Source organism: Marmota flaviventris, chromosome 8, assembly GCF_047511675.1.
Source record: "Marmota flaviventris isolate mMarFla1 chromosome 8, mMarFla1.hap1, whole genome shotgun sequence".
In the NCBI taxonomy this organism is placed as follows: Eukaryota; Metazoa; Chordata; class Mammalia; order Rodentia; family Sciuridae; genus Marmota; species Marmota flaviventris.
This window is the reverse complement of record NC_092505.1, coordinates 77,247,437-77,824,152: the sequence shown is the minus strand read 5'-3', so window position 1 is coordinate 77,824,152 and position 576,716 is coordinate 77,247,437. Positions and strand designations below refer to the sequence as shown.

The 576,716-nt window shown below is 36.8% G+C and overlaps 6 protein-coding genes, 2 non-coding genes and 1 pseudogene across 20 annotated transcripts in view; 5 read left to right on the top strand and 4 right to left on the bottom strand.

Annotated features, from left to right (window-relative positions):
• LOC114098981 (transmembrane protein 45A-like) overlaps window positions 1-20,493 on the top strand; it is a 22,135-nt gene extending 1,642 nt beyond the window's left edge. The window contains exons 2-6 of the mRNA XM_027943193.2: window positions 5,124-5,316; window positions 6,563-6,769; window positions 8,100-8,284; window positions 14,720-14,865; window positions 19,993-20,493. Of these exons, the coding sequence (XP_027798994.2) occupies window positions 5,124-5,316; window positions 6,563-6,769; window positions 8,100-8,284; window positions 14,720-14,865; window positions 19,993-20,086 (825 nt within the window). The 3' untranslated portion in view covers window positions 20,087-20,493. The remainder of the gene's footprint in view (window positions 1-5,123; window positions 5,317-6,562; window positions 6,770-8,099; window positions 8,285-14,719; window positions 14,866-19,992) is intronic.
• On the bottom strand, window positions 15,365-15,471 carry LOC114099064 (U6 spliceosomal RNA). The gene has a single exon (XR_003583833.2). It is a non-coding gene; the product is annotated as a U6 spliceosomal RNA (small nuclear RNA).
• A 13,270-nt stretch (window positions 20,494-33,763) lies between the features above and the next one.
• Window positions 33,764-60,953, top strand: Lnp1 (leukemia NUP98 fusion partner 1). 2 transcript variants are annotated; one of them, XM_071615828.1, is made up of 7 exons: window positions 35,008-35,222; window positions 36,453-36,544; window positions 37,283-37,396; window positions 50,402-50,547; window positions 51,851-52,045; window positions 57,954-58,184; window positions 60,561-60,953. In XM_071615828.1, exons 5-7 carry the CDS (start codon window positions 51,890-51,892, stop codon window positions 60,708-60,710), a joined length of 537 nt encoding a protein of 178 aa, XP_071471929.1. In that variant the 5' UTR covers window positions 35,008-35,222; window positions 36,453-36,544; window positions 37,283-37,396; window positions 50,402-50,547; window positions 51,851-51,889; the 3' UTR covers window positions 60,711-60,953. The 2 variants fall into 2 exon arrangements, with proteins under 2 accessions (XP_027799086.1, XP_071471929.1); XM_027943285.2 differs by lacking the exons at window positions 35,008-35,222; window positions 36,453-36,544; window positions 37,283-37,396 and adding an exon at window positions 33,764-33,828.
• Window positions 60,954-65,905: 4,952 nt separating this feature from the next.
• Window positions 65,906-66,006, bottom strand: LOC114099062 (small nucleolar RNA U13). The gene has a single exon (XR_003583832.1). It is a non-coding gene; the product is annotated as a small nucleolar RNA U13 (small nucleolar RNA).
• Window positions 66,007-87,276: 21,270 nt separating this feature from the next.
• Window positions 87,277-149,622, top strand: Tmem45a (transmembrane protein 45A). Of its 5 annotated transcripts, XM_071615410.1 has the most exons (7): window positions 87,277-87,578; window positions 89,881-90,032; window positions 132,617-132,809; window positions 134,035-134,241; window positions 135,521-135,705; window positions 142,201-142,346; window positions 144,473-144,777. In XM_071615410.1, exons 3-7 carry the CDS (start codon window positions 132,620-132,622, stop codon window positions 144,621-144,623), a joined length of 879 nt encoding a protein of 292 aa, XP_071471511.1. In that variant the 5' UTR covers window positions 87,277-87,578; window positions 89,881-90,032; window positions 132,617-132,619; the 3' UTR covers window positions 144,624-144,777. The 5 variants fall into 5 exon arrangements, with proteins under 5 accessions (XP_071471511.1, XP_027799078.1, XP_027799081.1 ...); XM_027943277.2 differs by lacking the exon at window positions 89,881-90,032; XM_027943280.2 differs by lacking the exons at window positions 87,277-87,578; window positions 89,881-90,032 and adding an exon at window positions 101,791-101,809.
• Window positions 149,623-168,394: 18,772 nt separating this feature from the next.
• Window positions 168,395-236,006, top strand: Adgrg7 (adhesion G protein-coupled receptor G7). Its single transcript, XM_071614915.1, has 16 exons — window positions 168,395-168,509; window positions 180,352-180,465; window positions 181,432-181,536; window positions 184,382-184,494; window positions 186,750-186,899; window positions 188,195-188,295; window positions 192,188-192,321; window positions 192,419-192,526; window positions 205,141-205,301; window positions 206,008-206,163; window positions 206,533-206,645; window positions 220,128-220,471; window positions 221,168-221,264; window positions 225,777-225,932; window positions 227,996-228,152; window positions 235,755-236,006. The coding sequence occupies exons 1-16, from the start codon at window positions 168,395-168,397 to the stop codon at window positions 236,004-236,006; spliced, it is 2,376 nt and encodes a 791-aa protein (XP_071471016.1).
• A 20,040-nt stretch (window positions 236,007-256,046) lies between these two features.
• Window positions 256,047-290,145, top strand: Tfg (trafficking from ER to golgi regulator). Of its 3 annotated transcripts, none has more exons than XM_027943218.3 (8): window positions 256,047-256,407; window positions 260,439-260,662; window positions 263,683-263,766; window positions 267,309-267,455; window positions 271,052-271,219; window positions 274,763-274,903; window positions 286,027-286,125; window positions 289,341-290,145. In XM_027943218.3, exons 2-8 carry the CDS (start codon window positions 260,479-260,481, stop codon window positions 289,721-289,723), a joined length of 1,206 nt encoding a protein of 401 aa, XP_027799019.1. In that variant the 5' UTR covers window positions 256,047-256,407; window positions 260,439-260,478; the 3' UTR covers window positions 289,724-290,145. The 3 variants fall into 3 exon arrangements, with proteins under 3 accessions (XP_027799019.1, XP_027799020.1, XP_071471509.1); XM_027943219.3 differs by having other exon boundaries at window positions 256,048-256,407; window positions 274,763-274,891; XM_071615408.1 differs by lacking the exon at window positions 256,047-256,407 and adding an exon at window positions 257,642-257,658.
• A 79-nt stretch (window positions 290,146-290,224) lies between these two features.
• On the bottom strand, window positions 290,225-533,130 carry Abi3bp (ABI family member 3 binding protein). Of its 6 annotated transcripts, none has more exons than XM_071615402.1 (64): window positions 532,958-533,130; window positions 479,252-479,431; window positions 459,031-459,099; window positions 454,568-454,700; window positions 435,771-435,952; window positions 434,876-434,931; window positions 423,432-423,480; window positions 422,476-422,547; window positions 421,692-421,784; window positions 410,356-410,433; window positions 408,433-408,507; window positions 407,618-407,692; window positions 406,549-406,620; window positions 405,954-406,028; window positions 396,377-396,442; window positions 395,117-395,191; window positions 394,485-394,559; window positions 393,559-393,633; window positions 387,613-387,654; window positions 386,046-386,126; window positions 385,544-385,591; window positions 384,397-384,459; window positions 384,219-384,293; window positions 383,466-383,513; window positions 382,002-382,061; window positions 381,061-381,150; window positions 379,727-379,759; window positions 376,637-376,696; window positions 375,677-375,760; window positions 373,894-373,953; window positions 372,003-372,062; window positions 371,107-371,193; window positions 369,752-369,811; window positions 368,908-368,991; window positions 367,751-367,810; window positions 366,893-366,976; window positions 365,587-365,643; window positions 364,524-364,583; window positions 363,836-363,916; window positions 363,104-363,163; window positions 361,855-361,929; window positions 360,902-360,958; window positions 360,108-360,188; window positions 359,447-359,494; window positions 358,626-358,691; window positions 356,389-356,463; window positions 353,348-353,422; window positions 347,505-347,564; window positions 346,493-346,540; window positions 345,423-345,503; window positions 342,858-342,935; window positions 338,083-338,148; window positions 336,372-336,440; window positions 329,752-329,829; window positions 328,120-328,212; window positions 325,281-325,409; window positions 324,152-324,220; window positions 310,870-311,079; window positions 307,137-307,245; window positions 295,840-295,919; window positions 294,938-294,967; window positions 293,980-294,141; window positions 292,635-292,757; window positions 290,225-291,695 (listed from the first exon to the last, which is right to left on the bottom strand). In XM_071615402.1, exons 1-64 carry the CDS (start codon window positions 533,034-533,036, stop codon window positions 291,580-291,582), a joined length of 5,094 nt encoding a protein of 1,697 aa, XP_071471503.1. In that variant the 5' UTR covers window positions 533,037-533,130; the 3' UTR covers window positions 290,225-291,579. The 6 variants fall into 6 exon arrangements, with proteins under 6 accessions (XP_071471503.1, XP_071471504.1, XP_071471505.1 ...); XM_071615403.1 differs by having other exon boundaries at window positions 342,858-342,932; XM_071615404.1 differs by having other exon boundaries at window positions 360,114-360,188.
• Window positions 439,039-446,993, bottom strand: LOC114098941 (origin recognition complex subunit 2-like; annotated as a pseudogene).
• Window positions 533,131-576,716: the final 43,586 nt, after the last annotated feature.

Genomic DNA, 576,716 nt, shown 5'->3' with positions numbered 1-576,716 from the left:
AGATGAAGTTTGAACATTGTACACCCGCTCTATTAGTTAATGTTCTCTAGAGAAACAGAACCAACAGGATATTTGTAGATATACAGGAACAGATTTAATGTGGTAATTTGTATGTAATTATGAAGAGGAAGAAGTTCCCTGATATATGGTGTCTGCAAGTTAGAGAACCAGGAAACCTGGTGATGTAGTTCAGCCTGAGTCTGAAAGACTGAGAACTAGGGGCCTGCTGATGTGAGCCTCAGAGTCTAACTCCTGAGAAGCAGGACTTCTGGTCTTTGAAGGCAGGGGAAGATAGATGTTTCAGCTCAGAAAGAGAGAGCAAATTCATCTCTTTTTGTTCCATTTTGGCCTTAAAGAAGGGATTGAATTGTTATACCGATTCGAGACCCTCAAATAACTCTCAGCCCACACATTGCCATTCCAATTAAGCCTTTATTGCTGGCCAGTGGCGGACACTCTACTCTCTAAAAGCGAGCTGGTCAGAGTGGCGCACCCCCTTCAGTTTTGCCTCATATTTAAGCCAAAAAAACCACAAAAGGGACATTTGGGGGTTTAGTCAATGCAAGCAAGCCAAGTTACAGAAGCGGGAGATTGCAGTCAGGTGGCGGGAGGCTTAGCCAATCATAAGCCCAGTTACCCCAGGAACAGAAACAAAGCCCAGTTAGACAGTTCTGTGTTCTCAAGGGTTTCCATAACAAAAGGAGAAACAACTTGCCCCAGTCATGACCTTTCTAGTTGACATGGCTGTTTCACAAAATGGAGTCACTATAGTCAAGACTTCTGTCTCATTACAGAATGATGCCCATCAATCCTATCTTCTTTAGTCTATTGTTTCAAATGCTAATCTTTATTGGAAAACCCTCATGGATAAAGGCCCAAATAGTGTTTTACCAGCAATCTGGGCATCTATTAGCTTAGTCAAGTTGACAGATAAAATTAACAATCACCCCCACATGTAAAAAAGAAAGAAAGAAAGAAATCTACACAGACCTTATATATTTCACAAAATTAACTCAAAATTGATTATTGAACTGAATATTAAATGCAAAACTATAAAACTTCTAGAAGACAACAGAAGAAGTTCCAGGTGATCTTGGGCATGACAATGAGTTTTTAAAATATAATATTAAGAGCACAAAATATAAAAGAAAAATGTATATGTTAAACATTGTCAAAATTAAAACCTTTTTCTCTGTGGAGGACAGTGTCAAGAAAGCAAAAAGACAGGCCAAGTAAAAAGAAAGCAAAAAAATGAGGAAAGTATTTGCAAAACATATATATAATAAAAAAATATACATTTAGAACATTAAATACAACTCCTAAAACTCACCAATAAGAAAAACAACCCGATAAAAATTGAGCAAAAGATCTGATAAGACACCTCTCCAAACAAGGTGTGCTGATGTTAAATCAGCATATAGGAAGAACATCTTTGATAAACCCAGCCTAATTCCCTCTTCAGATCGGGAACCATCTCGTCACAAAGGCATGAAAAGAATTTGTGCTTTACTATAAATTTCTGCGATTTCTAAACTTGCTTGGAACGCCTGCCCATGCCTTGAACTCACCCATGCCTGGTTTTTCCTGACCAGATAACAACCCTCTCTGAAACCTTAGTGGCACCTCATACATTCTGATGCTGGAATCCAAATTTATTCCCTAAGTGTTGAACCATTTAGACCATTAACCTACTACCTGCCTTTGTATTATGCTTGTCAAAATCTTGTTATCTGTAAGTTCTCAAGACAACCCCCTTTTGCAACTTTTTGTTCTATAAAACTGTGCTCCTAGAGAGCTGGGGTATTATCTTCTATTCCCATAGATTTTGGGAGAGGGACAGTCCCAACTGGTCGGAATAACAAGCTTGCTTTAATCTGATTTTAATTTGATTTAAATTGGAGTCGGTGGTCTTTTCTTTGCGTTATGGTTTAACATTTTATGTCATTAGGGAATTACAAATTAAAATTATAAGGGATACCAGCATATGCCTATTAAAAATGATACGACTCAAAATACAACATAAAATAGTGGTGAGAATGTGGAGCAACAAGAAGTCTCATTCATTGCTGGGGGAATCTGATATGGCTAGTTTGGAAGACATTTTGGCAGTTTCTTACAAATTTGTTCTCCTTGATATCTACTCAAATGAGTTAAGAACTTATATGTATACAGAACCCTGCACATGAATGTTATTAATAGTTTTATTCATGATTGCTAAAATTTGGAAGTGTGTCCTTTGAAAGAGAAATGGATTAAAAATAAAAACTGGTGCATTGACATAATGGGATATTATTCAGTGATTAAAAAGAAAAGCACTCTCAAGTCACAAGAAGATATGCAGGAAACAAATATATATTGCTAAGTGAAAGGAGCCAGTCTGAAAATGTTACATACTATATGGTTCTAATTATGTGACATTTTGGAAAAGGCAAAACTATAGAGATAGTAGAAAGATCAGTGGTTGTCAGGAGCTCAGGATGAGGGAGGAAGGAATAAATAGGTGAAGCACAGATTTTAAAGGATATTATTTATGAAATACTATCATTCTGGATATATGATATTACCAGTGTACCAAACTCATAGAAATATTAAACACAGAGTGATTATAACAAAAATCATGGACATCAGTTAATAATCATGTATCAATATTGGTTCATCAATTATAACAAATATACTGTACTATTAGCAAGAATTAATAAATGGGAAACTGAAGGGTGGGAATAGTGTGTAATATCTGTTCAATTTTCTGCAAATATAAAACTACTCTGAAAAAATAAAACCCATTGCTTTAAAAATATAGTGTAAAGAACTATGAAAACTGTGAATAAAAAATATGACATACACTCATTTTAACTATGTAGACATGGTGTTTTGTATAATTTTCTTCCAGGTGTACTTATGGTAAATCAGCATATAGGAAGAACATCTTATGTCATAAGGGAATTACAAATTAAAATTATAAGGGATATCAGCATACACCTATTAAAAATTATATGACTCAAAATACAACATAAAATACTGGAGAGAATGTGGAGCAAGAATAACTTTTTTAAGTAAAAGAAATAAAATATTACAGTTTACGTATCCCTTGCCCCGTCCCATTTCTATTTCTCTACTCTCTCCTCAAAGGAAACCATTATTATTTGTGTGCATCATTTCAGTTTCTCTTTTATACTTTTACATTTATATATGTATATGAACAATTAATCACATTCAAGTGTTTAACAACAGTATATGATTGTACCAAAATACAGCAGTATTTCACATTAAGCATTATCCACCCAGTTGAATGCTTAAATATCTCTTCATGTTGTTAAACATAGAACTAATCTTTAAATTTTAAAATGTTTCAGCTGTTGTACCACATTCTAATGTATAACACACTATTTATCAATTTCTCTATAAATTAATGTTTAAATTATTTTCAATTTTGTGTTACTACAATTAATGCAGCAATGAAAAAAGTTTTTGGCATATACAAAAGAACACCTGTTAAGAGTTTTCTGGGGTATGTACTACAAGTTGGATTGCTGAGTTGCTGGGTATATGTACTCTCCACTGTCTTACTTATCGTCAAATTGCTTGCCAAAGCAAATTTGCATTTCTCTTAATAGTGTATGAGTGCTCTTTTTCTTTTTATTGATATTAAGAACCAAGTCTCAGAGAGGTTAAGGAACATGCTTCAAACCACACCATGAGTCAGAGTTAGGAAAAGAACCTGTCCCTAGCACCATGTTGTATAGAGTCTGACTCTCTTGGATGGCTTGGGTGATTCAAGGGTGCACTGCAATGAGTATCTGGGGTCTCGGTTGGAAATTTGAGACTTGTAGTGTTAGGGTCAATTTCACAGTATCCCTAGAAGGTTCCCTTTATATCAACTAGTATGGAAATAGCCCACAGGGGTATGCGCTGAACTGAGAGGCCCAGTTCTCACTCAAGGAGATAAGGAAGTCTGCTGGACCAGGCGGAATCCTAAACACCTCCTTTCATGAGTTTTCTTATGCCTAGCCTAGTATTAGATCCACAAGGATGGTTCTGGCCTGTCACTTCATTATTTTGTTGATGGTATAATACATTTGTTTGTTTGAATCAATTACTATTTCCATGATTAAAAATGCATAGAAATCAAGATTGGATTTTCTGTAGCACTGATAAAAATGGGGCGTATTTCTGGTTATTAGTCAGAGATAACTTTATAATGTGACAATAGTGTAAACAAATATTTACAATATGATTTGGGTTGGTATATATCTGGCTAAGTGGAGCTAAGCTATTTAAAAAATAAACCTCAAAGTTTCAATGACTTAGGGTAATAAAGGGTTGTTTCTTGGAAAACTGGAAGTAGACTGGTTGTTTCTTTTATTAGTATTGTGCATATTTTAGTGGGATCTGCTATGTACCCAAGGCTGCCAGGGTAAGGGATGAGTGAGGGAGAGAAGACGGGGAGGGGGGGGATGGGGGGAGGAATCACATAGACTTTATAGACACAGCCTCCAAGTGACATGCACCAATTTCACGTTTAATGCTGTAGCCAGAACTAAAACTAAAGTTTTAATCCAATTGGAGAAGAGGCTGGGAAAGTGTAGGGAGACGCACACACATATCTGATGAACATTGGTGGTCTCTTTCACACACTGGATTCTTTAAAAAGTTTGTAGGCAATTTCACATTTCAAATTTTAAACAAAAGGGCATAGTTTTATATTACTTTTCTTTAAATATGCACAAAGGCAACTGTATAGTGAAGTTCGTACTAACTTTTTAAGAAACCCTCTTGAACTCTATGTTAAAAACAGCAAAGCATTTACTTAATAGTTGTGAGATCTGGGCAAGTCATTTAACTTCTCTAAACTTGTATTTCAATTGAAAATGGAATAATAATTCCTCACTCAGAGTGTTTCAAAAATTAAATTAGAAACGGCATGTAAAACACTTGACCTAATGCCTAATACACGGTGTGTTAATGCAAATTTTTATTATCTTTTATTGGTATTGTGGATATTCTAGTGGGATCTGCTATGTACCCATGATCATCAGAAGTCAGTATATTCTACAGGAAAAGGAGATGTTTGGGCCAAGTTCCCAAAATGAAATGTCTTCTTCTGTTTGTTCTTCACTTTATAGGTCATTGGGGATTTCCCAGGTCATGCCCTCCCTGGAGTCTTCTTCTTTGTCATCGGTCTTTGGTGGAGTACAAAGAGTATTTTGAAGTATGTCTGCAAAAAGCATAAGCAGACCTGCTACCTTGGATCCAAAGCATTATTCCAGCGATTAGAATTTTTGGAGGGAATTGCAGTAGTTACCATGACATTGATTGGTGAGTGGATCATTTATGTGTTCTGTTTCTCCTTCTGGATATTTTCATGTGCCAAGAGAATATTCAATAAAAAGTTAAGAAATTGCTAAAATGAATTTTGTATTCAAAACACCTCTCAATATATATTCTAAATGTATTCTATCTGATATAATTTGTTAGGTGATAATTCGTGTTAATACAAAAGCGTATTTCTTAATGAATTCATCATGGTAGTTCATTTGCCTACTCAGCCAAAGTGAATCTTCTTTATAGAATGGATTGGAGCCTCTGAAATACTTTTAAATGAATTGTTATAAGCCTTGAAAGAACAAGCCCAATCAGAAACCATTTTGGATGCGACACCAAAATAATCAAGCATTCATGGGAAAGTTTCAATGATAAATTGTTGCTGATCAGCTGTAGAGAGAGTTCAAGGCTGAGGAAGACCTTGCTTCATGCATTCGTCCTTTTTTTTTTTTTTCCTGAATTGGAGGAGGTTAGGGCAGATAGCTTCTAAGAACTTCCCATTGCCCATGAGGATTCCATGAAGTGTTCTGTGTTTCTGGAGTTCACTGCAGTCTCTCCTCCATAAAAGGTAAAACCTCCCATTTTCCCATTAGATTTTTTTTCACAGTTTATTCATGATACAAGGCTTTACTATGACTATCAAATTACAGAGTAACTATTTCCAAATAGAGAGATTTCCTTGCCAAATTCTATAGATTAACAAATAAGGTAGCATCTCTAATGTTAATGTTTGAATAACTGAACTAACTATATGCTCTGTCTGGGCCTTCTCCGTTATCCTTAGTTGGAGAAAAGCTGAACTCTTGAGCATTTTTATTGGGAACCAAGGATAACTCCCTACTTTGTGGCAGCTACCCAAAGATGTAGTATCTAGGAAGAAAGTAATCAGCCTTTATAAGACTGATCTGGTAAATCTGAAACCCTAAATCATTCAGGATTTATTTTAATTGTTAGACAAGAATAGATAGTTGAACTCAAATCATCAGCATTGTAGAACTGAAATAGTTGTTTGATTCATATAATTGTCTGTGACTAAAATTGATCCAAACCAGCATTTGAAGTTTTAAAACAAGGGTAAAGCTCTAGTGCTAAGCTTTTAGGCAACAGTCTAGAGAGAGGAATCACTGTCATAACAGGACATCAGATTGCAATAGTCAATGGGAAAATCCTTCTGCATCTTCATGCATGCTAGACAAAGCTACAGAGAGGGTTGCTAAAACTGTAATATATTTCTCTACAGGTATAATTGGTCTACAGTTTTTTGCTGGAGGGCCCCACCTGATCATACAGAACGAAAGCCCATGGAAACGAGTGCTGCGTTTGCAACACTTGACCCTATATTTCTTCTTTGGACTACTGGGTGTGGCCAGCATCTTATGTTCCACCGTCAGTTCAATTCCAGTCTCCTTAATCAAGTTAATGATGTCAAATGCCTTCTTTGTGGAGTGTAAGAATGAGTATTTTTTTCTAAATCTTTCTCTATTATTGGGCATTTATGGTAATAATTAGTGTAACCTTTTATAATAATACATCTTTGCTGTCTTGGTGCAACTGTGATTGATGGGTATCTTGATGTGATTGTTCGTAATGTATTTTGGTGTCCTATGTAGGTTGCCAAAGACCTTCCTTACTGACTCACTTAGAACTGGGCAAGCATAGTCATTCAAATGTGTTTTATTCATATTTCACATCTGTCTTAAAGAACCACCTACAGTGTTTCATTATCTCTTGGTTGTTCCGGAAATTATTATTTCTACTTTTATGAATGAAAACTGAACTCAGCATAGAGGAGCATAGATATCCTGATGTGGGGCAGCAACTCACCACAGAACAGCTTTCACTGTCTACTAACTACCTTTAAAAATATTAATGAAATAAAACTCTGCAATTATGTGATAAGTAGGTCCAAAAATTCAGTCACATAAAAATATGAGGTCCTAATTTTGAGTGGTTATTGAAAAACAATATGTTTTATTCAGTTGTTTTCCCAGTTTACTATGTGGAAAAAGGAGAAAGCAAATGTTCAGGGATTTTTTTTTATTGCACATGTAAGAAATAGATTGATTACAGAACAACAAAAGTCCCAAATGATTAGAAGTTGGTTACACCCTAACTGCTGCCCTTGCCTCCCACATCTGAAGATGAGGACTTCTGCTTAATCCTCTATAGAACAGGACTGGATGAAAGATGGGTGCCAACAACCAGAAGCGTGGTTCTTGTTCTTTCCAGGTGTTGCTATGTTTGGAACAAACATCTGATGAAAATGACTAAGATGATGCTGGAATTTGTCCATGGAATGAAAAATGCAGTTAGTTACTATGTCTTGGGAACTTGTCATACCTGGAAGGTCCACCCTTATGATTTATGGATGTGTTTCTTTCTTCCCTGAGCTGGTTCCTCAGAGCAAGGCTTCAGCTTCAGCCTGCTCTTCTCTGTAGTCACCTTAATTACAGCTCTCTGCCTTATCATATTTATTATTCATCATCTTGTTTAGATGATGCTTTGAAATATAGTTAGTGGAGAATGTCATGATGTGTTAGAGGACAGAGTAAAGGTTGGGGAAGGGAAAGTATTAGATTTCAAATATTCCATTCTGAGAAGGCAACAATGACTCTGAAAATGCAAGAATGCATTCCTGTGGGAAGCAGTGGGGACATGCTCTTTTGGACAATTGTGTGTGTATAGAAAATTCTATGGGCAGAGAGAGGGAGTGAGACAAGCAGGGGGCAGCATTTGGTTTCATTGACAAAGACAAACTGTTCCCCTCCCTCTATTAGCTTTTATCTTCTACAACCACACTCATGGCCGGGAAATGCTGGACATCTTTGTGCACCAGCTGCTGGTCCTCGTCAGCTTTTTGACAGGCCTGATGGCCTTCATTGAGTTCCTCACACAGAAAAATATTCTTCTGGAACTCCTGCGGTCAAGCTTCGTCCTGCTACAGGGGAGCTGGTTCTGGCAGGTGAGTAAGGGTGTCCAGCTAATCTACCAGACATCTCTGACTATAACTTCTGTCCTCATTTAATGGGGCATTTTCTCCTAGACCTCCAGTCACTTCCCTCCACTGTGCTGTCTCTAGTGAAAATGTGGGTCTCTGAGAAGGCAAGTTATTTGGTTGGCACAGCAGCTCTGGTAGAGTTATTGTCAGAGCAGCTGGGCAGGAAGTAGGGTATGCACCTCTTCCTCACACACATAAATATCTTTTATGTAGGAACTCTGAGCAAATGCTGTTAGTCAAAAGCAGATCCCCATGCTACAGCAAATTACAGCCTAATGGTTACTGAGCTTAGGAACATATGGAAGGCAGGAAATAGGAAACTATTATTTATTGAGTAACAACTATCTATTGGCTACTGCACTGAATTTTTACACACTGTATTTTACTCTGTTTGCACAACAATCTGTAAGTTAGCTGATATCGTGTCAAATTTACCAATAGGAAGATTCAGAGAGACCTGGTTACTTTCTCAGGTTCACACAATATTGGAGCTAAGATATAAATCTGGATTTGTCTGACCCCAAATCCCAGGCTCTTTCTATTTTATGATGTTCACTCCTTAATCTCAGTGCATTGTTGAAATTTATCATTTCCAATCAGTGCATATATATTTTGTAGAGACTAATAAACCATAATCCAATATACATATGTATATGTAAAGAAAGTCTTGAATGGATGCAAAATGTGTTTTAATTAGGGAAGCCCTCTCAGAAGAGATGTTAAGTTGCCAGAGAGCAGGGACATGACATGATGAAGTTGTTTCAGGGATTTGCACTTCACAGTAAAGAAGCATTGGTAGGTGAGGGGAAGAAAAATAAGGTCAAAACAGGATCTGACAGCTGTGGTATTTAAATATGTGAGGGAGTAGAAGGGCTATTGGAGCAGAGGCTGGTAGGGAGGAGCCTAGATTCATGGGTTTTTTTGAAGAAAAATTTTATCAAAAAAATGACAAATGCCCTATAATGTGATAAAATTGATAACTGATAACTTTAACCAGCTAACATACAGAAATTGTCTTGTTAGATTACTTATCATTTACTGGGAAGGTAAACTGGGTAAATAGAATTGCACATAAAACACTGTTATGTACTCTACACCTCTTGATTGGAATGTTTTATTATGTGCATGCATAATAGTTTCAAAAATAAATTAAAAAGAAATGTTTTAGAAAGAGATAACTTGTACCTGAGAAGACACAGTGAGTTCATGACTCAGAGTATCTGATCTGCTGCACAGAAACAACAATGACAGATAAAATATTTTTTAAAAAACTTCTAGAAAATAAAAAAAAAAGAAAAATAATGAATGAAGAAGAAAATTAAAAAAAAAAACAAAAAACCAAAAACATCTAACTACGGGTGAGTCAAATGAACAAAAACAGGGCAAGAATCCTTGTGGTCCAGACGCAGAATAGGAACGCACATCAGGAACAGCGATGAGCTCCAGGTCTGCCGGGTTCAGGTTCAGAGCAAACAGTTGTGAGTGTGTTCTGGGATGAAGTCAGGCTCTTGGAACTCTTTAAGTTGTGTTGTTTGTAGAGTCTATATTCTTAATTGTTTTCCTTCGGATTTATCTCTGAATCAGTCTCCTTATATCAGAGAAAACATTTGGCATTTGTTTTTTTGGGATTGGCTAACTTCACTTAGCATTATCTTCTCCAACGCCATGCATTTACCTGCAAATGCCATGATTTTATTCTCTCTTATTGCTGAGTAAAATTCCATTGTGTATATATGCCACATTTTTTTTATCCATTCATCTACTGAAGGGCATCTAGGTTGGCTCCATAGTTTAGTTATTGTGAATTATGCTGCTATAAACATTGATGTGGCTGTTAAAGTTTTATATTATAATTGTGAATTTGTCAATTTCTTATTTTCAGTTTTTGCTTTGTTGTAAGCTTTTACTTTTCTTTTCCTAGTTTTTTTTTAGTATGTTTCTCATCTCATTTATTTTTAATCTTTTCTATTTAAAAAAAAACACATTTACAGCTATGAATTTCCCTCTGTATAGTACTATAACTTCCTGTTTGGGCAATTTTTTTTTATATTTTTTTATTGGTTGTTCAAAACATTACAAAGCTCATGATATATCATCCTTCATACATTTGACTCAATTGGGTTATGAACTCCCATTTTTACCCCAAATACAAATTGAAGAATCACATCGGTTACACACTCACATTTTTACATAATGGCATATTAGTGACTGTTGTATTCTGCTACCTTTCCTTTCCCCTACTATCCCCCCTCCCCTCCCCTCCCATCATCCCTCTCTACCTCATCTGCTGTTGTTCAATTCTCTCCCTTGTTTGCCCCCCCCTTTCCCCTCACATCCTCTTCTATGTAATTTTGTGTAACATTGAGGGTCTCCTACCATTTCCATATGCTTTCCCTTCTCTCTCCCTTTCTCTCCCCCCACTCGTCTTTGTTTAATGTTATTCTTTTCCTCATGCTCTTCCTCCCTGTTCTGTTCTTAGTTGCTCTCTTTATATCAAAGAAGACATTTGGCATTTGTTTTTTAAGGATTGGCTAGCTTCGCTTAGCATAATCTGCTCTAATGCCATCCATTTCCCTGCAAATTCTATGATTTTGTCATTTTTTATTGCTGCGTAGTACTCCATTGTGTATAGATGCCACATTTTTTTTATCCATTCATCTATTGAAGGGCATCTAGGTTGGTTCCACAGTCTTGCTATTGTGAATTGTGCCTCTATGATCATTGATGTGGCAGTATCCCTATAGTACGCTCTTTTAAGATCCTCAGGGAATAGTCCGAGGAGGGCGATAGCTGGGTCAAATGGTCCAGCTTTCCTGTTTGGGCAATTTTGAATATCGACATTTCCACGTACTTTCCCTTACAACTTATGAGTTATTTAGGATTGCCGTGTGTGTGTGTGTGTGTGTGTGTGTGTGTGTGTGTGTGTGTGAGGTGTATCAAACTCAGGGCTTTGTGTTTGTTAGGTATGCACCCTACCACTAAGATATACTCCCAGCCCTAGGAGTGCACTTTTAAGTTTCCAAACCCATTCTTTTTATTCATTTCTAATTTAATTTCTCCGGGGTCAGAAATTATGTTTTGAGTCTCATTAAGACTTCCTTTGGGACATAGTCTGATGTCAGTGGTAGTGGATACTCTATGTATTTGAAAAGAAAATATACCTATTCTTTGTTGGGTTCAGAATTCTATATTGTATGAATCAATTTTACATTGCTATAACAAATGCCTGAGATGATCAACCTGTAAAGATAAAGGTTTATTTTGACCTGGGGTTTCTGAAGTTGAAGTCTACAACTTGTTTTGGCCCTGCTGCTTCTAGGGCTATGGTGAGGCAGTACATCATGATGGAAGCATGTAATGGAGCAAGATCAGTTATCTCATGGTTGGGAAGTGGAAGAGAGACAAAGAAGGGATTGGGGTTCAACAACCCCCCTTGAGGATAAGCCCCTTGGTGACCTAAAGACCTCCTACTAGGTTCTACATCCTAAAGCTTCCACCATCTCCCAATAGCCCCACCCTGGAAGCAAGCCTTTACCACATGGACCTTTGGGGGGCATTTAAGATCCAAATTATAGGGTACATATATTTACTAGATCAATTTCTTTAAAGATATTTATATTCAAATAAGAAAAATAGTAAAAGCAAGAGAGAAAACTCAGAGACTTGAAGAATAGAATTATAAAGATAATAGTAGAATTAATCAAAGTAACTAATATTCAGTTAACAATTAATGATTAATTATGTTTAGAATCTGAAGGAATAAGCTGTGTTATATCTCAACTGAGAATAAGTCAGCTTAATCTTGTCTCTTTTGGTAGAGAAATAATATTTTCATATTTTCCCCAATGCTTTTCCAAGGAAGAGCTACAATGTTAAAGTCTTTGGGTATAAATTTTTGATTACTTGGAGGTTTTCCCACCTGCCAATAGGTCTAGACAAGTTTCCTGTTTGGTGACCAGCCAAATGATTTTGCAGCTTTAAAGAAGAGTGAATATTTAATACAACACAAACATATACAATGATAGGAAGTAATGTAACTCTCCAATTCTTGGATTCCTCTGAAACAAAAATATCTAGAAATGTAGGTAAATTTATTATGTTTTCATGTCTTGTTGGTATGTGTGGTATATATTTATGGCCAAGACTTAAGCTAACAATATTATGTTGTGATTTGCTTTTCACCATATTTTTTCTCTAAATATGGTCAATACTAAAACATAAACTATATATAGACAGATCAGAGAAAGTACCCACCTGGAATCTTGGAACCCTATGTAAGTAGATGTGAACTGCATGAGACCAGTGTTCAGAGTGGCTAGTTTTTTTTAATAACTCATATTTAAACGATTGTATAATCTGCAAACAGGGGAATTTTCTTCCCAGCCTACAAAAAAATGGTTTCCTTTCCATACCACACATTACATTTAAAATGCTTTCTCAATAACTTGGTCACATCATGCAATTTCAAAACTAAAAAGAAAATCTTTCATGACCCTTAATTCCATGAGTCACATTTTCCCAGTGTCTGTGTGGGAGGATATATCAATAGCTCATTTAGTACTTTGTCACTTCCAAGCTTCTCATCCTCCTGACAGCGTGGGGGACAATCTGGGGATGAGGAAGCTGCATCTCTTGTCCTCACTTCTCTCTTCTCTCTACTTGGGACAATGGTTTCCTTTGCTTCTCTTAGCTCTACTAACCCCACTTCCCCTCAGAGATTATTCCCATGACTGCCCAGATTCTGAGTCCAAACTAAAACTCAGACTTGCCTTGCCTTTAAGAAATACAAAAGTTGAATGACTTTGACACCTTGTCAAAAACCAACTGAGGGGCTCAGGATGTGGCTCAAGTGATAGCGCACTCGCCTGGCATGTGTGAGGCACTGGGTTCGATCCTCAGCACCACATTAAAAAAAGTATAAAGATACTGTGTCCACCTAAAACTAAAAGATAAATATTTCAAAAAAATCAATTGATACATGGATTTAATTGTGGACTTTCAGTTCAGTTTCATTGATTTTTTAAGTCTATCATTATGGCAATACCAGAGTTTTGATTACTATAGCTTTATAGGAAGTTTTGAAATCAAAAAGGTGAGTCTTCCCCCTTTGGTTTTCTTTTTTTAAATATTTTTTTAAGTTATAGATGGATGCAATGTCTTTATTTCATTTATTCATTTTTATGTGGTGCTGAGGATCGAACCCAGTGCCTCACGTGTGTGAGGCAAGCACTGTGCCACTGAGCCATAACCCCAGCCCCTGGTTTTCTTTTTTCAAGGTTTTTGTTTTGATTGGTTTTTATTTTTGTTTTCAGTTATCCTGGATTCCTCGAAATTCCCTGTGAATTTTCAGATCAACTTTTTTTATTTATGCAAAAAAGGCCATTGGAATTTTGATAGGGATTGCATTGAATCTGTAGATTGCTTTAGGTGGCATTTCAATCTCAATAGTATGAAGCTTTCCAGTTCATGAATATGAGATAACTTTCATTACTTTAGATCTTTGATTTCTTTCAATGTTGTTGTATAGTTTTTGATGTACAAGTCCTGAACCTCTTTGATTTTTTTTTTTTTTTTGAGGTGATGGGATTGATCCCAAGGCCTCTTGCATGCTAGGCAAGTGCTCTACCACCAAATTACTTCCCCAGGCATGTGACTCCTTGATTAAAGTTATTCCTAAGCATCCTACTCTTTTTCAGTGCTATTGTAAGGGTAATAGTTTTCTTAATTTCATTTTGGGGTTGTTCATTGTGTGTAAAAATATAACTATTTTTGTATGTTGATTTTGTATTTGCAAAACTCATTTATTAGCTTTAATTGTTTTTTTTTGGGGGGTAGGTTCTTTGGGATTTCCTATACATGATAGTATGTCATTTGTAAATATGGATAGTTTTACTTCTTCCTTTCCAAAAAATATCTTCTGTTTATTTTTCTTATCTAATTGCTCAGATTGGAATTTTTTAGTAAAATGATGACTAGAAGTGATGAAAGCAGACAACTTTGTATTATTCCTGATCTTAGGTGGAAAGTATTTGGTTTTTCACCATTGAGTATAATCTGTGGGCATTTATTTATTTTAAAGCCTTTTTGCACTCTAATCTTGAAATAGCATTATGAAACTGTACAATATAGAAGCCTAGGACATTCTGAAAGACCACCCATCCTCAAAGATGATCTCTGTTCATATTCTGAAAATTGATCATTAAATGTCCTTTTAATTTTTTTCAAAACTGTGACTTGGTAGATATTGTCAGTATTATTAAGACAGGCAGAAACATCTAATGTTTTCTCTGTGACATTGGAGATAATGGGAGTTATCTTAGTTGTCAGGCATTGTGAAGTGCACAATCTTTGGGAATATGGTTCATTATTTTAATGTGTGCTTTTTATTTTCAATTACAGATTGGTTTTGTCCTGTTTCCCCCTGGTGGACGTACTGCATGGGATCTGCTAGATCATGACAACATCATGCTTCTCTCCGTAGGCTTTTGTTGGCTTTACGCATTGGCTTTCATTGTCATTGGAGTGAATTATGCTTTTATCACCTGGTAAGTTAATGAATTTTGTTTATGAAAGTTCCATTCCTTGATATATGACCATCAAGACTTGATAGTGTTGAACTTAAAATTCAAAAGGTATTTTATTCCTTACAATCCCATAAGACAGGGTAGCATTGCAGAAAATTGTCTGTAAGTATAAATTGCCAATAGAAAGAATATGGTTGGTTTAACAGTTGGAATAGCTCAAGAGTATCTCTGCTGTGCCTTTGACCCATGCACCAGTGTCATGCCCACTGTTCTGAGTCTCCACGTCTTTGTGTATGCTGTTCCCTCTTTCCCACCTGCAGTGATTCCTCCATTTACCTATGCATACACCCTTAAATTATAGCATTTCTTAAGCTTGGAGCCATTTTTTAAAAATTTTTTATTGTTGGTTGTTCAAAACATTACAAATTTCTTGACATATCATATTCCACACTTTGATTCAAGTGGGTTATGAACTCCCACCTTCACCCCATACACAGATTGCAGAATCACGTCAGTTACAAAAAATATGGAACGCTTCACGAATTTGCGTGTCATCCTTGCGCAGGGGCCATGCTAATCTTCTCTGTATCGTTCCAATTTTAGTATATGTGCTGCCGAAGCGAGCACTTGGAGCCATTTTTTGACCAACTCATATGAGTCCCATTAAATTTGAATGCCTGGTTAACTTGGCATTGACTGTAATATTTCTAAACAGTGAATGATACACTTATTTTATAAGAATCCTGATACAACATTCCATGAACAGGTAAGGAGCAATATAACAGAATATGTATTCCTATTTCTCCTGCCTATTAGTTCATTAGTCAGGCCAATTATTTTTTCCATATTTTTTCATTGGTGCACTATAGTTGTACATAATGGTGGGATTTGTTATTACATATTTGTACATGCATACAATATAACCATGTAACTTTCAGATCAATTATTTAATCACAATATGTCTGTCATCTTGTTTGCAAAATTGGGATAATGACAATAACCTAAATGAGATCATGTATTTAAGCTGCTTAAGGCATAATAAGAACTCAATAAGTGTTATTGTTTTCTTGTTGTTTTTGCTCACCTCTTCCTGCTCTTTCTTCTCCTTCCTGTTTGGTATACAAAGAATGAGGTATAGATGATGCCTATGAGAAATTTTTAGTGCGCTAGTTAGGACTAAATTAGAGAGAGAGAGACAATTGAAATGCAATACAACAAATGGAAATAGTGGAAGAATAAAACACCGCTGGAGCTCAGGGAAGGCTCCTCACCATTGGAAGTTAAGTTGCAGCTTGAAAATAGGTAGGAATAAGGATGGGGTGTTTAAGGTTCCTCTTTATAAGGTAGTTAGTGCCAAGTCACAATTGGTTGATCCCAGTTACCAGCTATGAAGGCTCTATCTATCACCTCATCCTTCAGACTTTAGTGCTGATTGAAATGTTCTATCCCTTCAGAGCTCTATATATGCAGTGTTCAATATGGTAGCCACTAGTTACTGAGCATGTGAATTGGGGCTAGGTCCACATTTAATTTTAGTTAATCCAATTATCCATATGTGGATAGTGCTACCTTGTGGGATACTACACATCTAGCAGTTTCTCCAGATTTCTAGAATGCAGTCGCTGCCTATAAGCTTGGTGGGGTCTCAGCCTCTGCTGGAACCAGCTTTTCACTCTCTTTAGACATGGGTCCCAGGCCACCCCTCCTGCTCTGTGATTCTTTGTGCTTTATTGCTGAAGTGGCTCTGGCGCTAGGGTTCTGATTCATGAAACTTCCTTTGCCTAGCTCCAAGATGTCTTTGATGGGCTTCCAGGAGAAGACATCTACAGTGAGAGATCTGAGATGCTTTGGGTGCCCAGAGATTCTGCTCTCTCATTGTCTGCTTTCTACTGCTACTATTTTACTACCCCAGATATGATGAGCTCTTTGTTAAGGTGGGCTCTGCCACTGAGTGAAACTTGACTTCTTCCATTATTGTTATTCTAGGCTGACACCTGGACCTCATTTCCTTAGGGGCAGGGCAGTTTTCTGGAATAGTGCCAGAATTCAAGGAAATTCTCTACTTCATATCAGCTCCCCTTCAGAGCAAGACCACTGTCTCTCTCTGTTTCAGAAACCTTCAGATGTCTAATGAACTTCTTATCCACTTACTGTTCTCAGGAAACCAGAATCTCCATTCTTAGTTTTCCACCTCTCCCTTTCCCTGCTGCATGCTATTCCAATCCTTTTGACCAGGCAGTTCTCTCCACCTGGCATATCCACGTTAAACAACCATCTCTTTTATGGATGCTTCTGTGATCCCTCTAGCCCTTGCTCATCTCTCTTTCCTGAGTTTTTATATCACTTTAATCTCCACCAGATATTTTAACAGTTGTGACCTATCTGGTGATGTTGACTACTAGCTAATGTGTTAGTCTTATTAGCTAGCTAGATTGTATCTCCTTGTGACAAAGACTATTTTCATATTCCCACACTTCTTGACACATTGTCAAACATAGAGTAGGTGCTCAATAAACACTTGTTACTGTTTTAATAGATCTGTTTCAGAACTTCTTAAATATAAGCTTCATTTTCTCAGAAATCATGTTTTATATGCGTTTCAGTTTTTGTTCTCATATTGCTCCTGGAAAAATAAGACCAGGAGTTCAGTTTTTCTGAACTATTGTGATATAAACTAAAGCAATTGCTTAAAATATCATGAATATTTAGTGCTTCCTTTCAGTGACGTTGGATAATCCAGTCCTAAATTTCAGGCTAAGGAGTCTTGCAAGTCTACTGGTCTGGAATTGACTATGGAGTGATTTGGAACTTGTGCACAAGTGATGAAGTATCAGAACATTTTATCAAAATCTATTTGACACAACACCAAGATTGCCATGGAAGCATGACTATGTTATGGAACTGATCCTCAAAATTTCTGAAAGATGAACTTGTATTTCCCAGTTTTCCAGAGCAATAGTTCAAAGGTTGCCTGACCCAATCCCATGCCTGTAGTTTTATCATAGCTCAGAGATGACACGAAGTGTCAGAACATTTCATCAAAATCTGTTTGACACAGCACCAAGATTGCCATGGAAGCATGACTATGTTATGGAACTACTGATCCTCAAAATTTCTGAAAGATGAACTTGTACTTCCCAGTTTTCCAGAGCAATAGTTCAAAGGTTGCCTGACCCAATCCTATGCCTGTATTTTTATCATAGCTCAGAGGTGACACCTATCTGTTTGGGAATCCTATTATGTACTTAACTTTAACTGCATCTCACATTTAAACACCTCTCAATTAAGAGTCCCTCTCTATGGCTAAGGAAGTATTGGCATTTATAGACAGGTTTTAAAGCAGTGATTCACATGAGCCTTTTTGAAGAAGAAAATAGAGATGTTGGAATGCATTCATATGAGAGTTTCCTGGAAATGCACCCATTGTCTCAGCTCTAATCTTTCTCATATTAAATAAAGAGAGTATATGGGAGGAAAAATGTAGACATATACTGACCTGAGTTCCTGGGATTTGCATCATTCTAGTAGCCAGCAAGTTTTTTTACTTCTTCCTTATTCTACATCTCTCAATCTGCTACAGGCACCTGATAAAGGTGTCTAACAGCCTCAGCTTGTTGGCTTTTAGCAATATCCTGTACAACTCAAAGAGGAGGAATAGGTAATAGGAGGAGCCATTAGTCTCTCTACCTTGACATAATTTGTAAAAATCAGCCATGAATTATTTTATTTTCTACGAGAGTCTTCAGAAACTAAACTATTGGATTAATCCATTTCATTTCACATGTATTGAAGTTGTACAATGTGGAAATAATGCCTTTGACTTGTTACAGCAATTAACCTTTCATGAGTGCCATGACTTAAAAGGGTTGAGGACAGTGGGAGCAACATCAGTAGTCCACCAAGGCAAGTGATTTTGAGCAGGTTTTCTTCTTAGCTCTCAATTCAACAAACAGACGCTATGATTCTGCTCAGTTATTGTTATTTGCTGGAGGAGTCACTGCTAAGTTGGAAGTGACTGAAAAATCAACCACTGTGAATATGTGGGAGGTGTGAACTCCTGGCAGATTATCCCAAAGGGCATTACCTTGCCAGATGTGTATCAAGGCACTTTTATGTACCAGACAGTGGTCCAGACTCTGCCTGGGGTTAGGGAGCAAACACGATAACATTTCTTCTATTATAAAGCTTTAGTGGGATCCAGAGCACAGGTAAAACCATGTCATATTGACAGGAAAGACCAGAATTTCATCAGAAGAAGAAAGGCAGAAAATAAGGATAAATATGTGAGTAGGCTAGTGAAGTTTTTCATAAAAGGAAAATGATTTTGATGACTTGATTTGTTAAATTTTTTTGCATAACTCTGTGTGTTTTTGGAAGCTATATTTTATTGATGCACCTGAAAAGCTCGGCATAGTTCTTATTAGTAGTCTTTTGCTTTAACATCAGAATACTGAAGAGCCTGTGGGGCTTTTGCCACTAAGAAGCTTCAGATCTTCGAGTGTCAAACATTGTCATCGCTACTTCCCCCAAACCCAGTTTATATTCTCTTAACCTATGAACATGGTCATGGGGTGAAGAGAACTTCTCTGAACTTAATTCATCATGGACAGGGCCATCACATGCAGTTGAGTGGCCTTTGCCCTACACAGAAATATGTCTCTGAAGAGGGACATGGGGGCTGAATTCCAGGCTAGACTTGGCATGGGGCTTGCCTTGGGTGCCAGCCCTAGGGAAGGAGGTGTCTTCCTGCTTTTCCTTTACAGGAGTGGACATCTCTTTTGCAATCGCTGATAGCTTTTACAATCAATGATGGAGAAGCACCACTGATCGCAGTTTCATCTGGGTTTGCTGTAAGCCAGGGATTCTCTTTTGTTTGTTTTAGAAATGATCAAAGTTATCTTCTGATGCCCAATTAAACAATCACATACCACATTTTAAAGTCACATTTTTATCTTTTTACTTATAACCTGATTTAATCTACAAACATGTTCATGTAACTCTAAAGCCAAATAAAAACGATCTTCCTTTTTGGGTTGCTTCCCCTATTTACACACAAAAAAATCTGGTGGTTATTGCATTACAGATATATGCTACCCTCAGTTTTTATTTTAAACATTATCTAACAGAGATGGTTTTCTGTTTCCTCAGGTTGGTGAAATCTAGACTTAAAAAACAGTGCCCTTCAGAAGTTGGACTCCTAAAAAATGTTGAACAAGAACAAGAATCAGAAGAGGAGATGTGATTTTGATGGACATCTAGTCTATCTAGATAAACCTATTCACTTTTGCATTGTCTTTGCTCATGGTTTTGTTTCTTGACCTTTTATTGGAGATCAACAGGCAGAGGATGACTGTGGTTTGTATTTCTAATTTAGTTAAAGTATGGGAGTTTTAGTACTTTAACTTTGAAAATTCTTTGGGTAGTAAGTTCATTTGTACATCATGCACATCATGGTATTCAGGGACTAGAGTGACTTTTCTCACATCATGTATCATTTGATGTCAATAATATGAAACATACTGGCTTTATTTGCCTGTGGATATATTCAAGGTTCCTGGCCTTGCTACCATTTCTAACTTGTTGAACACAGAACTATACATGTTTATCTTGTTTCTGCAATGAGAAATAAATAAATGCAGTTACCTCAAATCCTTGTTTTTGTTATTGAGCTACACCTCACCCTTAGGTGATGCACAAGAAGCTGAATGACACAGAAATTCCTTTTGGTGACACAGCTCTCTATGGAGTACCTGAGTCCTCCCCTGGGAAATGTAGATCAGATGTCCTGTTGAGTTGTGTGATCTTCCCAAGATGAAAGCTATGGTCCCCAGTACACGTGGTTGCAAGACCACCAGAGACTGGGAAAGGAGAGTTGTGGTGTTGGCTGTAAGAGTAAAAAGTCATTACACCATAGAAGGGTCACCCTGCACCCCCTGGGTTAAAGTAGGTGAGGACTTAAAGCAAGGAAAAGGTTTCATAGAATACCTGGGCCAGAAGTCAGGGTCCTTTCCCAGTTGTGGGCTTCATACCTCTCAATCATTAACCTGCCTCCAGGTATCTAGTAATCGCCATGTCCTCTCTAAAGTGAGGAAATGTAATTGACTGCATCACAGGCCTTTTTCTGGCTGTCACATTGCGTGAATCTCAAAGTGGAAGCATGTGGACAGCTAACTTAACACAATGCCAGTCAGAAAGCCCAGTCTCTGCCATGAGAGAAGAGAGGAGGACTGCAGGAGTCCCCAGGAGAGGACTGACCCAAATGTGGAGGAAAGGAGGCAGCCTTGTGGGCAGCTGGAGCTAAACGTGGGCAAACTGAATCCTGAGGCCTCCCCTGGCATTCCAGAGCATGGCAAGTGCAGAAGCTGCCCTGTCTGGTACATATCACAGTGGCGCTGAAGACAGAGGTGAGCAGATTCCTCAGGCCCAAGAGCTAGACACATTCATTTGTTACACAAGGTTCGAAAAGAACAGGTGCCTAAAGGTTTTCTTAGTTCACTCTGGCATTTGAAAATGCCCACATGCCATAGTTCTCTGGGGATCATCTGTTCTGACCTACGTGTGTCCTAGATCTCAGGGTGCTCTTCTAGTCCAGCAAGATTCTATGACTGGCAAAAGAATGAATGAGCAATCAGCCACAGTTACTTAAAATTGGCATCACTGGTATCTAGGCTTGAGCAGAGACTCTAGGAATAACTACAATGATTAAGATGAAGTTGGTATGGTAGTTCACACCTGTAATCCCAGTGGCTTGGGAGGCTGAGGCAGGAGGATCCCTAGTTCAAAACCAACCTCAACCACTTAGAGATGCCCTGAGCAACTTAGCGAGATCCTGTCTCAAAATAAAAAATAAGAAGGTCTGGGATGTGGCTTAGTGGTTAAGTGCACCTGGGTTCAATCCCTGGGGGGGGGGGGAGGGGGGGGAGGAGAGAAGAGAGCGTGAGCACCTGGGATCTCATCATTGATACGTGTAAATATTCTAGAGCCTTTATGATAGAGCAGAATTGTCCATTTCTCAAGTCTCTGCACACAGAGAATATAAGAAAGATGTAACACAGTGAATTCTAGGATTTAATTCAAAGGCCACAGTCTGGCATTGTCTCTAGCCCTTGAAATGATCAATAAATTGGAAAATTTATCATATCTTTATCATTGTATTATCAACTTTGTATTTTACAACTACCATTTTTATGGAATGACACAAATTAGCAAATAGTAAGATTGAGCCCAAATAGGAAAGTCTGCATTTTCTTTACATCGTTCCATGAAGTCATGGGTCAATAAAGACAATCTATAAAGGTTCTAATCTATAAAGAATTATATTTCAGGGCTGGGGATGTGGCTCAAGTGGTAGCGCGCTCGCCTGGCATGCGTGCGGCCCGGGTTCGATCCTCAGCACCACATACAAACAAAGATGTTGTATCCGCCGAAAACTAAAAAATAAATAAATAAATATTAAAAAAAAAAAGAATTATATTTCAGCATATTTTCAGAAATCATGACAAATATTTTATAACAAAAATATAAGAGGTCTTCAACTTTAGATCATGGGATGAGGAAAATAATCTTCAGGCAATGCTTATCAACTCATATGTACGATGGGATCATTGAAAGCAATTTCTATGTGCCCAGCAGTGTGCAAGAAGCTAGGGACATAGTGATACTCAGGCCAAAGTCACTGTCCTCATCAGACTTACATTCCTACTGGAGAAACACAAAATATAAAGTCAGAAAATCTATAATTTGAGGCAATAATTTTAGATCAATAAAGTTGAGAAGGAGGAACAAGAATGATTGAGTTGGGGTAATGACACTTTTCCTTGGCTGGTCCTTTCTCAGAGGCATTTCTCTGACTACCCTAGGGAAAGTAGCATCCCAGCCTATTCCTCTCCATCATTATATGAAATTCTATTTTCAGAGCCTTTGGCTCTGCCTGGGAAGCCCTCATCAGAGAGCAGGTGGGGGTTTCCTCCTGTACTTTGCATTTTGTCTCAACTCTTCCAATCTCCTTGGGGCCTCATTCCTGAGGTTTTGCCACACTTCCTTCAGGGGACTCTCATGCTTCATTGCCATAACCAGAAGAATAAAGCCTTACAAGTCAGGGCATGATTTCTAGTGCTGTTGTCAGTGCAGCAAAACTGGGAGACATTTTACAAGGCAGATGAAACCCTGCAGATGGAAAGTCACTGTGATGACATAACACATGGCAGTGAGGGGTGGGGGTGACTATACAGCAATATCAGCCTTGGCTGTTGTCATGATAACAATTCCCCAGGGCTTTCTGTAGTCTCTGATCTCCTCTGCTTGGCCTGCTTGGCAAGCTCTGATTGCAGCTCATTGTTGAAATGGGACACTGGGACGTGACCATAGTGGCATTCTCCTTATCATTTCATCACTATAGGATGATGTACTGATTGTATCTTGAATGTGGATTAATAAGGTGAAGAAAGAATTACCAGATGATATGGGAACAATGCAGAAAAGGACAAGAAGTTAAAAAATCATCCCAAATATAAGGAAATGTTTGATAAACAGAATGAAAGAAAAGTGAATACACACAGAGACTAGACCCAGAAGTTCTTTATCTGTCTAGTGTGAAATTTATATGGAGAGAAATTAGAGAATAAAAGACAGGCATGAAATAATATAATTTCCCTTAAATAAATGTCAGTGAAGGTAGAGCTTTGCTTTAAACCTGGATAGAGTGTTCTTTTTTTAATTAAAACAATTTTTAGTTGTTGATAGACTTTTAAAAAAAAAGTTTATTTGTATGTGGTGCTGAGAATTGAACCCAGTGCCTCACACATGCTAGACAAGTGTGCTACCACTGAGCTACAGTCCCAGCCCCCAATGGGGTATTCTTAAGAGGCATGTAGTGGATAGGAAAATTGGATTTCTGGACAAACAACTAAAAAGTTAAAAATATTTATTCTTTCCTATCATTTTAAATTAAAATTTCAAATATTATCATTTTATTTTATTTTTTGTGCTGCTGGGGATTGAGCCCAGGCCTTGCACATGCAAGGCAACACACTGAGCTATATCACCAGCTCTAGTCCAGTTGGAAGTCTAAAAATTTAACACTTAATTTTCTTTTAAAAAATTTTTCTTTTTAGATATACATCATAGTAGAGTGTATTTTGACATATTATGCACACATGGAGTATAACATATTCTAATTAGAATCCCATTTTTGTGGTTGTACATGATGTGGAGTTTTACTGGAGTGTATTCATATATGAACCGAGGAAAGTTATATCTGATTCATTCTACTGTCGTTCCTATTCCCATCCCCCTTCTCTTCATTCCCTTTTGTCTATTCCACTGAACTTCTATTCTCCCCTTCCCCTTGTTGTGTGTTAGCATCTGCATATCAGAGAGAATATTTGACCTTTGGTGCTAGGAACTGGCTTAGTTCATTTAGCATGATAGTCTCCAGATCATCCATTTACCTGCAAAAGTCATAAAGTCATTTCTTTTTTTATGGCTGTATATATGCCACATTTTCTTATCATTTATCTGTTGAAGGGCCTTTAGTTTGGTTTCTATAGCTTAGCTATTGTGAATTGAGCAGCTATAAAGATTGATGTGGCTGATTTTAAGTCTTTGGGGTACATATGGAGAAGTGGGAAAAATGGGTCAAATGATTAATGCTTAGTTTTAAGGGGACTTTAATTCTGAGAACATAATTTTAAACTTAGATTTCCCTTTAAACATTTCCAATTGTGTTTGAGTTTAATGTTTTTAAGATCTTTCTTAAATATTTTAATGAACTGGCCAAGTTTCCCTAAATTCTTAATTTAGTCTTATGAATCTAATTATTAAACTTAACATAAATTTGTGGAAATTAAAATTTTCTTAAATATTCCAATACTGCATCAACTTAGTGAGATTTCATAAAGTCACCCTAACTTGGTCAATTACACATTTATAAACAGACCTTTTAAAACTAATCTGAATAGATAGCATGTTAAAATTATACATTTCTAAAATGCTATTCATATACCATTCCTTAACATGAAATATGGGATGCTATGTTTTTGATTCTCTTAAACATTTCTTGTGTTTAATTCAAATTCTTTTCATGTTAAAATATGTTCACTATTTTGTGGCCGACAGTGCTTGTGAGATTTAGACCCAGAGACAAGAACAGGACAGGATTCTCAAAAGCCGACCTAAGGACACCCCTGGATCCTATTGATAGTTATGCATTAACTCCTCCACACAGGTTGCATCCCAGCCTTCCTTGCACAGGTGTGTACCTTCTGGAGATGGAGTCATACTTATAATTACCTGTAATTACCTGTCTTTTCTGCCTACACATGATAATCTGCAACTCACACCAGGCCATCGTGTTGCTTCATGGGTTTCTTCAGTGCCTAAGAAATTTAAGAATATCTCCTTTGAAGTGAAAAGCCTGAACCTGAAGTAATCATGCCTTTCTCCACATTTATTTCCTAACTTGCAGGATTATTTAATTTTTACAGCTATTAAGGTGATATCCTAATGAATTTCAGGGCACTCTCTTGTACAGGTAATTCACCCAGGAGCTCTGAAACTGCACATCAGTAGTTGTCAATTTGTACTGTCCTAAAGCAGGGACCACATAGGCTTGTTGAGTGTGTTTTAGTTGTGGGAGGAAGTAATTCTGTGACTAGGATATTGTTAACAATGGAAGCCTCTTGTCTGGGTCCTCATGAACTTGGGCTTTTTTGCCTGGTGTCAAATGTCCTAAAGGGAGTTAGGTGGGGTAGAGGTTTTAAGTAAGAAGCTGTAGGTAGAGCCCAAATAACCCCCCATTTGCAGATAAGTGACTGAAGCCAAAGTACATACACACAGGAATGAGCTCACCCAAGTAATTGAGGGTCTTAGTGATTTCGAATGGAATAACTTATCTTCTGCTCAGGAGCACAGCCAGGTTCCCTTTGCTTCTGAGATCAAGTCCAAGTTAGTTAACATTATACCCAGAACTTTGACTGTTAAACAAAACAATTCCTATTGTTTGTAATTCAGAGAATGGTTATGCTTTCATATTATGCTTCTAACACAGTCCTTGACTTGTGCTCCTGAGCAGAAGATAAGTTATTCCATTCAAAATCGGTAAGACCCTCAATTACTTGGGTGAGCTCATTCCTGTGTGTTCTTTTTCTCAGAACATTTTTTTGACATATCTATGTTGTATTAACCATTCTCCTTCTCACTGACCTGTCAGCTTAACTCTGAAGCTTTTAGAGATCAGTTGAAAATTTCTTTTCAACCATTTCATACAGCCCTCTTCTGTCAATACATTCCTATAATAGGGAGCCCAAGACAGCATGGATCATATGCTTTTCAGTCCTCTAATTATCTTTTTTTTTTTTTTTTTAGAGAGAGAGAGAGAGAGAGAGAGAATTTTTTTTAATATTTATTTTTTAGTTCTCGGCGGACACAACATCTTTGTATGTGGTGCTGAGGATCAAACCCGGGCCGCACGCATGCCAGGCGAGCGCGCTACCGCTTGAGCCACATCCCCGGCCCCTCCTCTAATTATCTTTAGACAACAATTCTTCCTTCTAACTACAATATAATCCCCTAGGGGACTGCACTGCTTTCGTCTGTTGTGACACTTAAGAATCCCTTTCAGTCTACAGTCCTCCACTCTACCAGCTGAATCAAATGTATGAAATATGATGTCAAGAGCTTTGTAATGTTTTGAACAACTAATAATAATAATAAAGAATCCCTTTCAACATGCAGTATTGAAGAGTGAGCTATAGGTACAGAAAGAAGACAGGGAAATCAAACGAAGAGATCATTTAGATAAAATTAGTCCTAAGAGGTTGTCTGCAGAAAAGGAACCTGAGATCAGAGTTACTGGCTTGTCCCAAGATCCTGTAATGGGTCGAGCCCATGAAGCTGAGGATGCCAGATGTGAAGGCTCTTTCCACTTCAGAGATTATTACTGCATAGTGAATGGCTCAGTTCCTTCTAAATAGACCTGCCGTATTTTAAGTATCATCTACTCAACCCCTGACACAAAATGTTTTGCTTGGAGAAAGAGACAACAGCTTTGTGCAAAGTTCTCTGGTGATTTGATTCTGGTCAGAAATCCAGGAGAGGAATAGCTGGGACACATGAGTGTGTCTTATATATGTCACCTTCTCCACTTCCCACCACTCAAGAAATGTGCCTTAAATTTATTCCATATTGGATATGCCTACATATGGATGAACTGACTAACTAAAAATAATGTAAAATAAGCTTAATCAAAGGAAGATAATAGCAATGATATTATCCTCTAGTGGCAGAGGGTGAAAACCCAACTCAGAAACAAACAATCCCTCATATCCTAAAAAAAGCTTTTTCAACACAAATGACAAATCAGATCCCCAGAATAAGAATAGAGTTTGGATTATTGAAAGAAAATAGTATATTTTATTAGAAATATAATCCATTTTTATGTGTCCAATTGTGTCCCCCACTCTCCAAATTCATTTCTGACTCCCAGCAACTCAGAATGTGAGTTTATTTGGAAATATGGTCATACCAGTGTAATCTGTTAAGGTTGAGGCCATACTGGAAGCGGGTAGACCCCAATCCAATATCATGTGTCCTTATTAATTTTTTTAAAAAATATTTTTTAGTCGTAGTTGGACACAATACCTTGATTTTATTTATTTTTATGTAGGTCTGAGGATCGAACCCAGGGCCTCTCACGTGCTAGGCGAGCACTCTACCACTGAGCCACAACCCCAGCCCCTCATGTGTCCTTATTAAAAGGGGAAATTTAAATTGAGACACACAAGCATACGTTTGTGTGCATAAACATTCAGAATACACTACATCAACATCAGGGCCAAAATCAGTGTGATCAGTCTACAAATCTAAAAACACCAAACCTTGGCAGAAAACTACCAGAAACTGGAAGACAGGCACAGATTTTTCTCTAGTACCTTCAGAGGGAATATAGCTCTACATATGGTCTTGAATTTCTAGCCTACAGAATTGTGAGAAGATAAATAATTCTGTTAAGCCACAAAATTTGTGGTACTTTGTTATAGCAGCTGTATTAAACTAATACAGTCCCATTACTTTAATATTAATTTTGAGCTTAATCTTTTAGACTTCAAAATAAGGCATCTACTTGAGTTAGGAAACGGTTTGCTTAAGGCATTTTGGCAAGTCAGGGAGGAAATGATTATCTCCCACATTTTATTACCAACCATAAACTGTTTTATCTTTGTTGCAAAGCCTGTTGGAAACTTTGGCTTGGTCATACATTTATGCTGTTTAATCAGGTTGGCAAGTTTTCTCAATAAGTCTTTTTGTCATTCCTGCATTCCTGAGGTAGGCAGGGCTCACACTTCTAGCATAAACAATTTGTCAATGAGTGACTTCTGCCTTGTTATCTTTAGCATCATCTAAAGTTTTACACACTTGTTCTCTAGCTAGAGAACATTTCCTTAAGTATTATTGAGTGTCATATACTAATTATTAAGATTTCTGGGGATTATGGGCTTTCCTGTCTTGGAAAATGCATGCCGTTTGTTGCGAAATGCCCCAACAGTAGTTTAGTAGTTTTCTAGAGAAACAGAGCTAAAAATAGAGATGTATATACACACAAATACGTATTTATTTTATTTATCTATGGAGAGCAAGTGAGAGATTTTAAGGAATTTGTTCACACAATTTTGGAGACTGGCGAGTACAAACCTGCAGGGTAGGTAGTTTGGCAGGCTGGGTAGAATTGATGATAAAAGTCTAATGCAGTCTGCTGGCCAAATTTCCGCATCTTTGAGAGCAATCATTCTTTTTCCTTTGAGACTTTTTAGTCTCAAAAGAGGTCCATTCATTTTCAGTCATTTGCTTTCTGAAAGGCTACAGATTTAAATATGTAATGGTATTCTCACCTGAAAAATAACTTCCTAGAGATATTTGAATAATATTTGACCAAATATCTGGGTACCATAACCTAACCAAACTGACACATAAGAGTAGCCATCACAGTCCCAAATGAATTCTGCCTCCCTGAATTTATGCCTTTTTGCATCCTCCTCCAATATTGAATCAGGGTGGCCTTGTAACTTTCTTTGAGCAGCAGAATGTGGTAGAAGTTACCTGAATAAATAAGACCTCTTAAGACCTTAGGCGGTCTTATTTTCTACTATTGCTATCTTGGACCCCAGCCTCCATCTGAAGAAGCAAGTTTTGTTGGGGGTCCTTCAAAGAGGAAGAGACTTCAGAGAAGAGAAAAACCTGAGGTAGAGAGAGATCCAGACAATTTGGCTTTCTCAGTCATCTTAGCTGAGACACAAACCAGCTTAGATCCTCCAGTTCCTGAGGACTCCAGATGACTCAGCTAAAAAAGATTGGTGAGAGGCCCTCTCTGGAGTCCTGCTCAAATTAGTCACAAAACTGGTGTCTTTAAGTCACTAAGTTTTGGGGGTATGTGTCATGCAGTAATAGTTAAGTGATATTTATGCCAGAGATTTCATTAAAATATTTTACAAAAAAAGGTTTAGGATCCAGAATATCATCTCATTAAAGTACTAGTTTACACAGGACATTGAAAATATCAACTCATCTTTTCTTAGGTTAGGTTAGGTCTTGCTACTACTATTTTCAGAAGGACTAGTATTTAAATAGGACAACTTCACTACTGAAGACCTTGTTTCAGTATAAATTCTGGGTTTGCTTTTCATCTAGAAGGAAAAGAAGAAAAATCAACTATTTCCTATACTATTCCTCTCAACCTAACTATGGCTATTTCCTTGACTTTTATATCTTGATTGTACACCTGTGCCAATCAGCTCATATTTTGGAAACATAAAAGGGAAGAAACAAAAAAGTGAAAATGGAAAGATTAATGAATAAAGGCAGTAACTGAGGAGGTTAACTTGAAACTAAAAAAAAGAGGAGTCAGTGACCTGGTGGCTACTTTTTGGCCTAGAAAAGTTTTTTGAATCCTACTCCCCTGCCCTCCCTTGACCATCAGATAGGAACACAGGGTAATAGGGTTGTTTAGATATTCAAATAGGTGACTTTAAGGGTTAATAGTAGCTCAGTTTTATCAGTGAAAGAGTTGCAAATGTCACTGGGCAATTTCTAATGGAGAAATTCAGAGACTTTTGACTAAGGTGTAACAGGGGGGAAAGTTGAGCTTAGTCTTCATCAATGCTGTAGGAAGCACAGTGAGTAGATTTGTGGGTTCTTAACTCCTCACTGGGTTACAGCACATGTGGTAGAGAAATAAAGGTGATTTCACAGATTCTTGACATTTCTAATGAGTATACAATCATTAAAAACCTTGATAAATGAATAAAATGAGTGATTTCACAAATGACAGAAAACAGGCTTCTGATAAATTTTAGCAGGTTTATCTGAATAATTGATTTTTTTTAAAAAAAATATTTTTTAGTTGTTGATAAACCTTTATTTACTTATTTATATGTGGTGCTGAGAATCGAATCCAGTGCCTCACACATGCTATCGCGAGGTACAGTAAATCCAGCCCCATATCTGGTAATTTTTAAGGAAATGAAAATGTCTATAATCAAATAGGAATGTCCTACTAATAAAAAGCCCAGTTAATCTCTTGCCATATGCTACAGATTGGATTACCTCTGGATTAATCACTCCAAAGCAGCAGTTTAATCACTTGGAAGAGTTGTTAGATCAGATTGTGGTCATCAGCCCTAGAATTGCAGATTCAGTAGTTTCCTGATTATGTAGTAAATTAAAATCTCTCATATCATTTGTAATACTTATTTTGCAGTTACTCAATAAAATTTTATTACAAATATTTTGATGCTCATATTTTTCATTTACTCCCAAGGAGTCTCTCTGACCTAGATTCTGTGTCCATTTATTACACACTCAACTTTTGCTTTCCGAGTTAAGATATTCCTGGTCAACCTTCGACATTCTCTGCTGCAGTCTGGAATTAGACATTTCCCCAAGGATCCACGGTCCTTTTAGTGGAAAACTGTTTATAAATTAATAGATGTGCTTAGTAGCTAGAACTAGAGAATATATGTGTGAACGTGTGGTATATATTATAAACATACACAAATTTATATACACTTGAATCTTTCATTTACATATATATATATATATATATATATATATATATGAATCTTATGAGCTTATGATGAATCCAATTCCAATCCAACACAATAGGCTTCTTTTTAAAAGGCAAAATATAAATTAATTAGTTCAAGTATTGTATATAGGAATTATCACATCACTTCCTTTTAAATACTTGACTTTGTTGTAGTAGTTGTAAGTTTTCCTCTTTTGGATAAGTTCCTGACTACACTTACAAATTTATCTGACAGACATCTGCCATAAAGGGTATTGCTTCCTTCAGTAAATTCAAAACAAGATTTCATGCAGGAGCTCACATGGTTCCACAAGATGAACAATGGTATATAAGTGTTTTGCTCCCTTTTATTTGGGATCAAAGATAATAAACATTTTAAAGTAGCACAGGTTACATGAAGAATTTGATCTTAAAAGTCTAATTTTTAACAGCAATCAGGGGGAAAAAATCTTTTTAAAACTTAAAAAACTACAGAACATAAAATTCAAAAATCATCAAGGTTAATTCACAGTGCTGAAAAACTGAAAAGGAGACTTAAATCTAAACACCAAAAGGGAATTTGCTAAACTCTATCAAATACCAATGGCATGGAATCCCCAGGATGAAGTGTGGTGGCTGAAGCTACAACAAAATGTTAAAAACACAATTTTATTTTTAATGATTATAAATCTGAGAACTTTAATGTACATTTCTTTCATCTATTATTCAATTATTAAAATTATATTAATTAAGCATGGAATTTCATACTTATGAAAATAACATGTGACAGCTAATTCAGAGAATCCTCTTGATAACAACTCTCACTGGCAGCCCTCTGGATCATCAATTTTTAGTGCTGGATGAATCTGAGAGATCCAATATTTTAATCCTCCTATTCTACAGGGATGATAGTAGTAACATCAGGGAGATAAAATGACTTTCCCAAACTAACAGTGGTGAAGAGTTCAATATTAAGTGACATTTCTCTAGTTCTCACAGTCCATGGGTTCTTTTCCATATTGTAATGCATTTTCTTTGATTAAAAACAAGCCATAACTGGGAGCTGTGGCACAAGCCTATAATCCTGGAGGCTGAGGCAGAAGGATCGCAGAGTTCAAAGCCAAACTCAGAAACTTAGCTAGGGCCCAAACAATTCAGCGAGACCCAGTCTCTAAATAAAATATAAAAAAAGGCAGGGGATGTACATGGCTCAGCGGCTAACCTGATAACCTCTGGCTATCACCGGTACCAAACAACAAAATACATGTTTTACTCTCCTACTGCTCTTTCATGGGTTAGTATCATACCTCACACATTGTAGGCAGTAATATATAGAAGTTAGACTAATATAACTACTTACTAAAAATGCATCTTCACCTTGAATAGAGTGCCAATGGCTCCCATGTGTATAAGGGTATGTATATTTCCAGTGAAACAAATATTTAAGATGCTTCCAGGCAAAGAGTTTAAGACATTATTCCCATCCAACATATCAAAAAAAAAAAAAAAAAAATTAAAAATGCCAACATTATTTTACTCTTTAAACATATATAAAGTTATATTGTATATATATAGTTATTTAGCTTTTTCTCATTAAAATGTTCTTATCGATTAAGTTCTGGACTTTGGAAATTACAAAAGCAATTCATATCATAATGTACCAATCATTAATGAAATTTGGCTTCCTTAGATTCTTAGCTAAACGCAATCGTGACATTCGCGAATATTTCCCTTATGTATAACAGTAGGAATAAATGCCGAGTCATTGGGGAAAGCGAGACTTTTTTTTTGGAAAGCCAAAGGAAAATGTCAAAGAAGATCGGTAACCTGCACCCTGGTGTAACTCCATTCCATAGAGGCAGCCAGAAATGAGTTTTTAAATTCAGAAGCAGCCCCTTGCTGTTTCTCCCTCACCCGGACAGCCCTTGAAGGTAAAGATGCATTCATTCGGTTCTACCTCTACGGCCCGGGGCAGCTTCTCACTATTTCCAAGTGGGCACCGGAACCTTCGGGAATTCTGCTGCCCCGGGGAGGACTGACCCTGCCCTCCGGGGTCTTCCGTTCGCCACTGAGCCTAGGCTGGCCTCGCGGCGCCACCGCTGCCAGTTCACAGGTACAGGGCACCCGTGCCCAGAAGCAGGAACGCCTCTACTAGCCGCGCCAGAACCCTAGTGCCTGAGCCGAGTCCCACCGCCAAGGCCCACTCCACTCCCGGAGACTGGAGCAGCAGCTGCGACCATTGTTGCCTTTACCGGCTTGGAGGCGGCCACGTTGAGTGTTCTGTGCCACCGCCTCCGAGACACCAGGTATTGTGAAAAGAAGTCCCCACCAAGTAAAGGAAAGCAATGAGCAATAGCACACGCTTGGAAGCCAGAACAGACGGCAGGAAAGGGGCAGGGTCGCCGGAAGCCCAGGGCATGCCGGGAAGACCTAGCCTTGGGTTTCCTCCACTCTCAACGGTAGGGGAGATCACTTCCGGGTTGGAGGAAACGGTGTGCGGTGGGCGTTCCTAGACAAGCCCTTTCTCTTTCCTTTCGCCTCGCTGCTGTTTGGGAGTATCACTTCTGGGGCCTTGGGCCTTCCGTGGTAGCAGATATCCTCCAGTCCACCTTTAGGATGAAAGGACAGATGGTCCTCTTGCCTAGCGGGGCGGAGGAGGGCGCACAGCGCGCAAGGGTGGGCGGGCAATTAGATCACCGGGAACGCTCCGGGGGGGCACTCTGATTGGGCGGGACAGACGGAAAAAGTGTGGGAGTTATAGGCTGGCAGGGATGGTGGGCGGGGCGTAGGCCGAGCTGCTCAGCTGATTGGTAGGTTTTGGATCCCGTTTTCCCCTTTCCGCCCCTTGGCTTTTCTTGAACGTGGGCAGCCCTTTAACTCAGCTGCGCACGTGTAGAGGAAATCAACTGATTGGAAGGACTTTAAAAGTGAGCGAGGGAAGAGGTGAAAATAGCTTAGTGTATCGTCCATCTTTTAATCTCTCCCATAGCCAGATTTTAGTTTAGACTAATTTGAGGTTATGGGGGCAATAGCAGGGGGCAAAAAAAACTAGGTTGAAACCGACAAAGGCAGGGTGATTCCAATCCAAAAGGGTTGATCCGGGTTCCTGCGACTCTTAGTCTGAACCAGTTAGGAAAGCAATGATGTGTACACTGTTAAGAGACTCTCGAAGTGACTAGGTAGAAATGCGAGGCCCCAGGCTTCCCACCTGCTTCCAGTCTTCCTTGTGTAGTGGTATCTTGAGCTGGATCCCATCTGACAACCCAACCCACTCCAGGCTCCCTGAAGTCATGTGCCTGCCCCAGTGCTCTGATCTGCCCACCCTCGTGCTTGTTTTGCAATGTCTTCAGCTATCCAGTCATGTCCAAAATGTGATTTCAATTCATAGCTTTTATATCTCCAAAAGCTTTGTCAAGTGTTTTTCCTTTGCTGTGTGCGTGACCACTTAAATATGAAACTGTTGCAAGGTATTTAGAGTTAACACTATTTTCAAGGAAAAAAAAAAAGGCAAGTAGAACAGAGAATGAGAATGCATAACTGGCTCCTCATTTCAGGTATAGTGGTTTGCCGACCCTTACATTGAAACTTTATAAATGATCATTTGACTTTTGAGTACAGGAGGATTTTCAACATCACAGAAGTGCTAAAGGAAAGAGAAAGAAAATTATTAAGTAGCACTCATGTTGATTTAAAATCGAATGGCCTAAACTGAAAGAGTTTCAGAATCATTGCTTTTCTCTTGCTTCATGTAGATTCCTATCAGGACATTGCTTTTAAGCAATAGGTTTTCTTAGCCACAAACTAAGAAAATAGGCTAAACATATGGGAGTGGAATCAATTTGATCAGATAGTGATTGTTAGAGGTGAACTGCTTTCTCCCCACCTGATTCATCACCCAAAAGGTAGATCTCTTGTCTCTTGATGTGATCTTGACCTTGCCTTTTAAGAAAATATTCCTGAAATTTCAGTTTTTCTGTGGCATCTTGGAGCATTGTGTAATGCAAGCATTTATAAACTGTTGGTTGGAACTAAAACATTGAAATTCAAATATTTCAAAAAGGATTGCTTATTTATTGGAATAGTCAATAATATATTGTTATGCTTAAGATCCAGAATTTATAAAGGTTTAGTGTTAAAAGTCTACCTTGGGACTAAAGGGATATAGCCACATCAATGTTTATAGCAACATGATTCACAGTAGCTAAACTGTGGAACCAACCTAGATGCCCATCAGTTAATGAAGTGATAAAGAAAATGTGGTATATATACACAATGAAGTACTATTTATCATTAAAAAAGAATAAAATCATGGCATTTGCAGGTAAGTGGATGGAGTTGGAGAATATAATGCTAAGTTCGCCAATCCTCAAAAACCAAATGCTGAATGTTTTCTCTGACATAAGAATGCTAATTCATAATGGGGTTGGGTGGGGAACATGGGTGAATTAAATGAACTCCAGATAGTAGGAGGGGAAGGGAGGGGTCATGGGGGTAGGAAAGACAAAACGGTGGAATGAGATGGACATCATTACCCCAACTATGTGTATGAAGACACTAATGGTATGACTCTACTTTGTGTACAACCAGAGATGTGAAAAAGTGTGCTCTATATGTGTGATATGAATTGTAATACATTCTGCTATCCTATATAACAAATTAGAATAAAAAATGTCTCCCTTGGGGTTGGGGTTATGGAGTGGTAGAGCGCTTGCCTCTCATGTGAGGCACTGGGTTCAATTCTCAGCACCATATATAAATAAATGAAGAAAATAAAGATCCATCAACAACTAAGAAAGAGTATTAAAAGAAAAAAGTCTGCCTCATTCCCTTCCCCCAGCCACACAATTCCCCTCTTAAAAGGGAATGAATGTTAAGAGTTTCTTGAATCATTTTTTTATCAACTAATATCCCTCTAAAGGATTGATTCAATTTTTAGAATAGGCATTTTTGCAAATGAATTCATACTTGTTGCTTTTATACTTTTAGAAAAGATTTTAATTCCACTCCTTGCTTATTCCTCTCTTTTTTTTCCATTTCCTAATTTCATGTAGTGTAGACCTGAATTCACAATTACAGGCTTTTTTACCTTACTGACTGAATGCATAATTTTCTAAGTTGCGAAATGGTGAAAACACACTCCTTTCAGCTTATGGTAAGGATTTAATTAGATAATATTTAGTCCTTTTGATCTGTTCCAAACCAGTATTCAATGCTTAGCTCTCTGTTTTTCTAAATATTAAAGAATAAAAGTCAAAAACAAACCCATGATTCTAAAAGAAATGGAAATTTTGTATATGTGAACATTTTCTTGATAGATGAACAGAACTCAAAAGAAACTGTTTTCTCTCTTTGATCTGTATCTTTGGAGGCAATTGAATGAGGTAGAAAACTATAATGGATTGGCATTTGGAAGCCTTGAGTTCTTATTTTAGATGTCAATATCACTGAACTGTGTCACTGTTAAGAAACTTTGCTTTCTTTGTAATGTGAATGGTGACTTAGATGATCGATTTATAAGTCTCCTTATTGTTTTTAAAATGTGTGATTCTAGGTTGGTGCATTGGCACACATCTGTAATCCCAGTGGCTCCAGAGGCCGAGGCAGAAGGATTGCGAGTTCAAAGCCAGTCTCAGCAAAGAGGAGGTGCTTAACAACTCAGTGAGATCCTGTCTCTCAGTAAAATACAAAATAGGTCTGGGCATGTGGCTCAGTGGTCAAGCGCCCCTGAGTTCAATCCCTGGTACTCCCCCAGACCACCACCAAAAAAAATGTATGATTCTTCCTGGTTGACTGAAGGTATTGTAGGGGACATATGAGGCAGGGCACCAAAGATAGCAGGAAACAGTTTTATTTGGTTGCAGCCAGGTTCAGAGGGAACAGATTTTGCTGTAATCAATTATTCCCCTGCACCCCAACACCCCAGGATCAGGTAGTTTCAGAACTTTATACCCAGCGTGTAAGGGGAGGGGCTCAGAAGTTCACAGTCTGCAGAAGTTCACCTAAAAGCAGCTTTTTCTTTCACTGTTTTGGACTAGTTAACCCTTCAAGGACAACACCTGAGAAGGGGAGAGCTTCTTCGCCCCTTTCTTTCCTCTCCCTGCAAGCTGTTACCATGGAGCCCAATTGGTAATTTATCTTAGAAATGCAGACATCTCTGTGAAGCTCCAGCTCAAAGCTAAGAGGCCTTGTTAAAGGATTTGTCTTTTAATTATCACATTTTGCATTTGCAAACACACTTTTACAAACTACTACATTGGATAAATGTCTGTGAAAAACTAGTAAAGGGGCGTTAAGCACCTAAAGTGCTGACTTTTCACAGGCCAATGGCCAAATAAAATAGATGGAAAATAGGAAGTTTACCTACATTGAACTCTTTTGTAGAGACTCTTATGCTGATAGACCTAAAATCAATTATGATGAAGATTTCTGGAGAAGCTAAGTTACGATGTTCTGTGGAGAAGGGGGTGCCACTACAAAGAGTGTCCAGACCTTCTGGTGAGTTCATAAATGTGCTTATTTTAAGCACATACCTATACAGCTCTCTTCTCTTTCATTTCGGCCTTAGGTTTTCATTCTCTCCATTCCTCTTTACTGAAAAATTACCGGAAAGAATTATCTCCACCTGTTAGTTCTATTTATTTATCATCCATTTCCAATCTGTTGTAACCTAGTTTAACTTTATAATTTTTGTGAATCTGCTTTGGAAATTTAAAAAATTTATTTTTGTTTGGAACATCATGCAGTATTATGTGATACCATTGTCCTTAAAATGTTTTCTCTCTGTGTTTCAGAGAAGATATTCAGACTAGATTTTCCTGATTCTATTCTCTAACCATTCTCTAGAATTAATGTAAATAGTTCCATGTGACTAATGGCTACTCTACTGGACAAAACAGCTCTAGTGCTTCCTGAAATACAGGAATTCATAAGAACTTATCTTCTTTTGTTTTGTAATCTCTTCAATGTGTAAGAAAAGCACATCTCATTGCTTCAGATGCCATTTCTATACAAATTATCTAAATGTTTCTTGCCCTGATTTCTGGCTTTATATTTTCTACTACTTACAGAGAAGCTTTGCTTGGATGCTTCATTTTGTCAACTACAAGAAGCATCAATAAATAAATCATTTGCCCTCCCCATTCTTTCATTTTGTGTAATCCTTTTGTTCTTATATTACCTTTATTACATTGCTAGTGACCCCACTTGAAGCCTTAAACCTTTTTAGGAATTTAATAACCCTACCCACCCAAACAAAAGTGATTATACACATATATTCACATGGAAACAGAAAATCAACTGTGAAGCCTTCAACAAGACCAACTTTATTGTAACATTTTTATGTTTTTCTGCTTTTCATTCCTAGTTGAAATATGAAATACTTAATTATCTGGGACATAACATATGCTTAGAAACATGACACATTTCTTATTGTCTTAATTCAGGCGGCTATAACAAAACAGATTTGTTGGGTTATAAGCAGTAGAAGTTTGGTTTTCACATTTCTGGAGTGTGGATTTACAATCAAAATGCCAGTATGATCACATTCTGGTGAGGGTCCTTTTCCAGGTACAGACTCTTGAGTTTTTATAGTACAGTCACATGGTATATACAAGCAAGAGAGCTATATGCAGTATCTTTTAGAAGATCTAGCCACCTCCTAAGGTCCCTACATCTTAATACCATCACATTGGGATAATTATTTCAACATATTAATTGGGGTTATGGCACAAACATTTAATCAATAACACCTCCTTTTTTCTCTTTTATCTATTTCCCTTGTCTTTTCTGAACCCCATATTTGCTTCTCAGATGCCTTCCCTGTCCCTAGTATCTCTCTTCTTTGTGTCACTCATGCATTTAGATACCAGATTACTTTTTGTACAGCATAATTACAATTTCATTCTGAAGCTCAAAGACTTTTATAACCTTTGCATTTCCACTATAATGTTAAATGTCTCTGTTCTCCTGTATCTCTCCTCACCCATGTCCTTTATCTTTTTGATCCATATTACTAATAGTAAGATGTGCTTGAAATTACTTATGGTACTCCTTATGTTAAAATATAAGCTCCATGAGGTCAGAAACTTTGTTCATCTTGTCCTCCCAGAGTCTAGCAAATATTTGGTATGATGGCTAATTTTATGTGTCATTTTACTGGGTCATGGGGTGCCCAGATATTTGGTAAAACATAATTTTGGTTGTATTTGTCAGGGTATTTTGGATGAGATTAATATTTCAGTTGATGGTTTGAGTAAAGGAGATCACCATCCCAAATGCGGTTGGCTCTCATCCAATCAGTTGAAGACCTGAATAAGACAAAGCCTGACCTTTCCCTGAGTCTGGCTGTCTTGAGATAGAACATTGATCTTTTCTGCTTTGGACTTGAACTGAAACATTGGCTTTTCTTGGTTCTCAAGCCTGCTAGTTTTTAGGTTGGAACTACACTTTCAGACTATGACACCAGACATCAGCTTATATTTCTTCCTGACAACTAACACATTGCCATAATTACATTTTGTTTGTGTACTACCATGCTTAATTCTGAGTCTTTGAAGGGTGGAGTCCATGTTCTAATCATCTTTGTACTCCTGCATCTATTACAGGATTGGACATATAGTTGGTGCTTTTTAACTTGTTTTCCCACCCAACACAATACCTGAAATATGGTTGATGCAGCATGAAGAACTCATTGAATGAGTTCCTAACTGCTGCTGCATTTCCATTACTCTTGCCACCAATGTGACCAAAACCACTAGTGTCAGCTAGGAAACAAACTCATTTGCTACTCCTGCACCAGAAATAGTCAGCTTCCAATACACCCACCATCATAGCTGCTAGTTCTAGTCGCTAGCATGCTGTGACACTGCTCCTATCTCCACCATTGCAGCTGCTTCCGAAGGGACCTGATTGGTTTGTACTTTGTACACTAATGCTATATAGAATCCTCTGTTATCCTGGGCGTTTTTTCCTCATACTGTTAGTTTTTTTTCCCTGATTCTGATTATTTCTGCCTTATGACAGAAGTTGTTCTGTGATAGCATCAGCTGAGTGGGAGGTATTGCTTTTCTGCTCAGGGAAAATGTCATGTTATGTTTCAATCAAGTGGATGTTCTTTTTGCTGTCAGAATTTGTTGACATTTGTCTTTAGGGAATCTATGGTAACTCTAGTTTCCTCTTTTTCTCTGTGAGATTGATCAATCTATCATCTGTCATACTCATATGCCATCTTTTTGCCCACTCACACAGATTTATAAAATCTTTCCATCCTTATCAGTTTAATTCATTGCCATCCACAAGAATTTGTGTCATTTCCAATGTAGAAATGTTTTCTTGCACTTTAATTTATAAAGATATTACATATTGTAAGAGTAAAAGAAATTGAAGTTAAAGTGTAAAAGACCGGGTAACGTAAAGTTTCTAAGCTGCAAAGCCTGAGTTAAAATGTAAAGGACCAGGTATTGTTAAGTTCCTATGCTACACCCAAAACCTGAAATTCCTGTAGCTGTTAGGACAATTCCCGGGACTTCCCAGTAAATATTCCCCCTCGCCATCTAGTTGTTTAATAACCTAGGACCCTGTGCAGCTTGGCACGTAGGCATCTCAGGGCCTAAACCAATCAGTTTGAATGTGTACCCCTCTTTAGAACTGACCTATCACCCCTGCCCGACCTGTTTCCGCCAATGAATGTGCTAATCAAGTTTGAGAGTTGTTGTTCGATTTTCCCGCGCCTCATGATGATTTGTTCTGATGTATGCAAAGCCCCCGCCCTCCCCAAAAAGTGTACTTAAGCACTGCTTAACCTCTGCTCTGGGCTCCTGGCCGCTCTCCCTTCTTGAGTGAGCCTGGAGCCCCAGCGCGCTGGATTGGATCCTCAATAAATCCCCTTTTGCTGTTGCATGAGCCGGTCTCTTGGTGGTCTCTTCCTCCGACGTTCGCTGGACCCTTACAATATGGATTATGCCATTGTGCTCTGCATCATGATGCTGGGACATGAGGTCTGACCTAAACTTTGCTTACCCAAGTCTAACTGAGTCTTCCTGGAGAACAGTGCTCTGTTTTATGACTTGCATTGCTGAGAGCCATAGCCAAGTAGGAATGACGAATGGCAATTTCTTTGTCAGCCTACCCAATATTGCTTAGAGGGAGGACTCTCCATTGTGGAATAGGGCTTGCCTTGGACCCAGGTCATTTGCAGTGACATTGCATGAATGTTTGAGAAAGGTGACCCTGCTGAAGGACCAGGGTGGATCCGGGTTTAGGGAGGATCCTGCTGGATTAGGGCGGTTCCAGGTTTAAGGTGGACCCTGCTTGGAATAGGGCATATCCTGCTGCCTCAGGCGCCCGCCCGCTCCTTGAGTTCCCGTTGAGTTCTCACGGGATTCAGAGAGTATTTTGGGATGCAGAGCAGAGTGCCGGTGAATTTGCCCCAGAACGTGCGTGTAGAGTGCTGGTGACAGTTCGAGAATAAAGAGTTGCTGTTTGAATCTACAAGGCTGTGAGTGGCTCGTGATTTTGTGCCCAGCTAGACTGCGGCATTGCATGAAGACACTGGTCCATTGCTAAGTGAAAGGCCTAGAGTGATGCATCCATACAAAATGACACTTTTAAAATTCACTCCTGTTAGACTGTTACCCCTGATTATGTAGTCCTGACCTTTGCATTGGTCTAGGCTGGAACCTGAAAGCCTCTGGGCTATGCTTTCCTAGATTTACCTTTTGTTATTTTTTCATAGCCAGTAGAAAATAACCTCATCTCCAACAATGAGATACTCAATTTTATTAAATTATGAATATAAACTTAAAGCCACAAAAATAGTTTCTGTACATATGTTCCAGATATATATTGCTGCTTCATAAACTTCACCAAAACTTGATGGATTAAACAATTATTTTATTAGCTTTCATTATTTTGTTGCTTTTGAATTTTGGCACAGCTTGATAGACTGCTGCTATCAACAGAGATTACTCAATGATATTCAGTTGGTGGGCAAGTTTGTGTGGAAGGTTCAAAATGGCTTAATCAAGGTTAATCAAAAAGGAGAACAACCCCAGTGTATCTGACCTATTCAAGTGAGCCCTTGAGGGAGGTTAAAGCTATTGGGAGTGAAAAAAGCACTCCCAATGAAAAACCAGCCTCTACCTCAGAGCAAAGCCTGTCCAAGGAAGGGACATGACCTTAGTCCTTGGAAAATCCCACAGAGCACTCCTAAGCACATTCCCACCCTGCTAAGTTGTTTATCTACAAATAACAGGAGAGATCTGCTGCGCCAGGTGTCCCTGACTCAGTCAGGCTAGGTGGGGATCCATAGCAGCCCCCTAGCAGCCACCAATCAGCATGAGACAGGGAAATACCTGGGATGCCAGATGACCCTCCCAATGGTTTATGGTGGTTAATAACAAGTTGGGAAACCATGTAGTTCAGCATGTACACCCCTCTTGGCTCAAACCAATCAGTTCAAACGAATACCCCTTTGTACTGACCAATCACCCCTACCCAACTTGTTCCCGCCAGTGAATGTGCTAATCATGTTTTAGAGTTGTTATTTGATTTTCCCGCGGTGTGTGATGATTTGCTAAAAGAGGCTATGATGTATGTGAAGTCCCTGCCCTCTCCAAAAAATGTATAAAAATGCTGCAAACCCTGGGCTCGGGGCCTCTCAGCGTCACCAGTTGCTGTGTGTGTGCGCGGAGGACCGAGCTAGCTCGCAATAAACACCTCTTTGCTGCTTGCATCGATCTTGGGTCTCTGGTGGTCTTTGGGGGTCCCGAATTCGAGCATAACACCAATCTTATGGAAGTGAAAAAGCAATAAGCTATGGAAGGGCCGGCCACATGGAAAGGAACTCTAAGACCTGAGAGTGGTCCCTAGCCAGCAACCAGCAAGAAAAATGTCCTACCCTACAAGAAACTGAATTCTTTTAGTAAACTTGGAAGAAGACTATGAGCATCAAATACTTTGATTTACATCTGATTAGACCTTTAACAGAGGACCCAGCTAACATGTATTTAGACTTCTAAGTTATGAGAACTGTAAGATAATAAATTTGTGTTGTTTAGCTGCTAACATTTGTGATCATTTAGTGGATTATCCTACCTTATATCATAAATCTGTGATAATTTGATACATAGTAATAGAAAGCCAGTAAAGTTACCAAATAACAAAAATTAAAGGAGAATTCTACCTGATACCACAAATAAAATTACACATAGTTTGAAAACCTATATGTAGAAAACAAAAGCTTTCAGAAGAAAATGTAAGTGAATATCTTGATGACTTTGTGATAGGATAAAGCATAAGCTTATAAAGAATGTGTTTGTCTATATTAAAAGATTTCAACTTATATAAAACATGTGATACTATAATTTGAGAGAAGACCTATACTGGGAAAAGATATTTGTGATGAATATGTCTTGAGCAACTAATAAAAAAAAAGGTTACTCTAAAAAAAACTTACAGAAGGTTAATATACAGTATATGGAAAATAATAAAGATCAATTTTAAAAAGCTCTGAAGAAAAATGAGTAAAGGAATAGAAGAAATGAAATGAAAATGGCCAATAAACATATAAAATATCCTTACCTTCATTAATAATTAGGGAAATACAAATAAAAAAACAAGAGATTTTATTTTGCACCTGTAATGCGATAAATTTTAAATGTGGCAAAACTCGTGTTTTGCCAGATGTCAGGAAATGGAATTATAAATTGGTTGAGCTACTTTAAAGAGTAAATAGTATGATTTGAGTGTGTGTGTGTGGTGGTTTCTGCCCTCTTGGGACCAACTCTCAGTGTTTAATAAAAGACAAAAATTAGTTATCACCAGTCCAGAAATTTCACCTGTAAATGTAAGCTCTAGAAAAACACTGCCCAAAGAAACAAGGTTTAGAGCACAGCTGCCTTTTATTGGCAGAAATTGGAAATTAGAAGTCCACCAATAGAAGAATGGATTAATTATTATAAGAATTAATTATAATACCCTAAATCCATCATCCACAGCAAGATATAAAAGTTTGCTGCTAGCTGGGCGTGGTGGTACGTGCCTGTAATCCCTATGGTTTAGGAGGCTTAAGCAGAAGGATTGCAAGTTCAAAGCCAGCCTCAGCAAAAGCAAGGCAGTAGCAACTCAGTGAGACCCTGTCTCTAAATAAAATTCATATAGGGCTGGGGAAGTGGCTCAGTGGTTGCGTGCCCCTGAGTTCAATCCCTGGTATCCACCCTGCAAAAAAAAAAAAAAAAAGTTTGCTGCTGTCCCAGAAGCTTCTTCCATGTTTCCAATCCAACTTATAATGTACCTTCAACCTCTCATAAGTAACCATTATCTTCACTTACACAGTAATGGTTTATTTACATTAAAAAAATGTGAAACCCTATATTGTGATTTAGTCTTACCCATTAAAAAATGATATACATTTTTAAATTAAAAAGAACAACAACAACAAAAAAACCCCAAAAGAATGAGTTAGTGTCTATATAAAAGTGTTTACAGAGAGCTAGCTTGTTCCTTCTACCATGTGAGGTCACAGTAAGAAAGCACCATCTATGAATCAGGAAGAGGATCCTTACCAGACACCAAATCTACATTGCATTGATTTTGTACTTCTCACCTATAGAACTGTAAGAAATAAATTTATGTTATTTATTTAAAAATGGTGTTTTCTAAGTCTCTCTTAATCTGCATTGGTGGCTGGATCTACAGTCAACTCGAGTCAGGTTTGATTCCTTTGCAAGATTATAGAATATAGATGACATGTGGTTGTCTCTTTGTGACAACCAGCCCAATATTTCAATGGAATTGACTCTGTAATGGAGGCACAAAATGCTGAAACTCTACTTTTAACATCTCATTTTCATTTATTAGTTGGAATACTTTTATAATGGAAAATTGAAATTATAACTGGCCTATCTTTAGTAGTCTAGTTTTCTTGCTCTGTTGAGTCAAGAGTTTCCAAGATTGTTCTTGATCCACAAGAGATTAATCCCTTTCTTCAATAAGTCATTTTGTTTTCTTACTACTACTTTTTTTTTCTTTTGTTGTTAAATGATAAATAGCACTTCAAGACTACAATTTGGGGCCTAGAGATGCTCATTGACTTTTGGCTCATCATTGTTTCTAGTCTTTTTCTATCAATAAGAGTAAGGTTATAAATAATATCTCATGAGATATTATTTATAAGACATGTCCAGATTCATGTCTGTCACTGTCTATTTTTCTGGGTGTGAAGTTCTTGGACTTTTTTTTTTAAATTAGGGCATTTTAATTATGCATAACAGAAGTCTTTCATCACAGAGGTCTTTTATTGGTTAAATTTATTACTGCCTCAATCACAATATGGAGGTGATTCATAACATAAAATTTCTTAAAGCTAAATTTTTAATTGCCAGAGTCCTTTTTCCCTAATCCCTAACCTAGGGGAATCACAAATGTGGTCTAAATCTCTATAATTATGTTACTTAAGGGATGCTTTATAAAATTTTCATTTATATAGTTATAAAATTATATTTTATTTATATAATTATTAAATTTCTTTTGAGATGTGAACTTTCATTAGCATAATCCTCTCTCTCTCTCTCTCTTTATTATTTGGTACTGGGGATTGAACCCAGGGACTAGCCACATCCCTATCCCCTTATATTTTTTATTTTGAGAAAGGCATTCGCTAAGTTGCTTAGGGCCTTACTAAATTGCCAAGGCTGGCTTGTGATCCTCCTGTTTCAGCCTCCCAAACTGCTGGGATTACAGGCATGTGTCACTGTGACCAGCAAGCCTCTACATTTATGAGCAGGTTTTTATTAATGAATGTATGTTTTCATTTCTCTAGTATAAATGCCCAAGTGCAATTTCTGGGTCATATGGTAGATGTATTTTTAATTTTAGAAGAAATTGGAAAACTATTTTCCAAAGTGGTTATAACATTTTTCATTTCCACTAACAATATATGAGTGCCCTAGATTCTTATTTCCTGTTCAGCACTTGGTGTTAACACTTTTTAAAAAACATATCATTTTGATCGTTTTGGAAGTGTTATCATACTGTGGTTTTAACTTTCCTTTACCTTATGACTAATGACTTTGAAAATCTGTTCATGTACTTATCTTCCATTTGTATATCTTTCTCAGAGAAATGTCTTTCAGGTCTTTTGCTCATTTTCTAAATGAATTGTTTGTTTTTTGTTCTTTTAATATTGAACTTTGAGAGTTTTTTATATATTTCTAAACTCTACTCAATTGTTGTATACGTGGTTTGTAGATATTTTCCAAGTCTTTATCTTGTCTTTTCATCCCCTTATCAGGATATTTCACAGAGAAAGTTTTAAATTCAATGAGACACAATTTGTTGACTTTTCCTTTTATGGATTATACTTTGGTTTCAAGCTTTAGACCTCTTGGCTTAATTTTTGATCTCAAAGATTTTCTGTATGTTTTTTCCTATTTTTTTATAGTTTTACAGTTTCCTTTAAGTCTGTGGTTTATTTTGAGTTAATTTTTAAAAATGAAATATGGAACATAGATCAAGTTTCAGTTTTTAAATTATGAATGTCCAATTGCTCAAGCACCATTTTTCAAAATGCCATCTTTCCTCTCTTGAATGTTTTGCATCTTTTCTAAGTTCAGTTGTGTGTGTGTGTGTGTGTCTGTGTGTGTGTCTGTTTGTAGATTGTTCATTCCATTTCATTAGCCTTTGTGTGTTTCTCTCCATCAGTACCAGAGTCAAAAGGGAAGCTCTCTTTGGTCCTGTGCCGCTGGCCACATCTCCTCCAAGGGTGTCCAGGGATCCGTTACGGAAAGCAGATGGTTGGGCTTCAAGTGTGGAGTAGGGTCTCTTTCATTCCAGGGCTTCCAGTATAGGCCAGAAAAGCTATTCTAACAATGTTGAGACTTGACACATGCTGTTGCAGCCCCTTCGATGTTTTATGATTATTATAAAAACCTTAGCCCAGGAAAGGGGTGGGAGAATCATCTTTCTTTCATGGTGTTAATAAAATGGGCTTAACTCAGAAACAAATGAAATTGACAGTCTAATTTTCTATTCTGTTATCAAAATCCTTTTTCTTTCTGGGGTCAATTTTTATCTTGTTGCTTTGATAAAATTATTGGTCAAAGATTTAATGACTTCCCCTTCCTTCTTGTTTTAGGGGGTTTCTAATACTAACTTTAGATTTGGTGACTCAATGAAAGGATTCATAGGGCCCAGCTTATAATTGTACTCATGGCTAAGATTTATTACAGTGAAAGGATACAAAGCAAAATTAGTAAATAGGAAAGATGCATGGGCAGAGTCTGGAGGAACCCTGGCTAAAACTTCCAAGAGTCCCTTTCCAGTAGAGTCACATAGGACATGCTTAATTCTTGCAATAATGAGTTCTGACAACATGCACAAGGAAAGTTTTTGCCAGGAAGTCTTAGTAGATACTCAATAACTAAAATTTTTATTGGCTGCTGGTCATGGAAGTACACTCTGCCTGGCTAGTACTGAAACTCTGAACTCTTGGAAGAAAACCAGTTTTTCAACATGTTATGACTTGAATCTTAAAAGTCCCCGAAAGGTCATGTGTTAAAGACTTGGTTGCAAGCCTGTGGAGTTATTTGAAAGTGGTATAAATTTTAGGAGGTAGAGTCTAATGGAATGAAGTTAGATCATTGGAGGTGGACCCTTGAAGGGGGTATTGGGATCCGGCCCCTCCTCTTCACCCTCTCTTTGCTTTGCAGATGACATGGGGTGAGAAAATTTGAACTCCTTTAACCTCTCTAACTGTGGGATTTAACGTTTCAAACTATGGGCTCAAGTAGATCTTTTCTCCATTTATCTCAGATATTTTGTCACAGCAATGGAAAATTGACTAACACATAGCATAAATCATTTTGGTCTTACAAACAGTTTAGATCACTCTTAATTCAGGGAAAGTTTAATATCATTGCTGAAACTACCCTCTGAGTTCCTAGATGCCACAAAAGGCCAACTTTACAAGTAATCCTTTCTAAAGACAGGCAGTTTTGGGCTTATTATTGAAATCCCCCCCCCCAACTTTTTTTTTTATATAGTCTATTCTCTTGGCCAGGACATTTTATAGCAAAATTATTATCAGTAGGACCCCAAGTTACAGAGTGAAAACTATCTGCAGTATTAACTTCATTTGAAATCTATGAGTCCTGGATTTAGCCAATTAGAATAAGTCCCATTAACTGTAAAGGCCAATCTTAGAATGTCATCTGGGTTTCTCCTGAAGTTTTTGTATTAACCTTTTTTAACCTGACAAGGTAGCAATTCAAGCCCATCATAACCCTGTTTAGTGAGTTAAAGCTGACCTGCATGCCTTTTAGGGCCCAGGCAGTCCATGATAATCTAAGTGCACACTGAAGGGTACAATCCCAGACAGTTTACTTAGAAACAGTTTGCAGTTAAGTCACCTGTGAGGACCCATGTTAGTCTAACAATGCAAGTTAATAGGGTCCCAATGTGGCTTCCCACTGTGGGGCGTTTTGTCTGAGGGCTTTCTCTATGGTTCATGCAGTCCAGTTGAGTCCTTGGTTTTAGAAGGACTATCCAAAGGCAGTCAGTTATTATAAATTTTGCTTGTCTGTGACATCATTTTATTTGCCTCATGACTGTGAACAAAATCTGGGAGTATTCTGAGCAAGTGTAGGGGACACCCCTGCTGTCTCATAGTCAGCTCTGTTAGGTATGATCATAGACACAACCATCAGTTTAGAGACCAGACCTCACAGCATCTTGGTGTTCAAGAGTAGTCATGAAAAGCACATCATGATGGTCTGAGGTTGTGGCTCAGTGGTAGAGCACTTGCCTAGTATGTGTGAGGCACTGGGTTCGATTCTCAGAACCACATATGAATAAAATAAAGGTCCATACATCTAAAAAATATTAAAAAAAGAAAAGTACATCATGAATGCCTTCCTTCCACTGCATGTCCCCAGGCACTGTTTTTTGTTGTTGTTGTTGTTTAGTTTTTCCTATTATTATGAAATCAGTGTGTTTCATTTTGAAATCAATCTTTTACATTTTTTTCTTAATCTTTTTTTATTTTCATCTTGATCTTTTATTAGGATGGGTTGGGTACAAAGGGAACAAAGCAATTTACACACAGACACATATATCATGTATATATCATATACACACACACACACACACAGACATACATACACATCATGTTCAGGAGTTTGTTAGGACAAAATTCTGAATTTTCAAAAATGTTCAGAATGTGCTTAGAAAATCTCCACCCCCTTTTTTCTGGTCATTTATCCAGAAAACTGCCTGGAAAAGATTAATCTCTGTCTGGGGACAGCTGCATTTAATAATCAACTGCTTAACTAAACAGAGTGAGCAAATTGGTCAGGCTCTCAATCTAATGTTGAAAATTTCAAATAATCTGGAAAACTGAACACAAATTAAAACTCATGAGACAACCCTGAGAAGGAGTCAAGAGACCCATCTATCAGAGGTGATTGGAGTGACCTCACATCCTTGGGATGTGCTCTCCTCCAACTTGAGAGAAACACAAATTGAGATAGAATTCTCAAGAATGGATTAGTAGCTGTGATGTTAATGTTATGTGTTAGTGTGGCCATGGGATGTCCAGATTAAATTAAACATCATTTCTGGGTATGTCTGGGAAGATGATGATGAGGTCATCAGTTGAATTGGTGAACTCAGAAATATGGGTTGCTGTCCCCAGTGTGAGTAAGCATCATCCTACTCTGAGAGCTTGAATTGAACAAATTGTTTGCTTCATTGCTTGAGTTGGGACATTTAATCTCATTTTCTCCTGGTATTTGATTTGGATTTACACAATTGGCTTCCCTGGTTGACATAGCTTTGGATTCAGATTGAACTATATCAACACCTGTTTTGGTCCCTCAGGTTGCAAGTGGCAGATCTTGGGATATCTCAAATTCCATAATTGCATGAATCAATTCCTCTTATTCATTCCTTGTCCCTCATATGTGTATGTGTATGTGTGTTGGAACTCTCTGACCTGAGAATTTCCTTTTCAGTTCAAATAATTCACTTGAATCCTTGTTTTTAGAAGGAATGCCCAAAGGGAGTCAATATATTGATTCAGTTTCTCTGGAGAACCCTGACTCCTATTGATTCTGTTTTTCTGAAAGACTCTGACTAATACAGTATGCCTTTGAAAGTCAGTAGAGGAGAGGTAGGGGAGAAAAGGGGAAGGAGGGCAGGAGAGAGAGGGGAAGAACTGGGGAATAAAATCCAAGGGGAGTTATCTTATGTCTTTTTTTAATAACAAAGACAGCCAATAGCAATGACATACAGTTATAATTTTTCCTGAGTCATTGAGAAACAGCCTTCCTCCAATTATTATAAAAATATTACAAAACAGCAAGCATGAATCTCTTTTAAATCAAGAAGTAAAAATTTTGCAAGCCATTTTAGGCTTTGATTATTTTATTTTTTATGTAAGTATAAATCATGGTACCATGCTCTAGGACTAGTGCATAGTTATCAAGCTTATCTTTTCTTTTTTAGCTCCAGAAAGGATTTTTATTTGACAAATCACCAAGAATCTCCTTATGAAAATGCAAGATTTCTCCAAGGTCTGTGGAATACTGGCAGAATGGTAGAGAGACTTGCTTCAAACCTGACTGTGATGCTTAGCAACAATTTCACCTTGGGCAAGTGATAAACTACTTAAATCTCAAATTCTTCATCTATAAAATGTGACACAAATCTCCCAGTGACAGGTTTTTTATTTTATTTTGGTGCAAAATACTAGTACAGAATAGTGGGTTTCATTGTGGCATATTTGTACATGCATAGAACATAATTTGATCAGTTTACTCCTCAATATCTCCCAGTGCTGTTATAAAGAACACAGCATTTGTAAGATACTCTGCTCCATATGCAACACAGTAGAGGCTCCATAAATTTAATATCCTCCTTACCTTGAAAAAAATGACTGAAAACAGGGAAGATAAGTTCACAGAAGCTTTTTAAATATAATAGCCCTTACTGGAAATGACCCATGTTACAGCCCTAAATGACCATACATTACTGAGTAAAAAAAATTGTGGGATATTCATGCAATTCATTACTATGCCACATGAAGTACTGTAACTGAAAAAATGTGGACAAATCTCACAGATATAATGTTGGATGACACACAAAAAATAATAATGTACGGTGCCACTGAAAGAAAGTTCAAGTATAGCCAGATTAATCTAAGGGAGTGGAAGTCAGGAGTAGTAACCTTTTAAAGGGAATATGGATTGGAAATGGGACAAAGGGAGCCTGATGGGGAACTGGGAATGTTCTGTCTTAACTTGTGTCATGGTTGGTAATACAGGGTATACATAGTAAAAATTCACCCAAGTGGTGTACTTCAGATTTGTACATTTTACATGTATATTATTTATATTGGTACACACACATATATAATACTTCAGTACAAACTGCTTGCCTTGACACAAGAGCTAGATTTCCTGTTAATATGTATTTGATTTATTAGGAGAGTATCCAGATCTAGAAACGGGTTGCCAACAGCTGGCTATCTTGCAAGCTGCTGTCAGTCTGTCCTTTAAATGTGGCCTTATTTCAGTGCTGGCCTGACATATTATGAGAGTCATGCTTCATCATCATTGACAGCTGGAGATGCCATCACATGCCATTGGCAGCAAAGCACAGGGAAAACCAGGCAGTGGACTGTGCTTTCTACCCTTAGGCTGTGAGGCACAAGCCCCAGCAATGGGAGGATTAAAAGCCTCTCAATTTAAAAAGGGGGGAGGGTAGTGTGGGCTGCACAATTTATAAATAGACATTGCCCAAGGCTGCCTGATGATGAAGTGGTTGTTAGTAAACCTTTCTCCTTTAAGGATGCCATTATCAGAGACCATTTAAAAATATCAGCTTCGTTTTGTCTTTTCGGGGAGAATCCTGGGTTTCAAGTCAGCCCTGTTAGGTGATATTTCTCTCTGTTAGACTTAGGAACAGGACTTCAATGTTTTGAATCACCTTTAAATGGAGCACAAAGATGATGATGATGATGATGTATCTTTTGCCAAATGGATGAGCAGCTTCTGGGGTCACAGCTGGAGAGAGGAGGATGAGAGAGGACCCCGGGAACACCACCGACCACAAGACGCCAGTTACAGGAAAACCTCCCTGCCCTGCCCAGTGAGTTGTTATCATAGAACCAAGGGAGAGGTGGAATGGGGAGGGGATTTCTCTTAGAGAATTTTTTGAATCTTTATTCATATCCACAAAAATCCTTTTTATCATTTCATCTTGTTCTTTAAGTGACCTGATTTTTATCTATTGGTAATGATTTCCTTAATCTTAGTAATCTAAAATATCTTTCACTGCTCTTCAGAGCTCCTATAAGCCTGGCATAATCCCACAGCATGGCAGAATTCAAGGCAAAAGAAAAGAAACTTGATGTTATAATTAGTCTGTGTAACACTGTCAATCAATGTGTAATTTCTACTAGTCACTTTGAAATACTGAAAATAATTCCCCTATTGGTGCCAAGACCTCTGAGGAGTTAGGGATTCCATGTAACAAATCACTACTATTGATATATGTGATATACTTTTTCTGGTGTTTCCATTTGGTTTTCTGACAAGAGCAGGAACCCCAACTCCCCAGTCCTCAGCCCTGTTTTCCCAGGGCTAGGCAGAGCACCAGGTGTCTGGTGAATGAAGGGTTAGCAGAAAGCTGTGGTGAGGAAAGTGGGTGGCCTTGCCAGGTGTGGGCTCAAAACAGGTATCAGAGTGTTTATGTCTGCCTACTGTGGTGCTGGAAGACTCCACAGTAGACATACATGTCCTCTGCTTCACTGTCACACAGCAGTAAAATGGCTTCTCTCTTTCCAAGTCACTTAGAATTTCAGCTCCAGACACTGCTCTCTAACCCCCGTTTCTGCCAACTCCCAAACCAGAAAGCTTAGGGGTAAATTTACTTGATTTAATTTTTAGTTTTAGGGTTCCAAGATGCATAATGACTGTGAATTATATTAATATGTGCATGGGAACCTCTTTTAGTGCCATTGGTCAGCAACTTGGAAAATGAGACCTTTTTAAGACCAAATATTTCACAGTACTTCTTGGTGCTTCTGTTTCCTTAAGTGAAGAATATTTAACAGGGTGCGCTCGGAGAAACCTTCCAGCTTTAACTTTCCCTCATTCTGTTTTAAACAATAGACCTTCATCTACAACTAAACAAATATTAAAAAAAAAATAGACCTGCTTATCATGCTCTCATTTAATCTAAATATAATTAATGTTCCACACCTAACAAGGTGTCCATAATGTATGATAACAGGAGTATGGAGACACTCCGGTTTCTAGATGTGAGAACAAGCATAAGTAAAGGGAAATATTTTGATTTACTCTTTATCACAACAGTGCCTATAGCCACAGGAAAAATGAAAACAAAGGAAAAAATATGGTTTACAAAATATAGTTTTTTGAATAAACTTTAGCACCTCTCAAATTTTAACTTAGATAATACACCCTATTTAGAGAATTCACTTTTAGTTTGCAATATTATTTGCCTTTATGCTCTTGGGAAATAGCAGATTTTATTTGTATAATGTTTCTGAAGCATCCATTAAATATTATTTATCTGAATCAATAGGTTAAGAGTACCTGAATTAATAGGTTTAGAGCATCTGAGTCAACAATGAATTTTATAATGATCAGTCTAACACACATGCATTCACTTATGGAGACAAAATATGGGATAAAAATTATAATCTGACTAAATAGAAAAGAGAACATAGAAGCATAAACATAAATAAAAGGATGCCGAGGAGTTATACACAAAGTCCTGGAAAACAGAGAATCTGATTCTTCTTTCCCTATCTACATAATCCTATACATTTGTAAATTGAATCTGTATTGGATACTAACTTTTCATACCTCTAAATGTACTAAAATTTTTCTTATTTTGGAGATCTGAAAAAATTCAGTTTTTCAATTTTTTGTGTTTTACTTTGAGCTCAATGAAAATAACTTTAAAAGAGTTACTGTTACCCTTATTTTTCTTCTCTCTTAATTGCTCCAATCTAAGGCCATTTCCTTTCTAAATATTAATCTATTGATATTTACCTATTAATATCACATTTATAGGAAACAAAGAGCTTCTCCTTTCTTTCCTGTTTTGCATGTGCTTTCTAATGTGTCTTATCAGTCTTATGATCAGCATTAATTCATATAACATATTTATTGAGCCCTCACTATGTGCCAGACACAATCGGATGACAGGGTAAAAGAAGACATACATGATCCCCATGCCTGTGTAAATTTTTGGTCTAGTATAATATACAGATTGGCAGGATGAAGTATAACAAGGAATTAAAGTTTAGTTCTTCTCATAGAACATTGCTTTTTGTCCAAACCCATTATAACCTGTGATTGTTTGTTTAAAGCAAATAAAGAAATCTTGCTTTTTCTGTCCTGTTGTCTTTGGTGGAAAAAAAGGTGAAATCTCTCTTGGCTATTGAATATATCTGCCTTCCCTGTCCATTATCACAGAAATATAAAACTGAAGTAAAAATTTCCATATCATTTATTTAAATTTAAAGCTGTGAAAGATAATTTTAATGTTTATCCCTGATTGACCTAAGCCAGCTACACACTATCATTTCTACAGCAGTATGTCACTATAGGGGTGGTTCTCTTGCAGTTGTTTGCTATAGGGATGAGTTGGGGCTTGGCTCCTTTAAAGGTTTTGTCACAAACCTGGAGAGAAAAGGTATACTATAGCATTTTATAATTGATAGTAAATGGCTTCTTGTATTCCAGATTAGACTTGTATTTAACTTTTTGCTTTTAAAAGACAGAGTCTTCCTATGTTGCCTAGGCTAACCTTGAACTCCTTGGCTCACGTATTCTCACCTCAGCCTCCTGAGTATCTGGGACTTCAGGCATGCACCACTGCACCTGGATATTTGTGTTTAATTTTGACAAAGCACTACCGGAATCCTTAATTAACAATAGGATTTCAGTGATATTTCTCTGGGGGAACTTTTAGCTTAATGTTCTGTGTACTTTTTTTTTTTTTTAACAAGGTGCTAATGTGGAGGAGCTATCATAGAACAATGAAGGAGTTAAGAGCAGGACTGTGGAGCTTCCTCCTGCATTTTTCATGTATTAGTACCCTGACTCTGAGCAAATTGCTTAACTTCTCTCTGCCTCAAATATACCATATTTAAGTGGGATTGATGATAATAGCAAGCACCTCCTTAGATTGTTGTGAAGATCCAATGAGTAATGTATGTTCAGTGCTTAGGTCAGTGCCTACTACCTAGTAAGTACCTATTATTATTATTAGTCAGTGATGTTTAAACTTGGAAAGTTTTTTTTCTAGATGCTTTTAGTTAATTACTGCCAAAAGTTCTAGAGTTTTTAATTTCACCTTTCCCTTATTATTGTTTTTAAAATAATTTTTTATTTTAATTGACCTAATAATTGTACCATTTGGGAGTATAGTTCAGTGGTAGAGTATATCAACATGTATGAGGTCCTGGATTCAATTTGTAGCACCATGAAGAAAAATTTGTATGAATTTATGGAGTAGAGTGTGATATTTTAATACATGTATACAATGTATGATGATCATATAAGATTAATTGGCATACACAGTCCCTCAAACATTTATAATTTCATTGTGTTAGGAACATTAAAGATCCTCTCTACCAGCTATTTTGAAATATACAATTGATTGTTGTCAAAAATAGTTACCCTACTGTGCTACTGAAACACTATAAGTTACTCCTCCTATCCAACCTCATGGCCTTAACTGTCTTTAATGTTTCTCATATTACAATGGGAAGATAATTGGTGATTTTCTATTGAAGGTTGCCGTTTGGTACATGATTCCCAGATTAACATGTTGAAGCTTAATTCTCAATGGATGGTATTAGAGATGGGGCCTTTGGGAGATAATTAAGGTTAGATGAAATTATGAGGGTTGGGTCCTGATCTGATGGGATTGGTGGTCTTGTAAGAAGAAGCACCAGAGAGCTAGGACCAGAGAGCTGGCTGGATGGCTTGTTTACTTCCTCCTTATTTTTGTCTCAATGCACCCATGGCTTGCCTTCCTCCCAGACTCATACCTGGTCACTTTTTCATTTTGTACCTCATTTTGCACCACCTCACCCTTTCAATGGCATGGCCTCCCTGGTCTTTAGTCAGTGCATCCACTCTACTGCCCAGCACAGGCACTAACATGGGCAGTCCTCCCTGCTGCAGCTTCATATACCATCACCCCCTCACCTTTCTAATCTCTATGAAAATTGTTGATCCAAGACGAAGTTCCTCTGTCACACCTGGACAAAATTCAGAGCTGGGAAAGCTGGGAGCTCATGCTCGCTCAGCCTGTCTGAGATAAGAACTATTTCAAGGACTTCTTCAGGAAAAAAAAGCAAAAAAACAAAACACCAGAAAACCTCCATACACAACATGCTTGACATAGCTCACACACAGACACACATTTCTGTAACAGAGTTTAATCTTTAACATTCTCTTAGACTACAATTCAGACAAGATGCTTTCCCCGCAATGGTATCTCTACCAATAAGACTTCAGCTCCTGCCACTGGTCTAGAAAGAAGACCAATAGACTTTGTATCTGAGCAGCTTACATGATTTTTTTCCCTTTTTGCCAGTAAAATATTTTCTTATCTTTTCCTCTTTGGTTACACCTTTGGCTTGCCATGCTGTGCATTCCAGATTAAAAGCCTTTTACTCATTCCTGAATGTATAAATTTTTTATTATACTTGGAGAAGGAAGAAGTAAACAAAAATGTTTAAATCACTGTAGCAAAAAGATCAAAGGGAAAACCAGAGGGTGCCGTGATAGAAAGCAAGGAAAGAGTGTTTCCAGTGACCCCTGCAGGCAACTAAGTTGAACACCAGTCAATAATTAAGACCAAAAAGTGAACAGCATATGGCAATTTGAAGACCAATATCTTGGTGCAAAAGTTACATAGGAACTTTCAATGTTCTGCTGCTTTTCCAATTGTGATTTTAACATTGTTGTTATTGTGTTATTTTATCTCTATGTCTGTATGTAAACGAGATGTACTTATGTGCAAGATATTTATTAAACAATAATATGTAGCTATTGTTTTTTAGTTTTTGTCTAAAGCTTAATTTTATATTGCTTTTGGTGCACATTAGCTTTTTAATATAAATTATATTTTTCTTATGACTCTCCCATTATACTTTTACTTAGAAATTACATAAATATTAATCTTTATGCTATTTCTCAAATGTTTATGGTTTAACTAGAAATGTTTAAAAATCATTGGTAGATGAGTAGCAAGCAATTAAACTGTTCCTTGGATGTTCTATTTAATATTTTAACCAATGGATTCTGCTCCTTCATTGTAGAGAAAAATCTTTTTTTTTTTCTGAAACTCTTTTTTTATTATTAGTTGTTCAAAACATTACAAAGCTCTTGACATATCATATTTCATACAGTTGATTCAAGTGGGTTATGAACTCCCATTTATACCCCGTATACAGATTGCAGAATCACATCGGTTACACATCTACGTTTTTACATACTGCCATACTAGTGTCTGTTGTATTCTGCTGCCTTTCCTATCCTCTACTATCCCCCCTCTCCTCCCCTCCCTTCCCCTCCCATCTTCTCTCTCTACCCCATCTACTGTAATTTTTCTCTCTCTTGTTTTTTTCCCTTTCCCCTCACTTCCTCTTATATGTAATTTTGTATAACAATGAGGGTCTCCTTCTATTTCCATTCAATTTCCCTTCTCTCTCCCTTTCCCTCCCACCTCTCATCCCTGTTTAATGGTAATCTTCTTCTCATGCTCTTCCTCCCTGCTCTGTTCTTAGTTGCCCTCCTTATATCAAAGAAGACATTTGGCATTTGTTTTTTAGGGATTGGCTAGCTTCACTTAGCATAATCTGCTCTAATGCCATCTAATGCGATCAAGAAGATAAAATTTCAGTTAAATATTAGAAATGTTTATTAGTAGTTTATGGGCATCTTGTGTCTGTGCTAATATCGTACATTCTCTTTATGTTACAAAAATTTTAATTTTATATCCCCAGTTTCCTATGCTTCCCAGAATGACATCATGTGACCACCAACCTCGAAGGCATTCTCATGAGGATCAGGAATTCCGAAACTGTGCTCACATGCGATATTACAGGAAATGCTCAGTGGATGGGTCACTCAAGGAGTCACTGGAATCAAAAGGGAGCTCTCATTCCAAAATTCAGGAGTTTTCAGAGTCCTTTGAACAGCAACTGTGCTTTAAAACCAAACACTCTGTCTCTCTGGTATGTAACTGAGCTAGTACACATTTAAGCCCCTTGGGAAAGAAAACCCAGAGGTTTTGTCATCCTCAAGTTTGAGGAGCACAAATTTAACTTCTCCATTTACAGCTTGGTAATAAGATCAATGAAAACAACACTGAGTTTATTACAACTAATCTAAAATATTTTATTTTATGTCAATTTTAAGGAGCATATTATAAAATTTTTGTAATGTAAAATTAAAAATTCAAAACGTAGATTTTTTAAAAAATTTTCCACTGTAACAATCTACACACTTTTCTAAAGCTAGCTACAATAAACAGTGGGTTTTGTCAGCAAATTTTAAAATGTATATAAAGTATTCCCTAAGGTATTATCTCTAGCATCCCACACAAAGGGTACCAAAATTTATGAATGTTAAAGTCCCTTATGCAACATGGAGTATTATTTGCATATAACTTCCATACACTTTACATTCATATATTTTACATTTTCCCATTTACTTTTAAATTATCTCTAATTTTCTTATAATACTTTATACAATGTAAACAATAGATAAATAGTTATTATAGTATATTGATTAGGGAATAATGACAAGAAAAAGAAGGTGTATATTGTATATTCAGTACAAACACCATTTTGTTTCCTGGTTATTTTTCATCCTCAGTTGGTTGAATCCACAGATATTAGCCCCACAGGTAGGGAAGATTGGCTGTATCATTTTTTGTTTGGGGACCAAATGAATACTAATGTGTTGGTTTAAATTTCACATATTTGAACATTGAAAGAGCCAGAAACTGCTGTTGTGGCCTAATCATGACAAACAATATTAATTCTTTCACCTCAGTATTTAGAAATTCAATTGACTTATTTTTCTTATAACTTTCTGATTTTCTAAGTGATGAAATGAGGAAGTAAATTTCAAATCATTATTAATAAGTATATCTTGCATAGTGTTTATTCTTAATAAGGTAAAGACCAAATTTGAAACAATATTCACTATACTGTTTTTTGTACTGTTCTGACCAGCATTAGAAACATTTATAACTGCTAAACATGAATTTTGATCAGATAAATACAAGTGATGGGTCTATGAAAATCATCTGGCAGCACATGTACAGAACTAGTACAGTTTTTAAAGTTTCTTTTAACTTCTATCTAAGCGTCTTTGTTTTGCTTTCTGACTTCAATCAATGAATGGTTATGGATGGAATGAGACAATCTAGGTATAAGAAACAGTTTACACCATGGAGTAGCAGACACTATTGTGGTAATAAGACACCTCCACAATGTTCAGCTTGTAGGGCTGAGTTCTGCCACATGACCACCACTCATCACTGGATCCCTAATGTTTACAGTTCAAATAAGGGGGAGGAGAAGGGATTTTATCTGTTTATTTTTTAAAAAATAGAAGCATACATAGATACCATTACCATGTTTATGCATGTTATTTTTGCACAGTAATTCCTTTCAAAGAAATTCCCTGACCATCAACACTGAAGAATCTCCCCTTCTTGGGGCTAGGGTTGTAGCTTAGTGGTAAAGCACTTGTCTAGCACATGTTGGGCACTGGGTTCAATCCTCAGCACCACATAAAAATAATGAAGAAAATAATAGAGGTATTGTGTCTATCTACAACTAAAACTTTTTTAAAAAAGAATCTCCCCTTCTTCATAGTTCCCTACTATATATCACCGTCACCTGTTGTAGTTACAATTTTATTTATCATCATTGTTTACTTCCTTTTAGCCTTATTTACTGATGGTCTGTCTCCCCCCCCCCTCCCCCAGGTGGAATATCTAGAAGGTAAAGTCTCTTCATTTAGTACTTTATCTCCTAATCTTACAACAACACTGTGTGTTCAATAAATCAGTGAATAAATGTGGACCACGCGCCCCTGGCCTCCACCTATCCCACTTGGGCAACTTACTGGGGAATGCTAACATGGTTGGAAGTTATTTCTCAATACTTCGTTTTTTCACACAGTTCTCACATTAAAATTTAGTGCAAACTCTAATATTAATATAAGGTAATGAACACAGGGAAGTTAGAATCATTCCATATGTGATCTTGTTTTCCTTATCCAAAAACGCCAGGAGACTTAATTTAACTATACTGTACGTTCTTTAGCTTTGGTATGTTAGAGCACAAGAGTCATGGTCATGTGCAGGTTGGCATCCTTCTCAGACCAGCAGTGATGCCCAGGACCCTGTATTCCTTCTCTTTATGACTAAAACCTTTGGCAATATGATGATTTGGGGTTATGCTGATTTATTACTAGAAACTAAGAACTGGACATTGGCTACAGGGCAGGGCTTTCCTCATGTCTGGTGGTTGGGAGCAATGGGAGGCACAGAGCTTCTGGTGCATTTCTCCCCTTTCCTGACCCTTCTCTTTCAGGGACCTGAGAGCAGAAAGGAAAGAAATGAGAGAGAATGTCTGAGGATGGAGATAAGATCCCGCAAGAAGGTGGAAGAAGGAAGGAGCTCAGCCAAGGAAGAACCCCGAGAGGTATCCATGGCCTCTCTGGTTGAAAAAGGGCCGGAGTAGTTCTTTATTTTTATGTTGTGATGACGGGCGCCACTGGTTGTTTTGGGCCCAGTTCACCATTCCAGGAGGGCAGGATGGCAGCTGCAAAAGGGCATCCCAGATGCTGAGTGACAGAGGTGGGCGGTTGGAATGGGGCTCCTCAAGACGACTTGCGTCACCCTCCAACTGCTTCTGGCATCTTGCTGGAGTGTAATCTGCTTTCTTGCCTTTTCATGGGAATAAAAGGTATTTTAATAGAGTAAAGTAATTTCGGAAAATGCAAACGAAGATTTTTAAAGAGCTACCCACACATCTTCACCAACTCTTCTTCCATGACAACCTTGCAATTCATCTTAAATAAAAGTCATTGGTGTGACTCTTTAGATTTACTTCCTTTTAGAAGTAATTATGTAAGAATGTCTAATAGCCATCATTTAACCAGAACTGGTAATTACCATGCCAAGTATTATCCTGAATGCTTTAATATATTACCTAAAATAATCTTTTCTACCCTGAAGTAGAACCTTGTGTTATTCAGGGTTCTGCAGAGAGGCAGGACCCAAAGGATATACAGAGTGAACTATATGAGATAGATACATTTGGGGAATTGGCTCACATGACTATAGAGGCTGAGAAGTGTCATGATGGACTGTCTGTAAGCCAGAGAACTAAGGAAGTCAGTAGTGTGGCTCAGGCCAAGTCCAAAGGCCTCAGAACCAGAGAAGTTGCTGGTCTAACTTCTTACTCTAAGACCAAAGGCATGAGAACCTATGGCTGTTGAAGATAGTGCAGGTGTAGGTCTTTGATTTCAAAGACTGGTGAACATGGAGTTTTGATGTCCAAGGGCTTGAGAAGAGAACTGTCCCAGTGAGACAGGGGGAGGGAGGGAGAAGAGGATATTTGCCTTTTTGTTCATCTGAGCCTCAAACAATTGGATGGTGTCCACTCAGATTGAGTGAGGGTAGATCCTCCCTACTTCCAGTGGCTCAAATGCCAATGTCTTTCAGAAACACCTGCATGGATACCCCCAGAAGTAATGCTTTGCTCGGATTTGAGTATTCTTCAATTCAGTCAATTTGACACTAAATAATATTTAGTTAGTTAATACTATCACAGATAAATTTTCTCTTTACTTTCTGCTTGAGGAAATTGCAGTATAGAAAAGTTCTGTAGCTTCCAGTTATGTTGGCAAGGTGAGGGCCTGAGTCATTCATTTACTTTGATGGCAGAACTCATGCTCCTCACACAGGACCTCCATTTCTCTTTAGAAGTGGGTCTGACTTAGTGTGTAATGTGCCTGTGAATGATGAGATCTTAGTGGGTAGGTTACAATTTTGAATACATGGGTGAAGACTGAGTACTTGAGGTCAGCTTTATACTCTAGATTTTAACTTTTTAAGACTATATTCTATCACCATTCTCCCCACCCCTCACAAAAAATGAACTGGAACTTTAATACTTAACCTGTTTATTCTTTGTCTGTATCTTGGATCTTCAAATGCCCATGTGCAACTAGGTTTCCCATTTTGTGAAGAAGAAAATCTCCCACATATATTACTTAAACTAGTATTGTAATTGACTGCTACTGTAAGATATCTTTATATAGACAATAGAAGGAAGAGAGAAAAGGGAAAGTCTTAAGGGGAAAATAGTGCAATAAAACTAAAATAGCAACTACCTTGGTTGGAATAATTTTGATTTCTATATAGCCTACACCTGCATCCTTTCTGGACTGATATGTCCATGTGACCTTCTTAACACAGTATTATACTTTTTTCATACATATAATGAAAGATGAGTTAAGGCTATGATATAGTGACTTTGCCTATCCATTGCCACTACTGACTGGGAGGATAGGAGGGGTCCTCTCTGTGCATAAGTCATGCATAGGAGAGTAGTTTCCCTGGCTTTGAGTACTTTGAAGTCTTGTCAAACAAGTTTCGATTCTGGGGGGCAGTTTGCTCATCTCCTTTTGTTTCTGAAGAGATGTGGGGAGAGATGACCCACACATTGGGAAAGTTAGAAGCCTAGATGAATCATTTTGGCCCAGTGGATGGCTGACTGAGTCAGTAGCTGCCTCCTACTCCAGCCTGGATATCTGGATGCCTGGATTCTTCCCATTTGTAGACTCATGGAAAAATCATGATTAGGAATTTTACAAATGTTTCATCAAACTGGAATGAAGTCATTTTCAACACATGTTCAAGACCATAGTATGTGGAAGTGATGGACTCCCTGAAAATGAAATTTCTAGTTTTTTTTCATTTTTGTATCATAAAACACAGCCTCTTGCAATAAAAAATACTGAGTAATAAAAATAATAAGAAACAAAAAGAATTTCTGTTAGTCTACCTACTCAGAGATAAATGTGGTTAATATCTTAGTGTATGTTCTTCCGGAATGTTATCTATGTGTTCACATGTACATACTTCTACATAAAACAATTTTTCAATCATGTCTCTTTTTTTAAAATCATGTCTCTTTTTAGTTAATACACGATTAACATCTTTTCAGATCAATGAAATTGTTTATTGAAGAATTTCTATGGCTCCTTTTCAATAGCTTCTGACATCATAAAAACCTTTCCTCATACCAGTAGATATTATCCTGTTCATGCTAGACACCACTTTAGCTGTCTTCCCTCAAAAAAAACAAAAAACAAAAAAACCCCCCAAAAAACAACAACACAACAAAGCAAAACAAAAACAAAACAAAAAACAACTTCTTGAGGATTTATCTACATTAACCCATCTTTTCTTTTTTTTTTTTTTTCATTTTGGTGCTGGGAATTGAAAAATTCTATCTAGGCAGACATTCTGTCACTGAAGTACAACCTAGCCCACCCTGTCAATTTTAAGTCTGCTGCAATATGATTTCTGTCCTTACCCTCTGTAGAGATTGTTCTTTTCAAAGCCAGTCATGACCTCCTTACTGTCAAGTTTTATGAAAACATCACTGTATTTTTTTTTTTTTTTTTGCTTGATTTTCTGGAAGCATTAGACTTAGTTGACCTCTTCTTGAAGTTCTTTCTTTGGTTGTTGACAATTATATTCTTCTGTGTTTCCTTGTGCCTCTCTGATCCCTCTTGGTCTTTGGTTAGGATCCTTATACCTTTAATTTTCTTTTGGTCTCTGCCTCAGCACTTGTCTTACTCTCTTCATTCTCTCTCATCAATCTCAAAATTTCCCGTGGGGTAAGCTACATATGTATTCATGACTCCCATCTACCCCTCTGATGTAGAATCTCTCATGAGCATGAGGCCCATAAATTAACTGTCCCTTAAACATATTATCAGTTGCAGGTTTCATGGAACCTCAAACTCATCTTTTAAAAGCAAGCTTTTATTCCTTGCTGTATTGGTCAGATTTCTATCACTGTGACAAAATGTCTGCAACAGAGGGAGGAAACTATTATTTTAAACTCACCGTTTCAAAAGTTTCAGGCCATGGTTGCTTGGCCATGTCACTTTGGGCCTCTGGGATGTAGGACATTAAAGTGGGAAGCATATGGCAGAATAAACTTCTCACTCTATGGCGGCTGCGAAGTAGAGAGAGAAAGGAGCAGGGTGGGTGGGGTGTCCTAATATACCCTCATGCACATGTTTCCAGTGACCTACTAACTCCAACTGACCCCACTTCTTAAAGTTTCTACCACCTCCAATAGTGTCTCCAGCTATGAATCAAGCCTTCAATTCATGAGTCCAGATTCAAAGTCTCACACTTGCCCCGGGTCTGTTCTCTATCTATGTTCCCTATTTTCATGGATGCATCACTTAATGATATCTCAAATATGCACCTATTTGGGTTTAAAATCACTTTCACTCCTCTGATTTTACATCCAATTAATCATCACTCCTGCCTATTTTGCATCTAAATGTCACTCAGATTTACCCAGTTCCATCCATTCTCATAGCTCCTAGGTGATTTTAGGTCCTTGACATCTCACTTTGGTTTTGATAAAATAAATAATATTTGTATATAACTCAAATATATTATTAAAATTAATTTCATCTTTTTTCTTTGATGAAGGAGACCATTATAAAATTATTAATTGCATATGTATCTCATTTCAACCAGGCAGCAGTAATCTATACGCTAGGTAACTCTTAAGCCTCTTTTTTTAGGTCTCTTGAATTTTACTTTTTAAGTTTTATTTACCTTAAAATGTATTGTAATTTAATTAATTCAAGGTGTTATTTGGGGTTAATTGGCCTACTTCTAGTTACAAATTTTAAGTAAAGTTTATTATAACTGAATTTGTCCTTCTCTTGCCCTTCCTCTCACCCTTCCTTTCTTCTCCAAATAAAAATGTTCTTGGTTGGTAGAGTGCTTGCCTAGCATGCACAAGGCTTGCACAATCCCCAGCACCACACACACACACACACACACACACACACACACACAAATGTTCACATGTTCATGTTCTCTCCTGTGATGCAGTTTACCTCATGCAGGTTTCATCATATAGTGCAACTGTTTCCTAACATGTCTGTCTTCCCATCTAGGCTGTGAATTCTTAAGTGGCAGAGACTAAATATTAATTATGTTTGGGTTCCCTCAACTCAAAAGGTGTTTATTGCATAGTACTAGCTCAATAGTTTGAGGGTGTGACTGTAAAGAACCAGAGCCCTAAAATTTGAATTCATTTTATTTTAGGCAAGACACTGTCATATATTACTTAGGATCTAGTTAATATTTTATCTTAAAATGCAAACCGTTTTTATTTATAAAAGGAGTATTCAATCCATATTCAAATAATGCAGAAGTATGCAAAAATAAAAAATGACAGACCCCCAGAAAAGTCAAGCGTGGGAATTATGAACTTCATTCAGTTCAGCATTACTGTCACAGCAGTCTGGTTACCCTAGATGGCAGTCTTGAGCTGTTGTTTGGACAGGTAATGCAGGACTAGCCTCAGTGCTTGCCAAAGACAAAATCATTATCATTGTTTTCAAATTGAAAGTAGCAATTCATATTAAAATCCTTAGAGGTAGATTAAGCAAATGAAAGTTTGATAATTTTTATGACTTATCAATGCATTTAAAGGTATGCATGAAGAAAGATGTCAAGCTGGTTATCTCTATTGGGCACAAAAAGACAAGATATTAAAATAGTGCGCAGATAGTTGACATTTTATAACAATGGGTAATTTTAGACTGGCAAAGGGAAGGACTGTAAGTTCCAAGTTTGTGTTTTGGGTTTTTTTTTTTCCTTTTTACTCAGACGGGTTATGTGCTGACATCATAACAGTTTAGAGGGAGGCACATATCACACAATGGTGTGAACACCCAATAATCATGCTAATGACCAAAAAGGATCTGTCTTTGGACTTTTCTAGATCCTATTCTAACTTTGGATTGTATAACTCTGTTTTGGCTGAATTCCTGGTGTAGCTTTGGAGCCAGTGACCATATAATTGCCTGAACACAATTTTACCCCACCTTCAGGTATAAATACTAGAAGAGAAACCCAAGAGTGAACTGCAAAACCCCCTCTATTTTCCAAAGATTGTGCATACGCGTGTGTCCAGCAGCTCTTGGGTGACTTAGATCCCAGTGCCAGTCACACCTAGCTGGAATAGAATCTGCCTTGTCTCATGATTTTTGAGTTTCTCCCCTAACCACTAATTGCCAGGATTTATTTATTCATTCTCAACAAAAATGGATGTGTTTTGATTGCCTGCAATGTGATAGGGATACAGCAATGAGCAAATAGTCAAAAGCCCCTGTCTTCAAGAGGTATAGTACATACAAATTACAGAAACATACTGCATAATGCCATGAAGAATAAAAACCATTTAGGAGGATAGAGATGATGAGAATAGTCTTATATATGGGGTTTCAAAAAAAAAAACTATTTAATGAGAAGACATTTGAGCTGGGGTATGAATGAAATGGTGGGAGAGAGTCTCAGGCAGGGGGCAGGGCAAAGGCTCTGTGGTGAGAGCTAGATGGCCTCCATTTACAAGTAACAAGATTATGCTGGAGTGATCAACAGTGGTATGGTGGGAAATGAGGTTGGAAAGTACCAAGGCCAGATCATCTGTGGTGTAGTTGGCTGTTGGTCTAAAGTGCCATGGGAGGTATAAGGAGGCTTTGAGCAGGTAAGTCACATTGTCTGACTTAATTTCATGGAAAGATGCACTTAATTTCATGGAAAGAAATATTGCCATGCCACTTCAGACACATTATCGTGCCACCATTATGTTAGCGCTGTGGCTGGTGGTAAGAAGAGTTTCTTGAAGTTGGAAGAAAATGCAAGTGCACTGTTTCCAGGTTGAGAATATCGTTTTGTCAACAGCATGGTGCATGAATAAGGTTATAGAATGAATGTGAAAATGGATACATGAATCAAGAGTTGGGAAATAGAAAATCAGATGCTTTGTCTCTACCTGAAGCCCATGTGCCCTCACCCCTGGGGACTGATGATCAATAAAGCCATTTCCTAGGTATTATTGGTGGGAATGTAGATTGGTGTACTCACTATGGAAAACATGAAGGTTTCCAAAGAAATTAAAAATGAAGCTTCCATTTATGACCCATAAATCCCTACTCTGGGTATATATCCAAAGAAAATGAAATCAGCACCTTGTAAAGACATGTACATTCATTCCCATGTTCACTGAAACATGATTCACAATTGCCAAGGTGTAGAAATAATCTGTTGCCAGATAAATGGATCAGAAAACTGTGGGGAATACATACAATAGAATATTATTTGGCCTTAAAAAAGATTTTACTGCTTACCACAATATGAATGAAACTGGAAGACACTATGCTAAGTGAAATAAAGGAGACTGTTAATGGGTTAGATATGAGGTATCCCCCAAAAGCTCATGTGTGAGACAGTGCAAGAACATTGAGAGGTGAAATGATTGGGATATGAGACAACCCAATTAGTGAATTGGTCCCCCGATGAGATTAACTGAGTGGTAACTGAAGGCAAATAGGGTATGGCTGGAAGAGGTAGGCATTGAGGGCATGCCTTTGGGGTATATTTTTTGTATCTGGCCAGTGGACTGTCTCTCTCTGCTTTATGATCATCATGTGAGCCACTTCCCTCTGCCATACTCTTCCACCATGGTGTTCAGCCTCACCTTGAGTCCTGAGGAATGACTATGAGACCTCTGAATGTGTGATCCCACAAATAAACTTCTTCCTCTAAAATTGTTCTCATCAAGTCTTTCAGCCATAGTGGCAAAAAGAACTGACTAAAACAGAGACATAGTAAGGAAAAACTTTTGCAGGATCTCATGCATATGTGGAATCTAAAAAAGGAAAAGTATAACATACAGAGTATGTTAGATTTTCATCTCTGTGACAACACCTGAGCTAAACAACTTAAAAGGAGAAGAAATTTATTATGGCTTATAGTTCCAGAGCTTTATTTCAGTCCGTGGTCATTTGGCTCTGTGGCTTTGGGCCTGTGGTGAGGCAAACAGCATGGCTGGGAGTGCTGTGGGGGAGAAGGCTGTTCACCTCCTGGTGGCCAGGAAACAAAACAGAGAGGATGGGGCCACCCAAGAGCTGCTTCAAATTCACACTCCCAATGACATCACTTCCTTTTATCAGGCCTACCTCTTAATGTTTCTAGCCCTCCCGATAACGCCACAAGCTGTTGACTGAAGACTTGAATGCATGGACCCTGGGGGACATTTAAGATCCAAACTGTAACATAGAGAATAAAATGTTTGCCGCCAGGGGTTGGGAGTGGTGGAGAAAATGGAGAGGGGTAGGTCCAAGGATACAAGGTAGATTTGTAGGATGACCAAGTTTGGACAGGTAATGTACAACTTGAATACTACAGGTAGTAAAATCATGCTGTGCTTGGGATTCTTGCTAAATGCTAAATTTTAGCTGCTTTTGCCACAAAACAAACAAAAAATCATGATTAACTGTGAGATAATGGATATGCTGATTTGCTTCACTGTAACAATCACTTTGCTATCTATTTGTGTTTTATAACACCGTAATGTGTACCTTGAATACACACAATACATTTATTTTAAGAAATTAGGAGTTTCAGTATGGAAGACAGGAAGGCAGTTTTCTATGAAGGAAACTTACCATGACACATAAAACTAGGGAGGGAGGAAAAGGAAAGAAACAGAGCAAAAAAACATTTGATAAAATGTTTATTTTTTCATTAAGAAACAAAACCCAAGATTTCCTTAAAAGATGAGGATTTAATGAATTAAATTAAATTGATAATAAAGGGATATGTGGAGGGGGAAGAAAGATCCTAGGAAGACCTACTACATGGTTGCTATGTTTTGGATGTGATATGTGCGAGTTCCACAAAGATTCATGGGTTGGAAGCTTGATCCCAAGTGTGGTGACCTAAGGGTGCATGTCTTTAAGTCATTAGAAAAACTGCCCTCCGACAGGATTCATTTAGTTCTCATGTGATCCTTAAGCTCTCTCTCCTGTTATGAGTGAGCCCACCCACTGAATTCCTCTTTGTCTTCCCGATTGACTATGTGATGTCTCTTCCCACATGTGCTCCTATCATCTGCCGTGCAGCTTTTGTTAGAGTCAGTGCCCTCCTTTTCTGACTTTCAACTCCCCAAACTGTGAGCTTTACAAAGGGTATTTCATTACAGCAATGAGAAATGGACTAAAACAATGGTCATATGTAAGTGTCAAATAAAAGATGCAGACCACCATTATTATGGACATGAAATCCCCAGGAAAGCTGTCACCACATCCTCTACCAACAATGCCATCTTTGCATCTGTGCATGGAGCATCTTGCTCTCCTCATTGCTAACCTAGCTGCAGAATTCGACAGCTCTTCTATTTCACTTGTGTACCAAAGCATTGATCATCAATGAGTTTTACTTAAGAATATTTGGAGAAGACATAAAAGATAGTTTAGATCACATACCTTTAAGGAAATTATATTTTTTTAAAAAAATCCCATTTGGAGTATCTTCCTTTCCAAGTTCATTTTCCCCATCTAGGTTACTAGGTTCCCACATTTCTGCCACAATATTCCTTCTATTAAAGCCTTGTCTATACTCAACCTACCACCTCGATTTTCTTTTCCAATACTGTTTAAAGCAATTTCTCTGTATTCTTATGCTTGTCCTCTCCAGTTATCTTGGTGGTCAGCAAAATAAAAAATCCTAAAATTAATTGTAAGGTATGTTCCATCTCAACAGGAGCTTTGTATTTCTTCTAAAATTAATTATTGTTTCAGTTGATAAACAAAAATTTTATGAATTTATCATGCTTACATGATGCTTGGAAATATGTGTCAATTTTAGAATGGCTAAATTAAACTAATTAACATGTGTATGACTTCACATATCTCTGTTTTTGTGGTGAGGACGCTTAAAACCTACTCTTAGAAATTTTCAAGAATATGATACATTGCCATTAACTATAGTCACCAAAGAATAGATCTCTTGAGCTTACTCTTTCAATCTAACTGCAATTTCGTATCCTTGGATCAACATCTCCCCATCCCATACCTAGTCCATGGTAACCACCCTTCTAATCTCAACTTCTATTAATTCACCTTTTTAAGCTTCCATATGTAAGTGAGATAATGCAGAACTTGTCTTTTTTGTACTTGGCTTATTACACTTAGTATGAAAATCTGTAATTCTATCCATGTTGTTCAAATAACAAGACTTCGTTCTTTATTATAACCGAATACTACACCATTCTGCATATAAATGTATCACATTTTCTTTACTCAGTCTTCCATTAATGGACACAGAGATTGTTTCCTTTTCTTGGTTATTGTGAATAGTGCTGCAATGAACATAGGGATACAGGTATCTCTTTGACATACTGATTTAATTTCCTTTGAATATATACCTCGTAGTGGGATTGTTGGATCATATGGTAGTCCTATTTTAATTTTGTAGGAAGCTCCATACTGTTTTCCATAAGGGTCTATTAATTTATGTCAATATAAATTAAGAATGTGAATTGGGAATTTTATATTTCTTATTCATCTTTGTACCCCCAATATCTGACACCCAGCAATCAGTCAACATTTTATGGAATGAATGAACAGAAGAACTTTGGTAAATTTCTGCTCTTAGAATCTTTGGGATATTACTCTCTGTATCAAGTGGTTTATTAAAATATTTCCTTCAGATTCATATATTTTATCCCCCAAGGGAATTTCTGGTAGATGCAATTTATTTTACATAACTTTAAATGAGAAGAGCATGGACCAAGGTGGGAAAGGTATTAAGGGGAGATTCGGGACTCCAGGGTAGTACATAAACTATTATGAAGTGATCCAAGCTTGCAGTTTCAAAGCATTCTGGCGATTGTCACAAGTGCCCCTAGTTAATATTATTGTCTGTCTCAACTATTTCAAAACCTGTCAGCTCTGTTTTTTGTCATTAGTTGTTTCCTACCTCATTGCACTCCATACATTACATCCTCAGAGATAACTCACCACAAAAAAAGATTGTGCATCTGTCAAGTGTGAAGACCTTGGTGGGCTCCTTATTGGTTACAGAATTAAATAAACTCCTTCTAGCATGGCATAGAATACCCTGACTAACTGATTTTCAGCCCTTCATGGGGAGGATATTGCTTTAGATTCCTTACTTTCTTTCCACCCTTCTTCTTCCGTCTTGAGATGTCTACCTTCATTCACAGCATGTTTATCACTTTTGTGTAAATTGCCTTCAAGTGTTTTGGTGGAGAGATAGGTACAACGAATGAAATCTTCAAAATTACTATTGTGTCTGTTTGTTTAGGCTCTCCAGTTGGGATGGGCACTGGCTAGCCACTCATTACAGGGTAATAATAATGCTGTGTACGTGGATGAGCCCCTTTTACATGATGAAGGAGCCAACCAGGACTCTTCAGGATCTCTTTCATCTCTGAAGCACTTCTGTCATCTGTGATTAGTTAATGTGTGTTTACTGCTCACGGTGTTCTCATAAACAAATGGCTTTTCTTTTTATCCCTTGCCTCAGAAACACAGTAATATGGTAAGCCATGATTCCCAGAGAAGTACAGGAGCAAATAGAAAAATCCATGAGAAGGAAGGGGAATGAGAGAAAAAAAAAATCAAAAAATCATTTGATTTAAGACTGCTCAGTGTGAATGCTCTTTCAGGAACACCTCTGCAGTGTGTCTGCCTGGTGTGTCCCAGCTTTTTCTCCATTGTCTGAGGTCAGGTTCTAGTGGTTGACATTGTTGCTATCCTGCTACACTCCTCTTTGCTCATAAAAAAAAAAAGGTTCTTTCTCAGCCTGAGTTGAAATGTGCATCTCCAGTGTTTCATGCACTCATTTTCTTTGCCTCAGGTGCCCTGGAGCAGATGTCTAGCTCCTCTCCTAATGATGGCACTATAGTTTCTGGAGGAGTCTGTTCATGCCTTTATCTTGCTGGTCCCATGGATCTCCTCAGGTTAATATCCCCATATCATCCACCATTCCTCACAAAGCCTGAGTTCCTCAACCTCATCTGAATCTTCTATGGGTTTTCTCTTTAATGTATGGCATCCTTAGCAAATAAATAAATAAAGCAAATAAAAACAAGAGAGAATTTTAAATAATTATATTGGCAAATGTTTTGAAAAAATTAAATCTTGGAACTTGGGAGAGTAAGGTAAAATGTTAAAAGTACATATCTTCTCAATAATTTTTGAAAGTAACATTTGTCTCAGGAGCATTAAAAATATTATTATCATTAGGATGTAAATTTTCTTAAAGAAATTGATCTAAGAAGTAATAACCATGAGATCAAAGATTTTCACATAACAATGTTTTTACAGAATTATTTAATTTAAAACCCCTATTGTAAATAGCTTATTAAGGTATAAATGGCATATAATATACTGCACATATATTTTTTTAATTAAAAAAAAGTTTTTTAGTTGTAGTTGGACACAATACCTTTATTTTATTTATTTATTTTTATGGGTGCTGAGGATCAAACCCAGGGCCTCACACGTGCCAGGAGAGCGCTCTACTGCTGAGCCACAACCCCAGCCCATATTGCACATATTTTAAATGTCCAATTTGATCCTTCTTTCTATTCCGGTTATTTCGTGGATGTGATTTTGGTATATTTAATAAATCTTTCCCTAACCTAAGGTCACAAAAGATTTTCTCTTTGTATTCTATGACTTTTGTAGTTTTAGGTTTTATATTTAGGTTTATGATCAATTTTGAGTTTGTTTTTTGTATATATTTCATATTATGGATAGAGGTGTGGTTAAATTATTTTTTCTCTTGCACATGGATACCTGATTGTACCAACAATTTATTTAAAACTATCCTTTCTTTGTTGCATTTTTTTTGTACCTTTCTTAAAGATCATGGAACTTGCATGTGAATATTTCTTGACCTGCTATTGTGTTCTATTGATCTATTCCATTATTTTATTTGAAAATATAATGTTTTCCAAAAAAATATAGTAATTGAAAAATTTGAAAGGCATCCAAAAACCACCCAAAACACAACTACTTATACATAAATGTGGTAAATATTTTTCAATTATTTCTTTTTCTAAGTTTTTTTTATCTTTGTTTTCAGAAGTAGTCTTAAATCCTTTGAGAAATTAACTGTACTAATCTACCATCTTTTCTTCTTTGCTCCCTTCTTCACTTCCTTCCTTCCTCCTGTCTATCATGGCATTATGGTTTAGATATGAGGTGTCTTCCCACACCTCCTGTTAATGCAGAAATGTTCAGAGATTAGATTATGAGAACTGTGACCTAATCAGTCCATCCTAGTTTGAACAGACTGACTGGGTGGTAACTGGGCAGGAGAGGTGTGGCTGGAGGAGGTAGATCACTGGGGTTGTGCCCTGGAAGGATTCCTGCTTCCCCTTCCCCTTTCTGGCCAGTGCTTCTTGGGCCACCATGAGTGGAGAAGCCCTTCTTCCATTGTGATGCTGTGCCTTGAGCCCAGAGCAGCCAAGTCAGGAGACCATGAACTGAACTGCTGAAACTGTAAGCCAAAGTGAACTTTTCCACCTGTATGTTGTACTTGTCAGGTGTTGTGGTCACAGTGACCAAAAACTGACTATCATAGTGGGTTTATATTTTAGTAAAAAATCCATTATGTAACCAATTTTTCCTCCTCTCTCCTTCTATCTTCTTACTCTCCCTTTTGGACACTTCTTCATGTTAGATGGTTAGATGGTTTGTGTCCATGAAAGTGTGAGAGAGAGTGTGTGTGTGTGTGTGTGTGTGTGTGTGAGAATGTGTGTGAATGTGTGAGATAGATACAGAGAATGTGTGTGTACTGGTCTGCATGTCTTAGGGATTAATGCAACTGGAAGATCGGTTAAATTTGGAAATATTGATAAACACATATCAAATTATATAAAGTATATTAGATATATTATATATATTTTATGGAAATCTGTGAATTTAATGGATTATGCATGTATGTTTGTGTATGTGTATATATGGTATATTGTATTTGTATATATATATAGTATATATGTATATATACACATATATAATGTATTATATGCATAATGTATCTAATATAAAAAATATATAAATATATGTATAAGATATACATATATATACATATATATATATATAAAATACCAATACAAAAATATCTCCAAGTTAATTTGAGCCAGATTTCTTACTGTTAGAGAAAGGAGCTATATAAATGGAAAGCGGCCAGTTGTGAGTGTGTGTGAAAGGATTTTGAATTTGCCCCTTAGTGTTGGATTGAAATAGGATGTTTTTAAAAAAATTTACTTGTTCTTTTTAGATATGCATGACAGTAGAGTGTATTTTGACATATCTTCACAGAAGAAGCATAACTTCCTATTCTTGTGGTTGAACGTGATGTGGTTGTGTATCCATATATGAACATAGGAAAGTTATGTCTAATTCATTCTACTGCCTTCCTAATTCCATCCCTCCTCACTTCCCTTCACTATCTTTTGTTTATTCCAATGAACATCTATTCTCTGAGCCCCTCCTTATTGTGTGTTAGCAACCATGTATTAGACCTTTGATCTTTTAGGATTAGCTTCTTTGATAGTCTCCAATTCCATTCATTTACCAGCAGAAGTCAGAAAGCCATTCTTCTTTATGGCTGAGTAATCTTCCATTTTGTATATTTGCCACATTTTCTTTACTCATTCATCTATTGAAGGGCATAGGTTGGTTCCATAGCTTAGCTCTTGTGAATTGAGCTTAAACATCGATATGGCTGCATCACTGTAGTACGCTGATTTTAAGTCTTTTGGGTACATACTGAAGTGTAGGATAACTGGGTCAAATGATGGTTTCATTCCAAGTGAAACAAGACATTTTAAATATATACAAATAAATACATATGCAAATTAATAATGAATACAAATGTACTTACATATATATCTCTATGAGACTAATTATGTGCATATATCTTTAAAATTTTCTTTTAACCTATATATAATTAATATATTGCTATTTTTTTAGTAGTTTAAGAGTAAGTTGCTGACAAGATGCCTGATTATACCTTGATACTTTGTTGTATGGTGAAAAAATTATGATACTTTTGTGCATAGACATTATATAACTATCAACATCAATAAATTTACATTGTTGAAATATGTTATACATACACATATGCACACTCTATCCATGGAGAGGGACTAGAAGCAATGAAATCTCAATATTACTGAGCTCATGGTGCTCCCAGATCTCAGTTTCTTAATACTATTTTCCACTAAAAGGAACCAGGGATATTTGTAGAAATTTCTGACTCCAGGGCTGGGAAAGGGAAATGCCAGTTGAGCCTGGAATACCTTCTTGTGCCAGCAAGTAAGACAGTGTACAAAGAATGATAGGTACATATTGAAAGGACACATGAGGCATGTTGAAAGGACTCTCACCAAGTCTAGGACAATTTGAGAATCAACATATACAATTTTACAGTGGTACCCATAATAAAGTGGAGGAATCCATACAGATTAAATAATAAATAAGCAAATAATTGTGGGAGAAGGTAAAGCTAATCTTTCAGTAGAATGCCTATTAACAAATGTAGACATAGATTCAAAATATTTTTTTACAAAGTTTTTATTAATTACTTGAGTAGAAATATATATAAGTATAATTAAAGAAATCTGTATCATTTACTTCACCATAGAAAACCTGGCAGACATCATCTTACTGAGGGATAAATGATGACGTTCCCAGTAATGGAACAGTTAATGTCGTGCATGTTCTGATCTGATGCACTGAGCAAAGGACAACATCCCTTATCTGGTACTGCTGCCCAAAAAGCATAAATCATGAGGAAACATCAGGAAAACCTCAATTGAGAGACATTCTACAGAGTAGTTGGCCTGGGCCCTTGAAAAAAATCTAGTTCATGAAAGGCAGGGAAGAAAATAGTGGAAAACAAGGTCAGAGCAGGCATCACAGTACCCTGACTGGACAGGATGTGTGGGGATGGCCAACAGATCAAGGTGAAGCTCCTGAGATTTTATCATTCATATATATATATATATATATATATATATATATATATATATATATATATATATAAATTAATGTTAGTCTGCCACATTGTCATGGATAATAACAAAGAACATGAGTCTCTTAAGGAATAGGTGAAGCACAATTTATTACCCACAGTAATAGCAGCAGCTAGAGTATCAGAATTTGCCCAAATCCTAGAGGTTGACACAGTAGGGCCAGGTGATGCCTGAACATGTTGTGTGTTCCTGAGCTTAGAAAACCCCAATATTTTATAATGGTTGCAAGAAAATGCTTCAATCTCTTCTCAGGAAGGAGGACTAATTTTTATTATTAACAGAAAGATCCTCTCCTCTGGAAGGAGATATTATCTCTATTTTGCAAAGTTGTTTGCTGTACAAAAATGCCTGAGAAGATAGTATGGAGTGAAGGCTGTTGGTGTCTCTACTTACAATACATGCATAACGGTGACACCTGAGGAGAATTGTTTCCTAACCAAATCCATGCCTTGCCTCCATACCATCTTTGCTTGGGGCAAAATTTCCCACCAATATGCCATTCCATCAGCCAATCTGATTAACCTGACCAAAGGGGCTGGAACCACATCTGCTTAATTAGTCTCATGTAGCACTGAATTAAGGCTACCACCAACAGGACTCCAAGCGACAGGAATCTTGCATTACTGACCTCAAAACCATCTCCCTCCTTGTCCAGGTTCCTGGCTCACAGTAGTTGCACAAATGCCACAAACCATCAGGATTTACCTCAAAAGGTCAACTGATGTTCTTTTTAGGTTTCTGTGTTCACCTTTCCACTTGGCACATGACGTTAATCTAGATTTGGTATTAGTGATTGCATAGACTCTACTTTGGTCTGAAAAGAGAAAGTTTGTCATCCATAACAATTCTGGCCAGTGAGCTGAATCTGAGTTGAATGCCTTTGAAAACCCAGGTGTGTCATTAATGACTTCATTTTAAGTAGGGGTAAATCTTGTAACATCTTTTCTTATAGAGTGAATGCAGGGAAAACTGCCAACAGGGAAAATTGCCAGCAGGGTGTGCCTAAGTACTGAAACACTAATGCCTCTGGGAAGCTTCTCCAAGTAACCAAGGATAGTCTCCTTTTTAAAACAGATATCACATATGATCTGTGGTTGTGTTTATTTAAACAGTTGCAGGTCTCTCTTGACCACTCCTAGGAGACAACTCACCATGTTTCTGGGAGAGAAGGACGTTAATGCCCTGTTTCTATTCAACAGGTGCGGCCTTGGGGATGCACCAGGCACCCCAAGAAAGACCAGGGTTGTTGATAAGTGTTGGGGCCCTCAGAAGAACCTACATCAGTGGGGGATATGGAAGTAAATGACAGTATTTTCAATGTGGCCTTCTGGCTAGTTTGCTGATTCCTAGTTAAGTTTGAATAATCGAAGTTTATCCTTGGTTTTGGAAAGACTGCCTGTGTTGTGTCCAGTCCTGTTGTGGGCCAGCCATGGGCTGTGTGTGTGAACTATGAGCATTTGAGCACATGGGAGGACTGGTCTGATGTTGTGGGCTCTTTGGGCTGTGCAACACACGTGTGCACTTTCCTCTTGCTCTGCCTGCATTCCCACACAGCACCTGGGATGGGTGTGGCTTTCTAAGATACCAATCAATCTACTGACCACAAGACATCACGAAGCTAGACTCAACCCTCTGAAACCTGACCCTTTGCCTTATTTGAAAAGAACATTTCATTGAACCTTCCTCTGTGTCCCGCTCTATAAAAATAAAGAATCCAGGTGCAAGCGCTCTCTTTCCAATGGACCTCTAAGGTTGAGAGCCATCACTGGGCCCTCAGAAGAAGGTACTTCCTGTGTCTGTGTGTAATTATTTCGTGACAATCCAAATTCACCTGGAGTGATCCTGAAGGATTTAGTTGTGTGTTGCAGCACAGTTCAACACATTCTGTTTGTCCATGCTGCTAGCTAAATAGTATTTGTGAAGTGGTGACTGAGAAAGTGAAGAAGACATCTAAAGGTGACAGCAGGAGTTTTCTGTTGGAAGGACAGGAGCAGGGCCATCCTTTCTGTTTCCAGTAGACTTCTTGGTAAGGTTAAGGGGGATGTCTATAGTCAGTTACAGTTAAGATGATTGAAACAATTTGGGAAAGTGGCATGGAGGCATTTTCCTTTTAGAGGAAGTTTCCAGGTGACTATGAAGAACAACGTATCATTTACGTTCCTCCCTTTTCTGTTATCTCAGTGTCTAAGATTTTCCCTCTTCAGGTGCCAGGTTGCTGCTGTCCTTCCATGTCTAGAAAAACACTGTGTCCATAACTTCACCTCTTTCCAGTCATCCCCACTTCACACTAATTCCTTTTGTCCAGAAGGTCAGGTGCAAGAGGAACAGCACATCTTAATAAAGCCCACAGAGATCCCTTGTGTCCTTCACTTGAGCTGGCACAGGTTACTGTGGGTGAACTCAGTGAGCAGAGTACTCAGCCAAGTGTTCATTAATTATCCTTGTGATCTAGAACCATGTCAGTCTATCAGGTTAAGCTGCCACCCAGAGGGTGTGCCACCCTAGCTGGCCAGTGATGTCATTAAGGAAATGAGTGAGATCTCATGTCTAAGAATGCTCAGGACAGAATCACGGATTTTGAAAATACTTCTGGATAATACTTCACCTCCTTCATCCAGAAAACCCCAGGTAGCAGCGGAGAGATGATCTCTCCCTAGGGAGGGCTCTTCTCAGTAATGAAAGTTTATTAAGTTGTGTGGACTGGGAGATGGTGAGGGAGACAGAGTCAGAACAATTTTTTAATTAATTATTTTGAGGTCATGTTAGATGCATATGTAGTTGTAGAAATAAAACAAAGACATCTCATGAATCAATTACCCAGTTTTCCCTAATGTTAACATTATAGTATAGTACCCCAACAACATCCCATGGATATAGCCAAACCATAGAACATTTCTATCACCACAAAATTTCCTGATGTTTCCCTTTTGTGGACCCACATAATTCCTTCCCACCCAACTCCTCCTAGCCCCTGGCAGACACTTATAATCTGTTCTCCGTCTCATAATGTTGTCATTCTATGATATTACATAAAGAAAATTGTGAAGTATGTATGGAAAGCATCCTTACTTTTAAGTTAAATATAATATTAGCTGTAGATATTTTGTAGGTGCTGTTTATCAACGTTTGGAAGTTCTCTATTCTCATTTTTCTGAGCATTTTTTATGGTGATTTATTTTGTCAGCTGCTTGTTTTACATTAATTGAAGCATTCCAGTGATATTTCTCTTTAGGCTGTTACTATCATGGATTGCATTAATTATGTTCTGAATAGGAATAATCCTTGCATCTCTGGAAACAATGCCATTTAGTTATCATGGATAATTTTATATATTGCTGAATTCTCTTTGTTATTGTTTTGTTTGCATCTCTTCTTAATATTTATTTTTTAGTTGTAGTTGGATACAATATCGTTAATTAATTAATTAATTAATGTTTTTATGTGGTGCGGAGGATCGAACCCAGAGCCTTAGCCGTGCAAGGCGAGCACTCCATTGCTGAGCCACAACCTCAGACCCAGGACTTTGCATCTTTACCTTGTTATAGACTGGTAAGAGTTAAAGATACAATTCCAGTTGGCTTTTTTGGGTGTGGGAGTGAGTGAAGCCATGGTTTTGACTATGGAGTTTGGTTGGAGTGGTTATTGTATAAAAAAAAATATTTATTTATTTATTTGGTCTTACTAGGCTGCCCTTTATGTGGTACCTGGCTATAGAAAGAGCAGGTTATATTAGAGCTGTGTGTGTGTGTGTGTGTGTGTCCTTGGCATTTCTGACTTACTTACTGGTTGTGGTAGTCAGCTTTTTGTCACTATGATAAAATACTGAAGATATTAAACAACTCATAAAGAGACATTTCTGTCTCCAATGACCCTCTTCTTTGCAAAATGTGCAGTGATTGGCTTCCTGTTCTCTAGGGTCCTCTGGATCCCCCTGATCAGGAGGTCATGAGACTCACCAGAGTTGTAGGGTTCTTAGAGAGGTCCCATTGTTCCCTGGGTCTTACCTGAGTCAAAAATATTGGCTGCTTTTTCTTTGGCCTTTTTTTAATTCCTTGACTTTGGTTTTTAAGTTTTGATTTTAAACATTCAGCATCAGTTTCATCAGTCTTAAAGTGGGAGAAATGGGTTATAACATCAATGTCTATAATTTTACAGTTACCCATTCCATTTAATTGGGGTCAATAATAGTACTGGAAGTCTGCATTATAGCCTGTTTGTCCCGTAGGTGATGATTTATTTTCTTAAATCAGTTCAGGTTGTTTTGTTAGAAATAGTACTTCTGCAAAACACTAACAGACAATAGTTATAAAAGTTTTACAAGGAATAAAAAATGAACACTAAAGTATCTTTTGTATCTATTTAGCATCTACAAAGACCTGTGTATTTATCAGCTCAATTACATACAAGTTTTACTTAAAAAAAGACTCTTACAAACATAAGTACTATTCACAATTTACCCAAACCTTTACTTAAAGTTTTGTATTTGTCCCATTTTGAGATCATAGTAATCTTTACAACAACAACAAAAAATCTGTCTTTTTGAATGCTACTTTATATAAGCTTAGTTCTAGTCTATTTTGGAGCCATCCTAACATGGAAAAGGATGAGAGGCAGAGCCTTAAGGTGAGGCTGGCCTCATGACAAATCTTAAAGTGTTTTATATCTGAATCTGATCTTTGCCTCTTTTTAAAAAATGTATAATTTCACAAAATGTCATCTGTTGTTTCCTGAGTGTATCTGAATATCAGTTAACATAATACAATATTACATCTAAAACTTGAATCAAATATAAATACTAAGAGAGTTTTTAACTTCCTTTTTGTGGAAAAAGTGGCAAATTGTTTTTATGTTCCATACTGTCAACCTTTGAACAAATCAGGCTCTCCTTATTACCTTCTAAAAATTCATTTAAATTCCCATCACAGTAAAAAGAGTAACACAAAATTTATATATAACTTATTGACAGCAGGTTACCTTTATTCAGTTACAGAGCATTAAATGACATAAATAAACACCAAGTCAAATTTGTTATTTCTAAATAAATTTGAAGAAGATTATTGCTACAATTTTTGTTTAGAGAACACCAACTTGGTAAAGTGCTCTCTTAAGCTTTACATTTTAAAAAGTCTGTATTTTTAAAGAACATTAGTATACCAATACATCTAAGACATCTGTGTCACAATTATACATATGTCCTTATGTTAATGAAATTTAACTTTAAAGTAAAATATAGAATCCATAGTGTATGGTAACAATAATCACAGGTCTACATGGATTAGCAGTACTAACAAAAATCAAAGGGTAGCCTTGAATCTCTTATACATTTAGGAAACAGTGTTAATGACCAAAAATAGATTTGATTAGAGTGAACGGATATAAGAAGAGTTCTTCAAATAACAGGTCACCCTTCTATGTCAGATACAATGTATAAAAGAGAACACTTACTGGTTACTTTGCTGGTAAGCCTACATAAACTCTCATTTTACAAACTTTACATAACAGATAAGACTCAGACAAACAGTTCTCAGATGTATACATCTCTTTAGTCACATGTATTTAGGGTGTCAATTATATTGTAATAACTTAAAATAACAGTTATTTATTTAACCAGTTATGAAGTAATTATTTAATAGACTTTAAAACAGTTACAAACCTTAATTCCTTTAAGACTTCGTTGCCCTCAGTAATAAAACCTCACAGAAAAAAGAAAATTATCTTGATAGATAAGAGCAGATCAATGTTTTAGACTTTGCTTCATAATCGGTACATTAACATTTGAATAATTTTGTGCTAATTATAACCAATTTAATCATATACACAAACTTTTTGAGACTTACCTTCCACAAATCTTCTGCAACTTACTTAGACATTCTGCAACTTGTTTAAATCCTTAGTTTTGTCCTTTCTTTCATTTTGGATTTTAGCACAGGAGTATTACTTTATTATACAAAATACTTTCTCATACAGAAACATTTCTTTTACATGCTAATTTTCTGTACTAAAACATAACTTCCTTATTTCTCTTTTCTGGCTTCAGACTCTTTTTTTTTTTTTTTTTGGTGTGTGTGTGTGTGTACGGGGAGGGGGACCAGGGATTGAACTCAGGGGCACTCAACCACGGAGCCACATCCCCAGTCCTATTTTGCATTTTATTTAGAGACAGGGTCTCACTGAGTTACTAAGTACCTCACTGTTGCTGAGGCTGGCTTTGAACTTGTGATCCTGCTGCCTTAGCCTCCAGAGCCACTGGGATTATAGACATGTACCACAGCACCTGGCTAAACTCTTTTTTAGATTCATATTCTGAAACAATCCTTGAATGTTATCTGTGCATTTAATTTACACAACAAATTTTATCCCAGGCAATCAGGCATATACAAAAACTGTGCTTTAATCTTTTTTCTCCCAGGTTCCATTCAAGGATTTGGAGCACAGGATATTTTTTAGCCTAATCTATCTTCTTCTTCTTCTTCTTCTTCTTCTTCTTCTTCTTCTTCTTCTTCTTCTTCTTCTTCTTCTTCGAGAGAATATTTTTAATATTTATTTATTTTTTTTAGTTTTTGGCAGACAAAACATCTTTGTTTGTATGTGGTGCTGAGGATCGAACCCGGGCCGCATGCATGCCAGTTGAGCGCGCTACTGCTTGAGCCACATCCCCAGCCCATAATCTATCTTCTTTATCATTATCATAATACTATCAACTTTAAGTGAGTTCCCCAATGTCAATTTTATCCAGAGTCTCCTTTGGGGTATTTCCTTACACTAGGCATTGATATTCAATGGGGTGGGGGGCTATCCATCCTTTGCTTTAGGTATTCTTGAAGATCCTTTTGTAGAGTTTGCCAACAAACACAGATTGGCTTTAGTTTCTGGTTTCTCCATTTTTGGGTGCAGTTGTTTATCCTGTCAGTATCTCCATGTATTTGGTTTGATGGAATACTGTTATAGAAAGAATTTATGTGTCCCAGTAATGGATATCTCCTAGTCAAATAGGATATTCTGTCAGATCTTAAAAGGTGAGACCATTCTTGTCACCAGGTGATGAACTAACAGTTCTGGAATCTACTTCCACACTTTTGTGGCCAGAAGCCTCCACCTCCATGAGTAAAAGGGGCTGGAGGGTAGAAGAGAGGCCAGGTCCTCTTTGTCCATTTTTCTATAGCCCAGACAATTTTCCTGGGATTTTCTTTCCCCAGGCCAGGGCTAGTGTTCCTGACCCACAGTGAGATGATCTGTAGCTGCTTGAGGCCAGGATGAGAAACAGTGTTGGGACTGCCAACACTAGGTTGAAAGTATTTAAACTTTTTAAAAACCCTTTCTTCTATTCTGCTATCCTTGCATACCAAAGACAGTGCCTTTTTGAATCCTCAATTTAGTTTCTGACTGTTCAGACTCTTATCATGCATTTGCATAAATGCCTGTACATACAGAATCTCTTCCATATACTTTACTTCTGACAGACCAACTCTAACTGCAAAGACCAGATTGTGTTACAGTAAAACATCTTTTTCTTAGGCTTATACCTATAGGTGGCCTATTCTGCCAAGATCTTTCCCAAGGGACTACCTACAGGATCAATGCAGCATGCCTCACATCTTAAATGGTCAATAAGAAATACAAACAAGAGATAGATAACCAGAGAAGATCCACAAAACTGTGGCTGACAGATGGAAACCTTTCAATAGGCAGACCTGCACATACAGAATTTCTTCCACTTTACCTCTGACAGACCAACTCCAACTGCAAGATTGTATAATAATTCAGAAGGCCATACAAAGGCCAGATCATAATAGTAAAACATCATCTTTCCTTAGACAGGGTTATATCTATATAACCCTGTCTATAGGAAGCCCTTTAAGCCAAGATCTTTCCTAAGAGCCTAACACAGCATTGCCCATGTCTTATAGGGCCAATTACAGAAACAAAAAAGAAGCAGAGACAGACAACCAGAGGAAATTCCTGAACTGAAAGCCAACAAATAGGAACCTAGAACAGACTATAAGGGAGTAAAAATCCCTAGGATGTCAAATCCTGCTTAACCATACCTCTGTGTAGCAGCACAGATGTCCCCACAAAAAAGGACCAGATGTTCCCACAAAGAAGAACCAGATATGTGGAATAAAGGGTTTTGGTGTGCACAACAGAGAACTTACTAGATGGCAAGGGTGTTGCAACTTTACAGCAGTCAGTTTCCTTCTTCTCAAAGTGAACCAGGATGAAGGAGCTGGTACCTTTTCGGGAGAGAAGGTGGGAATTCCCCAGAGCAAAAAGAGCTTCAACATCTGCTGGGAAAGTTCCTTAGCCCCTCCCTTTACTCACAGGAATAGCTCTTCCAGTTTGACACAAGGCAAACTCACCCATCTCCTAATTCTCCAGCAGTTGGCTCTCACAAGTTTGCCAGCAATTTGCATCCTCAGCATTGAAGTGGGATGGTCTGGCATGTCAGACTTGCCCAAGAAAACCAGAGCTGGGACTGCTCTCAGATCTCATCTTGGTTACAAATTTGATATTAAAAACTTGGTCCTTGTCCCTGATGCCAATCCAATAACAAGGACACAATTTTGAGAAAAAGGATAAAAATATTTTGCTTTGCTAATAAAGGAGAAATACAGGAGACTTCTGCCTCAGAGGCTGTGATTCTCCCAATATCTCTTTTAAGCCCATACTCCTAATTACCTAACTTCCTTCCACTAGGCACCACCTCTTAAAGGTTCCACCACATCTTATTAGTGCAAGAGGCTGGGGACCAAACCATCAACATCAATGGGACTTTGGGGTCCATTTCAAAACAAAACTACAGTGCTGGCATCTTTACATTCAAGTTTGGGATGATGAAATATAAATAAACCCAAGAACTTGCCATTATGCTGTTTCTTGGATTCAAAATTTTCCAACTGGTCTACCTTCTTCCACAACTTCTCAGAGTCGTCTTACATTGGTGTGTGTGTGTGTGTGTGTGTGTGTGTGTGTGTTTGTGTGTGTGTGTGTGTATCTCCAAGATTTTTAGTTGTGCATAACAGGAGAAATGGAGTAACTATATTTACTCATCTTCCTGCAAGCTGAATGAATCTGTATCTAGCAGATATTTGAGGGGGATATTCTAATACTCAATAATATCAGATGCCTATTGATGATAATAAGTATGGAAGCTTGATCAATAACTGGACTATCAGGCTATTATTGAGTAGCTTCTATGATAAAAAGGTGCACCATTGTCAGATAATAAATGATTCACAAAGCTGAGCACAGGATAGAAATTACTTCTAAGGAAGGACTTTGATCAAAGGCTGGTCCTTTGTGGGTTTGCCTGATTGTCACAGGACAATGCTTGGAATCCACTTCCATAGTGTGAGCCCACCCACCCTCCGATTTTGAGGAGGTGGGGGAGTGGTAGCTTGTAGAGTTATGATAACATTTTAATCAGTTTCATTGAAGCTGAAGTGTCTGAGTACTTAATCATGGAAGACTTAAGGTGGCCTTCCCATGATCTCTACCTCCTGGTTTTTAGGAAGAGCCTGAGAGCAGACTCTGGGAACCAGGGCAGCTGACATCCAGAAAGAAGGTAGGTATTTAGCCCTATATCTGCAAAGAAATAAATCCTGTCCGCAATCAGATTGAACTTAGAAGCAGATTCTTCCCCAGAAAATCCTGCAGATGAGATTTCCTTTCAGCTGACACTTTGATTACAGCTTTGTGAGACCCTGAACAGAGGATCCAGTTAAGCCATGCCTGGACTTCTGACCTTTAGAAACTGTGCAATTATATATATATATATGTGTGTGTGTGTGTGTGTGTGTGTGTGTGTGTGTGTGTGTGTTTCAAAGTACTGTTTGTGGTGATCTCTTATATAGCAATAGATGATTAATATACCCAACAAGACATTATCTTTGTAGTGAAAGTTTTTGACATCAGAAGGTGGAGATGTTGTCAACAAATTCTGAACCCCACCCTGATGACAAGTGGCAGATGAGTTTATTATGTTCCCAGAGCAAAGTAATGTAATGTAAACATCCTGGAGACATCTGAGGCATGCTGGTATAGGCTCTGGGTTTTGATTTCTTCATCCGAAAATGAGAAGATAATATTTACTTAATAAGAGGGATGTAAGAATTAAATAGGGCATGCAAGTAAAAGCTATTTAACACACGGCCCAGCACCTACAAAAGTGTGTAGCCCAGCGAGGTGGCTCTTGCCTTACTACATCAATGAGGTCACTTTCTGTTAACTTCCACAAACTATTAAGGAAAGGGATTTGCCATTATCTTCTCTCCCCTTACCCCCAGTATTCCTTCAACCATTTCCCTAAAATTGAAGCATTCATTCTCTGGTGTAGTCCTTTCAAAACTGTCACTGAACAAAGCAAGATTTCTCATTTTCCCCCATCTACTATAACTCAACAAAAGAAAGAGAGAAAGAGAGAGAGAGAGAGAGAGAGAAATCGAGAAAGAAAGAAAGAAAGAAAAGAAAAGAAACCCAACCAAATCTCTTAAACCACTCCTGCACCCACCCCTGGGCTTCACTAAAGAAACAACCAAATTTCTATTTAATAAGCATTTCAATGAAGGATTCCTTGATCCTCATCAAAAGAATACTACCCTCCAAGAGTAACTTCTCAAACCCTCCCATTCGCTGTTTAGAGAAAGTAGGGAGAGTGAAGCCCCGAGGCACGGCCTCAGCGCCTCGTAGGCTTTTGGGCAGTCCGGATCTGCGTCCAGTAACCGGGGCCTTGGCCAGCGCCGGGCGGGCCTTTTTCATCTTCCAAACCCAGAGTTTAAACAAACCAGCCTAACTGCCTGAAAGGATGAGTATGAGAGGGGTTAGGGCAGGGGCAAGCTCTGGGTGTCTAGCTACCTTGTCTCGGCCCCTCCCGAGTCGCCAATGCTGCCGCCGCTGCTGCCGCCGAATGCCACATCAGCGACCGCGAGGCATTTCCAGGTTCCTCTGAAGGATGCAGCGAGCTGGGGCGGCCCCAGGCCAGCGGGAGTGGCGGGCCTCTCCGCCAATCGGCGGCAAGTGAGGAGCCGCGGCCACCAATGAGCGGAGGCTTTGCCAGCCGCGGCAGCCCAGGCTGGTGCCCCTTCGGGGAACCAGATGAAGCACATCTGTACAGCTGTGCTGAGAGGCTGTGCGGCCCCAGTGCGAGCCGGACGTCAGCTAGGCACGTCCCCCACGTCCTCTCCTACTAGCCACTTATTATTTATTCATTTCCCTTAAGAAGCAGCCGGGGCCCTGAGCTTAAAACTTTTTCTCCCCCCTAATGCGAGACCAGGCCAGATCCCATCCAACACATAGTTTAATTTTCATGGGTCTCTGGGATCAAAAGAACAGAAACAGCAACATCAAAAGCCCAGCCGCTATCTGATTTTAAACTGGCAAAGTGGAAAAAATAAGTGTTGAGTAAACAGACCAAGCTGGGTAAGTTTTGAATATGTGCTGGTTATCATATTTCTCCTTCTGTGATCTCTGTCCTGTCTTTATGCTGTTTTCACCAGCCCTCTCTTCATTAAGGAGAGAAAAATATCGCTTGCTGGCACAAACTGCACAGTCGTTCACCTTACTTCCCTTCTTCTTCTTTTTTATTTTTGCAAATATTAAAGTTTTTTTGCTTTGCTCTGTGTGATTTTTGGGGTATGCTATTATAAAATTTCCTGGGAGCAAATATTAGGCATTTTGTTGTAAGCCTTTCCAAAGTTTTTGAATGTATTGATATATTAATTTTTCTATTTTATTTCTGTGTACATTGGTAAAGGCGAAATTTTTAAATCTATCCTACACTCCCTGTTTTGATGGAAGATTAAGAAAATTATCTGGCTCATTTGGAATTAATGTAGCTTTTGTTTCCATTAATGTATGTAATATTGTTTAGAACCTGAATCATATAGGCAATTGCTGAATCTTTCATTGAAATTTAAATGTACTTGTAATTCAAATGTGTCTTTTCTATGATCGTCTACCCATGTTGCAACACCCAGATTCCTTTATGATTGTTAAAAACAAACAAAACCCAAATATGTGACAAGTGACTTTGTGTGGTGTCTATAACCTTATAATTGTATGATCAACCTCTAATTCTATCTTAAAATATTCAGAATGATTATTATAGGTGCATACTTACAGATAGTTCTGGCTTAATTTTAGGATTTAGATATTGTGTGATGGAAAATGTTGAGCTAGGTGAGCCACCCAAGGCCCATTCCATCTGAAACCTCTGAAATTTTCTCTGTTTGTGGAAATGTTTTGAATTTGAGACTTTTGTCACATGCTGTTTACTCTCATGGGTGTTCCAGCCAGAACTGACTTTGATTTCCAGCTCAGATAGAAGTAGATGAGAATTTGGTGTAATTTTTTTTTTAAGTTACAGAGTGTTTTTATTCAGAAAAGTAACATTTACCAGAGGGTTTAACAGTGAAGTGGTGTTCAGACACTGGGGTTAGAAGAAGACACATTGTTGCAGAGGAAACTGGTCTGGTTAATTCACAATTCCATAATGTGATCTTGGACAAATTATTCAGCCCATCTATGCCTCAGTTTCTTTCTGTAATATGCTAATAATAACACCTATGGCAGGGTGTTGTCTAGAGCATTGAGTGAGTTAATTTATGTTGACGCGTAGATTAGACTGGCACTTTGGCAAGGATTTGCTAGTGTGCTAGTTCTTCATGGCCTTCCTTCCCAGTTTCCCCAGCCGTCATTTCTGACCTCTGCATTAGAAATTAGTATTTACCTAGTGCCCACCACTTGCAAGCCAGGTACTGGGTGAGGCTGTAAAGGGAGGTCTTGATTGAGGAGTGGGGTAGAATTGATTAAGCGTTTTAGATCTAGAAGGATCTGGGAGTGTGGGGAATAAAAAACTTATCTTATGGAAGGATGGCTTCATGGAAGGATTGGCAGTTATAGGTATTTCTGAACAACTTCTCTCTGAGGTCCAGTCTCTACTGTTTGCCCAGCATTCCCTCCTTACCTACTGCGTGGCTTCTGTGACCTCTGTTTAGGACCTGAAGTATGGGCAGCAGGGCTGGGAAGTGAGTCAGGGCCCCATGTTTTGGACTTATTCTCTGGTGGCTGCCTTAAGCCCTGCTTAAGGGGGTATGGTGCTCTGGGCCATTACTCAGGCTGCTTTTTAACAGGCCACTCCCTAAATTCTTGCTCTTGCCCATCTTGCTGATGGAATCATTATAAGTATTCACATTCATACCTATAACTTTATAATTTATAGTTACTGAAATAGATAAGACTTATAATGTACACCTAAATGGTAGGTTTGGAGTGCTCTTGTCTTTTCTTCCTTGAAGGCATGGGCGGTGTCAGGAAGATATGTCCTGGTGCTGCTGCTGACCACCTGCCTGACCTCAGGCAAGACATTAAGCCATATGACCCTTTGTGCCACCATCCATGAAATGTTCACTAAGGTCCCTTTTCTCTTGGATGACCATCTCTTCTTCTACCCCCCCCCCCCCCGCCAGAATAGTCTGTTGCTTATGAGTGGCTATTTGATCTGTCTATGACTAATATTTTCTGACTCCTTAATACACAGTAGACATTGTTCTGAGCTCATGGCATCCTCACAACAACCCTGTGAGGGTTAGTGCCTATTTGAGGAGACATAATCACAGGCAGATTAAGATACTTGCCCAAGATTATACAGTGAACAATGGCAAGTATAGATTCAGTGTGGCATCAGAGTCCAAGCCTTAACCATTAGACTATACTGCCTTAGGTGTATGAGCAGCTATGACTGCTCTTGTTTTTGGTGGTGATTGTCAAGAAGTTCATGGAAGGAAGATCACTGGAGGCAGGGACACATTTGGAGGGATCTAGCTGACAGCTACCTGAAGAAGCTAGAATATCGAAAGGAGTCTCATCTTTGAGGTATGTTCCACATGAGACAACAGACATTTCACTTAAGAGACATTTAATTTTTTTATTAGATGGATCTCACTGCAAACGTGTGCATTGTCTTTTCATCTTGTTTAAAGAGAACCCACAAAAGTACCTGGAATTATGGTAGACACTTAATAAAATAAGTATCAGTTAAATGGTTATCCTCATTTGAAAAAGGAAGTGTGGCCACAGTAATTTATTAAAAAAAAAACAACAACAGAGAAACTATGAAGTATCCTAAGACTTGTAGAAAATGGGGCAGATATGATATTGTGCTTCTATCTTGGGCACCCTCGTTTCTCATCTTATTTCTGGAGATGCTGTGGTTTGGGGATAAGAATTTCTCATGATGAAGGTCAATGTAGGGCTATTTTAAGTGTGGAGTTATTAATCATAATCTAGATTTGACATCATTTTGGGAATTCACTCCTTAAATTACTTATATATTGATTCAAATTTATTATTTTAAAAATATTTTGACTTGCTGGTTATCTCATTTTCTTAATGTAGTTACCCTTTTCATCATAGCATGGGGTCCAGCCAAGCACATAGTCTTACCAGAGTGACCTTGAGCAAGTCCTTTCTCTAGAAGGCTTCATTATCTGTAAAATGTAAATACCAAAAGACATTACGTAAGAAAGTCCATGTAAAGCATTTGACATTGTGTCTGGCTCATAGTAAAGTCTATACATGTAAGCAATTCATTTTTTATTATGCTAAAATATACATAGATAACATGAAATTTACTATTTTATCCATTTTTAAGAGGACAGGTGAATGGCATTTTGCACATTCCTGAACTTTTTGTTTTCTTCTCAAACTGAAAAGATCACACCCATTAACAGTAATTCCCTATACCACTCTGTCAGCTTCTGGTAACCTCCATTCTACTTTTTTGTCCATCCATTTGACTACTCTAGTACCTCATATTTGTGGAATCATACAATAGATTTGTCCTTTTGTGTCTGACTTAATACATTTATCATAATGTCTTCAGGGTTTATTCATTAAGTAGCATGTGCCAGATTTTTTCTTTCTTTTTTTTTTATAACCATACGATTTATTTTTATTTTTTTTTAGTCATACATGACAGCAGAATGTATTTTGACATATAATACATACATGGAATGTACATACATCAATCATATTGTCTATTCTATTCTGCTGCCCTTCCTATCCTCCCTACTCCTTCCCTCCTCTCCCATCTTTTCTCTCTATCCAATCTAATGTGACACACTTTTTTTTTCAAATTTTTTTTCTTTTAGGGCTGATTAATATTCCTTTGCATATACTTATCACCTTTTGTTTTTCTATTTATCCATTGCTGAATGGATTTGGGTGGTTTGCACCTGTGATGGTTAATTTTCTGTGTCAACTTGCCTAGGGCACAGCATGCACATACTTGGCTAAACATTATGCTAAGTGCTTCTGTGAAGGTATATTTTTAGATGACATTAAGATTTAAATCAGTGGACTCCAAATGTATGGAGTATGCTCTCCATAATGTGAGTGAGACTTATTCAATCAATTGAAGGTATCAAAAGAAAAAGAATGACTCCATTGAAGAAGAGATACTTCTTCCTCCAGACTGCCTTTGGGCTTAGGAATACAACAACTCTCTCCTGGACCTCTGGGCTGCTGGCCTACCCCAGAATTTCACAAGTGAATTCCTAAAATCAGTCTCTCTCTAATACTCTATATGTATGTATGTATGTGTATATATTGTGTATATATATATATATATATATATATATATATATATATATATATATGTTATATATATGCAATAGAATAATATACATATGTGTGTGTGTGTGTGTGTGTGTGTGTGTGTATTATCCCATTGGTTCTGTTGCTCTGAAGAACACTGATCCTTGATGATCCCTGACTAATAAGCCATCTTTGGGCTACTATGAATAATGCTGCTATGAACACTGGTTTTCAATATTTATTCAAGCCCAGTTTTCAATTATTTTTGATACATACTCAGAGTGAAATTGTCAGATCATATGAAAATTCTACTTTTAATTTTTTAACAAACTTCTTCACTGTTTTCCACAGTGGCTAAACCATTTATTTTATATTCCACCATCAATACACAGGGATCCATTTTATACACACCCTTTCAACCCTTGTTATTTTCTGATTTATTTTTACTTTTTTTATAATAGCTGTCCTAATGAGTCTAAAGTAGGATCCCATGGGTTTTGTTTACATTTGTCTAATGATAAGTTATGTTGACTATCTTATACAGTGCTTATTGGCTATTCATATGTATTCTTTGGGCATATGCCTATGTGTTCAAATATTTGCCCATTTAGAATCAGGTTGCTCTTCTGTTGTTGCATTGTAGAAGTTCTTTATATATCTTGCTATTACCTTGTCAGGTATATGATGACAACTAATTTTTCTCATTATTTGGATTGTCTTTTTACTCTTTTCATAGAATCTTTTGATGTATGAAAGTTTTACATTTTGATGTGGTCCAATTGATCTATTTTTTTCCTTTGTTGCCTGTGAGTTTGGCCCCATATATGACGTATTATCGCCAAACCCAATGTCATGAAGCTTTTCACATGTGTTTTCTTTCTTAAATTTTTTTTTTTAGTTGTAGTTGGACACAATACCTTTATTTTATTTAAGATTTGTGGAATATGCTCTCCATATTATGTTGTGCTGAGAATTGAACTCAGCACCTTGCACGGTACTAGGCGAGTGCTCTACCGCTGAGCCACAACCCCGGCTCATGTGTTTTCTTTTAGGGATTTTATAGTTTTAGCTAATTGGCTTCAGTCTTTGATAGATTTTAAGTTAGTTTTCGCATGTAGCTATTTCAGCAATTCATTAATAATTTTTATGAATTATTATAATGTTTATCTCCATATAGAAATCAGTACCATAGATATAATGATAGTATAAAACATTGATTTGTTCTTGATTAATGTTTTCTGATTATGTCTAAAATATTGATTTTCTTCCCCCATAAAATTACTTGTAATTTCTACTCTCTGTAGCTATTTCCAAGGAAGAAAAAATATTCCTATTGTGAAAGGGCATTGGTTCCCGGTAGCTGTCTTTTCTTTTTTAAAATATCCTTGCCTTTTGGTGACATCTAGAGTTGAAAAAAATATATAATATATATAATGAAAACAGTGTACAGAGTCAAAGTAATAATTTCTCTTTTATACATCTGTCTCCTTCCTGTTTTTCTGCCTTTCCTGGAGGTAGCCTGCTATACTTTGGATCTGGAATTTTCCATAAGTCCCATGTGTTAAAGGCTTTGTCCTCAGCTTGGTACTATTGGGAGGTGGTAGGGACTTTATCAGGTGAGCTTAAGATCTTAGGTCATTGGGGGCGTGCCCTTGAAGGGGATATTAAGACCCTGGCCACTCTTCTGTTTCTCTCACTCAACCATGAGGTGAATGTGTCTCTCCTCCACATGCTCCTGCCATGTTGTATTGTGCCACAACAGGCCCCATAAAACAGGGTCAAGCCATCATGGACTGAAACTTTTAAGTCTGTGAGCCAAAGTAAATCTTCCTCTTCTTGAGTCAATTTATCTCAGGTATTTGTGACAGTAATAGAAAGCTGATCAACACATAGCCTGTGTGTTGTGTGTCCTTCCAGACTCTCTCCAAAAGCTCACTCTCAGGGAAACATCTAAACGTCAATATAATTTAAAAATGAAAACGACACCACATTACATACACTGTTCTGACTTTGCCTTTCTTTAATTTGTTGTTGTTGTTGTTGTTGTTCTGGGATCCAACCCAGGGCCTTGGACATGCTAGACAGGTGCTCTACCACCAAGTCACAAACCCTAGCACCGCTCTTCTCTATGAGCCATTGGCTCTTCCCAGTCCCCTCTGGCTCTCAATGCTCCTATAAAGGAGTCTGACACTGTCTGGTAAAACATTGGAAGACAGAGGTCCTTTCTTTCATCTACCCACCACCACTTCTGAGCAAACTATGTCCCTCTGGTGCCATCAATAATCCTGAAGTGAAAAAGGCCTGGAGGCAAATACTTCTTTTCTTCCTTGCTTAAATGAGCGGAGGTTGCTGTCCTCTATGCCTTCTTTTACTTCTCTCTCAAGAGAAAAAAATGAAAATAACATCAAGAACCAGGTGGCTCTTTCCATGGTGAGGAAGTGAGGATTCCCATTGTACCTGAAATTTCATAAGGTTCTAAAACAGATACACATAATTTTATTTAATTCCTTTTAATAAAGAGAAAATGGATATTTAGAAATATTGCCCAAGAAAGCTGATGCTCAGGAGGTAAATTATGCTACTTATTTATTTAATTAGAAGGAATATGAAAATGTCTCTGATTTTAGCTCTTTTTTGGGGGGTGGGGTACTGGGGATTGAACTCAGGGGCACTCAACCACTGAGCCACATCCCCAGCCATATTTTGCATTTTATTTAGAGGCAGGGTTTCACCCACACTTGCCCTGCTGCTAGAGATTCTCTCACAGAAGGTGTGATGTAAAGCCAAGACATCTGTGGAAAGCTCCCTGGTAATTTGATGGGAGGCCTGGGCTGAGAGTCACTGGCCTAGTGGGAGGAATTTCCCAGCCAGGGGTGATTACCCTTGTGAGTATGCTGGTGGCCTTCATTCCCAGCGCTTAGAACTGACCTCAAGTAGTCCTTGTTGAAGGAAAGCTCTACCAAGGTTCTAATTAAGAAACAAATAAATTGGATGGGAACCTCTTCTCTTGGAATGTTCACAGAGATGATTTTTTCATCCTGCAGCCTCATCCCCATGAATATTCACTTGTTTAAGCCCTAATTTATATGGTGCTCCTATTAACTTCACTGTTTTCAGAACCAAGCTTCTCTCAGTGCTATAGTTATTTCTAGATAGAAAACTTAGGCATTTAGGAGGCATCTGAATTGCCTTTTAATGACTTAAAACTATCGTGAGTCCATTTTCTGATTTGAGTCAACAATGAGTTGCCAAATTGACCTTATTCCGTGTGTACAGAGATTGTGTCTATCTCTGGACCATAGTCTACCACCAATTAAATTTCAGTAAAAAGTATTACGCTTAATTTATATTCAATTTAGTAGGAAAAAGCAGGAGCTAAAGTGACATATAAGGATTTTTTTTCAACTTCAGATGAACATCTCTTTAAAACAGGATATATTAGTTCCACAAGATTCTTTTAAAATTAAAACAATATATTAAAATATCAAAATATTGATATTATAGGTTGAGCATCCCTAATTTGAAAATCCAAAATCTGAAACTTTTTGAGTGCTTAAACAATACTCAAAATGTTTCAGATTTCAGGGCATTTGGGATTTTTGGCTTTCAGATTAGGGATGCTCAACCTGCAAAGTCTATGAAGATATTCCCAAACCTGAAAAAACTCAGAAAACTGAAATATTTCTAATCCCAAGCATTTCAGATAAGGGATCCTTAACCTATATTAACTACTCTTATGTAATATAGAAGATGTTCCTCATATCCTAATAGACCTACATTTTAAGTTACTACCCTTACACTGTACATAAAATAAGAATAAAGTTCCAGATATCACTTTGATATGTCTAAGTATGGATCTAGTGTTTTGTTTTTAATTATCTTGTTTTTTCCTGATGTGTTCTTTTAATATGAAGACCTAAGCCTTTTTTTCAGTTCAAGGAGTCTTTCGCCAATTACTGCTTTCCGCCTCCCCCTTTCTTATATGTCAGGTGTATGTTTAGACTAACAATTATGAAAAACTGTTAAAGGCAGATAACAAAAGCCAAAATAGAGAGCTACTTGGTAGTGCAAAGTACATTTAAGGCATGTTTGAAGATCCTGTGTGTTTTAATCAATAATGAAAACTTAAACATTAAAAGTGGTTAAAAAAAAAAAAAAAACCTTAGAAAATGCCAAAATCATATTATAGCTAACCCTTGGCAACAAAGGCCAGAGTTCAGACAGGGTGATGAGGGTAAATGATATGGAGGAAGAATGAGGGGAGTTGGGGTTAGAGGTTATGGAGTTATCTTACTTGGAAGCAGCTCTCAGGGAGAAGGGACCCCTGTGTGTCCATCCCCAGTGTTATTGTCGTGCTACTCTGTGTCTACTTGGCATGAGGATGAACCACTAAAGAGCAGGATGACTTTGTTTTCTCCTTCCTGCCTCCATGACTTTTGGGAAGGGCTGTCTCCAATAGGGGAGCAGAGGAGTGCATCAATACCTCATCCACCTGGGTCGAGTTTAGGAAACTCCCTGGAAACATTAAGCCTCATTTTTCCTTCTCAGGATGTTGGGCCTGTCTCTCCTTACTTCTGAGTATCACTTTGGGAGGATTAATGAGGTGATGTATGCAATGGGGCTTTGCCAACTGCAGTGTAGTCCCCAGAAGTCAGCCACGATGTGAGCATGTTTGCTGCAAAGCCCTTTCTTCACAGAAAGATGTGTGAACAAAAAATGGCTGAGTGACTTTATTAGGTGTTGGCCTCTTCTCTGAGTTCTCATTTTGCCCTTACATATTCATTATATGGTAATGGCTACTAGTCTTCCCATTTTGTGGATGAGATATACCAAAGACCAGGAGGTTAACAACTCATCCGAGGTCATGCAGGGCTGAAATCAGAATTTAAACACAGGGTAGCATCACTACAGTGTCTGACCTCAACATTTATGACATCTGTAGTGTTATCCTTAGGAATGAAACAGTGTTGATAGTTGCTACTTTGGAGTGTTGGTAAGTACTCAAGTCTAGGATAGACAAACAGAGGCAGAGGTATCATGGTGTACCAGCCTCCTTATCCTGAAGTTCTAGATTCTTCTTACTGCCCTTTGTGATCCCAGTCATTTATGTGCCTGATTCACTCTCATTTAGCATCCATCACCCTCTTCGCCTGAATGACTGCAGTTGTATCTCAAACTATCTGTAGTAAAGGGTGAAGGAACAATTTGGGTTTTCCCTTCCAGTCTATTTTAGCCTTAAAAAAACATCCTGCTTAGATTTTTCCTCGATGCCAAATTACTTTAAAATGTTCAAAATTTTCTGAACATTTCCTCTCAATTTCGGCACTCATCGTAGATGGTAGTAAACAGTTTGCAGAATAGCCCTGGCCCACACACTGTGGTGTAAATGGTACTGTCTTGTGCATCTTCCTTCTTTCACTCTTGCCTCCTCTAAACCAAAGACCACAAAGCAGTGACAGGTATTCTTTTAAAAATACAAATAAAAATCACACCATTCCTGGACTCAGCCTGTCCAGTGGCTTCCCCTGGAAGTTAAAATAAAACCAGACATTTACCATGGCCCCAAAGGTCCTCAGCCAGCTGGACCTGTCCATATACCCACCAATTTCCTTTTCCCACTAGCCTTCCTTGGTGCTAATAAAGTGGAATTAGGCTTTTGATAAAATTAGGTTCACATAGAAAACACAATATGTCCTTTCTTCTACTAGGCCAAGCATGGACAGGTGCTTCCATCATTGTCTTTCCAACAGTGAGAACTTTCTCACTAGTTTCAGAAGGAGCAAGATGCCTAAAACCAAGTCTCAGAAAAGATTTGATCAACTCTGTAGTGTAACCTATTGCTTCTCTGACATACTCTGCCTAAAGGGGCCTGTAGAGCCGTCCCTTGAGGATTCAGCATTGTACTGATCAGCACATGCATATGAGGAAACTACTGGAAGCTGAGAGACTGGCATCAGGGTGTGGTGGGATGGTGTGTGTGTGTGCTGTAGTGATTTGAGTTTGTCTCCCCAAAGTTCATGTGTTAGAAAGTTAATCCCAATTTTATATGTTAATGACATTTGGAGGTGAAACATTTGGGAATTAACTAGGATTAGATGAGGTCCTGAGGTTAGGGCCTAAATAAAAGCATTAGAGTAAGAGAGATCTGAGCTAGCCTGCCAGCACTGTCTTTCCATGTGATGCCCTCTGCTATGTTAATGATGCAGCAAGAAGGCCCTTGGCTTCTTGAGCAGATGCTGGAGCTATGCCCTTGGACTTCTCAGCCTCTAAACTGTGAGAAATATATTTCTTTTCTTTATAAATTACCTAGTCTCAAATATTCAGTTATAGCAACATAAAATGGATAGAGATATTGGGAGAAGAGTACAAAGCCCAGTGTTCACAGGACTGGGAATATTGCTTTTTCCTTCTAGCCAGACTGGAAAACCCATAATTCATGGGATATTGGGTAGAACAGTCAGAAAGTTCTTGCCTTAGTAATGGGAAACAGCACTAGACTGAGCACTGCTCCAAATGTGCCTAACAAATCATAAAAAAGAAGCTCACCAGAGGATCAAACTGTTTCCAAGTCATTAACCTCATTTCAGAACAGAGCTCTATAATATTTATAGAAATAAAAAAGATTCAGTACCCAACAAGGTAAATTCCACAATGTCTGGCACCTCAAAATAGTCAAGTGTTTGTGTTTAAATTGGAAATACACTGTCCCTGCCTGTCCTGATGGTGTTCTTCCATGCACATTTTTGTACCATTAACAAGTCAAAAAGTTTGTGCCTTCAGTTTTAACATCTTGTACATAACAAGTCCGAGAAGGCCAAACCATGGTCTGTGTTGATATTTACCTTGGCTTCTGAGACACCAGTTCCCCTTTTATATCTATTATTATCATAAAAAAATATGTTTTCCCATGTTTGATACATTCCCATTGGATTAGAGCAAGGTGAACTCAAGCTAAGATATTGCCTAAGTCCATCATGGATCTCAATGAAGTTCAGGGTAAGGGGTAGTGAAAGTGGTGGGTGAAGTGTGATTGATTTACTGAGGCCAATCATGACTCAAAATTAAGAGTCTTAGAGGGCAGTAAGGGCCAAGCCAGGGAGGCAAGGTCTCTGATAGTATTAATAGGACTGGTGAGGCCAAGATCCAGAACCAGAAGACTTTGAGAATGAATAGAGAACATACAGAAAGTGAAGTAAGCAAAGTCTCAGGAAGACTGTGTCCAGGGTGAATAATCAGGGCTTGTTCATTATCAGAGGCTGGTGACTGGGTCAGAAGAATGTGCCAGGATCACCTACGAACTGACTGCTTTGGAGGTTCATAGCTGATGTCCACATTTTGGACCTTGCTATCTATTATCCCTCTGAGATTTGGGCAATTTTTAATTTGATTGACAAGACTATTTCTTTGATTCACTCCTCCACAATTCTGAGATCCAGTCTGACACTATGTCTTCTGAATACTTTTAGTTAGACACTTTATACCCAGAACAAACAAGTTTTCTTCAGATTGGCTGGGGCTAAGTACAACATTCTTTCCCACTCGACTTGTACAGACAATGTGGCTTTTCTTCATACAATTTATCAATCTTTTGGCAAAGCAAAAATAATTAGTTTTCAAAAATGTTTAACCCAAGGAGTTTCTTCTTGAAGATGATGACAAGATATCACTATCATTATGTAATTAAAATTTTATTTTCTTTGGGAGATGGGGTTGGGACTAAAAGGAATAGTCTCTGAGAAAATTGGAATTCCATTTGTCTTTTAAAGGAGGGATATCTTAAAAGTCACTTTTTCATCTAGAAGAGGGTGCTTTCCATTGGTAGTCTTGGAACACATTACTTCCATTGCAAATGATAACTACTATGGAATGGATAACTCAAACTGGGATGTAGGGATGTATGCTGGATGGTAGTCAGTATTCTCCTTGTCACCATGATGGTCTTCATGGTCAGAATGATTCCATTACAGTATTTAATAATGACAACACCAACACTAGACAGTAGACAGAGTAAGTTTATTACTTTATTTTTTTTCAAGTCAGCAAAGATCAAAAAAGATTCTATTCTCTGTGTTTCCCAATGGGAAAGACATAGATATAGGAGAGACTAGAAGGTACAGGCTCTCTGTGTCTATCTGATAAACTTAGGTCTGCTGTCTGTACTACTAGACATATCTGCAGACATTAACTCTGTAAGGAAGATTCAAGAGAGGACAGCTCATGCTTTGTGGAAAGGAATGTACTAACTTGATATAATCTACTTTATGTTAATTGTGGTGAGTATTTAACTTTGTCTTTATATTTATTTATGTTTTGTGGTGGTAATGAGTAAGAGGGTGGGGTGAGTAAATTAAATTGCTTCTCTGTTCTGAAAAATTGCTACATTCTAACTGGTTCTCAGGTGGGAGGATGGGAGTTGTGTTTTTTTTTTTTTTTTTTTTTTTTTTTTTTAGGAGAGAGACTGACAATGTGCAATCAGTGAGTGAAGGCAAAATCAAGAGCATTTTGCTTTACCTCAGTCCTAGTTTCGTTTTCCCCTTGCCCACTTTTGTTTCTTTTCTGTACCATTTCCCCTCCAAACCTGTGATCACTCTTCTGTCAACAGGTCCTTAATAACATAGAAATTGCACAAGATTCTGAAGAGATATTGATGGATTATTTCCTTTCCTCATTACTGTAGATCTTATATTTGCCTTGGAAATAGAATTTGTATACCACCCTAGGAAATTCTTCTTTAGTTTTCCTGAAATTAAGAGAATCCCCATTTTTTTCCCATAAAGTTTAGAAAGAGGCAGTTTATGAAAGTTACTAATAGAAAGAGGTCAACTGAAGGGATATTTTGATTTTGAGGTATCCTGACCTGGGCATGATATTAATCCTTTGGAAAACAAAAGGTTGAGGTACCTACTCTTGCTCTCAGAGAGCAAGCATTGACTCACACTGAGCCTAGTTAAGTCTCTGATTATTTTTTTAGTGCTTTATCAATCACAGATGGTGCTGAATCATGAGGTATACTGCCAGATTTGGGGATGGAATATCACTCACTAATGAAGAACTTGGTTAGGCCTAAAAGAGTACATTTTCAGGAAAAGTCACGGACTTGAAGTGTGTTATCTTTCCTTGCTATTTGGAACATCATCACTTACTTTTATGTATCTAGGTTAACAAATGACACCTGCAAATATTCTCCCCTTTATTGTCCCCAAACTGAAGTTCAGCCTTTTGTATTTTTCCTCCAAGGTTCAGGGTATATTTGAATGTATAAACTAATATTTTTTTATTTTGGGGAGTGAGACTTGAGAAGCAATTCACAAAGGACAATTCTAAACTAGGGTGACTAAAAACCAGAATAAGGATGAATGGATATTTTTTTCTGGTGATCTATGTCCAAGTGGAGAATTGATGAGCAGGTTAACTTACATTAATTGAGTATCTTACTGTTATAAAACAGACCATGAATGACCCTGGTGTTTGGAGAAAGCAATTCTTATTTGGCGCCCTTATAGGAAAGTCTCTGGTTTAAATGAGTTTCTCCACTGGCTTCCCATTTGGGTTTACATTTTCTAAATATATTCAGGGGTTTTTGTTTGTTTGTTTTTTGGTAACATGACAGCATAACCTCACAACTTCACATTTATTAGTTGCAGTCCACACTCACCTTAATTTCTTATGGTCTCATTTCTTATTTGCTGGTATGTCAAAATGCTGAAAGGAACAGCAATTCTATGACTATTTATTCCTGAGATTTCTCAGTCTTCACATGTGCAGCTCAGGTCAGGGGTACCATCTGGGGTATTATCTACTCCCCATGTGTTGGAATGAATGTAAGCTGGTTGGCTTGGTAGGCTTGTCCAGATAAGAGAAGCAAAGTCATGGGGGAGGGAGGAGCTATTCCTTGTGGGAGCCTTATACTTACATCCTGACCATTGAAGTTGGATGGCTGAATGGCTTTATGGAATTGATTAATCAGGAAGTAGACATAGTGAGAGTGGAAGTAAATGAGAATGGTTACAGTTATGGGAGAAACCCTGCTGATGGAGATTCCTTAGTGTCTTCTGGTGAGCTGGGAGCCTGACTGGTGGGTTGACAGTCATACTTGTGTGTCTGACTACATTAATTGCAAGGTGCTATGGGCCAAGTTTCTGTAGGTTGGGTGGAGATGGAGGTCACTGGCAGTGAGTACAACACCCAAGGAGAAACATATGAGTAGGAGGAAGAAAAGCGATTTCTTTCTTGTGTTGTTGCAAGACTGGTGATGGTGAAATAGTCTTTTCTTGAACACTGAGCTGCACCCGGTAGGATTGGGAGCCTTTGAGCAACACATCCACTCAGGAACCATGGAGGACTTAGGCAAAGGTCAAAGTAAGGTAAGTTTTAGTACGACACTGTGTTTTCTTACTAGTTGCTTTTGGCACGCACACAGATGTGTGTGCATGTGTGGGCGTGTGTGTTTTTGTAAAACTGAACGTATGGTGTCAATTTTCAAACTATAGTTTCTATATTACAGAATATTTTCAGCATTAACTAAGAAACAAAGGCTAATATTAGCTGGGAGCTCTGTTTTGGACAGTCTGTTTTGGACAGTTTGAGAGGTGTAGTAGACATCTGGGTAGAGAAGTTGAATATACAGTTGATTGCAGGACTCTATAGTTTGAGGAGAAGCTGGTACTAAAGATAAATATTTGGGAAACACAGGCATGTGGCACAGCATTCCAAGCTGTGAACAGGATGAGATCCCCCAGAGTTGAGGGTAGATAGAAAAGAGTTTTAAAAACAGGTCCCCAGGACTCCCAATCATAAGAGCTTGGAATTTAGGAGACACTGGAAACAAAGGAGGGTGCAATGAATGGGAAAAAAAAAAACAAGGGAAGAATATTTTTCAGAGAGGAGGCTGTGGGGAGCACTGTGGAATTCTGCCAGTGGCTCAAGTAAGATGAGGGCAGAATTGGCCACTGAATCTAGCAATGGGGTGGGGGTGGTCTTTGGTGGCTTTTTTCAAGAGAGAGAGAGAGGATCATGTATGACCAGTAAAGAAGGGACAGAATGAGGTGGGGCAAGGTGAAATTGCTGCCAATTTTCCTCTGTCCTCATTCTGGGAGACCCAGGATCCTTAGTTTCTCATTCATCTTTATTTTATGTTGCTGCCTCAATTTAACTTTGCAAGCACTTTTAAATTCTTTTTGAGTATGACAGATGGGGTGCTCTCACGGATGAATTCTTCTCCAGTGTCTGTTGGGTTCAGGGACTGTGACTGTTTGGCATTCTGTCTGGTGACAGAGATGTAGCCAAACCCTGGTCCTGAGAGAGGTGCTACGAGCAAATCTCTGAATATAACCTTAGAACTGGAGTAACAACAGACCTTGCAAGGAAGAGGCCCTCAGGTGTGAGCATGGTAACAGGTGGGGCTTGTTCTCATCTCCTGATGAGGCCCCAAGAATAATTGTGTTTTAGCATTTGTCTTGGTACAGGCAGGCCCAGAGTATGACAAATAGAAATCTTTAAATTAAGAAAAAATAGAAGGCTTTGAGAGGAAAACAAGAGAGTGAATGCAATGTTGGAGAAAAAGAAGAAAGAAATCAAGACAAGTGAGGAAGTTTCCTCAGCTTGGCCCTGTCCTTCTGGGCTATGTTTATCCTGGTAGGAATGCAAGGGCTGACCTACATTTTTAAAGTGATTGTGGAATTTGGCATGTATTTTAGGAAGGCTGTTCCCAGGGCTGAGGCCCATGGGTTACTCAGCTGGCTTAGACACAGCTGGTTTTTGTTGGGGCAACAGGAGAGCTCCCCTGCAGTGGTCTGGAAATATTTGCAGACGGTGCCATCTTGTTATTGCCATCCAGCAGGCCTGTTGCTTCCTTCTCGTCCCTCTTGTTTAATCAGGCCTCACCATTTTTGGCCAGTGAAAACAATTATTGTTTAGAAGCTCCAAATACAGACTGTAGGTATTCCTTTAGGGCTGTGTTAAGGTAGTAGGAGATGCCAGAGGAAGGATAAGTTGGTAGGGTCCCTTCTTTGCTGCCCATACCAGGTTATGAAAAGCAAACCTTCTACTTTGTTATCTATGTAGCATTATGCACTGGGTGTCTATCTACCTGCAGTGCCAACTTTCACATAACTGCCTCACCCACCCCACACGTCCCACAGAGTGTTATCACCCAAATGTGTCTCACTTTCCCTGTTTCAATACAGGTGGTGGGAAGATAGGGGACACAAGGAAGTCAGACATCATGGTGTCCCTGCCTGGCTAGGAGAAAGCAACCTCTGCAGTACTAGGGGGGCTACATCAAGTTGACACCCTAGTTTTCCTTGGTCTCATGTAGAATGTGAGTGGGTAAACGTTTCATTAGCTTCATGAAGGGAGAGACCTGGTTTCTAGTCATTTTTAATACCTTAAAGAACCACTTTAGTAACTGAGGGCAAAGTTTGGCTCTGCCACAGCTGCTTTCTAATTTGGGATTTAGTGGAGTTTAAATTCTTTCTGCCATGTGTGCGCTCCCCCCGGCAATGTGATTGCAAGGAGTCCAGGTGAAGTCTGCATCTCTGATTGAGGCAGGATGTGCTGCCGATGAGCTTTAGTTACTCAATTTCTGTGTCTGCCCCTGCCTGGGCAGGTCTTATCTGGATCTCAGAGGCAGCCTCTCGGGCTGGGACAGTGGAAGTGCCAAGTCAGCTTCAGCACGTACACAGTTCCCGCAGCTGCCCACCCCATATTTCTCTGTGCCAGCTGGGTCTAGCCTCCTCCTGTCCATTCGGGCAATGGAAGAGAACGATGCCATTCAGAGCTGTGTGACATGTGGGGCTGGCCTGTTTGAGGTGGCCAGAGCCTACTTGCTGTATTCCATTCTCGTACTTTTCTTGTACCTGGTACAGTTGTGAACCCATATACTGTGATTGCAAATTATATTTCAGATCCACTCAGTAATGTGATGAGAGGTGTTTGTGTGTAAATGTTTGTTTGTTGTTTTGGGTTCAGGAGGATATCTGTGGAAGTCACTCTTTCCTAAGCCATTCTCAGGCAGTATATGGTTCTGTAGCGATGCATCTACCCAGCTTTGTCCAACACCAAGTTCAGATCTATGCTTGAGAAGACAAAATCAAACAGTAGCAGGAACTTAATGTTGGGGGTGGTGGTACCCCCCAACCCTTGTCTAGCTATTGCCAGGGCTTTTGGATACATGAATCCACAAACAAAAACCTGTCTGAAGGCTTGCACAGGCCACAGTCTTAGTGAACTAATAGGTCTATGCATAAACATCTTTCAATATGATCCTAGTGGGTGAATATTTATGTCCATCATGCTGTGAGCAAGGGTAAACTAAGTTCTTGTGGTCGTGCCTACTTCTTGGTACTATTACCAACTATCCTGGGGACAAGGAGCAAAATGATACTAGCACTTCATATCTTCTGTCCTCTTTACTCCAGCATAACCAGCCCTCTTGATTCTAGGGCCACATTGTAATATTTGTCATTACTTTTTTCTACCCTACAAACTTCTGATGTGTTTCGCATTATTTCCACATATTCCAAACCTCCCAAATTTGCTACATTCATTTCATAGCTTAGAACATGTACTTTTTTTAAAATAAAATAGTTAGAGGTATCATGGGGTATTCTGATGATGCTTTCTGAGGTTGTGACCCCCATCTGGACAAGTGGCCCGAGGGGGATGCCTATATTACAAAAGTACACTTTGACTTTCTTTCAGTGCTTTTGGCATGGTACCTGGTTTTTCTGAATTTATTTAGAGATGTGAGATGCTCATCAGTCTGTTCATTCATTCATTTCCTTGTTTGTGAACTCCATTTAAGAAATGCTGGTACTAGGAATGTAAAGATAAAAGGCTTAGTCCCTTCTTTCCAGGAACTCAAAGTGCAGTGAGACAGACCCTAAATGTAAACAATGACAGAATTCATGAGCAATTCCATAACAGTTCCTTGGGATCACAGAAAAAGGGAAACTCTCATACTTGAAGTGTAGGTTTGAGGAGGTTCTCTGTCTGAGATGGAATGACCCCTTGACTGAGATTTTTTTTTCTTCTAACCCCTCTTTTTCCTCCTTCTCTTCTTCCTCTTCCTCTTCCTCTTCCTCTTCTTCTTCTTCCTCCTCCTCCTCCTTTGTAACTGAGTTATGTTGGATGTGTGTTAATTGGGTGAAGGAGGGAAGGGCTGCAGGCCGTGTGGAACAGAACAGAGCCAGGGAGGCATGCTAGAGAGCTTGGCGTGTTTGGGTAATGTTCAGTGCCACTATTTAATTTGGTTCTATCAATGGGGCAACAGAAAATGAGAGTAGGGTCCCTCCAGGAGGTCAGGGATACTGCCCCTCCCCCCATTATCCTGCTGTGATCACACCATCCTTTTTGAAGAAGTACATCTGTGGGATGCATAACAGTATCTTATAGGAGCCCTGGAATGTGTCATCTGGAGGAAAGAGAGACCTAGATTTGCAGTTGTTTTGACTAGACTTGCAGCGGAGGCTGCTGTGAGCGCAGGAAGTAGGAGGAGATTGTGTTCTGAATCCTGCTTCTTCCCTCAGACTACAGTGAGATTTGGGGCAAATTATATAACAAATCAGTGTCTATTGACAAAAATTTTCTAATAATACCTACCTCATCAGAGGTGATGTGAAGATTAAATGATATAACTTATTGATATATGAAATAATCTAACACAGTATTTAGTCAACAGATGTTATCTTCTTTTGCTTTCTGTTGTCTTTCTTTTCTCATTCTTTGTCACCTTCTTTTCCTATTCTCCATTTTTCATCCAACTCTTTATTAGCTAAGTAATATATGTCAGGCATCCCACAAGATCTACATTGTCCAGTATGGTGGACACCAGCCATATGTGGCCATGGAACACTTGAAGTGTGGCAGGTCCCAACTGAGATGTGCTATCAGTGTGAAACACACACAGAAGTCATGTAGTTAACACTTTGTCTTGTCCCCAAACCACCATTGTTTCTAGGGCTTGCCTTCCAAGGGCAGGAGGCCAGAGACTTCTTGAGTCTGTGGAGGTTTTTCCAATAGAAATACAACCTTTGATTGTTTTCTGAGGTGGTCTTCAGGTGAGCTCTTCTTCCTGCAGTGATATTCTTATGAATGACAAAGCTTTGATTTTAAATTTCTAGTCTGTGTTCTTATTTTCCTCAGCAGTTTGGAAATACTGAGTTAATACTGGGTTGTGAGCAGGAATGAAATTTTTCTTAGTAATTTTTTTTCTATTCATTGCATGCTCAATTGACAAAATTTGATGAAATAGAATACATTATAAAGCTAGATTTCACCAGTTTCTTCTCACTTTTATAGAAGTGGCTACTGAAAATTTAAGATTACTTGTATAATTTGAATTTTATTTCTATTGAACAGCATAGTGCTGGCTGCTAGGAATTCACAGACTTTTGGAGCTTATGGCCTAGTAGGGGTAGGTAGAAAAACAAAATCAGAAGAAAATTTAAAAATAAATAAAAAGTACAAATTGTAATTAGAAAAATAAACATTATAATACATACTGTGAAGATAAGTTTCTATGGAGAAAAAAATAGGAGTATGTAATTTAGACTACGTGGCTGAGGAAGTCCTCTCTGAGGAAGGGACTGGTGCTGGACCTTGACGGAGTTCTTCCTATGTGGACTTTCTAGATGACAGTGGGTACAGAACATTTCAGGCAGAGGAAAGAGCCTGCTGGGAATACTCATTGAGTCCATCTAACACCAGGCCAGCAGTGTGAAAACCCGTGGAGTGCTAGAGCCAAGGAGCGCCCCTGACTGCTCAGGGCTTGTGCTCTGGTGAGAAGACAGGCACCTGAGGGTGCAGGGATGTGGCTGGTACTTGGCCCTGGAGTGCCCTTTGCCCTGTCTTGTTTCCATCTCAGAGTCATCATCAACCATAGTCTTGACCAAGCGGGTCCCTAGGACGTGTCTGTTCTTCCTTCCAGTAAGATGCACTGTTGCCCCTCTATTCCCTGTTCTCACCGCCTGCTCTGACTCAGACTCATCATCTAGGTAATGAGCGTCTGTGATTGTCTTCTAACTGGTTTCCTTGCCTGCAGCCCCTTTCTCCCTGTCATGTATCTGTGCCTGGCTGCCAAGTTAATCTTACTTGAACACCATTTAGATCATGTGACTTCCTTTCTCCTGAGACTTAACAGTGCCTTGCTGGCAGAAGAGCAGTTTTCTGGGAACATGGAATTCCACTTTTTCTTGTCTGAACTTGAACTTTAAGGTGATTGAAGTTTAGGTGTTTTTCTCTTTCTCCCTTTCCAGTTTCTCTCTACCTCTGTAGGTTAGTTTCACATGCAAAGCTGGCATTTAACTATTTTTTTTTTTTATTTATTGAATTTATAAATAGGATATGCTAGGATTTGGGGTTTTTAAAAAAATTTATTTATTTATTCTAATTTGTTATACATGACAGCAGAATGCGTTTCAATTCATAGTACACATATAGAGTACAATTTTTCATTTCTCTGGTAGTACACAGAGTAGAGTCACACCATTTGTTTCTTCATACATGTACTTAGGTAATGATGTCCATCTCATTCCACCATCTTTCCTACCACCATGCCCCCTCCCTTCACCTCCCTCCCCTTTGCCCTATCCAAAGTTCCTCCATTCCTCCCATGCTCCCCGCATTATGGACCAGCATCCACATATCAGAGAAAACATTCAGCCTTTGTTTTTTGGGGATTGGCTTACTTCACTTAGCATGATATTCTCTAGCTCTGTCCATTTATCTGCAAATGCCATGATTTTATTCTCTTTTATTGCTGAGTAATATTCCATTATGCATATATACCACAGTTTCTTTATCCATTCATCTATTGAAGGGCATCTAGTTTAGTTCCATAGTTTAGCTACTGTGAATTGAATTGCTATAAACATTGATGTGGCTGTGTCACCATAGTATGCTATTTTTAAGTCCTTTGGGTATAAACTGAGGAGTAGGATAGCTGGGCCAAATGGTATTCTGATTTAAAATAAATAAGTTTTCCCCTGCAAATCAGGCAGAGTACTACAAGAAATTCAAAGAAATGTCCTATTTGTATGAATATTCACTTTGAGAGATACCTAAATACCAATCACCTTAAAGTTCAAACAAACAAACAAACAAACAAACAAAAAGTAGAGAATATTATAACCTGCCATGCTCCATGGAAAATTCTCTGACTACAGTACTAGAAAACAAGGGATCTGGTAAATTAAAGTTTTCTTGCTTCCTACTCTCTCCCCTAATTAGACCCTGAGACTCTCTACTTTAATCCAAAGAAAGCTCCAATTTGACTATTCCACCTCATTCATTTGAATGAATGTTCACATTAAAGTTCTATGTTACCCATGTTAAAAGAATGACTGTCATAACAGATCCTAAGGGTCAGAGATTTTCTTCATAGGAGATTGAAATGAAAGCACTGAAAATTAAGCTCCTATTTTTATATGGCATTTTCTCTTCCACCCAGAGTAGGGATTTTGAAGATTCATTTTATAAAACTCTGTGGTAGTGATTGCCAGTGTTGCCACATTTCTCACTTTATGACCTCAGGTGTTTGAATATGATGGAGAATATTTGGACTCAGAGGATAAGGAAGGGGAAATTAAAAACGGAGCAATTAGTTTCAGGCTTTAACGAGTAAGAGAAGAAAATAAGGGCTAGAAAGCATTTTCTTATAAGTTTCAGAGATACTGGTTAATCCCATTCTTGCTTCTGCATACAAGGCTTTAGCTAGTACAACTCAGCTTTGTTCAGTTCATTCATCAAACATTTTGGACTGCAGGCTTGGTGCTGGATGAGTAAGGAGCTCCTGGCTAGTGATAAGAGACTGGGAGTTAAAGAGGTCATCTCAACATGGAATGTGAGGAAATACTTCAGCAAAGGGATATGCAGGTGCTGTGGAGGCAGAGGGAGTACCATCTAAAGCAGACTGAGAGTTCAAGGCCAAGGGATGAGTCACCTCCAAGACCAAACCTTTCAGCTGTAGCCACTCCCGTGTGAGTGTTGGGGTCATAGCCTTTGATTTCTCAGGCCAGCCTTAGTCTGAAATGATTTTCTGTCATCAGACCCCATGCAGAAAGACCAAATCTCTGCTACTTGGCTCTTCCATCTCTTTTTATCCTTCCCAGCTTTTCCAAGGACGATTTTAAGTAGAGATAAAAATAGAGAAATAATGATGTATCTGTTATCCAATTTCAACAACAATTACCAGCTCACCACCAATATTGTTTTGTCTTTCTTCCTATCCACTTCTCTTTTCCCCAGGTAGTTTTTGAAACAGTCAAGTCTTTCCTGAGAAAAGCAGGGGAGCGGGACCTGCATACACACTCCTCAACATGGGACAATATGACTTGTGATTTTTTTTTTTTAACTTTATTGTGTTGCTAACGTGATATGCAATCAGTAGAAACTGCACTTCAGACTTTGAATCTTTATGTTTTTCACAGTTAGCAATATGCAGCATGACATTCTCTCACCATGCTGGGCAGCAACAGTGAGCCACAGTGCCCAGTTTGCCAGGAGATCAAGAGGTGAACAGCTGATCCTCTGTAGAGTATTATGTTACTAACCTGTGATGTGCTATAGGTTAGGTGTTGCTATGATTTGGATGTAGTTTGTCCCTAGGCATTTATGTGTTAGAAGCTTGGTCTTCTGAGTGGAAATATTGGAAGATAGTGGAGCTTTGAGAATTGAAGCCTGGTACAAGGTCCTTAGATCATTAGGGATGCTGCCCTTGAAGTATATTAACATAGTTTTCATTGGATCCCAATTAGTTTCTCAGAGGGCTATTATAAGACTGCTCCTCCCCACTCTCCAGCTTCCTTTCTCCTATGTTATTTCTCCCTATTGCACACACTCCCACCATGATGCTATTTCTTATGCAGTCTTTAGCTGAGGATGAACAAATAGGGATACCAGATCTTGAACTTTCAGCCTCCAAAATTGTGTGCTAAAAACCATCTTTTTAAAAAAATATATATTAACCCGTCTCAGGTATTTTTCCATAGCAATGGAAAACTGACTTATACAGAGAAACGGTACTGAGGAGTGGGATTGTTGCTATACCTATATCTAAAAATGTGAAATCAGCTTTGGAACTAGGTAATGGGTAGAAGTTGGAAGACTTTGAAGGAGCAGCCTAGAAATAAGCCTATGCTGTAAGTGGAATATTAAAGGCAATTCTGGTGAGGACTCATAAGATGGTTTCTGTTAGAAATTAGAATATAGGCCACACTTGCTGCACCATATCAAAAAACTTGGCTGTACTGTGATGCCCTAGAGCTTTATGGAAGGCTGAATTTAAGTATGATGAATTGGCTTATCCAGTGTAAGAAATCTGTGAACAGCCAAGCATTCTGACTGTGATGTGTATTACTGGCTGCTTTTAGTGAAAATTACCAGACGACTTAGAAATAGAGTGGAAAGTATTGGGAAATTTGTAGACTGACAAGGAAAAAAAAAAAACAAAGAAAAATCATGTAAAGGTGTGACCAAGAAATTTCTTTTTTCCCCACATTGTTTTATATTTGTGGTTTGCCAATTGGCATTTCATCCACAGTGTCTGAATTCACAGATATATAGATTGTATACAGAACTGAGACTGATTTTGTGTAAATTAAAATGATTGCTATGATCTTTGCTTTGAGAAAGTTTTCTGCACTATTTGTATTAGAAATGTTTATTTATTATTGATAAATTCTATCATATTTAAGTTCCATTGCTATTCCTCTTACTATTGATTAAATGCCTATGCATGCAATTTTAACTTGTTTTCAGTACTTTATAAAATTAAATTTGTAGTTTTCTATGTGTTCTTTTTAGTTATACAAGACAGTAGAGTATATTTTGACATATTTATACAAATATGGAGTATATCTTATTCTAATTAGGATCCAGTCTTGTGGTTGTACTAGATGTGGAGTTTCACTGTGGTGTATTTATATATGTACATCGGAAAGTTAAGTCAGATTCATTCCACTGTCTTTCCTATTGCTGTCCCCTCTCCATTCCCTTCATTCCCCTTTGTCTAATCCAATGAACTTCTATTCTCTGTCCCCATCCCACTTGTTTTGTGTCAGCATCCGCATATCTGAGAAAACAGTTAACCTTTGGTTTTTTGGAACTGGCTTATTTCGCTTAGTACAGTAGTCTCCAAATCCATCGATTTTCCAGCAAATGTCATAAAGTCATTCTTTATGGTTGAGTAATATTCCATTGTGCATACACACCACCTATTCTTTATCTATTCATCTGTTAAAGTGCACCAAGGTTGATTCCATAGCTTAGTTATTGTGAATTGAACTGCTATAAACACCGATGTAGCTGTGTCACTGTAGTATGTTGATTTTAAGTCCTTTGGGAATATGCCAAGGGTTACATGGTGGTTTCATTCCAAGTTTTCTGAGCAATCTCATACTGCTTTACACAGCAGTTGTGCCAATTTGCAGTTGCATCAGCAAGGTATGAGTGAACCTTTTCCCCCACATACTTGTTAACATTTATCATTACCTGTATTCTTCCTGGAGTGAGATGGAATCTCACTGTAGTTTTAGTTTGCATTTCTTTAGTTGCTAGAGATGTTGAACATTTTTTCATATATTTGTTGGCCATTCTTTTTTCTTCTTCTATGAAGTGCCTGTTCAGTTGCTTCACCCATTTATTGGTTGAGTTATATGTTTTAGTAATTTCTTACTAAAGATATGAACACAGATGTTCATTGTCAGGACAATAAGAAAGAGGCCTTGAGGGCATCTCAGAAATATTCAAGTCCACCCCTTCCCTCACAGGCCTTGAGGGCCGGAGTCACATATTTGTTTCATGGACCCAGGAGTTGGAGCCCTGGGTACTCTGAATTTGTTTGCTGCACCATATCAAAAAACTTGGCTGTACTGTCATGCCCTAGAGCTTTATGGAAGGCTAAATTTAATTATGGTGGACTGGCTTATCCAAGATTCTGTTCCCTGCTTTCCAGTGGTGAGACACTCTATGGGTGCATTCATAGTTCAAGCTGGGGCAGACCTTGGTGGCATCCATGTGGTGTTTATTTTGCAAAGGTATAGAATGCAAGAGCTATGAGATCACGGCAGCTTTCACTGAAATTTTAAAGGAGAGCTTGAGTGCCAGGCAGAAATTTGGTAAAGGGACAGAGCCCTAAGTGTGCAAAGCCTAGTGGAGCCACAGGAATGAAGCCGCAGCTGAGACCTCTGAAAGTAGAGCCACCAGCAGTGTGCAGTGCCAGCCTTGGAAAGAGGAAGACATTAGCATGTAGCCTGAGACAGCCACCAAATGGGCTGTGGTCAGCAGAGCTGTGGAAGGGGCTTCCTGAGGCCTTGCAGGCTCACCTCGTGTGCAGTATGTACAGGGTGGTGGACTTGGAGCTTTGAGATTTAATGTCTGCACTGCCAGGTTTAAGTCTTTTGGGGCTGGTTATTCCCTTCTACTTTGGTATTTTTTCCCTTTTGGAATAGGAATATTTATCCCATCACTGTATCTTGCAAGTAGATAACTTGTGTTTTGATTTTATGGGTTCACAGTTGGGTGGAGTTTCTGGATTTTTAGTGATGCTGGAATGAATTGAGATTTTGGAAGTACTGGGAATAGAATAATTGTATTTTGCATTTGAGAATGACACTGACCTTGAGGGGTAGGACAAGAATTTTATGACTTGGATATGGTTTCTGTACCACTATTCATATATTGGAAGGTTGGTGGAACTTTTAAGAGGAAAAACCTGGTACAAGGTCCTTAGGTCACTGAGGATGCTGCCCTTGAAATAGATTAACATCGTTTTCATGGGACCTAGATTAGTTCCCGAGAAAGGGTTATTATAAAGAGTGAAACTGGCCCTTCTCCTCTCTCTGGCTTCCTTTCTCTTCATGTGGTCTCCTTCTATTGTATGTATGCACTCCCATCATGATGCCATCTTTTATGCAGCCTTTAGCAGAGGGTGAACAAATAGGTCTACCAGATCTTGAATTTTCAGCTGCCAGATCTATGTGATAAATAACTATTTTTCCTTATACATTATCCAGGCTTAAGTTATTTTGCTATAGCAATGGGAAACAGATTAATATAGGTGAGTAACTTGCATTTTGACTTAACAGTATTTTCAAATTCTGATGGTTTTTGGGTGGGAATATAACCCTACTGTGATTCAAGCAATGTAGGTGTGTATGCATGCGTGTGTGCATACATGTGTATGTGTGTGTGTGTGTGTGTGTGTACAGAGGTGTACAGATATGTATAGATGTTTCTGCCTATCTATTGACATATACATGTATATTGTTTTCTGCCTACTTGTTGATCTATCTCTCTATCTATCTACATAAATATTTAAATATTTATTTTAAAGAATTCTCTCATGCAGCTGTGGAGGCTAAAATATCCTACCGATTGGAATGCAGGAAAGTGTTAGTGTTGTCGTCTCAAGTCTAAAGACTGTCTAGAGGGAAAGTTCATTCTCTCTAGGGATCTCAGGTTTTTCTTTTAAGACCACCAACTGACTTCATGATTCTTTCTGCTAATACCACTTTCCCCACCGATATGGAGGGTGATCTGCTTTATGGTAATCACATCTAAAAAGTATTTCATAGACTTGTTTTTGACTAAAAACTGAGTCATGATTTAACCAAATTGATACTTTAAAATTAACTGTGAAGAGTTCTGAAATTACTCTAAGTCATCACATATTTTCCACTATGTAATTTCAGTAATACATATTTCTCTTCAAAATACAGATTCTTTAAACAATCTTAAACATGATTTATACTATTATCATGTGTAAGAAATTTTAAAATCCTGAATTATTTTTGTTTCAATTTAGATCCAAATAAAGCCCACACTTTGCAGTCATAGATATAACTAAAAGACGTCTTTTGGTTTATAGTTTCTTCCTTTTTTCTTCGTGTATTTCTTAAAATTTATCTGTTGCAGAAATCATTTTCTCTTGTAGAGCTTTTCATCATCATCTGGAGTTTACTGGTTGCATTCCCATGAGGTCATTTAATATGTTTCTCTGCCCTTATATTTCCTGAAAATTGGTAATTATATAAATAGGTTAAGTCACACACCAATTTAATTTTCTCTGTAATAACACTTGAGTTACTTCTTTTGGATTGTCTCTCTTTTGTATGTTTTTTAAAATTAACATTGACTGAACTTATTATTTGATTAGGTTTATAAAAATCTCATATTCTATCATTTCTTCTTGTATTTATTAGTTGAAATAGTCCTAGAAAGAGAAATTTCTCACCAGTCATTTGGGTACAGTTCAAAGTAGTTCTTAATTATTTACCCCAGAGTTTCCCAAACCCCTGGGAGTCTGCTGATATGTTCTGTTGTGAGGAGAGATGTCTGCAAACTTCCTATTGTAATAACCTCCCACTACATTTTCATCTCAATGATGATTAAGCAACATTATAAGCATATCATCTAGATGACCTTTTGTATTCTTAGAGTTCAACTAATTATCTCAATCCTGGAATTTGCATTCATATTGGGGTCATGATGGTGGCAAGAGGCAGTGCTCTAATTTTCAAGTTATTGAATAAAGAAGATGAACTTCAGATGCCAGATAATCTTTCAGTGGGTTTTAATTTTAACAGAGAAAATTTTAATTAATTTGGGGCACACAATAATATACATATTCTGGACTAAAAAGAACATAGACTGTAGTAGTCAGTGCCTTATATGGTTTAAATATCTGCTCCAAAACACTGAAATTTAATTGTCTTTGTAACAGCACAAAGAGGTCAAACCTTTAAGAGGCAATTGGGCTTTTCCCTCATGAATGATTAATGCTGTTATTGTGAGGGGGTTAGGACTGTGAGGGTGGGTTTGTTATAAGTCTCCCTGGCTTTTTGTGAACATCTGTTTGCCCTTCTGCCACATATGACAGAGCATTATGTCCTCACAAGATGTCACCCCTGTTCTAGGACTATGTGGCCCAGAACCATGAGTCCAGCAAACTTCTGATGCTTATAATCCACCCAATCTTACATATTTGCTTATAATAGCACAAAATGGATAAGTTAGTATCATGCTGTGAAAGGGAATTTATTTTAGCAAAATCTGTCTTCTGTTACAGTTGATTTGCGTTAGTTTATTTGATTTGTGTTGGTTTTGCAGTTTTGTTTATATTTAGTCTGTAAATTTGTATACTTTTTCATGTTGTCCAAATAAGTATTTATACTACTTAAAGAAGTTTATATAACAAAGGCAACTTAAGTGAATATACTGGTGTGAATTTATTTCTCCTTTTAAAAAGTTCTGCCCATGACTCAAGTTTAAGAAATGCTGCTTCATCCCATTCCTGTTGTCGTAGGCTCTCAGCCCCATTCAGAATCATTTGTCTTGTTAAGGAGTGGCTTCCTGCTCATGGTATTTGGAGTCTAATGGTGTGTGCCTAGAAACACCATGCAGAACACTCAAAGAAAAAGCACTGTATTCAGGGGCCTCCTGCCAGCCCTGACATCATATCAGACCACAGGATGTGAGAAGCCACCTTCTTATGTATTTTTCCTAGTGCCTTGTGAGGAATAGTAAATGGAGAATCTTAGATCATACCTACACATTAAGAGAACAAATCTTCAGAAAGATAAGAAGCAAATTAAAAAAAAAAAAGAAAGAAAGAAAACAGGGCTGGGGATGTGGCTCAAGCGGTAGCGTGCTCGCCTGGCATGCGTGCAGCCCGGGTTCGATCCTCAGTACCACATACAAACAAAGATGTTGTGTTCGCTAAAAACTGAAAAATAAATAAATAAATATTAAAAAATTCTCTCTCTCTCTCTCTCTCTCTCTCTCTAAAAAAAAAAAAAGAAAGAAAACAATACAAAATACACACAAAAAGCAAACAAGGAAACATAAATTTCCTGAAACTGAGAGTCTAGAGATATCTGTTGATTTTTTTTTTCTCTGTTCTCCAATCAAAATTACCCAAGTAGCTGGGCATGGTAGCCATGCCTGTAATCCCAATGGCTCCAGAGGCCCGAGGCAGGAGGATTGTGAGTTCAAAGCTAGCCTCAGCAGCAGCAAGGCGCTAAACAACTCAGTGAGACCCTGTCTCTAAATAAATATAAAATAGGGCTAGAGATGTGGCTTAGTGGTCAGGTGCCCCTGAGTTCAATTCTCAGTACCAAAAAAAAAAAAAAAAATGGCCCAAGCTTCCAATTCTGCCTATCTTATTAATTTTTAAAAAGCTGTACTTGATGGTAAATACACTTCTACTATTTGAGGGTAGACACAGAGCTTGATGCCCTATCTTCCAGCTGGTTTAAAAACAGGAGGTGTTCTCAACCTTTACATGATGGTACCCCAGGGCAAATATCATTGGCAGTGATGAAATCCAGTCCGAAATCCTTGGCCTCTTGGATGCTATAGTAAATTCTAGGTCTCTTTTATCCATAGTAGTAACATTAAACCAAAACTTGAGTGATTTTTGAGAAAAGAAAAAAAAAATCTTTTGATGTTAAGATTTGACCAAAGAGCTCTCAAAGAAACATTCTGACCTGTGATTTCTTCACTGGGGAAGGAAGTGTGATTTTTGTCCCCTTCCAGAGTTTTATTAATAGCTGTCGATGTTTTTGGTTGTCATAACTGGTGGGGGACAGTGGGGGTTGTTGCTGACAGCATCTAGTAGGCAGAGGCCAGGGATACTGCTAAACATCCTATAATGCACAGAACAGTGCCCCAGGAATTATCTGGTTTGAAATGTCAATAGTGCTGCTGTTGAGAAATTCTGTCCTAGATCAGTGTTTTTCAAAGTTTAATGTGCATATGAATCATCTGGGAATCTGTCAATAGGAGGATACTGATTTGGTAGGTCTGGGATGGGGCATGAGATTCTGCATTTTCAACAAGTTCCAACTGCTAGAACTAGGAGTGCACTTTGAGTATCAATGTTCTAGAATTCTTGTTTGTTGTCTATCTTCTTATTCGAAAAGAAAAGTTCTGTGAGAGCAGGGATATCTATCTCAAGTCTTATGGCTAGAATGGTAACTGGCACATTGTAGTTGTTTAATTAGTATTTGTTGAAAGCATAGATGGACAGATAAGAGGAATGGGGAAATAAATGGAAAAGTGGCCAGACAAGAGCACATTTCCCACACTTACCTCTGAAGAACCTTAAGGGCACTTCTAAGAGAAATAGAATTTCCTTTCAACAAAGGCAAGAAATTTACCAAAAGCCTTTTTTCAGATCATGGGACCTTGTGATCCAGAAATCACAAATGAGATTAAAATGAAAGCAACAGGAAGCAGGAGGAGGGGAGAACCGGATGCTTGGGTGGCTTTTATGCCTATAAGTTCAGGAACTCAGAGGTTGATCTGATCCAGCCAACAGTATCATTTACAGTCTCACTTTTGGCTTTCTAGGCTCCTTTGATTGCTCTCTGTCATTCACCATTCTCCACACAACAGAAATCCAAACCAAGCCAAGTTTTGAAATCTGATCTAGGAGTGCTATTTCTTCCCTTGGTGGTCCCTTGCTCTTGAAGGAAATTTGCTTAGAACCCTTAACCTCTCTGCTGCCCTTCTGGAAATTCATTGTGTCAGGTAGAAGAGAAAGGGGAGAGAAAAGGAGGATGGCAGGGAGGTGGGTAAAGAAGAGTCAAGGCAGGCGAGGCCATGAGAATAGGGCTACAGGACATTCTCTGAAGATAGGGCAAGGATAGTCAGAGGTTTATCCCTGTCTAATTGTTAACAGAGCTGTTAGAGCAGCAACTTCCTGTGAGGAGTGATGCAAGTGAATGTGCCAACACTGTTGATTCAGGTGTGATGACTCCATTTTGGATACATGTAAGTAAGCTACATTGGGCCGCTGGGTGCTTATGACTCTGCCCTGAATCACAGTGAACTCTTTCTTTTCTGGGTTGAGAATGAGTGGCATAATACTGCATTTGGGAGTCAAGTCTTCATATAAGAAATTCATCAAGACTGATGAATGTTCTGTGTCTCTAATTATATATAAAAAATGTAATTATGTATATAATATATATATATATATATATATATATATATATATATATACTTGCCATTTACATTAGATCTAAAGTGGATATGATATATAATATATATATTTAAAAAATATATATTATATATATATATATATATATATATATATATATATATATATATTATAAAATGGTTTAAGGGTTTTGTTACATCCTTTTTTGCTCAGAAACCTTCATTTGCTTCTTATTGTTCATAAAATAAAGCTAAAGCTTATTAACCTGGCATTTAAAGTCCCTTGTTATATGGCTCTAAACTACCTTTTCAGGTTTGTTTGTTTGTTTCATAGAAATTTAAAACAAAACAAATGAAATGTGAACTAGGTATAGAAGGGAACTTCCACAACTAGATGCAGGACAGCTGCACAAAACCTACAGATAATATCATACTTAGTGGTCAGAAACTAGACACTCCCCATTTAAGATTGGGAACAAGGCAAAGATGTCCCTGATCATCATTCCAATTGAACATCTTACTGAAAGTACTAATTTATGCAACAAAACAAGAAAAGGGAATAGAAAGATTACTAACGAGAAAGGAAGAAATAAAACTCACTTTGATTATATATGACATATTGTCTATTTAGAAAATCCCAAAGTATCAATAACAACAAAAAAACCCTGGAATTAATAAGTGATTATCACAAGGTTTTTAGACACAATATTAACATATAAAAGTCAAATGTTTTCCTGTAACAGCAATGAACAAATTAGCTTGAAATTAAAAACTTGCCATTTACATTAGATCTAAAGTGGAGAAATATTGCATATTTATGGATAGAAAGAGTAAATATTGTTAATATGTCAGCTCTTCCCAACTTGATCTATGAATTCAATGTAATCCCAAAGTCCCAGCAAATTACCCTGTGAATGTTGAGAAATTGATCCTAAAGTTTATATTAAAAGGCAAAAGCCACAGAATAGCCAGCTCAATTTTGAAGGAGAATAACTGAATTAGGGTATTGACACTACCCAACTTTAAAACTTAGTTTAAAGTTGCCATGGTCCATAATGTATTGGTGAAGAATATTAATGGAGCAGAATAGAGAGCCTAGAAATAGTTCCATGCAAATATAGACAGTTTAAATTTGTAAAAAAGTGAGTCAGTAGCCAAAGAACACTTGTTTCAACAGATGAGCTAGAATGGATGCACACCATTGTGTGCATTGTGTTAGGGTTCTCCAGAGAAATGGAACCATAGGATATTTGTAGGTATACAGAAGAAGATTTAATATAGGAATTAGTATGTAATTATGGAGGTCAAGGAGTACCCTGATATGCTGTCTGCAAGTTAGAGAATCAGGAAAGTTGGTGATACAATTCAGTCTGAGCTAAAAAGCCTAAGAACTAGGGACCTGCTGGTGTGAGCCTCAGAGTCCAAAAGCCTGAGAAGCAGTCCAAAAGCACATGGAAGTTGGATGTCTCAGATCAAATAGAGAATAAATTCACTTTCCTCCATCTTTTTGTTCTATTTGGGCCCTGAAGGGATTGAATGATATCCACAATCCCATCTTCTTAGTTATTAATTCAAATACTAATCTTTTATGGAAATATTCTTATAGATAGCCACCAAAATATGTTTTACCAGCTATCTGGGCATCCTTTAGCCCAGTCATGTTGACACATAAAATTAACCATCAGCCCCCTGTGAAGAGCAAAAATCTAGACATAAACCTTACATATTTCATAAAAATGAACAAAAAATCAACCATAGACCTAAATGTAAAATGCAAAACTATAAAATTTCTAGAAGATAACAAAAGAAAATTAGGTGACCTTGGGTGTGACAGTAAGTTTTAAAATATAAAGAGAACATTCATGAAAGAAACAATATTTATTAAATCTTCATTTAGAAAGAAAAAAAAGAATAAGGAGGAGTATTGGTAAAACATAAATCTAATAGAGGACTTATATATAAAATATATTAAGAACTCTTGAAATGCAACAGTACGAAGACACTCCAATTAAAAATTGAGAAAAAGATCTAAAAATACACTTCACCAAATTGGATATACAGATGATATATCAACATATAAAAAGATGCTTGACCATTATAAGTCATCAGGGAATTATAAATTAAAACAACAATGAGATACTAGTTAACAATGAGATACCTATTAAAAGTGCTACAATCCAAAAAATACCGACAATATGAAATGATAGTGAGGATGTGAAGCAACAAGAACTCTCATTCATTGCTAGTGGAATGCAAAATGGTATGGCTAGTTTGGAAGACAGTTTGGCAACTTCTTAACAAAGCTAAGCAGAGTCCTGCTATATGATCCAAGTTTGTGCTCCTAGATACCTAATCAAATGATTCAAGAACTTACATTTGTACAAAAACCTGCACATCAATGTTAACAGCAGCTTTATGACAATTGCCAAAATTTGGAAAAGACTCACTTTGGTAGGTGAGTGGTTAAAGAAACTATGGTACATCCATGCAATGAAATATTATTCAGTAATAAAAGGAAATAAGATCTCAGGTCACTAGAAAACATGGAGGAGATAAAGGCATATTTCTAAGTTAAAGGAGCTTGTCTGAAAATACTACACTGTATGATTCTGAATATGCCATATGGAAAAGACAAAACTGTAGGAATATTAAAAAAAAAAATCAGTGGTTAGTAGGAGTCCAAAGGGAGGGAGGGGTAAATAGATGGAACACTGACTTTAATGCATGATATACTATAATTATGTTTACAAGGCATTACATATTTGCCAAACTCACAGAATTATAAAACGCAAAGAATGAACCCTAATGTAAATTATGGATGTCCTGAAATAAATGTTATTAATAATGATGTATCAGTTTTGGTTTATCAATCATAACAAATATACCATACTAATACAAGGTTTTAATAATTAGGAAACTGCTTTCCAATGAGGCTGAATTGTTTCTGTCCTCAACTGTAGTGTACAAGAGTTCCTGTTGGTCCACATCCTTGTCAATACTTGGTATAGTCATCTTTTTAAATCTAGTCATTCTAGTGAGTGTGTATTGGTATATATTATTTTAATTAGAGTCTCCCAAATGACCAATGATGTCGAGTATCTTTTCATGTGCTTATTTGCCTTTTGTATATAAAAATTTTGAATTTTGATGTGGTCAAATTTCTCACTCTTTTATTTTCCTTTGCTTTTTGTATCTTGTTTTACAATCTTATCCCAAAGTCATAGTAATATTTAAAAATTTTTGATTTTTACCATTAGGACTTTTATATGCCTGGAATTTAATTTTTAGAGTGGTGTGAGTATGGATCTAGTTTAATTTTTATCCATGAGTGGAAACCCAATTATCACTGAGTATTGATTTGTATTGTATGTAACTTACCAACTTCTATGTATATGGGTTCTAATTGTATTTTATATTGTCCCTTGCTTTTGTCAATGCAGTGTCACATGAGTTTATTCATGCCGCTATTTACAACTGGAATGTTCCCTTTTTAGCTCCGCCTTTCAAAATCCTATTTGCTACTCAAGGCCTAAAGTCTTTCAGCATCCTATCATATGCCTGTCTTCTTCCCTTGAATTAAACGAAGGGGCTTAGCACACCTATAACATTTTATTCCCTTCCTAAAAACATTAGCTTATCTCTTTGGTATCCTAGTCCCTACTGTGAATTTCTTCTTTGTTTTACCAGATTATAAACCTCAGATATTTCTATGGTATGTAAAGTAATGATTCTACACCTTTCCCCGTGTCTCCATTTCAGGAATTCATGAATATATTACCTTAACTGGCAAAAAGAATTTCCCAGTGTGATTAAGTTAAAAGGTTTGAGATGGATGGATTATTCTGGATTATCTGAGCAGGCTCAGTATGATCACAGGGGTCCTTAAAAAGTGGAAAGAACATTCAGCAATTGAGTTCAGAGTCAGGGGAATATGTGACTAAGGAGGAATAGTCAGAGACATGGAACTTTATTGACTGGATATGGAGGAAGGGGGGCTATGAGTCAAGGAATGGAGAAGGCCTTTAGAAGCTGGCAAAGGGAAGGAAATGGATTCTCTAAGGCCTCTTGAAAGTATAATGTAGTTGCAGCTTTGATGGGCCAACACCTTGATTTTAGTGACAGGAATGTCAAGCAGCTTTTGTGATCATATTGATAGCCTAGTGAGAGGTGCCAAATTTCTGACCTACTGGAACTGTCAGATAATAAATATGTATTGTTTTAATCTGCTAAATGTGTAGTAATTCGTTATAATAACAATAGAAAACTAGTGTATTTGGTTATCAGAGAGTCCCCTGTTACTTGAAGCAGATCTTCAGATACATACGAAGTACTCAGTGATTTTTCATGGACTTGAATTGAGTTATAAAGTAGCATGAAGTTGGGAAATACAGAATGAATTCTTTAGGTTCTTTTCACATTACTAATGTTTAGCCTGGTGCTCATTGTTAGATTGCTAGTATGCAGACCTTTGTCAACTACAGCAAGTGAAGTCATTGTAGACTACTTAGCCCAGCAGTCCTTGTTGTTAGCACTGTGCTCTCTGCCTTTTCCTACAGTGGTGGTAAATAAATACTGGCTAGATGCAAAGTATTATCTCCTTTACAAATGCTGACAGCTTAATGTGCAAAGCTTCACCTACTTTACATGTACAGACAGCTCAATGGTAAAAGGCCCAGGAGGTATCTTTTTCCTATGGTATGAAACCTATTCAAAGGTAATTGATTGAGATTGTTTGATGGGGTTATGGGAAAACTCTTTCCAGTCTTCTGGTAGAGGGAGAGAGAAGAGTGTGGGATTTGAAATCAGATATCTGAGGACTTTGTAATCCTGATCCTGATCTCTACTGTCTTTGTGCCAAGAGCAAGTTATTGTCTTAGTTAATTTTTCTGCCACTATAAAAGAATACCAAGAACTTGATAATTTATATGAAAAAAAAAGAAATTTATTTCTCACAGTTCTGGAGGTTGGGAAGTCCAACATCAATGTGCCAGCATCTGGCGAGGGCCTTCTTGAAAGCCAACATGAGGAAAACATCCTGTGGCCAAAGAGTAGGAGAAATAGGAAGCCAAGCAAGCCGAAATTTCTTTTATAACAACCTCCTCTCTCTATAAGTGACCCAATCCTGTGATGGTAGCCTAAATCCACCATGGGGGCGGAGTCCTCGTGACCTGCCTCTTAACCATTACAGTGATAATTAAATTTCAACATGAGTTTTGGAGGAGGCATTAAACCATAGCAATCACAAAATCCCTTGGATCCTTTTGGGTTTCCTCACAAGGGCACTCTGCACTTGTCTGTGGGACCAATAATGCTTCCTTGGGTTATCTCAAAGATAAAGCAAACAGATGAACGAGAAGTTATTAGTAGGTAGTGGGCGTTCGTTGAATGCAAACTTCCTTCATGTTGCAGGTACATTGCTACTAACAGAAATAGTTCAGGCTTTTATTTACTTTGAAGAGTTGGTTACAGGCAGGTGATGCAACTTGACATTTGTTCTCACTTTTTATTTGTTGGTTTTATTTCTTAAGACACAAGTCTTTAGATTGTCTTACCCTGTTTTATATGCTCAAGTTTGAGTTCTGTTTGTCATTTTATAAGTTTGGTTAAAAGCAGACTGTGCCATGAATGGTTTTGGTTATTGAAAGACAGACAGGCTGGTGATGGGAACAAGAAGCAGAGCTACAAAAGAGATACAAATAGATACAATAAAATAAAGTTGCAGCACTTCCAATGGCTATTCTTCTAACAGAGCCAGTTTATCATTCTGGTACACATGAAATTTACAGGAGACAAATGGTGTTTGGGGTATGGTGATGGGAAATCATATTTAAATCTATGTCTTGGTGCTACTCTGCTTGTCTCCACATACCATAAGCCTAAAAACTCAAGAAAATAAAAGTCAATTGTTGGGGCTAGGATTGTGGCTCAGTGGTACAGCACTCGCCTAGCACATACAGAGCTCTGGGTTTGCTTCTCAGCACCACATAAAAAATAATGAATGGAATAAAGATATTGTATCCAACTACAACTAAAAAATAAGTATTAAAAAAAGTTAACTGGCAAGTGCTTAGTAAAAATACAGACTCCTAGGTTTTTCCCTACTGATACTAAATTGCCGAGGTTGGGGTGGGGCCCAAGAATGTGCATTTTATTAACCTCTCCAACTATTTTTGATGTTGGTTGTGCCCTAGGCCAGTGTTCTAGGGACATGGAGGCCCAGGCAGCAGCTTGTCATTTGTTAGCCATTTACTGAGTGGTAAGTAGGTGCAAAGCATTGTGGGTAATATAGCCCTTGCTTGCTATGCAGACAGAATAGCAGTTTCTGGCTCTCCAGATTAGGGTCAGGTTCTTGCTTTTTCCTTATTCTCATTTCTCTCTGCACAAGTTTCACATTAGTCTAGAATAAATTATATACATACCTCTCTATATTGTATATTCCTTGAAGTCTGTTATTTTTTTTTCTACATGTATGTACCTGCAAGACAGTTGGTATTCATTACATGTTGAATCAGTGTATGTACAAGAGTGAATGGTTCAAGGTCATGTAAGAGTTCTGAGACGGAAAAAGTAGGGTGGATCAGGGAAGTAGATTTTGCTGAGAATATCAGGAACTGAGCATTCGAGACCCTGTCTAGCACTATGAAATTCCCCAACCTTTCAGTTACTAAATATTTTAAAGTAAGATAAATTTTAAAGTAAGTTATTTAGTATGTGTATACTTCAGAGAAGTATATATTATCTTTGTTTCCCCTCAAAGAGTCATAGCAAGATTAAGCAGACTAAACATAATTGCTCAATAACATTTGGAAAGCTCAGGGTTTGATTCCAGGATGGAATAAGGTTGCTGTTAGAACTTATTATTTTATTCTTCCTACTCTCTTTTAAAAATTTATTCCATAATATTTGTTTATTTTAAAATGTTTTTAATTGACAAATAATCGGAAACATTTATGTGTGATGTTCTGATATAGGTATACATTGTGTAATAATTAAATTCTGGTGTAACATATATTCATCACCTCATACATTTGTCATTCTTTATGATGAGAACATCCAAAATCCTCTCTTCTAGCTATTTTGAAATATACAATATTGTGAAATTTAATCTCCCTACTATGTAGAACACCAGAATTTATTCTTCCTAACTGCAACTTTGTACTCATTATCAATTTGTGTCTATCCCTCTTCTTCCTTCCCTTCCTCACTACTGGTAACCACTATTCTACTCTCTACTTATACTATAAGATCAACTTCTTTGGATTCCGCATATGTGTGAAATCATATGGTATTTTTCTTTGTATGTCTAGCTTATTTTACTTATCATAATGTTCTCCAGGTTTATCCATGCTGCTAATGTCAGGATCTTCCAATTTACAGTGGAATAGTATTTCACTGTGGATATATATATATATATATATATATATATATATACACACACAAAAATATATAAATATATATATTTTTTCTCTATCTGGTCATCTGTTGATGGGTACTTCGGTTGATTCCATGTCTTGACTATTGTGAAAAGTGCTGCCATTAAAATGAAAGCACATATATCTTTTTGATATGCTGATTTCACTTCCTTTGGATATATGCTTGGAAGTGGGATTACTGGCATTCTGCTGTCATGTGTAACTAATTAGAACAAATTAAAAATTTTTTAAAAAGCAGCGGGATTACTGGGTCATATGGTATTTCTATTTTTAATTTTTTGAGGACCCTCCATGTGGTTTTTCTTACTTACTACATTCATTTACATCCCCACCAACAGTGTATGGGAGATCCCCTTTCTCTACATCCATGCTTGAATTTATTATTGTTAAACATCTTTTTGATAATAAACATTCTAATTAGGGCAAAGCAATATTTTGTATAAGAACACAATAGTAGAGGGAGTTAAAAGACAAAAAGTAGACAAATAGGATTATAACAGGTTAAAAAAAAAACAACTTCTACACAGCAAAGGAAACAACAGAGTGAAGAGAAAACTTATAGAATGGGAGAAAATATTTGCAAGTGATGTATCTGAAAAGGGGTTAACATCCATATTATGTAAGGAACCCAAACAGATCAATAGAAGAAAACGCTAAGTAATCTGATTAAAAATTAGACAATAGACATTTCTCAATAGAAGACATAGAAATAGCCAACATTTATATGAAAAAAAAAAGCTCAGTTTCAGTACTTATCAGGGAAATGCAAATCAAAAAACCTGTTATTATTATTCAGGGAAATGCAAATCAAAACCTTTTTATTATTCAAATAAGATTTCTGCATCTTGGCAGCATCACACTGAAGAGACACCATCCTTTTACCTTTGGGGTACTGGGTGGGGCTGAGCTGAGAGTAATTGAGAAACTCTCTCTCGAAGAGCAAAGCTCTCACTCCTGCTTTCTTACTTCACTCAGGCCGTTCTCCACTGTTGTGGCACTGCCTGTCTACTGTCCCCTGGTCACTGTGGGTTCCTCATTCTCTGTACTGTATTAGAACTACCTCATCTATCAAATGCCCTTCTCAGATGAAGACTTTTCCCCATGTTAGGTGTGCCAGTCACCTTCACAACTCTCATAAAACTTGTAACTAACTTGTTAGTAAGAGACATATTTCCCTTTTTAAAAATTTTATTTATTATCTATTTATTTATTTCTGGTTTCCTCAGTATATTACAAGCTTTGTGTGTAAGTAGGGGTCATGTTTATTCCCTAATGCTGACTTGATCCCTGAGTTGCTAACTGTGCAATGCAGGCACTGATTGGATGGTTTCCAAGTGCTTTGAGCTATATTGTTGAGTTACAGCAGTTTTGTTCCCTTGAGTTTTCTTATTTCTATAACTTCAGCTTTGATTTTGACTCGACCTTGACACCTGTGGCAATTTCTTTCCTGAGGCGCTGCATGTTGGGAACTGGTTTATCTTCTTAGGACTCATGGAACACAATCAATTGTTACTGCTCCTATAAACATTCCATCAGCGTTCTATCTTGATGGCCTGAAAGAGGGGCAGTGTGTTTCACTGGCTTTGGTTCTCAGAGCTGACTGAGGCTTGTGGCCTGGGAGGCAGGATAGCAAGGTGAGTCTTATCTAGAACTAGTCTATGGCACAATGATTGGACAGGGAAGCGGAATGTTCAAAAGGGCGTGTTCCCTGCATTTAAATGCATTGTGACATAGTTTGAAGATTCAGCCTCAAAGTAGGAGGAGGTGAAAGTTTCAGATTTAGGGCCAGTCAGCATCTGTTTTTCCTTTTGGAATCTGGAACCATTGTAAATTCTTGAAAGAAGAGAATTGAGTTGGACTTGATATTGAGGAGAGTGTGAAGGTAAGAAAAATTTAATTAAGAAAATTCTTTCAAGACAATTCAAATTAGGGAAACTGCTGGTGTGGAAAAATGGAGAATCAAATTTTAAAGCTGCATGTGCCTATATACACTTTACTGTGACTGAAGCAAAGTGTAAAATGAAGTTCAAGTTTGTTTATCATGACAATGGGTATTAAAATATGAGTCACCGATTAAGACTTAGGTATACTTTGGGTGGGGGGGAGTAGTGGCTTAATATGAAATTCTAATTTAAGTTTTTTCTCATTATAGTGTTTATCTTATATTGAAGTATCTATTTGATTGAGAGTCTACCAAAAAATTGTTGATCTCTTTCTCTGGACTGTTTTTGAGTTATGTCCTCTTTTTGTATATAGGCCTGGTCTGTGGTTTGTGTGGCTATAACACCTGAGAATTAACACCTAACACTTGATTTAGATCTTGGAATTTGCTCAATATTATATCTCTAAGTGCTAGAGTTTAAAATCTTTCTCTTTTAAGTAGGGAGTGAGTGAGTGTGTGTGTGTGTGTGTGTGTGTGAGAGAGAGAGAGAGAGAGAGAGAGAGAGAGGGAGGAATGAAGAGGGACATGGGTGGTCAGCAAAGGGGCCAATGAGGATATTAGGAATTTTTTTCTTGTCTTCATTCCAGAGGATGATGTTTGGTATTATAGGAGGGACAGGTTTCTTTTGATGGGGGGAGGAGTATGATTCTTAGGATGAGTCACATCTAGAGGCTCATCATATTAAGCCACTATCCCCAAAAAAGTACATCTAAGTCTTAATCAGTGACTCATATTTTAAGACACATTGTCATGATAAACAAACTTGAACCTCATTTTACACTTTGCTTCAGTCACAGTAGTGACTGAATGAATCTTTCAGGTGGAATCAGACAGGAAGGGTCCTGAAGGAACTCCTTTCTGTTTCCTACCCTTACTGTTTTCCCCAGGGTTTCTGCTGGCTGCTTGGCAGGTTTGGGTAAATAAAGAAATTGTGTGGTTTCCCCCCCCCACCCCAAGAGAATGTGCCTACAGTGGATTTAGATCTTGTCAAACTCGCCTACTGTACTTAATTTTTACAAGGACTAAGATGGACTTGTAGTTGATAGTAAACAAGGAACAAGATTGATGGGCAGTGGTTTCTAAAAGATTAGAGTGAAGTGATGTTTGAGGATGTGGGCAATTTTTTCTTTCTACAATGAATGTGAAGTAAAATGAATGCCATTTTCATTGCCAGAAATAACTGGATCTGTGTTGGATCCCTTAGTCAGGTGAATATAGCAAACCTGTTGGGACTTTGACTTTGAGCCTTTTAAACATAGAAAGAATGGGACCACCATATTGTTTCAGTTTAAAAGGCCTAAGATACAAAAGTCCTATAACTGAAGTAGGAAGGACTCATTTTTTTGCCCCATCTGAATCACTTCACAGCTTTCTTTAAAAACTGTCAGCCGCTTCCCATGGCCTCCTTGTCACATTCCAGTGGGCGTGCTGACAGATGTTGGTCCTTTCAGTCTGTGGGGCATGGTCATGGAGTTGGGTATGGAGGTCTATTTGGCATAGAGCTGCACATTCATCAAGAGTCCTGGTGGTTTCCTGCTTTCCATGACATAGGTGGCATGTTTTACTTCTATGTTCAAAATATTTACAAAGTAATTCTAAACATTTAAAGGCAACAATTTTTATAACCCTGTTTGGCATTTTCTTTCAGTTTTTAATATACTGGGGAGCCTCAGGGGAAAAAAATGTGATTCAGTCATCTAACTTTACAGGGTCCCCAATTATTGGTTATACAGACTCTCATAATACGGTCAAAGAGGCTAATGAGGGGGGACTGATCTTCTATAACTAATCACACAAAGAATCCATTAAAGTCAGAGCTGGTTTCCTGAGAAGGTGTAACAGGGCCCACCCTGTTTGGGTCATTGGAGAGGATTTCCTTGAGCATATGAGAAGTCAGCTGAGTTTGGGGCAAGGAAGAATTAAAGTTAGGCCAAGGTAATACGTCTCATGATTAATTAGTTTTTAGGGAAATAGACTGACTCTGGGAAGACTTTCATATTTTGGTTTTGGGTAACTGCATGGAAGCAGTGTTGTTGTTGTTTTTTAATTGTATTTGGACATTTATTTATTTATATGTGGTGCTGAGGATCAAACCCAGGGCCTCGCACATGGTAGATGAGCGCTCTTCCACTGAGCCACAACCTCAGCTCCGGAGGCAGTGTTGTTAACCAAAAGAAGTAACTGGCCAAAAGTTCCTTTCTTGTAGTGGGTGGGTAGATAAGACGATTAGTTCATTCTGGAGTATGCTGAGTATGAGATGGCCTTTGGGACCTCAGAGTAGAGATGTCATGTAAGTAATTGATCTTGTATTATAAGAACAGAGTTACTCTTGTTCATTTAGAACTTTATAGTATACAACACTACCCAGGTCCAATGGGAACTAGAAAGAATAGATTTATAGTCCCTGCTTTCAATGAGTTTATTCTCTAATTACAGTAAAGAAGATCACTATAGAATAGCCAAGTAACTCTCTAAGGCAATAGCAGATGAAATGTTATAGGCAGCACATGAATCATTGTCAGAGAAATGTTGGGAAGCCTCTTGCTTTTCTGTATTAGTACCCAAGTAGATTTGTTCATTTTGTATTTCCTTTGTTTTACTCTAGTAGTTTGAGGTGAGCTGAGTATAGCACAAGCTTATTTGTTAGTTTTGTATGTAATTTGCTTTGGAGTAGCTCATTTTTATTTTATGAGGTGGGTTCAGCTATTTGTCCCATTTAACAGAAAAAGAAACTGAGGCACTAAAAAGGTTAAGTAATTTGACAAAAAACCATGTATCTCATAAATGATAGTTCATATTTGAATTTACTCAGTCTGAATCTAAAACCTCTGCCCCTCATTTTTTATACTATTCTTTTATTCTATCCTTTTAATCACCCATCATTTAAGTTATTTGAAAATGGTATTTTAAGAAGTGAATAAATTTAATTTTTATGCTGATTTTTGACATTTATGTTGTTCTAATTTGGTTGTTGTAGTTCCAAGTGTATCTGCAGGCTAAATTCCTACAAGTGTTTCCTGTACTAAGGAAAATGTTTAAAGCTCTTCAATCATTTAAAATTCTATTCTAGAAAAGTTAAAGGACATTTTTCAATTTGCAGGGAAATAATTTTCAGCCTCATATGGTTGCTTAGACTAAAACAAACAGGTGCATTCTGTAATACTATGATAAAATGGTGATTAGGATAATGAATCAGATACTGTTAGAGCAGGAACTCCCAATATCGTTGTGGTCTACCTCCTTCGTTTATTAAGAACTAAGGCTCAGTGAAGTTAAGTAACATGCCTCAAACCACAACAAAAGTGTCAGAACAAAAATCTGTTCTTACCACTGTGTGGTGTATAGAGTCTGACACTTAGATGGCTTAGATGATTCAAGAGTGCACTGCAATAACCAACTGGGGTCTTGGTTGGAGATTTGAGATTTGTAGTATAAGGATCAGATTCATGGTTTCCCTCAAAGCTTCCCGTTATGTTAGAGGATTGTGGAAATGACCCAAGGGGTTGTCTCTTCATGATTCTGTTGATAGTATAATATGTTTTTTAAACAAAGGACTGCTTTCATAATTAAAAATGCACAAAATTCAAGACTGGTTTTCTGTAGTACTAATCAAATACAGAGACTACTTCTGTTTATCAGTCAGAGGTGATTACGATGTGACAATACTATAAATAAAATTCAGTATGCATCTGGCCAGGCAGAGCTAAGCTGTTTTAAAAATAAACCTCAAAATTTCAATAGCTTATGCACGTAGAACATTGCTTTTTGCAAAATCTGGAGGAGGTTGGTTGCCAGTCCTCTCTGTTGTACAAATGCCATGCCCAGGTGCAAAGGCAAGAGTAGAGAAAGAGAAATCACATGCACTTTACTGACACAGCCTGTAAGTGATGTGTACCAATTCAACCCAGAGAAGCCAGAACTAAAACCAAGGTTCCAATCCAACTGGAGGAGAGGCTGAGAAAGTGTGGGGAGGAGCATTAGCAATCTCTAATAGACATTGGTGGTCTCCTTCACACACTGGTTTCTTGATATTTTGAAACCTTGAATCTTCAAAAAAAATTGTTGGTAGTTTCATATCATTTCAAATTTTAAACAAAAAGATCATAGTTTCATATTACTTTCCTTTAAATAAGCTTAAAGGGCAACTGTATGATGAAGTTCATACTAACTTTTTAAGAAATCCTTTTGAACTCTATGATAAAAACAACAAAACATTTGCATAATAGTTGTGAGATCTGGGCAAGTCATTTAACTTCTCTAAACCTGTATCTCAACTGAAAATGGTATAATTCTTCATTTGTGAGTATGTCTCAAAAAGTAAGTTTGAGATGGCATGTAAAATACTTAACATGGTGTCTAAGATGCATGATAACTGTTCCGTGAATGCAGACATTGGTTTTCTTTTATTGGTATTGTTGTCATTGTAGTGGCTCTACTATGCACCCATGATCATCAGAAGTCAGTATACTCTGTGGGGACAAAAGATGTTTTGGCCAGGTTCCAGAAATGAAATGTCTGTCTTCTGGATGTTCTTATCTTTGTAGGTCATGGGGAGTTTCAGAGGTCATGCCCTCCCTGGAACCTTCTTCTTTGTCATGGGCCTTTGGTGGAGTACAAAGACTCTTCTCAAGTATGTCTGCAAAAAGCACAAGCGGACCTGCTACCTTAGTTCCAAAGCATTATTCCATCGAGTAGAAATTTTGGAGGGAGTTGTAATAGTTGCCATGGCTTTTACTGGTGAGTGGACCATTTCTGTTTTATTTTCTCCTTCTGAGTATTTTCATATGCAAAGAGAAGCAAAATTACAAAATCACTAAAATGAATTTGTATTAAAAAATCTCAATACATATTCTGATTATAGTGTCTATCTTATATAATTTGTTAGATAGGTAATACTTCATGTTCACACAAAGCCCTGGTCCTTAATGAATTAGCCTTAGTAGTTAATTTACTTCTCCGGTCAAGGTAAATTGCCCTTATAGAATGGATTGGAGCCTCTGAAATAATTGTTATGAATTGTTCAGATTCATGAGAAAAAAAAAAACCCTAACAGGAATGATACCAAATAATACCAAACCCTAACAAATGATACCAAAATAATCAAGTGATCATGGGAAATTTTCAGTAATAAATTGTTGCCAATAGGCTGTAGAAAGGGGTCAGGGCTGAGGAAGACCTTGCTTCACACATTCATCCTTTTTTCTGTTTTTCTGAATTGGAGAAGGTTAAGGCAGGTAGCTTCTTAAGGACCTCCCATTGCCTTTCAGGATTCTGTGAAGCATTCTATGTTTCTAGAGTTCCACTGCAGTCTCTCCTCTGTAAAAGGTAAAGCCTCCCATTTTCCCATTAGATTTTTTCTACACCAGGTATTTGCTATGGCCATCAAATTGAAGTGCAACTATTTCCAAAGAGATTAACAAATAAAGCAGCATCACTGAGAAAATTAAACTTACGCATAACTGACTTAGATCATACTCTCTATCTGGGCCTTCTCAGTTATCCTTAATTAGGAGAAAAGCTGAATTCTTTAGCATTTTTACTGGGAATCAAGGACAACTCCCTACTTTGTGGCAACTACTCAAAGATTCAGTATCCAGGAAGGAAGTAATTAGCCTTTATAATATTGACCTTGAAAATATAAACTCCCAAATCATTCAGGATTTACTTTAGTCATTAGATTGGAATAGGTAGTTGAACTAAAATCATCAGCATTGAATATATGAAATAGCTGTTTGATTCATATGGCGTTCTTTTATGAAAAGTGGTCCAAATCAGCATTTGAACCTGTAAAATAAGGGTAAAGCATCAGTGCTAGGCTGTTAGGAAATAGCTCCAAGAGAAGAATTAATGATGTAAGGAAGTCAGTAGATTGGAATAGTCATTGCACACGTCCTCTTGCCTCTTCATGCATGTTGGGGAAAATTGTGGAGAGGGTTGCTAAAACTGCCATGTTTCTCTACAGGCATGGCTGGGGAACAGTTTATTCCTGGAGGGCCCTACCTGACCTTATATAAAGAAGGCCAGTGGAACCAACTCCTCGGCTGGCATCACTTCACCATGTATTTCTTTTTTGGGATGCTGGGTGTGGCTAACATCTTATGTTTCACCATCGGTTCACTTCCAGTCTCCTTAACCAAGTTAATGTTGTCAAATGCCTTATTTGTGGAGGGTAAGTATGGGTGGTATTTTCCTGTCCTTTTCTCTGTTAGTGGGTGTTTGTGTGACCCTTTATAACAATGTATCTTTGCTGTCTTGTTGCAGCTGTGATTGGGGGAGCTGTAATGGGATGTTTGATGTCCTAGGTAGGGTGCCAAAGACCTTCCCTCCTGACCTGTTTAGTAGAATTGGGCAAGGACAGTCGTTCAAGAATGTTTTATTCACATTTCACATCTGTCTTAAAAGAATCACCTGTAATGATTCCTTACAGGTTGTCCTGTAGATTTTTATTTCCACTGAATTCTGAAAACTGAATTCAGAGTCATGGTATATGAATATCCCAAAATAGGTCAATCACTCAAAGCAGAAAGGCTTCCACTGTCTACTAATCAGCTTTTAAAATACTGATAAAGTAAACCTCTGCTCTAATATGATTAGTAGAATTGAAAAAATTCAGTAACATAAAAATTTGAGGTCCTAATTTTGAGAGGTTCATGAAAAATAATAGGCTTTGTTCAATTGTTTTCCTGTTTGTGTGAGAGGGGGTGGGGAGTAAAAGCGAGTGTTTACTGATTTATTTTCATTTATTACATATAAAAGAAATAGACTGATTATGGAACTACAAAAGCCCCAAATGCCTCCCTTTCCTCCCACATATGAAGATAAGAACTTCTGCCTAATCCTCTGAGAATAGAGCTGAATGAAAGATGGGTGCCAACAACCAGAAGTGTGGTTCTTGTTCTCTCCAGGTGTTACTATGTTTTGAACGAACATCTTTTCCATTTTATCTAAAGTAAAATGATTAGGATGGAGGTGGAATCTGTCCGTGGAATAAAAAAAAAAAAATGCAGTTAGGTAAACTTGTCATACTTGGAAGGTCCACCCTTGTGACTTATGGATGTGTTTCTTTCTTCCTTGAGCTGGTTCCTCAGAGCAAGGCTTCAGCTTCAGCCTGCTCTTCTCTGTAGTCACCTTAATTACAGCTCTCTGCCCTATCATATTTATTATTCATCATCTTGTATAGATGGTGATTTAAAATTTAGTTAGTGGAGAATGTCATGGTGTGTTAGAAGACAGAGTAAAGGTTCGAGAAGGGAAAATATTCGATTCTGAGGAGGCAGCGATGACTCCAAAAATGCAAGAATGCATTCTGGTGAGCAGCAGTGGGGACATGATTTTTGGACAATTGTGTGTGTATAGAAACTTCTGTGGGCAGAGAGAGGGAGTGAGACAAGCAGTGGGCAGCATTTGGTTTCATTGACAAAAACAAACTGTTTCCCTCCCTCAATTAGCTTTTATCTTCTACAACCACACTCATGGCCGGGAAATGCTGGACATCTTTGTGCACCAGCTGCTGTTCTTGGCCATCTTTTTGACAGCCCTGGTGGCCTTCATGGAGTTCCTCATACGGAACAATGTACTTCTGGAACTCCTGCGGTCAAGCCTCATCCTGCTACAGGGGAGCTGGTTCTGGCAGGTGAGTAGGGGTCTCCAGCTAATCTACCCATCATCTCTACCTATAGTTTCTGTTCTTATTTGATAGGGCAATTTGCTCTAGGCTCCAGAAATTTCCTTCCAGTGTGTTGTCTGTAGGGAGAATGTGGGCCTCTGAGAAGTGATGTTCTTCAAATACTCAGTGTCTCTGTTGGGATCATTGTCAGAGCAACTGGGCAGGAATCTAGGTGTGTAATTCTTCCTCACACATCTGAATATGTGAGAACTCTGAGCTGATGCTGTTAGTCAGAAGCAGATCATGATGCTAAAACTACTTAAAGCCTAATGGATAGTAAGCTTGAAAAATACATGGGAGGCAGGAAAGAGGAAACTAATATTTATTTATTGAGAAACAACTATATGTTGGCCATGGTGCTGGATTTTTTATGCACACATGATTTTATTCTGTCTTTACAACAATCTGGAAGTTAGGTACTATCATTTCTAATTTACCGACAGGAAGATTCAGAGAGACTAAGTTACTTTCTCAAGCTCACACTATAAGAGGAGTGAGGATTTGAATCTGGATTTGTCTGACAACAACAAATTCCAGGCTTTTTCCACTTTATGATGTCAACTCCATAATCATGGTGTGTTGTCGAAAGTATGAATTCAGGTCAGTGGATATATATTTTGTAAAGTCTCATAAATCATTATCTAATACACAAATGTAGATGTAAAGAAAGTCTGGGATGGAAAAAGAATGTGGTTTAATTAGGGAAACCTTCTTAGAAGAGATGTTTAGTTACCAGAGAGCAGAAAACTTTGGCATGATGAAGTTATTTCAGAGATTTGTATGTCATATGACAAATAATAAGACAGCATTGGGAGGTGAGGAAAGGAGAATTATAATGGTCAAAACAGGGTAGGAAAGATGTGGCATTTCAATATGTCAAGGAGGGGCTAGGGCTGTAGCTCAGTGGTAAAGTGCCTACCTAACATGTGTGAGGCACTAGGTTCAAGCCTCAGCACCACATTACAATCAATCAATCAATCAATAAATAAATAAATAAATAAATAAATGTATTGAGTGCATTTACAACTAAAAAAATTAAAAATAAATAAATATGTCAGGGAGTAGAAAGGCTGTTGTTGGAGCAAGGAGGGGATACATTAAAGGGTCATTTTGAAAAAGTATTACAGAAAAAAAAGACAAATACCCATAATGTGACGAAGGTGATAACTGGTAATTTAACCAGCTCTTATACAGAAGTTATATGTTAGATTATTTAAGAACTAAGGCTGTTAAATATAAGCTGCGTGTTAGTTTTCTAGTGGGAACACTCATTGAATAAATAGAATGTTATGTAAAACATTTTTTAATAAGATAACTTCTGCTTAAGAAGACACAATGAGTTTATGACAGAGTTTATCTTATCTGCTCCAGACATATAACAATGACAGATAAAACATTTTGAAATCCTAGAAAATAAAAAGGAAAAGAAAAATTTTAAAAGAAATAAAAATAAATAATAAAGTAAAAAAAAAACATTAGACTACACTTAAGCAAAACAAACACAGGAAAAGAATCTTGGGGGCCAGATGCAGAACAGAAATGCACAGCAGAAATAGAGCTGAGCTATCTGCATGTTGGTTCTAGGTCCAGAGCAGTCAGTTATGAATTGTTGTTGTGGGATGGAACCAGACTCTTGGAACTCCTAAATTTTGTCATTTGTATATTTTATTTTCCTATTTTTTTCATCTGATTGATCTCTCACTGTCTTAGAAGTCCGTTTAAAGATATATATGATAATTACGATCTTTTCAATTTCTCATTTTCAGGTTTGCTTCCTTGTCATGCTATCTTTTGCTTCTCTCTTTTTTTCAGTTGAATGATGATCCTCATTCATTCTCAATCTTTCTTGTTTTAAGATAAATACATTTAAGGCTATAAATTTCCCTCTCAATACTACTATAGCTGCCCTTTTGGGTTATTTTGAATGTTGCCATTTCCACTTACATTCCTATTAACTTATGTTCCTTATGTGTGTGGTGCTGGGGATTGAATCCAGGACATTCATGCATAGTAAGCACATGCTGACCACTGAATTATACCTTTAGTCTGAGGAAAATACTTTTAAGTTTTCAAATGTATTCTTTTTCTTAATATTATTCATTTCTAATATAATTGCTCTGTGGTCAGATAACATGTTTTCTTTGAGTCCTGTTGAGACTTTCTTTGGGATATAGCCTGATGTCAGTGGTTGTAAAACAAACAAACAAAAAAAAAACTCAATGTATTTGAAAAGAAAGTATATCATTTATTTGTTGAGTTCAGATTCTACATTGTATTAATCAGCTTTCCTTTACTGTAACAAACTGAACTGATCAACCTAAAAAGAGAAAAAAAGGTTTATTTTGACCCATAGTTTCAGAAGTTGAAGTCCATGATCAGTTTGGTCCATGTGGGAAGGTAGCATATCATGGTGGGAACATGTTGGGGAGCAAAGCTACTCACTTCATGATATGGAAATGAAAGAGAAAAAGAAGAAGAGACCAAAGTCCCATAATCTCCCTTGAATATATGCCTCCAGTGGTATAAGGGCCTCACACCACAGTTCACATCCTAAAGGCTTCACCACCTCTCAGTAGCTCTACCCTGGGAGCAAGTCTTTACCACTTAAACCTTTGGGGGACATTTAGGATCCAAATGTACACATATATTTACTAGATCAATTTTGTTAAAGAGCTTAATGTTCACATAAATATAGCAAGAACAAAAGGGAACTCCAAAGAGAGTTGAAGGAATGAATTATAAAAATAAGAGTAGAACTAATAAGTGATTCATGAGGAGCATAGAACTTAGTTTTGCTCTTATCTTTATAAGTTAACCACATCATGCAATTTCAGTTAATAATTAATGATTAATTAAGTCTGATGGAGGAAGATGTATATATCTCAACTGAGAATAAGTTGGCTTAATTTCCCCCTTTTGACAAAGAAATGTTTTCATATTTCTTCAAAAGCTTTTCTAAGGAAGAGTTTTGAGATTAAAAAGACTAGACAAAACTCTATGATTATTTGGAAGTGTTTTCACCTACCAATATGTCTACACCAGTTTCCTGTTAGGCCTGGTGGCCAATCTGAATAATTCTGGAGCCTTAGAAAAAGTGAAAACACACTGTGAAAAGGGAAAAATGAGATTCCAGTGTAAAAACACACACACCAATAAAAATGTCAGTTTAGCCATAGTAACTCTCCCACTCTTAGATTCCTCTGAAACAAAAAATTTCCAGGATGTTTATGGCCAAGACTCTGTCTTAAGCTAACAATTTTATGTTGTGATTTTCTTTTCATCATATATTTCTTCTTACCACTTCTCCATGTGTGGCTAATACTAAGAATAAACTAGTATGCAATCAAGTTATTGTGTAATATTCAAATGAGTGGGAATTTCCCTCCCAATCTATGAAAACTGGTTTTCTTCCTGAACCAGTTTATATTTAAAATGTTTTCTCAATAACTTAACCACATTATGCAATTTCAAAAATAAAATTCTTCAGGTCCCTGCATTCCATGAGTCATGTTTTCCTCGTGGCTCTGTATGGGAGAATATGTCAATAGCTCACCTTGTGCTTTGCCCCTCCCAATCTCCTTCTCATCCTCCTTAAGCCGAGGTACATGCAGAGGATGTGGAAACTGTCCCTGTTGTTGTCACTTCTTGTTAGTTTGGACAGTTGTTTCCTCTGTGTCTTCCAGCTCCAATACCACCCTCTCCCCTAACTAAAACCAGCCTTGTTTTGTCTTTAAGACAAAAACTCATTCTATAATGTCAAAAAGACCCAACTAAGCAGTAGCTGTCTGAGGTCTGATACTTCAGATCAAACACTTGTATAGGCTTATAGTGTTGAAATAAATGATTGGTTAAAAATTTCTTTAAAAAATAGGAAATTTACACTCAACTATAGAATGTTGGTCCCTGACTTATTGCTTATTAGAGAAGATAGTTATTTATGATTGAAATGTGATACTAATGAGCTTAAACTAATCAAAAACAGATGATCAGGAGTGGCATACAAGATATAGCAAAAAAAAGTTGCAGGCATTTTTTTTTTCTTAGAATTTCAGGTTAGAAAGCAAATTAGGGCAGCAGATAAAAGTGCAGTGAGTTGAGGCTGGGGCTGTACCTCAGTGGCAGAGCGCTCACCCAGCATGTGTGAGGCTCTGGGGTCTATCCTCAGCACCAGATACAAAAATAAATAATAAAAATAAAGGCATGAGATGAAATCTTAGAGTGGTTTTGCTTTGCATTTCTCTAATTGCTAGTGATGATGAATATTTTTTCATAAAATTTTTGATTGATTATATATCATCTTCTGAGAAGTGTCTGTTCAGGTTCTTGGCCCATTTATTGATTGGGTTATTTTTTTTTTTTTGGTGTCCTTAGCTTTTTGAGTTCTTTTTTTAAAATATTTATTTCTTTTTTAGTTTTAGGTGGACACAATATCTTTATTTTACATTTATATGGTGCTGAGGATTGAACGCAGTGCCCTGCACATGCTAGGCGAGAGCTCTACCACTGAGCCACAAACCCAGCCCTTGAGTTCTTTATATACCCTAGAGACTAGTGGTCTATCTTATGTGTGAGGGGTAAAGATTTGCTCCCTTTCTGTAGGCTCTCTATTCACCTCACAGACTGTTTCTTTTGCTGAGAAGAAACTTTTTAGTTTGAGTCCATCCCATTTATTGATTCTTGATTTTAATTCTTGCGCCAAAGGAGTCTTATTAAAGAAGTTGGGGCGTAATCCCACATGATGGAGATTAGGGTCTACTTTTTCTTCTATTAGATGCAGAGTCTCTGGTTTTATTCCTAAGTCCTTGATCCATTTTGAGTCACTCCAATCAGAATGGCAGCTATTATGAAGACAAACAACAATAAGTATTGGTGAGGATGTGGGGAAAAAGGTTCACTCATACACTGCTGGTGGGACTGCAAATTGGTGCAGCCAATATGGAAAGCAGTTTGGAGATTTCTTGGAAAACTAGGAATGGAACCACCATTTGACCAAGCTATCCTTTCCTCAGTCTATACCCAAAAGACTTAAAAACAGCATACTATAGGGACACAGCCACATCAATGTTTATAGCAGCACAATTCACAATTGCTAAATTGTGGAACCAACCTAGATGCCCTTGAGTAGATGAATGGATTTAAAAAATGGGGCATAATGGAATATTACTCAGCAATAAAAGAGAATAAAATCATGGTATTTGCAGGTAAATGGATGGCGTTAGAGAAGATAATGCTAAGTGAAGTTAGCCAATCCCCAAGACCAAATGCCAAATGTTTTCTTTGATATAAGGAGGCTGACTCATAGTGGAGTAGGGAGGGGGGGAGCATGGGAGGAATAGAGGAACCCTAAGTAGGGCAGAGGTGTGGGAGGGGAAGAGAGTGGGGACATGGGGTTAGAAATGATGGTGGAATGTGATGGACATTATTATCCAAAGTACATGTATAAAGACATGAGTTGGTGTTAATATACTTTGTATACAACCAGAGATATGAAAAATTGTCCTCTATATGTGTAATAAGAATTATAATGTATTCCACTGTCATATAAATAAAAAATTAGTTAGAAAAATAAAGACATGATGTCTATCTACAACTACAAAAAAAATCTAAAAGAAAGGTGCAGTGAGTGATTTTTATATTTAAAAGAGTATCTTGGGGCTGGGGATGTGGCTCAAGCGGTAGCGTGCTCGCCTGGCATGCGTGCGGCCCGGGTTCGATCCTCAGCACCACATACAACAAAGATGTTGTGTCCGCCGAAAACTAAAAAATAAATATTAAAATTCTCATTCTCATTCTCTCTCTCTCTCTCTCTCTCTCTCTCTCTCTCTCTCTCTCTCTCTTAAAAAAAGAGTATCTAATGATTTTGTATTGGCAAATATTTTAAACTCACTTATTTTGGAGCAGATTCTTAAGGATGTTTCTATATACAAGATCATATCATTTGTAATATATATAGTTTTACTTCTTCCTTTCTAATGAGTATTTTTAATTTTCTTTGCATATTGTTCTGGCTAGAATTTCTAGTACAATGTTGAATAGAAGTGATGAAAGCTGACATCTATGTGTTGTTCCTGGTCTTAAAGGGAAAACTTTCTTTCACCCTTAAGTATAATGTTATCCATGGGAATTTATTTCTTTTAAAACCTTTTTGGACTCTAATTCTGAAATAACAGAGTGAACTGCACAATGTAGAAACCTAAGACATTTGGAAAGACCACCCATCCCCCGAGAGAATTATTATTCTTATTTTGAAAATTAATTAGTAAATGTCCTTTTAATTTTTATTTCCAAAAATATGACTTGGTGGATACTGTCTATATGTTACTAAACAAGCAACTGAGCTTGATGTTTTTTTTTTTTTTCTGTGACAACTTAGTGAGTTATCTTAGTTAAGCAATTAGAAATGCACATTTTTAAGAATATGGCTGGTTATTTTAATATGTGCAATTTTGTTTTAAATTGCAGATTGGTTTTGTCCTGTATCCCCCCAGTGGAGGTCCTGCATGGGATCTGGTGGATCATGACAACAGTATGTTTCTCACCATATGCTTTTGTTGGCATTATGCATTGGCCTATATCATCATTGGAGTGAATTATGCTTTTGTCACCTGGTAAGTTAGTGAATTTTGTTCATGGACGTTTCCTTTCTTGGTGTATTATCTGATGGTCAACACTTCACAGTGTTCAACTTAAAATTCAAAAGAAGATTTTATTCCGTACCATCCTATAAGACAGGGTAGCATAGCAAAAAATTATCAAACACAGAAACTGCCACTTAAAGAATACATATGTGCTGTTTTAAAGTTGGAATAGCTCAGTGGTGTCTCTGCTGTGCCACTGACAGCACTCTTCTGGGCCTACATATCTTTGCATATGCTGTTCCCTCTTGTGAATGGTGTAACCTCATCTGCAGTGAATCTTCCATTTAACCATGCTCACACACTTTAACTATAGCACCTTTTGTTAGTTTTTCATCTCTGTGACCAAAATAGCTGATACCAACAACTTAAAGGAGGAAAGATTTTTTATAGCTCATGGATTTCAGAGAATCCAGTCCACGATTGGCCAGCTCCATTGCTCTGGGCCTGAGGTGAGGCAGAACACTGGTGCAAAGGCACATCAGAAGAAAGCTTCTCAGCTCATGGTAGCTGGGAAGCAGAATGAGGGCCAGAGGAAGGGGCCAGAGAGAAGGCAAAATCTTCCAGGATATGCCCCCAGTGACCTACTTCCTCCAACTAGTCCTTTCAGCCATCAGTGGATTGATCTACTGATGAAGTTAGAGTTTGCATGATTCAGTCACTTCCCAAAAGGCCCCACCTCTGAACACATGAGACATTCCAGATCCAATCCAGAACACACTCCTTAAGCTTGGAGACTTTTGTTTGTTTGTTTTTAACCAATTTGTATGAGTCCCATTAAATTTGAGTGCTTGGTTAATTTGTCATTGATTCTAATATTTCTAAAAGTTGAGTGACACAAGCTTTTTTTTTTTTTTTTAAATAAGAATTCTGATACAACATTCCATGAACAGGTGAGGAGAAATAGACTGAAAAGAAAGCATATTCCTCACTCTTGTATCACTTGGTGGTATTACTTCAGGTCAATTGATCCCTAAATCTCAATTTTTTTTGTTTACAAAGCAGGGTTAATAAGAGTACCTAAATGAGATTGTGTATTTTAATGGCTCAAGACATAATATGAATTCAATAATTGCTGTTGTCTTCTTGCTGTTCTTGATCTTCTCCTCCTTTTCCTTCTCCTCCTCCTTTGGTATTAAAAAAAATGAATGAGGTGTAGACTCTAGACCTGGTCTTTGAGGAATTTTAGTCCTGTAGATGGCACTAAATTAGAGAGATGATGAAAATGCAGTACAATGAACGGAAATAGAAGAATAAAGTGCTGTTAGAGCTTGGAGCAGGCTACTCACCATCAAAACTTAAGCTGAAGCTGGAAGATGAGCAGGAATTAAAAGTAGTTGTCATGGCTCTTCTCTCCAAGGCAGCTGGTGCCAAGCCACAACTGACTTGGCTGATGCCAATTACCAGGCATGAAAGCTTCAGCACCTAATCCTTTGGACTTGAGCACTGATTAAAATGTTCTCTGCCTGCAGTGTTCTAAATCTAGTGTTCAGTATGGTAGCCACTAGCTACTGGGCACATGAAAATGGGATTAGTGCCACATTAATTTTAAATTCTGCCTGGGGTCGTGGCTCAGTGGCAGAGTGTTTACTTTGCATGTGTGAGGCACTGGGTTTGATCCTCAGCACCACATATAAATAAATAAACATAAAGATATTGTGTCCATGTGTAACTAAAAAATCTTAACTTTTTAAAATTAATTCAATTATCTATGTGGATAGTGGCTAACACATCTATCAGTTTCTCTAGATTCCTACTATCCGATTTAGCCTAGTGGCTGCTTGTAGGCTCAGTGGTGTCTCAGCCTGTGCTGGAACCAGTTTTCCACTCTCTCTAGACATGAATCCTAGGTAACCCCTCCTGCTCTGTGCTTCTTTGTGATTTACTGCTGAAGCCACTCTGGCACTGTGGCTCTGAAGAAACTATCCCCTTGCCCAGCTCCCAGATGTCCCTTAGGGTTTGGGTCAGACCACTTTGATCTGTACTTTCCTGGGTACTGTGTAATTCTGCTTTCTCATTCACCTAAATATGCGATGAGCTCTTTGTTAAGGCTGGCTCTGCCACTGAGTGAAACTTGACTTCTTCCTCTGTTGTTCTAGGCTGACATCTGGGCCTCATCTCCTTAGGGGCTGGGCAGCCTCCTGGAACAGTGCCAGAGTTCAAGGAAATTCTCTACCTCATGTCAGCTCCTCTCCAGAGCCAAAAGAAGACTACTGTCTCTTCCTGTTTCAAAAATCTTCAGACACCTAATGAACTTCTTATTCCCTTGCTATTTTCTATAAACCAGAAACTACATTCTTATTTTTCAACCTCTCCCTTTCCCCACCACATGCTATTCTAATCTTTTTGACCAGACAGTTCCCTCTTCCTGGTATATTCACATTAAATGCATATCTCTTCTATGGATGCTTCTGTGATTCCTCTAGCCCTTGCTTGTCTCCCTTTCCTAAGTTTTTTTTTTTAATCAATTTATTCTCCACCAGACATTTTAAAAGTTGTGATCTATCTGGTGAAGTTGACTACCATGATGCTGATCAGTCAGCTCTCCATCACTGTGACAGAATACCAGAAACAAACAACTTAACAGAAGAAAGATTTATTTCTGCTCAAGGTTTCAGAGATTTCAGTTCATGGGCAGCTAGCTTCATTGCTTTTAGGCCTGAGGTGAGACAGAACATCGTGATGGGGAGCATGATGAGGGAGCAAAGCTGCTAATCTCAGGGCAGCTAGGAAGCAAAGAGAGAGGAAAGGTCAATAGTCCCAATGTACCCTTAAAGGGCACATCCCCAATAACCTACTTCCTCCGACTAGACCTGCCTCCTAAATGTTCTACCAACTCCCAATAGTACCATCAGCTGGGGAAAAGCTTTTAACATGAGCTTTTGGGAGACATTTAAGATCCAAATCATAACATTTTTCTCCTGGGCCCCTAAGGCTCATGTCCATCTCACATGCAATATACAGTCACAATATTGCAATATCCATCCATTGCAATACCATCTGCAAGAATCTTCAAAGTCTTAACAGTTCCAGTATTGCTCAAAGGTCTAAATCCAAAGTCTCCTCTGAGAAGCCAAGCAAACTCTTAGCTGAGAGTCCCTGTAAATGTCAAAATAAAGTTACATATATCCAATATATCATGGTACAAAGTAAACATTTCCATTCCAAATAGGAGAAATGGAGACTAGAACAAAGGGATGAGACAAAATCAAGACTGAAACCCAAGAGGGCAAATATTAAATTCTGTAGTTCCATGTCCAGTATCTGGAGCACATGGTACCATGATGTGAGCTTCAAAAGACTGGGACAGTCGCACCCCTATGGCTTTAGTGGCTGCAGCCAACATGACACTATTGTGGGGTAGCTTTGCTTATTGCCTGCAGCCACCCTTGGCAGGTGCTTCACATTCCTGGCATCTCTAACTTCCTGGGGTCTCCAATGCAGCTTCAGCTTCATGCTTATAGCTATATGCATCACCTTCTCAGGGGATACCTGTATGGATTCTGACTCACACTACCTATACTCTCAGGTCTTCTTTGAAATTTTGGTGGAATCCCACAGCTCTTTCTGCATGACTACAAAACCACCATCACATGGATGATGCCAAAGTCTTCTGCTAACTCAAGCAGTAGCTAGGTCCACTTGGACCATAGCTGCAGTGTCCTCAAAATGCCCAGATGGCTGAGCACAGTAAAACAAATCCTGAGGAAATAACTTGCTGTTTGGCCCTGTGTACTCATGGGACCCAGATGCTCTCATGCAATGAAAGGCTTACATTTTTAAACCTTTGAACCTGCAACTGGTAGAGTCTCATTGATTCCTGAGGCGCCCTCAAGGCACCTTTCCTATTGTCTCAATGCAAAGTTTTTGGCTTCTTTTTGATGGTGCAAATCTCTTTAACAACTACACCCTCCTTGACCACAACTTTACATACACTACTTTTCTGGCAAACTGCAAGTTTTTCAAAACTTTCTGTTCAGCTTTATATGCTCCCAATTGTCTCTAGAAATCTGGCTCAGAGCCTCCATCAGTACCTATGCCACAGTCTGAAGTCTGTGATGCCTTGAAATTTCCTCTGCTATACACAATTGTTCATCACTTTGAAACTCAGAGAAATGTAGACAAGTCCTTTGCCAAAATGTAAGATGAATGGCTAGGGACCAGGTCTTTACCATATGACTTCTTGGGGGATTTTAAAGATCCAAACCACAATAATTCATGTGTGTTTGTTTTATCTGCTAGCTATATTGTATTGTATTGTGGCAAAGACCCTTTTCATATTCCCATACCTCTTTTACACTGACAAATTATATATATAGTAAGTGCTCAATAAACACTTGTTTGCTGTGATCTCAGAACTTCTTAAGTGGAGTCTATATTTGTAAATCATGCTTCATATGCTATTTAGTTTGCTCTCATATTGCTATTGGTAAGATAAAAACAAGAGTTCATTTTTTTTTCTGAACTATTTGGATTTAAACTTTAGCAACAACTAAAAATATATTATTAAGATTCATGAGTGTCTTTCAGTGAAGTCACATGAATGGTTAATTTACTCCTGAATTTCAAGGTAAAGATCCTTGAAAATCCACTGGTCAGGGCCTGAGTGATTCAGAAGTTATCCACAAATGATGAAGTGTTAGAACACACATCAGAATTTGTTTGATATAGCACAGAGATCATTACGAAAGCACAACTAGGTTATGAATCCCCAAATCTCTGGAAGATGAACCTATACTTCCCAGCTCTTTAGAACAACAGTTTAAATATTGCCTCATTCAATCCTGTGCCTTCACTATTTATTATGATAGTTTATAGGTGGGAACTATCTGGAATTCTTATTCCATGTTTTACTGTATCTCACTTTAAACACTACTGTTGCACAGAACTGTTTCAGGAGACCCTTTCTATAAGTAGGAGACTATTTCCTATTTACAGATTGGTATTCCAAGCAATGATTCATGTGATCCATTTTGAAGAACAAAATAGAGATACCTGAATTGTGCTTATGATAGCTTCCTGGAAATGCACCTATTGTCTCAGCTCGGCAGTTTCATATATAAATTGAAGAAAATATATGAAAGGAAAATGGCATATGTATCCTGACCTTAGTTCCTGGGCTTTGCACCATTTGAGTAACTAGCAATTTTTTATACTTCCTTTTACTACCCTCTCAATGTGTCCCTGGTGCATTTTTGCATGTGCAAAATCTAGAACTACAGCTGGCAGAAAGAGCCTGGTGTCTCACTGTCTCAGCTTGGTGATGGAGTAACAGCAGATAGAACCAGAGAAGAGTCAAATTATGATGCAATTAATGTGTAAGAAGCAGCCATGAATTGTTTTACTTTCCACCAGAGTCTTCAGGAATGAAATTACTCAATTAAATAATCCATTTCATTTCCCATGTGTTGAAAATGTGCCTGGAGTGTACATCTGGAAATAAGATGTAGTTTTCAAAAAATAAAAAATAAATGACAGAAATCCTCTTCAGCCTTTGACTTGTCAAAGGGAATTGGTCTTTCATGAGAAGGCCAATTGAAAGAGAAGGATTGAGGACAGTGGGAGCAATATCAATAGTCAGTAATCAAGGGTAATGATTTGCAGCAGTTCTTTTAGTTCTTGAGTCAACAGATGTTACTAATACTGCCTAGTTATTGTTGTCTGCTGAGTTGGAAATGACAGAATAATTAGCCTCTATGAACAGATGAGCGTCATTGATTTATCAAATGTGTGTGGAGCCACTATTACATAACAGACATTGGTTCAGACTCTGGCTAGCATTAGGGGAGCAAACAAGTAAACTGAAGCTTTGCTGGGATCCAGAGCACAGGGAAAGGCATGACATATTGATAAGATAGGCCAGAACTTCATCAGAAGAAGGCAGAAAATGTTTCAAGATAAAAATAGGCTGTTGGAGTTTTTCATAATAGAATAATTTTGGTGATTTGGTTTATCAAATTTGTTTGCACATTCTATGTATTTTTGGAAGTTATGTTTTATTGATGTGGTCACAGTGCAATGTTCTTATGATAATCATACACAGGAAAAGCTTTGCACAGTTCTTATTAATAGTCTTTTGATTACATTAGAGAAGTGAAGAGCCTGTGGGGGCTTTTGCCGCTAAGAAGCTGTAGAACTTCAAGCGTCAAGCATTGAAACTGCTACTCTCCACAAACCCACATTTTAGATTCTCTTAACCTATGGACAGGGTCACAAGGTAAAGAGAACTTCTCTGAACTTAATTCATCATGGACAGGGCCATCTCGTGCAGTTAAGTGTGGCCTGTGCCCTACATACAAGCACGTCTCTGAAGGGACAAGTAAGGGCTGAATTCTAGCCAGACTTGGCATGGGGCTTGCCTTGGGTGCCAGCCCTAGGGAAGGAGGTGACTTCCTGCTTTTCCTTTATAGGGGAGGACATCTTTTTTTGCATTCACTGATAGGTATGGCTTTGATAGAGAAGCTCCACTGATCTGTTTCAGATTCTCTTTTGTTTGTTTTAGAAATGATCAAAGTTATCTTCTGATGCCCAATTAAATAATAGCATACTACATTTGAAAGTCACATTTTATCATTTTACTTATAACCTGATTTAATCTACAATCATGCTCATGTAACTCCAAGCCAAATGAAAACAATTTTCCTTTTTGGGATGCTTCCCCTATTCACACAAACAATCTGGAGGTTTATAGGTAAATGATGCTCTCAGTTTTCATTTTAAACATCATCTAACAGAGAGGATTTTCTGTTTCCTCAGGTTGGTGAAATCTAGACTTAGGAGGCTCTGCCCCTCAGAAGTTGGACTCCTGAAAAATGTTGAACGAGAACAAGAATCAGAAGAGGAGATGTGATTTTGATGGGCATCTAGTCTATCTAGATAAACCTATTCTCTTTTGCATTGTCTTTGCTCATGGTTTTGTTTTTTGACCTTTTGTTGGAGATCAACAGGCAGAGGATGACTGTTGTTTGTATTTCTAATTTAGTTAAAGTATTTGAGTTTAAATGTTTTATTTTAGCTTTGAGAATACTTTGGGTGATAAGTTCATTTTGCACAGAATCAGGGGCTAGAGTGAATTTTCTCACATCACGTATCGTTTGATGCCCATATTATGAAACATATTTGTTTTATGTGCCTTATAGACAGGCTCAAGGTTCCTGGCCTTGCTACCATTTCTAAGTTGTTGAACACAGAATTATAAATGTTTATCTTGTTGCTGCAATGAGAGATAAATAAATGCATGCACCTCAAATCCTTGTTTTTGTTATTGAGCTACACCTCACTCTTAGGTGATGCACAAGAAGCTGAATGACACAGAAATTCCTTTTGGTGACACAGCTCTCTCTGGAGTACCTGAGTCCTCCCCTGAGAAATGTAGATCACATGTCCTTTTGAGTTGTGTGATCTTCCCAGGATGAAAGCTATGGTCCCCAGTACACGTGGTTGCAAGACCACCAGAGACTGGGAAAGGAGAGTTGTGGTGTTGGCTGTAAGAGTAAAAAGTCATTACACCATAGAAAGGTGAAAGGCCACCCTGCACCCCCTGGGTTAAAGTAGGTGAGGACTTAAAGCAAGGAAAAGGTTTCATAGAATACCTGGGTCAGAAGTCAGGGTCCTTTCCCAGTTGTGGGCTTCATACCTCTCAGTGGAGAGTCAAGAAATCCCGTTCCTAACTCAATCATTAACCTGCCTCCAGGTATCTAGTAATTGCCATGTCCTCTCTGAAGTGAGGAAATGGAATTGACTGCATCATGGGCCTTTTTCTGGCTGTCACATTGCGTGAATCTCAAAGTGGAAGCATGTGGACAGCTAACTTAACACAATGTCAGTCAGAAAGCCCAGTCTCTGCCATGAGAGAAGAGAGGAGGACTGCAGGAGTCCCCAGGAGAGGACTGACCCAAATGTGGAGGAAAAGAGGCAGGCTTGTGGGCAGCTGGAACTAAACGTGAGCAAAGTGAATCCTGAGGCCTCCCCTGGCATTCCAGAGCATGGCAAGTGCAGAAGCTGCCCTGTCTGGGACATATCACAGTGGCGCTGAAGACAGAGGTGAGCAGATTCCTCAGGCCCAAGAGCTAGACACATTCATTTTGTTACACAAGGTTTGAAAAGAACAGATGTGGTGCCTAAAGATTTATCTTGAGTAATGCAAGAAAACTTAGTGCATGCTGGCATTCGAAAATACCCACATGCCATAGTCCTTTGGGGATCATGTGTCCTGACCCATATGTGTCCTAGATTTCAGGGTGCTCTTCCAGTCCAGCAAGATTCTATGACTGGCAAATTGAGCTTCAAAGGAATGAGTGAGCAGCCAGCCACAGTTACTTAAAGTTGGCAACACTGGTATCTAGGCCTGAGCAGGAACTCTAGGAATAACTGGAATGACTGAGATTAAGTCTCAGCCAGGCACAATGGTGTATACCTATAATACCAGTGGCTTGGGAGGCTGAGGCAGGAGAATCCCTAGTTGAAAGCCAGCCTCAACAACTTAGCAAGGCTCTAAGTAAATAAGTGAGATCCTGTCTCAAAATAAGAAATTAAAAAATGGGCTGGGCCTGTGGTTTACTGATTAAGCACCCCTGAGTTCAATTCCTGGCACACACAAAAAAGTAATTAAGTATGGAATCTTGATCACTGATAAGTGTCAATATTCTAGAGCCTTTATGAAAGAGCAGAAATGTTCATTTTTCAAGTCTCTGCTCTGCACACAGAGAATACAAGAAAGATACAATCCAGTGAGTTCTCAGCTGAGAAACTTTTGATTCAACTTTGAAACCATGGTTTGGGACTGTCTATAGCCCTTGCAATAATCAACAAATTTTAAGACTTATTGTATCTTTATGGTTATATTATTGAATTTGTATTTTACAACTACCATTTTTGTGGAACGACAAGAAAAATTAGCAAGTAGAGATTACACCCAAATAGGAAAGTCTAGAATTTTCTTTACATTGTTTTTGGAGGTCTTGGATCAATAAGTAGACTCTAAAGGTTTAGATTTAGAATTATATAGGTTTTTAAAACCATGACACTTTTTTTTTTATACCAGGGATTAAACCCAGGGGCAATTAACCACTGAGTCACATCCCAAGTCCTTTTTAAAATATATTTTATTATAAGGTCTTACTAAGTTGCTTAGGTCCTCACTAAGTTGCCGAGGTTGGCTTTGAGTCAAGACCCTTCTGCCTCAGGCTCCCAAGCTGCTGGGATTGCAGTCTGTACCACCATGTCCAGCCCATAACACATTTTATAGCAAAAATATAAAACATTTTCACATCTAGAATGGGATAAGGAAAATCATCTTCAGGCAATGCTTATCAACTCGTGGGCACTGATGGGATCATTCAAAGTGGTTTCCATGTGCCAGCAGTGTTCAAGAAGCTAGGGACATAGTGATTCTCAGGCCAAAGTTGCTGTCCTCACCAAATATATTCCTATGGGGGGAAAACAATAGAAAAGTCAGAAAAATCTATAATTTGAGGCAATAAATGACGTTTAGATCAATAAAGTTGAGAAGGAGGATCAAGAATGGTTGAGTGGGATAATGACACTTTTCCTTGGCTGGTCCTTTCTCATAGGTGTTTCTCTGACTACTCTAGGGAAAGTAGCATCCCAGCCTATTCCTCTCCATCATTATATGAAATTCTAGTCTTCATATGTTTTCAGAGCCTATGACTCTGCTGGGGAAGCCCTCCTCAGAGAGCAGGTGTGAATGGGGGTTCCCTTCCATACTTTGTATTTTGTCTCAACTCTTCCAATCTCCTGGGGGCTTCATTCCTGAGGTTTTGCCACACTTCCTTCAGGGGACTCTCATGCTTCATTGCCACAACCAGAAGAATAAAGCCTTGCAATAAGTCAGGGCATGATTTCTAGTGCTGTTGTCAGTGCAGCAAAACTGGGGGACATTTTACAAGGCAGATGAAACCATGCAGATGGAAAGCCACTGTGATGACATGACACATGACAGTGAGGGGTGGGGGTGACTATACAGCAATATCAGCCTTGGCTGTTGTCATGATAACAACTCCCTAGGGCTTTCTGTAGTCTCTGATATCCTCTGCTTGGCCTGCTTGGCAAGCTCTGATTGCAGCTCATTGTTGAAATGGGACGCTGGAACATGACCATAGTGGCATTCTCCTTATCATTTTATCACCATAGACACTCTTTGATGAAGGGTGTGCGGATTGTATTTTGAATGTATATTACCAAGGTGTGGTAGGAATCATAGGGTGTTACAGGAACAATGAAAATAAAAGCTGGGAAGTGAGGAATTCCCCTCCCCAATATAGGGAAATAATTAATAAAAAGTATGAAAGAGAAGCTAATACATGTGGAGAATACGTCCCTGTAATCTATATTCTGTCTAATGTGAAATCCAGATGGAAAAAAGTGACAGAACAGAGGACAGACGTGAAATACTATGAAAAATTTCCCCTAAATAAATGTCAAAGAAGGACAGTTTTGCATTAAGCTTGGAGACATGCTTCTGAGATATGTGTATTGAATAGAGTGATTGGGTTTCTGGAAAAGCCACTAAAAATTTTAAAATTAATGCTTTTGTATACTTTTAAGTTCAATTTTTAAATATTATTATTCTTTATTTTATTTTTGTGCTGTTTGGGATCAAACTCTCTGAGTTACATCCTTAGCTCTATTGTTCTGTTTTTATGTTTAAAAATGCTTAACATTAATAACTAGAATCAACAAATGGGACTTACTCAAACTAAAAAGTTTTTTCTCAGCAAAAGAAACAATAAGAGAGGTAAATAGGGAGCCTACATCCTGGGAACAAATCTTTACTCCTCACACTTCAGATAGAGCCCTAATATCCAGAGTATACAAAGAACTCAAAAAATTAGACAATAAGATAACAAATAACCCAATCAACAAATGGGCCAAGGACCTGAACAGACACTTCTCAGAGGAAGACATACAATCAATCAGCAAGTACATGAAAAAATGCTCACCATCTCTAGCAGTCAGAGAAATGCAAATCAAAACCACCCTAAGATACCATCTCACTCCATTAAGATTGGCAGCCATTATGAAGTCAAACAACAACAAGTGCTGGCGAGGATGTGGGGAAAAGGGTACACTTGTACATTGCTGGTGGGACTGCAAATTGGTGCAGCCAATTTGGAAAGCAGTATGGAGATTTCTTGGAAAGCTGGGAATGGAACCACCATTTGACCCAGCTATTCCCCTTCTCGGTCTATTCCCTAAAGACCTAAAAAAGAGCATGCTACAGGGACACTGCTACATCGATGTTCATAGCAGCACAATTCACAATAGCAAGACTGTGGAACCAACCTAGATGCCCTTCAATAGACGAATGGATTAAAAAAATGTGGCATTTATACACAATGGAGTATTACTCTGCATTAAAAAATGACAAAATCATAGAATTTGCTGGGAAATGGATGGCATTAGAGCAGATTATGCTAAGTGAAGCTAGCCAATCCCTAAAAAACAAATGCCAAATGTCTTCTTTGATATAAGGAGAGTAACTAAGAACAGAGTAGGGACGAAGAGCATGAGAAGAAGATTAACATTAAACAGGGATGAGAGGTGGGAGGGAAAGGGAGAGAGAAGGGAAATTGCATGGAAATGGAAGGAGACCCTCAGGGTTATACAAAATTACATACAAGAGGAAGTGAGGGGAAAGGGAAAAATAATACAAGGGGGAGAAATGAATGACAGTAGAGGGGGTAGAGAGAGAAGAGGGGAGGGGAGGGGAGGGGAGGGGGGATAGTAGAGGATAGGAAAGGCAGTAGAATACAACAGACACTAGTATGGCAATATGTAAATCAATGGATGTGTAACTGATGTGATTTTGCAATCTGTATACAGGATAAAAATGGGAGTTCATAACCCACTTGAATCAAAGTGTGAAATATGATATATCAAGAACTATGTAATGTTTTGAACAACCAACAATAAAAATTAAAAAAAATAAAATAAAAATGCTTAACATCCAATTTAAGGAAAATTTTATTTGGGGGACACAATTTTAAGCTCAGATAATTAGATTTCCCTTTAAACTTTTCAAATTAGGGTCGGGGCTGTAGCTCAGTGATGAAGTGCTTGCCTTGCATGTGTAAGGCACTGGGTTCGATCCTCAGCACCGCATAAAAATAAATAAAGATAGTATGTGTCCATCTACAATTAAAAAAAAATTTAAAAAAACTTCTCATTTGTATTATGAATTATGAATTTAAAACTTATAAACAAATGAGGGAAAATTAGACTTTTCTGAAATATTTCAACACCAAATCAATTTAGTGAGATTTCATAAACCTACACGTCAAAACTTATCATTACCCATTTATAAAATGAGCTTATAAAACTAATCTGAGTAGACAACATAATATTAAAAATTATTAATTCTAAAATACACATACACCATTCCTAACACAAAATATCAGTATTACAGCTTTGATTCTCTTATACTCTTAATTCAAAGTATTTTCATGTTAAAATTCCCTCACTATTTCATGGCCAACTGAGCTGGTGAGGCTGGACTCAGAGACAGTGAATGGGACAGATTCTCAAAAGCCTCCCTAATGACACACCTGAATCCTATTCATAGTTGTGCATTAATTTTTCCACCCAGCTTGTGTCCCAGCCTTCCTTGCACAAGTCTGTACCTTCCTGAGATGGAGCCATAATTACCTGTTTTTTTCTGCATGAAAATCTGCAACTCACACCAAGTCATCATGTCGCTTGATAGGTTTCATTATTCTTGATCTCTTAAGAAACAAGTATATCTCCTTTGAAGTGTCAAGTCTTCTGAACTTGATGTAATTCTGCCTTTCTTCACATTTATTTCCTAACTTATAGGACTATTTAATTTTTACAGGTATTAAGGTGATATATCCTAATGAATTTTAGGTCACTCTCTCGTACAGGTAATTCACCCAAGATCTCTGAGACTGCACATCAGTAGTTGTCAACCTGTTCAGACTTGAAGCAGGGATGGCATAGGCTCATTGAATATGTTTCAGTTGTGGGAGGAAGTAGTTCTATGACTAGGGTATTGTTAACAATGGAAGTGACAAAATGCCTCTTGTCTGGGTCCTCATGAACTTGGGCTTTTTTGCCTGGTGTCAAATGTCCTAAAGGGGGTGGGGGTTGAATGTTTTAAGTAAGAAGCTGGAGGTGGAGCCCAAATAATCCCCCATTTGCTGATGGAGCCAAAATATATACACACAGGAATGAGCTCACCCAAGTAATCAAGGGCCTTAGCAAATTTGAATGGAACAAACCCTCTTCTGCTCAGAAGCAGAGCCAGGTTCCCTTCGCTTCTGAGATCAAGTTTAATTTAGTTAACATTATACTCAGAACTCTGTCAAATAAAAAAAGTTTTGTTGAATGTAATTTAGGTATAGTTATGCTTTCACATTATATTCCTAACCGAACCCTTAACATGTTATGTTTCCCAGAACATTTTATTTCCATATGTATTTTGTATCAACCACTGTCTCTTCCATCTATTCCTCAGCTTAATTCTGAAGATTCTTTAAGATCCAAGGGAAAATATTTCTCTTCTTCTACTTCACATCATTTCTCCTGTCAACAACTCTTAACAGCAGGCAGCCTAAGACAGCATGGATCACAAGCTCTTCAGTCTTCTATCTGTAGACAGACCTTCTTCCTTCTCACTACATTATAATCCCCTAAAGAGAGCCAGGCTGCTTTGGTCTGTATTATAGCAACTAAGGAATCTCTGTCAACCTGCAGCACTGGAGAGGCACAGAAAGAAAGGAGAAAAATCAAAGGAAGAGAGATTATTTAGAAAAAAAAGGGGTGGGGGGGAGGTCCTAAGAAGTTGTGTGCAGGAATGGATCCTGAGATGAGTCAGTGGTTTGAACAAGATCCTGTGATGAATTAGTGGTGAAGCCCAAGAAGGGATATAAGTCTGAGGTCACCAGATGTGATGGCTCTTTCCACTTCTGCCTTTTTCTAAAACTCATCCACCCTACCCTTCTGACACACCGTGTCCCATTCATTGGAAGAGACAACAGCTTCTGTGTAAATTTCTCTTGGATTTGATTCTGATCAGAAATCCAGAGGAGAGATAGTCATGTTGGGGATAGTTTGGACACATGAGTCTTCCCAGCCTGTGATACCTCCTCACTTGCCTACCCCTCAAGAAATGTCTTTTTTGTTTTGTTTTGTTCACAATAAAGGGATTGAACCCAGGGCCTCATGTATATTATGCAAGTGTCTACCACTTATCTACATTCCCCAGTCCAAAAAATGTGTCTTAAATTCATTCCATATCCGATATATTTACATTGTGGATGACTGGCCAAGTACTGAATATACTAATAGGAGTAACACAGAAAACAACAGGAAGGATGCTACCCTCTTGTGGCAGAGCAAGGAAACACACTCACAAGCAAACAGTTTACATGCTAAGCTTCCTTTACTCAAATGATGAAACAATCACAAAAATAGTTAAAGGTAGAGTATGGGTTTTGTTTTAATCTTAGATTTTAATTTATTAGTACTTTAATCCATTATTCTGAGCCCAATTGTGTCCCCCATTCTCCAGGTTTGTATTTTGAAGTCCTAACCCCCAGTACCTTGTTTGAAAATAGGCCATTTCAATGTCATTAGTTAAGATGAGGCCATGCTGGAGTAGGATAGCCTCCAATCCAATATCACAAGTGTCCTTATGAAAAAGGGAAATTTACACACACACACAAACAGAAAATACCATGAGACTATAAAAGCCATGATCAGCATGATATATCTACAAGTTAAGGGACACCAAGTATTGTCAGCAAACCAACAGAGCTGGGAAAGAGGAACAGAGCAGATCTTTCCTTAGGACCTTCAAAGAGAATGTGGCTCTGCTCATACCATGATCTTGAATTTCAAACTTCTGGAGCTGAGAGGCAATAAATCTCTGCTGTTTAATTCACTCAGTTTGTGGTATTTTGTAATAGGAGCCTTAGAAAACCAATAGTTCTATTTACTTTAACAATAACTTTGAGCTTAAGGTTTTAGGCTTCAAAATAAGGCATGTATTTGAGCTGAAAATGGTGTGCTGAATTCAATATGGCAAATGCCATATCTCCCAACCATAAATTGTGTTTGTTGGAAAACTTGCTGGCAACTTGATTTTACATTTATACTATCTTCTGGATCTATCAGTTTAGCAAGTTTCCTCAACCAGTCTTTTTGTCCTTACAACATTCATCGGGTAGGTAAATGTTTATATTTTTGGAGTAAATTATTTCTCAACTAGTGATCTCTGTATTATCTTTGGTGTCTGTTATGGTTTAGAGATTAGGTGTCTCCCTAAAGCTCATGTGTGAGACAATTCAAGAACATTGAGAGGTGAAATGAGGGTCTTAACCCAATCAGTATGTTACTTCCCTGAAAGGGATTAACTGATTGGTAACTGTAGGGTGCTAGGTTGTGACTGGAGGAGGTGGGTCCCTGGGGGCATGCTGAGCTTAATTTCTCTCTGCTTTCTGATCATCATGTGAGCTGCTTCACTTTGCCATGATGTTCTGCCTTACCTTGAGCCCCAAGGAATGGAGCCAGCCTTTTATAGATTGAGAACTCTGAAACCATGAGCCCCAAATAAACTTCTCCTCCTCTAAAATTGTTCTTGTCAGGTCTTTTGGTCTCAACAGCAAAACTGCTGACTAAAACAGTATCAATGTTTTATATGCCTGCTCTCTATTTAGATCACAGCTTCTTGAATATCCATATCATATACTATTATTAAGCTTTCTGGGGATTATGGGCCTTCTAATTTTGGAAAATTTGCATGATGTTCTTTAAAAAATGATCCTGGTATTACATCTATAGAGATACAATTAATAGGATATATCTACGTATCTATCTATATGATAAATATATATTCATGCATATAGTACATATTAGTATATTATATACATACATAATATATATATATATATATATGGAGAGAGAGAGAGAGAAATGGATGAATAGAGGGAGAGACAGAAAGAGAGATTTTAAGGAATTGGCTCATACAATTTTGGAGGCTGGCAAGTCCAAAATCTACAAGGTAGGCCAGCAGGCTGGGTAGAGTTGAATATAAAAGTCCAATGTACTCTGGTGGCAGAATTCTCTTTCTTGGAAGAGGTGGTTCTTTTTCAATTGAGGCCTTCCACCTGTTGATGAGGTCCATCCAATTTCAGAAATTGGCTTTACTGAATGCCTACAGATTTAAATATTTAATGTTAATTCTCATCTTAAAAATATCTTCACAGAAACATCTAGAAGAGTGTTTGATGAAATATCTGGGTACCATGACCTAGCCAAGTTGATACATAAAATTAGCCATCAAATCCCAAATGAACCCTGCTTCCTGGAATTTATGCCTTTTTGCAGCCTCCTCCAACATTGAATCAAGGTGACTTTGTAACTTTCTTTAAGCAATAGAATCTGATAGAAGTGACCTGAACAAGTTCTGGTCCTAGACTTTAAGAGGTCTTATTTTCTACTATTACAGTCTTGGACCCCAGCCGCCATCTGAAGAAGCAATTCTGTTGGGAGTCCTTCAAGGAGGAAGAGACCCCAGTGGAGAGAAAACCCTAAGGTAGAGAGAGGTCCAGCCAATCTGGCTTTCTAAGTCATCTTAGCTGAGAACCCAGGTCAGCTTGATCCTCCTGTCTCAGTCAAGTGTTCAGATGACTCAGTATAAAGATGTGGCGTAATTGCATCTCTAGAGTCCCGCCCAAATCACATACTCATGAAGTAATAAATGGTGGCTATTTTAAGTCACTAAGTTGTGGGGTGAAGTATTATGTACCAATAGATAAGTGATATTTATGCTAATTATTTCATTAAAACAATTATACTAAATGGAAAGGTTTAGGATCCAGAACATTACCTCATCAACGTGTAAATTATAGTGCTGTTTTACACATTGAAAAAATCAGCTCATTTTTCCTTAGATTGTCATACAACTTGCTACTTCTATTTTCAGACCAGTGTTTTACATGGCTCTATTTCTCTACTGAAGCTCTTGCTTACTTACTGTTAATTCCAGGTTAGCTTTTTGCCCAAATTGGATTGAATTGGACTGAATTGGACTAGGAGGAAAAAAAGAAAATCAAATTATTTTCTATACTACCCATTTCAACCTAACCATGGCTGACCATTTCTTTGGCCTTTCAATCTCAACTATACACCTGTGCCAACCAAGTCAGATTTGGGAGAGAAAAAAATGGAAGAAATAAAAGAAGAGAAAATGGGGAGAAAGAAAGTTCAAAGAAACAAGTCAAAAGAGATTAAAGCAGGATTGGGGTTCTCTGAAGCAAGATGCAGAAATTAAATATAAATGTAAAAAGAATTTTAAAGTTTCTTTTCTTTCATTTTCTGGAGCACAGACATGTTGATTAACTCATAGGGACATATTTAGTTTCACAGAGAACACACCTCCACTAGTGTTAAGTGAGAAGTGAGTTACTTTGCATAAAGTGATGCTGATTTTCCCTGTGAAGCAATGAGCCCTTGAGGTCTGATCTGGAACAGAAGACACCTGAAGAACCAAGGTCTACAGGGAAAACTGAGAAGGTTCAAAGAGAGGTCAGTGACCTGGTGACTTGCTTTTGGCCTAGAAGAGCTTTTATGATCCCTTCCTCCCTCCCCTGCCTGACCATCATGTAGAGATAGAGGGTAGTAGGATTGTATAGGTAACACCAAAGGGTGAATTTAAGAGTTTCCCTGTTAACAGTAGCACAGTTTTATTAGCAGAAGGGTAGCAAATGTCACTGGGCCATTTCTAATGGAGAAATACAGAAGCTTTTGGCTAATTATTACAGGCAGTGGGGTTGAGCTTGGTCTTCATCAATGCTGTGGGAAGCACAATAAGTAGGTTTTTGTGTTCTTAACTCTCCACTGGGATCACAGCACAGGTGGGAAGGAAATAAAGGGGATTTTAGGGACTCCTGACCCTTCTGGGTATAAGCTCATTAAAAATTAAATAAATGAGCAAAATAAGACAAGAAAGAGTGGTTTAACAGATGACCATAAACAGGATCCTGAGGAATTTTAGCAGGTTTATCTGAATAACTGGTGTCAGGTATTGTGGTACCTTCAGTATTATTTTTTTGGCTGAGAATTTCTTTGGCTATTCTGGGTCTTTTATTCTTCCAAATGAATTTTAGAACTGTTTTCTTTCCCTAGTTGTGTGAAGAATGTCATTGTTTTGTTCTATCTCCATGTGTTTATATAGTTTCTGTAGGATTTTTTGGTGTTTATTTATAATTTCATTCCATTATGATCAGATAAGATAAATATCAATTATATATTGATCTTTTTGATTTGTTAAGAGTTGTAACTTAACCTAAAATATGGTCTATTTTGGAGAAGGTTCCATGATCAGCTAAGAATAGTGAATTTGTCTGTTTTTATATAAAATATCCTATGTCTGTTAAGTCCATTTAATTTATAATAATTTTAGGTATGAGGAGTCTTTACTGAGTTTATGTTTAGATGATCTATCTATTGGTGAGAGAGATGTGTTGAAATCACCCAGAATTTTGTACTTGGATCTATTTGAGCATTTAATTCTAGTCATGTTTGTTTTATATAAGTAAGTGCACCAGCATTTGGGGCATAAATATTTACTATCATTGTATCTTCTTATTGAACTGTTCCCTTTACCAGTATGAAGTGATCTTTATCACTATAACTATATTGATCTGCAAGATGAGCATCTTGCAAACAACATTAGTTGGATCTTATTTTATAATCCATTCTGCAAGCCTATGTCTTTTAATTTTATATTCAATAGAGAGTTTTTTTTATTAATTACTGCCATTCTGGATTATTTCTAAGCCTTAATTTGGTTCCGTTTCTCATTTTCTTAGCTACTTTTCAAATGAGATTTGTCCATTTGTGAAGTCTTGGGTTTGTTTCTAATGTATTCTATGTGGAGTATTTCTTTTTGTGCCAGCTTAGTAGGCATAAATTCTTTTAATTTCTGCTTATTTTGGAAGGTTTTTATGTCCTCTTTAATTTTGAAGGATAAATTTAATGGATATAATAATCTTGGTTGACAGTTATTTTCCTACAGGGCTTGGAACACACCATTCCAAACTCTTCTGGCTTTTAGAGTGCTGAGAAATCAGAAGTAATTCTAATTGGCTTGCCTCTAGATGTGACCTGACATTTTTTCTTGAGGTATAAAAAATTCTTTTCTTGTTCTGTATGTGGAGGATTTTAATTGCAATGTGTCTTGAAGAGGTTTTCTGTTTGTTTGTTTTTGTTTTTGATCTTGTTTATCTGGAGTTCTGAATGCCTCCTGTATCTAGATGTCCAGCTCATTCTCAAGATTTGGGAATTTTCTGTTACTATTTCCCTGAAGAGAGTATCCATGTCATTAGCCTGCATCTCACAATGCTCTTCAATTTCAATGTTTCTTAAATTGATTCTCTTAATGTTGTTCCAGAGTTCTGTACATTGTGGTCATGGTTACATATTTTTTTTTTTTTGCTTTAATACTGTCTGAATGTCGAAGGCTGGACACCTTGCCTTTGAGCTCTGAGATTGTCTTCAGTGTGGTCTACTTTATTAGAGAGACTTTCAACTGAACACTTTATTTAATTTATTTTGTATTTCATTTCCAAGATTTCTGTTTGGTTCTTTTTCAATATCTCTATCTCCTTATTGATTTTCTTATTTATATCTTGCACTGACTTACTTATATCTTGCAACTGACTTCATTCAGTTGTTTTTCTGTGTTCTTTTGGAATTCACTGATCATTTCATAATCACTCTTTTGAATTGTTTGGCATTTCATTCAGTTCAATATCTTTGGGGTCAGTTGCTGTTGAATCATAAACTTTAAGAGGTGTCATGTTACCTTATTTTTTTGTATTTCTTTTATTCCTCTGTTGGTTTTTATGAATCTGTTGGGATGGACTTCTCTTCCACTCTTATACATGGGCCTTTTTAGGGCACAATCTTCTCTTGCCAAAGTGTTCTGAGATATCAGGTTATTATAAAATTTTCAACATATTTCCAAATGGGTTTCATAGTATAGTTTCCCTGTTAGTTCTTTGGTAATGCTTGGTGTATTTTGATACATTGTACATTGTGCCAGAGCTTGAGAATTCCACTTTTCCTGTGGGTCTCAAAACAGTAAGGTCCTCTTTGTAGATCTGGCAATTGTATTGTTTTACAGCAGGGTATATGGGGTACCCACTCTATACCTCTATAATTGCTCTTCTTTATTAACCACTCTGTAACAACCAATCAGCACAACAAGAGCACGCACGTGTGCACACACAGACACACAAAAGAAAGAAACAAAAGAGAAAAAACTTAATGCCCAACTGTCCATCTTTTAATTTCTTCTTGGGCTCTGTACTGAAAGAGAGAAAGAGCACACACTGGAGGTTATTAATTCCTTCAATCCAGTTGAGCTGCCAGTTGGATTGGCCTCAAACTGAAGCTGGTTGAAATAGCTCTCACCTTTCCTTCTCACCTGTGTAAGGTAGGATGGAATGGGAAGTCTGTAGTACTGTCAATTGGAATTTCATCTGGACCTATCAGATGGGTGTAATCCCAGGGTGGGGCTGTTGCACTTCTAAGTGAGGCGTTTCAATGATTGGGGCTTAGCTCTAATCAGGCTTTAGGGACTTTGTTGTCTGGTATCTGCTTTGGAGAGATTAGATCAACACACCCTTAGGGCCAGGCAGATGCCATTCTCTGCTGGGTGTCTGGATCTTAGGAAACTCCCAAGAATTCTACTTGCATAATCCACTCCCCAGGAATGTGGCCTTCCTGGGCTTAGTCCCCTGAGTGTATTCATTTCTGTCTGTTCAGTTTCCTGACCCTCTTCCAGTGGTCACAAGAGCCACCAGAATCAAAAGGAAAGTGGTTGCTCTCTGACTTGGATCCCCTTGGGTAAAATTATCTGTTTTAATTTAATTTAATTCTCCTAGGTACATTCTAGGCCACACAGCAAATGTTTGCCAGGACAGCGTGGCAATGTTGCTACAACCTCCTGAGCTCCAGCAGCTGGCAAACTCCAGTCCTTTATGCAGCCTCTGAATCAGCTAAGATATATATATCTGCTTTTTAAAACTTTCCCTTGTACATCTTGAATCTTGAATACTCATCTCCTGTTATGAGTACTATTTTTTACACTTATTTATTATGTGCTAAATTAATTTATTGTTTTAAAATGTTATTTGTTAAAAATTTTATTATTTTCATGCTCAAATTATCCCTCATTTTGTCATGTGGAATTACTTCATGCTGGATTCTGTGTCCATGTGTTATGATTCATTCATTTCTTGCTTTCAGCATAAGCTATTCCAGGCTTACCTTGTACTTTCTCTGGCATAGACCTGGAATTAGCCATTTTCCCAAGGATCCATGGTCCTTTTAGTAAAAAAAAATGTATATATAAATCAAGCCTGGACTCTAGGTGTGCTCATTTTTCATCAGGTGTCACTGCTTTATATGGAAATATATGTATTATAAATAAATATATGTTATATATAAACACATAATATACATAATCTTGAGTTCATGTAATACATCCAATTCCAATCCAATACCATAAGCTTTCTAGAAAAAATACAGTGGAAGCCAAGTGTGGTGGCGCATGCCTGTAATCCCAGTGTTTCAGGAGGCTGAGGCAGGAGGATTGGAGTTCAAAGCCAGCCTCAGCAATGGTGAGGCACTAAGTAACTCAGTGAGACCCTGTCTTTAAATAAAATACAAAATAAGGCTGGAATTGTGGGTTGGTGTTCGAGTGCCCCTGAGTTCAGTCCCTGGTACTATCCCTAACCACCCCCACCCCAATCCACAGTGAAAATTATTTATTTCCAGCATTTGAAATAAGGAGTAATACAATATTTCTTTCTTTAAAATATTCGACTTTGTTTTCCTCTTTTGGATAAGAAGTTCCTGAGTTCATTCATGCATGTATCTAACAGTCTTTTGGCCTGGAGGGTATTGCTTCCTTCAGAACAGCATATAGCTTTCCTTTCTCCAAGTTTCTCTTGTTCTGTATTGAAATTCTCATGGCATTCAATGTTTTTTTTTTTTCCCTGTCTATATTTGTAATTCCTTTTTAGAGTGAGAAACTTGGCTCCCATTATTGTTACACGCTTACCCGTTTGATGTATCATCCTGTACGTAACCTATCTCTGCTTTTCACTCCCACCCCACCTCCACTTCCACCTATGTGTGGACACCCTGATTTCCCTGCTTGGGCTCTGATTCCCTCTTCAAGGCTGCCACTCTGTTGGACACCCTTCTCACTAAGCTTCCCACGCAGAGCAGTTCACCTGTGCATCTACTGTTGGTCTCTGAAGGATTCCTTCCTCTCCTTGCTCAGGCTCTGAAGATCTCCTGCCCTTCCTTGGACTTTGACACTCCATCCCTCCCCATCACAGAGATGCCCTCGTCATTCTGTTTGGGGTCTGACATCTCTTATTGCTCTTCCCTTTGTGTGTGCCTTCCTTATCCTACCTGGTCTCTGACTCCCACTATGGGCCCTGACCTTTTCTGCCCTCACCATAGACACCTGCCTTGCTCTTCCTTAACTAATGACTTCAGGACTGAAATACTCAGAAGGGGAAGACCTCAGCTAGATTGTTTAAAATATGAAATAATAGATCAATAGATACCTAGATTTTTAGGTGTTTTGTCTAGAATCACAGAGAAAATAAATGACAACATAGGTATAGGCAGCTGTGTGTCCTCACAGGGACCTCATCTCCCTGGCTCACTATTTTACCCCCATGAATAAAAATTTGTGACCATTTACACATTTGTTTATAACCAATGGTAATTCATGCTTTTACATCAGGGTCAATATCTAAGTTTTGTGCTTAAGAATTTTTTCCATTCCATGAATATCTAGTCTTAGCCAGATGGGTGGCAATTTTTAAAAAAAATTTATTCATGTGGCTGAGGACATGGAAGCCCTAAGAAGCCACAGCCTTTGTGGCATCCCAGGAATCCAGCACTTCCACTGAGTGTCGTGGTACCATCAGAGCTGATTTCCTTTCAAAACATTTGGAACCCTGCAAGAGAAAAATACCATCATCATAACACAAACATGAGTCCCTCAAATAGTTTCTTTAATCACTGTTCAAAGAAGAAGAACATTGTTCAGATAATCATGTGGGGAAGTGTTTCCAAAGCACAATCTGAAGAATGTCATCTCTGAGAGATTCTTATTGAGATGATTCAGCAGTCAAATAGCATTAGAAACTTTGCAATTCATAATGCACATGAGTGTACTAAAGACTCTAAGAAATCCTAAAGTGAAGAAACTTTGTGTAACCTGGTGCTGTCCAAATTTCCTTAACCACAGAGCTTCTGTTTAGAATTATACCTACTTTGGCCTTATTTACTTATTTATGCAATGGGCAAAAAGATTGCATATTCCATGTAGCTACTACATGGAACAAATTAGGCAAAAATATGTAAAGTATTATTTTATTTGGCTTTTTCATTGCAACTAAAAGGCCTAACAAGAGCAATTAGAGGAGGGAAAGTTTATTTTGGGGGCTCACGTTTCAGAAGTCTCAGTCTATAAACAGCCAACCCCATTCTTTGGGACATGAGATGAGATAAAACACCATGGTAGAAATGTGTGGGAGAGGAAAGCACCTGGGAACATGGCACTGGTGGGGAGGGGCAGGGAGGGAGACAGAGAGAGAGAGAGAGAGAGAGGACTCAACTCTCTAGGTATAAAATATAAACCCCAAAGGCATAACCCCCAATGACCCACCTCCTCCAGTCACACCCTACCTGTCTACAGTCACCCAATTAATCCCTATCAGGGGATAATGCATTTATTAGGTGAAGTCTCTCATAATCCAGTCATTTCACCTCTAAACTTCTTTGCATTGTCTTACAAATGAGCTTCTGGGAAACACCCCATATCTAAACCATAACAAGCATATTGTGTGTATGTGTGTGTATATATATATATATATATATATATATGCACCATACTTGGTATATTGTAGGTGTCTACTAGGTGCTAATTCCTTTTCTCAGATTTATTATTTATTGAACATTTTAATTTTTATTATTGAATGAGTAATCTAATTTAAAATATGGTAGAGTGCCCCTGAGTTCAATCCCTGGTAATAAAAAATATATATTTATATATTTTATTATATATATTTATAATAAAATATATATATATTTTATTACCAGGGATTGAACTCACACACACACACACACAAACACAAGGGAAAACGTGAAGTTTTAAAAATAATATAACATTTTTTTAATATTTTATTTTTTAGTTGTACACAATACCTTTATTTTGTTTATTTATTTTATTTGGTGTTGAGGATTGAACACAGGGCTTCGTGCATGCTAGGTGAGCGCTCTACCGCTGAGCCACAACCCAAGCCCAGGATATAACATTTTTAAAAGTTTGTTCCACTCCAGATTTCCATGAAAAATTTTTTATGTACCCTTCCAGACATTTTGTGTGTACAACATGCAGACATATATGAAAAAGATACTTTTAACATATTCACAATAACTGAAATAATGGACTTGCATTCATTTGTACCTCATCAGTACCTCTAAGTCCTTTCATTTTGTACTACATTAGTGTGTTTTTCTTAAACTCCAGAGTTGGATAATGTTAGGGCTTTACAGTCATGTCCCCTAAAGCCCTAACATTAGGGGACATGAGCCCTAACATTAAAAAAGAGATTGGGGGGGTATGTATACATATACATATTAAGTATGGTTACTACAGAATACTAAACCATTAATTCCTTTAAGGAGTAGTTAGCAAGGTTTTACAAGATATATTTTACATTTAAGGTGATTTTTTGTTATTATATACAACATACACACACACACACACACATATATAGTTGTTTGGGAGTCAACCAAAAAAATCACCTTAAATGTAAAATATATTTTGTAAAACCTTGCTAAATACTCCCTAAAGGAATTAATGGTTTAGTATTCTGTAGGAACTATGCTTTATTATCTTTCACCTTAATAGTTACTACTTACCAGGTATTATATCTCCGTATCTCATCCCTAAGGGAATATGAGTTCTTTGAGGACTTGTCCATGTCTCGTAATGATCTTGACATATTGAAGGCATTTAATAAATGTGGTTTTGATTAGTGGAGGGAGCATCCAGAGCATCTGTTCTGTCCACTATAAACAGAACTCAGAGGAGGTGGGTGCTCATTCACTCATTCATTCATTCTGGGATAGGTAAGGAGTGAGAAGAAGAACTTGGGATCCTGGCAACAGAGTTAGATCTGAAGCGCCAGAGAGAAACCAGTTTGTAGGAACTCAGATGGAATATGAATTTGGGGATGGGTTAGGGGGCACATTTAAGTAATTCTTAAATGTAATTAAGTAATTCTAGGCTTTAGTGTTTTGCAAAGCACTAAATCATTATGTCTACTCACCAACTGCAGCTGTCAATGTGTAGGCCCCTTAAAAACTTCAAGCGCTAGAATCACATGCAGCTCTTGCTGTCTGTTCTCTCCTTGATAATATACTTCATTTCCCAACAGAGAGGTGCATGGCCTGAAGCCCCTGCTCCTCTACCTGTGCTGGACCCTCCTAAAACAAAAGCACAGGAAGCTGAGCTGTAGCTGACCACCAGGTTCCACTGCCTTCCTGATTTCCTCTCTGGATCCTTCTTTTTTGTTCCCTTCCTTCAGTCTCTTCCTTGTCTGGATATTTACCCTTTGACCCTCTTAGCTAATCCCTCCCCTTCTTTATTGCCCTGCATTATCTTCTTTTACCAGTAATTACAATCAATCAGTTTTTTCATGTTCTCCTTCAGTGAAGGTTGGGGACAATGCAAGTGGAATATGCACCTTTTATTAGGTGATTTGAAGTGCATTCTGGATTAACCTCAAAACTCCCCAAAATTGGAAAACACCTTCCTGATCCATCACTGAAAGGACGAATCATTTTTATATTTTAGGACAATTTCTTATTAAAGTTCTTGGCTCAAGGAGAAGACACGTTAGTTGCTTTTCAGCAAGGAGTAGATCTGTGCCTTTACCATGGCTCGCTGCCGCCCCTGTGACCTCAGGGTGCTGGTAGCCATTGCATGTGGGCTGCTGACGGCCATCATTTTGGGACTGGGCATCTGGAGGACAGTGATAAGGATCCAGAGAGGTAATGTCACCCTGTTTCGTTTTACTTTGAGAGAGAGAAGGCATGAGTCTCTGTCCCTGACATATGCCACCTGACATAACAATGCTGGAAAGTAGCTTGTCCAGGCTAAGGCTGCCCACCACATTGCCATTATGAAATACAAGAGTCAATGATGGCCAGCAGGCAGCTGTATATGTATAAATACACACGGTGTGTGAATAGGCAGCATGAAGGATGACACAGTTGAGTTTTTATGCTCTTTTAACTCTTGACTGACTTAAAGAGTAATAATTAAAGTCATTAGTAATACATTTGGATTTGTTTAATTCTACGCAATTAAGGTAAATAGTTATGGGTACTCACAGCCAATCAAACATGGGCAGAATAAAATTTCATTTCAACAAGGATGTTTAGAAATAAACAATAGAGTTGTCAGTAAAATGACCTCAGAGTTTGCATACAGGCTTTCCTCTTTCCTCTTTTTATAGTTAGAAAACAACTAAAAATTAAGATATTAAAATAATTTTCCTGGTTATTCAACATGTAGTTATTAGTCTCCTGGTGTGTACATTGCTAATGTGTGAAATGGCATTAGGAGGGGCAGGAGTGTATGAGACGATGGCGTTAAGGAGAGCCCTCAGAGCTCACAACAATCTCTATGCTGTGCCCAAAAATAGAGAACATTTCTGATGAAACTGAGTAAATAGGGGCAACTAATGCCAGTCAGGAGAGGCAGGAAGAGAGGCCATCTGCCCTCTAAGTAGACTGCTGTAGGACCACAGTGCATGACTGCAAAGGTCCCCAATGAGAACAAAAGGGGTCAAATACATGGGCTGCAGTTCTCTGGCCCCAAGGAATAATATTTAGAGAATACTGTATTAATATCATTTAGAGAACTAGGAAAAGAATTGATCAGAAAAACATAAGATTTAAACTTGGGGAAAATGTACTTTTGTTTGCTTAAGTTTTGTAAAATAGTTTATTTTAGGTTTTAAAAAATTGTGAACTAGAGATATTTCTCCCTGGTAAGCTTGCTAAATTGAGGAGCTTCATTTAAAGGGTAAATATTTAAGAAGTCTTCTTTTCCTTTATTTATAACATCTAGTTTTAAAGGGAAAAATTGTGGTGATTTTAAAAGGACACAGAATAGAACTAATAAAACAAAGACCAAAGTGCAAAAACAACATGAAGAATAAGGTAGGGAGGGGGATAGATTATATGAAATCCAAAGACTCAGGTGGAGCTGCTTAAAATAAATACAAAATAAGACTAAGACCCCAAAGGAAGAACAGAGTAACAAATGTCCCATTTCTAAAAGCAGAAGCATACTAGCTCCTCATAAAAGACTAAATTTTCCATTGTTCTGAATTTTCCAATTGAATCTTTATATGAAGACATCCCTCAATTTTTTATTAAACCCAGTAGAAAAGGGGAGGGTCATCACTTTTGTTTAAAGAAAAGGATGGAGACTGGTACTATCTGCTGTTGCTGTTTGCTTTGTCCATTTTATTTATTCATAGTGTGTTCGTTCCATTCCACTTCATTTTTTTCCCACTCACTTCCTTCAGTCTATTGCTCCTCTTTCCATCCTATCCCATCCTATTCATCCCATCCCATTCCATCCCATCCCATCCCATCCTATCCCATCCCATCCCACCATCTCATCTCCTATAATTGTTGGATGTTCTTTTGGTTCCTCTACATAGGTATAGAAATATATTGTTTTTAAAATTTTTTAGGGGAATAAAGGTCATGAATATCTCTGAGAAATTCATTTAAACTATGATTGTCTTATTCAGAAAAAATGTACACAAGCATACATGTTAAATTTTGGATAATGTAATTTTACTGCAGTCAAAATTAATTTTGTTAACATAAGCAGATGTATAAATTATGTCTCATTTTTATTTTTCATTAGAAAGTGATAGCTTCTTAGTGAAAAATAGAAAAAAAAAATCCTGTCTAATTAAATTTCAATGAGAAGTTACTGTTATTTGGCCATAGGGGACCAACACTAATATGATGATATGCATGCTATTTATGCATTTGACCATTAAAAGACCTATAATATCAAAAATTTTTTCTATATTCTAAGCATTGTGCTGAAAATTTCACATATTTTATATCATTTAATCTCACAACCGCCTTTGGAGTTGATATTATGTTCTATGTTGCAAGTGGGGGAAATTCAGGCTCTTGAGAATATTTCATGCTTACATAGCTGGAAAATGCTAGGTGTGGATTTGAACTTGATCATTTTAACTTTAGTATCTGTGATCTTAACTTTCCTACAGAGAAGACAAGGGTAGACCCGAATCAATTAACTTATTTTTTCTTCTTGAGATAGCAGTGGCTGAAAAACCTAATTCACAAAGACGTGCAGTAAGCAGCAGAATCAGGACAGTCTGTTGTTTTGCTAGGCAAAGTCAGGCTCTTTGGGGAAGTAAGATTGTCTTCAAGTCAATAAGATCTACATTATTAATGCAGTGTATAGAGTGTAGCTTTAGTCATGCTTCAGTTTTAAGGCTTACTGAGTCTTCAGTGGTGTCCATAGATTTTTGGCTGCTGAGTAACTGTCATGGATTTGCCACCTTGTACTAGGATGTGCAAAGTTCTTCCTTCAGCTTCGCTAAGTTATACTTGTCTGCATTGATCTTCTAACCAAGAACCGCAAAAGAGACTGCATTCCTAGCAGTATTCATCCTGATAATTGGCTGCTTTTAATGGAAAGAGTTCTCACATTCACATAGATCCAAACATCTAATACCTATCAAACAAGACATGAAGGAGCTCAACTCTAATCATTCTAAGTGTTAGTTTTCCTAATTATTTCTTAAAATGGATCATTGGTTTAAATATCAAACAAGTACTTCAAGACATAGTCTCTAGGATGCTAGGAATAGAGAAGTATTTTAAAATTCTGTTCCTATTTCCTTATTGATCTCTTGTTAAAACTGCACAGTTTAAGGCTCTGGGTTGACAAAGAAAACAGAATTTCATGGGAATAGGTTAGATTTCTTTCAAGATTATTGGAGAAGTCCATCATTTCTACATGCCACTGATGGAACCATTAAAAAAAAATAATGATCTTTTTCAACCAAGTGACATGATGAGATATATTGCCAAGTGTAAAATTTTCTCCATCTGTGTTCCCAGGCACAAGATTACCTATCCATTTTCAATGTCTAGACTTGAAGTTCTTCTTTAATGATGTCCATTTACCTGGAACACTCCTCACCAGAGTTTCACACGAATGGCTCCTTCTCTGATGATTTTAGTCTCATGTTGAGTGTCACCTCCTTCAAGAGATCTTTCCTACCCACCCAGGCTGGTATCACCCTCTTTGCTCTGTTTTACATGTATTTTTGTCATAGCTTTTATCCTGGATAATTTCTTACTTAACTTGTTTACTGGTTAATTGTCTCCCCATTTCTAGAATGAGAGTTCCATGAGAAGGAGGGCCTACTTACTAAACTGCATTCCCTACACCTATAGGACTTGCATGATAGCTGCCCAAACATAATTAATGAGTGAACAGAAGACTCATGTGACAACCAGAAACTGGGCTTAGTCCATTTGGGTTACTGGAACAATAGAAACTTATTTCTTGACGCATGATAAGCAACAGAAATTTATTTCTCACAGTTCTATTGGCTAAGAATTCTTGAGATCAAGTTACTGGGAGAGTCAGTATATGATAAAGGCCTATTTCCTCCTTCAGAGAAGGTGGCTTTTTGCTATATCCTTATATGGTATCAAAGGAAAATTCTATCTGTACAGCCCTTAATGGCATTAATTACATTTGGGCATGGTCTACCCTCATGAACTAATTACCTTTCAAAGTTTCAACTTCTAATACCTTCACATTGGAAAGTTTTAACAAGGGGACACAATATTCAGTCCATAGCATGAAATAAGAATTGTCAAATAGTTAAGAAAGGAAATAACATTACCATCTGTTCCTTATAATGTCTTTTAAAGTATTAAAAGAAATACAATTCTGGACTTTTTAAAGAAAGGTATCACTTTAGTTTTCTTTCTCTACTCCAAGCCATGCACCATATCACCATTTCTAGGACTCTTCGCTTAAGATCTCTCCAATTGGCCTCTTTAGTTTAACCATGTGATCAGCAATGTTGTAGGATGCCTATATATTGGAGCAAATCTAAGTTTTGCCAGATTGCTGGAATTTTCAAATTAGGCATGCTCCACAGAAAAAAATCCACCTCGTCTGATGTATTTTCAGAATGGACAAGCCTAAGTGCTCTGTCTCTGTTGGCTTTGTGCTTTCAATAGCAAGAGGCTTGTACCACAAAAAGCAGCATGGGTTTGGGGTTCCATTACATTTGATGATGAAAGTAAAATGAAAATATAATTAGGCTTTATTATATTTCCTTCCTTTGACATTTTCCAACTTGAGCTAAGCCTACTGTAAATATAGACAGATGTTCATAATCACAATGGCAGTGGGGTGTTTTCTTAACCTCTATTAGTAGAGAATGTCTTACCTCAAAACACACTGGCAGTGCTATTACACCTTATTTGACCATATCCACACTGCTCCTGGCCCAAGAACTTCCTGTTCACTTGCGTCTCATTTCCTTCTCTCCAGATAGTCTAACCTTTGTTCCTTGCCACAGAACAGAACATACCTGTTCCTCAGCCTAACAAGAGATTTCAGTAGGTTGAAATAGCCCCAAACTGCAAAGCCAGATTTTATAACACTAATAATTCTTCAGTAGAAAATGTGAGTTGTCAGGAAAGGTCAAGGAGAGTTTATTGTTTCTTAGAAAATAATCTGTCCATGGATACTTGGCTTTCAATTCTCTAGATTTCAGTACTTCCTGTACTGTTAATCTCAGTAATAAATCTAACTCCTGGAGGACAGTTGCATTTGGGGTTTAAAAACACTTCTCTGAAGTGTTTTTTGGATGGAGGAATCTAGGTTTCAGGCCACAGTGGTGTTTCTCAGTCTCAATTCTGCTGTTAAAAATCTCACTTCCAGGGCTGGGGATGTGGCTCAAGTGGTAGCGCGCTCGCCTGTCATGCGTGCGGCCCGGGTTCGATCCTCAGCACCACATACAAACAAAGATGTTGTGTCTGCCAATAACTAACTAAATAAATAAATATTAAAAAAAAATCTCACTTCCATTCCTTTACCATTCACCTCTCTTGCTGCCTCACATATCCACCCTCTAAATAAGGAAAACAGTGGTTTCTATGAAAGGGAAGGGATTCTTGTTTGAGGGATACATCTTTTTATGTAACTGACCAAGGGGCATGGATTACTTTAATATCAGAACAGTGACATTTAGTGCTGATCCCATTTTAAAAGTCACTGTCTTAAACTAAGAGGCTAGATTCTTGGCTTAGTGGTTTATTCCTGGGTTTCCAGGTGTTAGATATTTTTACTTGAAATTCTGGGTATTGTCACCACCCATGATGGTCTCTGATGATGCATGTTGTTAAAGATCTTTATAGATATAGTGGTTAAGGCTGTGTGCTTAAGAGTGGGGTCAGGGGGATTTGAAATCTAGACTGCCTCAGTGTAAATCTCAATACTGCCACTTACCAGATGAGTGACTTTGAGTAACTTACTCAACATTTCTGTGCCTCAGTTTTCTGATCTCTTATGAGGTTAATAGTAAATCCTGCCTCATAGTGCTGCTCTGAGGAGTAAATGACCTAATGCATTTGAATGTTTAAGAGGATGCCTAGTACATTATAAATACTCAATAAGTGTTAGCTACTATTCTATAATTTCTGAATTTTTAGATCATTCAATACAGAGCATAGTTTTTCCACTCCCTAAATTATACTTGGAATAGATACCATTGACCTAAATCAGACCTTTGGATTGAGACTTAAGTTATCAAACCAAAAGTCCATAGTAGGTTTAATCATTAAGTTCAATTGACTAGCTCAGAACAGAAACAGAAAGACTTGTAAGCATGACTGTAATCTTCCTGTATTTGCTTTTCAGTGTTCATGCTACACTGCACCAGCAGGGAAAGCTTATTAAAATATTTAACAAGTTTATTGAAATATTTAACCAGATATTGTTAATGGTGAACAACTTTTACCTTAAATGAACACTATATGTATTTTATTTGTATACATCTTTCAGGGTTTATTTCTTAAAAAAATAATTGTATTTTCCTAAATGTTGTCCTCTCATTTAAGGGTTAAATTTATCTTCCATCTACTTATTTTAAATTCCTGGTCTGGGACAAATGGATGCCTGGACTTTATATTACAAAGGACTGAGAGAAACACTAGAAAGGATCTTTGATATAATTTCTTTGACTAGGAAAAATGTTTTTATTTCCCTATTATTTAAACTATATTTTTCAAAAGCAGATTCTAATTTTGTCTAGTTTAGGATAAGAAATTCATATTTTCCCTTTGGAGTCTTTAATATTATTTTATGTTACTTTCTCAAGCAGCAATAAGTGTATGTGTCCTATATGTTCTGCACTTAATCTTTCAAAATGTGTAATGAAAGTATTGAATGTAGTGTTAGCATTGCTGATATATTACAATTTAAAACAAAGCAGAGAAATATGATTATTATCTTGCTGGTGTTAAAACGAAAAAATACTGCTGTTAAATGTGTTCTAGTGTGCGAATCAGCAAGTAAAATGAAGAAGCTGCTTATGCTGTGTGGTAGAGGCAGGCACTGTGAGAAGGAAGCAGGAACACCTTGGTCAGTAGCAAGGAAATTCATGTCCAGCCCCTGATCAGCTACCAGCTAATTGCTGCTCTTGCACAAATCAGTGAGCTTTTATGTAGAATAAGGGGTTGGGCTAAAGAATAGCTAATGTCTTTCTTGAGTCCACAGTTCAAAAAGTACTTATGCGTTACAAAGAATCCACTTCATCTTTCTGAGTCTGATTTCTTTATATAAGATTTGGAGTCTTAATGATGTCAGTACTACTTTTGCTATATCTCAAGAATGATTTAGGAATTTTAGAGTCTTGAAGTGCATAGTACAAGGTGTTAAACATGCAAATCTGACAGTAGAGTAGGTAATTCAGCTTGGACTAGATATTTTCAACCAGAATGCAAATGGCAAAGAAGCCAGTCAGCAAATATTTGTTAGGTGCCTTCTATTCAACTGCACTGTGGTAAGCCATGACCCTTCTTCTAAGAGTTGTCAAAATATCCCTTAAGAAATGAGTTTTAGGGCAAAAGGCATAATGAATAGCCATGGATAGGTTTTATTCTTGCTTACAAACATCTACATGTTATGAATAAATATATAATAATTCAAATACATAAGCAGGCTTTCTTTCTTGAAGTCAATGCCAGGTGGCAGAAACAGAGAAAAAAGCTGATATCACAGTGGTGGGCAGGCCTTGGCGTAAGCCCTAGAGGTTGTGGCTTCAGTGCATTCACAGGGACAGGAAGCACATTCCAGCTTGTGGGGGTGTGGGGAAATTACAGGCCCCCGCTGAAAACATTATTAAATTGTGTTATTAAATTCAGAAAGAAAGAAATTGAATCCAGGGAAGGTGTACAATATAAGGTATGAAGGCAAAAAAGAAACTGACAAACTTTTTGGCAAATATAAATAGTCATAGATTGTTTTCTGTGTTTCAAAAGACTAATATTGCAGGAGATTTTTTTAAAAAAATACTAAAATGCTAGAAAACGGTGAAATAAAGAATATGAATAATATTGGAAAAATAAAGTAAGGATGAATACAAAATAACTGTAGAAATGACAAACACAAACTTAAGAAGTTTAAACTCATTTGCTTAAAGAAATATTGTCATATGGGATATCTTTGAAGCAAAACAAAAATGTAGCTAATACAGTTTAACAAGAAACATTTAACATTTAATGACATTGTTGGTAAAAATAAAATTATGGAAAAGTCAGTTGCAGGCAAATACTAACAAAAACAAAAGAAAACTAAGTTAGCAATATTAAAATCAGAAAAAAGGCTTTAAGGTAAAGAACAATATGAAGAATGAGTTTTATGATTCAATGATAGAATAATCCAGTCAGGAAGAACTCATAATCCTGTGTTTTTATTCATCAAATAATACAGACTCAAAGTTCATAAAGCAGTACTGAATAAAATTATACAGATAAATATACAGATTTACAATCAGAATGTTTCCATCTAACACCCTTCTATGAGAAATTGATTGCTCAAGTGGAGAAAACTAGGATTCAGAAGTATGAAAAGCACATCTAACAAGATATAGTAGACTTATATATTAGCATGGCCACAATAAGTGGAGAAAGTACACTATTTTCAGAAGGTCTCAGTAGGTACTGAAGAATCAATGCCATGTAGATTATGCTTTTTAACTATAATACAATATAATTTAGGTGGCAATGCATAAAATATCCAAGAAAATACGTTACAAGTAGAACAAAATTATTTTAAGTATTTCAAAGAAGAAATCAAATGAGAATTACAAAATGTTCAAAACTGCAATAGAAGCATTTTTATGTAACGACTTGGACACAACTAAAAATATATTTACAGTGACACTTCTAGGTCTATATAATAACCAGAAAGATTAAAAAATAGTGATTTAAGCATTTGAACTTTAAAAGTTAAAAAGGGAACAAATTCTAAGGAAGAATATTTGATTATAATAAAAATAAGAAAATTCGTGGGATGACAATAAAAGAAACAAGAGTAAAGATCAACTAAATAAAAAAACAGTTTTTTTTGAAAAAACAAATTTTAGTAGATAAATATCTATCAAGATTCATCCAAATGAAATGGCAAAATTAAGCAATAGGCACAAAAAGAAGGGTCACAACAGCGAAAGGTAGGATTTAAACAAAATAATAAGCAAATATCATAGAAAACTTTATCCCAGATAATATAAATCTTATGTCAAATGACAATTTTCTAAGTAAATATACATGACCTAAAATTACCCTCCCAAAAAAGAAAAAAAAAAACTAAATAGAACTATAGCCATTAAAATAATTGAGGGGCTGGGGTTGTAGCTCAGCGGTTGATTGCTTGCACTGGGTTCGATTCTCAACACCACATAAAAATAAATAAAGTAAATATATTAAAAAATAATTGAATTGGTAGTAAAAATTCTACATGTAAATGCTACAAATTGATTATCTTTGATATGACAATAGTATAAACTATGATGGAAGGATAAACAACTTCAAAATAGTCTTAATAATGTATATATATATATATATATATATATATATATTTCATAGATAACTTGATATTGTATCTAAAAACTCATGGCTACACCTAAGGTCACCTGGATATTCTTCTGCTATCTTCTAGTTTTATAGTTTTACATTTTATGTTAGGTCTGTGATCCCCTTTGAGATGATTTTTGTAAGAGATGGAAGTCTAGGTCTAGATTCATTTTTCATTTGTGGACATGTAGCATTTGTTGAAGCGACGCCTTTTCCCATTGAACTCTACTGGCTCCTTTGTCAAAGATCAGTTGGCTACACTTGTGAGTCTACTTATGGACACTATTCTCTTCTCTTGATCTATTTGTTTATTCAAGTGGGGCCTGAAATGGTATTTCACTATGGCTGTGATTTGGTTTTCTCCTGTGACAAAGATGCCAGGCAATTGTTTCATGTGCCAATTGCCTGTCGCTACAGCTTCTCTTATGAAGAGATTATTCAAGTATTTTGCCCTGAAAAGGTGGAATTTTGTATTTCTTTTGATTAATGTATATTCTTTACAATTTACAAAATTACAATTCTAACTTACAGATTGATTAATAATTCTTATTTACAGTTCCGTATACAATCTCCTTGTCATGTATATGCATTGAAAATATTTTCTCCCAGTCTGTGGCTTCTGTTTCTATTTTCTTAGCAATGCCTTTTGATGAACAGCAGTTTCTAATTTTGATTAAATGCAATTTATAAAGTTTTATTTTATGTTTAATGCTTTTTTGGGCCTTTATGTCACTCCCTTGTTGAAGACCTCTCTTTATTCCTCCAGGATGAAATCTCCTTGGCATGGTCTAAAGGCCCTTCCCAGTCCAGCCGATGTCCTCCTATTGTTCACACATAGAACTAATGCTGAATATTAATCTCTTTTCTGTTTTTTTGACACATCAAAAATTTCTATGTTTTTCTGATTTTGCCTGCTTGAGTCTCCCATTTTCATCTGGCTTTTGTTGATTTAATATTAAAATCCAACTCAAATATCACCTCTTCTGGAAAGTCCTCTTGGGTTTAGGTTACCTTTGGCCTCAATATCTCTCCTTTGTGTTCTAGAAGTAGTTAAGTCTTCACGTTAACTTGTTCAGTCTGTCTGTCTATCTATCTATCTCCCATCTGTATAATTTCCTCTTTCTCAGGGGATTCTAATCTCCTTGGTCAAGGTGTTGTATCTTTCAAGCATGTCTTTTGAGCCTGGTATAATGGTGCATACCTGTAATTCTAGCAACTTGGGAGACCGAGACAAGAAGTTTGAGACCAGCTTGGGTAAATAAGTGAGACCTTCTCTCAAAATTAAAATTAAAAGAGCTGGGATTATAGCTCAGTGTATAGTGCTTGTTTAGAATGTGAAAGACTCTGAGTTCAATCCCCAGTACTACAAATAACAAAAAATGCTTATGGTATCCATAGTGTTGCTAATGTGCTGAGGCATTAATACAGACACTTGTATCTTTCCACAATGTCAAAATTTATTGAATAACAATAAATTTACAAACTACACCATTTTCAGCCATGACAATTCATCAAATACTCATGGGTCACCTGATACATAAGCCAGGCAGTCACAAGTTCTTTTATTCTATTCCAATCTTAATTTCTAATATCTATAACACTCAAGTCATACATCATATTTCAAAAATTATATATATACATATACATATATATGTGTATGTGTGTGTGTGTGTATATATATACACACACACACACATACACACACACATAAAAGAAAGCCTTAAAGGGGTTTAGATAGCCACAGGGTTTTAGAATGCTGTGCCAAGAATAACAAGCAAAGAGGAATGTCAATGCACATAGTCAAAGAGTCATCATAGATGGTCATCTAAGGGTTTTAAAGAACCAGTTTTGCAGAGTTCTCAAGGCAGAGGGCCCCGATGGATAGCAGTTTCAGTTTCAGAGTGTCAGCTCAAGGTGTCAGCTTAGATTAAGCTGTGTGTCATCCTTGTGGGCAAGAGAAACTGCTCTATGTTGAAACCCAAAGGGGCAGGACTGGAGATTTATCCTTGTGGTTATTTTCCCAGGCATGGCATGAGCCATGGTGGGTGACCAGCTGACAGGGTCAGGGTGCTGCTGTGTCCAGGCTTAAGGGACTCCTTTTTTTATGGGTCTTGGGTGAAGGGGTTGGATCTGGTGAGGGTGATAAGCTTCTGTGACTGGCATTCCTGATGTGACTTATGACACTCCCACATCCATGTGCTCCTGATTTAATTTGATAAGTTGGCATATATAAATTATTTACCAATTTTTGCCTTATGGTTGTGTTGGGAAGATAGTGGTTGTTTGCTTCTACAAATAAGGTGTAGAGTCATTCCTCCTCAGCATTTGTACTCAAATGGAGTAGCTGATGGCAAACTTTTGGGCAAAATGGAGTAATTCGGAGTCAGGCACAGCCTGAATATTACTGTTCCATACATTGTGGAGTAACTCTGAACAAGTCATGGCCTATTCTCCACGCATAGCACCTAGTTAGAAGTCTGCATCTTGTGTAGCTTCTCAGTGTGTGTGTGTGTGTGCGTGTGTGTATGATGATATTACAAAGGATATTTCTCAGTAATGATTCTCAAAGTAATGGTTTTACATTCAGAGTTAAACATCCACAGATGTGAAAGGAGAAACTAATCTGCCAGTTCCCATATTATTCTGTTATTTATTGTTTCTTTAGTAACAGTTGCTCCCCCCTCGAGCACCCCTGCAGTGTTCTGCAGGAATGGTGGAACTTGGGAAAACGGCAGATGCATTTGTACAGAAGAGTGGAAGGGCCTGAGATGTACAATCGGTAAGTTACTTGAGACAATACTAGGGTGAGATTAGGTGATCCTTGTGTTAATGAGAACTTCAGCAAAACTTCTGGAAACTTCAATTATCAATTATAATTAATGGACATAATGCCAGTAAATGGGCACAATGGTGATGGCTTTAAGATGTGTTTAATAACTCAAGAGTCAAAGGCAAATTTCCCTCTAGTGCGATTTAACCATGTAATCAATACACCCTGTCCATTTATTGACTGTCAATTTTCTCTATAAACTCACAGGTGTGTCTCCTTCAAATTTAGGGCCATATGGTTCCCTCAGGTCCTTTCAGTTGCAGATATGCCATGTTATCCTATTTAAAATATCACATTTTTAACATGTTTAACTTTTCTGAAATTGAGATGCATCTCCCTATCCACTATCTATATACTTAAATAAAGTTCTTGTCTTTTCTTCCTTTTCCTTGAAGAGTTATTGATATAGTGGTTTTATTGCAATCAATAGTGTCTCAGAATCCAAGTTCAAGGCTGTTTCTTGATCTGAAGTGTACTTTATACTCTTCACACTCTATGCTGCCTGCTTGGGATCCAGAGCCCTACACACCCCTTCCTATCATTTCTTATATTCCTACCAGCCACTACGTCTCACACACCTTTCTGTTTTGACCCACATCTTCATTATGGCCTTTGTCACTGTAAGCTGCATAGTTTTAATTTTCAAGATTCTAACTCATTTCATATACACTATCCTTGCTAGTATATTAGTGCTCACCTTCTACTTCTACCTAGGTATGTATTTTGTATGCTGGAATCTGTTATCTAACAGGTTAGTTACTCTAATGGTAGTAAGTTAACCAGATAGAAAAGACCAGTAGATTCTATTACCTTTCAAATTACATTATATTGGTTCTGAACTTTGACTTTTATCTGGGTTCAAATTTGAAAAAGAGAAGTATAATTTTTAATGAAAAAAATTTCTTTCCATTACAGCTAATTTCTGTGAAAATAGTACCTATATGGGTTTTACTTTTGCCAGAATTCCAGTGGGCAGGTATGGAACTTCTTTGGAAACATGTGATAAGAACACTTTAAATGGTATGTTTTTTTCTAAAAATTTTCTTTCTTTGGGCTTAATATTCTCTATGCTGAGTCATACCTACCATCCCACCAACTAGTATTAAAACTCTGGAATAGGTATCAAGGAAAGGCCTAGTCCCCTTTTATGATGTCAATGTTCAAAGTTTGTGTGGTTCTTCACATAGTTGTAATTTTTCTAAAATCCTTAATATGGATCGTTTGTTTGAAAATTCCTCTTAATCCTTACTTGATAGGACTGTCCAGCTCACTCTGTCTCCTAGAGTTTGATTGGGTGAACATTTTCATTTTGAACTAGTTTGTCTCAATTTAAAAGAATTAGTCTAGATTATAGACTTACACTACATCCACTTTCAGACTGCAACTTTCCAGGTAGAGAGGTTATTAATTAAGTCTGTCTGTAGTCAGCAGGCCTTCATCTCCTTGATCATCTAAGTTATCCAACTTGGAATACTCTCTAGCTTCATCATATCCTTCTTGAACATGACAAACTTATTTTCATAGAGGCATTCTGAGTAAAGGAGCAAATAATATTTTCCCTTTTCAATCCCTGATAACATCCTGGATATTGATGATTGTTTTATTTCAATGCCACATTGGGCGTAGCCTTTAGAAATCCATGGATCCTTTTCCTAATAGTGTGCCTATTTTGTCATAATTTTCCCTAAATGTTTTCCTGTCCCTCGTTTGCATTGAGTTTTATCTTCTCAATCTTACAGGTAATCCCACATTTCCAGTAGAACCAGATACCCCAAGAATACAGCCAATTCTAGATAATTTACAAAAATATTTGATAGAACCACTATCAGTAACAACCTTGAGGAGAATTTCACATTTTACTTAAACATTTGTGCATATCAAGGGCTCTTGGAAAAACTAAGTGAATTACTTGAATCGTTCTTTCCTATCACTTCTTTACCTTATTTAATCTAAGTGATTATGTAGCTCTGCATTTTATTTTCAGAATCCAAATTGTTTTGCTCACATATTTCATGATTACTCTAGTATTCCTGATTTTACTCTTTACATAGGTCCTTCTAGCTTCTTCATTACGAACTCATAAAGTAAAAAGGGACTTGGGTTGCTTTGTCACTTACCATACATACTCTGTATGCCATATTATACTATGTGGTGGGTCTATGGGCTCTGGGTACCTGTTGTCTTATTTTTATATGTCTTATATATCTTAAGTATTACATAATGATTTATAAAATAGATGCAACCTACAAAGCATAATTGTGTGCTATGAATTAGGAAGAGTAAATGTCAGTAATGTATCCATGAAGGTCATCACGCTTGTTTGATATATATAAGTTTTTTGAGAGAAGAGAATTACCATTTTTCATTGGGTTATTTATTTTTCTTTTCTGAGCAACTATTATGAAAATATGCTTATTATTATTATATTTACCTTCGAATTTCAGGTCAAGTCCATAATATAATTTTAAAGGTACACATCTTTAATTTACTTTTATTTTCATATTAAGAATTGCTTCTAGGGCTGGGCTGTAGATTAGTAGCAGAGTGCTTGCCTAGCATGTATGAGACTCTGGGTTTGATCCTCAGCACCATATAAAAATAAAAAACAAATAAAATAAAGGCATGCTCCTCATTTACAACTACGAAAAAAATTGCTTCTAATTAATAAGTTTTTAATAGGAAGTCACCACAATAGATTTAAATGATTTTGGGGTAGGGATATTAATAATTGTAGGTTATACCGAGGAAAAGTGCACCTGACATGTGGTCACTTAAAAGTTATTTACATCCTGTATGTTTATTAGAAATTGTCATATGTCATAGAGTAGAGATGGAGACATCATATAAATTAGGAGTGACTCCAACTTTCTATCTTAAATGTTGTTGAAGTAATATCTAAATTCAGTATTTCTAGTTATGCCCCAAGAAGAAGTTGCTCAAAACTGGTCCTGAGAAAAAATTCTGATCAGCTGTTCCTTTAATGATTGTATCTATAGCAGCTACTTAAGTATTAACCATAGGACAGTGAGGTAGAGAGGCTTAGGTGATTATCTCAGGAAATAAACCAAATCACTTAGGAAGCACTTAAGAACTAACAAAACATCTAACAGGTGCTGCAGTACAATAGAAATATGCCTTTTATGAGTTACCCAGATTTGCATAAAGAAGAAAAGATCGACAAATAATTCAATACACGTTTCTGATCTCTTAGCCATCATGTCCAATTCAAAGGCATTTTGCCCCTGATTGTTAGAAGGTAAATCTTTCTAGCAAACATCAAAGGAAATAAATAGTCAACTGGTCTTTTGAACTCCAGATTTAAAAAGCAAGACAAGTGATATTTACCTGAAATACTGTTGTAGAAACTAACTTACTTTTCTAGACTATGTATTAGATCATCCCAAACTTATTGGCCAGAAACAATAATTGTTTAGATTTCTCACAGTTCTGTACATTGCCTGTGGCAGCTAGGCTGGGCTGGAAAGTCTAACATAGCTTTGCTCACGTATCCAGGATGTGGGTGCTGGCTGTTAGCTCAAGCACCTCAGTTCTGCTCCGCCAGGTCTGTCTTCTAGTAGGTCACACCTGCTTCCTAACATGATAGTCCCAGGACAGCATTCTAAGAGGATGAAGGCTAAAACTTTAAGGCTTTTTAAAGCCTAGGCTCTGAAATCCTTACTTTCTACTATTCAAAGTAATTTCCAGGTCAGCCAGGATTCTGGAAATATAGGAATCTAGTCCACTTTTTGATGGGAAGAGCAGTAGAGTCACATTGGGATGGAACATGTAAACAGGACCAGTAGCTGCTGCGCACATTTTTACAGACCATGTCTTTTTCTTCTTCTTCTTTTTTTTTAAATTAAAGCTGGCTCTCCAATAGCAATCCGCCTGTGCAATGTGTCTATATATGGAGAGATAGAATTACAAAATGCCACAATAGGAAACTGCAATGAAAATCTGGAAACCCTGGAAAATCAGGTATGCCCCAGGGCCCATCTTATGGACAACTAGAGGTTCTGATGCTGGGCAAAGTCTTTGTTTTTCAGATATTTGATGGTCAAATCCATGTTTCCCATACTCATAAAACAGAAATAACAAAACTAGTACCTAAAATCACTCTTATTTGTTTAAAGTTGACATCTATTTGTGGAAAAGAGGAATTGAACTTGTTGCTTTGGTAAATTTCAGCAGATGATAACCCATTCCACATTCTAAAAGGACTTATTTTTAGAGACCAGTGACATTTTAACTGAAAATAGATCCCTAACATTTGTAACCAAAGTGAGATATTTTGGTGGTTTGCTGGATCAGAATGAATAGTGAAAAAAACTATAACCAAAGACCCGCTCAGACAGTAATGCTGATCTTGGGCTGTGATCATGAGCAGGTGAATGGGAAGTACATCAGACTAGCTATGTTTTTATACAGATTAAATTATTTTGATGAAGAGTGTAGGCAAATGCAACACACGGAAGAGCTAACACTAAGGTCTAAGCAAGGGGTGGGGGGAGAAGAAATGTACTTTTATGTTGGTTCTTTCATGTGCCAGGCATTATATATATATAATTATATGTATATAATTTAATTCTCATAGAACTTCTGTGAGGCAAATGTTATTCCCATATTGCAAACAATTGCAGGTAATAGCACTAGTTAATTGACGAACACTTATGCCAAGCACAAATACTCCTGGACTAATGATTGGGTTACGTCCTAATAAATTCATTGTAAGTTGAAAATATAAACTATAGATGCAGTTAACCACCAAGCCTACCCAACGCCATCATTGTCGAGCACCACAGTACACTGTGGACTTTATTGGCTGTTAATCCTCATCATGTAGCTGACTGGGAGCTGTGGTTTACTGCTGCTGTCCAGCATCCTGAGAGAATAGTGTATCACATATCACTATCCTGGGAAAAATAAAAATTCAAAATTCGAAGTACAATTTCTACTGAATATGTATTGCTTTCACACCACTGTAAAGTCAAAAAGTCTTAAGTCAAACCATGGTGAGTTGGGGACTATTTGTACTGTGATGAACATTTTGCATCTGTTAATAGTTTAAAAAAATAATACATAATATTATAACACCACAGATAAGTATTAGTACACTGATTTTGTAGAAGAGGAAAATATGATTCTGAGGGGTGAAATGTTTTGCCTAGTGACGATAGTCTCAATTTTAAAATCCACACTATGCTGCCCTGACTCCCTAATCACAGAAAAGCAGGTGTGGGTGGGTTGGGGAAGGGAGTTTGGCTGTGTAAGTGTCTGCCAATCATACAGAGTATAAGAAAGACTGCAGAATCTGAAGTCTGACAAGCCAGTGTATAATTCTTGACTCTGCCATTTCCAAGCTGTGTGGGTGAGTTTTGGTTGAGCTCCTTAACCTCTCTGAGCCTTACAATGTTGTGTTTCTATTACATATAATAACACCTCTAAAATATCTAGCAAAGTGCCTACCTCACACATAGCAGGGACCTGGGTATTGAATGAGACAGTTATATGTTTTTGTCTACTGATTGGATATTATTTCTGACTGTGAATTGCCTGTAACAGTTGGTTTGATTTTTTGAAATGATGCTGCCATCTAGTGGAAAACTAAGCCCTCTCCAACGTTGACACTGAGCTTCACTACTGATAGTACAGACTAGCATGTTTCAGCCTCACAGCACAGAGCCTTGGGGCCGATTGGTACCTGGAGAGGTCGTGTAGGCCAGTGCGTCCGAAACTGTGCTGAAAAGCCAGCTTAAAAAAGCTTCCAACCCATTGCTGACCAATAATTTCGTAAAATACAATAATAGAAAAGCAAAATGAATATACATAAAAGCAAACCAAATTTTTAAATTATTTGTTATTCTATTATCAGCCACATAAAATAATTACATGAATTTCTGATCACTTGCTCTCAGTTTTTGTGCTCATCTATCTATGGACTTTGTAACAGGTAGTAGTGAACCTGCATTGGTCCTTGGAGATACTGGAGTTGCTCTGCTCTTGCTAAGGCATATGTATTAATCAATCCTTTCAACCAGTAAAGACTGTGGTCTGCATGTACTGTGCCCTTTACACAAGGAAAGAACCAAACATGAAAATGGCTGGGTGGAAGTGATGTTCAGGAGATTGCAGCTCAGCCAAATTTCAGCTTGTTGGCCTGCAGTTGCTTGCAAAGTGTTTAGATATAATTGTATAAAGCTGGAGATTTTTTTTTTTGCTTAATTTGTAAACAGATAGTCAATATCACAGTGGACTCTAAGACTATTTCTGCTGAAGCCCAGGTTTTAACATCCGATGCCAGTAAATTAACTGCTGAGAACATCACTTCTGCTACTAAAGTGGTTGGACAAATCTTTAATGCATCCAGAAAGGCTGAACCTGAGGTAAAACTCAAGACTTTAATAAAAGAAGCTGGGGTGGGGGGGACAGTAGAAAGACATACCAAATTCTACTCCTCATATCATGGTATGATTTGGGCTAGGTTAATTTTGCTTAAGACCATTTTGTAGAGTACTATTTCTAAAGGATGTTCAAAGAAATTTAAAAAGGGGTCCTTGTGCAAATATCTTCCTTTGGGATAATTATAATGATCATTATTATTCTAAATCTTCCAGAAAATCCTGACATGAACAAGTCTCTGTTACTTTATTAATTTGTTTACCAATTGCATTTGACCTCAACATCTCTCTCTTATTCCAGAGAACTCACTCTGGAACATACTTTTAAACCCTGATTCCTTTGTGATAAGCATAATTGCTTTTTGGTCTAGCCTTTCGGGAAACTTGAAGCCTAGTTTACATTTGTGGTATGACAACCTGGTAAACTCTGATACCTAAAAACAAGACACATACTCAACATTTATCAGTTGGTAGAGCTTGAGAACATTTGTCAGTTGGTAGAGCTTGAGAATTGGTAGTGTTATAAACCACCAATACGCATTAACCCAGTACTTGCCCATGGAATATGGGCGTAGCTCCTTTCTTCCATTCCCTTTAAATGTCTTATTTCAAAAAAAGTTTTTTAAAGTTACACTAGGTCCTTTAGAAAGTAGGTGAAATTCAAGTCACAAATTAATTAAAATAAGACTATTGACCACAAAATTTAGAATTTATAGAAAGATTAACTAGTAAAAATAGTCAATTAAATAGTAATCAAATGCCAAGAGATCATCTCTCTGACATACTCCTGAGTTTTTTATTGTAAAAAAATACAAATAATCTTACTAAGTCTGATAGCTTATATAACTAGTAAGTGATACTGATAAGTGATATTCTGGGCTGGAATATATTAACAATCAGAGCCCTGCACTCTTCTTATTTTGTTTCTGCTTTTGTATCCAAGCATTTGCCTTTGAGTTCTTAGGAATGGGATAGGGTTCTGTGAAGTATCATGTTAAGAGATCATATTTAGAGACTTAAGCCTCCTAATTCATTATCTTAATTTATATTTTCACCCCCCACCCTTCGCAGCATATTATGGATCAGCATCCTTAACATTTCCTTGTCTTGAGTCTCTCTGTCATTTACATAGGTCAAAAACTAAAACTTTAATTTTGAAAAAAATATCCTTGCCTCTTATCATACAAAGATGCCACTTGCTACATAATAATTCACCATCATGATGGTGATGATAATGTATGAGGTGTCTTCTGTGATCATTAGTGCCTTCTCCTTGGCAGGCAAAGAAAGTTGCTGTAACAACAGTGAGTCAACTTCTGGATGCCAGTGAAGATGCTTTTCAAAGAGCTGCTGCTACTGATAATGACAATGCCTTTACAACGTAAGCACAATCTCAATTGGAAAGAAAACTTGACAAAGTGCCATTTAGCTTTCTAGGATGAAGCATAAATAGAGGCGTCTATTTCTCTCATGAATGCAGCAAATGACTGATTTATCTGAAATGAAGACAGAGTCCTTGGCTTTCCCCTTGGTCTGGTTACTACCTAGAATGGTAAATGCTACATCCGGGAGATAGTGACTGGGATGATGTAGATTAGAACTTGTTTCCTTGGCCTTATTTTATCATGGTCATGGTCAAGGGGTAACCTCCACCCATTGCAGGAGCTCTTCCAACTCTGTTCTCCAGGTACAGAGCTGCAGAGGACAGTCAACTTACATCATTTGCAGGATACACAGCCAGCCCCCATCCTATACCTCAGTGCTCTCTTCCAATACCCTGGTATATTTTGATTAAACTTTATTTAGCTTTCCAAGGCTATATTGAAAAAAAAGAAGAAGAATCCAACTATACTTGTTTCATATGTTCTTGATAACTATGTTCTGGATTATTCTGGGTTCTATATTTGTACTAAAACTCATGTGCTTTATTCATAAAGATCCTCACTGAGACTCACTATATATTTTTTTAATTTTTTATTGTTGGTTGTTCAAAATATTACATAGTTCTTGATATATCATATTTCACACTTTGATTCAAGTGGGTTATGAACTCCCATTTTTACCCCGTATACAAATTGCAGAATCACATCAGTTACGCATCCATTGATTTACATATTGCCATACTAGTGTCTGTTGTATTCTGCTGCCTTTCCTATCCTCTACTATCCCCCCTCCACTATATTTTTTAAAAATTTTAATTTGTTACATATGACAACAGAATGCATTACAATTCATATTACACATATAGAGCGCAATTTTTCATATCTCTGGTTGTACACAAAGTAGAATCACATCCTTCCTGTCTTCATACATGTACTTAGGATAATGATGACCATTGCATTCCACCATCTTTCCTGCCCCTTTGTCCCCTCACTTCCCCCCCTCTCCTTTTCCCCTTTGTTTTTTTTTTAAAGAGAGAGTGAGAGAGAGAGAAAGAATTTTTTAATATTTATTTTTTAGTTATCGGCGGACACAACATCTTTGTTTGTATGTGGTGCTGAGGATCAAACCTGGGCCGCACGCATGCCAGGCGAGCGCACCACCGCTTGAGCCACATCCCCAGCCCCCCCCTTGTTCTATCTAGAGTTCATTTAATCCTTCCATTACCACCCCCAACCCCACGCAGCATATTATGGATCAGCATCCTTAAATCAGAGAAATTATTCGGCATTTGTTTTTTGGGGATTGGCTAATTTCACTTAGCATTATATTCTCTGGCTCCATCATTTTTCTGCAAATGCCATATTTTTATTCTCTTTTAATGCTGAGTAATCCATTGTGTATATATACCACATTTTCTTTATCCATTCATCTACTGAAGGGCATCTAGGTTGGTTCCACAGTTTTACTATTGTGAATTTTGCTGCTATAAACATTAATGTGGCTGTGTCCTTGTAGTATGCTGTTTTTAAGTCCTTTGGGTATTGACTGAGGAGAGGAATAGCTGGGTCAAATGGTGGTTCCATTCCCAGTTTTCCAAAGATTCTCCATACTGCTTTCCATATTGGCTGCACCAATTTGTAGTACCACCAGCAATGTATGAGTGTGCCTTTTCCCCCCACACCCTCGTCAACATTTATTGTTGTTTGTATTCTCAATAGCTTTCGTTCTGATTGAAGTGAGATGAAATCCTAGAGTAGTTTTGATTTGCACTTCTCTAATTGCTAGAGAAGTTGAACACTTTTTTATATATTTGCTGATTGATTGTATGTCTTCTTCTGAGAAGTGTCTGTTCAGTTCTTTGGCACATTTATTTTTTGGGTGTTTTTTGAGTTCTTTATATATCCTGGAGATTAATGATCTATCTGAAGTGTATATGGTAAAGATTTTCTCCCATTCTGTAGGTTCTCTCTTCGTGTTCTTGATTGTTTCCTTTGCTGTGAAGAAGCTTTTTAGTTTGATTCCATCTAATTTATTGATTCTTGATTTTACTTCTTGTATTTTAGAAGTTTTGTTAAGGAAGTTAGTTCCTATGCCAATGTGATGAAGATTTAGGCCTACTTTTCCTTCTGTTAGGGGCAGGGTCTCTGGTTTAATGCCTAGGTCCTTGATCCACTTTGAGTTGAGTTTTATGCAGAGTAAGAGATAGGGGTTTAATTCCATTTTGTTAAATATGGATTTCTAGTTTTCCCAGTACCATTTGTTGAGGCTATCTATTTTCTAATGTTTATTCCACCTTGTCCAGTATGAGATAAGTATATTTATGTGGGTTTGTCTCTGTCTGTCCTCTATTCTGTGCCATTGGTCTTTGTTTCTATTTTTGTGCCAACACCATGCCTTTTTTTAAAACTATAGCTCTATAGTATAACTTAAGGTCTGGTCTATGATGCCTCCTGCTTCACTTTTCACTTTTCTTGCTAAGGGTTGCTTTGGCTATTCTGGGTCTCTTATTTTTCCAAATGAATTTCATGATTGCTCTTTCTATTTCTATGAATAATGTCATTAGAATTTTAACAGGAATTGCATTAAATCTGTATAGTGCTTTTGGTAGTATGGCCATTTTGATAAAGATAATTCTGCCTATCCAAGAGCATGGGAGATCTTTCCATCTACTAAGGTCTTCTTCAATTTCTTTCTTTAGTGTTCTGTAGTAATTTTCATTGTAGAGGTCTTTCACCTCTTTTGTTAGATTGATTTCTAAATATTTTATTTTGAACTTGTATTTGTCCTCACAGTGATATAATGACCTGTCTTACTTCCTCTAAATCATCCTGATAAAACTGCTACTCTGACTAGAAAATTCCCAAAAGAAAGAATCTGATGCCTTCTTTTAGTTTGTGGCCAGTCTCTGGATTGGACTGTATTCAGGGGCCATGTTGAACCTAATAAATTATGACAAGAAGGGTATGGTAAATCATGTGGTAGAGAAAAAATGGTCCAAGAAGTAGCTGTGACAAGAGCAACTCTGTGAATGTGTTTATGAACATAGAGTAAAAACTCTGATATGTTTAGGACATCTTTCTTTCCCTTTATCCTGTGTAAGCCAGAGGGTGCTCCTCCTGGTACTCTGAATGTTTCGCAGCACTTGTTAGTGGGAACTCAACAGAAGCTATTTGGTTGCTCAAATGATGTTCTTCACAGATCGGAGTCATTAGTTCCTCCTAGTGAAAGCAGTCCTGGGCTATGATCATTAATCACCAAATGGGAAATACATAGTGTGAGTTGCTGAAAATTCATAAAATGGAGTGATGAAGGGAAAACATTTGGAATGGGGTTTAGCCAGGATAGAAAAGAACATTGCAAAAATCTCAGTGTGTAGTACATAGTCGAAGCAGAGAGCATGAGGGTCCAATCTTTTGTGGTTTCATTTGAAACTATCAACCATCAACAACTTAGAAGAGATGCTTAAGATCCCAGGGCACTTGGGTGAGAATAGGGACATAAATAAATGGAAGTTGATTCTGACCACCCTGTGGTCAACAACTAGAAGTTCATACTTGGGCAATGTTGGGTGGTAGCCCCATTCCTCTATGTGAAGTGTGGCATTGTAATGAAAGACTGTTTCTACTGGGGACTCTGTAATTATTAAGGTCTAGATTTCTGGCATCTAAGTTACCTTCACTGGGTGCAGTCTACCAGAACATTTTTAAAAAGTATATATAAAAAGCAAGACCATTTGAAGAAAAGCAGTTATTTTTAGATGGGTGGCAAAGTCATTGTGATTATGTGCATTCTGTGCTTATTTTTTTCTGCTATCATGTGAGAGACAACACACATCTGATGTTATGACAAAATCTCTAGAATATTAAGTTGCTATGTTTCATTCTGTGCAGGCTTATTGAGCAAATGGAGAATTATTCCTTGACTTTGGGCAATGAGTCAGTTATGGAACCTAATATAGCAATACAGTCAGTTAATCTAGAAGGCTCTGAGGGGTCTACAAAAATTCGCTACTCAGTGTTCAGAGGTAAGCTGCTTTTCTCCGATCCTTGTGATAGCAAAGACCACTCTGATGCCAATCATGATTAATGCTCTGTTTTAAAATTCTACTTTTTTCTTCATAGGATCAAGTGAGTCTCTAGTTTCTTGCTCAACATCTGTAGATACAAATGTGGACAGACTTGATCCAGATGGACGCACTCAACTTCAGATCTTGCTCAGTACCAATAAAAGTAAGTCTCGAACTTTGTTACATTAAAAAAAAATGCTCAAGTTCATGGAATTAATAGGTTAAACTCCACTGAGGGAGAAATTATGTTTCCTTAGTTTCACACTTAGTATTTTCGTTTGAGTATGTTTGTATTCTGATACAGTGATCTCAATTCTAGTATTCTAGGTCACAGAGATATTTTTACTGCTGTTGTTTTGTTTTCAAAAACTTTTTTGGAGGGTAGCAAAATTGAACTGCTCAGGCCATGCACATAAATCTGAATTGCTACAAATATCTCGCTGAACTGGTTTTGTTTTACATTAATATATTTTACAAATATTCAGTCATATAAGTTTTGCCTGTATTTACTGGAGGCATAACACTCACAGGATCAGACTCATCCTGTAGACCTACCTTTAAAACGGTTTTTTAATTGGCATGACTTTCACTCAATAGTATCAGTTTTAGGTTATCCCCTCTTAGTGCTGTTGTCCATGGTCTCGCTACCATTTTGCACATGGCCTTTCAAGAACTAGAAAGGGTTGTATTCTTCAAAATTTAATAAATAAATAAAGTGAATAAAACACACGTTTGCCTTTCTTTTCTCTCATATATATATATATATATATATATATATATATATATATATATATATATATTTCCCCAAAGTACATATTTTATTTATTTATTTATTTTTTTAATTTTTTCTTGTTGGCTGTTCAAAACATTACATAGTTCTTGATATATCATATTTCGCAATTTGATTCAAGTGGGTTATGAGCTCCCATTTTTACCCCATAAACAGATTGCAGAATCACATCAGTTACACATCCATTGATTTACATATTGCCATACTAGTGTCTGTTGTATTCTGTTGCCTTTCCTATCCTCTACTATCCCCCCTCCCCTCCCCTCCCCTCCCCTCTTCTCTCTCTGCCCCCTCTACTGACATTCGTTTGTCCCCCTTGTATTATTTTTCCCCTTCCCCTCACTTCCTCTTGTATGTACTTTTGTATAACTCTGAGGGTCTCCTTCCATTTCCATGCATTTTCCCTTCTCTCTCCCTTTCCCTCCCACCTCTCATCCCTGTTTAATGTTAATCTTCTTCTCATGCTCTTCGACCCTACTCTGTTCTTAGTTACTCTCCTTATATCAAAGAAGACATTTGGCATTTGTTTTTTAGGGATTGGCTAGCTTCACTTAGCGTAATCTGCTCTAATGCCATCCATTTCCCTGTAAATTCTATGATTTTGTCATTTTTTAATGCAGAGTAATACTCCATTGTGTATAAATGCCACATTTTTTTTATCCATTCATCCATTGAAGGGCATCTAGGTTGGTTCCACAGTCTAGCTATTGTGAATTGTGCTGCTATGAACATCGATGTAGCAGTGTCCCTGTAGCATGCTCTTTTTAGGTCTTTAGGGAATAGACCGAGAAGGGGAATAGCTGGGTCAAATGGTGGCTCCATTCCCAGCTTTCCAAGAAATCTCCATACTGCTTTCCAAATTGGCTGCACCAATTTGCAGTCCCACCAGCAATGTACAAGTGTACCCTTTTCCCCACATCCTCGCCAGCACTTGTTGTTGTTTGACTTCATAATGGCTGCCAATCTTACTGGAGTGAGATGGTATCTTAGGGTGGTTTTGATTTGCATTTCTCTGACTGCTAGAGATGGTGAGCATTTTTTCATGTACTTGTTGATTGATTGTATGTCCTCCTCTGAGAAGTGTCTGTTCAGGTCCTTGGCCCATTTGTTGATTGGGTTGTTTGTTCTCTTATTGTCTAATTTTTTGAGTTCTTTGTATACTCTGGATATTAGGGCTCTATCTGAAGTGTGAGGAGTAAAGATTTGTTCCCAGGATGTAGGCTCTCTATTTACCTCTCTTATTGTATCTTTTGCTGAGAAAAAACTTTTTAGTTTGAGTAAGTCCCATTTGTTGATTCTAGTTATTAACTTTTGTGCTATGGGTGTCCTATTGAGGAATTTGGAGCCCGACCCCACAGTATGTAGATCGTAGCCAACTTTTTCTTCTATCAGACGGCGTGTCTCGGATTTGATATCAAGCTCCTTGATCCATTTTGAATTCACTTTTGTGCATGGCGAGAGAAAGGGATTCAGTTTCATTTTGTTGCATATGGATTTCCAGTTTTCCCAGCACCATTTGTTGAAGATGCTATCCTTCCTCCATTGCATGCTTTTAGCCCCTTTATCAAATATAAGGTAGTTGTAGTTTTGTGGATTGGTTTCTGTGTCCTCTATTCTGTACCATTGGTCCACCCGCCTGTTTTGGTACCAGTACCATGCTGTTTTTGTTACTATTGCTCTGTAGTATATTTTGAAGTCTGGTATCGCTATACCGCCTGATTCACACTTCCTGCTTAACATTGTTTTAGCTATTCTGGGTCTTTTATTTTTCCATATGAATTTCATGATTGCTTTCTCTATTTCTACAAGAAATGCCGTTGGGATTTTGATTGGCATTGCATTAAACCTATAGAGAACTTTTGGTAATATCGCCATTTTGATGATGTTAGTTCTGCCTATCCATGAACAGGGTATATTTTTCCATCTTCTAAGATCTTCTTCTATTTCTCTCTTTAGGGTTCTGTAGTTTTCATTGTATAAGTCTTTCACCTGTTTTGTTAGGTTGATTCCCAAGTATTTTATTTTTTTTGAAGATATTGTGAATGGAGTGGTTGTCCTCATTTCCATTTCAGAGGATTTGTCGCTGATATACAGGAATGCCTTTGATTTATGCGTGTTGATTTTATATCCTGCCACTTTGCTGAATTCATTTATTAGCTCTAATAGTTTCTTTGTAGAGCCTTTTGGGTCTGCTAGGTATAGAATCATGTCATCTGCAAATAGTGATAATTTAAGTTCTTCTTTTCCTATTTTTATGCCTTTAATTTCTTTCGTCTGTCTAATTGCTCTGGCCAGTGTTTCAAGAACTATGTTGAACAGAAGTGGTGAGAGAGGGCATCCCTGTCTTGTTCCAGATTTTAGAGGGAATGCCTTCAATTTTTCTCCATTCAGAATGATGCTAGCCTGAGGCTTAGCATAGATTGCTTTTACAATATTGAGGTATGTTCCTGTTATCCCTAGTTTTTCTAGAGTTTTGAACATAAAGGGATGCTGTACTTTGTCGAATGCTTTTTCCGCATCTATCGAGATGATCATCTGGTTCTTATTTTTAAGTCTATTGATGTGGTGAATAACATTTATTGATTTCCGTATATTGAACCAGCCTTGCATCCCAGGGATGAATCCTACTTGATCATGGTGCACAATTTTTTTGATATGTTTTTGTATCCGAGTCGCCAGAATTTTATTGAGGATTTTTGCATCTAGGTTCATTAGAGATATTGATCTGTAGTTTTCTTTCTTCGAAGTGTCTTTGTCTGGTTTAGGTATCAGGGTGATGTTGGCCTCGTAGAATGAATTTGGAAGTTCTCCCTCTTTTTCTATTTCCCAAAGTAGCTTGAAAAGTATTGGTATTAGTTCCTCTTTAAAGGTTTTGTAAAACTCTGCTGTATACCCATCCGGTCCTGGGCTTTTCTTAGTTGGTAGTCTTTTGATGGTTTCTTCTACTTCCTCAATTGATATTGGTCTGTTTAGGTTGTCTATATCCTCCTGACTCAATCTGGGCAGATCATATGACTTAAGAAATTTATCTATGCCTTCACTATCTTCTAATTTATTGGAGTATAAGGATTCAAAATAATTTTTGATTATCTTCTGTATTTCTGAAGTGTCTGTTGTGATATTGCCTTTTTCATCCCGTATGCTAGTAATTTGAGTTCTCTCTCTTCTTCTCTTCGCTAGCATGGCTAAGGGTCTGTCGATTTTGTTTATTTTTTCAAAGAACCAACTTTTAGTTTTGTCAATTTTTTCAATTGTTTCTTTTGTTTCGATTTCATTAATTTCAGCTCTGATTTTAATTATTTCTTGCCTTCTACTTCTTTTGCTGTTGTTTTGCTCTTCTTTTTCTAGGATTTTGAGATGAAGTATGAGATCATTTATTTGTTGGTTTTTTCTTTTTTTAAGGAATGAACTCCAAGCAATGAATTTTCCTCTTAGAACTGCTTTCAATGTGTCCCATAGATTCCGATATGTTGTGTCTGTGTTTTCATTAATCTCTAAGAATTTTTTAATTTCCTCCTTGATGTCTTCTATAACCCATTGATCATTCAGTAACCTATTGTTCATTCTCCAAGTGATGTATTCTTTTTCCTTCCTTCTTTTATCGTTGATTTTCAGTTCCATTCCATTATGATCAGATAGGATGCATGGTATTATCTCTACTCCTTTATATTGTCTAAGAGTTTCCCTGTGACATAATATATGATCTATTTTTGAGAAGGATCCATGTGCTGCTGAGAAAAAAGTGTAACTGCTTGATGTTGGGTGGTATATTCTATATATGTCAATTAAGTCTAGGTTATTAATTGTGTTATTGAGTTATATAGTTTCCTTATTCAACTTTTGTTTGGAAGATCTGTCCAGTGGTGATAGAGGTGTGTTGAAGTCTCCCATGATTATTGTATGGTGGTCTATTAGACTCTTGAACTTGAGAAGAGTTTGTTTGATGAACATAGCTGGACCATTGTTTGGGGCATATATATTTATGATTGTTATGTCTTGTTGGTGTATGGTTCCCTTGAGCAGTATGTAGTGTCCCTCTTTATCCCTTTTGATTAACTTTGGCTTGAAATCTATTTTATTTGATATGAGTATGGATACTCCTGCTTGTTTCCGAAGTCCATATGAGTGATATGATTTTTCCCAACCTTTCACCTTCAGCCTATGTATGTCTTTTCCTATCAAATGCATCTCCTGTAGGCAGCATATTGTTGGGTCTTGTTTTGTGATCCATTCTACTAGCCTGTGTCTCTTGATTGGTGAGTTTAAGCCATTAACATTTAGGGTTATTATTGAGATATAGGTTGTTCTTCCAGCCATATTTGTTTATTTATGTTACTAAACATGGTTTGTTTTCCTCTTTGATTATTTTCCCCCCTTTAGTGTCCTACCTCCCACTGTTGGTTTTCATTGTTATTTTCCATTTCCTCTTCCTGTAATGTTTTGCCAAGTATGTTTTGAAGAGATTGTTTTCTAGCTGCAAATTCTTTTAACTTTTGTTTATCGTGGAAGGTTTTAATTTCATCTTCCATCCTGAAGCTTAATTTCACTGGAAACACAATTCTTGGTTGGAACCCATTTTCTTTCAGTGTTTGAAATATGTTATTCCAGGATCTTCTAGCTTTCAGAGTCTGTGTTGAAAGATCAGCTGTTATCCTGATTGGCTTACCCCTAAATGTGATCTGCTTCCTTTCTCTTGTAGCTTTTAAAATTCTCTCCTTATTCTGTATGTTAGGCATCTTCATTATAATGTGTCTAGGTGTGGGTCTCTTATGATTTTGCACATTCGGCGTCCTGTAGGCTTCTAGGATTTGGGGTTCTGTCTCATTCTTCAAGTCTGGGAAGTTTTCTCGTATTATTTCATTGAATAGATTGCTCATTCCTTTGGTTTGAAACTCTGTCCCTTCCTGTATCCCAATGACTCTTAAATTTGGTCTCTTGATGTTATCCCATATTTCTTGGATGTTCTGCTCATGGTTTCTTAACAGTCTTGCTGAGCTGTCTATGTTCTTTTCAAGTTGAAATACTTTATCTTCATTGTCTGATGTTCTGTCTTCTAAGTGTTCTACTTTGCTGGTAGTATTCTCAATTGAGTTTTTAAGTTGGCTTATTGCTTCCTGCATTTCTAGGATTTCTGTTTGTTTGTTTTTTATAACCTCTATTTCCCTGTATAGTTGATCTTTTGCTTCTTGGATTTGTTTATGTAATTCATTGTTGAAGTGATCTTTCATTGTCTGATTTTGCTGTCTGATGTCTTCCTTGATACTCCAGATCATCTGAAGCATGTATATCCTGAATTCTTTATCTGACATTCCATCTGCTGCAGCTATTACCTCTTCTAACGTTGAGTTGACTTGCATTGCTTGTGGTCCTTTCTTTCCTTGTCTCTTCATACTGTTCGCGTTCCTTTCTACTTGGTGAAACTGTTGTGCTATTGAATTTTCCCCCTATATATTTATATTGGTCTTGTATAGTTGCAAAGTCTCCCTCGCAGGCGCGGGCGGCGGCTCTGCCCCTCCTCCAATTGGGGCAATGTGCCTACCACGCCGGCAGGCCGCTGGGCCTGCTCTGCCGGTCGGTAGCAGGTCCGCTGACCTTGCAGGCGCGGGCGGCGGCTCTGTCCCTCTGCGGGCCGCTAGGCTTGTTCTGTCGGTGGTCGCAGTTCTGCCTACTTTGCAGGCGCAGGCAGTGGCACTGCCCCTCTGCAGGCCTCTGGGGCTGTACTGCCAGTGGGTCGCAGGTCCGCCTACCTTGCAGGCTCGGGGGGGGGTGGCTCTACCCTTCCTCAGGCCACTGGGCCTGTTCTGTCTCTCGGTTGCAGGTCTGGCCTGTTCTGATGGTGGTCACAGTTCCGTCTACCTTGCAGGCGCAGGGGGGAGGGGGCGGCTCTGCCTCTCAGCAGGCCGCTGCTCCTCTTCTGCCGGTGGGTCGCAGGCCCGCCTACCTTGCAGGAGTGATTGGAAGCTCTGCCCCTCCGCGGGCCACTGGGCCTTTTCTGTCGGTGGTCACAGTTCCGCCTACCTGGCAGGCGCGGGGGGTGGGGGGCGGCTCTGCCCCTCAGCAGGCCGCTGGGCCTGTTCTGTGGGTGGTCACAGTTCCCTCTACCTTGCCGGCGCAGGGGGAGGGGGCGGCTCTGCCTCTCAGCAGGCCGCTGCTCCTCTTCTGCCGGTGGGTCGCAGGCCCGCCTACCTTGCAGGAGTGATTGGAAGTTCTGTCCCGCCGCGGGCCACTGGGCCTTTTCTGTCGGTGGTCACAGTTCCACCTACCTGGCAGGCGCGGGGGGTGGGGGGCGGCTCTGCCCCTCAGCAGGCCGCTGGGCCTGCTCTGTGCGTGGTCACAGTTCCCTCTACCTTGCCGGTGCAGGGGGAGGGGGCGGCTCTGCCTCTCAGCAGGCCGCTGCTCCTCTTCTGCCGGTGGGTCGCAGGCCCGCCTACCTTGCAGGAGTGATTGGAAGCTCTGTCCCACCACGGGCCACTGGGCCTTTTCTGTCGGTGGTCACAGTTCCGCCTACCTGGCAGGCGCGGGGGGTGGGGGGCGGCTCTGCCCCTCAGCAGGCCGCTGGGCCTGCTCTGTGCGTGGTCACAGTTCCCTCTCCAAAGTACATATTTTAAAAAGAATATATTCTTAATAGAACTGAAAAGGGCAAAAATATTGTTTTGTGAATCTGGCATGCTGAATTATAATTTTGCTCCCATTTTCTTTGGCCATTATGTTTATGAGGGTGGAAGCTAAATTTATGTCTTCTGTTTTTTGTGTTTCTTATTCAAGTTTAAAATATTTCATGCGTACATAAAAGTGCAGAAAATAACGTAAGGAGCACCTATGTACCGTTCAGCAAGGTAAACAGAGTCATCCCTCAGTTTCTGTGCGGAATTGGTATCTCAGGATACCAAGATCTGGGACGCTCAAATCTCTTCTACAGAATGGTGTAGAGTATTTGCATGTACTCTACCTGTATCCTCCTGTATGCTTTAAATCATCTCCAAATTACCTAATACAATCTAAATTCTGTGTAAATAGCTGTTATACTGTGGTGTTTGACCAAAAAAAAAAAAAGTCTGATGCAATTTTAAAATAGATTTTTTTCCTAGTTTGGCAGGTTTTTCTTCAACATTTTTTTATTGGTGCATTATAATTACAACATAGTGGTGGGATTTATTATTACATATTTGTATATGCACACAATATAATAAAAATAATTTGGCCAATATCATTCCTTAGTATTTCCTCTGTAAAATTTCTATATTTTCAAATCTGTGGTTGGTTAAATCTAAGGATATAGAAGCTCAGATATGGATGGCCAACTGTATTTGTTTCAGACCTTTAAAAAAAAAAGAAAAAAAAAGAAGGGAAAAAAGAAAGAAAGAAAAAGAAAAGGTATTATCATCCTCTACCTTGCTCCTTCTTCTCTCTCCTTCCCACAAATTACATCTTTCTGAAATTGGTGCATATCATTTTCATGGTTGTCTTCAAATGTTTGCTGCATGTTTATGGATAAATAAGTGATATCTCTTACTATTGGAGATGTTTTAATATTTACATAAATGGTATTATGTTGTATGGATCTTGCTTTCTTAAAACTAAAAAAAAAAATGTGAGTTGTAGATGCCTTTATATTATTTGTTTATTTTTATGTGGTGCTAAGGATGGAACCCAGTGCCTCACACATGTTAGGCAAGCACTCTGCCACTGAACCATAGCCCCAGACCCACTTTCTTAAACTTGCTACCTTTTTTGGAACTCAATCCATGTATGTGTTAGCAAGTTTATTAACTTTGCCTATATGATGAGTGTAAAACCGATACTGTTATTTTCTTTTTGCAGCTTGAAAGTTCAATGGTATGTTTGTTATAATTAAAGCATCGTCCTGGGGTTTCATAAATTGACTTCCAGACCACTCACATATTATTGAATTCAAGCCTTTATTGAAGTACACAGGTGGCGACTGACCAGAACACAAAGCTGTTCCCCTGATCAGCCCCGAACAATTGCAAGGGCGCTCCTTATAAGCCTGAAAACCCAAAAAGGGATGTTTGGGGTCTAGCCAATGCAAGCAAGCCAAGTTACAGAAGTGGGAGAGTGCAGTCAGGTGGAGGGATGTTTAGCCAATCACAATTAGTCCAGTCACCCCAGTTACAGAAACAGAGCCCTGTTACCCTAGTTACAGAAACAATGCCCCATTAGGTAGTTCCGTGTTCTTAAAGGTTTCTGTTGCAAAAGGAAAAGAACATCTTGCCCTGGTCATGACCCTTCTACTTGGCATGGTTGTTTTACAAAATGGAGTTACAAAACAAAATGGAGTCACTTTGGCTTGACAATCACATGTTTTTTTCTGTTCCTTGATCTGAGCATATTTCCATGTGTTTGTCAAACATTCAGATTTCTTATTCTGTGACTATTAGAATGATTATTTTTCATGTGGATTCTATTTGTTTTGAAATTTGGGGTTGTTAGAAATTCTTTATGGTTTCTGAATACTAATTCTTTGAGGTGTGTGTGTGTGTGTGTGTGTGTGTCTTTTACCATCCAATATTTTAATTTATAATGTATGAATACATCAATCTATTCCTCTATGATGTGTACTCTGTGTTTTCTGTTTGTTTTGTTTTGTGGTGCTGGGAATGGAACCCAGGGCCTTGTGCATGCTAGGTAAGCACTCTACCACTGAGCTACAGCCTCAGTCTTTTGTCTTTTTCAAAGAAAATTTTTTTCCCATTCTATTGTCACTATTGCAGTTTCCTTTTTATCCTGAATATTTTTAGTGTTTATATTTATGTTTAAGTCTTCAGTGTACCTAGAATTTATTTTTGTGTTTGGTGAAAGATGGAAATCTAATTTTTTATTCCATACAAATAAGCAATATAGTTGAATAAGTTAAAAATTTAAAAGAGGCTCAGGAGGCTGAGGCAGGAGGACCACATGTTCAAAGTCAGCCTCAGCAACTTATTAAGGCCCTAAGCAATTATTGAGTGAGACCCTGTTCCAATATTTTAAAACAAAAATTTAAAAGGACTGGGGATGCGGCTCAGTGATTAAATGCCCTTGGGTTCAATCCATGGTACTGGGGGAAAAATTAAAAGAATCCCAGATTGAACTGAAAGGAACATTTCAAAAATTTTGCAGATAAGGTTGTGTGTACTCATACAACATGTTTTGAAATAGGTATCATTGTAGAACAATCAAATCCAATTAATTAACATATGTATAACCTCATATAATTGTCAACTTTGTGGTTAGAATACTTTACTTCTACTCTCTTAGCATTTGTCTAAAATATAATACACTTTTATTAACTATAATCACCATATTGTACAATAGATCTCTTGAACTTATTCTTCTTTTCTTACTGAAATTTTGTATCCTTTGACCAATATTTCCCCATCCACTCTGAACATATTTTATTCTGATTAAAAATACGAATTTCCCAAATATCTACATTTTGATTCTTTACCTCCCTAAAAAAATTAAAAGGTTAAAAAAACAAAAATTATTGAAAAAACAGCTGGAATTTACCAAAACACTATTTTGAGGAGAAATTTTCATGCAGTTATCCTACAAACTGAAAATCAAGTAGACCAAAAAAGAGAGTAATCTCAATAATTTAATATATTTCCATGTATGTTTAACTTTATTTTTAGAGAGAAAACAGATAACAAAAATTCTTTTTAAGTGTCTAGAGAGTCCTTCAAAACATGACCATTTATTAGATTACAAAGAAAAACTTGTATATTTTATAAAATAAGTTACATAACACATTGTACCTGATTACAATGCAACAAAACTAGAAATGAACTATAAAGAGTAGCACAAATTAGATCCAATTAGAACACTTAAAACATCATCATTAGAGAGGAAATTAAAATATGGATTGCAAGTTACTGGAAAATTAATGAAAATGATCTATCACAATCAATAGGAAGTGAACAAAGTAAAGAAATGAAGAAAAATAGAAGTTAGCAAATGTTTGACTTGGTCAACAAAATGAAAAATTGATTACAAGAAAAGACTAATAAAATAAACAAGCTCTGATAAAGTTGATCAAAGAAGGGAGAAGAGACAGAGAAAGAGAGAGGAGGAAAACTTGAAAAAAGAATATCTAAAATCGTGGAGATTTTTTAGAATTACAAGATAAGCATAAATGTTATTTTTTTCTAATGAATCTGAGTATCTATGAAAACAACAACTATCTCATAAATTCTTGTAGGATTGAGGAAAAGGATGAATAGGGACTCTCATTTGTTTATTTTTTAAATTCTTTTTAGTTATGTACAACACCAGGATATAACCTAACATTATCACAAAAACAAGGGACATAACCCTCTCCAATTCAGTCCCCAGTATTTACCCTCTGATTGATTTTCAACCTATTTACCTTTTACTTTTTTTTTTCTTAATTAGTTCCCTATGGACATATGCTGGGACCCACCCTGCCATATCGATGCATGCGCATATGAAAGATTCCTTTCATTGCTATTACTTTTTTCTGTTTGTTGACCATTTGTATTTCTTCCTTTGAGAAGGAAGGGTCTGTTTAGTCCTTTTCCCATTTATTGATTGGGTTACTTAGAGTTTTTGATTTTAAGTTTTTTTGAATTTCATGCCAAGTACGCCATAACATTGCATTTTTAGGGTACACTATGTCATCAAGTGTCCACGAAGAACAATTTGGTGAGAGTCAATGTGCCATGCAAAAGGAAATCCACGTGTTTCTTTCCAAGAGGAGGCTAGGACAACATGGCAGGCAGAGGAGCACACCTGGGGGCTGTGAGAGCCTTGCTGAGCTCCCACTCAAATCACATGGCTGAACAGACTGGTCTCATGGCCACCTTTGCATTGCAACAACAAATATATGAAAAAAATTTCAACATCTCTAGCAATGAGAGAAATCTACATTGACATTTCATCTCATACCAGTCATTATGGCAAATAATAATAATTAAAATTTTGGCAGAACTTGAAATTGGTGTAACCACTCTAAAAAGCATGTGGAGATTCCTCAAAAAACTAGGAATGGAACCCCCATGTGACCCAGCTACACCACTGCTTGGTATATATCCAGAAGATCTAAAATCAGTATACTACAGTATTGCAGCCACATCAGTGTTCATAGCAGTACAATTCACAATAACCAAGCTATGGAACCAATGTAGGTGCCCCAACAGATGAGTGGATAAAGAAAATGTGACATATATGCATAGTGGAGTATTATTCAGCATAAAGAAGAATGACATTATGGCATTTTTTGGTAAATGGATGAAACTAGAGACTATCATGCTGAGTGAAATAAGATAGTCCCCAAAAGTCAAAGATCAAATGTTTTCTGTGACATGTAATAATAATAATAATAATAATCCAAAATAAGGGGTAGGGAAGTATAGAAAATAAAAGAGAGAAGGAAAGGAAAAAAGGGGGAGAGGGAATTTCATCAAAATAGAAGAAAGATGAGTAGAGTAGATGTAAGGAATTGCACAGGCATTACTGAAGTGTGAGCAACTGTATAGAGATGTGAATGTCCAGGATCTAATACTAATAGACGGAGTAGGGAAACCCAGGGAAGTCTGTCTGTTCAGATTCCTCTTGGCTCCGCTGTGCAGCATTCCTCTCTTCTTGGGTCTGGAGCAGGACCCTCTCTGAAATGGGGGTCTTATGATCTATCAGATCAAATAGGTCAGAGAATTTCTTGATGGCCAGCTCTGAGATAGAAAGGTGGAGGAAAACTAGCATTTATGTGACTCATCTTGGGAAGAGAAAATTCTAGTTTCTATGACTGTCTTGGATAGGGAGTTAAGAGCCAGGAACCATGGATGACAACCAAAATGTGTATGTCATAATATCACAATAACTATTGCAATTAAATAAAGGCTCAGACGCAACTGGATCCACTATACCTGACTCACATATTAAGTAACCATGCAGTTCAGCAATGACATGGAATTCTTTTTCTTGTTTGCCCTAGAGTTTTTTTAATGTTTTTATTGTCTCTCCCACAGGTACTAAGGCATGTGGCTTTGTACTATATCAAAACAATAAGCTTTTTCAATCAAAAACCTTTACAGCTAAATCAAATTTTAGTCAAAAAATTATCTCAAGCAAAGTGAATGAAAATGATCAAGATCAGACTCTTTCTGTTGAAATGGTCTTTAGCCCAAAGGTGAGTGATCCTGGTTACAAAAATAGAAAATTCAGGCCACTCTTGATAACAAAAGCAGGCATAATTTGGTTTAAAAAAAAATCCACAGGTGCTGGGGTTGTGGCTCAGTGGTATGGTAGTGGTAGTGCGCTCACCTAGCACGTGCGAGGTCCCAGGTTTGATCCTCAGCACCACATAAAAATAAAATAAAGATATTGTGTCCACCTACAACTAAAAAATAAATATTAAAAAAAAATCTACAAAAAAATATTTTTGAAAGATTTTTCAAACTATTCATTTAATTTAAATCTTTCTTCCACCTAATCTTTTATCAAATTAGCTAAATACAAAGTTAGGTAATTTGAATTTTATATAGTTTCCCTCTGCAATCTATAATAAAAATGCTAAGTACATATGTGATTTTTGTTATAATTATCTTTTTTTTTTTTTGTACCAGGGATTGAACCAGGAGTGCTTAACACTGAACCACGTCCCCAGCCCTTTTTATTTATTTATTTTTATTTTGAGACAGGATCTCACTAAATTACTTACAGCCTTGCTAAGTTGCTGAGGCTGGCTTTAAACTTGCAATCCTCCTGCCTCCACCTCCAGAGCCACTGGGATTACAGGCCTTGCATATGCCAATGTGCCTGGCTGTTGTTAGATTTTTTTTTTTTCAATTGATCATTAAAATATCAGTAATTGTAATTGTTCTGTCAATTCACAGTACAATCAAAAAGAATACCAACTGCATGCCTATGCCTGTGTTTACTGGAATTTTTTAACAAAAGATTGGGATACCTATGGTTGTTACAAAGACAAGGGTACTGATGGATTCCTGGGCTGCCGCTGCAACCATACCACTAACTTTGCTGTGTTGATGGTAAGGATGCACCTCGTAATCTCTTAATAGATGAGAATTTTCCATGCACACAATTTTGGTAGGTGCTAATTGGAATTGACTTTGGGTTTTAGCTTATGTAGAGTCTCACCTTAGATTAAATAGAAAAATCAGGGTATGGAGTGTTAAGACTGAAAGGAGAAGTGTTGATAAAAGCAAGTCTCTGCTTCATGTAAATTATTTGGATGTAAGAGGCTAATTTATTTCATTTAAAAATTTATCAATGGTTGTATGAAAAGAAGAGATATCTGGCAACTCTGATTATTTTGTATCCACTTAACTGTTTGTGATTGACTTCTATTGACATTTTGGAGATGGCTATTTTAAAATATTAGTCGATTTATCTTTCAGACTTTCAAAAAGGATTATAAGTATCCTGAATCACTAGACATATTGTCCAACATTGGATGTGCCCTGTCCATTACTGGTCTGGCTCTCACAATTATCTTTCAGATTGTCACCAGGTAAGGGAAAAGAAGGTGCTGCTTATAAGGGAAATTGTGAATCATATACAATTAACTCTGCATAGTCTCATGTGAATGCAGTCTTTCTGAACTGGAAGGGAACTCAGTTCAACATGCTCATTTTAAGAAGAAGACATTCACACCAGGAGAGGCTAAGGGATACATGCTCAAAAAATATAACTACAAAGGTGGCAAGTGCCTTGAAAGAAAATTGCATCCCATATAATTACAACTATGTCATGTAAAATTTATGTGGTCCCACAACTCACAAATGCCACACTTCCTTAGTGTTGAGTAGAACCACGTCTATTAATTTGCATCGTAAAGGAAAAAAAGTCTCTGAACAGCAAGTTTTTGAAAATAAGATAATTTAAAAATACACTAAGTTTTCGAATGGTGAACATCTCTCCCTCCACCTTAGCTCCCTCACTCAGTGTTCAATTTTGCATGCCTTTTGTTATTTTTTTTTATAATCTGTAATCTCTTATAAGATTATTCATTTATTTATTTACTTGTTTACTGTCTGTTTTCCTCATTGGCATCGGAATGTATGACAGGGACCTCCTCTAGTTTCGTTGCTGTCATTGTTTGCTTTGCTTTGTTTCCATCTCTGTACCCCTGTGCATGTAATTGGCTGATAGTAGAGCTGTATCTGAAGAATGGATCTATTGGGCATTCCTATCTAGGTATCCTCGCAAACTGAAAATGTCTCAAGATTAATTCATCTTTCCTTTGGAATCCCTTCTCTCCATTCAATTCACTCCCAAGTGTTTTCTTAGATGTGTAGAGTCAGATTTTTTTTTAAAGTTATTGCTGTTTTGACTTTTTCATGTTGTTTTCTTTAAAAAAAATTTTAAAACCTACAGAAAAGTTGAAAGAAAATGTTGACCACCCATATAGATGTCACCTAGATTCACTAATTCTTAATATTTTGCATTATCTTTTAAAATTTTTTTTTCCTGAATTTCCAAAGTAAGTAAGTTGTATACATCATGGCTGTCATCTCTGAATTCTTCAAGCACATATTTCCTAAGAAATGCCTTGTTTAAAGTAGTGGCTGCCAGATATCTATATTGTCAAGGCTCATTTTCTCCTGTATGTCAATGATCAGTAATCCACGAGGAACTGCCTTAAGAATGTGCAGTGTTCTTTTTCCCAATAATCTTTAACTCCATTGTTTATCCTTAACAAAACAAATGATTGCATTAGTGATTGAAAATCTATGATTTTTCTAGTCTGTCATTCTTTCTATGTTGATTTGCTAAACTCTTTTGTAAAGATGTGCATGCTCCCCAGGGCAGCCAGCTGGGAGAACTTCTTATGCTGTGTTGAAACGTCTCGGTCAGTCTTTAGTATAAACTTCCTTATTTCAATCACAGAAAGATGATATGTCTCATCTTTCACTCTCTTGGCTTCACACTGGAACCAGCCATTTCTCCAGAATATAGAATTGCTTTTAATTCTTATCCTTCTCCTTTCATATTAAATGAGTGTCTTGCCATTCATTTAAAATTTTTTTTTATTAACAGCTTACTATGCATCAATCACTTTGCCAAAGCTGAGTATAAAACTAGGAACAAGACAGATAAGCTCTCATTGCTCATGAAGCTTAGATTCTTGAGGGGCAGATTGCAAACATGCACAATAATAAATATAAAGTTACAAATTGTAGCAAGTGCCTGGAAGGACAATGCTATGGAATTATGAATTTGTCACTGGTTTCTTTGCCTGAATATCATTACTTACATTTACCATCAGAATTTTTCTTCCTTTAACATTTCCTTGCACAATTCTTGCACAATGCCACTAAAATTCATCAGAAAACAAAAACAAAAATAATGACAAAATTTTATTGATGTTTAAAACTCTTGAATCAAATCATTTTTTTCTGCTCATGGACATGTCATCATTTAATAATTTACATAAAATATGCTAATATTCTATAAGAAGGCCAGACTATTTGAAAATTTCCTGTTTTCCTGTGGATTATACTTTACTTTCAAAATTAGATAGAATTTAGGAACTAAGCTTGCTTTTGTAGAAAATGATTTTTGTGTGCAGTTTTAATTTTTAAACATTTCAAAAGACTTGTTTTGACTTTTCAAAAGATGTTTTGACTCATTGAGGAAATCTCAACTAAAATGTCAAGAGAATGGATTGGGTTATGTTTGGATATAAACCTTTCATTCAGTGTAAAAATCCAAATCTGAGAGGTTATAGTGGAACTTCATAAATTCATACAGGATATATAATAGACAAACAGACATGTTCACCAAATTCTGAGACATTGAGAATAGAGAGGTACTTGTAGATGTTATAAATTTAAGGATAGTAGTAAATCTAGGGAAACAGCTATATGAAGAGAACTGGTAGTCTGGTGTCGGAGACCAGCTCCAACAGGGGGTCTCAGGAGACGAACAGATGGTGAAGAGTCAGCGAAAGCGGGGTGGAGAAACAACACAGACACCAAAGTGAAGGTGCTGATCCCAATCTTTACTTGTGAAGTTAATCATATATACTTTTTATTTTGGCAGGCTCACAGTACTTTGTGGTTACAAAACAGGAATCATTATTCAAAGAAACAAAATATTACGTAGCTACAATTAGAATAGAAGAATGTCTCTTGGCTTAGGCATAAGCAAGCATTTGTACTTTCGGTTCGCGTTTTGCTTTGAGCTGTTTCTGCTTAGTTAACTTTTAATAATAGTTAGAAATGTCCCAAACTATTGGCCTATACCTTGACTATTCTTTCTTGACTTACTGACTGGAACTGGTGCTATGGTTACGGCAAGAGGTTGACTTGTTATTAATTTTAATCAAACAAGAGTAAGAGCTCAAACCATTGTGCACAGGAACAAGAACAAGTTGCCCAGTACTAAGCACTAATCTGTCTTAATTTTTCTTCTCTAGATTTTAATTTAATTTCTCAAAAACTTCCTTGACAGGAATACAGGGAGTTTTTCATTAGACATTAACAATTTACACTCCACAGCTGAATCATTGCATTTAGAGCAAACAGATCCATTCTTTAGAAGTAGTTGCATTAATTGGGAAAGTCATGTTTTTTCCTTCATACTTAATGGTCATATGGGAAATCGCAACTATACTTATTAAAGGAATACAAAAACAAACCAGCCCATTCCCAGAAACATACTGCGCTCCTCCAGAGGATGGACGCCTTGCGCCAGCCATCCACCTCAGTAGGGCCTTGCCATTGCCTGAGTCAAGGGAGGGGCGCAGCAGTCTGGAAAATTCAGAAGGCTTTCAGATAGTAGTGAGCAGAGATTTTTTATCATTTTCACTAGTATAGAACTGTATCCCACAGTCTACTAGCATACACAGAGTTGTATACATATTTCTTTATTAAACAATAAGGAAAATAATAAATGCATAGTAAAGACAATATCATACATTGCTTTTGAAATCAACTTTTTTAAGGGAAATCTTGCTTTCTCTGCCAATCTGAAGATGCACATGTGGGCCAGCACAGAACACTTACATGTCCCACACCACACGTACCCCTATCCCCAACATAGCACACCACACAGCACATCTCTCTCTCACACACACACTGCCTTCTAAGTTACTGGTAAACAAGGACATCCTGCAAACAAAACCAGAAAAAAAACTTTTCTTTTAGAGCAAAGGCATCAGGTAAATATAAGGCGGGAATAAAAGGAGTTTTGAAGAGCATTTAGTTCTGTTCCCAGAAATTATATCTTTAATGAAGGAACAGTTCTTGGGCATATTTTATAGTAAAAGGACTGTTCAGAACATCTTGACCATTTGACAATAAGCAAAAATTTCTCAAAGTATAGTCCTTGGAACATTAGTCCTTCAGAGACACTTATGGAAAGAGGGTTCTGAGAAGTCTTGCAGAAAAGACACATGGAATTTTGTTATGTATAAGCCATTCAAAGAGCTAGTGATCATCAGGCTACTCAAATCTAAAGAATAGCATATACAGCAATAGGCCATGAAACAAATTTAAAATATTTTTGCCTGATTTAAAATATTTATGGAAGCCTCGTTCTTTAAATGAAACATAAGCTAAATATTACATAATCTTGTTTTAAACAAATCACATGTTTATAGTTACTTAAAATTATATTTGGCTTTATTTTAAAATGTGTGAGTTTTAAAAATAAGCTACCATTAAAAACTCAAGAGACTTGTCTGAATGCAAATAAACATGTGTTTATGTATTAATGTGTAATTCTATATTGTGAAACAGAAAACTCCATTTAGAATCTTTTCTATATAGCCTTTATGTATGCTTGCAAATCCCTAAACCTAAGTGGCTTAGAATAATAATTTATTCTCACTAATGATTCTGTGGCTTGCCTAGTTGCCTGGATGATTCTTCTGCTAGTCTTGCTGGGTCTTCCAGGAGACTGATGTCAGATGGTGGCTGGGGCCAATTCATCTGGAAGCTCACCCTGGATTCTGGGTCAGCTGAATCTTTCTCCCTTTCCATGTACTCAGAGCAGCTCCATGTAGTTTCTTCAGTATGGCCGCTGAGCCTTTTCTGTGGTGTCTCAGAATGCCAAGGAGAACAATAGGAAAATTTCTCAGGATGCTGGGTTATGACTTGTGTATTTTATGATGGCTTTGATATAAGATGAATGTATTAAAATTTTTGAATCTACCTAAAAGTGCTTCTGGTTTGTTTGTTACCTGGAATTGAACCCATGGGCGCTTAACCACTAAGCCACATTTCCTGTCCTTTTAATTTTTTTTTTTTTTTATTTTGTGACAGGGTCTTGCTAAGTTGCTTAGAGCTTCACTAAGTTGCTGAGGCTGACCTTGAACTTACTATCCTCCTGCCTCAACCTCCCAAGTCACTGGGATTACAGGCATACGCCAACACACCTAGCTTTTTTTCTTCTAGTTTTTTTCTTTGTTTTGAATATTTTTTAGTTGTCAATGGATCTTTATTTTATTTATTTATATGTGGTGCTGAGAATTGAACCCAGTGCCTCACACATGGTAAGCAAGTTCTCTACCACAGAGCCAAAGTTAAAACTTTGTTATGGGCCATGAAATTATTGTGGACCCAAAGCATTATGGTGCCTAATGGATAAGCCCATCCCAGCTGCCAGGCTTTCTGTTGTATTCTTGATTCTTGGATGTATTAGTTACATCAAGATAGAGGGCAGGTCTGGGAGAAATTACACAGGGCATTTAACACTGGAATTAGGGTTCACTGGGAGCCAGTTTTGGAGATTAAGTATTGCTTTTGTTATAGTTTAGACCTAAAATGTCCTGGAAAAGTTTATATATTGAAGGCTTGGTTCCTAGCTGTTGGTGCTATTGGGAGGTAGTAGAAGCTTTAGGAAGTGAAGCCTAGGGCTGGGATTGTGGCTCTGTGGTAAAGCGCTCACCTAGCACATGTGAGATGCTGGGTTCAATCCTCAACCCATAAAAATAAATAAATAAATAAATAAATAAATAAAAAGTATTTAGTCTACCTAAGAATGAAATATATATATATATATTTTAAAGAAAGTGAGGCCTAATTGAAGTAAGTAGGTCACTGGGAGCATGACCTGAAAGGGAATACTGGGACTCCAGACTCTTCCTCTCTCTTTACTTCATTATGCTCTCCCTACTATGAGGTTCTGCCTCACGACAGGCTTAAAAGCAGTAGAACCACTGGGCGCAGTGGCGCAGGCCTGCAATCCCAGTGGCTGGGGAAGCTAAGGAAGGAGGATCACGAGTTCAAAGCTAGCCTCAGCAATGTTGAGGCGCTAAGCAACTCAGTAAGACCCTGCCTCTAAATAAAACACAAAATAGGGCTGGGGATGTAGCTTAGGGGTTGAGTGCCCCTGAGTTCAACTGTGGTACACACCCTGCCCCCACAAAAAAAGCAGTAGAGCCCTCTGGCCATGGACTGAAACCTCTGAAACCAAGAGCCAAAATAAATGTCTTTCTTCCTTTTAAGTGATTCATATAAGGTATTTTGTCACAGTGACAGAAAACAGACTGACAATTTTTTTTTTTTTTTTTTTTTTAATTTTTTATTGTGGGTTGTTCAAAACATTACAAATTTCTTGACATATCATATTCCACACTTTGATTCAAGTGGGTTATGAACTCCCACCTTCACCCCATACACAGATTGCAGAATCACATCAGTTACACATCCATTGATTTACAAATTGCCATACTAGTGTCTGTTGTGCTCCACTGCCTTTCCCATCCTCCACCCTCCCCCCTCCCCACCTCTCCCCTCCCCTCCCCTCCTCTCTCTCTACCTCCTCCACTGTATAACCCTGAGGGTCTCCTTCCATTACCATGCAATTTCCCTTCTCTCTCCCTTTCCCTCCCACCTCTCATCCCTGTTAAATGTTAATCTTCTTCTCCTGTTCTTCGTCCCTACACTGTTCTTAGTTACTCTCCTTATATCAAAGAAGACATTTGGCATTTGTTTTTTAGGGATTGGCTAGCTTCACTTAGCATAATCTGCTCTAATGCCATCCATTTCCCTGTAAATTCTATGATTTTGTCATTTTTTAATGCAGAGTAATACTCCATTGTGTATAAATGCCACATTTTTTTTATCCATTCGTCTATTGAAGGGCATCTAGGTTGGTTCCACAGTCTTGCTATTGTGAACTGTGCTGCTATGAACATCGATGTAGCAGTGTCCCTGTAGCATGCTCTTTTTAGGTCTTTAGGGAATAGACCAAGAAGGGGAATAGCTGGGTCAAATGGTGGCTCCATTCCCAGCTTTCCAAGAAATCTCCATACTGCTTTCCAAATTGGCTGCACCAATCTGCAGTCCCACCAGCAATGTACAAGTGTACCCTTTTCCCCACATCCTCGCCAGCACTTGTTGTTGTTTGACTTCCTAATGGCTGACAATCTTACTGGAGTGAGATGGTATCTTAGGGTGGTTTTGATTTGCATTTCTCTGACAGCTAGAGATGTTGAGCATTTTTTCATGTACTTGTTGATTGACTGTATGTCCTCCTCTGAGAAGTGTCTGTTCAGGTCCTTGGCCCATTTGTTGATTGGGTTGTTTGTTTTCTTATTGTCTAATTTTTTGAGTTCTTTGTATACTCTGGATATTAGGGCTCTATCTGAAGTGTGAGGAGTAAAGATTTGTTCCCAGGGTGTAGGCTCCCTATTTACCTCTCTTATTGTTTCTTTTGCTGAGAAAAAACTTTTTAGTTTGAGTAAGTCCCATTTGTTGATTCTAGTTATTAACTTTTGTGCTATGGGTGTCCTATTGAGGAATTTGGAGCCCGACCCCACCGACTGTAGATCGTAGCCAACTTTTTCTTCTATCAGACGGCGCGTCTCTGATTTGATATCAAGCTCCTTGATCCATTTTGAATTCACTTTTGTGCATGGCGAGAGAAAGGGATTCAGTTTCATTTTGTTGCATATGGATTTCCAGTTTTCCCAGCACCATTTGTTGAAGATGCTATCCTTCCTCCATTGCATGCTTTTAGCCCCTTTATCAAATATAAGATAGTTGTAGTTTTGTGGATTGGTTTCTGTGTCCTCTATTCTGTACCATTGGTCCACCCGCCTGTTTTGGTACCAGTACCATGCTGTTTTTGTTACTATTGCTCTGTAGTATAGTTTGAAGTCTGGTATCGCTATACCGCCTGATTCACACTTCCTGCTTAGCATTGTTTTTGCTATTCTGGGTCTTTTATTTTTCCATATGAATTTCATGATTGCTTTCTCTATTTCTACAAGAAATGCCGATGGGATTTTGATTGGCATTGCATTAAACCTATAGAGAACTTTTGGTAATATCGCCATTTTGATGATGTTAGTTCTGCCTATCCATGAACAGGGTATATTTTTCCATCTTCTAAGATCTTCTTCTATTTCTCTCTTTAGGGTTCTGTAGTTTTCATTGTATAAGTCTTTCACCTCTTTTGTTAGGTTGATTCCCAAGTATTTTATTTTTTTTGAAGATATTTTGAATGGAGTGGTTGTCCTCATTTCCAATTCAGAGGATTTGTCGCTGATATACAGGAATGCCTTTGATTTATGTGTGTTGATTTTATATCCTGCCACTTTGCTGAATTCATTTATTAGCTCTAATAGTTTCTTTGTAGAGCCTTTTGGGTCTGCTAGGTATAGAATCATATCATCTGCAAATAGTGATAATTTAAGTTCTTCTTTTCCTATTTTTATGCCTTTAATTTCTTTCGTCTGTCTAATTGCTCTGGCCAGTGTTTCGAGAACTATGTTGAACAGAAGTGGAGAGAGAGGGCATCCCTGTCTAGTTCCAGATTTTAGAGGGAATGCCTTCAGTTTTTCTCCATTCAGAATGATGCTAGCCTGAGGCTTAGCATAGATTGCTTTTACAATATTGAGGTATGTTCCTGTTATCCCTAGTTTTTCTAGAGTTTTGAACATAAAGGGATGCTGTACTTTGTCAAATGCTTTTTCCGCATCTATCGAGATGATCATATGGTTCTTATTTTTAAGTCTATTGATGTGGTGAATAACATTTATTGATTTCCGTATATTGAACCAGCCTTGCATCCCAGGGATGAATCCTACTTGATCATGGTGTACAATTTTTTTGATATGTTTTTGTATCCGATTCGCCAGAATTTTATTGAGGATTTTTGCATCTAGGTTCATTAGAGATATTGGTCTGTAGTTTTCTTTCTTTGAAGTGTCTTTGTCTGGTTTAGGTATCAGGGTGATGTTGGCCTCATAGAATGAATTTGGAAGTTCTCCCTCCTTTTCTATTTCCTGAAGTAGCTTGAAAAGTATTGGTATTAGTTCTTCTTTAAAGGTTTTGTAAAATTCTGCTGTATACCCATCTGGACCTGGGCTTTTCTTAGTTGGTAGTCTTTTTATGGTTTCTTCTATTTCCTCAACTGATATTGGTCTGTTTAGGTTTTCTATATCCTCCTGACTCAATCTGGGCAGATCATATGACTTAAGAAATTTATCTATGCCTTCACTATCTTCTAATTTATTGGAGTATAAGGATTCAAAATAGTTTTTGATTATCTTCTGTATTTCTGAAGTGTCTGTTGTGATATTGCCTTTTTCATCCCGTATGCTAGTAATTTGAGTTCTCTCTCTTCTTCTCTTCGCTAGCATCGCTAAGGGTCTGTCGATTTTGTTTATTTTTTCAAAGAACCAACTTTTAGTTTTGTCAATTTTTTCAATTGTTTCTTTTGTTTCGATTTCATTAATTTCAGCTCTGATTTTAATTATTTCTTGCCTTCTACTTCTTTTGCTGTTGTTTTGCTCTTCATTTTCCAGGATTTTGAGATGAAGTATGAGATCATTTATTTGTTGGTTTTTTCTTTTTTTAAGGAATGAACTCCAAGCAATGAATTTTCCTCTTAGAACTGCTTTCAATGTGTCCCATAGATTCCGATATGTTGTGTCTGTGTTTTCATTTATCTCTAAGAATTTTTTGATTTCCTTCTTGATGTCTTCTATAACCCATTGATCGTTCAGTAACCTATTGTTCATTCTCCAAGTGATGTATGCTTTTTCCTTCCTTCTTTTATCGTTGATTTTCAGTTTCATTCCATTATGATCAGATAAGATGCATGGTATTATCTCTACTCCTTTATATTGTCTAAGAGTTGCCCTGTGACATAATATATGATCTATTTTTGAGAAGGATCCATGTGCTGCTGAGAAAAAAGTGTAACTGCTTGATGTTGGGTGGTATATTCTATATATGTCAATTAGGTCTAGGTTATTAATAGTGTTATTGAGTTCTATAGTTTCCTTATTCAACTTTTGTTTGGAAGATCTGTCCAGTGGCGAGAGAGGTGTGTTGAAGTCTCCCATGATTATGGTATGGTGGTCTATTAGACTCTTGAACTTGAGAAGAGTTTGTTTGACGAATATAGCTGCACCATTGTTTGGGGCATAAATATTTATGATTGTTATGTCTTGTTGGTGTATGGTTCCCTTAAGCAGTATGTAGTGTCCCTCTTTATCTCTTTTGATTAACTTTGGCTTGAAATCTATTTTATTTGATATGAGTATGGACACTCCTGCTTGTTTCCGAAGTCCATATGAGTGATATGATTTTTCCCAACCTTTCACCTTCAGCCTATGTACGTCCTTTCCTATCAAATGCGTCTCCTGTAGGCAGCATATTGTTGGGTCTTGTTTTGTGATCCATTCTACTAGCCTGTGTCTCTTAATTGGTGAGTTTAAGCCATTAACATTTAGGGTTATTATTGAGATATGGGTTGTTCTTCCAGCCATATTTGTTTATTTCTGTTACTAAACATGGTTTGTTTTCCTCTTTGATTACCCCCCCCCCTTTACTGTCCTACCTCCCACTGTTGGTTTTCATTGTTATTTTCCATTTCCTCTTCCTGTAATGCTTTGGCGAGGATGTTTTGAAGAGATGGTTTTCTAGCTGCGAATTCTTTAAACTTTTGTTTATCGTGGAAGGTTTTAATTTCATCCTCCATCCTGAAGCTTAATTTCGCTGGATACACAATTCTTGGTTGGAACCCATTTTCTTTCAGTGTTTGAAATATGTTATTCCAGGATCTTCTAGCTTTCAGAGTCTGTGTTGACAGATCAGCTGTAATCCTGATTGGCTTACCCCTAAATGTAATCTGCTTCCTTTCTCTTGTAGCTTTTAAAATTCTCTCCTTATTCTGTATGTTGGGCATCTTCATTATAATGTGTCTAGGTGTGGATCTCTTATGATTTTGCACATTCGGCGTCCTGTAGGCTTCTAGGATTTGGGATTCTGTCTCATTCTTCAAGTCTGGGAAGTTTTCTTGTATTATTTCATTGAATAGACTTCTCATTCCTTTGGTTTGGAGCTCTGTACCTTCCTGTATCCCAATGACTCTTAAATTTGGTCTCTTAATGTTATCCCATATTTCTTGGATGTTCTGCTCATGGTTTCTTAACAGTCTTGCTGAGCTGTCTATGTTCTTTTCCAGTTGAAATACTTTGTCTTCATTGTCTGATGTTCTATCTTCTAAGTGTTCTACTCTGCTGGTAGTATTCTCCATTGAGTTTTTAAGTTGGTTTATTGCTTCCTGCATTTCTAGGATTTCTGTTTGTTTGTTTTTTATAACCTCTATCTCCCTGTATAGTTGATCCTTTGCTTCCTGGATTTGTTTGCGTAATTCGTTGTCGAAGTGATCTTTCATTGTCTGATTTTGCTGTTTAATGTCTTCCTTGATACTCCAGATCATCTGAAGCATGTATATCCTGAATTCTTTATCTGACATTCCATCTGCTGCAGCTGTTACCTCTTCTAAAGTTGCGTTGACCTGCATTGCTTGTGGTCCTTTCTTTCCTTGTCTTTTCATACTGCTTGCGTATCTTTCCTGCAGGTGCGGGTGGCGGCTCTGCTCTCTTCTTATTCCAATTGGGGTGTCGTGGCTACCACGCCGGCAGGTCACTGGGCCTGTTCTGGGAGCTGGCGGCGGCTCTGTTCTGCCCCTACTCCAATTGGGGTGACAAGTGTACCACGCCGGCAGGCCACTGGGCCTGATCCGCCGGTCGGTCGCAGATCTGCCCACCTTTCGGGCACGGGTGGAGGCTCTGCTCTGCCCCTACTCCAATTGGGGTGTCGTGACTACCCCGCCTGCAGGACACTGGGCCTGTTCCTGGCACGGGCGGCGACTCTGCTCTGCCACTACTCCAATTAGGGTGGTGTTTGTACCACGCCGGCAGGCTCCTGGGCCTGATCCGCAGGTCTGTTGTAGGTCTGCCTACCTTGGAGGCGTGGGCGGCGGATCTGCCCTGCCCCTCCTACCACGCCTGCGGACCCCTGGGCCTGATCTACAGGTTGATCACAGGTCTGCTCACCCTGCGGGCACGGGTGGCGGTTCTGCTCCGCCCCCGATTGGGGTCACGTGACCACCACACCGGCAGGGCCTGATCCGGGCGTGGGAGAAGGATCTGCTCTGCCCCTACTCCAGTTGGGGTGACGTGTGTACCACACTGGCAGGCCACTGGGCCTGACCCGCCAGGCTGTCACAGGTCTGTTTACCTTGCACGCTCGTTCGTCACAGCGCGAACCGCGGCTCTGCCCTGCCCCTCCTACCACGCCCATGTACCACTGGGTCGCGGGTCTGCCCACCTTGCGGTTGCGGGTGGCGGCTCCGCTCCGCCCCCTCTCCAATTGGGGTCACGCGGTCACCACGCTGGCAAGCCGCTGGGCCTGCTCCGGGCGCTGGCGGCGGCCTGGCTCCTTCCCTCTGGCTCGACGACAAATTGAGGAGACTCGGGTGACTGTGCCTCACCCCCCCTACCAGGAGACCAACTGCTTATGTCACCACTGGTATTGATGAAGTTCCCTCCTCCGCCGCTTTCTGCAGACATCAGATCTCTGCCATGTTGGTATCCTATGCGAATGGCAGCATTTCGTTCCCCTTGCCGGGCAACCAAAGCACCGGGTGAGTCCTGACCGGCCCTCAGCAGGACCCGGACCGAGAAGCAGTTTCCGCGGGCTCCTAGCCCAGGGCCAGGGAAGTTCCGGGAGCCGGAACTCGGCCGCTCCGTGCTCGGTGTAAGCTCCTATAATTGTAAGCTCCAAGAAGCAGTCCCCGCGGGCTCAGTTCCGGGAGCCGTAATTCGGCTGCTTAGTGCTTGTTGTATGCTCTGGTAGGCGCAGGGTCCAAGAAGCAGCCTCCGCGGGCTCAGCAGCCGCTCCGCGCTGGGTATTCACTGCGATAAGATCAGGTTCTAAGAAGCACCCCAGGCGCTGAGCCCTAGCAATCTGTCTGCAAGCCGCAGGCGAATTGCAGCCTGAAATTACCTGTTCTATGGCTGAATGAGCTGCGGTCAGTCGAAAACAGCGGTGGTGACGTCAGTTTACCAACATGGTGGCTGCTGGCCTCCTCTGTGGTCTGACCGGTGTGGAGAACCGAGATGGACCGCTTCCTTCCCCCGTCTCGAACCCAGAATTCAGCCCTGAGTACGGTGCTTGCGCGGCTGGCAGAAACTGCAGCGCTGTAACCCTGCGTCTCTATCCCAGCGCACGCTGCAGATTCTAGCCTCGGGCCGATTTGCTGAATAAGCAGTGCGACAAACCTCTCGCGTTTGAGTCCCCGTAGCTGATCCTCGTGCGATGGAAATCCTTCCTCCAGGTTCTGGAGCACCCCACTATTGCTGGAAATTCCTAACAAGATATCCTTTAGCCGTCCTGACTTGTCATACTCCCACACAGTGAAGCAGCACACGGGGGCAATGCACTCCCCTCGCCGCCATCTTTAAACTCTCAGACTGACAATTTTTAATCAGCACAGTTTCAAGAAAGGATGCATCAACCTGTTCCCTGTAACTCACTACTTTGTAGGAATGAGAAAAGAACACACCATGTTTTTCTGGTGCAATTAGGAAGGTAGATTTACCAGCTGGTCTGTGAGTTGAGCTACGAGTTGGATTTACAGTGGGTAATAATATCCCTTTACTTCTTCACAATTTCACTGGTGTTTATTTTTCTTGGAGTTGTATTACTTTCATTTAATCATTTCTACTGTTTATTTTTAGGAAAGTCAGAAAAACCTCAGTCACCTGGGTGATGGTTAGTCTGTGCACATCTATGTTGATATTCAACCTGATTTTTGTGTTTGGTATTGAAAACTCCAATAAAAACTTGAATACAAGAGAGAGTGACATAGATATTGACTTTGATGATAATCAAATGCTCACAGAGGACACTATTGAAACCCCGAATCCCTCATGCACAGTGATTGCTGCCTTCCTGCACTATTTTCTGTTAGCCACATTTACCTGGAGTGGACTCAGTGCTTCACAGCTTTATTTCCTTCTCATCAGGGCCATGAAGCCTCTTCCTCCACATTTCATTATTTTCATCTCATTAATTGGATGGGGTAAGTGCTTGTATCTCCACTTATTCAGTGGGATAAGCAATTTTGATGCAACCATTTAATTTAAATGAACACCTTTTGAAAGTCTAATATTTTAAGACTTTGAGGAAGGGGAGTAGAAAATAGAGCAATCACTAAGAATTCTCTCTGTCTAGAGGTTTACACTCCAGTGAAGGAAGTAGATATGATGAAGATAAGTATACTAGATACATCATCAGTAACTCAAAACTTAATTTTTAAAAAATATCTATTAATGTATTTGAGATGTAGTCCATGAATAGTTAATTTCCCAGCTACTTTGAAAGAAACGTTTCAAGAAAGATAATCAGAGTGATCCTTTAAGAATAATTATTTGAAAAGTTTATTAAGTTAGCAGAAATAATTGTTTTAGTGATATTCAAATTTCAATTTATTCAAATGAAAGAGGAATTAAGCCATTTATGATGGATATTGTGGTAAGAGCTACAAAGAAATCAGAAATAGTATAGGATTGGTAGGTACAGCTAACACTAAAAGAGAAAAGAAAGCTCAGAAAAATTACGAATACTGATGACCTGCATTTGTGGATCAGTGTATTGTCCACAGTGGAAAGAACAATGCATCCTGAAGAGGGTCTGATGTCTAATTCATTCATGATATTTTGTAATTAATCCCAGTATTGGATAAATTATTAATCTTGTGCCTCTCTTTGTCACACAGGAGTGCCAGCTATAGTAGTGGCTATTACAGTGGGAATTATTTATTCCCAGAGTGGGAGTAATTCACACTGGGAATTAGACTACCGGCAAGAGGAAATGTGAGTTTATATATTTTTTAAAATGTCCATTTCTTCAATAGATGGTGACTCATCATATGTCCCTGTACAAATGTATCTCACTTTATAATTGTCATATTGTCTCAAAGAACATTATATTTTTAATGAGGCAGCATGGACATTTCCTAGTTTAAATTCTTTCATAAAGGAAGCAATCAACTTCTAACTTTGTAAATCTGAACTCGCTTATATGAGGTTTACGTTCCTTCATTAGGTATGAAAATCATGTGGCACAATAGTTATGATCCATAGTAACTCCGTTTCTTTGTTTCCTCATCTAGAAAATGGAAATCACAATAATAGTGACAGTGCTCTAGTATTACTGTGAGTGGTCAAGCATGACTCAGCATGAATAATTAACTGTTTATAGTGAAAGTACTTGGCTGTATGGTGTTTGCTTTTTATGTGGGGAGGGAGAGAAGAAAGCTGAGCTGAACTGAGAGTCAACTCTTTACATGCATTTCTATTACTGAATGGCGAGAACTCATTAATTTATCCTTCCTTCCCATTTTATAAATCCAACCATTATTATCCTCAGATTCCACCTTAAGTTTCAAACCAACTCATATTAGAATCAGACTCTGGAAAGTGTAGAAGAACACCCAAGAGGAGACTGCGGCTCAGGGACCTGGCCATGCCAGCTGCAGAGGAGGCGGCTGGCTGCCTGGCCAGATCTCACACTCCCAGACACTATTTTTCTCTTTGTTTAAATAGGGTTCAATATCTTTTAGAGTTTTAAATTTTTAATTCCACAACTAGAGATAAGGGATAATATGCAGTTATCTCATAAGGGAGGTAATTCACTTTCGATTACATTGTTAATTTCCTACCTTAGCGCAGGCATAGGTCTCAACCACTCTTGTTAAAGCTATCTGGAGAAATTAGCCAATTAATGTAAATTTATTCACATTGGACTGTAAATAATAAAGAGCAGATCCTTTCTTGAGTACAGTGTTAGATGTTGGGGACAACACTAAGTGACAGATGATAGGAGAAGTCGGGAGGAGGAAAGAGTGTGTAGCATGTACTCAGTCCATCTTCAGCCCTTGTTCCCCACCTTCTACCCTATACACAGACCATCACAGGTCGCATTTCTTTAGGATATGCTGGGAAAAGGGGAGGAATTGTTTTTGGTCTCCCAGTAGTGGTTTTCAGTGTTCTGTGCTGTTCTTCCTTGCTCCCAGCTCTGCTGGTCCTGCCTGAGAGCCTGACCGTCTCCCTGATCTACTGCTCTTTCTGCTTGGCACAGTGAAGGGGTGAATGCAGAGCAGGCCACACTTCCTTTTAACACTCTGCTACCTACTTCTCTATACTACCACCACACGGGCGCTTTCAGACTCTCTTAAAGGGAAAGGTTGAGGCTAACCATGAGAAATTATACCAACTTGGGGGTAAATTTTCCAAGTATCTGCTCTAAATGTTAAAGGTTCCCCCCCCCCACATTCATGGCAAAATTTCACACTTCACCTGAGATTCACCTCTGATGCTGTCTAGATCTCAGGTCCTTAACTTTTTCAGATCAACCTCCATCTTGTGACTCTCCAATCTTATTTTTAGGAACCCCACTCCATAACTATAAGGGTTAGTCTCATTCTAGAATCCATACCCTTTCTTAGCCATCAATTTCTCAAAATCTGAATCATTCAATTCAGAATAGCAAAGATGGGGTGTTGTGAGAACAAATCTAGCTTGACTACCTTTTGCTCCAAGTAGTGCAAAGGATAGAGGAGGTAAGGGTCCCCTCCTAATGCATGCCTCCTGATGGACATGGATACCAAAGTGCATGGCTCTTCTAGCACCCCCTTAAGTGTGAGGTTCCTTGGGAGTCTGATAGATGTGTGCATTCATGTACACACACACTTCTTTTGGAAGTGCAACACCATTATTATACATGCCAAAGGATTTCTAAATTTTTGTACTGAAATGTTATTATCGACATGATTAGAAATCACATTTCAAATCTGAATAGCCTTGTAGGAAACTCAAATGATGTTCAAGTCTCTCTAATGAATTTTAAAAATTAAAAGGTATGTCTGCCTCCAACAGAATAGGTCTACGCCTAAATACAATAGGTACACACACACACACACACACCCACACACACACACACACACACACTCCTCCCTCACCTCCCACTCTGGCGCCAGTACAAATAGAAATTCTGAAAACTTGTATTTTCTAAAGTCTAAATAGCTGTTTCAGGATTGGCAAGTCTGCCTTTATCCAACAGAGCTGAATTGACAATTTTCTTTCTCTGTCTTTCCCTCCCTTTTAAATTCTATTTCTCAAGCTTGCCTAGAAAAGAAATAGGCCCGCCTTTCTTTTGAAAAAATTTAATAGCCACATGCTTAGTTGCCAGAGGTTTCTAGAGATTTGAAAGTAGTTCTCATCAGGATTTTATTAACTTCTAAGCCAAGAGCCTTCAGATTTCTTCTGTGTATGGGTTTGTGAGGTGGGAAGTGGGAGGAATTTTGTCCTCCAGTCATAGGGGAATGAAAAGGGAAGCTAGAAGTCCTGGAAACATTTTTTCTCGTTCTCACCATTGTATTTAGGAGTGGACCCATTCTATCTGTTAGAGGCAGGCATGCCTTTTAATTTTTAAAATTCATTAGAGAAACTTGAACATCATTTGAGTTTCCTAGGAGGCTATTCAGATTTGAAATGTGATTTCTAATCATGTGAATAATAACATTTCAATACAAAAAAATTTAGAAATACTTTGGCATATATAATAATGGTGCTGTACTTCCAAAACAAAGAAAATAAATGTTAATTTAATGTCAGTTGTGGGCTCGGCTTTTTCTTAATACCAAACTTCCTACCTGACAACTCTGCTTGGCTGTGTAATAGACATCTCCTTGTCTTCCCTCCCAAACCTGCTCATCTCATCCTATTTCCTATCTCATTTAATGGTAATTCCATTTTTCAAGAGGCTCAGGCCAAAAATTATAGTCATCTATAGTTCTTCAACGTCTCAAATCCAACCCATCAATAAGTCTTCTTACTTTTAAATACTCCTGGAATCAGACTTTTTCTTAGCATCTGCTTCTGTGGTCCAAGCCACTCAACTTACTGCAGTAAATTCCTAGTTTCCTACTTTTGCTCACGCCCTTCTAGCATCCCTATACCTAGAGTAATGGTTTTAAAACTCAAAACAGATCAGGCCATGCCTCTCCATCTTACCCAGGGCACAAGAATTTGCCTGTAAAGCCCCTATGTGATTTAAATCTTTCCACATACCCCAGTCATGAACTGTGTCTCAGCCACATCAGCCTCTGTGTTTCTTAGGCTGTCACCTCAGGGTCTCTACACTTGTTGTAACCTCTAGCTGGAATACCCTTCCCCCTCATCTACTTCTTGAGTTTTGCTCAAGTATCACTTTTTTTCCATGCAGCTTTCCCTGACCACTCTATTTAAAATCAAACATTCTTCTCTCTGTCTCTCTCTCCCCATATATGTATTTAAAATGTGATTTTATATATATATATATATATATATATATATATATATATATATATATATATATAAAATTTCTACTCCTATTGTTCCTTTTATCTAAAGCACTTATCACTGACATAAATTTTATTTGTTTGTTGTTTTACCTAGATCTGTGCACTACAATATAAACTTAAGAAGGGATTTTGTTTTGCTCACTGCAAACACTTTGGTGTCTAAAATAGTGTCTGGTGCATAGCATAGACTCTGTAAATACTTCTTAATTATTTCAACAATGCCTTGGCAAAACAAACCCCCACAACCTGCATCATCAAAAGACAAAACAAATAATCCACAAAAAACAAAAGAGGTACCATGAAATTAAATAAATTTCTCAAAGTCTTTATAAATATTAACATTTGAAAATGTCCATCAATGTATTGGAAACTGTTTAAATAAGTTATGGCATATAAAAATGATGGAGTAATATGCAGTTATAAAATTAATGAAGGTACTTTTAGTGTTCTGCTATAGAATGACCTCTAAGATAGTTGTTAGAAGCAGATGTTGATGTTTATTTAAAAATCAAGGAAAAATGTGCATTTTTTGGATGTTTTTGGAGCCTAAATCTGGCAGGATATATAAGAAACATTGATTGAAATTAGGTAACTGAAAATATTGCCCATCTATGTCCACTTGTACCTTTCATATATTGAACCTCCTGGGTAAGCTATATATTCAAAAGTAAAATGAAAACAATAACTTGCCTAAAGTCAGAAACCTCATAAGCAGCAGGGAGTAACTAGGACTGTCTGGCTCCAATGTCCACTTTCTTTCCGCTAACCCTCACTGACTCAGAGAAAGATGACTAGAGAAGTCCATACTTCACTTTTCTAGGGGTTTGAATTCTCAAAAGTAATCTCAAATGAATAAGATGCAAAGAGATGCAGACTTTTAGCAGGTATTTCAGTTGAGTGAAGGTCGATAATTTTAATAGGACAAGGAACAAGTATTTATACTTTTCAAGGTCTGCTGAAATAATTTCTTTTTTCTTCTCAGCTGCTGGCTAGCAATTCCAAACAACAATGACTTTATAAAGAGTCCATTTTTGTGGTCATTCCTTATACCTACAATCATTATCCTCATCAGCAATGTTGTTATATTTATTGTAATCACAATTAAAGTGCTGTGGAAGAATAACCAAAATTTGACAAGGTAAGATTCTCAGTGAGTGGGAGGCTTTCATGCAAGACGAGGATAGTGCCTGGGTGGCTCAAACTCTGAGACAAAGGCAGGGGTGTGTGGCGTTCAGGAAAGATTTTCTTAAAACCTTTGACTTATAAAGTGTATCTTCTTATTTTCTAGCATCAGTATTGCAATGTGGGTATACTGCACACCTTTGTGTTAGATAAGCCCTAAAAATCTAAACCCAAAGATTTTCAAGAAAACTTTTCCCTCCAACTCCAAATATTCAAGAAATTTGAATTATTTGAATTACAGAAATGAAAGGGTTGTGAGGAGGTGTAGCTACCTGCGTTTTTATTTTATAAATCAGTACCTGTAGTTTTTATTTTACCAGCATGGCTTGAATTACACAATGGCTTTACATTTTTTAATTACTTGCAAATATATTTTAAAAATGGGAGATTTCACTTAAAAATTGTATTTTCTCTTGAAAAAATGGGAACACCTGGCAACACTTTGTAAGGAAAATGTGAGCCCACATTTCCTGCAGATGGAACCTGTGCTCTCTGGTTTACCAGTTCTGTCCTCACTGCTCCTTTCCTTACGCTAGCCTTTCTGGCCCTGACAAGCATGTGCAGTATTACCTCTAATAGGAGACAAGAGCTTTCAGTTGAAGAGACAAAGAATAGAATATGTCATACACATACATTCTGCCCCCACTTCCAAAGCACCAATTGGCTAGAACACAGTGCTAATGAAGCTATGAGTTCAGATTTAATTATGCAAGGCTCTGCTCATCCCAAGTATATTTACTGTATGAACATTTGTGAATTTACAGTAAACTCACAAATGGATTTACTTGGTATGAACAGATGAATGAAAACTACCATTATTTAGTGAGAATACAATCTTGAATATGTGCTTTACAAGTTAAAGGTCTTTTCTATTTGAATGTTATTAAACAGTAAGGGGAAATATGGGGAAAATACCATCACTGTTAAACATTAAAACCTATGTTTTAGTAGCAGTGCCAGAAAAATTTTAGTGAAGTCTTCTTAGCCTAATTGCAAATTTGGTTTTATTTCCTTTATACAAAACAATATGTTTTTTGGTCCACAGACACCAACCAAATTTGTATTTTAAAATTTTGACTCACCAATAGCTGATGGTTCTTAAATTGGCTTAGTTATGATGAACACGTATAACTTAATTGTTTAACAAATTATCTTCCATATTTCAGTTAGCTGCATAACAAATTTCTCAAAAGTTAATGGCTTAGAATGAAAACTATTTATTATTTGTCATGAATTTTGAGTGTTGGCTGAGTAGCTGTTTGGTCTTGGCTGACTCAAATGCTGATGAATGATCTTGGATGACTTACTTCATGTCTGATGATTGGTGGTCTGGGCAGCAGCTACTCAGTCGGAAAAGTTCATCTCAACTCCTGATTGTCTTTCCTCCTCCATTAGACCAATCCAGGATTTTGAACATAGTGATCTCAGGTTTCCAAAGAACAGGGAGAGAGGATAAAGTCTGATGAACTAATTCTTTCAGATCTCTGCTTTTGACATTTGTTGATGTTTCACTGGCCAAGTAAGTCACATGGCCAAGATCAGAAGCCAGTGATCTAGGCTTTCCATGAGAGGGAACATCATTCCACATCTAAGTAACTTCTATTTTATCAAAACATAGGAAGGTTAAAGATCACTATTCCCCCCACCACCAAATAAAAACATAAAAGAAATTCATCACTGACACCATTACTCTAAATTCCATTCTAATGAAAAAGTTAATTCTTAGTGAAATTTGCCTGCAGTAGTATTTGAGGAACTGTTTCTGCCTGAGCTTTTAAGAAGGTATTAAGTTATTTTTAAATAAAGCTTGCTAAATAGGTTTAGCATCTTTGATTTTCCAACTGAGAAATAATACTATTAAACAAAAAATGTAGATGAGTAACTGAATATGCATGCTAAATACGGGTAATAATGACATTGATAAATAATATATATATATATATATATATATATATATATATACACACACACACACACACACACACACACACATATTATTTCTTGTTTTCTCTCACTTAGCACAAAGAAGGTTTCATCCCTAAAGAAGATTCTTAGCACATTATCTATTGCAGTCGTTTTTGGAGTTACCTGGATTCTGTCATACTTTATGCTAATTAATGATGATGACATCAGGATTGTCTTCAGTTACGTGTTCTGCCTTTTCAACACTACTCAGGTATGGTATGAACTAGTCCGAAAGCACCAGACCAAGTAGCAGTGGAGCGACGGTCACCCTGGACCAAAGTTTCCTTCTTTTAAAACTCCCTGAAGGTCATTGCTTACTTACATTTAAGAGACTCTATTTTCAATACATTTTGTAGGAAAGGTCTTTTTGACTTGCCATATAACTTCCTGGGCCAGAGGTCATAGAATATAATTGCTGTAGGGTAGAGCCGCATTTGTCCCTGTTCCTTCTCTCTGAGTAGAAAATATTTTGTCAAGCAACTGGCTTGGGAAACACATCCTTTTCTTTTCTCCATTGAAACAGGTTTATGAAGTTCCTTATCATAGTTAGTATGGACAATGTTAGTAATTGCTGAAGCTTGAATCCCTGTGAGTTGATTGAAATTTTTTTGGTTCAATTCTTTTCAATTTATTAAGACTAGTTTTATGGATCAGTACGTGAGGTATCTTGATGAACAAAATTTTTGCCCTTGGGAAAAAAAATGTGTGTTCTGTAGTTGTTGGATGTAAGGTTTGAAAAACATCAGTAAAGTCAAAGAGTATTAGTGTTGTATGGATTTTCTCCCTTATCAATATTTTTTTCTTGGTTCTTTCAATAGCTGAATAAGGAGTTAAAATCTCCACCTATAATTGTGAATTTGCTTATTTATTTCCTTGTTTCTATCACTTTTTTGCTTCACATATTTTCAGCAAAAAGACTGAACAACTAAACTCAAATTCATGCATGTGCATTTGTGATTGTTATGATTTTTTTTTTTTTTGGCTGTAGATAGACACAATACTTTCATTTTATTTATTTATTTTATGTAATGCTGAGGATTAAACCCAGTGCCTCACAGATGCTAGGTGGGCACTCTTACCACTGAGCCACAACTCCAGCCCCAGTTGTTATGTTTTTATGAACTGGCTCTTTCATTATTTGAATAAAAGCTCTATTTTTTCAATAGTACTTTTTGTCATGAAGTATACTTTGTTATTCAGCTTTCCTCTGATGCACATTGCTTACATGTTATGTATATCTTTCCATCTACTCACTTTCAACCTCTGTACCTGGTATTTAAATTATGTATCAAGTGGATAGCAAATACCATTTTAATCCATTTTGACAATCTCTGTCTTTTAATTTAGAATGCTAAGTCCATTTATATTTAGTGTGCATTGATATAGATTAATTTGTATCTTCTATTTTATTATTTATTTCCTATGACTATTCGGTTTTTCATTTTCTGTTCCTCCTTTCCTACCTACTTTTGAGTAAATTTAACATTATTAGGAATCCATTGAAGTTCATATTTTGGAAATTAAGCAATACCTTTTTGCATTTGGGGGGGGGTCATTTAGAGATACATCATACATTCTTAAGTTTTCATAGTCAAATTAATATTTTACTGTTCTCAGTAAAATATAAGAATGTTGTAATAATATAATTCTGCTTTTCTTCCTCCCTTTCCTTTGTTATAGTTTTCTCATGTATTCTATCTGTATAAATTATAAATGCCACAAAGAAATGTTATTATTTTTGCTTTAATCAGATGCATATTTTAAGGAAATTAAAGAGGGAAAAGTGCTTTTATACATATCTATTGTTTCCCATGTTCTTCCTTCCTTTCTGAAGATGTGACTTTCCCTCTGGTATCATTCCCCTCCAGCATAAACATCCCTTAAGAATGCATTATTATGTATGGTTTCTGGTGACAAATTCTCCATTTTTCTTAAATCTAAAAATGTCTTTATTTTGCTTACATTCTTGAAGGATATTTTCATTAGATATAGAATTCTGGGAGGCTAGAGATTTTTTTAGTCTTTTAGTGTTATGAACAAGTAATTTAACATGCTACTCCATTTTCTAATGAGATATTCTTACTTGTTCATATTATTGGTCTCCTATATATTTTTTCTCTGGTTTCTTTAGGATTATCTCTCTAGCTGTGTGTGTGTGTGTGTGTGTGTTCTGTTGAGGGGCGTGTACCAGGGATTAAACTCAGGGACACTCAACCACTGAGCCACATCCCCAGCCGTATTTTGTATTTTATTTAGAGACAGGGTCTCACTGAGTTGCTTAGTGCCTCATCATTGCTGAGGCTGGATTTGAACTTGTGATCCTCCTATCTCAGTCTCCTGATTAAATCTATTCTTCTTGGGATTGCTGAACTTCCAGCATCTATTAGATTATATCTCTCACCAGAGTTGAGAAAATATTCACCACTATTTTTTAAAATCATTTTTCTGCCTCACTCTTCCTCTTTTCTTTCTAGGAATCCAATTATATTTGTTAAGTCATTTGATGTTGCTTCACAGCTTCCTGAACTTTGCTCATTTCCTCATTCTTTTTTCTTGCTGTTCACTAGATTGGATAATTCTAGTGGTCTATCTTTAAGGACACTGACTCTTTCTAGAGTTAGTTCCAGACTGCTGATAAGCTTATTCAGTGATTTTTATTTCAGATACTGTAGTTTTTACTTTAAGAATTTGATCTTTTTATAGCTTTATAGTATTTAACTCTGACTTTTTAGTCATTATGTTTTCCTTTTCATCCTTAAGCATGTTATAATAGTACCTTTAATTCTTTGTCTGTTAAACCTAATATCTAGGTCATTTCAGTCACCATTGATTGCCTTTTTTCTTTAAAATCTTTTCCTGTTTATTCAGTTTCTAGTAATTTTTTTTGTTTCCTTCACATTGTAAATCACTTACTACAACAAATCTGCATGTTATTATATTTCTACCAAGAGTGGAGTTAGTAGACAATTAACTTATTCGGGCTAAAACTGAAAAGTTGGTCTCTCCTTAGCCAGATAGCTAAATCTCTGCTTAGTCCTTTATGCTTTAGCTGGATTTCTTAGGGTCTTTCCTATGTGTACATTGTTCAGGAAGAGATTATAAACAGACTTTGGAGTTCCCTCTCTCTGTCTACTCCTTTCTTAGATATTATTTCCTATTTTTTAGCTGCTATAGTTGCCTAAAACCCTGTCGTTTGTTTCTTCATCCTAGAAAGACTGCATATTTTAACTCCAGGTTTAGTCATCCTGAGAATGAGGTAAATAGGGTCTGTCTTCAGGCTAAAAGATATTTTTAAAAAGTGACATAAAACAGGAAACCTACTTAGTGTTGATCCCTTTTTCTAAGCATATTCTCCCTTTCCAATTTCAGATTGCTTTGGGTTGTCCTACAATATCTTCAGTAGCTTTTCAGAGATATTATATCCAGAGTTTATAATTATTTACAGGAGGGTTGACATGATAGTAGCAGAGTTCTGTGAGGTTGTTTTATGGCATAATTTTACATAGGACTGAAGATGCTTTTTTATTCCTCGAGTCTTAGAGATATATTTAACCACAAACCTTTTGTAAAACATTCCATTCACACTTTGCTTTGAAATCTAAAAACTTTTATATATTTTCCCCCCTTGGAAATTATTCTACAAAACAGAAAATTTAGACTAAGGTTTATAGTCACCACCTTCTGATTTTAATCATCATAAAAATGGTGATAAAAATAAACTAAAATGGTAGTTTGTTTGAACTCAGAGAAGTGACTTTTTTTTAAATCTTTGTATTTGTGTTTTATGTATGGGGAATACCAGAATTTTAAAATAAAACAAGAATGCATTTTTGAAAGACATCTTGAAATCTGAATTTCTCTTTGTGCTCTTTACTTTATGCTTCCTCCCATAGCAAATATTATTTTTAACTCTGATGAAAAATACTATGAGGACTTTACTATCTATGGTATTGGGTCCTATCTCTGAGCCAGTGGAATTCATTATGTTTCCATGTAATGAATGTGCCCTGCTCTTAAAGTGGTCACACTAAAACAGGGCCATCTGTGTGAGCAAACTTTATCACTGAACCACTGGCATTGTGAAATCTGAAATCTCACAGGCTTCCAACCCTGAAAAGCAGGATTTTAATTCCTAAAATCCACATTTGCTATAATTTTCTGAAATTTTCCCAGTTTGATATTTATTGGTATTACCTCCTAACACTATTTTTATGTCACATGTATACTTTTTAAAGGTGATTAATATTTTTGTTATAAAATTATCTTCCATAAAACACACCATTAACTTTCTCAACAAAAACTGAGGCATGTAAAACTTCCTTTTATTGTTACTTTCTATTAATTTTTATTTTAATGTTTATCTGTTAACTTCACACAATTCAATGCAGTATTTTCATGTTCCTAGAATTTTTGGATTTGTATAACTATAATATATTATTATGCCAAGGAAATTGACATTAATAGAATCCACATAGATAATTTATTTATTCTATTTGAATTCTAAAATTATCTTCTCATACAGACAAGTCTCACCTTTTTGCACATAATTTTTCTGAGTGCAAGAAACATGCATGTAGATACGTTCAACATCAGGAAGGATCATAATTCTCTAATATTTCATGATGAAACTGCAGTGTTTAATGATTATCCCATTAATTTCCTGAGAGTAGTAGTCATTACTCAGTAATCACTACTGTGCAAGGATGGTATCATGTTATTTGTTTTTGGCTATGATCAAATATCATTAAGGAAGGAATTTTTTGATACAAAATGAAAATTGTTGGGAAGGGCAGTAGCTAAATTTGACTTAGCCCAAATCCTGATCCACCACTATAGGGGAGCTGCTTGGATTCTGAATTGCTATGCCATATTTACTGTTTCTAAGCACTTTATCCTTTATCACAAATAGCCTTCTTCAGTGCCTGTTTGGACTAACTCCCATAGACAATAGGTGTGTGCCTACCACTAAATTTGAAAATAAAAAGCAGTTCCTGACTGTTCTCAACACCCAATGGGAACTACCTAGAAGGGCACTAGTGGGAAAAACTAAGTCTCAGATTGCCAGTGTACCCAGGGTCCCATTTCTTAAACAGGGATTAAAGGAAAAATCTGAAAGAAAGATATTCTCCATGCATAGGAGAGGCAAATGACAAATAAGAGTTTCATTACAAGATGATAATACTGATACCACTGGTTATCGATGATGAGTTCTCCTCTCTCACATGTTGAAGTGTAACATGAGAGAAGCATGCCAAGGCGAGCATATAAAGCAGGGTTAGTTTAAAAAGGGGTAACTTCTTCTCCCAGGAGGGAGAAGGGGGTCATAGCTGGTGTCATGGTATCCCAAGAAGTGGGGGCATTCTGCCTCTTTTACAGGACTTAGGCTTCCTTGGTTCTCCTGTTCTCTTCCTCTTATCTCTCTCCTTCTTCCATATGTGACTAGGCCCAGGAGATGCTAGGTGGAATGGCCAAAAGGTGAGAAGCAGCGGGGCTGGAGGGGCCAAGTTGGAGTAATCTGGGCAGGAAGGGGGCATAATTAACAACCCCCTATGAGGAGAAACAATCCCTGGGACAGGTTACCTTAGCAACAGGTTGGAGTAGAGACAGGTTATCTTAATAAGGGTGGAGGAAGGGCTCTGAAGGAGTTAACATTTCAATCCCTTTCCAACTTTCTGAACTCACTCAAATTGGCCTCCTTGATCTGACCTGACTGGATTTACCTATCTATACTGACTGCCTGTCTAATTCTGGCTTCAATATCACATGGTAAACTTGGGGGTAGTGATGTGACAAAGACATTCTGTCTTCTAGCTTTACCATTAATGATGTGTATGATTTTAGGAAAGCCACACAATCTCTGTGGGTAAGTAAAATATAAAATAGAAGGTGGTGGCATGGGTTAAAACAACATAATATTTCTCAAAATGGTTCTGAATATTGCCTACATCAGAACCTATGCAGTGTGTTAAAATGCTGATTCTAGGGCTTCACCACTAACCTACTCAATTAGAATCTACAGTAGTAAGAACTGGGAAACTTCAAATTTTAAATGAGGAACCCAGGAGATTTTCATGTACACTAAAGTTAAGGAGTGACTGATAGCTCACCTACAGAAGGATCTAAGTTAGCCTTATGTAGATGCTCCCATTGGATACACACCAAGAGCCACGTGTAGATTGTTTCACTTATAGAAGCACGTCTAGGTTCCTTATGGATTTACAGTGCTTTAATTCTGATAAACATTAAGTGCTCTGGATAGTACAAAAGGCACAAATTAATATTTGTGTAAGTGGTAATTAGTTTGATTCACACATTCTGGTTTTTCAAATAACATCTTTGGAATTTTAGAGAGTCTACCCAGAGAGAATCCCACAGGAAGAAGTCTTTATGAACTCTCACAATTTAGGGTCTTTTTCTAACTATTATACAACTACAAATTTGATACCATCCTTTTTTTTTTACCTTAGAATTTAAAATTTGGAAAAAGAAGATGAAATATTGTATCCCACAAAACAGATGTAGATTCTGAGTCTTTGTATTAGCTCACCATATAACAGAAGGCTCTTGTAACACTACTCACAGGATATAATTCTAGAAACAAATCTTATAAGGGTTGGGGCACTGTAGATGACAGTCTGGGAGGTATCTGTGATTATTATTTTTAATTTATTTAGAAACAGTTTAATATGAGAATTTGGAAAAAATCATTCATATATTCTTTGCCCAGATTTCCCAAGTGATAGTTTCTTGAGTAACCACAGTACATTTTCAAAATCAAGAAACTAACACTGGCGCTGTGGCTGTGGCTTAATGGTAGAGTGCTTGCCTAGCATGTGTGAGGCACTGTGTTTGATTCTCAGCACCACATAAAATAAATAAATAAATAAATAAATAAATAAATAAGTTATTGAGCAATTTTTTTTAAAAAAGAAAGAAACTAACACTGGTACATATTATTGACTCAGCTATAGATGCTATTTAATCTGTTATTTCCACAAAGTCAATTAGGAATTAACAAAGTCCTCTTAGAAACTGTAATTTACTTTTTTATAATATCTTTCCATTATAGTTAAAAGCAAGAGGCAGTATCACAAATTAGAAGGAAGAGAGATTTGGAAACCCAAAATAGATACATTTACTTCCAAACTTCACTGATTACTGGTTAGGTAATCTTGGGCAATTTACTTAATTTATATGAACTGAGTCTTTGTAACTTAGTTTCCTTATCTGCAACATAGGAATAGTGAGACTTATTTTATAGGGTTCAATGAGGATTCAATGAGAATGTTCAAATGATGAGACTTAAATGAGAAAAAATATCTGATATATATACTTCAATAAATGGCAGTTTAGAAAATATTACTCAGTCTTTCCTGAGATATCAGGTCTTTATATGCAAAGTACAGAAAAATAATGGATGGAAAGATTTAAAAAAATTTTTTTTGTCCTTAAATGCAACAAATTTCTATTTATGTCGCTAAAAACTCCAGAATCTAGAAGTGCAGAATGTTGGAACTAGAGTTAAGCATTCTATTGTTAATCTGCCCCCTTCAGCAAGGGGTTAGGAAATGAGCAAAGTTGCACAGCCAGCAAGTGGCAAGCCAGGACATGAACTCAAGTCTTCTACATGTACCACTCTTACCTGCTGTACTTCATATAAGATAAGGTCATACACAGCACTGTAAATTCAATTTTGGGGAGCTGCTGCAAGTGATGAAAAGGATGGGTGGCTGTGTGAGTAGAATCTCTGCCAATTTTTTTTCCCCTTTGGCCTCAGTTCTTACCTAGTATTAAACTTTTATTCTCTCCTCAGGGATTGCAAATTTTTATCCTCTACACTGTTAGAACAAAAATCTTCCAGAGTGAAGCTTCCAAAGTGTGGAAGTCACTGTCGTCATCAGTTGGGAGAGTGAAGTCCCTGCCGTCACTGAGATTACGAGTTCGGATGTATAATATGCTCAGGTCCCTTCCAGCCCTACATGAAAGCTTTAGACTGCTGGAGCCATCTGAAGTAATAGAGGAAACGACACTCACTGAAAGTGACCAAGCAAGCTCAAGCAACTAGGCCGTGAAACTGTTACCTACTGTGGTCTTTTTATCCAACTTATATGAGTTATCCGTTTCCTTCATTTATTTCCTAGTCCTCCTAGAAAGCCTTCCTAGGTATATATATATATATATATATATATATATATATATATATATATATATATATATATATTTTTTTTTTTTTTTCATGGTTATGAATTGTAAGGCTTGTTTTTTCATTGTCATCAGGGATAATGGATTTTGTAGTTTTATTGCATTCAGTAGACCCTTAATTGAATGAGGTGAATAATTCTACACAACATTCAAGATGGTCGTTGTTCCTTTACATCAGTATATGACAAACTTTGACAGAAATGCAGAAACTATAGCAATTTTTTTTTTCCAAATTTAATGAAAAGAATATGAGGAGAAAAATTTACCTGTTCAACAAAATAACTCCTAATGAAGTGTAGGGAGTTGCTTGTATATATCATACTTTTGATCTCTAAATATTTTTAAATTGTATGTGTTTGTACTTTTACTTTTTTGTACTTTTATTTCCAATGAAGCATTTGGCACCAATTTAACTTCTGGAAATTGGCTTTTTTTTTTTTTTTTGGTCTGTTAAAAAAATCATGTTTTGTGACCAGAGAAATAAGCTTTGTAAGAAATGGTGGAAGAATGGTGGTGAGACATATTAATTGGTTGCTAAAGCCTCTGATATTTCCTTCCAGATCTTAATATATATCTGCCTTTCTATTGGTGAAGTGACAAAAAGTGACAAAAATCAAAAAGTCACAATCAGCCCTTATGGCTTTAGAAGATGTAGTTCATGGAATGTCAAACACTTGAATTATGATTGGCTTCTTAAACAGAAAATGACTCCATTGAGCCACTGAGGTGGGGGAGCACTCCCACTGGACTTAGGAGATACAGCCTTTGAATTGCTGCCTTCTGTTTTGCCATGGCAAACAGGCAGCTTCTGTGAGTGACTGAAGTAAGGAACTAATATGTCATGTGAGCTTGGCATTCCCTTCACACCACTCCCTTCTCACCACTCCCTACGGAACCTGCATTTTAGTAGAAAAAAATGTAAATGTCTGTTGGATTCTTAGGTATGTGTAGTAGAAAAACTATAAATAGAAGAATGGGAAAAAGAAAAGGGAAGAGAATAAGAAGGAAAGCAGTTCTAAAAGACTAGTGTTCTTAGTGATGGTACAGTGCTGGACCTAATTAGGGGATGAGCAGTGGAAAAATTCTAAGATGTGGTTGACCCCAAATTTGTATTCAGATGACAATCTAACTTAAGTAAGTCCCACTTTAAATGTGACCCCTTCCCCCACAAATTACCAAAGAGCCAATATATTGCCTCAGGGTGGAGGATATAGATTTCCCTTGGTGATGATAGGGTTGTTTTGGTTTTGTTTTTCCTTGCACTTTTTTTTTCAGTATCTTTGGGATATAACAACTAAAATCCCATATATTGTTTCTAAAATAGTTGTACTGTAAATGTGCTCCACAGGCAATTGTGGAGACTAATTTAAGTGAACACTGATTGTCTTTTACACTGAAATCCTACCAGCAGAAACTACTTTGGTTTGAATCTTTATCTCATGCACTAGTCAGCAATCTTTGAGTTTAGTGATAGAAATGCAACTCAAATTAGGTTAAAGGTCAAAGGGAATTTACTGGCTCAATTAATGTAAAGTCCAAGGACCAAGCTGGTAGAGTGACTCTGAAGCCAGATTTAAAGTTAGGTAGTCAGTGTAGTTAGGTAAATCGGGTCTAATACCAAGTGAAATCTAAAATGGAGGCATGCTGAGAATGATTCCAGGAACCGCAGGACAACTCATGGAATGTTAATGAAGTCCTGAAAAGGCCCTAGGCCAAAGTCCATCCCAAAGAAGTGTTAATGAAGTCCTTCCTGCTCAGACTACTTCTTTGGCCCACCTGTGTCCCACCCCTCAGGCCTTCCCACCTATATTCCATCACTGAAAGAATCTATAAAATGGAGAGACAACCGCACTTCCACAGATTCCACCTCTTGGGTCCCCTTCTTCCTCCGGGAGAAGTCTTTTCTGCTGTCCTTTAATAAACTTCTAATTTCTACTCTGACCTTGCCTCGGCATGCTTCTTTGGTGTTATTCTTCAACATTGGGGAAGCAAGGACTCATCACCGGTCAATAGCGGTAACATATTGGAGGTCCCACCGAGACTCTACACCGAGGTAAGTGCACGCACCCCATGTCTGTTTGAGGTGCATCTTTCTCTCTCTTTCTTTCTGAAGGTAAGGTGGGCACCCGACGGCTACTTAAACGCAATTAATGCAGCCGCCACTCTTCAAGACTCGGGTGAGAGGTTTCCCGGCCTAGGCAGCTCTCAATCACCTGTTCAATACAGAGCAGGCATGTTGGGTTCTGCCAAAGCCGCTTCCAACCTTTCTGTCTGGGCTCGGAGAGCAATTGGCGTGAGTACACAGTGTCCCGAATCCTGATCTGCCTCGGATGCGTGGAGGTGGAGGAAGGAGTTTGGAACAACTGCGGAATTCCGGTCTAGGCTACACTCAGACGATTCCTAAGGTTCCTTTCTCTTGTGCCCCCTCCCGACAGCCCTCAGGGGTATCTAGGGTGATCGGTAGATGAATGGCACTGAGGGAAAGCCCCAATCACATTTGCCTCGGTATGGGCTACGCAACACTCCCAACCCCACATCCATTCTCTCCTGGATGCTCCCCTTCCTTCGCAGGTCAGAAATGTTAGCAATTCAGGTTGCAGGACTGAGAAAGGCATGAGATAATTAGTAAAATCTGCCCAGGTTCTCTAAGATGCATAGGTAAATTTCACTAGTCTGTTTTATTGCCCCAATGTTTAAAATGTGCTGTGGCGATTCCTTTAGTCTACAGAGCAAAGACAACAAAAGAGCACACAATTCTCTTTTGCAATGGGTTTTTAGTGGCCAGGAGGATAAGCTGTAATGCCCTTAAGTCTGAATCCTCCCAGGGTCTCTGGCACAGGGCAAACTGAGACCCTAGCACTTTGCTAAAGGGGACCAGAAACACCCTTGGCAAAGCAGGGTGAGAGACAGGTTTTCTGGACTGTTTAAGAAGCTCAAACTTAGGGAGATGTCCCTAATGAGAACAGTTTTCTCCGGCGCGGTGCGGGCACCTGAGTCCTGTTTTCTTATCATTCAGATGGGAGCTTCTCTCTCTCCAATACGCCAGGTGCACCACTAGCCTGCGTATTGAAAAATTGGGATAAATTTGAACCTCAGACGCTCAAGAAAAAGTGCCTCATTTTCTTGGCCTGGCCTCAATACAAACTCTCTGATGGAGAAACCTGGCCACCAGAGGAAAATATCAATTTTAATACAATTTTACAGTTTGATAAAATTTACAAAAACGGAAATGGTGTGAGGTGCTGTATGTTCAGATTTTCTTTGCTCTAAGGGAAAATCCTAAATTATGCCAACAGTGTAAAGTAGACTTAGCTATGATATATGCCATGAAGAGAAAAAACCTTGGACTCACTGAGGAAAAAGAATCAAGAGAAAAATTTGGGCCAATCAAAGTACATACCCCCTTCCCCCTTCAAGACCTAAGGCAGATAAAAACTGACTCTACTGGAAAGTTAGGAGATATGCCAGATTGCCTGGGATCAGATCTATCCAAAGGAGCTAATCCTGTAAGTAAAGGGGAGACTGAGGGACTCCTAGCAGCTGCCAGAGCCATTTTCGCTTTGGGGAAATTCCTCATTCCTTCCCTGCACTGTAAGGATTACTCCACCTGAATGCAGTAAAGTCAGTCACACTGAGACCCTTGATTTTACACCTATAGTTGCCCCTATGTGAAAACATCTGGTCCACTCATGGGAAATCTAAGGTGCCACTGATAGGAGTCATAATTAAATGGAAGTTCAAAACCTGGAGAGATTTTTCTCTTATCTGGTCTGTCTGTTTTGATTTTTTATTGTAACAATCTGGTATCTAAATGAGTTTGAAGCATTGCATAATCTTGCAGTTAAAGGTTGGGGTTAGGTAATTGATTAGTTTGATTTCAGATAATTCATGCCAGAGAACTTAAATACTTAGGATAGAAAATTAAAAGAACTCTACTTCCAAGTTGGCAAGTAACTCCCAATCATTTAGCTTTATTTTTTCATCAATTTTGAACTGGGTAGCCTGAGAAAATTTCACTAGGTATACCAGTGCATTAACTTGGGCAAGGATAGTAAATTATGATATGGTATCTGTTCCCCTCAGTGTGTAAGATTCAGGAAAAGAAAGTGTTGGATCAGGACGTTGGCCTGGTTTATTAAAATGACATTAAATAGCAACAGTCTAAAAATTTTTAAAGCTTAATTTTGGATACACATGGTAGTGTGTGGTTCTTTTTAAAATTTTTTCAGGCAATTTAATGTAACTTAATACTACTTTAGGAACTTAAGAACAAAGAAAGTGGCTTAATGATCCTGAAGAAATTTCTTCTGTGGTAGCTTTTTTATTATTAAGATCCTATTTTCAGTTTTGTGTGAGCAAGTTTTTTAGTGTAGGAAAATGTAAAGGTATGAAATTTTGTAAATTGTATCTTAAACTTGTATCATAATTTTCAACATCCAAACCTGAAAATTGTGACTTATGGTTAAAATGCCTTAGGCATGAGGTTTCTGCTCAGAATTCCAGTTTTCCCAGTTCCTTCCAGACCTCAGCCAGGACTTAAGTTGATATTCAAATAGAAGAAGCCTGGAGCTCAGTAGAAGACAGAGCTGAGGCCCAAGGAAAAAAAGTAAAGGTGTCTTTTACCTGAACTCAAACTAGATTAAACCAAAAAGTAAATTGTGTGGTATTTACTAATAACTGGCCAGTCATTTTTTTCTAGGACTTTTGCTTTTTCTTAATTCTGCATTTTTTTTTTTTTTTTTTTTTGAGCTCATGATTTTGATCCTACAGACCTAAGTTTTCTAATCAGTTCTATTTTTGATGAACTGTGGAATTTTTTAAACATTGCAATGAAAATTTCACCTGAGAAAAGCTACAAGGCCTTTACTATTTTGTTATGTGTTACACTTGTGTTACGTGTTGTATGTCGGTATGTCGGTATGTGTGTATGTCCATATATCATGCAGTGATATGACAATTGACAGATGAGGAGCGCTCATAAAAAAATTAAAAAATGGATCCAAATATCTTTGATTCACGTGATTCAAATGACTCAATTTAAATTGGGTAAACAGATGAAAGTAAAGATGTCTTTAAAATTAAGCTTATAAGTTTTTCTAGGTGTTCAAAAAAGGCCCTAATAAAATGTTAAATCAGCTTAAATTCAAAAATTTACAAGTATTGTTTCAAAATGTGAACAGAAGGAGGTTAACAGATGAAAAAGAGAAACTAGAAGGTTCTAGGTATAAATTTAATAGAGGGAAAATGTGTTTCTGGATAAGAGAGTCTATATGATTAAGTTAATAGAGGGTTTAAGTAAGTGATAAAGAAGGTCTGTAAGTTGGTTATAAGTGTAAGTTTTTGAGCAAGTAATATTAAAGAAATTAAACAGCTGGTTAAACAAGTGCTGTTGTTTTAGAGAATTGTGCTATGTTATTTCTTTAAAAGCTAAACTTGATTAATATAAAAACATCAATGTAATTGGTGCTATTAATGTGTTCATATCTTCCAGGTATACAAGTCTGTTAGGTAGAAGCTTTAGAAAGAGCATTGTTTATCAAGCTGGTGTTCTAAAGTTGTATGGTAATTTTAGGCTTAAAAGAAAAACATGTTGGAAATTTATTTATCATTTGTGTTCTATAATTGGACTTGTTATCCAAGTATGTAAAGTTCCATGTTACTTTTTACACTGAGATACAATTTAAATGTATTTTTAAGTTAATGAGAGCCTAATCTATCTATGTAAAGGTTTTATTGCAAAACACAAAAGTACTTTGCTACTTTTCTACAAAAGGTTAAAAGCTTTCAGCTTTTCTTTAATTTTTTCATGTTTTAGGTGTGATATTATATTGTGTTAGCTAATATTCATGTGAACTTGAACAACAATTTATGTAGGCTTTGTAAAACGATGTTTAAAAAGCCAAGATCAGTTTCAGAACTACAATATTTAAGATTTATGAAGAACCCCGCCTTACCTGAGATAAGGCTCTATGTCCCATCTCACTACATGTGAAAGTGACTATGGAAGAAGTAGGCCAAATTTCAGTACATTTAAAGTTGTGTCCAAAGGTTAGTTTTTGTCACAATTACCACGATCTCAAACGGGATTATAATGTATAACTCTGCCAAAATTCAAGGTAGCTATCACATAAACTTAGTTTTTACCCTAGTTAATTTATTTTGTAGTTTTCTTATAAAAGATTGCCTGTTAATGTTTTGCAGAGGTACTGATTTAAAAACACACAACCTGGGTTAATTTAAGATAAGGAGTTATCACCTACAGGATAGAGAGATAGACATTAAAGCCCAGTACTCTTAATATAAGGCTGTTGAAACTTATTTGCTGGATGTTTAAGATTAAGTTTTAAAATTAAAATTAAATTAAAAGGGCCAAGAAAACCAATATTTGGCTCTTGCCCTCTGAGTCAGTTTGAATCAGGGAATAGGGGACTTCTCCAAAGAGCTTTGCAACTCTGGACCACATAACCTCCCGATCCAGGAGATTAATGAGACCAGTGGAGGACAGAAAGCCAATCAGTGCATTTGCTGTGAAGAGGAGGGTCATCAGAAAAGGGAGACATCCCTGATGCTTCCAAGGGAAGCCACATGGTCAAGCAAGGCCTGGACCCATCCTAGTGCAAATGGCACTAGCAGAACTGAGAAGCTGCTGTAAGTTCCCCAAGGACTCCCAGGGAAACTCAGCTGACTGTTAACAATAGATAGAAACAAAAGTCAGTTTGACTTGCTTCATCTTAAACACTTAGCAAAGACAGTCAAAGCCAAAACACAGCTATTCCTGGGCATTTTAAATGATAATAATAGTAAACTGGAGGCTTCAAAAGAGATTCTCAGACAGGAATGCCTGATAACTATCAAAAGGAACTGCCAGAGTAGTTTTTAGTTTAAGGCCTTTATTTCTAACCTACAAAGGTAGGCTTAGTGTTTGCTAGTATGGTTATCCAGCCCTAAGTAACAGAATTAAAGATTTCTCTATTAGACACAGGTCATACTAGTAAAAGGATTTTACAAGACCAGATGACATTAAATTATTAAACTGTATCTTAAGGGAAAGAACTCTGTAACCCTAAAAGTTAAATGTTGTGTTTACATCCCTGAAATTTCTGGCAATGTGACAAATGTCCTTAAAGATTTACATGCTCAGATAGAAGCCATGTCCTCAGCAACTTTGTCATGGAAACAATATCTTAGCTCCTGGTTCTTGGTACTTCCTGGTGGAAAACATTGTTAGTCTTTGTCTTTGCCATCATACTCATTGGCATATTCCTGTGCTATGGCATTTATTGCTGCATCAATATGGTTCCAGTACTAATGAATTCTTGTTTCTCTTATAAACCATCCATCACTCAAATGGCCCTCCAGCCTATTACTTCTCAATCAGACTTCTATCATGGGCCACTCGATAGACCTGATTTTTAAAGGGGGACTCCAAACTGCTTGCCCCACATTGTCCCTTTTCAGCCTGAAGAAGCCAGAAAGATCTTCTTCGCCACCCCCCCCCCCTTCCTTACAGCAGTAAGGAGTTCCCAAATTAGAGGGGGGAATGAAGCCAGATTTAAAGTTAGGTAGTCAGTGTAGTTAGGTAAATCGGGTCTAATACCAAGTGAAATCTAAAATGGAGGCCATGCTGAGAATGATTCCAGGAACCGCAGGACAACTCATGGAATGTTAATGAAGTCCTGAAAAGGCCCTAGGCCAAAGTCCATCCCAAAGAAGTGTTAATGAAGTCCTTCCTGCTCAGACTACTTCTTTGGCCCACCTGTGTCCCACCCCTCGGGCCTTCCCACCTACATTCCATCACTGAAAGAATCTATAAAATGGAGAGACAACCGCACTTCCACAGATTCCACCTCTTGGGTCCCCTTCTTCCTCCGGGAGAAGTCTTTTCTATTGTCCTTTAATAAACTTCTAATTTCTACTCTGACCTTGCCTTGGCGTGCTTCTTTGGTGTTATTCTTCAACATTGGGGAAGCAAGGACTCGTCACCGGTCAACAGCGGTAACACAATTTGTGCCTGTTGTCCTCATTTAAGTACTATCAGCAGCCCTTTTTACTTTCAAGTGTCCTGGTTTGGGACATAAATACTAATTCTAGTGACAGTTATATCAAGGAGCTCTAAGTTGTGCTAGGATTCTTTTCTCCCTGTATTTCCTGAACCTGTGTGCTTTTGTTTGACATTGACATTATTCTCAAATGGGGGTTAAATGGCTGGAAACTGGCTATTGGCATTCCTAATCCTACAGCCTGAGAGCCTTAGAATCTAACAGGAAAATAGACCTCTTTTCTCCTAGCACCCACAAATCAAATCTGATTGGAATGATTCCAATTCTAGTTATTGCTCTGGCAGGAAAACAGGAAGCACTGTATTTAAAATAGGGAATTTAAGGCAGCCAGTTGATTCCATGGTGTTTAAAAGGCTCAGAAACAAAATGGGAAATGTTTCAGAAACCCAGAGACTAGAAAAAGAAGAAGTTGATATTTCTTCTAAGCTAAAAAGATAAAGTAAGAAGAGTTTCCAGGCTAGAATACAGGGCTGAAACCAGGGCATCTTGGTGGCAGGAACTAGACCCACATAGAGGCAGCCTACTTGTGCCAGAAAGAAAACTCCGATTTCTTGATTCCTTTTGCCCTGCAATCTCCCAGAATGTCTTCCATTGGCTACAGCTAGTCAGAAACCAGCAGTCCAGAGTCTGTGAAACTCAACCCCTCTGTGATACAGAACACCACAGGGACAAAGAGAGGAAAGAACCAGACAAGAAGCAGACCCAGAAATGGCATGTCTTACCTAGGTTGAGTGTTCATTGGCCAATGTTCAGGGACTATTGGTGACACCTACTGTGAGGGGGAGGGGTGAAATGAATTGATTCACCTACTGTGAAGTGGAGAATGGAAGTTGCACCAAGGAAGTGATAATGGAAGCAAAGTGTTAAGGAGGTTCTACTACGTGTCCTATAGAATATAAGAACTCTCTGGGAAATGAGCCCCTTTAAGTCTCATCAGTCACTTCCCTTGTCTTAGCAGGGTTGTAATGGCTTCAGCAGGGAGAGCAAGAAATTGTTTGGTGCTTTGGAAGTCAAGGAGTTAAGAGTGGAATAGAGGCGTGGAAGGGTGATTTACTTGAAGAAAGTTGCAGGAAAGGGAGACTCAGGGCACTTCAGAACTGGTTGTTATGATATTGTATATGGCCAGTTCCAATTTTCCATGTTTTCTGATTTATTTTGTGTGGATAACAGTGTCCTGTTGCCTTTCGGGCTGTGGCATGCAATGGCTGGGGAACAAATCATCCTGACCTTTGGATTTGCTTTCCTGTGTCTTAACTGAGGGTTCAGAGTTAACTCTTCAATTGTTAGAGTCTGGGTTGCCAGACCGTTAAATATTCTGCATGATCTCACTCCTTCCTCCCTCCCCTACCCCATTATCAACAAGGGAAATTATTCTCCAGCTTGATATCTTTGCCACATTCCAGATACTTGGCATTCTTTGTAAATATTTAAGAACTCTGGGTCAAAAGTACCAACTAGATTATACTGATTTGTCAACCACTGGAACTTTATAGCTCTGTGAAACCCATCAATGTAATGCTACACCCTTCAGTTCGCAGTTCCTCAGATGAAGTCCAAGACAGACAGATGCCAGGATAAAGTTCCTTGAAGTTGTGGTGGATGGGATGATTACTAAGATTTCAACTCAATAGCAAGATTTAAAAAAAAAAAAAAAAAAGCTGCGTAACAAATGAGCAAAGAATCTGGATAGACATTTTCCCAAGGAAGACATATAATTAACAGATACATGAAAAGATGTCCAGCATCACTAATCATCAGAGGAATGCAAATCAAAATCACAATGAAATATAACCAGTAAGTGATTATTATGGAAAGCAGAAGAGATAACAAAGCATTGGTGGGTATGTAAATTGGTACTTCATTACTGAAAACAGTACTGATATCTCTCAAAACATTAAAAGGGGAACTACCATATTATCCAGCAGTGCCTCTGCTGGGCATATACATAAAGGAAATGAAACCAGCATCTCATAAAGATATCTGTACTCCCATATCTGTGTGGCATTTCTCATGATGGTGAAGATATGGAAATAACCTAAGCATCAGAAATTGTGGTATATACAGATGCTCCTCAACTCAGGATGCATTTACATTCTGATGAATTTGTTGTAAGTACACCTAATCTACCAAACATCATAGCTTAACCTAGCCTACTTTAAACATGTTCAGAACACTTATATTAGCTGATGGTTGGGAAAAATCATCTAACATTAAGCTTATTTTATAATTAAGTATCATGCATCTCACATAATTTATTGATTACTGTAAAAGGTACTGGACAAAATAAGCCAGACCCAGAAATATTCTGCATGATCTCACATATATGCAAACCTATAAAAACGTCAAATTCATGGTAATGAATTTTCATGTTGACTGAGGTTGGATGGTGGAAGAAAAGGGGGAGTTGTTTGACAAAATGAATAAGTTCTGAAGCCCTAATGTAGAGCATGGGGACCATAGTTATTAATAATTTATTATATACTTGAAATTTTCTGAGAGTAGATCTTAAGTTTTCTCAAAATAAACACATGCATAAAGATAATTACAAAATAGATAATATGGATATATTTGCTTGATTGTGGTAATCATTTCACAATACACATTTGTATAAAATATCACATTGTATACCTTAAATATATATAATTTTATTTGACAAGTATGCTTTAATAAATCTAGGGAGAAAACAATCTCCACAAAGTATATTTTTTGAAAAACCCAAATCCATTTCATTGTTGTCTTTTATTCTATATTACCTATACTCTTTCTCTAAGTATATAAGAATTTTATATAACTGTAATTACAGTAAATGAAATCTTATTCTGATTTCACTTATTACATATTTATGCAGTTTTCATAATAATTAATACTTTTATAATGTAACATAATTTACTAAGTTGTTTCCTTCTTATATATTTAGATTGCTTCAATATTTAATATTGTAGTGACATTGCAACAAATAAACTGGTACATATATTTTTTTCTGTTTTAAAAAATTGTTTCCTTAAGGTAAATCCTCAGAACTTGGATAAATGTGTCAAAGGGTTTGAACATTTGTTTAGGCTCCTGGGATATATTAGTATATTTACTTGAAAACACAGCAATAATAAGTTATATCATCAACATTTGGAGTAATATAAGCATTTTTGTATATACTTGTTTATTTTGGTATATTTGTTGATATTATTTATATCCTTTGCTCATTTATCAATTGAGCAATTGTTTCCGACCCCCCCACATAAATTTATGTGAGTTCCTTATCTATTATAGCTCTTAGTTGTTTTTTACATTTGTTGAAAATATTTATCCCAGTTTATTAATTTCCTTTATTTTTTGTATAATATACATACTGGATTTGATTGAAATGTTCAAAAAATTTATAGAGCATTAAGCATTTTCTGAGATTATGTGTCCTCACATAGGCTATTTTTTATTTTGTTTTAAGAAATATGTTAGGGACTAGGTAGAAACTTTGAACATGTAGAATATCAATATGCCAGGCAAGGCCAAATAGATCATGTATGACACATTATATCTCTTACCCTCCATTATATGATGCAGTTGGGTGGGGGTCCTTGACAGATTTTTTAAAAATATGCTTTCTGTTTCTTTGTGTCCACTCACCTTTTCTTATGAAGTAAATACTACATTTTGGAGAATGCAGTTAAACCCTTCATCCAGCCCCAGCCCCAGAAGATTTATTAGCAGTTATTAATTAGCAACAATTTTTTAAAAGGAAGTTCAAAGTAATGTTACATATGGGTAACTTCCTTTACACATGAGTAACCTATTATAATTTTTACTTAAAATTTTTTAAAGTTGCTGAAGAAGGACAATTAAGGATAGAAGTAAAAAGTATGAAGCCTGGGTCAAGTTTAATATTCAAGAAACATGCTCTTATAATTTTTTAAAATAACAGTCTGAAACTATCTGTGGTATTGTACTTTTGTTAAGATGGGGCCACAAATAAAACTGCAAGCTTCCTAATACCCCACAGAAATAGAGAAAGGTAATCATGAAAGTCACAAGTCTCTTAATGATTAAATAAACCCCTCAAAATATCACAGCAATTCCTTGGAGAAAACACTGTTATTCTAACACTATGTATAATTGACATTAATTTTTTTAAAAAGTGTCCAAATGGGTATATTTCCAAATGAGAAAGTCAACTATTCTGAATAACAAAAGAGGACAAGGTGGGATCCTCTCACCTTTGAAAACTCATCATGGCTCACATCCTTGACTGCTAATTTGCTAGTATATACAAGAAAAAGCTATGTGTAATTAATGTTATTATCAAGTTAGGAAATGCTATGTATACACAAACACATACTTATGCATTACAGGAAACTTCAATATCACAGCAAGATCACTGAGGGTGGCTTTTTTGGGGTCTAATTTATACTGGCTTTTCTAATTTGGGTTTTTTTTCTTTTTTTGCTTTGGTAGGTGGCTTACCTTTTCCCTCCTTAATTTAAAAATAAACTACATAATGTGTAATTTACATAAAATTAAATGCATCCATTTTAAGGGTATACTTAGTTAATTTTTAACAAGTGCATACAAGATCAAACACATTTCTATCACCCCACACCATTCCCTCTTGCCTCATCCCAGTTAAACTTTTCCTCCAGCCCTAGCTCCAGCCCCAGCCCCAGGAAATCATTTATTTCTTTTCTGTTACTAGATATAAGTTCTGCCTAATTATTCCAGAATATCACATAGATGGCAACATACAGTATATCCTCTTTTAAGTCCGGTTTCTCTCATGCAGGATCATGTTTTTGAGATTCTTCTATATTGTTTTGTGTGTCAGTGACTATTTTTATTGTTAAGTGGTATTCAGTTTTCTAGATATACTGTAATTTGTGCAGTTTATGGGCATTTGGTTGTTTTCACACTTAACTATCATCAATAAAATTTCTGCAAACATTCTTGCACAAATCTTTGTATGGACATGTGTTTTCTTTTCTCTTGAAATATCTTCTGAAATTGCTGGATCATAGAGTAATTATATACTTAACTTTATAAGAAATTGCCAAATGGTTTTCCAAAGTGGTTGAACCATATAATCCCATCAGCAGTATACAAAAGTTTGGAGTTTCTTCCACACTTCTTTTGAAAGTTCTGATGTGGGAATTGCTACAGAAAGTAGAAATAAGTTATAAATTCTTTTGCAGTCTATTGATTTTATTTCTAAAAATTTGATTGTTTAATACATTAGCTCTTTATTTAAAAAATAATTATTTTTTTAGTTGTAGTTGGACACAATACCTTTGTTTTATTTATTTATTTTTATGTAGTGCTAAGGATCGAACCCAAGGCCTTGCATATGCTAGGCAAGCCCTCTACCACTGAGCCACAACCATAGCCCCAGCTGTTTATTTTAACAAAGAAGACGAAAAAGCAAAGGAGAGGGATATGATCTATACTATATTTTACAAACTATTTCCCAGGGAAGTATAGTCCAGTTCTTATCTGCATTTCTCTTCCAGTGGAGTTTTGGTACACGTGGAAGTATGACCTTTATAATTTGCCAAACTTTGAGATAAGCTACTATGAACATATCATAATAATCTAGACTTTCTGGACCTTTGCAATAATAGAAAAGAAGATTGTTTTTATGGCCCAGAACTCTGTAGGCAATAACAGAGCAGGAAAGCACTCTGAACTAGAGATTTTGGTCCCAGTTAGAAGTTATGTGATTTGGGGGAAGCCATTTGCCTCCCTGGGCATAAGAGCTGGAGGCTTTGTCTTAAGTAACAACCTGGACAAGGTGAACTCTAAATTTTCTATGGACTCTAAAATTTTGTGACTCTAAATGTAGGCTAAAATTATTTTTAATTTAAAATATGTTCCTGCCTAAATAATACAGTAATTCATTGTTCATAAAAACAGACAAAACAACAACATAGTGTTCCATGTAGAGTTAAAGTACTGTTTGATCAGTACCAAATCCATGCCCCTCTTCTTTTTCTCCTTCTTCTTCTCCCTAGAGTTCATCCCTGAGATTAACTTTGTGTATATCCTTCCAGATTTTAAGAAATATGTATACTCAAAATTATACACACAGAGAAACTCATAATCTTGTTTGCGTACTTGTTGTTTTTTACATAAATGGTACAGGGAACTGTGTCAGTGATCCCTAAGATCATCTCCAGGTTTGATAGCTGTGACTTATTACAAAAAGGTATAGATCAATATCAGCAAAGGAAAAAGTCACATAAGGAAAAGTATAGAGGAAATCAGAGCAAGCTTCTTAGAGTTTCTTCCAGGGCACACTTGATCTCTCCAGCAAAATACTGTGATAGGATGTGAAATACAGTCTATCAGGAATGTTGATCAGAGATTTGGTACTCAGGATTGTTATTGGTAGCTGGCTACAAGGACACCACTGCTTGGCATATACCAAGATCCCATACTCCTAGAAAGCAAGTGGGTGTTTAGCATAAAACACATTGTTTGCACAGTTTAGTCACAGTGCACTCACTATGCTTACCAAAGAATTGTGAGGACACTCTTAAAATCCAATTTCTTATACACTAGCCATGGACCAATCTCACAAGCAGGCCTATCTAAGGACAGCAGTTAGGCTGCTATGGTAACTCTTCTGCATAGCAACAGAAGTTTTGGAAATTTGCTTTTTGTACTCAACAAAATGTTTTTGAGGTCTAACATACATGTATTTATGTTATTTTCTCTATAATTTTTCTCTTGAAAATAGAACATTAATAGGTATGTGTGTTGTTATGTGCAAGGTTTTCTCTGCTACACTAGAAATGGAACTGTTGGATCATAGGACATTTTATATATTGATGGATATGTCCATACCACCCTTTATAGTTTCTATTATGTTCCCATAACAAAGTATGTCTGTTTTGCCTTATCCTTTTTTATAACTGTTATGAAACTTTAAATTTTATAAAACACATATGTAAAAATAGCATCTCCCTGTGATTGTAATTTGCATATTTTGAGTGAGTCTGTCTTCATTAAAATGGCCGTTGCACAATGCCCCGTTGAATTATTCATTATTTGCAGGGATTAAAAGCAGGACCACTGGCATAAATATAATAGAGATATAAGTCCCTTTCAGTACCCAGTTTGATTTTGTCTTGGATACGCATGATTCCTAGAGTTTGGTTGCCAAGTTTCTTAAAAGAGCTGAACAAAGCTACTCTTGAGCAAATGAAAAGTTGTGATATGTCTTTATACATCGTGTGGCATTTGTATTGTCATCAGGGCTGCCATAAACTTGGTGGCTTACATATCAGAAATTAATTTTCTCATAGTTCTAGGGGCTGAGAATCCAAGATCAAGTTGTTAGGTTTGGCTTCTTCTGGTGGCTTTCTCCTTGTCTTGCAGATGGCTGCCTTCTTGTTGTGTCCTCACATGGTTTCTCACAAAGATACCAGTCAGATTGAGGCCCACTTCTAATGACCTTATTTTACTTAATCACCTCTTTAAAAGCCTAATCCCCAAATTCAGTCACATTCTTTTTTTTTTCCTTCTTCTTCTTTTTTTTTTTATCAGTCACATTCTTATATTAGGAATTAAGGCTTCAACATGAATTTTGAGGAGGAATACAATTCAACCTGTAACAACCTAAATTCTGATAGGTAATTCAGCACAGAGGTAATTTAGCACTGTTTCCAGGAGGTATAAATGAAGAAAAATGAGATTTCAAACTACTCAGAGATAAAATCCTGGGCTACTCAGGAACTAGGAGCTCCATTTTTTTCTGTAAGCTTGCCCAAAGAAGTGACAGGATAGTTAGCTTTCATTCTTTTATTCAGTAAATATGGATTGAATATCTAGGAGGCGACAGCCTCAAGAAATACAGAATTAAGCAGCAAGAACTATCTTCACCAAACCTACATTCTTTCATTGGTTCACCTTAATGAGACAACTGAAAAATTTCAAGATGCTTTATACTAATTACTAAAGGTGAATATGACAAAACACAAGTTTTATCTAACTTGCTTTACAAAGTTCCCATTTCCCATCTCATCTCAGAAACTCTGATTTTATTCTTAAGATGTTTTCCCTTTTCCACTTGTGGAATTCTCAGAACATGCTTTCAAGGAGAAAGAGCAGATAGTAGGGGAGTTGACTGCCTCTCACACAACTATAGTTTAAATCTTAACACTTCTTCAGGTATCAGTGAAAAAGTAAAAGTAACCTTTGAATTACAGAACCTCCTATCTCTCCTTGGTACAGTCTGAATCAAAGATATTTCCTTACACCCTTTTCCCTTCTGTCGTATATTCCTAACTTTTATAGATTACCATTAAGCAGTATTTACAGATTCGAGATTATTTTCAGTGTTCATTTAAAGGTAAGTTCACTTGGTTATAGGACAAAAGGCCAGGTGAGCCAAACGTTCAATTTATATTTCTAAAAGTTGAGAACCTTTCTAAGCTCCATACAAAAAGAAGGCAAGATGTCTGATTAACAGCACTTTTAAAGTCTGGCTACTTACAGAATTTCTGGAACGATATTCTTAGTTACATTTTTGAGACTTATCCCCAATAAATATGACCATAGTGGTTAGTAAGTGATAATTATATGAGAACTTTTTTGGCTTCACTAATGAAAGGCAGCACTAACTATAATCAGTGTCAATACATACAGTGGGAAAAACGATGTTCTTGGTAAGGGATGTAACTGATTTAATTCAGTTGTCACCTGCTTTTATTCAAGTCTAAGTACAGACATCTGTTTCAGCAACTGTGGGTACATTACAGAAATAGTAACCATAAAATTCACTCAACAGATATCTATTGACAGACAACTACACATGGCAATCAACACCAGATGCTGGGAGTGATACACAAAATAAAATCACTGTCCTCATGTTGGGTGAGGGAGCATAAGAAACTCAAACATAGAACCACAAGTAAAGGTACAGAACTACAGAAAAATCACATGAGATTAAACAAGGAACTAAATGTCTACTTGTCAAATGTTTGGTATACAAATTCAGGGTTTTACTACAGTGTTTATGGTTTTCACTAAGTCCACAAAAGATTCCATTCAAACCTTCCCCCAAAGGCTGAACAATACCACCGGTCGTCATTTTACAAGCTAAATGTTTGCATAATCTATCAGTCAGCAATCTACATATTAGCATATAACCAGGAAAAACTTGTATATCAAAGACATATAAGAATGTTGTGCATAGCAACAAACTGGAAGCAACCAAAATACCGTTTGATAGAATGAATTAAAATATCTGTAACATACTCACCCAAAGGAGTATTACTCAAGAATGAAAATAAATGAGCTCCAGTAACATAATATTGCGTATTAAAGTTATGCTCCAGGAATCCAAAAACAAATGATATTCTATATAATATCTATAAGGAAGTAAAACTGAATAACATTGCTTAAGCATATGTCTACACATAGATATTCACATGTGATAACTATAAACAAGATTTTTTAAAAACCCCCAAGTGAATACCAAACACAAAATTCAAAAGGGGCACATTGGGGGGGGCATATAATTTACTGATATAGTTCTAATCCTTGGGTTAGGTGGTGAGTTGCCCACCCCGCCTTTGGTACTAGGGATTGAACCCAGGAGTGCTTTACCACTAAGCCACATCTCCAGTACTTTTCACTTTTTATTTTCAGACAGGGTTTCACTAAGCTGCTGAGGCTAACCTCGAACTTACAATTGGACTGCCTCAGCATCCCAAGTCTCTTGGATTACAGATATTCATTATGCTCTCAATTTTTAATAAGAGTCAAGAGCAGGAGAGTTATTGAAGTTTTAACGGGCAAATAAGGATGAAACAGATATGAAAATGGGTAGGATATAGTTATTGTTTCAGTTATTAAGGTGTTTACAATCTAATGGAGGCAATATGACACATTCATAATTTTGTGTGCTTCCCTAGACATGCTCTTATGTAACATTTACAAACAACCTAAATGACCTATACTTCATGCCTAGTTAGCTTGATAGCAGAAAACAAAATCTTTTTTAAAATTTAATTTTGTATGTATATATATGTGTACACACACACACACACACACGAGCGCGTGCACACACACATATATATTTATCTCTGGGAAATTCTGAGGTAATACTTAAACATTATGTTTCACAGATGTCCTTCTTGTCTCTTGTTACTTAAGCCTCTGATGTGACTCCCAAATGCTGTTTTTACTCCCCTGCTTCTACTTTGATCTGTGGAATCATCACAACCTCATTTTTCAATTTTCACAGTGGTAGCTGGGAACAGGTTTATAACATTAAATGAAACTTACTGATCTTTGGGATGAAGCATGAGGAAACTAAACATAAAAATATTCATCAAAACACAAAAATAAAAAAAAAAACCCTTAAATTAGGCATGGTGGTAATCCCAGTGATTTAGGAGGCTGAGACAAGAGGATCACAAGTTCAAGGGCAGCCTCAGCAATTTAGCAAAACCTATCTCAAAATGAAAAAATAAAAAGGACTAAAGCGCTATGGATTCAATCCGGAGTACTAAAAACAAACAAAAAAAACAAGCTATATTTAAAGTCCACGAACCTCACCCGCTCCATAAGGGTGCAGTTGGCCACAATGTAACAGGGGCCATCTAATTTCTTCTTAGTGGCAGGACTTTTGAGGAAATGCTCCCTTAATAGTGATCTAAAGAGAAGAAAATTCTTTACCCTCATTGGAGGCTATGATTCATCTCATCTTTTGTCCCAAGGTCTGATTTAATTTTAGGAAGATTGACAGTGGTATAATTCACTTTCTTAAAGGACTATTTTACCTCTGCCCACAGGAGTGTGGGTTTATTCCCAAACCATCTCAAATCAAAGACAGTAGCATACTATCATGGGGCTGCGGTGCACTTCCCTGAATCTATATGATAAAGTTTTAAATAACAAGCTAGGAAGAATATTCTCTGAAAATGAGGAATGCTGTTTCTTCTGTAGTCCTTCATTTTCTAATCCCTGCAGGGAATTTCTCAAAGGGCAATATATACAACTGGGGAAAACAAAATTTACAGGAGAAAAGCATCCTTAACACATACTTCATTCTCAAAAGAATTTTCAGACTTACAACTGTAAGAATATACGGTTTACAGTTCTAAAAAAGAACATTATTTCTCATCCCAAACACCTGATTTATTTTATCCCAGTTCGTTTAGGGAAAATCTGATGAACCAGGGAGACAGGCGGATTTACCTATTTGCTTAGTCAGCTTAGAAGGCAAACGTTGCTTGCACCTTTTAAAACACTTCTGTGCACCCCAGTTTTCCCCACCTTTTCCCCAAATTTAGGGTTCAGTTTGAACAACAGCACTTCTTACAGCACACCCAAAACAAATGCTTTAGGGAGGGGGAGGGGGAGGCTCAAATGCCTTTTCCAAAAAAACTCTTCTGGAATCCTTAGCTTTAATTTCGCAGCCTTTGACTTTTTCACACGTAAAGTTTTGACCTCTGGAGCGCTGTCGCTTCCCTGGTATATTGGAAACTCCTCGCGCACCAACTGATTCATTCCCCATTCCTACTAGCACAAGGTTTGGCAAAGTGTAGGCGCCCACTAATGAATGAATGAACGGATTTGTAGAAGAAAGGCGGGAAAAGATTAGTATTTTTTGGTGTGACTAGGAGAACTACAATGGTTACAACGTAACGACAAAAACTTGAACAGATGCCCACTTTCAGCGGGTTCTCAAAACTAGACCAGAACTGCCCACTACGCCCCGCCCACTACGCCCCGCCCACGGGCGACAGACGGGAAATACAAGCTGTCAGGAAAACCGGAAGTGCCCGGTCACGCCTTGCGCATGCGTGTATCCGTTAGCTCGCGCTTCCTACAACCGGTCATCCAGTGAGGAAGCCGGGGCGCCTGGGCCGAAGCTGCCGGGTAGTCTTTGGCCCCGCGTCCCTCGCCCCCGCGCATGCGTTATGAGTTGAGCCTCTCGCGCTGAGGCGGGGCAAAAGGACGGATTTTATTTTCTTGTTCCCGCCCCTCTTCTTCCCCCACCTGCCACGTACAAGGCCGGAGCTCTCGCTAGGCTAGTTGGGTCTGTGCGATTGGCTGGGGCCCGCGGCAGTCTGCGAGCTAGGTGCGGCGGCCGCGGAGGGCTACCGAGCGGGTCCTGTCTGCACCCTCCCTGAGACGCCCAGAGCCGGTCTGCGGCGGTGGCCTCGCATCGCTCGGAGTCCCGCGCAAAGGCGACGGCCTTGTAAGCTGGTACGGCCGCAGGAGCCAGGGGTGCGGCCGCGCTCTCTTGAGAAGTCCCGGGGACGAGGAAGTGCTGGAGGGCCTCTCTGGAACCCACCGGCGCGGGGCGGGCGGCCCACGGGGGCCGTGGGAGAGGGCTAGAGCGAGCGAGCAAGGAGGGCCGACGGGACTTCGCGGGGGCTGGGAGGTCACGGAGGGGGAGGGGTGACGAGGCCGATGTTCTTGGTGGCTGGGAAGTGGGCGTAGGGTTCTGGGGGGCGTTCGGCCCAGAAGTGTCTAGGCAATTCCGTGTGGCTCCCGGAGGTCGAATTGCCGGAGATCGCTGTGCGAGCCATTGGGAGCCCTGGAGTGGTGGGTGCCTAACTTGAGGGGGTTGGAAGGGTGAGAAGGGTGGAGAGGCACCTGTGGGAATAATTTGATTGGGGTCATAGAAGAGGAACCTCATTCTTTGGCTTTCAGTCCTTAAGCGCGGAGTGGAGGCCCAGCCTGGTTTTTATAATGATGACAGCTAACTTTTAAGAATTTGCTTCTCTGGGTACTGAGTATTTTAGATGCTTGATGCTATCTAATCACGAGAACCCATTCAAACTTATTCCCGATTTGCATATGATAAAAGTGAACCTTCGAGAAGGATTTAAAATCTCAAAGCTAATAGTGCGGATCTTTATTATTAACATTGCCTCTGGTCAGGCAGCATTTTAGGCCTCTTGCATTCTTTTGGAATAATCAAAGGTTTATTTGCTCTGGGATTTCTTGAAGGAAATTGCACCCTCAGGAGGTACCTAAACTGCTGCCTCTGAATTTGAGCAGTGGTGGGGTCAGTGGATCCAGCGGTTTGGCCATTGAACCTAGATTCTAGTGCAAGAGGCAGGCCCTTTATTTGTTTTTGGGCACATCAGTTTATTCCCAGAACTCAAAAAAGTGCTTCTGGTGAAGTATTATGCGTGTTAGTGGAGACACAGCTCAGAGGTGGTGGGGCAGGGATAAGATAAAAGAATTGCTGTAGGGATCTTAACAGCAGTTCTAGGAACTAGTTGTTCATATGGATCTTTACGTTGCTAGAGAAAGAGTACCAGAATTCTGCTGTTGTATAAACATGTGTGGATGGGATTTTCCCTCAGAGAAAAATGTACTCTTGTGATACTTGTGTGTTTTTCCCGAGGTAACTGCATAAATGGGGAACAGCCTTAGGAAAGAAGCATTGGTTCCTGGCTGCAGGGAATTTACAGTTGATGAGAAACACCAAAAGTGAATTTGCTGGTAAACATGGCAGATACAGAGTATATGTGGCTCAAGTTTTTAGGTCATTGGAATTGAGCATTCCCCCCTTCCATCAGTAGGACATACTATCTAGTGTATGTGATGTTGAAATTTTTCTTAATATGATGTGGGGAGTCACTTTTAGCTACATAAGGCACACTGTGAAGGTCTGACATAAGAATTGATCTAATTTTATAGTTTTTTTTTCCTTGAAAGTCTTTTATCAGAACTTTATTTACCCATTCATCTTTTTTGTGAAGGGAACAGAAGCAATTCTTAGAGTACCTTTTACATGTCAGGCACTATTCTAGGTGCTGCCAGGAATAGATAATACCATCACACTGAAGCACTGGCTTCTCTCTGTTATTACTGGTTTACATATCCTGTGGAAATACATTAATTTATTTCATGATCCTCTCAGCCTGTCAGTGCAAACACAATGGAATATTTACCAACTTGCCGAAGTGCTTATACTTCAGAGGTATTCAGTAAATGTTTCCTTAATGCGCAGGACAAATTTTGCTGCAGGTGAAGAGCAAGTTGTATGGAGGTTTCAGTTCATCACGGTTTTTTGAGAAGTTCATTGTGAAATGGGAAGATAAAAAACTAACCATATTTTTATTTTGTATTAGGACAAGCATGATGTTCAGATGGCGGAACACAGTTCACTTTGTACTGCACTGACCTTGGAGTGTTATATTTAGTTTTAATGCCCCATTTCATTAAAGATTTATTAATAAAATGTGACCTGGACAGAAGATGGTGAAGGAATCTAGAGTATTCATTTAAGGAATAGGTGAAAGGACCACGAACTTTTATATAAACAATATTGGGACATTTATATGTAATCTTCATGAAACAATTTAGGATTCTTGAACACTTTTTCAAGTATTTGAAGGATTTATATGTTGAGAGGGTTTGAATGGTTTTACACATGCACCGAAAGGACACAGTAATCGCAGAGAAATGTGATAATGTTAATAATGAATTTGAAATATGATAATGTTAATTAAATAATGAATTTAAGTAGAGGAAAAGCTGCCAGTAGTAAAACAGGAGGTTGAAGTCAAAATGTGGAGGTTGTAAGTCAGACGACTTAAACAGCTTTGAGAGATAATTTGAGGCATGAACAGGAGTTGATGCTAAGAAAACGCTTAGTGATCTTATTTTAACATATTCAGGAATATCTTGGCCTTGAGAAAATGAGATATTGACACATTATTTGCTTATAGTACTTTGTTCATGATTATACAGTAATCATTTATTAGAGATCTTGGATGATATTTTGAATTTAGAATCGCAAAGTCATTATAGGATGATGATTTTGAATAACTTGACATAACATGAAAATAAAACCTAGGAAATGGGAAAATTATGTAGCAAGCTAGTATTTAATGGTTACTTCTAATAATGTCTTCTTAAAACAGTTTAATACACCCACTCTGATTTGGGGGTGGGGTGTATTGAAATGGGGGTGGATATGGAATATGTAGTACAATAGTGGATAGTCTTGTACTTAGAAGGAAAACTTAGAAGGGTATCACTTATTTGCCCTTTCTCCTCAAGTTCCCAAAATAGAGGGAAATTAGAATACTCACGAGACCTTTCTTATTTAAAAGAGAAAAATTTGATTTTTCACACATGCTTTTCTCTTCCAGATTAGCATTAAAAGTTAAGGCCAATATAATTTTGAAGCCAGTATTTATTTTTTCCTTATTTAACAAGTCTTGAATAATTACTGTGTGCTAGGTACTTTTTAAGGGTCTGGATATATGGCACACATACTATGTACTTCTTACTTTCTAGTGGAAAAGACAATAAAAAGATAATTTTTAATGTCTGAAAGTGGTAATGCTTTGAAGAAAAATAAGATAGGGTACTAAGATAGGGGGTGGGGAGTCATTTTAAATTAGATGGTTAGGGAAGACTTCTGAGAAGATGACATTTGATGAGGGTTCCGAATCATAAGGGATATGAAAAGAGTCCAAGGCAAAAGGAGTAGCAAGTTGCAAAGCCTTGAGTGGAAAGGAAGAACTTAAAGCATTGGTGTAGCAGGGGTGTTTGAGGGAAAGAGGTACAAAATGAGATTAAATAGTTGGTCAGGGACCAGAGGCTAGATCATGACTCTGTAGATTTTGCTTTTTAAGACAGAAATCTGTTGGAAGATTTAGAGGACACTGACGTTAGATTTTATTTCACAGACTAATTGATGTGTTAAAAATAGATTAAAAATGGGCAAAATGGAAAAGGAGACAGATCAGGTAAGGAGTCTTTTGCAATGATTTAACCAAAAAATGGTGGTGTCTTGGATCACATTGTTAGCAGTGAAGATACTGAAGTGGTTGGATTCCAGAGACATTTCTTAAAGGGTAGTAGTAATAAGATTTGTAGTTTGGCTATAAGGTGTGAGAAAAATGAGGAACTAAGACTTTTTTATCCTGAATAACTGGAAGGTAGTTGTTGTCACTAACAAATGGGGAAAAGTAACTCTAGGAAACAGATTTTAAGTGGATGACCAGCAATTAACTTTTGGACATGTTAGAAATGTAAATGGTATTGTTAGATATGCAGTTAAATATGTGGTTAAAACAATAGGAGACAAAAAAATACAACTTACTATATATGTAATACAGTTTTTGCCAGACATTTTAACATGAACATGTTAACAGTGGGATAGTGAATCACTTTTGAAGGCCAAATTTCTTATATTCTAATAGTATCTCTATTTTCAACTTTTCAGATATGTTCTATTGTATAATCATCAAAATCATTTTTATCAGTCTTTCCCTAGAGTTATATAAGAACATCCTGGAGTCCACCATGAATGGACAGTTGGACCTAAGTGGGAAGCTAATTATCAAAGCTCAACTTGGGGAGGATATTCGAAGAATTCCCATTCATAATGAAGATATTACTTATGATGAATTAGTGCTAATGATGCAGCGAGTTTTCAGAGGAAAACTTCTAAGTAATGATGAAGTTACAATAAAGTATAAAGATGAAGGTAAGAGTGTTTTTAAGGCAGTTTTTGAAAATAAGTATGTGTTCATTTGCCCATCTTTTTTATTGGACTATTCCCCCCCTCATGATATTTGATTGGCCATTTTCTTATATAATTAGTATAAGTTAAAAATAGCTAAGTTATTTATTATTAGAAGGGAGTTTTAAGTGTTAGAACACTTTCATATGCAGTTCTACAATTTTTTTATTCTTTCTGGCCAGTTTTGACTTCCTTTTTATTTTTAAAACCAAATTTCTACTTGTATTTCCTCAAGTGAAAGAGATATCAGTAGATATTGAATGTAAAAGACTTTAATGGTTAATTAATTAAGTATGGGAGAACTGGTTTCAACAAATGTGTTTATTACAGAAATTTTCAAGAATGTGTAATATGCTGATGTACATTGTCATTTAATAGAATGTGATGTTCCCTGACTGATTTTACCACAAAACTATTTTTATGGAGATGGATTTTACATGAGAAATGTTTGATCAAACATGCAGTGGAATTATAGCAGTAGAATATTATTTATTTCCTATTCTTTAACCAGCCTTCTTTTTAAATCACTTATGGAAATTTGTTTTGTTGGTGGTTTGGTATGTTTTTTAATCACTGAACTTATTTGTAGAGTTTTTCATCTTGAGCTCAGCATTTGGCATCTTTTTTGAAATACTCTTATCTCTTACTTTCTCTGAAACTGTGATTATTCTGGTTTTCTTTTTATTACAAATAGCTGCTTCTTTATGAGGATTGTCTTAAGGTAATGCCAGCTACTATAATAGAAATATTAAAATCTCAGTGGGTCCACACTGAAGAAATCATTTAGGGTCCCAGACTGACAGAAGCTCTGTTATTTTTTTATTTTGAAAAAGCTCCATTATCTTTAACACATGGCTTACAAAAATCATCAAAATAAAAAATTGACATCCAGCAGGCAGATGGATGAAGAAAGAGTGTGAAGGGATATTACTTGCTTGGCATCAAGGTGATATATAACTTCTATATTGGTCCAAACCCAGTCAGATGGCTTTGGTGAGATGCAGGTGGAAAGTGTTGTCCCTGGCTGAGCAGCCACTTCATAAAATTTGCCCTATGGAGAAGGAGTGTAAAATCAACTGATAATCAACTAAGCTGGCCATGTAGTTACAGGCACAATTCTCCCTTCTTGTGATCTAATATATATATGATCTAAGAGCACCCTAGCTAATTTTTGAGAATTACTCATGTTTAGGAACAATAAAGGAGGTATTTCGTCCTGTTCTTTTATCTAGTAATCTCATCAACTCAAAATACACTGCTTTTCACCCCTGTGACTTCCAAATGTATGACGTAAAATTGATCAGTTAATTTTTCTTTCTTGCCTTTACAATTCAAAATTTTAATAGTTGTCTTTTAACCTAAGATGCTTTGCTTTGCCTCAAACTTAGCATATCTTAAAATGACCTTGCTGATTGGCTTTCTCTTATATTTCCTATTTTCATGTCAGTAAACTTTTCCTATAAAAGATCAGATAATATTATAGTTTTGTGGATCATATAAGGCCTCTTCTCATCATCACAGCCATTTTTTTAACTGCTTCTTAAAAATCTAAAAACTATGGGGCTGGGGCTATAGCTCAGTGGTAGAGCGCATGCCTCACTGTGAGGCACTGGGTTCAATTCTCAGCACCACATAAAAATAAATAAATATGTTGTTTCCATCTATAAATAAAAAATATATTAAAAAAAAATCTGAAAACCAATCTTAGTTCACAGTCCTGTAAAAACAGCGATGGATCCATTGGGTCAAATTGTAGATTCCTCGTTGTTCAAGTGTGTCATCCTTATCTGGCTACCAAATTATATATATATTTTTTTCACGTGTTTTTGAAGTGTTCTGAATCATTCAGATTTGTGTTTCATAGTCTGTGTTGGGCTCTAGAGTGAAGGGACTGCTCAGGTAGATTCTACTATTAGATATTCTGTTTCTGTTGTGTGATTCAGTAAAGGAAAAAGACAAAATTATAGGAAATTTCCTTCTTTTACATCTATATTTTCTTAAAATGCATTTATGAGTCAAGTCTTTCAGAGCTGTATGTTGGACATATTTGTGATAGGAATTAGGTTTAGTTATAAAGAGCTAAAATAATTACAGAGTGCTCGGTTATGGCTTTTATTGCCATCTTAGTCCAAAATAAAGCTATGTAGTCCATTTAAGATTGGTGCAGAAGAGCATTCCTGGAGTGGCCTCTTGGCCTTCACCAGATAAAAATTCCCACCCAACTGTGTGAAGATGCACTGTAAAAGGCCCGTGATCAACTCCTTGTCTGTCCCTGCTTTTCTGTTCTTGTTCTTTGTAGGGAATTTTTTTTCCCCCTAGTCCTTTGAAAGCTTTTGAAACATGCAGTTGATATGCTAATTATAGTATTCTTTATCCCTGAGATCTAGGGGATTTCACAGTCTTCATTGTGTGCTATTTTTTGTATATATAAATATTTTTTTTCTGGGGAAAGTTGATACTTTTAGTATCAAAATGGTCACTAACCTGAAAGACTCTACTGTTCATTCATTAACAGTTCTTCAAGAACTCTTGAGTTATTGTTATGTATGACTTCTCTCCATTTGCTTGTGTCAGTGTGTTTTATTTAGAATTAAGAATAGATTCTTGAGAATCCTTATTACTTTCATTTTTTATAAATATATTTAAAGTTTTCAAAATGGAAAGATTTTGGCTAAATCAATAATTCACACTATTGCTACCATAAATTTAGTGACTAGTAAAATTTAATACATGTATTAACTCAGCAACATTTTCTCACGAGGATATGATAAATTCTTTGCTTGTAAGAGTAATAAGAAAAGTTGATTTAGTATTTTTTTAAACAATTCACATTTCTCAGATGATTCTTTAATGTTTGTTTTAAGGTTTTTCTAGGAGATTCTAATTATGTTCTGCAATATACATTTTGAATTTAAATTTTCATATGTCCCAGTTTATTCCTGTTAACAAATCTGAAACTTGTGTGTTTTGTTTTTTAATTCCAGATGGAGATCTTATAACAATTTTTGATAGTTCTGACCTTTCCTTTGCTATTCAGTGTAGTAGGATACTGAAACTGACATTATTTGGTGAGTGGTAAACTTTTTAATATTTTTATTAAAATCTTTTGTCTTTTTTCCTTTCTAAAGGCTTTTTTTTTTTTTTTTTTCCTTCTAAAGGCTCAGAATTAAATGACAATGTAGTCAAAAGTGCTTATATCAGTTTTCATTTAAGGAGTAGTTTTAAATTGCTTGACGTTTTCTTATGTTTTAAGTTTAATTCAGTAAGAACAGTTTTGAAATCAAATACAACTTATATATCCTTAGCTATGTTGGAATTTTTGAGTTCTTAGACTGCTTGTATTTGGGGAAGATTCACAGAAAGTCAATACATTCTGCATCTACTTTGTTACTGTAAATAGTAATGCATGCCTTTTAGTTAAATGTATCACATTAAAAATAATTGCAGGGCTAAAACTTCCTGTGGGTTCTTTAAGAATTTATTATTTTTTTATTGTTCAAGACAATACAATGATCTTGACATACATTTGATTCAAATAGGGTATGAATTCTCATTTTTCCACATGTACAGATTGCAGGATCACATTGGTTATACATCCATGTGTATACATACAGCAATCCTAGTGTCAGTTGTATTCTGCTGCCCTCCCTATCCCCCCTCCCCTCCCATCCCTATTGTCTACCCAAACTACTGTGACACTTATCTCTCTTTTTTTTCCCTTCCCTTCCCCCTCACACTATCGTATATGTTTAAGAATTTATAATTATCTTTCTCTATAACAGAGCATGTTTTTATGTATTCTCAGGGCTTAACATATAATATAAGCCAATACTTTTGATCTTATTTTTCAAGTATTATTTAAAGACTAAAGATAGTACTGATAATAACAAATACAGACTAATTTTAATCTTTTAGATCTAGATTTGCAAGGTGAAATACTTAATGGACAAGATAGAAATGGTTGGTTACAGAGTTAAAGTAGGAGCACTATATGTGGTATATATACACAATGGAATGTTACTCAACCATAAAGAAGAATAAAATTATGGCATTTGCTAGAAACTGGAGAATATCATGCTAATCAAAATAAGCTAATTCCCAGAAACCAAAGGCCGAATATTCTCTGATATGTGGATGCTAACACACAATGCAGGGGTGGGAGGTAGAAGTTTAATAGTTTAGACAAAGAGGAATGAAGGGAAGGGAGGGTATAAAGGAATAGAAAAGATAGTAGAATGAATTGAACATAACTTTCCTATATTCACATATGAATATATGACCAGTGAAACTTCCCATCATGTACAACTGTAAGAATGGGATCCTAATTAGAATAAGTTATAGTTCATGTGTGTATAATATGTCAAAAAACACTCTACTGTCATATATATTTAAAAAGAACAAATTAAAAAATGGAAAAAGAAATAAATAAAAACATTCTGGCACTTAAAAAAAAAAAAGAAAGAAAAGTGGAAGGAAACTCAAAGCATGGTGTCTGCATGCCAGGAGGAGACATACCTCAGTTTAATCTTGGGATGGCCCATGAAGACCCCAACCTGATCCTTGTTGGTATCATCTCATTTCCTCATCAGGAAAAGGGGAGTCTTCCAGCCAGATATTCCTGTTGTCCTGGGCTAACCAAATCCCTGACTCTGACCAAATTGCTGTAAACAGCCACAAGGACACATTCAGCCCTTGGGCTTTAGACCTTTGCCCTTCATCTACAGTGTCTCCTCTGCTTTACTCCTCTTTATGAAGCTTGGGCAAATCCCAGCCTGTCCTTGAAACTTTTCCCCCAATTCCCTGACTACATTTATCCTTTGCTTTTTATAAATACCATGGATTATATTCTTCAAAAACTTTTTTATTTATTATTATTTATTCCCCAGCAATATAGTATAGTATCATCTGTTCCTTAAGTCTTTGGTGGAATACTTGATTCAATTTCTTTAATGTTAATTGGATAATCAAACTTTGTATTTCTTAAAACACTCTGTACATTAAATTTATCTAAAAATTGTCAAGGTCATCTGAGTTTTTAATTGAAATAAAGTTATTCAGAGTATTCACAGTAAATGTTTATTTATTTTTAGTTAAACCTCTTTTCATTTCTAATATTGCTTATGAAGTTTGCCAGTTATATCTTCATAACTGCTAATCCTGACAATTCTGGTAAGATATAGATCAGTGTGCTCCAAACAGAGACCACTAGGAACGCCTCTGTAGTTGAACGAAGTTGGGTTTATTGACTTACTATAGTAAGGGAAAATGACTACCAGGGAAAACAATAAGGTATTCCAGTGTATGTTAGAACTATTTTTTGTAGGGTTTGGGCTTCTGTTAAGTGACTTTGGATAAGGTTCTGTAAGTAGGGCTTTGTTCTGTATTGAATACCAAGAGGAAGCAGCAGGGGTTCTATGATTATCTTACTACATCTAAATGGAAGCAATGGATCTTACTAAATCTTATGTAGAAGGTGGGAGGGAGGAAGGACTTGAGGTTAAGGCTGCAATTGGTAAAGCAGTAGCAATTATTCATTGGCCTGATTATGGAGTGCCCCTTCCCCCCATTTGATGTATCATGGTCAGAGTGGTCTTAGCTAATGTTGATGTTCTTTGAAAATATGTATGTTCAACAGGGAAACACCACAGTCTATCTGTGAGTGCCAGGTCGGCTTCTAGTAGCACTAAGGCCTGTCTTACTATACCAGGCCAGTTTCTGATCTTATGAATTGCTTTTTTTCTTCTTAGATATTGGAGGAAAATCAGTAATCCCCAATGAAAGCTATTAATAAATTGATATAGGTAGAAGATTGTATTGAATTTCCTTGTAACAGGAAGTTTGTGAATTATTGATGGATTATATTCTGAAAACTTATAGGTTCTTTGATACTTGAAACATTTAACAAAGAATATCTCTGCACCTTTATTTCCACATAGGTATTCTTTTTTAAATTAGATGCTTCAGAAGTTCGTGCACATGTACTGTCAATGCTTAAGACATTTTAGTTTATTTTAATTTTTGAACTCTTACCTTGGTTTTGCATTCAGAGCCTTTTTAGTTTTTTTTTCTTTTTTAAAAAAATCACCACAATGGTGACAGTTTTTATAACTAATGAGGTGTTCAGTTTTTTTTTAATCTGCTGAAAGTCATTTGAGCTAAATTATCAGTCATGTTGTGTGTTAACATTTATTCATAGAATAAGATGTTTTTGTATTTCAAGAATATTAAATAATGTTAAATATAATTTTGACTACATAATTTCTGTTCAAAGCAATATCAGTTAAATTTAATAATTTCTATTAAAATAGACCTTTCTGTAGCTCTGCTTAATTTTATTATAGTTGAATTTTCTCTTAAACTTTTTTGCAAGTAGTCGTAAGCCATTGGTCTGACATCAAGAAAGGATGATCATGTTTCTTTTTTCGAAAAACTAAGTTATTAACAATAAAGAATTCTTTCCTTAAAAAAAAATCATTCAACTGATGTCAGTACATATATTGTTTTTGTTTTAAAAGGTAAAACAAAATTATTTTTCCTTATTGCATGTTCTGTTGATGTACTTCTTAAAGAACATCTTCTGACTTTAAACAAATTAATGCTTTTATTTTAGTTAATGGCCAACCAAGACCCCTCGAATCAAGTCAGGTAAAATATCTCCGTCGAGAATTGATAGAACTTAGGAATAAAGTGAATCGCTTATTGGATAGCTTGGAACCACCTGGAGAACCAGGACCTTCCACCAATATTCCTGAAAATGGTAAAGCATGAATCCATTTTATTCTGATTAACTGTTTTTGTATCTTTTTGCACATATTAAAAAAAACAAACACAAACTTCTCTGCTATTAATAGAATGGCATCCTTACTGCCACTCTTTCTTGTTCTTGCCTCTGCTTTTGTATAGTGTTCATATCTGTGTTCCCAAAGCTATCTGTTCATCAAGCTTACCAGGAAGTTGTATTTTACCACATAGATCACATACACCTACAGTGGATGGGGGAGGTAGGGTGGGAGGGTGCATGGTGAGGGTAGGAACTACAATCTGATTTTTAAAATGCTCTCTGGATGATTCTTTTACAGCTAATCTTAGACTTATGGGTTTATGTCATAGGTCAGTTTTCAATTCCTTTTGATTCATGAACCTTTTTAGTATAGTAGATAATTAATGAATGTTAGGAATTGAAATCATTTCATGAGTTTTATGTAGAATATGAACTAGTTTCAAATAAAAATAATGTTAGCATATTAAAATTATTTATTTTAAGCACAGTTTTTAATTATAAGAAGAAAAACAATTAGTTTTTACAGATGACATGGACAGTTTATATTAAGATAAAGTAAGAGTTATTGGACAAATTTGGAACTGACATAGTTTTGGGACCAAATGTATTTTAAAATGCACACTGAAATTTAAGCATGTGTTATTATTTGAAAGTAGATGTTTAAAAACTACTTTACCTCAATTTCTGTTTAAGATTCTTAGGTATTGCACTTTCAAAAGACTGATTTTTTTTAAAAAAATAATTTTTTTGTATATATTATAATTTTCAAATGTTTATATTATGAAATACTAATTTTCTCTAGTCTGGATGACTGCATAATAGGGGAAAAATAGAAAACCATTTCTGTGGAAAAGTGGAAAGTACAATTTTGATTTTCACATTATTCTATTTTTTGCCTCTGAATAATTTTGGAGGTTTGGTTTTCTCCTTTCTTGGGATTAAACCTTGCCACATGATAAGCACACATGCTACCACTGAGCTATACCCCAGCCCCTCCCCCCCCACCGCTCCCCCTTTAATTAGAGATGTATTTTCTGCTTTTTCCCTCTTCTTCTCTTAGCCATATGGAATTGTGTTAATAATATATGTCAATAAATATTTGGGGATGGATTAGTAATATCCATCACCCAAATCTGTTTCAGAACATATTAGAGATTTGCTGAAATATTGTTTTGAGATTCTCCTGGTCTCTCTTATGAAGAAAGCTTTTGTATTTCAGGTCAAAATGGTCTTCTCATTCTGAACTCTACTTTTCCAAATTAAAAAGTTTCAATTTTAGATCAAAGAGCTAAAGAAAAAACTTTAGGCCATTTTCCCAGAAGAATTAATAGATGCTAATATAGCAGTTGAATATAATTTAGAGGGTATAACCACCTGTTGAATATTGTAAAACACATTCAGAATTCAATCAGTATAGCCAGTACTGTGTAGAAATTTCCTACAGTGGTAAAATAATTATATACTTTTTGGTTTACACAAAACCTTTATCTTCTTGCCTGTTTCTTGCTACTTTATCTAATATTTTTTATCAGTTCTTTGTTATTGTATTTTTATATTTTATTAACTGTTCACCTATATTAATATATAAGATTTTAAAATTGTTTTCTTCCTCTGCATCTTGAAATTTAGGCTATATATTGTTCTTTGTGTGGGCATCTTCTAGGTATTGTGTCCAGTTTGATTTTTCTGTTGATAAAATATAGAAGAGTAATATGGTCTGTTTTAGTTTAAGAGATGGTTATAATTTATTTTTTTGTTTTTTCTTTTAGAGTTAGTAGGTTAACTTACTTCTTGGCTACTGGCTTCTATGAAAGGTCATGTCAAAGCTCTGAGAACATATACCAATTTAATAATCTCCTCCTTAAGAAAATAGCATAAATAAACTAAAAAAAAAAAAAACCTATATAAGACACATGAAAGTACAGCATAACAAACAAAACTGCCAGTCAGCTATCAGTACTATTCAGAGCCTTTTGACTTACCCTCACTGAGAAACATGTGGCCACCTGTGGTCTTCAGGGTTGTACCTCTGCAGTGGTTTTGGACTTTTGTTTTCCTCTGTGAGGCAAATGGTGTATAAGCTATGTGAGATACTAGATTGACTTGTTGTAGTTCTTCAGCTAATGAAACAAGTAATAGCTTAGTGGACATATTGTGTGTTTTCTAATGGATTTAGTTTGGGATAGGTGAAAAGAGGCGTAACTAATAAAACATAGTAGTGATGTGGAGGGAAATAAAATATTTATTTTATAAGACTGATATCTTATGCTTTTAGGATTAGAGATGGGAAATTGGTGAGAAATGTAGATAACTGGTAGACATTTTAAAGGAGTCCTTACAGCAGTTTTTTTTTTTTTTAACTCCCAGAAAGTTAGGAAATATTAGAACCACCTGGAATGGCAGTTATTCTGAATGAAAGCTGCATGCCAATGTGTGCTGAGATTGCTTATATAATACTTAATAATACTTATATTTTTTCCGTAAGATTAATTTTTATTGATCCTGGGGAATCTAATAACTGATGTTCATTTACTTGTTTGGTAACAAAAAATTGATAGTTGTTATCTGTTAATTGAGTAAGTGGTTAACAACATTCTTTTTGACTACTTGTTTATGTTGTTGTTGTCCTTTTTTTTTTTTAATGTGTCTTGACCTTAGATTACTATTTGTAAAACATAAGTTATTCTTGAAAGTCTTTTCTTTCACAATGTAGAAGTATAGGTGCTTAGTGAACACCTTACTATTCATACAAGAAAAACATGGTTTTAAATATAACCTGCTTACAATATTTAGAAATTTATTTTTTCTGATTCTTTTTTAAAAAACATTTTATTATGGGAAACATTTAAATATGTATAAAAGTAGACACAATTTATAATAAATCACATGGACCCATATTCACTTTGAACAATTATCAGCTCAGTATTGTCATTTGTGCTCCTACTCATTTCCACTCCTGCTGTATTACTTTGAAAAAAGATTCCAAACACATCATTTCATCTGTAAATATTTTGATAAGTAATTTAGTAAATATTAAAATAAGTAACAGAAATATTTTATGTGCTGTTTACATAAGATTAAGCATGAATTTTGGTCTTGTAACTTAATAATGGAACAATACATAATAGAATATAAATAAAACATAAAAGTTGATATTATAATTTTAGTTAAGCTTCTTATCCTTTTACCAAATAAACCATTAATTACTATAACTTATTTCCTGAGTGCCCAGTATGTATGTGATACTAAAATATAGGTCCCAGGACTTCTTCATTTGCTGATTCATTTGCTTATTTCCCTAATAATCATTAGAAAAGGAAGTACATAATGATTTTTTGGAAAAATTGTTACTGATCTTGCATCTTTTTTTGCTCTTTTCCTCAGTATTTTAAAAATAAAAACGTACGTATGAAGAAAACAGTAAAATGATATATAATTCTGTATTCAGAGATATTTTTAGCATTATACACAATATCCATGCACATACATATTTACCTGTCTTGTATTTTTAGACTTTTTGAGAATAGATAAGATGGAAATAGCTTGTTTTTCTTCCTTTATTCTTCCTGCAGATACTGTGGATGGTAGGGAAGAAAAGCCTGCTGCTTCTGATTCTTCTGGAAAACAGTCTACTCAGGTTATGGCAGCAAGTATGTCAGCTTTTGATCCTTTGAAAAACCAAGATGAAATCAATAAAAATGTAATGTCAGCATTTGGTTTAACAGATGATCAGGTTTCAGGTAAGTTAGTTTTATTTCTCTCTCATCCTCCATCTCCTTCTTCTTTTCTACCCTCCCTTTTGTTTTTTGTTTATTGAACAATTATTTGGACATGGTGAAGTGCACAGTCTTAAGGTTATTCAAGAAATGTTTGTATATGCATATACCCATGTAAAATCGCTGACTAGATCAAAAAGTAGATGATTTCAGAGGTTTTTTTTTTTTTCCCTTTCCCAGTCAGTAGTATCTTTTACCTTTAAAAATAAATAAATACATACATACATACATACACACCTATTTTATTTCAAATAAATTTATGATATTTATACATATAAGATTATAGATTTCAGATTTCTTGCAAGATTTAAATTACACTTGATAGACCTTACTATCTTTTCTGATCTTAAATCATAAATTTCTGGTTAAATTGTTGTTTTTTTTGAATAAGTTTTTAACCTTAAAGCAGCATACTATATTGTGGTATATTTTTTTATCTTATTTTAAACATTTTTTTCTGCTTCTTTGAGATTCTAATTACCCATTTACTGAAGACCTTGTTATTGCCTAATGGATGTTTGAAGTTCTTCTTTCTTTTTTTTTCTACAGATTGGATAATTTCTGTTTAACTGTCGTAAAGGTCACTGATTATTTCTATCTTTTCTAATCTGCCATTGAACCTTTCTAATGAATTTTTTATTTGGATTGTGCTTTCAGTACTGGAGTGACCATTTGTTTTTATGGGTTTTTTTTCCATTGAAATTCCTTGTTTTTATAGTCATTAAAACTAAATTTTCCTATAATTCTTGGATATATTTTTAATTCTTTAAAAATATTGCAAATAACTGTTTTGAAATGTTTTTTAACATACAACAATATGGGTCTATTTGGAGTCCGTTTCTATTGACTGTGTCTTCCTCCCCTCAATATAGGTCAAATTTTCCTGTTTGCATTTCTAATAGTTTTTGGTTGAAAACTGGGCATTGTAGTTGGTGTATTGTAACTTAGGATTGTTGATATTTTTTTGAGGAGCTTTGTTACTGTCCTAGCAGAGAGTTAATATTTATGGACTTAAACTGATTGCTTTTGTCCTCATGGTGTACATAACAACTGGTATCTCTGTTGTAGGTGCTTTTTTCCTCCTCCCCTTTCTCTTGAGCCCTCTTGAGTTATCCCCTTCCCAGCCCTATGATCAGCTAAGGATTGGAACAGACTTTTATACTTGGCTTAGGTATTATTCCTTCAGTGATACTCTTGCTTCAGGGATTTCCCCCCTAAATTTCCAGCTGCCTATTCAGCCACCACATTGTTAACAGTGTAGTTTTCTGCCAGTGGACCTGCAGGGGTTAGTGTTGCAATTCATATCTTTTGTAATTCCACTGGGGTAAACTCTTTCCTGATTTCTATGGCATTTGATTGATTTTCAGTTATTTCACATAATTGTTTTCTTCTATTTTGTTTGAGTTTTTAGTTGTTTCCTGTGGGAGGATTTACCTGGCCAGTTTACTTTGCCATTATCAGTAGTTGGAAATATAGTATGTAATCTGTTCGTTTTTGGTTTTGTTTGGGAACTTTTATGGGAATTTTCACCATAGAGAATTGTATGAAATACTGAAAAGACAAATATTTGTTTATGATGTTTTTTCTTGCCAAGAGAAACTACCAGATGAATTATAACCATGGAAAACACATTTTTAGAGTAACTAATACATGAATTACTGTTTCAACTACTTATTTAAGATTTTAGGAATTATCACATAGAGGAGTGAATAGTTATATAACAGGTTAGTCTTGAAAATTTTGAATTGAATAAAGTATACGCCATGCCAAGAATAATATGATTGTGATTCATATTATTTGAAGACTACTTTTTGGTAGCTTTGTACATTGAATGGTAGTAGGAAAAACTGTGTACATAGATAATAGCCAGGAGGATACTTTTGTAGTTCTTGAGGAGTGATATAAAATCCTTGGCTACCATAGTGAATGTATAAAAAAAAGAAGGGATAAACTATAAAAATAATCTAATAAATTATACACAAGTGAAGGAAGAGGAGTCAAAGTAATATATCTTTTGGATAATAGCACCATGTCTTTTGTAGGAAGAAGGTATGTATGTATTTGTTTATATATAAGTAAAATGGTGGTAGAAGGAAAAGCAGTCATCCATTGTACTCTGGTAATCATGGGTTTTTCCCTCATTACTGTATGCTAGTTTAGGTTCTCATTAGTATAGGACTGTTAGCTGCCAACTGTATGCATAATATAGTGCTTACGTTCTAGGAATACATGAATGCAGAAGGTAGAGGTTTGTCCTCAGGGTAATTAGTCTGCTAATAATAGCAAGTACTTATATGGGACTTTCTAAATCTTAATCACTTCTATAAGCTTTTGCTGTATAATCACTTATAAACATTAGCTCTGAGCCCTTATTAACTCATTCTTACAGTAATCATACATAGGAATTAGTATATATATCTTTTATGCAGATGGTGAAATTGGCCACAGGAAAAGATTAAATAATAATCACTAGCTCAAGCTAGTATTGGCCACCCTGGGATTCAAACGTAAATAATATGACTCCAAACCCTGTGCTTTTAACTACTCTCCTGTGTTGCCAAAACATGAAGAAAAGAAGTAGGACATCATTTATTATGTGCCAAATATCTTTTTTGACTGTCACAGTATTGGAACTGTTGCAGATTCTCTCCATTCACTTCTGTGTTCATTATTCTGGAAGAATTTGAGTGGCTACATGTGTAAATTAAAGAGCTAGGCTTGTAAAGCAAGCAAAAAAGAATTAAGAATCAGGAGCATGGCCAGAGAGTTCACAATTGAAGAGAAAAGATGGGAAATATTCAGAAATGTGAAGTACAAGTTTGTATGGGTCATAATAAAAGTAAATTATACAGCAGTTAATGAGTAGAATAAAGTATGGATCAATAAAGCTTTAAGAGAAGTGTAGTATTATAAGCTGGTTTTAAAGAATCTCATGGTTAAGTATGTGAATGTTATATTTAAATATATGGGGTACATGGAGGTAACAGTGATACATGAAATAGAAGCCAAAACATTGTTAGATATAGAGGGGGAATAGGGAGTAGGTCAATTAAGCTGAAGAAAGGGCATGTGAGAAGAAAAATTATGGGTTCTTGAACAACAAACTAGGGGTTGAACTTAATTTGGGAGAAAACCTGGTAAAGTGAAATAATACTATTGGTTGATTTACAAAATAGACTGCATGAATAGACTGCATGGGGCAGGGGATATTGGTACTGTGGACATGAGTTTTGATTTTTTATGGGGGGCATTTGGTCTCAGGATTATGACATATTCCACATGTTAGAGAAGGATTTCCAGTTGTGACTTTGGATTCTTAAGGGACTGGACCAATGGAAAAAAATACATAATAATTTAATATAAAGACTGAATTTGTAGTGATAAATGTTTTTTTAAGTACTTTATTTTTTTAAATTTAATTTTATTTTTTTAATGGAACCTATTAGTTGAACTTTCTGGGGAAAGGCCCAGGATAGGGTACTAAACTGACTTTTCATGACCATCTAGGGCCACCCAGTGCTCCTGCAGAAGACCGTTCAGGAACGCCTGACAGCATTGCTTCCTCCTCTTCAGCAGCTCACCCACCAGGAGTTCAGCCACAACAGCCTCCATATACAGGAGCCCAGACACAAGCAGGTCAGATTGAAGGTAAAATAGAGTTTAGAGCACCTGTGTAGGAAGGTACATGTGCAGCTGGAGTGGGCTGCCACACCTCTTGGTTTGGCCAGCTGGAGAATTGAGGTCACAGCCATTTTGAAGCATCTGCCTAGTAGCTTTCTGTGGGGGAGTCTGAGAGTTCATGAAAAGCATTGCCAGACCATCACAGAAGATACTTGCTGTGGGATCCAGGCGGGGGATACATAGGGGAGAGGAGCTTGCTTTCGTTTGTTTCTGGCAGCTCATTGGATCAGCTTGGGAGAATCCAAAAGTTGGACAGGCAGGCGTATTAGAATTTATGGTTTGATCTTGGAAAACCACACTCACTAGTGACAGAGTATGTAAGACCAGTGGAGGGTTAGTTTCCTCACTCTACAAATGGAGTTCTCAGGAGGCCAATGAGACCCAGACATCTAGCAGAGATGGGCATCTGCTCACCGTAGGGGATGTGGATATACTCTGTCTGGATGCTGCTGAACAAAGTTCCAAAGGATAGTTAGATAAAGTGCTAGCCTCTGGAACATCCCAATTGGAATGCATCAGCCCCATTCTGGGAGAGCATTGACCTAGTCACTTCAGACAAGATTCCCAAGTGTCAATATTTCCCAGTCTGTTTTATCTTAAACTCATGAGAAGGGAAAGTGAGAGCTACTACAACCAGGTTCTTTTCCCAGTCTAGCTGGCAACTTGGTAAAGAAACACAGAGATCTGGTTTAACAACCCTCCGCTTTTGCTCTCTCTTGTGGGAAGACTTGGAGAGAAAGGTGCAACAGCAAAGGCAATGAACCTTTTTTTCCCATATTTTTGTTTCATTTTTAATTATTTTTTCACCCTTTTTTTTTTTTTTTTTTTTTTTTTACCTTGTTTTGACTTTGGAGGGTTAGGGGATTTTGTAGGGTTTTTTTATTTTTATTTTTTTGTTATTTTTGCCTTTTTGTTCCTCTTATTGCTCTGTATCCTCTTTCTTCCCCCCCTAATTACCAAATTATCTTGTCCCCCCTGCTATCTCCTTCTTTCTCTCTGTTCAGTTTTTGGATATTTCAAACTTGCTTTTGCCTTCCTATACCATTTTCTTTTTTCTTATGGAACTGTAATTTTACTATCTTTCAGAATGATTTCGTTTGTATTATTCCTGTCTCCTATCATTCATGTTGTTGGGTTATTCGTACTGTGGTTGATGTAGTTGATGCCTGTTTACTTTAATGCTAGATACAGGTTGGAGCTGTTTATTGTTGCTGATGTTAAGTGTTGACCCCACCATTCTTCTTTGTGTGTGTTACAAACATCATAATAAGCATCAGACATTTATTTTAATGCTGCATATTGGTTGCTACTATTGTTGGTATTGCTCACTTCCCCTTTTTCTAAGGGAGGCTGGGAAGTGACCAGGATACTACAAGCTCACACAGTAGAAACTCTGTTGCTGAACTATCCCCATAACTCAACCAAGTGACATTTGAAACTCAATCCATACACAGACCATCCCCACTAAGTTCCAGCAATACTTTTAAGACATAGAATGAGGAGACAAAAACCCCAAACCAATGACCAGGCCCCAAGTATCAATGGCTGGATATGTACTTATATAGCAAAGTCAAAGAGGTCCCAAGACAGTGGCTCAGAGGAAACAGTAGTGCTGCATCTGCTTTCCAAGAGTGGATATTAAATCAGCAGGGTTTTTTTTTTTTTTTTTTGGTGCTGGGGATTGAACCTGTTGCCTTGTGCATGCAAGGCAAGCACTCTACCAACTGATCTATATCACCAGCCCCTAAATCAGTAGTTCTTCAGAAGCGAACTGAAACACTAGAGTCTGAAGTTAACACTTGAATTATGCTGAGCATAGGTGCTGAAGTTATAAGATACCAATAGTACAGGACTTAATACAGAAAAGATAACTATACACCAAAGGAAAGACTCATAAAAGAGGAAGAAGACTTTTATGCTCAGGTCTAAGACCTCTGAAAACATATAGAAACTAGCAAACAAATTTCCTCCTTTCCCAATAAAGGGGATAAAAGGGAAACAGATATGGAAATGGATGAAATTCCAGAGAAGGACTATAAAAACTGATTATTAAAATGTTTAATGAGCTAAAAAAGATCTAAGGAACAAATTAAGAGCAAATATATTTCAATAAAGAGAGATTTTGAGAAGAAATCATTCAGTCTTATAGAATTCAGACAAAATGAATCAAATAAATTCACTTGAAAGTATCACCATAAGATTAGATTGTGTAGAAAATAGAACTTAAGGCCTCAAAGACCAGGGTGTGTGAACTTGAACACCCAGTGTGCAATAGGGGTAGGGGACAAAAGACCTTGATCAGAAAATTCAATAACTCTGGGACAACATCAAGAAACCAAACTTAAGAGTTATTAAGATACAAGAGGGCATGCAGACAGTAAGCTAATGGCATTAAGAACCTTTTCAGTGAAATAATAGGCAGAAAATTTCCAAACTTTAGGAATGAAAATGGGCATCAACATACAGGAGGTATATAGAATCCCAAATAGACAAGGTCAAAAAAGAGCCTCTCTAAGACATATCGTAATCATAATAAAAGTACCTAATATAGAAAATAAGGGTAGAAAATTAAGAGGAAAACATAACATTTTCAGGCAAACCAATAAGGCTGACTTCTGACTTCTCAGACTCTAAAATACAGGAGTGCTTAGAATGAGAAAATCCAAGTTCTGAGGAGGGGGTGGAGGGGAAAAAAAAAATATAAAATAAACACACACACACACACACACAAAAAAAAAAACCCCAAACTGCTAGCCAAGATTGCTATATCCAGCAAAGTCTTTCAGATTCAAAAGAAAAATAAAAACTTGACATTCATGACCACTAAACTAGTACTACAGAAAATAAATACTATGCAAAGAAGCTATAAAATCACAGAGCTCCCAAATGGTTGTCAGTTCTCTAGAAGAGCAATTAAGTAAATTAACCTAAAAAAATTTAGGAAATCTAAGGTGAAAAACTTCTATAGTTAACACAATAGAACATTAAAGAAAGAAACTGAAGATCTCAGAAGATGGGAAGGCCTCCCATGTTCATGGATAGGTAGAATTAGCATTGTCCAAATAGCCATATTATCAAAAGCAATTTTATAGATTCAATAAAAAGACATAGAATAGCCAAAGCATTTCTGAGCTTTGAGTGAGGCTGGAGGTATCATAATACCTGACTTCAAATTATACTATAGAGCTATAGTACCCCAACTGCATAGTACTGGCATAATATCAGATGTTAAGATCTATGAAATAGACAAATCCTCATAGATAAAGTCATCTAATCTTTGATATAGGTGCCAAAAACACATATTGGTGAAAAGATAGCCTGTTTAACAAATGGTGGTGGGAAAAATGGATATCCATATATAGAAGAATGAAACTAGAAACCTATCTCTGCACAAAAATAATCTCAAAATATATCAAAGACCTAGAAATTAGACCAGAACCATTGAAACTGCTAAAAGAAAACATAGGGACATTATTCCAACATATTGATACAGGCATCAACTTTCTTAATAAGACTCTTAAAGTTCAAGAAATAAAACCCAAGTTTCAATAATATCAATCTAAAAAGCTTCTGCACAGCAAAGGATATAAGAGTGTGAAGAGAGAGCCTACAGAAACGGGAGAAAAGCTTTACCAGCTACTATTCCAACAGGGAATTAATATCCAAGATGTATAAGGAAGTAAAAAAAACCTTAATACCAGCAAAACCAATAACCAAATCAGTAAATGAGCCAAAGATCTCAATAGACACTTTTCAAAGAAAAAATACAGATGGACAACAAGTATATGGAAAAAAAAAAGTTTAGTATCCTTAGCAATCAGTGAGATGCAAATCCATATGACACTGATATTCTGTCTCATTTGGTTAGAATGGCAGTCAACAAGAATACACATAATAATTCCTGACATGGAAATGGGGGGAAACATATGCTTATACTTTGTTGGGACTGCAAATTAGTACAGCCACTTTGGAAAGCACTATGGAGATTCCTCAGAAAACTGGGAATAAAGCCCAGATATCCCACTCTTTGGCATTTATCCAGAGGTGCCAAAAACATGTTTGAAGAAAGATATCCTGCTTGAACACAATGGTGAAGGGAAAACTGGATATCCATATGTGGAAGACTGAAACTAGATCCCTACTTCTCACACTACACAAAAATCATATCAAAGTGTATCAAAGACCTAGGAATTATACCAGAAACACTGAAACTAAAAACATCATCCAACAGTGATATATGCATAAGATGCAGTGCAGTTCACAGTAGCCAAGTTATGGAACCAGCCTAGGTCCATCAACAGGTGAATGGATAAAGAAAATGTAGTCTGTATATGTTACTATGTCATTTGCAAGTTAATGAAAGGACCTGGAGAACATTATGCTAAATGAGGTAAACTAGGCTCAGAAAGTTAAGGGTCAAAAGTTTTCTCTGATTTGTGGAACCTAGAGAGAGGAACAATAATAAAGAGAAGGATCTCATGAAAATAGGAGACTAATAGAGTAGAGGAAGGAGATGGGCAGGGTAGGAGGAGGGAAGGGCATGTGAAATGAAATCTACAGCAAGCTATTTAAAAATAATAATGCAAAGGACGTCAGTAGAGCAAGCAGATCTGGGGAGGCAGGATGGAAGGAAAAGGGAAGGTACTGGTGAATTAAATTGATCAAATTATATGCATGTGAGCATGTGCAAATATGACATAATGAAGCCTACTTTTTATGTATAATTACAGTGCACCAATAAAAATGTATTTTTGTGAATATAAATACAGAATGAAAGATTAGGAAGAATTCATAGCACTCAATAGTCAGTGGTGAACCCTGGGGAAGAGAGTGAAATTGGGAAAGATGACTTCACAGTTTACTTGGCGTAATTCCGTGGTGGCATTTTAGCACCAACGCCCAAACTGTGCGTGATTTTTCTAACTTAAAATATTTTAAAAATAGAGATAAACCATAACTTTAGCATAGTAGTTTTGGAGAGTTCTTTATATTTTAAGTCAGACTTACCTCTAAATAATGCATCCTTGGATGAGTAGTTTAGATTCTCTGGCTTTTGATATTCTCTCACTGACCATAAAATGTGAAAATTGGAAAAAAAAATGAAATAAAGTGTGAAAATTGAACTAAACCAGTGGTTTCAAAAGAATGCTTTTCATCTGAAATATAACTTGAAAGGCCAGTATTTAAAACCAATAAAAAGGTTATTGCTGTGGCTGGAAGAGATTGGAGCTCAAGATAATGGGTATCAAAACTCTTGGAACCCTCCTTGAAACCCTTAGAATTCTGCAGAACATACCTAAGTACTTACTAATTGTTTTAGTTAGGTTTTGCATCACTGTGACCAAAATACCCAATAGTAACAATTTAGAGGAGGTTTCAGAGGTCATTCTGTAGATGGCTGACTTCATTGTTTTGGACCCAAAATGAAGTAGAACATCATGGGGGCACGGTGTGACAGAGGGAAGCTGCTCTCCTCTTTGCAGCCAAGAAGCACAGAGTGGAGGACAGTGCACAGGAATATGTACCCTTCCATGATATATCCCCAGTGATCCATCTATTTCAGTCACACCCTATCTGCCTACAGTTACCACTCAGTCCATTCAAACTAGGATGGACTAATTAGGTTACAGTTTTAACAATCTGAGCATTTCACCTTGGAACATTTCTGTATTAATACAGGAGCTTTTGGGGAACACCTTATATCCAAATCATAACATCGATCTTTTAGGTTGCCTTCCTGAGATTATGTTATTTCTGTGAATGTTAGGGTCTTTGAAACCACACGTTCCATTTTAAAACATTTAACACCAGGTGGTGCTCTAACTATTTGTATAAAAGGGTTTGGTCAAGGGGTGATATGATATGTTTTCAGCATCAGAAGCAAGTGATTGAAGTTATCAATCACATTTAAAGTAGCCTTAAATAAACTGACCGCTTTTGGAATAGAATCCTGTCATTATATGGTGATACTTTCAGAGTAGTTCACTGAATGAAAGAGTCATTAGGAGATAGCAGCTGGCATTTTGCTGATGAATTAATGGTTTGGGAAGAATTTCTTATTGTATTAGGACTTTTCTCAAGGAGCAGTAGTTACTGCCTTTCTCTGCACCCAAGTACAGCTTCCAAAACCAGAACAAACTAGAACTGAAGCAGAGGTGGGCTGAAATGGGAGGCAGAAGCAGAGTTTGGATATTATAACAGTTTAACTGCTATATCAGGTGCACTACTAAAACCATCTGCTTAAAAAAATTCCTATTTGAAGCAGTGAATAGTATTGTGAAACAGCATTTACAAGGATAATGAAACCAAATAAGGTTTCCTGTTCAATAATAAAGGAATGGGACTTAGGGCTGCACTAATACTATTTCAAATTATCTTTTGATGAGGGGGTTCATTGAAAATTTTTAAACAGGTAAAATTTTAGGAATATAAAAAAGTAATGTACAGTGGAAAATTTCTCTCTCACCTCTGTTCCCAACAAATGATGTTGGGAATAGAGATAGCAGATGGACACCATTTGAATGCATTTAATTGTTTTGGAGTGGCATTAAATATATGCCTTGACACAATTGTTAATTTTAGCTTATGTTTATGCAGTATAAAAATTATATAGTTTTTAATATATGGTACCAGTCAAAAGATTAGTAAACAGCTCTGATTTCTAAGTTAGTGCTGTCCCAAAGAATTATAATAGAAACTACATGTAGATTAGATTTTTTTTATTAGTTAAATTAAAAAAAAATAAAATTTCAGTAATACATTTTATTTAGCCCATTATATTTGTATATTAACATGTAACCGCTCATTTAAACATGTATTTTGTATTGCATATTGGAAATATGGGATGTGACACCAATTTGAAATGTATTCAAATAATATATAATTTATTTGAGTACAAATAAATTATATATTATTATAAACTGGTTTTAGACTACCCACATGTCTATACCATGCTGTTTTCACTTAATATATCCTATAACTCTTTTTCTGTTGCTCAGCCACAGGTGGCTAGTGGCTATTGTATTGGATAGTATTACTTTAGATAAATGATGAAGTGTAGACTTTTTGATGTATGAGTCCCTGACATTGCCAGTTATTTAGGTCAGCCACTGGTTATAATTGGCCAGAATTATCAATATAAAAATCTTATTACTTATAACTGATTAATACAATAATCTTTTATATAATAATCCAAAATAAATAATTTTGAATTGTCACTTAAATACCATAAAAAGGACCTTGGACTTGTAATTTTGAATTTATAAAAATTTCTCCAAGGATTGTACTCTTAATATGTTATTTATTAAGAAGGCTTAATAAAATAAGTTATGTGTCTCTGACCAATGGGGTCTGAGGAATGCATCATTAGGCAATTATGTCGTTGTATGAACATCATGGAGCGTGTTCATACAAACTAAGATGGCTATGACATCACTTGGTGATATACACGTGAGACCACTATTCTATATGCAGTCCATCATTGACCAGTGCATCATTTTGTAGCATGTGTCTGTCTTGAATATCATTTAAAAAAAACAAAATAGACAAAGTTACCCTTCTTTAGGTAAAGCCATTAACTCTGTTACTGGAAGACGAAGTGTAATTTGCCAAAAAATAAATGCTAGTGAGAAAAGGACTAAAAATCATTAAAGAACAGAAAATACTGCTAAACCAAAATTAAAAGGTCAAAAAGAATATAACTAAGTAGCTTTTCATTTTGTAAATTTTGAGACACATAGAATAATTGAAGCCCAATTTATGTGACTTCAACACTTAACGATATTTTTTAGCACCAAAGTAAAAACTACTTATGTTAATTATCTATTGTTATGTAACTGTTACCCCCGAATGAAGATGCTGAAAACAACATCCACAGCATGGTTATCTCCTGTAGTTTTAGAGTCAGGGATTTGGGAATAGCTTAGCTGAGTAGTTGGGGTTTTAGGGTCTTTTATGAAGTTGCAGTCAGGATGACTGCTGGGACTTTAGTCATCTGAAACTTATCCAGAACTGGAGGGTTAGCTTCTTACAAGCACTTTGTGAACCTCCTCAGTAGGGCAGCTTGGATGACTTATTCTAGCAGAACAAGTGATCAAGAGAGAATGATAGTGGAAGGTGACTCTTATGGTTTGCCCTCAGAAATATCATTGTCATTTCTGCAATATTCTCTTGTTGTATATATAGCTCAACCCCTTCAGTGTAGGAGGGACTACACAAGAGAGTATTTATTGCTTGTTTTTTGATTATGGAGTTAAACTTTCTAATTTCTGAAAAGGTAAAGAATACCAAGACATTGTCAAATGCTTTGCATGTGCAAAAGTCATTGAAGGTCTCCACTGGCTACTACATTTTATAACAGTACAATCCCAAAAGTCTCACCTTTTAGTCTTTTTCTTCCTAGGTAATCTTTACTTAATTGTGTCATTGATTACTTTTGAAAATATACTGGAAATAGCATAAAACTTTGCTATTATTATTATTTTATTTACTATTCAAAACATTGCTTACTATGAACCATGTCTACGCCATGCTGTTTTCACTTAATATATCCTTAACTCTTTTTCTTTCAAGTATGTTAAGGTGTTCCTCCTTTAAAAAAAAAATACAGCATTCTTAAATTCAGAATACAGTGACAGAGAAAGTCCCATTTTGTCTTGCATGAAACGGGTTTAAGAAAAGTAAAGGGATGTTTTGCAAAGATAGTAATAACCTTTGAAATTTTTAACCTTAGGAGTGATATTTTTCAAATGGGTTTGTAGCAGTTCAGAAGAACATACTAAAAAGGAAGGAAGGAAGAAGGAAGGGATGAAGGAAAACATCCAGAGTTGTACTGTACATTTTTATTGAGGAAAACAGTTAATGCTTTTTGAATGTGAATTCTTTATAGTGTCAATGATGAAAACAGTTTACTACATGGAGCCTTAATCTCATCCATTTTGATGATGCCTATGTTAATATTTTTATTAAATGGGTTAAAGTGTACAAAACTTTGTACCACTAGTTTTGGAGATATGCCTGGATTCCAGTGATGGTTTTTAGCTATTTATAGTTCTATTTTTAGCTATTGATTTCAGGTAAGTTGCTTAATCTTTATTATTATTATTATTATTAGTTGTTCAAGACAATACAATGATCTTGACATGTCATACATTTGATTCAAATGGGGTATGAATTCTCATTTTTCCATGTGTACAGATTGCAGGATCACATTGGTTATACAGCCACGTATATACATACAGCAATACTAGTGTCTGTTGTATTCTGCTGCCCTCCCTAACCTCCCCTCCCTTCCCATCATCTCTCTCTACCCAATTTACTGTGACACATTTCTCTCTTTCTTTTTCTCTTCCCCCTCACACCATCATATATGTATTTTGTATAACAATGAGGGTCTCCTTCCATCTTCCGTGCAATTCCCCTTCTTCCTCCCATTCCCTCCCACCTCTCTGCCCTGTTTAGTGGTAATTTTCTTCTCATGCTCTTCCTCCCTATGAAGTTATTAAACTTTTTTTCATGGATTTATTGCTTATTTGCATATTTTCGCATTATAAAGTTAATCATTCTGATTTCTAAGTTCACTTATACATATTTCTACTCTTAGTTATATTTCTTTACCTGGTTACTTTCTTATTTTAGATTCTGGTCACTTCTATTCTAAAATTTAGTTATGAAATATAATCCAGGATTAAGATGGTATCTAAATTTAGTTAACTTCTGTGCTATCTTCTATGCTTTTGATTAATCTAAACCATTAATAAAGCATTTAAGAAACTTGTGAAGTTTTTTTGGTTGTTGTTGTATTTGGAAAGACTATTAATAGCCTAAAAATAATTGAGCAGATTTTATTTTCATTATAAAAAAGATACAACTGCTTGCTAGGAAATAAACTACATAAAATCATAACTCATTTAGTGCTTCCTTAGAGACACCCTCGGGCTGAGCAGACAGTACAGTGGCCTCCATTGCTTCTTTCTTCTTTCTTTTTTTTTTTTTTTTTTTTTTTAGTTTTAGTGGACCTTTATTTATTTATATGCGGTGCTGAGAATTGAACCCAGTGTGCCTCATGCTTGTTAAACAAGTGCTCTACCACTGAGCCACAACTATCCCTGGGCTCCATTTCTTTAACTAAGCCTATAAGTGCTAGCTGCTTGCTGTACTTAAACTTAAGTGGCACTAGTAATTTATTTTCTTTTTTTCCCCCCAGTATTTATCTCATTTTCTGCCATGAGTATCTGGTTATCCATAGTCTTTTTGATTAATAGCAGTTGGTTTGAATATTTTATAAAGACTAAGCCAACATATGATTTAATGCTGGATATTAACAATGCAAATTTTCTTGCTACTCTAGCATTAGATCTAGTTCAATCTATTAAAATAATGTAAAGAAGTAGAGATGATAAAGACATAAGCAATAAATCTTTTTTTGCTTGAAAACTTACAGGTTGTAAGTATCTAACAGGTTTCTCTAGAGTCACTGTGGTCTACTGACCCAAAAAGGATTGTGTGTGCAAGAACACATTCCCACTGTTAAAGAGTTCTGCCCATGCAATAAAGAACTATTTAGACTTTCTCAGATTCCATATCATTGAAAGAATACTCATATATTACATAGTCATAGAAATCAAATTGTTGGTAAATGCCAAAGATATCTGATTTCCAGAATGAAAGTTGTTATTTATTTCCTTGCTACCAAAGGGTTCATTCATAATGGTAATAGAGGATGAAATTTTTAGAGGATAAATATAGCACTTTGGTAGAGATTTGGGACCTATTTTTTCCTCATATTTATTTTATTGATTTTTTTGACTCACTTGATATTTACTGAACATTGGCAGTACTTATCTGATTTGCATTTTCATTTAAAAACATTTGTTTTTGCTGCCAGTGATTATCTTCAGTTTATCCTACAGCAAAGCAATTGCAAATTCTTCATTCTTCTCCTTTACAGACATTTAAAGAGCAACAAACACATAGTATTTTATTATTCAGTGTGTTTATGTATTTGGATGGAGAGAAAATGTAAATGTGCCTTAAAAAATTACTCCCTGCCAAATTAAACCTGCCTCTTTGTCTTGTGTTTTCTGTTTTAGGTCAGATGTACCAGCAGTACCAGCAGCAAGCCGGCTACGGTGCCCAACAACCTCAGGCTCCACCTCAGCCACCCCAGCAGTATGGTATTCAGTATTCAGGTGAGCAGGTGTTGAAAGGGAGTTGTTGGCTTAGAGTTTTTGGTCTGTTTCTGTACTCATGAAATTTTTAAGCTCTTCCTTGGATATACTTGATTTGTAATATTTACATTGTTATAGGAAGAATTAAGTATTAGGGGAAATATTTGTTTTATTTTAAAATGTGTACATAAATGTTTTGTAAGTCAATATTTCAGTTTTTCAGTGGGTCCAATAAGACTTAGCAGATGATTCTATAGTTAACTTGTAGTATAGAAAAGCTTTTAATACAAAATATTTCTAACATGATCAGTTTATCTCTTACTTAGATGATATAGAACTGAAAAAGAAATGGAAAATATTTCCCCAATTTATGTGCGACACATAATTCAGGCATATCTCAGTATCCACAGGAATATTAACGGTTTCCTCATTGGAAAAGTGATGTGATTAAATAAACTAAATTAAGCCACTTAGGTGTTTGTTTCTGTAAGGTGTGTAGGAATACCAGAAAATAAGTCATAAAAATAAAATTATTTTAAATGGCATTCAGGGAACTTAACATTTTTTTGTTTGTTTTAAATAGATATCATTTAAGTATCAAAATTCCAGTTATAATTATGTAAGTTGAATCTTGTCTAAATTTTATGGAGTTTTGAATTACCAACTAGAGGCAAGGGTCAACAAACTGCTCTTTTTGTGAATGAAGTTTTATTAGGAAAGTTCACCACCATTTCTGTATTATCCATTGCTATTTTTTACATTATAATGGCAAAGACAACTATAAACAGAAACAGGGTGGTCCACAAAGTCTAAAATATTTACTATCTGACCCTTTCACAGGTGCGAGGGCTTTATTCTTTTTCCTGTGAAGAAATTTGCTGACCCCTGACATAGGCAATAAAATTTTGTCATTAATTGGAGCTTGGCATATTTTATCATGTTCTTAGTTTTACTTGTATTAAAGAGATGGAATGAATTTAAGCTTAGATTATAGTAAGGGAAAGTTTGTTTTTAGTTATTTAAATTTAAAAAGTGTTAAGTTATATGATTTATGTGAATTTAATAGTAGAATATCAGAGCTAAAAATATGTGCTCATTTAATATAGGGATTTCAGCCATACTCTGCTTCAGAATCACCTGAATAGCTTCTTGGTACCTGGATCCCATTCTCATAGATTTTGTTTCATTTGTTTAGTAGTTGGACTCAGGCTTTGGTATTTTTAAAACATCACAAGTCATGTGTAATCAGCATTAGGGCACCACTGATTTGTCCCACTCACTTTTTACAGATGAGACAAATAGGGTTTAAGGAGGTTAAGACTTGCAAAAGACATGTAGCCATTTGGTGGGGAGACTGGACTAGAACCAGCCCTTTTGACCTTGCAAATAAGTACTTCCCTATGGATTCTGCATTCTCTAGTCTAGACCAGGAGTTGGCAGATTTTTTTTTTTTTTTTTCCTATAAAAGGTTAAAGAGTAAATATCTTAGACTTTGTGGACCATATGATGCTTTTCTTATTCATTGATTTAAAACCAAAACCAAAACCAGAATGTTCATTTCTTAAAATTTATGATAATCTTCACCAAAAGCTGCTTATTTCAGGGGAGGGGTAGTAGTGGGAAACTAATACACATAATAGAAACATTGCCATATTTTGATTAAAAGGCTATTAATGAAATGACGTTTTAAAAAATACTTGATGGACCTTTTTTATTAGTTTATTTATATGTGGTACTGAGAATTGAACCCAGTGCTTCACACATGCTAGGCAAGTGCTCTACCACACTGAGCCATAACCTCAGCCTGAAATGCCCTATGGTTAGTCCCTCTCTTCATCTACAATTAAGGATTGGTTGTTTACTCAGATTTTTGTGAGGATGAAAAGGCAGCTTTTCTCCCCGCACCCCTCAGTCTTAAAGTTCAAAGTTTGATGTAGAGGATAGGAGAAATTGTATGGCAAGATTTTATCACACATTTATTTTAGTTCAGTATTTAGATGCTACCATGGGTAAAATGTTTTGGATATTTGACTTATTAACAACTAAGCTTGTTCTTAATAACTTTAGTCAGGGTCTTTATTCTTAGTAAAATTTATTTTCAGATTATTATCTTTGCATTTCTGATCCCACTAGTCCTATAAATTTGAATTTAATTGAGAATTATGGAAATAGTCAACTTAATACTCTGCTTGAGACTGTTAAGTGGTGGTGTTGGTAACATTGGACCATCTTTGACACTGTTGGTTTGCCAGTTTCCCTCTGACCTTTTCCAGTTTTGTTCATGGAGTATGTCTTAAAGGTTTCTTTCATGAGTAGATTTTGAACCCAGGTTCAAGGTGAGTTCAGAATATACTCAAATTCATTCAATCCTTTTTTTTTTCCTTAAATGCAGGGTTGTACATATTTTAATAATTTTCTTATGTATCTGGTATTTAATGCTGACAGGATTCCAGTCAATGGAGAGGTTTCATTGCAAGTAGCTGCAGGTGTGTTTCATGGTAGAGATAAAAGTTTTCAGTGAAGCAGATTTTGTTTTAAAACAATTACATCCTAAAACATAATTAATATAGATGTTGATTTTGTGGGGCAATATGGTATGCATTTTGTGTGTTATGCTGTACTGCTAAGTCAGGCAAAAGCATCAGATACCAAATCTTCTGAAAATGGTACTTAATATTTATTCTTAAATGGTTTAGATACTCTGGAGTGAATAAACTTTAAAGCATTCATTAGTATAATAGGGTGTATTTATAGTATTGTTTCATATAAAAATGTTCATTATCTGCAATGTATTTTTATTTGGTACTGTGTTCAGTAGGTCTCCTCAAAACCTTGTTAATGACTATTTAGCTCTTATGTTTTTGGTCATCCTAGAAAGTATGATTCCTTAATAAATTTGAGCATCTACTCTGTATTAGGAATTATGCTAGAGCAGGAATTGCTCTCAAGAATTATATAGTCTCAAAGCAGAGCAGTTGTAATGAAAATACATATATAGTGATTCAGTTTAAGATTAGAGGGTTTAAATTGTCTAGAAAACTGTCTCTTTTAATAACTGGTCTTAAAATATTTTATGATGGAATCTGCATTTCTCATAAATGGATACTCATTGCATAAGTATTGTGAACAAGGTTATTAAGTTTTTAATCATTTTTGGTCCATAACAGTAAGATTAATTCTTTGGAAAACTTGCATCAAAATAAAAATAAGATGTATATGTTATTTTACCTTTTCAGCTAGCTATAGTCAGCAGACTGGACCCCAACAACCTCAGCAGTTCCAGGGATATGGCCAGCAACCAACTTCCCAGGCACCGGCTCCTACCTTTTCTGGTCAGCCTCAGCAGCTGGCTGCTCAGCCGCCACAGCAGTACCAGGCGAGCAGTTATCCTCCACAACCTTACACTACCCAAACGTCTCAGCCTACAAATTATACTGTGGCCCCTGCCTCTCAGCCTGGAATGGCTCCAAGCCAACCTGGGGCTTATCAACCAAGACCAAGTTTTACTCCACCTTCTGGAAGTACCATGACCCCTCCTCCAAGTGGGCCTAACCCTTATGCACGTAACCGTCCTCCCTTTGGTCAGGGCTATACCCAACCTGGACCTGGTTATCGATAAGGAGGCCAGCTACACTGATGAATGTAGCTGCTAGCTGTTTGCCTCCTAAAAGACTCCAATACTATTTTATTTTAATTTGTATTGAAGTTAATTCAAAAGGCAGAGCATTTTTTGATATCATTGTTGCTGTTAATTGAAAATATAATTTGCTAGAACAAAAGACCAAAATGAAAGTCGTTTTTCTTCCTCCCCTGCTTAAAAATGTAGCAGCTTTTTAGTTATTTTGGAACACTACATTTACATGTGTGTAAAGTGATTGGCTTTCTAGCTTCCCTTGTCCAGAGGATATTAAAATGCTAGGTTGAGGTTAAGCCATCATACTTGGCTTTCTACTATTAACATGATGTACTAAAGTAGAGACAATGACTAGATATTATGGATAAAATGTAACATTGATAGGTTAATAAAGGTGATTGAATCCATTCATGGTCTTGTATTAATTTTGTTATTAACATACATAAGAAAAATGTTTTTAAACAGAAATCCTTACTGGCGTTTTGTCTTAGAATGAAGTATAAACATTTTAATTTACAGATTCCCATGGAAAGAAATTGCCCTGTTTTTTTTTTTATTTTATTCTTTAAAAGAAATGTATTCAACAACCATTCATTTGAAACAAACTAAAATAGACTTCACAGGAAGATTAACTTAGGACATACACACAATACACTGTTATATTGGGGTGGGGGTTCAGAGACCCTAGTTTACTTTGATTTTTCCTTATGAAAAGTATGTTTGTGATATCTTCTAATGAACCATTTAAAAATAAACTCAAGTCTTACAAAAAACTACATCTCTTTATTGAAGAATTTATAGTTGTTTGAAAAATACAGAATTTTAGCATTGATAAGAATGAAGCATGTTGAAAAGTAAGCACACAAAATGAGGGTAATGATGCAGCATTCCTATCCCAGCATGAAGGAAAGTAATACCTTTTAATGAAAATGAAGTTAGATTTTTATTACAGCTTGAGTTAAACAGTATTACAAAACACCCTGTGATTCATTCATAGAAATCTAGCATAAATATATAGCAGATAGTCTGTAAAATGGTAGAGATCTCATCATGCATTATCTTTTCATGCTCAGACTTCACATATAGTCTCAGCATACAGCTCAAATAAAATCAAAAATAGACTGTTGCTTAAAAGGGATAATTTTGATAGTATATTCAGACACTTTTCTTTTGAAAGTATATCATTAGATTATCAACCCCATTTTTAGCTGAAATGAAACTTACTGATTCAAATGAATTTTTTTCAGTAATTTGTAGATAATTTATGAAAATTATATTAACAGAAAGTATCTATTCAGGAAATCTTTTCAGCTCATAGTAAAAAATGGAAGTTTAAATAAACGTGAATAGTAGGACCTTTTCCCCTCAGATATAATTTTTCCCCCTGAAGATAATTTGATCTAATAAGTTAAACTAAGTAGAGTTTCATGGAATTAACTCACCAATAGGAAGCATACACACCAATAAAAGGAAATTTTTTTAAAGTATATATAATAAGTTTTTGATGTTAATTTTGTTATAAAAGTATCTCAGAACATTATTACAACACTGATAAATAATATACAAATGATCTCTTAAAATACCATGAATAGGGAGCCAGCTTCCCTAAAAATGTTATTGTTAATGTCAATATCTTGCTTTCTTAAAATGACTTTGTAAAACCTGATAAATATTCTCAGCAATCCTTTCTAATAATAAACATCTAATATTGCTATTAGATTGCAGACTTTTATACATAGTAAACAAAATAGCTTTAAATGAATGTGACAAATACCATAGTATTTCCATCAATATTTTTTTCCATAATGAACCAGAAGTACTTTGGAGCATGACTGCAGCATCTACCATTTTCCAGGAATTGTAGTCCCACATTCATACCACTGGACATAAGTGATTTGGGTGTGGCCACCTATTTCTCCAAATTGGACAGGTTCCTGGCGAACTGCTCTGAAATAGCCTAAGGAGGAAAATAGTTTTGTTTAATAGTTGCTGTGTTTTATTTTTGCCCTCATTGCTCATAGATTCAAGGATAGTGCTGAATGACTGAAAGTTACTCTGAAGCAAAGTAATTTGGAAAACTTCAGAGCAACAGAGGCCCTGGTATCTTTCCTTGGGTATAATGGCTCCTTAATCATAGGACCTGAAAAATTTTTGACATTTGCCTTAGCAAGTTAGGATGGAATGGTTGGTAGTATCTGAGAGCAGTTTTAACTGCCAGTTAATATATTCATAGACCTTGTTGTCATCTTTTAGTATGTTGATATTCTTAAGTACCATTGAATGAACTGTTACTGAAAAGTCTAACCAAATGATTGAAAAGATTTAAAGAACCTCCTGGTGCTTCCTGAGTAATTTGGACAATTAATTTACCCACTTCTGAACTACTTAAACAAGGATTAAATTAATTTTCAGTCTTTTTTCAACCCATTACATGGCTTAGTGCTAAAGTGTCTTTAGCAAGTTACAGAGGTTATTAACTTCTCAACAAAATTGTTGTATTTTATTTATGTATTTATAAGGCAAATAGTATTATTTTTCATATATAGTAGCAATAAAATTTACTTCAAAAATTTTTAAAAGGAATAAAAAAATAATGCAGTTATGCACAATATAACAAAAGCCATAAAGTTAATCATGAATGACTTAAGTTTGGAGAACACTGATCTCTTATAGCTGTTTTTGCAAATATAGATTTTCTTGGAGTACATTTGTACACGTCTGTGTAACTTTCCTTGGCTCTAAGTAGAGAAACTTAAGTTTATTGCTTTTTCTAGCCAAGTAATTAGAGCAGTAGGTCTGCAGAATTCTTTTTAACTTGATGACTTTCTTCAGCTTGATTTCTTTCTGAGTTAATCTGGAAAGCTCTCTTGCTCATGAGAAGGATCAGAAAGCATACCTTCCTTTGTGGGTAACTGGTCAGAAGTGAGTTGCTGTCCTGTGCGTCCATCTAAAAACGAATCTACAAACTGGCAGTGATCTTCTCCATGGCCTCTTTGATCGCCAATGTTATAAAATTTTCCTGAAGAACCAGAAATTAAAAGAATGAAATATTGCTTTGATATGTGACAATTCTGAAATAAATTGTTTGAAAGAATCATCTTCCTGTTCTTGGATATTTCCCTTCTACTCCTGTATCAGCCTAGTTCAAGCTACCAAAGTCTCTTGATTCAACAGGTGTTCTTATTTTCATTCTTGTCTCCTCTCTGTTCTTCCTTCCCTCCCTTCAGAGACTGATTTTTAAAAATGCAAGTGAGATGTTACTACCCTCTTTAAACCTCTCCAGTGGTCTCCCACTATACTGAGAATAAAACTTAAAACTCCTTACCTGATTTCAAAGCTCCATGTATTCAGCCCTGCTTGTTTGATGTTCCCCTGTCTGTACTACAATAGTGGAACTGACCAGGTGTGTTCTGCCTCAGTCTTTGCACTTTTTCTTTCCCCTGTCTATACATCCGTTGTCCCCCTGACCTTTGTGTGGTTGCTTCCTTCTCATAATATTATTATTAGCAGAAGTGATACCTTTTCAGAGAGCTTCCCTAAAACCATTCTAACTAAAGGCACTTCCAATCCTTGTTGAGCTGTTCTCTCACTCTTTTAAAAATTATCTTCAAAGCACCTGTATAAAATTCATATTTATTTTTTGTCTGTGTGCCTCTACTGAAGAGAGAAGGAAGAGAGAGAGATGTTACATGAAAGCAGGAATATGTCTTGTTTGCTGCTTTGCCATCAGCACCTAGAAGAGTGCCTGGCATGAAGTATATAGCATTTGCTAAGTGAAAGAAAAAATGCATGTTTCTATGTTGGTCATCCTTGCATATTTGTTAAAAATGTTTATGAATATAGAAAATTACAACTACATGAGGTTAGAGCCCTTTTGGTATTATAAAGATGAAATACTCTTTCCATGATTATTGTTAGACACATTCATTTTATTACTAATATGTTTTTTATCCTAGAATGTTTGTAACAAAGATGAATATGCTAGTGCCTGTACATTCAAGTTTGCCTTGACAGCATGGTTTCAAAATTGCATTTTCATTATTTACTTCTTAAAAGCATCTTTTAAGTCCTTGTTTTCTAGCAGTGTGACAATTTCAATAACATTTTTTTCTTAGGAAAACTAAAGATGCTGAATTACCCCCTAGTTCCTGGACTTCTCCATGAAAAAAACCATGTTATAAAATGCTGCAAAACATTCCCTGAAGGCAAAGGCTAAAAATAATGCTGGTTGCCCTGCTTACCTGTGAGTGAGTCGCTCAAATAAATCTTGTATCTTAGAGAGTTGCACAGTTGCACTCCAACAAATTTTTTATACCACGTTCTTTTGACATACTGTTTGCCCTTACATTCTGAGTAAGAGTCTGAATTAAAGGGTCTTTCAGTCCAGATGGCATCTCTTCCTGCTGCATAAGCAAAACACAGTTTGAATTTAGTATCTTGATTCTTGGGTACTGAGGGGATGTCCTAAAAGCTTTCCAAAAGCAGTCTGCAAAGTTCATTGCCAACTTGTTGGTACCCGTTTTTTTTCCAGTACAATTATTGGAGCCCAAAATACAAAGGTTTTAAAAAGTAAATCCAAAATAAGTTCCTTCCTGTCAATAGTAACAGTGAGAGAAATCTCAGAACAGTGTGTTTTGCTGTTGAGTAACCTCTGCAGTGCTCGATGCTGGCTATGGTTGAGGAACAAATTTAGGTTTCCTTTTTGCAGAATATAAAATTTAAACAACTGCTTTGATGTGATATGTTATTAAAAGTGGAAATGAGATGGTTTATCTTTTTTTAGTTTTACTGGGGGGATGATGGTTCTAGGGATTGAACCCAGGCGCACTTTACCACTGAGCCACGTCCCCAGTCCTTTTTTGTTTTATGAGACAGGTCTCTCCAAGTTCCTAAGGCTTGCCTCAAACTTGAGATCTTCCTGCCTCAGTCTCCCAAATTGTTGTATTTACAAGTATCTACCACCATACCTGGCGAGGGTAGCATATTTTGACTTTGTTATTGAACAGAAAATTTTGAAATATCTTGACTTGCCCCTAGAACATCATAGGCTCTCAAATGTTAATCAGTGTATTAGGTAAACATTCACACCTGATCTTCTAAGAAGTCTAAGTAGTAAAATAGCGAAATCATCAATTTTGCTGACCCTTTTTAGTTCAGTCAGTTTAGAAAAAGCATGTAGTTGTTCACTGAGACACTTACCAGAAACCGGCTCGCTCACTCTCGGGTCCGCTGAGAAGAAACGACAAAAAATGTCAGCTATTATTAATGTTAAGTCCTAACATTCCAGTGGAATGATGAAGACAGATGCTTACTGTTATGTCTTATTGCAAAATGGTACCCTCTTGCTGAAGACTGAATTTGCAAATTTGTTTTGAAAATAGTTCTTGATTGAATCATCTGCCAGATCTTCAGCTGTAGTTTTTATGTGTGATTTAATAGTTGGGAGACTGTTGCTATGCCAGCCTTCAATTTTGAAAGCTTCCTTTTAGTTTCACACAAAAGCAATTCATGGTAAAGTCACCAAGATGCCATGAACATTAGTTGCTATAAAGTTTATACAAATGTATGTGCCAGTGTGTCTTGTTAAGGAACTGGAGCTTCCACTGTCTAGGAAATTTCACAAAACAATCATAAATTCCCTTTCTTTTTTTTAAATTATTTTTTTAAATACACAACAGCAAATGCATTACAATTCTTATTACACATATAAAGCACGATTTTTCATATTTTTGTATATAAAATATGTTCACACCAATTCATGTCTTCATACATGTACTTTGGGGGTTTTTTTGCATTAAAATATACCACAATTTTTCATATCTCTGTATATGAATTCCCTTTCTTGATGTACTAATATTTTGATTCTAGGCATACAAAGGAGCATTCATTCAGATTTTTGAATATAGATTATGCCTTTTTTTCTCACATCAAGGTAAAAGAGGAAAAACCTAAGTAATTGCTATAAGGGTACCTTCATCAATTAGTTTTTTTCCCCTATGGATTATTATTTTGGAATTCAAGTTTAGCTGGGTTTCCCATGAGCTTCCCATGCAAAACATTGTTCCCGCCATGCCCCTTTACATCCTTCTTGATGGGATTACCTGACTCAGTACTGAATGCCACTGTGTTGCTGGCTGGGCCTTCACCAAGTGGGTTTTTGGGTTTCACCTGGAATTCATAGCTGTGTAGAGAGAAAAATAAACTATTATTGAGGGGTAGGAAAGCAGCATTCTCTTGCTGTACTGACATCCTTCCTGGCTCTATTTGAAATTATGATTACAGTGAATGGTAATATTCTGGAAGTAAGTTGTGGGAAGAATAATGCTTTCTTAATTTTACTTTCAAAGCATCTAAGGTTTTGTATAAGAAAAATATTGTTAATATAAAAAGATGGTTGTTTTTTTTAAAATTATTAGAAATATTTGGACAGGTTGGGAATAGATATATAGGAAAGTATGTGCTGAACCAAAGTTAATTTCAGCACTGAGAAGCCTTCATTTCTTTAAAATGTGTCAGCTACTGCCTGGGACAAAGAAATGGAAAAGTCCCTTTTTATTCCCTATTACCAACACTGGTATAACCTTGAATTTTAAGTCAGTGTTCCTAAAGTGGTATTTGAACTACTTATATCAGAACCACAAGAGAGGGTGGCAGTGGGGGAAGTTTGTTTAAAATGCAGATTTCCTGTCCACGCTGGCTACTGAGTCTCTAAATCATTCCAGGAGGAATTTGCAATACATTCCTAGTCCTATACCCACTGAGGTTTGAGAATGCCTAGACTAAGCTGTTGGGCACAGATACCCATGAAAAAGTTTCTTTTCAAGCCTGGTTGTAGCTCCTGGGACTTGGGTCTCCATGTATCACAGGAAGTCATAGTGTTCAGAGAATGGCTGGTAGTATTGCTCAAATGGAGCACAAGCACAGATAGACTTTTCTGCCCCTCAGTAAGCCAGCTTCAAATTGCTAGGCTCCTCACCCTTTGTTTAAATTAAAAAAACAAACAAACCCCAAGATCCTTTAGAATTATAGGACTTTTCTATCCTTAAGAATTATTAAATTGTGCAGTATTTGACAAATTTTATTCATTAGATGCACAAGCAGAGAATACTTGTAAGAAATTTAAATAGTATCGGGCTGGGGTTGTGGCTCAGTGGCGGAGTGCTTGCCCCTCACATGTGAGGCACTGGGTTCGATCCTCAGCACCATATAAAAATAAACTAAATAAATATATTGTGTCCATCTATAACTAAAAAATATTTTTAAAAAGAAATTTAAACAGTAAAGTGATTTGCCATTTGCCTAAAAATGATTTCCTTTCAGCATCAGACTTAGCAGCAAAATAACTGAATTTAAAACCACCCGGAGTTAGCTGATAGTACTGTGTGAGTTCCAGAATTGTACATGATTTTTAGTATAGATGGTACCAAGGTAGCATTAGAAAAAAACCTTTCTGAGTCTCAAGGAGTCACTTTCTTGATCACTGTGGCATTTCATTAAAACACTGTTAGACTCTAGTGTAAGATTCTAGCATTACAGCAATGGCAAACACTTTTCAAATTCTTACTTTGTGTCAGATGCATTAATCATTCTGCATATATAAAGTAATCCAACACACAAATCCTGTGTGACATTATTCTAAACTTTAGCTGAGAATAATGAGGCCCATAACTATTATATAATTATTGTCTTTGCTTTTTCAAACTTCAAAACTTTGTGAAATGGGAATTAAAACATTTCTTTTCAGATTTTTAATGAGTGAATGCAAATGAAAGCATTTTGTAAATGGAACAACTGATGTAAGGTCATTGACATTTACCATAAGAAATGCTGACATGAAAGCACATATGCCATTTCAATAAATAAATCACATATACATCAGGTGTTTTCACGTGGACTTTTTTTCTAGATATTAAATTCTTCCTAAAAGGTCTAATGCTCTACAAAACAAACTAACAAAAACAGAGTTCATAAAACTAGTGAATTGAAAATGGAAGGAAAAAAAATCACAGGCATCTGGAGTTTGATTTAAGTGGAAATGCATTCCACATTCATTCCAGGCCATTGCCATCAGTGCTGTGTCTTGGCCAAATTGGATTGCTGAAATCATCTCTGTGTCTTTTTATTTCACAGTTATTTACACTTAAGCTTCATTTGTAGCATGGCCACAAATATTCATAAGCTACTTTTTCTGTGTTTTTTTTGCCAGAATTTTATGATACTTGACAAGTTGTGAAGAAATGATTTTAAACTAAGTTTAATTAACAACACAAGGGTATTTTTTTGGCTGAATAAACCCTATATAAACAAAAAAATGTTTGTGATGGCAAAATCTTTCCCCTCAAATACTTTTTGATCATGAAATGAACACCATAGGTCTGTAACATCTCAAAGAAAATATTGATTGTACTTAGGATAAGCAAAGGATGCTACTTAAAAGTTTTTTAGCCAATGAAGTTCTTTGAAATTTAAAAATAAACTTCAAATGGCAATTTTAGAAGCTAAAGTTGAAAACATTCTACAAATATTTGAACTAAAAGTCAAAGATACAAAATAAGAGAATATAAGAAAATTGGAGGATTATTCCAGATAGTTTAGTACTCAGCTGGCAGGAATTCTAGAAAACAGGGGGGAAAGGATGGTAGAAAATTATTGCAGAAAAATCATATAAGAAATTTCCCAGAACTAAAAGATGTGTGTCCATATTGAAAAGATCAATTCTGTGCCCACCAAAAGGAAAAAAGAAAAGAACAAGGATTAATTAAAGCGTGTGAGTTGCAAAATTTCAGAGTACTGGGGAATAAAGATCCCAACAACTGAGAACAATACAGTGGGTTCCATTTAAAGTATTCAGAATAAAAAATTATATTCAACATCTTAATAGCAACAACACTGGAAGTTAGGGGGAAAAAATGGAACAATGCCTTCAAAGTCTTCATTTTATCATGATTTTATCCTACACCAATAATATCAAAGTAAACCATGGACTTTCTAAAGCATGTAAATAACTAAAAAAATATATCATTTTATATATACTTTCCCAATATATGTTTCTATAGAAGCCATGAAGAGAGGGAGTAAATAAAGAAGAGAGACGTGGCTGCAGGAATTAGGGAATTCAACATAGAAATGATGGCAAGGGATTCAGCAAGAGGTAGGTGTTCCCTAAGACAAATCCAGAGAACAAAGAGATGGCGTGTTTGACCATTTTGAGAAATGAGTGGCCTAGAAATAGAGATTTAATTAACAGAAGAAATATCTAAAGAAATAATTAAAAAAAAAAATGTTTGCCTCTGGGAAACAGACGTTAAGAGTAGAAAGGAACTGCTTTTTTAATATCTGCAGCATGGTCCAGTGGCTAAATCTATTTTTCATTAAGTAATACAAAATACCTGGGGCAGCCTACTTTAAAGAAAATAGGTATATTTTGGCTCATGGTTCTGGAGGTACAAGATTCAGCAGCCACATCTGTTGATGGCATTCTTGCTGGCAGAGTCCTGAGGTGGTGCAGAACATCACATGGTGACAGCCAGGGCATGTGTCTGAATCTCTTTATAAAGCTACGAGGATTTAATCATGGGAGATCCACCGTAATATTTTTTTCCATTTTATATATAGACAGCACAATTTTTCATATCTCTGGTTGTACACAAAGTAGAGTCACATCCTTCATGTCTTCATACATGTACTTAGGGTAATGATGACCATTGCATTCCATTGGCTTTCCTACCCTTATGTCCCCTCCCTTCCCCTCTTCCCTTTTGTCCTATCTAGAATTTATTTAATCCTCCCACACTAGCATCTTATGGATCAGCATCTTTAAATCAGAAATCATTTGGCATTTGGATTTTTGGGATTAGCTAATTTCACTTAACATATTCTTCAGCTCCATCCAAATATTTACCTGCAAATGCCATGATTTCATTCTCTTTTAATGCTGCTATAAACATTGACATGGCTGTGTCCCTGAAATATGCTGTTTTTAAGTCCTTTGGGTATAGACCAAGGAGTGGGATAGCTGGGTCAAATGGTGGTTCCATTCCAAGTTTTCCAAGGATTCTCCATACTGCTTTCCATATTGGCTGCACCAACTTGCAGTCTCACCAGCAATGTATGAGTGTACTTTTCTCCTAACATCCTTGCTAACACTTATGGTTGTTTATATTCTTAATGGCTGCCATTCTGACTGGAGTGAGATAAAATCTTAGAGTAGTTTTGATTTGCATTTCTCTAATTGCTAGAGATGTTGCACATTTTTTCATATATTTCTTAGTTAATTGTATATCTTCTTTTGAGAAGTGTCTGTTCAGTTCCTTGGCCCATTTATTGTATCTCAGTGACAAATCCCTCTGAAAGGAAAACGAGGAAAACTACCCCGTTAACAATAGCATCAAACACAAACAAACAAAAACACTTGGGAATCAATGAAAGAGGTGAAAGACTTCTACAATGAAAACTACAGAATGCTAAAGAAAGAAATTAAAGAAGACCTTTGCAATATGGAAAGATCTACCTTGTTCTTGAATAGGCAGAATTAATATTGTCAAAATGACCATACTACCAAAAGCACTATACAGATTTAATGCAATTCCAATCAAAATCCCAATGATATTCTTCATAGAAATAGAAAAAGCAGACATGAAATTCATCTGGAAATAAGAGATCCAGAATAGCTAATGCAATCCTTAGCAGGAAGAGTGAAGCAGGTGGCATCACTATACCAGATCTCAAACTATACTAGAGCAATAGTAACAAAAACAGCATGATATTGGCACCAAAATAGACTGGTAGACCAATGGTACAGAATAGAGGACACAGAGACTAACCCACATAATTACAGTTATCTTGTATTTGACAAAGGCGCCAAAAATATACATTGGAGAAAAGATAGCCTCTTCAAAAATAGTGCTGGGAAAACTGGAAATCCATATGCAACAAAAAGAAATTAAACCCCTATCTCTCACCATGCACAAAACTCAACTCAATGTGGATCAAGGACCTAGGAATTAAACCAGAGACACTGCATCTATTAGAAGAAAAAATAGGCTCCAATCCCCATCATGTTGGATTAGGCCCAACTTTCTTAATAAGACTCCTATAGCACAATAATTAAAATTAAGAATCAATAAATGGGATGAATTCAAACTAAAAAGTTTCTTCTCAGTAAAAGAAACAATCAGTGAGGTGAATAGAGAGCCTACTAATTGGGAACAAATTCTTACTACACGCACGACAGATACAGCACTAATCCCTAGAATACGTAAGAACTCAAAAATCTTAACTCCAACATAATCTTATCCTAATCATTTTAAACACCATAGTCAAATTAAGTTTCCACCTTCTCAATACCTCAACATGGGGATTAAACTTGAGCATAAGTTTATGGGAAGAAACCATAGCAAAAAAACTTGTACATATGTTTCTGGATAAAAATGAAAATTAAAAACTCATTTACAAAACCTACTATATTAAAATAAGTATTTAAATGAGTGTTGTACAGATGACAAGCCTTTGAGCCCCACTGAGAACAATCCAGGTATATTAATAACCCTTGCAGAATGCTCTGCCTTGCTCAACCTGGGATGGTGTGGATTTTAGCAGAAAGAGTCTTTCCATTCATCCCAATCACAAGATAGTATGGTCCAGTGGTTAAGGACATGGGTTCTCGAGCTAGAAAGATGGTTCAAAGCTCACTAATGTGATTTTAAGGTAAATTAAACTTTCTGAACATTGTTTTTTCTTCATACATAAAAATTAGGATAATACTACTTCTGAGGATAATATTATAACCTCATAAGGATCTAAAACTATCTGAGGTTTTTGTGAGAATTCAATGAGGTAATGCATGGAAATGCAAGGTACCTGATTCATAATGATTATAAATATTTGCTAGTAGCTCTACAGGATTTTTTTAAAGAGGTTCTTTTGTTATTGGGGAATTTGACAAACACTGCCACAGAACTCTCAATGTAGAATTCTCCCAATTTTAGAATTCTTTGATGTCAACATAGTTCCTTTAACTATAGGGGTCCATGACCCTTAGTGGATAAATCTGCCTACTATCAAATAACTCCAAGAGAAAAGTTAGATTTCATTGAAGAGTCTAGAAAGCTCTGAAGCATTATCCTAAAAGGGACAGAGGGTAGAGTTGGACACCAACAATTTTGAAAGCAACTATGAAAAATCATAAGTTTTTAAAAATATACCAGGCATGGTGCTGCATACCTCTAATCCTAACAACTCGGGAGGCTGAGGCAGGAGGATCCATCACAAGTTCAAGGTTGGCCTCAGCAATTTAGTGAGGCCCTAAGCAACTTAGTAAGACCCCATCTCAAATAAATAAACAAACAAACAAACAAACAAATAAATAAATATATGACAATTCATTGATGAGTGAAAATCTATGATTTTAAAAAATATGATTAGTGGGTTCACAAACTAAATTGTCAGAGACAGGAATGTCTACCCTTTAGCATCTAGCCTCAGGCAAACATCTTGAACAGCAGAATGAGGGTAAAGCCTCAAGGATCTAGCTGGAGTAGACACTTCTGTCATTTTCTTTTCCCTTTCCTTCTCTATTACCTTTCCGTTCTATTCTTGCCCAAAATATAGAGCTGAATTATAGTTTTCATTGTTTGATGAACTTTTTATTTACATACTCCCTATTTGCTTAAAAAGTTATTTTAACAAAACCCCCATAATCTCAAGTAAACTAATGTTTATATGGAAAGGCCACCCTGTAATTGTTTGACAAGCCGATTTTACCCCAGGACAGTCTCAAAATATTTTTACCTCATTTAGGAGTTTCCATCACAGTGAGAGAAATGGCAAAGGGGAATAGGGAGGGGGGAAAAAAAGAGAAAGGGCCACTCAAGGGAATAAGGAAATACAGTCAACCAGCTGATATGAGTTTGTCTCCAGGGACATTGTAGGACTGTTGTAAGCATTTCTGGAGACCTGCCACATGCAAAGCCATTGTGCAGATATGGGCATATAGGTAAGAAGCAACTGGGCAGGGCTGGATAATACTACTTCTGAGGATAATATTATCCTCAGACACAGCACAAAACAGAGTAAGAGCTGCGCATGGTGGTGCACACCTGTAATAGCAGCTATTCAAGGCTGAGGCAGAGGATTGTGAATGTGAGGTCAGCCCGGGGAATGTAATGAGACCCTGTTTCAAAAATAAAATAAAATAAATCCAGTACAGAAGGAGATCAGGGAATTGGCAATCATGGGAAATCATGAAGTAGCTGCCCGTTATACCCTCAGGGATGTTTCTTGGGTCCTCCGTTTCTGAGGAATTTCAGAGTTGGAAATTCCAATTCTCATTCTGTAGTGCTGCCATGATGTCCTCTCAGCCCCTGCCCAGATACCAAGGAATTCAAAGAAAATGTAATAAAAGTATATAGGGTGATATAAGAGGAAGAATTGCTGTCTTTATAGACTAGTAGAGTTCCATGCCCTTAGAGAATTGGTCTTTGGCCTGATAAAAGTGGCTAAAATGAGCAAAATGAGCAATCAACTCAACTTCTTTGTTCTTTAACAAGGAAGGCTTTTCTGCTGCCCATGCCTATAATAAAACTAAATAAAATATCTGATGTTTTGGCCACTTGTTTTACTTTTTTCTACAAAGCCTTTGAGAAGAGATATTGAAAATACTGAAAATTTGAAGACCAGAATTTTATAAAAACATTATGAAAAGGGTATAATGGCTATTCCTCATGTCTGTTTCATTCAGCCAGATTTACGGTTTATAAGGAGAGGCTGCCTCTCTTCCAGCTTACCCTCAGTACCAACATTTATTAAATCAAACAACATAAACAAGAGTCCCAAACAATCATTGCTGCCACTTCAGTACGTTTTAGTCTTAGGGACTGGTCTCCAAAATCCTCTGGAGCCAACAGAGGTCGATTAAAGTACTTGAGCAGATTAAGTGAATTTGATTTATCCTAATTACCAGAGTACATGTTCTATAGGAAGTTGTTGGATCACATTTAAGTCTGGCACACACACAACAAATTCTTCAGATTTTCAGTAAAGTGAGAGGAGAAGTGGACTTGTTAGAGCAGAAGAGTGGATTAAAGGACCTTTTTTTTTTTTTTTTTTTAAGCATGCAATGATTGTGTAACCATCCATACTGGCAAGCAGTTCATCAGGAAGGACCTGGCCCATCCATGCATATTATCAAAATGTGTGCTAAAACCAGTTCATCTGAAAACACTGCAGACTGATGATAGTCAAAGAAAAGTGATTTACTGGAATTATTATGTCATGAAACTGATCCAGGTTTTAGTTTTATTTTCAGTCCCAGTTTTCTCACTGACTTCATGCATGGCTTTGGTTATCACAGGATTATCAGACATAAGAGAATTTAGAGATCAGCTAATTCATACCTTCAGACCCTGTAAGAATGGGTGCAAGACTTCTTGTTTCAAATATACTTTATCAGTTCCTCTGTTCACAGAACTGAAAATAATCAGTGGTCCTGCAGACAATGTGGGTTGTTCCAGAGAGGAGGGACTCCTCCTAATATTTTTCTCCTAGTCCAACAAGAGCCACACATTGCCTAAAGAGAGAGGATTGGTGTTCTTGGATGACTGTAAGGAAGGAGAGGTTTAATGAAGACAGAATAAATGGAAAGTAAATGTTAGGGAATGGGTTAGGTGGATTTAGTTGGATACCAACATCTCAACATTTTATTTTAGGAATGAGAGATGGATCCTCTAAGGAGAGAGACTGGAGTTTGTCTGTGTTAGCTAATCTCCTTTGCCTCACTGAACATTATGTCTCCTCTTTCCTGTGCACAATGTGACCACAGCTCCCTGCAGCTGCAGGCAGGCACAGGCCAGGCTGGGGAGACCCTAGGTTGCCTTTGGAGCTGCACCCATGTGTCCCAGGGTGGCCACGTGGCTTTACTCTCTGCAGACAGGAACATCTAATGCCAGATATGGAGTGGAACTCTCCTAGCAGCAAAACAGCTGCTGGCCCCCTACTGTGAGAAAATTTTTGGAGCTTTTTCTGAATAGATATAAACCTGTCTAAATGATTAAAAACAGGCAGGTTGACTTTCGCCATGAGAAGGAAAAGGGAGGACAGTTCATTGTCATTTTGTTTCTCGGATAGTGTGTGACCATTTCAAATTTCTGACTATAACCAGTCTATACATCTTTAATCTCTGCCTTACCATCCTGGGTTAAATGTTCTGACTCCAAGCTCTACACCCACGTTGATGTGTAACAATTAGCCAGTAACTATCCTCTGTTTTCAGATGTCACATTTTCTTGTCAGGCCAAGTGGTGGAAAATGCTGCTAAAATAAATGATTCACATGTATCTTCTAGTAGTGGAATTCAGCTATAGAAATTCTTTCAGAAGCTACTGTTTTCCAGTTATTAATTAGGAAATTTTTAACAGCTGTCTTTTAGATTGTTCCTGTATAGACGCATAATATTCTGACATTTTGTCTCCTACCACAATCACATCTGGTTAGCTTTTTTCTACTCATCCTTCAAGCCTCAGCTCAGCTGTCACATTTTGTGGGAAAAACTTTCTAATTTCCCCAGACTTAGTGGCATGCCATTGACTCTGGGCTCCCATAGCATTTGGGGCATACTTCTATCAGGACTCTTGCCACTCTGTGGAGAAAATTTGGTCATTAGCTGCCTTTTGGATTACCTTAAGCTCAAGGGTAGGCACCCTGTTTCTTCATGTATGTAGCCACAACACCAGGCATAGTGCTGAGCACATCACTGGCACTTAATAAATGTTAGCCGGATGGAATGGCAAACCTTTTACAAACAAATTGGCTTTAAAATGTCACTGGAATAACTTCTACATTTTGGTATGCTGGGAGAAGTTGTGAGGACAGCCTGATTCAGAAAAGGAACACAATGCACATTTAGAAACTGGATGACTTTCAATGAATGCATTGTACTACACAGATCACTTTTTATTAAGTGGAATAAGAAGCAGGAAACTGAAGAGAAACACCATCCACATTTTGTAAGCACAAATATACCTATTAAAAAGATGAAATTAATGATGTGTTTTCTCTTTTACTCTTTCCTTAAAATATATTATGGTACAAATAGGCATGTACTCTGTCTCTCTTATTAGTATCTCAGGAATCAGAACCAAGACCATCAAGTGGTCTTGTATTGAAACGTATGCTTATTTTGGCAAATTTAAATCATTTAAGAAAATTAGCAGTTAGAAAAGTTTCCATGTAACAGCTCAAAATAGAGAACCTTAAAAAAAAATCACATTTGTGAAAGAAGTATTATATTTGCAGTATAGAACTAAAGTTTACACACAGAAAATCATCTATGATGAATTAGATGTTTCTTTTCCCCAAAAAGATTAAATGAATTTTCCTACCGAAGAGCAAAAATGGACTCTTTTGAGTGTCACTGTCAATACCCAATTCAATTCAGTGAATTGGTGACAGAGGTATAAAAAAGTGAAACTAATGGGAAAAAAGGAAACTCCTTCTTGAAACTCCTACTATATTATCAGAAATATCTAAGGCCCTTATTTTTTTTTAAAGAGAGAGAGAGAAAGAATTTTTTTTTAATATTCATTTTTCAGTTCTCAGCGGACACAACATCTTTGTTTGTATGTGGTGCTGAGGATCGAACCGGGCCGCACACATGCCAGGCAAGCACGCTACCACTTGAGCCACATCCCCAGCCCCAGGGCCCTTATTTTTTTGCATAATGAAATGAGCTGATAAGATATTGGTATTTTAGATTTAAGGAAGAATCACAAAATGATATCAGAATATGATTAATCCCAATGTGCAATAAGGGACAAACTAGAAAAGTTTTTTTTTTTTTTTATCATAGAACAATGTTAAAAATATGCAATTCCACTGTCAAAACTCTATTCTCATTTTATCAGTTGATGAAAGTCCCAGGATCGCTGTATCTGAGACCAGTATTAAGCTGTTTTAAGTATTAACTATTAAAAACTTTCACCTACATTTTTATCCCAGGATTCCCACTTCTTTACCTTCCCTTTTCCAGCATGAGACCCAAATTCTTTGGTGTTTCAAAACTACTTTACACCATGCACACCCCAATTAATTTCTGGCCCACAGATTTCTTCTTGTATAATTTTTGGCATTTAATACCAACATTTGATACCAATTTCCTCCTATTTTGTTATGCTTCCAGCTGCCCTGGTAACTTACAAGACCATCCTGTTGGCCCCTCTACCCCCATCAATACCTTGCCTATTTTCAAAATATGACTCTAGAGGTATTTATATCTCATTCAAAAAGCTAAAGTGAAATGTAGGTTAGACCTTCCCTTAGGTTGGAGAAAATGACATCATTTTATGTCTTATTGTGGTTATGATTTCTAAACTCAGAACTCACCTGCACTACCACTGGAGCTTACCTTGTGTCTGGTTTCAGATTTTCTATTGTGGAGAAGGTTTGATTTGTAACTTGAATGGACTTGTTCTTCCCACTGAATGACCCATTTTCTCTGGATATAACTTCATATTCTGTAAAAGTGAGAACAAAAATAAAAACACCTCAGATATTTACCTTCATATACCAAGCAATTTAATTCTTCTTGAAGCTAATAGCACAATAAAGCCACACACATAAAGATGATTGTACTTCTAGAGACACATTGATCTTACTCGGTTGCAATTTCCAGATGGAATGGGAGCATTTTGGGAGATGCTTATGGACTATTTCTGCTTTCCCTTGAGCAGAGCAGAGGAAGGTCTGGTAACTGGTGAAGACTGATGACTCTCTTATGGTTTCTTTGGTCATAGAGCCCATGATTCTTCAGGTAAGTCAGAAAGTCTGCTACTTCCAAGAAGCCCAATTTGGGGAAAGCTCTGTATCAGGCACTGTGCTTGGATAGAAACCATGCTCATCCTCTACGGGGCTTTCAACAGAGTTGGGTTTAGGCCACTGAGTATGTTATACTGCTGCAAAAAGAATTCTTTGGGCTTAAAGCCATATCAGCAAATAATGGTTAACTAAATAATAAACTCCCTTCTTATAGTTCATTATTTGGAATTATATAATTAGGATTTTCTACCTATTCCTTACAAAAGTTATGCTTCCTTGGTAATTTTCTTCATATTAAATAAAAAATCATACCCTTAAAGCCTGCATATAGATAAGCATTAATTTCACTTAAAGGCATGTTTCTATCAACTTACAGGGATCATCAAAAAACAAAGACTTTCAGAATAAGCGACTTTAATTTACATATTTGTTAGGTGGTTTTCCCTGCTCTCAGTTGGGATTTAACTTAATGCATGTAATGAGATGACAGAGAGGACTGAAAAACAAGCAATAAAACAAACTACACCTCCCCACTCAAGATCAGCTCCATGGATATAAAGAAATACACATGAGCAGGGCATCACATAAGGTAGGGAAGCGGCAAAAGAGCTGGCAAGTTAGGCCAGGGATTTCTGCTGATGTACCAGACGAAAGGTGTAAGATGAACACTGGGAATAAAACCAAACCCAGAACAGGCCAGGAAGGCCCAAAATCTCCCATTTTAGTTGAAAAGGATTATTAATAGCTTATTTTTAAACCCCCAAAGGAGGATGGCTTTTGCTGAACATTTCCTAAATGACCATTCTTCTGAAAGCCAAAAGTTAAACTTGAAGACAGTGGCCACTGGAACTGGACAACAGCAGGGCAGCTACTGAAGGACTAACGACTACTAGTTAACTGAACAACACCTTGCTCAGACTCCCTTCTGATCCCAACTTATCTCCCTATCGGCTATTTTAGAGCAGAGTGTGGAAAGGGAGGGAGAGAGAAGATCTTCAATTCAAATCTGTTTTATATTTTTATCTCAGAAGGGATATTTGCAGCTGTTAAAATGTAAGTTAAAAAAAAAAAAAGAAAGAAAGAAAAAGGGAATCACATGACCTAAGGAAAGAGACAAACCAAGCCACTTGCTTTGAATTTCAGTCTTCCCATCTGCAGAATGTCAATAATCTCACTTCATGGTGCTGCTTATGTGGATTATATTCAGAACAAATGGAAAGTGTCTAATAGTATTTTGAGTGATTTTACTCAACAGGTTGTACTTATTATTATTGTTGTTGCTTTTATTAATTCTTATCCCTAAGTTGTGTTTTGAAAATAGGGCCACAGAAATTTTCAAAGATTCCAATTGGAAAGATTCAAGTGCTGCTTAGTCACCAAAAAAGAAAAGAAAAAAAGAAAACCAAAATAATCTAATGGTAATGAAACTCTTTTATATGAAGTCTAATTAATTATGTACCAAAGTAATCACCTTTAAAAAAACATCTTTGGCTTGGGACATTCCTTGTTAACTCTGTGTTCTCCTCCTCAATACGAACCTGGACTTTTGGCAGTCAATTAGATGTATAAATACATTCTATGTATAATTCTTAGAATTATAAATTTACATAATTAAAATACTCTTATAGATGAACCAGAAAAGAAAATCCTACAGCCTTAAAGAGTTAAATCAGATATTATCCAAGTAGGTATGTATTATATAATTAGATTTAATAATTCTAATTTCATATCCTACATCTTTAGGGCAAATGAAATTTCAGAGACCATTTGGCTTTAAGGAAAGTTAGCCTCAGACTTTCACAGGAACTCCTTATTAGCAAGCAAAACGACAGAGTTTTAGATGTTTTAATCCATTATAGGTATTCAGTGCTGAGGGACTGATTTTTACATATTGGGATGGTAGCACCTGCAGGCATGGTCTCAGGTGAACAAGCAGGGCTAGGCAGATGGGAGGAACATAGGCAGGAACTGGTTCTTCCTCAAAGCAAAGGCTAACTTCACATGAGAATGCACAAAATATGGTAGAGAGTGCCAGCTAAGCAAAGATAAGCTGCTTAAACTGGAGGTTGCCCAGATCACATGGTTTTGGTTATGGAGAAATAGCTGTTATTTTCCCCTTACATTTTCAAAGTAGGAAATGATTTTGGCAGATCCTGAATCTCCCACCCTGTGCACTGCTCCTTTCTCCTGCTGACAGCCTCCTGTTGGCCCTTCTACTCCCTGCACCAGGTATCTGGCAGGAAGGAACTGGGCAGCAGTTGCCACATGGACTCAGGCTTTGTTCTCCACTGATTTAAGCCATTGGTCTTTTATACCTACTTTTTCTTCTCATGTTTGACTATCTGTTCACTGTGAAGAATCAAATTGCCATATAGCCAGTTCAAAGAATAGACCCAGGTTTCTTATTTTTAACAGTCATTTTTAGAGGAATTTGGTGGGAGAGCAGTGGGAGAATCAAAATTTCCTGAGATGAGCACAAAATCACCCAGAAATAGATTTTTTAAATGCATTTTCTCTAAAGACGGTCTGAGGCTAATTTAAAAGTTGGGTTGATAAAAGGAAAACTAAATATCATGAGCAGTGGCAAACTCCTTCTGTATTTTCTTGATAATGGAAAGACCAGTTATGTCTGAAAGGAGGATTCTGAGAGGAGATGGAAGGGGTACAGCTTTAAGAAATTTATTAAATTAACAGGGAGCCCGCTACAAGGACAAAGGTGATGTCTCCTATCCCATGACACTTTTGACAATGTGCCTTAAGGTCAACAGAACTCTGCTAGGACTTGCTACACCTTGGATGTCCTTCCCATGTCAGCTTGGCCCAGGGTACCCCACTCCATAGACCTTGTGCTATCAAAGCTTTCTACTGAGACAGGGACAGAGAACAAATAGTTGGTTATCAAAGAAAAGGAAACAGAGGTTTCCAACCAACTAGAGGTTGCTAATAACTAACCTCTGGATCACTTCCCCTACTCAACTGGCTATTAACACTTCCCATGGGAGGAGGGATTGTACTTTCCAACACAAGTGATTGCCCCCTATGCCTGCTCTTTCCTGCTTTGGGGCATGTATGCAGGAAAGAAAGAGAGGGTGGGGAGGTCTATAAAAAAGCAAGACACACCTGCTCCCGTGGGCACCAGCTCTGGGTCCCAGCTTCTCCCTGGAGAAGTCTATCTCTGTTCTATCTCTTGAATAAAACTTGTTTTCTATGCTTCTCTTGGTGTTTCTCAGGTGCTAAATCTTCCAGGGGGAACAAGGACCAAATCCTGATTTCCAAGACCCATATCACCGCTATAGTAGCAAGTCCTCATGCCATGATCTTACCAGTTACAGTGTCATTTAGTGGCTTTTCCCAGTCCAAGATGACAAATGAGGGGCACCCTTCCACAGTGACCACAGTGAGGTTGGTGGGTGGGTTCTGAGGTGGGCTGGTGGCATTCCCCTCCATGGCTTCCTCTGTGGGGAACCGTTTGACGGAGTCGGTGATGGAGCAGGGCCTGTTGTCTGGCTTTGGGATGTAACGCACATGAGGACCTAAGAGAAAATTCTGGCATTTTAGTAATTTTAAAACCCACGAAGGAGATGGAGGTGAGCTCATAATATAATTATCTGTTGGAGGGCATTGAGTCCCTTCATTATGGGCAGATGCTTGAAAGCAGTGCTATGGTTGGTTCAACTTGCTCATTTATTTACTTAAACAGTTCTATGTTGTGTTAATATTCATAATTAATTTGGACTCTATAGACTTGGTTTATACCTCATTATTTATGGGGTATTGAGTCTTATCTCAGTAGAGAATAATGAGCCTGACATTGAACATAATTCTGGTGTCATCCAATAAATCTGAGAAGTTAGACTCAAAAAGATCCAATAGTTCTAAGTAATTTATGTCCCCAAACAAGACTCAAGAGTACTTTAGGAATTATATCTATATAATTTGTGTGTGTGTGTGTGTATATATATATATATATATATATATATATATATATATATATACACATATACAACTTACATATATATATATATACACATACATATGTGTGTCTTTGTATATATACACAGATATATATATATATATAAAACATACCTATATATCTACATATTTGTCTCCATATATACACATATCTACATAAATGTCTATGCAAATATATATAGTGTGTATATAAGTGTGCACATCTATACATAGATGTATGCATATATATATCCAGCACCCAATAAGGTGACATTCACAGGAAAATGTTACCCATAATGAGAAGAAAAAAATCAATAATTTGAAACCAATCCAGAACTTGCATAGAAGTTAGAATCATCAGATAAGGACAATAAATAGTTATGATTATGATTCACATGTTCAAAAAGTTAAGACATGAGAAATATAAAAAAATACCCAAGTCAAATTTCTAGAGATTAAAAAACTACAAAATATAAGATGCAAATTGCACTAGATAGAAACAATATATAATATGTTACAAAATAAATGATAGTAAACTTGAAGATACAACAATAAAACTATCCAAAATAAAATACAGAGAGAAAGAATTAAAAACAACCAACATCAGTGACTGTAGATGACTTCAAGTGTCTCATGTACATAAAATTGGAATACCTGGGGTAAGTGGGCAGAAAAAATATTTTAAGAAATAATGGCCCCAAATATTCCAAATATAATAAATTCTAAACCCACAAATCCAAAAAGTTCAAATAAAATAATTATGCATTATACACGAAGAAAACTGCCAATCATAATCAAACTTCTCAAAACCAGTGAAACAGAGAAGAATATTTAAAGGAGATAGAGGAAAAGATAGGTGTAGAATGACAAGATAAAGATTGTGGTAGACTTGTCATTGGAAGGAATGCAAGTGAGAGACAACGGAGCAGAGTCTTTGAATATGGAAAGAAAAAAATGTATCATGTGGGATTCAACAATTTGTGAAAAGATCTTTAAAAAACAAAAGCAAAGATTTTTCAAAAATATAAAACCTATAAGAATTCATTATCAGCAGAATCATACTATAAAGCATATTAAAAGAAGTTGAGGAGGAATGAAAAATGATACCAGATGGAAATATGAATCCACATAAGTGGATGAAGAGCACAGAAACAGTAACTATATAGATAAATATATAAAACACTTTTCTCATTATTTAAATCACTCTTCAAGATAATTTATTGATAAAGAATAAGAGTTACATAGAATAATGTGAAAGTATAATATATGACAATAATAGCCTAAAGGCCAGGAAAAATAGCTGGATGAGTGTAAGTTTCTTACATGTGAAGTTATTTATTTATTTATGTATTTTTATTTTGGTGGAAGATAGATTGTGATAAGCTAAAGATGTAGACTGTGAACCCCAAAGCAACAACTAAAATAACAAAGAGTGACAGCTATCACACATCCAAAAAGATAAAACAGAGTCATAAAATACTCAATCTAAAAGTAGGTTAAAAAACAGGACAAGAGGGAGCAAAGGATAGATGGGATGAATAGAAAATAAATAATGAGATAAAGGTTAAACCTAATAATATCAATAATCATATTAAATGTAAGGTTCTATGTAATCCAAATAAAATGAAATGATTGTTAGATTAAATAGAAAAGCAAGACCCAATCATAAAAAACACACTTTAAACATCAAGAGACTAATAGGTTAAAAATAAAAAGATGAAAATACACGACACTAGTCAAAAGAAAGTATGACTGAATATGTCAACGAATTAGATTTCAGAGTCAATAATATCACCAGAAACAGAAAAGGTAATTTCATAAGGATAAAGAATCAATTAATCAGGAGTTTATTATAATCCTAAATAATTTAGGTCTGAACTTCATTACACACATTTAAAACACGTAGCACAAAACTAGATAAAATCACAAGAAGAAATAAATTCATGATTATAGTCCATGATTTCAATACTCTTCTCTTTTTGATGATAGAGCAAGTATACAGAAAATCAGTAATCACATGGCATAACTGCACAGTACAAACAACTTGACCTAACAGACATTCATACCATACTATGGACCGAATTTGCATTCCTCTAAAATTCATTTGTTCAAGTTCTAAGTTCCAATGTTACTAATTTCGAGTAGGGACTTAAATGAATGAGGTCATAAGGCTTGAGTCCTAATCTAATCTGACTGGTATCCTCTCTTTATCAGAAAAGAGATATTAGAGATGTATAAACCCAGAGAAAAGACCATATAAAGTCTCAGGGAGAAGGGGCCATCTGCAAGTCAGGAGAAACCAAACCTGCCAATCTCAAACTTCGTACCTCCAGAAGTGTGAGATAATATCTTTCTATTGCATGAGCCATCAAGTCTATGTTTGTTATGACAGCCCTGGCAAGTTAATTCAGCATTCCATTTAAGAAAAAAAAATACATTCTTTTCACACAGCATACGTACCAAGATGTACTATGTTCTAGGCCATAAAAAAAAGATCTCATCAAATTTAAAAGGATTCAAGTAATACAGGGTATCATACGATACTGGAACTAAATTAGAATTAATAACAGAATGATCTCTGGAATATTTCCAAATATTTGGAAATTTAACAACACACTTCTAAATTATCAATAGGCCAAAGGAAAAAAATCAAGAGAGCAATTAGCATTTTGAACAGAATGAAATAAAGACAAAATATATAAAAAAATGGTGGATGCTACTTGAGTAATATCTAGTGGGAAATATGTAGCACTAATTTCTATATTAGAAAAGAAGAGCAGGAGCTGGGGGTGTAACTTAGTTGTACAATACTTGCCCAGCATTTGTGAGGCTTTGGGTTTGACAAGAGAGTGGTCTCAAATCAATGAATTCATCTTTTATTTCAAGAAACAAAAGTCAGAAAAGCAAATTAAAACAAAATTAAGCAGAAGGAAGAGTAGAAAGAAATAAAACAGACACAGAAAAAAATAATGGAGAAAATTAGTAATACAAAAAGTTGGCCTTTTGAAAAGATCAAAAAAAAAATTCATAAACTTAAGCCAGACTGATAAGGCAAAAATAAGTAAATAAATAAAAGACATTAATAACATCAAGAATGAGAAAAGTGACATCAACACAGATTCTTCAGACATTAAAATTATAATAAGGGAATATTATAAGCAACTTTATGCAAATAAAGTTGACTACTTAGATGAAATGCGCTAGTATTTTAAAAAACATTACCAGAGCTTCCTAAGGAAGGCAAAATATTCTGAATAGCCGTATACTTAGTAAAGAAAGTAAATTTATATATTAAAAACATTCCCACAGAGAATGTGAGACTCAGACAGCTGCAGTGGTAAATATTACTAAACATTTAGGAAAGAAGCAATAACAATTCTAACAAACTCTTCCAGAAAACTGAAGAGGCAATTTCAGCATTATTCTAATACTAAGCTAGACTAGACATTACAAGATCCACATATATATGGACAATTGATTTTTTTTTAATTTTTTATTGTGGGTTGTTCAAAACATTACAAATTTCTTGACATATCATATTCCACACTTTGATTCAAGTGGGTTATGAACTCCCACCTTCACCCCATACACAGATTGCAGAATCACATCAGTTACACATCCACTGATTTACAAATTGCCATACTAGTGTCTGTTGTGCTCCACTGCCTTTCCCATCCTCCCCCCTCCCCCCTCCCCACCTCTCCCCTCCCCTCCCCTCCTCTCTCTCTACCTCCTCCACTGTATAACCCTGAGGGTCTCCTTCCATTACCATGCAATTTTCCTTCTCTCTCCCTTTCCCTCCCACCTCTCATCCCCTGTTAAATGTTAATCTTCTTCTCCTGTTCTTCGTCCCTACACTGTTCTTAGTTACTCTCCTTATATCAAAGAAGACATTTGGCATTTGTTTTTTAGGGATTGGCTAGCTTCACTTAGCATAATCTGCTCTAATGCCATCCATTTCCCTGTAAATTCTATGATTTTGTCATTTTTTAATGCAGAGTAATACTCCATTGTGTATAAATGCCACATTTTTTTTATCCATTCGTCTATTGAAGGGCATCTAGGTTGGTTCCACAGTCTTGCTATTGTGAACTGTGCTGCTATGAACATCGATGTAGCAGTGTCCCTGTAGCATGCTCTTTTTAGGTCTTTAGGGAATAGACCAAGAAGGGGAATAGCTGGGTCAAATGGTGGCTCCATTCCCAGCTTTCCAAGAAATCTCCATACTGCTTTCCAAATTGGCTGCACCAATCTGCAGTCCCACCAGCAATGTACAAGTGTACCCTTTTCCCCACATCCTCGCCAGCACTTGTTGTTGTTTGACTTCATAATGGCTGCCAATCTTACTGGAGTGAGATGGTATCATAGGGTGGTTTTGATTTGCATTTCTCTGACAGCTAGAGATGTTGAGCATTTTTTAATGTACTTGTTGATTGACTGTATGTCCTCCTCTGAGAAGTGTCTGTTCAGGTCCTTGGCCCATTTGTTGATTGGGTTGTTTGTTTTCTTATTGTCTAATTTTTTGAGTTCTTTGTATACTCTGGATATTAGGGCTCTATCTAAAGTGTGAGGAGTAAAGATTTGTTCCCAGGGTGTAGGCTCCCTATTTACCCCTCTTATTGTTTCTTTTGCTGAGAAAAAACTTTTTAGTTTGAGTAAGTCCCATTTGTTGATTCTAGTTATTAACTTTTGTGCTATGGGTGTCCTATTGAGGAATTTGGAGCCCGACCCCACAGTATGTAGATCGTAGCCAACTTTTTCTTCTATCAGACGGCGTGTCTCTGATTTGATATCAAGCTCCTTGATCCATTTTGAATTCACTTTTGTGCATGGCGAGAGAAAGGGATTCAGTTTCATTTTGTTGCATATGGATTTCCAGTTTTCCCAGCACCATTTGTTGAAGATGCTATCCTTCCTCCATTGCATGCTTTTAGCCCCTTTATCAAATATAAGATAGTTGTAGTTTTGTGGATTGGTTTCTGTGTCCTCTATTCTGTACCATTGGTCCACCCGCCTGTTTTGGTACCAGTACCATGCTGTTTTTGTTACTATTGCTCTGTAGTATAGTTTGAAGTCTGGTATCGCTATACCGCCTGATTCACACTTCCTGCTTAGCATTGTTTTTGCTATTCTGGGTCTTTTATTTTTCCATATGAATTTCATGATTGCTTTCTCTATTTCTACAAGAAATGCCGTTGGGATTTTGATTGGCATTGCATTAAACCTATAGAGAACTTTTGGTAATATCGCCATTTTGATGATGTTAGTTCTGCCTATCCATGAACAGGGTATATTTTTCCATCTTCTAAGATCTTCTTCTATTTCTCTCTTTAGGGTTCTGTAGTTTTCATTGTATAAGTCTTTCACCTCTTTTGTTAGGTTGATTCCCAAGTATTTTATTTTTTTTGAAGATATTTTGAATGGAGTGGTTGTCCTCATTTCCATTTCAGAGGATTTGTCGCTGATATACAGGAATGCCTTTGATTTATGCGTGTTGATTTTATATCCTGCCACTTTGCTGAATTCATTTATTAGCTCTAATAGTTTCTTTGTAGAGCCTTTTGGGTCTGCTAGGTATAGAATCATATCATCTGCAAATAGTGATAGTTTAAGTTCTTCTTTTCCTATTTTTATGCCTTTAATTTCTTTCGTCTGTCTAATTGCTCTGGCCAGTGTTTCAAGAACTATGTTGAACAGAAGTGGAGAGAGAGGGCATCCCTGTCTAGTTCCAGATTTTAGAGGGAATGCCTTCAGTTTTTCTCCATTCAGAATGATGCTAGCCTGAGGCTTAGCATAGATTGCTTTTACAATATTGAGGTATGTTCCTGTTATCCCTAGTTTTTCTAGAGTTTTGAACATAAAGGGATGCTGTACTTTGTCAAATGCTTTTTCCGCATCTATCGAGATGATCATATGGTTCTTATTTTTAAGTCTATTGATGTGGTGAATAACATTTATTGATTTCCGTATATTGAACCAGCCTTGCATCCCAGGGATGAATCCTACTTGATCATGGTGTACAATTTTTTTGATATGTTTTTGTATCCGATTCGCCAGAATTTTATTGAGGATTTTTGCATCTAGGTTCATTAGAGATATTGGTCTGTAGTTTTCTTTCTTTGAAGTGTCTTTGTCTGGTTTAGGTATCAGGGTGATGTTGGCCTCATAGAATGAATTTGGAAGTTCTCCCTCCTTTTCTATTTCCTGAAGTAGCTTGAAAAGTATTGGTATTAGTTCTTCTTTAAAGGTTTTGTAAAATTCTGCTGTATACCCATCTGGACCTGGGCTTTTCTTAGTTGGTAGTCTTTTTATGGTTTCTTCTATTTCCTCAATTGATATTGGTCTGTTTAGGTTTTCTGTATCCTCCTGACTCAATCTAGGCAGATCATATGACTTAAGAAATTTATCTATGCCTTCACTATCTTCTAATTTGTTGGAGTATAAGGATTCAAAATAGTTTTTGATTATCTTCTGTATTTCTGAAGTGTCTGTTGTGATATTGCCTTTTTCATCCCGTATGCTAGTAATTTGAGTTCTCTCTCTTCTTCTCTTCACTAGCATCGCTAAGGGTCTGTCGATTTTGTTTATTTTTTCAAAGAACCAACTTTTAGTTTTGTCAATTTTTTCAATTGTTTCTTTTGTTTCGATTTCATTAATTTCAGCTCTGATTTTAATTATTTCTTGCCTTCTACTTCTTTTGCTGTTGTTTTGCTCTTCTTTTTCAAGGATTTTGAGATGAAGTATGAGATCATTTATTTGTTGGTTTTTTCTTTTTTTAAGGAATGAACTCCAAGCAATGAATTTTCCTCTTAGAACTGCTTTCAATGTGTCCCATAGATTCCGATATGTTGTGTCTGTGTTTTCATTTATCTCTAAGAATTTTTTAATTTCCTTCTTGATGTCTTCTATAACCCATTGATCATTCAGTAACCTATTGTTCATTCTCCAAGTGATGTATGCTTTTTCCTTCCTTCTTTTATCGTTGATTTTCAGTTTCATTCCATTATGATCAGATAAGATGCATGGTATTATCTCTACTCCTTTATATTGTCTAAGAGTTACCCTGTGACATAATATATGATCTATTTTTGAGAAGGATCCATGTGCTGCTGAGAAAAAAGTGTAACTGCTTGATGTTGGGTGGTATATTCTATATATGTCAATTAGGTCTAGGTTATTAATAGTGTTATTGAGTTCTATAGTTTCCTTATTCAACTTTTGTTTGGAAGATCTGTCCAGTGGCGAGAGAGGTGTGTTGAAGTCTCCCATGATTATGGTATGGTGGTCTATTAGACTCTTGAACTTGAGAAGAGTTTGTTTGACAAACATAGCTGCACCATTGTTTGGGGCATAAATATTTATGATTGTTATGTCTTGTTGGTGTATGGTTCCCTTAAGCAGTATGTAGTGTCCCTCTTTATCTCTTTTGATTAACTTTGGCTTGAAATCTATTTTATTTGATATGAGTATGGACACTCCTGCTTGTTTCCGAAGTCCATATGAGTGATATGATTTTTCCCAACCTTTCACCTTCAGCCTATGTATGTCTTTTCCTATCAAATGCGTCTCCTGTAGGCAGCATATTGTTGGGTCTTGTTTTGTGATCCATTCTACTAGCCTGTGTCTCTTAATTGGTGAGTTTAAGCCATTAACATTTAGGGTTATTATTGAGATATGGGTTGTTCTTCCAGCCATATTTGTTTATTTCTGTTACTAAACATGGTTTGTTTTCCTCTTTGATTATTCCCCCCCCTTTACTGTCCTACCTCCCACTGTTGGTTTTCATTGTTATTTTCCATTTCCTCTTCCTGTAATGCTTTGGTGAGGATGTTTTGAAGAGATGGTTTTCTAGCTGCGAATTCTTTAAACTTTTGTTTATCGTGGAAGGTTTTAATTTCATCCTCCATCCTGAAGCTTAATTTCGCTGGATACACAATTCTTGGTTGGAACCCATTTTCTTTCAGTGTTTGAAATATGTTATTCCAGGATCTTCTAGCTTTCAGAGTCTGTGTTGAAAGATCAGCTGTTATCCTGATTGGCTTACCACTAAATGTGATCTGCTTCCTTTCTCTTGTAGCTTTTAAAATTCTCTGCTTATTCTGTATGTTGGGCATCTTCATTATAATGTGTCTAGGTGTGGATCTCTTATGATTTTGCACATTCGGCATCCTGTAGGCTTCTAGGATTTGGGATTCTGTCTCATTCTTCAAGTCTGGGAAGTTTTCTTGTATTATTTCATTGAATAGACTTCTCATTCCTTTGGTTTGGAGCTCTGTACATTCCTGTATCCCAATGACTCTTAAGTTTGGTCTCTTAATGTTATCCCATATTTCTTGGATGTTCTGCTCATGGTTTCTTAACAGTCTTGCTGAGCTGTCTATGTTCTTTTCCAGTTGAAATACTTTGTCTTCATTGTCTGATGTTCTATCTTCTAAGTGTTCTACTCTGCTGGTAGTATTCTCCATTGAGTTTTTAAGTTGGTTTATTGCTTCCTGCATTTCTAGGATTTCTGTTTGTTTGTTTTTTATAATCTCTATCTCCCTGTATAGTTGATCCTTTGCTTCCTGGATTTGTTTGCCTAATTCGTTGTCGAAGTGATCTTTCATTGTCTGATTTTGCTGTTTAATGTCTTCCTTGATACTCCAGATCATCTGAAGCATGTATATCCTGAATTCTTTATCTGACATTCCATCTGCTGCAGCTGTTACCTCTTCTAAAGTTGCGTTGACCTGCATTGCTTGTGGTCCTTTCTTTCCTTGTCTTTTCATACTGCTTGCGTATCTTTCCTGCAGGTGCGGGCGGCGGCTCTGCTCTCTCCTTATTCCAATTGGGGTGTCGTGGCTACCACGCCGGCAGGTCACTGGGCCTGTTCTGGGAGCTGGCGGCGGCTCTGTTCTGCCCCTACTCCAATTGGGGTGACGAGTGTACCACGCCGGCAGGCCACCGGGCCTGATCCGCCGGTCGGTTGCAGGTTTGCCTACCCTGCAGGCGCGGGCGGCGGCTCTACTCTGCCCCTACTGCAAATGGGGTGACGTGTCTGTCGTACCGGCAGGCCACTGGGCCTGTCCTGCTGGTCGGTCGCAGATCTGCCCATCTTTAGGGCACGGGTGGAGGCTCTGCTCTGCCCCTACTCCAATTGGGGTGTCGTGACTACCCCGCCTGCAGGACGCTGGGCCTGTTCCTGGCACGGGCGGCGACTCTGCTCTGCCACTACTCCAATTAGGGTGGTGTTTGTACCACGCCGGCAGGCTCCTGGGCCTGATCCGCCGGTCTGTTGTAGGTCTGCCTACCTTGGAGGCGCGGGCGGCGGTTCTGCCCTGCCCCTCCTACCACGCCTGCGGACCCCTGGGCCTGATCTGCAGGTTGATCACTGGTCTGCTCACCCTGCGGGCACGGGTGGCGGTTCCGCTCCGCCCCCACTCCAATTGGGGTCACGTGACCACCACACCGGCAGGGCCTGATCCGGGCGTGGGAGAAGGATCTGCTCTGCCCCTACTCCAGTTGGGGTGATGTGTGTACCACACTGGCAGGCCACTGGGCCTGACCCGCCAGGCTGTCACAGGTCTGTTTACCTTGCAAGCGCGAACAGCGGCTCTGCCCTGCCCCTCCTACCACGCCCATGTACCACTGGGTCGCGGGTCTGCCCACCTTGCGGTTGCGGGTGGCGGCTCCGCTCTGCCCCCTCTCCAATTGGGGTCACGCGGTCACCACGCTGGCGAGCCGCTGGGCCTGCTCCGGGCGCTGGCGGCGGCCCGGCTCCTTCCCTCTGGCTCGACGACAAATTGAGGAGACTCGGGTGACTGTGCCTCACCCCACCTACCAGGAGACCAACTGCTTATGTCACCACTGGTATTGATGAAGTTCTCTCCTCCGCCGCTTTCTGCTGACATCAGATCTCTGCCATGTTGGTATCCTATGCGAATGGCAGCATTTCGTTCCCCTTGCCGGGCAACCAAAGCACCGGGTGAGTCCTGACCGGCCCTCAGCAGGACCCGGACCGAGAAGCAGTTTCCGCGGGCTCCTAGCCCCGGGCCAGGGAAGTTCCGGGAGCCGGAACTCGGCCACTCCGTGCTCGGTGTAAGCTCCTATAAATGTAAGCTCCAAGAAGCAGTCCCTGCGGGCTCAGTTCCGGGAGCCGTAATTCGGCTGCTTAGTGCTTGTTGTATGCTCTGGTAGGAGCAGGGTCCAAGAAGCAGCCTCCGCAGGCTCAGCAGCCCTGGGCCAGGGCGGTTCCGGGAGCCGGAACTCGGCCACCCCACGCTCGGTATTCACTCCGATAAGATCAGGTTCTAAGAAGCACCCAGGCGCTGAGCCCTAGCAATCTGTCTGCAAGCCGCAGGCGAATTGCAGCCTGAAATTACCTGTTCTATGGCTGAATGAGCTGCGGTCAGTCGAAAACAGGGGTGGTGACGTCAGTTTACCAACATGGTGGCTGCTGGCCTCCTCTGTGGTCTGACCGGTGTGGAGAACCGAGATGGACCGCTTCCTTCCCCCGTCTCGAACCCAGAATTCAGCCCTGAGTACGGTGCTTGCGCGGCTGGCAGAAACTGCAGCGCTGTAACCCTGCGTCTCTATCCCAGCGCACGCTGCAGATTCTAGCCGCGGGGCGATTTGCTGAATAAGCAGTGTTACCCTCCGTGCGACAAACCTCTCGCGTTTAAGTCCCCGTAGCTGATCCTCGTGCGATGGAAATCCTTCCTCCAGGTTCCGGAGCACCCCACTATTGCTGGAAATTCCTAACAAGATATCCTTTAGCCGTCCTGACTTGTCATACTCCCACACAGTGAAGCAGCACACGGGGGCAATGCACTCCCCTCGCTGCCATCTTCCTTCCTCCCAGCTGGACAATTGATTTTTGACAAGGGTATAAATACAATTCAGTGGAGAAAGGAGTCATTTCAAATGATGCTACAACAACTGGATACTCACAAGCAAGAAAGGACATGTGTTCATATTTTGTATCATATACAAAATCAATATACATCGTTCACTCAATGTTCATCAAAAATCTAAATGCAAAAATGTAAAACTTCTAGAGGGAAATCATGTGGGAGTTTCTCTTTGTGACTTTTGATTAACCAATAATTTACTAGACAACACAAAAAAATCCAGATATTAGAATGATAGTAAAGAAATATTATGAACTGAATGTAAATAGATTTGACAACTTAGATAAAATGGACTAACTGCTTGAAAGATACAACCTACCAAAGTTGAATAAAAAAGAAACAATACTGGAGAAAAAATTTAATGGAAAGTACTATACTTATTAAAGAAAGTGCATTTCATATAAAAATTGGCAAATAGCTTCATTAATTAAAAAGAGAAGACACATACTGGGAGAAAATATTTGCAATGCACGTTTCTGAATATACTCAAAATTCAACAACAGGTAGACAAACAATTCCATTTAAAATGTGGGCAAAGCCAGGTGTGGTGGCAGATGTCTGTAATCCCAGCAGCTCAGGAGGCTGAGACAAGAGGATTGCAAGTTCAAAGCCAGCCTCAGCAACTTAGTGAGGCACTAAGCAATTCAGTGAGACCCTGATTCCAAATAAAATACAAAATAGGGCTGGGGATGTGGCTTTGTGGTTAAGTGCCCCTGAGTTCAATTCCCAGTACCCCACCCCCTCAAAATAGGCAAAGTTTGGATATACCAAAAATATAGATGGATGGAAAATAAATGCAGAAATGAAAGCACATTTCCATACAAACGTGTACACGAGTGATCACAGTAATTTTATCGATAATGTAAAAAAGAAATTATAAACTCTTGAATATCATGAATAGGTTTAGAGAAAAAAATATTTTATATCCGTATAATAGAATACTAGTCAGTAATAAAAAGAATTGGGCTACTGGTACACAGAGTAACATGGATAAGTCTCCAAATAACTATGTTGAGCCAAATAAGCCAGACAAAAAAAGAGTTCATAGTGTAAGTTTTCTTTTATATAAAATTCTGTAATGTGCATACTAATATATGGTATAGCACATCTGTGGTTACCTAGGGACTAGGGATAGATGAGGGACCTGAGGGGGAGGGATTATAAAGGATCATGACAAATGTCTGCAAATCACACTGTGTTCATTATTTTGATTGTGATAATGGCTCCATAGGTGAATATGTACATTAAAATTTATCAAATTTTACACTTCAGAAAAAAAATTACAAATTATGTTTCTCCTACTGTGGTACATTAGATTATTATTCAAACATATTCTCTGTGTCCATGGAAGGAGTAAACTTCCCCATCCTTGGTTGAGCTTGGCTATGTGACCTTTTTGCCCAATGTTTATTGGCAGATACTACATAAAAATGAGCTTGAAATGTGGCTGTGTATTTGGATGGCATGTCTCTTTGCTCTGTATTACTATAAGAATGGCTTCTCCTGGTTCACTGTTGGTTCCTTATCCTGGTTACCAGAATTAGATCACTGCACTCCAGCTATATCACAGACTCCAGCTATACCTGCTTCAAGAAGCAGGTGCACCTTGCTAAGCATCAGACCCCAAGCTGACTTGAAGAGACTCAAAAAATAAATCCTGATTATAGTAAGCTAATAAAGTTTTGTGGTTGTTACATAACAAAGTCTGACTGATCTTCCCTCCTAAAATAGCCGTGTTAAACTGAAGATGCAGAACTAAACCTACCTTTGAATCTGGGCTTCCCAAGATGATCTGTTTCTCTTGTTGGGCTTGAACTAAAGTCAGTTGTGTTACCTAAGAATGAAAAACAATAAACAATTTTGGTGAAGAGAAGAAAAGCTTTATAATACAATGGCAAATAATAAAGACTGAAGATGGCCAATATTTATTCTAGTTATATGGCTGTAGGGTAAATTTCCTTTATTATTTTTATACTTATTATTATATTATTATTTTATACTTTTTTACCCACAATAAAAGGGTTTTTGTTATGTCCTGCTGCAAAATGTTCTGGACTATAATAAATAATGAATTAAAAATTACAACCAAGTGGTTAATACTCATTACTAACTTAAGATATGTGTAGTTAGTAATGACATGAGGCTTAATAGGAGGTAGCAGGTACAGTTTAGATCATTTTAGAAAACAAACTTGGCATTCTATGTCCACTAAGGAAAGGAGCGTATTCTACAACAATGTATTGAAAGTAAGTATAATTTTAAAATTGAAAATGCCCAAATTGATTATAAATTGAATAAAATAGAAGATTTAGAACTGAGACTTTATTTCTTCCCCAATTTGAAATGTTTTAGTACCTCATAGCGAAGAGGGATCCATGGGCTGTGTGTGGACTACATCGGCATTGCAGCCTAGTGAATAGGAGAATCTGGTGTCTGGGAACTTCCGTGGAAATTTCCTCGGGCTAAAACTGCCCAAACATATGTGACCCTATTCAAGCTCTGCCTGGTCACTGGAGATGGGGTGACCTGCTGTAGCCACACAGACTCTAAGAGATGGATGTGACCCGCCAAGATGTCAGTCCTCCTGCTGACTGCAAGACACCATGAAGCAAGACTCCACCCCTGAAACCTTATCTCAGTCTTTGATGTACTCCCTTAAATAAAACCACCAGAGTCATTTTCTAATTGTCCAGTTCCAGCTCCTGTGTGGCTTTGGCCTATCAGGTACCCCAAGCTTCTTTAAAACTATTTTTTCTGAATCTATGTCTTTTGTTCTTCACTAAGTATGCTGACTTATCTTACATTCTCTGCGGGCAGGAAGAAGAACCCATTATCAAGGTGCTGGCCGCCTCCCCATAGCTAAGCATCCAGTGAAAATTGATTGACATACTAACCAAGCTCTTCTCCGGAGGCAGGAGCTGTTGGCTGCTTTTTGTCTGTCTCTGGTCTCTCTGAGGGGATTCCTGTAGGTTTGAGTGTTGCTCTCAGGGGTGGGGAAGTTACTCGGCCTGATGAGATGATTCCTGTAATGTACAGCCAAAGTAGTAAGACTTTATAGAAGCACTGCCAAGCCTCCCATTTATTTATTCAATAAATATTTGGTAAGCACTTACCATGTGGCTTGGCACTGTTGGACAGGCTTGGAGAAAAATAAGACCTGGTTCTTGATGGAGGTAGATGTGTGAGCCAAGGGTATTGAAATATCACAGATATTGTGAAAGAACTAGATAAGGTCACAGCGGGGGCAAGGAGTGGGAATGCTTACAGATCTCTGTGGGAAAAGATGGAAGGTGTTGGGGAGGGTTGGAGTGTTTTCAGAGGATGTGCTGATAAGAGAAGTGATCAGTAGGCAGGGAGAAGAACTGTATTCTAGTGAAGTTGTAGGAAGAACATTGGGGTATGGCCCAACTTGAAGTTTAACTGGCAGCCATGGGAGATGGCCAGAGAAGAAGGAAACAAAAATTCCTAGGATAATGTCCATGATCTGGCCTGAGTGCCAGAACAGTGTTACTCTGAGTTGGTATATTCAACAGTGACTCCTCCACTTTAAAAATACTCATAAGTCTCTAAAACCGGATCCATCCCAAGGTCCAGGCAAGTCTGAGTGTTTACAGAAGAGTGGAGTTTGGATTGGATTTTCTATTTCCTCTGGGTAAAAGAGTCCTTCTTGGGCCATAGAGTCAAGGGCTCTGAGCTGGACCTGAGGACTCTGGCCCAGCATGGAATCCTGGGAGAGTCAGGCAAATGGCCTCTGATTCACCCCTGGGGACTTATGCTTCTTGTCCTAGAGGGAATGCCTCAATAAGACAACAAGAAAAACCCAGGGAAGTCACACCACAGCCCACATACACTTTTCAGAGTTGGCAGAGACAGCAGGAAATGCTGGCAGCCGTTTCACCCTGGCAAGGAGAGTGGGACTCAGAGGCCTTGGTGGATCTAGAAAAAGGTGACAAATGGCGGGTGCCCTGCAGCCACCTAAGACTGCGCTCCCAGCCAGAGAGCCTCAGAGGACTCCCAGACATTAGATGGATTTCCTGAATTCAGGATAGATTTTTCTGTGGTGTCAATCAGGTCAAATCTGTACTAATGCCCTTGTTTGGCATTTGGCTTCTCGGTGCAGCCGTTTCCTTTGAATTGGTGGTGGAAGGTGGGGCATGGGGAGAAGTGACCAGAGTTAGTCTCAGAAGGGGAAAGTGTTTGTGGTTTGTCTTCGGGCTTAGTGGGCCGTCCCAAAGCTACACTCACTGAGAGGAAAGAAAATGATTTCATGTAGCAGCAACCAAGGCCACTGAATTGCAGCTGAAGACCTACAGCCTTGCCAGGGGACTCTGCAGGGGCAGTCCCCTGGGTTTTCCACGGGCACATTCAGGCAACACTCCAGTCTGTGACTCATTCAGTCTGACCTGAAGGCAACAGGCACTCATGTCACAGCTGCCTAACATTATAACTAATAAGGAAAACCTGGTATCCTCACGAGGCCATGTCACGAGGCTTTGACTCAGGAAAGCACCAAAAGCATGAATGAGGCCGATTCCTCCTCTAGACACCGGGGCTCTAGAGTTCATCCTAATAGTCATGGGGATCTAGAGATCATAATATACATCCCAAAAGCTTCCAATTAGCATGCCCTCCTGTTATCCAGCAAAAAGATAGATGTCTACTCCCTTTCACATAAGCCCTTCTCTGTTTCATCTTTCACAGTTGCCTTTAATACTTTTATCCTGATTGCACATACCAAATATTTAGGGAGCAGAGATTTGGCAGGAGAAGAAACCATGAGAAACATGCTATGATTTGCTGTCAGGTCCCAGGAGGAGAACTCTTAATAGCAGTGAGGTAAAGCTTTGCTCTGAACTGGATCGATTTTCATTGATTCTTAATTTCACTCATTTATTTGTTCAGTTGTAACTTATCAAATATCCCCCATGTGCTAAGCACTGAATATGGTTTTGGCAATTTGGGGAAAATATATCAAGATTTCTGTCATCATAGAGCTCACCTAACCTATGCAAACAAATAGGTATAAAACAAGTATAAAATGATTGCTCTTTGCCGTAATGGAAGTATGTGCCAAAGACACATTGAACAGAGAAGCAAGGCTGAGACCTCTTTGGGGAGCTAGAGAAGGATGTGTGAGTATCCCAGGCCTGGGAGGGACCATTCTGTGTAGAAGAGGAATCTACACCTAGATGTGGAGGGGGGAAAGAAGTTTGACTCCCAAGACACCTCCCTGCCTGGCTGCTTAGGGAGGCTAACTCAATCACCTCAGTAGTTTATTACCATCTCCTCCCTGAGTACCATAATACTGGGCCTGGCATGGGGCTGGTGAATAGGGGAGCTTTCATTGAGATGTATAGGATTTCATTTCAGGAGACAGAATGATAAGTCAACGACAGGGTATCCCATTTTCAGTGATCCTTAGGGACTTGGTAACACAGAGCATCTGTCCCAAATAATCCATTCATTGAAGGGCCTGAGTTGGCTTCTTTCTAGGTTCCAGGTACACAGACATCTAAGAAGCAAGCTGGCTTAGATGCAGAGGGGCTGTTTCTTTCACCCCACCCATCCAGATTCAGGATATGAATCCTCAAAGCTGTAACTTACAGTGTCCAGTCTTAGGGGCCAACACAAGCATGTGTCACCCATGCCAGTGGCTGGCACACAAGGAAGGGAGGTGGTTGGCTAGTAAAACTGAAATCATGGAGGAAGAAAGAAGATACATAATGAGCTTACCTATGCTTCCTGGTTTCCCAGTGACATTATTTGGTGGTAAAGGTTTTCTTCGTGGAGGCCCAGATCTAGGTGGCCCGGCTGGGTGGCGAGTCCCTGGTATTGGGATTGAGAAGTCATATTACAGACAAAGCCATCATAAGAATTCATTGTATAAAATAACAGTTTTTTTAAAAAAATAACTTCTGATAAGTATCAGTTGATGACAAAATAGAATTTATAGAAAAGTACATATGAATAATACACACTGATATTCCTCTAAATTAATGTTGGGTGTGTACCAGCAGTACATTAGTATAGGTAAAGTATATCCTTTAGTTATCAATGAAAATACATGAGTGTATCTGTCTTTTGAAAGGCTGATAGATATAGAATTCAGCATATTTAGATTCTTATTTAAACTTAACAAGAAGCATTTCTGAACTTCATTATCCCCACTTGCCTTTGATTTTGAAACTATAATTTCGTATGCCATTTTAGCTTTGAATTAGGCATATTATTTCTTTTTTTGTGGGTCCCCAACCTGTCCCCAACTCCAGCATGAAACTGTAATTAGACAAACATCTTTAGAACTTCTCAAGAGATTATACCAAAGTAGCCCTAATGGCAGAAACAAGAATCCTGTGCCTGTGGAGAGCAGGGGCACTATTAACCACTTTGGTGACTGTGAACTGCACAAGGACTCTTGGCTAGGGGATAGAAGTGGGAGCTAAAGTTTAACACCCACTCTGCTTTCCCACTGGATAGCTCTGGCACTAGGCTGCCAGCCCAGAGGAAGGAAACTTTTCCAACTGGCCTGTCTGTAGGGGCAGCAGAAAGAGGTACAATAATTTGAACAAAGGTGTCTATTTTGCACAAGGGTTGGCAAGTTTAAAGTTTTTGGAGCAGTCCACCTTAACTTAAACTTTAAGTCTTATGTTATAGCTTAAAATTTCTTTCTTTGTATTATTTATGTTGGTTTTAAAATCTTCAAGTAAAATTGTCAATCCAGGAAAATGCCCCATGGCTTTAAGTACTTCCTAGGATATTGGGGGTGGGGAGAGATAAATGGAGTGAAGGAGAAAGGAAGAGAGAACAGAGGAGGAGGGGGAGGAAGAAAAGGAGGAGGGAGCATGCACTTGCTCAGGAAGACGGTGACAGAGACAATTGTGTGCAAGACTAAGTCTCACAGCATCCTTTAAAAAAACAAAGGTAGTCTGAATTGCCACCCTCCTAATTTTACCTATTACATTTACATACAGCATACTCTCAAATCAGGAACATAAAGAATTTCATTCCAAAGACTGCGGTAATGAATCATACAAGAACATAACTTTAGCATGATTAAAAACTAGAACCCACAATGACTGCAGCATTTGTTCCTATTTGTTCCTCATGGCCCCTACGAACATTACAGAAAGTACTGATTAAATTGGTACCCCTTTATGGGTTCTTATTAATATTTAGAGCACTTTTCATTCCTCCAAAGATAATATTTGGGAATGTTTCTCTAGCAATATGCATGAACTGTTAACCTGGCTCTGACACATTGTGAGGAGATGATGCTGTTTTTGAACTAATACTACTGCAGTTACTGTCACTGTGCATGTTTTCAGAGCTGAGCTGCTGAGAGGTAGTCGGCATCTTACTCCTTACCTGGTTTTTTTGTGGAGTGGGTGAAGTCTACTGACACATTTCTGCCAGCACCTGATGGTTTGGGTGCTTGCTTGGTTCCTATGACAAGAAAACATGAGAAGGAATAAATACATGGAAATAATGTACTAAGTCTTCTTCGTGGGAACTTGGTAGATCTGTCAGTGGTGATGTGCATTCTTGGCAGAGCAGGGGTGTTGGTGCTTTTGTGCCCACATTTTAATTAGCTCCTACTATCTGCAGAAATAGAAAGATCCCTAGTCTTATATTCATTGATTATATCTTTTCTGTAAAGTTAGCATTGGATTGGAGGTTGTGGTTTTGTCACAATTTTCCATGATACTTATTCTGTACTGCCTTCCTGGGTGGTATTGCTTTACCAAGTAGAATTTTATCTACGGCAAGTAACTACTTTTTGCCAGTATTTGTAAGTACATTTTATGGTTGAAAAAAATGTTCCTCCAACTCCTCCATGCCCATTAAAATACCTTAGAATTCCAATATGTTTGGGATTATACTTAATGAATTAACTTTTAAAATGTTCCTTAGTTGACCTCCATTATCAGGCTGTTGAGGCTGCCAACTATATTTTTAACTTTGGAATTCCCTGAATAGGCCTAGAACTCCAAATTATTATTTAGAAGAAACCAAATTGAAAATTATTTTGTGTGACTTTTTTTTTTTGTCTCCTAAGTTCCCCAAACACAACCTGGTAGTTATTACTTGGTCATTCACCTAAATATACAGACTTGAATTGGGTAGCTTCCCTACAGCAGAGAGAATGAATGTATATTTCATCTTAGTTTTTGTCATTATCATTTTAAAACATTAAAAATAATCTTCTCTGATGTGGCTGACAGTTTTCATTAAGAAAGAAGAGAAACAGACCCTATTTAGAATCTAAATAGTAAGTATCACTTTAGCCATAATGACTCAACATAAAAAAAGAGCCTTACTCTGAGGACCTGACTATAATTTACATATTAAAAATAAGAACAAAATCTGAAAGTAATCTACTAGTTGGTACATTAGCAATACCATCACAGTAAAAAAGGAATGACAACAGCCCTGTTTTAAATGGTATATTCCATGGATTGTGGTGGGATATTACTTACTTAATCTCATCCAATGTGTAAGCAGATTCACTGATTAAATATACAACAGAGGCTTTGCTTTCCAAAACTGAGACATTTCCATATTAACTGTGGAATTCAGGGAGGAACCTAATATTGCAATCTCACACTCTCTGCTGCTTGAATAGAGATAAATATATAAAATCATGAGAATGTTTGGATGGAACCATGAATCAAATGTTGATTATTTGTGGTAGGAAAAAATGTTTCTGGGGCTAATGACTATTTTGTGGCTCACCCCACAGGCATGATTAACACACGGCTAAACAGTCTTCCTGTGCTCCATTGACAGGGGTAATGGAACTGGCCCATTTGAGTGGCTACTCTGTGAATGGCACAAGGGAATGGAAAATACTCCCATTTGTGCCACCAGGATAACTTGGCTTGGCGAGGGTAAAATGAATTTTTATGTACTCCAGAAGGCCATTAGACTGTGCCTTGAGTAGATCCTTATTCACGGCCATTCTCCGAAGCTGTCTACCCTTGAAAAACAAAGTAGTTTGATCCAATATTGTACAAGCACCTTACATATTCATGACCTGATTTGAACCAAAGGCAAGGAGGAGATTAAGCAATCTGTGCAAGGGTTCACAGCTAAGAGGTATTGGGATCCAGAACCACTTATTCCTGGGTCCAAAGCATTTCTCTCAAACATTAGGTCCTCCTATTTCCTTCCTTCTACTTCTGACTCTAAATGACTACAACCCAAGAGTTCTATACTCTCTTGGGTAAGTTGAGATGCCACCAATATATGATGGGGCTTGATGGCAAGCTTCTGTTATCTAGCCAATCCCACTAGTGTGGAGGCCTCAGAAAATGGTCACAGGCTTTTAGCCGTCCCTGACCAAGCACACGCAGATTCACCAAATCACAGTGGTGAGACCTCAAAAGGGGCAGATGAGTTGAAGACTGAGAGGCCCTGGAGAGAATCCAAAATTCTGCTGGGCTACTTTATGAATGAGATGACTGATATAAATTCCCACGTGTCTTTTCTAATCAAAAAGAGAAATTGGGCTGGGGATGTAGCTCAGTGGTTGTATTTGCCTAACATGTATAAGCTCTGGTTTTGATCCCCAACACTGAAGGAAAAAGAGACATTAAAAAAAAAATCGAAAGAAACTAAGACATTTCCTTTTATTTTCTGTACAGAATCCTTAGGTGTAAGTATCCAAATCAATAGCATATCAGCTGCTAGCTGGACCTTCTCCAGTCTTTGAAAATAGATAGAAGATCACGCAGTATATGAAAGCACTGGAAAGGGCCCTAAAAAAAAAAAAAAGGCGGGGGGTGGGGGGCGGGGAAGGGCAGCTGTGGGATTCAGTGGAAAGTGGTTGGGATAGGAAACTGAGCTCCAGGTCAGATTAGACCAGTGAACTTCTGTTGCCCTGAGTCAGAGGAGAGCAAATGAAGGCCAAAGGCAGGGAGAGGAAAGAAGGAAGCCAGTAAAAGAGATATTGCAGAAAAAAGGATCTTCAGGAATTGGCTCTCAGTCAGACAGTCTGGACAAGGCTGTGACTTGAATTCTTTTTTCCCCCAAGCAGGATTAATTGACACATCTTTTAAAAGCGCACAGCCTGCTGTGGAAGCACCAAAACTTGAGTCTCAGCATGAGACCCCAACTGCCATATGGGAGTTCTCCAAAAATCTTGGGATTTACATAGTTCACCACTTAGCAATTAATTTTTTGTCCAAAATGAAGTAAGGGTATGGGTATTTTTAGCCATAGTAACAAAAACTTTGCAAACAAACAGACTGGGAATCAATTTTCATATGCATTAGTAACTTCATTCCCTGTGACCAAAAAGGGGCCATATTAATGGATGATTGGTCTCTGCACCCTTTCCCCAACTCTTGGCTAAAATTTCGGGGCAATGAGCCAGTAGCCTGGAAGATTTAGTCACAGACCAGAAAAACACATTTCTAACCCCAAGGAGTCTGGGTTCTTGTTGTGAAGTATATACTCTATGTGGGGGCAGTAAAGTGTGGTTTCCTCATCAGGATGTAGAGAAAGAGAGTCTGGGGTTCAGGTATTTAACAGTATCTGCCAAATCACATGTGCCAAGATGGCTTCAGAATTATGCTTTGCCTGGCACATAATGGCCCTTCAATAAATTCTTGTTGGAGAGAGAATAGCTAGACAGTTTAGCAATAGCCATCTTCTGGGAGAAAGGCAGAGAGAGTCCAGCAGAGCAGTGGGTAAACTTTTTCTGTAACGGGTCAGACAGTAAATATTTTTAACTTTATAGGCTATACCATCTCTGTCCCAATTCACCAACTTAGAAGATTCTAATATGTGGAACACACCAGCTAAACTGAGATGTCTCTGTGGAAACTTTGAAAAAGTAGAATAATGAAAAAAAAAAAATGACCCATTTAAAATCTCAACCTCTTCAGGCTACTTCCTAACTTTGAAATAAAGGAAAATCTGTACATGTAGGTATGAGAGAAACATACTGCAGGGCAAATATCTGTGATAATGTTATAAAATAAGAAATAAAAAGTCAGGCTTGATTCCCAAGGCTAATGGAATTATTGAAAGATTTTTAGAGAGACCCCAATAATCAATGATTTATAGTCTTTAGGTCTCAAAGTTTACCGTTCGTTTTTCCCTTTGTCCCTCCTTTTTCTCTTTTATCTTCCAAGTATACAACCTTAGGTGTCTTAAGACCATGAAGAATATAGACCCTGAACTCATACTTTATCAACTAATTTTTAAATGTGATTTAATTTTTAAATCTGAGCTGAAAACTTCAATAAGAAAAATCACAGTAAAATGTATGTGAGATGGGTAATAAAGATAAATACTCTGGGAAATTTGTCACAGTTGAGCATGAACTCCATTGACACAAAAATAGTCTCTCAACAAGAATTGATTGTTGGGGTGAGGTGGAATATGCCTGTAATCCCAGTAACCCAGGAGACCGAGGCAGGAGGATTGCAATGTTTGAGGCCAGCCTTATCAATCTAGTGAGACCCTCAGCAACTTAGTGAGATTCTGTCTCAAAATTAAGAATAAAGTAATATGAAGCACAAGGCTGTGTATCTCATTGGTTCAATTCCCAGTACCAAAATAATAATAATGATAATAATAATAATATTAATAATAATAGAGGCTAGAAGAGAGTGTAGATGAGATAGCAGAATTGTGTCAATAAAGGATATCAATGCAAACAGCTTCATTTCTATAAGTAAGGCAGATAAAAACTATACAGAATCAAAGGAAGGTAGAGATGGCAAACCTATAAACTGGAGAGAATGTTTTAAAACTTTTTTTTAGATCACCAATTTCTTAACACATTTGCAAACATCTCAGAGCTGTTAAACTTTCCTTTATGATGTATTACATAGATATTCATAGTACTTATGATTTACAACTTTGATGCCATTTACTTATTTTCTTGCCCTATTGCACTGGCCCAACATTCCACTATGATATTGAAAAGAAGTGATAAATGTAGGAATCCATGCTGTATTCTTAATCTTGGAATAACATCCAGTCACTCACCATTAGGTATCATGTTAGCTGTTGGCTTCCCATAGATGCCCTTAGTCAGTTTAAGGAAACTTTAAAAAAAAATTCTTAACTGCCAAATTTTCATCATGAATCAATTTTAAACTTTGTCCGTTGATCTTTCTTTTTCATCCACTCAGTTGATCATATGACTTTTCTCTTTATTCTATTACTGAATTACATTAGTTTAAATGTTGAGCCAACCTTCCATTTCTGGGAGTAAATCCCATTTGGTCGCTAGGCATTATTGTGGTAGACATGGAGATGTGCCACCCAGCTCTTGTATTCAAGGATGTCTCAGCTAAGACTGTCCCTGAAGGAGATAACATCTCAATGCTTTTTGCTGAATTTTCTCCCTATTGGTGATCAGCAAGTTCCTCCTTGACAGAGAAACCCAACAGACGGTAATAAGTAGACAATATGTAAAATAAATTTTGGTTGGAGATGAAAGAGGAGCAAGGAACATGGAAATAATGAATTCCATTTTCTCTATTGTGAATATCAGTCCATTTTCTATTAGTGACTAACTTGAAAAAGCAATGATTTAAGATATTATCCTTTCAAAGTCATATTGGATAAGAACATGCAAGAAGGTACTAGATACCATTCACTGTTCAATTCAAGTGGCTCTGTAAAAATGTTCACATTGTTGATAAGCTAAAATATACAAATGCTCTATTTTACCCTCTGAAAGACTAGCAGTTTGTTATTAAGGATCCATGTTTGATTATACTGAAGGCTAGTGGTTTTCAAGTGTGATGCTAGCAATTGTATTTGTTCTTTTATTTGCTTAGTTGATATATAAATGCTTTCTTCTATTTTTACTTATGCAGTCTCCAAGGAATTATTTAAATATTGAAAAATTTGTACTTATCCTCCTTCCAAAAGGAACTGAGAGATAAGGCCTCTTTTTAGAGTCAGATTGTTTATATCAATCAAAGAAATTATGTACTACCTAATCCTATAGTTGGGAAGAATCAAAAGTACAACTGAGCACAACTTGATATTAGAATGCTTTCTTGATTTTTATATTTTATAATACTTGCCTCATTATTTAAAGAGAAACAAATTCCTAAAATTTCAGATACCATAATAATCAAAAGTACAAAAAAAACATTCTAAAGCAAATTTAGATGATTTTTAGACTAAATAATTTTAAGTGTTATATCTCTTTCTCATTAGGAACCCATCATGGATTGATTGAATAAATACACAATAAGTAAATTTTGATTTTTATGTTTTACATAAGCATAAAAATTATACTATTAAAAATATTTCAAGGGGATGATATAATCCCATATAAGGCAGCTAATTGTTATCATTTATCCATTGAGTAAGATGGGTGTTTAAATTCTCATCATATCAGTGCCCTAATTATCTATAACTGAGCTTGCCCCCACAGAACTGACCAAATTAGGGCTATGTCATTTATGATCATTTACAAATCACTGAATGATTTGTAAACATTAATATATCTGTAACCAGTGATCAGTTGCTAACTGTGCTGATTTTTTAATCTACTTCTTGTTTAAATTTCACATTCCAGCTTGCTAACAGATGCAGGTCTTTAAGAAAATTATGATGGTACTTGTGAGAAATTATACTTTTCAAAATCAAGTAAGGATGATTTGAAAGATCATCCTGTGGATGAAAGTGTTTTGAAATTAGTGACAACAGCCATTTTCATTATTCTCATTCAATTATTCATATTTAATCAGGTTCTTTTTAAGAAGTGAGATTGTATATGGCAGCTAATTTAGTGGGCTGAGTTTAGAAAAGTGAAACATTCTTTGATATTTTTAGAGACATTTGAAGTTTTGATTTTGGAATGAATTATACCTTTGAATTCCAGTTTTACAAAGAATTTCCAAAACCAGTCAAAAAGAAATGAAGTGTAAATTCAACTAAATTATTAAAAAATGAATAATAACTTTTATTGCTTTGACAGGATCAAAAGGAAATAAATTTATGATTATTACCTGTTCCGACTCCATTCCTGCTGGGTATCCCACTGGGCTTGGGTCTAATGGGTCTTGTCCTATTCAGAACTACAATGAAGTGGGACATAAATAGTTTAGATATCTTTTTATTAAAAGTTTGCAGCCAAGGAAAACAAAACTTCACAGAGAATTGGAAGTCATTTAACCAGGCAATAAAAAATGATGAATTACCAAAAAATGTTGTTCAGGATCTAGAGACCACATTCTGGTACAAAAATCAAAGACTTAAATTTGGAAATAGAGTCCTGAATTTGTACTGAGGTGATAACTGGGTTTCAATATTTGACTTGAAAATAAACTGGCAATGGATTTTATAACTCTAAGTGGGAAATACTTACCTTGATACATTTATCACATGTGATACATCCCAAAATAGAACTGAAGGAAGATCAGAACTACATAAATCTAATGAAAACCCCAAACCTGAAGTGTACTTATTATTAAAGCCTCAATTCATAATCATTAGTTGGTAGTCCTTTTGTCGAAGTCTCTAGTACAGATGTTTCACTAGAATAGTCCTTGCACATATCCTCTATTGGACACTAATATGAAACCATTTAAATTTCTCTCCTGTTCTATACAAATTCATAGCACTATAAAACCTTAAGAGGGCATCTGCATCATGGTCCAGTGAGGAGACTCTTTAAGAAAGAGAGCCGAGTGCATTGTGCTTACACGAGCCAGCTCTGGAGCCAGATTGCTGGCCTTTGAACCCCCCTTTCTCAGGATCTTAGTTTCTTCTCAGTAGCTTAGTTTCCTCAACTGTACCTCTAGGCAAGCATTTAGCCATTGTCAACCATTATTGTTACTGTTTATATATTTTGTAGTAATGTTTATGCAGTTACACATCAACAGCTATTGTGACACAAAAGTCACATAGAAATGTTTACATAAGATTTCTATGCCCAATTAATTTTAGGAGTTGGAAGATTACAGCCAAAATATGGGGGCTTTCTACACAAAGAATTTAAAAAAAGAATTTTTTAAATTATTTCTTCTTTCTCTCATATGCCTGGAAATATATTGAGCAAGATTATTTCTTTGCGAGTTATATCAATTAGAACTTTAAGAACATTCCTTAGGATCACAATGAAAAAGGACAAAAAACACCAGTCTTTGATCCAGTTTGGGCTTCAGCATAAGAGCAATTTAAATGGATCACGTAAGTCTGTCCATTAACATCTCCTTCAGTTTCATGGAGGGATATCTTAGGACCTTTGGAGAATTTAGTAAGTTTAAAATATTTAGCAAAATGTAACTATGACATTATTCAGAAGCCTGGATTTTTTATCCTCTAAAGGAATCAAGTAAAAATATTCTCCTTTTACACTAAGAAGAGACCATGTTTTCCTAAAGAGAGAAATAACATTTGAAATTGTCATGGAAAATTGAAGGTGTGTGTGAGTAATGCCCAAACACCATTTGAAAGCTACTTTTATATCAATAAATTTCCATAGTGGTCTCTAAATCCAAACATGCATGGAAAACGTTCGTTAGGTCCTTTAGCGTCCATGGATTTGTCAGAACCTCTCTGTTCTTCACAAGGATTATAATTTCTGCATGTCCTTTATCACAATTTAAGGATATATATTCCCCATACACCTTTGGTGAATTTGTTTGTCTCAATTCATTTCATATTTTCCCCAGCCTGATGATTGTTTAGGTCATCAGAGAAACAGAAATAATTTACCAGGTCTGATGTGTGGTTTGCCAGGTATTCTGGGTCTCACAGGAGTAGTATACAATCTATGTGGTGCTGAAATAGAAAAAAAACCCACTTTATATTTAATAACTTATATTTCAAAGTTACCTAGATGGGCACTTATCAGCCTAGGGACTAACAACTTGTACACTTTTTGCATGTAAATAGAAAGAATGTGCTGTAATGTCCAATTATGCATTATAGACTTCATGCTAAAGGAATGCAAAACAAGTGAAAATATTCATGACTAAAACTCAAAGATGCATACAGGATGAAGAAGGTCATTTGCAATGTGTATTAAAGATTAGTCATTTTGGCCACATTTTCCTAGAGCATTAATTTTACCAGAATGTTACTTAACATAACAAACATATAAGCCATCTGTCTATCTGTCCGTCCATGTACCCATGCATCCATACACACATCTCTCCATTAAGAGTTACTATGGAGCATGATTTTGCCAAAGGAGAAAAGAAACTTTAAAGGTAAAAAAATAATTTTTTTTGATAGGTAAGAAGAGTAGAATAGGAACATTTGGTCTTTATCAAATTGTCTTTGCTCATGAACTCTGAAATGAATATACAGTGAGTGTCATCCACAATGCTATATGTAGGAATGAAAGAAAATGATGTCTGGTGTCCTACCCATAAAGGAAAGGTAAGCAAGGAGGGAGAATTTGGGCAAGACATGAGACCAACATACCACCTGCTTATTCTCTGCCCCTGTTTTGGAGGGCCCGCAAATGTAGGACACCTAATAAAGCCTTGCTGAATGAATAAATGGCTGATCATTGTAAGTAGGCACATTTGCAAGAAGACACTGAAATATTTCACTTCCTAAAGTTTTAAAGTGTGCATTCATTCTGTAATAGGTCATTCCCACCTGGGTTCTTCTCTACTTGCCCACTGTGCCCCCATACTGCATGCTGCCTACTGCCAACAACTTTCTTGGTAATGTTTTAGCTAAGACTGGAAAAAATTTTCTTGTAAACTATGTATGTAGGTTACATCATTTTGATGATTTTGGTCACATTTTGAGTGGGTATTTATATAACCATAAATCAGCAATGCTTTGCCTACTGAGCTAAAAAAAAATACACCTGCAAAATAGACTATAATATATTTCATTCATAAGCTTCCAATGTAAAGACTGTGATGAGCAGGATTTTGCCACGCTGCAGGCCAACAACAGCAGAGGCATCCTGAAATTCTCTGGTGGCTCAGCTTGGGCCTTCCTAAGGGTAGAGACCAGAATGAAGACATGTTAAAAATGTTATAAAGAATAAATTCTGCTGGGTGCGGTAGTACATGCCTATAATCCCAGTGGCTCAGGAGGCTGAGGCAGGAGGATTGTGAGTTCAAAGCCAGTCTCAGTAAAAGAGAGGCACTAAGCAACTCAGTGAGACCCTGTCTCTAAATAAAATACAAAATAGGGCGGGGAATGTGGCTCAGTGGCTGAGTGCCCCTGAGTTCAATCTCTAGTACGCCCTCCCAAAAACAGAATTAATTCCCACAGACCTTAGAATACCTGATGATAATTTGCTAATGGTTTTTTTTTTTTCAATTTTCATTGAAAGTGGTAGAAGTGGCAGTCAATTTAACCTATTTCAGCTTTTCATATAAATCCCTTTGAATATTCAATTGTTTTTGTTTAAAAGAAATACAAGGATCATGGTTCTGTGTCATTCTAGAAAATATATGAATATTAAAACTTCGGATAGGAAAGAGATCAGAGCAGAGCACAAAAATAATCAGCTATGGGATCAGAGCTTTTGTTCTAGTTTGTCTCTTGTCTTAAATCTAGAACTCACTTTTTAAATAAGAGCTGAAATACAATATAAGTATAAGCTAAGAGTTACTCAACCAAATATAGCATGGCCTTGAGAAAACTGTTCTAGGGTTTCAATTTTAAACTAAAAAAAAGAAAGAAAGACAAAGGAACTATGATAATGTACCTGCATAGACATTGCCACATTGTTTTAGTGACTTATAATAAAAATAAATAGTATACAAAGGTGGCTTCATATCTAAATATGAATTTTATGAAAATCCATATTAAAGTTAAAAACACTGTATGAAGACAACGTCAAAATAAACAGCAATCACAGGAGCACACTTTGAAGAACCCATGCTCTGCCCAGTTACAGGGTGAAAGGAGAGAGAACATGGCCTTCCCTGGGTAGGGGAGGGATTCAGGGTTGAAATTGAAACAATAAGAATTTTCCACAGTGTCCCTGGCTAGGTGGACCCCTACAGTGGGCTGAGACAAGAAGGGGAAGGGAAAGGAGTTACAGCACCCTGCAGGAAAATTGTCTCAGTAGACACCGCAGGGAGGGAGGCTGCCACAGGAAAAAGTGTTGGAGATTCTACTCGTGGGCTCATGCTGAGGGTACAAGGATCACCACAGCTGAGGGCTTGGAGACCACAAAGCCACATGGATAAAGGGGAACGATTCCATCTCTACTCCATGTCTTTCAATAGTGATGTACCATCTTCTGTTCTTGAGGTGCTCGGGCACATGCTTACGAGGTGACGCAGCACACCTTTATCAAAGTTGACCCTCAACTCTCAAACGGGATTATTGGAATGGCCTAGGTGTGGATGCTCCTCTCATCCCTGAAGATGGGTTATTTCCTCCTGTTCTTTGTTGTCTACAAATAGATCCCAGGTGAGTCCACTCTAAAGATTCTGGGCACAAATCCAAAGAAGCATGAATCATGGGACAGCACAGTTGAAGCTCAAACTAAGAATCCTCAGTACATGATAAAAAATAAAATAAAATAGAACACCTTGTATAAATCTAATAGGATAATCCATATAATTATATAAGAGCCTCCACAGATACAGAATAATCGGTAGAATTCATATCTAATAAAATATTTTAGAAGGAATTTGATAAAAATTCCACACATATTAGTAATGATGACACAGTATTGACATTCCCATTACAGTCAAAGCCAAGCAACAAAAGAGCAGGCCTATGATTTTTCATCCTTGACCCTAAAAAAAAAATCTGTGAAGCTTTCAAAAGCTAAAATGTTTTTCATGTTTGGCAACATGGCCTGAGCTAAATGAATGTCTTTATTTATCTTGCTTATTGTAAATATTTATATATTTTGCTGCAAAAACATTGTGCTAGGTTATGAGAATGCAAACATCTATTAAGTAAGACATTAAAGAGATTTGCAAAAACAGAAGTGGGGGAGACCACTAAAATCAGGGTGGAATGTGGATGTAGTAGAATTGACCATCTGCTGTTAATGGTTAAAGCTGGTAATGGGGATGTGAGGGGGCTATTGTTATATTATGCTTCTGACTTCTGTGTATATTTGTAAATAAATAGAAGGTTACTAAGTTCAAATTTAATAAATAGTGAAAATTTAAGACATAATAAAAAGCTAAACCAAACAAACAAGATTTAGAGATTTTAAAGGAAATGCGTGCACCCTGGACAGTCTTAGTCATATTTGTTTATGATAAACATTGTCCCTCTGAAAAAGTATGTACCTTATAATTAGATTTTTTATTGTTATCATTTATTATTGTTATATCAAAGTTCATTCACGAATTGACCCCCTCAAATTTGGATTGATAAGGGGTAAAATAAACTTGTTTCTCAACTCCTTAAGTAAGTTTGCTTTTGGCTTCATACCATTTAATAGAGATGGGCAAAAGAGTCATTAAAGCAACAACAACACAGCAACAATGGAAACCCCAAGGGTTATAACCCAAGTAGAATAGAAAAAAACATAAGGAAGAAGAGACTTCTGAGAGCATGAAGATAAAACAGAGATTTGTGTAGGTGAGTTCATTCCCCCAAGTAGGAAGTCACAGAAAAACTCCTTGGATGTTTTAATACTGTCATCATTAAAAAAAAAGATTTTTTCCTTATGAATAGTTTCTTTTCTCACTGTAACCCCAGTGACTCAGGAGGATATGTGTAATTCTAGCTTCTTGGGAGGCTGAGGCAGGAGGATTGCAAATCCAGAGCCAGCCTTGGCAACTTAGTGGGACCCTGACCCAATATGAAAAGGGGTGGAATGTAGCTCAGTGGCACAGTGCCACTGGTTTCAATCCCCAGTACTGAAACAAAAACCAAATTCAATGAGCTGACAAGAAGGGGGTACAAGAGATATGTGTATACAAAGCTGACATAGCTCACAGAAATGAAGATGATCAAATTTGTAAAATTTGATTGGTCCATTGTAGCTGAACAGTATGTTGTTTGCCCTCCACTGCCAACAGACGTACTGTCAATGAAGGTCAGTAAGTGCTGTATCAATACGAAAAATAAATACCCACAAAACTAGTTTTTTTTTCCCCCTTAGGATGCAATATCCATATGCTTCATCAAGTAGGAGAGATGGATGATAGGGAGGAAAAGAGTAATGGGAAAGAAAAGGCAAGGAGGAGATAATAAAGTTTTCTTCTTATTGATTAATGTGACACACGAAGTTGAAGCAAGGAATAATGAGGCCCATTAAGGTTAATTGGGAAAAGGAAGAAAAACCCTGAGAGCTTTCATTATTATTGCATCAAGCAGTAGATGACACATTGGAAATAAAGCTTCAACTAAGAATTTGTCTTCCCTGCATTCAACTGATACTCAGTTAAGCATTCTGATTTGGCTGATGTCTTCTACCTTTAAAACGAAAAAAGGCAAGTAACAGGCTGGGATGAGAAAATATCTCCTGAAAAGAAAATTTCATTCTTGATTAAAACACAAGGAAATGTTATTCTCCAGAGGTGGGGAAATAGTATTACCCTGAGTTGTCTTTGCCCATTCAGTTGTTCTTGGAATCTTAGTTGTGAAGAGCTCTTGGGTGGTCTGGTCTGTTTCTTCTGGGGAGAAACACAGTAAGATACCTCATCTGAAATGATTATCACAGTGAAAGTGACAACAGCAACAACCATCCATGCTCTTTTCCGCCCCATGCAATGATGGAAGGGTGAATTCTATTCAAAAAGATGCTTTATAATGACAATTCAGTTAATGGTACATTTTTAATAATTCTTAATATATTGACTGCCTTGTGTTATTATTTTAATGATTACTATAAAAAGTTCCAAAAGATTTTAGCTCAGGATCATTGTTTTATGACCCCACATGTAACTATTAAATGTAGTTATGTATGAAAGTCCTTTAACTGTATATTTATCTTTCGACTCCAAAAATTCTTCAAATTATTTAGCTGAGCTAGGAAAAAATTAGGTCATATGAAAATACGTATATTTTTACCATATAAGAATAAACATTCTTCTGTTTTCCTCATGTGAAAAAAAAGTGTATCTTTATTGACATTCAGACACACTTCTGACAAAGTAAGTATGATAATCTTTCTATCTGGTATTATCTTAAAATTCTTACATCATAATGACATAACAAATTACATTGTTCACTTTGCCATATACTGGATCCAAGGAAATACTTGGTGTAAGTAATATACTGCCTTCTTGACCCAGTTTTTATTCTCTTGAGTCTGCTCACAAGGAAGATACTTATGATAGTTGGCAGGTGATGGTTCCTCCTTCAATAAACCAAGACACATTTAAAAACTAGGAAGTATTTCTTGTGGTCGTTTTTGAAAAGTACTTTTTTTTCTTTTCCAAGCATATGCTAGAACAGATGAGCATTTGGTAACAATAAGGATATATTTTCTCATTCAATTTTAATATTTTAAAGACATTAGAAATGTGTTCAGTCACTTCCTTTCAACAGACACACATGAAGGATGGATTTACTTGAAAAGGGATGAAGGTTGTTGTGGGGGATAAGACCACTGGCTAAAACACAGCCGTGTAGGACACAGCAAACACAGGACAAAGGAACCCACATGCATGGACTGGAAACTTTTTCTTTTTGGTTCATTTTTAGCCATGACTCAGGCAAAATCAGTTTCCTATACAATGAACATATCTGAGTCTTTTGACTCAGCTCATACGACCAAGACTTCCTGACTCACCCTGCTTCTGCATGCTTGGTAGAGCAGTCTAGCTGCTGTTCCTGCCCTGAGCCTCTTTCCCATCTGTCTTTAACTTAAAGGACATTTTGGATCTATGCCTCTTGAACTCTCCTTTCAACTTGAGCACCCAGTGTCAGTGTCAACTTCTCGGTGACACCTTCCTGATGCCTGGGGTAGTCTCATTTTTCCACCACACTCATTGCCATGTGTAACACTGGGCTTCTTCTGGGAGTTCTAGTGACTAAGAATGAAGTTTCTAAGCCTGGCTTTGACACTAGCTGTCTGATTTTGGTCAGATTTTTTTTTTTTTTTTGGGCGGGGATGGGGGGCGGGGTACTGGAGGATCGAACTCAGGGGCACTTAACCATTGAGCCACATCCCCAGCCTTTTTTGTATTTTCTTTAAGACAGGGTCTTACTGAGCAATGAGTTGCTTGGGGCCTTGCTGAGTTGCTTAGGACCTCATTAAGTTGCTGGGGCTGGCTTTGAACTTATGATCCTTCTGCCTCAGCCTCCTGAGCCACTGGGATTGCAGGCATGCACCACCATACCCAGCACAAATTTTGAAAAAAAAAAAAAAAAAGTACAGCTTTGCTCTAAGAACACTTTTCTTCTTAGAATATAGTAATCCCTGGGTATCTTCAGGAGATTGGTTCTAGGACTTTCCACTACGGATGCTCAATCCTTTATGTAAAATGACTTAGTATTTATATAACCTGTGCACATCCTCCTATATATTTTAAATAATCTTTATACTACTTGTAATACCTACTATAATGTACATGCAATCTATACAGTTGACATAGTGAATTCAACTTGGAATAAGAAAAACTCTTGTTTAGTACCGACACAATTTTTTAAAGAATATTTTTGATTTTTTTTTTTTTTTTTGGTACCAAGGATTGAACTCAGGAGCAATCACTGAGTTACATCCCCAGCCCTATTTTGTATTTTATCTAGAGACAAGGTCTCATTGAGTTGTTTAGCATGTCATTTATGCTGAGGTTGGCTTTAAGCTTGCATTCCTCCTGTCTCAGCCTCCCTAAATGCTGGGATTATAGGCATGCCCTATCTTGCCCGGTAATATTTTTGATTTAAGGTTACTTGGATCCATGGATGGGGAATCCATGGATATAAAGGGCTCATTGTACTTGAAATTTTTATATTGAAAATCAGCATGAATATTAGAAGGACAAACATACAGTTAATGTAAATTATCAAATGAAGCAGGTATTTTTTGGTATAATGATAAAAAGAGATCTTCTATTGTTGGGAAACAACCCATAAGCATATTGTGCTTATGGCTATAAGGGCAGTCTCTAAAAAGTAGATTACTCATTAGACTGAAATATCAAAACAAAATTTACCCAGGGTGGTTTGTAGTTCCTCTTGACTAGGACTTGGTGAAATTATAGGTATAAAAGGGATGCCTCGTGACTCTAAAGGAGCTGCAAGAGAAAAGTATCAATGTTGTCAACTTTTAATTCAAAGCCAGCACCACACCAGAATGGTATTATGTAAGTTTTCTTCATTTTAAATAGAAAAGGGAAAGTGATGAAGAAGAAAATTAAGTATATATAGAACTCACAGGATCATGATTATAGAATAATAGAATAATGGTTCTCAGCTATTTTCCCCATTTTTTAGGACACATAATAAATGACATTCTGTGTTCAACCAGCTCCATGAGAATACCTAGTCAAGATGGAGTAGGGTAAGACATGGTTCTGGTCTGTTAGTTACAGCTCTAACCCTCTACCTACCACCCAAGTGAGCAGAGTAAATTACAAAATTGTTAGGATAATTTTATATCTTTTCTAGTTTTACAAGTAAATCACTGGCAGAACACAACAGTCACTAGTATGGCAATATGTAAATCAATGGATGTGTAATTGATGTGATTCTGCAATCTGTATATGGGCTAAAAATGGGAGTTCATAACCCACTTGAAGCAAAGTGTGAAAGATGATATATCAAGAACTATGTAATGTTTTGAACAACCAACAATAAAAAAAAAATTAAAAAAAACCAAGTAAATCACTGGCAATTTTCAGCATTTTGAATGGTATGAATAATAATTTCTCTACAGTACCTTTCCAACTTGTCACATGCTAACGTATTGTAACACTACAGCTGAGAACCACTAACCCAGCAGGAACTGTTAAATAGATGGGCACTGTAAGGCGGAATCATGAAGATAAATGAGGTAGATGAGGTTGCACTCAGTGATGAGCCATCTTAAATTGATCTTCAGAGCAAAGCCTTTATAACAGGAAAGCCATGGCATCTCTATTTCAGAAAGAGTGATGATAAGAATGAAATGATGAGATGGGTTGAGAAGGAACGATGTTTCAATTATGACCATTTGAGAGAGACCTGCAATCTTGATGGTAGTAAAGAAAACATTTAGAGTTGGCAATTATGGGAAAACCATTACCTATTGTTGTCTCTGGTGGCGCGATTCTAAAGGTAACAGGTTGTAGAACTATGTCAAAAGCAAATCAAAGAAACATATTTATGAGAGATCCTACCTGATAAAGTCAAAATAGTCTCTATATTTTCTATATGCATTCATTTAATCATTTGAACATTCTCTAAGAACTATAACTTGAGAAAATTCTACTTTCTAGGTGCTAGTCAGGAAACTTAAACTTTAAATATCTCATTCACAATCATTTTGTGGAAAACTTGAATAGATACCTGTTTTTTATTTCAAAGTATATTCATTGTCAAAACATAGCTACATTTATATTTTGAAAGGAGGTAAAATAGTTGATTCAGTTCATAATTATGTTTTGTAATTTTAATATGATCTTTCATTCAATTAAAACACTTTCAGGTAATATAAACTTATTATACACTATTCCTTCATTTATATTTCAGATTATATGATTAAATTTTCCCCAAAGAAATATACTGATGTACAATATAATATTACTCAGCATTAAAAGAAAAGAAAATTATGGCATTTGCAGTTAAATGGCTGGAGTTGGAGAATACCATGCAAAACGAAGTAATCCAGTACCAAAAGCCAAAGACCAAATGTTCTGATCCATAATGGGGATCCATTATGGGGGCAGGGCATAGGAAAAATGGAGGAACTGTGATCAGCCAAAGGGGAAAGGAGAGGAGGGGAAGGGGCTTGGGGACAGGAAAGATGATGGAATGAGATGGACATTACTACCCTAGGTACATGTATGACTGCACATATGGCGCAATGCTACATCATGTACAACCATGAATGAAAAGTTGTGCTGCAATTGTGTACAATGAATCAAAAATGCATTCTGCTGCCATATATACTTAATTCAAATAAATTTTAAAAAAGAAAGAGAAATATACTTATATCCACAATTTTTTTCACTTCTTCCATAAAATAATTTTTTTAAAAAAAGAATAATTTTTTAAAAAAATATGCTTTATAACTAAAAATAAGGTAACTAATTTACCAGATTCATGCTGAGAAACTTCAGGGTCTGGTTTATGGGGAAGGAGTGCATCTTTCGGAACTGAAAGAAAAAGATGATAAAACACTATGTAATTCTTGTAAACAGAACCCACTTCCCAGAAAGCATGATGGATGCAAAAGTACTTTCATGATGGTTAAGATAAAGCTGAGGAGATCACCTCCTTCAAAATGCAAAAATGCCACTGTGTAGAGAAGGGTCTGGTGACAGTAAACAAAAACAAAGTTGGTCACAGTTCACCCTGGAGCCCCACTTGAGGAAAGGAAAAAAGAAAAAGTGTGTGTGTATGGGGGTGGTGGTGAAATCACTAATGTAATTAAACCCAACCCAAGAAGCTAGGTCTCCCTGAGATCATTTCAAACAGAAAGTCAACTTTCATCTGGAGAGTTTAGCTGCCATTTGATATTATTCATGCTCAAATCCTGCTGACAGCAATAGAAAATACATTATCTTGGCTAAAGTGCATAAAATGGCCTTCATATTGAGGAAAACAGCAAGAAAGACAAAAATATGAAATATCTCAGGGGAGGGCAAAGTTTCATTTTAAATGGCATAAACAATTGTTGTGGGGAGAGAATAAAACGTTAGGAACTGGCCAGTCATTAGAGACCAGCCTGTGCAAGCTAGTGAATGCTAGCTGCCGCCAGTTTGCCTTCCTTAGTGATGGGGCTCTTGATACGTTATACACTTTCATGCTTGACATGTGTGCATATGGAAAGCCAAAAACAGCTGAACAATAGATTTACTCATATCAGTCCCTGGCATAATTTTAATGCTTGGGCTCTATTTTCACAAAATAGAATGGGAACTTTATATCTTATTTCTTTTTTTCTGGGTACCGGAGGGAGGTTGAACTCAGGGGCACTTAACCACTGAGCCACATTCTCAGCTCTATTTTGATTTTATTTAGAGACAGGGTCTCACTGAGTTGCTTAGCATGTTGCTTTTGCTGAGGCTGGCTTTAAACTCGAGATGCTCCTATCTCAGCCTCCCAAGCTGCTGGGATTACAGGCTGTGCCACTGCCCCTGGCCTATACCTTATTTCTTATGAGGGAAAATATTAAATTTGCCTATTGTTCATACCCCATTTCTATGCCAAAATCTCATTTCAAGAGCAGGGCAAAACACTTATTTGGCTCAGTTTCAATGTGAGGAAGACTTCCTTGAGCCCACTTTCTCACTGAAAAGTTTCCCTATTACACTGAAGGTTTCATAGATACCAATGTCTCTGTGGGAAGCTGTGTGATTTTCTTGACTCTTACATGATGCTGGAAAAAAAAATTAGTGTTCAGGCTAGAACTCTGCCTCAGAAGTAAGATTGGGAAAGCTTTTGAATTATGAGGTAGCCAAGCACCACTTTATTTTTAGTGTAGAAATAGGCAGCATATAATGAACATTCTCTTTTTATTGTTTTTGGGAGTAGTTTAACTTGCATGCCACATCTATTCTTAGTCTATGCCACTAAGTACCAGCTAAATTACAGTTGTGGAGTTTGGTTGATTGAACAGAAACTTGGACTCTCAGAACTTCTCTGAGCTAAAATGTAACACTGAGGAGAATTTGAAAATCTAGATTTCTTTTTTAAAGAAAATAGGAAACTCCAAAATGATCAGTGGAGAACTGATCTTAGAGAAAAATCCACCACAATCCTAGACATTTCATCTTTGCTTTGGGGGATTCAAACACTAAAATATGAGGAATTTCCAATTGTAAATCAAACTAAATATTTATTTGGAGGTTGAAGGAGAAAGTACTTCGATTTGGCTCTGCAAAATTCATGAACATACAAAGAAGCCAGAGTTTATAAACACCCTAATTAATTACAGTACTAGACTATACAAAGAAGAGCTTGGATGAAGGAAGAAAAAGCTGAGAAAAGATGTGCTACCAATAAATTCACCATACTGTAAATACATTACTTGCTGCTGCTTTAGTTTACTGAGAAATTTAGGCTAGGATAATGTGGATTCCAGCTGCTAAAACTGGCACTTCTCTTTCTAACCATGAGGTGATGATTTAATAAACTGCCACAGCAGACTTTCTAAAGCAGGTGAAATCAGTGGAAAGGAAAGAAGTAGAAATGTTTACAGGAAAGGGATATGAATCATTCTCCTACTTGATCCACTGCAGTTCTAAGAAATGCACGCTATTATTCTTTTCTTTTCCCTATGTGACATTTCATATGTACCCTAAATTGAGCAAGAACTCAATCCCTAAAATCTACATTGCCTATTTTTTTTTTTGGCGGGGGGGCAACTCATCAATCTAAGTAATGATGATAATTTATTTGAGAGGCAGTTTTGATTTCCTTATACTTACCATTATTATATTGTAGGCTTAATTATGTTAAGCAAATTCACATTTATATTAACTGGCCAATCAATTATATTAACTCTCTTTTTAAATAAAGTGTAACACTTCAAAGAAAAAATAAATTAACAAGAAGGCACTTATGAGTTCCTTTTTCAGCTATGTATCCTTAGCACTGGTCTGAAAGGAAACAGGATCCTATTCTGGCCCCACTTTCCAAGTATTACCTGTGCTCTTGGACACCCTTTCTCCCTTCCCTTCTGAAACTTTTTATTTTCCATTATTCCTATTATCTCCTATTTCTCACCATCAATCCATGTCTCCATTTCTTCCTGAGTTCTTTCCCTTCTACCTATTCAATTGCTCAAATGGTCCAGCATCCTGAAAACAACAACAAAACCCAGAAAACAAAAATCCATTCCTTGGCTTCCCTTTCAAACCATCTCTCTCTCGTTTCTTTAATCAAACACTTGGTATTTGCCTCTGCTTCCTGGTCTCTGGCTGTCTTCTGTAGCCACTGTAGTCTGGCTGTCATTCACTAATCTGCAACCATGAGCCCACTATGGATATGCCTTGCTCATAGTTCTGAAGTCAAAGAAGCTCTGAAAATAGTTTTGCAAAAATTTACTCAGCAACAAAAAGTGGCTAGAACTGATCCAAGCACTTTCAGTTTTTATGATTCCTATGTAGTATTCATACTTCTCACTGCAGACTTATCAAAATATTTGTGATCAATTGTGTTCATATACTTTCACCTTTCTAAAATCTGAAAATTGCTGAATTCCTAAGCATCCAGCCCAATGATACAAATAATGGGGTTCTAGACCTGCACTGTTAGGTCAGTAGCCTCTTCTGACCCCTCCCCATTTTACCGTCATTGTTGGCCACTCTTCCCTTCTTGAGACCCCTTCCTGCCCAACCTCTCTGGTACCCTCGGATCTTTTTTGACAACAATATCTCGCAACTCCTCTTTCTCTTCACAATTCTTAAATGTAACTGTGATTTCTGACCTCTTGTTTTCTCAGCCTATACATTCTACCGAATGACGCTATCCAAGATTTAAGACCATCTAGAAAGATAATTCCTAAATTCTCATCCCAAATCCTGACTTCCATTTAGAAATATGGAAAAACATTTTCAATAACCAGTTAGACATCCCCACCTGAGAGTCTTATAGCCCTGTATGCCTAACAGGTATAAACCCAAGCCTCTGTTCCTCCTTCCATATTCTCCATCTTGATTAATGGTAATATCATATGCCACTTGCTCCAGCTAGAAATGAGAGCATCTTCCTTCTCTAATACCATTCAGTCACTTCTAGGTCTTACCAATTCCATCTCCAAAAGGCCTTTCAGCATTATTCCCTTTCCTACAACTATCAGTTCAAATATTCATAATCACCCTTCTAGGTTAGTGCAAAACTTCTTCAATGATCTCTTGTCACCAATCTTTTGCCAGCTTATACTCCACGTTTTAATCACAACTGTCTTTCTAAAATACAGAACCAATTATGTCACCTCCATGACAAAAACAACAAAAGCATGCACAATTTAATGTCTAATTGCCTATAGAAAAAAATTTAAAGTACCCAGCATGATGTTAAATACCCTCAACCATTTGAGTCTAATTGACTTTTCACATCCTCATCTTGTACTTGCCCACAGGGAAAAAAAAATGGCCAGCAATTTAGTCCTTCTGAATTCCAGCAGTTTAGCAACAGTGCTGAGTGCTTTGTTACCCTTCTTTTTGATTCCTTACAAATCAATAGCTACATACCTACTTATCCTTTAAGAATGGCTTCAAAGCTCTTTTTCTTGATGATGTATTCTCCAATTCATACATTTAGAATGTATTGTTTTATTTTATTTTGCTTATATCACTATCTCACTAATCATTGAGATTTGCCTTATTTTATACTTATTTATAGATATTCCTGTTTTCTTCACTGCACTGTGTTCTATGGCAGACATCATATCTAATTGTCTTTTTATCCCTATTTCCCTAAATGTAGAACTGGGCATATAAAAATCAATCAATATTTACTGAATTGAACATGCATTGCAGTATTTTATGAGGGCAAATCTGGGAAAGACAGGCACTTCCCATGAATAGGCACTGTACTTTATTACAAGCATTTAAAGACTCACATGGGCCTCTACCCCAGATTCTAATTCTTCTGGAAGTTGTAAAATAGTATTAAATTATGGCTTCATGGCATTATTATATGAACACAATCTATGGAATATAAATAAATAATTTGCTAGTCACATCAATAGCTCATTTAGTTTAAGGGGGTTTTGAAGAGGAAAGTGCTGAGTTTCTAAAACTTGGAAAAACACATTGATATCTAATATGCCATCAGGTACATAGCAAACTTCTGGTAACTCCTGATTTGAATCCCAATGTGAGGTTATGTTTTCTCTGGAGGAAATTTATGAAAGAACTATTAAACAAACAAAATTATATAATACATACTTCAGGGGAAAAAATAAGCTTTAGGAAGAAATGATAAAATCTGTAGAAGATGATGGTACTGACCACAAGGCAATGTAAAACAATGACAGTAACAGTGTGACTTGAGGAGGTAATTCTCTATTCAGCTCATCCCATTTATGTCAAAACAATGACATTTATGTCAAAACAATGATGAGGGGAATTATTACCTACTTTTGTCTTGGTTTTCTAAGATTATATCAGGAAACAAATTCATAAGGCTCATGGTCAGGTTTCTCCCTAATCCAAATCTGGCAGTATTTTAAAGTAAGTAATTCAAGAAAATGATTGCTTTACCGAACTCTAACTCAATTATCACTTTAAACAACAGGGCCCAATTTTTAGAAAGCATTTAGAATTAAACCCTCATTCTTTTAGCTTACACACCAAAAAGGCCTAATTGAAAACATGAAACTAACTATGAAAATACCAAAGTTGCAACCGCAAATAAGAAATTTCCAAAGATAATAGGTACTTTGAAAATTTGGGCACCTTGCCAAAATCTACATTTTCTTTCTAGCTCACTCTCAGTGACTGAATTCTATCCTGGTGAATTTCATAGGGGGAAAAAAACAGACAAAAATCAATGAGTACAGAAAAATTTATGAGCAAATTGCTAAACATCATTACCTCTATTTATAAAATGCCATGTTATCATTTTTGTTGTTGTTGTTGAGAAAAAACAAACCATATTATTTTATATTTTAGTTTGGTGAAAATTTTGAGTATAGCATGTTAGAATCGGCAGGTTCTTGGAAAGACATTCTATCCTTGGCATAGTTCTTTAACTTCTGATTGCAATAACAGCAATTATTACAATTTTTGTAAAATTTTGTAGCAATTCCTACAAGAGGAACTGGTCTCTCACGAGACCTCTGAAATAACCTAACCATACCACATATGATACAACAGGGCATTTCAGCATAAATGAAATCTTGACCTCACATATATCAACTCTCATGTTTCAGGACAGCTGAATGCAATAGAATGTGTTTGGCTTAAACATGAAATAAAACATTTACCAGGTGTAGTGTATAACGCTTCTGGACTTGGTGACATTTTTGGTTTTGAAGTAGCACGCTGGGGCCCCTTAGGAACTGAAAGAGAGAATTCAGTTCATGAGTCTTTGGTTTCAGTGTCTCAAGTCATGCTTAACACATAAGGCCTGGTGAGGAATAAGCTGGAATGCTGATAAAACAGGATACGGTTGACCCAGGGGCTAAACAGAAAAGTAAATCATAAGCTCAGGGAGATAAGTTAGAAATCCAAATACTTTTAGGAAAACAAAATCTGAGTAATCACAAAACTTAACAAACCTTCGGGGTATGATAAAGAATTTTTTTATTTCCGAGGATACAGCAATTAAATAAATGCAAGAGTGCTTTTCCTTTTTGGATATGTTTGATTGACTTCTTAAACGTACTCTCATGTCTTCTGCTGAAGAAGTTAGTGAAGTCAGAGTGGAAACCTACCAGCACTGACAGGGTCAAGTTACCTCAGGCCACAGCAGAAAGGCAATGGACCATTGAGGACCGGTGGGTTCACTCTACTCCCTTGTGTTTCTCAGGCCTCCAGGAAGCTTCGAATAAACATGTTTCCAAATTAAACTTTTCTTTCTACATCCATTCCTTTGGAATAACAAGGTGCTAAATGAACAGGCACCAAGAAAATATATCTAATTTATTTATAGTTCGCTTCACAATTCAGAAATGCTTTTATAGGGATTATGTCTTCTGGTTTACACCATCATGCTGGGAGGAAGGAATTATCAGCTACATTGAAAGGTAAAGAAATAGGCAAGGTTCATACTACTATATAGTTTCTTCAACTTCTCAAGGAACTTTATAAAAATGGCATTGAAGAATCTGATTGTATCCTGATTTTCATATCGTTTATCCTCCCCAAAACTAGGAGCACCCATAAGTATGACGTTTGATATCTATAAATATAAAATTAACAATAGTAATGTTATTATGTATGAACTTAGGAATCTAAAAATCAAAGTTTTATGGACTTATAAGATAGCCTTGATGACTTGTTCCAAATTTTGGATTCTGCTTTGTCCTCAAATGCAAATAAAGATTTCAATTTCTCTAATTTATAAATATACTTTGCATTAAAATAGCAAGAAAGATGACATGACCAATTACAGAATTTTATTCTGAAAAAAGTTGTGGATAAATAAAATTGTGATACATTTTGAATTATTCACATTATTATTAGATGATACTCTTTTTTTTATGCCCAGCATAATTTGCATTGGTATTATATACATAAATAGAACATTCTCTCACTCAAATGACCTCTTCATATTTACAAGAGTTGGCCAAAGGCAAGGGAAGAGGTACTAAGATTTGAATGTTTGTCTTTAAAATATTTTGTGACATGTATGTCAATTATACACACATATCATTAAAAGACTAATAATCTAGGATAATGCTAGTACCTGTGAAATAAGATTTGTATTCTCATTATGGGTAGGAGAGATATTCATTCCACCTACTTTAAAAACAAATAATTAGAATGGATTTTTTTCATGATTAGTTTTCCAAATTTTTCCCTTACATTAAGTAGCACTGACAAAGCCAGAGGTATTAGGGTTGCAGCTACTTTCCATCAGAGATCCTGATGGTCTGGAAGCTTCCCCAGTTGGGACAATTACAGGATACTCTTCTTACAGTTTGGCAGCCCCTTCAGGTTTTAGAGAGTGGAACGCATTAAGCCTGTGAATCTATCCATTCTCAAGTTACACATCTTGTCAAGAAAGGTTAGCTGAAGGTCTAAATCAAAATTAAACAAATTTGAAACTTAGAATATAGTATAATAATGGGAAATTAGAGCAAATTCTATTTTTATAATTACAGAGTACTAAGATAAAATTACGAATACATTTCTCTATTACTTCATCTCTCCTTTAATTATTTATTTACTTACTAACTAGACATTTTTAGCCTGTGTCTTAACTCCCAATATTTATTTTTTATTTTTCTCTTGTATGTCAATATCTATTAAGTTTTTGTGTTTTTAAAATTTCCATTTCTTCTTTCTTTTTAACTTGCTCTATTATGTATATTCAAATAAAAAATTGAGAGCTGCTTCTCACGTAATTTTAACATCATTTTTAAAGTGAGATTTTTAGTTTCCTATCAACAAATTTAATAGACTTGATTATTTCATAACTACTAGTTTTAAAATTTTTTATTTATTTCATACCTGCCCTATTATTATTTATTAATTAATCACTAATTATTTTTACCAGGACTTCTTATATCTTAATGTTTCAAATATATTATTTAAAATTTCTTATTCTTTGGGGCAATGTTATCTTGGCACCTTCATATATTTATGCATCAGAATGTATTATTTTCATAGTAAAGTTTTGGTAACTAATTAAAACAAATCTAAAAATGCACTTAATAATACAGACTTAAAAATTATTAGTTACTTTAAGGAATTTTTCTTTAAAGAAAAAAGTAAATTTTCTCTCAGAATCAGGTGTGGACCAAAAACTATAGTTTCTCTCCCCTCCTTCAGTGGAGTTTCCAAGATATGATTTAAATACTCATGGTAGAGTCCAGAATTACTACCTGGATCAAGAATAATTTTGATGCTGCTAAATATTTTCCTTTTCCAGACCACTAGTGATAGTGAAGTTTCATTTCCTGGTATCCTTGGGGAGGTGCACCTCAGATATTTTCTGCAGGTAGGTCATATATTAATGATAATTTAAATTAGGTGACTGCATAGGGGAAGTCCATTCAGAGGTGGTGGAAGGACGAGGAGGACAATCTCAAGGTGGGAGAGGAAAAGGGAGTGGACAGGTTACCCTAGGTAAGAAATGCTGGTCTCAACTAGCCCCATCTTAAATAAGGGAACATTAGAGAAGCTTAGTGAATTAAGCTCTCCCAATGAAAAATTCTTTGATCAAACCTAAAGATAATAAAAAAACCTTTAGTAGATGAAGACTTGTTTTATATGGGTTAAAAAACTCAACCTGCTATAATCAAACAGAATAACTCTATTCATTTCAAATTTTTCATTTTAAAATATAAAATATATTTACCTGGTTGTGTTTGTGGGATTCTTGGGTGTGGAGATGTTTTTGGCTTGGGAGGAGCACGTGGTGTCTGCCAGGGAGCTACAAGAAAGACATAGTTTTGGAGCTCTTGAGCCCTTCTTGAGAATCACAGTACCTAAGCCTCTAGGAATTTAAAGATGTTGGTTGAGTAACTGAAGACCAAAATACACAGCAAGTGCAACTAAAGCTTCTAAAGGACTACAGAGAAGAGGAAGACAATATTTTTTAAATACAGAAAACAAAACACAAAGGCACACTAAATGACATCCAAGATGTTCATCTGGCAAAATGGAACTGTTGGGATTTCAGAAATATCTCCTTCAAAATATCTATTCAATAGGTTGAAAATAAATTTCATAAAATTGATTCTTATAATAAGTTTGCATCATTTCATCAGAATATCTAGGTGTGTTATTTTATACATATGTTTTTTTCTAAATAAAAAAATTAAGTTACCAAATTATATTCCAACTATACAGTATATGCTAATAGCAAGTACTAATGGGGAAAATTAATCTTACTAAACAAAACACAATTTTATTGGTTATATCAGGGAAGAAAAATTGAACATCCAAGGTATTTTTCTGTGGAGCGTTATCCCTTTGCTTGATATTCCCAAGAAGTTTTAGGATATACAGTGTAAAACTGATTGTTGCTTCCTTCGCTAAGGAAATTAAAAGTATAACCTGACAAAGGAAGGTAATTATCATATGCAAGCATCATCTGTGGAAGCACCTGTTTGGTTGAACTAAAATGGGTTTTCAATAAAAGATAAGAAAAAATATGGTATGAACATCATGCAGGTTCAGGCAGCTTAAGAAAAACTTGCTGAAAATAAGAATTATTAGACACTAGAAATTTCTGAATGAATCTGCAAAGGATTCTTTCATACTAAACATCAAAACACAGAAAGTATGCAGGGTTTCAGTGGAATCCTCTTGCCTGTTGAGAGAAGAATACCAGCACATGTGGGAGATTACTTTGGTTTAGGAGCCTGGTGATTTAGCTCCCTTTGCTAATCACAGGGCTACAGACTCAAGTTCTTCATCAAAAGTTACTGATTTTTAAGAGCTTTTCCAATGCTAAAATTCAATGCTTTGTTTGTTACAGTGCCATGATTTTCTGGTTCTCAACTTCCTCACTTGCTGAGGATCAATCTGATGGACTATTTGCTTTCCCAAGGATTTATGAAGGACCATGAGAAGGTAACGGCACATCATGAAGCAACTCCATGAAAAATGATGCAGAATAAGAAATAATAGTGTTTACAATTAGGTATTTCAAAAATATAAATGATTAGGCCTATTGAAGACAAACTTTGGAAAAGTCAGGTACAGCTTCCATTCATGTACCCAATGTAGAATTCTAGAAAAAAAATTAAACTGTAGAGTTTATAGGCAATATTTAGAATGTTTCAGAGCACAATAGATAGAATTAATATCCCTATTTCCCCTGAAAGCAGAGTCATATAAAAATAACTTAAGAGCAATCAAAACACAAGTTATGGCTTATTTATGATAAAACTTCTCTCCATGGAATCCTGCAGGAATTGAGAAGATTTTCCTTGGAGAAGAGACACACTTAATTTTTCATCTTGGCTACTTGTTTCCATTGATCCCTAACTACAACACTAAGCAAAACTTTATGACTTGCCAAAATTAATGGTTTGAGTTGAGTTTCTTTTATGTGTATGCAGTGAAATGACCAGACCACTACAGGAATGAGTGGAAAAAAGTAAGGCCCCTGAATAATCATGGTGACAGGCCAGTGCTGTTCTTCTATGTGGATTATATTGTGAAACCTATTTCTGGAGGTTTCTTTTAATCTCAAACACAAATGAGATATGTTAAAATTAATCAAGATGATAAAGTAATTAAGATTATGTATGTATATGTATTCACATTGAATGTGTCATATACACACACACACAGAGACTTAAAAAGAGAATATAAATGTCCTTTCACAGAAACATTTCGATTTCCCGAGTTAAACACTTGAAGACTAGCTAAAGGGTGTTTTTCAGCATTTTGCTAACAAAAATATAGAACATTGCCATTTGAGAGGTTACTGATGATAGATGGAGAAGTGGTACATCAGACAGGTAGGCTCACCCATCTGAGACTGTGAGCAGAGTGATGAAGCCAAGTCTTCATATCCAGAAGAGACCCATTTCTCATTGCAAACACTCACCTCATGCATGAAATATGAAATAAAGTATTTACCAGGTTCAGTCTGAGGCTCATCAGGGCTGGGTGGGGTTATAGTTTGGGAAGGCAGAGATGACGTTTCTATGGTAATTGAAGGAAAGTATGCCAGGTTACTAAAATGCTTGACACACCCTGATTACAGACAACAGATAGAAAAGTAACAGATTTTTTAAAATAAAATTGAAGTCTGTAGGAAAACATCATCCCTATTTCTATGTAACTCATTTAGCTTAAAAAATGCTTAGTTAGTGCCAGGTTTCAAAGCACGTTTGAAGTAAGCAACATTATTACATTTAAAATCTTCACATTAGGATCCTGCCTCCTCAACAATTCTAGAAAGACATATTAAATAAGAACCATGAAAGGAAAGATAATAAAAAAAAATGTTGTGACACAAGCCAGTTAAGCAATATAGCATTTCACTTAAACAATGAAGGAAGAAGAATCCAGAAAGTAAATGAATGGGATGGAATGAGTGTTAATGGGAAGTCCGCTGCTAGGTAAGAAAGTAGAAATGAATCATCATACAAAAAAGCATCGCCTGAAACATTCAACACAATACCAAATTGGTGGAATGCTTAATGTTAAGAAAAGAGATGCTTTAGATTCAAACATCTGGCTGATGTAAGCAGAGAAAGGAGATCAAGGCTTAATATAAAACGGAAGAGACATTTTTGGACAATGGTTATGAGCAGAAGTACCAAGAATGACAATGAACTGTGTGACAAAGAATGGTGATGCAATGTGAATTCACAATGAGCGAGACCCTCAGGGGTCTGGTGATGGTGTGATGAGGACAGAAAGCATATGGGTTGGACGCTTGAGGTTGTCATTACCTAGCGTGGTCACAGGAGGTTCAGATACAAATGTAATAGATTCCACAACTGCATCAAAACAAAGGAGAACTATTTTAAAACCTGTAAGAAGTTAAGTTATCCTCAAGTATTTCTTCCTTGACTATCAACACACCTCACTTGAATCAAAGTGTGAAATATGATATATCAAGAACTATGTAATGTTTTGAACAACCAACAATAAAAAAAAGAATTAGCATTGTCATTTATGGATAGAACAATGTATTTAGACAGGAAAAAAAGAAAAACAGGAGGAAATTGTATTTTATGACCTCAATTCTCCAATGTTTTAACTGTCTCTGACTTCCAAATGTTTTTATGCTCCAATCTTTAGATAACAGCAGAGAAACAGAAATTTATTTCTGTTTTCAGAGTCAATTATCACTTTCAGAATCCAAGAATGCAGGCTGGGGCACAGCTCAGTGGCAGAGCACAAACAAATAAAATAAAGGCATTCTGTCCATCTATAACTACAACAAAAATTAAAAGAATAAACAAAGAATCCAAGAATGCTGGTAGCTATAGCTCCTCAAATCTGTTCAGTTGTAGAACAAATAAGTACTATAGGTTAAACATTTATGCTATACTATGTAACACATACTAATTAAAAATGTGTTGAATAAATGAACTGTAGCATGAAAACCTTTACCACTTTTAGGTTTTGAGTCCTCTGTCCCGAAAGGTGATTTGGTCGTGGGATATATATAATCTGTTTTGACTGGTGCTGGGAAGAAACAGGGAATGGCTGGTTAGTGGAGGGCAGCCCAAAGTATACTGCCATGGAATCCTGTGTTTACCTTGAAAACTCAGGTTAATAATCTTATGCAGATATGCTCATGAGGATAATTAATATTCAAGCAGATTATCAAGATTGATATCAAGTAAATTATCATTTTAATAAGATTGAAATGAGGGCAGAAAATGAAGGCAGTGTGCTCTCTGGGAAAACATATACACACATGCACACACATCACATCATAACTGGCAGTATTTCCGGCAATTACTACCCAGAGCAAAGCAAATAATTTTACTTCTTTACATATTTTTGCATAAGAGTTCTTGTAAGAAAAAGACATAGAATGAATCCTTAGGAAGCATGGATACGAATATTAAAAATGATGTGAAAATGAAATTTGTGCAAATGTGAACATATTTACATATGTACACATATTAAAAGAGTTATCAGAATATTAAAAAAATAAAAGTTTCACTCAGGGAGAGGAAACTAAATAAGGAAATCATGAAACTTGCATAGCAGCAGATACTGACACAATATGCTGTATTTAATGACTCTCAAGACTCACTGGATAAGCATGACAAGAAGTGAGGAGCAGGTGGCTGTGAAAAGTCACAAAGCATGAGGACATCCAAAGATGATTTTTGCAATGAGAATGGAAAAGCATACATGCGTGACTTCCCATTGGGGAACATTTTTACCTATGGTCTCCTTTGATGACTCAGTGCTAAATGTAACCGATTCCAGAACCTCAGAAACTAGCAGGAGACACAAAATAGTACAATTGATCAAGGATGGATTGTTGTGAGCATTAAACAAATCAGTACAAACTAATTATTATGAAAGGAGCCTTCTACCTGGTAAGCATTCAGTGTTAACCGTTATAACAACAACAATGGTATTAGCACTAACATTAAAGGAAGCTCTAATAATTGAATTTAATTTACAATATAATTATTGTACGTTACCATTAATAACCATATTTTCAGCATGAATACCAAAATGACATTTATATAATTAAAAGATACTCAGAAGAGATGAAATTATAATCCTATGATAGAAAAAGATAGAATCCAATTTTTCAAAAATAAATGTAAGGGACAAGCAACAGCATCACTAACACAGATTTTAAAATTTTGCTCCAGTTTAGAAGGGCAATGTGTTTTGAAGCACTCATTGTTTGAGGGTAAGTTTTTCATTCTTTACTGAAGTGAGAACTTTCTCCTTCCTTGATGGCCATAATTGAACTCATTCTTTTCAGATAGTAGAGCACAAATTCTGCTCATGACTAAAGAGAACCACAAATTTGTTACTGTTGATTAAAAAAAAAAAAAGATAAGTTATATAATCAGGTTTTCTAAATGGTTATGGTAACCACTTAATAAGATGTGATTATTCCCTAAAATGATACAAAACAAACTCAACAAAATGAAAGCATTTTTATGCCATTGAATAATACAATTAATATTAATAAAATGTAACACTAATTTAATATCAATATACAACCATGGAATAAGAACTGTAAAATACTTAGATAAATTTGTGGAGTATATGTTCTTTTTGCATATGTTATACTTAGAAATATAATTCTTAGAGGATCACAGTCTGTACCCTGAAGCTCAGTGTATCCAGATAGATAAAACAATCTATTTACCCAGTTGACTTTGTGTCATTTCTAGGCTTGGTGATGTCACTGGTTTCAAAATAAGAGTCTGCAGTTCAGTGGGAGCTGAAAGAATTGTTGTAAAAACAATTATGAATTATTGTTTCATAGATTTTGGATAGAGGTAGCAATGAATTGAAATACACACATCCTTAAAATCACAAGGTTATGGAGAGCCATGCAGAGTGAATACTATTTAAAAAGCTATGGATGAAAAGAAATGAGATCTGAAGAAGATACATCTTTTGTCAGAGCCAATCCTTAGGCAGGATACCAAGATGATTTAAGCTACCATGTTGATTTCCCTCAACCATGAACCCAGTAATTGCTGAGCTGTTATTATTGTGCCTTGTCTCTTCTAAGGCATATAAGCAGGGATTGCAAGCCACTTCAGTGTCAATCAGAGACAATCATCTGGAGGGACCCGAGAAGCCACAAATAACAGACTTTCCTGATTCCACTAAAAAGTTTGAAAAAGTTTGAAGCTTGGAAGGTAGATGAGTCTTCTCCCTCTTAGGCTTTTTAAATTGAAGAAGGAAGATATTGGGTTATTCTAGAATTTGTAGGTCTAGAATCCATCAACAGCATTGTATGTGGATCTGTTCTAAAGCATTTTATATTTTCTTGAGTTTATGTCCTAAGTTAAAAAAAAAGTTAGTAATCTTTTATTATCACAGATAGTTCCATTAGAGACCAAAATCACATACAAAGCTCATTTGTTGATTGAAGGAATAAATATTAATATGCATAGATACTTGGAAAGATCCCTACTTAGTAAAGATTAAAAGCCATTGCTAAACCGTGGTGGAGCTGAAGAGTGGTTATGCCCACTGATGATGGGGAGCCTGGATTAGCCAGGGCACAGCTTTATTTTTATTGACAATAAAATAGGGACACTTAATTTCTTAGAATATTGAGAACAGTACTCAGATCTTATGGAAAGTAAGTTACTTAGAGGAAGTTCATGATACTTCTATAAATCTAAACACCAAAGAGAAGATGAGTAATTTTGACCTCAGATTCAACACTAATCATATAATGAAATCTTAGAGATTCATGGAAGATAGATGCTTTTAAATGGATCCAAGGACATCTGCTAAAATTAAGACTCTTGGCAACTTATCAAGCATGAAATGGTATGAAAATAGCAGTCTCTGGAAGCAGGAGCAACTCTGGCCATGACAGTATGGTTTTTAGCGAGCAAGAAAAAGCATTTTATGAAAGTCACAAAAATCATTACCTAATGTTGTTGCTGGAGCCTCAGTACTATGAATATCAGGTTCAAAGCCTGGAGCAGTAACTGATTAAAATCAACAACATGAATACAAGAAAACTTAAATGCACATGAAAAACTAGTGTTTTCTTTCAAAACATTCCAAATGACATTTGTTAAAAAAAAATTAGAATAATAGGAAGCAAATAGTTGCATTTTGGAGATTTGGTTACACTGGCCAGAACAGTTCACTGAAGAAGACAGTCACATCTTCCGACTCTGCTACATATCTACCATTGCACATATGGTATTTAGTTTCTGATTATAACTTGTATGGTTGATTGCTTTAGAAATTTGTTCAGGTAATATGTATGCAAAATATACAAAAGTAACTCATTGTATTTCTTGGAAGTAAAAAAAAAAAAAACAACAAACAGTTTATGTAGCCATGCTACAACAAATGCTTCAATGCAGATATAGCAATAAATAGCCATTGGTGACTACACCAATTGTGCTGTAAAATCAGCTTTAAAGAGAGACCAAGAACTTCACTCAAACCAAATCATGTAAGAGAAAAAAACCCATGAGTCTTCCAAAGACATGTTCTTCTGGACAGTTCTGTAGGGGAAGCAGCTATAAACCATTACCCAAGGCCTTGACAAGGTAGACAAACAGTTCTTAGAGAACATGATGACTCTAACTTCCCACCATGGTTATTGCTTTGGGTTCAATGCTTAAACCAAGGAATTTCAGATTTACCCGGCTTGGTCTGGGATTCTGCAGGACTTGATGTGGTTTTAGGTCTGGGACGTGGACGACGTGTTCGTTGTATTTTAGGAGCTGGAGGAAGAAATTTTGGATTATGCTAGGGCAGTTGGCTTTGGAAACAAAATCCTATGTTTTCTAGGATTTGTGTCCTGGAAAGTTGAGGCATATATCTTTTAAGATTAAAATATTTTCTCTTACTTTTTTTTTAATCACTGAAGCTTGAGAGAAAAAACTCACATGTAAAATTAAGTTAAAGAAGGAAGAGACTCATAAACCTCTAACTTGGTGGGGTCTTAGATTCCTACTAAAACTTTTGTATATCCCAAAGAATCTACGGTACTATAAAAACTGTTATAGATCAGTCTGTCTAGATAAGATATAGACACTACTATCTTTGAAATTCAGCTCTAGATGTGAGTGCTGTTTAGACAAAAGTACATGTCACAAATTCAAGTAGGATTACAAGGTAGGAAGATATTCTAGGTTCATGCATAGTTTTCAAAAACAATAGGACCCTTTTTAAAAGAATCTTTAACCCTCCTAAGAAGAGGCAATATAGGCTGAAGCTATGGCAGATGATAAGACAATCTTATAAAGCTGATGACAAATGTGATGATGATGATAATGGAATGGGTTTGAAAATGAACAAGAAACGTTGAGGAACACAGAATGTAATTACCCAGTGTTGTTTCTGGAGCCTTGGTTCTAAGAGTGACAGGCTCGAGGACTGTAGCAAGAGCTGGCCAAAAAAATGAAAAAATAAACCAAACAATAATTAACAATTCACTTTAAGGTTAATGTCACAAATTGATTTTTAAGCCTCTTAACTAAGAGAAAAGAGACATTTGTTCTTTGTAGATTTTCCCAAACACAGCCAGGTGCTTGTTTATCTCATGATACTGACTTGCAAGATAATAGCATATACAGCTAAATATCACGAAGTAGTTCACAAGATGTTTGATTACCTGATCCTTGCTATTTAGTCTGCTTGGCAAGCTTTTGACATTTAAATAATATATGCTCTTCTGATGGCACTAAAAAAAAGAATTTATTAGTCTTGTACTTCTATAGAAGTTGAGATAACTGTCTACTATTTTTGTTTACTATTAAAATATTTATGAGTATAATAAGTTCATATGTTTGAATGCCTAAGGAACACCACCAAACTGATAAACTGTGCCCATCAGAATACAAAGTGGCCTCCAATGCAATAAAAATTAAGAAATACTTTTAAAACTGTTAGAGAAAGACAATGAGTTAGTCTACCCTATCACAGAAGCCTGTCAGTTAAATATTCCAAGTTAAGCACATTAAAAATTTTGACAATTCACTATGGACACCATTCCTTAAAACAGCAGATCCATAGACCCTAGAACAGTAAGAGGTAATATGAGCAAAGCAGCATGATATTTCCATAATTGTTGAGGGACAAGAAAGTCTAGGTGATGGACAGTTTGAAATACAGCTTCAATTGGTGCTGTTTAAGCAAATGCACATGATCACAGGATACAAGGCTGAGCAGTTACATGACAGTTCTAAGTCCTGAAATTAGTTCATGCACAGTTTTCTTAAATTCAACTAATAATCTGATATAGAGCCCAGAATGATTTCAAGAGAAAGACTAATGGGATGATATCAGAGGATGATGAAATGGTCCTATGATGCAGAAGAACCTGCGATACAATGATATGGTATGATAGTGCACAGGAAAAGCATAACTGCAGACATAGCATTCTCATTACCTATGGTTTCTGAAGCTTCAGTTCCAAGAGAACCAGGTTCAAGATCTGTAGCAGGAACTAATTAAAAGCAAAGAAATAAATGTGTGTGGAAAGTCAGCAAATTAAATATCACCAATATAATATTGCTTCCACAGGTATATGGCAATTAATTTCTGAAATTTAATACTGGTAACTTGGAGATTTGGTTATCTCGTAACCAGGTAAACTTTCTTTCAAGAGGTGCTCAGCCACAGCTTATACAATCTTCTAAGAATCTCAATAAAGTCAATACAGTAATCTCCTAGGTAACTGTACCTGCTTCCAAGTATTGTAGAAAGCTATCCTAGAAACTTCAGACATTTCACCAAAGATGTACTTATCTAACTATTCAACAACTACTGTTTTTTTTTTTTTTTTGGTAGAAGCTTCAAGAAAATAACGTTTCTAAAAGAGTATGGATACAATAAATAGCTTTTATGTTTGAGAGGAGAATGTAGCAAATAATAAAGCAAAGTGAATTGTAATAATCTTGTTGAGAACTTGAATTTGGAAAGGCTGAGATCTCGTTCAAGGCAAAGGTACTCAACAAACCAAGATAATGGATATTCACTCAGTGTGTGGTACTCAGTAGAGAAGCTCTCTGCTCTAATCACAAAAATGTAGTACTCTCAAGTGGACAGGAAAGATCACTGATGCTTTGGGGAAAAGATCCAACCTTTTGAACCATACCTTCAAGGTATGCTTAACTGTGCTTATAGACCTCTCCAAACACAACTACCGTCACAACCCAGAATCAGGATTCCACTTGTTGTAGGAAGCTGTGCCCCTCGTTGGGCTCCCCACCTCCCTTCTATCTCTTTTCATCTCCAACACTTTAAGAAGCAACTTTTTTCCCCCCAAATCTGGATTCCTGTCCTCCACAAACTTGTCCTTCTCAAAGTTCATAAGTGCTCACGGCAATCTAAAACCAAGTTTGGTCGGCAACCATGATTAGCTGTAGGAAGATGGAAGGCTTTTAATGTTTATATCTTGAAATAAAAATACTTGGTTATATTTAAGACATTTTGTCTTTAAGAGAAGGATGGAATGAAATAAGCAGTAGTAAATATGATCACAGTAATAGAGAAGATCCTTATGCAGAAAGCTGGAGGAGTTCAGCTGTTACCCACGTCCCCAGCTATATTTTCTCTTGGAAATGTGACAGTGGCAGAAACTGTAGATCACTTTTTGCTTTCCCTGATATAGGCTGTCACTCCCATCACAGGCATTAACCACAGGTTTCCAAGAGTTGCTAGGATGCACACTTTTATCAGAAACCCACATTTACCCGGTTTGGTCTGAGGAGCCTTAGGACTTGGTGTGGTTTTAGGTTTGGGACGTGGACGTCGGGTTCGTTTTGATGTTTTGGGAGCTGAGGAAAGAAAACCTTCAGTCATTACAAAGTCTATAGTTCAAAATTCATGGGGTAGCATGATACACAGCTTTAAGTTTCCTAAAACTTACTTAATTTTTTTCATATTTTAGAGAATTTTTTGTAACTACCACCTTTATTATTACAGCCTGTTTGCTTTTATAATTCAAATTCCATTGGAGTAAGTCAGATATAAAATGGAATTACTAATTCAAGAAGTGAAGAGTAGTTAATAGAACTCTGACAGAATAAAAAGCTTGGGAGTCACTACTAAAAATTTCAAAGTGGCAGTGGGTGATTAATTGCAAGCTCTTTGTAAGTTTACTAAAATAAGACCACAACTAGACTGTCAAAGAACAAATATTGCACAAATAGCCAAGAAGAATGAATGAATGAATAATTAAATAAACACAAGAACTTTTAGATGCACAAAGAAACTTCCTGGCATGGTAATCATTGTTAGAGCCAAGAAAATTGCTTTTCAAAGTTACCTTTAATAAAACACTGCTTGAAAACACACAAAATGATGAAACAATTTCAGATGGTTACATGCCCAACATATGACCTTAATTAGATTCATATGAGTCTCTTAAAAACAAGAGGTGACTTGTTGTAAGAGTCATAGTTTAGAATATTTTGAGAATTAAGATGGTAATGGAATGACAGGAGATGATGGTGTCGTCTTACAAAGCAGAAGTACCTGAGGCTGTGATTTTGATGCAAGGAGTCAACAAGGAGGAAGAGCACTTACAAAGGACTACAATGTGTCATTACCTTCTGTTGTCACCCACATCTCAGTTTTGAGTGTCACAGGTTCAAACTCTGCAGTAGGAACTAACCAAAATATTAAGCAAAATGATAGTTTCAATGAATGAAAATGATTGTTTTGAAATGCATCTTTCTAGTACCATTTAGCTTCTGGAACTATATAGCAACTTTAAAAAAACTATTAAAATAGAAAAGAATATAGTTGATTTCCTAACATTTGACTGTACCTAAGTTAGGTGCTTGTTTCTTAATTTTTCATTCTTTGATTATCTTATAATCCAAAGTGGAATGTATAGGTATTGCTGAGAATTCGTCTTTGGAGACACCGAGGCCTCGTAATGATGAATTGATTGGGTTATCTCTCCATTTGCAGCAAAGAAAGAGCAGGCTTTCATGGGGAGACCAAATCTCTACTGCTCTGTCAGGCTCTAAGGATCTCCACCATGGGGGGAGAGGCAGAAAGGTTTCAACTCCCACTTGAAGCAAGATGTGCCCTATACCAGGATTTAAGTTGCACTCTTGTGATTGATCTCCACTTTGGTCTCCTCTGATTTTATTCTTTCTACCCTTCTGCTTATCCCTTTCCTACAGTGATTTCAAGACTCCACCCTTTAATCTTTAATTCCCTGCTTCAGATATTTATGTACCTGCATATCTTATTGGTAGCATCACAAAATCAATCTTGTATTTGCTTAGACACTGCCTAGTGCCATTTTATATCTTATTTATAAAGGAATGGCTTCTATTTTTAAATATCTTTCTGGTTTGAGGATTAAAATATATCTCCCACTTTTGATGTATACCTCAAAATATGCATAGAATTTGGAGGCTATCAAAACCAATCAATGTTTATATTTTAATTTGAACTGAATCTGTCTAAAGAAAATTTATCTTCAAAAAGTAAAAGGAAGTAATTAAAATGCACCGTGAGAGAAGACGCAGTCAGGAGGCTCAAGGCAATGGGTGCCCTCCAGCTGTCCCCGAGCTGTTTCTCTGAACCTCTCTATAGTAGGAACTGCTGCTGCTCATGCATTGCATCTTCACTCTCATAGGGGTACTGGTCCCCCCAACTACTGAGATTACTCTTGAGACCCTAATGGATCAGGCTGCTGAGACTTTAAACCAGGAACATGAATGCTGAGACTTTAACCAGGAATGTTTACCTGGTTTGGACTCAGGTGCTTCAGGACTTGGCATGGGTTTTGGTCTGGAATGTGGACGAGTTATCCATTGTGATGTTTTGGGAGCTGAGGGAAGAAATTTTTGGGTTACTACATACATTATCTATGGCTCTGGGAGCTCTGCGAGGTGAAAATGTGACTCTAGACTTTAAAGCGGGTTAGATATTTACCTTTTTAGATTTCTGTCTCAAAAAGACAAATAAATATACATGTACTTATTATAAATCTTCTGTTATCATAGGAAATTCTTTGAAGACAAATTTACTTTTTAATTGAAGAAATAGAGACTAGAATTACAAAGTCTCATAGGGCATCTTGACTGGCACCAAAATATTTAGGAACCATTGCTAAATTTGAATGGACAATGTGGGACAGTCTCACTAAATCTGTGATTGAAATTTTCAATCTTTGACATGTTTTCTATGTAACTATTAAAATAAGAATATGTTATTACTGAAACAGAAAAAAAAAACAATAAATAGTAAGCAAATAAAAGAAAAAAGATTGAAACAGACTTGCAATGGCTTTATCTGTGGGGGGCAAGGGAGGGAGAGGGAGAGAGAAAGAGAGGGATGTGTGTGTGTGTGTGCAGGCTGAGACCTGTGGTATGGTCAAAGCAGAGCTTTAACACAAACACTGCTTAAATAAAACAAACTGACATGACAATTTCAAGCAGGTTACATGCCATCTAAATGATCTAAAGCAGGTTTATGCACAATGGTTCTCTTAAAAACAACATATAATTCAAGAGCCTTCTTAATTTTTAAAAGAATATAATGGAATGACCACAAAGAATGACACTGTTATTACAATATATTCACATTACCTAATGTTGTTTGTGGGGCCTCAGGTCTAGGAGTGACAGGTTCAAGGACTATAGCAGGAACTGACCAAAACAACACAATAACCAAAGAGATTTAAAAATGTATAACAAATTAGAACATTCACATCCAAGTAAATTTTGAAATTACTAATAATATCAATTCTTCTAAGGAAGAAGAAAAGAAAAATAATTAACTTGTTCTTTGAAGACTTAGCCAAACTTTAGTCATGTTTGGTCTTAGGCTTACTTCTTTAGCCACTTTGAGAATCTTAAAGAGGTCCATGTGAAATTCTCCTAGGTAGTTAATGAATTCTTATATGGAAAACTCTTCATTGGAAAATAATTTAATGCATTTACCTAATATATACTGAGAAAATAAATTGTTAACTGACATAATTGCTCTGTACTTCTATAGAAGCTGAACTTGAGTACTTACTATATTTAAGTAAACATAGATGAGAAAGAGAGTTTATATGTTTGAAACACATAAAATTTAACAGGCAAAGTGGCCTGTAGTAATCTTGACAAGAACTCATCATGTGTGGAAAGAGTTTGAAACCTCCCTCCAAACTATGGCACATAAGACAGCAAGATAAAGATGGTCAACAATGTATAATGCCCAGTAAAGAATCTGTCTGCCCTATGTCCACAAAAAGCGGAAATCAAAGACTGTAGATATCTGTATCCTAGCTAAGCTCCTGAATCAAATCCTCCTTCAAGTGGCCTGATGGACCCTTCCAAACCTAGCATCATCATCTCTTTCTGGCCATCTCAAAGTAGTCCATCTGGACTGGCTGCCTTTCTAGCTGACCCCCTTTAGAAGGTCTGTCTAAACCTTCTGCTTTGGTTCTTTCTTTCCTCTATTGATCCAAACTCTGCAGTGGGTCCAAGGGGCAAGTCTATCCAACTTTGATCTTTCCCTCTGCCAGATCACTGATTTATGTTTGCATCATGCAGTCACATCTTTTTAATTCTGCTGTTTTAGAAGTAAATCTCCTACAAGGGGCAAATCACCCAGAGTTGCCAATGTAGGTGATTTCCAATTTGTTTACTTGAACTGAACATATTGGCTCTGCCAAAGTAGTGTCTCCTTTATGATTTGAACGCAATTTGATAGTAAGAAATATGTTAAATGCATAGTTTGGAAGAAACTAGAAAGAATAAGGTATTCTGGCAGCAGCTGGATCTCACCCAGTCACATTCTCTTTGCAAGCTGGGCAGAGATGTTATACTGAGGTCTTGTGACCCCACACTCGGGGAGAACAAGAGCTATTACTACCTAGAATTGCCATTAGTTTGAGTCCCCACTGGAACAGACTGCCAGGGTTCACCCTTAACCCAAGTAATGACAGATTTACCCGGTTTTGTCTGAGGCACTTGAGGTGTCGGTGTGGTAGTTTTAGGCCTGGGTCGTGGACGCCGGGTTCTTTGTGATATTTTGGTTGCTGAAGGAAGAAAAGCCTTGTGTCACTCTACGTCTTATAACTCTGGATACTGAGGACAGTTTTTTTCCAAAACTTGTCAGATTTTCTAAAGTTCTGGGAAATTATCCTTTAAGTTTTACTTTATAACTCTTTTTATATCTATGTATCTTCTTTTTGTCATTGATAGTGCATTGAGTTTCTTACTCAAGGCATGAAAAGTAGTACTAGTATTGAAAAAGTCATAGAACTTCCTCACCTGGGGGAAAATGATTGAAAAGGAATGTTTAATAAAAGGGAAGGAGAAATCAGGGTCACACTCATGAAGAGATGAAGATTTCAAATTTGGGTAATTTCCTAGTTGTCAAATTAATAATAAAATATAACATTACTTAAAAGTATCAACAAGAAAAAAACACATCATGCAAAGAATTATAAAAAAAAGATGTAGAAACTTAAATGTGCAAAGGAGCATAAGAGTAGCCATTATTGCTGATCAGCCTAGATAAGAAATAGATCTCAATTTGCTTAAAAACCAGCTTTACTACAAAACATTAAGTGAAGTACAAGACAACATGACGATTTTAAATGTGCCACCTGGAAGATAAATGTTTGCACTAAGCTCATGCCTGCTCTCATAAAAACAGTAGAAAACTTGTTTTTAAGAGGCTCAAACTCTTCAGAGGGTAGAAGTGGTTGAATGGCAGCAGAGGCTGACGGCTGCCATCGCAAAGGTAGAAAAGCCACATCATGGGGATGCACATCATGGGGATGGAGACTGAGTGGACTGTACAATGAGCAGCAAAAACTTGGCAAATGCACAAGGTTGTTACCTAGTGTCGTCACAGGGGTCTCAGTTCTGGAAGTAACAGGTTCAAGGTCTGTAACAGGAACTGAAGTGACAAAATAACATTTAAAAAATGTATGAAGAGCCACCACACACACTTCAACATGAATCTTTTCAGTGTAACATTGCTTCTAGAATGTATAATTTTAGATTTCTGGATGAAGGATGCTATGGACTGAATTGTGTGTGACCCCACATTCATACGCTGAAGCCCTAACATCCAGTGTCACTATATTTGGAGGAAGAACCTTGAAGGAGGGAACCAAGGTTAAACAGGATCATAAGTGTGGTATTCTAATCCAGTCTGAGCTCCTTTTCAGAAGTCAAGGAGACACTAGGAATGAATGCACATAGACAAAAGGCCTTGTAAAGTCATAGCAAGAAGATGGCCAACACCTTGATCTTGGACTTCTATCTTCCAGAACTATAAAAAAAATTGGCTTCTGTTGTTCAAGCTACCCACTGTGCAGTACTTTGGCATGACAGACTACTTAGCTGACTCAGAGTATGATCATTCTGTCCAGGCTGGCCGAACTGTTAGGTCTCTACCTCACATCTCTGGTCTTGTTTAGCACTAGAGGCAAATTATTTCTCTAAATACAATGCTTGATTATCTGAATCTAAATTTTGGAAGACTTTAGGACATTTTCACCCTTGTACTTAAATATGTTTCTAATCAGTCTCAAGAAACACATGAAAAACTAACTCACACATTTTAGGATGCTAAATAGATAGAACATCTACCAGATTTAATCAAATTATGACTGCAAAAAAAGAGTTCTGAAATATCTAAGCAGACATTATACAATAATAAAAAATAATTCAACTAGCCTATAGACTAAAAAGACATCCTAACACCCTGAGTTAGAGGAAAGGTTCTATTCTTCTCTTCCAGCCATAAACTCCTTGCCAACCCTGGGGAGATTCCCTCACTAAGAGACATGTGACTTTATATTTTCAACCAGTGACTGACTCCCAGGCTTCTGAAACCTAGAACCCTGTATTTATCTGGTGTCTTCCCAGGTATATAGACTTGGAGTGGTTCAAAGTTTGTTTTCTTTGGGACATTTTTGGAGGTGGAAAGAGATAACCTTTAGTTATTTTAAAACTTATGGTTCTTCAGAGAACAGAGTTTAAGAAATATTTCTAAGTATTCCAAAGCTTGATAAATTTTCTTAAGTTTTAGGAAATGTATTTTTTTTTTTCTAGTACAAAACTTTTGTTCCTTTGCTAGTACAAAACTTTTGTTCTGTTACTGTATTTTCTTTTTTTATTGAAGATATTTTGGGGGAAAATTCACATACATAATGAAGTTATTAATTCAGAAAGTCAAAATGGATATTTTTGCTTTTATCACATCTTCCTAGAGTTCCTTGCCTAGATTAAAATGGTTGAGAATCATTAAACTTTAGTGGAGAGGAAGAGGAGTGAGATTAACATTAAGAATGGGGTTCATTATTTAAACTTATAAACCTTGATCATATTGTATTATTCAATTCACTAAAACATACGACCCAAATATTAACAGATAAAAAACACAGCTAGAATCAAAGGGAGAAATACAAAGGATGTATAAAGAAACTTCCCTATAATAGCTTGGTTTGCATAGACCCAGAATCAGATACTCACACAGAAATATGAGATTTACCTTCACAAAGAATTCTGGTTAGCCAAAAAACAAAGTAACAGGAAAAATTTTTAAGTAACTTATAAGGCAGGATGATATCCAAAACTAAATTTCTAAATGATTTTCTTACAAACAAGAAGCAATTGTTTTATGCCTGTTCAGCTCATGTATAATGAAGACTGTAACTAGAGTTACAGTGAGTTTGACAATGAGCAAAGGAAGCACTTGCTAAAGGTCAGAGTAGCATTACCTAATTCTGCTCCTGGGGCCTCTTTTACAGGTGTAACTGGTTCAAAGACTGTGGTAGGAACTGGCAGAAAATAACAAAACAACAACAAAAAAAACCAACATTAAAATTTATAAAAATTCAGAACACTCAATTCAGAAAGAATTCTACCAGGAAAACAACATGTTGCAAGGAGAGGGGGGGGAGGGGGAGGGAGAGGGAGAGGGAGAGGGAGGAAGAAAGAAAGGAAGAAAGAAAGAAAACAAAACAAAACACAGTTAACTGGAGCTGAGGCAATATGGTGCCCCCTGCCATCAGATGCCAGTTTCTGTCTTAAGAGGGATTGACATCGATTTTGTATTTAGATAATGGCCTGTGTAAATAGCCTTGACACTTTTCTCATTCTTTGATCATCTGAGTCTAACTAATGTACCAAAGTCACCTGCCATTCTTTGAAACTGGTTTGTGTTCCCCAATGGTCCACAGTGATTTAAAGGCTTGGTTCCCAGGATGACACTGTTGGAGCCTAGTGACAGGTCCTTAGGTTACTGGGGGGTACAAAATAGTTTGCACAGCCTTATGTAGTTCTGGGGTAGCCCCTTGAGTTATCAAAAGAGGATCATTATATAGCAGGGTTCAGTGGCATATACCTGTAATCCCAGAGGCTAAGGCAGGAAGATCACAAGTTCAAAGCCAGCCTCAGCAAAAGTGAGGTGCTAAGCAACTCAGTGAGACCCTGTCTCTAAATAAAATATAAAATAGGGCTGGGGATGTGGCTCCGTGGCTGAGTGCTCCTGAGTTAAATCCTCAGTATTAAAAAAAAAAGATAATTATGAAAGGAGCAAGCAAGCTTGGCCCCTCCTGAGATTTGATCACTTGCTCACTCCTTCATAAGCACCTGCCATTGCTAACTGAGCCAGATGGTGGTGCCAGTGTACAGACCTCACCAGCCTGAGCTCTGTTATTTGGACCCTGAGGCTCCAAATCTGTGGGCTAGATAAACCCCTTCTTTACAAGTATTTTGTTATGGTGATGCAAAGCTAGTACATAGATCAACCCATCCTACTGGAAACTCATCTCTGGAAAGAGCCATGAGCTCTGTCCAATTTGAGTACATAGTAGGGCAGGATGAGGTGCAGCCAGGTATAGCACAGCAAGGCATCCTTCTGTCCAACACTGAGAGAAAGCCTGAGTGTGTGGGTTCTTGAATGTAATCCAAACTCTGGAGTTTAAAATTTCTTGACTGGTCCTATGGGGCCATCTAGCTATTGCAGTCTCAGTGCAATATTCTGACCAATCCCTGGAAGCCTGACAGACTCTGATAAGAATAAGTTCCCTTCTCTCCTAAACTTCTCTATTATCCTCCTCCCAGGGTGATTTTCCCCTAAGAATGATTTTTTTTCCTATTTGTAAGTGGTTGGGAAAAAAAAACAGAAAAAAGAAGAAGGAATATGCAACAGAAAACGTAGCCCACATAATCTGAAATATCAACATTTGCTAAAGCTGCCTAGATGATTATGATCACTCATAGAACTTTACAGTTATCAAGAAATAAGCTCCCAATGGTACAAACATGCATTTGTTTTCTAACTGGTTCAGTTGACTATATACTTGATACTTAAAATATGAGCAGAATTGAGTGAGAAGCAAATTAAATACACGAAAGAGAAGAATTCCAGTTCACAGAGTACAAGGAATTAGGCTCCCACACCATCTCCTCATCTTATTCCTCATCACCTGACCTCATTGTCCCCACTGTGACAGGCCCATATGGTTAGCATTCCTTAACCAGGACCTACACATTTACCCAGTTCTGTGTGAGGTGCTTCAGGACTCTGTGTAGTTTTAGGTTTGGGACGAGGACGGCGTGTTCGTTGAGGCATTTTGGGAGCTGAAGGAAGAAAACCTCAGGTTAATGCAGTGTTTTGGTTTCCAGAAGCTGTGTCTAGGGTTACCCTTGTTTTCATATCTTGAGTTTCAGGAGATTTTTTTTTCTTTTGAGTTTGAAAGATATGTCCCTATTTTGATAATCTACATCTTTATATCATTTACATTTCTTTGCAAAACAAAATTCACACAGAAACATGAGTTGATATATCAAGGACATTTCAAAGGGGGTTCTCACAGGGCTTCCTGAATTCAAGAAAGGTCCCAAACCTTGCTGAGTTATGGCTGGGGTGGCGCATGATTTTATACTAATGATTGCACTTATAATTTAAATTCACTAGCTTTGGACATCTTTTCTATTTTACTCCTTACTGAAACAAGACTATATCATTACCTAAAGTGGTAATCCAAACACAAAATCATGCCCATACTAAAAATAAAGGAATTTAGAGCTGCAGAAGAACTGTCACACTATAATAGCTGTGCCAATTCACTAAGACTAGATGAGACATAGATGTCACCCGCCCCCATCACCACTATTGATTGTATTTGACATGCAACAGCAAAGAATGTGATCAAAATGTTACATGGGAGCAGAGACACTAATTCAAAGGCGGTACACTGCATATATATATATATATATATATATATATATATATATATATATACACACACACACACACACACACACACACACACACATACACCAAACTAAATTCATGCTTGGCTCTCTTAAAGACAAAAAACTGTTGTAATATCCTTAAACATTTTAGATGATCAATGACAGGAGATGATGCAGAAGCCTTGTGAAGGAGGAGAAGCTGTGGTCATAATGGTGATGAATGGGCAGGAAATGTACATGAACACAACATGTCATTACCTAGTGTTGTCCCTGGAGCCTCAGTCCTAACAACAACTGGTTCATGGATCATGGCAGGAACTGATCAAAAGTAATAAAAGAAACCAGAGAGACTTTGTGAATGCATAGAATGTAAAAAAAAAAATTCATCTTACCAGTAAAAGTTTCTAAGGCTAAGAAGTTAACTTTTAACATTCTTAACTCAAGAGAAAACAAAACTATTTTTTTTTCTTAGAATATTTCTGCAAACTTGGGCACACTCATTTGATTCAGAAATAGTTGTAGCCTTTGGACTCTGCTGACCATCTCCCTGAGGTCAACTTTAAAATCTCGCTCTTGGTTAATTATTTGATTTGAACTAACTTGAACACTGATATATTAGTGTTATATTTGATTTAAACTAACTTGATCACTGATATATTAGTGTTATATTTGATTTGAACTAACTTGAACACTGATTCATTATTAGAAAAATATGTTGCAAAGACAACCAGCACTTTTGTAGAAGCTAAAGCCCAAAAAGCACCCACTTCCTGCAATAACCAATAATGACAGATGCAATAAACAGTTCAGATATTTGAACACAGATATAGAAGAGTAAACCATCTCTAAGAGTAAACCAACTGAATAATTCTTGTCTAGGTCTTAACACCTTCGTGTATTCTCCTCCCCTTCAGTGTGTTGTGTCTTGCTTCTAATAGCAAAAGGCAAAAGTGAGAGGATGTCACTCCCAGAGTGTCTGCCATGCTATCACAGGAGAGAGACAGGGAGACAGGGTGGGGAGGAGGAAGGAGGAAAGAATGGATTATAAAAGGTGTTAATTCGAGGAGCAGGAAATTATTGGGGTCACGCTGGGCTTTGTCTACAACACACAGTAACAACCAAAAGGAAGCTGAGACTACCCTGAGTCCTTTGTGAATATAGCGCTACTTAAGATGAAGAATGACCTCAGCTTTTGATACCAATAGGCTGGTTATCTTCAGTTCTCTGAGCAGAAAAAGGCATGGTCCTGCCCTGAAGCAGAAATCACTGAAGCACAAGGGATAAAACTTAAGCCCCTCTGGTTTAGTTTATCCCATGGGCCATTCAACAGGAAAACATCAGTAAGTTGACCTGTCTGGGGAGGCAGCTTCAATGTATTACCTGTCATTCTTTGTTCCTTCATCCTTCCATTCATTCAAATCCTGTGATTTCTTCCAATTATCCTCAATATTTTCCTCCTCAAAATGTTTATGCTTCTCCTAGCATGTACCATTTATACCATTCAAGAAATTATATTTGCATGAAAATGCTGTCTTATATTACTTTCTGTTTACACAGGAATAGCTTTTGTTTACTACTACAGTGCAAGGGAATTGGTAAATAAAATATACCTCTTACTTCTCTTGTATGAGCTGATATGGTTTGGGTGAATTATAAAGGACTTAATAAAAGTAGTTGATGCTGCTTAATACTATACTGAGCAGCTTTATCTTTAAAATGGATGGCATTAGAGCAGATTATGCTAAGTGAAGCTAGCCAATCCCTAAAAAACAAATGCCAAATGTCTTCTTTGATATAAGGAGAGTAACTAAGAACAGAGTAGGGACGAAGAGCAGGAGAAGAAGATTAACATTAAACTGGGATGAGAGGTGGGAGGGAAAGGGAGAGAGAAAGGAAATTGCATGGAAATGGAAGGAGACCCTCAGGGTTATACAAAATTACATACAAGAGGAAGTGAGGGGAAAGGGAAAAATAATACAAGGGGGAGAAATGAATGACAGTAGAGGGGGTAGAGAGAGAAGAGGGGAGGGGAGGGGAGGGGGATAGTAGAGGATAGGAAAGGCAGCAGAATACAACAGACACTAGTATGGCAATATGTAAATCAATGGATGTGTAACTGATGTGATTCTGCAATTTGTATATGGGGTAAAAATGGGAGTTCATAACCCACTTGAATCAAAGTGTGAAATATGATATGTCAAGAGCTTTGTAATGTTTTGAACAACCAACAATAAAAATTAAAAAAAAAAAAGAGAGACAGAAACAAGATGGTAATAAAGGAGATTTCCCAAGAAGCAAGCATGAAGTGCTTATCCATCTCACGCTGTCCTCATTAATCAGTAGCTTCTACTCTTAAGAGTTATGCAGGGCATGTTACAATATATCATATGTGCATAGAATGGAGGGTCCCAACTGGGGTAGGCTGCATGGGTTCTTAAAACCACACCACATATTTACCCAGTATTGTCTGAGGTACTTCTGAATGGGGCATGGTTTTAGTTTTGGGATTTGGAGGATGGATTATTGAAGCTGAAGGAAGAAAATTTAGGGTTAACAGGGTGCTAATGCTCCACTAACTGTGATGAGGCTCAAATAACATGGCTGTAAGTTTTCTAAAACTTGTTAAGAATCTGAGTTCAGAAAACTCTGTCTTTTTGTATTGAAATTTTCTCGTTTAATATATTAATAGAGTTTTTTTGATAATTGAGAATTCCCCAGAGACAAAAATTATACATATGATTACATTTAAGAAATAAAGATTAGTAACTATCATTATTTTCTTGGAAGTATCTCCAATCCTGAACTAGTTACAAATCACTGCTCAACTCTAATGGTATGAGGGATGTTCCAACCAACCCTATAGTGTTTGTTCCCTTATAACTTAAGGTGACTAGGTCCAGACAAGCTTTCCTCCTGGCAATTTACTAGAGTAAATATATGAAATTCACGGAAACATCAACAAAGTGAAAAATGACTATATAAAACCTGAAATATAGAAATCAAGTTGCTTAGAGAACTCTTCTAGTCTCATCATCGATATTGCATTAATGGTCTCAATGAGGAGCATGTGGGGAATCATATTTGGATGTTGACTCTAACAAGCTGTTAATATTGTTCAGAGACTCCAACCCACATGGTGATGCAATTTCAGGCTGGGATGTGCAGCTGATAGCTGCCTTGAATTAAGTCCAGGCTGTTTTTCTGTTACAATGCAAGAAAGCCTTCAACATTTTAGGATGAATACTGTCATAGAGGATTATAACAGAGGGTGGCACCATCATCTATTCAACACCACAGCAAAGTTTAATAAAGAAGAAAAGACAGTTGCTGAAGATAAAGAATCATTACCTAAAGATGGCTCAGGAGTCACAGGTCCAAAGTCTGGTACAAGGAGTGATCAAAAGCAATTTTAAAAAAGAAAATGTTAAAACACATGAGAAAAGCTATCAAATTCTCCTAAAAATGAACTTTACTACTTCAGCTTTGGTTTTATAGCCCTTTTAAAAGGCAAGATTTTAAAAATTCTTAAACAAGGATCCTTAGACATTTGTTTATATAACATAGTTACATCATTAGCATCTCTACATGGTGAAATAGCAATTTTGCTTGTTTTTATATTATCTGATAATGAAAAACTGTTTAGAAAAATATTTAGTCATCTGTTTAATGATTATGAGAAAAGAATGTGAAAATATAAAAAAAATTATAACACTGTAGATTAGAAAACAAAGCCCTAGATCATAATAAATGCAATTGTTGATATATTTAAGCAGATGCAGTCATGAATATCCAAAGAAACAATGCTTTTTTTTTTTTTTTAAATTGAGAGTCCACTGTGGAAAAAGACCAAGCAAGACCTTTGTCAAAAGAAAGAGCTAGATATAGAGGGTCATTCAGTCCATGGAATTTGTTAGTGCATCACTGTTATCAGGACAGAAAAGATCTGACCCTGAAGGGCAACAGAGCATGCCAGTTGGCTCAAATCCAGTCACTGAAGTGGGGCATTCAAGGTCCTCTTTGTGCGCCCTCCCCAAAGTAGTATGGCTGTCCAGCTAAGCAAAACATGCCTTACTGTCAGGTTTCACTTCTAACTTCTGTCCTCCTATTGTCACCCACATGCAGCATCCCCCTCCCTCTGTTTATATGATCCCTGTCCATTCTGCTAACAAATATTAAGTTTCCAATTATTCCAAATATTCACAGATTCCTTGCTTCGCTAAGAATTAACTATGTTTTCCACAGTGGGTAAAATTTAATAAATATCTGCTTTCCCCCAAAATTCCTGTATCTATTTGTGAACAGTCTTAACAAGGGCAGCTTCCTTAGTCAACTAAGTCATTCGTTATTTCTAAAGTATCCCTCACAGACGATGATGTGGCCTTTAATAAAACATGTGGCTACTTGAATTAAATGTTAGCTGACTAGACACGTAACTACATCAGTTTTTCTGAGCCAGATTTAAAGAGGAAAAAATAACTGCATGTCAGAAAAACAAAAATACTCAGGTACCAAGAAGATATGGTGTAAGCAGCCAGAGCACTGTGCTGGTAGCAGCTTATTTCTGTGACTTGGGCCTTCACCCTTAAGGGTCACGGAGGTGACACTAAATGGCATGTTAAACTTCCACCACAGTGTCATATTCAAAGGTGTTCCCTAGGGACCAGGAACAATATATTATTTACCTGGTTTAGTCTGAGGTATCTTTGGACTTGGAGTGGTTTTATGTTTGGGACGAGGACGACGAGTTCTTGCACGTTGTGGTTTTTTTGGAGCTAAAGAAAGGAAACTGGTTATTGTAGTCATGACTCTAGATATTAAAGAAAGAATTACACAGGATTCTAGGGCTTCTAAATATTTCCTAGATGTTCTTCAGTTTTGAGAAAATTTTGTCTCTTTGATTCGGAAGTTTCTGCTGGTTATTTATATGTAATTTTTTTTTAGCCTACTGATAATTCTTTTGAGAAAAAATAAACTATATAACATTATTTTACTATTCTGAAAACTTTGTTGTTAGTTGTTGGTATCAGGTTTTCAGACCCAAAACCAGAAAAAGAATGTGAATCATCTTAACCTTAACATGTTTGTAAAGCATTTCCTAACTCTGGGCAAGTTCACCTGCTTTCAGAAGATTATACATAGAAATTATGTTGTTTAGGCACACAATCCATTAAAAATTATTAGAAAAAGCCCATTTCATTTCCTAAAAGTCATTGGTACATAATAAATATTCTGAAAGAATAGAAACCTAAACATCTCCAGAAAAATAACTGATGTTGAAAGGGCAGACACTCCTAATTGTATTTGAAATTCAGCTTTAACACAGAATACTATTTAAGCAGACACACAGATTCTGTAAAGCATTGAAAAGCTGGATAATATGAGAGAGAGATTGATTGATTCTTGGCACTTGCTGCTTACAGGCTTATAAACAAGTCATGTATTTTAAGTGCTTTCAATATGTTAAAACTGAGGACTGCAGTTGAATGACAAGAGTGGATGACAAGAAAACCTTATGAGAGGGAAACAAACAAACAAACAAACCAAAAAAAAACCCTTAGTCCAGAAAGATGGAAAAGACCATGAGCAGAAAATTCATATGCTTAAAGACAGAAAAGGCCATTACCTAATGTTGTTCCAGGAGCCTCAGTTTTCAGAATTACAGGTTCAATATCTTTGGTAGTAGCTGAACAAAAGTAATACAATGAACAATGGAGAGTAAGAAAACCAGAAAAAGAAAATGAATCATCTTAACCTTATCGTTTTTGAAAAGCATTTCTTAACTTTGGGCAAATATATTTGCTATCACCAATAACTGGCCATACTTTTCTATCTATGTATTTATCTTATAAAATAAGCATACCTTTTGCACTCTGTATAGCTATGAGGCCAATGTAAAGTATTTTTCCATGTTTGATTATCTGATTCTATTAGAAAGCTGACTCCAAGAAAATCTCTGTGGTGTCTGACATGCAATTTTAAATAACTCCAGAAATTATTATAAAAGCTTCTGCTGGTATTTGAAAGGTTTTCACCATCATTATTAATTTGTTTTGAAGGGTGATGGCTGTGAGAAGAATTAGAAAAATATTAATCAGTCTATTTACTGGGGCTTTATGACAATTGTGCAAAGATTAATTTGTGCTTTTTAAAATAATAAATATGAAATTACTTTTTAGTATGTTTCGTTATTCATTTATCTCAAATGAATAAATAGGAGACAGTAGAAATAGAGGTGATTAAAGTGAAAAGTTGAAAAGGTAATAATGCAATTTTTTGTCTCAATGAACAGGATTTTTGCACTTCTATAATATTCTGAAGCACATAGTTTTGAACATAATTAGAAATTACAACTCTGGTATTAAATTAGGGTCTCCATTTTTCGTTATATCTAGAAAATTACACATGATACTCAAAACTTCCCATCACCAAAACCTTTTAAGCATTTATACAGAGACTGACTTTTCAGGTGTTCAAGACACCATAGCACAAAGTTGGCTTAATCCACATCTGAGAGCTTCTTCTGAATCAACAGTGCATAGGAGAGCAGCATGACATTTATAACTGATTACCTTCAAACAAAAACAAAGAATCCCAATTTTGTTTGAAACTTAGTGTCACAAGATGAATTTTTCAATGTAAAGGTCCAGGTGCATTTGAAGAACATGGAATCAAGGAAGAAAGGGCTTTTACAGAGACAATGACATGTCATCAAGCTCCTTATAAACACACTGAGGACAAGCTCCAACCAGCTTTTTCATTGCTCCCCTCCTGTATCCAAAAACTGCACACACATACAAGCAGAGGTTCAGAAACTTCCTCATCTGAAGGGTAGATGGACAGAGCACCCATGACTCTAAAGTGTCAAGTGACTTAATAGATGCAGGTGAGTGAAGAAAGAATCATACTCAGGTGCCATGTGCCGAGAAGATGTAAGAATGCCTAACCAGATGTTAAGGTGGCCTTTCATGAAAAGAGTACACAATTTTTAGAAACCAAGAGGATGAATGTACATGAGGGAATACAGATAATGACAAGAGAGATGAGAGATGCAAGCCCAGGGAAACATTGACCAAGAAGACACAGTTACCTATGGTGGAAGAGGGAGCTTCAGTCTCAACTGTGTCAAGCTCCAAGACTGCATCATAAAAGATAAACAGAAGTAAAACAATGTAAGTAACATTTAGGTACTCACTGATGTTTAATTCAGAGGATACAGAACCTGTTGTTTATTCTGACTTGATATAGACTGCCTTCTTGATAGGCTAATTTTTTATGAGAGATACTCTCAGCAAATTAGAATTTTATGCTAACTAGAATCTTATGAAAAAATTTCTATTACAAAACAGACGGATTTTCAAAATAGTTATATAAATATCTTCTTATTTGGTAGATTACTGTTTAAAATGCCAGTAAGGTATTTTAGAGGAAGACAATCCCTGGCTAGTTGGGTGTTCTTCAGTCATACACGTTAAGGAAGAATACAGGGTCAGCCTCTCATGTGTATTTCCCAGTAGTGCTTACCCAAATCACCTTCAAAAATGTTCCAGACACAGAAAAATCAACCTTTTAGACATTACAAGTTCAGAGAATAAGACCAAAAAGTGCTTTAATAAAATGGAATCCATCCAATAATCAGGTATAAAATCGACCAATTTCCCATACATTGATTTCTTCACTTAGCATCAAAATGTTAGTGTGGCTACTTTGAGAAGATAACGAACAAAATAGTAATAATTTGGATTTCTGTGCTTTATGTGATATGTAAATACTTGCAGCAATATTTTCAATAACATTTCCAAAGAAAAAACCTTGTTAAACTAAGCATGAAAATTATGTTTACCGGATTTAGTTGGTGAAATGTCTGGTTTGGCTGAGGTTTTGGGCTTAGGAAGTAATTGCTTTGGTGGTTTTGAATCTGAAGAAAAAAGGGTGCTATAATTAGTGCCATAGCTAAGCTATAATGTAGATCAATATAATTTACATCAATTTTCCTATTTATAGGTCAAGATGGTGATTACCAGGCTGGATTTGGGGTACATCCGGTCTCTGTGTGGTTTTAGGTCTCTTGGTTGGTTTTGGAGCTGAAGAAAAAGGTATTTCAAATTAACATAATGATCATGGCTGTGACTATCAAAATTAAGAATACATGAGCTGAGTGAAGACATAGTATAAATTCAATGTATATATTAAAATCAATTTCTGGGGGTGCAAAGGTGGGAAAACTGTCCATTTTAACTACATACTTGCATCATTAGCTTTTCCTGAAAGAAAAAATCCTCAGGAAATGTTTCAGATGTGTCTCTGAGCAAAAGTAATGAGAATTGATATAAGGCTTTTTTCCTATATAAATCGTTTCAAAATGGGAAAAAAAAGTATATTAGCTAAAGTATATTAGCTCTATTTTTCATTGATAGGTTTATTTGGTTAAAAAAAAAACCAGTAAAATAAAATTATAAAAGTTGCTTATGAGGAGACCTGGAAAATAATCCAGAAATACTTGATATTACACATAAGAAATGATGTTACATGACTATTGATTTCTGGAATTTTTCAAAGTAAAGCAGTAATGAATTGATTATGGATGCCAACAAGTTACAAAGAAATAATTATAAACACCATTATTAGTCACCAGTGTTAGTACTAAAAACAGTAAGACCATCTTGGGACTTTTAATGTTTTCAAGGTACAAAGGCCACAACTAGTTTTATACTGGACCCTACACCAAGAACAACCGCTGGTTATCCAAACATCCCCCAAACCATTTTTCAAATAAACAAAAATGCTGAAGACAACATTATTCATGCAGCTTAAGAAAGTCTTACGAGTAGAACAAGCAAAGCAATGAAATTATAGCCACAACACTAGAAAACATTTTTGCCATTTTTTCAGTCCAGAATGAGCCCAGAAGTCACACTGAGACACATGTGGCTGAAGGATAGGGTCAGCAGAGAACCAGGAAGTTGTGTCCAAGACCACAGACCTTCCCTAAATGAGCACACAGACTCCTCTCCTATCTTCAGGTTCTTCAGACCCAGATAGGAAATGAGAAGCATGGAATGAAACTGTGAAGGGGTGATGGAGTGGTAGAACTGCAGTCATGCCTGGGGTGGAGAGCAGAAAAGCCAAAGTGACAACGGTGACCATGACTGGAGGGGGCAGAATTACCGACTGTGGGAACCAAGAGCTCCAGTTGTACTGTGGCTGGTTCCAGAGCTACAGAAGCAAAACACCAAGGATACCAGTTATACTGAGAGGTGGAATCAGGAGGAAGGAAACATTATGCCTCTACTTAGGATGATCTGCCTAAACTGTGTACTTTTTCTGAATGTGATTTCCCACTTATTTTTCCCATTTACCTCTTTTTGCCCATTATTTTCCCGTACCTCATCTGCCACGAAAAAGTATCAGATGTAAGATTTTTAAGGTGAATTACTTTGATAATCCACTTAGTAGACCAGTTTTCTACTGTGTGTGCCTAATGATTACAAATAAAAATATGAATACTTTATATGAAAATATAAATATAAAAAGTGAGTATAGATGATTACATATAAAAAAAAATCAACTACTATTGGTTCCTAAAACTTCAGTAGCTGGTGGCTCCTGAAGCCTAGACTACCATATCCTACTTTCTATGTTAATTTGGAACCCTGAACACCACATTTACCAGGTTTGGACTTGGGCACATCTGGTCTGCGTGTGGTTTTAGGGCGGGGGCGACGACCTGGTCTTTTGGTCTTTGGTGGAGCTAAAGAAGAAAAATAGCTAGTTAATACAGGAAAGTGATTTTATAAACTGACAATAAATTGTTACATATATCTTAAAAGCATTTTCAAGCCATTTTTACTTCTGCTTTGTAACTGTCTATTATTATTTACTCAACTAAATGAAGTCTTCAATAAGTTTTTTTTTTGGTCAAAGAATTGTAAACTCCCTCTTTTTACATTTTAAGATGCGAAATATCAAAAACAGTATGGTTTAGAAAAGACAGTCACATTAAATAAAAACTTGAAGGTATATGCTCAAAAGGAACATGGGAAAGATTGCTTTGGGAAGCCACTAGGGATAAAAAAATTAAGTTTATTTGACTTAGGATTCAAAAACAAGTCTTTACTTAGCATTTTAAAAATACACAAATCAACAATATCCAAAAAGTCTTTGTATTCAGAAATTGTTTCAAGGAGGCAACTTAAAAAATAATATATATTTATAAATTATGTCAGGATTCTATTTTTTTCCAGAATAGCAGAATGTACAAACAGAAAACAACATTGAAGTATTACCCCATGAATGTGAGCCTGCCAATAAAAACACTAACAATTAGAAAAGAAGAAACAAAGGTCACCCACTGAATAAGTGTATAAGCTTATATTCCCAGTGTTCCAGGTCCTGAGGCTGCATGAAAAATCATCAAGGAGGAATCAAAATCCAAAAGAAATATGACAAAATTTAAATATGGGATATACTTAATGTTGAATTTCTAGATTGAACAAATTTAAAGAGTAAAATTTTGTCCACATAAGTACCTTTTCTATTTAAATCAATTTGTGCTTTTAGACAAAGTGAATACAAATAGAGCCAGTCAGTTAAGTTTGGAAAGAAAAATGGAAAAAAAGGGGCATGATTCTTATTTGAAAGATGTGAATGTAATAAAGTAACCAGCAGCTCATAATATGAAGGAAAATATTGGTAATTGGCTAAGATGTCCTCAGAACACATTACTTTTTTTTTCTTTTGAAGAAAAAGAAGCTGTAATGATTGAGGTTGGGTTGTTTATCTTCCCCCTCTCTGCTTGGATTTCCTAGTGACACATCAGGGCATTTATATCTGGAAAGTTCAAAATGCTTTTCAAGAAAGTCTGCAAATGCTCGAGTTCTAAAAATACGAAAAAACACCTCCCAAAATGAGAATGCAAATATGCCATAGGGAAAGAGGCCAGGATACCCTGCTGGAAATAACCAGGTTAGAACAAGCTAAGGATAAAATCCTAGATCATAAGGCCAGACAATGGAGATGGTGTCAAATTGAAATCAGCATGGCTTCATGGGTGTCCCAGAGCCTGTGTTCAGTCAAGCACAGGCACAAAGTGCATATTCTGGCAAAAGCGGCTGGAATAAAGACCTGAGGATAATTAAGAAATATTTTAAAAGTAAGCCAAAGCTAAGGGTGAAACTGAATATAGAAGATGTTAACAAAGATCATTGGTTTTCAGTGGTTAAAGGAAGCTTCATTACCTTTGGTTGTCTGTGGTGTTGGTGGAGTCTGAGGTTCTGGGGCTGCAACAAAAGCAAATCATATCAAAAGCAATGCTGAAGACCACATTTAAGAAATTAAATGTTCTTTACCACAAAGTGTTCCTTCCTTGGTGAATGACTAGGTTCTCCTTGCTTCTGACAGTGATACTCACTCACCCCATCTCCTTTCCGCAAGCCACAATAAAATAAGAATTCTCATTTTTGTTGCTGATATTCAGCTGTGGCCTCGCTACCTGATAGTCTAACAACTGCCCCTGGTGGCAGAAGAAATACTCATTAAATGGAGACCAGGGTACTTTCTCAGTGGGGGCTCTGAATTTCCTGTCACCTGTCACTTTGTTTCTTGCAGTTAGCCAAGTTCACCCAAGGAAGCAGGAAGAAGTGACACACCCACCAGGCAGACCTGTTCCCAGACCTGTGCTCTGTGAATGATCCAGTTTTGCTGGACTTGACAGTTTTTCACCAAAGACAGGAATTAAACTTATAGTCCAAGAGGGGGCAGGAGTGTTCATGTGGTACTCTGCATAGTGACTAGCATCTATTTACACATGAAACAATCCATTTGGGTTAGCAATAGGTATCCAAAGCAGTCTCAGGTTTCATGAAATGCTGAATAAATTAAATAATAATATTATTTAAACATTTTGATAGATAATGAATGCTCAAATTCATGGTAAGTAAATTATATCTCATGATGGATGTGGTTTTGTTATATAATATTTGGGCTTTTGAAAAGAATGAATGTCTTTCAATAGTTTTCATATTATTCTACAGAATAAAAAGAATCATTCCTTTTTCAGGAAGGAAATAAAAAAAAGAATTCTATTTTTAAAATTAAAAATAATTCTTTGTTTTTTTTTCTCCTTATAGAAAGAAATTGATTACTGTGGCACTCACTGTTCATCTTAAAAGGATTTACATCATTCTGCTATTTATACATTTCTTATAATTATCAGGCATTATCTCTGATGTTTATGGAGGAGAGGGTGTGGCAGGTTTGGGAGAAGTAGAGAAGGAAACAGAAACTGTAACAATAATTTCTATATAGCAAGTAAATGGCTTTTTAGCAACTGGAACAGAAAATTTAACCACAAATAGTTCAGATAGAGAATTTTCAATGTTTCCAAAAGCAATGTATAATAGCACAAGATGCTACTTAAAGACATGGTCATTCATTACCATGTCTGTGGCCAAAAATAATCTTTAAGTAAAAATACAGAAGAATAAAAATTGAGTGTGAAAGAACAAAATTAAAGGGCAATGATTAAAAAAACCCCACATATACCCCAGAATTCTTAATTCTTAAGAACTTGTCCAGAAATAGATTTAACAGATACAGGGCAAAGCCATAGTGAAACATCAGACTGAAGTAGACACTGACGTAAAACTTCTGTGTGTGTGAGAGAGGGGGAGAAGAATAAATGAGTCTGAGGGTCCCATATGCTATAGGAAAAGAAGAAAGCCAGCATTAGTATATGAAATATAACAAATATCAAGAAAGCATCTACATGTGAAAATATCAAGGAACAAAAATTTTTTTTGAAATTTTAAAGTTTCATTTCTACAGAACTGCCTCCTAAAGGAATAAAAAGCAAATACAATTTGCTATTTGTAGCATCTTTTAAGTTCCTGACCAAGACTGATGGGGATGGAACCCCATAGGTTGACACCAAAGCCAATTGCACTAACAGCAGTAAATTTAATGTTCAGTAAGAACAAGTACAGCTTGTGAAAAAATAGTCTTAAGATATTAAAGATAAAGGCATAAGATAGTCTATAACCAAGCTGAGTGGCCTGTAAATAACTAAACCACAACCTCAGCATAAAACAGAAATATACAACACCTTCTTGGATGTGTGACTGATAAGGAACATGGTTTGCAATCCTATCACCCACCACAGGGGAGAGCTGCATCACACACACACACACACACACACACACACACACCCCTATAATGGGGGCTCTTTCCCTTGTTTTGGTCCACTGAATGTTATTACCACCTTGAAGATTACTCCAGAGGGAAACAATTCTTATTGTGTGAGGTGAACAAGTCAGGACATGGTGGCTTTGAGAAATGTACTGAACTGTGATTAGAAAACAAGCCCAAACCAATGTGGATTTTCACTCTCTAACTTAATTGTCAAGGAAAACCAAAGAAAAGCATCCCATGTGGAAAAAAGGAGGAGTATGAGGTGAGGCCAGGGAAGGTAGTGAGTTCCTTAAGTCAAAGATTTTGGCAGTTTCTGTGCTCTTGTGAACCTTGTCCAGAAACAGAACTTTTCTGCAGAGCTATAAAAGTAGCCTTCTCTAAAATAAAAATTTAAAAGCTAGACCCAAAGAAATGGTTTGCAGAGACCCAGTTAGTACCCTATGTTGTCTAAGACCACACAAGGTCACCTTGACTCCTTGTGTGTAGGTGTGATCCTGAAGTAGCTATGTTTGCTGCGTGAGGAAATGGGTGAATATTCTTAGGTGATTAGAAAGTTTAGAAATCAAAGGAACATAAACATATTAGCTTCCAAATAAAATGTTCTACTTTAAAGGAAATGTCAAATTAAAAAGACTCTTTACTCAAACACCTCAGAATGGTAAGAACACACCTTCCCACACTTATTTGTATTAAGGAATGAATTTCCTCTCAGAAATCTTTTGTCAGAAACCACTGAAATAAATAATATAGCTTATATATAAACTGTAACCAACATTTGGAGAAAAAATTGGTAAATTAAATTTTATCTTATAATAACACAAATAACATTTATTTAAATGTAGTGACCTAAACATGGAATAATATTTGTTGATCTGCTTGGTAGGAGTCCTCTAGTCATAATAATTGTTACTGCCTTATTCCAAAGCCCTCTAAGCATACTTTTAAAATAAATGTACATGAAGTCCTTTCCAAATACAGTTGTCAGAATTCTTCAAAGGCTAGGAGTTCAATTTTATAACTGTGCTTCTTCGTTTAAATACCCTCTCCAAGTGGGTAATTTTAATCCCACTTCTCTGACTCAGAGATCTCATGCATGGTCAACTATACTCCCTTTGCCTAATCCCTGATTTCCTTCAGTCTGACACCTACACCTGGAAATCTGCTTCTCCAAAGGGATTTGAGACTTCTTTTTGTAAGCAGTTACGATTTTCTTCCTATCCACTTTATTGCAAAAACAAATCATGCCTGCTTAAGCAGAAAATGTCTTGTTTTAATAATCCTACTATGTAAACATGCCCATTAATGGAAATGTAAGTTTATTATCCATTAAACATTATAGTGAGAAATATATTTTTCCCAGAACTAAAAGTTTAAAATTTAGAAAATAATAACAACAATGTTTTCTATTGAAAATCTTATAAAAAAATCCAAGAGGGCTGTATAAATTTTGGATGGACAGAAAACATGACGACTTAGGTCATTCAATATGTTCCACAATCCGTAAGCAGAAAAACTTCTGTTTTTATTTAAGAGAATCCCTTTCTTCAAAAGAACCGCCTTTTTTTTTAATTCAGCAAAACACCTTTAAAATCTCCTGAGAGGTAAACAGAAGCCAGTGTTTAGACATCAGCCCTAATTAAGAAGGCTTAGAGAATAAGAAAAATACAACCCCTTTCTGGTCTTGCAGCTTAAGAACTGAGAAACCCCCAAACAAGGCAGAGTTCTTAGAGAACAGAAACACTTCTCCTCCTTTCAGCTGAAAGGCTATTATTATTTAATGCAATCAGAACCCCAGCCAACTTTGGTACTGGAAACTATTTTGTAGTCCTAAACAAGAGGTCCTCCATCCCTCCCAGTGCTACATTTCTGCTTTCTCTGCATTGGTCATAAATGCAACCACCACAGCTCAGCTCAGAGCAATGCCAAGATTGCAAAGGGGGTGCTTATGAGGAGATTGTTCCATTGCAGTTTTGCACCTTCCTTGAAAAAATATATTGAAGACTAACAAACAAATCAGAAGTTCTTTGCTCCAAAGAACTGCATAAAATAAAATTTCAAAACCATTTTGGGAATATTTATATAAAAAAGTTCAGGGTACATACCAGGTTTAGTATGTGTCATTTATGGAATGAGAGGAATTTTAGGTTTCAAAGAAATAGACTGCGTTATACTGAGATGTGGAAAATAAAAAATAATGATCAAATCAATATATAGGCATTTAAATATCTAAAAACACAAAAGAAAAACCTTAAAAATCAAATACATGTTAAGTGGAATGAACCCACCATCTTGGAAGACTTTGGAAATATTCCATTAAAAGATCATTTTACATTTCATTCACAGGGAAACACTTTATAGAATACACTGATAAGTTTCTGTGTGGTTTGGAAAAACATGTCAACAGTTAGATATAACACTGCCTCTAAATAGTTATAGTAATTACTCAAAGACAATGATTTTAATAAATTAGTCTAGTTATTTTGCACTCTTCCTATTTCTCAGGTACATCTAAATCATCAAGCACCAGGTAGAAAAAACACATTGTCAAATTTAATATTCAATGATAGGCCTAATGCTATGATCTGATGCATAAAGGAATCCCACTAACCCTAAAATGAAAGGTCATTCTTCCCAGTGAATTCTGGACTAGAACTTGAAGGCCTTAAAGAAATGAACTGTATTTATGACCCAGTTTCTAAACCAATGACTAGGAGAGGAAAGGCAGACAGGAAGCAGCAGTGGTTCTGCTGCTAGCACAGGATGATATCTGAGTGCTGAGTTCAGATCAACAACTGTAGGACCAGCTATCCACAAGCATCATAGTCATGGTGTTGGTGAAGTCTATGAGATATTCAGTGTTCTTCAAATGAGCCATTTAGGATAACTACTGAGGCAGTATATAAAATCTAAGTACTGGGTTTTCCATGGTGAGATGACAAAACAGATCCACTAAGCACATATCATTATCGTCCAGTGTTATCTGTTTAGGTTTAGGGTCTTTAAAAAATTGTAAAGGTAATTGTTCCAGGACTATGGTTCTTTCTTGTGAATGTGTGTGATAAAAAGAAAAATAGATTATCCTAGAGATAATGAAATATCCTCCAAGATGGAGCAGAATGACCCCTTCAAAATCCTACCATATTTAGTAGTCAATTTCAAAGTGTACAATGGGTAAAAGTTTGGGGAAAGAAAATTTTAAACTGTTATAACAGCATAGCTCATATAAAACTGCATTTATGTTATAAACATAAGTAGAATTAGGTCAAATCCAGTTTGTCAAACAGGATTCTTAGTATATTACTTAACAGTGAAGAATATCATGTCCTGGTTGTAAGCTACCGGAACCACTCAAATTCAGCACTGCAACATACATTGTTTCTCTCCTTCTCCTGCATCCAAATTCCATGTATATATTGAGGCCTGTACCTTAAACTTTCTTGGAGCTTCTATTTAAATATTATAGACCCTGAAGTTTTATTATCTATGTTTTGCTCTCATTGATATGTCTTATCGTTTCAAGATTATTAGCAACTTGAAAGCTAGAATCATCCTTTCCATTTCAGTCATTTCTTTAGTGGAAAACTGAAGACTTAGTAGGCACCAAAAAAAAAAAAAGAGAGAGAGAGAGAGAGAGAGAGAGAGAGAGAGAGAATTATCAGCCTATCAGACACTAGAACACAGAGCCATACCAAAATAAATAAATAAATAAAATAAAAGATGAGTGCTACTACATATCTCATTCTCTAATGCTGGGCAATAGCGCTTGTTTCTAGGTTTATCCCAAAATTTACATGCACAAAATTCAAATAATTCTTAGTAAAATCTTATTGGAAACATTTGATTTTTATTTTGTATCATTAATTATTTAATTATTAATTTCAAATTTATAAAGAAAGTGTCCTATAGAATCATGTAACTTCTTTCTTATAATAAAGAGGTGAACATGGTCTATTTGGAATTAAGTATCCTTAAAAATTAAAGAGAGATTTATTTACCAGGCTTAGTTCTTGGTGTTTGTGGTCTGGGGCGTCGTTTAGGTGTAGAAGGGGTAGATGTAGTTCGCTGGGGAACTGAAAGAAGAAGACTGAATATAACTTTCATAAGTGACATTTTTGGGGGGTCAGATTTTTGTCTGTAAGCTTAATAAACTTCTTGAGTGCCAGAGCTATTTTATATTTCTCTGTATTCCTAGAATACCCAATCTCATGCTTTATAAACATTATGTACTAAGTGCTAATCAGGTCAAAAGGAATTAAAATTCTACAGGAGAACTAAAGCTGTATTGACTAATTAAGTGTGAAAGTGAGCACCCTGAAGGCATTTCAGAACACAAGGTACAATTAAGAACTCAAAACGATAACAGTGGAGAGCAGGACAGATGCAAAATAAGATATCTTAGATTTAGAAAATGGAAAGTTTAGAACTTCCATTTGTAGTTCATGACTATCCTTGCCAGGCATTAATGAACTCTATCATTTAAATAATTTTCCATGATAAAATGTAGGTTGTGCTTCCTCTCTTTTATGTATCTTTCTTCACATATCCAGTATTGCAGAGCCTACGTGGTGTTCTTTACACTTAGACCATTCTGAATGAAATAGTCATATTTAAAGGTGCTCAATATGAGGGAATATATTTTAAAATAATTATCATCTAGGATTCTGCTGCTGTTTTCTGGTTGACTAAGTTGAAAGAAACATAGGAAGGAAATTTTACTTCAAAATATATAAACATTGAGATTATGGAAATTATTTGAAGATTATCCTAAGGCTAGCAAACTGGATCTCTGAAGAGTTTCCTGGTAGAGAATGAAGTGAAATGTTTAGTCATGAATATATTTTAAAAAGGCCAACATGATGATTGTTTTTTGTTACTTTACCCGTTCCTTTCAAGCACACACTATACAAATGTCATTAGTTACCAGGTGTTGTAGGCTGCATTTCAGGACTGGTAAAGGTTTCCATTTTTTGAGGAACAAACGGTGTTTCACTTGCAGCTGAAAGTACAAACACCCCATCCCATCAAATAATCCAGTTAAAATGAGGTATCTTAAGAATTTCAACGTGCTTTTAGAATCATGCAATGCACATGCTACACATATATGAGTAAGGATGGAAATGCATGTCGTCTTAAAAGCTGATGGATGAAATTATGATTTAAAGTGGGGGAAAAAGCTAGAATGACAGTTGTTCAGTAGCTGATTCTAGGCAGAGTCACCACATGGAAGTAGGACAATTCAGGCCACAAATGCACAAGATGAGATGATGTGGATGATGAAGATGTCCATGTGGTTTTCAAAGCTTTTCAGGACTTTAAGGATGCAGGAAATACCATCTATCACAGTTCAGTGAAGAAGTTGGGGGAGGGATGAAAAATGAAATATAAAAGATGCCTGTGTTAAAAATACATATACACGTCTATTCAGAAATAGGAAAGAGACAAATGACTAGATGTGATGGAATGAAATGGTCATTCTGAAGAAAGGCATTCACATAGATTATGAATTTTTTTGGTGGAAAACAAAGCACAATTTTTTTCTGTTAAAAACATTACCTAGTGTTGCCCTTGGCTGCTCAAGAGTTCTAGAAGTTTTAGGTGGGACAGAATCCAGAATAGGATCACTTGTTGCTGTTGGAATAAATGTCAACATTTATAAAAGCAGTAGAAGGCCACAGGAATAAAATACGAACTTGTGAGTAATAAATTATGCCTCATGAGGATAATATCAAGAACACTTGAGGGACTCCTGACCAACACTTTGAAACCAGTGATTCACCAGGAGCTGAAGATGAGCTCACTTCAAAAAACATACATACTTTAATAATACTGGCCAAATTATATTGTTATATCATGTGAGTGTATGAATATGTAACAAATCCCACCGTTATGTACAAATATAATGCACCAATAAAAATATAAAAAAGAACTTAAATATCAGAAACCATGAAAAAGTAGATTTACACATTCAACTTATGCCTTCTGTTTTATAGTTAACAGAACCCACTTGAGCATTCTATTTCATTGTCTTCTTGCTGTGAAAAGTCTTCACCTTTATTTGTCATGATACAAATAATGCTAAGACTACACTTACAGAAAATACCAGGCACACATTTGGCAGAGACCAGACTTACTTTGAATCTCCTACAGTGCTTAGGTATAGTAGGTGCATAATAAATAACTGCCATAGGGAACTTGTTGGACTTAGACTAGCTGTAAATGGAGCAGTGAATTCCAAAGATGAGACCCACCTGACCGTCTACAAATGAGTGACAAGAGACTGTCTATGGCAGGATTTCTCACCTAGGCACTGACAATTAGGGCGAAATAATTCTTGGTTGTGGGAAGATACTCTGTGCACTGAAGGGGTTTGGTAGCATCCCTGATCTCTGTCCACTAGATGCCAATGGCACTTCCTCCCAGATGTGTCTCTAGAAATCACCAATGTCTGTGGTGTAGGGGAGGGGGTCCCACATCACCCCCATTTGAGAATCGCTGCTCTACAGAAAACCCCCTAAGCCTCTAAAACTTTTTCAGAATAATTTCAGGCAAGAGAGCAATAGGCCTTTTACTTTTCCCCAGAGGCAACCCAGTCTATCTGCAGCTCCCTCATGTGACAGAACTGATTGACTAATAAACATAAAGAAACTGTCAGTGGGAATCTTGGGTAGGTTCGCTTCCTGACACACAGAGCTGCTCTTCCCTTTTGGAGCTCTAGAATGCACTTTTTCACTCTGAATAAACTAAAAGAGACAGCCCACCTAGTGTTGTCCAAACACCTGGGATCCGGAGACATAACCAAAAGACTAGGCATACCTGTGTGGGCCTCTGATATTTCAGTCTCATCTGAAGTTGTAGAACTTGAGAAAACATCATAAGTTGCTTTAAAAAAAAATGAAACAAAAGAGATGTTAATGTTGATTCATTTTGAAAGATTTCGTAGTATATTTTAATTCTGGCTATAGGACAGCTCCATGTAAGTATGAGCAGATTTAAGCATTCAGCTGCTGGCCTTGTCACTACTGGGTTAGCAATCACCACCACTGTGTTAGATTTTGGCTGCCTTGCTCTGAGCTGCAGGATTTATATAGCAAGGCTTGGCGCTGGCTCTGGGGTGATGTGAATACAGTGCTATATGTTTATAATGAAGTGATGCCAGCTCTAAATCAAGTGCTTCAAAGAATATAAACAAATAAAGTCAGATGGCAGCTTAGGGAGAGATTTCTAAAGAAGGAAATGGCAGTCACATTGAAGCTATTTGCATAAAGTCTACAGCTTAGTCTTTCTGCATAGTGAAAGTTGCCATCATGATATCTCACGTGTGGATAGTACTTTACACAGCACTTTCTCACACATCAGCTTCTTTAACCCTATTAATATCCCTGAGAAACATGGGAGGTTGGCATTATCCGCACTTTCTTGATAATGGGGTGTTACAGTTGCAGACACACACCAGAACTGTCATGTTCAGTGCATTTTCCACTCCATGGCAGGACCAGGAGCAACAGGGCTAAGACCAGGACCCATGCAGCACCATCCCTTCTGCCATTTTACTTAGAGACAGCTTTTGTTTTGTGTTCCTCCATGAGCCATAAGCCCTTCCACAGTCTACACTGCTTTAAAGATCAATTTTATATGAAATAAAGAAAGGGAGATACATTTAAACCTCAAGATTGAATTATTTTAATGCAGGGATAATTTTCAGGATAACATAGGAGCTAAACCTGCAAGTAAAAACAGCATTAGATTACTTTTCTTTTTTATGCACAAAAAATCATTACTATGGAGAAGTAGAGAAAGCAGGATCTAACAGGAGATGACATTGCTTTCCTTTTCCATTCAAATTTGCTATATAGAAATAAAACAAAAAGGAGGAAATTCACAAGATTTACTCATTGGGGTTACTTGTAATTCAGTGACAATTTAGTGTTTCTGTATCACTGCTGGTAGAAACCATAAGAAAGATAATATGAGCTGGTATGACTGTCTGAAAGCAGAGGACAGCTTGTGCTGTCAACATATCAACAGGCCAGGAAATATATTCATGATGGTTAATCTACTCTTTACAAAATCTTTAAAAAAATATTGCAAGTTAAATATGCACATATATTAGAATACATCTATTATATGGAAAAGTTAGACTCGTTGCAATTTTAAAGGGTCAGAAAAGAATGAATAGTCTTTTAAAGGGCAAAAATATGGTATCAGTCTCTGGTTTTAGACTTTCTTCAATTCAGGTTCAAAGTCATGGATCTAGCAATATCATCTCCATCTCCTACTAAATAAATTAGGAAAAGTTTACCAACTTGTATTTAACCCTCTTATCCTAGCTAAGAAATTATGGATAGCTTGACTTTTTTAAAATTTATATTACTGCTTTTGAAAAATGCCAATTACTGTTTTTATGTTATCCTATCTCCCAAATCTCCCTTCCACTAAGTGACATTGGACCAATTTTCCTATAGTCCATAATTTTGTTCTAAGAGATGATATTTATTTATTCATCCTGCATTTATTTTTCATATTTATAACTCTCTACCATTCTGGAGGTTCTAAACCAGGTTGCCAACTTTCCTCAAGTTACTCTCAAGTCATTCGATGTGGACAGATACCCTCTCCTACCATCCTCCAGCAAATGAAGTCTAGTTCTCACAGCATCCTTCAGATTCAAATACCACATTTGTCAGAAGACTTAGTGTTCGATATTTCTATTTCTGTAGTTTCTGAGAGCTTAAGAAAAAAGAATACTGAAAAACATACAAATACCACTCATGCCAAGTTTTATGTAATTTGGACAGCTTTGAGAAGCACACCGCCTCATCTTATCCAGGAGTTAATCTTCTGACTCTGACGTTATAGCTGTCTGAGGAGAAGACGGGGTTGAAATGAATTCTCTAAAAAGTTCCCTGAAAATCAATAGCTCTTAATTTCTTTTCAAAACCCAGAAAGGAACAGAGAGAGAAAGGAGAAAAGGGAGAGGGGATTTCATTAAAACAGAGATCAGTAGAGTAGATAAAGGGGATTGAGGAGGAGGAAGGAGGGATGGGAAAAAGGAAGAAGAATGGAATGAATCTGATGAAACTTTTCCATGTATGTACATGAATACTGCACAGTGAATCCCAACATCAAGTGCATCCACAAGATGCTAATAAAAAACTATAAATAAATTACAGAAAGATTAGTACAGAAAGAAAAGCATGGGGAAGGGAGAAGGGGGGAAGGAGGAGAGGGAAGGGAGGAGGGGGAAAGTTCTGGGAACTGATTTAGAGCAAATTATATTCCATGCTTTTGTGATTATGTCAAAATGTATCCCAATGTTATATATAAATAAAAAGAATTTTTAAAAAGGTAAAGAATAAAACCTCTTGTATATGTACCTCTATGCCAAAGTAAAATTCACAAAACAGTTAGGCCTAGTTACTGCAAGTCTACTCCAGCTATAAAATTGATAAACAGTCCAGAGAATACTCCCATATATTATGACTTATCACCTCTCTGTAGGGGATAAAATGTTACAGCTGTTTGAAACTAAGCAGCATCTTTGATCTTGAATTCAAAGAACATACATGGGACCAAAAGTTGTTAGAGAATTCTAATGCAACAAAATAGGTTCATTAGGTTGTAAAAAGCAGTATTAATTTCCTTACAAAAGCAGTAATGACCGGGTACAGTGATACACACCAGTAATCCTAGTCTCTGGGGTAGGGGTGCTGAAGCAGGAGGATCACAAGTTCAAAGCCAGCCTCAGCAAAGTAGAGAGACCCTAAGCAACTTAGCAAGACCCTGTCTTTAAATTTAAAAAAAAATTTAAAAAGTGGGGGGGACTGGGGATGTGGTTCAGTGGTTAAGTATCCCTGGGTTCAGTCCTTGCTATCAACCAAACAGTAATAACTTACCATTACCTTCAGATTTTTTCAGAAAAATATTCTTCTTTAGAACTTCCTAAGACCATATTTGTTAATCACATTTTGTTTGCTGTGCATTTTTACTTTAAAAATCTAGTGGATAGAAATCCTACCATGAAAACGCCCTGATAGTGCTCTGAAAATGTGATCTCACACAGACAAAATGTTTCAAATAATTGAGAATTTATCATTTCATTTAAATTCCTTGAATGTTAATAACCTTGTAATATATTTTCCTTTTCAAACATAAATTCTTAGACAATATACCTTTTTTAAAGTACAAAGTCTGTCATATTTATACACACTAGGCTTATATACTCCAGAGCTCAGTACATGGTGGATCCCCAATAAAATCTATCTGCAAAACACTCATTAAATAAATTAATTAATGGTAATTTTTGACAGATAGGTAGTTTAAGCTTTTTGAAAGGACTTTCTGGCTTAGGTTGGGGAATTATCATATCCTTTAATTATGATACACAAATGTGTGTATACAAATCTGCTCCTCTATTACACACATACCTTCCATGGGTTTGTGTGGCTTTACTCTGCCATGGAGGTAAGACTCTAAAAACATACAAGTAGTAGTAATGAAAAAATACAACAAGTAACCAGAAGAGAAAAACACACCACCACACAGAATTCTCAGTGCTATTTAAATTCATGGATACTGCTTTCTTTGGTTAATGGGAAAACAAAATACCTTTCTGCTTGGCCTTAAAATCTGTTAAAGTATTGCCTGCGAGAAAATGTTTGTGAAATAAAATTAAAGGCTGTGGCTATAAATCTTGAAGAGACCACAGTGAATCTGTAAACCATCTGCTATGCTTGACTTCTATTTTCCTGCTTTCAAGCATCAACACCACTACTCATTCCTACTGTTTCTCTCTCCAGGGCTTAATCCAGTTGGGTGGGCTAGATCTGTGCTAATCAACACCTCACAGGGCAGGCTGTAAGATCCAAACGTAGAGTTTACTTCTTTTCAACGGCTCTGAAAAGTAGAGTCTGTGGCCAAACTTCCTAACCTGTGTACCACTCTTTGTGTATGCTGATCACTTCAACTTTCAAGTCTTTAAATAATTTAGAGAGCTCGAGTACATGTTTCAATTTCTTAGAGTTCTACAATGTATGGAAAGAATTCAACACAGAAAATCATAAGAGATGACCTCCTAAAGGAAGCTCCCAAAGTTAATTGCAATGAAAAGACTAAGCAGACCATCATCCATTTTGATCCTCTGTCAGGGTAAGTCTCTGGAAGAAAACTACTTCTAGTTTTTTGTTTTCTTTTTTTTGGGGGGGGGAACTCCAGGAAAAAATAGTTTTAGAAATAAGTCTATAAATTTGGAGAGAAATTCTAAACACTTTCGGGGAAGAAGAGGCAGAGAGATTTCTATAGATAAAACAAACATGAAATCATTTTGCGTTTGAGATCACTGATCTTGACTGCATCCCTTCCCACCAAAGCGCTGAGTCTTTTTTATTCTTCTACCTTTTTTTCATTAAATAATTTAATAAAACTCTTATTGTTTTTATTAGTATTATAATTGTATGCAGCAATTCAGAAAGTTTGGGATGGTCAGTTTGGTGGAAAGGGATACAGTCAATGTGAGACTCCATTCTATTAATTGATTCATACATTATTTCTAAGACTAAACACCTAATGAAAAATTTATATATTATTGAAGATGGAGAAACCAAAGTTCTGAGAGATTGTTATTAACCCATCTCTTTCTTAATCTACAGCTTGCATATTAGTAATCACATTCACAGTAAGAATAAATTTCAAGGACTGGCCAGTCTCTCACAGGTCATTTATTGTTTCTAATCTATCTAGAAGGCATGTAGATCCAGGAAGAACATTTAATTCTCTGTTGTGAAAGTTCTCAAAAATTCAAAGCAAGCTCTATGGCACTGTTTCACTTTTAACTTTTCTGAAGAGAAGACTATGAAAGAAATGAATGAGTCTAACTTTTGATCTTCTATCTTGACAGACCTAAGTCCCTCGAGCATCTCCTCAATATAAAAGAAAATAACTGGCAGCTTCAGGAACTTTGGAAGGACCAGTCTGATGCTGTACAATTAACCCTTCAGATTTCTTAGGAGAAAATCATCATGCAAATACTAATTATTCCAGTGGATAAATGACTCACAGCATGTGGATTACATGCATACAAGTGCATAATTCAACTGGGGGTGGAAGATGAGACCTTTTCTATTTTTCTTAAATTTGCTCTTTTTAGATATACGTGACAGTAGAGTGTATTTTGACATGTTATGTATGGAGTATGACTTTTTCTAATTAGGATCCCATTCTTGTGGTTGTACATGCTATGGAGTTCCACTGGTTATGTATTCATACGGGAACATAGGTAAGTTATGTCTGACTCATTCCATTGTCTTTCCTATTCCTATAGGTGAGAGCTTTTCTAGAACTCCTATGACAAAGGAGAATGTAGTGATCTGACCAACTTCTAATAGAACAAAGGATCAATTCTACTGTATCATCAGGAAGATGGACTTTTTCCTGAATAACTGCTATAAGCACTTAAGTATTCTAAAATCTAGGTTTCTTTTAATACAAAATATATAAATAATGTTATATTCTGGGATGCAGAACACATTTTATGATTTCCTTTATATACACTATGGAAAATTAGATTTCCCAAGGAAATCACCACCAATCAACTCTACTTAAACACACTTTATAGAAGATTTATATAAAATACAATTCCAAATAATGAAATTGCACAATACAGTTCTAGTGAAAGTTTAGTTCAAATAGATTGAACAAGGAAAAGAGTATATTTGATGATTATATATATCATATTTCCTGAGCTATTCCAAACTTCAAATAGCCTATTCTACTGTTGCCAAAAACTGTTGAAAGGACCCAGGGATTTCAGTAACCAGAATGAAATAATTTTATAATAGTCTTTTGTGTCAAAAGTGGTACAGAATTTTTTTGGAGCACTCATTCTTGCTTTTTTTGATACAGAATGGTAATGCCAAAGTAAAATATATTTTACAATAATAAATCATATATAGTGGTTGATCCAGAGAAGAGTTGCCTGGGAATCCAGGGTGGCCTGGCTCTCACAAGTGGGTTATGGCGCCCTCCTGTCAAATGTCAACAGTTTCAAAGAACACCAATATTAGATGAGATCACTCTGACTTTGATGGATCAAGGGAAAATCAAGAGTATGCTGTAATCATTCAGAACACAGAACAGAAATGAAAACATGAACAGCATCCAAACCACAAGCCTTACTCTGCCACATTCTCACCAATGTGGGCACCTTGTGCTGTTTTACCATTCATGCCTTTAGCTTTGTTTTGCTTACCTTGCCTTCTAGTTAAGAATCACGAAGATACTCATGTCCATACTTACTGCCAATCCAGAGCAAAACTGTACTTTCTTGGACCCTTCTGCCAATCACTTAATATAAGCAAAATTCCTGCAATAAGTCTTTTCCAACATCCTCTAAGAAATCCTCTAGTTACTTATAGTTTGTGTTCTCTGTTATCATAATAATTAAACAATTCTAAATATATTCCCCTCCTCGGGGGTTTTGCTGGTCTTTGGGTAAAAGAAATTGACAGTAAATATAGAAGCATTATACTGAAAAACAAAATATATGTTGTTATAATAATGTCATTAATATCAGCTAAAATATATTGTTATAGGATAAACTAAAAATGGGGCCACTGATTTTGTGAGCCACCATTTAAGCACTGTCTCCATCTCTCCATTCTAAAAGCAATTGCATCAGGAAGCTACCTGAGTAACTAGAAAATAATCATATGTACTGAAATTAAATGGGAAATATCAACTTAATACATGTACAAATGTACACAAATCAATTAAAAATAAGAAAAGCTGAAATGAAAGGACTATATGTGAATATATCAACTCTTAAAATCACAAATAATGTATATATGTATTTTTAACTTGAAATTTAACATGACTTAGGAAGTTGCCACAGAATACTTTTACTAGAGTATATATGGATGCATTGCACATTAACAACAAAAAAAAGAAGATACTTAATCACCCAATCATTTTTTATTTCTTTATAAGAAATAAGTCTTATATTGATTTTATGCCTAAAATGCTCTGTTAGTGACCATTCCTGATGATTCTTGCCTGTACCATGTGAAATATCATAGGATACCACAATTAGGTAGTGCATTTCAAATCTGAATGCCATGCAAGTCACCTGGGGATATTGTTAGATAGCAGATCCTCATTCAACAAACCTATAGTGGAGCCCATTGTATTTTAATTGAGTTTACAGCAATAATATTTTGGTCCAAGGATCATAATAAGTAGCAGGAATAGACAAATGTCAAAAGGGAAGGCTGGGAAATTTCTGGGGCTAAAGCTCATGCCTAAAAATGTCATTTACTAAACAATAGTTGGAGCCAATGACAGGTCCCAACTTAGTGCCCAGAGAAGGCTGGGGATTAACAGTTGGGGTTCCCTGACAGCCTAAGGCTGCCCAGGTATTGTGAAGCAGCTGAATAATGAGGCTGCTTTCTGCTGCATTTTTTGTTATCCATACTCCATCAAGGTAAGACCAGAATATTCCTCTTCTGGGACTAAAGGTAAAAGCAACCTTTCCTTTATTGGGATTTCCCATATCATCTATTTTTCTCTATAACTCTGCAGTCTTCACTCACTCCCAAACATGCTCTCCATACTCCCTGGTAGTTGGCCCAACTCAGGCTTTATATACAAATTCATGTTCTAGGTTCTAAAATTTCATAAATGGTTTCATTGAGGTTTCAGTTTGCTTTTTTAAAAAATCAGAGAAACCAAAACCTAAGTGCTGCTTAAGGAAAACCCAAGAGAATTTTGTGTCACCTATGTCATAGCCCTAAATCTAAGAGATGAAAGGGATCTGAAGCATTTGGTTTGGGAGATCTGGCACTCTGGTGGGATGTGGGACTCGCAGCCAGGGCTGTCATGGTGCTGCAGATAGGCCAACAGAGATGCTCCCAGGCTAGATGTAGCTCTGTAACTAGAATGGAGTTGGGCTGGTGTGATAGCTGGTGGAACTACAGGCTCAATATGACACTACATTCAGGACCCCCAGATTTTACTCTCAGATGGCTGCATTGCTCTTTTTGTACCCACTTAAACTAATTGTACTAGAATGTTAGTGTCAGCGATTAAGGACACCAAGGATTAAAAAGACCCATCCCAGGTTTCCCAAATGGCTCGAACCCATGGAAATTTTTAACTGTGTTGCTACTTGAGAAAATGGGGAGATCGTAAAGACACACACACTTAATTTGATATCATCGTGTATCTTTTACTAAATTTGCACTTATTATATTTACTACAGAAAGGATAACTTGACTAAGATCTGTGTGTCTAGGGGCTTATTCTTCATCCTTTCTCAAATCTACTATTCTGCTAGACTCTGGAGTATACCACAAAATGTTTATGTATTTAACTTCATTACAAAAACGTCTAGCTTCATATGACATGTATTCAAAATAAAGTCACAACAATTAGAAGCTCACAAAAATTAAAATAAAACAAAAAATTATGAAGCAATCACAAAGGATGTTTCTTATGATTCTTTATGCTGAATAGCCTCTTTTTTAGTTGACTGCTAGGCATTAAAATAAAGAATGATGGAGCTGGGCACAGTGGCACATGCATGTAATTCCAGAGGCTTGGGAGGCTGAGGTAGGAAGATCGCAAGTTCAAAGCCAGCCTCAGCAACTTAGTGAGGCCCTAAGCAACTCAGTGCTCAGTGAGACCCTGTCTCTAAATAAAATACAAAAAAGGGCTGGGGATGTGGCTCAGTAGTTGAGTGCCACTGGTTCAATCCCTAGTACCAAAAAAAAGAGAATCTACTTTTTGAGAATGGGAAGTTAGCTCATTAATTTAATAGGTCGAACACAAGAATTCCCAAGAGAAAAGTAAGATAAGACCAGAAAGTAAAGATAAATAGCTAAATCACATAGTTAGTAAGAGAGCTGGGACTGAAAGTAAGACCTGCTATTAACTCCTAAAAAGTGCAGGCTTTCCTCTCTATCATGGTGTGCTTACAGATTTTAGAACTTGGCATAATAGCTTGCGCACAGTAAGCTCAAGTTTGTTGAATTATTTTACCAAAAATGAAACAAGTATCCACTTGCAAGGGAAATATTAAGCTCGTGCAGCTAAATCAGACATGATTTAACATGATGCACTTTTGTTACTGCTCTCATGTCACTAAACAGATCTCTAGAAAACCAGTGGGGCAATTCATAGTTCATTCTAGCCAGACTCCTAATAATGTATCCAGAAATTAAAACATATATCTTTGAAACAAGTACAAAACATTTGGTTTTTATATTGGGGAAAAATGTGATTCATATAAATATAAGGAATATATTATAGTTTTTCCACTTGCCACAAAATATATTGGTAATCAGTTAAGTAACCTATAAAAAATAAAAAAAGATTATTTTTTTTTAAAGGATGCAATTACCAGTTTGAGGCTGTACAACTTTGGAATCTTCAGATGGTTTAGCTGTAGGTACCATCCATGGCTTTTCACTTGAAGCTATATTGGAAAGAAATAGAATTTCCTGAGTATTTGTTTTAAAGAGAAAAAGGACAGGAATAGATCACCGGTATGGTGAAGTGGTCACCAGAAGACTGCATCAAAAGTCATTAAGTATTGAGAAGAAATCAATATATGCCCATCCATACAGCATGCGATCAGTGGCTAGGGAGAGACGAGAGCTTCAGATCACACTCTCAACATTTTTAAGCACAGAAAACTAAGCAACTGAATTGCACCAAATAAATAGACTGATAATTTTTACTGAATGTGAAAAAATTTAATCAAATAGGATATTTTTTCTTCTCTTTTCTTTTTTTGTCAAAGAAATGACTTGTTTGCCTGAGTTAACAGAATTAATTAGTTCATCGAGGTTTGCAGAGCTAGGACCCAATAAATGTGTCCTACAGAATAAGCAATGCAAAGCCCTCATGCATGCTAGGTAAGTATCCTGCCACTGGGCTTCATTCCCAGTCCACCACCCACATTTTAAACATCAAATATAAGGTACATTTATTACCAAAAGTACTCCGTGGTTTCTCAAAAGGGAAGGGTGTTTTTGCCTCAGGAAAATCTGGAAGACTTTTTGGAGCTGTAATGAAACACACAGGACAGTTATGACTGGAGGTGCAAATAAGAGAAGAGACTTTCAAAATTTCAAGCTTGCAAAGTCAGTAAACACAACAGGAATGATTTCATGTCAAATGATGAATCTTTCTTACTTTTGTGTTTAAATGCACAGTAACGTAATATTTCTTTTCCAATATTTTCTAGTTAAGCCAGTATATCTGAGGTATATAAGCTATGCTTGTATGTGCTCTCAGGTATACTTCATTTCATTTTTTTTTTTTTTTTTTGGCCCTGGGGATTGAACTCAGGGGTACTCGACCACTGAGCCACATTCCAGCCCTATTTTGCATTTTATTAGAGACAGGGTCTCACTGAGTTGCTTTGCGCCACGCTAAACTGCTGAGGCTGACTTTAAACTCATGGTCCTCCTGCATCTGCCTCCTGAACCACTGGGATTACAGGCATGTGCCACCACACCCAGCTTCATTTAATTTTAAACCAAGCACCAAATACATTTGAATTAGAAAATATCTACCTGATAGCTTTTAAAGGTAATTTTTGTACCTATGTGGTTTTATATATATGTTACTTCATCTTTTTAAATATTGCACTCATAAAGAAATTCTAAGCAATTAATCCTAAGAAATTCTAAGGAGTCTGTAGAAATATATCTACTCTATCAAGAGAGACAATTGAGTAAAAACAACTGTGCAGAAAATTCAATTTGTTCAATTAAATGACTATGAGTGAAAGAATCAAACATGAAAATGTGACCACTAAAAAGAAAAAAATATACACCAATGCATTTATCATATGAAGGGTCTCTTTAGGATTCAAAATTATACAGATTTTTAGCACATTTAAGGGCTTGGGTGTTGAGGAACTCATGGTTCTATAAACAATTTGTTCTTCCTTCTAGGGAGATGAATTTGTATGCAATAACCTAAGGATTTATATCAAGCATACATAAAATTTCCAAGGTAATAAATAATAAAAGTGCAGTGTTTAATCATTTTTACCTAGAGTGCTCAGGGGCAATTCAAACTTAGGCATTAGAATAGTTTGCAATGCTTCTGGAGTCCTTTCACTGAGAACTGCAATAAAGAAGAATGCAGTTAGCAACACCTTGAGTCATGACCTGATTTTGCTTCACCATGATCATACACAGCAACCTTCACAACACTCAAGTGCAAAAGCAGTTGATGCTTCATATGGCAAGAGGTGAACTGACTTTCAAACCTGGAAGAGTTATATAGCTGTTAAAATTTGAAGGATGTACTTTCAGAATATCAACATTACAAGTGCAGAATGAAATTCTTCAGGGGAAGAGAACAAACAAGCAAGTTAGATTCTCTTGGGAAAAAATAGCAAATATGAGTAACATGAAATTCTTATTAAATAGGAGGACTCTTTGGAGGATTCTTCCTGAGTTCAGTATGCAAAAGACTTCCAAAAGCCAATCTGAGCAGAAGGCGCGGACAGTCAAGACTTGCAGGCTTTTCCCACCCTTCCAAAGTTGGAGGTTGAAAGATGGTATTCTGTATATCCAACCCAAGAGACAGCTTTAAAAGGGCATGCAGTTAGCATCTAGCATCCAGCTCTGCCTAGAAGATCAGTCATAAGATCAAGGTATGTGTTACATCTTGGAAAGAAATGGCCTAGGAAATGGGAAAGTAACTGCCAGGAAATAGGGTGAAGGAGAAAGAGAGGAACAGTGGGGAGAGGAAAGGGAGGGAGGGGCAGGCTAAAGCACTGTGCTTACTTTTCTATGAAGGTTGGGAGATTTTTGCAACAGTCTTTTTGTTTAAGGGGGGGAAAAAGTTCTTAGAATTACCTAGTGTTGTTTCTGAAACATCTACTTCACTAGACACAGTGGGTTTAATGGTTCTGGGAACTATTTCAGGAATCACTGAAAGATTTAAAAAAAAAAAAAAAGGACAACTAATTAAGATAAATGATGAATCAATCAAAGGCCACAAGACATCATTTGTTGGCTTTAGAATTACCAGCTGATATTTATACAACCCATTTCTTTTCAGATCCTAATGTTAAGGACTTCCTGGCTTGGACCAGGTGCCTGGGCACTCTTTTCCCCACCTGTCCTTTCTGGACTTGGTCCCCTTTTCTGTGTGTTCTGCAAAAGCACATCACACTGACCTCCGTTAAAACATTTATCGCATTAATTATTATTTTTATTATTTTTGTCTTTCTTTATCTCTAGGGCTTAGTGCAATGCTACAGTAAACAAGTACAGAGTAGTTTATTAAATAAATGGGCAAATAAAAGAATGACCTAAGGCTAAAAGATTTACTTAAAGCCCTTACATTATCGGATTTTTCTCTCAAACCACATCAAACTTATAAAGCTTGGAACAGGGTTGAAATTATGATCAGGACTCAAATACTCAACCACAGGGCTGTTCCAACTGCTAGGTTAAAGGCAGTGAACAGCTCAGGTAAATAATTTGGGTGAAAGAAGAACCATGGTTACTGAGATCTTGAATGAAATGTGAGCTAGAATTTTGCAGGGTAAGAACATGAAATAAACACAATACTGAATAATAAGTTGTGGTTGTTGCCTAAGTATTTCTAAAGTGGAAAATTCTGAGGAGGGTTTGGCAGAGAATTAATAAATCTGTAGACTCTCATCAGACACTGTGCTAAGAGAAGAAAGTACAACTTGGAAAAATGGGTAGAAGCTTTGAGGCAGAGAAGGACTTGGAATCACCCACTGGGCCATGTCTGGGCTCTTCTGGGTACTGACCAATTGTGTTGAAACCAGAACACTACCAGGAATTTCACCCAAGCCATTTATTTCAGTAGTCTTAAGTAGCTTCTACCTCGGTCCTATGAAGGTGGGGATGAAGGTCCAATCTCTCTTTAGGCAGGAATATATGTGCTCTGTCAGAAATATTCCTAATTCAATATGTTTCTTGATGCTATCTTATTACCACATCAATCATATCTTCTCTGGATCAGCTACAAGTCCAAAAGTTTGATACAAAGTAACTATAATGGATATTCCAAGTAATGGCAGTTTTGTGGATTGAAAAATTGACTTCAGATCGGAGTTACTTTGCTAAGTGTGGATTGTGGGAAATTCTTGGCAGAAGTTTGTTTGGATAAGGTGGTATAGCTCTGGCAAAAACTCTGTACTTGAGATATTAATGTATCCCCAGAGGACTAGATTGGATAGTTTCATTGAGAGAAGTTGAATGTTTATTAGTAACAGTGATAAACTCTGGGGAATATGTTTACTACATTCATTCTTTAAAGTATTTTTGTTGAACTATCATATTTTCTTTATACTAGGTTGTTCATCTCCCAGGTGCATTTGTTTCTAAGTGATTCCAGGGTATTTTCACAGCTATCAAGCTAGAGGCTTGTGACAGATATAAAGCAGTTTTGCCAAACAGACCACTTGTGAAAGGAAAGCAATGAAAAATGGTCTCAGGTTTTTATAGGAAAAAAAAGCACTAAAACCATGGTAATACATTTTAGTGTAAAACTATTTTAATGCCAATGTAACAACTTTCATTTAAAGTAAAATATACAACTTACATATTATCTAACACTTCATGATTCAATCATTCATTTCTCAAACATTAGAGACCTAGATCCTCCTCTTGTTTGGGGATCAAAGTAAATTTCCTACTATGTCTTCACTGAAAAAAAAATAGAGACTAGTACATAATTCACTTTGAAAAAAAAATGTTACTTCTTTTCTCAATATCAACAGAAGGATCTCATCTCATTACCTGTAACTGGCTGTGCTGGGATTTTTTCAACCTCTGGTGTTTTAGATTCAGCAGGTAATGCCAAAGTTTCATTCTTGGCTAAAAAGTAAGAGTACAAACAATTTACCTCACTTCCTTATAGTACAGTGTCCCATAACACCTTGATCAAAACACCATCAAGTAATAAACCATTTTAAAAACTAAACATACATCCCTTTTTACCAGTCAACTTCATTGTATATTTCTACCAGGATCTAGTATGAAATTTATTTTATGAAATTTCAAAGTATAGACTTTGAAATTCCTTCTTCTTAACCCCAGCTAATTGTGTAAGATTTAAGTTGCCATCAGCATGAAGAAAAAGTGCCACTACAATACTTGGATAAATCTTGTCATTCTGATTCATAAATAGTTTCCTGAAGGTATAAGTTTATATTACAAAAGTTCCTCAAATTTTTATATTTAAGTATGCTTAATTTTTTAAAAAAGAAATCAATAAATACAAATTTTCCATTATTATATATGGTAAAAAAAAATATAACAGGCCACGGCATTAATTTTGAAAAAACACAAATAACTGACAAAGAGAAATAAGTTATTTGGAAAAAATTGTGTCAAAAAAAAAATAAAGAACGAACAGTAACTTTTATTTGAGCCACATGTTAACATAGATCTTTTCTTTTGGTCTCTGTGGGAATTCAGTGCAAAGAATGAAATTACTTTTTTCATTTTTTCCTCCTCTTTATGCAACTATTTGGGACACTTCCTTCTAAAATTTGGGTGTCCTTTTTCAAAGAAAGCATATTTCTAAACTAGACTTTTCCAATGATTAAGACATTCTCCAATTTTAAAATGTTCTTGGGATTAACTCTATTCAATTATTTAGCACATGCAATCTGTGACCCACTTATAGTATTTTGAACTAGTTTAGTGACATACAAGAATTCATGCATTTTTTTAGATACCATGATCATACCACCTAGAGCTGATTAAAGAATCAGATAGGATTTTGTTGTTGTTTTGAGTGTCCAAAGGCTATGAAGAACTTGGGTTTCTCAATAGTGGCACTGTCAACATTTGAGGTTGGATAGTTTGTGTGTTGGGGAGTGCTGCCCTATTCATTGCAGGACAGTTAGAAGCCCCTCTGTCTTCTACCCACTGGATTCCAATAGCACTCTCACCACTGTGACAAGCAGAGATGTCTCCAGACATTGCTAGATACTCCCTGGGGTAATCACCTGATGGTAAGAACCACCTATTTAATTTGTTCTCTCAAAGTTTTTTGAATGTGCAAATTTTGTAACCTTCTTCTATAGTTCACATTACTCTTATGAAGACCATTTTCTTCTTTTTAGTTAATGTGGGCACATTAAATTTAGTTATTTACTTAAATTAATGACAATTAGAAAGCCATCTCATTGTTTAACCCGTTGGTGGCTTTCTAATTGTCTAATCACTTTTCCATATATAATGGAGGTGATTCCTTCAGAGAGCTTATTATTCTCAGGCAGGATCTGAAAGCTGTCAAATGGTAACATACTTGCCACCCATTGTGGAGTGTGTTTTGTACACTGCACAGCCTGTTTGCACAACAGAAATAGTTTATTATCAATATTCATAGTTGGCTAGCATGGCATAAAGAAAAAGGATTCTCTTCCATAACTAAAACTAGACCCAGTATAATTTTATAAAAAAAAAAAAATATATATATATATATATATATATATATATATATATATATATATATATCTTTATATTTTAATTTCTAAATTTTACTAACATTTTCCTGACATCTTTTGTAAACAACTCTTGTTTAGAACTGTTTCTGATGATTATATGAAGAAACATTCAGATTACAAATTTTTATTTTTCATGAGGTCTGGTTCTGGTATTTTAAATACGCACTATAGGAAGATTTGTCTTTGTTTCTTTCTTTCTTTCAAGGTAAAATGAAAATTTCCTTTTCTTTTTTCCAGCGTCTTTTTTTCTATCAGGGTGATTTGTGCTAATTTTCTCCCTATTAATATCTTATGTTCTCAATGCTTCTCTGCCTAAGACTCTTCTCCATTTTTTCAAACCTTCAGATCCTAGACTTATGCTCCAAACTGCTTTAGCTCCTTATATTCAATACAAGTCCTTGGTTTTCAATTATGTTAACCCCAAACTAGACTTATTGGGGGAAAAAAGGCAAACTACCTTTCCAAGAGATATTTGTATTTTTTTTAGACTTTCACTAATTCCTTATAAAGACATATGTTATTTCTAAATCTGGCATTTCAGAAGTCAGAGAAATTGGGAGACAGAGAAGATACTTAAATGGGGGAATCTTGACCTCTCCTGTCAACCTGTGAGTGTTCACTAACACTATGCAGTCTCAGCAATAGGAAAATAAAATGCCAACTAAATGCAACCTAAGATTCAGGAAATTCCTTTTCCTCCATTATTCTTCTGTACCTTTTTCAGCATAGTTGTTTCCCTTAATATTTGGCAGGCTAAGTCTTGGCTTTGGCAAACCCTTTGAATATCCCTTGGAGATGAGTGTGTAATACTCGCTTTCTTGTTTATTTCTTTCATTATTCACACCATGTGTTCCTAGAACAAAAGCTATTACATCTCTTGATGTCCCGTGATGGGTTCTGCTGGAATAGGGATATTATTTTTGGAATTTACTCTCTTAAAAAATACAACTTTTCTGGATTGCAGTGATAATTAACTTCAGGAAAGTTTATTTCTCCCTTGGTAGTATAAAAAACTGTTTATGCCCAGGCTCTTTTTGTAAAAACATTGTTTCTGCGCAGAAAAGGAAACAATCAACAAAACGAAGAGGAGTCTAAAGATTAGCACACCATGTACCTGATAAGGACTGGTATCCCAAACACATAAAGAATTCATACAACTCTGTACTGTTCTGCCGCACACTAGAATGACTATTGTTGACAACAGTTTATTGAATATTTCAAAACTAGTAGTAGAGAGGATTTTCAATGTTCCTAAAGCAATCAAGTGCACTAGGGTGATAGATATGCCAGTTACTCTTACTTGATCATGACACATTAAATACATGTGTTAAAAGGTCATATTTTTCCCCATAAATATGTATAATTAGTATGTGTTGATTAAAAATATTTTTAAAAAATAGAAAAAAATAATCTGAAGTAAATTGGGCAAAGACTGAAGAGATGACACAAAAATGGTCAGTGGGAAATGTGATGAACATCACCAGTCATTAGAGAAATACAAATTAAAAACACAAGAGATCATCTCAATAGGATGGCTATTACCAAAAAGACAAGAGAAAACAAGGAGGTAGAGAAAGGAACATTTAAGTTGTTATAATCATTATGGAAAATAGTATGAAGATGATTCAAAAAGTTAAAAATAAAGCTATCATTTAAGGTAGTCAGCAATCCTTCTAAGGGGTAAATGCCCAAAGGAAACGAAGCAAGCACTTCAGAGATAGATGCACCTCCATCTCCACTGAGGCATTATTCACAGCATCCAATATATGGAAACAACCTAAGGATCCACTGCAGATGAATGAATCAAGAAACTGGTATCTAGAAACTAGATGAATGAATCAAGAAACTGGTATCTACACATGATGGAATACTATTCTGCTTTTGAAATGGAGGAGATTTCATTGTTTGTAACAACTTGAATGAAGTTAGAGAACATTATACTACGTAAAACCAACCAGGCACGTACAGAAAAATACTGTATGATCTTATTGATACGTACCATTTTTTAAAAAATTCAAATACATAGAGAATAAAATGGCAGATAGCTGGGGGGGGGGTGGTTGGGATAGGAAGTGAAGAAATACAGGACAGAAAGTAAAAGGTACAGATGATTAAGTTCAGAAATACAAGATTCAACCCAAAGATTACAGTTATAATATTGTACTATATGCCAGATATTTGAAAAGAAAGTAGATTTTTGGTGCTCCTATCACACACACAAGAAAGGTAACTAACTATGAAAGGGGATGACTGGATATTAGTTGATGTGACTATAGTAACTATTTCACTAAATATATGTATATCCAAACATGTTTTATACAATAAAAGATTAAAGACAAATTTCATGTCTTTTTTTTGAAACATGATCTGTTAGGATAATACACTTGATAGAATTTTCCTTGGATATACTGGATATTTTCAAACACACTGAGTATTAGTCTCTTCAGTGCAAAAGAAATTTTTCATATGCTAAGTTTAAGACAGGTATTTTCCCAGAAATTTTGTTTAAAAAGATACTTCCTATTTTTATTTACACATTTATTTGCATTTTTATTAAAATAGCACTATCCTGAATCATACAAAAAAAAAAAAAAAAAAACCCCATCCAATATAATTCCCTAAGTTAGAAAAAGCACAAAAGGCTGAGTTCATATTAAGGTAGCAAGTACAACTTGGCAAAAAAAAAAAAATGAACAGGAAACATCACTCAAGACTAAGGAATAAAACATAGCATCTTCTGGTTCAAAAGTGGCACCAGTCGTCTGGGAAGCAACTTTGACCATCCTTCACAAACCCTGATCTTTGTAGTTTTGGTGAACACATTAGGGACAAAATGAAAATGAGATTGGTTGGGTATTTTTCCTTCTCCTTCCAAAAAGTCCTTCCCAGAAACAGGGTGAAAAATTTAGTCTCTGGGCAGAGAACAGATGAGTGCAAAAATCCTGGATTGTATACTTTCATCTACCTAAGGTTTTCCTCCTTCTCTTTCCAGAAACTTCTTAAAATTAATACTTGAGAGAAACTTAAGATTTTACTTTTTAAAACTCTTACTGGTTGCCTAGCATTGAATGAGAAAAATATAAAAAAAATTAACTTCCATATCCTAATAATTCTACTTATGCAAAATTTAAGGGGTCTAGATATTTGAAAAACACGTAGAGAGATGGAAATTGCTGTTTTCATTTTTGCCTAACTTGAGTTGCTTGGCTTTGTGTGAACAAAACTGAACATCTCCTCATGATACTGTTTTCCAAAGAAAAAAAATTGGAAAAAAGTTCTTAGAGGAAATGCTTTGAATATTTCCCTATTCAGTATTATGTTGGCTATGGGTTTGTCATATATAGCCTTTATTATAATGAGGTATGCTTCTTTTATAGATACTTTGTTCAGAGATTTTATCATCAAGGGATGTTGAATTTTATTAAATTTTGACTGCATTTGTTAGGATGATAATGTAATTTTTATCCTTGATTGTACTTATGTGTATTGTGTTTACTGATTTGCACATGTTTAACCATCCTTGCATCCCTGGAATGAAACCAAATTAATCATGGTATATGATCTTTTTAACGTGCTGCTGAATTCTATTTGCAAGTATTTAAATTGAGACTTTTGCCCCTATCTTCATCAGGAATATAGGTCTATAGTTTTTCTTTTTTGTTGTTTTTGTGTCCTTGTCAGGTTTCAGTAGCAGGGTAATGATGGTTTCAAAGAATGAGTTGAGAAGGATTCCTTCTATTTTATGGAATAATTTGAGGAACATCAGTGTTAATTATTCTTTAAGATTTTGGTCAAATTTAGCAGTGGGCTTTTTTTTTGTGGGGAGACCTTTTATTACTGATTCAATATCATTATTTTTTATTTGTCTATTTAGATTTTTAAATATCTTTTTGGTTCAATTTTACTAGGTCTTATGCATTCAGAAATTTGCCCATTTCTTCTAGATTTTGCAATTGATTGACATACAGTTTTTCAAAATATTCCCTATTCTTTTTGTCAATTTTGCTTGATTTATCAAAGAACCAACTCATTGAGCTTTTGTATTATTTATTTTTAGTCTCCATTTCATTTATTTCTTTTGTGATTCATATTATTCCTTCCTACTACTGGTTTTGGGTTAGTTGTTTTTTTCTCTAAGACCTTGAGATTCTTATTTAGATCATATGAGATCTCTCTTTTTTTGAGGGGAGAGGGGTACCAGGGATTGAACTCAGGGGCACTCAACCACTGAGCCACACCCCCAGCCCTATTTTGTATTTTATTTAGTGACAGGGTCTCACTGAGTTCCTTAGAGCCTTGACATTGCTGAGGTTGGCTTTGAACTCATAATTCTCCCGTCTCAACCTCCTGTGTCACTGGGATTACAGGTGTGCAGCGTCTTTCTCTTTCTCAATACAGGCACTCACTATAAAAACTATAAAATTCCCTCTTAAAATTGTTTTTGCTGCGCTCCATAGGTTTTGTATGATGTTTACTTTCCATGTGTTTGAATAATTTATACAGTGTCTATCTGCTGATTGCTAGTTTCATTCTTTACTAGTGAGTAGAGAAGATGTGAGATACTATTTCAACTTTTTTAAATTTGTGAAGACTTGGTTTGTGGCCTGATATGTGGTTTAGTTTAAGACAATGTCTGTTAAGTCCATTTTATCTAGAGTATAATTTGTTAATTTGTAATTTCATTTGTTATCAAATTAGCAATTTTTTGTTAGTTTCTTTATAAATTTTTTGTTTATATGTTCTATCTACTGGTGAGAGTGGGACTTTGAAGTCATCCAGAATTATGATATTGGGGTCTATCTCTCTCTTTATGTCTAGTAGGTTTTTTTGGTACATGTGTTTTGTATTTTTACAAAAGTGGATGCTTTGACATGTAAATTCATAACCACTGTAACTTATTGATGATTTGTTCCCTATATGTTCCCTATAAAGTGACCTTCTATATCTCTCCTGCTTGCTTTTGGATTTTGTTTTCTATCATTTTATTTTCAGTCTATGTATATCTTTGCTGGTGAGGTGAGTTTCATGTAGGTAACATACGGTTGGATCTTGTTCTTAGCTCATGCAGTGTCTTTTCATTGGAAAATTAAGATAATTCACATTCAGAGCTATTCAAGATATGGACTCATTCCTGATTTTTTTTTCTGATTGTTTTAAATATTCCTTACTTGCTCTTATCGGTCTTTGAAGTTTGATGGCTTACTCTACTGATTCTTTCCTATTTGTAATTTGTATATCTATTTTTCTTGTGGGATTTTGTTTTCATGTGCTCTCACAATGGTGATTTTTTTTTTTCTCTTCTGGTTATAGGATTTCCTTAAGCATTTTGTGTAATTCTGGTCGAGTGGTCATAAATTCCCTTAGTTTATACTTATCATGTCAGGTCTTTATTTCTCTCTTCAATTCTGAAGAATAAGCCTTGCTAGGAATAGTAATTTTGGTTGGTAGTTTGGAATTTTAAATTTTAGGATTTGAGATACATCACCCCATGATATATTGGCATTTAGAATTTCTTTTGAGGAATCTGCTATTAATCTTAAGTGTTTGCCTTTATATGTAACTTGTTTCTTCTCTCTTACATATTTTTTTTGAGAATTTTTTAACATTTATTTTTTAGTTTTTTGGCGGACACAACATCTTTGTTTGTATGTGGTGCTGAGGATCGAACCCGGGCCGCACGCATGCCAGGCGAGCGTGCTACCGCTTGAGCCACATCCCCAGCCCTCTCTTACATATTTTAATGTTATTTCTTTGTTCTATACTTTAGGCAATTTAACATGTCATGAAGAGGTCCTTTTTATTCTGGTTATATCTATTCTAAATGCCTCTTGTACCTGGATGTCCATGTCTTTCCCAAGATTTGGGAAATTTTCTACTATTATTTCATTGAATAGTTTTTGTTGTTGTTGTTGTTTTTACATCATCTGCCTATAATTCTTCTGACTAGGAATGCTGATGAGCTGAAAAATTTGATTTTTTTAAGGGCTTCTCAGAGATCTTGTATGTTCTTTTCATTCCTTATTTTTGCTTGAGTATGAAATTTCAAAGTACTTGCCTTTAATCCCTGATATTCTTTCTTCTGCCTGGTCTAGTCTATTTTGTGGCTTTCATTAGAGATTTTTTATCAGATTTATTGTGCTTTTCAGTTCTAGGATTTCTGTTTGCTTCTTTTTAAAATCTCTATCTCTTCACTGAATTTTCCTCATTATCTTCCTTAACTCATCTAACCATTTATCTGTATTTTCTTGGGTTTCATTGAGCTTTCTTAGGATTATTCTTTTAAAATCCATATCTAGCATTTCATCCACTTCATTATTTTTGGAATCTGTTACTAGGGAGTTATGAACTTTAGGAGGTGTCATATTACCTTGCTTTTCATATTTCCTGTGTTTTTGAGATTTGTACATCTGTTTATATGGATAGCTCTTCTACTTTTGTATGATGACTTTCTTAGTAAGCAGTTTTCTCTTTACAGCATATCTTAGAGTATTGGTTTGTTGTCCAATATTGAGTTTATTTTCTATTAGACTCTATAGTTTAATTTCTCCATGGATTCTTTTGGCTGTGACTAGTGGGTTTGGATACAGTATAAGAATCTGAGGGAAGCACTCTTTCATAGGTCTTGTAAGAGTGAGGGCCCTCTGAAAACTTGAGCAGGTTTGGTATATACAGCACAGTATTGGGTGAACCCTGTGGTTATTCCTAAAGTGGGAGCGGAAGCCTTTATTAGGTGGTTGGGAGTTTCCATAGGTACTATTGATATTGAATCTGTTACTGGAAAGCAATTCTGATACCGGTTGCTCCAACTGTGAAGCTCTCATTCTTAGTTTGTACACTGCTACAATTACCGGTGTTTCACAGGGCGAGGTATGGGCTGAGATCACAGTTCCCTCTCTGTGGTACCCACAGTCCTGTTAACAATGTGTGATCTGATAAGACGTGGGCATGATTAATGCAGAGAGCCCTTATATATGCGGTGTTCACAATGGTTGTATTATTCCTCTCTGCTGTTACTATGTGGGTCCCTGTCCAGGAGTGAACCTCAGAGCCCCCCCTAACTTTTCCTGCATGATGGATTGATGACTGGGAACTTTTGCTTCCCCTGTTCTTTAAGTTGAAGTATCTGTTAAAGTTCACACTGGAATAACATATAATTCCTCCCAGCTGGGCTGTGAGTGTACATCAGTGAAAAAGCACCCATCCAATGGATACAGGGCCCTGGGGCTCAATCCCTGGCAACACACACACACACACAAAAATATTGATAAAAACCAAAAATAGAAAAAACTAAAAAATTGAAAAGGAGAAAAATAAATAAAAATGAAAAAGCAGGAAAAAAAAGACAAAGGAGAAGCATAAAAACATGAAAAAGGGGATTTTTTTTTTTTTTAATAAAACCCTTCTTTCTGAGGTGCTCCATGATGGTGTTGGGGTAGATGATTCCAGAGCTTCTCTTCAGGTCTTCTTAGACTATGCACCTCTCATGCAATGGCTATGGGTTTTTTATGCCCTATTTTTTTTTCAGCTGGGTGACTAGCAGGAGTGATTTGTGGTTGACACTAGATACAATTCTACTCTCTTCTGCACTGCATGCTGGAACAAGCTAGCATGGAATGCAAAATGTACCAGGCAAAGATTATCTTCTTTGATTTATACTCTACACAGTCCATCAGCTGGGCCAACCCAAGCACTGTGATGTGAACCCAGACACCTCTGAGAGCAGAGAGGAGGGATGGAGTCACAGAGAGTCTTTATCTTGTGCTGGGAAGGAGCAGCAGTATTCAGAATCCATAAGCTCTGCTGCCCTTGACCATGGTGACCTCAGACCTGGCTCCCACATGAAACCCACATGAGACTGCACTCCCTGGATTCAGAAGGCATGTAAACCTAAACCGTTGATTTTATAGGAAAGCACATTCTGCATTGCCATGTGCATTTCCTATACCATAAAACTAAGCAGGCCTGAGTCAGAGTCACTCCCCAAGCCAAAACTAACCAGTGAGATGCACTTGCTGAAGCCTCTTAATTAAATGGCTACAGGGTCCTTGAAGTGGAAAATGCTAGGATTTCTGTCCCCCAAAAGAGTATAAGCTCAGACAGTAAGACTTTTCTTAAGATGGCTCCTGATTACAGGAGAAATACAGGGAATTACTAAAATCAGCTCTTTGTCAATCCCAGTTCTCTTCAGCATTTAGATTGCATTCTGTACCAATGGAGCTCTCTGGGACTTCTCTTTCCCTTATGCCTAGGCTAAGGGGATAATTTTCTTCCCCTGGATGTGTTGCTATTCAACAGGGTTCTGGTGTACTCTTTCTCTTGCTATAGTCTATTATACAAAATCTCGAGGTTTCACCTCACCTTTATCTCTTCAGTAAATTCCAGTCTCTCTCCCCCTGTCATGCACCTCAACAGGCAGCTACATACCTGTTGTTATTGTTCAGTCTTATGGAGAATAGATGGCTCTATCCCATCATGTTGCCTCCCTTCCACAATACTTTATTAAAAGTCTTTTTGTTATATCTCATTTGCCATGTGTTTTCTCTCTCTCAACTAAAAAAGAAAACGCATTAACTTAATTTTGCTCCATTGTTGAAAGAGTGACCTTTCCCCTGAAGTATAGTGTCTGAAGTTCCAGTACGTGCAGGCATAAATTTGTGTAACTCACCATTATAGCTCCTAGGAACTTGCAGTTCAGGCATGGAGTAATGCTTAATAAGTATTTGTTGATTGAAAGCTACCAAACTTGGGCTTAGGCTTCTGTTTTTTCTTCATCCACACAACTTCTTAATTCAATTTCATATTAAATGCTAAAGTTCTTAGGTAGTGTTTAGCTCAGAGAAAACATTTTCTCTTTTATGTCTTGTTCAGTTTGTACCACATGATGTTGTTTCCTTTCCCATTTGCCAACAATCCAAATGTTCTCCAGAGATAGAGGGGTGGTTCTCAAAGTGAGGTCCCTGGACCAGTAGTGTCATAGTTACCTAGAAACTTGTTAAAAATGCAAACTCCCAGACCTCACCCCAGATCCTCTTCATCATTAACTCAGGGTCCTAGCAGTCTATAGGTTCATAAGCCCATCAAGTGCTTCTGATCCTCAAACAAGTTTGAGATCCTCTTCTACAGGGACATTTAAGAGTCTAATTTGATACTCAAAAGGAGAAGGTGCCCAGAGACCACCACAATTATTCCTTGGCCTCACTTTTAGTGGATTTTGTTGCTATTTTCAAAAATTATGTTTTGTTTTTAAACACTGAAATCATACACAGTTCTTTCTAGAAGTAGGAAGCAATATCAATCTCAAGTGTAGTAATTCTAATATATCTGACCTTTAAATTAGTTCTCATTGACTATATCTTGTGGCCCCTTGATAGCATAGTTTAATGAGTCTATAAAACATATGTAAATACATTTATATAAATATAACATCTATAGTTAAATATTTATATTTGTAACAGAATGTGATTTGTATGAATATCTCTAACACTCCAACCTCCTTGCTCCTGGTTTTTACTTTGCCATCAAACATCTCATTTGCAAGATTCCTGGAATATCCTAAGAATCCTGAGTCAGTACTAGTACTCAGTCATTGAAAAGTCAATGTAGAATTTTGCTGCTTACCTAATTGTGTCTTGATTGCATCTGAAATCTCAAACATAATGGATGTAGGAAGTTTTACAGTGGTGTCATTAGGACCTGGTATAATAAGGTGAACTGCAAAGAAATAGATATAAATAAGATAGGGGGAAGACAATCAATCATGACATAAAGCTCAGAACACCAGGTACTAGAATATGAAGCTTAGTGTTTATTTTGGTTAGTCAGTTTTGACCTCAAATTTAAAATGTTGGGAGAAAATATGATCATACCTTTGAAATAGAGTGTTTTTCATTTTTAGAACTGAACTACTGAAATCCTCTGGATTTAATCTATAGATTAAAAAATTATAAAATGTCTGCTTAAGATGTGTGATGAACCAAGATTATTATCAATGATTTTTTTTTTTTTTTTGGTAGTCATAGGGATTGAACCCAGGTCCTCCTACATGCTTGGCAAACATTTTACCACAAAGCTACATCCCCAACCCAATGACAGTGACTTTTAAAAGAGCAGTTCAATACAAGACAGACTCCTATGTAACTTCAAACAACCCTGTGGGCATGTAGGATGAACACCATCATTCCCACTGGGCATGGGCTAAAGATTCTTCTTGAACACACCATGATAAAGGCAGTGTCTCTTGGCTGCTAGCCTGGAAGGCACAGAGGTCAGGATGGTACACAGTGAAAGGAAATAGACTGACAATTTAACAGCTCTTCTCACAATGCAAAACTCCTTGAGGGCCCTATTATTAAAAGACAGTCTAAGCTGCTGATTCTAGACATAGGTTTCAAGGTTGACTCACCTAGTATCGGTCCTCCATAGGGAGTCTTATCTGGGGATTTAGTGGAAGCCTTGTGAGTAACATTCTGAATCACTGTTGAAATACAAAAGAAATAGTGAGTTGAGGTAAACAAAACAAAAGAGGAGGCAGTAAGAAGCTAATAATGTGAAGCCATCTGTCCTATGAATATCCTAATCCAAGTTTATCAATTAATAAAAAACAATTCAGTGGTCTGGCTACACAGCCAGCAGGAGGATTACCTAAATACCTCTGCCTTTAGGTAACGAAAGGATATTATTCTATCATAAAGTGTTCCATTCTAATTACTGGAAGATTTCCTTTGTATCTCTACTCCCTGAAAACTGCCCTTTCCCCAGGTCAATTAAAACTAGCACAAAATGCAGCCTGAAGCAGAGATAATTTCAATTCTAACTGACCCTGTTTTGAAAGTACACTTAGGACATTTTGTTTTCTTAAAAGAAGAACTATTTAAGGATTCACCTCTTCTATCAAGAATCTTCTGGAAATAATGGAATCATTTTAATAATGCGAAAAACAAAGTCAAAACAAAAACAACTGGATACTGAAATATACATAATTCTTAGAACCTGAACATCTTTACTTTCCCTAAGTGACCACTAAATCACAGTTTTCATTTCACATCTTAATGTAAATGTTCTATTAATGGCTTTCTTTATGCATGATATCTTAATCCTGAATGAAGCTCCACATACTTAAGTGACTTTTAAAAATTTAATACTTGTTATGGTTGCTTTGTCCAGAGTTATGCTCAAGGTTTTGCATATTGGTACAAGAGCCCAAATTACCTATTAAGTGCTAATTTACTAGACCATACTAGTTTCTTCAAACTTTTTTCTGAAAAGCAGAAATCAGAGTGTTTGAGAAAATATATAATTATTTTTGTTTAAAAGTATATTAAAACTAGTTCTTAGGTACCCAGAGAGCAGACTAATTACCTTGTTTGATGATTGTTATTGGGATTAGCTTCTTTGGGACATACGCTGGCTGAAAAGAGAGGAATAAAAATCAGCTTCCATATCAGTTCTAATGACCTAAAGAAATAGTCCTTCCTTGTCTTTAATGAATTCTGTCAAGCAGGTTTAATAGTGACTGTATAGATCTTTACCACCCACATCTGCCTCTATTTTATTGGATTCACCTGGTTTCCACAATAATTATCCAAAGGATTGACGGAAGCAATTTATTCAGAATTCTCATTTAGTTAAAAACTGCAAGGGACAGAAACTAATTCCTCTATGTTGAATATAGGTTTATTTTCATTTGATTTGAGGAGTGACCCAGCCAAGTTCTGTCTTTATATTTCCTCTCAAAAAGATGCTAAGCTACCATTGTTCAAGCACACCCTGTTGTAGCTGCTGTTACTACAGGCACCACAACCTCTTTGAGCTCCTGGAACCAAGCCTTTATTGCCTGAGAGGGCAGAGCTGGGACTTAGGTCCAGACAGTTCTTACTTCAAAGCCTGTATTCAACCATTCTGCACCTACTTATACACAAGGGACTTCAGAATTAGAAGGGCACATCCCAGAGGACTATACTACCTCCCCTCACCCAAATTGCCTCAGAGGTCGCACTGAAGGTTTTGACACCATACACTGGCTGGCACTAGGTTTATGCTTTAAAGCAGAGTCACTGCCAGACAAAATCAGGAGCCAAGGATAAAACAGACGAGAGCTACATGTAGACACACAAAGAGAAGGTCAGCAAATACATGTGGGAGGTCAGAGGTGAGCTGAAAGGTCCTTGAATTTTTGGTACCTGGTCTAACTTGTGTTCATGATGTAGACACACCATGTAACAGACCTGTTGATTGTGAAGCATGTGGTGAACGTGAGATACTGAGCAAATAGGGGTGTACAGTTGTGAGCAAGAGACTTATTTACATGCTATCATTTTAATGAATTGTATGCCCATGTTGAAGAAGGGCCATAATACCAGCCTATTTTCCTTGTATTAAGGTACTTATATTTAATTTACTACCATCAGGTAGTTTTTGCAAAGAGGTATGTGTACTCATTGACCTAGCAATTTCCTCCTCAGCCTAAGGAATTAATCAGATAGAGATAATTGTTTACACATAAGGTTGTTTAATACCATAGTTTAAAACAACCTTAGTTTCCAAAAATATAGGTTTTATTAAATAAATTATATGGTCTAAATGTTTACTTCTATTTAATATACTGGGAAAAATATGCAGATTATGAATAAATACAAAGAATACAAATATGCATACATGGTATGTTGCAATTTTATAGCAAACAGAGACAAAAGACAAAAAGGAAAGACATCATGATTTTGTTATTTTTAATAGTAGTTATTTCTTAGGAGCTAATAGTGATTTTGTGTTGCATACCTTCATGTATGCCAGATTCCTTACAAGATGAATTACATTTCCAATCAGGCAAAGTTACCTTAATCTATAGTCTGTTCAGCTACCACATATGCTTCTGTGTGGCAACCTAGCTTGTGCACTTCTGGTGAATAGGGGAATGATTTAAATACAATTTAGACATGATTTTTTTCCCCAAAGGGAGTAGAAGAGGAGGAATAGAAGCATAACCTTCAATGGGAAAGACAAAGATTCTCAGTTTGAAGGTTGCACTTCTAAGAAGACTCCTTTTTCTGCTTTACCATAGAAAGATTTTGTCAGCATTTCCACATGAATCCTTTTCTGGAGAGGGCAGACAGGCTCATTACATATTATATTCTTGTGTCCCCCTTAAGATCAGTCTACCTGGCTCCCCTCTACCTGCACTATCTACTTCTTACCTATGAAACTTCAGGAAAAGTGCCGCAGGTATACGGTTTCTACCACTGCTAAGAATTTTTTTTTTATATTAAAACCATTAGCATTTATTTTTGCCACTTATATTTTTAGTTTTTTTTCATAATTACATGTATATATTTAGGAGATACAATGTGACACTTTGATAAAACCATACAACAAAGAGTGATTAAATCAAGGTAATTAACTTGTCTAACTACCTTACTTATCCTTTTATGGGGTGTGAGTCATTTGATACTTATTTTTAGCAATGTTGAATTACATGTTATTAGTAATTCTGGTCATCTTTCTGTGAATTAATTCTCAAAAATGTATTCTTCCTGTTTGACTAAAACATCTCCTCATTCCCCCTCTGCCTCTATCCTACTGGCTCCCTTCCCCAGATACTAGTGATCTCTTCTCTTGAGTTCAACCCTCTGAGAATTTTAAATGACTGGTATAGCAACTTCCAGTTACATGAAAGCCTCCTGGTGGGGGAGATACATTACCTTTCTAGGTACCAAGGGTCATTTTTGGTAGGTCTGTGGCTATAGTTACAAAAGTTTTTGAATGGTGTACCCTATATTTGCCCTACAAATCCTGTCACTTAGTACATGTTCTGCAGAATGTGAAGTTTTTCAGAGACACCTAACACATTATAGCAGAAATGCCTACACGTGGCTGTGTTTGTAGCCTTTGAATTGTATTACACCAATTTTATTCCCTGTGCTGTAATGATTAATTTAAGACAAACAAATTTTCGACAAGGACAAATGGAAAATATTTTACTCTTCACATGAATGGAACAGTTTCTGAGTTCTTAGTTGAGTACAGACCAATGTTCTAGTAACTTGATGACAAGACTACAGGTACAATTTGTGCTGCCAAAAATAAGGAAATCATTTAGCTGCAGAATGCAATTCTTTCTAGACCTACAATTGCTGTCTTATCTAATCTGCAATTCAAAGGTGCTCTGATACTAGATAGCTACATCTCAACAGGTAGGTTCCTCCCCTTCCTCTCCCCAGTACTGAGGATTGAACCCAAAGGCACTTTATCATTGAGCTATATCTGTGGTCAATTTTAGTTTTTATTTTGAGACAGGATCTTCTAAGTAGCTGAGGCTGGCCTTGAACTTGAGATTTTCCTCCTTGGCCTCCTGAGTAGCTGTACAGCAAAAGGTAATGTTTTTAAAGGGCATCAGGAAAGTCCTGCTACCTCATATATCTCTGCCAAAGAATCTAAAATCCCCATATAGAAATCCACAAGGTGCATCCTTTCCATGTGTTATTAATGTTTAAGGAAATATCTGTAACCTGAACCTTCCAAAAAATGAAATAGTGTGATAACTTTTAAGATAGCAGTGTTTAAACAATCACTACCTGATTTTATTTGAATTTGATGTACAATATTTTTTTTAAATTTTTTATTGTTGGCTGTTCAAAACATTACATAGTTCTTGATATATCATATTTCACACTTTGATTCAAGTGGGTTATGAGCTCCCATTTTTACCCCATATACAGATTGCAGAATTACATCAGTTACACATCCATTGATTTACATATTGCCATACTAGTGTCTGTTGTGTTCTGCTGCCTTTCCTATCCTCTACTATCCCCCCTCCCCTCCCCTCTTCTCTCTCTGCCCCCTCTACTGGCATTCATTTGTCCCCCTTGTATTATTTTTCCCTTTCCCCTCACTTCCTCTTGTATGTACTTTTGTATAACCCTGAGGGTCTCCTTCCATTTCCATGCAATTTCCCTTCTCTATCCCTTTCCCTCCCACCTCTCATCCCTGTTTAATGTTAATCTTCTTCTCATGCTCTTCGACCCTACTCTGTTCTTAGTTACTCTTATATCAAAGAAGACATTTGGCATTTGTTTTTTAGGGATTGGCTAGCTTCACTTAGCATAATCTGCTCTAATGCCATCCATTTCCCTGTAAATTCTATGATTTTGTCATTTTTTAATGCAGAGTAATACTCCATTGTGTATAAATGCCACATTTTTTTTATCCATTCATCTATTGAAGGGCATCTAGGTTGGTTCCACAGTCTTGCTATTGTGAATTGTGCTGCTATGAACATCGATGTAGCAGTGTCCCTGTAGCATGCTCTTTTTAGGTCTTTAGGGAATAGACCGAGAAGGGGAATAGCTGGGTCAAATGGTGGCTCCATTCCCAGCTTTCCAAGAAATCTCCATACTGCTTTCCAAATTGGCCGCACCAATTTGCAGTCCCACCAGCAATGTACAAGTGTACCCTTTTCCCCACATCCTCGCCAGCACTTGTTGTTGTTTGACTTCATAATGGCTGCCAATCTAACTGGAGTGAGATGGTATCTTAGGGTGGTTTTGATTTGCATTTCTCTGACTGCTAGAGATGGTGAGCATTTTTTCATGTACTTGTTGATTGATTGTATGTCCTCCTCTGAGAAGTGTCTGTTCAGGTCCTTGGCCCATTTGTTGATTGGGTTGTTTGTTCTCTTATTGTCTAATTTTTTGAGTTCTTTGTATACTCTGGATATTAGGGCTCTATCTGAAGTGTGAGGAGTAAAGATTTGTTCCCAGGATGTAGGCTCTCTATTTACCTCTCTTATTGTTTCTTTTGCTGAGAAAAAACTTTTTAGTTTGATTAAGTCCCATTTGTTGATTCTAGTTATTAACTTTTGTGCTATGGGTGTCCTATTGAGGAATTTGGAGCCCGACCCCACAGTATGTAGATCGTAGCCAACTTTTTCTTCTATCAAACAGCGTGTCTCTGATTTGATATCAAGCTCCTTGATCCATTTTGAATTCACTTTTGTGCATGGCGAGAGAAAGGGATTCAGTTTCATTTTGTTGCATATGGATTTCCAGTTTTCCCAGCACCATTTGTTGAAGATGCTATCCTTCCTCCATTGCATGCTTTTAGCCCCTTTATCAAATATAAGGTAGTTGTAGTTTTGTGGATTGGTTTCTGTGTCCTCTATTCTGTACCATTGGTCCACCCGCCTGTTTTGGTACCAGGATGTACAATATTTTTAAAAAGACACCTATTGTTCATTGTGCATTGGAGTCACAGGTACAGATGGTGAGAAGGTTGCAGGGGGAAGAGGGAGTGAAAGTTCTGCAGGCTGCCATGCAGTTTGGGCTATTATGGTGCTATAGCTTGAATTTGTCCTTCAAAGTTCATGTGATAGAAATGTAATTCCAATGCAACAGTGGGAACTTTAAGAGGAAATTAGGTCACCATTACCTGGAGAGTTGGTTAGTTAACACTAGAATGGGTTCCTGAAAAAAGGAAGAACCTGGCTCCTTCCACCTTTTAGGTATGCTCTCCTGCCCTTCTGCCTTCCACCATGGGATGAAGGCCCTCACCAGATGCCAGCTCCCTGATCTTGGACTTCATAGTCTCTAGAATTTTATAATCAGTCTCTGTTCTTTGTAAATTACTCAGTCTGTGATATTGTTATGGCAACGCAAAACAGATCTAGTAAGACACATGGCATCGGCACAACACCACTCTCCATGGACACTACCTCTGAAGCAATTCTTAAGCAGTTTCTCACTGACTCTCTTTGTTCTGTAGCTTTCTGACCCCTAGGCTTACTGTAATCATCTGTCACTACTTCCTCCAACAGTTCTCACCCTTTCCTTCATTTAGCAAGTATTTTTAAAATATTTATTACATGCCAGAAAGTTAATATATTTACCTGCTGCCCTTTAAGAGATATGTTATCTGTTTCTACTTTTCTAGATACCTGTCCCTTCACAACCATACTTCCCTTGAGTAGAGAGATTAAGAAAACTTACTTTTACTGTTTGTCTTGGATGTTGTGACTGAGTATGCAGATGGTGACAATTAATGGGGAAAGAATGCTGAAGTGGTAAAGTGAAATGCTCTTGAGACAAATCTAGTGTGCTTTTTTGGTCATGGCTAGAGAAAGCCTATGCTTATTCAGAAACAAGCACAATGGCTGCAACAGTTGCATAGCAGAGGAAATTTCAATTGACCTTGCAGTATACTAACTTCCTCCTGATATTGTTTGAAAAATTAGGTTTAATAAAATTAATAAGAATGCTATTTTTTGTAGGTGTGTCTATTTGGAGATTTTGTGGTGTCAAAATATTTATTGTAGATGTAACTATTTTCAGGCCCTGAGAAAGAAGAGAAATGTCCACTTTGGGGTTAAAGGTTACTCAAAATAAAATTTCAGTTACTAAAGAGCCAAACCACATGAGAGGAACTTGGGATTGTTATAATTCAGTTTTTCGGATGTTCTAATGAAAGTTATTAAACATACTGATTCAATATAAAATATAAGATCTGGCTAGAATGAACCTAACATTCTACTTCTCATAGTCTTTGAATTTCTTGTCAGCAGAAAAGGGATGAGACATATACCTTTGATGATATGGTTGGTCTACATATATTTTTCAAGTTCCTGCTTAAGACAAGGATTGTTAAGAGTGGAAGGATACACAATCTTAAAGTATGGGTAGGACTAAAAAGGCAATTCTTTTTATTGACATGACTCATCTGTTGATACACTTTAAACATTGGTAACACTTATTTTTGTCAATAAAAGATATGACTTCTTAAAATATGGGTGGATTTGGAATAGAAGAAAGAAAGTGAAAATAAATGTTCTATCTTGGAGAACACTAGGAGATTTTGATCAATTATATTTGTATTTCAAAATCTGTTGTGCCACTCACTTAAAAATTGATTCTCTTTAATGAACTAGTTAGATAACTAAATTTTTTAAAAGAGATAATGTATTAAAATTTTAGTCATTTTTCTAATATTATTTCTTGAAATAAGAAAACCTCTAATAGTAAACATTTGTTTTTTAAAAAATGTAATAGATGGGGCTGGGGTTGTGGCTCAGTAGTAGAGTCCTTGCCTAGCATGTGTGAGGCACTGGGTTTGATCCTCGGCACCACATAAAAATAAATAAAATAAAGGTATTGTGTCCATCTACAACTAAAAAGATATTTTTTTCAAAAAAGGTAATAGACTCTCAAGAAGGGAAAAATAGCTCAAATATCACGGTAAGTGTATTTTTCTTTCTTAATTACACCAGTCTTAAGTGATACAGTTTGTTACAAAGAATACAGCTGTGTTTATGCATATACTCTTTCTGATTTTTCCAGAGGTATAGGCAGCAGTGATACTCAAAGTATTTAACAACTGGTAGGACAAAGGCAGTGACCCATCAGAAGAGATCCTGCTACATATCTCTGCCACAGCTCTACTGGGACTCACCAGCAAAACACAATTAGATACATGAATTACAATATATAACATAAGCAGATGGATAAGATGGGGTACCTTAAATTCAATTCAAAAATTTTAACCTAAATATTATTTATTTTTTCAAAAGGATGGCCTAGAGTTCACACAATTTTTCCCATTTCAAATAATCCCCTTAATAAGGTATCAAGGAGTTTTTGCTGTTTATAAGATTTAGGTGTAAGAATGTATAATGAATGAACCCGTTTTCAATGTATCTTTTGCTTGAAACCTTGAAAAGTAAAACATCTGGAATTAATTTTACATCTCTTGAAATACTGCCTTCTAAAGTCAGTCTCAGAGAAGACATGGGTGAATATTTGGGCACAGACTTTATTTGGACTGAAATATACCTCTGAAGTATCAAACTGGTTTTCAGAATCAATTCTATGTGGTCATAGAGGATGGCTGAAGGCTGTCCCACATAATTCCTTTTTAACTTTACCATGTCTGACAGCATCCAAGAGCACAGATGTCAGTTTATTTTTCTGCTGCTCTGAGAATAATCATAAAGAAAGCTTCACAGAGAAGACTAAATATATCTTTTCAATGAATTTGGGTTTTCCTTTGGAAATAACCAAGAGTTTAAAAGTACAGCTCATCAGAGCTGGCTGCTTGCGGGTGCTCCACCTCACAGCTTGAAGTGATAAAATGTTTGGCTGTGTGTCAGAGATGCAGGAAGTTTCTCCCTAACCCTTCCTATCATGGCTCTTTATGATGAGGAGAAAAAATTAAGTTACTCCATAGTAAAATACCAATCAGCTTTCCTAATTCTGCTGAGTAACTCACACTAAATGAAATATTCTGCCAAAATAAATAAAATTTTTTGGGATATGATAACCGAAAAGAAGGAATGAAAAAAAAATGACATCATTGAATCACATGAAAGATGGAACATGACAGCCAAGAAGGTTGGAGATAAGCTTTTCTTCCTAGGAAACCATTCACAACAAAGAATGAGGACTGTTCTAGAAGAGGATTAAAGAGCAATTCTATTACATTAATCCACATATGCAGTAGAGAAGATTTATCTTTTCTATGCAATACTGATTGGATCCGAGACACACACACACACCGTAGTAAAATAGAATCCATATAGTTTGGAGTTTAATTATTGCAAAGTAAAACCATTTGTAAAACTAGAAATTGGATGGAAATACACTTATCTGCTCTCTGGAGAGGGAGAGGCTTTCTAAAATATAATACAACTGAAGATATGACAATGGAAAAGTCTAATAATTCAATTGAGCAAATTTTAAGACTTGCCTTCTTCAAAAATTCCAATAAACAAAATTAATTGATAACAAATGTGTTCTAGATGATATCATAAAGGATCAATGTTCTTTAATCTATAAACTCTTTATATCATTCAATAAAAAAGATCACAAAATGTCCAATAAACAAAGAAGTGCAATAAAGGTCATTAAATGGAAAACACAAATGTCTAATAAACAAGTGAAGAAAGTACAGATTTATCATCCATCAGAGAAATGGTAATTTAAAACTATCACATTGGTGAAAGCTTTGGTGATGGAAATACATGATGTTGGCAATGAGAGGATTATATGAAGATATACTCTGGCATATTCCTGGCAAGACGGTAAAGTGGTACAGACTTTCTGGAAAGAAATTTGACTATATATATTAGGAAGGCTAAAAATGTAAAATTATTAGTAGGTAATTCTAGGTATTTGTTTTAAGGAAAAAATCAGAAATGTGAACAAAGCTTTATGATGAGTTCACTATAACATCATTTAAATAAAAAATCAGAAATAACTTGAATGCCTACAAACTGATTAAACAGATGATGAATAAGATACCTATTATTTGTAGCAAAATGGATGAAATCAGAGAATATTAGGTTAAGTGAATTAAGTTCAACACACAAATACTACATGCTCTCTCTGATATATAGATGCTTTAAAAAGTCAATCTGAATGTGTAATACAATTACTGGAAGTTGGGAAGGGTGAGGATACAGTAGGAGTTTGGATACAGAGTACTCTAAGGTTCTACAGCATAGTGGAAGGATCATAATTCACAGTACCGTATTAAACACAAAAGAGTTCGAAAGCTCCAAATACAAAGTAATGATAACATGATGCACATATTAATGACTCTAATTTGACCAGTACATATTGTATACTTGTACTGAAATATCATATTGTACCTCATAATATTGTTTAATTATTATATGCTAATCAAATTTTTTTTTATTTTTAAGGACTTATAAATGTTAACTCTCCTGTTTAATCATAATGTAATGTACATATGTATGAAATGATCACACTGAACCCCATAAATTTGTACCAATAAAATAAAAATCTTAAAAAGTAAAAAAAAAAAAAAATTAAAGTTTTAACAGAACACAAATGGTCTTATACTAGTCTTTATAAGATTTGTTATGGATAAATTTGCTAATGCATTTCCACTGTTTTTACATTCTGAACTTTTAAATTTTAGACAGTGAGGAAAATAGCAAAACCTAAAAAAAGAAAGTAAGAAAAAAAAATAGCAAAACCTAAAAAGAAAAAAAAAAAATAGAAAAAGAAAAAACCCAGGCCTGGGAATTTAGCTTCAATCCCTTTCTTGTATTGGGATTTGAAATACGTCTGTTATGGTTTGGATTTTTAATGTTCCTTCTGCCCTCATCCCTCACCAAACAACAACAAACAAACAAACAAAAACAACCTATGTGTTAGACAATGTAAGAATGTTCAGAGGTAAATGAGTAGATTATAGAGTTGTAACCTCATCAATGGATTAAACCATTTAATGGATTAATGATGTGAATGAACTCCTGGGTGGTAACTGTAGGCAGGTGGGCATGGTGGAAGAAGTAGGCCACTGAGGACATGGTCTGGACTATAGATGTTCATGAACCCTTCTGTTTTTCTGTCTCTTGGCTGCCATGAGCTGGTAGCTTTCTTCTGCCACATCTTAGGCCCCAAGCCATGAAGTCAGCCAACCATGGACTGAACCTCTAAAATCTTGAGCTCAAAATAAACTTTCCCTCTTTTAGGTTGCTCTTGTCAGATATTTTCGTCACAGGAACACAAAATTTACTGATACAACATCAAAATAGTTTCCTGGCAATCATAATAATGTAATGCTTGTAATTATTATTTGATAAGAATTTCATAGTAAACACATTTTTCTGCCAACTGAAACCATAGAAACAACTTGTCTTATCAGGATTAATTCTCAGTCCTATTTTATCCAAGACCATTTTCTGTCACTGAAAAGAGTCCTCCTTCTGGGTTAGGGATGGTAGATCCTGTGTTTTGTTTGTTTTTTAACAGGGGAAACCCTGGGTTTGATCCCCAGCACCAAATACAAACCAAAAAGAAAAAAAGAAAAAGAGTCCTCCTAAGCATGTATTCGCCCACCCCATTACCCCTGGGCTACATGATCAGTGGAGTATTCTGTGAATTATTTAATTAGACATAAAAAGATAACCATCCAGACAGATCATGTTATACACTGAAGTGCAAATTTTCACCCATGATGAGAGCTTCTGCATTCATTCAACTGTAGGATATTTCACAGGCTGGATACTTACAATACATAAGAAACAAAGCCAGCACTAAATTTTCCTGTTCTTACCAAAGTAACTCCTCATACCAAAGTAACTCCTCATCCTGGTCAGTAACATAATGTTCTTGCTTTACAATTGGACATGTGATTTGAAATGCAAACAGCTCTATGTGGCTGTATCAATGGCTTACATTATACTAAGTAGTGCATAACTGATATGATGTGTCCCAGAGCAGACTGTGAAAAAAATTTTTGCTCAAGTGAGACATAAAAAGCTATCTAGACTGGAGGCAGGAGAGAAAAATGCCTGGCTCACAAACCACACAAATATTTACAGTACTGAACTGAAGCTGGGCATGTTTTAAAACCAAACTGATTGCTTTTTCATTTTGAAAAGGTTGGCTACTTTAAGTAGGAAGTGATAGAAAGTAAAAAAGGAAAGATCTCAACTTTAGCAATGTACCTAGAGCATGGACCAATCAATTGGCTTTTGAAGTGTTATATTAAAAAACGATCCACATGATAGAAGAAGCATTACCTAAAAATACCTAGAATATTCAAATAACAGAATGACTATATGAAAATTTCAGAATTTTAGAGCTTCAAACAAATTAGAGATAATTTGGAATCATAGTTCTCAGAAAAAGAAGCTAATTCCTAAAACATTAAGCACGTAAACCATTTCTCCATTGCTAATCAGTTAATCCAGTTTCAGTAACTCCTAATTGGACTCTTTCCTTATTTAAATAAAAATACAATGCAGATAATTTTTTAAAAATTCTTAAAAGTGAACTGGTACATACCACTGTGTGGACTTGGTCATAAGTACTCTGGATTTTCCCATTTACTTTGTTTTTACCTGACAAAAAAAGGGGGAAATGACATTATTTTAATTCTTCTTGCTCCCAAATCAATTTCAGCCCATCATTATGAAGATGACTACAACTCATGCTCTATCTTGGGCATATTATATTACATCCTAGCCTTTTAAATATTGATTCCAATAAAGTTTTAATGAAAGGATAACTAGAAGAAAACTGAGGGTTCTCCCCAAATATTTTTATATCCACTTCTGCTGGTCTATCTTTCCATTCTAAACATTTGTAATAATAATAAATAATAATAATAATAATAACAACAAGAAGAACATTATTATTATTATTATTATTATTAGCTCAGTTGTATTCACTGGTCAGCAAAATATGTTACAAGGGCCTATGACATCAGTAGAGACATCAATTTTTTAAACTGCTTATTTAAAAAAATCATATTATTAAATAAAGATTTTGAAATGTAAATACTTAAATTGTATTCTTTTTGCATTTTCTTTTTTTTTTTTTGCTTTTATTTTATTTTATTTTATTTTTAATTTTTTATTGTGGGTTGTTCAAAACATTACAAATTTCTTGACATATCATATTCCACACTTTGATTCAAGTGGGTTATGAACTCCCACCTTCACCCCATACACAGATTGCAGAATCACATCAGTTACACATCCATTGATTTACAAATTGCCATACTAGTGTCTGTTGTGCTCCACTGCCTTTCCCATCCTCCACCCTCTTGCATTTTCTTAAATACTAGAACATGAAAATTAACTCATTTCATATCATGCAATAACTAAAAATAGATAATTAGGGAAAAAAGAAAAAAATTACAAAAATCTTACTGAAACAAACAATTCCAGATACTTACTTCCTATAATAGTCTTGTGATTAAAAATCTTACTCCAAATTCCCCCTTCCACATTGTCTTTTACTCCAAATTCATAAACTGTGTTGGGCTTTAAATTTTCCACAATTGTTTCAGTGGCTGGACAGAGTTGAAAAATCCATTTTTTTTCCTTATCCTTTTCTCTATAGCGAATTGTGTAAAATCTGTTGAACCAAAATATAATACCTTAAAATCACATGGAAAGTCACAATATAATTTCAAGTTTCTTAATGTATCTCAGACTTCAATCAACTCAGAAAACTATATTTAATATTGGACTGTTCAGGTTTTTAAAAATTTGCAGAGAATATGAAAAAAATAGCTCAACATGTGCTTATGTTTTTAATTTCAAATTGCAAGTTGGGGGTCCATATAATAGCCATTTATGATCTGATAGAATCCATAATTCTCAGTTCTGTTATTTGCAGCTTTAGAAAATGAAGTTGGAAAACATCATTCACTCCTTTCTGATTACAGAGAAGAATATAGGCATTATTTTATAAATACTTAATATTATAGTTTCATAATTTTATAAATTTAAGACTTTTAATTCCAAGGAAAGTATCTTAAAGGTAATAACATTCAATTTTTTAAGATGAGCCCAAGATGTATCCTGGACTACAATTTAAGGGTGAAATAAGTTTATTGTTACAAAAGAGAATTAAGACCAACAGCCAAGTTAAGGGTACAATTGGAAAACATAATGCAAACTCAAGAGTACTGTCATTATGGGGCCTTTGCTTAGAGTCTCTTTATACTCTGAGTTAGATCTGTCAAATATGTAATCTCCACCACCATTTTTTGCATCATTGCTACATCCTGTTTTACATATGCTTCCTCATTTATTTGTCACAAACAAATCTTAAGTGGTAAAAATTATTAATCCTCTATCGTAAGTGTGAAGACTGAGTTTCAGAACAATCACTTAACTTGCCCAGTGCCACGGGCAGTGGCAGAACCACAACATAAAGAAAAGCTGCTCTGGCTCTACTTTACACAGCCTAAGTGAGGCAGAGCAGGAAAGGGCGTTTCATGACTACTGCACACAGTAATGGGAATGAAGGAACTAGCACAGCAAATAATATAGAGAACGAAGACAGCAAATTGTAGAACAAAGCATATAGTTTCATGCCATCCACAGAAATGTTAAACCATCACATGAAATGTTACTATTATTGTTCCTAGTATTATAAATTGAGAAAAAATACTGGAAGATTCCAACATTTATGATTGTGCTTTGTCTTCCAAAGAGCAGAGGGAGATAAAAATGGCATTAGTTAAACTTTATCTGCTTTTTAAGGTAAACATTTTAAATAAATGAAATAAAATAACAGCTGCTATTTGTGATGATGGAAACAGGCATTTGGTTCTTTCTTTCATCTTTAATTTTTTCTCAAAAAATTAATATGAATGCCTCACTTTCCACCCCATCAAAATTAGATAAATGAAAATTAAGATTATATCAAGCTTTAGGAAGTCACTCATTTATTCATGCTAAAAATACTTATTGTGCACCCTTGAAGGACTAAATTTATTTTGATGTTCTTCAATTTCTCCAAGTAGTTCTTGTTTTTTAAAAAATCTATCCAAGTTGCCTTTTTATTAATAATAAAATTTATTAACACATACTGCTTACAAATAGTATAGACTCAAAAATTATAAAAATAAATCAGTAGATATTTAAAGGCAAATGCAAAAATTTACACATTAGATCATTAAAGGTTTTACAAAGTTTTTATACTGTCAACAGTTGTCAAAACTAGATATATTAAGCAAAAAAAAAAAAAAAAAAAAAAAGCAAGGTACAAACTAGCAAGTATCATGTTACCATTATGTTTTTAAAAGGAAAGAAAGACAGTCTCCAACATGCACAGACTAGATCTGGAAGAATGCTTAGGAAACTACTGCCAGTGGATGCCTAAGGACTAGGGATCAGGAAACGGGAAGGAAATTCACATTCATTGAATATCCTTTGGTACTATGAAATTTTTTAAATTCATATTCAGGTACAAATTTGTTCACATATTTTTGGTTAGTAGTTACATTAAAGACTAAACCCTTAACAGGTGGATTCAACATGAAATTAATTATATACCACAAATAAATGAAAAAATTTGCAATTATTTCTGGAAATATTTTCATGAAAAGGGTTTACAGGGTAAGAAATGAGAAAAGCTTCTGCAGTACAGATGTTATTACAATGATATTTAAGTGAAGAATCTTATTTCCAAGTGTGAAATATTTCCAGGGGTATGTGAAGACTATAAGACAATGATGGTTAAGCTTAGCCTTTATTTCTTTCCTATGAAAAAAGGTTTATGCAAATGTATAGGAGGCTTGAAATTGTCACTTTAAGGGAAAAAATGGAAATGCCTTACAGTGAGTTTTATTTCTACTTGACAGAGAAACCAAGATTTTCACCAACCAATAATACATTACTCACCTGCATGTTATTCATGAAAATGTCTTTATTCAAAAAAAAAAAAAGTAGTGTTTTTATTTTGGGTTCTGAAAAAATTTAATAAACTACAAGTCAAGATTTAATTTCTCTAGCCTGGCTTCTCACTTACATCATGAAGGTCAAGGTCATGGCACAGATAATGACTATTCCAAATATGAGCTATAGTTGATGTGCTTTCTAGGTTGGGTATACACCCTATATACTTTTTACATTTATCCCCTTATCCCAATGGTATTACCCAGTCACCCCCTAAATATGTAGCCTAAATCCAAAAAGAGAAAGGCAGATCACCTACTTCTTCTCCATCAGACCTTTTCTTAAGTTAAACAGCAAGAAATGATCTGCTTTCTCTATTCACCTGTTCTGAAATACAGAGCACACTTACATGATACCCATCTTTGAACTTCTGTGTCCTTGAACAAGCACATTTGCAAACAATCAGCTGAATATTAAAAGACCCTCAAAATTAGGAATAATATCTCTAGTAGAAAAGAATTCAAAAGCATCAAGTTCCAAATAGTCCCTGAGCACACTGATCATTTCAGCAAAAGGTCTCCAGAGAGGTAATGAGTGAACAGCACATTCTCTCCAACTCAAGGACCACTGCATAGTACTAGAGATGATATAACAGCCTGACTAATCAAAAGGTGACATCCCCCCCTCCCAATGTTATATCTTATACGCTGGAAAAATAATCTAATGTTGTATGTAAACGCAACACTTTTGACTAGAAGAGTGGCGGCTAGGCACAACTGTCCTTGCAAGGAAGGATCAGAGCAAAGGACAGCTTCAAGCCTTGTCTTCATTTTCCAAGAAATCAGTCAATGTTCCACTGTCAACAGGAATTAATAAATATTCCACTCTGTCAGTTCTTTGTTTTTGTAAGTTTGTGGTCCCTGAATTCCATTAAGTGGGCCAGGAATGTCACACACTATTGACAAAGAATGCCTCTTGACAGTGCTGGTAAAAACCTGGAAAAGAAAGTCCAATGTATGAAGAGTAACCCTGGTTATCCAGCTGATACTGGATATTAGTAGCCAAAAAGTAAATCTTGATTGGATTAGGGATATGGCTTTGTAAAACTTGAGTCAGGGAACCAAGTGGTAGAGATCCAGATTGTTTAACCAAAAGAAAATTCTTATAGGAGGTTTCTTTAGTATAAAAACTATATGTAAAAATCACAACTTCTGGGACAGGAGTCCTTGTGTTTCTCCTTTGCTAACAAAGCAATAAACCTTTTTGCTTTATCTCAAAATCATGTCCTTGTTATTGGACTGGCATTGGGAACAAGGACAGAGTTTTGGCAACAAATTGGCAACCCAGATGCGACTTGAGAACAGTCCCAGCTCCAGCTTTCTTGGGCAGGCCTGGCTCTCTAAGAAACCCTACTTCCATGCTGAGGATGCAAGGTGGCTGGTGAACTTGCTGAGAGCAAACTGCCGGAGAGTTAGGAGATGGGTGAGTTTGCCTGGGTCGAACTAAGGAGCTAATCCTGTGAGTAAAGGAAGTGACTGAGAGACTATCCTAGCAGCTGTCAAATCTCCCTTTGCTTCAGGGAACTCCTGCCTTCTCTTCCTGAATGGTACAGGTTGCTCCATCATGATCCATTTTGAGAAAAAGGAAACTGAACTCAGTAAAGTTGCAACACCCTTGGCCATCTGGTAAGTCCCCCAGTGTGCACACCAAGACCCTTGATTTTACACATCTGGTTCCTCTTTCTGGGGACATCCATGGCACCACTGGTGCAGGTGTCGGGATTAAGTGGGACTCTAGAACCTACATACGGAGAGCCAAGATGGTGGGCCAGGAGGAGGCAGCATTCTGTGTTGCTCTGTGACCCAGGTCTCAACTAGTGGGAATACTGCTTCTCTGAGAGTGATAGAGGACCCCTACACTGCTGCTCTCATGTAGAAATCACCAGCACTGTGCCTCCGCACAGGGCCCCGGGCTTCAGTGTTAGAGCAGGACTCCAAACTCCCGACTTCTAGCCCACTCAGGGTTCCCGAGGGCTTTAGCAGGATCACCGCGTCAGCACCAGAGCAGAATTCCCAGATACCACTCCGTTCCCATGCAGGACACTCAACTGCTACTCACCTACAGGAACTCCAGCCACCACTACCCTGTGGACTCCCATCTACCAACATGGGAATCCCTTGGTTGCCTCCATCTGGTGACTCAGCAGCTACTGCCATAGTCCCCTACACGTGGTAGTCTGCTTGCACCTGAGGACATCTCACAGGTTCTAAAAACCGCTGCAACACTGCACGCCACAGAGCTCATCTCTGAATACATCTTACAATGCCATTGCCTGGCTCACCCCACCCGACCTGACCCCCTGGCTCTGGAAGTGGCTCTCTTCCATCTTGGGTCACCTTCCTCTCTATCTTTGGTGGGGGCAGCTCCCAGATTGGAACTTCAGCTGGTCAAGCACAGGGTTTCCAACTCCTCCCTTTCCCCAGCAAGGCACAGTTACTGCCCAACACAAAATAGGTCTCAGTGGGACAGGTGCGCAGTGCGATCAGGGCGCCACCCACAGGAAGCCTGTGAGAGAGGTCCCTTAAATGGGAACTAGTAAGGGAGAGGGGGAGGGTGCAACAGTTTGGAGACTAACAGAGAGACCAGGAACTGGGAAATTTTCAGGCAACATAGGAGATAGGACACAAAAAGAGACCCTTGAGGTGCAGTCTCCTTTTAGGGACTGGCAGATGCCATGCCTCACTTCCAGGTGCCCTGCACCAGGACTAGCCTTCCCACCCTGGTTACCTTCACCATACTGAAGGCAGAGATACCAGATAACAACAGACAACCCCACCTATTGGTTGAGAAAGGAAGCAGAAAAGATATGATCTCCAACCAAAACAATTAACAGTCCTGGTGTCTTACTTTGAGATTTTTTTTTTCCTCCCCTTCTATTCTCCTGCTCTCACATCACCAACATATGTGAAACCAAGTACTTTGCATTAATTAGGATTTTTGAGGACTGGTATATCTGAATAGCTAAAGTTAATAAAAAAGGATAAAGAAGGACATTTCATACTGCTCAAGGGAATCATACACCAACAAGTCATAACAAATATGTCCCAAACAATGGAGCATCTACGTTCATCAAACAAATTCTTTTCAAGTTCAAGAGTCAATTGACAACAACACAATAATCATGGGCGACTTTAACACAGCTCTCTCACCACTAGACAGATCTTCCAAACAAGAGCTGAACAAAGTAACTATAGAACTCAATAATACAATCAATAACTTAGACTTAATTGACATATATAGAATATTTCATCCTTCGATAAGCAAATAGACTTTCTTCTCAGCAGCACATAGATCCTTCTCTAAAATAAACCATATTACATGCCACAAAGTAACTCTTAGAAAATACAAAAAAGCAGAGATACTACCCTGCATTTTATTAGATAATGGAATAAAATTAGAAATCAATGACAAAATAAAAAATAAAAGCTACTCCAACCTCTGGAGACTAAATAATATACTACTGAATGAACAATGGGTTGCAAAAGACCCAAGGAGGAGATTGAAAAATTCCTAGAGGTAAATGAGAACTTAGACACAACATATCGAAATCTCTGGAACACTATGAAGGCAGTACTAAGAGGAAAGTTTATCACATGGAGTTCAGTTCTTAAAAGAAGAAAAGGTCAACAAATAAATGACCTAACATTAAATCTCAAAGCCCTATAAAAAGAAGAACAAATCAACACCCAAAACAGAAGACAGGAAATAATTAAAATTAGAGATAAATCGAAACAAAAGAAACAATTAAAAAATTGACAGAACAAAAAGTTGATTCTTTGAAAAAAATAAATAAAATTGACAGATCCATATCTACACTAACAAAGAGAAGGAGAGAGAAAACTCAAATTGCTAACATACATGATGAAAAAGGTAATATCACAACAGAAATACAAAAGATAATTAGAAATTATTTTGAAAACTTGTACTCCAATAAAATAGAAAATATCAAAGATATCAATAGATTTCTTAAATCATATGATTTGCCCACATTTAATCAGGATGACATACACAATTTAAACAGACAAATATCAAGCAATGAAATAGAAGACACCATGAGAACTCTACCAATCAAAAAAAAGACCAGGACCAGATGGATACACAGCTGAGTTCTACAAGACCTTTAAAGAAGACTAACACCACTACTCTTCAATTTATTTCAGAAAACAGAAAAATAGGCAGCACTTCCTAACTCATTCTATGAGGCCAATATCACCCTGATTCTAAAACCAAGCAAAGACACATCAAAGAAAGAAAACTTCAGACCACTATCTCTAATGAACATAGATGCAAAAATTCTCAATAAGAGTCTGGAAAATCAAAGACAAAAACATATCAAAGAGATAGTGTACCACAATCAAGTGGGATTCATCCCAGGGATGCAAGGTTGGTTTAACATATGAAAACCAATAAATGTGATTTATCACATCAATAGACTTAAAGAATCATACAATCATCTCAATAGACACAGAAAAAGCATTCAAAATACAGTGCCCTTTCTTGTTCAAAGCACTAGAAAAACTAGGGATAACAGGAACATATCTCAACATTGTAAAGGCTAAGTCCCAGGTCAACATCATTCTAAATGGAGAAAATTGAAAGCATTCCCTCTAAAAACTAGAACAAGACAGGGATGCTCTCTTTCACCACTTCAATTTAACATAGTTCTTGAAATACAAGCCAGAGCAATTAGACAGACAAAAGAAATTAAAGGGATATGGACAGGTAAAGAAAAACTCAAATTAGCACTATTTGCTGACGATATGATTCTATACTTAAAAGACCCAAAAAGTTCCACTAGAAAACTTATAGAACTACTATATGAATTCAGCAAAATAGCAGGATATAAAATCCACACCCATAAAATAAAGGAATTTCTGTATATCAGTGACAAATCCTCTGAAAGGAAAACTATCTCATTTACAATAGCTTCAAAAACAAACAAACAAACAAAAAAACTTGGGAATCAACTTAATGAAAGAAGTGAAAGACCTCTATAATGAAAACTACAGAACCTTAAAGAAAAAATTCGAAGACAACCTTGGAAGATGGAAAGATCTACCTTGCTCTTGGACAGCAGAATTAATATTATGAATATTACCATACTACCAAAAGCACTATACAGATGTAATGCAATTCCAATCAAAATCACAATGGCATTCCTCATAGAAATAGAAAAAGCAATCATGAAATTCATCTGGAAAAATAAGAGACCCAGAATAGCTAAAGTAATCCTTAGCAAGATGAGTGAAGAGCCAAGAGTCTTCACATATGTCCCCAAGAGTGATCTCTGAAGAATCTCAGCTAATTCTTAACAGGAGACAGAAACAAAGTCAGTTTTGACCGACTTGGTCTTAAATACCTGGCAGGTGAGTGTAGCCTAAGAACAGTCCTACATGGACATTTAAAAGGAAAAAACAATGTGTGTTTTTTTTTTTAATGTAACTTAAAATGTGCACTTCTGTCAGTCCTACCAAAAGTAAATAGAGCTGGAGACTATAAAGAAATTGTTCTTGTGTGGGAGTGCCTAATAATAATGATCACAAAGGACTCTAGAGTCACAAGTTTGTCCTGAGTTAATTTGAGTATGATCTCATAGACCTACAAATCTTCTTAATTTCCTACATTGATAAACTCAATCTATTTTTCACCGATATGATTATGAGTTAGTCTTGATGGTTTTCAGAGACTGGCTGAAGTATCAATTGATTTATGCTAATTGTTCACAAAAAAGTAATACTTTGTCCTATTTATTATTGTGTTAGCATTATCCCTGCCCTATGTATGCCCTATCCAGTCATCTGCCATCTTTCACTATGGACCTCTGGACTGCTCTGATGATGAATAACCTTAACTGTCCATGCCTCCCCTCCACCTCCCAATAGCAAATAAGGACTTTGTGTTACTTCCCCCAACTTTGCTCTCTTTCCACAGGAAGAAGCTTGGAGATGTCATTGCTCAGTTTTCCATAGAAATGAAATGTAGAAATTGAAACTGACAGTGGGGAAATGTAACATTGGTCCATTTTATGCTTTGAATATAGCCCTTGCTGCTCTGCCACTGCAACTTATTTTTAAAATGAACATGTTACTTTCTCTTCCTCTTTCCCTACTCCTCCTTAATCTCTCTCATTCCCTAATCTTGGGGGAAACAGGATTACCTTTCTCAGAGTACACACTCACCATAGGAACGAAGTAATCCAGACCTTGGGGATGGTACCAGAAGAGCTCAGAAATGATTATCTCCCAAATTAAAAAGCAAATTACAACTCCAACAGAGAACAGGTGGAATGTAGCCTTTGAATCACCTCTTTAAAAGACCCATATTCCTGCTGGTGGGTAGTATCACAGCCTTTGGGATAGGAATCCCATGCGTTTCTCCTTTGCTAGCAAAGCAATAAATCTTTTTCCCTTCTCTCAAAAAAAAAAAAAAAAACTATATGTAGTAGTTTCATACCAGAGCCAGTTATAAAGACTTTGCTTTGCATGATCCCACATAAGAGGTACATTGAGGTGAACAATAGATGCAATAAGGTGTATGTTACATAAAGATGATAACTATTCAATTATTAGCTGACTCTTGTCTCCTCTCAATAACTAGCTATCCAAATTGTGGACAAAAAAAGGAAGAGTTTCAAAGAAGAATCTTCTTTAAATTTGTTTACTATCCAGTCTAATTGGTCCAGTATACTTTGGAAAGTACCCATAATATCGAGGACTTCTTCTGTTAGAGAAATCAATATTTACTGATTCCAGAAAAGAAGCCACTGGTGGCAACATGAATGGAATCTTGCAGCATAGTGGTTTGAAAGCTTTCTCGTAAATCTTAGAACCCAAACCATAAAGCACAATGTGGAACCCAAGGTATAACTACAGCATCTATTTATGAAATAATTTCTTATATTATTGATTTGTTTAAGTTCAGCAGAAAAGGAAGAAGAAACTTTGCTGAATAAATTATGCAGAGTTTGCTGGTCTAATTTTGCTCTCTTTACCTTCTATAGTGTTCTATCAGAGGAAGGGAGGGAATGCATTTGTATATTCAGCCTACTTTACAAAGCACTGACGTTTCTGGAATTATCTATCAGAGGTTAAAACTTTGAACTACTGTGAGCTTCAAAATATTCTCTACTGTTACTTTTTTATCTTTTTTCATTTTCTTAGAAGGTGTTTTTTTGTAAAGAGGAGCTGAACATACTGTATTCTGAGGTTGAATCTTTTGGATGAAAATGACTGCGTTAGTGGTCTCTACATATTTCAAGCAACCTCTTCATTATCCTCTGAGTTGGAAGTAGAATATTCACTTTCACTGTCAGAATGCAAACTTGGTACTATTAATCTTTTTCTTAGACTATGGAGTAGTGTTCACAGACATTCACTTTTATCATTGTTCTTTGGCAGGACGTTGTCTAAAGCAGAATACCCCTTGCTACTTTAAGGAATGTTTATCCTCATTTCAGGATCATTCTTCACCTGAATGAAATACTTTTTCTTGTTGTTTTGCTAGTTCTGAAGCTAATTTAGCCATCTTTTCAGAGTATTTTCTCTTCTGAAAAAAAAGAGAGTCATTTTTCAAGGATTGACTCCTATAGCAGAGTCATTTTTTTCAAGGATTCTTGAACATTTCTTCCCAAAACTTCCACAGAGTTCTGATTCTTTAAGACTTCTTGCTCATTTTCCTCCAACTCACATTGTGACTTCCTGACTAAAGAAGTGGGGCTTGCTTGACTAAAAGCTGAGCTTGCTCCTTCTTTAATTTAGTTCCTTTAGTGTCTTCTTTTCCTTTAATTCCAGTTTACTCACCTTTTAAGCTACCATATATTCTGCAGCTGGAAAGTGTAGACAGAGTCATGCTAAGTCTCAATGTAAAATGAAAATGTGGACCCCTTGTATAAAAGTATTATTAAAGATTTTAAGATAGTGACAATAGGGTATTAAAACAAACTTTGGCCCTTTTAAGTGAGGGACCTTGCACAAGCTTCTGCACCCTTGGAGTCAGCAGGGGGTTTTCAGTTTAATAAGGAGGGAGGGAAGGAGGGAGGGAATGCATTTGTATATTCAGCCTACTTTGTTTCTAATTACAAAGCACTGAAATTCCTAGAATCATCCATTAGCTTGCTTCTTTCCATTAAAAGCTGCTCTCAGGGCTCTGCTCCCCCTTCCAAAACAGCAGATGGCAGACAGAGGGAAGGAGGCTGCTCTAGCCAAAATACTAACTGCTACTGGTAAAAAATGTTATAGAATACAAGCCCTTTGTGTCTTGTGAGTCAAAATATCAACAGTGATTTATGAAATACACTTCTTGACAAGTATGTTACATGAAATTTTTGTTATTTTATCCCTGCCCTGGCTCTTACAAGACTTTAGAGAAACACTGAGAAGCTAAAATCAGACCAGATGGGCTACCACAAGTATGCCTCTCTAGGATGAACACATTACTGAGGACTTAATTGCTCGCATGATTTGGGGCCCCACTGCAAACCAAATTACAAAAGGCCAGCGTCTAGGCTTTCCAATAAACTCAACTTCATATTGTCTTCCTGTGAATAAAACAAGACAGAAATATTCTGTGCTTTTTAAAAACCCTAAACTTAACCGCATGTTTAAACAAATTTCAGCCTGAAAATTTCTTCAATTTCCATCAAAAGGCTCCCTCCTACCAAATGGCAGGCAGCCCTTCCCTTCTTCAGTTGCATTCACCCTTGTCAACATTGCCCAAGTTTGTAATTGTCAAAGGAAGTTCTGAATTTTAAAGGAGAGAGCGTATGGGACTGTCTAGTTATATTAGAAGTAGTGAAGTAAATTTTCCTTGATTAAAAAAAAGATTCCATAATAATAAACTGTGCTTTATAACCTCCTGTGCAGAGAGTGTTCCATAAGTATTTGTAGAATGAATAGAATGGATATTTAGTTTCTCATTGGGTCATTTAAATATGAGAATGTAAGAGCTCTAACTGGCCAAAGTTTCAATCACCAAAAACCACCAAAACTAACAAACAACAACAAAAATGTGATTTAAGCCATTAGGTCTACAATTTTATATGTGTGTGTGTGTGTGTGTGTGTGTGTGTGTGTGTGTGTATACCTTTATTTTATTCATTTATTTATATGCGGTGCTGAGAATCAAATCCAGTGCCTCACACATGCCAGGCAAGCACTCTAGCATTAAGCCACAACCCCAGTCCCTTCAATTATATTTTGCAATGTGCTATTCATTTTATAGGGTTTCATTCACCAAAATGCAGCATTCTTACAGAACTAATGCAAGCTGAAGTAAAATTTGCAGAGGCCTTAAGATTTTAATTTATTTATTTATTTCAGTTTATTCATATAATAAACCCTGAACAGAACAAGAATTACTATAGAAGCAAAAGAGAGGCTAAGTACCTAAAATCTGATAATCAGTGAGAGAGCCGGGTACATGCTGTTTTCTTACTCTTAATACTTTTTGATTTTCCAGGGACTCTTTCTCCTCTCTGCTTGGCAAGAGGAAATGGAAAAAAACAAAACAAAACATAAAATAACCCCAAATGGAAGAACCGCAAAAGAGAATAACATTTAACATAATTCAGGGCTCTTTATTGCTTTACTGTGTACTTAACCTATAGTCATAGTCTTCTCATTGTCTGAGGACATTCAAGATCAAATGTTGGTTGCATCTAATTGTTTTGTGAATGATTAAACTTGGACACTGCACAGAGGCAACAAGTCTCTTAAAAATACAGACAGCATCCAGTGAATGTTATTAGACCAGATCTCTGGAAAACCTGCCTCCAGCAACTTGGATGTTCAGGATAGAGCATTTCATATCCTAATGAAGGGGTTAGAGTTGTTTCAGATAGTGTCTGCTTCAACTGGCATTTGTCTCAGTATAACATTGACTATTATAGCTTTAAAGAATCCATAGAATGTAATAGAAAAGGGAGGGAGTGATTTGACCAGATTACTAGTCAATTACATGTTAGTAGCATGACTTCAGGGAAGTATCTTTACTGACTTTCACATCAATTTTCTGAGAAGGTGATTTGGACTTTTCAGATCCTTTGTTTATAGAAATTTATTCCAGCAATATATCAGACATTCTATTGAATAAAGTACTGAGATAGAGGTAGAAAATGCAGTTAATTTGTGATGAATTATACCCAGTAGATAAACTGAAGAACATCAAAATAAATTTAGTCTGGGGCTGGGATTGTGGCTCAGTGGTAGAGCTCTTGCTTAGCATGGGCAGGACCCAGGTTCAATCCTCAGTACCACATGAAAATAAAGGCATTGTGTTGTGTCCATCTACACCTAAAAAATAAATGCTAAAAAAAAATTAAAAATAAATAAATAAATAAATTTAGCCTGTCTACAAACTACCCGACCTTACTGTATGCCACTGACCATATTTTGGGATGGATGAATATATATATATATATAATTTTTGGGGTCCAATGCTTATGTTTTGATAAAATAGCTATTACATTTTCTAAAACATCTCTTATATACTTTTTTTAAAATTTCTTCATGTCAAAGGACACTTTCTAACACATTCCATTGTCAATGTTCTTTCTTCTTCTTTTACTAATCCAAATTTTTTCCTCACCCTAGAAGCATAGCTCAGATATGTTTTGAGAAGTGCTTTTTGAGAACGTCTATGTCCCCTTTTACCTGGTACAGGGAATTTGGTAGAGATTTCTCAGCAGATGAATAAAGCTTTGCACTGAAGACAGAACCTAGGTTTACTGGGAGTAGAAGAATTAGAAATCAGAGGGAATGATCTTACTCAAAGGGCAGTCCAGAAATGAGAAGCAAGAAAATGAATCATGGAAGAAACAAAATGAATAAAGGAAATAGATGAAAATTTATTTCTAAAAAGAATTGATAAGACTAGATCTTTATGGAATATGAGTACCAAGGAAAGGAAACATAAAAATCAAAAGTAAGTTTTCAAATGTGAGAAGAAAGTAAAGTGATGGTAAAATTATTCTTTTAATAGTATAAAAATATGAACTTAGTTTGAGTTTGATGTGCTGATCATCGTTCCTTAGTCTTCTAATGAAAATATTCCACAGTAACTGAAAATGTAGTCTTATAAATTTGAAAATGGGTCCTGGTCAGAGTTTCAGGTTTGGTAGTCATTGACATCCATGCCACTCCTCCTGATCTCAGTAGAACAGCAACATTAGTTACTGGTAACTTTTTAGAAAAGAAAAATGTTGGGATCTTCCCCAGGCTCACTGAATTGGAATTTGCATTTTAACAGAGTCCACAGAAAGATCTGTACACACATCAAAGTTTGAGAAGCAATGCTTTACCTAACAGGTGATAGTTAAAGACAAGGCATAGATAAGGGGACATGAAGATAAGAGCACCAAGGACAGAACATTATTTCACATTTTGTAGGTTGGAAAAGAGGTTGGCAAAGGAGAGAAGGAATGATTAGAGGAGCAAGAAGAAAAATGTCCAAGAAAGAAAGAATTCAGGATTGAGGGGATGGCCTTCAATTCCACAGAGAAGCTAAGAAGGGTAATAGCTTAGAAAATTCTACTGGATTTAGCAATGAATTGGTGACCACTAAAAGTTGTTTTCATGAAATGGTAGAAAGGGAATGGAAGCCAGGAAAAATGAATATGTGGGTGGTGTAGAAATCAAGTATGTAGCAGATAATTCAGAGACGCTTTAGAATTAAGGGATTGAAAAGTTGCTTGGAAGACATGAGATCAACAGATGGTTTTGGTTTGGGTTAGGGAAATCTTGAGTATGCTTACAAGTAGGAGGCAAGGCACTAAGGGCAGAGAAGGGGTAAGAGAGCGGAGAACAGTGAGGAAGAAAAGGCTCGTGGGAAGAAATGGAATCAGGAACACTGTCTTAGGTCAAAGATGGGTTCTTTGGAAAAAAAGAGAAGTGAGGTAGAGGTAAAGATTAATTTAGTACCAAAAAAAAAAAAAAAAAAAAGAGAGAGTAAGCTGATGGTGGATGGTCCAGATTTCCTCAGTTATAGAAGCTAGGATGGACTGGGGTAGGAAAATGAGTCAGGGAATGTAGACAGCTTCCACTGAGGAGTAGTTGGATTAGAATTATTAGTGTGGAAATGGTGAAATGAATATAGATACTTCTCAAAAGAAAAATGAACCATATGGGGCCTTTATAGACTGTATCAGATGAAATGTCAAAAGTGAATAAGTCCTCAAATTAGGGTAAAGGGATGGAACTTCCCCAAATAATAAAAAGATAAATGAGGTTATCAAGAGAAAAAGTGCGAGTTCAATTTTGTCTTGTAGAGTTTGAGGTAATAGTGATATGTAAAAGTTAAAATGTTGATATCTCACTGTGTATTTGTTCAACATGTATTTACTAAGGTCTATAATGTTCCAGACCCTGGCATGGGGACTGGGGTGACAATAATAGGCAAGATGCACACAGTCCCTGCCCTCATAGAACTTAAATTTACACTACTCCACAAATGGGTAACAGACATCGGGCTCAATCAAGAGAGACTTCAGCATTGAAAATACCCACTTCTTTAAAACTTGGGAGAAAAAATAAAAGGCAAGAAAAGACTGCTCTGGACCAGCCAAAAAGGTGAGCCCTCATTCTACATTAAGAGGAAATAAGCCCAATATGAAAGTGTCAGAATAATGTGAAAATTATTTCTAAACAAGTTATAATGCTTTAATAAATTGGCAAAGGAGAACTAAAGCAATCTTGAAAACTTTAACGAGTTGGAAACATGGGAAAGAAAAAATAAGCTATTAATGGTGACATAAATTTCTGTTAAAAACATATTTTATTCTTCATCTGGGACAGTTTGGAAATATTTTTTTGGCTTTAGTCATTTTGGGGACAAATGTGTACACTCTTCCATTTAAAGCTCATTAAGAACAAAACCTTAAATAAAGCACATCACCTCTCTCCAGTGTGGACTCAGAAATAGATCTAAAACCATTGAAGACCCATATAGAACCCATGCAAATAGAAATAGAAATGCACCACAAAGATAAAATGATTTCCATTAATACTTCTGAGCTTAAAACAAAAAAAAAGCAGGCATTTTTCTCATTGGAAACTTACTCATCCAAGTCAAAGGACAAAGGAAAAACTTTTCCAATATATCATTTGCATAGGATGAAGAAGGCTGTACAGACAAATGTGAAATGGTTTTTGTAAATCAGAGACTTTACTGAGGGTTCCAGATATTTGAGTTCAGTGGTTTAAAAATGACACCACTTGGTGTTCCTGTGGCAAGCCAAGGGCATTTAGATTCCAATGGTTTTGTAAGAAGATATTCCTGAAAGAACATTTCAGCTGTGTAATCTTCCAATTTTCAAGAAATAGTCATTCCCTTTACTTATTATTGTTTATTGTAACTTACTTGATTGGTCTGAACTCTAAATTTAAAAAAATCTGTGTGAACATGTAAGGGAAGATATCACCAAGTATGCTTTTAATTACACTTATTAATAGTTATAGTGGATTTATTTGGATGTTCAGAATATGCACAGCATTTCTAACACTTTCAAATAAAGACTAATAATTTTTCTCAAATATGCCAAGGACTCTAAATGTCATCTCTTTATTAACTCTACTAACTTGGGAGAAAAGAGGCTGAAAAATGGAATCCACATGTACTCCAAAGGTTTCTTTTTTGTTGTTGTGACTGTTTTTGAAATTCACTATTTATTAAATTTCAAAAATTTTAGTTAAAGGGGAATTATTGATTTGGAATATTGTGATTTGATGTGCCTGGCTCCATCTATTTGACGAAAAGGGAAGGGCCACAGGTATGTGTGTGGGTGAGGGTGAGATGTGCTATGGTCTGTGTAGCTTGGGCTTAGAGTTGAGTGCCTGTGTTCAACACCTCAGCCCCGTTTGTCACCTGTCCTCATTTTTCTGTATTCATGTCTCCCTGTGCTGTCCAACTGTGGCAACCTCTATCCATCAGGACCGCTCATCAGATAAAATCTTTCCTGGAAATGTCTGTCGGACCAAGAGAAATTAAGAGAGCAACTTGGAAGCAGGGAGGAAATTTTATACAAATAATGTTTATGAATTTTTCAGGTTACCAAACCTGTTGGAACAGGTTCAAAGATTTATCAAGCAAATTAATGGTTCAAGTAAGGTTGCATTTTGATATAAAACTATCAGATTTCCTCCCTTTCTTCTTCCTTTCCTCCCTCTTTTTCTTCTTTTCTTTGTCAAAAGAAAATTTTTTTTTAATAAAGAGAAGATAAAAAGCAACCCCTAAATGTTTATTTTCTCAGCATTGACATCCTGGAATAACCCACTAACAACTGGAATTATCTCAAGAAAACATGTGCTTTCAAGAGTACATTTTCCAAGCAAAATAAGACATGAACTTAGTGGTGGGTAAAATAAGGAATATTTCAGATTTTTGAAGCATCTCAAAATTATTTTTCAAAATATTGGGTTTTGGAAATATCTTCTGTGTGCCTTTTTCCAAATATTTATCTCTTGAGAACCATGAACATATTAAGAAAAAAATTTTAATTTTTTTAGTGTAGATTTCCTAATCAAAGTCATGTGAAAGGTACTTTTGAGAATTTATAAACATTTTAAAGGCCTCTCTTTTAAGACAAAAATAAATAAAACCACAAAAAATATAAACATGGTTAAAAAATAGATGAAAAAGTACTCATATACTTGATGCTAAGGAAGTACACATCAAAACTATAATGAGATACTGCTTCAATGGAATAGATGCCGCAAAAAATGCTAGCAATGCAAAATGCTAGTGTCAATGTAGACAAACAAGAACCTTGTATATTGCTTGAGGAAGAGAGATGGGAGACTAGACCAAAAAAAAAGGTAACCAGCAATTCCCATTCTAGGTATTTATCTAAAAGAAATTAAAGCATATATCCACAAAGTCGTATACAGTAATGTTTATAAAATATATATTCATAAAATCCAATACCCAACACAATTCAGATATCTACCAGCAAGGGAATGGATAATCTAGAATATTTACATAGTGGAGTAGCATTCAGGAATTAAAAAAGGAATGACTGATTGATACCTATGATGTCATGAATAAATCTCAAAATATGCTGAATAAAAGAAGATAGGGAAGACCTTCCCATACTATCTGATGCCATTCATATAAAATTTTAGAGTAGGAAAACCAATCTACAGTGATAGAACCAAATCAGTGACTGCTTCTGGAGGGAGGTGATTTCTAGGGTGATAAAATGTCCTATTTCTTGATTTTATAAAATGCATGGTTTTATGCATTTATAATTACTCAAACATACACATAAGGTCTGCGCATTTTACTATTGTTTAAATTATACCTCAAATTTTTTTTTTGTTTAAAAGGGGAATAAAACTCTGCAAATTTGAAAATCAATTTGTACTTAAAACAAAAAACTTAAAAATCCTTATTGAAGCTTAAAAATGTGAATGTTTGTTCAATTTCTAAATGTTGAAACTAATGTAGTAAATATTTATAATAAGCAAATGCTATTTTGTAAGCAATTTAGTATCGTGATTCAGTGTTTAGCATAGTGCCTGGTACATGTTCATACGGTGCCAAGTATATACACTTGATGGAACGATGAATAAATGGCAGTGTTTTTAAAATATGCTTGATTTTTCTTACTTGTTCTGCCAAAGAGATAGTGGCTCTATCTCCACTATTTTTTCTCTACCTATATCTCCCCCAGGTGTCTCTCCTGTTTTCTAAGCCAGTGATTCTAAACTTCAGTGGGCAGCAGAATTATCGGAAAGGCTGTTAAAACACAGGTGGTTGAGCCCCACCCTGAGTTTCTGATTCTCTTAAATCTGGAGGGAAACCTGCCATTTGCATTTGTGACAAGTTCCCATTTGTGGCAATGCTACTTGGTTTGGGGACCATCCTTTGAGGACTACTGTTTCAGGCACTTCTTCAAACATCAGAGCAAAGATCCATCCTTCCCCAAGCAACTTTCCAAATTTTTAGTCTCTCCTAACTACCTTCAGTCCCCTCCTCTGAGCTTTATTGCACATATTATTGCTACTGTCCATTTGCTATTTGGCTCATTCCCCCATGTACTTTCTATTTGGGATGAAACATACATCTTTGTGCTTTCTGCTCAGGGAGATCATAACTCTCAAAGGTGGGGCCCCTGACTTAAGTATCTGTGCTCCCTTTCCATCTATAATGATAGTACATCTAACAGGTGATAAGTAAGTGCTTATGGTCCTGGTATTTATATGTTCTTCTACAGCATGTTCAAATACTATTAAAAGCAAGTGCTAATTTTCAAATAAAAAACCCAACATTTTTCATTATGATGAATTACCTGTCATTGGGACAGTGACTTGGCAATGTCCAGTCATGGTGTGGATTAATGAGGAAACCCCAGGACAGGAAGACTGAGCTTGGTGTCAGAGTGCCAACCACCAGCTGCAGAGGTTTGCGAGAGCGACTTTTACCTATGAAGACAGAAGGCAAGTTAATTATGGAAACATTTAGTGTACTTGATATTTGAGTAAAATGCATAAAGATAACTTGGTAAGATGATTTTTTTAAAGTGTGTGAAAACATTAAATTCCTTTTATTTTCATATGGTTCACACATTAATCCTTTCCATGAATTTTAGCATGATCAAATGAAAATACCCTTTGTCATATTTATGTGCATGGGTATATGTATGCATGCAAATATGTATCTGTATACATATAAACCATAACCAACCATACTAATTTTTGATTTTTTTTGTGGGTCAAAATTCCTTGGTATAAAGTTTTTAAAACCATGTATCTACAATGAGTACCTAAATGGAAAAGGTCCACACATTTTCCATAATACTGGAAGAACAGGAGTAGTATAGGAAGCACAGTTGTTTTGATGGGAATGGGACTAATTGGATTTGCAAAATGCCAAGAATTATGCTGATGAATCACTATATATTCAAGTATGTGGGTAGGCAGGTATTTGAAACTACAGTAATGAGAAGAAGAAGAAAGAAAATCAACCATGGAACCAATACTGGTTCAATCAGGATAAATAAAATAAAGGAAGCCTAGTAAAACTACACAGAATGAACATAAAAGATGCACCATTCTATTCCCATTTAATCCCCTCTTTTATTTCACGAGATTGTTTCATTTGCTATAAGGAAGAACTCATATTATCTTAATCTAATGGAGCCAAATAGCAAAATAGCCTTGTAACTTTTATTAAGGTGGGTAGGAGGGTACCCCTTATCTGAGCCTATTGGTGGTTATCTAAATAAGATACTTTTGAAAACTGTGCAATTCATATTGCTTTAAGTTCTGTAGTTGTTAATTTGGCAAGAAACCTTTTGAGTTCAGATTATATATAAACTTCTGGTAGCAAATTGCCTTAATACAGGATAGTTGCCTCTTTTTACTTTTTACGGATTCATAAAATCCCATGTAATATTTCAATTCTTGCATATATTGTGTAATGTTCTAAAAAGCATAATCCTATCTCTTTAAACATTTATCATTTCCTTATGGTAAAAACATTCAACATATTTTCATCTAGTTTTTTTATAATAAAATTTATGTTATTTGCACTTTGTCATCTATGATGGTATGGTTTGCAAAAGTCTCTCTCAATGGACAGTGTGCTAAAGGCTTGGTCCTCAGCCCACAGCACTAATAAAAGTTAGAACTTTTTATTAAGTTAGAACCTACCTTTAAGAGGTAGAACCTTTTATTAAGTTAGAACCTACCTTTAAGAGGTAGGACCTACTGAGAGGCCTTTAGCTCCCCGAGGGTGTGCTCTTGAAGGGAACTGTGGGACTCCAGTCCCTTCCTCTTTTTCTTTTTATCTTCTGGATAGGAGGTTACCAGTTTTGCTCTGTCATACATTCCTGCCATGATATGCCACCAGAGCCCTAAGCAATGGGGCCAACTGATCATAATCTAAAACTGTGAGTCAAATGATCTCTTTATGAGTTAGTTACCTCAGGTATCTGTTACAATAACAGAAAACTAACACATACAGTCGCCTGCTAGGGTTTAGATATTAGATGTCCCCCAAAAGCTCTTGTGTTGTGAGACAACACAAGAAAGTTTAGAGGTGAAGTGGTTAAGTTTTGAGAGCTTGAACATCCTCAGTGCATTAATCTACTCATAGGTATTAGCTGGGTGGTAACAGTAAAGCAGGGTGTGGTGCGGAGAGTTGGGTCACTGGGGGCATGGCTTTGTGGTATATATTTTATCCCTGATGAAGGGAGTCTCTCCATTCCTGATCGTCATGTCCTGAGCTGCTTTCCTCCATCACACCCTTCTGTCCTGATGTTTTGCCTCACCGTAGGCCCAGAGGTGTAGAGTTGGTCATCTATGGACTGAGACCTCTGCAACCGTAAGCCCCAAATAAACTTTTTCCCCATTAAAATTGTTCTTGTCAGGTCTTTTTGTCACAATGTGAAAAAGCTGACTAAAAACATCCCTCTACTGTGCAACAATACACCAGAACTTTCTCAGCTAGGATACTCTATTTTTTAAAAGATGTTTAAAATACAGTACAAGGATAGTTATCATTTCCTTGGTTGCAAACATGCATTTATCTTTCTAGGTAAATATTTTTCAGATCTACCTATAATCATACCTCATATGATAGTGATTCAAATGGTCCATGTATGACCTCCAAGGAGGGCAGATGAAAATCTTGATTAAGAGTGGGTCATATACAGGTTGAAAAAGCCTATAGATGATTCTGATATTATTTATTCCACTTCTAGGTTGATTTTTACTAATGTAATATAACATTTTTGTATTAGAGATAAAAAGTAAAGGCCAGGGAAGGATCAAGGGTATACAAAGTCACATGGAAAGCAGGATCAAAATTCAAATTTAGGTCTCCTTGATCATTATCTAGTTTTCTTTTTACTACACACTGGTTTAGCTCACCATGTATAAAGAAAATACTATGTAGAGATGAAATATAGAGTTTTCTTTCCCCAAGGTAACCTAAGGCTTGTATGACCCATCAAATAGTTACTTAACTAAGGTTAGATCTTAATGCAAAAATGATTAAATAATTCAAATTTATGTGGTAGATGCAAATATAAAATGAGAAAAAGTTAATCCATTAGTTATTACATCACTCCCAAATGCAGATTACAAAAACAAAAACTATATCCACTGCCTAAAAGGAAAGGTGGAGTATCACATCCTGAGCAAGATGAAACAATTTCCTGAGTTAGTCATAATGAAGTGAAAAATAATATCTAAGGCCAGTGTCATAGAAACCTCAAAATGAAATGAAGTTATAAAGTGCTGTTAAGATGTGATCACTTTCCTTTCTATATTTTTTTTATTTATAGTATGATATTTGTATCAGTTCAATAAATACTCACATGAAAACATATTCCAAGGAAATACAGTCATGAGTTTTTATTTTCTCGTTCAGCATTTTGAAATATTGGGAGAACAATTATTTTAAAGTGTGTGAAAAACTGCCTGCAAAACTCTCAGCAACGAGTCAGAAGAAATTACTGAGATTTCCCTTTGGCTTTGAGATAATAAAAGAGGTCAGGATAATATTTTATATTTCTCAAAATACTTGACCATTCAAGGCTGCTCTTAAAAGAAAGGGAAATCAAGGTAAAGGAGAGGAGGGGATTGTGGTAATTGATTTCTGGCAATCATCCCTGGGTTGCAGAGTTGCAAAGAGCCCCAGTGTTCAGTATAATTAAATAGCTGAATGCTTTCTTGTGTTTTATCCCTGTAAAAAATATAGCAAGCAAACAACAACAACAACAAAGATCTTTTTTCTGGGTGGTATCCAGTGTTCCATTAAAAAAATAATAATTATTTGGATAACAGCTCACATAAGAAAAACAAAGCAAAACTTTGACGAACTCTATGGAGATAGGAAGATGCTGTATCAGATGGAAAAAGTATATTACCGCTTCTACCACCTTTTCTTTCAGCAATTCTTCACTTATTTGATCTGAGAAGTCTTAGGAGTAAGTTAGACATTGTACACTTCTAATCTCTCTTTTGTCATGCAGTAAGTGTCTGTGTATTTATTCATATGTCACCTACTTTCCTGATTCCAATCCTCCCACACTTAGAAAGTTGGTTGCTGGGGCTGGGATTGTGGCTCAACGGTAGAGCGCACCTGTAAGGCCCTGGGTTCGACCCTCGGCACCACATAAAAATAAATAAAGTTTAAAAAAAAAGAATGTTGGGTGCTGCTGTTGCTATAGCTTTATGAAAGGAGTTGTTCTTCTGTTTGAATACAAAGAAGAGGTTTAGAAGGGAGAGAGAAAGAGCAACTAAAACCCAACTTCAAGTCCATTCAACACATGTACAAATGAGTTATCCTTTTGAAATGTAAACAGTCTCCTTGAATAAAGGTTAGACAAAAAACTTTGCCCTTGAAAGCTGAAAGGCATCATGGTGGGCAAAAGTGCTCATGTCACAGACAGAATAAGGTTAACAGGAGTTAGCCTCTGATGAGCAGAACAGGACCTGTCACTATCTCATTTTATGCTCTCTACAATCCTATCACACATTAGAACACAGTTGTAAAAAGGTTAAGTATCTCTAACCCCTGCTGCTTGTAAGTGATGCTGGCACAAGATCCCAAGCAGCTTCTACCACTTAGCTAAGCAACTTCTCCAACAGGGTCACCTGTGGATCAAGGGATTTCATCTACCTACTCCATACATTCCTAAGACATCTCCAAGGCATTTGGCTTTCCTATAGGGAAAAGAAAAAAGAAAAAATGAAAAGTTGTGGTTTAAAGTTAATAAAAGAAAACCAATAAAAATGACTATACCTGAGCATGACTTCTTTTGGCTTGGAGGGGGAGCAGGTCGTACAACTATCAGATACTTGGGCTCTGCATCTGGAAGCAAGAACATAATTTATCAGTCAAATCCTTTAAGCAGCGGCATTGGAGTAGCACACCCACACCCTGACTCAGCATTCCTGGGAGTTCATGACCCTCTATAACCGCAGCACCAGTGAATGAGAGGACCATGGAATTCAGAAAGTTAATACTTCCCAATAAGCCCATTGAGTTTTTAAGATAAAAATTAAATCCAGATTTTTCAAAGCCAAATGGGCAGGAGCAGGAGAGAGGTCTTTAAAAAAATGCTAGAGATAGATATTATGCCAGTCAATGTCTATATTGCCTTCTCTCTATAAGGAGATTTTTAACAAGTCAGATCATGTTCATTCTGTCAGTCAAATGCTTCACAGAGGGGTAGCCTGATGCTCTAAAATAAGAACGAAAGTAATAATTGCATATGACATGTGGGTCTCACCTATTGCATGGTCTGAAATTCCTTGCTTTCATGGGAACTTGAATATTTATAATCCCTATATTTGTATTGTCTGCATAACTTTTCATACTATTTTCATATCTAACCAGTTCTTTTTTTTTTTTTTTTTGGCAGGGGGAACAGGGATGGAACTCAGGGGCACTGAACCACGGAGCCATATCCCAACTCTATTTTGTATTTTATTAGAGACATCTTTTTTGATGCTCTTGACTCTCTATCCAAGGAGGAGGTGTTTCGTTTTGTGCAGAGCTGTGCCCAGGCTGTGGTTCCTTCTTATATCCCCCTTGTGAAAAAGCACTGTGATGATTCATTCACCCCCCAGAAGCTGTGGCAGCAGCTAAATTGCTGAGGCTGGCTTTGAACTCGTGATCCTCCTGCTCAGCCTCCCACGTCACTGGGATAACAGGCATGCGCCACTGTGCCCGGCCTAACCAGTCATTTCTAATAAACATTCTTTAAACAAAGTCACAATTTACAGGTTGGTATAATTTCCACATGAAAAAAAAATGTATCATTGAAATATGTTAATAAAGAAGCTTTTAAAAATATTTAGGTTTTAACAAAATTATGTTAAAGCAATCAGTATGTGCTAACTCAAAAGGGACTAATAATTTATCAAATATTCTTTTTTTAAACTGATGCTTCCAAGATGAATGGTTGGTGAAACATGAATAAACCAAATGTATCTAAGGCACACAAAATCCAATTTATCAGCAGCTCTGTTGAATTAACTGGTTGATGAGTATTATTTACAACATCTCTTCAGGAACTCCAGACCTTAAAATTCTTTCTACACCAAATTTCATTTGGATGCTGTGGTCAACCAGGGTTCATCCCCTCTTGCTTAAGCAAATCTCAGATCTTAATTTTGTTTTCATTCTGGATTTAAATATTTCCCCTCTATGAGTTTGGATCAGAGGCCTTCTTGCTCAAATTTGTCCAGAGCTGACTTCATTTTCAGACAGAGAATCTGGTAACTCAATTGCTTTTAATGACTTGTGCCTTTGTCTTTTCCTAGACACCCTCCAGAGCACAATTTGCTATAACCTGCCACAATAACCACTAGTGTAGAAAGCAACCCAGGCAACCTCTCTAACTCACCTTAGGATTGTGTTTGTGTATCATATAGTTGTCTTGTGAATACCACACAGATGAAGGAGTGTTCATTCTATTCCAGAGTCCCATGTGTTTGGAACTCTTGCTTATTGGGACTCAGGTAATAAGAAACTGCCATGTACCAAATGCTTTCTATGTGATAGAGACTGTTGAGAACTTTACATCCATAACTGAATTACTCCTCATGACAATGGTGTCAGTGAGGTCACTGAGGCAAAATGAGCTTCACAGGTACGAACACAAATAGTCATGGGGCCCATCCTCATAGGGGCCCATGCTTCGCTTAATACCCCATTGTCACCATCTTGATATTCTCAATACTTTCATCTATGAACTTGTCTTTTGAAAGTCAGATGAGACCATTGAGCATGCATGTGAGCACTGGAGATGGGCATATGTGTCTGTGAATTTTTGCCTCTCCATTTGCACACAGAATTCCAGGTGCTTCATTAGAATAGTATTCCCGAAGATCCACAGTGTGCAGAATTCAGCAAGACTTAAAGTAGAATGAATGGGACAAGCATGTCACTTCTCTGGCTAAGGAGTATGGAGGAGCTCACGGAGAGCTCTGACATGCCACACTATCCATTTGAGTCCAAATTTGCTTTAAATGGAGAAAGGAGGCAATGGTGTTTGAAGAAACACAGATGATCGAGGAATCCTGTCATATTGCTTCTCACTCCTATTACTTCTCTGTGTTAGCCAACCACTTATGCTGAAAATTATTAACAGAAAGGAAGGAAATGATAGGGCAGTTTGTAATTCCTTTTCTATTTCTCCTTATCCATAAATCAGAGAGAGAGAAAAAAAACATTCATAGAATGCACATGTAATGAAAATTAAATAAAAAGTTGAATTAGTTTTGTGCAGCATTTTCATTAGTCTGGCAGGAAAGAAATACATATACATGTGAAAAATTGTGCAGAACAGAAATGGAAATGTTTTTAGTTGTTTTATCTTCTTGCGTCTATATTTCTGATGGAGCACAAAGAGTCCCACAATACACATATGTTGGAAGTATTTAATGAGCACTGAGCCTACACATGCACGCAGGTCCTGAAATCTGTTCCAATTTGTAATTGGCAGTAACAGCCTATGCTTTATGCAAAGTGACTGTGAACATAACAATTATTTTGAAGTTGCTCATGTAATCATATGTCTTAGATCATAACACAATCTTTGGCTTCTGTATTTGTTTTTCTAGTATTTCAAGACTTCTAAAAATTTTTAAGCACAATTAACTACCTTGCAACATTGCATAGGCTTAACTAGTAGGAATGAAAATTTAAGATAACTGTATTGTACACAAATTTTGTAAATTGACATTTTTAACATGTGCCTTCTCTAAATTAAGACATACTAGGTTTTGGCAAAATTTCTGATAAGGCCACAATGTATATATTGTTGCTATGAGTCTACACATTTGTTTAATTTGTTTAATATTGAAAATGTCCTATGGGAGAGCATAAGACAGTTTTCTGTTTAAGGAAATCAAATACTGACTGAATCCATTTTCCACTTTGAGGTGGTTCTGCTCTGTACAGAATGTGTTTATCTTCTTCAATCATAAAACAGATTTTCCTTTTTTTTTTCATTTTAACTAAAGATTTTTATTGGTGTTTTATAATTATACATAATAATGGGATTCATTGTGACATATTCAAACATAATTTGGTCATTTAAATTCTTTGTGCATTTTAAATTGGGTTATTAATCTTTTACGAAGTTGTAAGAGTTCTTTATATATTCTGGGTGCAAGTCATATAGGTATATAATTTATAAAAATTTTCCTTTTCTCTCAGAGAGGATCTCAAATCAGAGGATTAGCAATTTGCAGCTTCGTGTGAGTAAATTTACTTTAATACAGTAGTGCTTATACATAATATATTCTACTTAATGACATAAGAAAAATATAAGTTCTCCAATAAATAGACACAGGGCATAAAACAATAATTGGGAATAATCTTTTCACCTAGTGCCCTTCCCAATTCCTTTCCTTAGTCCCTGAAATCATAAGATTTAAAGAGGCACTTTCCAGGTAAACTAAAGACAGTCTGGCTTGCAATTTCTTATAACAGATCAGATCTGTTGAGACAGTAGGTTTTACCCTGGCAGGGGAGGGAAGAGATTCCCTCTGCTGAGACTATCCTGCTTTAAAGATCTAGGTCTCTTTAAATACAATCAAGGTCAGATGACCTTCAAGACCCAGAGAAAAGTTTCAAGAGCAAAATATATTCTACCTTGGCCCTCAGCCTCTTAAGGACTGTAAACACTTTTAGGGAGTAATCATTTTCATTTTTGATGATAAAAAAGTGTGATTATTCCTATTGTGATTTAGAAGTTGAAAAAGAACACTCCTGCTGAGTCCCTAGAGGGGATGAGACAGCTCTATGTAGGTCCCAGTGGAAAAGGCTAGAATTGCCTCCAACCCTGATCTCCTTGGCTGGCAGGAATGTTGGAAGCTACTGCTTTGGTGCACACAGAATGGGCATCTTGAGCTGCCTCACAGAAGACCAATGGGAGAACATTGGGCACTGAGCCAGTGGGCTGCTTGTAAGGGCCTTCTGTGGGGATCTGTGCCATCCATGCTAGGATTCTGGCCAGCAGGCACCTGATCAGATGGTGGAAGGCCCGCACCTGAGGCTTAGTACAAGAGAGAGGGTTCCAAAAGGAGCCTACCCTGGGTTTCTTCAACTGCATGTGAAAGTCAGACAGACTTCCATTTGGACCATACTGGTTCCCTGGGATTTTGAAAACTGGGAAGAAATGTAGTCCTAATGAAAATTTAATTTCATACTAATCTGGCAGGTGTGAGTTTACTGCTTTGAATTAGATTCAGAGATATAAAAAGCAACACATCAGGTCTAAACCCCAAATGGTAATTTGGCAGTATTGAATATAAAGTCATTTTATGAGAAATGGCATATGAAAAATTCAGAATTCTATATTTCATTGAGTCTAAGACACACTTTTCCCACATCTGTGAACACCTCTCCAATGCATTTTAAAATTGATGGTCTCTGATAGGGTAGAGGGTGCAGTTGGATGGGAGCTGTGATCCTGCTGCTGTTGCATGACATCTTTAAGGTCAAGAAAGTGACAGCTTCAAAACTGGCAGAAGAGGGTCAGCGATCTGGAAGACACCCCCGAGAACTATTTCTAAAACACTACATCACCTGTATTCTTGATGGCACAGAAAATGATACTGTATGGAAAGGCAAGGAGATTGGTAACTCTGTGTCAAATGGAGAGAAGTTGGACTCTCAACCTTTCCTTTTCTTTATTGTAGTTTTAGTGTATTTTTTAAAGTAATAGATATCTTCTTCCCATAATTCAAACCACAGTCTTACCATGAGAAAAACTTCAGATAAAACTAAATCGAAGAACATCACTAAATGCCTAATGAGGATCCCTCAAAACTTTCAAGGTCATCAAAAACAAGAAGAGTCTGAGAAATGGACAGTCTACAGGAGACATGTAATGTGGTAGCCTAGATGGTATTCCAGACAGGGAAAAAAAAGACCTTAGGCAAGAACTGAGGAAATCAAATAGAATACATATGTCTACTAATAATGTATCATTAGATCATTATTTGTGATAAATGTACCACACTAATGTAAGATGTTAATGATGGATGAAATGGATATTAAAGTACCAAATTTTCTGCATTATATTTATAGAAAAGCTGTAAAGATAAAACTTTTCTAAAATAAAATTTTGACAAAAAAGACTAATAGATAAGATGAAATTTATACATTGATAATTTAAAGGATGCTTTTTCAGTAAGTACAAAATAAAAGCCCTAAGGGATATGAAAAATGTCATTTATTAGTGGCTTTATTAATTCTTAGTTTATATAAAATAGTGATATAATTTAGTTAAAGCTACTTTAGAAATTGATGTAACAAGGTTAACTTTTAATTAGAAGTCAGTATAGCTCGCCATAAAGCCCATAGTAAGAATTAAAATCACTTATAAAACTTGAAACAGATCATGCTTATGAAAATCTCCATAATGGTAATATTACCACTTCTTGTTTGTATCTGTGTGATCACATGCCATATTTAGCTGTAATCCAAACTGTGTGTGTACGATTTAATTTTGAGGATTCTATCTCTTAATACTTAGCAGACAGCTTCTGTACTGAACTGAGAACTTGTTGCCTACTTGTTGGATCTGAGAAAAGGGACCTAACTGTGGCCATGGAGCAGACAAGCAGAGAAAGCTCCACCAGGGCCCTTGGCTCTACAGTTCTGCCTCAGTTGCCTGTCTAGCTGCAGACACATGCCCTGGCTTGCTGCTCCATGAGGGAAAGAGGGTGAGGGAATCTTCCCTAAGAAAGTGTTTAGGAGAGGTGGGCAGTGCTGTGGGGAATTGAAAGGTTAAAAAAAATGTAAAATACTACTTGTATCTATTCATTTCTTGAAAGGTCACTTACTGGGTATTTCTAAATTTCAGGATGGTGACCAACCTTGTTCCCCACCCACCCCACCCATTCTTATATTCTGGTGACAGAGAACTGAGCAATAATAACAAATTGACATCATGACAGCAAATTGGTTTCAGCAATGGGGTGCAAATGATTCATATTTAAACTGTAGTCCACAATCATCCTGAAGCCCAATTACTGGAATATGACAGCGTCCGGTAGTATTGATAGGACAGATGCATCATTCCACAGGCAGAATCAACAATAGCACAACTAAACCTACCACAAAATACATCGATAATAATTATGTGACCCTAAAGTAATTACATACGCAAAGACTAGAACAGCAGCAATTGATAGTCTCAATCCAAGAACATCACTGATTCCTTTTTAGGAAGGCGGGGGTCCCTTTTGGAAAAACCAACTAACTAACCACGAATGGAGTACTTCTTTAGAAAACTGTGGAAATCCCATTGTCTGCTTGGGCATATGCTAAATTGTAGCTTTGTAAAGTCTCATGGTTGCCAGATGTTCAAGTAGAATACAGAATAGCATAATATTATTGCTGCACTAACTCTACTATGTTTACTAAATTTATGAATAAAACTTTAGTATTTTTAATAAATTAGTTCAATAGCACACATTATCCTTAGTTGTACATAAAAAAGAATGTCTATAGAATTATAATCATCACAAACTCACATAGTCCTCAATCTTTTAAAGTATTTCTAATCCCCTGTGGAAAAAGTTTGTGGCTGAAGATCATCTGGACCTGGGCCACACACATTCCCCATTCAAGCTTTACTCATTTATGTACCTTTAAGCCTGGAAAATTCACAACTGCTCAATAAATATGTTCTGAAAGAAAGAATGAATCTATTCTTCTCTCCCTTTAGTACCAGAGGCTTAGAATCAAAATGCAGGAAGCTTGAGGCTTTGTAAGAAGAATGAAAAAATATTTAGGGGCTGGGAAATTGCACTGTTATCAAAATAAATAATATTTTTGAAAGCTCCAATTTTAATTGGATAGTTAGTCTGTGATGAGACTACTTATAGAACTTTTGTTGTTATTGTTACATTTTTCTTATAAACAGTTGTGTTTTAGTGTAGAATAACAAATCTTTCCCTTCTTTGCCTGAAAAAATAATTGGAAAGGAGATTTTAAAGCAAATCCTACAGTATTTGGTAATTATTTCCATTGAACAGTACAAAATCTGCTGAATAATGAGCCCACACCCAGTTTGACAGTACATACTGTTATGCCCCCTGGCTCAAAGAGAATTCTGACTTCTTTTAGCCTTTAAAATGCAGTCTTCGGGCCCCTGGGATGGGACAAGTTTATCCAGCCACGTTACACAGCAAGCACAAAAATGAGCAGGAACACTGTCACTGATGGGATTCCAGAACGCTCACAGACCTGTTCCAAAGGAAACTTGGAGCTTATGTTGACGTATGTGTTATAAGTGAAGTTGTTCAGGGTTGATGACAGCACTGAGCAGCTCTGCATCTCCATGTTGTGGAGTCAGTGAGTGGAAGAGAGGGTGTAGAGGGGAGCAGGAAGGCAGGCTATTTGGGGAGAAAGAATTTAGTTATGGTTGAGTTATATGCTGTACCCCAAAGCTCTTGGATTAGGTAATGGAAGAATTTTCAGAGGTGAAATTGTTGGGTTATAAGAGTCTTTAACTTAACTTGTGAATTAACCCACCGATAAGTATTAATTGGATAACTGTAGGAGGGTAGGGTATGACTAGGGGAGGTAAGTCACTGGGAGCGTGCCTTTGGAGTTTCTATTTTGTCCTTGATGCTTTGCTTCCTGGTGCCATGTCCTGAGCTGCTTTTCTCTGCCTCACCCTTCCACCATGATGTTCTGCCTCACCTTGGGCCCAGAGCTATGGACTGAGCTATGGTCATCTATGGACAGAGATCTCTGAAACCATGAGTCCTTTTTGTTTTCTTCTCAGATCTTTTGATCACAGACATTAAAAAAAAAGCTGACTAAAACACAGGACTTCTCCTTTCAGTGTGCTACCAAAGCTCTGCTATACTCCTTCACCACCCTCAACCTACCAAGGTTGTCTGGAAGAGAAGATGCACATACTCTTTTTCCATACAGAAGGTCACTGCAAAGATACATTCCTTTGAAGGAGACATTATTGGAAATTTCTTTCATTTGGTGAGTGTTTGAGAGGCAGTGCTATTGAAAACACACACTTCATTCAGGTCCAGCTATATTATTTGTTGGTCCCATACAAAATTAAAAGATGACACCCCTATTAAAAACTGGGCTTGGCAGCACATACTTGGAATCCCAGCAGTTTGGGAGGTTGAGGCAGGAGAATCACAAGTTCAAAGTCAGCCTGGGAAATTTAGCAAAACCCTGTCTCAAAATAAAAAATAAAGAGGCTGAATATGTGGCTCACTGATAGAGTGCCACCCTGTGTTCAATGCCCTGTACCACAAAAAAAGAAGAAAAAATGCAGAGAAAAAGAATACTATTAAAGACACTAAAATATGAAATATTTTCTTTCTTCCACTGTCTGTCTTGACTCATCATGGTGTTTTTTTGCTACTTAATTTGTGCAGGTGAGTACAGACCTTCATTCTACCTCTCCATACCCCACCTTACTCCAAACCCCAACAGCATGGCATTATGTAGGATTTATAATTTGTCCCCAGCAAAACTTTCATTGAGGCTTAATTCCTCAGGGTAGAAGTGCTAAAAGATGTAGCTTAACAGGAAGTGATCATATCATGGGGACATTAGCCTCACCAATGGATTGGTTCAGTCTTGTGGGAGTTCTCACTCTCATGAGACAGGATTAGTTATCTGGAGAGCGGGTGGTTTTCGGGTGAGCCTGCCACTTTGCCTCACTCTCTCATACACACATGTTCTCTTTTGCATGCACCTCTTCACCATCCCCACATAGCCACCCCCATTTGGTACCATCCACCATATTATGATGCAGCATGAGGCCTTTACCAGATGCAGCCACTCAGTCTTGAACTGCCCACCCTTTGGAACAATGGGACAAAAATCAATCACTTTTCTTGATAAATTACCCAGTGTTTTACAGCAACAGAAAATGGACTAAGACCATCTTCCACCACTGGCAGTCCCAAGATCCAAATGCTTTATCCCCCATCTGTACCTTCCCTTCCCACGGGTCTGCTACCCTGACCTATAAGCCTCAAGCGATTGCAAAATCTGTACTGAGACATACTGTGTGCTCCCTACAGATCCCCTACTGAATGCACAGTGACACTGCCAGTGTGTGCAAGAACTGCTGCCATTCTGTCCAGCCAGGTGTCACCCCAGGGTGTGTACATTCTGACCCCTCTTGAGTCCCCTGCTTGAGGTAGAGGCCAGTCCAAATTGCCAAGCAGAGTGGGAAGTAGAAGTGTAGCCAGACAACAAGGGCACCAGAGTCTGGGGGACAAGAGAGCTGAGAACCAAACTATGGGAGGAGCTGGCACAAGAGACCAGACTCCATGTCCTTAGCACATGTGCCATTGTCCCATAGGACCTCCCAAGACAACATGGAAAGATAGAAGTATTAAAAAATTCAAGTTTGCAACAGCACTACATTAAACCTTGAACATGGGTCCTCTGAGGGCATTGGTCACCTGCTCATGAAACCAGCACTGACCTGACCCTTTGACTCCCAGACTCTACACACTGGTCACAAGTCTGCTGTTTCAGGTAATCTCATTTCCTGTCATCCTGGCACAGAGTTGGGACCATCTCATTCAGTCACTGTCCCAAATTAACCCTGCTTCACTTTCACACTCTTGACAAATTCTCACTGACATCAAAAATATTTAATAAACAATTCATCTTACCCACTTGTTCCAACAGACAGTACACATCCTTTTCTAGTTTAGAAGACCTGGTAGACATTAAAATTGTTGGCTTTGTTGTCTGTAGTATTTTCTTTGTCTGTATTTTATATTTGCACCCCACAGAGAAATTTAGTGTGGGGTGTTGTCCATTAAATGGTTTAAGATTTGGCAATGGCTTGCTTTTGAAGTAGAGCCCATATATGCACACGCACATTTTCCAATGAACTCAGCACTTTGTTAATATTTTCTCTCCAGGAAGGACTACTGAAAACTCCGGACTTCATTTGTATATTTTTCTTTCAAGTAATAAGCCTAGGTCACATTAGATCTCAGATGGTCTCTAAAGTCAAAGCCTTCAAATCAGTAAGGTTTTTTTCTTTCTTTTAAATGCTCTAGTCAGCATTACCATGTGCAGATAGAGCAGTAGGAATTACCCCACAAGATGAGTTAAACAATACCAGAACACTGACATGCCATGGGGAAAGCACCAGGGCACGGTGGCCAAAGGCACAGGATTCAACCTGCTGCTTGTAGATTTCTCAACCTCCTGGGGAATCACTGTCTTCCTTAGGATGATGAGGATCATAATTGTATCTACTTCACAGGGTGGCTATAAGGATATAATGACCATTCCCATAAACTCCTTAGCACAGAACATTGTAGGTGCTCAAAAGTATTAAATCATCAGCTAACAGGCTGATAATACCCTCCACCCAATATATGTTCACTCAGCTACTATGTGCCCACCTGGTGAATGGAACTCAGGAGAGATGAACTTGTGGCCAAATTCCCTTGATTTTTTCCTCCTCTTTTCTTGACACAGTGTTCCCAGTGGCAGAAGAAAAGGCTGGGCTATCACTTTGGGACCCAATTGTGAAAGATTTGGTGATCATGCTAAGAATGATGTAGATTGAGCATGTCATTTTCCAAGTAAACTGGGATGTGGTTGAGAGAATGGGAAGCATAGTTGACAATTATGTTATAACAGTGGAAAGCATGACTGTGACAGATAAACCATGATAGCTACTTAACCAAGAGGGTAGAGTCAACTCCTAAACCCTGTTGAATGATTTTCCCCTACAACCCAGTTGTGGATTTCCGCTACAGATCACTAGAGACTTTTTATTTTGTTGATAGGAAACCTTTCTCCAGAAAAGTCAGGGTGCAGCTACCACAGCTGTAGACATATTGACCCTGATTGTAGAGTATATGGGAAGAATGAGACTCAACTCTGGCCCCAAGAAGCCTACATTCAGTTGGTGAGACGTGACAAGATGAAATTATACACACTGTCAACCGTCTTCACTGTCTTCATGAGGATGAAGAGGATCATAAGAGTATCTACTTCACAGGGAACAATACAAAACAGAATCTAACTGAATGTTGACCTTCATGGATGGCACTTGGTATGACTCACATGTGCCAAAGAGAACCGAGAATCTTAGAAAAGTGAAACATATAAAGAGAAATAAAATGGACCATTAGGAAAGCCGATATGACTATGTTCCTTGGTTTTGAGATGTATCCCTAAAACTGAATGAAAATCTAAAATATAAACACTATCTTATATATCTGTTTTCTAGATAACTGCCAATAAAAGGAACAATTAGAGGGTTATCTGTCCAAATAAGACTCCTTCTCTATAGGCAGATTCTTGCAGTGAATCTTGGATAATATATCCTTTTGGAACCATTAGCCAATTTAGGGGATACTTTTAAATATGATTGAAAGTGAACTTTAAATAAAGTTAGATGTTGGTCTCAGTGTACTGTGTATTACATTTGAAAAAAAGAATGTACTTTATATTGAGATATTATGAATTTGTTTTATTGTATTTCCAAGAAAAGATAGATTGGAGATAGTTTATCATTTGGTGAGTACAGGCAAACCGTGAAAATCCTTGTAGTTGAATCCAGCAGAAAAAATAGAACTTTGAAAAGATGTTAAGATACTAAAGTATAGTGAAATGGTTACCTATTATTAACATAGGCCTTTCTGCTAGAAACTCATGGTGAATTGTTTAAGTGATGGCATGCATTTATTTAAAAAATTGGTACCCACTAGGCCAATACCTTTAAAAAGCCCTTTTGAAGTTTACTTCAGTTCTGCTTAACTTTGTGCCTTGGAAGGAAATCAAATGATTCTCTGATTCCTAATTTTTTTAATGAAAAGTTTGGATTTCATTTGAAGATTTAAAGCCAAATACTTCCCAAATGATAAGTCCATTTCCAGGGAAATAACAAAGAATTAGATGACATTTTGAAGATAGTTTCAAACAAAAGAAGAATCCATCTTAAATGGTACCCACAGCTGTTTTAGACTTCCTAAGTCTCAAACTTTCCTCTTTCTCACTCATTCATTTATTTATTGTGTTTCTAAATTCAAGACAACATTGAAGGTCAAAAGCAATGTAAGGTCATTAGCTCTTGGGAGTTTTCTATTTGGGTAAGTGTTGGGGCAGAAATGACAAAAAAGCAAATAGCAGTTTCTTGAGTGATGCTAGAACTGGATGCTATAACATGTGCCTGTTTTTTGTTTTTTTTTTTCCAGCTATTTGGAAGGCTGAGGCAGGGCCACTAAAGCTGGGGATTTGAGGCCAGCCTGGGCAGCACAGTGAGACTCCTCTCAAAAGCAGAAAAAAAGCAAAAATATGAAAATAAAAGCAAACAGCAATTCATTAACATTCACGCTAAAGAAAATGCTCAGTCTCTAGGATATTTACGGAAAGGGACACCAATGTTTTCTGCTCTGGTGAAAGCTGGCCTTATGCAGAGCAGATGAGGTAGCACTTGACAGATGGGCCCCACATAATCCATAGAGATGGTGATGGAAGAGGTGAACAAGTTTTGGGGGCCCAGTAAGTACAGAACATATTTTAATTCATTTAAATCTTTGTGAATTAAGTAGCCATAATATGTGACCTTTTAAAAAAAACTTTTTATAGGATATTGTAGAAGCAAAACATCAGATAAAATTCCCTCAATTGAATATAGTAGTTCAGAGCTCAAGTTCTCAAGCCATATTCCTGGGTTTAAATCCCAGAATGATTTATTTTTTTATTTTTATTTTATTTTTTAGTTGTTGATGGACGTTTATTTATTTATATGTGGTGATGAGAATCTAACCCAGTGCCTCATATATTTTAAGCAAGAGCTCTTCCACTGAGCTACAACTCCAGTCCCTGGAACTACTATTTACTAGCTAGATAACCTTAGGAAGTTTTAACATTTGGAGCTTCAGTTTCTTTATGGGTAAGAAGGAACAAATACCGCCACCTGCACAGTAACTATCTCATCCACATTTGGGGATGGCTTCTTATTTCCCAGTTGGCAGCTGCCTTGCTCTCTTCTTTCATAACTCCTTTTTTGTTTGTTTGTTTGTTTGTACCAGGGATTGAATCCAGGGGTGCTTAACCACCAAGCCACATCCTCAGTCCTTTTTATATTTTGAGATAGGGTCTCGCTAAAAGTTGTAGAGGCTGGCTTTGAACTTGCAATCCTCCTGCCTCAGCCTTGCTAATTCTCCAAGGATTCTGCCAGAGAAGAGGGTGCTCAGCTGGTTTCAATGGCTGGCACTATATCGTTTCCTCCTATTGGTTTCTCCTGTTTCTTTTTTTCTCCAATTATTTTTAAAATATATTTAATTCTCTATATAGTTCCTTCAGTTATTTATCTTCAACCTCTACTTCTAGCAATTTTCTTCCAGTAAATCCACAGCCATCTTTCTTGTGATATTTATCCTTCAGTATAATAAGTAGTAGCAATCTCCATTATTTATACTTCATCCCACTTCTGTAAATGAATAGAGCATGCTTAAACATTTTTGTGACAAAGATAGAAAAAGATAGCCAAAGTTCTGAGTTGTGGTCATAGAAGGAAAAAAATGTGCTTTTGTTTCAGCTTTCTATACAAACTAAAATTAAGCATAAAACTTGAAAAGAGTATTACTAATATATAGGACTATCAATTGCATTAAAATTTATAAGCACATAATTTATATTTATTCATATCTGAATAAATAAACTTTAGTAAGTAAACTTTATTCAAAACTGTTTGAAAAGCTTCCCTTGCGAAATAAAAGAAAGTAATAAATCTCAGATTAAGAAACTATTAATCTTTGATCTGAACTTGCTGAGATAAATTTATCATCGTTTAGAAAATGAAACTGTCATCCTCTTATTTTGATCCATGGAGGGCAGGTCAAAATTCTTGCTATGTTCTTACTAAAAAATTGCTTTATTAGAATAAGATTAGAAAAGTAAAATCTAGGGCTAGAGTTGTGGCTCAGTGGTAGAGCACTTACCTAGTACTTGTGAGGCGCTGGGTTTGATCCTCAGCACAACACAAAAATAAATAAATAAAATAAAGGTATTGTGTTCAACTACAACTAAAAAATATATTGGGAAAAAAAAAGAAAAGTAAAATCTAGAGATTGAGATTGGGGGAGTCATCATATTCTTCTTTGGAAGCCACAGCTATGAAATTCCAAGAATTTTGGTGAATTCTATTCACCAAAAGCAAATGGCAGCTTTGATACAAGGATCTCCACCTAATGATTAAAAGATAATGACTGGCTGGGCATAGTAGCACATGCCTATAATCCCAGCAGCTTGGGAGGCTGGGACAGGAGGGTCACGAGTTGAAAGCCAGCCTCAGCAAAATCAAGGCGCTAAGCACCTCAGTGAGACCCTGTCCCTAAATAAAATACAAAATAGGGCTGGGGATGTGGCTCAGTGGTTGAGTGCCCCTGAGTTCAATCCCTGGTACCGCCCCCCAACCAGCAAAAAAAAAAAAAGATGATGACTGCAGAAGAGAGATTTTTGCTTGTCTCTTAATTTTATTTTGAGAGTTGTCCCTATCAAAAAAGCATACCTGGGGTATGATAGAAAGATGAGTATGACTACTTCTTTTCAGAAACCAACAGTTCTACTAAAATAATTTACTGCTATGATTTTACTGGCACCAACTCCCCACCCCATAATACATAATAAAATCAAACCACAGGGCACCACTCAGACCAAGGTTTTTCAACCTGGGCACTAAAATCTTAGAACTGATTAGAACTTCAGTGGAGATTTAGCATAATCATCATTGGCAATTGAGACAAAGCTTGGAAAAGTTTAGATTGACTATCTCAGTTTATTATAGCAGCAACTGACAAAATTTATAAAGCATGAATACTCTGAGCTAGAATCTATTCTAGCTGCTTTATCTAATTCATCCATAGTCTTACATCGTTTCTAAAAGTTTATCCTCTATTTTATATATGACAGAAATGAAACTCTCTTACAGAATTAAATGACTTACTCAAAACTACTGCACAATAACTAGTGATGTTCAATTTTTAACTCAGGTCTAACTCAAAAGTACTAGATATCTTTCTCTACATCTCTCAGGCAGAGGCTGAGCTTTCCCAGAACACTGTTCTAGCATTCTGGCCCAGGCCTCTTTCCAGTTCAGAAGGTTTACAGGGCACTAGCATTTTGTCCCCTCTTCCCTAACCCCAGAATCACTCTGAGGAGTTAGAGGCACATTGTTGCCTGGGGAGTGCAGCTGAGAGGCCTATACTGAGTGTGTGAAATTGTGCTCTCAGGGAAATGAACATGCGGGTTAACAGGGGAAGTACATGAAAATTAAAACCCTTACCCTTATTAATCCTGTTGGATTCCTAACACTTGGCTGGAAGACAAACCTTCAGAATTTGTGGTAGTGGTAAAGCTACGATATTTTTCTTTTTATTGAAATCTTTCCTACAAGAAGAATAGCAAAATAAAACTCTTCAACTTCCACTCACAACTGGTGGTCCGTCTATAACGTCTTTCCCATGTGATTCAGATCTTAGAGGTCAACTGAACATCATAAGGTATGAGTCTTAACGTTCAATATTAGAGTCCTCATTTTTTATTTTATTGGATATTTGCAAAATTATTGGCAGCTGAAGATAAAAGAAGTGAAAACTTAAAAATGTAAACCAGAAGTGAGAACACTCAGGATGAGAGTCAGAAAAGAAGAATGTGGGAACCTAGAGGACATATTAAATGGGAATCCTGCTTTTTCAATCATAGCAGGACTCTCTTGGCCATTAATATTTAGTCCCAGCAACCTAGGGCAATACTAGTTTTTTTTTCCTACTGCTGCAATTAGTCCTCTAAAATTTTCAGTCAATTTTTATAGAAATTTCATATGAATATGAACTTCCAAAACATAAAAAGGGATTATTTCATTTTTTATTTTGCATGTCAGACCTATAAGTGACTTGAAAATATCTGTCTATACTTGATAGATATTAAAATACATGTATAAATGATTGTTTGAAATATTAGTATACAAAGCACTAAATATTAACTTGAACATTTCAGAATATTTCTTGAACATTTCCATAGCAAAATGAGACATAATAATAAATAAACCATTCAACATATGAGATGTGTCAGGCAATGAGGCTTAGTATTCGTTTGATAATCAAAGTAATTTTGGTACATTTCAGTGCAACTGAAAAAAAAATGCTACTATTCCATTTCAAAAGGAAGAGTAGGAGCTGTAAGTGATGCTTTCTTTCCATAAAGACATAAAAATCCTTTGCTCTCATACTCCACCTTGAACTAAGGGATTTCAATTCATCACTTTATGATCATGAATTTACTAACCTGCCCACATCACATCAGTAAAAAAATAGACCTGTTTCAAATGAACAGATTCAAGAAGGATGTTAGAATAATCTGGTACATAAAGGCAATCAAATAGAAACACAAATTTCAAACATATAGCTTGTGGCAGACAGGATAACAGCCTCGCAAAGATGGCCCACATCCTAATGTCCAGAACTTGTGAATGCATGAGGTTATGTGACAAAGAAGAATTAAAGTTGCAGATAGAATTAAGGTTGCCAATCAACCAGCCTTAAAATAGGGAGAGTATCCTGAATTTGCCATGTGGGCTCAAGACAATCACAAGAACCACTGATGGTACAAGAGAAAGAGAATCGGTCAGGATGATGTGACATGTTATGAGAGGAGCTTGATTCATGTTGTTGACTCTCAAGTAAAAGAGGAAAGCAGGCACTTTGTGGAAGTTGAAAAAGGCAAAATTCCTCAGAGCCTCCAAAAGGGAATGCAGCTCTGTCGACACCTGGAATTTAGCTCACTGAGACCCATGTTGGACTTCTGACCCGCAACCACAAGGTAAGGTATTTGTAATGTTTTCAGCCACCAAGTTTGTGGTACTTTGTTACAGCAGCAACAGAAAGCTGATACAGAGCTGTTTAATCAGTTAAGAGCAATTAAAGCAAACACAATCATGGGAAACCATAATAATCAATTTTAGCAACCAAAAATAACACTTGGAACACAAGTCCATTTTGAAGTAATAAAAGGAAAAGCACAAATATTCCTTGGCATACAAAAATAAGAAAAAAAAGAAATATGTAAGAGGAATGTTTTTCCACTTCCACTAGACTACAAGAAGAGAAAGGGGACTAAAAAAATAAATACAGTGATATAAAGTATGGGTAAGAGTTTTTTTAAATGCCCCCTGGAATAATGTCCTAAGAGTTCTGGAGTCTTTGTCCCTAAAGTTCTTTTAGATATACAGAGTCCTATCTATGTTATATCTATTCTGCATGGCTCAAATGTTTACTTACCTGACATCAGAGCTTAGATTAAATTAATTAATGCTAGAATTAGAAAATTGTCATTTTACAACCCTCATATAAAATAATGGATCTGAGATTAAACAGTCTCCCATGGCCTCCTACAGTCTAAATATTCTACACAGATTTGTGTCCATTCAAATCTGTACCACAAATATTTATTACCTATCTACTCAACATAAATCATTCTGATGTGAATAACCAGAGAATATGACATAAACCTTGACTTTAAGAAAGTCATAGTTTAATATTTCCCAGAGTAAATAAATGACCATTGTCAGGCTAGTCATTGAGAAGAATCTCAGGAGATGGAGAAGTGATATATTGATTTTAAAAAACCTATCAATATATTAAAAAATCAATACATTCTTATTGATCCTAAATGAACTATATTATTAGTGATCACTGGAGGTTACCAGGGAACCAACTCATAGCAATGAGAATTGTATGCCATTTGCCCTAAAAACATACAAAGGAAATGAAAAAGTAGATGACAGAAGAGAGAAAAATCTTCTTTATCATCAGCTTAAAAAGGCATAAGGAATGCTAGAGTTAGAAAATTGTCATTTTACAACCCTTGTATAATATAATGGATCTGAGCAAAGATCATCATCAGATATTAAAACTCAAAATAATTTTAAAATAGATAAATCAGAATAGAACGTCTAAACATGCACACCAAACAGTCTTAGGGTCAGGAAGTGGGACAGACAGCCATTATGTACCTCTTCTTGTGAGTCCCTAGGAATCACATAGTACCACTTTATAAACTAGTATTTCTCACCTCCAAATAAAACCCAAATCTAAAACAGCCCCCAGATCCGATTATCTTTTCATAGAAAACACAGGGATAAAGGAAGTAGTTCAAAAAATCCAGAATAGGAGCTACCAATTAAAGAATGTGGAATTCTATATGCTAAACCACCAAATTTCTCTAGAAATCAAAAGAAAAGGAAGAAACTTAAGAGACATGATCAAATGTAACACACAGGCCTTGTTTAATCCTGATTCCAATAAATCGACCCTGAAAAGCTAGTTTTAAGATCAACAGAGAAATTTAAGTATGAACTAGGTATAAAATGTTATTATAATAAAGGCATGACACTATTAAAATATGTTTCAATGATTAGAGATGCATAATGAAGCACTTTCAGATTAAAATGAAATGTCTGAATATGCTTTAAAATACACCAGCCAAAAAGAAAAAAATGTTTGTATGAAAGAATACATAGAACAAGATTAGCAAATCAGTAGTATGTATTCAAGCTGCATGATGAAACTTAAGGGCTCATCACAAGATGCTCTCTCCTATGTTTGAAATTTTCTATGATAAAAAATTTAAAGGATGAAAGCAACTGTAAATAAATAAAAATTTCCTAGTTCATTTGATCAGTCTTTATTATTGAAAGTGTGAAAGATTAAAATATTCATGCTAGAAATTTTATTTTTCTGCACATACACATATTCTTATTAGTAATTTGACTCCTATTACTTTAAGATTGAATTCATCTGATATAGAAAGTAAGTTTTCAATTGACCAAATTCCCAATTTACACAATCAAATAAAAGTCTATCATAAGTGAAATGTGACTTCTAGTGCTGAGTAGAGAGTGCTTCTGGTGCTTTTGTGTGAAGTTGAGCCTACATCTTTTGCATGAATGGAGTGGGAAATATTTGCAAACATTCAAATTATTTATGGTTCATGTGAAAAGATTAGTATTATTGTATTTTTTCCAAAGTGCTAATTCTCACAAATTTTTGATTAAAAAGTAGCAGATTTGCTTTGAAGTGATTATCTTATGTAAAATCTAGTCTACATGTTTAACTGACAGTATTATCCTCTTGCTTGTTTTTCAAATACAATAGAGACTTCTCTAGGAGAAAAAAGAAGCTGGACAAAACAGATTCATCTTCAACATTCTCTGCATATATGTGTAGATTCCAGAGCTGGTATAAAGTGGTTGAACTTATAGCATTGAACTTCTGAAGTTCATAGAAAGCCTCTTAAGCAACAAACCTAGCAGTGGAACAAAATATAAATCTCATCATGGATTTTCAAAGTATTCACAACAGAGAGCCTCTTTTAAAAAAAAAAAATTAAAGGGATTTTATTTGCAAATAATTTATTTCTGGAGAAGTCTTGAAGGTGACCCACATGCTCAAATTGCATCTGGAGGCGATTAAAATATTTTCAAAGATATATACAATTTCATAATATATAGAAAAACTTTCATTTTTTTTGTCTGAAATATGCTAAATTTTAAAATATGCAATACTTTTTTCTTTTTAAAGGTAGCCTTTTATAAAGAAACACTTAAAAAGTTGTGGCTGTTACCTTCTACCAGAAGGGAGGAAAGACAGCATAAGGCAAGTTAGACTATGTAAATAAATTACATTATATAGGAATAAGTCTAGTTATTTCAGCTAATTTTTTCCCTTATGCATTAAGCTATGTGGGAGGGATTACAGGTATAATGTCAATAAAGATAATTATTATTTTCTCATGCAGTAAAATTTTTAATATAAAGAATTGTGCTATGGGTTGCAACAATTATGAAGATGATTTGTGATTCTAGCATTTGGTCCAGTCAAGGATGTAGAACAAATGGATACACAAATCTCAAGATTTTGTTACAACCATTACCTCCCTTTTTTCTGAGCCTGATCCCCAAATACCTTACCAACTACAGCTTCTGTGTATTTCCCTTCAGTGGGAAGAGGGAAGTACTGGTTTGGAGATACGTTGCTGCCATATCCCAGCAGAAATCCTTCAAGCTTTACATTTGGATTTGGACGTAGGAACTTCAAGAGGATGGAGTCACTGGTGGTATTGATGTGGACTTTAAGGCTTGGCTTTTTGCCTAATGATGGAAACAAACAAACAAAAATATGTGGTTGTTACTTTACCTGTTTTGTATCCCACCAAAATTTGCAGCAAGGGTTAGTTGCTAGAGCATTGTTCTGGGAAAGTATGTTCTCAACTTTGCAAGGCTCATAGCAGACATGCCCAAATGTGCCCAAAATGTAGCCAATTTTGATATTTAAAAAAATAGACTTCAATAAGCCCAGCATGGTGGCACACACATGTAATCCCAACAATGAGAAAGGCTAAAGCAGAATTCCACACTGGAGGCCAGCCTGAGCAGTTTATTGAGACTCAGGCTCAGAATAAAATTAACAGGGCTGGGGATGTAGCTCTGTGGCAAAGTACCTTCAGGTTCAGTCTCAAGTATTACAAAATTAAATAATAATTTTTTAAATAGCAATGAGGAAAATGGACTTAATACCATAAAAAGCAGCTGAGAATGAAAACTAATGTTGTGTGGTTTCAATACTTGGTAGTTTATTATCAAGCAGGTAATAGAATTTAGGCTTTCTGTTTCACCTCATACTGAAAGGACCTGGATCTCCTTATTGGTAAAACTGAATTACTGCCAGGCACAGTGAAGCACACCTATAATTCCAGCAGTTTGGGAGGCTTAGGCAGGAGGATTGCAAGTTCAAAGCCAGACTCAGCAACTTATCAAGGCCTTAAGAAACTTAGTGAGACCCTGCCTCAAAATAAAAAATACAAAGGGCTGGGGATGTGGGTTAGGAGTTGAGTGCCCTCAGGTTCAATCCCTGGTACTAATCTCCCCACCACTAACAAAAAACAAAAACAACAACAAAAAAAAAAAAAAAAACTCTGAATTATTACACTTTGAAAACCTTTAGCCCTTTATGTTCTGCTTTCTAACACCACAGCTACAGGAATTGGTCATGGATAAAGTTGGAAAGGGAGAGGAGAAGGAAGGTTTCTGGTGGCAAAGGTAGTAAATTAGGGAATGTGGAAGGAAGAAAATGGTTAAGGAGAAAGTGGACGAATTCCACTGGGAGCTCACTGTGTCAATGAGACAATTACATGGAGACGCCCAACAGGGAGTTGAGTATCTAAGTGTGATGCTCAGGACTGGGGTACAGACTCAACTGAGTGTCATTAGATTATCAGTGACAATTGGACCAACTTTCCCAGAGAGACTGTGAAAGGTGAGAAGGGAGACATTACTTCAATTCTCAAGACATTTTTTTTAAATCAATGATGCAATAGGAACAGATAATCACACTAACTAAAGGTCTTGACCAGACAGTAAGGAAACAACATTGTCTTTGGAGCCAGAAGGAACAGGGTTCAAATCCAACTGTTATCATCACTATGAGATAATGGTTAACTCATCACTCTGGCAACTCCCTGGACACGCTTGCACCTAAGCCTCCTGCTTTGTAAACAATGGATAACAGCCACCATTCTTGCTGTGTTATTTACAAAGATGAGGGGAAATGGTACAAACTTAAAGCTGGCACATAGCAGTTGTTCTATGATTGCCTAGCCATCCTTTAGCCATAGTTCTTTAGCCATCATTCAGAAATCCAAAAACCTTTGTATGTTTTTTTTTCCCCCCAAGTTCATCTCAAACAAATTTGGCAACAAAACTCTGAACCATCCTGAATCCATTTCGTCTGTCTCTGAGCCTGCTCAGTATAACTATTGACATGCTTCACTGTGGAAATGTGCTTAGTTAAGTGGTGCTTACTGGGCAAGAACTCACTAAAGAGGTTATATAACATTTGGTCTAATACTTTTCTAAAATGCCTCAAATTTGTGAATTCCAAAACATGCCTGACCCTCGAGGTTAGGATTGCAAGACTGAATTATTTTATTATCCACAGATTTACTATTTTGAAAATATCTTGCCTATTGGAAAGACTGCATTTACCAATTTAACAATTCGTATTCTATTTCTCATTAATTGAAGTTTTATATTGTATAAATACCAAACACCACATCTATACAACACTAGTTCCCCAAGGTTTCATAACTGAGTTTATTCTGCTTCAACCAAAATCAGTCTGGGCAGCCTTAATAAATACAGTTACATAAATGGATTCATACTACTATCTAGAACTAAACTTTAAAAATGTCCTGAAAAAAAAAGAAATAGAGGTAGACAAATCTCACTTCACTACAGTATCACCAACTTTATACTTCAAGATCATCATCCAATTCTTTATTTAAAATTAGGAAGTCATGTCCCTTGTTACCTTACCAGACATTATTTCTCCTATTATAACTTCTTACCAAAGCTCATTTGGTTTTGGCCAGTATAATCTTCTTGCTTTATGTAGTACATATTTGGTCCTGGCTCTCCACCTTGGCTCACACTGTTCACCCAGGACAGATTCCCTCTATGTTTGGTTTGCCTTCTCTACATCCCTTTACTCATCTGGTTCTTACCTCATTGCTCCTTTTAGTGGTTAGCAAAATGATTAAGCAAGATTTTTTCCCTTTTATTCCAAATAAGTTTGTTGAGTGTTTCTTCAAATGAAAATTTGAAATATTTAGTGACATTTGACAATTTTTGACAATTTCTCCAATATTGGGGGGCTATATCTATGTACCTCCAAAATTAATTTTTAATCTTTAAATAATACTTTTATATCTATTTTTAATAATTCTGGTTTAATGGCTTGGAACCTGAGTCATGTAATGACAGTTATCTTTCAATAGTTTTTAGTAGTTAGAACTCTGCTGAGTGACTTTAGGTAAAGACAATAGAAAATCATACAATGTATTGCAAGCCTAGCTAGTATAACATTTGTAAGTAAAGTAGCATATATGTTACCTGGGAAAGTCCAGGAGTAAAGAGAAGTAAGCATGTATGGCAACAGATGTGAGAAATAAAAATAAAAAATAAATGCAAGCATTGTGTAAAAGCAACACTAATTTGCCTTCGTGGAGGGGAGGGAACTGCACATTGGCAAAGTAGAATCTTGGCTCTGTGACAATGGTTTCTAATCCTCTGTTTGCAACAAACACCCTAGGGTATCTCTAAATATTTCCAAGAATGTTGTGAAATTCTAAAAGAAAAGTCTTTCAAAACAAAATTAGAATCAATCCACTTTTCATTTTTGAAAGTAAATATATGCCCTGCAGCATTAAAAACAGTGAGTAGGTCAGAAGGGGTGGGTTTGGAAACAACAGGTTTTTAAAAATAGCATTGTAAATTCAAGATATCCCTCTGAATCAACCAGAGTGGGCAGGTTGCTATTGTTTCAGAGAAGCTGTGGTCAGTTCCAGTCAAGTTCTGTAAAGAAACAGCCCAAACACAGGGTACTTAGTGAAGCCAGCTAAACTGTCGTGGGCATCCAGTCATGGACTTGTGAGAAAGGAATCACCATTAAAGTATATTCAGTAGGAGGGATTTTTTTCATGTTTGATCTCTCTTAAGATTATCTTATACTTTCCACAATGTTTCAGAACATGTTCTAAATTGTTGATATCAAGTTGGTCAAGATGATAAAATTACTACAAGAGAAAAAAGTGCAAAATATTAAAACTATTCTAAAAGTAAAGAATTTATTAATATACAAACAATAATTAATTTGGCTTTATATGTCTCCATGTTTTAAAACATTAATGAAGAAACTAGAAATACTGTAAATAGCAAGTTTGGGCATGAAGTAAATCAGATATAGAATTAATTTCCTTAGGATATTAAGTGAAAGAAAAGCAGTAATACTGATGTCAATAAAACAGTCATGGGCTGGAGCTTGAGCTCAGAGGTAAAGCACTTGCCTAGCATGTGTGAGGCCCTGGGTTCCATCCTCAGCACCACATAAAAATAAATAAATAAAATAAAGGTATTGTGTCCATCCACAACTAAAAAATATATTTTAAAAATATTTATAAAATAATGAGTCATTTCAGAATTAAAAGTATAACCCTATTCTTACCCATAGTATGTAATGTGTTCTGTGCAAATTTTACAGTCCCAACCTCTACTTGCTCAGCGACTTATGCTATTATACAAATATCAAAATTTTCTAAGACACTTAATTAAATCAATTCCCATCAATTTTGATATGTTATATGAAGTATAGGTTTTAAAAATTGACACAGATTTGACCAAATTTTTAAAATTTTGAAATTTCAAAGAACCAGAAAAAAAAAAAAAGGCAAACAACAGACTGAACAGACGGGTAGAAAATATTTGCAAAAGATAAATCTTTTGAAGGAATTGTACCCAGAATATATATTCTTTCTATTCAATAAAACAACAAAACAAGGGAAAATGGATTTGAATGAATGCACTTGAATAGATTTTTCACTAAAAGCAATATATGGTGACCAAGAAGCACATGAAAAGATGCTCAACATCATGGTCATCAGGTGATTTTCCATCAGAGATCACGTAGCAAGTATTTCAGAGTTGGCAATCCAGAGTTCTCTACCACGACTAATCAACTCTGTCACAGAAGTGCAAAAGTAAGGTATTGGTCTAGGTTTGTCCTTCAAGTAACAGTTTACCAAATCCCAATCAATATCAAGGAAATGACAATTAAAACCAAAATGATATACCACACACACAAGAATGGCTAAAATCAAATGGACTTACAATAATAAATCTTAGGCACAATTTGGAACTTTTACACATTTTAAGTGTGAATACTAAATAGGATAGCCACTTACGAAAACTGTTGAGAAATTACCAAAAAGCCATTGATTTTATTTCTGGGTATTCTATCCAGGAGAAATAAAAATATATCTATACAAAAACTTGTGGCAAATATTTTAAAGTAGCATCAACCTGGAGACACACACAAATATCCATCATCAACTGAATGGATAAAAAAAATATGGCCCATTCAGACAATGTGAGATGACTCAGCAACAGAACTGAGCAAACTACTAGTTATATATGCAACATGATTGAATCTCGGGCATGCCATTATGCCATTGTAGAATGGGTCATGACCGTCCATATCTCTGTAACCACGTTATACAGACTGCCTGATGGAAAGTTATTAAAGCATATTGCTATTATAGCATTGGTAGAAGTAACACTGCCTAATATTATTAGTTATCATTCAACAAATTATATATATACACACACATATATGTATAGATACTTGTGTATCATTAAGAAAGTTCTCAGGCATTGACAATGCCTAAGTTAACAATACTGTATCAAATGTATTTTATGGTTTTTATAGACGGTGGATTACATATAGAAAACACTCCAATGCCTTGTGGTCACACCAGCTTATTAAGACATTTATAGCTTAAGTTTTTGTTTTAATCAGGGCAATTATTACCTAAAGACATATTCAAAAGCTTCCAAAAATTATAGTTCATGGCACAGATTATATATTTAACATTGCTGTTAATGTTACAGTTACAGTTTGTTATACAAACTACAACTTTAATGTCGGACTTGGCACTAGTTTAACATTTGCCTTAGGAAGTCAAGGGGATTCTTAGAAAGTCAAAAGGGGATTGCATAACATAGGTTGGTGCTCAAATGACTCTGCCTGCTCTGGTTCCATGCTCCAAGGAAAGGTATTAGGGAGAAAAAAAAAAGGAAGGAAAGAAAAACATATAAAGTTTCAGTAATTTTTCTGTGGTACCCACAGACTGAACTGAATGGACAAAGGCAGTCTATAGCTATCTTCAGTTCCTGATCCTACAGAGCCTATAGTCTATAGCATGACTTTTTCTTATTAACAACATGAAATTTGGTGATTACTAGTGGAAATTTTCCATAATAGAGGGGGAAAAAACATGATAGCTTCAGTTAAACACCTTGAGAATGAAAATTAAATGTTGCTATAATAAATAATATTAGATGTTATTAAAACTGCTTCTGTCAGTTCTTGAATGACCTTTGATCAAGAGGAGAGCCTTTCTAAGGGGGTTACAGAGATGGGGAAAGCCAGGGTCTATTCTGCAGTGACATGATGGTATACCAGAACAAGGTTGGCAGGTAGAAGGAATTAAATGGCTTCCATGGTTGTGGTGGTACTGTGTGTGCCCATGCAGACCTGCAATTAAAAATACAGAGTAATAGCTAGGAAAATCCTGTCTAAATTCCAAGTTAAGGGATAGTGGTGGTGGGATAGCCTGTGTAGGATAGATGTGGACATAGAACAACAAATATTTTGAACATAGTGCTCCCTAATTTACAATGAAATTCTTTCTCCATATATTTAAAGAATGGATGTTGAATCAGGGACCTGAAAAGAACAATAGAGGGAAAGAGATTCTGGACATTCAGGAAATAACAGCAAAGAGGTAGAGAAAAGGCATCCTTACTTGTGTTTCATTAAAAAAAAAAAATCTGAAAACATAAGAAAAAAATCCTGATTACAACAAGTAGATACAGCAAAATTTTCACAAATGTGAAGAAAAATGACACTTAATATAGAGAAAAAAATGTAATAAAATCTCATAAACCATATGAACAGTTGCTCCAGTGCCAGGGAATGGGGCCTTTAAATAAACTTAGATTTTCATTTACTCAGATATGATCATATGTTAGTAAGAAGCACCAACTATGGTGTCTCAGGATTCTAGTTTCCAGGCTAGCAGAATAGCACAAGGCCTCTCCAGGATATCTTGAATTGAGCTTTCCAGTGGAAAGGATATTCCCACATGCAACATGCTCTCAGAGTTCAAGAAATGATAATTCCCTGCCCACCTGGAGAGCTTCCCTCATAAAGCCACACCTGATTCCCAGGAGTCAATTAGTTAACTATTTATTAGGACATTATGGTTACCATATACCCTGAGGATGTTTGCATATTGAATTTAGAAATGCTTTAAGTCCAGAAAGAAAATCTTTTCTTCCTAATGGAGCACTTTGTATCCATTTGCTCAGCTGTTGGTATAAATTATTCCATTTCAACCAAAATAACCCCGGTTTCCACCTTGGTCAGAATTCCCATTGCTGTTAGTCCTCAGGCCAATACTTCACCGTCTGGTGACTTTGGATGCCTGAATGAGACAGATTGAACATGCCAGTGTTGATATTTAAGCACCATTTGGCAAAGTTAATAATTTTACCAAAGGAGCAAAAAACTTCATTACCTACTTTATAACCCAACCAACAGCCAAGTAGGAAAATTACATTTCATTAACAACCTTCTAAAGCAGCAGCTTCTCATTCTGAAGACATCTCATCCTGAGACATATACTGTTGTCACTTGCACATAATCCCTTAATCTGAATCTCTCAAATTTTTCTTTGAAGTCTGTATTATGTTAATTTGAAAAGGAAAGAGGTGCAGTGGGATGGTGGGAGGGACAACCACATGCAATCAATAACCATATATTTGAAATAAGTGCATGGGGATAGTTCTCAAATGACAAAAAAAAAAAGGTTATGGTAAAATTTTTATTTTCCTTGAGGAAGCCAATGGTTTTGAATGATTTTTTTCCCTCCAAAACTCATGTTGAAACTTAATCCCCATTGCAACACTGTAGGGAGATGCAGGCTAATGGGAGGTGTTTAGGTCCCTCCCGTTAGGCAAGTAGAATGGATTAATGCCACAGGGTGAATTCAGAATCCCCTCCCCCTTACTTGGTTGCCCTCTTGCCTTCTTCCATGTGATGATGTAGCAAGGCAGCCCTGGCCACATACTGGCACCTGATATTTCTCAGCCTCCAGTTCTGTGAACCAATATATTTCCATTCATTATTAATTATCAAGTCTTAGGTATTCTGTCAGAGCAACACAAATCGTACTGAAAAAGGGAACATGTATATTTACTAATCTGCTTTTCATTTGATCCATTCATTAACTACTAGATAATTTGTATTAGTGATATAAATTCAAATATGACTTGTCTGATCACAAAGACTACATTCCAATAAATTAGGCAGATGAATAAGTCTATTTCTGTGTAACATAATTAGTACAATGCAGCCACAGCAGAGAAACTCTAAATGTGATGGAAGGGGTAAAAAGAATGTACAAATAAAATGCCCTTTTAAGGTTATTTTAGTCATAAAAATAGCTTTTATTTCATGAGGGTATCCCAAATATAAGTGGGAAAGTGATGGAGAAAATAATGCATGTCAAAGTATATTTGTAACACCTTTTCTGTACCACTTAGAAAACCTGTGGATTCTTAGTAATTTTTAAAATACATGTAAAGAAAGACATCAACAGACTAAGGAATTTAACAAGACTTATTGCCCTTCTTTTTCTGTTGATTTTTGAAAATCCATGGAGAGGATTTGCTTCTATTCTCTTGTTAACTAAAGTAAGAGCTAATGGCTATGGGCTCTCCAAATGGAAGGTGGGTGCCAGGGTCGTGAAAGTGTGGTCCCCTGATTAGAGAGCTAGTATCACTTGGGAACTTGTGAGAAGTACAAATTCTTAGAAACCATCTCAGTTATACTGAATCAGAAACTCTGGGGTAGATGCAGCAATCTGTATTCCACAAGCTACTTGAGTAATTCTGATGCTTGAGTAATTAAGTAATTCTGGTGAGAACCATTACTGTTTCCAAATTCAGTGCATCAAAACGAAATTAATGAGCCCAATGTCATTTGAAAGACATTTACAGATGTGTAATACAGTGTGGGAAAAAAAGACCTCATTCACAACTCTGTTCAATTTCCTGTCATTAGAATTTTTCATATATTTTAGCCTTTGAACATATTCTGTGAATTCTAATCAACTAGAATTATAATTTCTGGAGACACTTCAGGGAAAATGTTAAAAAATACTTGAACTATTATTGTGATCTTTGAGAATCCATTACATGTCTTTAAATCCAACCAATTCTTAGAAGAAAAGATGGGTATTTTTCCAACATTACAAAAAAAAAAGTTGAAAATGTGCAGTAATCCATACAGCCAAAACCAAAAGTCAATAATTCTTATATTACTTGCTCTATCACATTTTTCCATCTCTCCATCCTTCTATCCATCATTAATCCATCTTATTTTTAATGAATTTCAAAGTAAGATGCACTTGAGTAGCTTTAGTCCTAAATATTTCAATATGCATATTAACTACAGTTTAATATGTACTTACATTTCTTTTGAGATAGGATTTATGTATTTATTATTTGTAAATTCTAACTATACTTGACTGATTTTGTCCAAATGCCCTATGTCTATGGAACTCCAACCAATAACAAGATTTAGAACATCACCATCAACCCCAAAAGTCTCTTCATGCCCCTTCCCAGTTACTCCTACCCATCCTCCCAGAGACAACTGTTGTTCTTACTTTTACTACCACAGACTAGTGTTGTGCATTCTAGACTTCAATTAAATAGAATCACACAGCAGACTGTCTTTTTCATAAGACTTTTTTTTAGCACTCAAGACAGCAGTTTCAAAGATTTCCCAACTTTGCTCAATGCATTGGTTGTTTTTTGTTGTCACTTTCACGGGTAGAGCTTCAAAAATCAACATTTTTACATCTTTGAGTTGTCATTCCAGATATTTATTTGTATGTTATTTACCAGGAAAACAAAACTAAAACTCTTCCATTTATTATAGCATTTAATGGTAACATTTAAGTAAATGCAGATAAAACCATATCATGGTTTTATTTTCACTGGAGAGCTAAGGACTGAGCATGATACTCACGGTCTTTGACACCTTTCCCACTCGTGCTGAGCTGATAGAAAACAAGACATGGCCAGCCCCTTCCAACAACAGAGTGTAATGTTGACTTTCCTATGTTTAAGAATGATTCTCACAAATATTAAAGTAGGTAAGCTTAAACATGTTTCATATGAAAAAAAAATTGCTTGCCTCTACAATTCTCAGAATGATCAGGTTTCAAAACCCAAGCTTAAAAAAATACACAGCTTTGTAATGTTTTGAACAACCAATAAAAAAAAAAATACACACACACACAAAAAGAAATTATTGTAGTTAATATCACTCTATTTGGGTGATTTCCCAAAAGGATTGGTATTCCTTTTCCTATCCTTCTTTCAATAACTTCAATTCAAGCACACAAGAAGTTCCACTGACCAAGTAGAAGTTGAATTTAATTAAAGTGCTTCTTTATGGGATAAAGTAGAAAATCTACAACTTCTACCAACACTTGAAGAAAGCCCACATAAAAGATTTAAACATTTCCATTGTGATAACATTGCTCCTGGGGCAAACTAAAAATGTTCTTGATAAAACATGTCACAAAACTGTCTTAAATAGGACTTTTTACAAACACATCAGCCTGAGATGGAACACACGGCTTCACTATCGTTTATCAGACATTTGGTATCTTCGTGAGTTGTAATTTGTTTAGGGAATGCATACCCAATGTTCATGTATATAGCTGTTTATTTTGAGATTTCACTATCAAAAATCTTCCAGGAAAAAGGTTAAAATGCCATGACAGCATAAGCAGGTGGCCTCTGGTACTACTACAGAGCAGGCTGTGAGCCTTAAGGAAGCTTCAGGAAAGGCTGTTAAGCTGTTAACCTCACAGCAGGTCATTCCCTCTTAATGGCAGTTGTGGAAGAAACAGAAGGGGTTCTGCCATAAGCTTTGGCTTTTACTGTGTTTGACCTTATGTCACCTGTCCTTGCTAAGACTGATTTTTCTCCTCTGTAAAATGAGCTGTAGAATCTCAAATCCATTCTCAATCTAATTTTCAAGGAGATCTCCTAACATCAGACAAAATATTGTCTTCTTATTAAAATGCAGGAAAATCAAAATAAATCACAAAATGAATTTTTATGTAACATTCTTCTAATAATCTCTGGATGATATTTACTTCTCATGGGACTCCAAAATTGCACTTTAAATACAAAAAACTTTTTCATAGACATATGGAAAGAATGTGTGTGACTGTCACATATAATACATATTATAAAATTTGCCCATTTACAGAGTACAGTTTGATTTTTGTGAATTTATATAACTTAATGGATTTTTAGAATTTATTACACTTACTATAATCCATTCTGAGAACATTTCCATGACTTTAAAACATTCCCTTGTACCTATTTACAGTCAATCTCTGCTCCCAACCTTAGCTCCAGGCAACCATCAGTCTATTTGGGGTTTTGGTAATTTAATATAAATTGACTCATAGAACATGGAGTCTTTTGTATCTGGCTTCTTTCACTCGGCATAATTTTTATGAGATTCATCCATCTATATTGTATCACTGGTTCATTCTTTTTTATTGCTGGATAGCTTTTTATTTTATGGATATATTACATTTTCTTCATTCCTCAGCTGATGGATATTTGGATTGGTTATTATGAATATGCTATGAAAGTTAATGTACAAGTCTTTGTGTGGACATATGTTCCTATTTTTCTTGGATAAATAAGTAGGTGTAAAATTGCTGGGTCATATGGTAAGTTTATGCTTAACTTTTTAAGAAACCCAAACTTTTTCATTTTTCTATTGTTAAGATAGTGATTTCTTCTCAAGAACAGTCCAAATTGTGATAGTAATAAGAATATAGCTCATTTTTTGAATTGTCACTAAATATATATTATATAATAAAAATCCATCATTTTCAACCCATGGTGCTATGGTTTAAAGGTGTCTCCCAAAGTTCATGTGTTGGAAATTCAATTTCCAATGCAACAATGTTGAGAGGAGGGACTTTCAGAAATGATTAGGTCATAAGGACTCATGAATGGATAATGCCATTATCATGGGAGTGCATTCATAATTTTAAGATTGGGTTTGTTATAAAATCAATTCAGTCTTTTCTTCCCCTCTCCCCCCATGTGATACCTTCCACCATGTGTCAAAGCAGCAAGGCAGCCCTGGGCAGGTGCCAGTTTCACGCTCCTAGAATTCCCAGCATCCAAATCCAAGAGTCAAATTTCTGTTCATTATAAATTACTCCATCTATGGTATTCTACTATAGCAGCACAAAACAAAGACATTGGGACATCTCTTTAGTCATTAATGAAGACCACTTACTTTGTTATAATAAATGTTTTATTATAACAGTTTTATTATAACAACTCCAATTTATCCAGAACATAAGAGAAACTTTTGCAAAACAATAGTTATCATTGACATTCATAGCAATGATTGGTGAAGGATAAATTACTGAGTTGTTTTCTAAATCGCAAGTCATTCTACTTTTAAGACTACCTATACTAGTTATGAATATTTGTGCATCCCAAAATTAGCCAATTCTGGAGAGATTAGAATCATTATTATTTTTATTTAAAATTAAAGTGAAATCATTATTATTTGTATTTAAAATTAAAGTAAAAATAAGGAACTGACACCTTTAAACCATAGCACCATGGGTTGAAAATGATGGATTTTATTATATAATATATATTTAGTGACAATTTAAACTTCCTCCTTGTGAACCAAATGCTCCAGTTCTGTTCTTCTGATTACGGAAATAAAAAGCTATCTATAGTGACTTTGGGTCTTCCTGCAACAGTGATAGTTTATAATTGTTTCTTTTTTCATAGTAAGAATTAAAACATTTCAAATGCCCCAAATGTTTTCCAATATTAATAAAATCTTGCCATTTCTGATGACGTACATATCTGAAATGTGTATATAGCTCTTGCTGATATCTGTGACGGTTTGTGATTAATGCAGCATTTGGACTTTCCTAAGTGAGGAAAAGAAAGCCAAAATGGCTTGGCATCATTTCCTACCATTCTGACATTATTAAAATTTTCTCATCTTACATGATGGATGTGACCCAAGCTTTAGACTAAGTGCTTAAAATAGAATTTTATAACATTTTTTAAATGCTAGCAATATGTAACTGAATGAATCAATTTTGGGGAAAAAAAAGTCTTTGACTTTAAGTTATAGAAATAAGAAGGAAGCATGCCTTACAACTTTTTTTTTAATGTTACAAAGTTTCTTTTAATTTTTCTTATATTTAGAACATAGGAACTATAATGAATTTCCCCCAATTTCCATTCAAAACTCTAAACCTGAAAATGAAGAAATTAGATTGTGCTTTGACTATCCATGGAAGAATGTTCCTTAGATAATGCAAACATGAGTCCCCAAGTGGGATGAATTAATTTATATAGTAAGGAAGAGAGGCTAGGAGTCATACTAAGGAACTGAAATAAGTTGACCATTAGGTAGCAGAAGCTATGAGGCTGAGAATAAAAATAGAACTTAAGGCAGTTTATTGGTAGCAGGAAACAGACTTAACACAAGGGAACACGAGAACAAAAATCCAAGATTATACTGTTGAGGTGCCCAGACCTTCCATGGCTCAGTAACTGCTGTGACCTGAGAGACAACAAATTTAAAGTGTGAACAGGAATGAGTCAGCCAAAGCCTCAGTGTGCATATGGAGAGGGGGACCAGGAACAGCATTCTCAGGCACAGGGAGCTGCGTGAGCAGAGGCTTTGAGGCAAAATTAGTGAGCTTTAAAAAGATATCTGTGGCTTGGACATAAGCTACCGAGGACAGAGGAGTCAGATCTCGCAGGCTCCCTACAGGTCACGTTAAAAGACACACCAGTGTGTTATAAACAAACCTAAATTATTTTCCCTAGTTAAACACACACACACACACACACACACACACACACCAAATTTCTGAGAAGTTAATTTGAAATTTAAATCTTAGACAATTATAGCCACATGGTAAAAATGTTGCCTCGCAAGCCCTTAAAGCAAGTAACTCAAATGCCTGGAGCAAGATTTGATTTAAACAGAAAAACACATATGCTGTTTTTAAATGAAAAACACCAACAATATTTTACAAGTAGATGACAGTTTAAATGGAATTCAATCAATACAGGTCCCTCCTGCAAAGAGGACATGTTATTAAAATCAGTTGTTATTCATTTTAAGCCAAAAACTAAATGAGAATAAAGTATTTGGCATTCAATTGCTCTATTGGCATGGGCCCCCTGTCCCCCCTGAGAATTTTGCTACTTACAAATTACTAAACTCTGTCTTCACCAAGTCACATCATTTCATTGTTCATCCCAAGCTAGTAGCACATTTTCATTTCCATTCCCTGTACCGTAACAATAATCTCTGCACTGATTTTTTTTAACTTAAAGAAATATATAAATAATCCAGATTTTAATAAGAAATTTAAAAGAGTTATGAAAGAAAATATTTTAATTACCCATTATCTAATATCAAGAGAAATATTTACAAAGATTCTTTATATGTCCTTCCAGACATTTTTTCCTGGGTATAATATACAACAGTTTACAAAAATGGGATTATATTCTAAATGTTGTCTTATAACCCGTATTTTCTTTAGCATAAATATTCCTCCATATCCTTAATTTAAATGACTGCACAGTCTTTTAATTAATTCATAGAAATCTTTCTATGATAGTATATAGTCAAACTCCATATCATCTCGGTGAGTTAGCAAAGCTTAGTAATTATCTCAATCATTTCAAAACTGAATTTACGTTGATGAAATTTGGTATTGATTTTAGGGATGAGAAATTGGTCTTATAAGATTCAAGACCAGTTTTTCATTTGAGATCTGTTACATTAAATTTATTTGGCCATTGGATAAATTATGTTGTTTGTGAGATAAAGCTAAGATTTTCAGCTATGGGAATATTGTTGTTTCCTGTCCTTGAGATTCTTTATCTGATCCTATAAGAAATAGGGCTTTAGAGAGGAAGGATGCATAGAGGATGTAATGGCCAAAAAAACCTGTGTTCAATTCTCAGGCTAAACCCCAAATTGTCCTTGTTGTATGAATGATTCATGTACTGTCTAAATGTCATTTTATCCCTTATAAAACAGGATTCACCCTTGGGATTTAATGGGGTGAGTAGATGAAATAGTTTGTGAAAAGGAGTTTCTAAACCATATTGCTCAGTGGTAGTCATTGTTAATATGATCTCAACACATTCTTTTTAAGTTGAGCATACTTTGAATTTTTAAATTTTTTTTGTATTTTATCCTAAAATTTATTTTATAAACATAAATGTGAATTGAAAGATGTATATAGGTTTTAAGCTATACAAACATACTACCCTGGCAAACAGTACCTGGCAAAGAGAGGCTGTTCAACAAATGCATTTTGAATGAATGAATGAACACATACAACACTTTACTCAAGTGGAAAATATTGTGCTTGATGGGAGTTAATTCTAAGGTAAACATTGTATTTCCTCAAATAAACTATATAGTATTGGAGGATATAAACTTATGAGAGTTATTACTGAACATTTCTACACAGAAAGATAAATCACATGCTGAAGTCATTCAGAACACTGACTAATCAGGAATGGTTGGATCAGAAGTGGCATCAGAGATGGGTCTTGAATTTCAAGGACTTGTCCAGACAACAGGAGGATGGGAATGTCAGACTGAATAAAGATGAGTATTGGGTGTTGATATCTGTGCTAATTAATTTCCTAAGACATTTCTATGTAAGGCATGATACATTAAAATCACTTGTTGGTCAAAACACTCCTTTCACCCACTAATTTAAAATTAATATAAGATGATAAACATTTGATCCCATGTCATATTCCCATAAAGAAGACTCTCTCTTCTATGTGAAGAATTATTTATAGAGGTTATATCCATCAAAAAACTACATGAACTTTATGTCTGGTATCTTTCCTATTGTGGGCATCTGATACCAATCATTCAGAGTTAACATGATTTCCATTTTCATGGACTGGGACAGCATGACCAGGAGCTATGACTCTAATCCCAGCATATTAAATTCAACTGAGAATTTGAGGATACACCTAAGTCCTCTCTAAAGAGCAATGGTGGACTAATTCTTAACATTTATCTTCCATTCTGACTGTGCATCTGTTATCTCCCACTCTAACATTAGAATAATTTTAATGGTTTTAACTTTCTAAAAATATTTGAGACAAGTCTAATGCTGATTGGAGAAGTCCATGTTTCAAACATTTGAAGTTCTCATTACTCATTATTTCTCCATAGCTCTGAAAAAATTTGCCTACCCCAGAGTTCTTCCATGTGTACCACATACACACTTAACACACCTCAATTTCATTCTGGGATGCATGGCATCCTGGTTCTCACTTTTCTGTGGAATCTCCCTCTCCCTTACTTCTCTTCCTCCTCTGGCCCTCGTGCAATTCACCAAAAGTTCCAGCTTTTGCATTTTCACAGAACTCCCTTATACTCAAAGCTTCAATGGTAACCTAACTGCTAACTAGTAAGCTGGAACTTGCACTTCTAGTTCTCAATACTCAGTTCCAGTCCTTTGGGCTTCTTCAACTAATGACACTTTCCTTAATGACCCCAAACCCAACCATCACCATCTTCCTCAAAAATAGTTTGTTTCTTGCCTGGTCTGCCGCAGTCCCTGTACCACACCCACCTATAGAGCCCTCTTTCAAGGGCGACAAAACTGGCATCCATCCTGGAGAAGTCTACATGTAAACACGCTTCACTGTCCCCCTGGGTCTTTGGAGCAGTGGTTCTTTTGTGAAAAGATAAACTTTTGAGAAAAGAGTGACTGTCTCTCTTCCACTTTCTCCTGTTTAATCTTGCCTACTTCAGTGCAGATCATCTCAGAGTCTAATAATTTTATCATAATAGAATAGATTCTTAGGAGAAACAACATATGGATGATGGTTTTGTATCATACAAATCACTTGCAATGAGTTTTAAATGAGTTGGTGTTTCCCTACAATTTCTATTTTGCTTTTTTTCTTAACTCTGTCCAATAAAAATCACTGATTATTATTTTTAACTTCACCCGTTTATTTTCTATTATTATTGAATAAAATCTCAGATCATCCTATTGACATTCTGGACTCTAAGAATAAAATGCATCCGATAGCTCATCTACAATTAATTTCTATAATTTTTGTCAAAAACCGCTTCTTTTCTAGTTGAATTCATTTAAAAACTTTATTCTTAAAATTCAAAAGATCTATTTTACAACATGGTGACTATAGTTTTTAACAATGTGTTATGTACTTGCAAATTACTGAGTGGATGCTAAATGTTCTCACCACAAAAATGGTATGTATGTGAGACAGTAAAAACTTGGTTAATCAGCTTGATTTTGTCATTATACAATGTATACATATTTTAAAATATCATGTTGTATACAATAAGTACATATAATTTTATTAAAAAATAAACAGGAAAACATTTGCATATGTATATACACACTGCATCATTTATACTAGAAAAAACTAAACTCCCTAATTGTAACCTGTATTTTATTCTTTGTGGTGCTGAGGATTGAACCCAAGGCTTCACCCATGCTAGACAAGTTTCTAACACTAAGCTTCAACACTAGCCTCCTAATTGTAATTTTTATAAAAAACATTTTGCACTATGTGATTTGACCTGTTAGCATATATAAATACTATTTTTAAATAGGTATTTTATAATTTAAAAATATTGCTGGGGAGAGGTCCATGAGCAAAGCCTTGGGGATGTAAAGACAAAACCATCTTAACCTTGAATTGTGGGTTTCTCCTTTACAAGGTCTAACTATACTTTCTATACTAGTCTTCCTTGTAATTCTGTAAAATTTCTCTTCCCCAGCTCCACTGAGCTGCTTACTTGCTCTATTCTTTCTCACTGTCTCTCTCTTTCAACTTCTAAAACCTCATCCTACATTCTCTGAATGTCATGTTTGATTTGTTTTCACGTTTCACGTATGCTTCTCTCAAACCCCATGTAAGATGTCCTCATCCCCTTCCAGACAAAACACATCTCTGTGCCCCAAACTCTGAGTTCTGAGTCTTCTGTGCTTGCATAATATCCAAAAGCTAGGCTAAAAAGACAAATCAAGTCTTACCCAACTTTGTAATCACCAAACTCGTCACCATTCCAATCCATCCTTCTCACTATTTCCAGATTAACACTGTACTACTTTATTGTTAAATATTACTTTATTGTTACCCCTTCCCCCTTCCACTCTGAGGCTGGACCAAAACAGTGGATGATGACTCCCTAATACTCCCAGCATAAAGGTCAAAATAAAGCTCCGCTTATAAAGGGAGAAATGATCGACAAAAAAATATTGGGTGCCCAGGCTAAATCATGTGTATGCAAAGTTGAATAAGATGCTGCTACCTCACACCTCAATGGGGAATAAAACTGATCTCTAGGAGCTAATGCTAACACACAACAAGGGATACAGGCAAAAAGTAACTTTGCAAAGGGAAGAAAATTTCTGAGGTCTGAAGATGCTTTTAGGAACACTTCTCAGAGGAATCAATACTATTTTTGCCCTTGAGGATATTTCCATGTAGTTCAAAGACTGTTACTATACAAAGCAGTACTTGAGACTGATTTAATTTAGAGGGAGCAGAGATTATTCTGCAGGGAAATGTTCATGGGGAGGATAAGACTTCAGCTTAGCTTTGGAAATAAATAAAAGGCTTGTCCTGGAAAAGCATTTCAGATTAATAACACCAACACCAACTCCAAAAGCAGGCAGCCATGTGGAACAGCAAACTCTGAACATGGTCACAACAAGAACACAGACCACTTTGAAATAGAAGGATCGTGTTCATAGATACTTGGAACCTCAGAGTTGGAAGAGACTTGAAAATAATTTTAACTGTTCTCTCTGCCTGTCATGATGACACTGGACAGACACACGAGGGTCAGACTGTGGATTAGCCCTTAGAACAAACTGAATATCTTTCTCCTTCCTCAACGTTAGTTTGATTAACAAAGGCCTAGGTACAACGATTCTAGGCACTATACTTCTGGTGTTCATTAGAACATTTTCCTCTCAAACATGACATTTAGGGATACATATATGATATTTGTCTTTCAGAAAGAACTCAGTGGTCATCTGAAAGACTTACTGTTATTTGCTAATGTGGCATCAGCAGCAGCCCAAACTTGGAATCAACAATACAAACAGGAAGCATTAACGTCAGACCAAAAAGGCAACAACTTTAGTTTATTTCTTTGGAAAAATTATAAAAAGGATTAGCAGAACTTGGAATCATGAAATCCTGGAATTGCCATTTGGATAGAATTTCACTGACTAGCTATTAGTCACAGAATTACTTCTAATCAATTTAAGGATTATTTTCACTTACATATTTTCCCTGAATTCCCTTCATTACATTTATTTTTAGAATGGCTATTCCCTGGCTGTCTCTCCTTCATCCATATTGATTTCCTCTGTCCTTCACTGTTACAGTCTATTAAATAAATGAAGTAGCAATAAACTGACTAGGTTTAATGAATTACACTTCTTTATAACATGTTTTATCCAGTCCCTTCAAAAAACACGTGGTATGAGATAAAACAGGCTCCACATAGGTCCACAGACCTTTACATCATTCATAGATGATCTTGGTAGATAGTCTAGCACAACAATTGAATCTGGGTGGCAAGGGATTTTTAGTTCATCCACATTAGTACTCATGGGTCAGCTTTTCCTCCATAATCCTAGGCTCAACTGAAGTGCCAGAAAATTTGTCATATATATCTAGAACACAAAAAGCACATGTGGAAAATGCCTATTAGCTCTCATTATTATCAGAAACGGGGCCAGGGCAAAAGTAAATGTGCTTATCATTCCTTTCATTTTTAAAATTTTTTTTTCTTCCTTTTTTTTTTTTTTTTTTTTTTTTTTACAGAATTAGCTGGTGAAGGACTGGGCAGGGAAATCAAGACATATTCCCCCCTCATTAGATCAGCAGAAAAATAATGCCTCCCCTCCATAACCACACAGAAGGTAATCAGCATGAGTGTTATCAGGCAGAAACAATGGTGTTGGTGTTGAAAATCCCAGCTACTGATTTCTAGCACAAGGGGCTTGCTGTCTGACCAATAAAGCAACACATTTGGCCCTAGAAGGATAGACAGCCCTGTTCCTGATGGGCTTGTGTGCTACACTGTCTCAATAGCATCATCAGGGCAGGGCACAGGGATGGCCTTCTTTTTTTAATATTTACTTTTTGTTGTTGTAGTTGGACACAATACCTTTATTTTATTTATTTTTATGTGGTGCTGAGGATAGAACCTTGGGCCCTGTACATGCTAGGTGAGAGTTCTACCGCTGGGCCATAACCCCAGCCCAAGGCTGGCCTTCTAATATAATGATGATGGACTTTACTGTCAAGAATGACTGTGTTGATCTATATTCCCTTTGTAACATGTTCATTGTGCAACTTTTTTTCCCTACAAATGATAGTAATTTCCATATTAGATGTTTGACCTTTTTGCTTCTCCTCTTCATAATATTTCAAGTTAGACCGTTCTCTACTTGCATCTTTCATCATTCTGACAAATTTTTATATTTCTTATTTCAAAGATGTCTTCTAATTAGAATTATATAATAAGTTAATAGTATTAACAATACTTTACAAGTGGAATCTATTACATCTATCAGCAAATCTGTAAAGAAGGTAGGCATCCTCTTTAAATCTTTATAGAAAGTCAGTCATTCATTCAATAAATATTTGCTGAGCATCTAGAATAAGTGAAGCTCTCATCTACAAGATGGAATAAAGCAAATGGGACATAACAAAAAGCCACACTGTCAATGAGCTTACATTTTAGGATGAAGAAAAGAGACAAAGAGATAATAAGTAAGCCATTGTATACCAAATGATAGGGCAAATATCACTGCTGTTTTTTGATATCTGATTCCCTTCTCATTCTGTATATCTTCATCTCCTTGAAATTAATTGTGAACATGTAACAAATTCTTACCAGTAGGTTGTACACAAAAGGAACATATGCCAACACCATGCCAATACATATTATTGGTACAAGACTCTTTAACTCCGTTCTTTACCTTAGGGAATAAATTGACCAGATGGAACATGGGCCCTGAGTGACTACAATGAATAGAGGTCCCAATCATTTAATAAATGTAATCGAGCAAAAAGTATATATAATATATATATATATATATATATATATATATATATTTTTTAAAGATATTGAGATGAGGGGGGATGTTTATTATTGAAGCATATTCTAGCTGACCTGACTAATGCAGATGATAAATGCTGTGGATGAAACTAAATCAGGGCAGCACATAAGGAAGGGTTAGGCATACAGTCAGACTTAGGTGGAGCAGGTGTACAATCTTTGATAGAGAAGAAAAGAAGATCTCACTTTTGGATAGACTTGAAGAAAGACAGGAGGATAATCATTCAGATGTGTGGGGAAGAACATTCTAGATGGGAGGAATACTGCAGAGCTCAGAGAAAGGAACATGCCTGGTAACCACAGCTGCGGGAAGACAAGAGAGAAGGAAATGGTAAGAGGTAAAACTGGAGCTAACTAGACTAAATCGATGGGACACAGGGAAGCATTGGGCCTTCACTCTGAGGTGGTAAGCCAAAAAAGGTTTCTTAGCAGACGAACAATAAGATCTGATTTATAATTCGACAGGATCACTCCGGATGCTATGCTGTAGATCTGAAAGGCACAAACAGGCAACCAGTTAGGAAATTATGGAAACAATCTAAAATGATGTTAGTTTGAATCAAAAATGGGAGAGAATGTGAGAAGAATGGAAACCTAAAAATTCTGGATAAAATTTGAAAGTACAACAGAAAAGATCTGTGGATGAATCAACTGTAAGATAAATGAGGGGAAAGGAGCTACAGATGTCTTCAGTATGAATGGGAAGATGGAGTTGTCTTTCACTGATATGGGAAGGCTATTGGCTAAGAAACCTTAGGGCAGAATGTACTCAGGGCTTGATTCTGGAAACGAAAAATCCCAGGCTTCTATTGGAAAGCCAAGTAGAGATGTTAAGTAGGGAGTTGATTCAATGGGTCTGAAGTTAAGGGGAGTGGTCAGGGCTGGAGATAGAATTTTGAACTTGTGTTTAGATGGTTTCTAAATCATAAGACTAGATGAGATCATCAAGGGAACATAAGGAGATGAAAGAAAAGATCCAAGGACTCAGCCTCAGACACTCTAGTTTAAAACTTGGTAAGATGACAATGAATCACCAAAGGACACTGAAAAGCAGCCAGTGAACACAGAGGAAAACAGACAGATGAGGAAGCGGAAGCCCAGAGAGGGTAAGCTTCTCGCCAACAAGAACCAGAACATAACTCTGCTCCTGGACCCCACTGCTCACAGCTCAGCCCACGATGCAGGAAATCGTGTGGAAACTCGGCATATCTGCTTATGATGATTTGTGAAATCTTTCATAAAATTAGTCCAAGTTGGGAAACATGTGGCTGGTTCTACAAAGATAAATGGATTAGGAAATGAGACAGAGAACAAAGCAGAGAGAATATGAGGGACACAAAGCAACAGCCAGAATAAGCATTTATTTGTGGCCTCACCTCATTTGGAACAATGTACTTTGAGAACATGGTTACCCAGAGGGACAAGCAATACAGTATTTTTACCCAGGATAATTTATCATATGTAAATATCCCCAAATATATACACATACACACATACATGAAATAAACATACATTTATGAACACACATATATATGCATATGCATAAATATATATGTGTATATAATACACATATATGTGTATATATGTATATTTAATAAACTCATTAAAGTAGTACCACATGCCACAATTGTAAAACAGAAATATGATGTAAAAGTGCTTCAAGTTTTCTGTAAAATATTCAACTTTTAGTTTCCATTCATGATATAACAAGTTAGGGAGAACATCATTTCCAGCTTTATAACCAAAAAGGAAAAAGAAAACTGAACCAAATAATCTTACAATGTGCAATGTTTCTAAAACTTGTTTTAGAAATGTGGATGCAGAAAAAACTTGAAATTTAAGACAAGCATATTCAAAGAGAGGCCACTGGATGCCACAAAAGCTAGTAAAAAGAATTTGGCTAAAATTTTAGTGAACTCCTAATGGCCTGTGTGCATTATCAAGAGAATATAGAACTCCTGGGAGCCAAGGGCACAGGAGAATCTGCACCCAGTACATGACTCTTCTCCATGAACCTCATAGTTATTAATAGGAAAGACTGGAAACAGCAGCAAGTGTGTCCTACAGTAGCTTCCCTTGAGGTACAAGCCTGGGGCAGGCAAAGTCAGAGCACCACCCAGAACTGTCTGGCTTATCTTCACTATGAGAATATAAGCCTAATCCCACAGGGAAAGGATAGCAACCTGGCTGGCTTAGAGCACAAGTGGACATGTACTACATCTGGCAGAAGGGGATAGGAAAATATGCTCCATCCCTAGAGAAGGGGCAGGAATACCTCCCAGACCAAGCCACAGGAGATCTTCCGCTCAGAGTGAGGCAGGATCACAAGACAGACCCCACTCCTTAAAACCAGGACATAGTGCACACTCAAGACTGAGGTTGGATCTGATAACAGAGGAGACCCTTCCACACCCCCACCAACAGACTAATAAGCTTTGAATGATACGTAACAGCAGTCTACCCATTAAGAGCATGGATATAAACCTCCTTTGAGGTATATAGACTCAAATGGAAGAGAAAATACTGAGGGTAGAAAAGATATGGAGAAATAACCTCAAGTAAATTAATCCTGAGTTTCCAAGGTAATGTGAGACAAACTTGAACCCTGTGGGAAGATGAGCAAGGACCCTGAGATGACCATCGTGACAACAAACCACAGATCTATCTCAACTAATAACTCACGTGTCTCAAACTACCCCACTGAAGGCCTAACAAAAGGAAAGGCTAGCTTCATCTCTACTGTCCTCCATAAGCTCTCAGTTTTAAAACAAACAAAAAAATGTATACATGATTACGAAGAAGCAAGAAGACAACCACTGTGAAGGGACAAATTAATCGTGGAACCAGATTTTGATATGGCAAAGATATTGGATCTATCACATGGGGAATTTAAAATAATCGGGATAAATATGTTTAAGGCTCTAGTAGAAAACTTGGACTATATATATGATCAACTGATATTTTCAGAGAAGAAAAGTATAAGAACAAACAAAATTAAAATCTCAGAAATAGAAAACATAAGACAAAGAAAAAATATTTTAAAGTAGAGCATGAAAGAAGGACAATATGAACTAGTTTGATATACGTGTAATTGGAAACGCAGAAGAAATATTTGAAGAGAAAATTAGTGGAAGAATTTTCTAAATCAATAGTAGATGCCAAATCCCATGTCCAAGAAGCTCAGACACCATCAAACAGAATAAACACAAATAACAGAAGCCATTGCTAGACATAACATCTTCAAACTGCTGAAGGCAAAAGATAAAACCTGGAATGCAAAAATGGAAAGACACATTCACAGCAAAAAGATACTTTACTTACCAAAGAACAAAGATTAATCACATCAAATGGTAAAAGGAACTTAGAGATATAGTTAAGGTCAGAGACCTTAAAATAGGGAGACGCTTGTGGATTATCTGTGTGATTCCAGTCTAATTGCACAACTCCTTTAAAAGTAGCGAACTTTTTGTGTGGAAGAAGAAATGAGGCAGAACTAGAAATCAGAGAGCTTTGAAGCCTGCAAGGAACTCAACCAAATGGTTGCTGATTTTGTAGATAAAGGAAGAGGGTCACATGACAAGAAATCTGAGTGGCCTCTAGGAGCTGAGAATGACTCCCAACCAACAGCCAACAAGGAAAGTGTTTGCAAGCTTATAAACACATGGGACACAATTCTGCAAAGAACATGAATGACTCTGGAAGTGGATTCTCCTTCCTGAGCCTTCAGATAAGAGCCCACAACTTGCTGACACCATTATTTCAGCCTCTAAGACCTGGAACAGAGAAACCAGTCTATTCCACTCAGACTTTGACTGAGTTATAAAATAATACAGTTATGTTGTTTAAAACTCCTATGTTTGTGATCATTTGCTATGACAGCAACGGAAAACGAATTCAGGGTCTATATCAGGCCACTTGAGGCATGCTTTCTAAATAGCAGGACTCAGCAAAGGCAGTCCCCACAGTACCAATGAGGTGAAAGAAATCATCTAGGACCTAGTTATAGGCACTAAAAAGCTCTACCCAAACAAACATGCATCACCCCAGCACCCACCATCACATCTGAATTTCAATTTTGAATCAGTCAGTTTGAGAAGCTACCTGTGTTAATAACAAATGGAAGATGAGCAAGGCATGCTGTCTCCCAGGGCTCAGATAAAGATCACACATGCTATGGGAAGTGATAGTTCCCTGCAGATTGAGGTGGGACTGGCATCAATAAGCAGTACTCAAGGGGATGAGAGAAGAGAAAGAGCAGCATGGGAGGGATGCTGCTAAAGGGAGAGCAGAGTGAGCAATGCACGTCACAAGTGGGTCCTCATTCCTGGGGGTGGATGGGTGGGCACTTCTCCCCTTTTCCTCAGGATTATGTCAAACTTGGAGCCCTTTCCTCAGAGCTATCCCCTTACTCATCAGGCTCTCTCTCAGGAAAACCGAAGCCACTGGGTTAGAAACTCATTAAATTCTCACTTCTAAACACACCAACCTGCCTACGTCAGCACCTGTCCCCTTCCTCTCTTCTGCATAACAGCAATCATCTTTCCCCCTATCCAAAGACACTCTCTTTAGCTATGCTCCACATCTTACTCACAAGGCCACTCTTTTCCAGGAAAACTGCACTATTCAATCAGTTTCTTTCACCTTGTTCTCTGACAGGCAAATGTTCCACTCTCTCTCATCTCAGAAATGACAGCCACACGTCCTCAGCTGACCTCGAATTCTCTTCCTGTTCCTGCCTTCTGTACTTTCCATGGCCAAATTTCCCAACACTGCCCTTCCTCCCTATTTCTACTTCCCTCGCCCCTAAGCCTTCTGCAGAGTTGTTTCTGTGTCAGTTGCACAAATGAAGTAGCTCTAAGGTCAACAGAGATGCACTTCACAGAATTCAGTAGACAGTTCTAACTGTTGGCCACATTCTCCTGCTGCTCTGACTGCTCCTTGTGTAATCTCAAACTCCTCTAGCTGTTCATTACGTGCTGGAGGCCCTTGAGGTCCGTTCTGAAACCATTTTGTGGTGACTGTATTAATTTCTACTTCTTGAACTATCATTTGTGTATTGATGATTCCTAAATTTATGAATCTAGTCCAGACCTTGTCCCTGAGTTCTATAGCCAATTTCTATTATGCTGTAATGATTGCTAAGAAATTAAGGTGATTTTTAGCTCATAGTAAATTTTTATATTAGTAAGAAAATCCTAATTACATTACCTTAGTTCTACCAGTATAAATCCAGGGATAAGAGAAAACTTGGGGGAAGAGACTTCTTCTTGGTCATTTGCAACTCCTATTTCACCCTTTCCCAGTAAGGGTATAAAGCCAAACCTTGAACATCGGAACTAGCAGAATCATGAATCTACGTAAAGGCACATTAAGGATCCTCATTTCCATCCCCCTTTTTCTTAAGCCCTTCTTGACTCAAGGCCTAAGAGAACTCAGAAACTTTATGGGCTTTGTGACAGAATTCTGAGCCATTCAAACCATTAATTACTTCTGTTTCTTTAAATAGCAGGGTTCATGAAAAAAATCCAGTGTCACACTTTTAGCAATTGTCCTTAAAAATTGCCCAATTATTGCTGGACCAAAATAATCTATTGAGTTGCTACAGCAGTGATAAAAAGCCTTTATTGTGAATAAAACAAAACAAAACAGTAGAGGAACCATTCAAGTTGGCATTAGGAGAAGGGATTTTAGTGAGGAACGGACTAATTATCATTTGGGTTTATATATATCAATTATTTATGTTTATATATCAAAAGGATTGATATATAGCATTGAATAAAGTTTATGGAGAAACTTCTGTGTGTCAGGCATTATTCTGGGCACTCTGGAAAACAGAATCAAGGCATATTAGAAGTGGAAGAACTTTGGAGACCATAAAAGATGAGGTCACCAGAAGCCTGGATTGTTGAATGACTTTGCCGGGATGACACAGCTAGGACAAAAACAAAGTCCTTGCACTCCACATGCTCAATTTAATGTTTTAATGATTTTTACAATCGACAAATGCTACCATTACTGTAGGGATATCTAAAATGCATGAATGCATTCACCTACCACATCCCCAGATTAAAGGTAGACTTCACCCAAGAACAAAAATGGGTAAAAACAAAAGCTCATGAACCAGGTTCTTCTCTGCAACTAGGTTAGTTTTCCTCCCAATTTAATCCTCAGAGAGATACATGAAAGCAGGATTGGCTTCCTACTCCTGAGAATGCCTCTGTTCCCCAACCTGAAGTGATCACACTGGACTCACAACACTAAATGTTTCCATAGTGCACAGCTGTTATGTTGAAAATAGAGAAGGATGACTTCATGTGTGGACTATGAGTGCCGGCAAGAGATCTGTTATCAATAAACCCAGTCTCTCTAATTTGATCATCTAAAACACTGAGTAAGACCTTTATCCATCAGCTTAGCTTTTGCTGACTTCCCTCTGGTGAGGTGAAGCAAGGCAGGCAATGCTATCTCTCAACTTCATGCTCTAAAGGGCAAACAGTGGTCCATGGGCCAACTCCAGTGCACCACCTGTTATTGTAAAAACAACAGACTTGAGAATGATACATACCATATGTCCCACAAACATCTAATGTATTTACTGTCAGATCTTTTCAAGAAAAAAATTTGCTGCCACTTACTTGAAATTAAGTTAAACAAGAAAAATAAAAGATTTTTTTGTTGTCACAAAGCTGTGTTGCAAATGAGAAGTTAAAATGATTTTGCAAAATAGTTTCTTAAACCTTTGAAATTATATCATGGTTTAAATTATAGGAATTTTATGAATACAACATTTAAATATACCTCCCTGATCCATCTCACATAAAAAAGATTAGTCTGAGAATGTTGTTATTCTTTTAAGACATAAGGTGTAATTTTAGATGTCAGGGTTGGTGGCTGTGCATTAATGATTATGCCTCTAGGAGTTCATATGCTGCATCTCTGTACGCTCCACCATGATAAGCACAATGTCTTATACTAGAAAACACAAATGATGTTGTATATGCAATGGATTTTAAAGTTCTATAAATTGTAATGCTTTAAAAAACAATATGGAATATTATTAGCTATGAGGGATTAACTCTGGAAGACCCAGTTTTGTTCTTGACTAGTAGTGTGATCATAGTTAATTGATTTAATGTTCTTTAACCTTAATTTTCTCATCCTTGAAAGAGATAGCTAAGCTGTATATCCTCTCAGGTTTGGGGCTCTAAACTCTAATTAGTGAGGGTAAACATCATTTGATTCTCAACAGTTTGAAAGGATGGGTCAAGTTTTTATTATATTAATATTTTGTTAAAACAAACATTTGAGATTATTGATGCTACTTTGATATGTTGGAACTATTGAACCTTTGGGGCACCAATATCACAAATAAAACTAAAGTGAATATGAAATAAAAATAATTCCAATTTTATAGTGACTTGTCCATGTCTTGTTGCATTTTTCTGATTTTAATCAATGTAAAAACAATCCATAAGGCAGAATGATTTCAACTAGCTTGATATTCAAATGTTGCTAACTTAGTCTAATAATAGAAATGCCTTGGGCTGGGGATGTAGCTCAGTAGTATTGTGCATAGCATGCATGAGGGCTTGAGTTTGATCCCCAGTACCACAAAATAAAAAATTTAAAGGAAAAAGTATCTCAACATATATTTTATGAGATAAAATTTTAATCTACAATAAGTTAATAGCTTGACTAAATTCAGCCTAGCCTTCACAAAAATATATGTTCACATACACAAAAATAGTAACTATTTAGGTCAGTAGTCCACAGCTTTTAGAAAACTGACTAAAATGAATGAGATTGGGAAGGGGCTATCAAATTATGAACTGGCATGAAAACAGGGCTCGGTGGAGTTCAGCAGGCCCAGGCTGAGCTGCCATGGATGAGCTTGGAGAATTCTAACAGAACAATCTGGCCATACCTGATTCGTATTCTGAAAATGACAGAAGTTACTTCCAGTCTTCTATTCTGTTACTATAACACACAGGTATTTGAATCCCAGAATCCTATCAAGAAAAACAAATCTGGAACAATCTATTTGAGAGATCTCAAATATAATTTGTTGTCCTAAAAAAATTCAGGTTATCATTCAAATGTGAGCTTTTCTTACAGATTTGGGCCCTATGGGATTTGTTAAACTTTTTCAGACCCCACTGGAAGAGTAATATAATCTCATTTAACCAATGGGGTCACTATTGCCTCATCTTACGTGGATCCAGTACTTGAAAAAGGGTGGGGAGGTGCAGACATGATCTAAGTGATGCAAACGATGAAGCAGGAAAGTCACAGTCCTGGGTCAGAGCCAAGACATCCACATATGTAGCTTGCAATAGGCCACAAGTCAATTCCCAAAGTAATCTTCCTTTGTAAGTAAAATAGCCCGAGTTTTAGAGACAGAGAGGAGTTTAGATTGTAGACTAAGATCTTCATTTTAAAGTTGACATAAATGAAGCCAAGCAAGGTTAGAAGACTTAAATAGGGCTCTAAAGTTAACCAATGGTGTTGGTTTAGAAATGGAACCCTGGGATCCTGCCCAGCAACCCAGACCCGCACCAGGCACCTTCTGCTGCCCCATGCAGAGAGACCAAGAGCCAAGTACTGAGGGCATAGGCTTACCCAATAAACATGCCTAACAGCAAATCCTTGACTCTGTGTTTTATTATAAAACTGAAAAAAATCTGCATCAATTACAAGCATAAATAATAAATGCTATCCTCAGAACAACATTTTTTCTAAAAATGTGCATTTAACAATAAGAAAAACACTAGAATCTTCAAATCTCAAGACATAGCTCTGAACAGAGAGAAGAACAGATCTATGCCATCAAAGGGTGGGGGGAAACATGCTTTTTTGAAAAGAATGGATTTTGCTGGAATAGAGTCAGGGTGGAATAGGAGGAGTCCACATCTGAGAGTGTTAACTCATTTTTGTGAATCATCTGCCAAAAGTCAGAGGAAATCCCCAATAATAGCAGCACAGATGTGGGTTTTTTTTTTTAATGTTTCTTTTAAAATTTAGAGGAAAATATGTTCTTTACTTTTTTTTTCTTGTTCATATAAACTTAGCCTTAGTCAAAAAGCTATAGTATAAACTTTCTTCAGAGAACATTATTATATGGGCTTTATTCACAAACTTTATATTTTTTAATAGGGGACAGACTTTTTTCAATAGAATATTCCCATGGGAGTAGAGATCAAGTCTATCTTAGCCATTCCTCTGAAGTCTTGCTGCAGCCCCAGTTCTATTCCAGGCTATCTGCCCGCATGGTCAACTGCCTCTGAAGCTATTCATATCTATGTTATGGGAAAAAGGAAAGGACGATCCTAACTTCATCCAATTACCTACAGGGCCTGAGTAATAGAGTAAGCAATTAATAAATATATGTTGAATGAATTACTGACTTTTTATTGAAAACAGAGGTTAGGCTTCTAATTTCATAATAATGTTCAATGGTAAAATCAGGAGCATCAATTTGGCTTTACAATATCTTGGTTTTTGTTCCTGTGAAAAATGGAGTGCCCAGCTGGATACCTGGGGGGAAAGCTATAGTTCCTCCTCAAACACACACACTAAACAGTATAACAACATAAAACCAACTCCCAGGTAACTAGTTGCAAAGTAATGTGACATTGAGGGATTTTTATGGAGCCAGAATGGGATCTGGGGTCTTATCTATTCTTTTTCAAATATTCAGGAAAGCTAAAGAACTTGAAACACACCAGCTTCCATTCAATTTACATGTTCTCACCTACTCTGAAGAGATTCCCCAGACTCCTTTTCAAAGCTGAGAGCCAATGAGCTCCTGGCTTATTACCTTCTCTTCCCAGGGCAGTCCACTGAGGAGAGTAGCTCTTTAGCTTGTGCTGAAAACTTTTCTCTAGTCCCATAGCATTTGTTCTTCCTGTCCTTAGAGAGTGAAGAAGGTGGAAGAACTCCTTAGAGAGTGGAGAAGGTGGAAGAACTCCTTAGAGAGTGGAGAAGAGAGAGATGGAGGAGGCTGGGAACTGTACCTGTTAGTAACTGTTACTTCATCTCCATAATGAAACAATGAGACAGTGGCACTTACATGGGCACATGCTCCATCAAGAGTTCTCCCTTAAATCCTAATTAAAAATGAGTTACTCTGAGGAGTCCATCAAGTAAAGAGACCTTTGAAGTGCTTTCTTGTGGTGTGTTTGAGCAGTTTTGGTAGCTACTGATACCATTTTCTGGATTCAATATACAGCCTTATTCTAATAGTCCTCACAAGTTTTAAGCAAACATTTATCTTTTTCAGGACTGTCTTCAGGTTGGTGCTTTTTCCAGGACCCATTTGACAGGTAAATAGAACAGGTGATCACTTACTTGATGAGATTTAGGAGACATAAGGATGACTCATATGCTTTAAAAAATTCTTCCCCTATGATACACCTGGTGGTTGAAATCTTCCTATTAGAGCAGACAGACCTGGTTCTCTTGCATTACGGCTTTATCTACACAATCCCTTTAGATAAGAAGCAACTGTCCCAGGGGAATAAGACATTGAGCTGTCACCAACTATTAACTCCTAATTATAAGTGAGAGTGTACTGACACATCCCACTGAATTCCATTAATATATACAATTCATTCCTGTTAATTAAAAATAAAATTTTAAAAATAGAGCTTTCTCTTGTTAGGAATGAGGTCCTGACAGACATTTTGATAGAGCATGGTGATGGGATGGTCTGGAGCCTACAGCCCTGCCAGCGGAAGGCAAGTCTGGAATGGAGCAACGTGTCTTTAGGGGTTGTCTTAGTAAGCTTTTTTTTTTTTTTTGGCTGCAACCAAAAGACCTGACAAGAACAATTAAAGGAGGAAAAGTTTATTTAGGGGCTTTTAGTTTCAGGTCTCAGTCCACAGACAGTTGACTCCATTCCTTGGGATTCAAGGTGAGACAGAACATCATGGAGGAAGAGTGTGGTGGAGGAAAGCAGCTCAGGACATCACACCAGAAGCAGAGAGCTCCTTCCAAGGACAAAATATGTACTCCAAAGGCACACCCAGGGACTCACCTCCTCCAGCCATACCCTACCTGCCTAGTTACCAGCTAGTCAGTCTCTATCCGAGGATTAATGTACTGATTAGGTTTAAACTTCAATCATTTCACCTGAAAGCTTTCTTATATTGTCTCACACATGAGCTTTTAGGAGCCACCTAATATCTAAATCATATCAGGGGCCCCAGCTCTTCAAAGAAGAGCAGTGAGAATGTGGGTGGGCCCCCTAAGCAAAATGCCCTTCCACATTTATGCCAGCCACCCCATTCTGAATCATCCCCCATCCCTGCCTGCATTATCAAAAATGCCTTATTATGATTTATATCATGCAATGGGAATGAAAGAAACAAGTTCAAATCTTGATGTTTGATAGATGTTAAAAAATGTGGATGGAACTTGAATTTTACTCCTCTGCTTATCAGGATGTTTCTCTTTATACTAACGACACCATATGTTTTAATAAATGAATTAAAAACAATGTCATCAAAATAGATTTTAAAGTGGAAATTAAAATGAATTTTCTTGCCAGTCAAGAAGGGTGTGCCTTCCAAAAAGAGGTAGAAAGAAGGGCAACTGGAAATGGAATGTCATCTCTCCCTGTGACACTGCACTCCCATGAAAACATTTCTGCCACCTGGTAACTTCACCTCAGTAGCACAATGTATCTAAAATCCATTAATTTCATAAAGGTAGCATTGACATTCAAACAACATCTGTACCATTTTATAATAAAGCTCATGCCATGGAAATTAAAATAAGCCAGACAATAATGTGAAAGTGCTTTGTAAACTGAAAAGCAAAATTAATTTTTTATGTGAACAAAAACTATCTATAACTGAAAGGAATCTACAAATAAACCTGTGATTGCAAATATTTACAAAGCACCTTTAAGATGTAAAAATTACTCTGAGCCAAGAAGAAAAGTGATGGATGATCACTGAGTTTAAAAATGGCCCTACAGGAATCCACAAATATGCACAAAAACAACCAGGTTCCAACAAGCCTGTACCCACCTTAAAGAAATCAAACAATGAACTTATTATTTGACAGGCAAGGCTCTTCATTCTGATGTTATCTCCATGTTAATGCATATTTTTAAAGGTAAATAAGCACTTGCAATAGGCTTTCCAGTTTCCCTAATATGCTTATGGTGTTTGAGGCCCAAGCAATGAGACTTCTTTTCTTCCAAATGAACGTTCTAGATTTCTTGGGCTGTGGCTGGGAAATAATAATAAGGAGAATCACCATGTCCTTTCCCGTCAACCAGCAAGATCAGCAAATACAGTCAGTTGATCCACATTATTAGCAGATTCCATGTTTGCAAATGTTTCTACTTTAAAAAGTTTATTTGTAACCTCCAAGTCAATACTCAAAGCACTTCTACAGTTATCTGTGGACACGTCCACTCAGGTTTTTCAAAGCAGTGAAAAACTTGAATCACCCCATGTGCACATTCCCAGCTGAGGCTGACCAAGGTGACTCTCTGCCTTCTTTCTTCAGCTGTCAGACTGTAAATAAGTGTCCTTCACACAGTATATTTAGTGCTATAGTTTCCCCGATTTTATGCTTTTTATTGGAGATTTAACTGTTTGAAATGGTCCCTAAGTGTAATGATGACAGGCTACCTAGTATTTCTGAACACAAAAGCTACAGTCCGCCTTTTGGAGAAAAACTGAGTGAGGTAAACTTCATTCAGGCATGAGCAATAGTGTGTCAGTCATGACTTCAATGTTAAAGAATCAACAACATATATTAAATAAGGTATCTTCTAGCAGAAACCCAAATAAAACTAGGTAATATACCTATCCATTGATGAAAATATTATGACCAGAGGCTCACAGGAACATGGAAGCAATTGTTCAGCTTTGGCTAATATGATGTTTGCAGCAACTTTATAGAATATAACTATTGCAAACAATGAGAATCAACTGTATTATGCTCTGTGTTTTTTAGATGAGAAAACTAAGACCCAGAGCAATTAATTTTTTTCCTCCAGGGATACCCATCCAATTAAAAGCAAAGTAAATCCTAAAATAGAGGTTTTTATTTCCAAGTTCAGTGATTACTTTTCTTCTTATGCATCCATAATCACATTGTGATTATGGATAAAAGGGAGAGCTTTCTCCTTTTTTTGCATAATATGGGATGCCCAAATTTGTCTAGCATCTTTCTCTCGAGATCAAAGTGTTTAAAGCAGGTTGAAATTGAGTCTTAAAGCCAAAAGAAGAAAAAAGTATATGGCATTCAATTTAGGTTGTGGGATTTGGGGTTGTGTTGATTTGAGAATGCAAGGGACATGCAGAAAAGGAGTTAATACTAAATTTATATGAATACTCCAAGTGTGTCAGGCAAATGGAACCAATTTCCTTATTTTATCCCATTTGATAAAAAAAAAAAAAATCAGTGTGGGTTCCAGCAAATTAATTAGTCTATTATCTTTTAGAAAAGATGTGGTTTCTAAGAAAAAAGATTTAATTATTTTTTCTTCTGGTGCTGAGGATTGAACTTAGGGGCACTTGACCACTGAGCCACATCCCCAGCCCTACTTTGTATTTTATTTAGAGACAGGGTCTGAGTTGCTTAGCACCTCACTTTTGCTGAGGCTAGCTTTGAACTTTCCATCCTCCTGCCTCAGCCTCCTGAGCTGCTGGTATTACAGGAGTGAGCCACCGTGCCCAGCCAGAACTATTTTAAATCTTGATTAAAACTGACAGACTAAAAAAGTGATCAGACTGGATGAAGCAATCAGGTAGGAATCAGAAAATATCTTTGCATGCTTAAATTTGAAAAGGATTTTAAAAGTCATGTTTTTCTTATTCCTTAGATTAAGCTATAACTACAGAATATTTTTAATTTATTTATTTTAATGAGGTATATGAGTGCAGGATGCATTTTAATTCATTGTACACAATTACAGCACAACTTTACATCTCTATGGTTGTATAGGATGTAGCATCACACCATATGTGCAGTCATACACATATCTAGGTTACTGATGTCCATCTCATTCACCATCTTTCCTGCCCCCATCTACCCTCCTTACTCTCCCTCTCCTTTGCTCAAAGTTCCTCCATTATTCCCATTCCTCCCCCTCCCTGTTATGGATCAGCATCCACTTATCAGAGAGAAAATTCAGCCTTTGGTTTTTGGGGATTGACTTACTTTGCTTAGCATGATATTCTACAACTCCATCATTTACCTGCAAATACCATACTTTTATTCTTTTAATGCTGAGTAATATTCTATTGTGTATATATACCACAGTTTCTTTATCCATTCATCTATTGAAGGGCATCAGAATATTTACTAACAGAGTAATGTTAAAAAAAAAAAAAGTCATGGTTTGCTCCAAGATGTGGTGTAGGATAACAGGTATCCCAAGAAAGGATATTCTAGAAAGCCAAACCTGCCCAAGATGCTGTTTGAGATATTTGTTCTCTAAAAGACAATATACAAGTTGTTTGTGGAAAGCCCAGGCAAGAGAGTTCTCCTACTGGACAAGAAGTTAGTCCTTTTTTTTTTTTTTTTTTTTAAACAGTCTGGAGATTATTTAATCATTCCACATATTAGTAACAGTACAGAAAATTTTGTAAAGAACATTATTATAATTACCTGTCTTAACAAAAAGAAATCAGGATGTTGAGAAGGCAAAAAACGTGTGCATATGTAGATAAAAGTCAATCATTAGAAGATACTTCCTTATTGTATTGTTCTTTAATTCAACTTCAGTAAGCAAGATAACAAAATCCAACCTGTGAGCTGTACACCTCCACTTCTAAAAGTCAGACCTCTTGATAAGGGGTCCCCAGTGCCATCCAGGAGCCAGTGAGGATGAAGGGCACCCACATTTCAAGGACAGGATGAAAAAGGGTTATACAACAGTTGATTTCTGTCACAGTTGTGATTTTTCCAGTGGCACCTGACTATTGTGATGATACTTTCAGACCTGACTCCATTTTTTTGCTTTGACTTTTTTCTTTGTCCACCATATCCTTCACAAATAGTCTGATTCAAAAGCCTGATTATGTTTCTTGCTTAATTCGGTATGTTTATTGAGGGTGGATAAAAGGAGTGGTAGGAAATGAGCTGTTTTTACTACAAAAGCAGCCCTTCCTTGGCAACTCTGATAAGACATTTGGGGAAGGTCAAGTTCTACATGCCCTAAATCTAAGCAAAAGCAAGAAGCTACATGAGGCCTTGCAATTCCCTGAACAATGAACACATTAGTAAAAAAGACTAGAGACGCAGACTGAGGTTTGGTCTTGGATAGAAACTGCTTCGCCAAATTTATGTTTTGTTATATATATATATTTTTTTAAATAAAGAGAGCCCCAGAACATTACACAGAGCCCTGTGTCTTTGGCACTACCTTTACATATATTACATATTCTGGTTTGGAGTTAGAAAAATTTGCTCACTCTTTGTAGGTAGAATATAGAAAAAAATTTCCTACATGAAGCTTCTTAAAAATAAAACACTTGTGGAAATACCATAAAATTCCTGCAGAATGGCAGAAAAGGCCTTATTCAAAGATCTTCCAACTTTCCCATGCAAAATAAATTCCTTTTTTTCCTGTGCCAGATTTAGCTTTATTTGTTCCTCAGTTGTAGCCTTTATTTATTTATTTACCTTATTTAGTTTGTCAATTCGTTTTACTAGGATATCAACTACACTGGGACAGTACCCATTTTTCTTCTTTATATCTCTATTCTTCCTATTTTGTTAGGTGCTTATAAAATGATTTTTATAAGAGATAAGAAATTTCATAATGCCTACCCTGGAGACAAAATTCCATGAGGAATGCCAAGGCAGAAACTTCACCATGGGACTGAAGCTGAGGCCAAGGAGATGAGAGCCTGGCCTGACCCAGGTTTTTCCCAGGAGGCCCATTTGTTCCTCAGGGGAACTCAGTAATGTAGGTCAACTACAGGGTGGATCTTGGATCTGGCTCTCTCTAGGCTATCTGGGGCCTAGAGGTTGACTCTCCTAAATTATAGCAGAACCAATACAGATCCACACCCTTGGCCTAAAACTCATCCTAGCCTCTGGAATGAAGGAGAAGGCCATTTATGAAGCCCTCAGAAAAGATGGTCTTTAAGCTGCTCTACACTATCAAACACTGAGTTTTCTTTAAAGGGATATTTGTTTTTATATTTTTACAATCACTTAATTAGCATTTATGCCCAGCGTTTCATGGTCCTAGCAAAGGTAACTGATCCAAAAACTCTCTTCCAGAATTTAGTCTCACTTATTTTTGGCCCATAGGCAGAACTACATATTCAAAACTGTATGCCAATAAATAAACTTATAAACATAGTTCATTCTATATTTCTTCCACTTAAATAGTCCTTTAAAAAAAATTTAAAGATAGAAAATACACTCCCTGTAGAGTTTAAAAATTAACCCAAAGCTTAGTGGCTTAAACAACAAAGGCACTTATTATCCACAGTTTCTGTGGACCAGGAAATTGGGAACAGCTCGGTTGGACGATTCTGACTCAGCATCTAATGCTACATTGCATTAATATATTGGCCAAGGCTGTATCTGAAGGCTTGACTTGGGTTGGAGCATGCACTTCCAACATGGCTCATACCTGTGGCTAGCAAGTTTGTGCTGGATATAGGCAGGAATTCTAGGTCCAGCAATACATGAACCTCTCCACAGGATTGCATGAGCGCCTTATGACATGACAGCTGCCTTTCTCCAGACTGGATAATCCAAAATAAAAAGCACTGTTAAACACAAAGTCTTCTACATCCTAGCCTCTGAGGTCGCAGATCTTTGCCGTATTTCTGTGTTCTAATGGATATATGAGCCAGCCTTGATTTAGGGTGCAAGATCATACATATAAGAGCATGAATAACAGGAGGTGAGAACAATCAAGGGCCATCTTGGACACTCTTATTTCCACGCTTAAATTTTTTCAGCCACATCAAAATTAATTATGTAAACTAAAATGTGTTCACATCTCAGTTATGAAGTTTTTCATAAACACCCCATAACCGTCTCTGCAGTCTCTGCATGTTCTTCTAGCCACTTACTTGACCTACTCTAATTCTCTGAGTAAAAAGGATCTGTCTAGACAGTTAAATTTTATTGGCTCTTAGACTTCTTGAAAAGCTTCATATCCAAAACTCAATACTCCTGAAAAATGCACAGACCCACAAATATAAACTAATTCAAAGGTTTTATGGATGTCCCAAGAAAAGAAACTAACCTGCAAGCTACATGTACAAGATTTTCAGCTGGCTGCCAAGTACAAATATCATAGCTAATGCTCACGATAGGCTGATGTCCAATATGAGCTGACAGGCTGGCTGACAGCCTGTGAAAGTTAAAATGACAGAAAATATTTATGTGAAGTACCAAGTTTATTTTGAGTTTCACAATTGTATTTATCTTCATTGACCTGGTCAACTGTTCATACTTTATAATGGATTTTTTCTTGCGTTTGGGTTATACTTTTCTTGCGTTTGGGTTACACATGCCTTTAGCTAGTGTTAGGCATTAACTTCAACATGTATACCCAAAATGACTCCCACTAATAGCTTATAATGTCACCAAAACCTTTTCAATCAAGTTTTAAACATTAATCACCACCAAACAAGGTTACATTAAGTGAATGCTGCCTAGGGCTCCAGCTAGCTGTGGTAAAAGATAGATTCTAAATTTAAAAGGCAGCCAGCAAGTTTACCATAAGAGCTAGCTGTTCTCATTCTCACAAGTCAGACTTTTCCTATAGATAGGTACTACATACTGAACTGCAGAAAGCAGAGTTTCTCCAGACTAGATAATCCAAAATAAAAAGCAATGTTAAACACAAAGTCTTAATTTAAGGTAAAAAACTTAGTAAGTTAGCTAAGAGTATATAAGCCACTTTCTTCAAATTAGTGCCCCACTGCTTAACGCTGATTATATTAAAAGATCAGTACTATTTTTCAATATATTGTTAATCTCATCAGAATCATTAATGGTAGTTGTTTAGCAGGCAGATTATCAGAACATGAAACTGAGTTGCCTTAGAATGGTGACGATGGATGATGTAGAACTTTTCATTCTGAAAAGATTTACTGTCCATGGTTTCCAAAATAAGGTGTAAGGATCAGCAGCATTATTATCACCTGGGAACTTGTTAAGAATTGTCATTCTCTCAACATTCATGTCAGATCTACCAAATTCGAAACTAGTGATGAGACCTAGCATACTGAGTTGACTTTTTGTTTTCTGGTACTGGGACAGAACCGAGGGGTGTTTTACCACTGAGCTGCATCCACAATCCTTTTTAAATTTTGAAACAGGATATCACTAGGTTGCCCAAGCTGGCCTTCAACTTTAGATCCTCCTGCCTTAGCCTTCTGAGTTGCTGGGATTACAGACAACAGTACCCATGCATTCTAAGTTTTTAAGCTCATGTAGAAATTCTGATGCTTACTACAGCTTGAACATTCAGCAATTCCATGTTTCTCAATACAGGTTGAGTATTCCTTATCCTTTATGTTTGGAATTAAAAAATGTTTCATATTTTGATTTTTTTTGCCTTTTGGAATATTCACATATATATAATGAGAAAACTTGAGAATAAGATACAAGTCTAAACATGAAAATCATTTATGATTCATGTACATTTTATATACATAGCCTGAAGGTACTTTTACACTATTTTTGGTACAATTTACACAATAATTTTAGCATTTTTAACTGTAACCATGACGTGAAGTCCAGTGGTAGAATTTATCGCTTGTGGTATCATGTTGGTGTTTAGTAAGTTTCAGATTTGGGAGCATTTTGTATTTCAGTGTTTGTATTAGGGATGTTCAAACTGAGTGTAAGAATAATTTTCTCCAGGTGGTTAAAAAGCTGAATTTCAATAAAACAAAACTCAAGTTGTTTTTTGTTTGTTTGTTCTTTTACAATTCCCATCTAATTGTGGTCTGAAAGCAGGCCTTGGGGATATAGAATGCAAATACATGAAGGAAGAAGAGATTTTAGGCTCAGAGTAGATAAATGGAGATTAAGTATTTCTCTCTCCCTCTCCCTCTCCCTCTCTCTCTTTTTAAGAAACAAACACTCACGAAATAAGAAAGTCCCTGGAAAGAGATATCCCTAAAAGCATCTGAACTCTGCTAATGCTTATCCTTTAATGCCTTTTAAATTACTTGATAATTTACAGGAAGTTTATTTAGTGTTAATGTCTGTGGTCTCTTTGTGGCCTATCAACCTCCAGCCAGGAAAAGGAATATTTGAAATGGATGTTTCTGGGACACCACAAAACCCTTGCAGAGGACATTGAGCCATGGGTTATGACGACTTTGGAAAACACCACAGTAAATGCTTGTTGTCTTAATTTTCCGACATAAGTGAAAACAGATGCTTGAGTCGAATGGCCAATTAAGAACAAGTGTTATATAATGCAATTCGGCTGACAAATTTAGGGGATTATAAAACTCAATGCATGTTCTTCATAAATAGCTGAGAAAGGCACCTGAAAATATTTGTAAAAATCACCGAGATGTTCATAAAAAGGTGTGAAAATGGAATTTGTCAAGAATATGTAGAGAAGAAAATTAGGCTAAACTATAGTATGAAGTACTATTACACCTCTAAGTGATTCAATGATATATATCTAGTCAGTCATTCTAGTGATTCAGTTGTAATATCAATATTTGAGTTGTTCCCAAACAGGATAATAAAAATGTCACTTGCTTCAGGGTAAGACTATTTATAAACGGTTTTGTAATGGGATTGTTACACATAGGAGCAAAATACTAAATCACTATTTTTAATATGTGGATCAAAAATCAATAATATCACACCAAATTCAATTAGTTCTCACAGACTTTCACCTAATATATATTATGTATTTATAGATAACATGTTTATACATATTTATAAAAACATTTATATTTGTATCACAAGGAGAACCAGCACAACTTAGCACAGGACACATATGCAAACACACACACACACACACACACACACACATCTGGAAACTTAATACATAGTCTTCTCTTGGCATCCATGGGGAATTGGTTCCAGAATCCTTCACCAATATCAAAATCCATAGATGCTCAAGTCCCTAGTGTAAAATGGTGTAGTATTTGTGTACAACCTATGCACATCCTCCCAAATACTTCAAATTGTTCCTAGATTATTTATAACACATACTATAATGTAAATGCTATTGTAAGTAGTTGTTTTATTTTTTTTAGTGAATAATGGCAAAAAAAAAAGCCTTCACATGTTCAGTAGAGATGAAATTTTATTTTCAAAAACATTCAATCCACAATTGGTTGAATCCCCAGATGTAGAATATGTAGAATCATGGATATGGAGGACTGACTATATGTATTTTTATTCAATTATTAATATAGGTTATGGTTGAAAAAGTCTAAATGCCAAGAAATTATACAAAGTTCCTATGGAAGGTAGAGTGGATGGTCTTCCAAGCATAGGGATCAGAACTTGAAGAGACACGAAAGCAGGAAAGAGGAGGGCTGTTAATGAAGTGAGAGGAAAATTTGGAAGACATCTGTCGAGTACAGCAAAGAAAACCGTGAGCCCAAGAATGGAGATCAAAGAGGGAAGCTGGCATGTCGAAAAGAACTTAAATACCTACAATTGTGATCTGGTTGCCAACGAGAGGATCACATTTCCTGGGGATACTTTACACAGAAGCTCAGTTTCATGGAAATGTTGGTTACAAGTCAAATGAAGAAAAACATGGCATTTGAATATAAGTCTTGGGAAAAACTACAAAAAAACTGCTTCAAAATATCCAACGACAACTACAATAGAACCAACACAAAACCAACTTTACACCATGACACTATAATATCTAGCTTTTGTCATGCGTGTATTGTTGCCAACTTTCACAGGACATAATACATGTGCTATACTTGAGGCTACTTAAGAATGAACTATGGTGTGAACATGCAGTTAGGGTTGGTGCGATCTGATTGGCTCAGGGCTTATCACATGAATATAAGTGAGTTTTCAAGCTTGCTGATGCCAAGATAAATGAGCAAGAAATCATGATATTTTCAATCTAATAGAACACTTAACATGACATAGAAATAATAATCCTGCCTTGAAAAAGATATAAAGTGTGCATTGTCTTCTAAAGGATGATTCCTGGTGCGTCCAAACAGATGGGGAGTCAGCTGTGAGGCGAAAGCATGAGCCAAAGTGGCCAGCAGGAGTGGCTGCGGGTGGAAGCCAGGAGAATACTCTGAGGACTCTTATAGTGTTGAGAGAAAGGGGAAAGAGGACAAGAGGGAAGCAGGAGGAAGAGGCAGGGCAAAAGAAAGGGATTAAGGTTTAGGAAAGAGAAGGATGAGGAACGAAAAGAGGGAGGCTGGAAAAGGGTCCCATCTGGTGATTTATCAGTCACCAATCCAATGCCTGGGACTCAACCAGACAGACTATAGCAAGCACCTAGCTAAAAGCAAGTCATGCAGGGCTGCCTCCCCAGAACCACAACGTGTGCTCCCAAATCTTTGACAATAAAGGGCCAGTCTATTCTGAGCAGGACTTTCCCAATACATGTAGGGAGAGATGGACAAGGGAACAAAAGCGTGATGCTGATGGCAAGGGTTATGTCTAAAGCATCCACAATGGCTTGACTCTCCTGCTCAGAGCCCATTTCAGTGTGAGGCTGCCACACCGCAGATCCCAACACATTAACCACTGACACCCAGCAAGAAGGTGTTCTCATCTCTCAGCATCTTTTCCAGACTGTGGAGCTTCCAGCAGATGTCCCTCTCTCATTGCCACAGAAGGCAAAGAGATTTTAAAAGTGCGCCTGGTCTCCACATCTCCTCTTACCTTGGTTAAGAAAGTTACTATGGCCATTAAAGTCATCCTAATATCATTTATTTGTGGAAGCTAAAAAAAAAAAAAAAAGAACTGATATTTATTATACTCTTTTTTCAGAGGAAGAATTCTGATGTTCACAGGTTCACATTTACTTCTGTGCTTTTACCCAGAGCTCATCACATGAATATAAGTGAATTTTCAAGCTTGCTGATGCCAAGATAAATGAGCAAGAAATCATGATATTTTCAATCTAATAGAACACTATATTGCTATTTTTCAATACTTACCTTCTCAATTTTTAATGAAACTACAGATTGGGATAAACCTGAATAAGAAAGTATATCCATCAAAACTTTCCTTCTAATGCTACTGAAAATATGAGCAGTTAGAGCAAAATTCTGTAACAGGATCATCAGGGGGTGTTTGAAGAAGATGGACCAGAAGAGGAACGGAGGGGCAGACTTCAGATTATCTGATATACTGTCCTAAACCAGTTGGTTAGGGGTAGTTTAACTCCATCTGGAAAGTGAAAGGAGAAGGAACTGTCCTGCCTCCTCTGACAGCATAACTGGAGCAGGACTAAATTCCAGAGTTCTCTGCCAGCAAGACTTTGGCAGCCACCCCAAACTCCTCCTTCAACGACAGAATCTGGGTCTCTCAGAAAGAAGGCCTATGAGGTCTTGCAAGCCTTCACATGCGTGTGCACAGTGTACTTTCAGTGAGTCCCTTGGAACCAGAACATTTTCTTACCAACCAACAGAATGGAAAAATCAAAGGATGGTATTCAAGGAAAAAGGAAATCTGAAACTCCACCTTGGCATCACATTGGAAGCAAAAGCACCCCAGTTCCAGATCCTCAGAAGCGTTTGTGCACTGCTCAAAAGGGAAAGACCTTTCCGTGTTCTGAAGATGCAGTGGAATGCATTTCAAAGAGGTTTTAGGTCATAAGATTTCCTATGTGCTCAAAAATTGTCCTGAAAACAGAAGAAGATGAGCCAGAATGTATATGGTAATGTATACAATGAAAGAAACCATTTCCCAAAGAAATCATGTGACCAGGACTTTGCGAGGAGGGAAATTCATTATTCAAAATTCAAAATTCATCAGTTATTCACTGATGGGCTCATGAGGTCTTGGTTTGTCTTACTTATTACATGAATTAATTTCTTTATGTATATCAAAGCTAGTGTATGACAACACGGTGGAATGGCTTAACTCCTGGAAATTCAGTTGTTAAATGAGGACAAAGAATTAAGACACTGATGATTTCACATAAAATAAAATGACATTTGTGTGGTCAAATAGAACCGATTTCAAACTCCTCAAAGGCAGAAATTGTTCTACTCCTCTTTGTAATCTTTATATGATGATTTTAAAATATTACTTGGATGACAAAAATAAATGTAAGTTCAGTCCCGATAAAGGAAATCAGTCACAGCTTCTCAGATCTGGCTTCTGAGATTTTATAAAATTAGAGAATATCACTTATGTCCTAATACTAAAAACAAATGTTAATCTTAATCTTAAGCGTTTTTGTATTGTACTTTGAGAAGGAAGCCCGAAAAATTATTCCAAATAGTGTTTTAAAATCCTGGAATCAGGCAAAAAATAACAATAATAACTTTTAGATAGAAAGTAAAATTCAAATAGCAAAATAATTTACTTGCAACTTTTAAATTTTACTCTATATTCTTCCAGGAGCATTTATCAAGTATTTATACATGCACATTTTCAAAAAATGTTGATTAGTTATTCTATAGCTCTGGCCATATTGGAATTACCAGAGAAATATTTTAAAAATCTCTTACCCTGGACTAATGGAATTGTGATGAGGCAGGGGTAGTAAAGCATTACTGATAATTTTGAAAACTCAGTTATCCTCATGTGCAGCCAGGATTAGAACTGTTGTGATGGATGTTACAAATACTGGTGACCTTATGTTAAAAGAAGAAAAGGTAAGGTAAGGTTTGAAGTGGGCAAAGCTGCTCTCTACAAGTAATTTCTAATCTGATCAGAAGGTGCTTGATGTGGGTGAGTTTGGTCTGGGTTTCTAATGGACGGGCATTAGATGCATAATCCTTGACTAGAGAATGGTAACAAACTATCTATGGAAGCACCAAATCTTCTACCTCTTTTTTTTTTTTCCAGAATTCTGGTGAGAGGAACATTAGCTGACTTTATAGCTTGTGTTCTAAGATGGCTTCAAACCTCAGACTAACTCTGAGGATCCCAAATTTCCAGCAAAATCCCAGGGAATATAAATCAGGGTTCTGTTGGGTCAGAAAAATCTATTACATACCATAACTATCTCGCCATGGAAGGTTTTCAGTGGGAAACACAGGTAAATATTATGAGCAGTGAACTAAATCCTGATTCAGTCTTGCTACCTACAGAACTTTCCCAGAGACCCCCAAGCCAACCTTCCCTACCATGTGCCTCCTAAAACCTTTAAAATCTTTCCAACACAAGAAGAGACTATGGGCTAAATAAAAGACCCACAGGGTGCTCAAGTATTATTAAACATTCTACAAGATTCTGAGTGTCATGCTGAGAATATTTCTTTGTACTACCTAAATTTTGTTCTGTTTCCTGAGAGCACGTGGAAGAACTGCTGTTTTATTAACATGAAATAGCATCTGAGAGAAAATTTTCTGAGTTGCCGCCATCACATCTAGTAACAAAAGTATACCTTCTATCCCCAACCACAAATTTACCCTCATTATAATTCCTCCATTTACTTTAAAAGCCACTCTACTAATGTTTCTGAAGCACATTTTCACTGGGACTGCATGACCAAGTTCATACATATTAACTGCTTAATATTTTTTCAGATTTTTAAAAATCATTTTTGATTATGTTTTTTCCTTTGAGAGATGGTGGCATCAATGAAAGCAATTCCTCTATTTTGAGGGAATTTGGTTTGTGTGGCCCCCTATATGGATTAACCATACTTGATGAACTACAGAGAAACTCAGCTGACTGTTAACGATAGATAGAAACAAAAGTCAGTTTGACTACTTCATCTTAAACACTTAGCAAAGACAGTTAAAACCAAAACACAGCTATTCCTGGGCATTTTAAATAATAATAATGGTTAAATGTAACTTCCAAGAATAAGTAAACTGGAGGCTACAAAAGAGATTCTTAGGCAGGAATGCCTGATAACTATCAAAAGGAACTTCCAGAGTAGTTTTTAGTTTAAAGCCTACAGCTATTTCTAACCTACACAGGTAGGCTTAGTGTTTGCTAGTATGATTATCCAGCCCTAAGTAACAGAATTAAAGGTTTCTGTATCAACAAAGGAATCTAGGTGCCAATCGGCCTGTTGCATACGGAGAAGATTCATATTGGATGCCTTTGCATTCTTAACATACTTACCTCAATTTTCGGGAATTTCCTAGAATCAACTCCAACTATGGAGGGACACAAATAAGCAGTTTGCCTACTGAGCATCTGCCAGTAATGGCTGAATTCTGTGGGAAGTTGATGGACTGAGTAATTATGCTCAAACCAGTGTGTCCTCTGGAGTCAGATTTCCTATGTCCATGGTTCTGCTATATCACTTAGTGACTTCAAGCTACCATTGAACATTTTGTGGCAGGTAGACTCTGAGATAATCTAAGAATATAATTACCTCTCACTTTCTTCTCACCAACAAGATATGGCAAAAGAGAGGGGCCTTCACTTCTGCAATTAGGCTACATAAGTCTACCTGCAGACTCTTCTGGGCAAGTAGCCATAGTAGAAAGGCCCATCTGACAAAGAACTGAGATGACCGCTGGCCAATGAAGGCCAGTGATTAAATGAGGCCCTCAGACCAACGACCCTTCAGGAAATGAATTTTTTGACCACATTAGCTTGTCAGGGAATCCTTCCCCAGCCAGGCCTTCAGATGAGACTCAGCCCTAGAACCTTCATGGAAGCCTCATGAAAGACCCAGCTGAGCCAGGCTGACTCCTACCCCACAGCAAGTTTGAAACAATGAATGCATTATTTTAAGCTGCTTTTATGGAAATTTGTTATGCAAAAATATAATTACCATATTCTTTAAGATACTAACAATATACTTTTCACAAGTGTGAGGATAAAAAGAGATCATTTACGTAAGCACAGCCTTAAATACCTAACCTGGTATATGGTAATTTGGTTATATTTAATGAAATGTATGTATTTAATGCATTGTTTTTCCATTTGTTTTTAGAACTTTTTTTTTTTAGCTGATACTATTTATATTTACTGTGTGTGGGGCGGGGGTACTGGGGATTAAACCCAGCTCTTCACACATACCTTAAAGGGAGGTATGATAGACTTGCCTAATAACAGTATCCTTTGCCTTCAGGCTGAATACAACCCTCCATACACAGGAGTTTTAGCAGGTGTGTCAAGCCTCTGATGTCCAATTATAAGATTTTGTTGGCTCCCTTTACTCCTGTGTGGTTTTGTTTTCATGTGTGATGAGGAGAAGAAACTTCTATGGTACAAGAATAAAGGTTATGAAGGTTGCTGGAGCACAGGGGCTCTTCACACGTACTAGACAATTCCTCTACCACTGAGCTACATCTATAGACTTTTAATTTTATATTATTTTATCTTGAGACAAGGTCTCACCAAGTTACCCAGGATGCCTTGAACTTGCAGTCATCCTGCCTCAACCTCCCAAGGAGCTGAGATTACAGGAATGTACCACCACACCCAGTTTTTAGTTTTGTTTTGTTTACACTTTTGGTCATTTTTTAACAGATTTGTTTTTATTTTATTGTTCTAGCAATTGATCACATTAGATTTTTAACTTTTATTTTTATGTTTGTTTTTACATAACTTTTATTAAATTCACCTCTTTTACGCCTACCTTTACAAATGTCAATCAGGGAATACTTAAGAGGGAATTCTTTCTGAGGATGGTGACCCAGATAGAATGGATGGTTGTATCTCAAGAATGGTTGTCCCTTCACTCAAGGTCTCACTTTCATCTTAGCAAAACCCTTCATCAACTCGCATGAACCTACCTAAACATTTTAATCTTCTTTGCGACAATATAGTACTGATGAATTCTATTCTCAAGTGGTCAGCTCTGTCTCATTAACTTGAATCAAGAGAAGCTAAAATTCCTTAAGATTTTGTATCTCATTGTCCAACTGAACAGTGTATGAAACTAAACGAATGATGTATATCATTAATCTAGGGGAATTTTATTTTTAAACCTTGAGTTGTTTTTTTTTTTTTTTTTTACATTCCTAATTTAAAGTTCTTTTATAACACAGCTGAATCTCATTCAGTTTTGCCTAGTAGATGTTCAATAATCAGTGGTCAAATAAACAAACATAGCAATAAATCTGCCAAGAAACTTTAGAGCTTTAAAAAATACTAAAATAATTCTATGGTTTCCCAACTTTTTTCTTTTAGCAGCGGGGCTATTCCTTCTAATGTACTCTTTAATACAGTCCTAGCAATACACAAACATTCAAATAAAATCAGAACTCCCTCCACTAGACTTTGCAGTCCCCATATCAACCTCCCAACTTCTCTGCCCTAAGATGGAAGAGATCTGATGGTCCCTAAACCCTCACAAGTATCAACCACCCTTTGGAGACATGGAATGTGCTGTTAGAGTGACACATTTTTGTTTTGTCAAAGTTAAGATTGAGAAGGCCAGTACTGAGATGAGTGGCTGGAAAGTTTACAGAACAAGAAAAGCCTGCCTCTCCAAAGATAACGTTCTAAGTCCTCTTTGTAATAAATCATAAGGACTCAGAACAGAGACAAGAAAGGCATAGTCGATTGCATCCTGTGGATCTCTTGGTCTTCATTTACCCTCTCAATACTTTAGTAATTGCTGAGTTTGAGCCCAGCAGTCATCTCTGTTGGGAAGGCCCCTCACTTTTCAGCCATCCTTCTTCTTGCCCCCAAATGCATTTGTCCTTCACATTTCTACTTGAGTGCCTTTTATAATATTTGGCACCTCCAGTCTGGATTTGGTCCTTTTGGCTAGTCTCAAAATTCACTGTGCTTCACCCAAATTGGAGAAGGATGCCACTTTATTGGAGTTATCCCTTTCTACCCCATCTCCTCCACTAACACCAGTTGCCTGAAGACAGGTGTCAAGTTTTGTCTCCCCAGTCTCAGTGCTCTCCATAAACATGGGGTAGAATTTATAACTAGTGTATCTTTACATAGATTACAGAGCTGATATTTCATCAAAATCAAGGGAAATATCTTGGCCATGCTGGCTATGTGGCTAGGGCAAAGTTATTTAAACACGTGGAGGCATAATCTGATGCTTTACAAAATGCAAGCAATAGGATACCCACTTTGCAGGGGGATTTAGACAATTTAATTAGCTCATTAAAAATATGCAGCTCTATCATCTTAGCATGATCCCTGCCTTATGGATGCCTTGTCCAGTCACCTGCCATCTGCTACTGTGGACCTCTGGACTGCTCTGATACTAAATACCCTTAACTGTCCACACCCCACCTGATAGAGACCAAGGACTTTGGGTTACTTTCCCCCAACTTCATCCCCTTTCAACAGGAAGCAGTTTGGAGATGTCATCACCCATTTTTCCACAGAAGTGGAACTTGGAAATTGACAGTGGGGAAATATAACAGTGGTCCACTTTATGCTTTAAATATAGCCCTTGCTGCTCTGCCACTGCAACCTATTTTTAAAATGGACACATTTCTTTCTCTTCCTCTCTCCCTCCTCCTCCTTAAACTCTCCTACTCCCTAATCTCATGGGAAACAGGATTACCTCTCTTCCCCCATATTAGGCAGATTTATCTGTCCTTGAGTACAAACCCACCATAGAAACAAAGTAATCCAGAATTTGGGGATGGTATCAGAAGAGCTCAGAAATGACTGTCTCCCAAATTGACTAGTGAACATGTGGAATGTAGCCTTTAAATCACCTCTTTAAAAGCCCCCTGTTCCTGATGATAGGCAGAATCACAGCCTTTGGGACAGGAGTCCCCTATGTTTCTCCTTTGCTAGCCAAACAGAAATATTTATTATTTATTAATAAATAATAATTAAGGGGAACCATCAGATCTCTTCCATCTTAGGACAGGGAAATAATAATAAATAATTATTATTTATTAATACCTATTATTTACTTTTCTTCAGAAAAATAATATATAATGTGTACCACATGTAGTACACATTAAAAAATGTCATCTATGAGAATGAAAACAATAGCAGTAGTAGCTAATAGCCATGATGATGGTCACTGTTATATCATCTGTTCCTGTTTTTTAATACCTGAACTAAGAGACGTCTACCTTTTCAGGTAAAACCTCAGACAAAGAGCGAGCTACCTATTCCCTTTGCCACATGACAAGAATCACACCCAAGATCCCCAGGCCCCCTGACCATGTGACTATACTTGCTACTCGATGCTCCTCTGTGGTTTTCCTCACACGTGCCTTAAAGAGAGGTATGATAGACTTGCCTAATAACAGTATCCTTTGCCTTCAGGCTGAATACAATCCTCCATACACAGGAGTTTTAGCAGGTGTGTCAAGCCTCTGATGTCCAATTATAAGATTTTGTTGGCTCCCTTTATTCCGTGTGGTTTTGTTTTCATATGTGTGATGGGGAGAAGAAACTTCTATGGTGCAAGAATAAAGGTTATGAAGGTTGCTGGAGCACAGGGGCTTCCTAAGGTACAAAACAACGTGATTCATCTCAGGGGCCTATGTGTTAGAGTCCAATTGTCCTCCTGAAAGTTCAAGTGGTTCTCACCTAGAGAAGCCATGCAGCCTTTCCCATCTCTTTCTCTACTGAAACCCTGATCCTAAGGCAAAGGTGCAGCTTTTCCTGGAGAGTGTCTGCCCACATGCAAGGAGCACAATCAGACTGGAAGGGGGCAGATGATTTGCCCAGTGGTCACACAAAACAGTAGGTCACTATCTCACCCCACCTGTCCACCAATGACACACCACAAAGCCATCTCAGAGATTTATCTTACAGTTTCAACAAAAGATCATATATTATTCAGTGTGCACTCAATATAGAGCCACCTTTATACTAGGAATAAGAATTTATTGGAGGCCAGTTATGTATAAGACCCTTTACTAAAATCTATGCATCTCTTAACTCATTTAATCCTAAAATACTATGAGATAGGTACCATTTTGCCCATTTTACAGATGAGAAAACTGAGGCTTAGCAAAGTAACTTGCCAAAGAATATAGTCATTAGCATATAGGCACATGACATGTAACAGATGATTTCTTACAAATAATTAAACAATACATATATATGTAAATATATATATATATACACATATGTGTGTGTGTGTGTGTGTGTGTGTATATATATATATATATATATATATATATATATATATATATATATATATATATATATAAATGTTTGTATCAAATGTAACTTTGTCTTAGGAAAATGTGAAATTTAAGATGAACTTTAAACATTGTATGAGAATCAATTTTATTCACAAGAAGGATAGCATTCTCACATATGCTATAGGGTATGATGCCTAAGATTTGGGTGAGGGACCCTGCTTACCAAGTGGGAAATAGGGTAGAAAGTGGATTTTTAATCAGAAACCCAGTATCCACTCCTGGCTCTGCCATTAACATGGGAAAAATCACTCAACTTCTCTATTCTTTGGATGCCTTCATTTAGAAAATAAACGTCAAGCTGAGCCAGTGATTTCCAAATATTGGCCTGTAATGAAGTTTTTATCAGTCTGTGGCAAAATGAGTAAAATGAGGATAATAGACTTGTTTGTGTAGTTAAATTCACTTGTTTTATAAATCTGTTAATATGGTCTGTTTTATGAAAAATGAGAATCTTAAATAACACATGGTCCTTAACTAACTCTAAATTAGGTAGAAAAAAAAGAAAAACCTTTTTTTCCCTTCTCATTTTTTAAATCCTATTATAGCCCAGCATTTCTCCAAATATGTTCTGGAACAGACAAACCCCTGGCAAGATATTATTACCATCATACTGGGGAAAAAAAAAAAAAACAGGTTTTAAGTTAAATGAATTTGAGAAACAATGGGTTAAAAATTGTAAAATGCTAACATCTATTGTGAATACCCAACCTATATGGACAAAGCATCAAAGGTTCCCCAAGTTATTGACAAAAAACAGCTGCCTGCCCACTGTCACACATAGCCCCCCCCCCCCCCCCCCATCATAGGACAGAACACCTATTCCTGGAACACAGTTTGGGAAAGGTGACTTCAGCTAAAAATCCCTCAGTAGCTTCCATGATTTGAAATAGCACTAAAAACAGTGAGGCATGGCATTTATTTTATAACAGATTTTTTTTTTTAATTTACAAAAGAACCTGGATGAAAACACTTCAGATTAAAACTCAATTAAATAGACAAATATTTCATGATTATTTTTTACAACTATGGTTCTTTTTTTCCTTTACCATTGAAAATAAAGGCAAACTGTATTAAGAGATCTGCTTTTAGTGAATGCAAAATAATTAAAGCACTTGGAATTTGCAGAAGTTTGCAATAAACCAAATTTTGGCTATCATCTCTACTTGGTGAACAGACAATAAAATAAAACCATCTATAGGTATTGAGATGGAGAAAAACCCCAGACTCCTCTCAAATGATATGTTATTGTTAAATGTTTTATCACTATGAAGGGTCAATTCTAAATGCCGGTAGCTCATGACTTATTTCAATCACAGTTTGCTATGACCAAGAAACAAAATTCTTGGTATAAGAAAAAGATCTGATAGTGTTTGCTTTTCTTTTTTCTTTGCATAATTATTTGATCAAAGTTGAGAAGTTTTACTTCGCCTTTTTATTGCTTTTCACATCATCATGTGAAATACCAACCGGCCAAGTGCTTCAGCCTTCACATTCTGGATTCAAGTTTCACTTTACCCAGTGAAAGAAGAGCAGCTTTTGCTTGTGAGAAGATGAGTCTGGAGTGAGCCCTCCAGGAAAGGACCCAGGCAAGATCTTCTGAATATTCTGACACTAACAACTTTTCTTGACTCTATTATGCACGCCAGGTTTTTGACAAGCCTGTGGCTCTGGGTTACCTCCAATATTTTCCATCATAACTGTACGGTAAATTCCAGCCTGTTTTTCATAATCCTGCTGACTACAGCAGTCTTCAGCCATAAAAGCCTTCACAGACCTAAAGTTGGCTTCCAAAAGTACCTCTGCAAAGGAACGAAAGTACACACAAGATTTCTGTACAAAGACAGGAGAGGAAGGAGCCTCTTGTTTTAGTGCCGATGGGCTTAAAGCATTTTTGAGGTCTAAATTTAGAGAACTTAATTTTCTTCTAATGGCATTTGTAAACAAAATACCAACACTAAAATAAGAGCAGTTTAGGCAGGAGAAAGGGGGAGTGTCCTGTCCAACACATCAAACCCTCTTCCAAACTCCACTGGAGAGAAGTGTCTACCACTTAGCGCGTGACCATACTTTGGTCAGACCTGCCTAGACTCCCTCAACCTCCTGGTTAACAGGTATGCTTGAGATTTGTGCCAAAGGTTCCAGATTTCAGAATTAGCTTCTTTTAAATTTTAAACTTGTGCTGGTTTAGTCTCTGAGTGATAAAAACAGCAAATAACTGACAAATTATAATAGCCCTTTACATAACATGATTCAATATACAAATACTGTAACTTGAAACTATACCATTCCAGTTCCCTTGAACATACCCAACCAAGAAGTTGGTTTTCATTTTTGCCATAAAGAGCTGCAATTGAAAAGTAAATAATGGGGAGTGTGGAGTAATAGTTTAAGCAAACCCTTCACACATTTGAACTTTGACTTTCTGCAGCATAAATCTATTCCCCCATATGATAAAGCAGATCATATTTAATATTAACAGTTTAAAAACAAGTATCTCTTAAAAATATTTTTAAAACATAAAACATCAGAGCTACTTGCCTTTTGGCAATTTCTGTGCATTTCCCAGGGCAAGTGCAATACTTCCACAGAGAAGTAGACACCCCAAGCTGGAGAGCATGTTGCATTTGCCACCTCGCCCGGGGAGTGATGCTGGTGGGTGCCTCGCAACCCTGGAGCTGCATTTAAGTGGATGGTCTCCCAGTGACAGAGGCAGGCGGCTGCACTTAGCTGTGCTGTGGGCTTACTCACAGGGGGTGGAGACAAGATGACATCACACCCTTTCCCACACACACCAAAAAAAAAAAAAAAGGCACAACAGCAAAAACAAATCATCATATTTCCCTCTGTGAAATTCTAACTGTCTCTTCTCTTCCCTCTGTAAAATAAAGATTGAAATTATGGCCAATCTACATTTGTAAAAGAAAAAGAATTTGGGCAATTTAAAAAACATTCCATAGACTATTTTAAAGAATCTGAAAGAGACACACTTAAGACCATCAGAACATTAAAAATGTAAAATGAAACCTTGTTAGTTAGGGAGGAAACTGTTTTCGGTTATCCAGTAAACCAAATCTATTCTTTGAAATGGGAGTAAATTCATAAAATATACTTTAAACTATCCTGTATTTCCGGTATTAGGAGAAACATTTAAGAGTAATACCTGGGCTATTAGCTATACTTAGTATATAATATAAATGTGGAATAATCATATATATACATACAGACATTCTACAAGTAGGATATAGAGACAGCACTATTAACAATCGAGTCCCACTCTGAGCTGGGCTCTGCAATAGGACTGATTTGGTGCAGGCACTATGGTGTTTTCCCCATTTATCAGTGAGAAAAACAGAGGCCCAGAGAGGTTAAGTGTCCTGATCAAGCAAGTGTACTCCAATGATTAATAATTTAGACAGACTTTGGAACAGAAGATTTTACCCTACTTACTAGCAAGGTGCCTCCGAACAAACTTCCTTGATACCAATTACATTTCAGTGCTTGTTCTTTTGCAGGCATGGGTCTGGTCAGTTTATACATATGAACATATTTATTCCTCAAAATGACCAATGAAGAAAGCACTGTCATTCCTCCCACTTAACAGGTAGAAAAAGTGTACATAGAGGTGCAATAGAAGGCCCAAGTTCACAGCTCCTGAGCAACAGAGCCAGCATTTTAAGCAGGCCATTTAACCCAGCACTTCTACTCCTAATTGCTAAATTTTAAATTCAAAAATAGAGATGACTCTGCCAACTTCATAAATTTTCTAGTAGGAATTTTAGAAAGTATTTAGTAGTACCTGCCACTCAGCAGTTGCTGAAAGTGACAGAAATAAATGACAAAAGTAAAGCCCTCCAGTAAACAGAATCTACTCTAGCCTGGGTGTAATTACCTCTGAAGTCCATGCATGTGCCCTCTCCCCCTACAGCACTTGGCCCCAAATATAGGCACATTGCTGGAATGACAGGGGTAATAATTTAAATATTGCTTATATTGAGTTTTTGAAAACAGCTTATTTCACAATGTTGCTATAGCTGAACCAAAAACAGTAAGAGGGAACTGGAATAACTGGTCAAATGAAATGATAGGTAGAAAACTCACCAAAAGAAAACTTGAAGAGAGCGCCTTGTCTTCCAAATAAAGTGTGAGAGGCACATTGTTAAAGTCATCTGGAGCTGGCTCGGTCCAACCTCTCACCATTGGAATGCTCTGGCAGTGGCTGCGGAAGGGACTGGGTTATTTAACAGGTCTTTTTCATCTCTGATTTTCTACTTCAACAGGCAGCTCCCTCAAACCCAAGTTTGGACAGTCATCCAGCTGACCCTGCTGGTTCTGCTTCTATATGCCATTACCCTGCAGCTAAGCCAGTGGAGCCACAGTGTTAGCAGGAAATGACAGGTTTTCTGAGGGAACAATACCAGCAGAAATGTTATCAAGGCGGCTAGTTCTTCAAAACTGTGTGAGGGGCTGGTGTGAGGGTTGGGTGATGGGATTGGGCCATCAGCTTCTGTGTGACTAGCAGAACAATTCCCATGCACATTAGCCGTCATTATTTGCAGTTTGGAAATGACTGGAAGCTAATTAAACAAAGGCCAATCTGATTATTTTGTCAGAAAGGTGGTTGCATTACCTTGGCTGCTAGGACAAATGACCATTCAGTAAAAATGCTGACAGTATTATCATAACTCTCCAAAGGCGGGAGGAATCATGGCTTTAGAAAGAGCCCATCTCACACAGGACTTCCCACCTTCTCAATTAACAAGACATTTTCTGTCAGGTCAGATCTCCCACCCAGGCAGGAGGGATACAAATCCTCCAGAATGTAGGTCCCTCCTCACAGGGAATAAACACTTCAGGGCTTTGGTCATGCAATCATTGAAGGATTTTGGGCTCATCCCAAGGAAGAATTGACCCTCTGGCCATGGGTACATTGCAGATGACTACTGTGGAATAATTGGTACATTCTGTCAGGTTTCTCAGTTCTCTCAAGAGAATACCAACCCTCATCCTGTTCAAATGCCTCTTCAGCCACAGTATCTTATTTGGAAATATGAAAATGCTAAGCTCCAGATACTTGTGAGATTGTAGACTACTGAATTTTATCACTGACATTTATAATAAAAAAAAATCTTGTTGAAAGAACACTTAGGAACAACTGCTTGAAAAGCACATAAAATATGTACTGTGTTTCTTGTGAAGGCAGGAACCATGCCTCTTCTCTTTATCATCCCCTCCCTGCCTAAAACATAACAATGCTTTAAGTGTCACTGGAAAAACATCCTTCAATTCCTCCAAACAGTCTAAAAGATAGTTCTGGACTGACATAGAGAAAGTTTGAGTATGGTCTAGAATGTTGTTGGAAAACAATTCTCCAAGGGGCCCCATCTCATGAGCAGATGCACTGATTTCCTGTGGTCCAGACTATCTTTTTTAAGAATGCTTGTATTGTAGACAGCCTTGGAAGACAGAACTTTTTTTGTGTGTTGACTCATATAATAAAGATATTGTTTCTTTCTGAGGCAAAGAGAATGGATAATTACTTCCCATCATCAAAGTTCCCCAAGCTCAGTTTTCTTTTGTGATATCACCTGTACCTCTTTTGGCCTGTAGGAATTGGGACTCAGAATTGATAGAAATACTGCTATTCAGACCTCTGCTATTTCTCTAATTGTCCTTTGCCTTTGCCCGAGGAGTCCTGTGTCTCATTCCAGCATCTATGAACTATCAATGTTAGCTTGCAGATAGGGTAAAATCGCAGAGCCTTCCAGTTCTTGACAGTAGTTTTGGCCCACTCTAAAATATTTTACTAGGTCTTGCTTTAGTATAGTGCTTTTGATAAAACACCTATATTCAAGTCCACTGTAAGGCTCAGCCATGAACCCCCCTTTTGGGCATAGTAAAAGTGTTGTTAGTGCTTATTAATGAAATCATATACTTTACTAAAATCCTGGAGAAAACTTCTGATTATTTTTTTGACACAAAGAAAACAGCTATGGCTTCTTTTTTCCTGAGAAACTATTTATTTTGTGACATTATAACCAGGTTCACTTTTTGTGTATATTGCTCGAGAACCACAGCCAATGTGTCCCCCACCCACACTAAGCATATAGGTCATGTGATGTGCATTTTCTGACATCATTCCTGGCTCTATTTTTCATCCCCACCCTTATTTCTTGCTTATTTTACTTGGAGTCTTAATTTATGTGATTTTATAAGTTGCTTTAATTTGTTTCTGGAACAAGGTATAGTAAAACACACAAGCCCCATACACAGGAGTTGTATCAAAAACATGTGTCCAAATGTGAAGTGGGAATCTGGGAACCTGTTCTCTACTTTCTTTTTCTACAAAAAAGACCCAAATGGAATTTTGGTATAATAATCATATGGCATCATTTCTTTACATTATTTTTATCTTTGGGGATATGGGTGAATTCCATGAGTCTAGAGGACATTTAGAACCCAGCTCTAAATAAGTGTTATATTTTTCAGTCATTTCATGTTTGACTTTTTAAGTGTTCAACATTAATTCCATTATTTCAAGAGAGATTTCCATTAGACCATAACTCTTTCAAATTTGGAAATAAACTCTATATTCATATTACCTATCAATCCACATTTTTTTAGTCTCTGGTATGTTAAAAACTATGTTAGGGCATTTTTAAAGACTTATATATGTGCAGTTAATAATACAAAGGTATGCTGTGGTTTTCTAGGGGATGCTAATAAAAATAATTTTAATATGACTCACATTTGAAATGGGAAATTCAGTGTTCCATGTTTTAAGCCCAAACCTTGTTTCGGTAATTACTGTGCTAAACCAGACTCATGATCCAATTGGATGAGTATCCTGCTCCAATGAGGGTACATTTGGCTAGAGCATGAAACTCTTCCCCAATGGTTTTTATAGCATAGGGAAGTACTGCCCCATAAATGCCTAAGTTTTGTTTGCAGGTCATTCTTCAGTCTGTCCAAAAGCATCTTAACCTTTAGTTTTTGGTTTCATTATCTTAATGTAATTAACAGCCTATGCTTGTAAAAGACCATAAAGAGTCTTCTCTATTAATCTGGAAACAAACTTCATTAAGAACTAGATTGTACATCTTTAAGCTATGAAGTTTGCTTTCTGTCCTAGTCTATTTTCAGCTGCTACAATAGAATACCACAGACTGGATAATTTTAAAAGAAATGTATTTCTTATAGATCTGGAAGCTGAAATGTCCACAGTCAATGGGCCCCACATCTGGCAAGGGTCTTCTTCCTGCATCATAATATGACAAGAGAGCATGTGATATGGTTTGGATGTGAGGTGTTCCCCAAAGTTCCTGTTAATGCAGGAATATTCAGAAGTAAAATGAATATGTTATTAGAGCTTTTACCTAATGGGTTCATCCTAGTTTGAAAGGACTGAGTGGTAACTGTAGGTGGTTGAGGTGTGGCTATAGGAAGCGCATCTTTCCTGTGATCCTTCCCCTCCCTCTTTCTCTCCGTATCCTTATCCCACCATAAGGAGGTAGCTTCCCTTGTCCATGCCCTTGCCCATGATATACTGCCTCACCTGGACCCTGAGCAGTGGAGTTGGCCATCTATGGACTGAGATCTGTGAAACTGTGAAATTCAATTAAACTTCTCCTCCTCTATTGTTCTTATCAGGTACTTTGGTGATAGCAATATGAAAGCTAACTAAAACATTACATGAAAGGGAAAGAGTGAGAGAGGCATCAACTCATTCTATAACAAATCCACACTCATGATAATTAACCCATTACCTTAATAACAGCACTAATCCATTCATGAGGAAAGAGCTCTCATAACCTAATCACCTCTTACTTGGCCCACCTCTCAACAATGTTGCCTTGGGGATTAGGTTTCCAACACATGCTCTTTGGAGGACACGTTTAAACCTTGTTTTGTCTAAATCCGGCTGTCTTCATGGAGGTGTTGAGTACCTACTGGATCTTGTACAGGTGGAGGGAATATCTTTCATCCTAGCTTCAATTAATGTAAAAATGGATGGGATCAAGAGCTGAGTTGGAAATAAGTAAACCAGACATAGGACTTTGAACAGGAAGATGGGTCAGAGAAGGAGCCAGAAAGTTGCAGCACAGCGTCAGGGAAGCCAAGGAAGAAATACAGGTGTAGCTGAGCAGGATGGGGAGGTAGGAGGATGGTGGTCCTAGGAACATGCACTCAAAAGGAGCATCTTTCACCCAGGCTCTTACTTACTATTGTGTGTGTATGGGAGGGGCGATGTGCTTTAAACCTGAGATGGTAAGAGTCAGGAATGTGGTCTCCAAAACTATACAGCCCACATCTTTTAGATATTATTTTATGGAAGGGACTCTTCTCTGAAGACTTCCCAACTTTGCTGCATCTTTTTTCAGGGGTTGGACAATGAGGATTGCAAGCAGAGTTCAGGAATGGAAGAATTTTTTAAGCAAAGGTGAGATCACATCTCTCTGATAAGATAGGCATTTATAGGCTCTTCTGGTTGCAAATTAAAGTTCACTGAAATAAAGTAAAAAGTATTCCAAAGAGAAAGACATTCTAAATCAAATTGAGAATCCATCATGATTTAAAAACAAAGATGTAGTAAATGGTTCTAAACTGAGAATAAAATATTTTTAGAAAGTGACAGCTTATAATAGTTGACTATTATGAGGATTTAAAGTAACAATCACTAAGAAGACAAAAGTGTACAAAATTTTTATTTATAATGTTCTATGTTTTGACTTTGTGATACTTTACTTCCCAGTCCCTATTTCAGCTTAAAATAATTGTGTTTGGGAGCTTGGGGTGTAGCTTATTGATAGAGCATATGCTTAGTATCCTCAAGGCCCTCGATTCAATCCCTAGGACATCCCCACACACAAAGTGTTTTGAAGTTATGGAAAAAATTTGATGTGAAATTAAATGCTTTTAAGATTTTTATAAAGTTATGGTTGAGAATTATAACAGATAACAATGTATCCAGTGAGAGGATAAAGAGAAATGAGGAAATGAAAATATTCTGAACACTTATCTAATATACTAGCTATTAGCCACTTGAAGCTATTTAAACTAATTAAACTAAATCATTCAGTTCCTCAATCACAGTCCCCTATTTCAAGTGCTTAATATTCATATCCAAATATAGGCTACCACATTGGATAGCATAAACATATTACAGTTCAATTGTATAGTGTTGATCTTGATCATATCAACTAACTTTTAAACTCTTAATGGAGAGCAACCAACATTCATATTTTAAATAATAATGTAATGAAAGAATGGAAGATTGAATAAATAAATTTCTTTTGATCCATTTATCTCTCTTTTCGAAATAAACATGCTTGATTAAACTTTAATTGATGTAAGTTCTGTTCCAGTTGAAGGAATAACTATCAAGGACAAAGGAATTTCACCTATAATAAATTTCCAGTTTTTTTTAAGAATCATAATTTACTTCTTCATTGGACTTTTAAAAACATGCCGATTTCAACAGCTTGTGGGCATATACAAAGATGTAAAACACAAATATAATTGTAGGTTGAAGTACAAATATAATAAATATGGAGAGAAGTCAAATAAATAATGCAAAAATGTGTTAAATGTCCTCGGTAGAACAGGTACTAAGAAAATCAGATTAGATGATGGCTGGTGTTATATAATTTCAAAAACACACTACTTAACACCATCTATTTTTTCATGTGCTGATAGCCACAGCACTGAGAGAGAGATGTAAATCAGAAGACAAAGTAACTAAATTGTTTACTTAGTGGAAAGATGAAAAGTATATTTTGTGAAGTAAATATTCACCAAGATGAGGAGAATTACTCTTCCATGCAGCTTTAAGTATGTATATTCTCAATGCCCTGAATAGCAATATCCCCACATCCACCAAAAGAAAATTAATGTGGGATGACATTTTATTTTAGAATAGCACAAGTTTACTTGTTAGGTTAAAGCTCTTCAAATATTTGGACAACTTCATCAGCGACCTAATGAGCCTCAAACTAGTTGTAGAAGTAGATTATTTCACTTTTTCTTTTTCCTTAATCCCTTATTAGAAATGATGCATTAAATAGTTAGATGTTCCAGACAGATATACATCTGATTAATAAATTTTAAAATCCTTTTAATTCAAATGTACTTATATTTAACCTTTTGCTTTCTTCTCATTTTATAAATGTGTTCATCATACAGAGCACAACATTAGACTATACAGAATAATAGAAAACAGGTGTAAAAAAATTCTTTGCACATTGAGATTATTTTTGTAAAAGTTTCCAGTTCTTGAAGTGAAGGCAGCCATCCCTGGGAATCTCATCTTGGGCTGCTGATAAGATATATCAAAGTGGTCCCATCACTATTGGTTGCCAACTGAATAGCCATTCTCCTTGTGCTTCCTCCTATTTGAGAAAGCTGGCTTACCATGCAGAGGATGGTTTGGGTAGACCATTTGACCCAGTTGTATTCCCTGAAATTTGAGGGGAATCTAGCCAACATGTTTCTAGAAAAGATCACTCTTATTTAAAAACAAAACAAAACAAAACAAAAACCAACCCACCTTACATGAAGATACCTCCCTTCTACCCACTTTTTCCTGCTTTGAATATTATTAAGTGAAGGAATGCTTACATGATGGTAGCCATCTTGTATTCATGAGACAACAATATGGAAAAGCGCAAAAACACAAGGGCCTTATGTTACTGATTCTAGGACCAATCCTGGAATGGCCTATCCATGGAATTGTTATAGAGATGTTGTATAGTAAATAAAGTTATATAGTAAACAGATACACACTACTTTTAGTCAGATGACTTGATTCTTGCACCTCTTTGTACTTTAACTTCTTCTGTAAACTGGTGGTAGTAATCTCTACCTCAGAAGATCATTGTGAGAATAATTTAATATGTGTAAATGCTTCAAATACTACCTAGTACTTGGAAAGTACTCAGTGACTTATAACTACCAGAGCTTTTGTTACTGTTTTGATTTTCACAATGGGTATATGGACATTTAAGATGGTGATGATGGTGATGATAACAATGACAAGAAAAGTGATTTAGTTAAATAGTGTTTACACTGTATAGTGTCCCACACCATATCAGTACCCTATAGACATTATGTTACTTAATCCTTAATCTAGTGAAAGTGTTACTGTTATGTCCATTTTAATAGATAAAAAATGCTGGAGCTCAATAAACAAATAACTTATTGAGGTCAGTTAGATCTGAATGTGATCTCCTCCATCCTCAATTTTGAGTGTAAAAGCATTAATCATATAGATTATACTGAAGATTTCATACTGGGACAGAAGAGAGGCTAATCACATCATAATGCATACTAAGCATCCAACTTAAAAAAAAGGTATAATTTCTATTCCCTCATATAGCTTTAAAATCAGTCTTTTCTATCTTCTGGTTTTCTAAAACATTCCTCCCAGTTTTTTCCAGAAGAGCTAGCTGGTCTTCTCTTCAACACTTCAAAATCCACTTAGGAAAAAAAATCTAAATGATTTATTATTTCTCTAGAATTCCCCTAGTAGCACTCAATTTTTAAATTATTTCCCAAACCATACATTTTCACATTATCTGATCCTCATTAAGAGCCCTGTGAAAGTTTTTAGATGACAAAGATATGAATCAGACAATTTAAGAGACTTGCCCAAGGAACACAGTCAATGGTGTACCTCACCCTCACAAACTAGTGTATCATAATTTCTTCCTTCATTCACTATATCTGCAATTAAACTTTGGAAAATCCTTTTTGCTGATGAATAAAAGGATCCCTTAGAGAAGTTACATTGTGAGCTAGTATACAGCAATGATACATTAGAGTTCATAAATACAGTCAGGACAGATTGGAAGATGTCCACCTTTTTTTTTTTTTTTTTTTTGGTAGAGGGCAGGGGGTAATAAGAGATTGAACCAGGGGCACTTAACCACTGAGCAACATCCCCAGCCCCCCCTTTTTTTAAAAAAAATATTTTATTTAGAGACAGGTTCTCACCAAGTTGCTCAGGTCCTTGCTAAGTTGTTGAGGCTGGCTTTGAACTTGTAATCCTCCTGCCTCAGCATCCTGAGTTACTGGGATCACAGATATGTGCCACCATGTCCAGCTCAGATTGGAGGATAAAGCAAGAAAAGAATGTGTTCTTGAGAGGTATGAGAAGATGATGGAATGATATGCAGGAAACGAAAACCAGGATCAGGCTATGGACTTGAATGGGGTCCCGCTTGAATTTATCCTAAAAGACTTTGTGATTTATAGAGGACCTTACTTACCCACCCATATTTCACTTTTAAAATCTATCCATTCACCTAACTATCCATTCTTTGATAGCTTGTTTTCAATTCTTTTCTCTTCCTTTAGCATCAACCCCAAGAACCCCAAGAACTTCAGGAATAACAAACCCAGTTATCTCCACTTATCTCCAATTCAAGAACTTCTACAAACACAAACCTCCTGAGGTTCTTCAGCCTCAACATGGTAAAATAAGTTCCCCTAAGGACACAGGCTATGTATCCATAACCTAACAAGATCCTAGGCGTAGTGTAAGAAGGGATTAAATTCTCCAGAGAATTTATTTTCAGTTACTATCCCAAGAAAATTCTGAGAAAAACTTTTTCCCTACTTTCCCCATGTAAAAATGAAAGGAAATGGCCTTTCTTGAAATTTTATGATTCACCCAAAACATCTGATATTAATTCCAGGAACAAGGCTTGAAACACAAAGTATATAGAAAGCAACTCTCTGATAGAGTGTTTATGGGACTAAATATAGCCTTACTCAATGTATAATAAGTTGCCACTGCCTAAATTAAAAATTGGTGGCCCTCAACTTATGAAATGACCTACTCCTAGTACAAGTGCTCAGGTAGGGTATTAAATTGGATCATCAGATGGATGGTGATAGGGTTTTTTTTGAATTTTTTTCCAAAAGACTGGTATTTCTTATTCCAAATAACTCAACCATCTGCCAACACAGCATGCACAGCTTGCCCCTTAAACTAGTCTGCAAACCAATCTGAGATGCCAACCACTGTAAGCCAATGTCTTGCATCATCTCTGTCACTCAGATTGTCATTCCTGGGCAGATAAAATTCCAAACTCTCCCTAACACTAAATTGTGTACACTGAGATATTTCATTCATTTGGTCAATATTTATGGAGAACACAGAGCATACCAAATACTCTAAGCCACTGGACCACAGTGGTTTAAAAGATATCATTTCTAGCACTAGAGGGAGACCATTCAATTTTTCTTCTTTTTCAAAAAAAAAAAAAAAAAAAAGGAAAGAAATCCAGTTGGTTACTAACTAGTGTGCTTAGTGTTACAAATGGCTGTGAACACAAGAACATATGAAAACTCAAGAGGGTCTCTGTAACCCTACCTAGTTTTAGGGGGTGCAAGGATCTTCCTGAAAGTGCTCGTTTCAGGTAAGTCTTTAAATGGCAAGTGAAGTTATGAGATGAAAGGGCAAGAAAAGCATCAGCCTCTGCCATGGTTTGAATATGGTTGATCTCCATCAGCACTTCAGGTTTAATTCCATGATATAACAGATTTAAAGTGGTTGAAACTTTAAGGAAGATAATTTGATCTTGGGGGCACCACCTTCAAAAAAGATTAATGCCATCTCATGGGAATGAGTTAGGACTTATAGCAGTGGATTAGTTCCTACAAGAGTGGGTTGTTATAAGAGTAAGCCTGGCCCGTCCTCACTCTTCATGTGATCCCTTTTCCATGTTCCTGCCATGTGATGCCATCCATCATGTTGGGACACAGCCAGGGGGCCTTTGCCAGATGCCAGCACCATGATGTTTGGACTTTTCAGCCACCAGATTGTGAGCCAGATAAATCTCTTGTCTTTATACAGTATCTAGCCTCAAGTATTTTGTCATAGCAACACAAAATAGATTAATATAGTCTCTAACATAGAACACTGACAGTTTGATTAATCGATAAACTGAAGGTTAAAATGAAAACATTATAAAATGGAAAACACAGTGGCAAAGGAACATACTTTAGAAATTAAAACTTACTATATTAGTTTTCTAGGGCAGCCATAAAATAATTACCATAAAATGTAGTGACTTCCTGCAACACAAATTTAATATCTTATAGTTGTGTGGTTTAGAAGTCTGGTTACAAGTTTGGGGAGACTAACATCAAGATCTGCCAGGCTGCATCTTTTTCCAGAGGCTTTAAGAAAGAACGTGTTTCCTTGACTTTTGTAGTTTCCAGAGCCTGCATTCCTTGGCTTTGGCTCCCTTCCTCATTCTTCAAAGTTAGCAACATTGCATCTCTGACATTACTTTGATCATCACCTCTTTTCCTCTGATTTTTCTTATGCTCTCTCTTCCATTGTTAAAGACCCTGAGGATCACATTGGGTCTATAATCAAAGGTAGTCTCTTTTAAGATCAGTTGACCAGCAGACTTAATTTGATCTGCAACCTTAGTTATCCTTTGCCATGTAACCTGGTATGTTAAAGGTTGGGAGGATTAGAATGGGAAGGTCTTTGTGAAATTTCCCCAAAAAAGTAAACTTTCTCCAAAATTACTATGACAACTCTTCCTTGGTGCTGCCTACAGATGTGGCAGCCATCTATTTGGCTGGATCAAGAAGTTCACCCAGCACCAGTCAGGCCCAAAAGTCAAAATTAAGCATAACTGGCAGAAACTCAGAGGTGCTAACAAGAGGGTGCAGAGAAGATTCAAGGACCATATCTTAATGGCCAACACTGGTTATGGGAGCAACAAGAAAACAACGTACATGCTGTCCAGTGGCTTCTGGAAGTTCTGGGTCCACAATGTCAAGGAACTGGAAGTGCTGCTGATGTGGAAAGAATCTTATTGTGCTGAGATTGCACACAATGTTTCCTCTAAGAACCACAAAGCCATCGTGAAAAGAGCAGCCCAACTGGGCATCAGTCACCAATTCCAATGCCAGGTTGCACGGTGAAGAAAAGGAATAGACAGATCATGTGCACTTTTTGTGTGTGCTTAAATAAAACCACAAAAACTGCCAAAAAATTTACTATGACAAGATGTTTCAAAATGATAAGGAAAATGAGGATGTTAAATAGAAATAGTTTAGCCTGGGAAAGTTAAAAGAGCTAAAAAGTCAAGGCAATAAAGATAAACATGGAGTTTTTGCTGAAGCATTTTTAAGTCCACTACTGGTTGATTGTGCCTGAGGAAACCAACATATAGCTATTGTGAAAGGACAGTGTGTGTTGAGACATCTCTCCTAGCTATCTTACCATTTTGGATATACAGTGTCTTCCATGTCCCTGAGTTTCACCCAAACAATGAAATTAGTTCATTTATACTAAAAGCAAAACAAAACGAACCCTCTTAATTCTTCTTTAGGAATGACCGCCAGAGCCCTAAAAATATTCATACTCTGGCTCATTAATTCACACTGGAAAATACATGCCAAGGTAATGGTTCAAACATAAGGCTCATCTAAACATTTTTGTGAAAAGTAAAAATATTTGCAACATATATGACCACACATAAAATGTAACAAAATATTGGTTATATAAATTGAGGAACAAATTTATCAGCAAATTAGATTGATAACTAAGGACCACATAAAATTGGCTAAATGTGAAATCCTGAAATTCTAAGAGAAAAGTATACATTATAAAATGTTAAATACTATGTAGATATAACTATATTAAACTATGTGTGAAGTTTTAAAAACTGGAAGGATATAAATCAAAACCATTTGCCTCTATGTGGTAGAATACTTTCTTCATTCCATTGTCCTATAGTTTTCAGATATTTATGATAAGCAAGTACTTCCTGTACAATAGCAACATGTCCTAAAGATATTTTGGTGTTCATCAACTTCCAATCGTTATGTGGAAAAGCAGCATGGAGAGAGGGAAGGGATGTGGTAGTACAGTCACTTTTGGAACGTGTGTGTGAGCATGTGTGTGTGCCCCCCCTCACTTTGAACCACTGTAGCTATTTTCTAAATTGTTGCCCATGATTTGGCCTCAGCTGCCTCTAATCCAGTAAAAAGCCCTAAATCCTACAGTCCTTGTCTACTCTTTCCTTCCCCAATCTAGCTCTTGCTGTCTGTACTCTCACTAGCCCCTTATATCCACTATTTTTCCCAGTTTATATTTTCAAGAAAACCATCTGCAATTCACTTTTCCATATTTATTGTACATAATAGGAGCATAAATATTTAACTAGGGACTTTGGAATAATATTTTTTTTTCCTTAGATTATTTTGTCCCCTTCTACTTCTATCATTTTGCCATGGGAAGCTCTGGCCTCCCCCTCCTCAGTCTATAGAAAACAGACATTGAGTTTAAGGTCTTGTTTAAATGTGAATTTACTTTAGAAGGAGAAGTCTTTAGCTATTTTTAGGCAATGTGAGTGGACTACTATCTGTCTTCATAACTCTTTTTTTCCTACCATTCTGGGGATTGAAACCAAAGGTCTTATGCATGCTAGGCAAGTGCTGTACCACCGAGCCACACCTCCAGTCCTTTATAACCCATTTAGAGAGCAGGTTAAAAGAAAAATACAAGGATGCCAGTTCAAAAGCCTGGAGAAGTCTGCATCAAGACAGGGAATGGCACGGGGATGGAAGGAAAAGTCATGAAGAGACCCATTGCTGACCTCACCAATTTACTTGTGACTAAATGGTCTTAATCATTTATGCCTGAAGCAACATCATTTGTCAAATCAAGAAGTGTGTATTTTCACATGACCTCCCAACATGGTGTTCCAGAAACCTCAATCCAGCTGAAAAAGGGAACATTCCAAATATATATCATATGAACTGGGGAATCAGGAGAAAATGTGCTTTCCTTCTTTGTCTCCAAAGTGTGAAATCTGAGGCATCTTTAAGAATGATTACAGAGCACATGATTCTTTGCTCATAAAACATTTTGGAAGAAACTGGGACTATACTTTTGGCTCCGAGTGGAAGCAGGAAATGTTAAAATGTGCTGGACTCCTTCACAAAGGCCCTTAGTCTAAAGCTGAATAAGAAACTCTTTTGGAAAAGATGGGGGATTAACAGGTGTGGGCTCTAAGTGTGCATTCTCCTTAGCTGACTCCTCAAAGTGTCCCCATGGCTCTATCTTGGAAGACAGGAGGAGATGAAGCGTTAAGCAGGGTGATGCGCAGATACAAAGATACTTATGTTTATCAGGAGCAAAAAGGAATCCATGAGTCACAGAGAAAAAGAAGGATTAAGTGTTGTAACGAGTTTTTCCCTTTTCCTGGAATTCTTACTCAAAAAAAAAAAAAAAACAGCATTTTTTTTAGGGTAAATATGATTTTTCATTTTAGAGATAAAGATTATGTTTATACATGTGCAAAGTTAAGTGATTTTTTCCTATTTATATTCCTTCTCCTGATTCATTAAGAGCAAACAAAATACCTTCTAGCAAGTGAATTGCTGCTTTTTCAAACTTAAAAAATGGAAAACGCTCATACTCAAAGTTAAATTTTATATGTCTGTGCTTTTAGAGGCAGAAATATGCTTCTGTTCAGTACTAGTTATAATAGTTTTATACTACTGAAAAATATGTCAGTCTAAAGGAGAAAGCTCTTAATTTGGTTTCCCTTCAGTTTATGAAATTTAACAAATTTTACCCAAAGCATTACACTATCAACAAAGTATGTGGCAGATTGTGGGGGTAGGAGAAGATAGGAAAAAAAATTCTTATCTGCCCTCCGGTTTATAGTATTTCACATTGTTTTTACTGGTAGATACATAGTCATATGCTTCAGTTCTCACACAGATATGCACTGAAAGGATATTGTTTGAGTTACTTCATTGGATTATCAATGTATGGATGATGAAGTTGGTGGACATGACTTTGAGCACATTAGAAAAGGAATTAAACTGTTACATATGAAACAGTTTGATCTTCAAGTTCATCTTCCACCTCATTTAAATGGGAACCATATATTCTGGAATTCCTCAGATTGCCCTGATGTTTCTTTCCCCTGCTTTAGGGTTTTTACAGAAGTATGTGATCAGGAAAATGTCTCTCTGGTGGGACTTGATGGCTGAAGTGACCACCTCTCCTGAATGATCTCCTTGAGCACCTCTGACTTGTCTAGGTTTGTACTCTGTCCTCTGTCCAGTAACAGATGAACTTACCCAAACAGAATAGCTATCAAAGAAGTAGAGTTAGAATCAATAGGGGGTTGATTAAGGAGGTGGAATTGGAATCAGCTGCCAGACAGAAGGAAGACAAGATGATCCAAGAGATACCTACAAACTGTATCTTTAAACAAGTTACTTCAAGAAGTTCAATTTAACACTGTCTAGGTAAGTCACTGTAACATTACTTCCTCTATACTGACAAAGAAAATATCACATTATACAAATTATAGCAATCATACTTGTTATTTTAACATCTGGTCCCTTCCCTCATCTCCCATTGAACTGTGAGCCTTGTGTAGGCAAAAACACCATCTTCTCATCTTTGTGTCCTCACAGAGGACTACCTGGAGAATGTAGTATCTATATTTTTTGAAGGTTTCCAATCAAGAGGGGTTTTTTTAGATTTTTTCATAGCTGTGAGCAAAAGACCTAACAAAAACAACTTTAGGAGGAAAAGTTTTTTGGGGGTCTCACAGTTTCAGAGGTCTCAGTACATAAACAGACAGCTCCATTCCTTGGGGCTCCAGGTAAAGCACAATATCATAGTGAAAGGATGTGGAAGAGGGAAGTGGCTCAGAACATCACATCAGGAAGCAGAGAAACTCCACTGGCCATAAACAAAATATATACCCCAAAGGCATGCCGCCCCCAGTGACCTGCCTCCTCCCGCTAAACCCTACCTGCCTGCCTTCAGTCACCACTCAAGTTAATCCCATCAGGGGATTAATTCACTGGCTGGGATAAGGTAAGGGTATCATAACCCAATCATTTCACCTCTGAATGTTCTTGCATTGTCTCACTTGTGAGTTTTTGGGGGATACCTAGTATCTACACTGTAATAGGAGGATTACTAAAATTAAGGGGAAACTTCAGCAAAAGAAAGTTGGATGAGAATTTGCCCACTTTCCTAAAACCACCCAATAAACACTTTTTCAATGCATCTATTCCAGTTCTCCAGAAATAAATACCAAGTATCTTGTATCTTGTAGGAGTAAAAAAGAAATAAAAGAGGCATATAATAATTATAGTCTGAAAAATGTTATGAGCTTTCTTGGGAGCCAAGTCACAGGGTTGTTTTAAGCAGAGATGACATAACCAATTGTGGATGGTGTCATAAATGTGTTAAATGAATATTGGACTTTCAGGTTCCTTCCAATTCAAGAGTCAATTCTTGATCCCCACAACATAGCTAGTTTATTCATTTTACTACTTACAATAGCTTGTTGAACACATCCCATAATGATAGTCAGCATCTTTGCTGTGACTCACAATCACAGCTGAGAAGGATCCCTGGCAGTTTTGTTTTCTAAGATGATTTTCCCAGCAAGTATTCAAAAAAAGTGCTCTAAGATATCTGAGCTTAATTTTAAGGCCAGCTACGTCTTCAGTAATTTGAAGGTTTGCTTTATGGTACTAGTCAATCTTTTCTAAATTTGATCAGCATTACATGAATTCTGTGAGTTTCCTAATAACAACCAGGCAACATCATTCAAGATGTGATAGTCCAAGGCTGGATCTTACTAACCTTTCCACTGGTACTCTTACCTAAAGCATTTTTTTTTTTCTGATGCAAAAGTGACCATTATAGCCCGGCATAGTAGCGCACATCTATAATCCCAGCACTTTGAGAGGCTGAGTCAGGAGGATCACAGGTTCAAAGCCAGCCTCAGCAACTTAGCAAGGCCCTAAGCAACTTAACAAAACCCTGTCTCAAAATAAAAATAAGAAGGGTTGGGGATGTGGCTCAGTGAGTGATTAAGCAGCCCTGGGTTCGATCCTTTGGTAACCTCCATCCCACAAAAGAGTGACCGTTATAAAACAAAACATACCATCACACCCTACTCCATAAGATCCTGCAGTGACATCCAAGTTGCCTTCAAATGAAAGTTTATATGGACCTGGATGATCTACACCTTGCCTACCTTTTCACCTCAATACCTAATATATTTCTTCCCTCCATCTATGTTCAGACAGTTAATCAATTTTCAGGCCCCTAATTGTGACTTGTGCTCTGTCATCTTCCTCACTTCAGATCAGTGACTCTCCACAAGGAAGACTTTCCACCTGCCACAACACCCCAGCAGTCATCTGGCAATGTCTGGAAACATTTTGGTTCCTGCAACTCAGAAGATGCTATTGGCATCTGGCTAGTAGAGGCCAGGGTGCTGCTAAATGTCCTACAGCACTTAGAATAGTCCCTCATATCAAATAATTAACCAACCTAGATATCAATAGTGCTGTGATTGAGAAGTTCCATTTTAAACAAAAGAATGATAGCAACCTATATGCAGCAAACCTCAAGGGAAATCCTTTTAAAACAGTGGCGCAGGGGCCAAATATGGTTCATTGCCTAATTTTGTAAATATTGTAAAATTTTATTGGAATATAGTCATGACCATTTGTTAATATATTGTCATTTTACCTATGACTGCTTTTATAGTGAGATAAATAGTTGCAAAAGAGATCATGTGGTCCACAAAGTTAAAAAAAAATTTCTATCTGGTTGTTTATGGAAAAAGTGTTGAACCTGCTATAAAATGCCCCTGCTATTCCCCTGATCCTAAGACTATGGAACATGCATATAATTATAAGTTGAACATGGGAAAGAAACATTTTCCCCACTGGCAGCCTATTTCTGTTTTAGAGCAGAAACAGTATGGGATAACTCAGAAGTTGTCTTCTGGGAGAAGAATTTCCTGGGAATTAATAATAAGCTTTGCTGGCAACAGAGGAGTTTCAAGAGAGGAGTTTGGGGGCTTAGAAGGAGCAGTTGGGGGTGGGGGATATGGGGTAAGGAAAGCGGGGCAATCAGATCTTACTTTTTCCTCCCTAGAAGTCTCTCTACTCAGCATATTCTGAACACAGTCTGGCATAATTTTTGAGGCAGGCAGACCCTGTCACTCCTCAGTTTTGGACACTTTCTGAAATATGAAATGAGAGATGGTAAGGGACAAGAAGGCAAATGGCTGTTATGAAGAAAATAGCTAATCCATCAAGATTAGCTATTCTAACTCTAGCTCCTCAAAAATGTGAAGTTCTCTGTTAGATCTGCTTCTAACATTAGCAGACTGCTGATAAAATGAGAAGCATGCAGAGGCTGCAAGGGGCAACACAGATCTAGTTCAGATGCACAAAAGGCCAATTCAGTATATAAGTTATTTTATTTTAAATAAACATGACTTTATTGTGTTTACAGTAAAGAAAATGAGTCCCTTAAGACCACTGAGTACCCTCATGCACATATATACCAAACAGTGCTTCTTCTATTTTGAGATAATTATACCGTGGGTGGAATCTCAGAACCTGTAGTAAAGGGAGAAGAGTTTCCGTGGTTACCTAAAGGTGATATTTTTTCTTTAGGGATGGAACAGAAGAAGATCTTCCCAGATATTGCTGAAAAATTATATATATAAGCTGCCAGAGAGTTAAAGGTTGTCAAATAAGACAGAGGTTATCCCAAAGTAAATGCCACCATCATTATCTTCAAGGATACTGCAAGCTTAGACCAGCAAGGCTGGGTAACCAAACCCAAGATTTCTATAGTAACAGTCCAGGGATTCTAAGAGGGAGCCTTTTGTAGGGGAAAAAATACAACTTTATAAAACCATGTCAAATAATAGAAATTCTAAATATACCACAGCCATGAAAGAAATTCAATTAGTAGTTTAAAAATTCCAGACCAAAAAAATAATAATAAAACCAATACTTTAAGGCAAATTCCATGACATTTCTAAAGAAAAATCATTCTAAGCTCTTCCAGAGAAGAGAGAAAGAGAGGAACATTCCCAATACATTGATGACAAAGTGAGAAAGCACAGGACAAAATAGAATTATAGGCAAATTCTAGTCAAATGCAAATGCAACACTCCTAAACAAAATATTAGCACACTAAATCCAGGAGTTACAAGTTAAAGGTATAGACATATGTGGATAAATATAGATACCTATACAGATATACATAGGTGTCAATATTAACCATCATGACTGGGTTGGAATTATCGTAGGAATTCAAAGGTGGTTTAATAGCCTATAAATGTCTTTTACAACATTAACAGATTAATAGAGAAAACCATATGACATCATATTTTCAGGAGAAAAAAACTTCATAAAATTCAATGTCAAATTGAAGATCTTTCTATTGTTATGTATAACTGGTTAGAACTAATAAATAAATATTAAATATCAATTTATAATACATGATTTTTGTTTTTCAGCTTTTTTCTCAAAATGGAATGAAGAGTCCTGAGGCAGACAACAGAAATGTTATACATATTATCTAAAGATCTTTGGAGAAAGGAAGGAGCTCCCTAAGAATATTGCTGACAGAACTGATGCTATACAGAACAAAATAAAACTGAGCTCTTACTTTACACTATATATGAAAGTCAATTTCAGGGGAATTAAGGACACCACTGTAAATAGCAAGATTTTAAGACTTTGTGAGAAAATATTTTTATAACCTCAGTAAAAGAGGTCATCCTAATACATAAAAGAACTATCAATGAAAAAAGACTAATAAATTCACCCATTTTAAGATGATGAATATTTTATTCATCAACAGAACCTTATAAGTAAAGTGAAAAGACAAGTTACAAACTGAGTTAACTGCAGCACACACAATTGACAAAGTCAGGAAACCAACACATAAAAACTCTTACAAATCTATAAGGAAAAGATAAACAACACAGAATAGTGAACAATGGGTTTAGTTATGTCACAGGAGAAAAAGGAGAAATGGACAATAAACACATGACAATTGTCCCATCTCACTTGACTCTTCATTTGCATCTTTTTGCTTACTAGTAGAAATGCACTTTATACCTTTAGATTAGCAAAAATTATGATTCCTGGCAAATAATGACAAAGATGTGCAACCATTATATACGGGCCAGTATATGTGTATGTTGGCCCAATTACTTTGGGAAAGCAATATTCGATAATAGCGCTATATTAATCAGTACTGTTGAATATTAGCATACCCTATGACCAGCAATACTATGTCTGCCCTCAAAGAAATGTACAAATATGTTTATGCTAGCTAAACTCACAATTTTTTAAAATGCGAACTCAAAAGTTTATCAATTGGAAATACATTTTGTATAATGTGCAATAGTGAATATGAATGAATTACCATGACATTATTGACAATAAAATCACAAAGTTGAATTTCAAAAGCAGTTTATTAAAGACTGTATTGAAAATAACATCTTAACAAAGTTCAAATAACCACACCCAACAGAATATATTTTGTTATATTTTAAGGTTATATTCATATAAAAACTGAGGAGGATGAGTAAAAGGTAGGTGAAGAAGGAGGAACAGGGGGAGGAGAAGGAGGGGAAGGGGAGGAAGAAGAAGCAGTAGTAGTAGAGTGGATAGAAGTAGTAGTGGAAGTATTTCTTTTTTTAAATTGCTTTTATTTTTTAAACACATGACAGCAGAATGCATCACAATTCTTATTACATATATAGAGCACAATTTTTCATCTCTGTATATAAAGTATGTTCACACCAATTCGTGTCTTCATATATGTACTTTAGAATAATGATGTCCATCACATCCCACCATCATTGCTAACCACCTGCCCCCTCCCTTCACCTCCCACCCCTCTGCCCTATCTAGAGATCGTCTATTCCTCCCATGCTCCCTCTCCCTACCCCATTATGAGTCAGTCACCTTATGTAGTGGAAGTATTTCAATAAACCTAAACTTCAGGATGGAGCTATCAATTGCTGGAACCAAAGAGATGAACAAAGAAAGCAACCAGTGTTACTAATGCTCTATTCTAAATCTGATTGTAAATAGATGAATGCTCATTACTATTTTTCTTCAGAACTTATACACACATTTTGTATGTATACAATCTTAATAAATATATTAATGTAAAATCACTGAAATAGAGAAAGTTCAGAAAGAGAATTCAAGGAAACTAAATCTATCAGAAAACATCTGTGCTGACTCAAGGTTAACGGATTAAAGATGAAACCATTTCTGCCAATGACAGGGAGCAGCTTCCCCTCAGTAGTCATCAGCAAATACCTGGTCCAGAGACTGAGGCTGACAAGGTTGGCTTCTTCCTTAGGTATTTACACAAATCACTAGTGTAATATGTCTTAATTGAGACCTTGTTACAAAATTGCTTGGAAATGAGAAAAAGTTGCAAAGAGCAAACATTCTAGAAAGTCTCTCACAGTCCAAATAGGAGTGAATGAAAATTTGAAATGCTACCCTGAGTCAACGTGCCTGCCTTTATAGGGACATGCGGATTCAGTCCCTTGTCAGAAGGGGCTCTCCGGGTTGGAGAAATGAATGACACACTAAGTCACCTTGATACAAAAATCTCAAGAACATCTCCCTCACTCAGACTCCATGCTCACCAATAAACATTTTGACTATAATTTGGTTTTCTTTTTTCCAAGAAGTTTTTACTAGTTCTTTCCTATTCTCTTTAAGAGAATGACAGAATCATGAGCAAGGTTGATATCTATTTATATTTGTGTATCTGCATGTGTGTTTAAATCAATCTCAAGCCCGCCCCCCCCCCCGCCCATGCGCTCCCCCCGACACACACAAGCTAGTCTCACGTGAGTCTCAGTAGCAAGAACCAGCTATCTCTGGCCATCAATGACACAGGAAAACCATTGCTACAATGTCCTCTTCAACTGGGTGGCAGTTGTTGCAACTGAGAGAATATGGTAAAAATATGTCCTCACACATTTTACTGAGTAACCCCAAGACCCTGCGTGATGAGTCCTTCTACTACATCAGAACTAAAGATCTGTAGACAACCCATAACAGTGCCTTTCAAATCTTACCTGCACCCAAGTGCAGATAAAGAAGTTAGTTTTGAAATCAAAACATTTAACTGACCAAGAGGAAAAGATCCTAAGCAACAGCCACCTGTCCAAGGTCTCTCTCTAGCTGATAATAAGGCTGCTTTCGAATGAATATTCAGACTGGGCAGTTCCTCTCGTGTTTTCCCATGGAAGCAGATGTGATATGGAATATTCTCATGACAAGAAGTGGCTTTAGCTATTAGCTCGTCCCTAAATCTCATTGGGTTCTACAGCCTGTAGCCAATGTAATTGTTGATGTTCTTAGGAAAATAATGTTGTTGGCATGGGATCCGTCTCACCCTTGGACCGAATCTGTAGATCTCAAAGATGTGCTCCTGGTAGGACCTACCTTTTAATTTCAGAACTTTGGACTTCACCAGTAATAGAAAAGAGCATTATAAAATATATGAGACAACAATGCGATATATCTAGGGCTTTTAAAATAATGTTTGTTTTTATAGAATTAAACATTGTGGGCACTAATACTTGATCCTAGAACACAGAAAGTTTTAAAAGTATACTAGAAGAAATCATTTCATAATGGAGTAAACAGTGCAGCTCACTCTCTTGGATAGTTGAAGGGAATGCTTTCATACTGACCCCAAAGTTGATAACATGAATTTGGCTGGAAATAAAACAAAATATGGTTAACTATTTGTTAATTGACTATTTCCAAAGGCAGATAGAAAGAGGTATCAAGAGCATGTTCATATGGGCAAAAACTTTCAAAGACGAACAATAAATATTTCAGCCCTAATTGTTTTTAATCATAGTCCCCTTCAGCAAGGAGACAGTTTGTTGCAAATGAGAGAATATGGTAAAGGCTCTTCTCATACATTTTCACTGAATAACCCCAAAGATTCTGCATTATGAGCCTGGAACCTGGCCTTAGCTAAAACACTTGCCACACACTTGAAATTTTCTAGTCTTTACTTTGTCTTAAAATTTAAGTGATTTGTTATATATATATATATATATACACATACATACACACACGTATATATATGTGTGTATATATATAGTGCACATATATGTGTGAATATATATGCATATATATAAAATATATCCAAAGGAAACAGGATTCAACTAATTTTGTCTCTGAGTATGGATAACAAAATGTGTTAGGAATGTAAAAGTGCAACCCCCTACCCCACCACACCTTTTCCATGTCTTCGAATAAAACTGAACACTGGGAAAATGCACTGTATTTACCCTGGGTTGTGTATTCTCAAGCAGAGGAGCTGCATCGAATACTACAATATGCAAATGTAAAAAACAAAACAAAAATAAAAAATCTAACTATGTTTAACAGGAGGAAAACCACTGAGATTTTAAACTGTGAGTTGTTCCATGGAACATAGTTGTTCCATGGAAAACTGACAGATCAAGGAAATACGGAGGTCAAGGAAAGATAACAGTCACATCATTTCCTAGAAAAATAGTTCAACATCTAATTATCAGATCTAGTGCTCAGCTTCCAAGGAAGGATTAAGTCTTCCCAAATCCTTGGGGATCAGGGTCTTAAAAACCTCAGATAGAAGATATCATAAACTGGGGTGAAATAAAAGTAACATTCCATTCTAAAGCACCAAAGCATAGAACAATAGGCCATGCTCCTGAAACTCACTGGTCTTCCCATATTCCCCACCATGTTGGAAGAGGTGGCTTAATGGAATGGTGGAATGGCCTTTTAAAGATGATTACAGCATCAGCTAGGTGGCAATATCCGGCAACACAAGGGCAAAGTTCTCCACATGATTATTTTGTTTGTTTCCATATCACATACCATAAGACATATTGACTTTAAATCAGTATTGAAGTATGGCTAATTTTTCATTATAATGTTTAAGTTATGGGGTAACAGAAGAGTAAACATCATTCAAGGACTTTAGCTCCTCTTCTGGAAAAGGGATTAGTATGTTTTGGGTTGTTACATGATACTTTCGTCAAGACAAATTATCATCTTATTTTTGTCATTATTTAGAGATCACGTATGATTGTAGGAGATGGATATGGATACAAAGTTAACAGGAATGGATTTGTGATGGTTAATTTTATATATCAACTTGAGTGGGCTAAGAGATGCCCAGATGCCTGGTAAAATATTATCTCTAGATTTGTTTATATGGATGTTTCTGAAAGAGATTAGCATTTGAATCAGTAAACTGAGTTAAAAAGATCTACTTTCATCAATATGGGTGGACATCACCCCATCCTCTGAGGACCCAAGCAGTACAAAAGGGTCAGGAAGGACACATTTACTCTTTTTGTTTGAGCTGGCATATCCAACTTGTCTTGCCCTTGGACATTGACACTTACTGCTCCTAAAGCCTTCAGACTCAGACTGACCTACATCACTGGCCTGGTTCTCCAGCTTGCTGAGAAGATCATGTGACTTCTCAGCCTCCATAATCACTGGAGTCAATTTTTTAATATATCCATACAGATTTCTGTGTCTTTGAAGATCCTTGAGTAACATACCAGAAAAAGAAACATACAGAGATGTGACAATTTTCTCTATTAAAAAAAGAAGAAGAAATATCAGCTACTAACCAACTGGTACAGAACTGAATGAATTCCTATCTCACTGAGTTCTAGATTCAGTGAACTTGGAAACTGAGTTAGATATTATGCTTGGATGTCAAGTATAATAACAAAGACAATAATAAACTTTCATCAAAAGTCTGAAATGTCCTATTCTATTTGATCTTACAGACAAGTGAGTGAGAGCAAGAGGGAGAGAGAAGAGAGGGGCAGAGAGAGGGGAAGGGATGGAGAGAGGAGAAGCTAAGAACATGACTCCAGTTTACATGAGCCATAAGTATTACTGACATGTGTGACAATTCCGTAGTAATTACAGATGATCTTGGTTCCAGTGTGGAACTGCTCATCAACTTCCACCTGGATTTTAAAAGTAAGTCAATGGAAACCTTGAAATCTCAATCTATCAGGGACTGACTAATTGCATCACTCCTCTCTCTTTCCCCAGCAATCTACTTTGGAGCACTATTTTTACAGTACTTATCTGTAGATGAATTTTAATTATCCTCACACTCATGGTAGTAAATCTGCTCATTATACCACTGTCCTGTTCCAATCATTAAACTTACGATCCTTCATTTTCTGAATGTGAAAGTAACATTCTCTTCCCAGAGGAAGGCAAGGACTATTAATGCCAGTCCTTATTTGCTTAGACTAAGAAACCCAGCCAAATGCCAGTTTCTTCCTTCAGATAAGGCTACAGGATTCATTAATAAGAATTAAAAGTAATGTGTGGCAAATCTTAAATGAACTGTTACTAACTAAAAGATTTGTTCCATGTCAGTGCCTACTGGAGGTTTTCATAAAATCACCAGCACTGCACAACAAAAAGAGCACTGGACTGGACGTCAGAGACACTCAGCTTATAGTCCTGTCCCTGCTACTCTTTATAGCCCTGAAGAAGCCATATAACCACTCCAATCTTACATCTCTGAATTTTAATTTAGACTCTAAAGATTCTCCCAGCTGTGACCTTCTTTGAGTCTTTCCCTCTTGCAACTCTGTGCTTTCATTAACTAAAACTTGGAAACATGCAAGATTCATTTTTGAAGAATTAATGGCTATTGCAACCTTCGCCAAGTTGGGAATCACCTACAGCTGTTACTCCAGCTTTGGTCCTCCTGGGAGACAGTCAGGAATGTTTCTTAATAAACAGGGCTAGCCCTTGGCTAAGTAATCAATAGGTACAATTTGTGTTTTATATGCCACTTTCCTTTCAGAATATCCTTTATGCCAGGCAATTCTCTTATTATATCCCATGGAGCCAGCCTTCAGCGATCAACTAAACCACAGAAAGAAGATGGCTAATAAATCTAGGTTGGATTCCTTCCAGAAATTGTAGTGGAGCAGAAGATTCTTAGAGAATGAAAAGATCTTATGGCATGTCCTCCATCTGCCTATCTTTTAGCCTTCTCTTCTACTGAAATCAGTATACTATAGCAATACAAGCACATCAATGTTTATAGCAGCACAATTCACAGTAGCCAACTTATGGAACCAGCCCAAGTGCTGTGGACAGATGAATGAAAAAAAATAATGTGGTACATACACACAACGGAGTTTTATACACAGCCATAAAGAAGAAAAAAATTATGTCATCCCCGGTAAATGGAAGAAACTGGACACATCATGCTAAGCAAAATAAGCCAGACTTAAAAAGTCAATTGTGAAATGTTTTCTCTCATATATAGAAGTTAGACCAAAATAAGGGTAAAAAAATGGTGGGAAGAATCCCATGAAAATAGAAGGGAGATGAGTGGAAGATAGGAAGGAGGAGGGAGAAGGGATGAAAAAAGGGAAGAACAGTGGAATAAAATTAGCCCAAGTTCATTTTATTTCTGTATCAAAGACATGACATTCACACCATTTGGGGGGGGGGAGTCAATCCTTCTCTCATCACTCATCAGCCCATGACTATCAATTACTGTTTGGCTAAAGATCTTTGAGGAGTCATCCTAAAAAGGGTTCTAAAAAGGCATTCCTAACCATCAACTTCACAGCCTCTGAAATCTGCCTAAAGTACACAGGGTTTGGTCACCTCCACTTGAAAAACTTAAGCACAAAATGAATACTAGCTACATATTTACTCCCACTTATGTTTAGACACCATTTACGACTATTATCCCAGATTAGTCTTCTGAAACAATAAAAAGAACTCAATTCCAAATATTGTATAGTACCTTGTAACTCAGGGAGTGGAAACTGAACTGTTTTCCTTTTCTTTAGCCATTTCAGAAGCCTGACATTTTCTCAGAGAATACTTGGGGTACACCAGGCAGGCTCTGGGGATGAAGCTTGAATGGGAAATACTGTCCTGTTCTTGTGAAACTTATGGTCCAGTGAGGCAAGCAGACAATTATGCAAGTAAGTGTTTAACTACTTTATTATTAAATGTTATTACCAAGTGTAGACTTGATTACTGCAGAACCTGTAATGCTTTCTCAGGTGGTCATGAAGGCTTTTCTAAGAAAGCAATGTTGAAGCCCAGAGCTAAAGAAAAAAGAGACATGACTTAGGTGGAGGAATTGGGAGGTGGTGACCAGGGGCAGTTAACAGGCAGAGAGAGCAAGATGTAGCAAAGCCCTGAACTGGGAAGGAGCTTGAGGCACTTGAAGAACTAAAAAGGAGGCAGTGTGACTGGAAACTGGATTTGAGAAGACTGGGACTTCTCACTCTACAGTCTGCACTCTACACTCTACAGGCTTCTAAGCAGGAAGAGACCAGGACCTGTGGAGCTAGTGAAGGATTCTGGGGTGGAACCCAAGAGCAATGGTGTTTTAGTCAGTTTTTCTGTCACTGTGACCAAAAGATCTGACAAGAACAATGGAGAGGAGGAAAAGTTTATTTAGGACTCACATTTTCAGAGGTCTCAATCCAAAGACGGTCAACTCCTTGCTCTGGGCCCTAGTGAGGCAGAACATCAAGGCTGAAGGGTGAGGCCACCAGGAAGCAGAGAGAGAGCAAGCTCCACTCACCAGGGACAAAATATAAACCCCAAAGGCACACCCCCCAGTGAACTACTTCCTCCAGCTCCATCCTACCTACCTACAGCAGCTCATTAATTAGCTAATCCACCGATTAGGTTACAACTCTCAATATGATCATTTTACCTCTGAACATCTCACATATCATCTGACATATGAACTTTTTGGGGACACCTCATACACCTAACAAATAAATAGAAAGTAAGGAAATGTTTTAGGCAGAGGCAATGCATTAAGATTTGCATAAGGGATCACTTTGGATACCAGTGTGGATATAGCTAAATGGAGTGGGGACTAAATATGATTGAGAAGGGATGGGGCTGACAAATATGGGGAAACAGTGCATATACAAAAACCAGAAAGACACCAAGAGTAACAGTTTGTAGACAAGTCAATGCATTTAAATGTGTTTATAAGGTAGGATCAACAGTTTAGCGATGCATTGGCTGTAAAGGGTAAGGGAGAAGGTGATGTCAACAATGATTCCCAGGTTTGGGTAGGTTCAACTGTGCAGATGGTGATATCATAGCTCAATGTGTTCACAGCATTAAAACATTTCGGGGGAGTATGGAAAGAGCCTAAATTCAGTGTTAGAATTTGGTTTGTCCATGAGATGTTCAGGGGATTTTAAGTGAGCAATTGGCTGTTTGAGATCTGTATTCAGAGGAGCTATCTGAATTTGAAATGTAAATGTGGAAAAACATACAATTACTTAGAGAAGTACATAGAGGGTCAAAAAAGTGGAGTCATGGCAAACTAAACATTCGAAGGTCAGGTAGAAATTGAAAGCCCTAGCAAGGAAACATCATGGAACTTCATCACATGCTGCTTTTACATTATAGCTCCTTTTGAAAATGCCAATGAGGTTGTTTACAAGGCACCATTAAAATAGGGCATATCCAGGAAGTCAGTGTAGACAGTGTTTTCAACACGCCCTCTGATAGCCGAGAGAGCCAAGGAAGGTCTCTGCACATCAGCCAAAACCAAAATTTGTTTATGTTCCCACCCACAATTACATCAGGCATTAAATTTGATCTGATCCTATCCCTTCTGAAAACACATTTTTAGCTTGCACTTTCTGTGGACCTAAATGCCTAGATGGGTCAATTACTGGAAGGGCATACACACCTCTGACTTTACCAGTTATTGCCAAGTTACCATCCAAACAGCCATGGGCAATGTTTGAATTCCAGTTTCTCTGTATCACAAACAACATTTGAGGTATCACATTATTTTCATTTTTCTCCTCTGATGGGCATAAAATAGTTTCATCATCAGGTTAAAGCATTATTTATATTTAGTTTTTCCTATGATTCTAGATTTTAAAATACTTCCAGTACTATACCTTGTTTTTTTTTTTTTTTTTTTTTTTTTTTTACCACATCTTGTTTTCAATAATGTACATAACAATCACCCTGCTTCCCAAGATTCTGATTTGCTGTGATGTTGCAGTGTGGATGCATTCCAGAACATGGGCATTTGCATTTTCATCAAGTCTTTTAGCCAATTCCCTCACTTTTGAGAATCACTGGTTGGGAATTATGAAGAAAGGTTTATTCTCAAAAACATAGTAACACGCTGTACACTATGCTTGCTGGATATCGGGTACACAGAGATGGAAGTCCTCAATCCTGTTCTCAATGAGAACCTGTGTAGGGGTGAGGGAGAAGGATCAAATAAATAGACCCAGAATTCCAATAGAATAACCTGGGATGGGACAGCACTGGACACTTAGGGGCAGCATACAGGAGAACCAGACTAAGGAAGAAGGAGCAGCCTGGAATGAGATTACATCTGAGTCAGGATTCAAAGGATTCATGGAAACACACCAATGGGGAGGGAAAGCATCCTTGATTTTACAACAAAGCAAAGAAGAACATAGAAATTACAAAGAATGGAAAGTATTTTGAAATATGAAAAGACAAAAGTAAGGGACAAAGAGACAAAGTCAATAATACTAAAAGAAAGGTAAAGTCTAGCTATAAATCACAAAGGGCTCCATGCCATGCTCAGGAATTTAGACTTGATCCTACAGAAGATGGAAAGCCTTTCAAGAATGATTATTTAGCAGGAAAGCGACAGTATTAGGATTTTCTCCTCAGAACGATCTCCCTGGTGTTGTGTGGATAGTTGTTAGGGAGCAAGAACAGTGGCAAGGATGCCAACTAACTTTCTGCAGGTTGGAATCCAGGCTGGAATGGATGGCCTTCCAACCTAACAGCAGTTGGGATAGTGGCAGAAACTACAGAGGTAAACAATGTTGGCACAAAATGAGAATTAAACCAAAGCTGAACCTCTGGTCTACGGCTTGAGAAGTCCAAGTACTATGGTGCCAAGAAAAAATAGGGAATCAAGGAGGAAGAGATTTGGAAGTACAGGGCAAGGGTGGGAGAAAAGTTGATATTTTCAATTTTGTGTTTATTTAGTTTAAGGCTCACACAGAACAGCCAAGGGGAGACACCTAGAAGACTGCTGGAACGCAGGAGAGAGATCTAAGCTTGAGAATATTAAAGACAAAGACCTAGGAGGGGATTAGATTGTGTGGAAAGAGTGGGGATTGTTAAGACCAGAAAAAAAAATGGGCAGAACCCAAAGAAGCACCAAAACAGAAAAGGAACAAGGTCAAAGAGCCTAAAAGGGAGATGGAGGAGACCAGCCAGGAGAATGGCAAAGATGCCAGGATGAAGTGGTGTCTGCAAAGAGCCAGAGCCTTAAATAGTGGCCAGTGACAAACAGTCCAGCAAGTACTTACACAAGATCTCTGAAAAGTGCTGGTTGGGTTCAGACACTGAGTAAATTGTTGATGATCTGGGAAGTAGCAGGCTTCTGTTAAATTACCAGCATGTGAACCATCTCTGATTCAATGAGATACGGATATTTAGAGAGTATTTGTACCACCACCACCAACAAAAAAAAAGGTTGTTACTTTTAACTAAGGCAAGTCAGTTCATCCCTTTAGGATCTACTTGGTTCAGCTGAATGAGGAGAGGGTGACGTTAGGTCACCCAGACCCCACCAAAAATTATATTATTATATACTATGAACCATATAATTAAAGTTATACTGTCTTCTTGTGAGCATCTATGAAATGCACCTTGGACCTCCTTTTGATTCAGGGATATCCTCCTCCTCCTTTTCCAAGTCCTCTCCTTGGGCATCCACTAACTCCCCACTTCACCATGCCTCATCCTGATTCCTCCTGGAAGCAGTTACACTGACTCTAATCCCTCTTTTCTCTTCCTTCAATTTCCTCTTTGTGAAAAGGATATAAAGAATATAAGAATAATCTTTTTGAGATGTCACACATCTTTGACTCAGCACCTGCTAGAAATACTGGGAATGTGCTCCACATAGCACTGAGCAGACAGATCATCCTGAGGTAAGCTCCCTGAGGGCAGGAGTTGTGCATGATGAACTTTAGGAATCCCTGTCTCAATGGCACCCAGCAGACAGTAATCATTCAACATGTTTATTTTGTAATGGAGGGACTGTGACTTTTCTATCTTGCCTTGGATCTCAGCAACAACAGGTCCAATACTTGGAACTTCTTTCCAACGAAGGGACTGCAATGCCGTCAGATCCCTGCCTGTGTCTTACCCCATGCCTGGCACCACAGTTTCTCCTGAGGCTAAGCAAAGAGGGGGGTGGATTAATATCCTCAGCTATTACTTGGTTTCAAATCCACCCTATCTAGGAAGGTGATGGACTCCACCAATATTGATATACTCAATGGCCCTAGAACTTTCTCAAATTTCAGGACCATCTGTTGCTTACATCAGCCCTATTTTTATTCCTATCCTGTAAAATTAGAATTCTCTTCATCCTTTGAAAAGAACAAACTCCCAGAGGTCTTTGGAAAGCTTCTCAGGTTCCTCAACTTGTCCTGCAAGGTATGTTTTATTACTTAAACCTAAGGAGAAAGGGATTCCCTACAATGACCATGATCTGCACTTGGGTGGTAAGTGAGCTTTGCATCCCAGTGACAAAATACTTGACACAAACAACTTAAAAGAAGGGAAGATTTATTTTGGCTCACGGTGTCAGAGGTTTCAGTCTGTGACTGACTGGCTCCCTTGCTCTGGGCCTGAGGAGGCAGAGCCTCATGGAGGAAGTCATGGCAGAGGAAAGCTGCACAGCTCATGGCAGCTGAGAAGCAGATACAGCAAGAACAGAATGGGGACCAGATATACTCTTCCATGTCCCCAGTGACCTACTTCCTCCAGCTAGGCCTACCTTCTATAGTTTCCATCACTTCTTAATAATGCCATCAAATTGTGAATCCCTCAGTGGATTAATCCATTGATGAAGTCAGACCCGCCATGATCTAATTATTTCCCCAAATCCTCACCTCTGGTCATTGCTGCATTGGGGACCAAGCCTGCAACACGTGAGCTTTTGGGGGGTATTCTAAATCCAAACCATAAAAATAAAAACAAGGTCATTTATGTCTATTCATTATAGTACTGACTAATGTCAAACTGAATCATGAAAATGCTGTTTTGTACTCTTGTGGCAAATGTTTTAAAACAGGTAATACTGGTATGTGCTTATACAATTTTTCTCATCATCTCTACCAGAATTTCTTCTAATTTACATTATTTTTCTTGACCAAATTCAGGCCATTCTCTTAAATTCCTGCCTCCTGCAATGCAAAATAACCATTAAACAATTTTTGAAGCAAAACAAATCTGATAACCTTTTTTCTTTATAGTGATTGCCAAGATTTAAAATTACATATTCTCACTGTACACTTTTCCAAGTATTTAAAACTACATTCATTTTTGCTGATATTTTAAATATTTATATCACTAAATTGAGTTTAAATAAACAGACCTTTACTGGTATAGCTTGCTATACTATAATGTTCTTTAGGATGTAGAATGTACCACGAAGAGTTTTTTATCTCAACGACACACCCCAAAGGAAATGAAATCAAATGCTTGCTGCCAACATGAGCATGGAAAGGTCCCATTTCCTTTATTATGATCAAGATCAAGCAAGTGGGCCTGATTGAGTTAGGCATTAGGGAACATGTTGGTCAGCACTGGCATTCTCCCAAAGTTTGGGTTGAACTAAATTCAAGTATGTGAAATGCTTTGGGAAAAAAAATAATATTTCCTGCTTTTAAGAAAGGCAACTTAAAGATAGGATTATAAGGCTTCTTGGAGATGTTAATGTTCTTTCCAAAGAACCCTGAAACAGTGTAATATTTGTTTAGTTAAGCAATACTGCACCAACTCTACTAAGACTCTGGAAGATTTTATTTTAAGTGCTAATGACACAAGCCTACTTCACCTCTCATGAATATGTGTGTGATTCTCCTTATAATGAAGTAAAAATAAGAGGAGGAGCTATGCACAGAGAATAAAGGGACATGAGTTTATTGAATTCTTTCTATATATCAAGCATTGTACAAGGTCTTAATGAAGTGTCATTTAACACCTAAAATAATTCTGTTTAAATGTCACTATTCCTTTTTACAAACAACAAAGTAAGCTTGGAGAACTTAAGTAATCCTCCCAAGACTGTGAAGCCAGTAAGGAATAAAACTAAGTTTATCAACTGGGTCTACCTGGCTCTGGCTTATGCCCATTCCACTATGCTGGGGACTAAGGAGGCCGTGTCATAGAAGAATTCCATAAAAACAGCTGCCTGCTGCACATCCATGTTCAAAACAGCTTATTTGCAAGAGCCAAAATGCAGAAGTAACCCATGCATCTATTGATGGATAAGCAGACAAACAAAATGTGCTATATACATGCAATGGAATATTATTTGACCTTTAAATGGAAGAAAATTCTGGAACATGCTACAACATGAATGAAACTTGAGGACATTATACAAAGTAAAATAAGTCAGACACAAAAGATGAATACTTAATAATTACATTTACATGAGATACCTAGAAGTCATCAGAATCATAGAAACAGAAAGTAGGTTAGTAGATGTCAAGGATTTGGGGAGGGAAGAATTGGGAGTCATAGTGTAATGGGTGTTGGGTTTCAGTTTTGCAAGATGGAAAGAGCTCTCAAGCTCAGTTATAAAACGATATGAATGTACTTAACACCACTGAAGGGTACATTTTAAATGATTAAGATGGTAATTTGCTTATTTGTGTGTGCGTGTATATATATATTTTCCATTCCACAACTTTTTTAAAAAAAAGATCCACCTGAGTTATTTCCTTGCCTTACTAATCCTTTCTGTTTCTGTGTTGTATTATATTATGCTCTTTTGAAAGCAAGACTTGGAATCAATGGCATGAAGCTTCTACACAGACACATCACTCTATTTTACAGTCTGTTCATAAATGAAAAAATTCTAAAAATTAGGTCTATGTTCAATTTTCCAGAATTGAAATTCCAGGATGATCTCTTTCACCACTTCTATTTAACATAGTTCTTGAAACTCTAGCCAGACCAACTGAACAGATGAAAAAATTAAAGGGATATGGATAGGAAAAGAATTCAAACCATCACTATTTGCCAATGACATGATTCTATACCTAGAGTTTCCAAAAGATTCTAGAAAACTTCCAGAGCTAATAAACGAATTCTGCAAAGTAGCAGGATATAAAAATTAACACCCATAACTCAAAGGCATTTCTGTGCATCAGTGACAAATCCTCTGAAAGAGAAACTAGGAAAACTAGTCCATTTATAAGAGCCTCAAAAAAAAAATACTTGGGAATCAACAAAAGAGGTGGAAGACCTATACAATGAAAACTACATAACACTAAAGAAAGAAATTAAAGAAGATCTTAGAAAATGGAAAGATCTCCCTTGTACTTGGATAGGCAGAATTAATACTGCCAAAATGACCATACTACCAAAATCATTATACAGATTAAATGCAATTCCAGTAAAAATCCCAATGACATTCCTCATAGAAATAGAAAAATCAGTCATGAAATTCATCTGGAAAAATATGAGAGAGAATAGCTAAAGCAATCCTTAGTAAGAAAAGTGAAGCAGGTAGCATCACTATATCAGACCTTAAACTATACAACTGAGCAATGGTAACAAACATGGTACTGGTACCAAAATAGACTGGTAGACCAATGGTACAGAATAGAGGACACATAGATAAAAGATAACTGCAATTATGTGGGTTTATTAGACAAAGGTGCCAAAAACATATGTTGGACAAAAGATAGCATCTTCAACAAATGGTGCTGGGAAAACTGGAAATCCATATGCAGCAAAATGAAATTAAACCCGTCTCTCACCATGCACATAACTCAACTCAAAGTGGATCAAGGACCTAGGACTTAGACCAGAGACCCTGTGCCTAAAAGAAGAAAAAGTAGGCCCAAATCTTCATCATGTATGATTAGGCCCCAACTTCCTTAACACTCCTGTAAGAAATAAAATCAAGAATCAATAAATGAGATGGAATCAAACTGAAAAGCTTTTTCTCAGAAAAAGAAACAATCAGTGAGATGAAGTTAGAGTCTACAGAATGGGAGCAAATTTTTGCCACTCATACATCAGATAGAGCACTAATCTCCAGGATATATAAAGAACTCAAAAAACTTAACACCAAAAAGACAAATAACCCAATCAATAGGGCCAAAGACCTGAACAGACATTTCTCAGAAGATTAAATACAATAAATCAACAAGAAAAAATGTTCGACATCTCTAGCAATTAGATAAATATAAATCAAAACTACTTTAAGATTTAATCTCATTCCAGTCAGAATGGCAGCTATTAAGAATACAAACAACAATAAGTGTTGGTGAGGATGTGGGGGAAAAGGCACACTCATACATTGCTGGTGGACTGCAAATTGTTGCAGCCAATATGGAAAGCAGTATGGAGATTCCTTGGAAAACTAGGAATGGAATCACCATTCGACCCAGCTATCCCACCCCTCAGTTTATACCATAGGACTTAAAAATAACACTACAGTGACACAGCCACATCAATGTTTACAGCAGCAAAATTCACAATAGCTAAATTGTGGAACCAACCTAGATGCCCTTCAATAGATAAATGAATAAAGAAACTGTGGTATATAAACAAATGGTATATTACTCAGCATTAAAATAGAATAAAATCGTGGCATTTGCAGGTAAATGGATGGAGTTGGGGAAATCATGCTAAATGAAGTAAGACAATCCCCCAAAAAACAAAGGCCAATTTTTTTCTCTGATATGTGGATGCTGATCCATAATGAAGATAGGGGGAGCATGAGAGGAATGGAGGAACTTTAGGTAGAGGCATGGGGGTAGGAAAGATGGTGGAAGAGATGGACATCATTACCCTAAGTACATACATGAAGACATGAATGGTGTGACTCTACTTTGTGAACAACCAGAGACATGAAAATTTGTGTTCTATATGTGTTCTATGAACTGAAATGTGTTCTGCTCTCCTGTATAACAAATTAGAATAAATAAATTTAAAATAAAAAAATTAGAACTGTGCTCCACTAAAAAGGAAAGAACACAAATTCTTTTTAATTTTGTTGTAGATGGACACAATACCTTTATTTTATTCATTTTTTTTAATGTGCTGAGAATCAAACCCAGTCCCGCACACGTGCTAGGCAAGTGCTCTACCAGTGAGCCATAATCCCAGACCCACAAATTCTTTTATGTCAATGCATAGTTCATTGCAGAGAGGATCCCATATTAATTTTATGTTCAGATTCAATTTTCCTTGCTAGCCATTTTCTAACCTAAGAATCTGAGCCTGGGATAGAGGCCACTACTATTTGAGTGCACTCATCATGTGCAGCCCAATTCCAAGCATTTCAAAAATGTAAGCTCATTTAATCCTCACAGTACTTCAAAGTGATATGATTATTATCCTCATTTTATAGATGGATGAATTAGAGAACAGAGAGGTTAAATAACTTGTCCTAGGTCACATAGCTAGTCAATGGCAGAGACAAGATACAAACTAAAGCAGCCTCACTCCAGAGTTTATGCTGTGTGGCCTATCACTTATTTTATGTATGTGGACAGGGTGGGGGGCAGTCCCTACACATTAAACACATACACACACTCACACAAACACACAGTGCACACAGGGCCACAGAAGCTTTACAAGTTTAAACTTCACCGTCTTCTTTTAAACCTGACGGTGTTGCCAAGCAACTTTATATGTAACCTCATCTGGAGGTAAAATGAAAAGTCTCCATGTAAGACTCAAGCCCTCCTGCCACCCTCCTTCAAATAGATCCTGTTTCCACCCGCCAGTCTACCCTCGTTCTAGTTCAAATCTAACCTGTTTATTGCCATTTGACTCCCAAGGAGGTTTCCCAGGAAATCATCAAGTTTTCCTGACTAAGTTTCTCCCTCTCTGGGCACAGCAGTTGGGTTCAGTTTCCCACTAACCCTGATCCACTGGCAGCCTTCTCTCCATTCAAAAGGTGTGGTCTGTCTGTTGGTCCCAATTCTCCCACCACTTACCCACATGGAGCCTCACTTCCCAGAGCCCTGTGTTTCCTGTTTTGCTCTCGCGGTACCCTGAGGAACACATTCCAGAACATTCCCAATATGACAGTTCTCAATGCCCTCAGCCAGGCAAGGAACATTTTACCTCACACATGCTGCCTGTGACTGTACCCCATGGCCTGATGCTCAACTAGCTGCCTCAAAGAGAGGCCAGCTCTGTAACTTTTCTTTATAATTTCAGATTTCAAAAATCTAAGTATTTAGGGGTAGAAGGAAGGGTAATAAAGCAAGCCAATGAGAAAGAAAAATGACCATTTTGTCAATGGTGCCCACTAATGGCAAACAAACCTCCAATAATAAAATCTGATCCTGTCTGGGGTAAAATAGGGGTTGGCAAACTTTTTCTATATAGACCCCAAGTAGTAAAGACTTAGTCTTTGTGGACTACAATGTCTCTTTCACATCTACTCCATTCTACCATGGTCAGGGAAAAGCAGTCAGAGATGAATAAATGAATGGATATTTCTTTTTCCCCACTAAAACTGTATTTACAAAAACAGGCACTGGGGCCAGATTCAGCCCATGGACCATGATTTTCAAACCCTTGGTAAAAGCAATAGAGCTTTATATGATGTTTTCCAGCTTTAACCTGAGTTTCCATGAAACCAGAGCCCCTCCTAATTGTTTGAGACTATACTTCCTAAACTCCATACTTCACTAAAAACAAAACTACACTAAAGTAAGCAAAATAAGAAATAAGGTCCCTCACCTCATTTGTCATATTCCACTGGGCATAAGAACTCACCTCAGATATGACATTTACTGCCCAAACTGATAAAATCTGCTAACACAGAGCTTCACTCAGGTGCTTTTTTATTTCCACAGAGAATCCTCTCTTATAAAATATTCATGAAGGATCTCCAGGCCATGTCCAAGTGTAATTTTGAGACAGCTAAATGAAGCATTGTGCAGGAGTGTCAAAAAGTGACTATGTGAGAAGCACATAGGGCCAAGGACCTGGTGAGCAACGATGCAAAGCCCTAGTGAAGAATTCCACAATCTGAGGCATCCTTGACTGCCCAACATCATCCTCACATCCTACACTCATTTTTTAAATTTGTTTGGGAGGGTTTTCTGTGGGCCAGACATGTTGCTTGACCCTGGGAATACAACAGCAAGGTAAAGATAGATACAGAAAGAAAAACAAAGACAACACGAAGAAGAGCAGCTTCTTCTGCCACAGAGCTTCTAGTCTGGTGAACGCTATCCAATAGAACTTCGTATGATAGTGGAGATGTTCATTCTGTGCTGTCTGATATGGTAGATAATAGCTACATGTGGCTGTTGAGTGCTTGGAATTGGGGTGATTAAGAAGCTAAATTTATTTTATTTTATTTTAATTAACCTATTTACATTTAAATAGCTACCTGTGGCTAGTAGCAACTGTATTAGACAATGCAGGTTTCAGAAGGAGAAATACCCAAATCAAACAAATGCAATATTGCACCTGTACTATGTGCTAAGGAGGACATTGATACTGAGTGCTCTGAGAACTAATAGTAGGAAAATTTGAATGATCCAGAAAGATCAAGAAAAACTCACCTAAGGAAATGTCAAGGGAAAGAAATCTGAAAGGAAAGTAGAGGTCAACTAGATAGAACGGGGTGTCACAGAGGTCATCCAGACATCAATGAGGAGTAATGATATTGTGTCATAATGTGGCTGATCCCAAGGAGCATGAGGGGAAATGGGTCAGATCTTACAAAGCATTACCAGTCATGAAAGGGATTTTGGTGGTTAACCTAAAGACAATGTTCTACTAAGCAAACAGATTGAGAGTTTTGGTATTTATGAAAGGATTGCATTTGCATTCTGAAATGCTCACTCTAGGTCACAATATATAGAGTGTATTGAAGATGGCAAGAGGAAGCAGACAGAGATCAGTGAACAACTCTCTAAACGTAATGGTCCCTGTGACCACTGAAGGTGTGGAGCTTGAATCCAGACCAATGTGTGATATATATAGAAAGCAAAATTGACAAAAATCTAGAAGAAAACTGGATATAAGAAATAAAAAAGAAGATCCATTTTTAAGGATGCCAGTCCAACCTGCACATCCTGGTGGCTGAACATGCTATTGACTAAACAGAAAACATGGAGGAATGAGGGATCTGGGTGGAGGGGGTGATGTGAGTTGTACCTTCAATATGTTGAGTTTGAGGTGCTCAGAGATATCCATTATCAGAGATAATGGTGTGTTGAGTAGGCAGAAGTTTAGACAAGAGGCATAGGTAGAACAGAAATTGGTGGGTTGTTAGTGAGTCTATTATACTTCTGTTCCCATGATAACATCAGGTATTCTTAGCAAGTTTCCATACATTTTTGTTAACGCAGACCAGGCAGCATGTACAAATGGAATCACCCCACTCTACCCCACCCCAGTGCAATCCTTTAATGACAGCAGTTATTTAAATAGGAATAGATCAGGACATAATAAGATGGGAAAAACAGCAGTGGGGTTAATCTATAAACTTTTCATAAGAAAGTAAAACTTCCTAAAGATAGAAGGGAAAAAGCAAGAGAAATTAACACACATACATGCTCAATGCAATTACAGAGAAATAATGAGGGAAAGGATTTAATTCAAGCTGAGGTCTGAGAGCCCTGCTGAACTAAGAGAGAACAATGTAGCTCAAGTATTTTGTGGAAGGAAACAGATACATGAAATATTGGGACAGTAGTGACAAATAATAGTGATAGATGTTTCAAAATTGTCTAGTTTCTGTTTATGGGTGGTAATTATATTTGAAGGTTGAATATTTAACAAAGAATGATGCCACAAATGCAAGTGACAATATAAATTAGGAGGGTGTTGAAATTTTTCATTCTCAGATACTGTTTCCATCTTAGAAGCCTGTCACTTTAGAACTGGTGAAAAGATGTTTAATCAATTTAAATGATCTGCTATCAACTGACCATCTGCTGGACTGCATTTGTTTTCTCACTATTCCATTAGCTGGGGATCAAATTCTTCCACTTAACAGTCCTGGCACTGGGAGTAGAGACTAGTAGAGAAATAAAATATCTAAAATGGGTATGATAACTCCAGTCAACAATTTTATAATTTTCCCTGAAAATCACAATATAAAAAAAACACTAAGAAAAAAAAAATCTCCATTTGCCTCAAATAGAAAACAACTATGTTGGCTATTTTTGAAATTCTTAGAAATGTATTCAGACCGTTTGAGGACATAAAGGGAACTTGGTGTAAATGTAATCACAATATAAACAAATACAGATTCAAGTATTTCAAGCCAAAATATGTACTCTGCATGCTGCCTACACACATCCAGGCCCGTTCCCTCCCTTCCTACCCAGAGGCAGCTACCAAGAGGACTATGGCAAGAGCTCTCCAGCCCAGGCTTTTACACTTCTGCTACATTCTGAATACAAATCATTATGGACTATTGCTTTGGTTTTTAGGAATGCTCTTCTTCAATATGAATTCTGAAGCTTTTGCTTCTTCTGCCACCTTAGATTACAAGATTTCTTTGTGCTGATGTATATTGCTTTGGTTTGCTTTAATTGCTCTTACTTTTCCGATCTATGAACAAACCACATCTTACCCATTCCCTTACTGATTGGTATCAGATTACTTCACAAAAATACAGCAGTAAACATGTTCTACCTCTCTCTCCATGTACGTGAGTGAGAGGTTCCAGGTGAACCTACATCTTCCTAGGCCTAGATGGAAAGGGCCTTCAGAAGATAACTGGCAAATGTGGAAGGAAGTGGTGGGAGTCATGGACACTGAGCAGCTGTGTCCAAGAGTCCTAGTGGTGTAGGACACACGTTCTTGGAAATACTTGCCCACTTTTTGAAAGTTGCCAATCCAATGGTGTTAAACAGTATCTCACTTTAAGTTTTCCCCTGATTACTAAACTTCTTCTTGTACTTATCCTTCACTTTGTTCACCTTTTCTTTGAACTACTGGTTCTTACCGTTCTAACTCATGATCTGGGTTAAAGAACTTCAGAGGCAAGCAAGTCCCAACATTGTAATAGCTTTATCAGGAAACAAGGCTGATCTAGCAAATAAAAGAGCTGTAGATTTCCAGGTGCTTTTCTGACCCAAACTGTGTGTCTTGATGACACAATGGTAAAGTTTGACATATGGGATACAGCTGGTCAAGAACGATACCACAGCCTAGCACCAATGTACTACAGAGGAGCACAAGCAGCCATAGTTGTATATGATATCACAAATGAGGAATCCTTTGCAAGAGCCAAAAACTGGGCACAAATCACGAGCCACTGAAGCAGGAACAAACTATTTCTGAACTTCACCAGCACACTCCACACACGCTCCTGGGAACTCTTCCGAAGGCCACGCCGCTCCTCCAGGAACCACCAACCGGAAATCCCTCCTCAGGCACTTCCCCAACCAATGAGAACTCTTCAGGAATCCCCGTGAGAGCTCAACTGGAACTCAACGGGAACTCCAGGAGAACTCGCTGGCATCACCTCTCAACCACTACTTCTGGCAAAAATGCCATGTGTCATTCGGACTCGTCTATGGCTCTCAGCATCCATTTTCATATTTATCACTGCCATTTTCTCTAGAGTTTTTTATACATTATGTTTTGTTAATAGGCATCCCAAACATAAATTTATCTTCTAAAAAAGATACAAAATTTTTATAACTTGAATATAAAAACATAATATGGTCATGTTTGTGATCACATTTGATACTGTCATTTCAAATGTCCACTTTAAATCATATATGACATAAAAATTTGTTTAGAATATAATTTCCTCCAACTCACATTTCATTAAACACTGTCAAACATCAAATGAGCATATCCTACATCAAAGCGAGTCATCTCTGAGCTACTTTTTGCATCATTTACATTTTCCTAGGACAAGTTACCCTCATTTCTATTTGAGTAAATTTTGAATCTCTGCTTTATCTACTTACAAGTTTTGTTCCAAACTACAAGTACCATTTGCTATTCATGATTTTCACAATAGGGACACATGGTATGTTACTTTTTTCTCCAGTTCTCTTCCATTTGCCCCTTCACATGTACTGCCCTTCTTCTCTACCCTGCCTCTGCCCTGTCTGGGCCATTTCACTAGAATCCCTTGGATCTGGCCTCCTTGCTAGGCTCAGTCTGTGGATCCTTGGCAAAAGACAAGGGAGAGAAGACAGTGAAATCAGGTTATTTAATCCTCTGGTTCCCACTCAGACTGGTCACCTCAGTCTGGCTGCTTCACTAGGTAGATTACTGTTCTTTTGCAGGCTGGCAATCAAACACAGGACCTTGTACATACCAAACAAGCATCACTGAGCCACACTCTCAAACCCTCCTTGTTTCTTTTAAAGACATTGCTCCTCATGGCCCTCCCCGTCACATGTAGGAGTCCTCTTTTTTCCTTTGGCCTTATCCTTGCAGACCTAGGAGTGGCCAGAGTCCAGAGCCTGCTCCCCCGAGTTCCTGTGCTATCCTTTGAACTTCCTGTACAGCCCACCACACTTTATAATTAGCCTTTTGGTTAATAAATCTCCCTTGAATTAACCTAAATTTAAATAGCTAAATGTAGCCTGTAGTGACTGTATTTGACAGTGAATTTGCCATCAATTTCCTATTGAAAATCTGATGAATTGTGACATTTAAAAAATAATCTTTGTAAGACTTATTTGCCACAATATCTGAACTTTGCAATTTGAGGTCATATCCCAGGAATAAATACTCTGTATAAACTTGCTTTTCCAGCCTCTAGAGGCCACTCACATCCCCTGGCTCATAGTTCCTCCTCTTTCAAAGCCAGCATTGTCCTGTGGAGTTTTCACCATATCACACCACACTTTTTCGTCTGCTACCTTCATATCCTTTTCAGGACCCCAGTGATTCTGTTGGGTCCACCCAGAAAATCCAGATTAATCTCCTTATTTTATCATATTGGAAACCTTAATTCCATCTGCTATTGTTATATCCTTTGTCATGTGTTCAGGATAGAGGTGTATTCAAGAGATGGTTTTTCTGCCCATCTCAGGGGATATAACTGCTTTAACATTAGTAGAAATGTTTTCTCTTTCTCTTCTCTGAAACAATTAGTACAAGTTAAAAGTCATTCACTCCTTAAAGGCTTCATCAACCATCCAGACCCTAAAAACTACCATTCTACTGTTTCCATGAATTCAGCTTCTTTAAGTTCTGCATATCAGTGGATCAGGCAGTCATTTGTCTTTCTGTGTCTGGTTTACATTACTTGGTGTAATGTCCTCCAGGTTCATCCACATGGTCACAAATGGCAGGCTTTCCTTCTTCTGTGTGGCTGAATAATGTTCTGGGATGTGTGGGTGTGTGTATACACGTGAGTGTGCATGCCACATTTTAAAAA

Bases quoted from the DNA above. Each gene is read 5' to 3' on its own strand.
- Tfg (XM_027943218.3), top strand. From the start codon at position 260,479: ATGAATGGACAGTTGGACCTAAGTGGGAAGCTAATTATCAAAGCTCAA. The intron at 260,663-263,682 runs GTAAGAGTGTTT...TTTTAATTCCAG, and splicing joins AATAAAGTATAAAGATGAAG to ATGGAGATCTTATAACAATT. The intron at 267,456-271,051 runs GTAAAGCATGAA...TTCTTCCTGCAG, and splicing joins CACCAATATTCCTGAAAATG to ATACTGTGGATGGTAGGGAA.
- Adgrg7 (XM_071614915.1), top strand. From the start codon at position 168,395: ATGGCTCGCTGCCGCCCCTGTGACCTCAGGGTGCTGGTAGCCATTGCA. The intron at 186,900-188,194 runs GTAAAACTCAAG...TCTCCTTGGCAG, and splicing joins CCAGAAAGGCTGAACCTGAG to GCAAAGAAAGTTGCTGTAAC. The intron at 225,933-227,995 runs GTAAGATTCTCA...TCTCTCACTTAG, and splicing joins AATAACCAAAATTTGACAAG to CACAAAGAAGGTTTCATCCC.
- Tmem45a (XM_027943276.2), top strand. From the start codon at position 102,089: ATGGAGGACTTAGGCAAAGGTCAAAGTAAG. The intron at 102,119-132,616 runs GTAAGTTTTAGT...TTATCTTTGTAG, and splicing joins TAGGCAAAGGTCAAAGTAAG to GTCATGGGGAGTTTCAGAGG. The intron at 132,810-134,034 runs GTGAGTGGACCA...GTTTCTCTACAG, and splicing joins AGTTGCCATGGCTTTTACTG to GCATGGCTGGGGAACAGTTT.
- Abi3bp (XM_071615402.1), bottom strand. From the start codon at position 533,036: ATGCTCTCCAGCTTGGGGTGTCTACTTCTCTGTGGAAGTATTGCACTT. The intron at 375,761-376,636 runs GTAATGACATGT...TTCTTCCTTCAG, and splicing joins GGCTCCAGGGACAACACTAG to CTCCCAAAATGCCTCAACGA. The intron at 363,164-363,835 runs GTAAATCTGAAA...GATTTTAATCAG, and splicing joins AGAATCCCAGACCAAGCCGG to TTACTGCTCCAGGCTTTGAA.
- Lnp1 (XM_027943285.2), top strand. From the start codon at position 51,890: ATGGAGCACAAAGATGATGATGATGATGATGTATCTTTTGCCAAATGG. The intron at 52,046-57,953 runs GTGAGTTGTTAT...TTATATCCCCAG, and splicing joins AAACCTCCCTGCCCTGCCCA to TTTCCTATGCTTCCCAGAAT. The intron at 58,185-60,560 runs GTATGTAACTGA...CTTCTCTTTCAG, and splicing joins CCAAACACTCTGTCTCTCTG to GGACCTGAGAGCAGAAAGGA.